Source organism: Corvus moneduloides, chromosome 1 (assembly GCF_009650955.1).
Source record: "Corvus moneduloides isolate bCorMon1 chromosome 1, bCorMon1.pri, whole genome shotgun sequence".
NCBI lineage: Eukaryota > Metazoa > Chordata > Aves > Passeriformes > Corvidae > Corvus > Corvus moneduloides.
In genome coordinates, this window is record NC_045476.1 from 20,878,431 (window position 1) to 21,387,265 (window position 508,835).

General features: G+C 40.1%; 5 protein-coding genes and 1 non-coding gene across 18 annotated transcripts; 3 read left to right on the forward strand and 3 right to left on the reverse strand.

Moving 5' to 3' along the window:
• Positions 1 to 282: 282 nt before the first annotated feature.
• On the reverse strand, positions 283 to 52,940 carry SPAG6 (sperm associated antigen 6). 5 transcript variants are annotated; one of them, XM_032101381.1, is made up of 11 exons: positions 52,831 to 52,940; positions 52,635 to 52,730; positions 41,712 to 41,878; positions 38,142 to 38,325; positions 31,260 to 31,465; positions 30,231 to 30,404; positions 27,745 to 27,897; positions 25,235 to 25,426; positions 23,897 to 24,013; positions 21,003 to 21,148; positions 285 to 6,224 (listed from the first exon to the last, which is right to left on the reverse strand). In XM_032101381.1, the coding sequence occupies exons 1-11, from the start codon at positions 52,853 to 52,855 to the stop codon at positions 6,143 to 6,145; spliced, it is 1,542 nt and encodes a 513-aa protein (XP_031957272.1). In that variant the 5' UTR covers positions 52,856 to 52,940; the 3' UTR covers positions 285 to 6,142. The 5 variants fall into 5 exon arrangements, with proteins under 5 accessions (XP_031957297.1, XP_031957289.1, XP_031957272.1 ...); XM_032101389.1 differs by lacking the exon at positions 285 to 6,224 and adding an exon at positions 13,904 to 18,795; XM_032101406.1 differs by lacking the exon at positions 21,003 to 21,148 and having other exon boundaries at positions 283 to 6,224.
• Positions 52,941 to 62,811: 9,871 nt separating this feature from the next.
• BMI1 (BMI1 proto-oncogene, polycomb ring finger) lies at positions 62,812 to 78,737 on the reverse strand. Of its 3 annotated transcripts, XM_032101439.1 has the most exons (15): positions 78,559 to 78,737; positions 77,571 to 77,682; positions 77,403 to 77,466; positions 77,280 to 77,314; positions 76,601 to 76,666; positions 75,700 to 75,706; positions 68,058 to 68,175; positions 67,554 to 67,650; positions 66,797 to 66,852; positions 66,624 to 66,674; positions 66,253 to 66,361; positions 66,115 to 66,160; positions 65,458 to 65,556; positions 65,049 to 65,129; positions 62,812 to 64,963 (listed from the first exon to the last, which is right to left on the reverse strand). In XM_032101439.1, the coding sequence occupies exons 1-15, from the start codon at positions 78,689 to 78,691 to the stop codon at positions 64,634 to 64,636; spliced, it is 1,404 nt and encodes a 467-aa protein (XP_031957330.1). In that variant the 5' UTR covers positions 78,692 to 78,737; the 3' UTR covers positions 62,812 to 64,633. The 3 variants fall into 3 exon arrangements, with proteins under 3 accessions (XP_031957330.1, XP_031957321.1, XP_031957328.1); XM_032101430.1 differs by lacking the exons at positions 75,700 to 75,706; positions 76,601 to 76,666; positions 77,280 to 77,314; ... (1 more) ...; positions 77,571 to 77,682; positions 78,559 to 78,737 and adding an exon at positions 73,207 to 73,837 and having other exon boundaries at positions 68,058 to 68,191; XM_032101437.1 differs by lacking the exons at positions 62,812 to 64,963; positions 65,049 to 65,129; positions 65,458 to 65,556; ... (5 more) ...; positions 68,058 to 68,175; positions 75,700 to 75,706 and adding exons at positions 75,179 to 75,549; positions 76,765 to 76,821; positions 76,907 to 76,967 and having other exon boundaries at positions 76,607 to 76,666; positions 78,559 to 78,733.
• Positions 78,738 to 107,670: 28,933 nt separating this feature from the next.
• Positions 107,671 to 107,744, forward strand: TRNAN-GUU. The gene has a single exon. It is a non-coding gene; the product is annotated as a tRNA-Asn (tRNA).
• Positions 107,745 to 168,985: 61,241 nt separating this feature from the next.
• Positions 168,986 to 277,937, forward strand: DNAJC1 (DnaJ heat shock protein family (Hsp40) member C1). Its single transcript, XM_032101513.1, has 12 exons — positions 168,986 to 169,293; positions 206,413 to 206,514; positions 207,269 to 207,315; positions 213,477 to 213,642; positions 214,521 to 214,618; positions 215,687 to 215,780; positions 225,194 to 225,284; positions 234,988 to 235,154; positions 262,732 to 262,851; positions 275,612 to 275,660; positions 276,107 to 276,585; positions 277,716 to 277,937. Exons 1-12 carry the CDS (start codon positions 169,129 to 169,131, stop codon positions 277,782 to 277,784), a joined length of 1,647 nt encoding a protein of 548 aa, XP_031957404.1. The 5' UTR covers positions 168,986 to 169,128; the 3' UTR covers positions 277,785 to 277,937.
• A 5,721-nt stretch (positions 277,938 to 283,658) lies between these two features.
• Positions 283,659 to 412,453, reverse strand: MLLT10 (MLLT10 histone lysine methyltransferase DOT1L cofactor). 7 transcript variants are annotated; one of them, XR_004238693.1, is made up of 22 exons: positions 412,437 to 412,453; positions 411,748 to 411,916; positions 407,996 to 408,075; positions 389,775 to 389,829; positions 376,077 to 376,186; positions 369,849 to 369,952; positions 367,306 to 367,399; positions 365,252 to 365,347; positions 353,069 to 353,164; positions 347,256 to 347,511; positions 344,696 to 345,265; positions 320,373 to 320,551; positions 302,486 to 302,603; positions 301,080 to 301,152; positions 296,450 to 296,604; positions 294,413 to 294,601; positions 293,915 to 294,003; positions 293,431 to 293,789; positions 290,393 to 290,469; positions 288,393 to 288,495; positions 287,426 to 287,638; positions 283,659 to 285,284 (listed from the first exon to the last, which is right to left on the reverse strand). XR_004238693.1 is itself a non-coding variant. In XM_032101464.1 (21 exons), the coding sequence occupies exons 2-21, from the start codon at positions 411,914 to 411,916 to the stop codon at positions 285,240 to 285,242; spliced, it is 3,153 nt and encodes a 1,050-aa protein (XP_031957355.1). In that variant the 5' UTR covers positions 412,437 to 412,453; the 3' UTR covers positions 283,659 to 285,239. The 7 variants fall into 7 exon arrangements, 6 of the variants coding, with proteins under 6 accessions (XP_031957355.1, XP_031957347.1, XP_031957364.1 ...); XM_032101464.1 differs by lacking the exon at positions 290,393 to 290,469; XM_032101456.1 differs by lacking the exon at positions 290,393 to 290,469 and having other exon boundaries at positions 283,659 to 285,301.
• Positions 412,454 to 426,654: 14,201 nt separating this feature from the next.
• Positions 426,655 to 431,837, forward strand: SKIDA1 (SKI/DACH domain containing 1). The gene has a single exon (XM_032101519.1). It carries the CDS (start codon positions 429,137 to 429,139, stop codon positions 431,600 to 431,602), a length of 2,466 nt encoding a protein of 821 aa, XP_031957410.1. The 5' UTR covers positions 426,655 to 429,136; the 3' UTR covers positions 431,603 to 431,837.
• Positions 431,838 to 508,835: the final 76,998 nt, after the last annotated feature.

Sequence of the window (508,835 nt, forward strand, 5' to 3'; positions counted from 1 at the left end):
GATTCTAGAAGTAATTAAACAAAATGATAAAGGTATGAAATGATAGACAATATGATTCTAAATAAGATTAAGTGGATTCATTTCCAACTTGCAAGAAGGTAACACCATTTCATATTTTTCACAAAATATGTGATACAGTGATTCCTGAGTAACATTTTTAAAAACTCCAAAATCAGGGCAGCAGTATGCAACAAGGAGGAAAGACTGTAACCCAAAGAGTCAACTTGATCATTTGCAGGGGCACACTGGAACCATAAGCTTTCCAGTGCAGCCAAAAGCAAGCTCAGACACATAGAATGATGAAAGACTCACAGCAGAAGAGAGCCCATGCTGAGGAGCAGAGGTGAGGGAAAGGACTTGAATATAGGCCAATTATGCTGCAGTAAATTATGTCACCTCTGACACTGACCTTCATGGGCTGTTCTGCTGGCCACCTCCTGAGTGGGACACAAACGAACAGGAGTGAGTCCTAGAGGGTACAAAACATCTTACAGTACGAGTTGGAAACATTTCAGGATGGTATCTTCCCAAAGGTGAACACAGTGGAGATTGCTGCACTGGTCTGAAGAGACAATCCCACATTTCTCAACAACACGGGGGCAAAACTGAGTTTTGCTTCTTCTTAGTTGGAAAGAAAAGAGCTTTTATGGGCACTTTGATGTGTTTTCCTCCATCTCCTACACGAAGGCAGAGCTCTACAAGCCCATGTCCAGCCCACCAAGCCTGCGCCAAGCCCTCCAAGCCCTTGCTCCTGCCTCTGCCCCAGCACTGGGTAGGAAACTCAGTGGACTGTGGGCAAGGGCCGCAGGGATATGGTTTTACCCCTGCAGAACTCCTTTCCCGCTTCCAGGAATTTGCTTTCCTGAGCCATCTGTCTGTTCTACCCTCACCCAACACAGTTTGGTCTCTACATATTTAGACAAGGAACACAGACTCAGCATCTCTTAAAGCTTCCCAAAAGCTGGAAGTCGAAGCTAGACCAGCTGAAACAGGAGACAAGCCACAGTTATGTCCACAACATTTATATGAAATAAATAACTGTAATTAACTATTGAAATAAATTAATGGTGATTGGTGAGCAAATGCTATTAAATTGAGTGTATGTTTGTCCCAAAACCTGGTGGTTTCTGCAGCTATTAGGCTTGAAACATGACTTATCTCTGGGTAGGCTAGGCGGGAGGTCATCTAGATGAGGACTCTGGGTCTTTCCAGCCTTAAATTCTGTGGCTCTGTGGAAATGATGTGTCGGAGGGTTTTCCTCATCGTAGCCAGACTGAGAGCTTGAAATCCACATGGTTACTGACAACTCCCAACTGTCAGTAAAGCTGTTTTACAGAAAGTGTTACATGACTGATGTCTCTACAACTGCACTTTTCCAAACAGATGGGGGGAAAAAAAAGGCACCGGTCTCGAATCAAATTAGTCTTGATGGATTATGCAAAAGAAACTTAACACATGCTCCACATTTTGAGAAACTTCTAAATATAGCATCTCCATTGAAAACACAGTATATGACAGTGCTAAAAATACATAAATACACATTTATAAAACTATTTTCACATTACAGAATGAGGATTACTTCAAGGGGCTGGAAAAATTATATTTTCTTGAGGCAGGAGCCCCATGTCAGGGTTGCCACACCTTGTTTAACCTCACAGATAAGCTCATTTTTGAAAGCTTACTGTTTGACTTCTCAAGGTTTTTCTCTATGGGACACAGGGCAAAGATAAAAATGTTCCCATTGTAACTGATGGTGTAATTGCATTTAGAAATAAAAAATCCATGACGTTATGGAAAAAAATTAAAATAACACACACGAGAAAATATGATATTTAAATTCTGTTGCAGCTGGAAATGTACTGTAATAAAGAACTAACAAGTGAGTCTTGGTCAACACTCTGGGTTTTTTTCATTATAATTAGACAGGGTATAATTTTATTTTACTAAAGTAGTTATACTGGTAAAACATTTACTGTACATGCAGTTTTACTCACATTAAGGTATGATGCATCACCATTTCAGGAAAGAGATACAGCAATGTAAGAGTAACACACTAGCAGACCTATGTACCTCCAAGTAATTGTAGTGGTTTAAACTGAGCCATGCAGTTGGGAACACGCTGTGTACGTTCAAATAGGTTCTTGGAAAGTTAGAGTGATATTCTGAAGATAATAAGTCTTTTGCAATTACTTGTAGACATTAATAAAAAAGCAGTCTCAGAGACAGGATTCGCAGAATAAAAAATCCAGAATCGTTATTTGCATGAACAAAAAAGGCAGGGATTTTTTCTGAAAAATTTCAAATTACACCAGTAAAACAGGCCCTGAAATATATAGCAAAAAGGGCCTGTATAACAGAGGAATTATTTTCCCAAGAAAATTACATTTGGATTCATTTATAGCCATTTTGGTACTCCAAGTGATTAAAAAAAAATCACATCTCTAGGTTCTTTACTCCATGTAGAACCTGCTTTGAAAAAAAGACCAATGACAACTTCCTAATTACAAATTTGAGAGCAATTTTTAAAATAAGAGAAAGAGTGTCCCATGTAATCATCAAAAAGAATTCTCATCGTTTCAGGAACAACAGCAAAAAAATTCAACTGTAGCCTCCTAGCTGGTACACGGCCAGGGAGTTTTCTTTGGTGAGACTGTGGCAGCCAGAAGAGGCATAAAAATCATTGCAGCAGTAGATGTTAAGAACACTAGCACGAGGGACAATTTTGTTCCTCTTGTCAGTGAAGAGGCCAGGCCATCTTACGTGGCTCAGTGAAGACTAGTGTGGCTCTGTGAGAGTGGGAGAAGAACGTCCATTTCTCCACAGGGAACAGCCAGAGTACCACTGTGGCAAAAGGCACCTGCCGTTCTTGCAACAACAGAATTGTAACTGGGGGCACTGAAATAATATTAACTAGTGCTTAAGCAGTGCTTTTTTTTGGTCTTCAGTATGTTTTACAAACATTAATTTGATTCAGCACTGGCTTATGGCAGCTTGCAGCAGCAGCCAGATGGGGCTCGCTGCCCCACCAGGCACCCACGCGACTTGCAGGGACGTCTGTACGGTGGGAGGTGCTGCCTGGGAGAGGACCTTGTTCAGGCATGTGCTGAGTCAAGGTATTTCTCTGGCAGCCTGTACCGGCAGAACAATTATAGTGGCCAAAGAGTTATTTATAACTGTCCTCCCACAACAGGATTCTTGAGGGAGGATGTTGGTATGAGCACTTCTATTCCATGTGCACACACAGCTACACACACTGCAGCTCTGTCACTATTCAATGCATGCAGACTACTCCTCTGACATAAGTCCCAGGGTTTATTTTCCAAGGAGGTCACTTTTACAGGGGGAAAAAAGAATGCAGCTTCAACCACAGTCAGTCCACACCTCATGTGAAAGCCTGGAGGCCTCCCCACAAATTGCCATAACTTCTTCATGAACTCATCAGGACTGACAGCATGGTTAAGCCTCTGACCATACAAACAAACCCTAATGCTAATGTGGCTTCACACACTTTGGCTTGCTTTAGACTCACCTCCTCTCAGGAAACAGCCACCATGCAGCTTCAGAAGCCCATATAGGAGTGGGGAGAAGGAAACTTTTTCTTGAAAAACTCAGGGCTCAAACTTCTCACCCTGCAGGAAAGCTACCCCCACCGGATGCAGCCAAGCCTCGCTCCCTGCTGACTGCAACCCCTTCAGTTGCTCATGTGGAACTTACAAAATCAGATCAGTGCTTAACCAGTTTAACTAGTAATCTACCACAGGTGAAGATTTACTTCCATAGTATTCTTACTTTCTTGTACTCTACAATATCGATGAACCAGTTAGAAAAAAGAAAGAATCTGAAACTGCGATGACAAATGCCTCATCTGCAAAATGCAGTGGCATGTATGGGGCCTCCAGCAGCAGCATGTCTTCTTTATTGTCCTGGCTGGGAGCAGGCTGATAGGAACAGAAATAGTCCTTAGGCACTCCAGAATGTCTGCCTGTGAGTTTATTTTCTTTGTTTTGCAGTTTCCAATGCAAGCGTGCAGCCTGCCTGTCTGCTGCGAGAAGGCTCTGCAGCATAGGAGACACTGCTTCTAGCACTGAGGTTTTGTACATTTTCTTTTTGCAGCATATCCCTGTGCAAGGGGAAAATGTGCATTTTGCTCTTTGTGCACAGAAAATGTAAAGAAACTGGGAAAACATTATAGGGTTTTTTACTAACTCTCTCAACAAGCCGACATAATGGTAACAGAAGACCAAAAGCAAAATCTCCATGAGAGAGAAAACAAAGCCTGTCTCTCTTCTGACTTGAATCTCAGGGTCCTGCCAGGCAGGCATGATGCTTCACACATTTAAAGATGCAAAGCACATAATAGGAGCTGTATCATAGGGGAAATAAATATGTCTGCATGCATTTCAAAGAAGCCAGGCCAAGCACAAGCCTTTCTCCACCGTTTTCCTTCGATACGCAAATCTCTTTCTTTATGTACTACCACAGTGGTAGAAGGAGGAGCTGCAAAAGGGAGACAGGTGACTGATTCAAAAATTAGGATTCAAAACCTCTTGCACACAGACTAGAGATGTAATCTTTTGTATTGATGGCACTGAATTAAGAAGGTTTCATTCATGGTGATTCTCAATTTATTTCAGCTACGCAAACACTGGTTTGCTTTGGGGGTTCAGAGAAGCGGGTAAGATTTCATAACTCCACTGTGTCAGAGTTTGACAGCTGGTTTTCATTCCAGACAACATAACGGATGTACTGCAGCTATCAAGGTGCCAGTATCAAAGAACCAGAAGATATGTTGCCCTTCAAAATTATTTTTATTCTAAGATTCATGTGCTTTATTGTACTTTCTTTTAAAAAAAAGGAAAAAAGAGGGGGAAAAAAATCCCTCTTCTTGGTGGCACTAAAATTAGCAATGCCTAGAATAGATACCAAAATTGTCTTCTTCCCCATTTATTTTGCTCAGATGTGAATGACGCTGCATGGAAAAGGAGCATATTAGTCTCATTCTGCCGGAAAAACAAGCACATTACATTGCTGAAATGTCAAATTTCCACCATGCATTTGATAATAGACTGTGTGCTCAGTTTCTTGCATCCGTTGTGGCAGCTCACTGACGATACGCTTTGCCCCTGCCATCAGCCAGCTGCCCTTTGGATTGAATTGCTTCAGCCAACTGGGGCTTTACCAGTCGTCCTTTCAGGTGTGGCCTGGCCTGTCAGATGACTGGGTATTTCAAAAATAGTTAATACTTCTTTTAACAACAGAATTCTACACCTGACTGATCTTTTTAAATTTTATTATCCCATAATTTTCCATCTTGCGCTCTTCCCACAAAGATTTTGGCTACCGTGACAGGTGAAAGGTCACACCTGGACATCATCCATCACCGCGGCATTTTCCCTGCACTGCGATTGCACGCGGGGCTGTTTGTTTTGCAGGCTGTGGTAAGCAGGTAGGAACAGCTCCAGTGAGAAGGGCTGTGTGCTGCCGATGCAGGTCCCCAGATGACTTCCATCATAATTTTGTCATGAAATGCCCTGACATTAAGTTTCAGTCTGTTTCAAATTATACCAAATGCACATAAATCTCATTTGAAGTGGTCCTCCTCAGACACAGGCTGTGACAAGCTCAGGGTGAGGAGAGCTACATAATTAGGAAGGATTGTTATATCCTAGTTATCATTTGGGAAAAAAAAGAAGAAAAGTACTTAGAGTACCTTTCTTCAACTCAGTTACCAAAAACCAAGACTGGAAAATATCAGTGATCATACACATCTTCTCTGGAAACTCTGGAGAGGAACTGGCTTCTAGAAATACTTTCCCTCAAGCTGTAGCCTTGTGAAACCTGCTTGTCTCCAGAATCTTACAGCAGTAGTTGAACTCTCAAGCTATGCTGTCATCTGCCTGGGTTTAGACACACTGCTGCTGCAGGCTAGAAAATAAACGTGGGGTCAGTACCCAAGGGATGAGTGTGTAAGAGGAGAGGAAGGAGCCTGTATCAGTGAGAAGTGACCCACTTAAAGAGCCCCAGCCACTGCCTGTTTCTCTTCCCCCACCTTGCCCCCTCCTCAAGCAGCATGGGATGCCACGTTGTGCAGAAAAAGCAGTGAAGGAGGAAGACTAACACACCTCCAGGCACCAGAAAGTAGTCAGCATCTCCAGGAACAGGAAGGGCTTAAAGAAGCAGTGAGCACAGAGAAGATGTTACCAGCTTGATGGAGGAAAGAAGCACTGTAAGAAAACAAGAAAGAAAAGTGGACAAATTAGCTGAATAAATTTTCTGGTGAAAACAGCTGGATGAGCATCTCTGGAGACTAAGAAAAACTAGAAACAGAATGGAGAGATCATCATCTGTCCATGTTTATAATGATGACAGATATGACAACCCATCCAATGCAAGCATTCCCATTGTGCTGTGGCACTTTCTCTTCCCAGAACAAAGCTCCTTGGCAGTTGCATCGAGGACAACAAAAAATTGACGTTTTACTGCTGCCTCCTGTGTTTTTATTTACTGTTTGCTGTTTCTTTTTTGCTTTTGTATTTTCATTTTTTCCTGTTTTGGTGATGATCAGTAAAGAGCATTACCGGCAACACTGCATTGCCTGTGAGCAGGCACAAGAAAATTTTTTGCTGCCTTACAGTTTCTTTCACAAGCTGGATCCTCTCAGAGGCTTCATAGCAGCATTTGTCCCTCATCAGGTGTCACGTAAGACACCTCCATTAATAGCCAAGCCAAAAACGTTTCATTGCAGTGTTTCTGTAGCCCAAAGGGTCTGTACTAACTATGTTATTCAGTTTTGTGTTCATGCCTTTGGTTAAATCCTGATCTGTATGATTTGAGAGTATAGTCTCTCTCTTCCCCCTTCACTCCAATACATTGCCAATGCAGATATTTCCATCACACTGTAGGGAATATCCCACCAAGTACCAATTATATATCAATAGCAGGTATGAGACCCATGACAGAAGTTGTATTACCACCTAATCTCTACTCATCTTTGTATTTTGCTGACCACTGTATGAGTAGCCATGTAAAATACCTTGTCCCTCTGGAGGGAAGAGCAGGAAAAATAACTGGCACCTAAGTACTCCCTTCAGAAGTTGAGCAACTGTGTTTTGAACTTAAAATAAATGAGTTATTGACACTTCCCTGGATAGTGGTTTCCACTCCTGAGAAAAGCTCCACTTTGTCCCTGACTACCATTCATCCACACCCCTCGGTCTCAGGCTGCACAGGATGGGGAGGGTAGCCCAGGCTGTCAGTGGGCTGGCAGCCTGCCATTGCAACTCACAGCCACAAAAAGGACTTCAGAAGGGGCTCTGGGAATTGCAGACCAGGAAGTTTGCCATCCATCCTTACTAATGGCAGGAGGGTCTAAAAAATTAAAGTAGACAAGGATAAACATGATCTGTTGGGAACAAAGCAGTGTGGCTTCTGCAGAGAGAAACCCTGCCCCACCAACCCACCACAGCCCTCACAGTGCACCAGAAAAGACAGAGAGTGGGTGCAGCAGACACAGAACTGTCCAGTTTTGAAAAAACTTTTGATCAGGTCCTATACCAAAGCTTATCAGAGAAACTAACTCACCACATGATGGGAAGACTCTACAGATAAAAAATTGGAGGCAGGACATGAAGCAAAAGATAAGGCCTAACAGCCACTTTTCAGGGTGGAAAACAGGCATCAGCAAGATCTCCACATTTTGGGATTTATGGCAGGACTGGCTTTACTCAACATTTTCAGTGAATACCCGAACAGGGGAGTGTACAACAACAGCTTGTATGTCACAAAGGTCTTTCAGGCAAGTAGCTCTAGAAGGACTTCATAAAATTGAGTGTGTTGGCAACGGCTCTATAAGCAGACACTAGAAGAGTTAGGCAGTGATGAGTTCTAACATCCAAACCCAACCTGGTTGGGGATGCTGGGGGAATGCAGAGAGGACAGGCTCACCTGCTCTCTGTAGGCAGCACTGTCAGACTCAGGGCTGGATGGACCACTGATCTGATGCAGCGGTTGATGCCTTACATTCTTGATTGTGCTCCAGCACACCATCCCAAGACACTTCCCAGTTTCAGTGCACACTGTGATGGAGCAAATTCCCAGCCTGGCACTAAGCCTGAGATGTAAAAACCCATGGAGACCAATTGCTTCAGTCCCCAAAGTACTGCCTATTCCATCCACGTCCTCCTAGTAGCTGCCCAGCTGGCAGGCTGACCTGCCAGGCACACTAAATATAAACCCCTTCACGGACCACAAAACAGTTAAAAAGAGAAGGAATCAGATCCTGCAGATGTGCTTTTGCACACGTGCATTCTCTCACTTCCTCCTTCCCCAATATCAGACATTGCGGAGTAAAGGTCCGTTCAAAACCGACAAACACTTGACTGGAGATGCCGTCCTTCAGCTCTTCATCGTTCTGTGGATTTCTCTGGGGTTTGATGAGCATCCTTTTAAGGTCCAGGATCACTCACCATCCCATTTTTCCTCTTCAGCCTCCCGGTGCAGGAATGCCAGTCCCTGGGCCAGGGAAGGGGGGTGCTTTTCGTGGGTAGAGGCTGCCGGGGCTCTGCCTGTTCCTCCACAGCCCGGCCGCGGAGTTGGTAGGAGTGGCTCAACCAGTTCCGTAGCCACACTTTTGGCAGCCAAACTCGGCCTGATTCAGTTCCAAAGCCCAGTCTGCCTTCTACCACGCCAGGGATCTCTGACCCCACGCAGCAGGTCCCTGTCCGAAACACCTCTAAGGAAAGGAGCCGAGCCCCCGCAGCGGCGGGGCAGCCGCACTCCGGCTGCGCGCTGAGCCCCGCGCCCGGCGCGGAACCGGGGCTGGGAAAGCGAGATCAGGGCAGCAAGATGTAGCAGCATGTGAACCCTGTCAGCCCTCCGTGCTGTGTGCCTCCTGCACGGACAGGTAACGGATGAATTCTCTGTGCCTCCCAGCTCCTCCCGCTTCCCCCGTTGTTTGGGCTGTACTCTGAAGCCTTTCCTGCACTGCGTCCCATTTTTCCAATGCCCAGTTCCATGATCTCAGAGATCCTTGAGCTCACTTTACCGAGGGAGGACTGATGAGCCCAGACCGAAGAGAGACCTCTGCTACCACTTAGAGGAGCTGCATCCCAGCTCCCCTCCCCCAGCCCCTTCAACACCACCCACACAGCAATCCATCAGCATCACCCTTGGAGCATCTGGGGGCAACATGTAATTAGGAATGATGCTGTCTGCCATTTATAGACACACTACTGCAGGGAAAGGCTGGTGAAAGTAATACCCACCGACAGACATACCTCAGAGCGTGCATCGAACATTAATGGGGAAAAGTAATGGAAAGGTGGAAGAAAGATACAGAGAGGAGAGGGAAAGATGAAAGCAGCAGTGTAATCCACACAGCTTTAACCAAAGCAGTCATTAAAATATCCTCTCAGTGTGATTGTGACGTAGTTGTATGATAAAAGTTTATTTGAATAAATAAATCAATTCCGTAAAATAGGAGCATCCTCTCTTGCTGGGTAAGTAGAGCAGCATTTACTCCACGATTCCTTTACTCAGATACAACCCAGCAGAAACTGCAGGCATCCACACACTGCATTGCCTATGCACAGGACATCATGGGGCCCATGGTGTTTTTCTCTCAAAGTCTTTTACTGCAAGAGATCTTATTTGAGATTTGCCTGACAGCTGATACTGTGTGTCTCAAGCATGCCTGCTCCTCAGTTTGGGAATGTTTCTTTTCAATTATTTCCTATTTTGAATCACCATCTTAATTTTTTTTTAAGTATTTGAAAACTTGGTTGTGCTTATCATGACACTGTAAGTATTTAATATGCAGGTTGTGTGTTCGCTCTGGAGCATACATCAGCCTATTGTCACAGCAAAAAACAGCTGTTTGTGAGATGCTGTAACAATTCTGCCAACACTCAGTAACTAGCCTTGGATAAAGCAAAGTCAAACAAAAGGAGTGTGAAATATGACAAGCAGTGTGTGGAGTGGTAATTCAGAAGGGCTGAAGGAGATGTGAAGAGTAATTAGCCTAATAAAAACAGGGGACAAATTATTTAAGTGCATCATGACTTGGAATCAAGGAACAGAGGGAGTATGTGAGGACTGGAAAAACATTGGAAGGGGCTAAAGTAGAGATTCCTGCATTTGTTCCACAGAAAAAAATCATGTAGGAGATATGTGCATCAGTGAATTTCAGTTAAAGAAATGAAAGGGGGGGGGAAGAGACAGAGAAGAGGTAAGGTAATCCAGAAGACAGTGACTGAACCACTATTTTGCTCAGTAGGAGAAAGGGAAGGAAGCAAATGGACCAGCTGCCCACTTAGGGCACAGCAATATGGCAACACACGACAGCAAAGACCTGAGTTCTGTGTTTTTGGGGCTATGGCAGATGCTCTTCTAATGGAAAGTTTTTCAACTGCCGTATGAAGCCAGATCAATTCTCTCCATTGCTTTGTTCTTCCACTTGGTTTGCTCATCTGCAGCAGTAGAACTGGTGGCAGTTAAACAGGATGGAATTTATATCAGGCTTAGAAATTGTACTTGCTGCCTACGGTTTCCCTGCAGAACAGCTTCGAATTACACCGCACTTGTGTGAAGTTGCAGAGTTTTGTCATCTAACCAGCCCACCAGTCCAGAGTACATAATGGGAGTTGCACCATTGTCATCTGACTCCCATATGCCCCAGCCTGGAACCTTCTGCCAGTGCACAGCCACCCTCAGATCAACAAAAGCTTTTGCCTGGCTCAGGGTTTTCAGGACCAGCTCCCCAGACAAGTAGGATGGCCTGTCTGCACCATTAGCTGACTAACAACCATCTTTTATCTATTCTTCATGTGTCTATCACCACAGGATTCCAACACCACTAGCACCACATTTCATTCATCTGCTACAGATTGGAATGAACATTCAGCTGAAGTTTTATTAATTTACTTGTGGATTTTCATGAATTACCTTTTAGTTTTGTGGATTTTTGCAGTTCCTTCAATAGTTATTGCTTAGGGGTTTTCACACTATGATCCTGAGAGGTGACTTAACTCTGTATGAAAGATGTCTAGCTCTGTTCATTTGGACTGCTCACATTGAGGGGAAGGGAGATGTATATCCTTCTTTCAAGATTCAAATAATATTCATTGAGATTACAGAAAATTACTTGTGGCCTCAAAGAAGAAGGAAAAAATCCAGATTTTAGATTGCTTTTGTAGTTTTGTGCCCTTCCTTTAGGTGTGCAATGATGTAGCTCTGTCTGTTTTCACACAGAAGGAATCCAGCTGAGAGCATGTTTTATTATAACTCCAGATGATGTTCAAGAGGATGAAAACCTCATTTTTCTCAGGTGGTCAGAGAACAATTCCCAGTAAACTGACATTCTTTCCTCTCTGATCTGAATTCTGCAGAGGAATTCAAATTGTTTATAAGCCATGTGAAAGATGTTTAAAAAAAAAAAAAGGATGGTCCTAGACTTTACATTTTCAATTACTTTTCAATCTCTTAAGAACAGTCATTTAGGTCAGAGTAGTTAAACTGCTATAAAACAGCTGCTAAAGCACTCTTCTATTGTAAATTAAATGGCAATTTTACCAAACATTTGCATTGCACGACTACATTAGAATAAACACAAATCCAGATTTTAAAAAACACTTAGGAGAGGAAGGGCTAGGCCTAAAGTAGTGATTCATGAGCTCATGATAATTTGAGTCCTTGGCAAAAATTTTAACAGATTTTTTTACTAGTAGGTCAGGCATGATATTAAAAAAAATACAAAAATAAGGGGAGATGGTCCAAACTGGAGCTCTGGAGCTCCACACCTCAGAGGGAAAGCCAAGATTCTGCTCTTGCTGTCAGTCAGGATGATATATCACAGGCATAGCTGTAGCTTCTGAAATGGCAGCTTCTTAAAACATAGTCATCAAAGCAGCTCATTTTCTTCAGTTTAACCAAGGGAATTATCAGAGGAAAATGAGTTATGGTCACCTATACATTGATGGCACTGGTGAACAGTAACAACACTTAGCGCTCATAGCAGCTTTCAACTTCAAAGCATTATGAATGTCACCCCTGGGACATCCTGAGGAGGTGGAAGTCCTCACTGTGCCAGAGCCAGCCAGGTAATGTTGGCGCACTGATGCCAAGTGGACATGGGATGGAGGCAGGGAGAAGAACTTGTAATCTCTCTGCCCTGTAGACAAATGCTCTGGGTATGGATATACTCTGTCTTTTCTAAGGCAGGGTGGGGTCTTAATCCATGCAAATTAAGGACAGATTTCAGTTACCCTGCTCTGGCTGTGACAGCATACAAGCAGCACAGGCACAAGGCCCACTACCCTTGAACCCTCTTCAGCCTTCCACTGCCAAATTTCCCTGTTTCTTGTGTGCTCGAAGACCTTGTAGCCTTCATAGATAAGCTGGTCTAGGATTTGCTCTGGAGTGACTGAAAGCAAGGAAGTTTCATATTGTTAAACTGCTTAAAAATCGCTTAAATTATCCTCCTTTCCATTTTCATAAAATAAAAATGTCTTTAGGAATCATGATCCAATACTTGGCTGGCATGAGCACTGCCACAGTGCCACTGATGCAGTCGCCTGTCCCCAGAGCAGGAGGCAGAGCCCCATGACCGAACTCAGGGACAGCTACAGCAAGGAGGTGTTTACCCATGAAAAAAGATGGGAAACTTGAAGCTTCCTTAATAGCTACTTCCCAAAGCAGGTAAGAGCTGCAACACCAGCACATTACTGATTCTTCAAACCTCCCTTTCTATCTCATGCTCTGCATGGCTGCAGATTATGTTTCCAACACAGAGCATGAGCCACTCCCCAAGCCTAGAAAGATTTTCTTACCATTCCCTCATTTGAAGCACTCTTGGAGAAGAAAGGAGGGAAGTATTTTCTTGCTTCTGCTTTGTTTCCAGCAAAAAGCAGAGCTCTTCAGAGCACAGGTGATGCAGATCTAGTGCCCGATTCTCACTGCAATGGAAATCAGATGTGTGCTGCTGGCCTTGATGGAAATTAGTACCAAAAATCTGGCATTAGTGAGCACAGGAGCTGCCCGTGACCTGCTCTCCACCAGCCTCTACAGATACTTTACAGAGGCAAGTCTTGTGAAAGCAGACAGAAATAATTTTGATTACATTTTGGTTGACTATGCTTGTGAGTGTGTACATATGTGTATACAGGGAGGGGTTATATAAAGACCAGGGCAGACTACAAATGGGAGCTGTTCTTTCCAAATTTTATACGTTACTTGAGTCACAAAATATTAACTGCACCCAACCCAGTGAACTCCCTTCCCTCTTTGTTCATATTCACTCTAGTGTATCCATCATTTTTGATTCTCTGCTGATTTCCATTGTTGGGGCTTATTTTCTGTGACTTGAGAACCTGAAATTACACTATACATCTTTGTAGTTCATTGAACTAACCAGCATTTATTTTAATTTAGTAAGGAAACATTTGGCTGGGTGTGACCAAATAAATACTGTGTGTAAACCAACAGAAATATACTTTGCACAAGGCTATAAACCTGTCTCAGAGCTCTAATGATATTGCAAGTCAATGAAGCTTCAGTGTTCTCATTAACATGATTCCATCAGACCTCTATGTTGCATATTATTAATTTTAAACAATAGATTGTAATATAATTTATAGCACTGTGGGGCAACAAAGGCTGGATCCTGGTAGTAATCCAACCTTTTAGGTTGATAATGGCTTTAGCACTGACCTAATATTGAAAGGTGAACATGTACAGAGGGCATCAGACCTAATTATAAATAGGAAAACAGTCTGCATCACTCAAGACAAAACTTTCCTTGAGAGCAAAGGGCACAGTTCTTGTCACAAGATTATGAAGAGTTTTGCTGCTAATTTTGACACAAAAAAGCAATCAAAAGCTTTGTTTTAAAGAAATACGCTAACACACCTTTGTCACCTCTTGAAATTTAATTTTTGTTATGAAAGGAATAAAATACAGAACACCTAATGTTAATCTGGGTACCTACACTTTAACTCAATTTGGAAGCAGGAACAAGCATAGAATTATGAAGAAAAAGCAAGCCTTCAAAATCTCCGTGGAAATATGCTAAACTGATGACATTAGTACCCTTGCATTGTTCCTCTCCATGGCTTGCTGATGCATGAGAGTGAACACAACCAGTTTCTGCTACGGACAGCAGCTCCCAGTCCCTCAGCACCTCGCCGAGCACTCAGAGCCTCGTGATCCACTCTCCAGGTGGGGGGGACACAGAAGAAATGTGTTTAACCCAAGCAGGAGTCACTTCTCCTGAAAGGCAGCACAAAATCATTTCCTGATTTAAAGGCATTCTCATCCTCAAAGTGTGCCTTAGTATTGCTTATACATATTGTCTAACTCAGTCTTTTGTGCTGTATCTAGAAATACAGTACAGCAGTTACAGCAGTAGTAACGTAATTAGTATTTTCACTGGCTAAATTACAGCGCTGGCTGCAGAATAAAGCATAGTAGCATCAATATTATCAGTTAAGTATTATACAAAAATAACATCAATAGTTTTAGTATAGTCACAAGATATAATAGTTTTCTCTTTCTCCATAATCCCTTTAAATTGTGTCAGATGAGGAAACTCACAAAATCCACTGACTTTTAGTTCAACTCTAATTCTAAAATCAGCATCTCCAAGATTTCCTAGGTAAATTTTTATAGGTTCTTGAACAATATTTCTTTCTGAATATGGTATTAGCTATAAAGAACTTAAGTTCTGCTGCATCCGTCTCATATGAATTTAATTTTCCCAGCACTTCTGTAAGTTAACAAAGGAGTAGAACAGATACTTCACAGATGAAGATGATGAATCATAGGGATCTGTAATAATTATCGAAGACCATAAAAGCAATCCTATGTTAGTGCAAGAAGTGGAACCGCTGGCTTTGCAATCCAGTCCTACTCCATATTTCCTTTCTCCCCTGGTCACAAAGGGAGAGCTAAAATTCCAACAACCAAGATACTGGAAACCAAGCAGCCATTAAGGAAGAGATTGAGGCAAGCACGCTTTCACAGATTCCTCACACAGTGAGACAATTGTCTGCCACCCCTACATACCCAGAAATCAGAGGACTCCAATTTATAACAAAGTTGCATGCATCCCATGGCATTTTCCATGCCTAAAACTCCCCTTCGGCCAAGCTAATTTACAACCCCCTAGACCAAATCAAGAACACTTGAAGATCTACTCACACTCCATCCACTTCCTAATTGCAGTAACTTTATGCTTTACTTCACAAAATGAGATTCATTTCCTCTACCAGTTCCATTCAACTCCTTCAACATTTTGTTCATTTGTTTGTTAAGATGCAGATCTCCAGCAGATTGATCACTTCAGATGAGACAAAGCAATGCCTTGGTAAATCCCTCTGGACATGCAGAACATATTATATGCACAAGAGTTGAACTCCTTGAATTTCCCCTTTTCAGATCCTCTAGGTTTCCAGTCATTCAGATAAAGAATGGAGCTTTTGTAGGCCAGTTAATCCATCCACTGAATGAAATATGGTAAAAGTTCTACACATCCACATGTTCTTTCAAGGCTCTGGTTTACATCTGTAGATGTAATAATAACTGTAGTAATGCAGACAAAAATCATGGCTCGGGCCCTTAGAGAAGATCTTTAGAGACTTGAGTTGAAAAGTCCCAATGCTGCAGTCAAAGGAACAGGCAAAATTATTTAAGGGCTTACATTTATTTCTGCCAAAGCACTGGCTTAATTTTCTTTGTGTGTCTTAATAAGCCACCTCTGTGAGAGGGACTCTTACTTGAAATGCCTGTACGTCCTAAGCTTCAAAGTAGGCACCATTGAGTGGGAAACCGAGACAAACATTCAAAGGCAGTGTAAGGCCCAAGCTGCAAAATGAGCCTGTTGTTCATCTTCTCTAGCACCACAGTCACACACTAGCATGAAAACAGAATTTGAATGAATTAAAATGCAAATCTACATTTTATTATATGAAATTGAGACAAATGATACACACTTGAAGCCTGCCAGAGTAGCTATTACAAACATTAATATAGTTTTAGAAGATGACTTAAACCAAACGAGATGATGGAATAGAAACACTGCAGAAACACCTTGTGAAACACTACAGGAAAAAAGCAACTCTTGCCATAGTTACATTAGTAAAACACAAATTAGCAATAATTCTGCTGTAAAGGGCCAGATCTGTCTTGTGCAGACATGTACCTCCAGGGAAGCCTTCTGCCACAAGGTGTTTGTGCAAGGCAGGGACGCAGCCCGCCAGCAAAGAACAACTGCGGGGGTCTCAAACTACGTGGGAGAGGACTTTGCACTGACGCAGCTTAATGGGATGTGGCATCGTCCAAGAGTCCTGCAACAAGAGGCCAAACAGCCACTGGCCTAGGCCAGAGCTGCCCAGTGGATGTAAAGATGTATTTATGCTAGGTCTGATTTAGATTGTACTCTACACAATCAGATCGCTTTGAAGGTTTGCCTTGTGCAATCATTTCCTTTGTCAGGAATCAGAAAAAGACTGTGAAAAGACTGTGAACAAATTGTTTAGGCATTGAAATTTAACCCTGTGGAATCCTTACAGTGTAGCACAGTGTGACACAGCAGGAGCACATTTGTCAGGGGACTGAAGCCTCTTTGCTCTCCCTGCACAAAACATATACATTAGCATTGTGTGGGGTGGGTGTGCTCCCGAGCACACGAGGCAGCTATGGGGACGCACAGCTCCATGTCTCTGCTGCCTCCCATCTGCACGCAGCCCTCTGCACCACTTCTGCTCTGTCAGGGAAAACAGAGGCTTCAGATCCTTCGAGACTGTCTCAAAGCCCTTCCATTGCATTTTGTTTCAGAGATTGTACAAGATTTGATTTTTAAATATCCGTAATGCACATGAGAAAATTACTCTTAACAACAATCTTGTTAAGAGTCCCCAAGTTTTTCCACTAGTGTCCTAGCATTCAGAATATAAACACTAAAACCAAAAAGGCATTTGGTAGAAGCTAGTCAGTTCCAAGGCTTTTCACTTAGCTGTGAGCTAAGGAAAGAACTCAGCTGGTGTGGATTCTATACCAACATTCATGACACCAACAGTTTCTGTCTCAGTCTCCATACAGTAAGGTACTGTGCATCCCCTGCTCCTCCTGAAAAGCAGAGTCTGAGAGCACCAAGTACTTCACAGCAGGAGCACAGCCCTCTGTAGAAATAAATTTTAACACAGGATAGCCCACCAATGTTTCTGTGAACTGTTGAAAACTATGCTGAAAAGAATTTTTAAAAAATAGTAATTCGGAATTTAGCAAAGAAAAGCCACTCTAAATAATTTCCAACTGCAATCAGTCTTTGTTCCTGCTTTATAAGTAATAGATGAGACTATCCTTCTTTTATAAACCCATTCAGTTATGTTTAAAAAAGTAGACAAGTTTCTCTCCTGGGGAGGTTTTCAAATATTGTCTTTCCTTGTGGCTTCCAGTATTTTGATATCCCATTCCAGAAATATTGTTTAATAGTCTTTGGGGAAAAAAAAAAAAGAAATTAAAAAAACCACACACCCCAAACTGCTGCATACGAGAAAATGAAAAATGGTTAGAACAAAAAATGGTAAATGACAGTTACATATTAGGGAAGACTAGAGGGTTGTTTGCTGTGTGATACACCAGAGGAGTAAGCAGAATGTAAAAGTCTTTTCACTCTCCACAAGAAGGTAAAAATAGTTTCAGGATGTTCTACAGATGGGAAAGAGCTCATATCTCTATGTCAATGTAATCTGCAGCTTCAAGACTTAAGTTCCAAATGTGTTTCAACTCAACTCTTCAGCTATTTCAGTTCTTGAAGGACAAGTCCCAAAGCCACCTTAGTCCCATCACTCCAATCAGTGCGACCTAAGTGTGCTCAGATTTCCTCTGAATGTGCTCAGAACTTTGCTAACAGTGTTCCTGCAGCCACACAAATGTGCTGCTGACCCCCATGGAGCCAAAACTCCTGCAGTCCTTCCCTCTGTGTTCCACAAAAGTTCTGACTTCACTCTGTCCTTCTCAAGTGGAACAACAACGCACAGGCCAAACAGCATATTGCTCCTTTCCTCCACAGCGAATCCTGCCTCAATTAGGAGGACTTCTGCAGAAGATTTACTATCTACCAGGCCAGGATCACCACACTATCATATCATGCAGAATTCAGCCCTTGTATCATCTTCAGATCTGATTGTTTCTTTCTTTAGCTGCTACTAACATGTTTGGAGATGTAAAATCACAACATTTTACCTCCTCAAAGGTAGCAGTAGGAGATACCTCAGTGCAGAAAAAACACCATAATTAGAAAAAGCACAGGGGCCAGCTTTTTCCACCCTCATCAAGCTTGGGAAGCTTTAAACAATATGCAAAGGCAAAAGGGGAAAATGGCAATAGTACTGAGAAGGCTAAAATTTGAATGAGATAACAAATCTTTCTTGTGGAAGGAAAAGGAACTGATTCTAAAAAAGCTTCTGTGATAAATCATCCCTCTTGCATGAAATTCCATTCATAAATGTGGGAATATCTGGTAGTAATGCTAAAGAAAAACAAAAGGGAACAAAAACTTAGCAACAAACAAGTTTATAAAGAACAAAATAAAGCTTGCTGGAATTTCTGAGCTTTTTCAGTAGTTCAAACAGTAGAAGGAGATTTGAGAATCAAGCAAGGCTTTCAACAGCTGTATTTGTATTACAGTCATAAAGGCATAAATGTGAAATGCAGCTCTAATAAAAGACTGAAGTTTATAAAACTGGTTGGTATTTTTCCACCCTTTCCAGAAGTATCTCAGAATATCCAGGGGAATAATACCTGAAAGAGAAACATTTTGTTTGTGCGTTAGACTACAAGGCATGTTCTGTGCAAAGTAATGAAACACTATGCATATTTCTACTGATCGGGAAAAAAATCCTAGCATTAAACACCGGTCAAGGAATTCTACAGTTACTCCCCTACAATGTTTTAACAACCTGCATTTCAACTTACATTATCATTTATACTTGGAAGTCAGGTTTTTAAAAATATATTTAGCTTATTTTAGGGCATGGAGGTAAGTGGCTACATTTTAGACAGGTTCAGCTTCAGCTGCCATAAGCACTGTCTTTACTAAGAAATGTAGATGTTGAGTTCTTTTGAAATTATGGCCTTTAATAAAAAAGCATGAGTTTACACAGAACTGTGGGCTGCCAAATGACAACAGTTCACTGCTGTTTGTCAGACATAAGCACACACCCCAAAACTCACGTGCAGTCTAAATCCGTGTGAGGGACACTGATTCTGGAACAAAAAAAATTGTCATGGTGACCTTCTCTCTCTAATGCCACTCAAGGATGGACATTATCCAGAAGTTCTCATTAGAGTAGGACTCTATGGTGCAATTATTGTCCTGCTGTTATTCAACTGGTTTTCCACAATAGACCAACTACATGCATCCAATATGCAAGCATCAAAGCTGAATTTAGTTCTTGTTTTACAGGTTAAAGGATATCTGAAATTTAATACCGTATTATTCTAAAAACATACATCTCAGTATATTTCTTGTTTTGCAGGCACGTAGATTGCCACTTCTGAGCCCTGAAAGCTTCAACTATAAAGAGAGAGGAACACACCTCCATGTAATGTAGGCCTAAAATATACTAAAAAAAAATCCCCAATGCTTTCCCTTAAAGGAAGATCCATTTATCTTGTTGATTTTCATTTTCACGATAATTTCTGCATAATTCAACTCTTTTTAAACCTCACATTACTTCTCTGATTGTAAAGCTAACTTTCCAATGCATTACTGTATTCAGCCCACAAACAGACTAAAATAACAGGTCTCCAGGAAAAACCCAGAGCTGGATTCTATCACAGCTGCTGTGCCTCAGGCAGCACAACCAACATCAGGCAGTAGCACAGACAGGCAAGCAGGAGATGCTCAAAGGGGCCTTTTTCTTTATTACATCCTAGGCTAGATGAGTAACCTTTTTTCATTTACAGGGGTGAAAAAATAGCTATAACAAAGAAACAGTATTAATATCCAGAAAGGCATAAGCAAACATCCTCTTTCCCTCTGAAGTACTAGCTGCAGAATAAATTTTCTTTGACTTTGCTTCTACCCATTTGACAGCCACTGGCTTTTCTTTGTGGAGACAAACAGGGCTACATTTTGTGTGACTTAGTTTGTAGCTACTATTGGCTGAAGAACTCTGCTGCTATAATTAAAATTGATGATGCAGATTTTCAGAGCCTGTAGAGGGAGTACATGAGTACAATATCCTTCTGATGTGTTGATGGAGTGAAGGACTGGTAAATGGATATCTAGAATCTAGGAGGGCATTTCTCTCATTATTACAATTTAGGATGGTGACATTTTGACTGTAAGCTATTTAATAGTGTTTCTGTATTCATTAAGGGCAAAGTTCAACTTGGTGCAGACAGCTGGTGTATGGTCCTTTTATATAACACTTAAGCCTCATGATGAGGCTCAGGGAGGAAGGGCAGCTGTGGGCAGACCAACTGTGCAGGAGAGCCTCTGGACCCTCTGTACATCAGAGGAAGTTTCAAAGGAGCCTCTGAATACACTAGTTCAGACACGTTATTAGGAAAGTCAAGGATGCAACCAAAGATTCACCAATACCTGTATTTTGGAGCCTAAGTAATCCACAAATAAGTTACCAAAATAAACGAAATTTCCCACAGACATTCATAAATATGAGTGGTTGTACTGAAGACTCAGAGTCCATCTGGGCAGTGCAGGACTGACTTTTCTTCACACTTTCCTGCAAGAGCCTGATTATTTGGGCTTTGTCTACAGACAAAGAAATTTGATTCCAAATACAAAAAGAGAAAGTGTTCTAATGTGTCCAAAGGTTGTGTAACCACTGGGGCAATTAACCAAATGTTATGCTTTGGTTTTATTAAAACCAAAATTCACAGAGGAGTTAAATTACTATTTTAAATCCTTCCTTTGTGTTGTTCCTGTGAAAAACATCTAACAATGTTATAAATAGGAATTCTTTAGATTTCATTTTCCCTACCTTACTATTTCCTCTGGATAGCAATTGTTAATAGTGTTGATATATTCCTGAAGAAGTGACCCAGGTTCTGCTTTTATTTCCTGAACCTTTTTAAGTCCACCAGTTGTTACAAAGAGACGACGTGCTTTACTGTCATGTGGTAACACCTACACACAGAATAGTACATTAAAAAAAATTCGTTTGAAGGAATCTGTATGCCACTAGATTCAAATACTGCTTATTTGTTTTTAATTCAGAGGACAGATAAAATGGAAAATCAGAGAAACAAAATCTGTAATGACAACTGTATTGTAACACCCCATTGTATAGGGAAAAAAACCATAAACCAGCCCTTTATGATAACAACATAATTTAACATGTACTTTAAAACATAACATACATAAAATAATGAATTTAATATTTATCCTTACATAAATAATATTTCTTGTATTATTCCTACAGTGACAATAAGATTGTGGAGAATAAATAGATAATAAAAACAGAACACTAACATGGAATAACAACAGCATCTGTTCCACTTAAACCAAGTTATTCAGGTCTTTTATGTCAGTTCCCATAGTTTAATTGTAGAGCTGAATTTTATATCATTATAATGATCTAGTATAGATTAGTGCATGAAAACAATACTGAGAATTGTTGCAAGTGAACAATACAGCCTTGAAGCATTACATGCTACTATTAAATTTCTAGATATTAAAATCCTTTAACACACTGTAGCCATGGAAGCCTTTTACAAACACACACACAAAGCAAAAATGTGAAGTTTCTGCAGCCAAAGGGGATGAGAAGCAGAAATGATCAGACAATAACATTCTGTGCTCCCTGAGTGATGCCAATACGCAGCTCTGTCCAGAGGATTGGAGGGAGGGAGAGAGGGAGGGATGAAGGGAGGGAGGCGGGGGCTGGGCCAGGCAAGCGAGAATGACAGCATGTAGTCCATAGGCCCATAGGGCTGCAATATTATTCAAAAAAAAAAGAGAGAGAGAGAGATAAAGACGGAAAGATAATGCAAGATGTCAGCTGCATCTACAGCAAAACCAGACGCATTTAAAACCAACTCTGAGATTTACAGATTATGAAGGCAAAAGCATTTTGTAAGCTTCCACACTGGTCAGACTTTAAGCCATAAGTGTGACAGTATTTCAGTGTAAAACAAGAGCCTCAAATGAGGAAGGGAGTGCCTAAAAGGATGAAGAAAAAGAACAAGATTTCTTCCATGCATACAGGCAAACAACCTTCATTTCTGTGGTCCCTCTAGGCTGTACAAAATCAACAGACAGGTAAAGAAAAAGCAGGAGAGCACAGAGACTTCTCTCTATTATATACTCCACAGAAGTGTCAGGAGCAACTGTGATCTTTTCGTTGTGGGAACTGAACAGACGTCTGTTTTCACATATCTCCCACAACAAGAACTGCCAAGAAGAAACTAGCAAGGAGACAGGATATGGCCCTTTCCCTGCCTTCCTCCTCCACACTGTGACTTCCAGGCTGGATAAGACAGCAGAAAACTCTATTGGAAGGGGCCCTAAAGAGAGAGAGCACCTCTGAGACACAGTCCCTTCCCCTAGTCCAACCTGAGACAGCACAGAATTGCATAAATCCTGAAAATGCTAATGCTAAAATGCACAGTCCAGCATGAAAAACAAATAGCACCCCATTTCGAAGCACAGCTTGGAAATAAGGCTTTTACTGTGCTATAAATAAGCCCTCAGAAGTAATAGACCACAGCTCTAAGAATAGGAAATTCCTAAGCTATGGTACAGGAAAGAAAAATGCTTTTACTACAGAGAACTTCATTTTAAAAGTATACTTCAGAAGAGCAAATGCCAGACAAGTATAGTTCAATAACATATAGGCAAAGGAGAAAAACAAAACAAAACAAAATATCAGCTAATATGAAGGGCATAAAGCCATTTCAATAGCAAGCAATGTTCAAATATACCCTGGGTAACCAATTGCTATGCACTTGGCTCATTAATAGCTCCAGTCAGCATGGAGAAGCAAAACAGATTGGATTCTGTGCAAATCTCCACTCTTTGTACAGAATTAGCAATAAGACAGAACAAATTCAACTGTGGCAACATAATCAGGAATCTGCACTACCAACAGCAGGACTTCCAGATCTGTCATAATCAGAACTGAGTATCAAGAGTGTTTTATTTGGCCATTTCCACAAAGAACATCTCACCAATGGAACTTGGTATACCCTGCTAACAGGTTACACTGCAGAGTATTGCACAAAACAGTCCATAGTTGAACAGGATTCCCAACACATGCTGAACATGACAGACGCTGCAGATGTCCCAATTAGTTAGCAATTACTTACAAATTTTAAATATTTTTATTAAATTGTATCACTTTTACATGCTGTGTTCAAATCAACAATGTAATTAACAACTAACTTTCAAAACTTTGAGAGGGATGAGAAAAGATTTGGAATTTTTACACTTGCTTGAGACTGAAAATTAATCGGGATAAAAAGAATGAAGCCTTTATATTATTGTAAAATACCTGACTTAAGTCACTCCTGTACAGACAGCTTGTACTTTATCTAAAACAGATGTGACTGGGATTTATGTGATACATTGGCTCAGCGAAAATATTTGCACATGAGTTAATATTCCACTTAATCTCAAGAGGCAAGGAAGACAAAAACACCTTGCTTTTAAGAAACTGTTTTTCCAGTCTTAGGATGAATTATAACAGATTCCAAATGAAACAGTATCCAGCTGTATCAGACAAAAGAACAGGATCCAAACTGCTTTTGAAGAGGATGCTTGAGCACCCTGAGAAAACAATAACACCTTTAGAGCGACTTCTTCTTTGGAAAGATAGCTTCCTTGCTAAATGGGAAACAACTAACAAATTACACACCAAGCAGTGCCTTTTCTTACCTTACTAAACTGCCCAATAATATGCTTCATAATATTGGGAGGAGCCTCATGAAGCAATGGTTCAAGTGCTGGAAGATACGTGCATTTCTGAAGAATGTTCTTTAAGGCTTTCTTAGTCTATTGAAATGCAAAATAAAATTTCTCTAGTAAGACATCAATGAAAACAACAAGAATTCATATATATATATATATATATATATATATATCACTGAAGTCTGATCAAAAAAGCAAATTGATCAGAATTTTCAATGAGCAATTTCTGAATAGAAACTATGGTATCTATCAGGTCACTTAATGAAGAATCAATTTTCTACTTAGATTTATTAAACCTCAAAACCTACAGTGCATTATATTCTTATTGTGTTATCTACAGTCAAAGTAATGGCAATTTTCCTTTGACTATAATGAGCTGGAGTAGACCCTTTAGGTAAATTGAAGTACTCTAATATAATAAGAAAGTTAAATCAAAACACATTTTAAAAGATTGTATTTTAGAAGTGGCTTACTAGGAGAGGCTGCTGGTCTGGGATAGCAAAGTGCAGTACTGTCCAGGCAGGGGGGAAAAGAGAGAGTGAAACAATTGTGCATTGCTGCATATTTCTGAAAACAAACTCAATGTTGATCGATACAAGCAGTAGTGACCTTCTTGAACAAGATTACAGGTACAGCTAATTTGGTTTCAGTATTTTTGGGACCACTAGAAATTACTATATGAAAGTTACTTTACAGATCTGGAATGTGATATTTCAGTGGAATGTGCAGAAGCATAATGCAACATGGGAGATCATATCCTGTCCTATTACACTCTTCAGCTGGTTCACTTACTGTTGCTCAAAAGCACACTTTACTAAACTGCAACTCCACTAGCTCCCACACAAGGAAAGGCCCTAAACATGGGCAATTGCGTGTTTTAAAGAGCAGAGCCTTGATTAGCTGTTACAGTTTTATTACAATAATAAAAATGTAAGCAAAATTTCTAAAAGGACTACAATATTTTCTACAAGAGCTTATACTTGCAAAAAAAGAAGTAGATAATTAGAAACGAGTCACAAGAAATTACAGCATTTATGGGTCTATGCAACTCTGATCTAAACTGGGAAAAAAATAAGGAATTAGACTGCGGTGGCTATAGCATATGATTGGGTATACACCATATGCACATGCATTAGGACCAGCCAGTCCCCTAATAAATGACACAGCCTTCAGACACCCTGCACCCAGGAAAGCTGTGACTTGGTGAGCATCAATAAAAACACATATAATTTAGTCGTTTTTAAGCACTTAAACCTCTTGATTACAATTAATATACCATACTGCAAATACTACAAATATACTTGCTTTCATTTTAAGATCTTCTGAGCTGCGTGTGTCCACATAGATATCGAGCAGTGTGGGCAGCACGTTTGCTACTGCAACATGACGTGCATGCTCAGCAGTATGTCTTCCAATCTGTCCCAAGGCCCAAGCAGCTGCTGCCTTAATATGATCTTCATGTTCTTCTATCAAGCAGACACATAGTGGTGGTATTCCCTGTAGCATTAACCAAAAGCACAACCTTTACAAATGTAGACCAGGGAATGACAATGCGAAGCAGATACAGATAGTTAGAAAATGTTTCTTTATTTACACCCTTCTTCTTAAAAAAGCTGTAAGAGAATGCATGCTAGCGGTGTCATATTTTTACATCATCATGATTAGCAAGAATTTTTAATAAATCTTAATAGATACAGTTAAAGAGAAACAGATTCAATGTTGTAAGTCAGAAGGCAGTTTGAAAAAAATGCAAATTTAAGGTATAAAAAGAATACACAACATAGTTCAGACTGTACTGAGTAAAGGTTGCAGATTTCTCAGACTGAAAATAAAAGAATTTGTGCTTATAATTCTATGATATCAGTTTAAGACCAGAAGGGCTCAATCACTGAGTCTTTCTTATTACCCAAAGCACTAAATTTCAACTTATCAACCTCTTCTTGAGTCCAGTAGTTTATGTTTGACTAATCCAATCACTTCCAGAAAGGTTTCAACTCATGATTTGCAGGCATCAAGAGATGGAGATCTCACATCCAGCTCTTACTAAAGTTGTTCTGGTTCAGGGTCTTTATACTTTCTCAACAACTACTTAGCAGCTGGTATTTTATGCCAAAACACTCCAATAGGAAACATTTCATGCTACTTTATGTAAGGCAAGGCTACTAAACCTTTATCCCAAAAACCTTTTTCTCCATCCCATGAATCCTTCTTTAGTCTTTTCTGCACAGTTCTCTGCTTTGTTGTTCTGGTTTTTTTTCCCAAGAGCCTTTTCAAATACAGACAGTAGAACTATATATATTACTACCACTGATAGATTAACTTCTCTTTTCCAATAATGCTTCATCTTCTATTCTTTCATACCACAAAGGACTAAATTGTTGCAGGTTTTTTTGCCACTGCATTACAGCAGAAGACCACAATGAAGTGTTTGTCCAGTATGATTCCAAAAATCATTGTTCAAAATTCATCCTTTCTAGGTTAGAGTACCATGGAATGGAGCTATCACTTTACATCGTAACATCATCAGCGTCTAACTGCATGTGGTTATGGTTCCAGATTACCAAGCCCTGTCCTCAGCACTATGAACTGCTCCACAAGCTTAGCTTCCTCTGAAGCAGTTTTTTTTAATGGGTTTTGGGTTTATTCAGGTTTATTATTATTTCTTTTGTGGATCATTCATTAACATATTTAATTTCATCAAAGTTTGCCCAGATCCCTATAGCAGCTCTCATGGCAGTTCCACTCAGTTATTACAGGAATCACTATTACTCTTCAAAAATTTAACACTTAGGGGCTTCTTCTAGAACTTAATCCTGGTTTCATCCCACTTAAAACACTCAACAGCAGGAGCGTATTTGCTCTAGGCATCCCTGAAAGTGGAAAGACAGACACATCCAGAGAAGAAGGGCCTCCAGAGAGGGAAAGAAAAAAGCATCTATTTCTTTAGTTTTAAAATACAGAGGAGCATTTTTTTGATCACTCCTACTTTCCTTGCATACTATATTACGTTATGTGGTAGCACCTGTCATTTTTCAACTTGCATTTCTACTAGAAGACACTTCTGTTCCTCTGTTTATATTGTTTTGTTGTTTCCACTTATACAGTATATTTTAAATGACTGACATAGTGTGAAAATGGGTCAAAAATGTTTGTGAAATAATTTCCTTCCTTCTGTCATTAGTTAGCATTACTCACATCAGACTACTATGCCAGGCACTAACTTCACCTATTACAAACATTGCAAATTCTCCCTCTCCAATATCATTGCCCAGCAGAATTTATTTAAACCTGAAAATGTTTAAATGTTTAATTTTACTCATTTGAAATGTCACTTGCACAACTGAATCAAACCACACTACATTAGAAACTGAGGTCTTTTCAAGTCTGAAGACTGCTGTTGCAAGATACTCTAGCAGTACTAGCAGAGTCATGCTAGTACAATGAAGAACATGCCATTAAACATAGTTGTTTCAAAGAAGGTTTTGACGTAGCCACAAATACACATTTTAAGGGGAAGCAGACTACAGAAATTCAGTGTCTTATTTTCTGTACCCATGCAATTGCAACACAGAAAAATAATGCACTGTAGTACCAACTAGGGTATTTTGTAAAAGGTTCAACACCATAAAGACACCCTGTTATCAGGTTACCACATAATTTCACTCATAGCAAGCAGCAATACGAGGAGAAAGTGCATTCATCAAGAGCAAGTATATAATCCTGTCACAAAATACATTCTCTGCCTATGTTAATTTGTATCTGTACCACAGAATACTGCTGAAGAACCATACGAAGACAACGAAGTAATAGCTAACCTTGGAGACAATCACTGCCATTGACAGGTTCTCCGAATGAGCCGCCACATAACCAAGTGTCATGATGCCAGGCAGTCTGACAGTCCCTCTGCAGCTGCCAATACAATCAATCACAGCAGCAACTCCGCCTGAATTTACTATAAGCTGTGAAAGCTGAAAAGATAAACAGAAGAGATTAGATACTGTGAAGTATCAACAGGCATAAAGTACTACATCAGAGTAGTCTTTTAATGTATCGCTGCTGATTTACAAAATAAAGATAGAATAAGAGCAATGTATCATAGAGACTGTTGGGAACTAAGCGCAGCATGAAGTTTTCAGAATGAAGCTAATTTGCCACTGTGTTTTTGAATGACTTTACTTCAAGGAAATCAGGGTTCTGAACTCTTGATTCTGTATAGCATTGAATGACATATTCTCAACTCCATCATCACACGCCAGAGAATGTGCAAATGACAGCCTATCAAAAATGATCTTGAAGATGCACCTACTGAGCCAGATACTGTTTCATCCTAGTGCTCCCGCATTCCCAAGCTAACATCCTATGTTCTGTGCAGGAACAGAGGGAAAGGCCCATTCCTCCTCTTACCTGCATTCTAAATTACCTCTGTGACATAAAATCCTTTGTGGATCCTCACACAGAGGCATGAAGCCAAGGACAACTATTCTGGATGTGCAAAACCGACTTAGGCTGCACCACTCCGCCACGTTAGCATGCTCTGAGGGAAGTGTCTAGGAAACACACTTGATGGGCAATGGAGTCTGCCCCAGAATGCCAAATTACACAGCCATGCTTGTAAGCTATGCAACATGGGTTTTTTCCAAAAGGAAACTTCTCACGTCAGTTGAGGGACAGCAGTAGAATATGTATGATATCAATAATGCATAGAAATTAAAATTATTTCTTAGTATTATTACTATTTTCTTCCACATTTTTAGGTATATCCCATTCTCCCTACAGATTCCAAAGCAAAAGGTACATGTTCTTAAAAGTCAAAATTAAATTAACAAAACTGAGGCACGTGAATTCCCAATCCAGTTGATTTCTATAAATATGAAATCCACCTTTGTCTTAGAGCCTTTAAAAGGGGATTGTTTTCTTCATGAAACAGCCAGATTAAATTTTCAGTTATTACTTAGGAAAATCTGTTCACATGATTGTGAATTACAGCCCGTGGCAACCAAGTCCTACGTCCGGACACAGCCATGTGCACCTGCATGTGCAGAGCTCCTGCCGCGTCCCTCAGCGCTCGCTCTAAGTCCCTCTGATGCTGACCTTCACGGGAATTTTACTGCATTTGCAGATAGAGAGCCAAGATTGAGAAGCCATGAGTCTCAACTGACAGCCAAGTCCTCTAGAAATATCATTTGCCAGCCTGTCTCCGCTGCAACACGTGTTGCTTGAATAGAGCTGCCCAGAGATGGACAGTCATCTCTGTCACTCTGAAGTCAGACACGGACTGTGACCTTCCATTGGGAGTCACCAAGATCCTTCCTACTGCTCCTTCGGAGAGCTGCTAGCACGGCCAGTTCCTCTTGCATGGAGGATCTGGTGCTAGCAGCTCTTCTGACTTTACCTCTCTGGCTTCTGACTCTAGGGCGCCCTTTGATAATGATAATTTCTTCACTTCTTTGAGGAAGTGAAGTTGCATTGCCCATGAGGTACAGAGAGAAAGCAGGAAATGTGCCAAGACTGTAAACTTTTATCACCAGTTTAAAGAGTGGCAGGCTGAAAAAACTGCACAACATTCATGTTTAAACACTACTCAGTTGTTAAGTTAGTACCATGATTTTGAAATGACTATGCTCAGCATTAGTGTGTTCCACAAATACACGGCTTATATTTCATTCCAAAGTCATATTAAGAGCCTTTTAATTATCTCTGTGGTCTGGCAGATTAACATAGTTATAATCATACGGTTTTCCTATTTATTTTGTATTGGCTTTGCCAAACATCCCCACCTTCCTATAGGCAAAAACACTCTAAATGCTCAAATTACAAACTCAAGTTACCATCAAGTTAATAATAAATAAAGAGAATTTTTGACCTGCGCTGTCATTGGAAAAATAATTAAAACGTGATCCCAGTACCCCTGAAGATTTTTAAAAAGACACACACCATCTATTATTGTTAAAGCATGATCTTGCAATTTATTTAGCTGGTATCATGACTTCTGTGAGGCTTTTCTCATAAGATTTTTAATATCTAGGACTGACAGTACTGTCAGCCTAGAACTCCCCCTCTGTGCTGATATCTCATAGAATGAAGTAGCTAGGTATACATTTTATGACTCCCAGTTTCCTAACCCAATTCATATTCAATACACATCTCATAATATCAGCAAGCATTTCCATATTTTCCAATGAACATGCCAAACAGCTATTTGCCCTCCCTTTCGAAAAGCAAATGACAGAATAATCTTGTATTTTATTTAAAGTGTAAAATCTAATGATATGACCTTGTATTTGCATTTTCAAGGTTTTACCTCAGGCGTATGCTTTGCTATCTCTCTAATTAAAGTCGCACCATTTTTCTTGACATATTCATCTGAATCCTTCAGGCATGTGAGCACAACTGGGAAAATTTCTGCTTCAACCACCAACTCTGCAAGATCCACTGAATGCTTTGCTATCTGGCTTAGAGCTGACAGCACCTGACGCTAGTAAATAAAAATTGTTATAAAATCAATAGTATACAAACATCCCACAACACACACTCCCCCTGCACACAAAAATCTATTGCATCAAGGAAAACAAAGAAGGATAGGGAAAACAATTACAGCTATTTCACAATTCACTGAGTCAATTCATGGACAAATATAATGGCATAGAACATTCGCTGGTTCCTGAATAAAAGTTTCTCTTTTGTTTTACCCCATTCAAGCTTGTATGTATTAAAAAATACAAACCAATAAAAACACACCATTTAAAACTGTAATTTAAAATTTAGTAAAATCTATAGAAAGTATTTTTATTTGCATAAATTGGATCTGTCAGATCTTATATTAAGAAATTTTTGTGGCATTTTTATGTTGTCTTCTGTTTGTTAGAGCAAGACAGAAAACTTACAAGAAACAATTTTTTTGTCAATTAAACGCTAGTGATTAAACCTTTGACAACAGCTATTCACATCAGATAGTACATTCTAAAACAATAATAAGTTCACTATTAACAGGCTTATTGTATAATCTTTAGTATGCAAAACCTTTTTTGTAACTGAAATGTGCCAATTTTATCTACTGAAAGTATCTGTTGCATTCTTCATGTACTACATATTTCTTAAAAAAACCCATACTATTCACTTTAAAGATTAGTTTAGCTGTTCCTCATAGAGCTGCAGTTTATAACGAGTAGCTAAATTTGTAAATATGTTCAGAACTCTTTGTCACTAACTACATAGTTACATTTTGTTAACACCCAAACCCAGAGCTTCTAAATAAATATGCACATCTGTGTCTTTGATTCAATCTCAAGTAATGACTGGTATAATGGAGATAAAAAAAAATTAAATGTACCTTCAGTTTAGCATCAGGGTTCGGGATCATCTGAGCTAAGTGAGCGATAGCTCCTGCATCCACTACTGTCTGTGCTAACTCTGGAGAATGCTTTGAAATATCACTGAGAGTTGAAGCAGCAATCCTTTTCAAAGCAATTTCTGGCTCCTGGATACAGAGCACTAAAAGAGGAACAGCGCCTGCATCCACCACAGCTTGTGACAGTTCTGTAGGTCCAAGGAAAGTAATTAAGTGAGTATGGGTGACTGACCCTTGTGCAAGCCATTTTTCACCCTGACAGATACAGCAAAGGAAAAAGGGGAGGGTGTAGTTCACTGTCTCGACATCTGCATTTCAAATCAGCCCTCCTGGTTTCATAAACCATGTGGACCAATCCACAACTGAAAAGAATGCAGGTCAATAGATGGACCCCCATTTACATGCACACATTTGAGGTAGATTAGGCTGAAATGGTTTGTTATTCTGTTTTCTTTTTCTTTTTTTAAAGTAAGCAGATGTCAGCTGTTTAAACCCTGGCTATTCTACACTGATCAATAGGAAAGCATTTTATGCATGGCTAACAACAACACAGAAAGCCAAAGTACCAAAATTTTACCAACCAGCTAATTAGAGAGCATTTTACCCTCTTCAAATGATAAGCAGATATTAGCATAGATCAAATGCCAAAAACAAAAATACAAAAAACATACATAAAATATTTATCTTACATAAAATACTGGAAAAATGGAACTTGCTGATCAAAACTAGTCTTTGCTACCATACACAGGATGAGACAGAATTTATATCTTAATGACAAGAAAATGTTATCATACACAATTAGACAAATGAGAAATATCATCAGTGATATTGTGTGTCTGAGATTAGCACAACATCTTTAACTAACTGCACCTTAAACAAAAAAAAAAAAAAATCTGAGCATGTGATTAGCTGACATGGACAAAAATTACACTATTAGAAATTAATTAGCTCTCTCTGTGTATGCAGCATTAATCACAGTCCTAAAATGAGAATTACTGGATATCAGAAGCAAAATTTATATTATAACCAAGCTGTGCTATTTTAAAATAGTGTTGAAAAAGTGGTAAAAACCATAGGGGATTCAATAATCTATTAGGTTCTTCGTTCAGTTTTGCTACACCTTATTATGCATATCCATTATCATCTTTAACATTTATCTTGACTTACAGTACCATGGCAACATATGGCTGTTGTATTTCAAGACTCTAACTTAGCTTTTGATTTATAGTCCATCCATAAAGAGATTTTCATACTAAGAAAAATACAGCATACTTCATTAAATATACATAGACTAATATAGTTTTTCATGAAATCTGTAAGTCATGTCATCATTATGTTTTTAATATCCAAATAATGTTCCAGACCAGATTTGTTTTCAATTAGTGAGTTATAGCCACACACTGCAATACATGTGATAAGTCAAATATTTACACTGTATGTTATTTTATGATACAATATTTTAAAGAAAAAGTAAATATTACATCAAAAATATTAAATATAGCAGCAATTTTTAAACTAATACAATACCCTGAAATTAGCTTAGTTAGCTAGAGTGTGGTGCCAATAACAGCAAAGATGTGGGTTCAACCCCTGTAAAGGCCATTTACTTAAGAGTAGGACTTGATGATCCTTGTGGGTCACTTCCAATTCAGAACATTCTGTGAATCTGTAAAATTAACTCTACAAAGTTCATTCTTCAAATAACTATTTGACTGAAAATGTATCGCATGCATCCTCAAAATACACTCAGATCATAAGATTTCAACAAAACTCAAATGCTGTACCTTCAGTTTTACAAACTCGAAGCGAAATGTACCTGAAATGTATGTAAAAACAAATCTGGAAACGAGCTAATCAATATAAGTGCTATGAGCTACAGTCAGCTTTTTGTGGAAAAAGCCATGCTCAGTTTCTTCAGATTATGCTTTGTTGCTGTACACTGACCAAGTGGAATACTTGGTGATCTACTGACCAACAGTCTAGACCAACCCATCCGATTGTGCCTCAGAACTTCAGACCAACCAGCTCCATTGGCCACAGTCTGCTGGGAAATGCTAGTATCAGGAATCTGATGTCAAGAGGGACACAGTGCTAGACGAATGGGCTTCTTTGATGTCTTATGAGCTAAAATCATGAAGTTCAAGCAGAGAGAGAAAGAGCAATACTTCCAGGTCACAGCTACACTCAGGCATGCAAAAGCAACCATGAAAGTTATTTCAAAAGAGCAAACTAAATCTGATTCCATTTAGATCAGCTCTTGATATTAGAAGTCTGATATCATTTAAATACTGATGGCTACTGTTGGTCATGGGTAATTAAACGGTTTTTTCTCCCAGTGGTGTTTATAAAGTTCACGGCTAATAACTTACCACATGGAGCGCTGGACCATGTGTCAAGACAGACAAGTCGTAAATGGACTGTCAGAAAAACAGAAAAGCTTAGGCAGGGAAGAAAGGAAATACAGTACTTCCCATCATGTTTCCCTGCAAATTCAGTGCAAAATTACAATTCTAAGTATTAATGATTCTATTATAAATTGTAATTCTTTTTCTTTTCCCCCGCAAGGAAAGGGTCAATTAATCTTCCTAGATATTGGTAGAATATCTTTAATGCCGACTATACACCAAAGGATTCATGAAACTTTGCCATTCAACTAGAAACACAGAGGTGGGAAAAAATTAAGACTGAGAAGGAGTTAGAGGAGAAAATAAACTTGTCAAGAAGAAATTTTTAAAACCAAATATTCAGTCAGAAAAAATTAAAATAACTGGAACAAATCACAAAGACTCTTCCAAATACTACGCCAAGGCTGTATTGTAAGGGCAAAGACAAGACCCACAGCTGCAGAGGATAACGACAGCAGAGAAAAGCTAATGTATGAACCTCATTTAATTCCACAGAAGGTTATGAAAACTACAGGCTTGGAACTCACATTGGGGTACAACTCAAGGAACTTGTCTGAGTACATGATGGTAAAGCTGAACTTCTCCCTATGTGAGTGGAAGTAGGAAACCTAACTCTATATGTTCAGAGACAAGAAAACTATGGCTCAAAACTGACCATAAATTAATCACTTTCACCCAGATCTACATGAGGAAGATTTTAGCAAGTGGAGAGACTGCAGACAAGACTCAAATGAATGTAGAAGAAAGACTAATAAAGACAGATTTTGGACTCTGAGATGCCACCAGTTCAACTAGAAGCTGTACTAGAGTTGCGCTGGTTTGTGTTAATATAAAAGTACTCATCAGGGACGAAGACATTAATTCTAAGTTGAAGCCTCGTCTGAAGCCTCGTCATGAGTTTACATGATCAGGAAGAGTGGAAAGCAAACAAAGTGGAGTCAACATCCTACCTACATACCCACTGAAAATAATGGGAAGTCTTACAGGATTATCTAAATTAGTTTAAGGTGTTAAAAAAAACCCCACTAACATTAACATGTTGGCAATAATAGTACAGAAAAAAAAACCAGATGAGGGAAAAAAGATGAAGGTGAGAAAGCGAACATGCAGGTTGTCACCAGAGAAAGAAAATCAGCTCAATATTGTATTGACAATATACAATATTATATCCACATAGTAGAGCAGCAGCAGTTGGAAGGAAATGCAAGTTTCAGTTCAGACCAGAGTTCTCAAACAGACCTTGCTGTGGTAGCAGGTGCATCCACAGGAAACAACAGGTTTTGACCAAAACAACCACCAATACTGTATTTTTCTGAGGACTGTGTGGTCATTTTATGGCCACATAGAAAAACTCTAATTCCCACAAGTAGCCCAAAGGCTGCACTTCAAAATCAGAGGTTTATGCAGGCCACTACAACCACAGTGCTAAAGATTCCACTGGAATCAGTGGGAAAACCTTTCATAATGAGAATGGAGGTTAGACTCAAATGACTGAAGAGCTGAAAAACCCGTTCTAGTAGCTGATGCTGCTTTGAGGAGGAAGCTGGACTAGAGATCTCCCAAGATCCCTTCCAAGCTGAGCTATGATCCACTGTATGACAGAAAATGAGCAAAACTCTGCTCTTAGCAATATGCTTCAGTATGAATGGTGTTGTTTATTTTTGTTTTCCCATCAATTTACAGTATACTGAAGCAGGTATGAGACAATCAGTAAGTTACACCTTTAATGTAGACTAATAAAATGGAAAGCCAAATTATTTGCATACTTCAAAGAAAAGAACTTTGCACTTTAAAAGTAACTGAATATGGTATAAGTAAAATGTTACAAAATACTTTTCATGGACCTGATGGTATTTATGGTATTTGAAACACCCTACATTTCTGTTTAAACACAAATAGTACAAATAATGAATAGCAAAATCACAGCACATTGGTTTGTACACTTTGGAGTGAGATCAGTATCTGAAATTCAGCTCAAAGGGAAAGAAAGAGCAGAACTGCCTAAATTTTGGAATCTGACCGGGCAAGATTTCTAGTGCCTTAAAACCTCATGAGACATTTGTCTTGACCTAAAATCTCACAGGCCTTCTGGAGATATCTGTTCACATAAGAACTGCATTTTAAGAGATTTTTATATGAAGTCAGTACAGAACTTGCTAACCAGAGAATGTTTTCATCAGAGGGGGAGAAAAAAAAAAAAGCCTAGATTTCTCAAAATTGAAGCCTTTTCAGGGGAACATACACTGCAGTTCTTAGACAGTAGTTTTAGTAGGTCATGGATGCATTTCTGATAAAAAGCAGAGAGAGAGACCCTCACCATTGAAGTTATTGGTGAATGCCGAGAGCCTTTGATTGCACTCATAAAGACAGAAGTTCACATCCTGCCTAAAACAGATCAGGACTTTAACCCCAGAGATATGCCCTAATTATTGAACTTTTCTTGCTGAGGCAAACAAATCTCCCTACTCCTCAACCTTTTCAGGAGAGAGAAAAATTCTTGTCTTAATATTGTCCCAGTTCGGAACTGTAACAATTTTTGAAACTGAAAAACCTTTTGTGGCTGGGGGAAACCATTTCGCACCCAGCTCTATTTTTAAAGCTGCATTATGTGTCCACAGACAGTCAATGACAGAAAATCATAACTGCCAAATTTGGTCATCAGGAGCATGTCAGTCTAATCCAGAGTTTCACGAACAGTAAACACCAGCTATTGATAAGAAAAAGTCTCTGTATCCCATTTCTCTATCTCTGTATCCCATCTCCAACAATATCCTGTTGCAAAGGCATGCTTGTAGCAGTGTAAGAAACATATCATGCACAGTATAACTCCTCTACTTTCAATAATCATTTTAGAGACATACTGTGACTGTGTTATAGAGGCAGGTAAATCCCCTAAATTGGCTGTAGCCAGGCAATTTTTTCAGAGATCTTTTGGTGGGTTTTTGTTGGCATTCGGGGTTTTTTACTGATTACATCTACTGATCTATGTCCTGATGCTTGCAGCTTGGTAGCACTCACAATTTCAACTTAATTTCTGAGGACGCTGTTTTTATTGTCGTTGTAAATTGACATAACGTATGCACCCATTCACCATCAGTGAATAAATTATTCATAACCATGGAATAAAAATTTGTACAAGGAATTTGTTGTCTTCAATACCCCCACATCACCTCCATCTTTGCAGACAAGGCTGTCACAGAGTGAACTGGATCACCCTAAAGCTCAGTCAGCATTCATGCAGTGAATAGCATGAAGGGCAATTGAAGTGAGTCAATATTGATTTACTGACATAACAAAACTGCAGAAATGTTCATGTTAAGAGTAACACACACACACACACACTACACAGATTTATACAAATGAATGCTTTTGATATTTAGATAAATATCTTTCAGATGGAACAAACAATTATTTTCCACAAGGGTGGAATTCAATCCTGATGACCAAAAGATAAAAGATCTTTACCAGAGAGGTCTCCCAATAATTAATTTGTTCCCCAGAAAATGCAGTCTGTTAGAAAGGTGCTAACAACTTTGGAGACTGTCCCAGAAAGCTAACCCTCTAAGTGGGAAGAGGGGAATCTCCCATGCCTTCTCCAGTCCAACACACTGTATTGATTAAAAAACAAAGAAAATCACTTCCAAAATCAGTCTATGTACATTTTAGAGCCAAAACCAAATATAAAACCATGAGTTAATGTTATGATCCTAAAATTAGTTTAAACAATATGAACACTAACCATTTCTCCCACCCCTTCCAGCTAGCAGTTTCTTCCCTCAGTACTTTCATTCACAGTCTAAACTTTTACTTGAACTATATAAATAGCTGGTAAAAGAACTATCAACCACGTGGATCAGCTTTTAAATAGGAACATGACACCACCAGTGAGTTATACAACTGCCTGTGAGACAGCAGTGAACTGCTCAGTATTGGATTCTTAGGATCTATTCCTGACTCAGAGAGCAGTGTGGTCCACTGGCTAATGATAACAGTCAGTGCAATAAATTTGGCCTATTTATCCTGTAGACACTGCTGTAAGCTGAATGAAACTTGCTTCTCCCTAACCTTCTCCATTCAACTATGTATATAAAACAAGAACTAATGTCAAGCAAAAGAAATTTGGTTCTGCAGTAACACTTAAACAATATATAAAGATTCAGAAATCTCTTCATGAAGAGGAACAAAGCAGAGTGTCCTTTCCAGGCCACAGGCCCTACTCCCAATCTCCTCTTAAAGCACCTCTCATAACTGGGCACTGCTGGTGTCAGGTATGCCAGTTTCCCACAAAAAGGTACAGCATTGTTGGAATGGTACAGTTACACTAGGGTTTTATCCCAAATTTAAAACTTTGCAACAGTAGAGAAGAAAAAGCATCTTGTTCTATTTACCAAAATAATGCAATTTATTTTAATTATCACATAACATTAAGCTCAAAGATAACACACGTGAAACTTGTTACCTGGATTGTGTCGGGCAATATACCCAAATGCCCAAGATGCACCTTCTTTGACTCCAGGGTCAAAATCTTCCAAGCAAATCACCAGCATTTCCAGTGCTCCACATTGAACTATTGCCTGAGCTAGCTGAGGAGAATGTTTAGCAATTGCTCTTAGCACAAATGCAGCTGTTCTCTTGTAGTAACGCTAGACAAATCAGAAACAAACATTCACTAACATTGAGAAGTTCAAAGCATAATATAGTACAGACATGCCTAAATTAGACTTTTTTAGTAGAAGCAGTATCTTATACAGATCCAAATCAGGACCACTAGACATCACACAAACAATGAAGCTACAGTTCTTTGGGACAGCTCATGATATAAAATCTGCAGTAAGTGCATAAATGAACAGAAAAAAAATGAGAGAGCTAAGAGGGGAAAAGACAGTAGTCTAGGTAAGTCTGTTTAAGTGAGTAGTGAACACCAAGAGCTGCAAAAACAATAACTCTTAACATATTTCACCAGATTACACAGGTTATGCAGGGCAAGCTCCTAAAATAATTCTACCCATCTGTAACACTTGCAAGGTTTTACACTTTCTAATACAGATACCCTCACGACATCTCTATGAGAAAACACTACTTACATTTGCAAACAGGAAACTGACACAGAGAGAATTAGATACAATAAAAGAGTTCAGGATCTGAATCCTGAAATGCCTAAATACAGCTAGGATACTGAAAACCCATCCCACCAACATCCAATATTGAATAACCCTCCATTTTGACCTGCAATTTTACTCCTGCATGCGTCCAGACAAAATCTCACTTTGAACAAGACTAAGCATCTTGGCCCTTCTGTCATAAGAGCAAGCAAAGTCTAAGCTCTTGTCTCAATTCTACCCATCTCCCTCAGTGCTGGACCAAATACATGTTTTCAGCATGTACATATAACACATGACCCTGCACACATCTTGGGGCTTCCACATAAACTGCAGCAGTGATTTCTTCTAAAAGCACAGTTAAGTCCTCCTGCAAAAAAGTCACATTTCAGTCTCCTCCTGCAGTTTTATAACTGCCATTAGGATATGGAAGCTGAAGATTAAGTTTCCTCTACTGCCTTACATTTTCAAAATCCAGAGCCCAGTTAAAGTACTCTGGCCAGAGAAAACCATGTTGTGACAGTTTCCCTCCCTCATGAAGGACAAGATTCATGGGGACACAAGTAACCTGCTGCTGTGTCTATGTGTCTGGAGCATACCCTCCAGCCTGGGTACTGACAGATCATCCCTATGGACAAGCTCTAGAGGACTCTCTCTCCATATGCCAGCTGGCTTTGATCTCATCCCAAGATGCTTGATTCTCCCCTGCTCTGCACAGGGAGCCTTGGCAGTTCACTTTCTACTGTCAAGGTACCCAAAATGTAAACAATGCAAAGGCCACATTCCCTCTGGATCAAGTCCAGAAAAACAAAGAACCATGTGAGTGCTTTTGTGTATCCTGTAAGGTACCCAAACACCTTCAAAAGTCTGACTGAAGCACGAAAATATGGCAACAGAGCAGTACCTGCAATGGCCCCCCAGGCAGTAAAATGTACCCTGGCCCTAAAGGAAGGTGACACAGCATAACACATCCATCCACCTAAACTCCTGTTTCCTCAAAGCACAATGGCCTCATCTATTCTACTGGAAACTGTCCCTGCCTTGTGCCTTAAACCACGTCCAAGCATTGTTGAGTAGTTTCATGGCTGGCATTGGCTAAAACCACATCAGAGAGCATGCTACTGATTAACAAGCACAGTCATCTTCCAACACATGCCCTTACCTTCCTTAGTTTACCAGTACTGATATAATTCCTTAATGGCAAAAGTCCAGTCTTCTAAGTTAAGGCCTACAAGCAGGTACATTAAACATAATTTACAAGCAAAGCATTAAACCTCATTTAGGGGGAACAGAAGTTAAGGGAAACACTACAGACAAATGGTCAAATCCCTAGATAATGTAAGTTACTGTAAGTTTTGCTGAACTCGATGGGGCCATAGTTGTTTGCATAAGTCTATGTCTGTACAAATATGGGTATGTTGTTTCTGTTCAGTAATTATGCTCCTGGCAAAGAAAAACACTTCTTTGTTTTCATTATTCAAAACATATTATTTACAAACAAACCGTATTCACACGCACAGTCAGAACACACTGTAAAACCAAGGTTTGCCCCGTTTAATTGATAAAACATTGATCTGGGATGTTACCCTGTGACTGTTCCCCATAAATCAGCAGAAATAGTATTCACTGTGTGCTCAGAGAATCTCATCCTTAAATATAGATGATGATACACCAAGAGTGAGTGGAATGGAAAAGGTTTTTTTTGCCAGTGGGAAGTGACAAACTGCTTGCTAAACTCTGCATGAACTGGATGAGTTTCCTTCACTTGCCCTCAGTCACAAGGCATAGTAGGCTTTCCATGACCTTACACAAGTCTTGCTGCTGTTTCCCCTAATTATAGCTATCTCAGGGTACTCAAGCTAATTTAGTGAGGGTTGCAAGTTGTAGCAGGGGGTAGTTTCCAAACCAATGGAGGATAGATTTTTGTTCCACGTCTTCCCTTAAAAATAGAAATAAAATAACCAAAATGCTTATAACCTTGTCTAATTAAAATCTTTACTTTCTTTTCATACTATACCACCATCTTGCCATCAAAGTTTTTCTTTAGCTTTTTCTTTTTCAATTTTAATTGTATAGGCAATGATTCTATATATACAAAAAGTATGCAATGAGTACATTTACATCTTCATTTTTCTCAAAAGATTGAAAATGAAAATATATAGTTTTCCAAATTATATTTCCATTGAAAACCTACTTTTCCTAAATCAAAGCTGCAACATAAGTATGGTTGTGATATCAGTACACTTAAGCCTTCAGCTGTCACTTTCCAGCTGTTAGGAACCCTAGTTGAAAGTACTTCTGTTAATCTAGGTTAGCATCATTGGAAAAATCAAAGCTGAAAGAGACACAGAGCTGGAAGAAAAATGTGAGGAAGGGGGTGAAAGAGACCAACAGATTTATTTGCATTGCAATTGTGACTGTACTTGCTTGGTTTTGACAAATATGAAGACGAAAACCTTTCAGTATATTTTCCTGTGTCAGAGGTTTGTTATTTCTCATGCTACAGATTTCCAACAGCCTATGTTTGGGGATATTAGGTATTTCATTACAGAAGCTCAGGTTTTTTATATGTATTTTACAAGTGTCTGGTATTATTGACAAAACCTAGTCAATTATCACCACAGCTTCCAAACTGTCTCCTTTTTGAAAAGGGACCTTTTACAAAGCATCACTCAACATTTTAAAAACGTTACAGTGCAATTAATGTATTTCCTATAGTGCATTAAACAGTAATATGATATTTTAAAGTCAAGCTTATTGAAGTCAGACTTAGACATACAGTACACAGTGGTCTCTCATAGGTTCAAACATACATGCTGCTCTGGCTTCAGTACATTTAATGTCCTATTAGAATAACAGCAGACGCTGATTTTCCTTTCCCTGTTTAACAGTTTAAAAAAATACTACTTAAAAGAACAATCATGCCTTACATTCTCCTCAGGCAATGCACATATGAGCTGTGGAAGAATGCCTGCCTTCACAACTGCCTCTGCCAGGTCCACGTCATAATCAGCAAGTCTCCCAAGAGCCAAGGCAGTAGTCTGTCGAATACTTGGGACGACATCCAGCAAAAGAGGTCTCAGCAAACACACTACACCTGAGTTGCAGCAGAAGAGAAAAGCTGATTTGGTAAGCGGAAGTTTTTGTAAACATTTGCCTTTATTCATATAAACCTATTAAATTACTCTTCCAGCTAATAAGAACATGTAGGAAATCCAGGTGCTCCTCTGAAATGAAGTCGGCACTTGGATAGCACTGCTGACATATAGCAATGTTTCTGCCCATTTCTCATAGGTACAAAACAATTCTGAAACATAAAAAAACTCACATGTAGAAATAAGGTGTAAACAAATATCTATAAAATATATCTTAAAGTACATGAGAAAATAAGGTACATTCAAACATACATAAAATGCATGTGTTACTGGGTGCACAGGAAACTCCATCTGGACATCCTGGTGAGAAGACATTGGCATGTCCCTCGTTCATCATGCCAGAAGAACCTCTACATTGAATTATACCAAATTACATTTCATCTGTTATAAGCAATGACTGATTTGAAGACCAATCTCCATAATATATTACACTCCAGATAGCAGACTTGTAGATTTTCTTATTATGTTATTATTTATGATATGTTTTCACTGATGAGTTCACAGTGTTATCAGCTAAGCATAAAGAATGTGAAAGTAGCAGCAAGGGAAACTATAAGCATCTACAGACTGAATGACTGGATGACAAAATGGAAAGTGAAATGGAGCTCATGCAGGGAACCCAACTCCAACCTCATATATGCAGTAATGGACCCCAAAGAGATTACTACGAACCAGGAGAAAGATCTCCCTGTTAGAATGGAGAGTTTCCAGCTCTTGCTCAGTAGTAGAGAAGAAACTTTACCCACAGAAGTATACAGAGTGCTCATGATTATTTCTAAAGGGGTAGAGGCTAAAGCAGGGGTCATCACTATCCTACATTTAATACCTTCCACTAGAGTAGAACTGAAAAAGGTTCAGTGAAAGGAAACAAGGATGATCAAAGATGATCAATATGTATGTGGAAGCTCCTCCTGTTAAACTAAGACTCCTCAGTAGGGATAGAAATGAGATCCAAATGGTTACATTAAAAATGTGATTTGTAAGGTCTGGGAAGGGAAAATTACTTGTATTGTGATCCCGCAAATGTGCTGTCCCTGTAGCAGCCAGCTGCATGAATTAATACTTTGGAGCTTTATACCTCAGCCAGAAACCAGTGGTCTCTGAAAACGGAGCTGTGCTACAACAGAACAGCGAACACTCAGAGCTACAGGTATCCTCGTATCAGCTTCCTCAGCCCTTTCCACTAAATTTTTTTACTAATATAAAAATCTAGTTGAGTACAGCGAAAGAAAGCAAGATTTCCCTTCTCAAGGGCTCCTATGGTTATTAGCACTGAACAAGGCCTTTTGGTGCGACAGTCCCACAACAGGGGGATCACTGCCTAATGGCAAGTAACAAACACCCAGGTGTTCAACAGACACTCCATGACAAGGAAAAGCTGAGGACCTCAGAGCAAGGAATAGTCCAAAGGGATGGAGGCTATAACAAGTTACAGCTGTAGCATACTTCTTTCCCTAAAAAGAAAAAAAGTAAGTTGAGCAGCAGTAAAATTCTCACCTTTATTTTACATCAAAACCAAATTGCTCCCAGCAAGAAGAAAATAGCCAAATCATCTATACGTGGCTCTGAAGGGGCTGGGAAGGAGGACACACAAAACTAACCATGGAGGCCACGCTATCTATTAACAAATTTGTAGGAAGGACAATACTCCAGACAAAAGCTGCACTGTCATGAGAGGTACAGCCTCCCAGCATGTTCGCAAGACAAAATAACATAGGTTTCAGGGGGACATATAACAAAAGCAGAAAAGTAAAATGAACCTATGGAAACAGGTCTGTAATATAGCTGGGGCCTCCTCATCCTTCTGTTAAAGCCACTGGGAGCTGAAAGAGGCCTCCTGTGTACCAAATGACAGAAGATAGATCCTCCACTATTGTAAGATCAATGTGAAATTCATTTAGCACTTTGGCAGAAATCACTACTTCAGAATGTGGTCATTATACTGACATCTTCTCACAAACTCTCCATAGCAGGTATGGTGTCGTTAGCATGTTATGCTTCATGTCGAAAACCCCTAAATACTTTATATGACAAATTAAAAGTAAAAACAAACATATGAGCTGGGGCCAACACCATGTATCATCTGTTATTTTCTAGCCAGTCATCTGCATCCTCTGTGGGAGGGTATTTTCTTGTCCTTCCCTCTAACATCAGTTGCATGGTCAAATAGCTGCTGAAATTCCTAAGGGGACCCCACACTGTTCTTACTGTCTAGATTGAAGGTATTTCAGTGAAGCAGGAACACCTAGAAATAGTTCACTTATATTTAATGTACAGATATTACATTTGAGCCCTTGTCTTGAGATAATATGAAAACAAGATTATTTAATAAATAGAAAAGAAAAAAAATAGAGGGGGAAAAATAGTTTTACTGATATAAAAGAGGCTGTTGCAAGTAGTTGAAGGAGAGGAAACGGAGCACTTCAGCATGCAGTGCCCTGACCCTAAAAAAGAGAAGAGCCTGATGGCTGGGACATTAAACTAGGATGTGTCAGACAGTTCAATTCTGATGATCTTGAATCCAGTGAAATTTAAACAGACTAGAATCACTTTACCTGGGAGCTAGGTCCAGACCACGTGACACATTTCTGACATTTATGACACACTTAGGCACTGCAAAATGTAAAACCACATTTAACAAGGTTTACATACATATATGCTTTAAGTTGTTCCAAATGTGAGAGTTAATTAATTTGTATTTTCAAGATTAGCTGATACAGCTTTCACTTTTGGAACAGCCTAAAAAGCCTTCAATCTGAAAATGCTCCCAAGCAGCACGCCTCCCCATGACCAATGCCTTTCGTTTCATGACAGTATAAAACATGTAAAGTTTGGTGATGACATTTAAGCATCAGCACAAAATGTTCTACTGAGAATTACTTTAGCTGGTACAACTTATACTGAGGAAAGAGATGAAAAATGACATGGGAGTTACTGTTTGAAGAAAGACACAAGATGCTACAAGAGGGTTAGAAAAAAAAAGAACAGGTTTAGAAATAATAGCAACTGTGCTGGTCCTCAAGGAGACTATATTTTCTTAAAGTCATGTTTGAATGTAAGAAGAGACAGTGTACAAATAATTATAATGGAAAGAGTTTTGGATAAACAAGACATCGAAAAATCAATTCCTGTTGCTGTACAAGCCTTATATTGACATCAAATTAACTGAGAATTGAGGGAAGTGTATAGGCCTAAACTATGCCTGTGCATTGAACATAATTAAAAGCTTTTACCTCTACTTTCCACCTTCTCTTAAAACCACTTTCTTTCTCTGTGTCAAGATGCTTTCCATCAGCTCCAATTACTCTGCAAGACCAACTGCTTGAGGAGTTTTCACCATTGCCATCATTTTTGCATCTTCAGCAAACCTAGTATTTCTTTCTTTACAGCACTCAGGAAAAAAAGAATTCATTCTCAGAGTGTGAAAACAGCTACATAAAGATTCTACAGTCTATAGGACTATAGACTATAGGAAAGCCAAGATATCCAACCTTTTCGTCTATGACTTTGGAACATAATGCTGTAAAGGACAGATGTGCCTGACACAGGATAAGGCTTTCCTGCACTGGGCCCAACCCAGCTCTTTGTTCCAGACACAGCTGTATTTGGTCACCTCCTCTATTTGATCTCTTCCTTTCATCTATCCTGTTTACAGCAAAGTCTACTCCTCCAAAGAGGTCCAAGCCAGGATCCCTATCAGCATTTTTAATTAACTTCAAATGTATTTAACATTACTTAGCCCAGGAAAATAGGCAAGAACCTTCCAACAACTTCCTTTTATCTGGACCATTCACTCAAGTGAACAGGGCCATACAGATCAGGGAGTAGCAGTGTCTTGTTGCGGAAAACTTTAGAACTCTTTGGTCTTCTTCTAAATAAGTCTGTTGTGACAGAAGTAGGAAATTCATTAACTCCAGTTCAAAAGCAACCACACAGAAAGTAAACTACAAAATAAGGCATTTAGACTATTGGACTAGATTTGTTTTGGAAGAGTTCCCACTAGCACTCAGAAACTGAGTAACAGAGAATTACTGCCAAATATTCTCTCTTGCATCACAGAACCTTGACTGACATTGGGCAAGGAACGATTCCCCTTTCTATCCTCAGTTTCCCACTCAAATTTGTTTCAAAGAATGACACACTTTAGAAGCTGAATCACTCTTAACACACACTTCTCAAGTGGAGCTGTTACATACAGGCCTGATGCACTTTCTTTTAGCAAGCGAGTGCTGGCTGCTGCCTATCTGGAAAACAAACAAACAAAAAAAATCACTCAGGGCAGCAGCAGGTTCCAATTTTTTTCCTTCTAAGTTTCTGTAGTAAAAAACCAGTCACTATTCTGGAGATAGCAATCTTTGCTTGGCCATTTTGATTTCTTGGGGAAAACAACCTGGAATTCATGCAGAATACTTCTACCCTCCCCCCATCCCCATCAAGTCCTTGTCAAACTTGACCAGTCACAAATCAGAGAAACATCACTACATTGGAAATTCTTTTCATTTCCGCATCTAAAGATGACTACTCCTACCTTATCCTCTTTCCTTAAAGTAAAAATAATTTCTGTTTTAAAATGTGGAAATAAAGTCATTCTACACTACTGTTGTCTCTGGACACACTCGTCTTGAAGATGCTGCCCTTCTAATTTATGCTTTGGTCCAAGACAACATCTTCTCATTTTTGTGCACTACCTGTTACATTTAGAACATTCACAGAGCTAACACTAGTACTCAAACATTCATAATATCAGCTTGATTTTTCAGAGCTCCTCATGTCAAATTCAGCTGACTTAACAAGGAAATAAAATGGAAAATGGAAAAAAACTCTATCTTCAACTACCCTTTTCTAAGAGCTGCATAGCAGTGAGTTTTAAGTCCCCTACTTAAAGCAAACTTTCCAGAAGAGCAGTGAGAGAGAACTTTCACACTCACTCATCTTGACACAGCCTCTTCCAGAGACAGCAGAGTATGCACGCCTCGAGTACATACTCCTCAAGTATGACTCATCATGAGAAAGAACTCCTCAGAGCAACAGTTCCACGCACAGCACAACTACAATCCTTCAAAGATCAAAGGGAACATGAATTCAGTTTGGTAACAGTCTCTGGCTAATCAAGTAATTCATACAGCAACTACCAGAGGGTGTGGGACATAATGAAGATTCAGTTTGACAGTATCATTGAAGATTCCTGAAGGATCAAGGAACAGTAAGTTTCTCCTCCTTAGATGCCAGACCCCGTTTCTGCATTAATGAAGCAGAACTAATCCTGTTACAAGAGGACAAATTTCTGAAAATACCCCTTACAGGGCTATTAGTGGCCACCATGCAGTCATGAACAGACACACCAAAACGAAGGTGGTCACAAGGAGCTGCTTTTTTTTAACATCCACTCAATTAAGATGAGACTGAAGTTTCAAAAAAATTCTGGTTTTGACATTTTACTTGCAAATCTCCAGACAGGCCGGGAGACTGAGAAGAGGAGGTATCCTGGAACAGCTGAGCTTTCAGCTGATTGAGTTACAGAAAAAGTCAATCCTCCAGCTTCAGCTGCATTTATTTTCTCCTTCTTTGTCATCTCTTGTGCTTTCCTTAAAACAGCCTCCTTATTCCCTTCATCAGGCACCATGATGTCAAGCCTTTGGGAAAGCCACTCTCCACACCTGATCTACTATAACTGCAAAGGCAACCTTTTGCCTTTCATGCCACATTGCATAATCCTCTCCCACTTCTCCTGCTGCTAAAGCTCAGTAAAGCTTTTAACTCGAAATAAAACCAATTTTTTTAAAAACACAAACCCAAAACAAACAACAGCAACAAAACAACCAACAAAAAAAAAAAACAAAAAAAAACCCAACAAAAAAAAAACCCCAAAGCTGTGTGCATCCTTTACAAAAGAGGGTACATAAACCCCAGTGTTGAAACGGCTACATGGGGGCACTGCTGTCTGTCCATGCATATCCACTTGCAAGGTCCAAATGCTCCCAGTAGGCTTTCTATTAAGCACTGTGCTATCAAAGCACAGTCTTTAACATGATATGAGATATGAAACTATATCCTAAAATCCGTTTCCAGAGTCTGATTCTAATTACACAGGGCCAAGTGTCCAACTGTCACATTCAAAAAAGGTACATTTAAAGAAAAAAAAAGTATAGTTAAAGAAAGAAAATTTGAGAAAAGCATGAGCAAAAAGACTCAATGTAACTCAATGTAATGAAGGAGGGAAATCAATTTGAACAGTATTTTCTTAAAAATAAAGGCTCCTAAAAGCAATCTAGAGATTTGGAAATATAGCTTCTAAAATCTGTCGCCAGTGGAATAGGTCTGGAGTCAGGAGAGAACTAACACTGATAACAGCACTCTTTACCTACAGAAAGACAGACCACGAAACAGGGGGAAAGTCTGCCACGTCGCAAGGGCTGGTGATGGAGCCCTAGTCTGATTCAGATAAGCCCTGCCTCTAGCCCTTAGCCTCTTGCCAACGTGGACTGTGAGGAACAGGTACAGGAGAAAATGCCCAGAGGTAAAAGGGGAGGAGAGAGCTCAGTCCTGGAGTATAAGGCCTGAGAAGCAGCTTGATACCAGACACAATGGAAGGGAGACCTGGGCTCAGGGCTGTGGGCTGAGGGAGTGGGAAGTTGGAAGAGATTCACTGGGAAAGGGTCTTTATTTACAGTGATATTTTGGAACTTTCCTGGAACTCTGCAGACTGGCCAGCAAGCCAGAGGAACAGCAGTTGAAGTTATCTGCCCGAGATGATAAAAATATCTAGCAGCAATGTGAAGGGAACCCAGGTGCGCAGGGCCCCAGCACACAGGCTGCTGCACCACACAGCTTTGGATTTGTTTTTCCATGTTCCATACTCAGCTTTCCCAATGACTTCCACAGCCATTATGCTTAAGAATGTGATTAGCCCCAAGAAAGGGGTTAAAGAGCTGATCTTGTAATATCTTTAAAGTCAAAGTAGCAAGACTAAACTGTTTCTTAATCACAGTGATAGCCTTAAATAACTCACATACTAAAAGAAACATTCTCATCACTACATGTTCTAATGCAAGATAAATAAATAAAAAATAATCAATCAGAAACGAATACCCAGAAGTAATTATTCTGATACATGTATTAATCCTCAATTGTAAATGCCTCAAAAAAAATCAAAACAAAATCCAATTTCAAAGGGTTTGTTTATTTACAGAGCACTGCACTTCACAAGGAAAAAAATGAAGAACTAGACCCTCAGTGACTACCACTCTTACAAACATACTAGAAGCACTTCAGATTTTCACCTAGCTCTTCCAAAACACAGAGAGCTGCCTAAATCTCAGTGCAAGAATGAGAGCTCAAGTTCATCTGCCATTATAACCGAAAATAGCCTGTTTCTGGGATTTTAAATTTTGGGAGGATGAGGGGGTGTGAGCTGAAAAATGCATTTCAGTACCAAACTTCATGGGCAGTAGCTGCCAAATGAATAGACTTATTTTTAAAAAGTATATTTAAAGTAGTTACTACCAAAGTAGCTTCTCCCATTAGTCAGCAGCCCCCAAGAAACAAGATTCGATAAAATGTCTGTCATTGTTTCACATGTATATTTACTAAATGGAAAAGGTCTAGGAGTTTTGGAGCAGACCTTTTTCTCCAAGTATCAACTAATTAAACATTCAACGGACAAATCCTGCAATTATTCATGGTAGTATTTAATCATAAGGAACAACTTTATCAAAGCAGAGACTTGGAAAACACACAGGAATGAGTTCCAACAAAAGAATCTCTCTGATCATTCCTTGCACTTTCTTGCCACCAGAAAGCTGTTAAGCTCCCAGGCACTAACCCCCGAGGACATTCCTGACCAAGAAAGAGTGCCATGCAAATGTGTCAAAGTCCAGGGCTAGATTCCAGTTCCCTGGTTATAACATCTTCAAGATTTCTGTTCAGTGGGAAAAGCAGCTCCGGAACTTGATGAGACACAGAGGCTTCAGAAGACAGATGCCCTAAGAAAAGGTGGGTTTCCTGTTGGCCCTCTCTGACCTTCTTTGCAGCTTCTCATCAGTTTTCCTTACAGGTTATACATAGGAGTCTCCACAGTAATGGTACGTTAAGGTTTCTCAACAGTCAAGCCAGCATACGGGACTCATGCCTCTGATCCTGGCTGCTTGCTCCCCTCCAGGCTGCAGTCTCTGAATTTGCAACAATACCACTGCTTGTACCTGGTTTAATACCACAGAAGCAGGGCTTACAGGGTAGTAAAGAATTACTTTTTCAATGCTTCCATCTTTCATGCTGTTAGCATGGTATCCAGAGACATCTCCACAAAGAATAAGGTCTCAAACTAGTATTTATTTTCCTTATAAGACATTAAGTATTTATCAAAAGGGCTTCTAAAATGGGATCAGATACTTTATTCCTTGAGCACTCATCTTTCACTCTTATTCCAGGAATATAAACTGAGGCCATTAATACAAGAGTACATCACAGTACATTTTAAGGATATAATTTTGTTCAGATTCAAGTCACTGTAATCTTGCCTTCTGATTCTGCCAGAAAAATACTAAACCCTGGCAACTTTTGAGATCCAACAAAAGAACCCTGCAAGGTGCCCCTGACTCCTACAGCTAACATAAAATGACAGCGGGCAAAGATTTTCCTCATCTTCTTAAAACAGTGATCTCCATAAGGTATGCCTAGAATTCTTATTCACCAGAATAAGAAACAAGCCCCAAATCCTTTTAAATATGGATTTATACAAAGAAACACATATAGACAGACATCGTTCTTAAATCACAGCTCCAGCACTCACTAGATTAAGACCATAAAAGGCACAGCAGTTATCTGCTAGACAACTATGTCCCAAAGCATTTGTGTAAGTGTTTTAATAAAAGGACCAAATCACATTTTATTTGATGTGAGGTTTTAAAGAAAAACACTCAATCATATATAATTTAGGAGGAGGTTTTAAAACTTGTATCTAGCACATCCAGAAAAGGCCAAAACAAACAGCTCTCATTGCAATTATATAACTACAAAGTATTTTGAAAGACACAGGTGGGAAAGATGGTAAAATATTTTTGGCCATACAAATAAATTGTAACAGCCATCTTTGCAGACATTCCCCTCTTGTCCAGCATCTGAAAAACTAAAGCCTATGGAAAAGCAGCTCAGTACCAGAAACAGCCAAGCAGGAAAACCTACACAAACGCACATTTCCACATTACCACCCAGAGCCTGATCCTTGCAAAATTAACCTTCAGACGAACACCAGCTATGTGCAGAAGGAAGTTTCAGGCCTCTGAACCAATTATTTGTTCTGCACAAGCAACAAATCAGTTCTGAGGTAAAGTTACCAACCAGATTACATCAAAATAGTTATTTTTAAAAGAAATACAATGCAATTAAAGTTAGCTTAGCACTTTGATTGCATTCTTAAAATAGAAACTTTCTGCATTTTTAAAATGCTGAGCTGCAAGAAGCCTGCCTATATGGGATCTCTCTCTGGGAGCTGCTAAAACCAGGACTGTAAAAGGACACAGAGGGACCTCTTCATACAAATAGGGCATAAATTATTCCTTTAGCCTAGACGTCCCTTTGGCAAACAGAGATCACTTGTATAAACTACAGCAGTGGCATTAACTCACCAAAAGATGGAAAACAAAACAAAAAAATCAAGATCCACAGCAAGGTAATACAAAAGGCCTGGTGTCAACATGCCACTCCCATAATGAAAGGAAATGTTTCCTTAGCAAGAATTTAAGTGCTAGATTTTTTAATAAAACAATTTTAATAAACAGTTGTAAATACAATAACAGAAAGCTGTGAATATTTACACCATTGGTTTTCTTTTTCGTTTGCTTGTTAGATGCCATTGTATTTGAGAAAAGACTTACAGCTTTACTAGATCTGGGAAACAAGTATTAAAAACAAAATTTAAACACACCGAAACATAATCAATTCATGAATACCACATGGCAAACCAACCACTGATCTATAGCATATTTTCAAACTGTCATTCAGGTGATCAATTATCAAGCACTTCTTTTTCCTCCTTTAAGCTCAGGAACTTTGGCCAAGCGGAGTGGGTCTGCCAGATGCCAGCAGCACAACAGCTGGTAGAACTGCTCCCACAGCTCCTCTTTCTAAAAACGTTCAATTTGGCCCACGACATCCCATGACAGCAATATAACAAAAGCAAATCCCTCCTAAACTGAGCCAATCTGCCGGCAGAAAGCATCGAAGAATTTAGGAACAACTTGTGAAGCCAGTATAAAAATAGTTTATTCTAAAAGTAGGATTTCCTTGGCAACTCAGTGCTGGCTTCACCACGAATTCCAATTTCTGTACTTTATATAAAGCTATATCGGAAGCACGAGGAAATAAATTTTAAAAAAGGTTATACTGAGAAATTTTCCTTGAAATAAACTTGAGGTCACAGCCAGAGACATCCACCCCCGCACAGGCAGGCGGGGCACCCGCCCGCAACTGACCAGCGCAATTTACTTTCCCACTGCATCCAGGGGGACTCGACAAGTAGGGCGGGGGCCAAATCCTACTGGAAGAAAAAAAACTCCGGAAACTGAGCGGCCAACGGGGGAGGAGGGAGATAAAAAAAAAGCAGACCAAGGAAAGGCCGCGGCGGCTCCGCGTTGTCCCCGTCCCCGCGGCGCGCAAAACCCCGCGGCCGCGCACGGCCCGGCCCCGCCGGCTCCCGCGTACCTGCACTTTGGAGAGTGTCGATGCTCTGCGGGCGGGCGGCGAGGTCGGCCACCGCCTGCGCGAACTGCGCCCGGGCGCGCTGGTACTGCTCGAACACTGCGGGTGGGAGCGCCGGGGCGCCGAGTCAGCGAGCGGGTCGGCGGGCGAGCGCCGCGCCACCCCCGCTCCCCCAGCCCCGGCCCCCGGCCCAGCCTACCTTGCAGGACCTGCCGCTGGCTCATGGCGGCGCCGGGCGGGCTCCGCGCCCGCGGGGATTTCCGCGCTGTGGACGCGTCTCCCAGGCAACCGGGCGGAAGCCGAGAGGCGGAGGGCGGAGCCTCACTCGTGACGTCAGCGCGCCCGCCCGCCGCGCCCAGTCCCGCTCCGCCCCGCGGGGCTCCGCGCGCCGCTCTCGGGCCTTTCCCGTGGGGACGGGACGGGACGGGACGAGCTCAGCTGGGATGGGATGAGATGGGATGAGCGGCAGCCCGGCGGGCTGTGCCCGGCTGGCGGCAGGTCGCACACGTGTGTCACATGTTCCCTGCTGGTACAGGTGTGGGTATCGGCACTACAGAGGTTGGCGGGGGCGTGCGGACCAGCAGCTCCGCGGAGAGGGGATCGCCGCTGTGTCACGTCTGTAACACACACTCGGCACCTTAGGGGGTGTATCAACATTACGTAACATGAAAACGCGTACAGCGGGTGTACGCACTCACCTCTCACCGGCAGGCAGCTGCTACTCTCGGGAGCGCTGGGGAATGGATGGGGACGGGCAGGGAACGCGCAGCGCCCGCGGAGCTGTGCCGGGCTCATTGCAGGGACGTGGCCGGGCCACAGCCGCGGCGCGTCGCCGAGTCCCGCGCAGCGGAGGCTGGCGGCGGATTATCAGACGGCCGGGCCGGGGCCTGCCCGCCCCCGCTGACATTTGGGAGCGGCGCCGGGCCCGCCCCGCCGGTGCGCATCGGTGGGACGCGCTGCTCCGCCGGGGGCGCGTCCCTTGTCCCGCTCCGCTGCTGCGCAACTTGCCAAGAGCCCAGCGGGCAGACAGGGAGAGCGTCGCCGCTCTGGTGAAATCCAGCGCATCTCCTGGCAGGTCCTCTGGGGTCCACCTGCCTGGCTCCCGCTTCCCTCCGCTCCTTGGGTGCGGAGGGAAAATAAAAATTAAAAAAGAAAAATAAAAGCAGCTAGGAGCTGATCTCCCCCCGCCGCGCCTTTATTCTTCGGGAAGTGGGGTCCTTTGATTTCAGTTTTTTCTTTCCTTTCTCACCACCGACGCAATTCCTCCTCGGGGATCTCCGCTCTTGCCTTACGCCGCCGCGACGACCCACGCAGGGGGTTTTTGCGCCGCATGGGGAATAAACTTGTCCCGCGCAGGGCCGCGGAGCCCTCCTCCACCCACGGCCGCGGAACGCGGCGGGGCAGTGTGGGCAGCGTCGACGTGCAGGGTCGAGCCCGTGGGCTACAGCCACCGCCTCCGCCGGGAGCCATGGGAGAAGTGCGGCAGAAGAAGCGCCGTGTCCCGCTGGAAGGAAAGGCTTTTCTCAGACGATACACAGCGCAGTTAATGATCTGCCCGAGCGCACCCATCCGCGCAGAAGACCCGCGCAGCGGCAGCTTCCCGCCCCGCTCGGCCGCAGGTGGCCGGGAGCAGCATCCGCCCTCTCCGTGCAGGGGGAGCGGCGCGGGAAGGGGCATGGCGGGGAAGGATGGTCCGGCAGCAGTCCTCTGGTTCTGCCTGGCACAGACACAAGTTATTCCTGTGCACAATAGTGGGGGGAACGGGTGGTATAATTTTTTTTTTTTTTCCAACAGCGTATCATTCTGGTAGATAAGATGTGCACTGCCTTCCGCTTTTTCCCATCTTGATGTCCGGCCATAAGGACTAATTGCGAATAATTCTCTTTGTAACCGGTCGGCAAAGACATGGTTGCATCTACGAGTAAACACAACCTTGGAGGGCTGTATAGCAACTAATGCAAACGGTGGGACTGGAAAATTGCATCAGTGTTATCGGGGTTTGAAGAGAAACAGACTCTACATCTACCCCAGTGTCTTTTGAGGGCGATTCCCAAGACGCGGGATACTTGTGAACGAAGGTAATAGTTAGCTCTGCTATCGATCAGGCTGCTCCAAGTGAAATTGTGATCCACAACAGAAAATCAGAGTTAATATTAATAAAGAATGTCGCTTTCTGTAGTCACACAGTATTGCATAGTGGCTTTAGGATTTCATAGGCTGGTAATTTGCCCTGCAAAGCTCTAAATGTACAAAATCAGACGACTGACACTATATAAACATGTCATCTGATAGGTAATATAAAGTTTTGTCTCATACCTTAAAGTTGGAACGCTGAAGTTGCTTCAGCTGCCTTTTAAAAGTTTAGAAAAGTGTAAGAGATTTTTTAAAAAACCATCTGAGTTTGCTCAGCTGAAAAGAGAGGTGCTAATATACACAATATCATGGTCTAAAATGAGCTATGTGTTTCCGGGAGTATTTAGTGTAAAAAAAAAAAAAATCTCTTTAAGCAAACAAATTAAACAGGCGATGTGCTATTCTTTACAAATAAAGGAGACAAATAAAATCAGATTGGTGAGAAGGTCGTTTGCCACAGAAAATATTTTGGGAAATTATCACCATGTGTACTTGAGAAGGGAACAGCTGTTAAACACATTTCTTTATACTTATTTCTGTTCCTAAGTTAAATAAAAAATAAACAAATGGTGATTAATTACCTCCAGAGGTTTTTTTGTTATGTTAAAAAAAAAAAAAAGCAGATGTGTCGATTACAGATAAATTGATTTATCTGTCTAATTAAGTCTAATGTTTGCATAAGGAACAACCAAACGCACCCTGAGTACCACCAAGACTTGCTGTTACACTTCGTTGCTTGATACTAAGTCTGTTCACATGGTTAATAATAATAAAGAGGAATAAACACCATGCAAATGCGGTCTACGGAAATGTCACCGGTTCTCGCAAAAGTACTGAAGACGGAAAATCATTTATGGAAATGACGTAGTTGTGAGACTTCATTGCCTGCTGCTGGGGTGCTCATTAGTAGGAAACCTGTATCCTTAAATGGGTAGTGTTAGTAATGACTGCGTTACCGCACACGTCAGCTTAAAAAATAAACCGGAGACCAGGGGAATAGGCAACAGTTATCCAAATGAATAATGTGCCTTCGCTTTCTGGTGGGTGTTCTTTAATCTCAGACTTTGATTCACTCGGAAATACTCCCGGAACGGGGCGGGGAAGCATCATTTTCCCCAAGATGGGGAAGGGCGAAGTTGCCCCTGGAGTTTTTTGCAGGGTGAGGGTCGCCGAGGGTGTGGGTTTTCGGTCTCGTCCCCGCGGGCGCGAGGCAACAGGTGACTCAGCTCCGGGAGCTGCCGGGTCACCCCCGCAGGACCCCGCGGCTGGAAGGGCACTGGATGCCCCGTCCAGGGCCGGGCTCTCTGCCCCTCGACGGCTCATGCCCCGCTGTGCCTCGGCTGGTCAAGCCGTGGATGTTCCACTACGGCTTAAAACTGCACGACGCCCATTAAAAGGTGAGATCTTCCCGCGCCTCGGTGCGGCGGCTTCCCCACCGGCTTCGGGAGACACCACCCCCCCGCGCCCCGGGACAGCCCGCTGGGGCTGCGGGTCAGCCGGGACCCGTCGGCGGGGCGCTGGGTCTCCCCATCTGCCTCTGGAGGGTCTGCTTCTCCTGCCACACGCCTGGCAAATTGTTCAAGGCGTTGAGGAGATATTCATAGGGTTACGGAAATTAGGACTTTTAATCCTGTATTTGCACGACTCAGCTCATTTGGTGGGAAGAGCAACGCGCAAACTCTCCCACGGATCGGAGTTGGAAGTCCTGGGCTTTTGAAAGCCAGGAGTTTGAACGTGGAAAGGTTAGTGGGAGTGAATGGGATGTAGGTAACTGAAGTGTTCTCTCGAAGAGTACACTGAGTGAAGAATCTCCAGCTTCACGTATAGCCTCTACTAAAATTAATTTGAATCCTTGAATAGTTTATTTCTCAAATTTAAGTTGGGCTGTGCCATTACCTGATTTTAGCAAAAACTCTGTCAGAGAGACGGTGGGAATGGAGAGTTCTCTCTTTTTTCTCCCTAAGCTTTGGCTCGGAGCTGCAGGGACTCATGCCATTCTGGGGTCCCCTCTCCAGATTTTTGGTGGCGAGTTTAGTTTGTAAGACCTTCCCATAGAGTAAATTATTTCTGTGGGGCGCAGACAGAATCGTTGAGGCACTTCAGACGCACTAGAAAGAGGACTTCTCCTTTTTCTTCACCCAGGAGGACGACGCTGGCATTTGAACAGATATTTGTAACTGTAAATGTGTAAACGGTACAGATTTGGCTAATGGAGATTGGTGCATCACCATTATACTAGGAAAGGCTGAATAAAAATTTTAAGGGAAAAGTAAGTCGGAAAAGGGCAAAACATGTCAGGTTGACTTGCAGGATGGGACCGGGAAATATTAGCTGGTAGGGCTGAGCCCTTTTTACCACGTGCATATGGTTACACCTCTGGTTTCCTGCGGAACTGTCAGGGCTTGTGCAGTACCATTAAAAAAAAAAATATTTTTGGGACGTTCCAAAACTGAAAGCCAGAGCTTAATTTATTCTGGGGACTTGAAAGGAACGAGGTCTTCCTTTGTGTCTGATGCTCCGGGGGAGGGTGTGTGTTGGCTTGGCGCTGAACGCTGCCCGCATCTACATATGTAAACCCACCAGCGCTTCTTCCCCCACCCCCCCACCCCCCCCGCCCCGCGCCGGTCGGATTGCAGCTCTCAACAATGCTACCGCACAATGCGAAATGCGCGGAGCCTGCGCGGCTGCGGCTGAAAGCCAGTATTTAGCTCTTGGTGTGGAAGGACCAAATCTGCGCGGTGCCCAGCGGAGCCCGCAGCTCGCCCCGCGGCCGTCCCGTCCTCTGACACCATTATTGTCCCTGGCTGCTGCGGTTAGAGGGGTGGGAACAGGCAGCAGCCAGACGACAGTATCCCGGTTTGCAGAAGAAGGTGTAACGAGAGGCGCTGGCAGCAGCAAAGGCTGCAAATCGCTGTCGTGTGGTTGCTATTAGCAACAAATCAGCTGAACAGCTTGCAAACCCCGAGCACCTAGGGCGGAGGTGGCAGGGAGAGCGCCGGGGCTGGGAAGGCTAGGGTTGATGGGCGCTTTCCCGAGGGGACCTCCCGTGCCGCCCCGAGCTGCCTCCCTGCAGGACGGCCGAGGAGGGGCAGGGCAAGGGGAGATGCTGCCACCGCCGCGCACTCCGCTCCAGGAGAGGGGAAAGCCAACCCTCTTAAAAGAGACAAAATGGCAGCTCATGGCTTGTAGGCATCCTTCCCGGCGCCGAGCTCTTGTCTCGCCTCCGCCGGTCCTCCCCTGCTGCCAGCTCCTCCGTGCCCGGGGGCTCTCCCTGCTTGCCCGGCAGCACAGCCCCAGCCCTGGGAGCAGCAGCGCGGTGTCCCCCGAGGCTCCAGCCGCAGCTCTTCGCCCTTCGTAGCCAGCCTACCCAACCTAGAAATCGAAGTGCCATCCTTTCGGATGGGATACATCCCGACCGGCTGCATCGGAGCACCCGTTGGCCGGGCGGAGCTGCGGCTCCGCGCACCGCGCACCCCAGCTCGGCTCGCGCGCTGCCGGCGTCGGGAACCTACGGAGGGTGTGCGCAGGCTCCGCGCCCCGCGCAGTGAGAGCTGCCTCGCAGGGGCATCACTCACTCAGCATCCCTGCACCTTGGCCATGCCAACACCTTCCTTTCAGCACCCTATTAACACAGCTTTCTGGGTATCTTGATTTTAGTTGTTTGGGCTTTCTTCTGGTTTTCACTTTGTTGTTTGTTTTGTTGGACCTTTTTTTTCCTCATTTCCCCTTCAAAGTTTTGGGATTGTGTATGCAGAGTTTTTTGGTGGTTCTTTGGTGGAGTGTGGGGTTCTGATTTTTGTGTTTGGGTTTGGGGGGAATTTTTTTGGTTTGGTTTGTTTGGTTTGGTTTGGTTTTGGGGTTTTTTTTTGTAGATGCAGTCCACCTCGGAGGCCTCCATCAGCTGCACGATGTTGTCTCAGAGATCAAAAAGTGCCTCGTTGAGAAGGCAACTCTGGAGCATCCCCAGCACATGGAGAAGGAGGAGTAAGAAATGTCGCCTCTGGCAGCAGTGCCTGGAAGCTCTGCGCTCAGCGGAGGCCCCAGGATGCGGGACGGCTCCTCCCGGCCTCGGCCTCCTCCACCGGGGATGCGGCGGCCGAGAGACAGCGGGGGCGCGGAGCCCGGCGGCGGGCGCGCCGAGGGGGAAGGGTTGCTGGCTGCCTCTGCTATTGGAAAGTGCCTCCCTGCCACTGCGGAGCTCTCACCCGGCCGCTTCCCGGAAAATGTACCCCCCTCCACACCGTTGAGAGCATCTGCGTGGGGAACGGGGAAGGCATCTGCCTGTGCCCAGCGACAGGAACATACATCCCTTTGTCTCTCTAGGCGACGTGCGATATTCAGCTGCGGGCCATGAAAATAGATACGCCAAATGGCTACCGCGACCCCCTCCTATCCCTCGGGGAGGTGGGCGCGCCCCGGGGCCCCACCGTACCCCCGGGAAGGCCTCAGCGGGAGGCCGTGTGTCTGCGGCAGGAGGGACGAGGATACGGGACCGCGGCGCCCCGCAGCTGCAAAACCCGGAATGATCCCGTCCCGGGGCGCATATCCCCAAATGTCCGGGCTGGCTGGAGCACCCTAAAAGCCAGGAGGCGTGGGAAGGCAGAGGGGACGCAGGACGGTGCGGAGCCTGCGGCGGCACCACCACGCCTCGGCGGAGGGCGGCTGCTGCAGCCGGGGGTGCTGCCTGCCCGGCGTGCCCGCCGCCCCCCGGCCGGACCCGGCACGGCCCGAGAGGTGCCAAAGACGAGACGGCGCACCCGCCGCGGCCGCCGGCGGAGGCGGAGGAGGCGGCGCTGGCGGGCCCCGTGCGCGGCGGGCGCGGCGCGGAGCGGCCGGCGGGTCCCCCCGCGGGTCCCGCTCCGCGCAGCCCGGTTCGAATCTGGCGGCGCGGGGGAAGTTCCGCGGGCGCGAGAGGTGCGCAGGCGCAAGATGGCCTCTGCCCGGGCGCGGGGGGCGCGGAGCGGGGCGGCCCGCCCGTGGAGGGGCAGCCGGCGGGGGCCCGGCCGCGCCCGCGGCACCGGCGGCACCGGGCGCCACGTTTCCACGCCGGCCCGAGCAGCCGCGTTCCCGCCGGCGGAGGCAACGCGGAGAGAAACGCAGCAGAACCGCACCTCCCGGCTGGGCTCCCGGGGCGGGCGGCGGGGAGGCCCGCGGGCTCCTCGCACCCCTGGGGCAGCGCCCGCCGCCAGCACCGCTGCTCACGGCCTTTCCGTGACTGCCGCTGTCTTGCCCGTCGCGGCCGCGGCTTCGCAGCAGCGAGCGGGGATGGAAGTCCCTCTCCCTGCCCAACCCCGGCAGGAAAACCTTTTTTGCTGTGGTGTTACGTGTCCTTCGTGCTCTACCCGTTACTGACATTGATGATTTTTTTTTCTTTAACCCACATCATCACTGTTAAACAAATACAAATATCACGTCCCCAAAGACGGCGAGACCGAGAATTGCCTGGTCCACACCGGGCTTTACAAGTTTTTCTGTTGTCTGGCGGGAATCCTCTGTTGGTCGCAGGGAAAGGGAGTGAGGGAGCCGGAGTTGGAAAAAAATCCTCGCTGCCAGAATCCTTGCCATCCTTGAGTTAATAAAACACAAATCAACCGTGGGTCGGAGTTCTCGGAACGGGGCAACGACATTGAGCTGCGGAAAGCGGAGGTCCGCAGCCCTTGGGACGTGAGGGCAGGTTCTTCTCCAGGCGTCCTCCAGGCAGGAGACGGGCAGAAAAGATGAAAAAGAAACTGTTTATAGTAAAATAAAGGAAATCCGTTTCAAGTACCCAGAGTAGGAGCAAGAACGTTAAAAATTAACAACGGAAACAGGAAACACTTATCTGAGTAAACATTGTCTCAGAATTTCACCGTTTTAAAATTGGGAGGGCGCGAGGTGCTCGGCGGGGCCGCCGTAACTCTCCTCCCGCTGCGGTACCTGCGGCGGGGGCCGCCGCCGACCGCCCCGCGCCGGGGCCAGAAATCGGAGCCCGGCACGCCGAGACAACCCGATCCTCGTCAGCCGGTTTGGTGGCAAAGATCGGAACTGCAGGAGTTCCTGCGTGGTGAGAGATGAGCAGTCCAGAAGTGATGTTTGGAAGGCAGGAGCATTCTGCCGCCGGGGCAAAGGAACCGGCGGTTCGGGGCCGCGGCGAAGAAGAAAAGCGCAGGGTTGGCGGAGGCGGAAGGAAAAAGAATTCGCCCGGGTACCGGCCATGGGAAGACTTGCTTTGGCTGCCCTTTGAAAATCCCCAGCGAAACGAGCGACTCCTGGGGCAGCGGTGCGGCAGCGGAGGTGACGGCGGCGTCCCGGCGGCCGTGGCGAGAGAACCAAAGGCATCGCCTCCTCCCTCCGGCCGGGCGCCCGCCGCTGCCGCTGCCTCCGTCGTCGGGTTTCTGTGCCCCCATCATTCAAAAATCGGGGAGCGTCGTCTTCGCGCGGCATTTCGTAGAGCTCCCCCGGTGCTGCACGGGTCCCCGGCACCTCGGCGATGCCGCCCGCCGCTCCCCTCTCCTCCCCACGGGACGCTGCCTGTGTCGGAAATATGCCGGCAGTACCCGTCCGCCGGCATCTGTTTTCTGGAAGTCATGGGCGCAGGTTGTTGAGAGAAATGGTCAGTGCTGGGGAACAACCATCTCGACTCACCAAGCTCGTCATGCTCCCCTTTCTCTCCCGACATGTTTCTGCATTCCTTCTCCCTGTTTCTGCCCGTCTTCTCCAGATGCGTATGGAGCTTTTCATGCTCCCTCTGTTGCTTTCCCCGGGGCTGGATCCCAAGTCGTGCCGGACACAAAAGCGCTGCTTGAAGCTGCAGGCAGCTGAACCAGGGCGGAAAATTTGGTCGGACGAAGGTAGAAAAACATCCTTTTCCAGCGGGCACAGACTACCCTTGCCTCTACCCTTGACCAGATTGCTCGTTGAACAAGCTCAGGAAAATGCAGCAGACTTCGCCTTTATCCCTCCATCTGTATAAACGCAACGTTGGATAATGAAAAGATTCCCCTTACATGTACCGAGCGGAGATTTCTTTCCTATCAGGGAGAGAATTTAGGTACTTGCGAAAGGAAAACCTGTCAGTATGTATATGCAAAGGAAAATATTGTGAAACCGGGAAGGCTGACATAGCAGCTTCACAAGTAGAGCACCAAGATGCTATCTTTGATCGTCCTCCCAGTTGTGCTTAGCAGTATATACGCATCGCAGTGCCATCTGCGCAGGACCAGCAGCAAAACAAAAGTTTCACATGGCAGCACAAACATCCTCGGCGGCTTCTGCAGCTCGGCAAGAGAGCTATGAGAGCGTTTGTTCTTGTTCAGACAGGAGATATCAAATTGGGAGATGTCGAAAATACTGTAAGAGCTTAGTAAATCTCGGAGGGAAATATCCAACTCCTGTTCCACTGCCGAGTGCTTCACGGGCACTCCACAAAGACCGAGAATAGTTCCGTATTGATGCTAAAAGTCGTGATTAACGGCTACTTCCAGTAAAATTAAGCACATTTTCATCAGTGTGCTAACGTACAAGACTCTGCTGCAGGTTCAGGGCTGGTTTTTAGGCAAAATAATTCAACCAGTACAGTGTGATTCACTCATGTAGCTGAGGGAATCGTGCCAAGATAGACATTCGGTCGCATTGAAAGATATCTTTGTATTAAAATGTATTTAGTTCCACTGGGGCTTTAAAAAGTAACCCAGGGCAGCACAGGCAGAACATGGCCCTTGCCATGACAAAAATCTAGTTCTTCCCTGCCCAGGCAGTGCAGTTTTAACAGGGGCTAAGTTTGAACACATAGGAGGTCAAACCTGTGGCTGACTGGGATATGAGGATGCACCACTTGCTTATTTTCAAGAATAAGCGGGGTCAAATAAAGAACAGCAAATGTTTTCAAGACAGGCAACCAAAACAAATCACTACAATTTCTAGGGTTTTTTTTTCTTTGTTATTTTAGAATGCTATAGTGTTCTGTTCACTAAAATCTTTGTTACACCCAGAAATACTTCCCCTAAGAACAAGATGTTTGTCCTTTAACACCACATTATCAACAGAGGTAATTTGCTACTTTTCAATGGATTATCCCTTTTATTTGTTTATTTCTTTGATCAGCTATAAATGAAAGTTATTCGTGTATATAAAACTGAAGTTTTTACTGTTGAAATTGAACTGTACATGTTTACTACAGGAAAAAATATCAACTCTTGTTTAACAAGACATATACATCAATAAGCAATAATCTCGTGGAGGATTTGCAATCACCTGGTCTATAAAAACAAGCAGGACAAGTAACAGCAATTTATATGCAAAAGTAATGATTTAATGACTATAAGCAAGACAAAGCAATAAGAATTGTGCTTCTTTTGCAGACTGGAGACAATGAAATGTTTAACTACAATTTTTCCGTACAAACATGAAACAATATCCATATAGAATAAACACCCTCACAAATGTATAACTGATGGGTGATGAACACACACAAAGTTCGACCAAAGCAAAGCACAAACTGAAAAGTGTTCTGGGCTGTTCATACTTCATGGTGGAAAAGGTTCCTCCTATTGAAAAAACCCCACCCTTAGAAGCCTCTAATAAAATGCACCTACTTGCAGGCCATTAAAGAGAAGGCATTCTCCACAATTTATTGGAAATATTAAAGTACCAGTTAAATTTTAATGAAGTTAGTACTGTACCATATACATACATATTAAAACAAATTTAGATAAAATGCCTTCATCCAGCCCTTGCTGGTTCCTTAAAATTTATATCAAATAGTTTATGGCTTCTATAATGATTCCATGTGCTTTTAAAAACACAGTCCCACCACACCAAATAATAAAAAGGTAATCAAACAGGTCTAAAACTTCCATGTCCCTTGATTTTTTTTTTTTTTTTCACTGTATCGCTTCAACATTTGGTAAAGTAAAAATATTCCATTTGGAAAAAAAAAAAGACAAAGCGAGTAAAATCCTTTTAAGATTGCCAATTGCCTCCAGGTTATCAGAGACTTGACTGTGCTTTCCCAATACTGTAGCTCTCACACACAACGTGTTTCTTGCAGTATGAGCAAAGCTCAAACAGGCGGCATCTGCAAGGGTCGAACCAGTTTAGAAATTTAACAACCATATCATGAGTGCATGAAACACAATATTTTCTTTATAGTATTTATAAATATATCATACAATACTGTTTCCTGTTATGTCATATACCAATATGGCATTGTACAATAAGCATAATGCCATCTGATTCTTACAAAAGCGAATCATTTAAACAAGTCAGTAAATAAAACGGTAATACCCGCTTTTAGGCATACAGATTGTAAAACTGAAGTTTTCTTTTGATCGGTTCTGCGCAGCAACAGAGAAGTAAAAGATGCAACATAAGAATCAAAATGGCTAATACGCAAAAATTGTTATTCACAGTGACATGGCTACATATATGCATTTTTCTATGCATATTCTTTCAATTTTGTTGGATTTCAAGATGAAAAAGCACTTGCTTTCTACAGGTTCACAAAACAGTATAAGAACAATAACAATCGAAGAGAACGCAACGGAGGAGTTAGTCTGGATTAACAAACTACTTCCCAGGATTTGTATTGACTTCTGGAGTCTCCTGGCTCCAGATGATGGGGACAGAAACAACTCCACATCATTCAGAACAGGTGAAGGTGTAACTTTTGTTTGCTTCCCAGTCCTCTGAAAACAATTTACATTTCAATCTTGCGTTTCCATTAACGTCCATCCTGAATGTCACCTAGTCCGCCTTTTATAGCCAAGTTCAGTGTTACTACAAAAGAAAGCAATTTGGATGATAGTCACATGGATTAGCATCTATAAAGCTGTAATGGCATGGAGAAATCTATATAAAGGAGGGGTGAGGGTGGTAGCCTGGTTGGCGCATCAACCAGATGAAGTGGCTGAGGAGCCGTTTATTGATGTTTTCCGAGCTCTGTTGGTAAAGGAGGACTGGTGGTTACTGTTGGGGCTGCTGCTGGTGCCATTCATGGTGCTGGAGATGTGGGGGAACTGGGGGTGAGGAGACTGGACTGGCGTGCTGGGGCTGGGCAAACAGGAGGAGGTGGAGGGGATGCCTCCTGCTGGGCTGCTCGCCTTGTCGCTCCCAGAGTCACTTTCCAGCTCCCCACTGTTATTCAAGCCTTCCCTCTGGTGACTGATCTTCATCCTCTTGCAAGTAGGTCGGACTCGGTATTTCAAGGGCAGAGGCCCATTCTGCAAAGCAAAAGGAAGACCCTGGTAAGTGCCCTGCCCAGGCCATGACCGGCACCCTCCTGGGAGGCACACTGGAAATACTCACCCGCCTCCAGGTATAGATGTAGGCAATATCCATTAGGGTGTAGTAGTCCTTCAAAGGCTCCTCTTCATACATCACATCGATCTGTTCAAGATACGAACCCGTGCATTAAAGAGCATCCAGGCATTTACCCCTAGCACATGACTACTCTGAGGTAAAAGTAGCCCCACTGTCACAGATACCACAAATACATCAAGGAGCAATTTCTTAATACTTTGGTATTTACAGGACTAAAAAAATTACAATGTCACCAAACTCTACAGACAGATATTTTAAACAAAAACCAAATAACGTATGGCACACACCAGAAATATTTGGCTGTTACCACTTGCTGGGACTAGCTGTAATGAGAAAATGAGTCCTACCAAAAAAAAACCCAAAAAAACCAAACACATTTTTTCCCCACGGGTACCTGGAAAGTGTTAGGTATATCCATCTTACTCCGCAGGAACTTTCTTAGATGCATCACTGTCATTGCTGCTGGGCAGCGCAAGTATCTTTTGTCATTCACCTAATGGCACAGTAAAGAAAATCAGTCTACTGAGAACGAGCAATTACTCCCACCAGTGTTGTATTCTAACGTTTCATGTTGAAAAAAGTGCACCTTACTAAATTATGAACTACTTTACAACAATGCCTGCTGTCTTAGAGGGCACATCAGAAATAAGCGGCAAATTACAGTTCTAGAGAAAGTAATTTAAAATTGTAACTGAATTTATATGTAAATATTTGTATTATATTTAATATCTTTTTAGGTTACGTATGCAATAAATATTATTTTCTAATCAATAATTTTAAAAAAATTGTTAAATATTCTTCTCTAACTTTGACAAAAAATCAGATTCTGCTTTAAAAATAATACTACAGGTATTTTTAATTTTAAGAAGTTGCCTGCATATACAGCTGTATGAAGATGTTTTACCTCATCTGTATCTAGTGCCATAACAGCAGGTATGCTTCCTTTGCTCTAGATACACATACCTACATATTTTTCTCAGCTACAGACCTGCCCCAAAGTTGTGTGTGTGTGTGTGATATGTTTCCTCTGGAGTAAAAGAAAGTTATTTACCTCTTCCTTTGATTTTTCTTTGTCCTTATTTCCTTTTCGCTCCAGTCTGTGAGAAGAAATTACACAATTACAACAACAAAAAAAAATACAGGTACTGCCAAACAGGTAAACATAAAATTTTGCCATTCTGGAACTTGCCTATTCTGGTCAAAGAATTCAATGGATAAGCTTATTATCTCGTCGTCTGTTATAATTCTTTTGTCTTCATCAGCCACTTCTCCTCTGTCTTCATTAGAGCCATTGGCAGCTGCACAGAAATTTCCACAATAATTTACATTTTGAAATTCAAATCAGGAAGAACGGCTATTCTCAGTAACAAGAAAAAAAGATCTTCACAGTAAGATAATGAATGAAAGCTACCTGACTGTTAAAACAATAAACTTTTATTATGCTGACTTAACTTCTTAAAATTCTGTGACAGTAATACATCACTTGTAAGTTAAAAAGGAAACAGTAAAACATCTAGATCAATGCGACATATATTAAAGTTGCGAATGAGAAGCTTTTACCATCAGCCGACGGATGAGCAGCATAAAAATCCCTTCTTCTTTTCATTTCATCTAGATGGAAAAGCATATATTTTTCTTTTAGTAGTTACAGAGTAACTCACGGTATTGACATAGGATAGCGGTTCTGGTTTTGTTTTTCTGCTCTTAAGAAAATACCTGATTTAACTACTTACTTTTGAAAAGGCCTGGCACTAGCTTGTATACAATATCTTGGAGAGTTTTATCTGACCTGAAAAAAGAACAACCCCAAAACAAAATTAAGCAGATGAAGCAATATTTTAATCCGAATGGCAGCTCCTCACTTATAAACTTTCACAACAACGAGGCATCTTCTACAAAGTGGGAGGCCAGTCATAAAAAGTTAACTTACAGGACCTTGTAATCAAACTAACCCTGCTCTAGATACCAGTCTGAACCAAAACTCATCTGTGTTACCACAACTGAAAAAGAACTCTCTCAGACTGAAGGCAGGCCTTAAAAACTACATGTCCTCCCTAGAGAGCAAAATGCAGTGCTGACAAGAAAAATGTTTCTGAAAGGCAAGTGATACTTTAAAGGATTTTGCCTCTTAGTTTGGAAAGTTGCAGCAGTTTTCATGACTAGGAGCTGTTGGAGTGATGCATGTCTCGGAGATACAGAAAGTAGAGGCAAGAACTGTCGGGGTGGTATATGTGAGAATGGGGGAGAGGGAAGAGGCATCAGTGACTGGCTATGCTAAAAAAGACCAACAATAACTTTCTGTCTCACATCTAGAGGCATCTTCAGTTTCAATCAGTGAAGAAACTCCAAAGAGAGCACATACACGAGTTAGCTTGTAAATTGACAAGCCCTTTCAGATTTAAATTGCAGACGAAGAGATAACATTGACACCGGTCTCCCCATATAAAGCAAAACGAGAGATGCAGTGTGCACTTCGCAACTTTCTCCTACCTTATATTCAAAAGCGGTCGAGTTTTGTGAACTTGGACATCACAAATAGGACAATACTTGCTGGTCTCCAAGTAACGCACGATACAGGTCTTACAGACTGTAAGTCAAACACCACAGGCTTTTAGTGATGCTCCTAGGTGCCACTCAGATATGCATAGATAAAGGTGCGATTTTCTAAACTATGCAAGCTAGAGCAAATCGTCCATTGTCAGCAACACACAGCTTAAGCTAAACAACTACCCAAATAAGCTGCAATTACCATTAAAAGGAGACGCCTATAGTACATATATTATTACTTTAACAAAGACCGTAGGGCCGTCCTCAGAAAATCTGCACCGCGGCGGGAACACCTACTTCCCCTCCCGTCGGGGAGGAGGAGGACGGCGGTCCCGAGCCCCTCGGGGGCTTTGGGCTTGGGAGGATTTTTTTTCGTGTGTGTTCCCGGGATGCCGGGAAAGGAGGGAAGCGGCGAGGGAAAAACGCGGAGCGCCCGGTCGTACTTACAGGAGTGGAGGCACTCTATGATGGTTGTTGCATCAATGAAGTACCCGCCGCAGAGCACGCACATGAGATGGGGGTTTAGCTCGGTTATTTTGATTCTGGTTGTTCGGTGCATTTTGGCGTGGCGAGGAGCGGCTCTGAAAGACACACACACACAGAGGACCGGTCAGCGGGGACGAGCGCGGCGGCGTCCCAGGTGCCGCGGTCCGGCGCGTCCCCTTCCCCCGTGCATCGCATCGCATCCCCCGGCGCAGGGGAAGACCAAGCACTGAAGACGAAGGGGGCGGCGGCGCGGGGCCGGGCGGCGGGCGAGGGCCGGTCCCGAGGCCGGCGGGGCGTCCCCGCACCGCACCGCCCCGGGCCGGCCTGGGCGCAGCCCCGCGGAGGGGCGGTCGCTCCGCGGCACCCACCGCGCCGTTCCCCGGCGGGCACGGGCCGTTCCCCAGGCGCGGCGGCACCAGCCGGCTCGGGCTGCGCTGGCGGCTCGGCGGCGATGCGGCGGGGAGCTCCGGGGGCGACACGACGGGCACCGGGCTGCCGGCGAGCAGCACAAAGGGGAACCAGCGCCTCCCGGTGCGGCTGCCCTGGCATTTCCGGAGAGCGGGGAGGGGCGGCGGGGGGAGGGACGGCGGGGGGGGGGGGGACACACACGCACCTCGGAGCGGGGCCGGGCACCGGGGTGGCGGGGCCGGCCCGCCGGGGGGGGTCCGGGCGGCTGCCGCTGCGGCTCGGTGCCGATCCGGATCTGCTCCGCTCTCCGAGGGGGTTGCTATAGCAACTTACACTTACACTTGGCATCCTGCCACCGCTGGGAACACACGAGAGCCGGGCGGGGGGCGGCCGGGGGGGCGGGCCGGGCCGGGCCGGGCCAGGGGGTGGGACGCGGGGCCCGGGGGCTGGCGGAGGGGGTAGAGGAGCCAAGGAGCCCGCGGGGGTCTGGGAGCCCGGCTGCGAAGGGAGGGGAGGGGGAGGGCGGGAGCGGCCCGGGCGGGGTCGGCTGCCACAGCCCGGAGGGTGCCCGGGCGCGGTGCGGGGCAGCCCGGGTGGCGGGGGCGGCCCCGGGCTTTGGGGTCTCAGCCTGGCGGAGGCGAGTGCCAGAGGCTCCTCCCGAGCCTCGGCCATTTCGGATCCTCTCAGGGGCCTCTCTCCACGTCGACTCGGTGCGAGGAGCTGGTCTGAGATAGCTCCTCTCCCCCTCTGCTCCCTCCCTCTCTCCGGCGAGCAGAACCGTGCCGCGCTCCCGGAGACCGAGCCCCCTGCACCGCCAATGGGGTGCCGAGCCCCAGCTCCCGCTCCACCGCGCCGGCATCCCCGCTCCCTCCTTCTCTGCTTTCCTCACTTTTCTCCTTCCTACCCTTCTCTCCCCCCAGCTCTTTTTCTTTCTCCTTCTTTCCTTCTCCCACCTTTTGACGCTTGTTTGAAAACCATCCCGCAGACGAGGCGAGCGCAGTGCAAAGTTTTGCAAAAGGTGTAAAGAGATTTGCAGCACCAGAGTAAGATGCTTGGACGGGAGAAAACAAGTCTCCGGATCCTTAAGCAACCCCCCTTTTCAGCAATAAACCACACCGAGAGGGGGGAAAAAAGCCCAAACCGACTTTAAACGGTACATTAGTGACAACATGCGAAGGACCATGTGACCAGATCATTCCTAAAGCTAAATCAACACCTTGTCAACACAATGCAGCGACAAGAGTGAAAAACAAATGTCATTTTCACAGTCTGAAACCCATAAAACCCCATCGCATGTACTGGCACCAACACTAGATGCACACATACTGTTTAAAATGAGAGGGAATAAGAGATAAAGGGAAAAGTACACACGAGGAAAAAGCCCTGTCAGACACGTCAATAGCAGAGTAAATTATTTTCTGTCAACCAGATCCTAAAAAATATAATGTAACAGCGTTGCTCCAGTCCAAGCTATTAATTTCCCCAGGTCGGTGCTCCCAGCATATCAGCTCCCGTTTTTGGTCCCCTCTCCTCCCGAGGCAGAGCTAGCGAGCCACCTCTCACCTCAGCATCGTATGCTCGAGATGCGAGGTTTCCTGCAGCCACTCGCGAACTTCAGTGTTAGGCAGCGAAAAAAGAAAAAAAAAGAAAAAAAAAAGAGGCAACACACTAAGCTTTCTAAAAGCTTTGAACGTCGGCCAAACTGCCCAGGACAGGGGTACAATATTCGTCAGAAGTGTGCACAGCGCCAACGAGCGACCCCGACCAGGAAACTTCTCTGGCTGCTGCAGGAGAACCCTCGAGTGAGCAGCAGATAAAACTCCCCAGCATCAAGCCACAGCCGGCCAGCACACAGAAAAGCGAAGTTGCCAGAAGTACCAAGACAGATCAGGTCCCCAAAAGCTGTTCCCAGCACCGTGCGGGAAAGCAAGACCCCCGCTGCATTGTACTGCGGTTTAAATGTCGCTTTCCAGGGTCCCTGACCCTCCGCTTCTTCCTTTTTAAACTGATACCGAGGTTTTTGCTTTTCCCAGAAAAGGCAGAGACGGCGTCTCTGCACGCCTCTCTGAAGAACCCAGTGCCCTGAAGCCGGCGGCTCTGGAGTCCCTTTAGGTACTTACCCATGGGACAGGCTTGCTTTCACGGTTCTGTGTCTTATTTGTTCAAGTCACTACCTTATAATTCATAAATATCTAAACCAAAAAAAAAACCCCAGCAGTGACCGAGGTCACACAAGCCGGCTGACCGAGAATTCCTTCCCAACCCTGACAGACTGGGACAAACCTTTCAAGACATTAACGCGTTTATTTCACGCAGGCATAGCCCCTTCCTAAATGGAGGGGGATTAAATTCAACCGTGAAACCTGTTTTGTCGAAGCAACCCCTAAATGCGGGTTATTTATTGCCCAAAGTTAGCACATTTTCAGCGCACTATGAGCTATCTTGAAAATCAGTGATTTTCCCCAGCAAGCTGAACTAGACACCAAATTTCTCCCCAAAAGCGACCCGCACAGGCACACGCGTGTCTGTGCCTGCGGGGATGTAACATGAACGCAGCACATTTTACTACAGCAGCCTGAGTTTAATATCTTGGTACGAGGGAAACCCTTTCAGATGTTTTTTCTGCTCCTGCTGATCACACGGTGAATGCCAACACAGAAATACAAACAGCCTCTTAGCCAGGACAATATATATTTACACATTGACACATGGAACAACTAAACGTAAAATATACATAGATAATACTTGCTAGAAGTAAACGCTGCCAGCCAACCGATTATACAAAGGCCTTAAACAAGTTATGTCAAAATAAAGAAAAACAGAAGTGCATTCTCCTGCTAAGAATCACCTACATTATTAAAAATCCATAAAGGCAATAAGCTATCAAACCTTGCTCGACAGGTCTCTAACAGAAAATACATACATAAAAATAGGAGCATCGCTCGGGTAGGTTTTGTGTACTTTGCACCCATCTCCTCTCGGAAAACTCTCATCAGGAATAAAGCAGCCGTCATTCTACATCTTCACCCATTATCAGCCAGAGCCACTTGTACTATCGAGCCTGTTATTACTCTTTCGCTTAAGAATGGCCGCATACGTTTTAAAGGAGAGGACAGTAGTTCTTTCAGAGAAGGCACACGAAGCTCAAGTATCTCTGCCCAACTCGCTGCAGCGAGAAAAGACCTGAATATTGGCAACAGAGTGCAAAAGGACTCCAGTCTCTTAAATCACCTCCCTGGGACTAGGCATAAGACACAATCTGTCTACTTTAAAAAAATACACTAAAATGTTAATTTTGTAATAGCGATCAGGTAGGTCAAGACTTCGTGTCTCTGGCAAAGTGCAACCCAAGTTTCAGTTTCCAGGACGGACTGCACAGAGTCACTCAAAGTAGTTTTACTGGACTGTACTGAACGTCCCTGGTCTTAAGGACAGTCCCATAAGAGAAGCTGCTCTCATCACTACAGACTACGCAAAAAAAAATTCTTTTAGTACCAAGCTTGCAAATGGGCACATATGCCCAGGTTTTCTTCAACTTTTCTGGAGAGTGGAGGAGTGAATCAAAGTTTTTAGAGGCTGAAAAGTTACTACCTCACTTTTATGGAAATGCGATTTTTTTTCCTGCTTATTTTCACCTGATATTTGCACATGTTTACAGCAATCACACAGAAACATCCCGCTTTATATATTGCCAAGGCCATTCAATTATAAAAACGTAACACCAGCAGCTTTCAAGTACTGCCCATAAGCAGCACGAGGAGCCCACTCGTGACATCTTTAAGATCTGACAAAGTATTTAATGTAAATCTACCCTTCCCGGGCTCAGGGGGGAAAAAAAATACCAACCAGAGAAAAGAAATTCACACACGCCACCCCCCCCTCCGCGTCCCGCAGACACATCACCTTTGCTCCAAAGGCTCCAGCAAACCGCACGCCCCAGCTCCCCAAGACCGCATTAAAAGTGCTGTCCTTACCCCCCAAAAAAGTTATTTCTCGGTGTTGACCACCCCTTGCCTCTCCCAGTAGGCACAAACCCCTAAAGTTTACCATTTAGAGCAGAAATGTAAGAGGAGACATTGGAAACAACTGGGAACCGCCATCTTACAAAACCCATCCCAATTTCACAGAAGTACTTGTCCAACTTAAGTTAATAACATTTTCTGCTGGGTGCCCCGGCGCCTAACAACCCCCCCAGGAGGATCGCTACCCCCGCTGGCTCCGTCTCTATAAAATGGGTGCGTTATCTGACATTTTAACCTCCCCCAGACACATTTCTTTCGGGGAGGACTGAAATCACTTGACCCAGGCAGCTCCAGATTTCACGAACGTCCCTGTTTAATCAAAATCTGCCTTTAAACAAAGGGCGCTCGGGCCGGGCTGGCAGCAGGGTCGGGAAATATAAATATTCTCCTCGGGGGCCATGTGCACAGAAAGGTTTTAGGGGGCGTCTGGAGAAAGAAAGGAACTAAAATTTGCAAATGTGGGTGCGTAACGCGAGCGAGTGCACAGGCTGCTGCTGCTGCTGCTGCTGCGTGTCTGTATGTGTGTGTGTAGCTAGAGCAGCCTGTCAGCGCTTTTCCCATACGGAGAGCTCGGGGGACACCTAGGCGCCCCTTTGCAGCCCCCAAACCGGCCGAAAACCGCCGCCGAGCCCCCTTCGCCCCCCGCCCTTGGTAAGGCGGACACCTCGCTTCATACGTACCCGGAAAACGGAGCCGGTGGGTGATGATCGGAGCGGCCAAAAAAGACAATGAAAGTTAAAAGTCGTTCAGCAGAAAATGAATGTGAGCCAAGCGGCCATCTTGAAATGAACTGCAGACGCTGTCAATTGCAATAAGCTTATTGCCGCCGCCGCCGCTGCGCTCCGCTCATTTTAGTTACAGAACGCCCGGGTCTCCTCCGCTCTTCGCGGGCCCTTCTCGCTCGCTCCCTCGCTCTCTCGCTCCCTCCGAGTTGGCCGCCCGGGCGGCTCAGGCGCTGGGAGCGCAGAGTCTCCCTGGTCCGGATGGGTCCTCTCTCCACCAGCCCATTGTCTCTCCCTCTGCCCCCCGCTCCGCCTCGCGGCCTCGCTCGCGTTCCTTCTTTTATTATTATTGTTATTATTACGAGTATTATTGTTGTTGTTATTTCATAGTTGGTGGCGGGGACCCGGGGAGGGAAGGAGGGCGGGCGGGCAGGCGGGCGGGAGGAGGGCGGAGGAGGGAAGAATGCAACGCTGAAGGCACACAGTGGAAACTGACACCGTCCCCAAAATGGCTCGGAGTTCGCCCGCCCCGCCAGCGTCACGTGGGGCGCCTCATTCCTTAAGGGCGGCCTGGGAATTAGCGGCGCTGCCGCCGGGGCCCGGCAGCCTCCCCGTGACCCAATCCCGCAACCCGGCCGCCTCCTCCCCCTCCGCCTCCCCCCTCCCTCCCCTCCCCCGCCCCGCCACCCCCTCCCTTCTTTTCCCTCCCTCCCTCCCCTCCCCCCCGGCCCTGCACGCGCTCGCCCGGCGCGCTGCCGATGCCTCCTTTTCCTCCTTTTCCTCACCGCCCGCCCCGACCCTCGGCCCGCTCCGCGGCTGCCGCCCGCCTCCCCCCGCCCCCGCGCAGCCCCAGTGTCTACCGCCCTCCTTCCCCGCGCTCCCTCCGCCCGCGTCGCGGCTCCCCTTCAGCGCCTGTGCTCCCCGCTCTCGCTCCGCGCTCCCCGCCCTGCCCGGCGCTTGCCCTCTCCATCCTTGCCTCGCCGCGCCCGCAGCCCCACAGCCCAACACGCCCGCCGGCCCCACACGCCGCCCGTCACCCTGCCCCCGCAGCCCTCGCCTCCCTCCGCGCACTTGTTGCGCGCTCCCACCCCCGGCCGCCCCGCACGCCCCGTCCCGCCGCGGAGGGACCTCCGGGGATCCGCACCGCGGCCTCGCGCCTCCGCCACCGCGTGCGCGCTGCCGCGCGCCCCTCGCCCCCGCCGCGCCCGCCCGGGGGCCGCGCGGAGCCGCCGGCGTCGAGGTGACGCGTCCCCTCGAGGGCCCGCGCGGACGCTTTTCCGCCCCGAGCGGCGGTGGGAGCGGGTGTCGCGGGGTCCCCGCACCCCGCGGGCGGGACGGGCAGCCGCCGGAGCGGGAGGGAGCGAACCGGGGAAAACCCTCCCGGTGCTCGCCTCCGGCGAGGACAAGACGCCGCCCGCCGCTCGGGCGCGGAGGAACGGAGAGGAAAAGCTCGGCTCCGCCGGCGACCGACCGGCCGCCGCCGCGCATCCTCCGCGGGGCAGCTCTCTGTCGCCGGCAGGTACGGACGGACCGCGCCTCGGAGCCCCTCCGCACCTGCCCGCGGGAGCGAGCGGCCCCGCGGAGACCACCGGTTCCGCGCGCGGCCCAAGGCGATCGGGAGATGCTGGGAGCCAGCCCGCCGTCGAGCCGGAGTCGCCACCCGGCTCCGCTCCGTTCCGCGGACTCTTGCCGGCCTCCCGTGAGGCGCCCCGGGTCCACAAGATTAAACCGAATCCTTTCTTGTCCCCCGCACCGGGGTCCAACTTTTACTCGTAGGAGACACGCAAGATCGGCTGGAAATGACAAAGCGCGGCGCGCGATTTAGCAAACGCGCCGTAGCCGCGGCACGGGAAGAAGGCACTTTCGCCTCACTGAGCTGATCTAACGTGTAGCAGCTTACTTTTAGGTACAGCAAATTCGTCAATAGAAATTGCACAACAGGAGCAAATAAACTTTTATTAGATTATGGAGAAAAATAAGCAGTGACAGTTGTAAAAACATACAAAATAAGACAGAAGGAATACCTTGATGACAAAACAGTTCAGCAAATATTTAACAGAAGTTGTTAAAAAAAATTACATGAGCAAGTAATACCCAGTGCAGACGTAAAAAAGTTGTTTCACTTAATTCACATGCAAGGGCTTTAAAAAAACCCAGTTTGCATCAAGAGATGAAAGACATTTGTCATTTAGGAGACACTTAGGAAGGAGAGTGCTTCAGCAGGCTCACACCTTCCTTTAATCACATCTGAGTCGCTCGTTCTAGACTTTTTGCAGCATCTTTTAGTTTTCCCACTAAGTCCTAAGAGATGAAATAAAGTCTTAGAATAAGCATATTTTTAAAAGGTCAGCTAGAAGAACAGAATACTTTTTTTATACACAGACGCAAGTGAAGCCAGCACCTCATAGCATGAAGAAGTGTTGCAACTGATGAACAATGCAAGCAAATAATTAAATAGCTCTGTATTTTACAATGTAGTCAGAAAAGTGGGAACTGAATGAAAACACTTTTAAAAATGTATTTGCTCCTAAAATACATCATTGCTATTAACACATCGATTTTATTGGTATTGCCACACTGGCTAATGCTGACATTTGCTTCAGGCTTTGAAGTACTACATGGATTTCTAAAACACTGAAAATATTTTGAGTGCAGTTTTGTACCAGGACCATTCTCCAGCCAAAGCACATCAGATTTTGCTATGTGTCAGCAACAGAAACACTCGTTACTGACAAAAGGGCAACTTTTGAGACACATTTAAGAAGATGAGGTGTAAACCTTAAGTTTTAATATCTTGCTTTTCCTCTCCCACCAACCCCTCTTCCCGATCCTCCACAGTTTGGTCACTTCCAAGCATTACAATACCTCTATTGTTCAGTTACACATTTAAATCACTAAACAAAGATCAACGTTTGTTTCAGGACATTTCTTACATGTCATTAACACCACTGAAGAGCCTTCAGTTCCTTCTCTATTTTTAATCATGACACATTTAAGTCACTGAACTAGCTTCTTTAATAATTTCTCTAAAGCATGGGAAATCAGAGTTTCAGAAAATGATGAATTTCCTCCCACACATACATATGGATTACAGTTATGAAAACAGGCAAAATATTTATGCACGTATGTAAAACACTACCCACGCAACTAAATTCAGTTACTTTGCAACTTTATTTGAAATAGACAGTAAAAATACACTTGGATAACTTTTATGGAAAATTCTCTTACCCTCCCAGTACTGGATTTTTTTTTTTTTTTTAAGTAATAGTATATATGATTTCATTTTGATTGGCAAGCTGTTAAAAACATGTACATCCACAACTGGGGCTAAGTATAGGATGATGAAGGAAACAAGTACCTGTAATTGCTCCATTGTACAACTAAAACTAACATCTGGGTGTGATCCTGAATCACTGCTCTGAAGGGGAAAAAAAAAGCAAAGAAACAGCAATGTCTATTTTATTTTAAAAAAGAATGAATTGCATTTTTCCTTTGAGGGTGCTGGGAGTACAGTACCTCTACGTTTAAGGTCACCAAATAGGAAGGCTGGTGAGTTTTATGAAGTTGATTGTTCTACATTAAAAACAAAGAACACGTAAAAAAGCCAGGTCTCAGCATTAAAACAGACTAAAGAAACACCTTGATTTGTTAAAATTACCTTGATCTGATATTCCAAGCGCCAAGACACATCAGTTACATGGAGAGGAGATCTGCCTATGCTGAAAGACAAAACAATTACAAGTTCCTTACGCTAAAAGAAAAGGTCATTTTTCTAAAGCCGTCATCAATAAAGAACTTGTTCATGATCCTGGTAATGCTTCTTGGGAAGCTCAAAAAGGTTTTTTTAGAGTAGAATTCCAAATGAAGGAAAGTTTCAACAGCTGTTTTCTAGAGTTTGTTAAAAATGCACTTTATTTTTTAATGGAACAATATTACTCATTTTAAACACCTAAAGTATGAAGAAGTGTCTTCCAGGACAGTTTCAAACTAACTGTAAGTGAAACCATGTTTCTGCTGAGTGATTGACCTACCTTCCCAACATGATTTCCAATGCATCCTTGTTTTTCTGAAGTGAGAGAAAAAAAAATATTTGCTAGGTTCAATAAATTCCTATTAAAGGAGAAAAATTAGTATGTTAAAATTGGTTTAAAAACCTGATATTCGGTGCAAAATTGTTCTATTCTTTCTTTATCCAGTTTACAGTCTTCTAGGCATGTGCTACGGGGAAAAAGAATTTATTAGTTTTCTGTTAACATTAACTCAGCAGTACACTTTTAAGTAACAACCACTAGAAAAATGGTGTAGCTTTCAAGTACAAGTACCTTATAGCAGATATGTCAGCTTTCTGCTTCCCTGCCTCCAAAATACACGTTGCAGCCGCAGCATGGCAATGTTTTAATACTGTAGGGTCAATATCTTTCAGGTCTGGATCGTCTAAAATAAATGAATTACTGATGACACACTTATTGGCCAAACCCCAGAACACTGTACCAAAGGTTGCTGCTTGCCCTTTGAACGCTATCTTTCCCACAAAACTTCAAAATGAAACACATTTGGTGTTTCAGAGTGAAAGGACGGAGCAAGTAGGCAAGGTGTGAGGAGGCGGAGGACAAGGTGAGGGGCTGAAGCACTGGCTGGGGCAAGCCGTACCAGGCGGGGCTGTGCGGCGCTGCGCGCCCCACCGCCTCTACATCTCCTTTCCATTAGGAAAAAAAAAATAAATAAAAGGACGGGGAAAAAAAAAAAAAAAAGGAGGAAAACCTCAATTTCCTCTGCGAGCCCCGTCCGCGATCCTCAGCAGCCTCTTAAAGGCGAGGAGCGGGACTGGTGCCACCGGCCGGGAGGGACACCGGGACCGCCCGGCACCGGCGGTTCCCTCCGTCCGCGGAGGCGGAGTCATTAACACCGCAAAATTAATTGCACGGCCGTGCACCCTCGCTCCGGGGCTGCCGTAGGACGTGTCCACGCGCGAAACCCCCCAGAGGGTCGCAGTGGAGCGGCGGGGGAACACTGCCTCCTTAGCCCACCCCACCCCGCGGACACGAACGCGCGGGGGGACCCTTCCCGACCCGCCCCTCTACTTGGGACAGGTCGGAGCTCTAGTGAAGAAGGCGCGCATTAGCGATGACACCCCGCGCAGCGGCACCCTGGAGCCGTCCACGCGCAGGAGCCGCCCCGTGTGTGTGCGTGGGCACCGTCCGGTCCAGCGCGGACACGCGCGTACATTCGCGGAGGCGGATGGAGCCCCGCGCCCGCCTGCGCGCTCCGCGGAGCGGCGCGGCCCGCACCCCCCTCCGCGCCACGCCTTACCCAACCCGGCCTGCGGGTGATCCAGAAGGCTGCGGAAGGCGGCGCGGAGGAGGGCGGCGAACGGGCGGCGGGGGACGCGGCGGGGGTCTCCCAGCAGCCGCCAGCCGCCCTGCGCGTACGGCGACAGCTCCATTGTGGGCGCCGTGACCTTCGACACGCGCCCACGTGACGCGCGCGCAGCTGATCGCGGGCGCGAGGCGGGGCCGCGGCGCGGGGCGGGCGGAGGCGGGCGGAGGCGGTGCCGGTGCGCGGCCGCGGAGCCCCGGGCGGTCCGCGCCTCCTCCCGCTCCCCTGCCCCACCCACCCCCGCCGCTGTCCTCTGCACGCGTACGTAGCGTGACCCTCGTCGCTCCTTGGGGTTTGAAGTGGGAGGCGATGCTGTTTCGTGGGAGATGCGCCGCAAGGGCGTGTTTTGGGGTGTAATTAGCTCTTAATGAATCTTAAAATGCTCATATCTCGTGAAATCCCCAAAGCGCTTGTATCTCAATAGATGTCTAAAGTGCATGTGTCGGTGTGAAGTTTTACAGCCCACAAACGTGCTGCCGGCTGTCTCAAATCCTCAGCAACAGAGCCTTATCCCTTCGTTACATGGAATCATAGAACCATTGAGGTTGGAAAAAACCAAGATCATCAAGTCCAACCCTCTACTAGATACCGCCATGCCCACTCAACCATACCACAAAATGCCACAATCTACTCGGGTTTTTTTGACATTTCCAGGGATGGTGACTCCATCACCTCCCTGGGGAGCCTGTGCCAATGCTTAACCACTCTTTCAGTAAAGAATGCTATTTTGCTTCTGTAATGTCTGTGTGTATCACCAGATATTCCATCTCCCCATGGTTATAGATTTGCATATCAAACCACGTTTTTTACCTGTGGTCATGGCCAGTTGAAATGTCAACTTACTACTAAACTAATTTCTTCTTTCCTAAACTAATTTTTTAACCAGGATTGCTGTTGTATTTTGGCAAAAGGCTTTGCTCATTTTGACATACAACTAATAGTTACAGATAGACAAAACAGCCTTTTGTGGTGATTTAGGAAAGACATACAACTGCTATCTGAAAACATCTCTAGGAAAATCTAATAAATTCTTCACGAGGTATTAACCTCTTATGGTACCATTTTATTCTTAAGTATTGAAACATTGTCATTGTCCTCAAAAATACTAAAGTTAATAACTTAAAAGTAAACAATGAAATAGTGTGTGGTTATATCTCAGCTGAGGACCAATTAAGGACAGATGTAATAAGAAAAGATAAAGGCCTTAGTGTGTTACATGAATCATGATGTATATGACCTTTGGAGTTCATGTACAGAAACTATTTTCGATTTAACTTTTTTCTTTGTGTGGATGGTCAAGAACATGACTGCGTTACTTGGCATTCTTTCTTGAGCAAACATTTCTGCAGAATATTTCTTAAAGGGAAATCCAATGTTGAAGCTGCTCAGCCTAAAAAAAATGTTAGTAAAAGCTAAAGGCCTTGACCAGATTTATTATTTTAAAAATAATGTCTATATAATGTCAAAAAGAACAAAATATTTTATTTCATCTGAACTATTAATGGTAATTGACTGGTAGCTGATTTAATCACAAAGCTGTTAGGAATTTTGTATCCATCACTCTCACGAATTACAATCTGCCATCTAAAAGCTTGGTCCAGCTTTGGAGGCCAGTTCCAGCTTTGTCCAGTACAGATGGTAAGATTAGACTTTATCACACCTCACCACAACACATTTTATGTTTATTTGAATCATGCTACATTTCAGATCATCCCTCAACTTCTTTTCTTTTTTATTTTTTGTGATTTTAATATTTTTGTGATATTAATTAATTAATCTTTTCCACAAACCCAGCCAGTGCATGCATCTCCTTCAGTATGGACACAGAGCATGGGCTACCAAAAGATTCTGCCTCCAGTTTCCTGCCTCCTGTGCGTTGTCTGGCCACTGTGTTATGAAGACTTGTGTTCAAATTAAGGTAAAAAGAAAAATCATACTGGCTGCAGGATCAGGCTCTCAGTTCTAACTCTTGTGTACAATGTTAGGCCTCACAATATTGTGAAGAACAAACACAGAATGTTTTGCAATATGATCTGACATACTACCTCTGGCCTGATACATAAAAATTAATACCACCGAATTGACAAACTCCAAGCTTCAGAGTCTGGCAGACAGAAGTCCCAGTTTTTGGTGGGTTTTTTTGTTTGTTTGTTTTTTTTTGTTTGTTTGTTTTTTTTTGCCAGAAACAAGAAAGGGGTGATGACAGTCTGGTGGGCTGACAAAATAAGACTTTCTCTCTTTTTTGGTATGGTTGTCAAATATAGACATGATACCTAAGAAAAGCCAGCATAAAATGGAGGAGAAGAAAAACCGTAACATGGAGGAGAGGACAGAGTTCTGAGCTGTAGAATTAAAAAGGTAAAGAGAACAGGGCTATAAAAAAGGGTTTTCACCTAAAATATGTAAAAATGTACAAATAGGCTATGATTGCACATTACAGAAATTTCTTCTTCAACATCCCCTTATCATTTATAGCATATTGAAATCTCTAAATTAAGATCTAGCTTTAAAAGCAAGACAACTGCTAAAGATTCATTGCAAGATTATGTAGCACATGTAAGCCTCATCACAATTTCATCACAAAATTTATATTATCAAGTCCTCTACCAGTCTCTCAGCTTGCCTTTTTTTTGTTTCTTTTTCCTTCCAAGAAGGACATGAGAGGGATTCAGATGGAAAGATTGCTATGAGATTTTACAACTCGTGTAGAGTATATATACGTTTTAAGACCTGTCCATTAAAATTTCCAAGAGAAATCTAACCTGTATATTGAATAAAGAAATTATGAAGGAAATGGATAAATATTTGAATAATAAGTAATCAGGGAAACAAACTACCTCAGTCCATGCCAGATAGTAATTTTTACAGCTTGTGCTTTGTTAGTCAAAACAAAATAATGCAACTGTTCAAAATGAAGGGAAATCGTTATCATCTCCAGAGGATTAATTCATAAAATTTAAGCATTGGCATAAGTATTTCTGAAAAGTCTCAGATTAGCATTTTTTCTTCTCTGTATTGCTCTTCAAAGAGTTAAGAGACAGTAATATAAGATGATATTCTAATATCAGTTTTCTGCCAAATTATTTCTGAATTCTGAGAGTTTCTTCCACACTCTAATGGAATGCCCCTAGAACTTTTAAGTCAGTATCAGGTCTTCTTTATTATAAATTATATTTTTCTGAATAAAATCTTTTAACCAGATCAAAACAGTAAAAAGTCAGTATTTTCTACAAAATTTGTTTCTTGCTGGATTAATATCTTAAGAGAAAACATGATATTCATATCCCAGTCACTGACATGATCAAAGAAATAAAGAAAAGGAGTCTGCATAGCCCAGAAAGTCCAGGAAAATTTCTCTCATAATCACAGGCATGAATGTGCAATATGATAGATAAAATACTGCCTTGAACCAGGCAATTATGTGGATTATTTAATTGGTATGATTATTGCGGGCAGTCCTCATATCTGCTGAAAGTGCTGTGCTCATCACATATTAAAAAGAAAATATTTGCTTTCAGAATTTTTTGGTATGTATTAATTTCAATAAATGCATTGTTTGTCTAGAGACGAGGACTATTCAATAAAACATGCTTTGTTTGCTTACAAATAATTCTGATTAACAGTTAAGGAACTTAGGTTTTTATTCAAATATGTGAAAGCACTGAATTTATTTCAGTAAGGTAAAACCTATAGTAGCTGAATACATTTTTTACCAGGTATTTAATTTTTTTTGTTCTATTTAATTTGAAAACCATTTTTTCTACTAGGTAGTATTTCTGGAGTTAAGTGAGATTAATTTATTAAAAAAAAGATGGTCTTACCTATTTACCTTTTGATTAGCTTTATTCAACTTGCTTTTATCTTCTCTTTGTCAAAACTTTAAGTCTTCTGATTTTCCCTTCATACATGAAAAAAGCCATATATTCCTAGGCTGTAAAAAAAAGAAAAAAATCTAGAGCTTTCAAATTTTAATTATACACTTTTAAGCTACTAATATTTCAGTCCTTATTTAAATACTCAGGAATAGAGGCAACCAGAGAAGTACCAATGCAGAAGTACCACATTACAGTTCCTCCGATTTCTAACAATTCAGGAAAATCTTAGATATTATAAAAGTTCCATTACCCCCCTATTTTATGAAAACCCAGATCAAAACACTCAAAATTTATTTGAATTTGTATTTTATAATTTCTTGCCAGATAAAAAAAATCACAGGGATAATTTGCATACTTTATGTCTAAGACCATGCAAAAAACTCGGCAATAAAAGAATGTAAAGAGCTGTGGATATGAGCCAGAGTCACTGTGATGTACATCCTCCAGGATAGCAGCTTTGTCGTTTTATGTGTTTTGACTTATTTCGAAGTCCTTCTAATTAAATGAAGTCCTGTATTTCACTGATTTTTTCAGTCGTTCTCTGTTCTCTTTCCTTCTTACCCTTTCACAGAGAAATAAGGCTATGTAGTTCATAATGTGTTTGCTCTTTCTTAGGATAAAACTCTCATGTGTTTGATTAAATTCGTGTGAGGTTTACAAATGAGGCCTACATAAGCACGCCGCTTTTAATGTCAGATGGAGAAATACAAACATTCCTGCTGCTTTACTGAATTACTGTTGTTAATTCTGTGTCTAGTCCTGTGCCACAGATGAACAGTTTGTCATATTCACAAAAATACTAGGAACTGCTTTTTAGTTATTACATTGGTATTCTGTCTTTGTAAGCAACACTTATTAGAAGCAGGTCTTAAATGGAAATTTTTGCTACTTTTCAAATGTTCCTGACATAATTTACAGATGCTTCAAAGTTGAGGCAGCTCTCAGATACAGATGTCACATACTGTACTCAAAGTTCTTTACATCTAGCTTTATTTTTTAGATTTATTGAGAAAAGTCTAATCTGTATGTGATTTTTAACAGTAAGCCAAATACATTTGAAATTTGTTAATGTTTTAAGTAAGGCTTTTTGCATGTTTATACATGTGATAGTAAGATTGTAGCCTTGCTGGCGGAAACCTGTAAAGAGGATATTATGTTCTATTGTCAAGAAGCATTCACAGTCTGTCACATTAGTGCTAGAGATGTGTGTAGAAGAGTAATTATTATAAGCTGACATCCAGGAAATGTAAGTAAAAATAGATAAACCTCAAAGGAAAATTAAGCTGTGTGGTTTAGGTACTATTTGTCTCCAGATGTTTAATGTCATGGCACTAAAATGTTGTTCAGCATAGCACCTAATTTTGCTACGTAAAATAATTTTGTATTTATATAACCAACAGAAATGTGATTTTCTTAGCTCTGCACTTAGTCTCCTACCAAATTAGATAAAAGCAGAAATACAGAGTTACCAGTAATCCAGTGTTTAGAGGTACGTGACATAACATTTTTAATTATCTTTATACAGTTCCACAGTATCAAGCAGCAAAATTATCTAATTTTGCTAATTTAATAAACAGGATTTTATAAAAAAAATTGTTGAAACAGATGTTGTAATGTTGCAGCAAGAACAATGCCACTACATGGCATTTTTTGCTAGAATTATACCTGCTGTTTCATGAAAATGTTTGATTCTGGTCATAAAGCGAGGCTTGCATGCCAAAACGATTTATGTGTTAAAATTTGATAAATAAAGTCCTGCAGACTTTGGCATTCACAGTTCCCTTTTGGCAGCAGTGAGGAATGGCTGAGTAATAGTTAGGAAACAGACTTACTTAAGATGGTTTATTGCATCTAAAGATATTAGGGCTAGATCTGCAGCTAGTGTGAATCAGCATATCTGCCTTCAAATTACTTATATTGCATTGTGTCAGCAGAGAATCTGGCCCATATCCATTATCTAGAGGGAGTATCAACTACTACAAAGCATACTTATCTAACCAAAAGCAAACGTAGTGTACGTAGCTCATTGATGTTTCTTGTAACACTTATGTTAACCTTTATAGTGTGATAAAAATCTGGCACAGTTATGTATGGTTGCAAAGGATCTTGCTTTGATAATATCAACAATTATAAATTAGCACTTATTACTTTTAATGCTGCTTCAAATTACATTGATAAAAGCTTAACTTGATATTGATGAGAGGACTAGTAATTTAGGATCTTGCTGTTGCTCTAATTAACTTTACTGGGAGCAGAATTAGGCCTCTCCTAATCTTGATCTTCCTATCAAAGTAGTATGAAGTGGTTTGGTTTTTTTCCCTTTAAAATTTTTTTTTATATCTATAGTGTATTTTTTGCATTCTCCTGCTGCACGTATTTTGTATCTCGTAACAACCACATTTTTACAGAACCACTGAGTTTAGAGTCCTGGCTTTTACATATTAACAAATGTCTTATTCAACTCAGTAAAATCACCAAGAGTGACTTCAGATGCAGAGGCATCTGCAGAGTTCCAAGTAAAAGTTTTAGTTTAAATGACTACCCTGTGATACCCAGAGTAACATAATAAACCCTGGTTCATTATTTGTTTGTTTGGCTCAATTAATGAAAGAGGACATTTACTAGTTATCAGAATTTTGGGCAGTAAACACTGGGACTAAGTAGTATCTCAATTAGTGGAAATAATGCTGCAACCATTAAACCTGTTCAGCAGCTGCTCCAGCAATAACTTATAGGCAAATCAAAGCACTGAAGTACATGGAATTTTACACATGCTGAATGGTCTGCATCATTTATATTATCAAGTTTACTTCAGGCTGTAGAAATAGTTTTGCTATTAAAAATACAGTCGTGGTTTCTGCTCATTTTAAATAGCAATGACACTATGATCACTCTGAGAAAACAAAGAGGAATGCTTTGGTGACCCTAAATTTATTATACTGGCAACACCACTGAAAACTGCGAGTGTCCATGTACTCTCTGTTTCATGCAAGATTTATTTGTTGTGAGAGAAAACCCTGATGGTTGGTTAGTGAATTAGGTCAATAAGCAGTAGGATAGTGATAGGGGAGATTCTATTGCTCTTGGGGATTAGGCTTCCTAGCACGACATTTAAATCAATAAGAATCATCAGCTACCCTAATCTGCCTGTACCAAATAGCACTGGGCCTAAGGTGGTGGAGAAAATTGGAAGAGACCCTGGGAAATTGCTTTCTTTTCCTTGAAAAAATTAATGAAATATGTTATGTAGGTGCTTATAAAGATTTTTATCATCTTTTCTGTATCTGCAATTTTATGAAAATACAATGTAATTTCTAAGGTAACACTAATTATAATCATAATCACTTCTTATGTATGCAGTCATAGAATTCAACTATTTTTGCAAACGCATCGGTAAGCTGTCAAAATGTAGAGAAGAAAGCGGCACAAGGCGAGAAATTCCAATTACAGTATAAACAAAATGTTAAGATCCTGTCTTGCAGCTGCTGGTATTAGTTAATACAATGCTGATACAGTTTAAAATTACAACAGAAAGACAGAGTTAAAATTACAAAGCTATGTACAACCAATACGAATAAATTTAAGAAGTCTCTATTTTGTAGGTAAAGTGAACACTTAATTAGTAATAATTCAAATTGCTGATGATACAAACCAGAACTATGCAAGCCTGTCAATGAGATTAATGATAAATCTGTGCTGTTTTCACATCCTATGAGTACACAGGAATTTAAGGTGAATGTGCAACTACCATAGCAGGCTCTTAGAAATCTGGGAAACAATGTTTTTCTAAAGGCAAATTTATTTTCTTTGTTTCTTAGTAGCAGTCAAATGTAATTTAATTTTGGTCAATTTTCCATGTAAAATCCTGAATTACATATGTTATACAGGTGATAACAATTTTAGATAATGTATTATAATCAGTGCCTCACTGAAAAAAAACCTCTTCCCTCCTCTTGCCTTATGCTTATTATAAAACATAAGTAAACCCTTTGTTTATATGGTTATATTTATTAAAAGAATCTTTGCAGACAAAAGAGTGTATCTCAGACCACCTTTCAAAATAAGCATCAGAAGCTCCCTTCAACTCCACTGTATGCTCATCCAGGAACACGTTAACCTTAGAGAGCTACGTCAGCTTGTAGCAGATATTTGCTGATGGCATCATTCTGATTCTGTCAGCCAGGAAGTCTGCTTGCAGTACCTGCATGGGATGTGTGTTTGTTCAGTCAAATGCTATTGCCATTATACCATTTTACAGCAATAAAGTTCCATTGAGGCCAATTAGGAACTACTAGAGTGGAGACTGAGCAACAAATTTCAAAATTTGATCCATCATTTCTTGGCTGTCAAACCCCATGCCCATCTGCTCACATGGCAAGCAGCCCATTTGCAAGTGAGCTGGACCTTTCCCCTAAGAAATGAGTGACAGGGAAGAACACTTTAGTTGGTCTGTGTAACAATGTGAACAATTTTTTTTCCTGCAGGAAGTGTGGTCTGGTATCTAGGAGAGCTGGACAGCATTTGCCTTCTTCCACTTAATTATATTTTTTGACGTGTACATTGTTAGAAATGGTTAAGCGAAAGAGGAAAGAAAATCAGGGGTTTACTGGTAATGTTTGCTGCCAAGAAGACAGGTTGTATTGGAACAGGTGCTTTGAAAATCTGTGAAAGCCAGCTGAAAGGTGTCAAAATGTGCATAACATGAACCAACAGTTCACAGACATTTTGTGTGAATTCGGTGTTGTATCAGGAAAGTTTAGAAGGAACCCTCAGCAGAGATTGTCTGCCTTAGGAATAGCCAGCCATCTTAACAGGCAGACCCTTGTCTGCTCGATCACAGTGTGTGTGATGCTCTCATGCAGGAGGGAAGACAAAGGAAAGAAAAAAGATTTCCTTCTGTTACATTTATATTCTTCATTATCTTGGAATCATCAAATCAGGAAAAAAAGATGTAATAATCTCTTCCTAAAAAATCTGTTAAGATGATCATCTAGCCAAAAATAAAAGTAGATCAACTGAAACTCCATAAGCTGTATTTGGGTGAGTGATTCACTGCAGAGTGTGTGCAGGTAAAAGAAAGTAGAATGTGTGATCCTTTTTTTATCGTACCGGTCAAACTAATGCCTGTGAGCCACACTTGTCCCTTGACCTTGTTAAATGTGGCCCACGTGTCGGAGGGAGTACAAGAAACTTTTCTGACACATTCCCTTCCCACATGTTTTTCCTGCAGTGTGCTACTGTAGATAGTTCTAAAACACATGGGACTACAAGTGGGTTCCCCATGTGCATTTCAAACCTAACAGAGCTGCAACAGTCAAAACCACATGGGGATAGAAAAGGAACATCAGGAAAAAAAAAAGCTTTTCAACTATTTGTGCTCATGTTCTTCATGTGCTCCGAGAACACATGGGAGAGCAAGAGCAAGACAAAAAATACAAGGGAGAGCAAGAGAAGAAAGGAAGAGGAAGAAAGAAGCAGACAGAGGCAAAGAAAAAGGAACAAAGCAAGATGGCATTGAAAAGGAAAAGGAGAAAAGACAAGTGAGAAAAGAGAAGACATCGCAAGGAAATGACAGGAACTGACAGGGAAAAAAATCATAGAGAAAATCATTTCACTGCTTGAAAGGATTATACCAAATAAGCTTGCCCGTGCTTTTCATTTCAGCTTTATAGACCGTGTGGGTGTTTAGTTTTAACAAATGTAAGAAGAGGCATCTTGTGCACATTCCCCCATGTCATCCCTCCTTTCGTCTCCCAGTGCTGCATCTTTGTTTCTGCTTCTGCTTTCTGTCTCGTTCCGTCTCCTGCTTACCTCTCCCCTTTTTCTCTTCTCTGCCTCTCACAGGCAATGAATGAGATGTAGCATATAATTGTATTAGCAGGGCCAGGTTTTTCCCAAACTTGCCTTAAAAATGGAATGCCCATGAGTATGTTGTTATTCTTTCAATCTTTTTTTTCCCCCCAAGACTCAGTGGTGACATCCTGAAATCCTCAACAGAAACCTAAGTGAGCATTTGAGTGAAATGTGACTTTTGCTCCAGTCCGGTCATGGGATATGGTTATAGTCTTGATTTCGAGGAGCTTTACAAGAAGTCAGTGCTGAGAAATTTTTCACTTTTTGGTTGGTGAAGTCAAAGAGGAATAAATAAACTATCTCCCATCTTCCTCTCTCATGCTTGTGGACCCACATCCACATCTGCAGCCTCTCCTCTGGACTTCCTGGGGTGCACTGCTCTCTGTGTGCTCCACTTACCCTGTAAGCTTTCATTGGGAAAGACAGTTTTGTGTGTTGCACAGCAAATCTAAGTATTCTCACAGAAATATACAAATATTATGTTATCTAATATGATACATTTGGTTTAATTTGAATTGGAATAAAAATTAAATAGCTTTGAATCAATTTTTACTAGATTATGATCAGATAGCCTTTGTCTCATCTCAGAATTTTTTCTTTGATTTGGGGATGAAGATGATGCTGAGATTTGGCATTGCATTTAGATTTACAATTTTTATCTTTAAAAACAAAGGAAGAATCTTTAAATATGTCTGTACTCTGGTTTTGTCCCTACTTTCTTTGGGTCTTGCACTCTATTTTTCTAATTCTTGTTGCTGACCCTTTTTAGTTATATGCCAGGATCTCAAGGTTTCCAAACTAAAGCCAGGAACTCAGGAGGATGAACAGCTTTCAGGAAACGGTCAACAGCTCTCAGGGTGCAATTCTAAAGGTCATTTGTTATCACATCTGTTCCTGTCAAGGCGTCCTCTCTGAGGCAAAGCCCATCTGAGAGGCTGGAAACCCTGGGAGGTTCTGTGGTAGGATTTTCTCTCTCATGCTGTATGATGAGACTGAAAAGAGTGCATTCAGCTGTGGAGTTCTCCCAGTGTCAGGGAAAACTGTCAGAAACCTTCTCTCCCAGCTCTGTTTCACTGTGACCTTCATTTCCCAGCCACTGGCCTGACTCTAAGTGCAACCCCCCTCCCCCAGTTAATATTAGGATTTGTCTGATTTCCCCGGTTCTCTTAAGGCAGAGTAAAACTGGAGACCACCATTTGGCAGAAAGTCCAAGATTTTTTGAATGTGCTGTGATGAATGAGAGCCAGAGGAGAGGGAAGAATGCTGGGGTTGAATGACTAGCCCAGAATGAATGCTGGGGTTAGCTTTGCTAGTGTTGGAACTTCTCAGTGCTGAAAGTTGCTCACTCCATGAAGTGAAGTTACGGAGCTGATTAGGTTGGGCAACTCATGCTGCTCATGCCTGGAGGTAGAGTCCTGCTTTGTTCTTCCCACCATCCACTCACATCGCTAGGATCACTGTGCCACATTGTACTAGAAAAATGCCATAAGTATTTAGCATATAGAGGTGGAAACAAGCACGCGTTTTATGGCAGTAATCTAATTATTTAAGATGAGATATTATTGTGATATTGTAGTTCCAACAAAAAAAATAGAGGCAGAATTTAGAATATTGTGTACTGGACTGTTATCTAGTCCAGTTTTTAAATAATATGTGAATATAGAAAAATACCTGATTAACTTAAGAAGTGTTCTTATATTAGGTAGATAATATGTGTTTTAAAATATAAGCACATTCCAGAGTACTTATTCACTTATTCTGTTATGTACAGGACTGCATTAGACTAATATTATCAGCCAAACCATCTCCTAGCACAATCTGATAACACCCTGTTGGGATCTATGTAGGTGTACCATTTATTGGCTAGACTGCTTTAAATAACTAAACTATTATGTGTCTCTGTTCATATTTTGGAAAAAAAATTGTTTCTGTAATTTAAAGAAAGTGAGGATATAGTAGCTTAGAGAATAACCCATTTTTATGCATAAATAAATTCAGACAGATTCTTCAAGCATTTTAAAATTTCTGTTAATTTTTAATGTCTCTGTTGCTCTATGAAGGTAAAAAAGTTAGGTAAAAGTGGTACTTTGTGGAAGAGGCTTTCGTTCTTGTCTACAATGAAGAGATATTCCAGAACTGTTCCACATTGTATTTTACATGGGCGACAGAGGATAAAAAATGGTGCATTCTGCATCTGTCACTATTCTGCATCTGTCACTCAAAGAAAATTCCCCTTTCCCTTTTAGGGAAAGTTGCCTAAGGATGATGGGATATGGCTGATAGCAATAATCCATATTTAGGCAACTAGAAGATTGTGACATTAGCTAGAGTAAGGGAATGCAGACTTAAAGTCAAAACATCTGTTATGGTAACTTGCCCTATTATTTCTAGTTGTTGCCGTGTCATAACTTACATTCCTACATCATCTTGCCATAAAAATATACATCTATCTTTGAAATTCAGCTCTAACTTCAAATTATTTGCTTTAAACGTCATATAATAAAATAAAGACTCTGAAACATAGCAGTTGATCTTTGTGTTGGGTTTGCCTGGACAGGTTTTTGTAGTGAGAGGGCTACAGGGGTGTTTATTTGAGATGATACCAGAAGCTTTCTCCATGTCCAACAGAACCAATGCCAGCAAGCTCCAAGGCAGACTTGCCACTGGCCAGGGCCAAGTCCATCAGTGATGGTGGTAGAACCTCTGGGATAACATACTTAAGAAGGGGGAAAGAAAGCCTGGGCAACTTCAGCTGGAGAGAGGAGTGAGAATATGTCAGAGAAACACAGACACCAAGATCAGTGAAGAAACAAGGTGGAGGAGGAGCTCCAGGTGCGGGAGCTGAGATTCCCTTGGAGTCTGTGGTGAAGACTATGGTGATCCAAGGTGGAGCAGCGATCCACCTGCAGCCCATTGGGAATCCCACGCCGGAGCAGGTGAGTGCCAAAAGGAGGCTGTGACCATATTGGATGTCCACCCTGGAGCAGGCTCCTGGCAGGACCTGTGGCCTATGAGAGAGATGTCCACACTGGAGCAAGTTTTCTGGCAGGACTTGTGAGCCCACAGGGATCCACACTGAAGCAGCCTGTGCCTGAAGGATTGTGCCTTGTGGAAGGGACCCATGCTCCAGATGCTTGTGACAAACTGCAGCCCGTGGGAAGTGAAGGACTGTCTCCCATGGGAGGGACCCCATGCTGGTGCAGGGGAAGAGGGTAAGGAGTTCTCCTGAGGAGGAAGGAGCAGCAAAGAAAATGTGATGAACTGACCACAGCCTCCATTCCCTATGCCCCTGTGCTGCGGGGAGGAAGCAGAGAAAATGGGGAGTGAAATTGAGCCTGGGAAGAAGGGAAGGGTGGGGGCAAGGTGTTTTAAGATTTAGGTTTTATTTTCTCATTACCCTACTCTGATTTGCTTGGTAATAAATTAAACTAATTTCCCCAAGTCAAGTCTGTTTTGCCCATTACGGTAACTGGTGAGTGATCTCTCCGTGTCCTTAATCTCAATCCATGAACCTTTTGTTATATTTTCCCTCCCCTGTCCAACTGAGGAGGAGAGTGATAGAGTGGGTGGACACCTGGCATCCAGCCAGGGTAAACCCACTGTCATCTTTAGACACTAATCGTACAAGTAAGAGATCTTCTACTTGATAGATTGCAAAATGTGTTGCATTTTATCCCTGATTATGATTTGCCTCAACACAGCCATTAAATGGTTACAGAGAGATTGATTGTAGTATTATGAAGGATTTCACAATTAATGGTTTTATGAGAGAGATTCAGAATATAAACAGGTTTTATGACTATTCTTAACTGGAATATCTGAATGTCTACCCTTCCGTCTCTACAACACTCAGCTTGCCTTGGAAATTTTTGGCAGAATAGAGATTTCTTTGATTTTCCAGCCCTTCTTATCACAACACATTGCTGTATTGCCAGGACTATAAAAATTAGGACATGGTTGCATAAACCACAGGAGACAAATGCCCAGAATAAAGTACTACAATAAATGAAAAAAAGGTGTACTTTGTTATGAGCCTGATCCTGTTACATGATAGGTCTCAGGCAGAAGATTTCATTCTGTAAACTTCAGAGAGGATCGGTCCCATGACGTCTGCTAGGAAATGTGGATATTAATTCTGATTCTGCCCTCTTTCTACCAGTCACTCTACTAATTAGCAGCAAGACATGGTGCTGGTAACTTATAGCTGCCGTGTGGCTTGAATATCGGCGCGTCTGCAGCGTCTGTGCCTGGGCTGCCAAGGCACATTGCATGTCCTCTGTTCATGCACTGTGCCTGCTAGAATAACATGTTATGATACTGGACTTCCAAAGAATATATTAACTTCCTGACTCTCTATAGTAATACCGTACAGCTGGTTCAAATAAACATTCCAAGCCAGTGCATTTTTCATCTTGAAAAAAATAACAATCCCAAAGAAGTTTTGTATTTATTCAATGCTTACTGTCATTGCCTTTGACACCGAGCACAAAATTAATAGTTAAAAAAATTGGAGTTACTCTCTAGGTCTTTGCATTGATTCTTTCTTGTTGTTCTTCATTTATTTTGTTGACCATTGCCGTCAAAAAGAGAGGAAAAACTGCTCATGGCATTAATTTTCTTGAGTTATTGCACTGTTGTCTCTCACTAAAACTTTATTGTGGTTTTTTTATACTTTGAATAAAATGTAACTGTTTTTATCTGAACCAGAACCCATTTAAAGAATTTAGATCGCTCTTGACTTTACCTACCTGTTCTGAAATTTCACTGACATTGATACAAAAACCAGGTAATTAATATATCCCCATTAAACTTTTGCATACTATTAAAAATATGTTTGTCTCTTTCTTTAATGATTCCATTTTCAGTTCACCTAGTAATGCTTTTATCAAAAAAGCTGCTGAAACATTATGACTAGGAACCATGGGCAAAGACATCGTGTAAATAATGGATATTTTGGCTTGATAAGGACTGTAGGTTTGGTCATATCTGATGACACAGTTTTTGTAGTTATATTGTTGTAGATACAATGACTTTTGGCTTTAGAAAGAGTACACATGATTAAATAAAGAAAGATTATGCTCCAAATGTTGTTCATCCACAACATACTAATTCCCACCAGAGAAAATGAAATTGTCACATCCTACAGATCTTCTATTTCTATTTCATACTGCCATTTATTATGTAATTTCCTTAAGAAAATGCTTAGATGAGCCAGGTTTCTGAGTTAGTTTCTTGTAATCTAAGCTGTAATTAGGGGAAAATGTGTGGATAGAGTTATGGAAAATATTGTGTGTGTCTATCCTTTTCTGAATTTTGTTTTAATTCTTTGGGCTAATTATGAAGAAAAAATATATATTTCCAGTAAGTTGTGGAACAATCAGAGTTATTCAAATATATGTGATGCCCAGTCTTAAGGAGTTTTCAAAAGCTGGACATTAGTTTTGATCTCTCATCCAACTGGCAGTGATGTAAATGGGAATGTGTCCCTGATTTCAGTGGGAGCAGGGATAGGTGTTAGTTTTTCATTTTATATAATACATGAAGAAGGCAATTGTGTATGCAAGACTTACAGTGATGTCAGATCTACATTTTTATATGTTTTGTTACAGTCTGTGAGTAACTGGACTGTATGGATATAAATCTGTCTTTGATTAAGATAGATTATTCTGGTGTCCTGTTAGAAGATTATTTTACATTAAGGGAGTTATCATTGACAAGTACAGAACCATTCTGATTTATAGTACTTTCTGAAAAATTTACACATCTGTGAAAAATGCTAGCTTACGTCTGGAATTAAGAGTTAGATGCATGTTATTTTTATTCTGCCTTTGCATTAAGAAAAACTATTCTGCCTGTTACTGGTTCACATAGTCAACATAAATTTGCTTTTCTCAGACATCTTTACAAAATTTACAGATAAGATTTTACGACTGGAAGCAAGGGAGTATTGTAAAACTGCAGTATTAGGCAAAGTACGTAAGAACATTCTGAACCCCCAAATGCTGTATTAAGGTCACACACGTTTTAAATTAGGGCCCTCTGTTCTCACTCATAAATGTCTCAAACTTTCAACTTCTGATCTGAAACTTTTGGTGTTTGAATATTGTAGCAGTAGCCACTGGAATTAGTAGATACTGACCCTTGTGCCATATGACAGGGTGTATGTAACTGTTCATGACCCTGGTCAGGTTCATGTGACTTAAGCGAAGAAATTAAGGTTAGCCCATCACTAGAGCTCCTGCAGGCTGGATCTTTATAATGCAAGTAAAGATGACTGGGTTCTGAATTAGTCTATCAGTATAAAGTACGCTTACATAAATAATATTATTAGATTTAAATAATCTTCTTTCCATTCACATGACATCAATCATATTCATAAGCATAAGGAAAGCAAAACATAGCTCAGTCTCACTGGCTTCAAATGTGTGGTTGTTACCAGTGAATGCCTGAGCATTTCTCTTTTATGTTTTCAGCTCAGGTTTTTTAAAATTATTTTTGGTATTGTTTCTTTGTTGTTTTTCTTTTGTTCTAACTATCTGCAAGACATGTTACATGACAAGCACGGAGCATCTGTTTATGTGGAGCATTCTAGGAAATGGAGAGTTATAAATATGTATGTCTGATGATAATATGGAACTCTGACAAAGATTCTCCTGCCTGTGCTTTTTGGAGTTGACAATACAAAACTATGGTTTATAGAAATAATGGTAAAAATAACATTCTAAAAATGTACTAGTTGCCAAAATAATCAAAAATATAAAAATGTTTTTAGTCCTGGGTAGAAAAGCACTTCTTTGAAATATTTGCAGAAAAATATCCCTGCATCTCCCTGTCCCTCAAGATCCATTTTCTGCAAAGCTCTTTAAATGTGAGAGAGTATAGAGTTTTGCAACAGTTTACTGCTAAATTTACAATGCTGGCGACAAAGTCATTCTTAAAAAATGGGATAGACTTCTCCCAGGAGTTGATCTCTGGTCAGGTTAATGGATTATATGGGCCAGACTATGCCTGTGACTACTCCTTACCCAGTAACGCTGCTGAGAAAGCACGTGAGATCCAGTCTGGTAAGAGAGAGATTCTGGGAGCCCAGCACCCCGACCCTCTGGATAACCTTTCCAACAGAGCAAGAATACATCAGGGTCATGCTCATGCCTTTACAGTGACAGGAAAGCAGTGAGAACAACCTTCCTAAAGGTGCTATAAGACAACAGCATCTCTACATCTGTCTGATTATAGAAAGATTGACTCTTTTGAAATTACTTCTAATTTGTGTAGTTTGAAACAACCACCGTCAAGACTGCTGGTCAGCTCATGTCTGGCTGATTGTTCAGCTGCATGTTTTGATTTTAAAGATTTGATTTTATGAGGTTGTCCATTGTCCCTTACATGGCACATTAGCTGAGATTGGCAGGATGTAAAATTGACATTTTGGAACTCATACTTACATGCTATTATAAATAATTTTCAGAAGACCTCTGCCACAGCAAAATGCAGAAATAGCCTGAAATGGTTTGGTGCATTAAATTGGGTGGAGGTTTTTGTCCCTATTGACTACAATAAGATCATTGTGTCCCAGAGTCTTTATCACACCATGTAACTGGGTTTTGGAACCTTGCTGCTGTGGGCAGCTTGATCTCACTGCCAGTGATACTGGTAGCAAAATCCAAATTTTTGTTGTCTTTGTCAGAATCAGGATTGGGCTGCCCAGTGCCTGCAGCACAGAAGTTGGGTGGCTCCTCAGAGTCGCTGTGGGTGTACAGTGATTGCTCACTCTTCTCTATCTCAAAGAGCTGCATCAAAGGCTGCTCCACAGCAGTGAAACTAACACAGCTCGGAGTATGAGAAAAGCACACCAAAACTGAACAAATTCACTTCTGAAATTTAAATCCCTTGTAAAAGGTGGAAAGATTACAGGTATCAATTCTGGCATGTCTCTTGGGTTGGTCATTGCCTTTGAAGAGACCCTGGCCTCAGATCAGGGGAACTTGCTTTGCATTACTTGGTGGTGGCCAAGTGGGATGGGCGGCGCCGGATGGAGCCTCCAGAGATGAGTGGGAAGGAGCACTGGTGCTGTGGCATCCGTGGGGCTGGCTGAGGGCCATGGTGTTCTCCCAGGATGGCCATCGTGGCCCAGTGGGGTGGGCCTGGTGGGCACTGCAGGCTGTCCAGGATGTGGCTCCCCCAGGAGAGTCCCGTGGTGGTGACCATCAGGGTGTGTTCCCAGCAGGGACCAGCAGTTCCTTGTGCTGGTCCCTAATATTTGTGTTAGCAAAGCACAAAAATGTGTGAAATACAAACCCTTTGCCATCCCTCCAGCTTAGTGGTTCTGTTTGAAAAACAATTACATAAGATGCCACCTAAGGCAAATTGTATAAAATTAAAATAAAGGGTACAGGGGTATATCCTCAAATTTCATGTCGGTAGGAAGTTTTAAAATCCTCAGCCTTCCAGAATTCCTGTGGTCCAGTGCTTGGTCACAAGGGGAGGAAGTACAGTAATCCTGCATAGAAATAAATGTGACTGAATCCTGTTTGCTTTCAAATAATCACATTTATTTACATCAGTTTAACCTCCATTTAAAATGTCATGTATATCTCAGCTAGATTAATGCATGTGAAAAAAATAGCCTCTGTGGGAAGTGTTTTGAGTAAGCAATTTGTTTTGCTGGTAATTAATGGATTCTTACCTAAAGTACAAGTTATAAATAAAAATAAACTAACAGTGAGTGGTAGTTTGCCGCTGTCATTCAAATAGTGGACAGTTGGGTAATTACAAACCATCAAAGAACTGCTGCACTGCTGATTATTATCTTTTAAGAATTTGCCAGCCTTTCATCGTTCAAAAGAAACTTGCATTGAAGTCTTTAAATATATGCTATTAATAAAATAAACCTATTAAGTGGTGTGATGGTTGGTATTTACAGCTCACACAGGGGAACAAGTCACCTTTCCTTTGTTGCTTTGTCTGATACAGAATACCACATTGTGAAATTGGCAGCCAAATCTCATTTAGCCACGTGTATCCGTGTCAATACCGGGGGCTTCATTCTGCAAAAGTCTAAGCAGCTTGGCTAAGAAGAGGAGCTTTGGAGCAGAGTTGGACTATACCTCTGGAGAAAGTTACTCAAGTGTCTGTAAGGCCAGATCCTGATAATGTCAGAAAATCCATGTGCATGAAGCTCATGTGCAAACCTTTGAACTGAAACCAAAAATCATCAGTGAGGAAGATGTAGCCATAGTTGCATCTGCTCTGAACTAGAAATGCATATAACTTCTATCACATTTTTATACATACACTTATGTCATGTGTTGCTAAGATTTCTTATTTAAAAATCCTCATGAGTAATACCTTAATATGTATTTACAGAATTTAATTTTCAAAACTAAGCTAGATGCTAGGCACAGAATTATTTTTCACAGTTGTGACTCTCCATTTATCTAATATCAGAATAATCAAACCATACATTTCCATGGTAATCTTAGTTAAAAGCTGGATTTAGGATGGAAATGATATTATAGATATCCCTTTTCCTCATAGAGGTAAACCCACATTTAATACATCCCAGACTGTGATTCTTGTACTGACTAGAAGTAACATTTGAATCATAATATTGAAAAATGTGTTGATGCACACAGTGGTGCTGGAGACAGTGAACTTTCTGTGCTGGGGAGGAGGGGACACGCAGCGCAGAGCTGACTGTGATAGGTCTCCATCAGAACTGAGCAGAGCTCTCAGAGCATGTCAGGATCCAGCGCTGCTGTGCTCATCTGCCTGCAAGCCCTGCACAGGCAGCAGACTCGTTGTCTCCAGCAAGGAGGCATCCCCCACCTCAGCTGATCTATATGGTGTGTCTGCCTGTTTATCTCATGTTTATATCAGAATAAAAGAGTCACTCCTGCATCTTTCATTCAGAATACTTGAGTATTCATCTTCCATTCAGTAATAGAATCAAGAGATTGGATTACTCATCTCAGTAACATTGCCAGGATGGGGATTGTAAACATCTGTAAACAGAACACAGAAATTATAAATAATATAAAACAAATGCTAAATATTGCACTCTTTGGTTGCTTTCATTGAGCCAAAGTCTAATAATCATTAAGGCATATAAAAAATATAGAGACATATGGGTTAAAGGAAAGGTCAGTTGCAGTCCACAGCTATTTTTAATTCATTGAATTGTTTTTAGCAGGCATATCTCTATGTAGCATAATCTCTTGCCCATTTTCAGCAAAACATCCCTAAATTCATCATACATGAAAACAGAGCTGGAGGAAGAGGAAATGAACAATTTTCTAATTTATGCAATTTAAGAGAAAAAGGGGGGGTCTTTAATGACCATTAGCTGATGAAATACAAATTATCTGTACCTACCAAGCTGCAAAAGCCTGTTGAAGATGGCAGAAATGCTGCTTTTAAAGGCTTCTGGACTCTTGTGAGATTAGTTTTGTTATAAATCTGCTTGTGTGTCATTGAACTGGATATTGTGATTTGTAAAAGAGCATAAATACAATTTTAATCATTAATATCATCATATTTTTTGATGTGTTTTAGCTTGATGGTTTTGGCATAATATTTTAACATGTTCTAAAAAATCCTCAGTTAAAAAATGAAAGCATTTCAGAAAATAATCTATCTTGAGGTTGCTTGAGAATTTAATTGAGATTGATTTTAACATTACAATTGCGTTATCTTAATCTAAAAAAAAATGAAAATTTCTAGGTACACTGACAGACTCATGCACACCTGTGGGAGTTTTTTTGAGGGGTGGGGGTTGGGGGTTTTTTGTTTGTTTGCTTGTTTTTTTAAATAAACTGCAAGGAAGAAAAAGATTACACCTCTGAGAATTTGGAAATGCCAATCACATGAATACCTAAGGAAAGCAATTGTTAAAGTGCTCCAAGTGTTAACAGAATTTTCCCAAGATAGTTAATGTGGTAATGACAAGTGTAGGAAGGGCTATAAAACTTAGAAATATGCTGTACACAATCATGTGTTCTTTATATTTTGTATCTACTCTTAGGTAGTCAGTTGTGGAAGCTGAAGTGATGTACAGTGTATTAGCAGAGAGTGTGGAAATACAGGAAAAGCTAATGGTACTACGGTTACAGGATGGCTGAATGGAAAACTGAAAATGTTGGATCATGTTCTTTTGAAAAACTGTAAGAAGCTGTAATGCTGGATCATTAGGAGTCTCTTCAGTAGCAACTGGGATGTGTTACAGTGGAGGTTTATTATTATACCATTTTTTTATGAAGAAGAATTTAAAATATTTACAATGATGGTTTGGAGACAGTAAATAATTGCAATACAAACTTGAGGAAATCTAGAAAGGCTTTTATGTAAGGAAAGAAAAGTGAGAAAGGAGAAGAGAAAAGGAATAGTTTTAGACCTTTCAGGCCTAGAGGGTTTCTGGGCAGGTGAAATGATGAGATTTTACATGTTGTCTGACTATTCTTGGGCTTATTATTAGGGCCTTACATCACAGCCTCAAGGAGAAGGAGGAGGACTTCGGTATTGTCGGAATGTGCTGCAGTGCACAGCCTGTGTTTCCCTTTCCTCGGAGGGTTATGTTGCGTGTGAAGGGCAGTGTTCTGCATAGAAGTAGAGATATCTGAATCGAAGACCCCTTCCCCTAGGGGTGGCACATCTCACTAAATGTTCTGGTTGCTTGAGCCAGGGGCATTTTGACCAAAATATATTAAACTTTGGAGATGTGACCTCTTCTGTTCTTTTTTTATTAAGTAGCGCATGTGATTCTGTATTTAGGGGCAATTTTTCATCTTATTCACACTTAGTGAATTGCATGCATGTGGAAAAGGAGAGAGAATTAGCTTGTGTGTGCTTCTGAAATAATTGTTAGTATAGTCTAATATTAGTTATTATAAAGTCCTTCTGAAGTTGGTCATGGCAAGGACAATGGCAAAAAAGGATTGTAGTTCCTCATAACACTCTAGCTCTGTCTTACCTTCTATGGACCACCTTAGCTATGTTAAATGTCCAAACAAAAATCTTTGTACACTGTATTCATACTTTTAGACATCTATCATGCTTTTATTTTACCTTTCATTTCCTTGGCAGATGATACTATAGGGAATTAAGGTAAAGTGCAATCATCTGTCCAGTTTCTTTCCTATAGCCATATTGTGTATTATACTCTCAGACCCCACAGTGTTCTGCAAGAGATTATACAAGAAATGATAAATCCTCAGTAGGAGCCATCAAAGCATCATTGCCAGTTTGTAGCCACCAAGAAGACCCTCACATCTCTTTCACTGTCACTGCATTATTGATTAGCTTGTGAATACTGAAGCTGTATTGATTGCAAATATTTAGGGATGAAAAGAGAAACATTGTCCTCAAAGGTATTTGCAGTCTTCTCTCCTCTGTTAGAGATCTTTCTTCCCTTGTATTTCTCTGTCTGTCTTCTACCTATTATGTACAGGAGGCTGACGTGTTCATCTGAGGGCACTGGAAAGGTGGGCAAACAGCTGCCTCACCCTGCTGGGGCCAGCAGCCACCAAAAACCTGAAAGAGGCAAACGAAGGACAATGCTTACGTAAAGATTGCTTGATTCCTTTTGCACACACATGCATTTTGACAGAAATTATAGGAAGCAAAACCCATTTCCTGTTTGTCTATCTTTTCATTAATTTGTATTTTAAAATTATCTTAATGATTCATGTCATGAGGCCCGAAGCAGTCCTGCCTAAGATAGCACATAACTGGCTGATATTCTGGTCCCATCAGACACCAGAGCTGCTGAAATCACAGCGCGTTCTGTCAGGAGACTCATGGGTTCTCCTAATCCAGTTACAGGAACACTGTGCAGACAAGCTAAAATACAAGACCTGAGAAAAAGCTTAGGTTGTCGATCCATTCGGGTGAGAGCTGAAAAAAGACTTTGCAAATGCAGAGCTGTAAAATACACAACAAAACAATTCCCTGCAAATTCAACAAGTTAACTCTTGCTGTCCCTTCTCCAGGAAGTGCCTGCTTAGCAGGGATGCTGGCACATGCAGGTGGTTTCTGCCTGGTTATTGTACAGTTAGTTCTCTGCCTGGTACTTAAGCTGAAATCATTAACATGTGTCTTGTGTGTTACCTGAATGAAAGGCGAGTTCACGGGTTATTACTGCCCATTTTTTCTCTTTGCTCCTGCACTTCCCTGTTTCGATTACAAATCGCCCTCCAGGCACAAAGCAAGCTGGACACCTACAGTGCAGCTAAAGAGTTATTTGCTCCCTAGGTGGACACTAATGAATGACTGCAGTGCTGCCCTGAGTGAGGGGGTCCCCACTATTAAAGTTTAATAGAAAGATCTGAGAAACTGGGGGCCAAGAGTAGGAGGAGGGGACAGGAGGCTGTGAGTAACTCTCCAAGTGCCTTCTCTGTTCCTTTGCTGTAGTGGAGATTATTCCATCCTTTAGGACAGGAGCAACAGGAGACAGGTCAGTTCTCTCTGTGTTCTTCTTTTGCCTTTTGTCTCACTGCAAGATATTGAAACTGCAAAAATATGGTGGCTCCTTTCCACCATAAAATTTCTGAAAGCAGCAGGAATGTGGCCTGACTCAAAAATTAGCTAATTCAGATTTACTTCCATGTTTTCTTTTCTGATTTTTTTATCCTTTCGTTTCCCTCACACTCCCTAATGTCCTCTTTTGTTTCTCCCTAATCTGTCTCTTTAATCTTTACTGTCCCTTCTTTAATATTCCTCTATGTCATACTTTCCAGGATTTGGGATAAGGATAGGTATATTTAATTTGAGGGCTTAAAGGTGACTGATTTGGGTTTTTAAAAAATTTTTCTTTAAATATTCCAGCACCCTGTGAATTCCTGTTCATGCTAAGTGATGCTAAACTATCATAGAACAGTAGAAGTACATCGTCCATTATTTCAACCAATGTAGATATAAACCTCCCCAGTTTTTCTCTCTCCCACTGAATTGGAGGAGACTAATCTCTAGTTTTAGTTTTGCTTTTAGTTTTTGCGGCCCCATCATTATGAAACTTGTCCGTGTCTGAGACCATATAAAGAAAAGGCATTTTTTATAACGTATATAGAGAGATGTGTCCTTTAGTTTCTCTCTGCTGTGCATTACTAAGAATATTCTGAATATCTCTCACACAGCATTTATAAGGAACAAGACGAATCTCTTGTATACCATTCCTATTATAACATCAAGAAGGAGGTTTTTATTGCAGGTTCAGACCACCAATAGGTTTGGTATCCTGAGGTCCTACAGGATGTTGCTCACATTGCAAGGGACAGCTAGGGGACAGCAATGGAAGAAACTTCTCTGCACCAGAGGAGTTTGAGAGGGTTAGAATTCTGCTGGAGATTAACAATAACCATAAGAATTCAAGTTTGGTTTCAGAATGGAGTATCATAACCTCCCTCCCTTTAGGCATTAGAGTTATAGGATTAAAGATCTTTGCTGATATTTTGCTAGCTGAAAATAAAAGTAGCTGGAGAAACTAAAATGTATTGGCTTCTCCATGGTTCTTTGAACCCTCTGTGCCATCTGTCACACAGAGCTCTTGTAGAAGTCAATGCAAGAACACTTTGAGCCTGTAAATGCATCCTGAGAAGAGCACTGATACTGGAATTTGATTTATTATTTACTCTTTGAAAAGTGGTGTTGCCAATACAACCTGTCAGCACAGGTTTCTTAAGCCTGCAGCCTGGCCAGACATGTTGGATTCCTGTTTGCAAGTATCTGGACTGGATCCACAAAGCTTACCTGGGTTTTCCTTTCTCACTGTCTTTCCGTCAGACATTCTGGCTGAATTATAGCACTTAGGCAGATGTAAACCTGACTAGTGTGATGACCTGCAAAATAACTTAGAACTGGTATTTTCTGGTGAGACTTTCAAGGAGATGTGTTTTCCTCGGCATTGCAACGATACGAAATTTGCGCTCTTCTCATCTCTTAACAAACTATGGGTTTGGGTCTAGTCTAGAATTTGCCCTTTATTTTTTCCCCTGAAATTTAACCGGATTAAGAAAACACTTTTATGCCATGCTAGTAATCTGATTGTACTTGAAGGTAACACATGCTTTCATATTACTCTGAATACAGCTGCTTTCCTGAACTGAGGCCTATGCTGAGAACTTAAATGTGAATTCTGGCCCTCAGAAAATGGTAAAATAGGTTGCTGCTCCTGAAAACACTGGCTGAAAATTCCTGTGCTTTTATGTGTCTTATGTAGAGACAACATTAAAGTTCAGTTGCATAAGGCTCATTCTTATTTTCATAATATTCACTATTATTTTAAGAACTCTTAAGCATTCCTAGTAGGTGCAGTTCAAAAACCCTGCAAGGACAGGAGAGTCCTCCCTTTCTTACCATGGATAGTAAGACGTGCTTGAGAAAAATAAGTGCTATGTGAAAGCATCATTATTGCTGTTCCCATTTCTTATGCCAGTAAAGTTTTCTTCTTTTCACTTTAGATTGTGTATGGGGTTCTTTGTTTGCTTTTTTTTAGTTTTAGTTAGGGTTTTGTGTGTGTGCGTGTGTGTGTGTGTGTGTGTGTGTGTGTGAACTACTGAACTGACTGCCACAGTGATTGCATGCTTTTCAGTAGTCACTCAGAACAGATAGATTGCAGGGAATGGCAAAATAAAATTCCCTTACAGTATGTCAGTTGAGATCTGAAGATCAATTCTGAATGCAGCCCTCTTTATTTGGTTTGGGGTTTGATTTTGTTTGGTTTGTTTTTGTTGTTGTTGTGGGATTTTGGGTTTTGGTGGCTTTTTTCCACTACTGCAGACTGTATTTCAAATTATTGATAATAGCAAAGGCTGTTCTAATTTTGTCACAAGTCACACTGAAACAACTTTTTGTCTCTCCTGAACGTAGTGCAACTATATGTGTTGTGATCCAGAACCAGGAAGCCTATGCCATTTCCTTTTGGTAAACATGGAGGTTGGGAGTATGGCTGACTTTTAGTTTACCCAACAGTCTGCAGCTGACATGATTTCTGGATTTTCTCGCCTAGTCATCTTTTGTGTGACTTGTATCAGATGGGAAGCCAGAGCTAAGTGTACTAGATAGCTCAGTAAAATACTATTGTTTGGTCTTGTTCTTTGCTTTTAGGGCAAATTGATCAGATTTGGAGGGATGTCATCTGAGTTTTAACACTTTTCTGATTTTATTAACAGACCCAAGAATAGAAGTGTTTCATTGATAAAGTCTTTAAAGAAATATAAGCCATCTTTGTATCTGGAAAGCAGCAAATTTGTATACAAACAACTGAAAAAACCCCCCTACAAATGCATTTCATTGGAAGAATAAAAGGACAGAAGTCTTGCAATTGGTCAAGAAAAAACTGTCAATACCTGTTTTTTCCAACCGTTTGAATCCTTCTGCAGGAACAATGTTTTCCATGGTTTGAGGCTCGCAGCTCCATTAAAAAAAAATCTTTTGTCATGGAAATCTTATTCTCTGCCTGTAATAATTCTAATAGCAGTGTTGAATTGCATTGTCTGTCCATTTATCTTAATGTCCCAGTTCTTGTAAGGATTAGAATCGTATATTTCCAAGGAAAGCACAGGAAATCTTTGGATGGTAAGCTAGAGACTTCTGTTACAAAGTAAGGAATCAGAAATACATTTGGGCAGAGACTGAGTAGCTGTTGCAAAATTTTTTTGGGACTATGAATTTTTGCAGTTTGGGCTGAGTTGTAACTTGAGAGCTGACAAACAGCTGACCAAAAATGACACAAGATAATAAATAAAGTAGATGCATGTGCTTGTTGGGGGAAAATTGTCCTTTCCCATGTGAAATTGTAGAAATAGAGTCGTTAATGAGTAATTCTGTGACGTAAGTGGGAAGATTCTTTTGTTTCTACTATATCCTGTTGAATTGATTTTAGGAATTGGTCCTGGTGGAAAATTAGATTTATTTTTTCTGAGCAGCAGGTGAATATATGGTATGTTTATAAATCTCGTAAACAATACTGGTTTCACCCTCTGTCCTGCAGTAACTTTCTCTGACATTTAAGAACCAAAGATTATATCTGAAGAAGGTCACAGATGTTATAACAATGAACATTTAAGCTCACGGATTTAAGAATAAAAAAGAAAATTATTATATAAATTATAAATTAGTTCACATTATATAAAATTATATTTTAATATATTAACATGTAATATATTGTTATAGATATAAGTTTTTATAGAAATATAAACCCCAATATGATTCATAATTAGTGAATGCAATAATGGTATTCAAATTACATACACTAGATACTGCAAAGAACTAAGTAACTCCAGATACCATCCACAAGAAACAACATATCAAGGAACAGAGCTGTCCAGAAATAAAGAACAAAACCCTGATGGGAGGGGTGATTAGTCTGAAGTAGCAGCCCTTTCTGGCTTCTGAATGTCTTAAACAGTACTTGGTCTCTTCCTTTCTACTAAAGATACAGTCAGACACCTTCTTCCAAGGGTAGATAGTGGATCTTTTCCATTTGCAGAGCAGTGATAGATAATGTTGCCCTCTGCTACAGTGTCTCACTGGTTTGTGCTTTGACAGTCAGCCAAGTCATCCGTGTGTGGATCTTTTGCTGACCTGTGGGTTTCAAGCTTGAAGGGGTAATATTCACAGTTGTGTATGTTCTTTTCATTTTCTTTTTTACCTTGTAAGACTTTAAATGACAGACTCTGAGATTCAGTGAGGAAGACTGCTGAGAAGAAAGGTGCCAAGTGACTGCATAGCCTCACCGACAGCACTCTTCTCACTGTCCCGTGCATTGAGCAGGCAGCCTTGAATGTCTAACAGCAGGTGAGACAGCTCAGAGTTAGAGATTGTGTTCAGTATCAGCATAGCAAATATCTTTTTTAGATCTGGCCTCTAGACACAGCATTTGAAAATAGCCTATATTCATTACAATTCATGTGAATATTCATGTGTATAAAGTAAAACATTTCAGGGCCCAAAATCCACACCCAGCCTACAGGTCTGTAGATCTATGGGTTAGGCCTTTAGTCAGACCAAAATCTTGTTTGTTCCACTTAATACCCATTGGCTAGTGCCTAAAATCACAGGACTGTTTGCTTGTCCTCCTACACAGAGCAGAAGTGGTCCAGCCTGTGGCCTGATTCTTCTGACCCTGAGAATAGCAGATATCTGGATAGGAAAATATGCAGCAGGAGGCATGGTGCCCCCAAAAGCAATCTTTAAAATAATTATTTTCATTACTCTTCAAGGCTTGCATATCTTGTCTTTCTCTTCCAGGTTTTAAATTGTGTCAGTCAAAAATACACAACAAAAGAAAATCAAGCCATCCTGAGACAATGCTGACATTTATGTAGGTCTTTTCAAAGCATTGGAAAAACTGGAAGGGCTGAGCTATGATCAGTAAATGATCGGTCCAAAATTATTCACTGGGATGAGGAATGAAGGCAAACAGTGTTGATGAGCAAGGTATTGTGCAAAATATGAGACTCCAAGGTTTCAGGAGTGAGCTGGGACTTCTTGGTCATGGATGGATGGACACCAGGAGATAAGCAGCCCTGCTTGGAAAGCAGTCAGTGCCTGTCCTGGTGTTGTGGTTGCCATGTGCCTGCGCGACCCCAACAGCTTTTAACGGGCAAAAGAGCCATCAGGCAGAGCTTCAGGGAGGCATAGGGACAATATGAAGCAAACAATATTGTGAGACTTCAAAGAGATTCAAACACTATCAGTCTGTGAAATCAAAGGGGAAACATTTGCTCAGGTTCGGATGTGAAACTTTGTACTCGCAGAGCTATAGATATAGATTTACTGTAAGGTACTCTGGGAAGAAGATTTTAGTAAAATAATAAATAGGAACGTCAACTCTTCTTCACAGCTCCAGCACTTAGAACAGTAAATACCCTTAACCTGCACACATAAAGGACTGCAGAGGACTGCTGCCTGTTTTGGACAGTCTAACTGTTCCCTGCAGTCACTTAAAATTTCCGTCTAAATATATTAATAGGGCAATTTTGCCATGCTATTTGGAAATTATGTGTAACTCATCAGTTAGCAGCATCCAAGAAGAAGCAGTTTTAAGTCAGATTCGTGAATTTATTCCCAAAAATAAAGAGCATTGCTGCGAACAATGATTTTGGGAAGTAGTCTTTCCTATTGGGTAGGAGAAGAAAAGCCGCCGTTTTCACTGTTTCCTCCGTGGATTTTTTGCGTGTCGCGAGGCTCGCAGTTTAGGGTACCGGGCTCGGTGTGTCCGTGGTGGCCGCCTGTAGTCACGGCAGGGGCAAGGAGGCGGCGGGGGCGCGGCTGGCGCGGCTCTGTAGCACTTGAGTAGTAGGGCGGAGGGCGGTGCAGCGAAGTCTCTGTGGCGCAATCGGTTAGCGCGTTCGGCTGTTAACCGAAAGGTTGGTGGTTCGAGCCCACCCAGGGACGTGTTCTCGTTTTGGGCTCGGCGCCGCCCCCGCCGCCGGCCGTCGTTTTATGCGTGTGCGCCGGGGAGGATGTGAGATTAGCGCTGGCGGCCCTGCAGGCGCCGCGTGTTGCCGGGCAGGGGGGCCCCCGGCGGGGAGCGCAGCGCGGCGGCCCCAGCTGCGGCGGGGCCCGCCCGAGCACCGAGCGCTGAGCCCCGCCGCAGAGCCCCGCCGCAGAGCGGGTGCCCTGCCCACGGCGCCCCAGCTCCTGCGGGGCCACGCGGCCGTGCCCCGCCGCTCCGGGGCGAGGGATGCGGGGCACCCGAGACCTGCTCCTGCCGCTCCGTGGCGATGCGGTGGCTGTGAGCGGCCCCGAGCGCCGCTGGCTGTGGCCGCCGGCTGTGTCCTGAGGCCGGCGGGGACCCGAGTGCCCAGAGTTTCTGCACCCCCTTCTCCCGCGGCGGGAGGTGCGAAGGAAAATACAGTCTTCGAGCTGCTCCGGGGTAACGAGCGGTGCTGCCGGGCGACTGGGGTTTGCTCCGGGAGGCGCTCACGGCGCTCCAGCCAGCACTCGAACGATCGCCAGCGGACAGCCCGGGTGGGAGACGAGACTCGGGAACAAACGCCGTTTGCGAGGAGGATTATTGTAATCTCTGACGAGTGTGATTGTGGCCGGCGCTCCGCAGCGCGGTGTTAACACGCAGACCGGCGGCCCCGTTTCTCCGCTGCGGACGAAGCCCGCGCAGCCGGGTGAAGAGAGGCGGGGGGCACGGGAGCCTGGCGGCAGAGGCGGCTGCGGGGCTTCCGCCGCGCCCCGGGCCCGGCGGGCAGGACCGGGACACCGCGGTGCCCTGCGGGTCCCTCTCCGCCCGAGGCGGGACGTGTTCCAGGCCCGTTCCCTGCTGGCAGGCGGCGCGGCCGCTCCGGGCTCGCCCTGTCCGCGCGAAGCCGCTTTGCATAAATGAATGTTAAAAGCAATTACGCTGGGAGCTTCGCCTGAACGTGTCAATTAGAAGTTGGCACCTTCGCCGTATCCGAGCCCGGGAGCCGATTCCAACGAGCGCTCTGGTCGCGTGAAATCCGGCTGCCTTCCAGCCCGACCTCTGCCAGCTCTGAGAGGATCTATTTACAGTTTAGAGAAAACAGGATCCGTATTAAAAATGCCCCTTCCCCAGCGAAGCTGTATTTCACAGATCTTTCTGTTCAACCCGCCTGGTTTGAATAAGGGATACAACCTTCTCAAAGGTCAGGCTGTGCCATTGATTTACCATCGATGACAACATACGGCCCTCGCTAGCCAAGATAGCAGAGAAAAGACATGTATTTAGAAACACCGAAAAATCTTTTGAAAGTAGTAGACCTTAAATCGTTGATGTGACGGTATATTTTTTCCCCTATCATCCACATGTTTTTCACTTCTGTAAAACATTTTGAAAAACTGGCACTCGTGTGCTGAGCATCAGGGGAGGTGTAGCTCTCTGCAGGACCCACCTATCACCGTTAGCCACACTTAACCCGTAAATATTTCCTGCTGATAGGGAGAATTTTATTTTAACTAAAGTGGTTCAGGTAAATTCCCTCCTCGATATTTCCACGCTGTTTGCAGTGCAGGATGGATTCAGCCCGGTAGCACTGCATCCCCTGCAGCCAGCAAAGCCTCGCAGGGGATGAAATCTAAAAATCTGCATTTGCCAGTGCTTGGACCGTCGCGCTAGCAGGCAGGCATCAAGAGCTTACAGGAACCACCACCAACACCAAAAAATTAATCATGTCAGGGTGAAGCAGCAGTGGCTGGAAAAGCAGTAACAATTTAGAAACTAAAATTATCTGATAGTTCATAAGGAAGGACAGGCGTTTCTGCTCCCATAAAGCAAGTCTTGCTCTCCTCAGCAAGTCACAGATGCGTTTTATAGGGGTGGTTATTGCTGACCATGGGGTTTGTTAGCGCTCATTCCAGTTGCTACACGTCGCTGTGCAAATGTGTACTGTCAAACCTGTTAAAATAGATGCGGGATGTGAGCATCTACACCGCGATTCTGCGACACGTGTGCAGGAGAAGGCTCCTCCAAAGGCACATCATGGGCTCGGTAATACAATGCGACGTTTAGGCAGTGCTTGATAAACTCATTTTGTAGAAGTGGAAAGCTCGTGCATGGGAAGTGCCTCATCCCATCTGCTCACTAACTAATTACAATTAAGGCTGTGGAGAACGGGAAACCTGATACATTTTTGGGACTAGACAGGGAATCGAAGATTTCTTTGTATGAAGAAAAATTTTTTCAGAGGTCAGTGAAGCTTTCCGTTCTCAGCCATGAAAAAAGCTTCTCATAGCTGTGTAATGTACCCAGACAAACCAGCCGGTTCTTGCCTTAATCCATTTATCTATATACAGTCTAGGATAAACGCTGCTCTAAATGTAATGGGGACTGCATCGTCTGATGCTTTTAGGAAAAAGACTTGACATGTTCAAAGTGACCTCTAAACCAACACCGAGATAAATTCCAGCGTAAATATTTCCACCCGATATTCCAAACAATTTCTAAGGCAGCTGGGGAAGACTCGCCGTCGAGATGTTTGGGAGAACGCAGAACCAGCGGACCGCCAGTTGTGTCAACCTGGCATCACCAGCGCCTGGATAAACCCCAGCAACCCGCCACGCGCCGCGGCTCTTTGTTCGCGCGGCGATGGGACGGGGACGCGGGGCTAGGGGCGGCCGGTGGCTCGGTCTGGGGACAGAGGGGACAGCTCTGCCGCGGTCCCCCGCCTCGGGCAGCGCCCGGAGGCTCCGCTCTCGGCGAAGGGAGAGCCGCCGCCGGCCGCCCGTGGCCCGGCCCTGCGGGATGCGGGACTCGCGGGAGCCCGGCGCTCCCCGCGGGTGCGGGTCCCAGTCCCCTCCCCGCCGTGTCCAGCGGAGCCCTGGGGGATGGGGAGGACACGGCTGCCCGCACTGCTGGAGCCCCCGGCGCGAGCCGACCCCCGCAGCTGCTCGGGACACTCACAAACCCAGGGACACGCGGGGACAAAAGAACACTCCTCCCCCGCCACGGGAAGCCCCAGGGGAGAGGTGGGCTGTGCGTGGGATCCGGGGGGGATCCGCGCCGCCCCCGCCCTTCGCCGGGGCTTCCCGCTGCCTCCTGCCAGCGGGCGGGGCCGCGCGGAGCCGGGACCCCCCCGCAGCCGCCGGCGGCAGCGGGACCGCGGCCCCGCCGCCTCCCCGGCCCCCGCGGCCGCCCCGCCCCGCAGCTGCTCAGTCGCCGCCCGGGAGGGGACGCGGGGCCCGCGCGGAAGTCCAGGTGCGGGGCGCGGGCCCCGCCGCCCCCGCGGAGCCGCCGCGCTCCGGGCGCTGCCCCGGCCCTGCCTGCCGGCGGCGGGGGGCGAGCGAGGCCGGCCGGGCGGGGGCTCGGGCGGGGGTGTCCCGGTGCAGGGGCGCATCCTCGGCGGCGAGCGGCGGTGCGGGAGCGGCGTCCAGCCGGAGCGGCGGCCGGAGGGCTGCGCGGTGTCCGGGCTAGGAGCGAGGCCGTGGTGAAGCAACTCCCTTTGAACTTTGGCCAATATTTAATGACTTGGGAGGCAGATAAGATGGGGAATAAAATATTCATGGTCTCAATAAAGACGGGGACCCGGAGTATTGGGAAGATGAAAAACTGTACAGCTCGCAGAAAGGGTGCAGAAAACAGCCATCTTGAATATTTTAATCTCTGGCAAGTGTTTCTTTGGAACAAAATGGATGTTGGAGGGAAACAGCATAGTTAACATTACTGTAGCCTTCCATTTCTAACACCATCCCTCTCGCAGAATTCAGCTGGCACGAAGCGGGGAGACTGGAAGGAACGCCACAGCCTTTCATCTACCTACAATGGCAATAAATAATCATAATCTGAATACTGTGGTCTGGAAATTTAGTACCTCTCTAAGTGATGGTGCTTTTTTTACCCACGATTTATAGCGATTTGTTTTCATCGACATAAGTCACATGTAATGCTGCAAAAACACTCTTAGAGCTCATGCAACATAAAGAAACAATTGGTCTGCGTTCAGCCAGAACACAGTGGTAAAGATTTTTTTTATTATTATTATATTATACGTTGTTACCATCACCAAAGTCAAAGGAGGTAGTCCTACCGATTACCCTGGAAATTGAATCAGGCCCTGGGTTCAGAGTTTGTTGTGCATTCATGATATGAACCTATTATTCTAAGGATTCATTGTTTGGCCATAAAAATCATTCTAGGCTGAAATTAGGCTTAAAAAGTCCCCAGCATTTTTCCACCTCTACTAAAATGGGCTAACAGCTGTCTTTATTTTTTCTTTCCTTTTCCCCCCACCTCAAACTGATGGTGAAAACAAATAAAACATGCTGATTTCAGATGCTTTTTGTTTTCATATAACTGCAAAATACCTTTTTCATCTTTTTTTTCCCCTCAAAGAATTACAAGACCATAATATAATTAGGCCTTCACAAATTTTAAATTTTTTTGTTGTTGGTTTTCTGTTTGGTTTTTTTTATTATTTATTTAAGAGAGGAACAACCGACTGAAGTGGGGGGTGTGGTGAGAGCAGAGACAATAAGTCAGTGGCTCAGCTACACAGGCTCAGAAAGGCTCCTTCCCCAGGATTATTTATTTACTTATTTATTTTCTCGTTGATGTTTGCTTACTTTGGACCTACTCCTTCACAAATAAGCACAGCAGAAACAACGCACTTAAAAAAAAAAAAAAAAAAAAAGCAACACACCAAAAAAACCAAAGACAGCTAAAAAATATAATGCAGGAATGGCTGGAGAGCATTGTCTGAAGATTAAAGAATAGGATTTCGAGACAGAACTGCTTGATTTTATTCACTTACTGATTTCTTTAATGTCAATTTGGGCAGCAGTTCTAATCCTAATTGTTAAGGATAATATTCCCGTTGAGAACTGTCTTGTTCTTACTAAAGTTTCTAATTTTTCAAGGAAATTCTGAGATACTGCATATGCAGCTCCTGATTATTTCAGCATCTTGGTACAGCATTACTTTTTGTATCTGAACATTTTTGCTTTAATTTCTCAGTTCCATACTTTCCCCCATGGATTGATACATAAAAATATATTTAGCATCTCTTTCATAGACATTCTGATGTTTGTACAGCACTTCTTGAGGCTGTTTGAATCAAAAGGCACTATGAAACCCAGCAGCTTCCTAGTTATTTTTTTACAATTGTAGCACACAGGAATCTCCAAAGAATAGTATTTGTGAAAAGCAGAGTAAGCAAAATTACTAAAATGTAAATGACAAGCTCCATCAAAGGCTAAAATTACAAACTTGTGCTTGTGAAAAAAAAATGCATAGCCTAGAAACAATAACCTAGAAAAGCAGGCACTGACTTCTTAATGGACAGGTCTTGTTCTGAAAATGAAAGTGACACTCAGTTCAAGTTTTTAATATTATCTAAGAAAGAGGAAGATTTCAACTAGATTGAGTAATACTGGGGACTGCTATAGGGCCCAGAGAGGAAAGCTGTGTCACATTTGCTGAAAGCTTAAGGAACTGCATTTAAATGTCATGGAAATCCGATTTATGTGGGAAAGGTATGCAGGGTTCCAGGGAGGAAACAGGGTGTGAAGAAGGATCAAGGAGATATAACACTGTATTTTGTCCCGCAGATGTGAAGGACAAAGGAATTTTGTAAAAATAAATAGAAGAAATATATTATTTATAATTTATAAATCAATAAAATAGAAATTAATTTCAAATTATTTTATGATTACTCAAAATATATATTTTCCCCCAAAGAATTGTATTCACAAGAAAAGAAATACCAGTATAATAATTCTCCTGTAAAGAATATGACTTTGACTCATGAATTTCATTTGCCCTAATGTACTTAAAACATTGTTACATGAGATAGGCTCAGATGTTTTTTTCTGTTAAGTATTATATTCCTTTGTCATCATAGCTTTGTTGGCAAAACCTGAGAGCTAAATTTCACCGTCATAGTTAAAGAAACAGGGAAAGGTGTGGGAATAGTTCTATCTACACTTTCCAGAAGAGCAAGGAGTATCTGGGAATTTCCAAATAACTGAGGCCAAGGGACTGGTGATCTTACATTTTTTTTCCAAATGAACAAGATATTCTGGTTACTTTATTTTCTCATTGTGTCATTGGCATATCAGGCTGTGCAAGCAGCTGTTAAGTGCTTGCTAGAGTAGTGCATATATTGATAAGGAATAAATGGTTTAACAAACTGAGAGTTGTTTGTAAATATATCTGCTTAAAAGTTGGTGCTGCTAAATCCCTTGTACTGTTTAAAAGATGATTGTAAAGCAGTGAAGTCAAATGGCAGGATTAGCATGATAACTTTTGGTGTCCTTTTCACTTTACAGATTCCCTGAAAACATTTCTGGTTTTGTAAGACAGATGTGTTCTTCAGATCATGTCTCTAAATATTTCCTCTTCTATGGTTTGATTGAAAACAGGCAGTGACAAGAGGTTGCTACTCAAAATTAAGATCCTCAGTTTAATGTGAGGACATACTTTATCTGATTTTTTTTTCTTGGGTGACATAAATATTCTAAAACTCAAAAATTTGAGTTTTACAGATGATATCTGGAATTTGCTTAGCCTCAGCAGAGTGAAAGTGATACAGAAAAGGTCTGTGCCATGACACACAATGTGCTTGTTACTCTTGGGCCTTACGGGGTTGCCAGCCCTGAAGTACTTCCAGTATAAATGAGAGATAAAACTTGTAATTAATGATGTGCAAAGTTTTGAGTTTAGACAAATATTTGCAAAAATGTTTTATTCATTTTCCTTTAATATTTAGCAATGGATTCTGGGTTTCTCTGGGTCTAACTTAAAATGAAGGGGAAAAAAAGAGGACATTTCCTCTTTTGTTTTCCTTTGGGCAGCACAGGTCTGGTCAAACTGAAGGCAGAGTTTTCCCAGAGGTGGTGGAGCTGTGGCTGTCCTCGACTTCCCTCATATGAATAGTTCACTCCCTGCTTGTAACTTGTTCTATCATATTGTCCAGATCTTGAAAAACAAGGATCTTCTGTATGCCTAACCTAACCATTCCCTTTTTTTTCAGTCCTAAAATCCAGCACTTGCTTTTACTGCTGTCACATACTTTTAAAATCTCAGATATGCTGGCTGGAAAGGTAATAATTAGGAGTTTATTGTGGAAGGAAGATAAGATTATCTGCAGTAAAGATTTATTATTAGAAAATGAATAGCCTCATTTTCAAGATTTAAGAGACTTGTACAAATTACCTGCTGGACGGTTTTTTAGTTTCCAGTTCACATTAGTACTGAAAGAACTGTTTGGGGCCTATTACCCAGCTTTTGGAAAGTATTCTTGTGGTGGAAAAATTTGTAAGTGATCTGGAAATGAGGACTCATCTGGCTAGTAGATGTTCATAAAAATCTTAATGACTTCAGCAGCCTGAGGCTGTTGAGGCTGGGCTGGGCTTGGATGGAAACTATGGGACTGGCTTACTGGAGGATCCCCTCCCTACATGTGTGGTGGTGATAAGGGAAGGGCTGAAAAAAGGCTTTGAAATCTTTGAGTATATCTGTGGCTGGACTGGCACCATCTCTTTTAAAAAATGATTCTGTATTATAAATAACATTAAAAATATACTAGCTCTAATGCATAGGGCAGTTTGGAAACTTGTGCATAAAGCTATTCAGATTTTCCTACAAAGGCACTTTGCAGTTTTATACATGCCATTTTCTTGCTTTAGTTTGCAGCTTTATGTAAAGAGTATATTCCTCTGAATAGAAACTGTTTTCAATTTAGTTTGTGTTGCTTTGGAGGGCTTTTTAAGCTAAAATCACAATGTATTTGACTTAAATGGTGACATTGTTATATATGAAAAAGCTGCTTTCCAGCATTTCCAGAGGCTTTTACATACTTCAGTAATTTTACTGTTATTCAGACATCTGTGTGCTTTTAACTCAAAGGCAATGCTGTTGATCTTAGGGGTAACTTGACGTTAGTGTTAATATGCAAGGGAGAAATATACTTTATGGTCAGTTTGGCAGCTGGCTTGAAAAGTGGAATGACACAAACCCAGTATTGGTTCATTAAAAAGAAAAACAACCCACCTTCACATTCAGTTCTAGGCTGGTCTGTGTGTACTGAGCACATGATGCAGCTGGGCCAGTTGGGGCTACTGGCACTTGCGGATTGTCTCTGAAATCCACGCTCAATTTTCACTGAACATACTTAAATCTATTTCTCTGTAAGAAAATGTAGGGGATGTTGTCTTTTTCTCACAGGGCTGAATGGGACGGCCCTCAAGGTGAGGAATACTGTGTGCTCCTGCTAAGGAAAAAAGGTGTACTTTAGAAAAACCAGCAGATGGTCATTCTCCCCAGGAAAGATTCTCCTGCCGCTCAGCCACGAGGCTGCAGTTCGGTGCAGCAGTCTGGTGCTCTGCCAACCTCTGGGGCATTCCTCTGGCAGCAAACTGAAATCCCAGCCGAGTACCAGCACGAAGGCTGCGAAGCTGTGTGTGTCCTGGGAACTGCAAGGTGAGCTGCTGTGGCACAATGGCATCGATGAGGCCACCAAAGCAAGACATTCTTTGTTACCCCTACCTTCTGGGAGGGGCAGGGCTGAGGAACACACCACTAAATAAGACTTTTTCTTGAACTGTTACTGGTTATGTATTAAATCTCTCTCTCTGTCTCTGACTTTGCTAAGATTCGTCTTGGTGGACAAGCAGATTTGCCTGTGACGTTACTAACCTGTAGAGGAACAGCAGATTTTTGCAACACAGTCCACTTATTACAGTGATCACAGTCATCCCTAAGAGATTATTTCCCAAGTCTGGTGTTTGGGACCCTCTGCTGATTTAGTTAGTGATTCAAACTGTTCTTTTCAGCCTTTCTGGAGTAGGGATTTAGGTGTAGTCTGCAGGAGGCAGCTGAGAATATGGAGGCTGCTGTGGTTCTTGTGGCGACCCCAGCGCATTTGCTGAAGCTCCAGCCCCACCAGCCCAGGCAGTCACAGCTTTCAGAGGCAAAAGCTGTCCTGCCCTGAGCCCTCAGTGCCATTCACTGAGGAGCACAAAGAAGAAAGAAACAAACTTGTTTGCTCTTGTGGTGCTGGTGCAGTTGGCAATAGATTCAGGATGTTCACATGTGGGCATATGGAAACAAACCTTCCTCTCCTCTCTGTGATTCAGCCTCCCTCCTCTGCTCTGTGTTAGGAGCAGTTTTTCTGGTGTGGGTCAGGTGCTGCTAGCATCCATCCATCCATCCATCCATCCATCCATCCATCCCTGCTGCTCCTGCAGCTAGCCATGGAACTGGCTTAGCTCCTCTGGAGCAGCAGTTCCTATCAGGCAGCAACACGAGTACTATCTGCACAAGATGAATTTTCTCATGTTTTCTCTCCTTCTCTCTTCATTTTCCCTTGGTCTTTCTACTTGATTTTTTTCTTCCAGGAACCTTCACTCCCTTTGGTTGCTTTCCCATCTCCCCTGCCCTCCTTTCCTTTCTTTCTTTCATTTTTCTCATTTCTTGTATTCTCCCTTCACTTATTTTTCTCTCTATTATCTTTCCTGTCCTCCTCTGCATTCTTTCAATCCCAGCAGGGCTCGCGCATACAAATTGACCCCCTCCCAGCCAGTAATGTGATTGAAGCTCTTTGTGGCTCCTACTATCTCTATGGTAACTATCAGGGGGGTCTCGAGAGTGGTGGTAGAGCCAAGGCATCGGCCCACATACTGTTGTTCTTGCCAGTGTTATGTGCTGACCACATGGGCTGGACTGCTCATTTACAACTACTTCTTATTTTAAAAATAATATTGATACCACAAAGTGCTTAAATAGGGAAAACAGACCACATGCTTGAGCACAAATTGTGGTTGGGTTCTCAAGGTTTTGGAAAATGGTTTCTGGTTTCAGAGTTGCTTTACTTGGTGGATCTGTTGTTTTCTAATCATTGTGGAGTGGCACATTGGCTGTTTCGTGGACTCTGGAAACTACGGTTATGCTCAAAAATGAGTATCTGCATTACATGGGTCCCCAGTGGTGCTGCAGTGGTGGTGGTTGTAGCTGCCAGCACAGACTGAGAAAATATTTACGGGGGGTTTGCATGTTGTGAATGTTGTGAGGTCTTGCTTTTCCCCATACTAACCAGCTTACCACATAACCCCAGCTTCTGGGATTTGTACAAGCATGGAGCAACCATAGGATTTGACTGAAGGAATGACTGAAAAACCTGTGGTGTGACAGAAGAAATGGACATGGTCCCTTGGTGCTAAGATTTTCCTCTAGTAGATGGGGATGCCAGTGGAGAACCAGAAACACAATGAAACCGAAGGCTTTGTTAATTATTATTTTTGCAGTACATACAATATTAAAAATACAATTCCTGTCATGACTGTACTCCAAATATTGTTCTGTTAAATTCTTCAAAACCACTGTGATTTTTGTGCCCCTTCAAATGGGTATATATTTGTGTCAAAAAATTGATTCTATTTGTCATACTTGTTAATTCCATTAATTGCATCAACTTTATGGGCAGGAATATATAAAATCCATTATTTTTTTGTCAAGATTTACCTGGCTTTTAAAAATAAATATTTTCATATCTAATATAACTCTATAAATATTTCTGAAATTAAAGAAAAGTCAACTAGCCTTATTGCTGCTCACTTAAGATGTGCAAAGTCAATCACTTAACTACACCTCACCAGCCCTTGAAAATTCACTACATGAAAATTCACTGCAAACACAACATCATCCTATTTGAAATTCTTCAACCCTCAAACAATTGCACAGTAGTGTTGGCACTGAATGCAGCACCTTGCTCAAATCTTTGAAAGGAATAAACTTCAGAAGATGATTATTAGATTTTTCAACTGGCTTCATAATACATATTCATAACTTTATTAATCGTTTAGTTCATTTAACAGTGCATTGATGGAGAGTTTTACATCTACTTGCTTGTTGATAAATCGACATCTATAAACTGCCTTTTTGGGTGAAATGCAGCCAGCGGTGACAGGGTTAACACTGTGGGCATTTAAGTGGTCATAATTAACAGTCCATTAAGATGAATGGAGTAAATTCGCACTTAGCGATGCTGTTGTTTAATTCTGCCTGTTTACAGACTCAAGAGGACAACAGCAAGGGGCTTGAGAGTGCCTAGGATTTGCAGTAGGGAAGCTAGGAATCACATTTTAAAATAAATTATAACTAGATTTAAAAAAGAAAAAGTAGGCTAAAATCACTTGAGAAACACATTTCCTGGTTTGGGGGATTTCTGTTGTCCCAGTTCACTTTCTTGAGTAAGTGGGCTGATACTAACTACGGCTTTGCTTCCCACCGAACAAGCCCACCGAAACAAAGCCCTTACTATGCTTAATCCCTTTCTCATTTCACAACTATTTATATAAGCAATGGATTTTGTAGCTGGATATTAATAGGGATGCAGGAGGAACTCTGCTCTTCTAACCTGTAAATGTCCTTCTGGTTCTGATGGGTGGCTGCTCTTCTGCAGCGTCTAACATTTGATATAAAACCCCACTATTAATGTCGTCAATCATGAGCATTACAAATATTAAATAGGACAGAAATCCAACACGCCAGCCTGGAAAATCTCTACTGTAGACAAACCCCTTGGCTTTATTTGCCTTCTGCATCCCCAAGTTTTTACAAAAATATTTTTCAACTTATTCTCCAGTGAAGTTGAAAATAGTTAAAAGGAAGGTAAATTTTTCATGCAATCTGTTAATTCCAAGATGTGAAGCTTAAAAAAAAATAGCAAAACACGAGGCCATGCTATACCAAGACTTAAGACTTGCAAGAGAATCCTGAGGGTTGCTAACTTCGCTGCCGAAGAACGCAGCTTTTGCTGCCAGTCTGGAGTCAGAGCTCTTGTGAGAGATGGGACCGGCCCAGGCAGGGAATTCTCTATTCGAACAAGAACCATTTTAGCCAAAAAGCAGCAGAGAAACTGCTAGAGAAGCCTGTCATTTCGAAGTAATACACAGTTCTTTTTATAAGGTCTCCACTTTATTGGTACAATTTTTTCCTTGTAAAGGATTGTGAGTGTAATTAATTATAGGCAATAAATTGTAAGTGCATTTCATAGCTCCTGTATGTCTGGCTATATGACAGCGCTCAGAAATGTGGTTGTTAAACATACTGAATAGCAATAGAGTAAGCGGTCATTTTCTCTAGGGGTTTTTTTTTGGGGGGGGGGGGGCGGGTATCAGTGAGTCTGAAAACAGTATGACAAAAATTAAAAATTAGCATTCCCATGAAATGTTTTAATTACTAATGTCAACATAAATTACTGATAAATTTTTCCAGACACAGTTTTGGTCTTAAGGACAGGGATGCTGTTTAAAGATAACCTCAAAATACAATTATACAATTATGTTACCCATTCTTGTTAGAAATAACGTATTCATGAGTTTTTTTCTTTTTTGTACAGTTTTGCCTTTGTCTACAGTTTGGATTTGTCATGCTTTTAAATGTAACTTTGAAATTTAAAAATACAATGCTTTCTAAAAAATTAATTTTGAACCTTCGATGACAGCTCTTGATGTACATTTTAGGAAGCATGTGTTTGGTTAAATTAAAATTAGGCCATAGTACCAAAAACTTATTAACAAGAAAAATGCACCTGAATGAGCCAGAATGATCCCAGGAAATCTTTTGAAGAAAGTATCCTTTTATCAGGTTTTCCCAGAAAATCACGTTTATAGAAATACAAATTGATTTGTTTTAAAATTAGTTCAGCAACTTGAATTCTGTACATTTCTGATCGATAGAAATTGTTAATATTTCAAAAACAGCGAAACTGAAAAAAATAGTCTGAATTAACAAGAAACAGTACTTCATGCAGCATGCCCCATAAAACTGTTAGTTATTTTTTAAAATTTAATAGTTTTTCATCGATTAAAATAGAATCCAAAATAGATGAGAAGGACACACTTGAAGAATAGTAGAATTCTTATTCATTAGGCAGGAATTAAAACGGGTTACAGTAATACATAATCCATTGTACAGAGGAATCTTGGTCAGCAGCTTGAAGGCAATATGAATACTTCTCTCTTCAAAAAAAAGGTGCATTTTCCCTCTTCTTTTACCTGATACTCCATGCTTTGGTGATTCCTGACCTGTGTCCCTCCTTTAATTCACCTTTAATTGCAATCACTGACAATTTCAGTAACAAGCTCTGTATGATTTGTCCTTCTTGATTCATACAGTAACCAGCCACAAATCCTTTGACTTCCCCAGAACATAAACCATTGGTTTTCACTGATTAGGAGTAGACTGGTTGCAGGATGTTCAGTAAATGTTCTTCCCAAGAAATAAAACCATACTGGTTCTTTGTTCCAGCTGTAAAGAACCTGCCATCATAACAACAGCCTTTAAATGATGATGTCAAAATGTCAAAGAGGAAAGTGGCCCTGTGTGAGGTCAGAGGTTTCACTGATGCAGAAAGCAACTGAAGAAAAAACTAGCATGAGTTTTGGTGAATTTTGGAATGAGTTCAAAAAGTGAATATTTGTGAGAGTGGCATAATATATTTATTCTGGATACAGAATCTGCAGGTTTCCTTTTTTTTTTTTTTTGGTTAACTAAGGTTAAACATCCCTCTCTATGACTCTCTTACCTCTAGCCCTGCACACTTCCTCAAATCAGAGGAAGAAGGAGAATTTGTGACCTTAATCCTTATCTAGAACTCCAATTTATTTAAACCAGAATCTTGGATTTTGAGTTGTGGATCTTGATTTACATCAAGATTGTGATGATATTTTTGATTGATGTGGATTTTGGATTTCCTGCACATTTTACATAAGCTGCTGTATATGCGGTCAGACTTCACACACACGCTCACAAAATATTTTGAATTGGGATGGACCCACAAGGATCATCAAGTCCAACTATTAAGGGAGTGGCCTGTACTTACACAGATTGATGGGGTTTTATCTGACTCTTACTTCTGGTCTATTAGACTGTGGTGCAGGTTTGCCTAAAACACACAGGGTGTTCTTTGCAAAACACAGACAAGGTATATGAAGGTGTATTATTTAAGAATGAAAACTGCTAGAATGTGGCAGTGCTTTCAGAGAGCAGACATTGTCTCCAATGTGTGTGATGACTGACAAGTGATCTCTGATCCCCAGTGCTTGGATGTGATCTGGGAAATCTCACCCTGATTGTTGTTACAGGCAGGATTGCAGGGGTGGGGCTTTGGCCTTGAGTCAGACCCTCACTGGCATCTGTGCTCCCTCGTTGTGATCTCCTACCAGCAGCAGCAGATGATGGTAAGTGACACCAATACCATTGTTTTAAGGAATTGCACAGTGATTTAAAAAAGAATTACAGTAATATCTAATATCAATTTGAAGGTACTAGACACCAGAGGGTTTTTTTATGTCAGAAATGAAATTTCCAACAGTTTACTTTACTGGCTGCTACATAGCAAAGCTTTTCTGAAAGTTTGTTTAAGGCATTGAGATAATTCTAAGGCACAAATGGGCTTTGCTTGTAGGAATAAATAAATCATTGTTTGCTTTCAAAACCAAGCAGGCAATTAATCTGGGTTCACATGATGTTTTTTGATTTTACTGGACATCAGTTCACACCTTCCAGGTTGATATAGGAAGGAATTAAGCTCTAATTTTAACTAAATCAGTCATTATTTTCTGCCAAGGACAGCCTATAGCTCCCATAGCACCTGTTGTCTGTCTCTGGGATGTACCAGCACATTATGCACTTGGTTAACTCAGACTTTGTAGGATGAATTCCTTTGTCCAGGGCTAGGACTAAGTATAGGTGCCCACAGCTGCCTAGGATGTCTGTGATTCCAGTTGCTCTTCATGGCACAGGGGAGTTTCTGTGGCCTTATTCAGTGAATGTGGATCACTCATTTCTCAAAAAAAAATTATAGCACTCACCAGAAACGGATGCAAGAAGTGGTTGGTTTTTGTTAATATCTACAATGCACTGTAGATGTTTTTAAATAGGAAATTTTTTTTCCAAAGGTTTTAAAAATCTTGTCTATTCTATTCATTGAGTAAAGAGAGGAAGAAAATCAATAAATGGTCCCTGGTGAGCAGGAGCTTAATTTTAACTGGTATTTCCTCATGTGCATACCCAAGGTAAGAATCATAAGAGATTCTGCTTTGGAGCTAGAGAAAGACACATTGCTGGGGAAACTGTTCACCAGTTAGGACAAGCCTGCCTTTACACTCAAGCCAGACAGTCTTTCTTACAATAACTTACTTATCTTTCTAGGTAGAAATATTGATTTTAAAAGAAAAGCATGAATAATGGTTTCTTGTCGTGTTGAGAAAAAGTAAGTGATGATTTCATGTCATATAATTTTCCTACATTTGTTCTGAGAAGAGAGAGGGGAGCTTCAAACTTTGCGGCATATCTAGTTTGTGTAAGCATTGGATCTGTAGACTGCAACCACATGTGAGAGAAAGACCTCTTGAAGTACATGGCAACTGCAAAGGTTTCACCTACCCTGCAAGATTTACTGATGGGGGATTTGGATCTTTTCCTAAAACTCTTGCTATGGAAATTTTTGAGGAATTGATGCCATACTATTTACTAGCTGTATGATTTGGCATGGGATTCTCTGCTGGCAGCACCATGGGACTGGTCCCACCTTGAAATGTTGTGATCCATGTTAGGCCTGGATGTTTAAAAGAGTTTGTCTTTACTGGCAGATGCTGGAGGAAGATCAGAGCTGCAATTAACCTATTTACAGCAAAAGCTTGCACATGACTTAGAAAAAAACCCTAGACTTTAAACCAAAAAAGATTTTAAAGTTATAGAACAAATGACTGAATAGAGCAAATCTGGGTTTAATTAACTGTAAAATTGGTTGCAAATGTTTTCAAAAGCTTCTAACGTTATTGGTTGGGAAGCTGCTTTTTGGAAGCTCTCAGCAAGTGGCACAGCTCTCCAGGGAGTATGTGGGTGGTGGAAATGCCATGCTGGTGTGGGTGATGGAGCCAGGTCCCCCCAAGGAGTGATGAAGCCTCTCCCAGGAAGCAACTGAGCCTGGGGCTATGCGTGGTGCTTGCTTGCACAGAGGAGTCCAGCCTGATAGATGTGACCATGTTTTAGGTTCTATTGCTGTTTCTGCTGCTGAGAAAACTCAAATCATTTGGAATTTCCTTGCTTAGAAACACTTTCTTGCACAGTTGCCTTGGGGCCCAAAATAGCATTACTGACCTTGGTGTGGACAATCACTGAACAAAGTGCAGTTGATCACCAGCCTACTGGGATTGTCCCAAATGGTGAATCAGCTGCCTGCCTCGGAATGCCCAGTGCACATGGAGGCCATCAGAAAGCAGGGAAGGGTGAAGGGTTTAAGGAAAGCTTGTGCTGTCAAATGTTGCAACTGCAAATATTTGGCAAAACATTTTCCAAGGGGTTGGAACCTGGGGCTAATTATAAGAATTGATCTTTTTATTATTGTGACTGAAAGCGATGACATAGCACAGGAAAAGTATTCCCAGAGCAGTCAGTATTTCAAATTGTATTTGTTGCAGAGAAGCATCCAAAACTCTCAGCCAAACCTCAGTGCTTAAATAGCAGAGATTGGCATAGAATGAGTCAAAATACAGTGTATATTTGCCAATTTAGGTTGCAAATCTAACTTCTGATCCTTTCCTAGGTATCAATGGCCATTATAAATACTGGTTTTGTGGCAGAAGCCCTTGCAAACTGAAGTGTTTCTTGGGGAGTGATGGTACTAGAATGTTAAAAAATAATTGTGTTTACTATCTAAGGAGAACTATTAAGAAGTCCTTAATTTTCCTAAAGAATTCAGCCTTTATCTAGAAAAGAGTAAACCCTGAAAAAAACCCCAAAAATCCCCCCAAAAAATCAAAAAAATCAAACTTTGAAAAATGTTTTAATAATGAAGCTGAGCAAATAATTTAAAATGTAATTCATTCATAGTATGTAAATAATGTAACAGATCACAAAAGTAATAATTTTTTTCAAATTCTTTCACTAATATATCTCTATTTTAATTATTACCTGATGGATTAAAGTATTTGATACTTGTCTGGAGTAGATCTTGGTCAGAGTTGTAGTAGCAATAATAGTCTCTGTTCCAGTTGTGTGGTCAAATCAGCATACAGCCTTATCATGGGAAATTTTTACATGTGTGTATTTAAAATCTCCCTCACATATGGATGTTTGTACACTACGTGGTTGTGAAAGCAACTGTCACAAGTTGTTTGCTGTTTCAGTCAGCAAGCTTTCCTCATCAGCTCTGATCAATCCTTTTCCCCCTTCATTTCCACTGGTACAGGTGACATCTCACCGAGTCCCTGCCACCTTGACCCCAGCAGTGCTGAGACTGCCAGAGCTCTTTTACCTGTCCTTAGGGCATGTTGGGAACTCACCTCTTGTAGCCATGATGGTCTTCAAGCAGATCCCATTTTTGATTAAAAAGATGACCCTGTATCCTCTTAAAATTACCAGTTTATGCTGAACACTCCAGGTCAGTGTGCAAACTTGGAGGGACAGTGCTGCTCTCCAGGCTCTGCTGCTGCTCAGGGCTCTGCTGTCTGTCCGTGGGGCAGGGATGAAACCCCAACAGACACAGCATACGAGAATCTCAAAGGTGTCATCATTTTTCACAGCCTTCTGGTGAGGTAGCAAAGTCTTTTTTGTTTTACAAGTGGCAGCACAGGTAGGGAGCCACTGCAGTCCAAATCCTCAAAGGTATTTAAACCACTACTTTCTGCATAGGTGCTGCACCCAAGTAGACGTCACCCGTCTGATGCAGGTTCTGTAGATTCTTCCTGCCAGCATGAGCTTCATTTTCTTTTATTTGTGAGAGGAGGAAAATACTTGTTTCAGGGTGTAAGGCTTCAATCTTAGAGGCTACATGGGTGTTGTTAGGACCTGGTAATTTTACTGTTATGGAATAAAGGGGAATTTTCCTGGTAAGGCCGGGAGTTGTGGTTCAGAAAACTTTCACTGGCTTAACAAAGTAGAAACATTTACAGGCCTCATCAGGAGTAAGTAATAACTTTAATGGAGCAGTTAATTAGTTCTGCTCTTTTCAGAAGGGATCATTAGAATTTAATGAGAATTAATAATTTCATAAAGCATGGAAATATATTGCCCCAAGCAAAATACGGTAACACACATTTCACAGATAGCTATTTTAAATGAATAGGGTGACATTTTCTCATATTGTTGGATGATCTATAATATTTTTATGTAGTAAGTCAAGATAAAGTATTTGGCTCACATTATAAAGTGTATTACTGTTTGAAGATAGAAAGTCCCCATTGTTTGTGAATAGGAATATAAACCTAAATACGGTGACGTAAATGCAATCCTTTATCACTGTTGGCTTTTTTCTTGAACCTTTTAAAGACAAAGATCACCTAGAAGCATTATTGAAGAGCAGCAGAATTCCTTTGCCATGTGCTGTAATCTCTTGTGTTAGCTCTGCCACACTAGCTATTGATTTAAATAAGCACATTAATAGTTTGAGAGTAAGATGTCATAAAAGCAGGACGGAAAACATTCATAAAACATATATTTGGGGCTATTTTAGCTGGACATCATCTAGCAATACAATAAGTAATGTAACAAACAACAAACAAGTATTCCATATAAGGGGATTTTTTTTAGTCTAGGATTTTAAATAAATTATTATCTATAGGTTTTGTGCCTCAACTATTGTTCATGGCATAAAAAGAAGCCATTTCTCATTTCCAGATTCTAGGCTAGTTTAAATTGGCCTGACTTCCACTGATGCTCATGAGATTGTACCGATGTCCATGAGTCAAAGATGGGGTCCAAACGCTTTAATGAAGACTTTGGAAGTCCTAGAAAAAAGGGAAGGAAATTCCTTCTGTATATGGTATAACTGCTGATTTGTTGTTTTCACAGAATTTTTCCTCTGCTGCTTGAACATATGGATGACATTCTTTATTGTATTCATTGCAAACTGAAATAGTTGATCAATACACCCAAATTTGATGGATGTTATGAACCGTTCCTCTCAACATGGCTTGAACTTGCACGCTAAACAAACATAGCATAAAACGGAGTCAGCCAAAAAAATGTTGATCCTGTCCAGCCCCCACCCCTATGGCATGATGTGACATATGTACATGTAACACGGTTAAATCATCATAAACCTGGTGCCAAGGGGCAGAGATGCAGACTCGCGCAGTTTCCAATCTTACTGCTGAAAGAATTAAAACTTGGACTAAATATGTCAGAGTGAGTAAGGGCCAAAGCAGAGCTCCCCTGCTGCTGAGGCTAGGCTGTGGTACCCTGTCATTAAAGCACTGTTTGTGGGGAGATCTGAATTCCTCATGCTGTAGCAAAACCTAGCCAAAGCACAGAGAGATCAAACTATTCAGCTTTTCATGATGGTCCAGCCCATTTCATTTTTCAAAACTGCAGAGCAGTAAAATGAGGCATTCTTTCTTGCTGGCTTTTCTGAGGAAAAAAAAAAAAAAAAAAAAAAAGCAAGAGAAAATGCTGGCTCAAACTTCAAATGCATAATACATCTCCCATCACAGATGTGGAAGAAAACTACCTACCAGTTCTTTTTTCAGTAGAAGTCTGTATTTAAAGTGAAACATGTGATCATTACAGTATTTCAACAGTTAGATGAAAAACTGCTGCAATATATACATATATATATATATAAAATTCTGCAAGAGATGAGTACTTGAAGTGAGCATTCCAAGCATTGGCCATCCAAGTATGCAACAAACTACATTCTGCTTCTCTCAATTTTTCTTATTAACTATTTTAGATTTAAGACTATGATACATTTTTTCTCAGCCTCTTTTTCATCTTCCAAGCATGATGTTTTCTGTTACAGTAATGATTGCTATGTACTGCAGCAGCACTGAGGCACTAGTGGCTGGAAATTGAGAGCTACTCTTTCCGTATAACAAAAAAGAGAATCTTTTCCAGAAAGCTGCCAGATACAAGAATATAGAGAGGGGACATGTGGGCACAACAGAGCAGGGAAAACCTTGCAGCAGCATCTCTTGTTGTACATGCAGATGTGAAGGGTGAGATTTGACCACTGCTCAGTAATCGCTGGGTGCGGAGTTGAACAAGCACAGGACATGGCAGCATTTAAGATCTCTGGGGCCTGATGCCAGCTGGTACCTGTGAGCAGCACTTGGAGCACCCTGCCCAGTCCTCCCACTGCTTCTCCTCCTATGCTGGATCATGTGCTGGAGGTGGCCCGGGTTTGGCAGCAATGGTCTCTTTCCATTCCCGTTCTGCAAGAATTTTCCCTTGCTCTCCCTAAGCAAGTGGGAAGGTGAGGGAAGGAGGAGACGTCATGTCTGGTGCCTCAGTTACTGCTGAGTTACATTTCTACCTGCTTTGGAGGCTTTGGTGCCATGAAATGACCATGTGGGAGGGCAAGCAGTGGAAAACTCCCTGTGCTTGCTTGCAGGTAGCCAGCAGCCTTACACTGCTCCTCCTGACTGACCCTGCTAGAGATGTTGCTGGACTTTTCCTTTTGAAGTCTGCCTTACACTTGTCTCCATCTTCACAGGGGTCAGGGCCATGAGAACAATTGCTTTTCACTCACATAATGGGTCTTTCCTCAAAATAATGTGTAAAGAAAGCGAATGGTGATAACAGCTTTCCTAACCCAGATCTTCTATGTTTTTTGAATGTCAATTTAGGCATTAATTAGAGAACAATGAGCATCATCAGTTCTACACTTGATCATATATCATATGATCTAAAAACTAGCTACTTCATCCTGTCAGATGATTAGTATCTTATTGCTGTATTTTATTAAATATTGATGCCAAAGCTTTGATTTCAACATTTGCATATCCTTTTAGTCAATTAAAAGTAAAATGAAAAGGTTTCAGTTTGGTGAGAGCTATTGTAATTATATTTACTTTGCAGTTTATTACCACATGCTGGATATGTTTTCACTTTTTTATTGCACCTACAAACTCCATTAAAAGAACATTAAAGCTGCAAAGTGTAGTATTCTGATATTATGAAATGATGGTGTTTTCCTGTGCAACTTTAAAACTCTTCAGGGAAATCAGACCTGTGGGTTAGCTGTCTGGGCACTGTATACAGCGCATGAGGAGAGGCAGCCACCTCCAAGCGGGATTTAAAAACTTCATGGTCTGTAAGCCACCTGCACTCACAAATTGGGAGTGCAAGAGATAGGGCTCCATCTGAAATTTGACCTCTATCCAGAAGTGAAGCACCTGGCTGTGGTCAGGAAGGAGCTTCCTTGGTATGTGCAGGACCTGCAGCCTGCAACAAGCAGCTCTGCTGGTCTGCGCTCCTTTCCCAGGGGAGAGAAGCATCGGGAAAGTCTCTGAGGGAAAGGCATGTTGCTGGGGAAAACTCCCGTACTGAAGTGAAGTTTCTATTACTTCAGGGAGAGTGTAACATCCTGCCTGCCACAGGGCTGCTTGTGCATTTTAAGTATGATTGTAACTGGATAAATGTAGAAATGTTGCCAGAGTAGCTGGTGGACTTGAAGGCTCCCTGTCGTAGGCACCACCTCCACTGCTAGGTGTGGAGATGTGCTCTTGGCCACTTTCTGTGGCTCAGTGGATCTTCACTTCTTTGCTGAACTTCAGCACAACTTCAAAATGAAGTGGTTAAATGCACTCCCCACAGATTTGCCCTGTAGATGGGATCTAGGCATGTTTGAACTCCCTTCGGTCTGTGGAGAAGTAGTCTAAGTCTGCTGTTCCTGTGCAAGTCCTCATTCAGGAAACAATTTTATGGAAGGGATTACTGCTGCTAACTGCAGGGGCATCATAAAACCAGTGATCCCTGCTCCACCTCTGGAATGAGAGTCTGGAGGTAGAGAGAGAATGTCAGAGCGTGCATCCCAAAAAGATAGAGGTACTACAGCCCCAAGGGAAGAGAGGAGCTGCCACAAGAACTGAGACAGAAAGAACTGCCCACATCCTCAGTGCACTTCTCTAGCAGAGGGCTAAGGACTATTTGCTCTTTAATGCAACTTGAAAATGTTTAATACATCTCAAGAAAGGCTCAGAAGGCAGGCAGAAAGCACACAAACACAGCTCTGATTTGACCTTGTCTGCTGTCCCATTGTTCAAGAGGATCTTCAAGTGTGCATATCGTGGAGATTTGCACAGTCTCATTCTGGATCTGAGTTTGAATTCTGGGGCTACTGTTCATGTGAGCAAAGAAAAACTTCACAGTGAGCAAAATTCCTGCTGCTTCAACCCATGGAGCTACAGTGACAGCTTTTCCCTTGCAATGGGTTGACTGGAAGGCCTTTGCCTGGTGCTCTGACTAGGAGCTATTGAACCTGACTAAGGTTTGTGGGATTGGGAGCCAAGTAAATAATAGAGGATTCAGGCAGCACTTTAAAATGCTGTTTTCACAGCACATAAATCCCATTTAGCAGCATTTTTGTCAAACTGCTCCTTTACGTGAAGTTCCCTATGTGATGGTATTGGAGCCAAGCATAAAATTTATTCTTCAATGTGTTTCAACCTCAACTTCTGAGTTCTTTAGCTGGTATGAATTCGTGTAGCTTCTTTGGCTTTAGAGATGTGATGATTTACACCAGCTGAAGAGAGGTTCCCTCTTTCTAATGTCATTTCCTTGGGTCTTTTTCATGTGTTTTCCTGTCATTTCATTTTTCATTCTTTTCCAAGAATCTTTAATGTTTCACAGTAAACATTAAAAATCCACTTGTGTCTTTGGCATCAAATATAACAATAGAACTTGTTTTTACATCTCTCGGTGGTACAACATAGAGGCATTGCCAAAAGCTATCCACTATCATTACAAACATGGGAATGGAAGACATATATAAACATAGAAGTGTAACCCCTTTCTGGAATAAGAGTTTATAATAGCAACACTGAACTTGACCTAGTGCATTTCCTGTAGGGATAAGGTGACCTGCAGGGGTTAATGGCCCGTGGCTTTGCCTTGGGCTATCATCTCACCCAGCCAGTGATTAATCCTGGAGAAATGCCCTTTGCTCCCATCATTATCCCTTAAATGGAACTTTTAGAATTCAAAATGATTTTGGAATGGAATTTACCACTGCCTGCACTCCATTCATTGCAAGGAACTTTACTGTAACTGTATGTCACACTTGCATAAATAACCTTCAGAAGGGGGAAAAAAAAAGATGAAAGGACTGGCCCAGAAAAAGGAATAAAACTCCAGTGCAGGCTACCACTGCTGGTAATATTCCAGCAGCAGGGTGATGCTGTAACAGGAGGCTACAACTGCTGCAGCAAGTGGAGGTAAAAGAGTCCTAAAGTATTTGATGTTTATAAGAATTTTCCTGTGCAAGCATTAACTGTAGCATATTTTCAGGCAACAATGTGTTATATTTTTGTTTTGTTTACTTAGCTGCTTCCCAGATGTATTCTTGATGGACTAGGTTTTCTTAATAAACTTAGGATGGCAAGGTCCCTGCATTGGCAACGAATGGTCTGAAGAGCTGTTGAAGGAACTGGTTATTCCTTTGGACAAGCAAAGCGCAAAAGAGATGTGAGTGTTAAGATGTTGTTCTGCATCAAAGACATAAAGCTTCAGTTCATCTGCTGATCTTTCTTGCACATCTTTTGCTTGCAAATTGGATCTGCTAGCTAAGCAGCTCAGGTACTCGTACAGCATATTGCTTAAATTTTATTCCTGAGAAGAGAGTAAAATCTGTGGTAGTATAGCAATCTGTGTTCTCAGTCAACTCTATACTCCCCTCTTCATCCATCTGATGTAGGCTTCATGCCTGGCTGTATTGAGATAAACATGCCTAGTACACAAGGCTGTAGAAACAACTAAATCTACTTGGCATTTTTTGTCTTTTTATAGACACAAGTTTCCTCATACACTGTTTTAATCAAGGAATGTTTCAGACAGGAAGATATTCAGCATCAGTGCTGGACAAATAATTTAGCATAATTCTACCATTAATACACCGGTGACGAAGGTCTGCAATATCATTCTTGCAGGCTCCCATGTCATATGCACTTATCAGATTCACACACCAGCGGGAAGCATATTCCTACTGTATCTGGAGCCATTTTGCATGTGGAGCCATGTCACCTGTTGCATGAAGTGACTCTGGCGGTAGTGGTCACCCAGTATGGCTGTATTTTGATCCTAGTCAGGGCCATTTTTTATTCAGTAGCATCTTGCACACTTTTTTTTTCCTTTATTATGGATCAACCTCAAGCAAGACAACCTATAGTTACTGCAAAGCTGAAATGTTCTCCAGCTGGTTCAGGGTTAACAGAGTTCAGGATGCTCTCCAATAAGCTTCTCACTCTTCCGGTGATGTGTGGCCAGCATGCAGCAGAGTGAAGCAGGGCTGTCCCACTCCCGGGCCTGGCTCCTGGACACTGTCCTTGTGTGGTGCTTATCTGCCAGAAGCTGCTGACTTCAACACAGAGCAACTCATAAGCAGAGATGGCCATGGTCTTCTCTGTTGCTCTTTCAGTGAGTGAATCCAAATCAAGACTTTGATGGAAACCGGCCTTCCACACTGCACCAGCATTCCCTGCAGGTGGTACCAGGAGTGGTTTTGATAAATACACGTGATGGTGGGGCCCTTCTCTGAACACTTACCTTGCTTGCTGAGCAATGAGCCTGCAATGGACTTTGCCTGGTCTCTGGACCGTGTGGAGCTCTGGTCTCAAACCCATGAACGAGAACTTTGTGGATCAGTGGCTGAAGGTACAGTCATAGGTACAAGGTCAGCATTGGAGGAATGGGTACACTGAAGAGCTCTAGCACTTGAAGCCTAGACTTTTATATTCTTAGGGCTTAGTTTTCAAAACATACTCCAGCTCCTCAACTCCTGCAGTAGCCAGAAAAGGCCATGCTTGTGTGCCATGGCTTTCTGTGGCTGCCGGGCCACCTGGCAGTGCCCAGAGAGAAGCGCAGTTCCCAGGTTTGGGACCAGGACTTCCAGAGTTCCTGGTCTGCACTGTGCCAGTCAGATCTAACATAAAGGCAGACAGTAGAAGTGTGATTCTTTGGCTTGCTGGCCTTCTTTCTTGATAACAATCTCATCAGCCTCTTGTATCTCACTCCCCATTCATGGTATCTCAACTAAATTCTAAAGTGACTGGAGGATGTGCCACATTATGGAAAGATGTCAGACCTCTCAGGATACTGTTGGAGGAATATCTTCCTGAATATGAATCAGAGGGTGCAAACACAGACCCTGGAGCTACCTGTAGCTGACCCACTCCTTCATGTTTTGAAATATTTTCCCCATGCTTTCCTCAAATTTTCTTCATATTCCAAAATCAAGCTAAACCCCTGACTATATTTTTGTAAGCTGCCTATTAAGTGGGCACTAATTGTACATAAAGATTTAGCATTAATCATTTAAAAGAACATAGGAATGGAAGGGAAAGTGCGGACTGGGTTTGGTTGTTTGTTTTGGTGGTTTTTTTTCCCCATGATACTGGAAAAAGACATTAAATTTTGGGGGGACATTTGATTTTTAAGAATGAGATTTATCTTCCTTCTTATTTTTAATCAAGATTGTAAACATTATGAAGTAATATTTTAAAATTATCAAGACTTATATCAATGCTTATAAGGTTTTTTTGAGAAGTCTTTGCTTCTTTGTTAAGAGAAAGCTGCTGCTCAGCATCAGAGATTCCTAATACCTTCTTTAGCAACTCCAGATATCCGAGAAGATGCTAATATATTCACAAGTGAATTGAAAGAGGGGTGCATGTCTTTACTTTTGGGAGCAGCTTTAGTTCTGGAAATGAGAAGGAAAAAAAAGCTTACAGCTAAATTTTTTAAGTGTTGCAGATGTTAGGAAAAAAGGAATTTTTTTCTGAAAATGAGTGTTCTGATTCTAGTTTACTGGGAAGGAGAAACAGTAATAAATTGTATCATGTTTACAAGCACCTGTACAAAGTGTTGCCATATGTGTAAAACCTCAGGGCATGTGGGGCCATACCACAGCTGGGACACCTATCCTTCCTTCTGTTATGTTGGAGGAAGGAGGTATCTTGTCCCTATCTTGGGACTGGGAGATGCAGTCTGGGATGGGACCAGTGTTGCCACCATCATGGTAACATGGGTTTATCTAAATCAGATTTATGTTGTGTTTTTCACTTAAAGACAATGAAATTCCTTGTTGGTTTTATGCCTGGGTTTTTTTCCCTGCAATACTACCAGTTATGAGAAAACATTTAAAACAACCATATGCCCGAAAATAATTCATTATGAATTCTGTTAAATTCTCCCAACTGTTTTCATTTTACCAGTCTTAGAGCTATGTTTCATTGTGTGTTTGGAGGCAATCAGGCACCACAGAACCTGAAGCCTGAAACAGACCTCTACATTTTATTAGGGTATAAATAATGGTAATAATTTGATGGGGCTCCTTGAATAACACAGCAGCAGAATGGGTTTTGGTTTACAGCATCATACCTTGCCTTGTCTGTAGAGCTTGTGCTGCAGATTGCTTTCCTACAGATTGACTCCTGCCAGTGAGAAGGTCATAAATACCCACCTTAAACACTGGCTATATCTAAACCCCCCAATTTAATCCCTATATAGGGTGCCATGTACTTTTTAAGATGCAACTTGAAGAACTTAAAACAGTGGAAAATACGTTCCTATTAAGGAGCAGTTGAAGCTGTCATGTGATAATACAGGGGCTGGGACAGAGAGCTGGTCCCAAGCGTGTTAATCTGTAAGGGAGCAAACAACAACCCTGTAAAGAGTTCTATAACATCACTCTGCTAAGGCACTGGACAATCCAGGACTCGTCTACAATTCCTTTCCTTTCATAAAATAATTTTCATCTATTTAAAACAAGGGCAGAGGAGGGGGAGAAATGGCAAAATTTCTTAAAACTAGAAAACAGAAATTTTTGTGAACTACATTTATTTTTAAAGAAAACATTGTTTCTCATCAGCTCCATAGGTTGGATTATATGGCACATGGATGGCTGTGGACTTCAAGCACACTTACTCTGTCTCCTCCTGCCTCTGCTCACAAAGAATCCAAATATAAAATATCGCTTGGGGAAAATAAAACTGAAAACTTCATTGGTTGACTAATATTTTCCCCTTTCACTTCCAACACTGTATCTGATCATCATGACCTTTACCTAAGGGGATGTATTAGGAGACGGGTTTGCTGGCACAACCAAATAGGCTGCTTTCTAAATCACCTGGTAGACAGACTTTCCACTGGCAATGTACTGTCCCTGTGCTCATTCCCTGGTACAGAGGCCCCTAATCCCAACAGAAGGGGACAGGGACATGCAGTGAAGCTGTGCCCCAGAGATCACTTCGGTGTATCCTCATAGCTAGTGACCATGTGTATTCCCCAGACAACTTTTTCAACAAGAGAAGGGCAAATGACCTTCTAGAGTAATCCTCGTTTGCAGAGATTTGAGTGCAGCTGTCAAGGAAGGGCAGCAGAGCTAGTATTGTTCCACAGAGACTTGTGGCATCATGGCCGTGTTGCAGCCATTTATCATCAGCCTCTGTCATTCTCAAACTGGGGCCTCTCACACGATAACACAGAGTGCCACTGCTCCTTTACTGACTTGGTCCCTGGTTAATCAGTTTGTTCAGGTTTTGAAAGCTGTATTCAAGCATATTTTTAACAATGAAAAGCTCTCTGTGCTAAAAGAAAGGTCCTACGTATTTGAGTCACATTCTTTTCTCTCCAATCGTTTCAGGTTTTGTGTCACTTGATTTGTACTAGCTGTGGCTCATTATGAGAAGTATTTGTCAGTGTGGGCACTAAGGCACGCACAGCCCTACATGTGAAATTTAATTATGGGCATGGGAATTTCCTGTCCATTCCCTTGAAATATTGTTGCTTAAAACTCGATAGAGTGAAGGTTTTGCAAATTGAAAGAGAGAACCATGAAGGAAGATAGACAGAGGAATAGACAGAGGGGTCCAGAGATGTCTGATGTCTGGGGATTGAAGGAAAAATCCAGGTTCCCTTAGGAGCGGTGAATGACCTTGGAGCCATCGGAACAGAGAAAAAAGAAGACACCCTGAAGGCACTGAGGGGTACAGGATGGAGCCTGATAACAAACACTGTGGGACAGATCCTTGTATTGGCTCAAGAGAGAAAAAAGGGCTTGGAGGGGAGAAAGAAAGAAGGTTAGGGCTGGAGGGAGTCTTCTGTCCAGAGGACCTTTAAATCAGAGGTAGAGAGCACAGGATGCACATATTGATATTACAGTGCAAGGTACTCAGAAAAGCTATGGAATAAAATTGGCATAATCTGTATTTCATAGATTTGCTCTGCCTCTCCTATCTCGCTAGGAAGGTTTGAGCAAGTGCTGAGCCCTGGTCACAGGTGCACAGCTGAGCAGGACAGAAGGACTTTGCCTCCTGCAAATGAAGCCATTTGCTGGGAACCCTCTTGCTCCTGCAAGGATGCTGTTTGTATCTTTGTTTGAGAGGAGTTTTATACAAGATGGAGAAATCTTTCTTTACAGGTGGGCAAGTGACATCTTCATTGTTACTCATATCTTTCTTGAGGCAGGGACTGTATTAAGCATTTCCTAAGTGTTCAGGGCCTCTGACTGCAGAATCCAATCATGCTGCAGAACTTTGCTTCATCTTTTGAAATCTCTTTGGAGTAAAAAAACCCTGTAGTTTGTAGTCCCCTTTGCTCAGTTTGGGTGATACCACAACCACTGTTTCTGTCCTAACACCCTCTCCTCCCAGGGAGCACAGGTCTGACCCTCAGCTCCAGTGGCAGAGCACCAACCACATACAGGGCACATGAGCATTATTGCATACAAGGACATGGGGCAGAGATGATTTTTTTGGAGAGAAAGAGATGGTAGCAGGTAGCTTGTTCCTGTTACAGCATGACAAGCAGCTCCAGCTTTATAACAGAGGCTCACAAAGGCATTGAGGCTCCCTTAATTATTACTCTCTTTCTGCTCTAAATCCATCCCTAGTAGAACTTCTAGAAGGAGTTGAGGAGCTCTGCTAGCTGCAACCTGACAGATAACAGTGGTATCTTAACCATCAGAGCCTGAAGTATGCCCACAAACCTCCCAGGTGTTTTTCTCTGTCCACCAGTGTGATGCCTGTCACAGTTGCTCACTGGCTGCTTTTCACTGATGAACATTCAACAGATTTCAACCAGGCTTCATGACAGTGCTGTTGCCACTTGTGGTGCAGCTACAGAGAGCTGGATGTTGTTTCCATGCTCTTGGGAGGAAAACAGTCAAAACACCAGCAGACAGCAGAGTTGCTGTGTTGTCTCCCTGAGTCTGCAGATGGTGTGAAAATAGGGAGCTTTCATTTCAGCAGAATGCTAAAATCTGAAACTTAATTGTGACAGCTGCATTTGCATTAACTATTTTAGCAACATGTTAAAAACATTTTAGCAACATGTTAAAAACATGAGCCTATCCGTTCTCTCTGTCATGATAATGACCTCCAGTTCAGAAATTAACTTTCAGCTTCCACCCTATTAACTTCTGATGCTGTTTTCAGTTGCCAGTATAGACCAGCATGCTGGAAACTGAAAATGTAGATCCATACATTTAATTTAATATTGAGAAAATACAAGTCTTTCCTGTCTTGGTTATATTGCTTATTTTCCTGGTTAGGATGATAGAAGTTCTTGCTCCCTTGACTTAGGCTATGGAGAAGATCTGCTAGGTCAGTGCCAGTTCTTTCTGAGGGCATTCCCTGAAGCATATCTGTTTTGCACACAATTGCATGTCCAGAGCTACAGGCTGAGGAGCTTTTCAATACCACTACCCTAGTCATGATAATTGGATTACTGTATGAACCATGAATTACTCCATAAAGAATAAAAATAACTGATTTTCATTTGGATGGGGGGTCAATTTTGCACCTTTAGAACTTGAGATGCAGCTGAATTTCAGCTAAAACACAGAAACTGAAGACATGCTACTTAAAATCAGAGATAACTTCCTTCAAAGTTGTTTGTTTTCCATTTGAACAATTGCCATGCTGTAAAATTTTATCTACAATCAAATTTAACAACTTTCCATAAATCTAAGCATTATTTTTGGAGAAAGTAGAATGTGAAGTATTTGCAATAGGAGGTGTTAGTATATAGCTGAAGAATGGAAACAAATTAATACAAAAATATAAAGCTAGACATACACTTGAAAGCTAACAGTCTTATTTGCAACTTATTTTAACTTAACACTATCACCATAGTCTCCATTATTTGGTGCTGGAGTCGTATAGTCTATTGATGTGCAGATAATGTCACAGTCCCAGAGTAATAGCTTTCTGTTTGGAGGGTATTGAAAGAACAATTGTTAGGAAATGAAAACTTCAGAGAAGCTTGAGCCCTGAGATAAAAGAATGCAGATACCTTATTTACCCATATCTCGTTAGAATCCAAAAAGCAAAGGTATATTTCATATTGATAGCAAGTTATGAAACCATCATTATCAACTTACAGTCTAACAACTCTCACACTTTTAAGAAGAGTGGGAAGGGCACCCCACAAGAGAGAAACTGAGAAAGAAGACTCTATAGAACAGGACATCAGTACTAAGTAGAGAAAAGGAGGAAAAAGCAGTTCACTGTAGACAACAGCAGCTAGTAGAGTAGGGATGGGATCAGAGGAGAGAAAGGATACTGGGAAGAATAAAATACTTAACCATTATTTGCCCAAGGATAATGCTGGGTTAAAATATATAACTATTAGTGTGATTCTGACAGATTTACAAGCATCAGATCAAGCTGACTCACTTGCTCTCAGCTGTAACTATGTAAAATATGTTGCTCCAACTAAATTGGCAAAAGGAAATAAAAAAAGAATGGATTGCAGATAAAGAGATAAAATTTATGTTGTTTCACCATATGTCCTTTGCCACCTCAGAGAAATAAAGATCTGAAGAGCATAAATATGCAAAGAATGTTGGTCAGGTTTTGCATTTTTAGTATTTCCTTGTTTTTGCGTAAGTACAACACTCTTGCATCAGGTCTGACTTCTGTCAGCTACATCGGTTGTAGAATTCTACCACTGACAGATAGCAAAATACAGATCATTTATGGGTCCCTTTTTCTTCTTGTTGGAGCGTGGAATTTACAGAGAAACACAAGTCAGCTTGTTCATATTCATCTGGTTGGAAGACTGTTTCCAGGGAACATGTTTAACACATGAACTTTGGAGTAGGGACTGTCTTTTGTTCTGTGTTTGTGCCAGGTGGTCTGGGTCTCTAAACAGGGGTTCTGGTTGCACTAATAATAGATAATCTTTAAAGATTATAGTAATTCTTGATTTGGAGGTGACAAAGAGGTGTAGAAAGCAAGCTGGTCATTTATAAAAATCCAGCCTAGGCTGGCTTAGCCTTTTCAGTGCTGTGAGCCAAATGTCAGCTTTGGGGCACCTCTGTAAGCCGATCTCTGGAGCTCCATCAGAACAGGGTTCTCCTCCAACACAGGTGGGCTGACAGTTTACAGAGTAAGTGTTTGGGCATGTGGAGGTGCTTGGGGAGGTAATATGCCAGCTGACATAGTCCTGGCAGGCAGCTCTGGCTCATGGGCTGCTGCTTTGATCTGGCCTTTTCATCGCACTCATGAGAACTGCTCAATTTTTTTTTCAAATATGTTGATAAATTTATCATTTTCTCCTGTATTTGCATAACTCATGGAATTGCTATGAAGTGACTTGAGAGTTCTCTGTATGTATTCCATAATTCGTGCTTGGGAGTTGTGTCATCTTGATTAGGTGTGATCGTGCAGGGTCTTGCAATGAAGGTTTTGTTCCTGGTCCTTGGCTGAAGGAGAACAGAGACGCTCAGGGCAGAAGGGTGGATGCCAGCAGCACTGCCTCTTTGTCCACTCTATCATGGCAAACACCACATTTTCAGGTGGACTCTTCTAAAATTAATCACCAGCAGACAAGTGTTCAGTATAAACAGGCAGGGGGATATTAATTACGAGTCAGTATGAAAGAAATAGGTATTAGTAATATCCTGTAGCTAATCACTTATTAGAGAAACACACAAGTACGTAGCACTCAACTGTTCGTTTGCTCTCGTGCGAGAATAAGACCTTGACTGAGGTATGGTCTGCACATTAGCACACAAAAGACATTCAGTGGGGTCAAGTAATACATGTATGCATATAAATTATATTATGTTGCAAAAATTATGTTTCTGTTTCTCTTTGAATCAACTATTTTTAAAAAAGGGCCAGGAATTTGCAAGGAAATTCAATTGTATACTGTACAAGTCATGTACAGTTTGGAAATACAGTAGCAAACTGTAATACAGACCCTATTATATTTACAAGGTGATTGAGAGATCAAATCAGAGTGAGAATAAGAGACCGAGAATAAGAGACCCTTATAAAGAGGTGCACATAATTTGTAATACAATCTAAGGTGTGTGTGGAAAGCTGAGGATTAGCCTGATTGACCAGCAGAAACTGAACTGCATGCAAGGTTTATAGACAGAAGACTGAGCTACCTTATCTCAGAATCTATGGAAAAAAACCCATTAGCAATACTTTTACCTACTCGTGGAAACATCATGCTAATTTGTGCTGTTCTGCTCCATGTCTTAAATCGTAAGTTTAGGTTAAAAGTTGCTGCATTCACCCTCAAAAGCCTGTATGTTGCTGGTTGTCTTTTTCTTTAGAGTTCCAACCAGCATGAGACTTCAGGGAAGCACCTGGCCAAGGTCACAGTATCCGTGTCTCAGGAAGAATGCAAGGCTGTGAACTTTGCAGCCATCAGAGGTAAAAGCATGACTTGCCTCCCCAGGCAACTGCTTCCAGCCTTACTCTCATCTCATGAGAATGTGAAGAAATGTAGCCACTCCTGACCTGAGATCAGCTCAGCTGGTCAGAGCCTGGTGTTAATAATGCCAAGGTTGTGGGTTTGATCCATGTATGGGCCATTCATTTAAGAGTTGGACTTGATGATCCTTGTGGGTCACTTCCAACTTAGAATATTCGGTGATTCTGTTTATCACTAAAGGAACTGAAAAGCCCTTACCTGCGGTCAAAGGGAGCAATCAAGAAGACATTTTGGCATCTAGCAAGACAAGACTTAGAAAAAAAAAGCTACTCATGTACTTGACCTGAGTGGTTAACGAAAAATCAGCCTCATAAGAGTATTTTGTTGTAATAAAAAACTGCTGATGGAATAATGTATTTCTTTGATGCTATTATGATTATTTTCAAAGACCGTGCACAGAAAGTCCTGGTCCCTGAACACAGCAGAAATGTGGCAGCAAGGAGTGGTATTTTTTTTCTGTAGTTCCAAGTCCTTTACCAGTTCTTTCTATTTACTGTAAAAGGGAACTTTAACAAGAAAGTTACTTTTACACAGTCACTAAGTCTGCCATACTGCTCATTTTCCTACTGCACATGTTTGACATCTGTAAAAAATATTGTTGTACATGGTTTGAATATACAGCCCACCACTCAAGCCATGCAGAAAATCTGGAGAAGATGGCAGAAGCTCAAGACATCTGAACAGAACTTTTACTGTTAGAGAGGTATGTGGGTTTTCAACCAGAATGATCTTGATTAGATAAAAAGGAAAAAAGATAAAGTAATTCTGTCTTAAACATTTAATGGTGGATCATTCACTGCGTTTCAGAGCAGAAGCAGTGGGGCTGAACAGCAAATTTTTCAGCAATGCAATTGCAGTCCCTCAAATGTTGATGTCTGGGGAGAATTGTGGTTTCTTCCTGTGCTCTGATACCTCAACAACAGGAAATCATCAATTCTAATTTTTAATTTGTCAGTAGCTCTTCTGTCTTTTCCTTTAAAGCAAATTAATTACCCTCTTTATTTTTCTAATATGCGTCAGAAATGTAATCTATTAATTTGTATTGGTCTCTTAGGCAAATTATGTATATGTACCTTTTATTCTTTATTTGAAAAAAGGTGGGTTTTGTTTAAATAATAAGGGAAAGGCAATATAAAACAATTTAAAAAAACATAGAGACAATATAAGACCAGACAGGACTACCACACAGCTCGGCAGACAACAAATTCCTGAGCAGGATTCTCTCCTGGCCTCAGAGGAGATTACAGCTGTGGTATAAAAGGCCAGTTCCCAAGGGCCTTTCCTCTCACATAAATTAACTGGACAGCAGTGGCAGAGGGGTGAGGCCAGAGGTAGGCATTGACACTGTTGGGAGTTTTCATCTCCTTCTATCTGAATGGATTAGTTAAAGAACTGCCACAGGATTGAAATTTAAGGAGATAGTCGGAGTAAAGTACAGGATCCTCTCAAGACTTCTTTATTTTAATATTTTGTGAAGGAACTGAGGATCTGGAAAAACAATACCTGAAATACAGAGAGTTGCACTGGCAGTTCACTTGTCGCTGGCACGGTGCCTGGGTCCTGGCTGGCAGTCCAGCACCAGGGCAGAGAGATCTCGAGGCGTCTTTGGTTAAGAAACTCAAGCAGAGGCTGAATAGGACCCCAGAGCAGAGTTCAGTTTTCACAGCCCGGCTCCATCTCTCCAGGGCCTGGATCAGCCCAGCCACCCTGTGCTGGTCCTCAGGTACATCTGCACTCATTCTCAATAAATTCCTGCCCTCAGCATCTCACTGCTACATCCATCAGCTGGAGCGTTACATCTCTTCTGTGGTTTTCCCTTTCTCTTTTCTCCAGAGCTCGTCTCTGGGAGCTGTGTTGGCTGCCCAGAAAGCAGGAATCTGGAGAGCAGAGGAGATATAAGTCTCTGTCACTGTCTGGATGTTTTTTGTGGGATAAATGTTTTGTGTGAACAAACCCATGATATCTCATTGTCATGACAGATACGGTCCTTAAGGGTTGTCTGGTCAGTGGAAATATTAAATAAAAACTATAAATTGGTCTCCTAAGTTGCTCAGGACCCAAAATTGCCCTCTTGTAGTGCAAGGTGTGCATTCCCTGTTGTAATGATTTTGTGAAGATCAGATATTAAGCCATATCCCACCTTCTGCTGGTTTCCTGTTTAAGGAGACACCTGGCAGAGTTCTGCCTTCTCCAGCCAACCCAGAGAAGCTTTGACAATGCTTTCAAAATGTTATGAGTACCAGAGGCCATACAAAAGTGTATTGATTCATAAGCCTAGGTTTGTTCCTGCCAAAATATAGCATGGTGTCATGGTTTAGGAATGGTATTCCCCAATTTAGTACTCCCACTAAAAAAAAAACCCACGAGCAACTCCCTCCCCACTCTGGTGAGAGAGACAAAGTGCACAGACAATGAGTTTAGAACGATTTATTGGAAACAGCAATGAGATAAGAAAAACACAGTTAACAGCAACAGTATTACTATCAAAAGGGTACAAAAAGAGAGGGTGATTTACATGCAAAATGCTCATCCCACAGCAACAATGAACAACGGCAGACAGATTTCCCACTCGAACCACGAACCACGATTTTCTTGGCCCAAAGCCATGCCCCTCTTCTTGGAAGTAAGAGTCCCTTACACGCCTGGCAAGATGTCAGTGGTAGAGAATCACAACCTAGACACGACCACACAGTTCCAGGCTCTGCCCCCTCACAGCTACTGCAAAAATTTACTCTGTCCTGGCTGAAACCAGGACACATGAATACAACCAGACAAAGCAAAAACAGCTTGAGGTGGCAGTTTGCAGGTACCTGATCTTTGCCGTTTGACTCAGCACACCTAAGCCTGAGCACAGCTGCAGTAACTAAACACCATGGATGTAGCCAGGATGACTGTATTAATAAGAAAATGGGTGGGATCACCATTATAAGCCCTGCCAAAGGCTTTTTTCCACTTTTCTGCTCTAACCCTGCCCATCCCAATTGTCTCCTGTGGCATGGGGAAGAGGTGGCACAGACACTGTAGAACAGCAGAACAGCATAGATGTTACATGTTTTTTAGCTTCCATGCTGGAGCTCTTATTTTTCTACAGGGTGCCTGTTTTCACAGGCAAAATAGATTGATTCCTCTGCCTTGGGAAAGGTCTTCTAGATAGCTAACAAAGGAGGCTCTTAATTACAAGGAGGTGATTCTGGAGGGGGTACTTTGCAGGCTGTAGGTGAGAACTGTCTTTTCTTAAGCAATTTCTAGTTCCCTTAATTACAAAACTGTAATCTAACAGCATCCTGTGGAGTGTCAGTCACAGATGGAGGCAGAGAAGCACTCCGCAGATCATGAGGGGGTGGCTCTGTTTAGTGCATGACCCCATGGCAGGGCCTGTGGAGTTTGACCTGGGAGAGGAGCAAGACAGGAGGATGAGTTTGAATAGCAAGTCATCAACCTCCTTACTTTAGCACACAGAAGAAAAAAGTAAAGAGGGAGAGGAAAGAGGAGGGAAAAAGGGTAAAGGTGGCAAGGATCAGGTCAACATCTGCACTCCTGCAGTGAACTGGGCTCTCTGGCACCGGTTTACCAGCGTCCATTACATCTTTTGCTTAATTTTAAAAGTAGTTTCTAATAATTTATCATGTATTTGATAGAGCAGAAAGTAGCTATGGTGCTCGAAAAACTCTGGAAAGAGTAAGCAAATTAAAATGACACAGCTGTTCCAGGCTTTCCCAGCCTCCCAGGAAGACAGCTCAGACTGCAGCGCGACACACACCACATTTCATTGGCATAGGTCCACTGTTTGTGTCACAGCCAGACAGCTTGCATTAGAGTTTGGCCCGAATGTGAAAGGCCTTCTTATTTGAATTTGAGAAATATGGAGTCATATTCAGATTTAAAGCTTTTTAATTAATAAAAGTTTAGGACAGAAAATTCAGTACAGCTGTTACTGCTGAATCCAGACGGGGCTTGGAAGGTGGACATTCAGCAGGGGGGCGCTTCCAGCAACCCTCACCCTTCAAGGGTGGTGAGCACCCTCCAGCCCCGCTGGCTTCCCTGAGAGCAAGTGTGCAGCCTCTCCTAGCACTACCCTCATGTGACATGTTGAAATTACAACTCCAGAGGGTAGATGCCTGCCTGTGACCCAGGATTCTGTTATAGCTGTTGACAGAGCATTGTTCAGAGAGGTCTGATGCCAGGTGAAAGCTGGAGCAACTCTATTTCCCACCAGTAGAGTTACATCAGCGTAAAGCCACCGTAGGAAAAATCAGAATAAAGCCCAATGTGGAGAAACTTACTAGAAAGTCTAAATAGGTCATAAATCTTACTCCAGTTGCACTTCGGATGTGGAAGTTTTATTCTGGACCTGGCATATAGCTGCTTTGGGTGCTGAAGCCATCTTAAAAATTACCTAAGTGTTCCCTCACATGGGTATCCCTCACCAGCCCTCTACTTTCTGTGCAATGCTATTTAATACTCGAAACAGAGAGCTCAGCCTTTTGCTGCAGCATAGTATAGAGCAGTTTAGGAAGTGGTATCTTGGTGTTATACTAGAGTTGCACTACAAGCTGTTTTGGCCTTTACCTAGACCAGGACTGAAGGGGAGGTTGGGGGAATAAATATACATTTAGAACTAAGATTGGGATTTAGGATTTTCAATTATTTATTCGGCCACCAAAAGAAATTTGAGGACAACCAAAGTTGTTTGCAAATGTGAGCTGAAATTGGCAAATACCTTTGGATTTAAAAAAAAGAAGAACATAGAAAGGAAATAACAAAAAAATTGAATTAGATTAGTTTGGCATTTCCTGAACTTATTCCTGAATCCTTTTCAGACTAGATTCATGGGCACACCTGAGCACAGCCCACAAAACTGAGGAAGACGAGTCTGTTGCAGGGTGACAAACTACTTGCAGACTGAAGATCATGTCTAGTATAGTCCTCTGAAATGGGAGTTCAAGAGAAATTCCTCATCTGGTCAAGTGAGAAGGACTGGAGGGCAGATTTCCTTACTGTTGGAGATAAAAGAAAGGACACGGGAAAACAATAATTTTGTTAGATTTGTTTTTAATTGATTAAAAAATGGATTTAGGTTAACTCAGGACCGGGGTTTTTTTCCAAAGTCAGACAAAAATTATTTCCGTATCTCTGCTTAGAGCTGCATTTCTGCACAGCTCTCCTGGGCTGAGCCAAGCGCAAGCACAGTCTGTGTAAGTAACAGTGTGTTCCTAGGTATGACGGACCGTGAGTGTGGATGAAGGAATTACTGTATAGTCTTGTTCTTGATTTGGAATTATGGTAAACATTTATCTACTAATGCAAATCAGATTCAGTCTACAAAGATTGATTTTCATATAATTTGACCTTGTCTAATAAGTCTTCCTGACCAGATGAATTGCAGGGACTTTGCACCGATTTATTTTTGCTTATGCATAAAGTACTGTGTGCTTGTTCATTTATTATGCTTAGCACATCAGACTCGGGAAGATTGTATTATTTGAAAATTAAATTTCGTACCTTTGTATTTTAACATAGTCCTCTCTTCAGCTGTTTGACTTCCTATAGCTCTGTCCTCCAACATGAAGAAAATGCATAGAAAAAAAAGGCTTATTTTTCTGAAATTTGCATGTTAAGTAATAATCCCAGAACTGTCACTGTGTGTACTCATGTTATGATGGAAGAAGAAAACTATACAGTCTAAGGTTACCTTAAGCATTTTACCCTAACCTGTGTCCACAAATACTGACATGACTTAATTATCATTATGCTATTATTGGGCCACTACAGGGATATTTTGCCATTATTTGATCACCTTATCTTTAACTGTGTTCCTTAACATATTTTGGTTTCTATTACTCTTTACATTAACTCCATCCTAAATCCAGATGTTTTTGTAAGCCTGGATCCAAAGTCACTGACATTAAGGAAAAGGCTCCCTTTCATTTTAACAACCTATGTATCAGGTTCCTGAAGCCAGCAGTGCCTTAAGTTCTTGAATCTATTTTAAACAACTATATAGGAAGATAATTGTGTGAAGGGAAGATAATTATGATTGCAATTAATCTTTCTCATATTATTATCTTACATTTCAGCCAAAGTAACCTCATGCTGCTACGTTCTTTTGATTACTATGGTTCTTTCCCCCCGTCTTCGCTTACATTGAAACTTAAAGATATATCATTTACTCATTTAATCAACTGCCCCTTTTAGAACATTTATGCTTATAGTAAATTTGTTTCAACACTGACGTCTTCAGTATCTCCCCAGATACCTCTTTGCATCTATTTCAACAGATTGCAGCCTATTTATCATTATTAATTGTTTACAGTCCTTCAAGCAGTCCATGATTTATCTCAAATTATTTAATATAGACTCCTTATTTTTTAAAATATGAAGCTGAATTATGTCATTTAGCCAATTACCCAAGTAAATAGGGAGTGTGGTTATCCTGATCATTAAAAAATAGTTGTGTTTTGGCCACTGTATAGTTTGACAATAGAGCCTCTATAAAACTCAGCTAGTCATGTGTGCATGTATATATCCTTCCAAACAAGTAACAATAAAAACTGATTTGTCATATGACCTTTATAGATTATCTATACACATGCACACACATACATATATCTGGAATCACAGTCACTTTTTTTTAAAATAAAATTTTAACTACATTAGATTTGAGATGTTTTGGGATTCTTCACCTATAGGGCCATGTTTGTAGGGCCATGATTCTATAGGGCCATGTTACAGCGTGGAATTACACTGGTGTGAACAGAATGAATGTGCCTGAAGAAATGTATTTAAGTCCTGTGAGTGAATTTAAATAGCAAGAGACAAACCAGTTCTAAAAATCTAAAGACAAACCAGTTCTAAAATAACTTTGTATGGTTCTTCTGTTAATGAAAGTGTAAACATTTAAATGGTGAATACCTGTTACTGTCTTGCCAATGACAGAAGCAAGCACTGAGTTCCACAAGAAAATTATATCTACTTCTGTCTGTCATGATAGGGATCTAACTTTTAGCCCTTAAGCTCGTCATGTTTTGAGATTGAACAGTGTACTTCAGAAGTTTATAATTTTAGCAGAAAGATATCCACATGTAAGAGGGAAAAATATTTCTCTAAAAGACTGATAAAAATTAAGTATCTGGTGTTTGAAACTGCTCAGGTGTTTAGAAAGCTAGAAATTGCTGAAGGGAAAGGAATTTGTACCCAAAGATCAGGCAACACATTAAAAATGCATGGGAAAATATGAAAAAACCCCCATAGGATGCATTGTGGAACCATGTGATAAAATCAATTTCACAGTGAATCATGCAACTCTGCAGTTCAGTGTTGATAACTCATGATTCAGCTGAGAGTCAGAAAATATTTAGTAATTTTTTTTACAGCCCCAACTCTTAAATTCATATGATTACAGCGGGAATTCCAACTTTAATTAAATTTGAAGTAAGTCTCTGCCTGCAGAACAATGCCAGAAGCCATATTCATGTATGCTCTAAAGACTTGGAAATCAAAAGACAAATAAAAGCAACCTGTAATTTTTTTTGTTTGCGTAGACTTTTATTGCTAATAGATTGTAAATAAGCTTTATTTGTTTCATCTGGAGACTGCTTTATTCAAAATGAGTAACAAACTACAATACTGAGCTAAGGAGAGGAATACAGTGAAATGAGACAACCTACAAAGCATCCTATTTAATCTAACACAGGATTGCAGAGTAACAAACTTTATCCTGGTAAACTAAAGCACAAGCAATAAAGGTTAATGAGGTTAGAGCAGAAATGTAACCTACCTTAATGCTGGTGAAAAGATCCACCCAACTGCTGTGTGTTTCCAACCAATAAAATACAATAGACATGTGTTACCAGCTGTGTGTAAGGGACCCAATAAATGATGGATCAACAGACAAATCATCTTTCCCCCTTTTATTTTTTCATAATATACTGAGTGACTTTATCAAAGAACAAGAAGGGTCTTTTTCAAGAACTATCCCAAATGTACTCCTTTGCAACACTGGGGCATCCTCTAAGCATTCGCACTGATCTGTTCTGGGGTTTGTACAGGAATTACAGGTATATAACACACATATAAATAATGATAACATTACTGAGGTTTAAAAATCAAGCTCCTCAAAATTAGGAAGTGCCGCAAATGTGGGTTTGTGTAACTCCAGTCTTTTATGAGCTTGTATCTAAGTTTTGACTATCATGGCCAGTAAATCTTAGCACTTGCACCTAATGTTGAAGATTGCTCTATTTAAGACCAGAAGAAGTGTCTGTCTGTCCAACCCCTTTTTCTCTGAACCATCATAACTTGATTTAAGGAAAGGCACTAGTTGTGACTCCAAATCTCACTTCATGAATATTTCTGATAGTCTTTAATTAGTGATACCACTGAAAAACCGTGTAGCACTTAGTCACTCCTCTTCATGTAGGTCTTCAGCAAATACCAGTACGTTCCCTACAGGCTAAAGCAAATTGGTCTCTAAATACAGTTTCTCCTGCCTCCCATTCTCCATTTTGTCATGACTTTCTGCCCTCAGGTTTCTTCTTCAGGTGGTTCCAGGTCTGCCAGCCACTGACTGCTTCTCTGTGCCCTGAGTCAAGTGGCTCCTTCTTCTTGTACCAGTCACTGTTGACACAGAAAGGATGTGCTGCTTTTTCTTGCTACCTCTTCAGAACAATTAATGTTGAGAAAGCACAACTTCCCCTGCATATATTTGTAGGAAAACACATGCTTAGGTGCTCCAGCGACAGCCACATAGGATTCTGGAAGCACAGGAGAATTCTTTGTGACATGGAGGGAAGGCACATCTATTTTGTAGCCACACTGGAGCTACGAGCAGATGGAGCGCATTCAATTTGCAAGGCGAATGTTTGGGTTTTGTAGACCTGTTTAACTCCTAGATCTATAGTTTCATGAAAAGAAAAAGTAAACACAAAGGCATAGGCAAAGTTGCATCAAAAAGGTCCTCCTGATGTTCAGGGGAACATGCTTCTTGATCCCCAGACATCCATTCCTGCCAAGGTGCGAACTCACTGCTCCCCACTCTGGGCTGATACAAGTCCTTAAAGGGTCATCCTGTCAGCTGGCTCACAGCAGTGATCCGGTTCAGGATCACCAAGGAACAGTGGCTGCAGTGTAAAATTTCACCTGGGGCCCTGTGTCTACACCAGTACTAAGAACTATTTGTGGCAAAAATATTTATTGGGATACAGCCCATAATGCTCAACCCTGTAGCACAGTAATTTACTCTAAAAAAATTTCCCAAGGAATTGTCCCTTTTAGATGGACAAGGAGGATGGTGAAGAGGCACAGAAGAATGTGCAGTAGAGTGGCTTTGCTGTGACTTCATAAATTACAGGACAGTTATATTAGCAGTTGATGTGTTTTTAAGTTTACCTCTTGCTGCTCTTGGGTCAGCCAATATAAACTACAAATAATTTTATGTTTGGTTTTTTTGTTTTGTACCTCTTTGTCCTTAGGATTCAGGTTAGTGTTCTAAAAATGTCTGTTTTAAAATCATCATGATTTTTGAACATCATCCATCCTTTCTGATTTAGTCTTCCTGGCCCTTTTTAACTGGTTTCCCTGACTGCTTGACTCTGTCAGAGAGGTGGCAAGAGCAGGCACAGAAGACACAAGGAGAAGCAGAAGGGTAAATGCTGATCTCTTCTCTCTGGTGACCAATGACAAGACCTGAGGGAACAGCATGAAGCTGAGTCAGGGGAGGTTTAGGTTGGATATTAGGAAATGGTTCTTCACCCAGACAGTGTCTGGGCACTGGAACAGGCTCCCCATGGCAGTGGTCACAGCACCAAGCCTGACAGAGTTCCAGAAGTGTTTGGACAATGCTCTCAGGCATATGGTGGGATTCTTGGGGCGTCCTGTGCAGTGCCAGGAGGTGAACTTCAGTGATCCTTGGGGGTCCCTTCCAACTCAGGATATTCTATGATCTTGTGAAACTGTGGAAGAGAGCATGGGTACCTTTTGATACTTTCTGATCTCTTCCAGAATCATCTCCTGACTCAAACTGTCCTTGTTCTAGTTCTGAACTGAGGGAATCTCAAAAGTTATCACTGTATGGTTATCTATGTGATGAAGACAGAAAACACTGAAAATTAGGTCTAAACTTGTTTATGGCAAGGAGAGATAAAGGGTCACAGGGCTTAGTGGAGTTATTCCTACTCACACGAGAAATGAATTTAGAAAAAAAAGAAGTTTAGTTTTGAAGTTTGTGCTTTCTTTAGTATTTACAGTTTGTTGGCATCACAGGACCTTCCTCTGGATTTCAAGTGCAGCTCATGAGACTGTATCCCTGCAATCCCATTGGGCTCTTGTCAATAGGATTGTTGTGCTTTCTCCAATAAGATTATAAATGCTCATTTGCTTTCAGCAGAAGTTTTACCAAGCATCTATTCATATCTTAATGGATTATTGACATAACACAGCAGACTGTTATGAAGTATTCCACTATGTGTAATTAGAGAGTATTTAATCTGCATAATAAAAATCCATATGAACAGTTGTTGTCATTCATGCCCAAAAGCTGCTCATCTAAATGAAGTATCTAGTTTGCCCTATAAATTTAGGGATGGAAAACAGCATTTTGAAAAAATCTTAATTCAAGAATGCCAAAAAGGTGCTTTAACTCAGCAATTCAGATGTGGGCAATTTGATTTCTCTCCACCCTCCCCCTGCCAGAAAAAAAAAGAAAAGAAAAGAAAAAAAAATGCCATATAGCTTTGAATGTTACATTCCCAGTTTCATCTTGGATCAGGTTTTTACAGCCATTTGTTAAGTAGTTACTCTCCCTTTCCTTGTGCCTTTGGTAGGATGCCAAGACAGCATACAAGGAGCTTGCTCAGGCTCCTCCTGCCTGGGCTGGGGAGGAAGGGTGGGTCAGGTTCTCTGCACTGTAGGGCCTTGTGATTTTTTTTACAATCCATCCACCCAGTGCTCCCACATGTACAGAATGGGCAAAAGGTCAAGCTAGCATCTGTATATCACCTAAGACCTGCTAAAGCATGTGAAGTAGAGCTTAACTGGGAATATGAGTGTTTCATAGAGCATCACTGGGTATTCTGTAATGCGAAAATTTTAGGGTTAAGAAACAGTGGGGGAAGAGAAGCTGTAACTGATAATACAGTTTCATAGTGCTGAGAGGGTAACCAGTAGTTAGGGGAAATATTTTATCCCTTCAGCATGCTAGAGTTTCCTTTATGAAAGGCTTTTACTAGATCAAAATTTGTAAAGAAAGTAGGAAAAAAGGAGCTCAAAATATTTAATAAAATGTTTATTTTTTTAAAATTTGTTTTAATAAAAAATCATTGTGATTTTTATTTTGCTAAAGAACCTTCTTGAGTTCAAAATTAGCCAAAACTGAAGGATATAAACTTTCATTGCAAAGAAATGCTCTGTTCCACTGCTGTCACTGCTTGTTATGTCATGGTGAAAATCCATCTCAGACTAGCCTGAAAACAGACAAATGAAAAGTTTTACCAACCAAGGTAAAACCTCATCTGTAATTTTCACATCAGCTTTTTACAGCCAGAGCACAATACAGTCATTTTGTGGTATCATAAAGAGTTGTTAGTTGTTTTTCTGGTGATTTAAAGCCCTTAAATTGTCCATATAGTCTAGAATATTATTGCATACAAAAGGAGACTCCACAGCATAAATTACAGAGTATCTGTTCATTTTTGCATCAAAATAATAAACTCAATTACTTGAGAAAGGCATACAGTGGACTTGTCATGGCATTCATGGGGGGGTTGTGTTGAATTAAGCAGAAGTGTTCACAAAGAATTGAAACATCTGTGCTGATACATGAAGGTACTGTAATATTCAGGTGAGCAAGTCCTGTAAAGCAACTTTTAAGTGACTAGTGCAGAACTCCTACTTTTGTATCTAGACATTAATGTCAAGTCAATAGGCAGTAAGTTATTCTGGAACTGGTTCTAATTCTGGTATTTAACTTTCGAATATTTGCCTTCACAACATTAACAGTATTCCTTACATACAGCTTCTAGTGAATGTGAATTAAGATTCATAAATTGCAGGCCCCTCCAGATTATCTGCACAAATGCACTTGTGGTTCTCAGCTGAGGAAGTAGGATTTGGGGTTGTATTGTAATTTAAACCAAAGAATGTTAATTGTAGTGTGTGCGTAAAACACTTGGAACTATCCTAGAGGAGTCTCAAGATGCTTTATCAACCCAGATATTATACAGAGCTTTCAAGAACCAGTTCCTGAATGTCTAAGGAAAAAAAAGCCAATGTGATAAGAAATATACTGAAAGACCTTCTAAATCCCTTTATCAGAGAGAGAGAGAGAAAAATAATAACACCCAGTAGCTAAATAATACAATTTGTGGAAATTTTAATGAGGCCTAATGAATCATGTGAGCTGTATGGTTAAATTTACTATCCCTATTTTACTGCTAAGAAAAAAGAAATATGAAAGTGAACACTGACATTTTCATCTTTTGGATGTATTAAATTTTGCAACTTAATCCATATTCTTACATGCTAGTGAAAGAGAGAAGAATTTAGTTCTTGTTGAAAGTTAAACTATCACAGAGCAGAGGGAGAAATTTGCAAGGGAGAGAGAAACACCCCCATTCTGTCAGGGATCTAATGACTAGTGACCCTAACTTACGGTTTGAAAGCAGAATGCTGAAAGCTTTAAAGTGGTAGCCATCCAAATACCTTTTCCCTTTAAAAGAAGGAAGAGTATTTCAATAGTTCCCAGTTAATGCCAGTTTGGTCTCCATCTTACGGAGTCTGCACTTGAATGCTTGTAGAGTGAACACCCACAGGGTTTCACTTCGTGCGTCGTTCTGTGCATAGTCTTCTCCTCATAACAGCTGATCATCCTTTGGTCTCTTGACAGTCTCTTCTGCTTTGGAATTTGTAAATTTAGGATCTTACTAATTTTTCTCCTTCTTTTCCATCAGAAACTGTGGATGTCTCTCACCCTTCTGCAGTCTGTGTGTGACAAGCACTGTCTCTGTGAGAGACTGCTGCCTTTTGAGCCTCTTGTTTGCTGTTTTTTTATATATATAACATGCTATCTCGTGGTTGCTTAAATAAACATATTGATATTTTTAAAGAACTAACAATTTTGATACAATTTTCTAATCAGTGAGGATTACAATGTGAAAAGGCTGTGTTCAGCATTTTGGTCTCCAGCATTAGGTTCTGGTCTTTCTTTTTCTTGAGCATACTTTACCAGTGTTTTATGAGCTTATTGTGTCTATGTTTTTTGTCAATTTGCTGTGAACTTGGCTTTCTCTTTTGACTCCCTATCTACGTATGTCTCCACTTTGTCATGTACTGATGAGGAAGCAAAATGATCAAGGTGGGAGACGCACAAATGCAAGCAGCCCTGTCCTCATGGAGGCATTCAGTGTTGAAGGATTTTGTTGCCCCATCTTAGTAGTCCATCTGATTTGGATCAAGACCCCAGATCCTGGTTTAAAGTTCTGTACAAATATAATTATTTATAAAAACAGCTTCTCTACAGAATGTTTACATACACATATAGATGTATATATATGTAGGCAGAATCCACATGTAAATAATATGAAGTATGGATTTTTAAAATTCCATATCAATATAAATACATGTAGATATAAACTTTGGGCAATTTTTCTTTTTGGCCAAAACTTCACCAGCTGTTATCTGCTTCCCTTACTTGGCATAGACTGCTGGACTTTTCAATGAGGAACCTGTTCTTCCACTTCTGATGGATGCTGTTGTCTTAAATGCCATAGGGAAGTGCACATCCCTGGCAAGATGTTCAAAGTTGGATTCAGACCACTGGTGTTATCTCTGAGAACACTTAATGAGCAAATTCAAAGGTTCTACAAAGTCAGAGAACGAACTGTCTGACTGACAGCTCTTGGATTGGTTCATGTTTCTACAACCAGAAAGAAGAAACAAGCTTTTGACAAAGAGACTGCTGGCTCTTAAGATGTGGTGTGGCCAGACATAGGTCTACAAAGGTTGGCTCTTCACCTTCAGCTCAGGCCATGTCTTCCAAGACCCCGTGGTTTGGAACAGTAACTCATGAGACTCTCCGGAACAGTTGTTCCTCTCACATTTTTGAGATCCACAATGGTACTCACTTTGCTCCTTCCAGAGTCATTCATAGATAGGTCCTGGATACTGACTCTCTCTTCAAACAGCTTCTATTTGTGTCCTGAGGTTTTCCTTTATATTATTATGAGACTTGATCATTGATTCAGCAGCATTTACTTTTACCTTATAACTTCCTTTACAGTGCAGAAGAGAAATCAGAGGACTCAATCAGACTTGTAATCTGTTCATATTCTTTCCTGGAAGGCAAGAAGGCTTTCCACTGTTTTAGTAGATATTCCTGGAGAAACTAGTAACTCCATAATCAAAAGCACAAAGCAAAGATCACAGGCTTCTTAAACATCGACCTGTTCTTTTGAAACTGTTCTGCTTCCTCAGTGTTCTTCAAGACACAAGAGCATTACCCCTCCACCCTAACATGGCCAGAGGGATTTTGTATGGACTTAAATTGACTTGTTCCTTGTGTAGACCATGTCCCTTTAGCCTGTCATTAATTTATAAGTCTTTCTTTGATACATAATGATAAATCATATCTTTTAAAGATGCCCACTGAATCAACTTGGTGAATATCTTCTACAACCTGCTAGAGGTTGTCTCCTATGCCTTCGATGTCCACTGGAAGAATCAGTCTTTCTGTCAAGGAGCTCATTTATCTCTATAGTTCTTGTTAGCCAGTTTCTTGATTTGTCATTAGAGGAGTATTTGTTCACAGAAGTTTCTTTCATGACCATAGTCATCCAGTAGATAAGATAATATACGACTGTAGTGATTCTTCCATGACCTAAGGCAGTTTTTTCTCTACTACGCCTAAGCTTTTGTTACAGTTCCCTAAAATGCTGATTTCACCGATTGCCATGGCCTCCTAGGGCTGAGTTCGCCTTTAGGCAGCAGTAGGCAATGTCTCTCTGGATTACAATTTACCTGTCTATTCTGGTTGGTGATACCCTGATAAACAACAGTGGAGATTTCAGCAGGCACATGCAGCAAGTGTGCTGATGTATGATGATGATGTATAGGACAGTATGTTTTTATCAGCTTGTTTGAAATGGCCCTTGTAGTCATAGCCACGTTTTATCAACAAGAGAAGGGTTTTCCACTTGAATTTGCTGAACGCTCTTGAAACTCCACAAAGTTTCTTCCCATCAGGGTCTTGGTCCACCTTGCCATGTGAGACGGTCTTCATATCTTTGGTAGTACACTTTCCAAATCTTTCTCCATTCTTTGTTTCTCGATGAAATCAACCTCACAGTTATTTAGGTCGGGTGGGTAAAAAGAGATGGTAGCCTTTATTAACAGACAGCCGTGTACTACATCTTTTCGAGTTTACGCTTTATACTCATCCTAAATACCTTCCTAAGCAGTGTCAGCATTCTCTCTTGGATGGGAAAGTGACTTCTGTCAGCTGTTCCCAAGCATCCAGGACTGAACTGTCTGGCATACCTTTGATACTGTGTTTCTTGAACTAAGACATAAATTACCTGTCTAACTGTGTTTGGGTATAGTAACACTGACAGTATGAGTGACGTTCAACCACACCTCAAAGAAAAGGATACACATAAGCTACCTCTCCTATGTTACTTCTCTATTCCATTTCATCATGTTCTGCTTTCACTTTATGTTTTTGCTTTCTGGACTCGTGTTTTTCTTCATAATTTGCATTATCATCTAGTCGCTGATATTTCCAGTCCTAAAAAAGATACAGTGTTTCATTTTTGAAACTACTGCAAATGTTAGCTTTTCTGAATTTCATCTTGCTTAGGCTTACAGTTCACACTCCCCACAGCACAACTCCTATGAGATGAGCTTTGCTTGTTTGTACTCAATACAATTAGAATTTAATTTCAAAAGTATTTCTGTGACTTCAAATACAGTATAACTTATGTATTGTGCCCAAGTGTAAATCATATGTAGTCTTTTCATATTCAAAGGGGTAATCCAGTCTTCAGTCTTGCAGAATTTCTGCTACAATTGATTTTTTCTAGCTCTTCTTTGCCTCTCTTCAGCTGTTGTTCACAGACTTTTGCAAAATTGTTTTACTTCTTACAAATATTATGGATTTGCCCAAAGGCTGCTTTGGTCTATATTTTATTTCAATCCTTTGTGCAATCTTCTATGTGACTTCTTGCAAATCTAGTCTGATTGTATTTCGTGGACTTCCCTATAGAGCCTTCAGTTTTGTTTTGCAATTGCATCTCTTTATGGATTTACAGTTCAATACATATAAAGCATCACACATCTCCTTTTTGATTTCTTAGAGGAAACTGATTCCTCTGCAGCTTTACCTTTCTGTAACTGAAGAATAGTCTTCATTTATTTGTGCTGTGTAACAGCTGTCTTGCTCTTTCTCATCTGCACATAGGCTATTTGTCTAATCTGGTGCATCTGAGCAGCAGCAATTTTTAGGCCACTTTTTAATCCTCTCAGGAATAGAAAAAAAATGTTGTTCTGCTTTGCTCAGTTCTCTAGGCTTTTTCTGAAAAGCTAGATGCATAATGCAGTTTTTACTGGTTTCTCTAAGATATCCTTTACTCACTATCTTTTCTTCTGCTTGTGTGTCTATTCCATTGCTGGTACTGCATTGTCTTCTGAGGGGACAGTGAAACAGAGCTCCAAATCAGGACTCAGAAGTACAATAAATCATTACCGTAGCTAAAGAGAAACTAATGCTGGGGAAAGATACACGTGTTTTACTCCATCAGGTGCTCAGCACTGAGTGCAGCAAAAGCTAATTCAGACCAAAATTCTTCTTAAAGTGCCTTTTACTGTGAGTGTTGTTTAATGTTCGGAGTTGTTATGTACTTAAGACTGTCTCTGAAGTTAAATGAGGAAGGAATGAAATGGTATATTTATGCACCAAATTTAAAAGACCAAGGTTAAAAATTGGCTTGTAATGCCTTACTATTTAGAAGTTCTTACATCCAGTTAAGTTATTCAATATTGTTTTTTATGGAGATATTCCAGAAAACTGCTTTCAGTTCTGGAATGACTGATCTCTTTCTAATTGAGTGAAACTTGGCAAGCCTCAGATCTACAAGAAACACAAAGAGTGCAGGTACAATACTTTTCTATAAAAAGATTTAATTAAATACTGTATTTCTAAAATCGTAATAGCTGAGAAACCACCATTTTGTTTCACTTACTGTGAAAAGGCAAAATGTAACCAGAAAACAGTAAGACCCAATTTGTTTATTCCTCAGCTACAAAATCTTCTTTCCAAAATAAATCTTTATGCTGCTTCTTTCTCCTTCTAACAAATGTTTTGGTGTCTTACTGGCAAAAATGAAAACAGAAAGAAAGACAATAGTTTGTGAAGAGCTTTTTTCACTTGGGAAATACTACTTTATAGTAACTGTAGTATAATCTGTCATAACTCCAAATATAACAGACCAGTTATACTTAGTTATATTTAGTTATGTAACAAAAAGAGAGCAACAATGGTAAGTGCCTCCCTGGGTGTTTCATGGTAGTTACAGCTCTCTGGCTGAGAGAGCTAATGGCTAAAGGCAATTTAAATATTTAAACTGACCAGTCTGATTCCTTTCCTTTTAGGTTAAGATCACTCTATTAACAGGCATGTAGATTGATGGCATATCCAAGATTTTCAGGAGTGGGGTGCAGTTTCAGGAGACAGCCTTCAAAAATATGGGTAAAAGAGTCAAAGAATCAATGACACAATAACTGAGGCATATTTAAATGATAGCTAGGAGAGTATCATAGCCACCATTTTACAGCTTACTTTGACTGCCATTGTTATTTTGTATAGTCCTTAATATGGAGGAGATGGTGTGTCTGTACATGGTGTTGTCCTGTACATACTATTGCTAAATATTCACTGAATACTGTTTTCCATAAGGCAAATATGTTTTTTAATGTAAATTAACAGGTTATTTTCTTCAATAGTGAACCATGGAGCTACAACAGCAGTAGCTTTCTGATTGCAACAGTATTTAACATTTTCTTTAAAGACACAGAAATTCCAGCTCAGGAGGGACCCATTGCTGCACTTGTGCCTCTTTCCAGATCACTTTTGTTTTCAATATTCCTGTACTTTAAAATTACTGCAGAGATGATGGGATTTTGGCACAACAGGAAGTACTGTAGTTATGGAGGCACTTCATTTTGGTGAATTTTAGTCCTGTGCCCCGTGGGAACAGGAAAACCAGTGTGGAGAGTGGGGGCAGAGTTTGCTACTGGGCCTGAACACGGCACACGGCTGTGGCAAGTTCACTTGCTTGTAATTGCAGAAAAGCCTAGGTTACATTTTTTAGTACTCCTGGGAAACCAGAAAACAATCAGATACATACCCAAGGGGTAAGTAAAAATTATTCAAAATCAAAACAGAGATAAAAATCCCCACAGTTAATCTTTTTAAACAGAAAACCTAATTATTTTTTACCTTTTGTGTTTCAATGTACTGCATTCTTCAATGTCAAGTTTCAGAAAAACACAAGGACAGATTTCTTCCTTTTCCTGCTGGGAGCTACAGCATCCAGACGGCTCTTCATCGCCTCTGTCAGCTCTTCAGAGGGCAGATGGTCACAGATGCATCTCCTGCTCCACTGACATGTTCTGGCTTGTTTTCCAAGTTCAGAGTACTTGATCCATTCTCAGCTGGATCTGCTGACAGAATAGGCTGAGTTTGCCCCAAAGTCCTTTAAAGGAAAAGGTAACTTGTTAAAGGAAAGTTGGGTGGGAATGTATGAATTTTGGCTAGAACTTGTCCATTACGACTAGCCTTTGGAAAGTTACCTAATACTTGTTTCCAAGTTGCATGGTCTAAACCAGTTTTTTTCTCCTGCAAAAGTCAGCAGGAGTGGGTGTTGGCACATAACAGGAGGGAGCAAGAGGGGCCCCAGCTCTGGGTGTCGCTCTGCAGGTGTATGTGCCAACAGAGGACAGATATGCTCAGGTCCTTTCTCCATAGCTGAGGCTGAAGCTGGCATGGATGCTGGAGCAGAGGCTGGGGCAGCAGCTGGGGAACTCAGAGAGTCTGGGGTGGATGGGAGTGGGATGGAGAGGAGGCTGTACAAAGCAGTGGGAAGGGGCTGCATGGCTGCAGGGAGCTGCTGGTGGTCGCTAAGGTTGAAGGACAGGCAGAATGGCAATTCCTGTGCTCTCAGGAGCTCCCTGCAGACAAACCACACACTCCAGGGAAGGGCAAGTGCCATGCCTTTCCTTAGCCAGGACTGACAGACATCCCTTGGAACACAGAGCATCCAGCAGAAAAGTTCTGCATCTTCTATGATGGTCATGGACAATCAGCCCCAGCCCAGCAGCTCAGTTTACTCTTCACCTGCCATGTGTTTGATTCGCTGTGCCTGCGCCAGAGTGTGCACATGCACTGCCGTCAGCTGGGACCCTCCTGGCTTTACACCGACCATCTCCAGCCCTGGGTTTGAGAGGACTGCAGTCACCGATGGCTGGTGGCACATAAATGATCTGTCACTGACATGAGAGTGGTGGGAGGGCAGCCTGCAACCAGCAGGAGGTACTGAGGGGAGAATACCCTCTGCCCTTTCCTCTAACGTGCTGCAAGAATAAATCACCTACTCAGTTTAAACGGTGCTTAAGTGATGTAATGGAGCCCTTGGCTGGCCTGTAGACAGAGGTAACAGCACTTTGATCTAGCACTGATTAAAATTCTGCTAGCCGGGTGTTTGTTTACTGTTTTAAAAAAATATTTAGCAACAAAAGCAAAGATGAAAAATATAATTTGGCTATAAAAGCAAATCTGGGATAAATGGAATAAGGACAAGTGGGCTGTTCTTTGACATTAATATTTGTATTCAAGGATATCCTAAAGGCACACAAGGGACATAAAATTCCTTTATATCTGCAGGATGTAAGAGAGTTTTGAAGCTTGCATTATGGGTCAAAAAAGAAGAGAGTATTTGTTTGGCCTCTGCAACACAAGGGAAACAAATTCTTGGATCTGTAATTTGACTAACCACTTCCATTAGCACAGCTATTAAGGATGGGTTTTTTCCCAGTTTTCATAGACAGTTTTGATGTTGGGAGGGTTGCCATACTATTGACAAGCTACTAAATAGGGTTTTTTTTTGTCTTGTAACTTTTTGATACTTTGTGTTGAAGGTATGACTCATTAGTACTACTTACATAAAAGCAGATCCAGATAATCCCAATGTGTATGTTCCTACTCTGTGCTCTGCAAGCCACATCCTCAGCCTGCCAGTGACCAAGAATATGTACCAGGAGCATCCACTAAGTGATTTCTTCCTGTATGTGCCACATGGAGAAGTCAATATTTATACCTCTCACTTGATAGAATTCATTAAATATATTTTGTTAAATAACACTCTATATTACATATCCCTTGTCTAATATTTGCACACAGAAGAAGTATTTGTTATGTGAGTTGAATGCCTAGTTAAGAACTAAATGAGTACAACATATTTAATATTTATTTGGTAGCACAATACAGTAGATACAGGGGAGATGAGAGAGAATACAAATAGAGGAGGAAGAAAAAGTGATTAAAGGGCACAGACAGAACATGAAATATTTCTATGTGACTGCAGTGATTCTGAAAAAAAGTAAGCAGCAAGAGAAGTTATGTAGGTTTTAGAATTGAAAAGCCAAAAGTTTTAAAAAAAATGTTTAAGGAGATTGTAAATGACTATTAACAGCATTCATGCTTTGTCTAAAAATGCATTACTTCAAGCGAACTGCAGAAATGAGCCACTTCTCATAATATCTGGACCATTTGGGTTCTCCGTGCTTAGGGCACCTTTTATCTTCAATGACAGGTTCTTAGTATGAGAAATCTTTATTTTTAGTTTTCTATTGTTTTAGTCTATGATGTAGTGAGTAAAACCCATACCACAACAAAACCTAGTCACAACAACAACAAAATCCCCATGCTGTTGAGAGCTGTTAAAGCTCTGTTAAAGACTATTTACTAGAGAGATTGTATTGACTAATGGGATTTTGTGAGAAATTACATTGCAGAATTTTGGCAAAGAAAGTGCTTTAGACAGTAATTTGTTTTTCTGATAATAATGTTTTGCAATAAAAGTAGCATGTCCTGCTTTATTTTCTGAAATATATTCCTTGAGAGCAAATGGAAGTCACAACTGTGCAGGCAGAGGAAGGATTTTGGCCATTTATGTGATTTGAAGAGATCTCAAATATAATCCACCAGCAGCAAAATGCTGTGACATGTTTAACACTGAACTTTTAATTTAATAAAAGCAAGTAAATCAAGAAGTAAATATATCTCTACTTGACATGATAGAAATGTAAGAAAAGCTATATCAGACATTATAATGCTTATTTTAGCAGATATGTGTTTGCATTTGTAGATGTGGGTAAGATTTCAAAGGTGCCTATTGGTAAATATAACCTTGGAATAATCAAACCTCATTTCTCTATATTGGTTTCTACCTATGTAATTTTTCTGCTGTGTAGTTGTGATTATCCAGTCCAGACTGGTCTTCCTAGGAATTTCTTTTTCATATCTGTATAGACAGGAAATTTGTGGATGAGAATTCAATGGTTTTTTTTTTTTCCAGTCACAGTTAAGTGCACTGTTAAATTTAAAATGGAATTTGTAGAATTTTTATAGGCTTTTCTTAGAAAGACACTTCCACACATACATCATATTAATGGTCTTCCTATATTTCTATATTTAATTAGTTCTGCCTGGTTTTGCACTGTATAATCAGAGTATGACTACTTTGTTAATGCAATCCTGAAATGTGAAAACTATTTAACTTGAAATTTAACTGTATTTTATAAAGAAAATATTTTGAACATCCTGAGCAAATTTCAAAGTATTATCCTCAATTTTGAACAGGACAGCAATTTACCACCTAAAAAAAATCTGTGATATGGAAACAGCAGTGTTGAGTAAATAGTGTATTCTGTGTTCATCCATCATAGCTTTCAGTTTCCTCTCTGAATGGACTCAATCATTTTATTGAAAATATATCCCACAAACAAAATGCTGTTCATGATTAATTCCTACATATGTTTGCTGTAACAGGCTCTTCTGTTATACTGTTGGCATGTTGTGCTGCTGGTTGCACAGTCTCTCTATGAATGGTCATACTTATATACACTAGTTTATATTATGGTGATGTATTTTTGGTTTTGGATTTGTCTGATTCTTTTTCTTTTCTCCAATATTTTATGGTGCTAATTCCTTTCTCAGGAGGGTGCCTTAGCAAATGTCACTAACGTACATACCTACCACATTAACAAATGGGAAATGAGTATTATGTCCTGACAAATGGAATTGTATGATCTTCATAGAAAATTCCCGGGTGATATTTAAAGGTTCTTTCCGTTTGCAAAATAAAATTCTATTTTTAGTTATTCCTAACATCAGCTCCTCTCTGGCAAAGCAACAAACAGAAGGAGGAACCAAGCAGAAACAAAACAGCACAGACAGCATTGAGCAAGGAATCAAAATCAGCTGAAAACGAATGATTCTATGATTTGGTGATAAGTGTTATGATACTGGTTACAATACTGAGTTACTATTGTTATCCGGTTTAATGCCTAGATGGTTCTCATTTTTTTCTGCACAAGACACAGACACAGCATGTTCCTGACAGAGGCACAGAACAACCACGTGCACAGAGGACCAAAGCAGAGTTCATGTCACAGCCATCTTGTACCACCTCTTCTGGTCCTCCAGTTTGCTCTCTCTCCCAACAATTGTGTTAACTTTAGAGCAGTCAAAGTTGGCAAAAAAGGTAAAGATGTCTCTCTGATGTATTTTTAGGTCTACACACCTTTTGTTTTTAATCACATCTGCAATTACTGTGAAGTAGAAAAGGACCTTGGAAGGGTCATGCATCTATGCAACTGATATAAAATGTTCCCTCCGGAGAAATAGTTCTTTGCCCCCTGGTGGTGAATTAATTTTGAAAAATATAACAAAACACTTTTAGGAAAATTTACTTGAAATGAAAAAGAAATGCTAATTGCTTCATTGAATACAAGTAATAATAAACTGCTAAGCAACACTTAATGTGTCAAACATAATTAGGAAAAATCCTATTATGAGCAAGCTCCATCAATCTTCGATAGTCACTGCAGAATAGATTAAAAATAGTTTGAAAACTGCATGAAACCTTCAATATTTCAAAATCATATTTCTTACTTTGGTTTTTTGGGAGGTTAACAGAAATGTCTTGAGAATGTAGTGTAGTCTTGAGAATCCCTGATTTCCAGCATTCTTACTGGAAATGAACTATGGAAATTATCATCTGAACAGCATCTTTAGATCTGCCCTTCCCTGTATGTTGTCCATACATTGAGAGCTCTCATTCTGGGCCACTAGAATAACATTCCCTGGATGGAAATTTTTAAATAGCTGTACATATTTCTAAAAGTTTTCGAGAGGTTTTCAGCTTGCATATGCTGAGCATCTCCATATGTGAGAAGAAGAACAAAATTGACACTGGAAGTCACCCACTTGAAATTTTAGCCACAGATCATTTTGAAAGGTGTCAAGAATACATTGCTTAAAAATACGGCATTAGGTTTCTAATCTAATTTGTTTTGTCTTTTAATTATTGTGCCTCCAAAACTTCTTCCTGAGAGTGCTTCCCCATGTTGATGTTCTTCTTCAGAAAAATAAATATTAAAATTTAATGACAAACTATTGTCATATCATGCAGCAAAACATTACACATTTATGCTGGAAAAAGGCCATTTATAATGATCAGGGCTTTCAGATGTTGCCTTTATACTATCAGGATATGGCTGATATTCTGAAGACGATCTCCCTTTTCCTATTGCACGCTCTGAGCATATTACCATATCTTGTATGATGGTAATGTGGCTTCAGGTAGTTTTTGAGTTTGGAAAACAGCATCAAAGGTATGGCATGCTCAGCAGGCACTACTGGGTTTTGGCACTAATGATGTTACATGAAGAAAAAGGAAAAAAAAGAGCAATGTAGCTAAAAGAGACGACTGAGCTGCCCAGACCAGGCACAAATGAGCTATTTCCTAAATAATATTCTTTCATGTCTGATGGACTGCAGTAGCTTTCTGGTTTTAGCTCTGTTGCTTTTTCTTCTCTTTCCATTCCCACATTTCTTTCTCATTACTTTGACTTATGTCTGGCCTAAGGTAACAGCTGGTGTACACAAATGGCATATTCCTTACAAATCTTCCAGTGGGCAGGGTTGCTATAAAGTGGTCCTGTCCGCCCTTCTTTTCCCACTGCAACACTGGATGTCACCTTCTCTCGGTCTCCACTCCACTCGCCCGTTCGCGTGGCTAAACGCTAAACTGCATTTGCAAAATGATCTGACTTCAGAAAAAAATCCCTTAAAAAGGCAATACCCGGGCCACTAGCCCATCGGGATGGAGCACTGCAGCACTCCTCGGAGCAGGGCTCCTGCTGCCTCGCCGCTTCGGCAGGAGACCCTTCTCTTCCGGTGCGAGTCCTGCAGCGTTCCTGCCAGCTGTGAGACAATTCCTGCCTCCGCTCTGCTCGGCCCCGCTGCTCGGGCAACAGCTGCCTCCAGCTCTCCGCCTCTAGTCATACAGCGGAGCTTTTTCCGGTGGGAAAGCCAGTTTAAGTCGGGCTGTTTCCTGCCTGCTCTGCCGTCTTGTTCTTGCTTCCTCATCGGGGCTCCTTGTCGCCGGGATTGTGCGAGTGCAGCTGTTTGCTTGTTGAGTTGTAGATTGGATCACTAAAACGTCTGAGTTTTTCTGTGCGTGTGTGCGTATGTGTGCGCGAGTAGCTGGTTTGGTTTTGGTTTTAGGTTTTGTTTTGTTTTGTTTTGTTTTTGAAGCTGGATCATCTTAGTCATTTGATTTATAATGTGGCCCACAAAGAGTTGAATTAGCACAGCTGAGGAGGCAGCAAACAGTGGCGCAGAGGTGGGAACAAGCGCCTGGGCTGGAGGGAGGGCGCAGGAAACTCTTAAACCAGCTTTGTTGGCAGTGAGAAGTACACTGTGACTGTACAAAACCATGCCAAGCACCTACACTAACCAGCCAGAAGAGAGAACTGCAATAGACTGCAGAGCAGTCGGGCTCTTCAATTGCTGGAGATAAGGCTTTATCTTTAGGAAGAAAAGGGGTGGTTCCTTAATAAGCTCTTTCCCCTAGACGTCTGCTATTCGAGGCACCGAAATCGCAGGCTGTTTAGCTATTCAAAATATGATCGTGTGAATCCTACTGGGCTTATGAAGCATGTTGGTCTTTCAGTGCTGTTAAAAACGCTAATAATAACTGGTTCATGCCTCGGGTCGTGGGTGCTACTGTCAATTAGTGTCAGAACAGAGATTTATTTAAACAAATTATTTCTGTATATAGTTCTTTCCCTTACACTTTGTAAAGTAGAGCTTCATGACCAAGTGGACCTGTTTCAGTGATGCCTGTCTGCGTATGCAGGCAAACTTGGGCACAGACAAATGCCATCCTTGCCTTCAGAGCTCTCTATATTCTTAAGTTAAAGGAGCTGCCCAGCTGCCGAGACTACATACAGGATTAAAATCCGTTCTCTGATCCTCTAGCAATTTAAATGTCACGGCTGAGTCACAGGAAAAAATACTAATACCTCCCAGCAGGAGTAATTTTAGACAATAATGAAAAAGCCATGTGTAATCCTCTACCTTCCCCTCTACCTTTGTGTCAGAGTTTGCAGTAGTGAGATTTAAGTTGTCATCACCAGTCTCCCAACTCACCAGCCCGTGATGTCTCACGTATAGTTGCAGGCTCATAGCAAGGCCAAGCATTGCTGAATTTGATTATATTTGTTTTATATTTTAAGTATTTCTCTGAAACCAAGAGAGAGAACTGACTTGTAATTTAACTGATTTATTTTATATTGGGGAAGCCTAACGTGACTTGGATTAATTGAAGTGCTGGAGAAGGGGGAAGTACTCTTCATGACTCAACCTCATGACTTTAAAGAAGAAAGCAGAAGAATGAGGAGCCATCATTATTGTAGAGGTGCTTATAGCATTTTAATAGCATTTTCAGCATTTTCTTCCCAAAATGTCAGTATTTATGCTTGGAGTACAGAACAATTTTAATGGAAACATTTAAACTAATCTCATAGTCTAGAATTTTTTAAAAATCCCTTTTGGAAATGTTCCATGCAGTATTAGGCCTTCTGTTCCAGTGGTTTAAGGAGCAGAGTAAAAATGGTTTCGAATTTCTCACATTGTTAAAACCAATTGGAATAATTTAACTATGTAGACTTAAATGTAAGAGATCTCTTAAATATGTATTTTAGATAATCACAATCCCATTAACATTAGTGCATTTTTTTCTCCTATTATTCTTTCCAAATTCACATTCCTCTTGACTAAAGGAAGCCATAATTTATCTGAAGAATTCTGAGGCATTTCTTTCAAAATAGCTGTGTTCTCAGAAGGATTGGTGCCACAAGCCACCTGCAATTTGTGATCAGTGTTAGGACAGGTTTCCCTGGTCTCAGTAGACTGGAGTAAATGACCTGTTTTTATCAGGTTTTTTTGAAGCCTTTTTTAACAGATTCAGCAAGAGCAGCCAGAGGTGGGTTTTGAAAGGAGTAATTTTTCATAACAGATTCCAAATGGTGAAAAATAAGATCAAAATAACAAATGCTTCTCTTCAAGGTTGATAATTACACTAGATCAGCTTGACTAAGGAGGCTTAGAAGCTGATGAGGCAAGAGGAAGTAGATACAGAAAATGCAGAATGAGTCAGAAGGAGAGGAGAATTTGGAAGTATTTATTAAGGGGAATGAAAGATCACTAATCTCACATTTTAAAAAATCTTCCACCTGGTTTAAAAATAATGCTACCCTATTGAGCTCTTTATTTGAGCCTGGTTTCTGAGTATACTTTGCATCTTTAAACTTTGTTCTACAACCTTATGAGTAGGTAACATTTTGAATCCAAAGCTGGTATTTTTGTGCAAAAAAGCTTGAGACTTGAAAGGAAGGACAATGTAAATATACCAGGCAATAAATTTATACTATGGGTACTGGCACGCAAAACAGAACAGATCAACAAAGTAAGGATGCGGGAAGAAACTGATCCATACCAGGTTCAGTTACTCCAGCCAAACAAAGCAGCTGATACATTAACTAGCCCATGACTTTCTCTTTACTTTGTCATTCTCTAGAAAAGGATTTTTTTTTTTTGGCTTTGTGATCAAGTGGGAGAAAGCTTTTTTAAGATGATCAGAATGAACAGTTAAGTGTACCTTTTTGTGAAGGGTAAATTAAAAGGGTCTACATAAGACACTGTTGGCTAAATTATAATTGCCTGGCAAATGGGTTTAGGAGTCTTTTCAGAAAGCAGAGCCGGAGGCAGAATTGTGATCCTAAAAGCCCAGTGGGCATGCATATGGGATATGGAAACATGAGTTTAAATATCAATCTAATTAATATTTAAATAGTTTATACAAAAGGGAACAGTTTCAATAGTAGAGAATACCTAAGACTACTCTATACTTTATGAGTTGGAAAATTGATAATGGTTATGTTGGTTCAAGCCCTTACTCTGAATTAAGCAGAGTGTATTTTAAAGCCACATCTTGCTATTCCCGTGGAGTATCCAAGGAAGCGCACTACTGTACAGTGATTCTGTAAATGGTGCCTAGCTCCTCTTAGGTGAATTCAGGTGCAGATAAGATTGGCATTTGGGATTTTTTTTTCTTAAATTGCAAACCCTATTATTAAAAATTTAGTTCATGGATATATTTTGGATGAGTGAATCTGTCTTTTCTCAAAAAGATTCTCATAGTGAGTTATTAACCAGGCCTAGTTTCGAGAGACACGAAACAGATGGGGTGTGCAGAGGAGTCTGCCCGTGCCAGAGAAAAGTGATTTAATACTGATAATTTGTATTGTTCAGCCATTAAGTTTCCATCTAATTTCTCATCTAGCGTCCCACGTGAAACATTTCACATTTATTTAAGCAAGGAAAGAACGAAAGGTCCGGGGAAAACACCTTAAAAATCGGGTTGATACTGACAACAGGGAGGAATGATTTTAGGGGAAAACGGGTTACAGGAATCAAACCCACCCTTAAGGTTAATAAAGACAGAAAATCGAAAGACGATTTAGCGGGCGGCGGCCCCGAGGGCACCGCTGGCCCCGCAGCGACCGGGACTCCACAGCCCCCGGGGAAGCCGCGAGGGAGCGGGAGCCCTGTGACCCTGTGTCCCTGTGTGTCCCAGCGCCACGGCGGCGGCGCTCCCGGCGTTCCCGTCGGGAAGGGCGCGGGACGGGGGGAAGGGCGGGGCGGGGCGTCCGCGCGCACAGAGCTCGCGCCAAGAGCCGCTCGCGCCCTTCCCCCCCCGGCCTCTGCACTGCGCGAGCGCCGGCGGTTGCCGGGGCGTGTGACGTCACGACCCGCGGAGGCGGCCATTGGCCGGGCGGGGAGCGCCCCCCCTCACCCCTCCCCCGCCGTGGGACCGCTGCTGCCGGGGCCGGGCCGGGCCTCGCGCGTCTCTCAGTGTGGAGCGGCCGCCGCGGCGAGCGCGGCCTCCGCGGAGCCTCCCCGGCGCCTCCCCGGCGCGTTCCTTCTCCGCCACCGCTCCGGTGCCGCCAGCGCAGGCGGGGGTCATGGCCCGCCCGCGGCCCGCGCCGCGCCCTCGGCTGCTGCCGCTCCTGGCGCTGCTGGCGCTGCTTGCGCCCCGCACCCGCGCCTGGGACAGCGGAGACCTGGAGCTCTTCGACCTGGTGGAGGAGGTGCCGCGGAACTTCTACGACTTCCTGGGGGTGCAGCAGGTGAGCGAGGGACCGAGCCTGCCCTCCACCGTCCCCTGCCCCGGCCCGTTCCCGCGGGCCCCGCCGGTCACCGCCGCCCCTGACCCCCAGCACACCTGCCCGGCTCCCCCCGCCGGCCCCTCGCCCGCTCGCCTGGCGCTGTCACCCTCCTCCTGCCCTGGCCCCCCCGGGCCCCGGTTCCCGAGGCTCGGGGCAGCGCGTCTGTCCCTTTCCAGCCTCTCGCCTCCCGCCGCGAGGCCTCTGCTCTGCTCCGGGTACTGCTCTGTTGCTTCTCCTTCCTGCCTCACCATAAATCCTTCTCCCACTGTACCTTTGTGTGTTCCTACTGCCTGTTGCTCTTCTGAATATATCTCATTTTCTCCAAATGCATCTACAGCCAGACAAAAGTAGCTTATGGGATTTTCACACTTCCTATTCGTATCGTCGGTATGGCAGTTTCTCACCTTTCCCTCATTCTGCATAGCTGCTGGTTCCTTATCTTCTTAAGGCTGTGCATCGCCATGTGTTGCCGCTCCTATTTTTTCTCACTCATGCCACGTGGTAGACTGTGACCCTTTGCTATGTAAATGGCTCGTAGATTGTTATATTTGTTTGCTTTCCATGCGTCTTGGTTACTGTGCGTGGTTTTCACCTATCCTTGATAAGTAACACCTAAGATTATCTTAAAGAGTTTATTATGCACCTTCAGTTAGTTTTTCATGCCAGCGTAGTCAAGACGGGAACTCCTGTTAGGAACACTTTTATCCCGTGGTTCTTGTGTACATCTTAGAGGTGTCTGCTGGTTTTGCTGCCACTTGGCATCTTCAACTTGTATCACTTGTCCAGGCTCCTGTGTGATGCCCTTCCTTATCTCTAGATGCTCTGCTCTATGTGTGACCTTGCTCAATGTCTCTTCATGCATCTTAACAGTCTTTCTGACTTTCTTCCAGTCGGTGTTCTTCTTCTCAATAATGAAATACACAATTCCTTACAATCTGTTACTTCACCCAGAGCCCCCAAAAGACATTTTGCTCTTTTTCTGTCCCCTAGTACATTCCGTATCCCTAGTACCTTGTCTCCAGTGGTATATTTTGGTGAGTGATCCTATTTAAATGGCTTCCCTGCCAACCTTGAAGTATATTCTGATGTAGTTCTTGTCGATTTTGAGAATAATGACTGTATTTTCAGGTGTATTTCATTAAGGCCGTGTCTAAAAAGAGAGGGAAGATGTCTGCAATATCTGAGGGTCCAGTTTTGGAAACTGCTGGCTGTGATTGTTCTGACTCTGTTTCACCTCTTTCTTTCCTTCAGTCCTTCTTAAGCATCAAGTGTTAAATGTTATGGAATACCATCATCTACACAACACAGCAAGCACTGCTATTCATGTTTCATTTTCAAGACCCTAAAAATCTAGGTGTTAATTTTCAAAGACAATTTTAGTGTTAGATTATTTAGGAAGGTAAAACTTTGTTTCTGTTAGTGATGTTCAGGTCTGGTATGCAACTCTTGGTTAACATCTTCCACAATCCTTTTTTTCTAGGGCCGAATCTGTACCTTGCCCTATATGTTTAGCAAAATGTTAATTTTAGCAAGCAAATATTCTGCTAGTTCACATTTCTACTCCTAATCATAGCAAAAACTTTCATCCTTGCAGTGTGGGAGCAGGGAAAAAGTTGGTGGAAGGGCAACACAAATGCAACCAAGTTTTTTTTTGTTTAAAGTGTACTTTTGTTTAAAGCGGTTACTCATCATGTCATTATAGCCAAGATTGGAAGAGTCCACAGTGTTAGATACTTTACGCATGCAGCAGAATAGACCTGTGAGTGCACTAATAGAGTATGCAGTGTTGGAAATTGAGCTTCAGTAGGAATTTGTAAGATTGGAAAATGCTGTATGGATTTACAGGGTCTTTCACTAGGGTTTCCTTCCCTGTGTTCAGATGATTTTCTTGTCAACAAGAGTTGACAGTGTGTGTGACAATAGCTTTTTATGGCCACACCTTTGAACTGTTTAGTTATCTTTCATTCATCAAAGCTTGCCTTTCCCCCCACCCATTCCTATTTAATTGCCTTGTATCACGTCCTGATAATCCCTTCTTCCTTCATGTACTTCAGGGAGAGGGAGTACTTCTCCATTATGCAGGTTGTAACTTCTACATCTGAGACACGGAAGCTCAACTGTGTTTGTTAACAGTAGTGTATCAGGGCTGCCAGATTTCTTCTAAACATGTCATCTTGTGTTTTGAAAAAATGTAGGGAATGACTCCAATGCTTCCTTAAGGCATTAAAGCAGCTTAGGTTTTGATGGGAGAATTGTGGCACTGATGGTTGAACTCATACACCATGTCAGAAACTGATGTTGACCTCAACTGACAAGGTGCAGAAGGCATTGTGGGAAGTGCTGTAGCTCTCAAACATGCTTTGGTGAAGCCTCTGGCATGTGGATTTTTTCATTCAAGTTGGGTAGAAATGATTGGGTTTTTGTTTTGTTGCTTCTCTATGCTTGCAGGAGTATGGATTTTATGTTTTGTCATTTTGAGGGCCTTGTGGAAGCCTCCTGGCATTGTCACATAACTCATCCAGCTCTGGTAAGGTGATAGGTTTGAGCTGCTGTGGTGTTTTCTAATATCAATGGCAGAGATTGAGGATGATCTAAGGGAAGTGATTTTTGTTGTGGTTTTGAATGTGGAATGACAGAGTAAGATTGTGACTGTCTTGGCTGTTAAATAACTGACCTTTTTTCCTGACTTCAAAGGGGGATTGGCTGAGCAATCTACAAATGCTCATGGAATGGTTGAGGTTGGAAGGTCCCTTCTTGTCCAACCCCCAAGTGTAAGGGTTGAGCGCCTAGATTAAGAAGTATCTGACTTTTATACAAGGACACAATCTATCTAATTGGTTTTTTTATCAGATCTAATAGTAGCATCACATAAGAGGAAGTCTTGCATTGTTATGTTGTTACTGTTGCTGTTCTGACCAATGTGGGAATTGCTGTACTTTCCCTTTCTTTGGGGGTTCTTAAACTGATGATGTGATGAACTTAAATGGCTCATTTAAAGCATAGCTGTTCTCAAGAAGTTTGACCTAGCAGAATAGGGGCATAACCTTTAGCTTGAGAAGAGGTTGCATTTCCCTGTCCCTCAAGTGGTTACTGAAGAAAATAGAATCATAAACTCTTGACAGATCTGATATAATAATCATTTCACTAATCACTTCAATATAGCCAGTTTCAAAGTGACGAGGGAATCAGGACCAAATAGTATTCATCTAAAAGCTCAAATGAAGCAGCAGAATTAAACCAGAAGCTATGGAGACTCAGTAATATGACCTGTTATCTGAGAATGAGAACAGGGAAATGTGATGTTAACTTTCTGGAAAAATTCCAGGAAGATCTGAGGACCTACAAGCTTGTATGATGGACAAATGAATGGGTCAAGTTAATGTTACCATCTCTTACAGTTTTTAATAGTTGATACCTGCCTGAATTTGATACACTTTTAAAGAATCAACCAGGCATCAGTTGAACCTGTGGATCTCCTTCCCAAAATATGCTTTTGATTGTAACTTGTTAATATGGCCTCAAGGGAATTATCTGTTCCTCCACTTTTTTTGGCTTGCATCCAGGAAGGCACTACGAGCCTCTGAGTGTCTTTTGAAACTTTGTGATATGGTTCTTGGATACAAAGGATCTGATCAGCAAATTTTTAGGTAATGTTGTTTGTGAAGATGTGTTAGAATGCATGAGCTGTATTGCTGGAATTGAGCTGTGTGGAGCCATGTGTCATGTGTCACTTAGGACCATGGAAGGTCTGCATGAGGCTTTGGCTTCCACTGGTAATCAGATAAGGGAAAGGGTTGGTGTTGAAAGGTCTGCTAGGCCTGTGCAGTATAGGGAAACAAACACAGTTCTCTGAGCACTCTGTGAGAAGAGGAAGAGGCCCTGGGAGCTCAGGTTCCCTGAGGGAAAGTTAACACAAGTAGGACTTGCTGGCCAACATGGGGGATAAATATATAACCTGAAAAATGTTGAGAGGGATATTTTCTTCAGTATTGGCTTATGCCTTTCTTATGGCACATGAGATTTATATTATTAGAACTAGGCTCTAATCTGTTGTGTGGCTTTGCTGTAGAGAACTAAGAGCATTATATCCGTTGCAAGATGATGGGTTTGCTAGATGATGCTGCAGCACGAAGTCAGAACTGCATGTACAGAACCTGATTTTGGTCTGACAGCCTGTGAGACATTGGTATGTTAACAACTCCAAGAAAGTGCAAGACACAAAAACCAAGAAGGTGGCTTTCTATAGCTGTGAGAAACCACAACCTGTCCAGATGAGCTGGATATGTTGGGTTAATAGGCTTCTTTCAGAATGCTGGAACAGGTGAGCTGTTGTGTCAAGTAGCAGGATCTGACAGGGTTATGTCTGTAGAATGCAATGTTTGGTGCTGTGGAATTATGTCCATACTGTTTGCATTTCAGGTTTGTTTTTTTTTTTCTTGTTGAACTAATTCCAGGCTGGCTGCATGGACTCAATGCTTGTTTGTGTTGAAACATGCTGTTTGCCCTCTTGGTTTCACATCTTAGGGTTCAATTCTCTCTAAAAGGAATCCTGTTCATCCACTCCAGGACTGCTTCATGGTATGCAGTCAGTAGGTACAGTAAAGAAGCTTGCTTTACACATGCACTCCTGGTCTGCACTAAAAATATGAGGTAGCTGCACCTTTAAGACTATGGTTTCTAGTAAATGACTGATACTGAATTTTACCTCTTGGCATTGCTCTGTAAGAACAGGAATGAACACCAGAACAAACTGTGTGGCTTTTATGGTATTATCAAGTGTTACTAGAGACGGAAGAAAATTCTCAGTAAGATGTTTCTACATGGTCTGTTTTATTCAAGTGCATTGACTTGATGGCATGCAATGCATACATCTCCACAGTTCAAAAATTGTGAATTTGTATGTTATATAAGTAAAGTTCTTGGACGTAGATTTAGTAACCTGTTTTTCAGAAATAATGGCAATCTTGGAAGTTGTCAGTGTTGTTTTGTCCAGCACTGCCGTAGTTCTGGCTTTGAATGGGTTATTGTCCAGAAAAAAATCTAGATGAAACTGGTTTTTGTATAGGACTTCTGGGGAACTTTGAGTACATAGATTGGTCCCCTCAAGTTGGAATAAACAGCTCTCCTTCATGTGTATCTGTCCAAGGAATTCTCTTAAGTCCTCATCAAGGACAGCCTACCCATACCCATGCAGTTCTGTCTTTCCTGGCAGGCAAGGTGCACATAACTAAAGCAAGGAAGGTGGGAAATAAGAAGGGGTAGCTCAGAAACTCAGCAGTTAGTTTGTTCTTCCCAACGACAAGCTGGATTGCACTCTGTAGGCATATTTTGGTTGCTCTTCTGACACTTCAGACTGTTCTCCCTGCTGCTTTTTAAGGTTAATATATGTGGGTGCAGTGTTGCTAAAATCATGGAGTGTGCATCATCTGCAAAAGTTTTAGAGTGAAAATCTAGGATGGTGATAGTGCTTCAGTCTTCCAAGCTTTGGAAGTGTTTGATCAAGTGAGACAAAACTTCACTCACATGCAATTATAACATCACTTTTTCAGATGATTGTGTCAAAACTGCGAGCTGTAAGCTATTCTTGCTTTGTTTTGTAAGATTATTTTGTCTTGCGTGAAAAATAAGATATTTGCTATGACCTTCAAAAGTGTTGTGCTGTGAAATGACATGGAGCCATGTAGCACCTTGGTGTCCACTCATTTCTGACAAAGCAAAGTTGTTCAGCTAGTGATTAAACTTCATGTCTAATGGTCTCAGCCTGTTTTGAGATTGCTTTCTACTTCTTGTTCAAAGTATATGTTACGGAGATTTAAATTGAAGGCATTAGATTTCAATGCACTGTCAATTGCAACATCAGAGTTCTCAGTCAGAAAGATGAAATTTTTCAATTTTCTTGCTCCAAGCTTTCAAAAATAATTAACTTTCGTTATACAGAACTGGGTGATAGTAGTAGCAGACCTTTTTTGGACACTGAGGGATTTTAGTAACTCCTGAAACAGTATTTTTTTTTGAGCCCACGAATATGCTGTCAGCATTGAGGCAGTAATAGTCCATTACACAGGTTCAAACAAAAATAGCATTAGAAAATCTAGTTTTGTTTCTGGTGGCTTTAGCTGTAATGTCAGTTCATTCCATAAAAGTAATGGTGTGTTTTTTCTCAGTATGTTACTGTGACACAATTGTGCATCCCTTCATGATTTAAAACTTCCTCTCTGAATCTGTTTCTTGTAAGTTATACATGGAACTGAGATTTTCAGCAGTTCTGGAAACTGTGCTTTTCCCAAAAGATGTAAATTATTAAGGTTGTGTGAAGTCATCGTTGACATTATCCACTTGGATCCTACAGAACAAAGTTGTTCAATTTTGAGTAGTTTGATTGCTTGTATGAGTCACCACAGGGAAGTGCTAATGATAACTGCAGCATTTTTAACTGGGGATGGTGCAGGGTATAGGTTTCTGTGTGTTTTGGGATTTTTAAAAAATTGCTGAACTTACAGGTGAACTGCTGATAGATAACATATTCTATTCTGTAAGTGCCTTGTCCATAACTTTTTGTTCACTATTGTTGCATATAAAAATGGTTGAGACATCTAGACATATAAAGCTTGTATTTTCCATAAAAATGGGTTTTCTGTATTGTTGCCTATTAAATTTCTGCTTGGATGTAGTCCAAGATTTTTTTTTTCTTTCATTTTTGTCTCCTTTTTTCAAGACACAAAAGTGCTTTGGAATCTACCAATTTAAGTAGTTTTAAAGACACTTACTCTTAACTTTCCCTGACAATTCATTCATATAGTAGTTTCCTGATTTCTTTCAGGTTATCTTTTTCTTCTTTCTTGCTGTGTAGGACATACAGCAATAAGAAACTACTATGTTTGGGAACCCAAGGGAACTAACAGTATGCAAAGTGCAGTAAAAAGGATGAAACAAGCAGTCTTGAATTGGTTTGGTTTTGGTTTTTTTTCTGTCTGCAGCAGCAATAATGTTTCAGCTCTTTCTCTCTATACTTCTTGCTTCACTAATCCTTTAAGGATTTATCCATAATAGCTTGATCTTCAAATTGCAGGAATAAAAAATGGGCTATTTTTTTCCCCAAGTAGTTCTGTGTTTGACCTGCAATTCATTGAAGGGATTCACCAATTTCTTAGTGAAGAAGGGTAGGTAACCTGTGCTGGTGGGCTTTGGTGCTCACAAAAGGCTCTATGTTTTATGCTTGTTGAAAATTCATCTCCTTTGCTGAAGTTCTAAGTATGTACCTGTGTTGGTATCTGAAGCAACTATGTAATTGATCTAACATGGAATTTTGTAAACAACTTCCCAACTTCCCATTTACTACTTGACTGCTGTGGATTGTAGTCATCATTTTTGTCTGTAAAGCTGTGTAGAAAAAAAGTAATCTTAGAGGCAGCCTTTATTTCATTCTGTGGAATGATAAAGCTTTTATGCTCCATCTAGAGTCATTTTACGATTAAGATTAATGTGGTTTTCAAAACAGATCTAGAGAAAACTGTAGCTTTAAGGGAGGTATTTGGAAGTATCTATGGTGCTATTTTAATTTTAAGTATGTGGTAAAATTTAAAAAATAAAATGAAAATTCAGCATATAAGATGTTCCTTAATTGGTTTGGTGCTTCTTGTGCTCTCAGCAGAGCTGGTAACAAAGAGTCTGTGGTGCTGTTGTGCAGCTGAGCTGGTAAGAATGAGAGTGTAAGTGATAACAAAGGGGGGTTTTTGTCTCTAAGAATGGGTCTGATATCCATTAATTTCCTCCTTTTATTCATTTTAATATCTGAAATGTTTTGGTTTTCCACAGAATCCTAGTGGGCTAACAAAATCCATGCAGCATATGAAATCCTTCAGTTTTGCTTTTGATTTGCTTCTTAGTCTTTGTGCTTTTGCTTAGCTAGATGCTGTGCAGGTTAAAAGTTTGCTTCTCTTCCCCCCCCCCCCCCCCCCCCCCCCCTTACAGTGTAAGATTGTTGGGTTTCCCTAAATTACTAAATTATGAGGAGATTTGGGGTTTCTGGATTTCTTTTGCTTATTGTTTGTATGTCAGTCTTGTTTGGTTGTTACTAGCTCTGTATAAAAGTTATTTGTAAACAGGTTCACGTATGTGGCAATGTGTTGTACACATGGTGTATGTTACAGTTATGCAAACAGTAACAGTTTAAAGCAGGATTGTGTATTCCTGGGCTCTCATCTGAGGGTTTGCTTAAGTACAGATTTCTTAAATGACCTGGTTTCAGGCCTTGCAAACTGTTCTTACTGGTGTCAAATGACAAGTGGGATGAGAAGTGAAGAAGGTTTGTATGCCATCTCTGATAGATCTGAAATTCATCCTTATCAGTGCTAATCTGGAAAATTTGTGGAGGAAACCAGATGATGCATAGGAGCTGTTGAAATAAAATCACACTGCAATCCTTTTATGACTGAAGAGAGAAAGAAGAACTAGAGGGGTCTTGCCACATGGGCTGTAATTATGAAATGCTGCTGTCTCCAACACTGTGAAGTACTTTCACTTGTTGAAGGAAGCATTCAGTGCTGATGAGGACATGAGACAGCTGTGAAATAGCCTTATTGTACTGATTTGGGGTGAATAGCTTCTCCTTTAAGGGGCAGTGATTTTTTTTACCTACCCCTAAAAATATTGCAAATGATTTTTTTAGTGTGATCAATGCTTTATTAAATTTTATTTATTTATTTAGCCTAAATTGGTTTTATCAAATTGATCAGTTTTAATTCAGTTTTATCAAACTGATTTAGGCTAGCTTTCATATTTAGTAATCACCATTTCATACTCAGTGATTTCTCTAGTGTTCTTCTATGGGATATAAATGCTGGGATGGGAGACTAAAAGAGTTTGTATGCCCTTTAACTTTGTGACAGTCTAAGTCATATTTTGAATTGCTTTACTGGATGTTGTGTCTAACTGTGGCTGCTAAAATGTTACAGTACAAAAAAGTCTGTAAAATTTAGCCCTATAGGGAAGCTTCTTCCCATTTCCTATTAAAATTTATTAAACATCTTACTCAATTCATGAATGTCTTTCAGTTGATTAAAAACTTGAAATAAATGTGTTTTCTAGCCTGAGTCTACCTATTTATTGAATAGAAAGTATTTCTTCTGTATTGTTGTAACCTGTGTGGCTTATAGCTTCTGTTCTACTTCAGAATTTTCTATTTCTACTTTGGTACCTTTTCCACACTCCAAGCTAAGCCAGCAACATTCAAAACAAAACAATTAATTCGAACGTTGGATTGTGTCTGGTGAGAACAGAGTTTCCATAGTTGAAATACAGATTGAGGGTATCAGCCAGTCAGTTGTTTTTTGCAGCTTACAATGATGAAAGAATAAACCTCTTCTGCACATAAGTTGTGTGCTGTATTTGAAAATTAATTGTAGCTGACTTACATTCATTCTCACTTACACAGTACAGAGTTACCATGCTGGAGTGCACCAGTACTCCATTTAGTAAATATTTTTGGTCTTTGTTTTCTGGTTGAGTAATACTAAGTGCTTAATTAGAAAGCAGTTGTGTGGGTTTTTTGTTTTGTTTTAAAGGAAATAAAAATGAAACTAATTGTCTGCTGGAGAGATAGGTTAAGTCTCTGTCAATGAGTTACTGACTTAAGAATTTCATCAATCATGATGAGTTTGGCCTTCCATACACTTATACTTACTTTTCTTACCTAAAACCAGATATGATTTGTAGACACCTTAATTTTCTGAAGGCGGTGCAGACCTCTGTTTAGTGAACTCAGATTTAAGGACAATAGCTGTTGTATCAGTTAAAAAATAATGTGATTTTTAATGGTATTTGCATATGAGAGTACTAAACATGCTTGCCTTGTCTGGGTTGCAGATGTTTAATAATAGACTGGTATTGTCTTGAGCAATGCATCCTGATGTCTGTGAGGGCCTGTTTCCATTCTGTAGTCTTCCTGGTCTCCAGTTAGGGCACCCCTCCATGTCATCCATAAGCTCCTTGGATATCTTCAAGGAATGCTGAATGCTGTCAATGTGCTCTGTCTGGTTTCTACTTGTTTCTTATTATTTATGCACTTCTGTATTATCCTTGCACTTCTTTCTTTAATAAAAGCAATAAAGCCAGTGGCAATAGATGGTGTCACTGGGGAACACATGTGAACCTAACCATCTTTTGCAGTCCATTTGCCCCCTGTACCTTTCAGCTGCCACAGTTTTTGATTAACAACGTTCAAAGGTACATTCCTGATGGTACCTTTCAGTCTGGTGCTGTACAGTGGATTTGTAGAACTGTCAGTGGTGTGTCTTGGATCACTTAGTGATTTATAATTGCCAGCTGCAAGCTCTGCTCTGTGTAGGAAAGGCATAGTTTAAAGCAACAGTCTTATCTACACTGAATCCTATTTCTCACTTTTTTGCTAGGTCACTTGATTTAGTATTCCCTTGCTTGTGTCTGGTAGCTACCCAGAACATTTAGTGTCACTGCATGCTTGGCTCTTCAGATTGTCTTTAAAAATGCTGAATGAATCCAGTCCCAGCACCAATCCCTCAGCAGGAGACCTTTCAGCTGCTTCTTCTCTGCCCTGAAAACTGGCCATTAGACTTTGCTTTTTGTATCCTGTCCATTAATTTTCTATTCATAAGACTTTTTCCTGCCATCCTGTGTTGTTAGTCTCTTTAATAGCCTTTGGTATGGAGCCTTGTAAGAGCTTTTTCAAAATTGCCAGGTCCCTGGTGGCATTTTCTTTGCAGTGCTGGCTTACCTTCCTCACCTGCAGGTGTGCAGCTTTGTATATAAATCTTGTTCAGCAGTTTGGGGTGAAAGCCATGGTCCTGACTTCTTAGCATCTAGTTTGTCTGTTTGGGATAATATGTCCAATATATATTTCGAGTTGAATTAGCTTCTCTTGACCTGCAAAGAACATGTTGGTGTGGGAATCTCTTGAACATCTCCAACAGGGAAGATTCATTAAGTGAATTGTTAAATTATGTGGCCGTAGCTTTGTTCCTGAATGAAACTTTTCATAGTTTTGTCATCAAGCAGTCTCTAGCATTCTGATTTTGATTACATCTGAAGAAATAAAAGGTTTTTGAAAGTCAAATAAGTTGCCACTCTAGTTTTCTTGGACAAATACAAAAGTCCTTGGTAACATGCTGGAAAGAAGTAGGCAACACATTTTTTTAGCTATGCATTCCATGAATTCTAATGGAACTGGCACAAAAATCCACCATGTTGCTATTGTGGTTATTTATCATTAGGAGGAAGAATAGCTGTTGTTACATGGTTTTTCCTGTTTGATTAATTGCTACACATGAATGATTAAGCACATTTTCATAGGAACCCAAGCTTTTAACTGAGCTATCCCTAGGGAGTTCAGGAATATATCACCTGCTTCTGGTCACTTTGCTTTAGTTACTGGCCTCAACTCTGTAACATCTCAGTCATGGACAGTAGTTCTCTTTTCAGGCTGTAAGATGGAGGGCTTGGGCTTGTTACTACTCGAGTTGGGACTTAAGCAGAGTTGGTTTGTGTCCTGTCATCCCTCTCCCTCCTTCCTTTTTGACTTACGGTTCCTTTATACCATAGTAAATCTGTGGATTTATTAATTCTGCAGCAGAGTTCTTACTGTGATGTACTTAAATGTATAGTTTTGGAGACAATAAGATTATTTTAATCCAGTTATTGTAATTTTGACAGTAGCACTTACTTGCTATGTCTTGGCTTATTCCTACTGGTTTAGGCAAGATTTTGGTATTGTGTTGTTTGTTGTATAAATCACAGTGAAAACTTCAATTTTTATTTTTTTATTGGATGTTGACATTGTGAGGAGAAGCATGGAGGGTTTTATGAAATACCCTCACTTCTAGAAGTTTTTAAAAGGTAGAGACTTGCTGAGATAAATTTTGCAGCGGGGAACTTATTTGGAATGGAGGAGCTTTAATTGGACATACTAAAGCTGAAAGATGTATCAGATAAAAGGTATTGAATTCCAAGGTTTTAGTACAGTTCTTTATTGTATAATCAATTTTCTTCTTCTTTTAAATAAAGTTGATCTGTTTATTGTTCAGGGGCATAATAAAGTCATAGTTCTAGGTCCTATTTAAGGTAATTAAACCCTGTCTCTAATCCTATGCATTGCTTCCATGCTGTGCATGCACCTTGACTATCATTAAGAGATGAGAATTTAGGGTAGACTGTGCTCTTTGCTAGCATCCACGTATCTGATGTGATACATTGAGAAGTCAAGTTTGAGAACACAAAGAAACATTATCTAGAAAAAAGTGCGGGGTAATGAAAGATGAAATCAGACTTTTCTGGGAACAGTAGTCTTGTAGGTACAGTGTACTGGCTGCAGAGTTCAGATGGAGAGTTTTGTAGCAGAGGTGTTGATAGTAAATACTTCTTGGTTTGAATTTCATTAACAGTTGGACCTGTGATCGTTCCTTAAAGGCTGCAGTTTGTCTCAGTGTGACAGCAAATTGCAATAGATAGTTAGCTTTATCTTGATTTTTAGGTAAAACTGTAATATTTAATTCTCTCAATCTCTGAAGATGTATGTTTGAGTGGACTGTATTTAAATCCAAAAATTTTAGGTAATACTACATTTGCCAATAAAAAGGGATTGAGCTGGAGAAAAATGTATGTAAATTAAAAATCATACCCTAATGATAGCAATAAAGAATTCTGATCATGATATTATACTTCCTATTTTAAATCATGCTGTTTTAAAATTTTCAGTACAAAACGTTTGTTGGCATTCGTTTTGTAATATCTGAAGGCTAAAAAGTAAATTTGGACACCTTCTGTTTAAAAAGCGTTCTTGCACAGGTTGCCATTTTGCATTGCAGAATGTTCACTTCCCTTGTAAATGTATTTGTGAAAATAAACACTGCTTAACACTGAATATGGATATCCATGTTTTCTTTATAAGAAACATTCTTTCATTTGTCTTCTGTGTGTTTGACTTCCTCAAAGTTCAGATTTTTAACAGAAAAAATACTTTTTTTGTAAAAGAAAATATGACTGGTATTTGGACAACTGTTAACAGGGACATATCTTTTTAAATTTCTGACCTAAAGAAAACAGAAGGCTGTAAAATGTGAGTTTCTTCACTTCTGGAATATGTAAGATGCATTCCTGTAGCTTCTGGGGTCCTTTCTAACAGATTAACTCAAAGACACTGTCATTGAATTAATGGTGTCCCATTATTATCAGGGTATCCTGTCTGCTGTCATGAGATATGAGAGCCTTACATGGCAGCTAGTTAGATGTGATTGGATTTATACTATGGCCAGGAAAGACAGTACAGGACTAGGTTGCTTTCTAAAATTGATTTCTCAGTCAAGATAGAATTGTGTCTTGATCAAGTATTCAATATTTTGCAATTCAGCTAAGACAAATATACAAACTATTTCCCATTCCAACTGCAAGTGTAGAACTTGCTGTTATCGTACAACCAAACACTTGCCCGGCCCTCAGCTTACACCAGGTTTGCTTGTGGAGTCTGAGCGTTTGGCTGCAAGCCTGAAAGGAGTACATATATTGTAGTCATTGCCATGCTTCACCTGAGTATGAGATTCATAGGATAATTTAGTAAGATGATTATCTTGACTGTTCTTAAGGGGTAGCTTGCTCAACTAGAGGTTCCTCTTGGACTCTCCACTGGCAAGGGGTGGATGGATGAAAAGATTCACACACAAAAAAACTATCAGTGTTCCCTCCTCCCCCCCTCCCAATCTATTAATGGCTTTAGGCATGAAGATAAGAATGCTTAGAAAGATGGAATCTTGTATAAGTTCGCAAAGGTGGAAAATAACAAACTGTCATGATAAAAATTTGGTCTTTGGTCCAGTTATATAGTGAAACCAGTATTGCCAGTTAAAGATGAGATGGTATGAATCCTGAAGTAGTCGTAAAAAGAAAAATTAAGTCTCCGTGAAGGACACTGATCTCTCAGATACTCTAAAACATGAAAAAATCCAGTGTGTGTTGAGAAATATGAGAATTAACAGATCTTTCCCCTGCCCTCCCTGCTTAACTATCGGGTTTGGTTTTTTTTTTTTTTTTTTGTTTGGTTTTTTTGGGTTTTTTTTTTTTTGGTGTGACTGAATTGGTACACAAGGTATTAATTCCTGTGCTAGGCTATGGGAAGTGTATTTGAGATAATTTTTCAGTCTAGAAAATGCTGTTCTGACTCAGCCCAATGCTTGTGCTCTGTGATCTATTGAATTTTGGTAGTAACAGATTCATACACTGGCAGTATGCGCCTTGAAAACAGGATTCGTTTACACAAGGGTCTGTCTTGCAATGACTTGGTTAAGGAAAAACATCATTGCAATATACTCTAGATGGGCTATACTAGTGTAAAATCTATCAGTTAAGCTGATGCACAGTGTAGGATAGCGCTTTGCTGAGGCCCAACACACTGACAGGAGGAAGGAGAGCAGAAGAAGAGAGTGAGCCAGCGTGTGCTTGGAATAGCAAGTTACTCCAGGGAAGTTTCTTATGGTCACTCTTGCTGCTTGATTGCCTAACAGGATTGAGGTCTTCTGGTACAAATTTTTAAGATAATGACTTGGTGATTTTAGCAAGAATTATTGCATGTGCTCTGGTATATTTGTTCTAAAATTGTGTTTCTTTTCAAGCGTCAGGAAAAGTGCTGCAGTTTCTAATATAGCCCAAGGAAAAGAGCTAATCTTCAAGAGATTCATTGCTGATCTTTTGATGACATTTCAAAGTTGCATCTTGCGTATTATGCTGTCCTTTGGTTTCTCTTTAAGTTGGACCTTGGTGGTTTTATCTGGATTTTCTGACAGAGCCTGGTTCAGACAGTGTTTTGGGTGAGTTGATCTTCAATTTGTAGGCCACAGCCTTTCTTCTAGAGGCCCAGTGGTAGTCCCATCTTGAAAGAGAAGAGCAAAGACAGGTTTCCTTCTAGTTACCACTAGGATAACACCTGTGGCCCCAAAAAGGAAGATGTTGCTTCCTTGTAGACTTCCTCCATGTTTTTAAGTTGAGCTTTGTTATGTTCTTTACCCAGAAAAGATGCAAACAAAACCTCAAAATGACCTATACTGATAATTTTTTTTTCTTCAGTGCTGTTTGGACCTGCCTATCAGGACTTCATTTTCTAGATTAATATTTGGCAACAGGCCTACATTTTTTGCTGCCATTAGCTGGACTTCCTGGTGGTTTGGTTTTTCTTTTTTTTCTTTTTTTTTTCCCCCTTTTTTTTTTTTTTTTTTCTTTTTGCATCCTTTTGCCCCCAAATGAAATCCCTTTCTTCAAACTGTCAATCCTGGAATAATGATGGAGTACGAGACAGTTAAGTAAATGGTTTCTTGTTCTTTGCTATGCCTAAAGCTTTGTTTTTCACCCAGCCAGTACGGAGTGTTTCTTTAATGAGGGCGGTGTCCGAGGTCCCTTGTGGCCACTGCTGAGAACTGCTGTGCTGGTTGTGATGCTCGAGTAGTGTTACAGCTTTCTAAGTACATCCTAGGAACCTTCTGCAATGCAGTTCTGGAGCTAATAATTATTCTCTCTTCTTGGATGACATTTTCCATGGCTTCTGTGCTAGTTCTTCTTTGGGATTTTTCCTGCTCTAATTTTTAGAGGCTGAAAGAATGAACAGTCTGAGAGTCCTCTCTGTTCTGCTTGAGTTATACTGTAACTTGCCTCCTGAGTCCCTTTCCCTTTTTTTTTATTTGTCCTCTCATTAAGAACTAGAGTTATCAATCAGGGATATTTTACAGGGATATCTGTAACTTTTACAGCACCTTTTCTCTGATTACTTTTTCTTATCAATGTATTCGATTCTTCTGAGAGATCTGCAATCAGCTCAAACTAAATGTAATCATGTTTGGGAGGAAAAACTAAGAAGTTTTTTATTTCTTTTTAATCTCCAGTATCTTCTGTTTGTCACTCCTAATCTTTGAGGTCATCTTTTCTCTTTATTGTGTGGTTGGTTGGTTTGTTTTTAAATGTATTCCTGCTGCCATCAAATTTTACTGTGGCTTTCACTGCTCATCATAAATTCAGTCCACCCTTTCAGCTCGGGAGCTAAAGTGGTTGCATGCACCCTGGTCAACATAGATTTCAATTACTTCAGGAACACCCTCTTTGTCTAATCCCTGTGTTTTCTGTAACTAGAATGACTGTCTAAAATTGGTTTTGGCTTTCCAGTTGGACCTGGAGATGAATTGCCAAGCAACAGGCACTTAGTGTTGCTTTGATATTGAAGCTGCATGTGGCTTTAGGCTGCATGTTACAGTTGCCCCATTTTTTTAATCCTGCCATTTTTTTTAAAATCCTCACGTACTTTGACGTTGTTGGTGGTGCTTTTTTACTAATTTGGTTTTCGTCTTTGCTAGTTCACTGATTTCTGTTCAGTTTTTAGTCTCTTCTTATTCATGTAATTTCTGAAGATCCATTTTTATTCCTGCCTGCCAGTATCAGTTCTATCCCTCCTTTCCCAACATTGTGGAAGAAATAGTTGTCCTAAGTTTCCCAATATATACTTTTATTATTTGTGGCTTTTTAAAGTCATTCTCAAATAAATACTTGATGTGGTCTAAATTTCAATATGTAGGTGTTGTATCAATTATTATTTTAAAGGAGGATTTTTTACAACTGTGTTTGAGAATTGCTGGTCTAGAAACAAAGTGTCTTTGGATGAGCAGGCTGGGTTCCAGGGACAAGCAAACACAAAAGTCAGATCTTTCAGACTGACCTCTTCCAGCTGGTAAGTTTGGCTGTCTGGAGGTTGCTTTTTTCAATGGCGAAGTTTTAGCAGACTGCTTTGTGTGAGCCTTCTTTCCAGCAGAGCTCACTCTGCTCGGTTAGAAGTAGGTAAGTAGCCACCCAGTACTTACACAGATTGGATTCAGTCTGTGGACTGGTGGATGGAGGATTTGATAGAAATAGATCAATAGTTCTTTCTTTACCAATGAAGAAATTATAAGGTATAGAACATCTTTGCTATCAAAACTGGTTTTTTTTTTTCCTTTTCATTTTAATTTGATAACTGTTCCTTTTTCTGTTTTTAATTTTCTGTAACAGAAGTTGAATTCCTAAGCTCCACTGCATGTGCTGGTCACTATCCTGTCTTAACAGGACAACACCAAGAAGTCTTTGTACTTTATCTTCTGCTATGGGCAAAATGGAATAACAGCTGAGAAGAAAGTATGGTGAAACAAGACTGCATGCAGGAGCACATAGAAGCTCTTAGTGCAGTGACGCTGGATGTGTGCTAGGAGGTTTAGTTTAGTGGTATTCCTGGTCATGGTGGAGACCTTGTGGGGTTTCTGTAACTCAAAGGGCTCTATGTGTGAGTGGTGGGCAACCGTGGGAGTAGTTGTACCGTAAGTCACTGAGGGGTTGAAATTGAAATAATCAAGGTCTTGCAGCCTGGCTCCATTCTGCTGTTACTTTGTTAGTTCTTTTTCCTATTTATTTGATGTAGACAAACCCTCCCGATTTTTTAGTGTGTTGTGTGCTTGTTTCCCAGTAGGTCACTTGTGATTGTAGAGCATTAAGGCTTCTCCTGACATAACAAATGTCGACAGTTGATTACAGCTGTGGAGCACAAAGAGACTGACATAGCTGCATACTTGCTGCATTAGACACTGCTGGAGAGATGAGCTGCTGTTTTGCCCTTTCTTTTGAGATACTGCCAATAGGCAACACAAAGTCTGAGGAGATGTTTGTGCTATTCCTTCTAATTATGTTAGGAAATTCCTCCTAATAGCCAAATGAAATATTTTTAAAGTGTTAAGCATTACGTATATTATTCCTTAAAATCCTTTATTGGGATACCTTTCTTTTTCTAAATCTAGCATTGGGGAATATAGATGAAGATTTTTATTCTGTGCAATTAGAAGTAAAAATAAAGCCTACAAAAAGAGATTTGAAACCAATGTTGAATTTGTTGTGTGAGGCACTGTAGTGCTCTGGAGTAGATACATCAGAATTTCAATGAAAAGAACCATAAAGATTTTCAGTATTGAGTAATTATAGTTATCTCTCTACCATACTGATCGTTTAATCTGATGATTGAGATTTTACATTTTTAAGTTCAGTTTGGGTTTCTTACCACTTGATGGCAGTGAAGGAGCTAGTGTTGCTGGGCAAAGGTTCAGGGCAAGAACCCATTATGCATAACAAAAGAGGAGGTACAAAGGAAGCCTCTGACATTTAATATTGTTCACATTTCTAGGTGATATTACATATACCACAAATGACAGTAGATGGAGAAAAGCCTCTAGATGGAGCTTCAGTACTTTCAATAGGGGAGAGATTTTTATACTCAAGTGGTTTCTTCCTATTTATAATAATTATTTCTAACAATAACTTTCCCATTTAGACCTGGAATGATACCAGACATTATCAATAAATAATATCAGTGCTTCTACTATTATAATCATAATACTTGAAGTACATGCAATTCTGACATTTTTCTCACACCTTCTGTTCAAATCCTACAACCTCTCAACATTCTTAGGAATTCTCAGGTATTGTTAGAAATGTGTGATGTAGATTAAGGATCTACATAATTATTCAAGCTTTTGTGAAAAAAAGATAGTTGGATTTCACTGGTGGCCAAAAAGAGAAACTTGAAAAATACCGTTCAGACTGGAAACTGCCCTGCAATATTTACTGTTGTGCGTGGTCTAGTCCCATTGAAGAAGTGTTTGTTATAACGTTAAATATTACAGTGCACGGATGTGTTTGAAGTGCTTTTTGTAGTGAAGGTTCTTTTGCACTTCCTACACCCATGTACACCTCTTGCCAAGCTGGTATGGGGAAATGAACCATATAATGGCCTTGCCGTAGTAATTGGCTCCACATGGGTGGACTCTAGTGCACAGACAAAACCTTATTTGAAGTAATTGGTGCTTTGTGTAGGTACAAGGGTCTGTACATGCAGATTTATTTTGGATCCAGGGTCAAACCTTGGCATTAGTAAAGGTTTCAATTTCATGCAGTGTCTTTGACTTGTGATTTTGAATGAGTATCAAAAACATCCATGCAGATGCAACGTGACTGAACTTTTTTGTTAAAATACACATAGCTAATATTTTGCAGTTATATTTTTGGTTGCACACTAAATAAAGAACTTGGTTTGTTAAGTTTTCTGTGTGTGCAGCCTGTTACTAATTTAGGAGAATGTCAAAAAGCAAACTCTAAATTTGCGTAATTATTGAATATTTTAATCATTATTAGCATTATTCTAGTTCTATAATAGTACTATATGAACTCACAGTTGAAATTAAGTGAAAATTGCCACAGCTATCAAACATTTATTTTGGTTTCAGATGCCATTCTTATTTTTAAAAAGCATTTAAGCATATTATTTCTTGTAATTAGCATTATTCCTCATATTAGTGTTAGCAACTCGAATTGATGGATGGCTTTGCTGGTTTAATGTAATGGCAGCCAGAGCATACTTCCTGGGTGAAATTCAGGTTTATCTTATCAAATAAATATCAAATACAAATTCTGTCAAGTGGTAGAAAGAAAAGGTTAGAAGATAGAGTCAAAGATAGTGCAGTATTTAGAATGATGATTTTAGTCAGTGGAGACTCATTTGCTGGAAATGCCCTTGTGAGACCATAGCATTTCATCTATGGCATAGTTCATTGTGTGGCATTTCATGGTATTGAAATGGGTTTCTTGTCAATGCTGTTTTCAGTAAGATTTGTTAGAAAACAATGTAATTTTACTTTATTACATGGTATGGCTGCATTTATTTAATGTCATTGGAAGATCTTAGCTACTGTAGCGCAATACAATTTTATGATAAGGTGGTGCAAGCTTTTCCAGCTGCTACTGTTCAATTTAGGGGAATCTGAAATTTGAAAGATACAAGAAAATTATGACAGCATTTGGAACGTGAAATCTGTTTTAAGAAGTTAGCGTTAATCTTTCTGTGTTTTGCTTGCCAGGATGAACAGCATAAGTGCCAAAAATCAGATATGGGAAGAATACATGTATTTGTGCAAAATAAATACTATTTTTCTAGGTGATTGTTAAGAATTTTAGCAAATGTAACTTTAAAAAAAATCTGGTTTGTTTGTTCGGGTTTTTTTCATCCTAGAGATAAACTTATCTAGCTGATGGGCAACATATTCATTCAGGGGTGCATGTTATATGACTGCATACAATCGTTAAATATCGTGTGCAAGAAATCACATTTTATAAAAGGGGGGAAAAAAGGCTGTGAGTATAATGCAACACTCATGCTTCCTGGAGGATAACTAGTTTGTGCTAAATAGTTTCTATATTAATCAGTGCAGTAGTAGCAATTCCCCAGAAGCAATGTGTTACTTTTATTTCTCCTTATCTGGTAAAGAGTTGCAGATAACAGTAAAGGTCTCAATTTCTAGGTTTTATCTCTGTGGAACTCAGCAAATTCATATTGATCTTCTAAAAATCCTCTGGCCTTTTTCTTTTACTGTGCTAACACTTGGGATAATTTTTGCCCTGAAACTGTCTTAGTTATATCTTAACTTTATCATTAAAACTTTGAGGTTTGTTGATGGCATTTTTATTTATGCTTGACTGCTGAGCAAATCCCAAACGGTTACTTCCTGTGTGGGCAGAGGGAACAAGTCAGTTCTTGGAAAAGGCATAAAATTGAACAAATTACCAACCAATATATGGAGTTAATTTCCTTGAATATTCCTGTGTTTACTCTGATGTGTGTTTTGAACAAAGAATTAATTCCCTTTATGTAGGCAATACTTTACTTCGTAATTTATAAATAAAAATGGCTTGCCAGAACTGAAGACTATTGTGGAGACCTTTTTCACATTTGCTTGCTTATAAATAGTGATAGAGGAGATTCACTGTTTAAAACTACTGAATTACTGAAAACAATCAAAAGTTTCCCTTCAATGAAGAGACCTTCTAAACAATTCTATTTTACTTTGTTACATTGTAGAATAATAGAAAAAAACTGATAAAACTGATCATAGAAAACTGTGTCATAATTAGCATTTCTTGTTGGAGTGTTTAGTAAGAACAGAATAAATATGAATAATTTAAAATTGGTCATAGAATTAACTCTTCATGTTTTTGTTTTATTTTGCCATAAGAGAGCCTTTCAGAATTTGAACTTCTGTTGCAACTTATTCATGCAGTGAACAGCAAGTTTTTTTGTGTGCCCTTATTCGATAGTCACTTATATTTCAGAGCCAGCTAAAGATTTCTGCAGACTCATTTGGTAAAGAAAGCAAAATTGTTCATTTTATAGATATGAGTCTGACTGGAGATCTGTAAATATTGTCACTGAATAAAAGTTTAGCATGCCTGTCAGTTTGAGAGCATAATTCCATCAGTATTTAGGCAGCAGTCATATTTGACTCCCACGTAAGTACTTGCATGAGTTCTAGGATTCCTGGAAACTTGTGTAGTTGGAATCTCAGACTTTAAAACAATGTTGGTTTAGTTGCTTGCAAACTGTGATTGTCCCATGTGGGAATAGTATGGTTCTATATTTTAAGTTATTCTTTTATGTAGTGCAAGAAAACGACATCAAATGTAAAATACATGAAATATTGTTTCAAAAATATTACTACAATATTTAGGGTCTTGGGGTTTTTTTTTAAGAAAGGCTTGGATTAGTCTTGTTTATTCAGCTTGATGGAATTTTTCTTCCAGGGTATATAAAGCTTTTGAACTCTTAGTCAAATGTTTCACATTTAATGTGATAAATTAAGATAGAAGCGATATAAAGTATTGCAAGTATGTCTTGTATTGATAAATGCTAACAATGCCATTCGCATTAGTAAAACAGTTCTGGATTATTTATAACTTCTGTAAATGTGCCTTACAAATTATATTTCAATAAGATTCCAAGTAATTTGGTTAAAAAATTGTTGCAGTTATTTGTGTTGTAAAAGTAGACATCTCCATTTGTTTTTCTGGAGTACCCTCTCATGTAGGGAGCTTCTGTTGAATTATTAAGGAAGAACTTTGTTGTACCATAAGAGAATTAGTAATTAAAACACTTTACCAGTATCTCATGTGGCTGCCATTATTTTTAGAATCTCATTACTTTCATTATACTTGAGAGATTTTGCAAGGTTCTGGCTCTTGGGCTGCTTTGTCATAGGTGATAAAAATACATAGTCCTTGCAGAAAGTGCTTGGTAAATACTTCTGGGTCTTTTGAGACAAAAAGTACACTTTCCTGTTAGAGAATCATCAGTTGCCTGGACACTGTGTTTCAGACCTGTCCGTCTACACCCAGGCGCATCTGCTTCAAATACATGCAGTCTCCTTTCCTTTCCTAATTGATGCACTTGCTTTACTGATTTCTCCAAGCCCTTCTACAATGATATAGCATATTCTGGTTTTTAGTTCTGTGCAGACACCAGTACTACTGCACATCTCACAGAAACGTTACACTTTTAAGGAAATATCCATTTTATGTTCTATTAGTGTTAAGCTCTGTAATTTGAGAAAAGCAAGTTATTAACTAGCCGGATCATTCTGCAATTTAGTGGAGCCTGTTAGAATCAAAATGATGCTTCAGAGAGCTGGGGTTTACTTAAAGGGAGGGGTAAAAACACTGCTTGTGAGTTAGTATTATAAAGCAGGTCTGCATTGGTTATGCAAATTTTTTTTTCCTTTCTGAATCTGCTTGTTTCTGTTTTTTGTATAGCGGCCGTGTACCTTAAAAGACTAGTAACAAATTTCTGGTACTGCATACTCTAAAATTAGGGAATGTCAGTTTTCACAATGTCTCAAATCTTAATTTGGTTTCTTTGTGCTTGTTCATTGTGATGATTTTTAATTCACTACATTATATTCTACAGGGTCTTTACTTATTCAGGCTCAGGGAGAGATCTGGCCCCAGTGCAGCTTCAGGCTTATGTATTGAAAGAGACTGTTGTCTGTAAAAACTGTTTAACCTGTAGATGTTGAGGGTATGTAGAGAGTGGGGGAGAAGATTGCGGGGGGGAAATGGTTTCATGGGTAAGCTAGTCAGACGAAAAGTGCCCTTGAGGATTGAATTCTGTTCCTCTCTCTGCCACAGAATTCCTGTGTGATGCTCGGCAAGTCGTTTAAACGAAACTTTTCCCAAGTGGTGACTAATTGATTTGAGTGCTCTGCAATTCTGGTTGCATAATTTGAGATACTAGGGGCTTATATGCAGAAATGCTGAGGGTTTGCAGCTGCAGCTGAAGTCGATTAAAGTCTGTGCCCTGAATGTATGAAATGTCGTTTGGTACTGAGCACTTGGAAAAATCGTATCTGAGATAAAATTAGCACCTGAGATTACTGAGGATTTTAATCTTAATCTGTGCCTCATTTTATGATATATTAAAAAAGGCAAGTAACGTCTGCTTGTCTCTTAAGATACTACAATGGTGAACAATATTGATGAACTCTGATGCCATCGAGATGGGCTTCAAAACAAATAACCACAGCTTCCAAACACGTTTGAACAGCATGCAGCTACGAGCAGATGAGGCCACACATGAATAAATGCGTGGAGAAAAATCCTGAATAGCTGCTCACTGGGTAAGCAGTCATCTTCTGTGTGTTGCATAAAGACAGAGTGTCAGGAGTAATGACAGACTGTAGTTCCTTTTCAGGGAATCACTGAGTTCTTCCTAAATCCCCTTTACCTGTTCAGAAATTCATTATTATTTGTAGCATGTATTATCTTTATCATCTTTCTGTCATCTCCTAAGTTTTAAACTGTACGTTTACGTTTTAGATGGAATTAAATTCAAATTGAACTCTCTTCTTTTGGCAATCTCATTTTTTAACCATACCTTCTCTTGCTACTTAAAAAGTTGCACCCTTTCTCTTAATTCAAAGAAGAAAAATAGAACTCGGGCAAATATTTTTATCCTTTAGGTCTGTTTGTTCTTTGTTGACATTGCCACAGGGTATACAGCTTCCACTGCTGGCATCTGCTTAAAGCTGGCTCAGGGTTTGTGTGGTACTAATTGAAAGAGGGGAGCTAGACAAGGAAACATTAATTTTAGTCCTTTCTTCCTGCTTCCTAGTTTCTTCACCCTGAAGTAAATATTTCCGTTATGTTGTCCAGTGGTACTTACTGTGACTGATTTTTTCAGAACTAGTTTTGCAGTATTTCTGTGTTCCACCACTGTTTTGTGTTTAGGTTTTCTTCCTTCCAAAAAAGTCCCGTTATGAGAAGATGATACTGCATCTAATAGCAAAAAACTCTCCGTGGATTAGATTCCATGGCTGGGATTATGACACAGAGGGAAATGCAATTTTGGTGTATTATTGCTACTTGCAGGGTTGTCAGTAACGGAATGCTTATTTCCATGTAGTAGTTTGTGGACTTGCAGTCTCAGTCCTTTCCTCTCCACCTCTGTGAAAAGCTACCTTCTAATTATGTTTTTGCTTGTGTGTTGATTTTTTTTTAGTCTTGACTTCATGACTTGAAAACTTGGATGAGAACCCAAATTAGGATTTATCCTTGCTTCATTTAAATCTTATACATTTGAAATATTCTACATTTGCCAGTGTTTCTACTTGAGGCAGCAGGACCACAGTTTTATCTCCCAATTTGCACTGTTATCTTTGATACTGATAATCCTGTAATCCCATGTTGAGAGGCAAGTAATGAATTGGTAGTAGCCACTATCTTCTGCAGTCAGTTGGCTGAAACAGATTTCTGGTAGCACAGTTAATGGAATATAACCTGTGCCAAGTTTTTATTGCCACTCACTCAACTGCTGATTCTTCTTTTCCACAGGCATAGAAAGAATCACAATTCTCTTTATTTTGGGCTTTTTTTTTGCCTTTTGCAGTGCTTGTCTTGCTCCTGTCTCTGCTCACCCAACTTTGTAGTTCCTGCAGTTGGCTATTGCTCTCTTTTCTGCTCTGTAATCCGTCCAGACTGAGGGGGCATCCTTAAAATACAGGTGTCAGAAGAAAATTCCTCTTATCTGTTACTTCTGCTTGTGATGGTGGAGAAATGGAGATGGAGGAAGCAAGAGATTTTGTTAGTAGTTCAGTTTCAACTCTGCTTTTATGACTTGAGGATAGGTCTCTCTGGGTGGGCGACGCATGATGGGAGGCAAATACAATCCACACAACTGCTGCCTTTTAATTCCAGTGGGTGAAAAACTGACCTTACATTTGCCTCTTTACTTGTTTTTCTCTCAGGAGCAGGGAGCATTTCCCAATCTGTTTCAGTCATGACATCAGGGGGAGTATTGGGTAAGGGCTATGACTGTGCCTTTCTCGGTGCTCTGAGGGTGGTGATGGGCTATCTAGCTTATCAGCACAGAAGGCTTGTTTTTGCTGAATTATTTCTGCGTATAAGGAGAGAAGCAGGCACATACATGTGGTTGATACCCACTGCCTTTTGTAGTGGTGACGCTGTTGGGTGTTGCACTCAGCTAACTGAAGACCGCCTGAAGTAGATCAGAAGTGTTTCCTTCACTCTCCTCTGCTTCTCTTCCTTGTGCAGATCTGTGCTCTGTCTCCTCTAGACTTGTCTGTGTTTCAGAGTGTCTGGCTCAGCTCCAGCCTTCCTGTGGATACTGCTGGGAGAGTAGAAGCTCACCACATCCCGTGCCTATCAGCTGCTCCCTATGCTGCTTCTGTAGCAGAATGCCCTGTTGGGAGGGTCTCCCAGTTTGGGTAGGGTCTGTCTTCTGCTCTTTTAGCTCTTGCAGGCCAACAGAGGAGGCAGTTTATGGATCAGCATGAATTACCCCCTCCTTCCCTAATGCAAAAGATGCCTCCAAGGTACTGGAAGAGAAGAGCAGTAACTGCTTGCAGGGAGTGGCTTTATGAAAAGCAGGGGAGTGATCTTTCTGCCCCTTGCTTGGGCCTGTGTGGTTCAGTTAAAACATTTTGATTTGAAAAACACAGAGGACAATTCAGGGAACAGCATGCCACTGTGTGTAACAGTATCTGCCCACAGCTCCCATAAATCTTGAGAGGTAATTATCTTCCTTAAGGATTATTTGGCTCATTCTCACTAGAAATAATGTCAGATAAGCATTTTTAGAGACCATAATACCAGTTTTCCATACAAAATTGCTACTGAATGGGAAAGGCTGTCTTCAAGTCCATTCTATCGTAAGTTGTTGCATATATGTGGCTTTTAAAATATGTCCACAATTTTTCAATTTTAACATTATTTAGGCTTTAGTTGCTTATAAATTAATTTTCTGTGTAATTTTAATTGATGGTTTCTAATGCTAAACTTGATTTCTTTATCCATGTACCTTTGGACATCAGCTGCCTAATTTATGATTCATACAGATTCTGGCAGATTTTGCCAATAGCCTTTTGGGATGATAGTGTCCCCTGCCTCCTGCCCTGGCCCTTGATCAGATTTGCAATATTTTATGCCATCAAACTGTGAGCCGAAGTGATCAGACAATGCTCATGCTTTCAGCTCATTTTGCTAAGAGTATGCTAACATTTAGCAGTGTGGTGGGCTATAGTAATAGTATTCTGTTAATCTTACTGGAATTTAACTGAGATGCTTTTTAAGTTTTAGGATAGGATGTGTCTTACATGCAGAAATTTTGCTGATGCTGGCATCTGAACTAAAGAGAATGATGGAGGGCATTCCTATATTCTTTCAAGGAGGCTATGTACTAACTCAGCAGTGAATTACTATATAGGTAGTGGCATGTTACAACCTCCCTGAGGTCTTCTGAGTCCCGAGGTAGTAATAGCTCATTAAAATGGTAGTTAATGAGTATAAAGGGATCATTATACGACTCTCCTACATGACGGGTAGGGCTAAATCCTAACTAGTTCAGTAGAAAGTATTCTAAATAAAGAGGGAAAGAATTTGACAAATGCTGCTGGTAGTTCTTTATAAACCTAGCTATTTAAAGCAATGCTTTTGAGAAAAATACTCATAGCAGTACATTTTGAATAAATAAATACTGGATTTTAAATGTATTTTAGGGTAGAAGTATTAGTATCCTGTATAATCTTCAAAATACGCAGCGTTTTGCCACTTCGGATCAGTTGGGTTTGAAGTTAAAAAAAAAAGAGAAAAATTATTTTACCTCATAACTGCTTACACTGGATGGTTTTTTAAGATCACAGAATATTCTGAACTGGAAGGGACCCTCAAGGATTGTCAAGTCCTACTCTTAAATGAATAGCCCATAGCTCAGGATTTGTAGACATTTTCTGTTTTATATGCCAAAAATAAGCAGTGGAACAATTTTGCCTTGTGGTAGGAGGAGCGTGGCATTCCCCTAATACGGTTTTGTTAATGGAAAATATAACCACCTCACACATGAGGTGGTATTTTTTATTTTTTCATTTAACTATGGTTATTTTCTGGAAAAAGGTGTTAAGAATTTATCCAAACTGAACAATGTGGGTTTTGTAGCAGTGAGATGAAAAACTTCTTGATCTCAGTAAATGCTTCATATCTTCTTTCAGGCTCTAGAAGGATAAACAAGCAAATGAAAGACTAGACTCAGGTGCACCTGGATCTCACAGCTCAAGTTCAGTGGGCAGAGCTATTTCTTAGGTCCTTAACCTAAGAAAAATAACATTGCTTCTACAAAATGAGCCCTTCAGTAATGTTACAGGAAAAGAAGGGCAGATGCAAATATGAAATATATTAAATGAAAAAAATATAAATATATTGTAAACATATTATGTATGTTTAAGATTTGGAAGGAGGTGCTCCTGCTTTCTGTCTTAAATAAAGAAATTATGCCTACTGTGCATGGATGTGGTTTGCTACAACAGCTCTACCCTATCGTAATTTATGTGGTTTTGTTGCAGGATTTAAGGATATATTTATAATAAACCAAATACAGAATATTTTTAAAGAAACAGTTTGATTGTTTTTAAAAAAAGTTTTACTTGTATTTGTAGAAATTTCTGCTTGTTTTTATTGTTCAGTTTAGTCCTTATTCTCATCTGACATTGTCAAGGAACCTTGCTTATCATATCTGTTCTGTATTACCATCTTTCAAGGTTAAAACTGGTAATGGATGGAGAGGTATTCTAAACTCAGATTATATGGATGCCTTACTCGTGATCATCTACTGCAGGATGACTTTCTTAGTTCGGAGCAGCTGCTGTGTAATAGGAAAAATAAGCCTAGTGGTGCAAGTCATGGAGTGGGATCCCATGGGTTTTCATAGCAAAGAAGTGTTTCCTGCTTTCCACCCCTTTTTATTTGCCACTCCTTTCGAAGCCCTTTTAGGTTTTGTGAAAATCTCATGGACTCTTCCGGCATGAACATCTGTCATCTTCAGTGTGACAAGAATACTGTCTTTCAGCTAGGACTGTTTAAACTACATAAACAGATGCAGTAAATCCAGTTAGAATATTTTCAGAGTAATTATTAAATTGATCATCAAAAGGATATTTAAATTCTAAAATATAAGGCTGTTAGTGACCTACTGTACCCTGCTGTGACAGAGCTGGTTAAATCTAAGTCCCGCCTGGTAAATGTATGCAAGACTTGCTTGTAAAGGAGACTTCAGCAGTCTGTTCCAGTGATATGTTAGTGATGCTTATGGGATGTTTTCCTGGTACCTAACTTGAATCTTCCTATGCTGCCAGCTGACTGATAGTGCTCAGCTGCAGGTAGATCAGACACAGCAATAATTAAACTTTTCCTTTAAAGCTACCTTTTGCATATTTAAAAATGTTATTTCCTTGTGTCAGCTGCCTTTTCTGTAGGCTTAAGTTACTCTTGTTCTTTTGGTTTCTCTGAACAAGTCACTGTTCTATTCTTCTAGACCTCTTAGTAGTAAGATTTTTTTGTTTATCATCTGAACGTGTTCCTGGCTGTCTTTAATTATATTCTTTGAACTGGATGCAGCAATCTGCTGAGGTCTTACAATTGATGCGTGACATGGCATGGCTGCTTGTTGCCATACTGCTCATGTCACAGTGCTATGCTGCACAGAAAGGCAGCATCATGCCTCTGACTCATGCTCAGCTTGTGATTTACTGATCATTTCTGCCTAACTGCTTTTTTCTATCCTATGTTTTTGTAGTTGATGAATTCTGCCCAGATGTAGACCATTAGTCTTTCACTTAGGAAATGTCATCTTTTTTTACAGCAATTCTCCATTTTGTCCAGATCTTTTAATATTCTGGTTCTCTTTGACTGCGTCATGTAGGTTTTTCAGGTTAGTGTTAACTACCTGATTAATCATGATTCTGTAATTCTAGTTAGTTAAAGTACTGAGTGTGGACTTGGGACAGAGTTCATAAAATCCTGTTTGATACATCTTTTCATTTTTGACTTCTAGAGCCTTTAACTATTCAAGGTATGATTTATTTTCTTTCCATTTTGTTTTGCACTTGCAAGAGAAACTTTATGATATCCATGCTTTTGTCATTTGTTTTAAAAAAAGGTTGTACTTTAAAAGCATTACTAAAGTCAGTATACAAAAATGGTCACAGTATTCTTTCTGAGCTTGTGTAACTGTGTTCTCAAAACATTTCATTAAGTTGAGCAACAATTACAAATACAAATTAAAGGATTGTATAAACATTAAGGACTGCTGGGGAGGTAAGGTTGTTCACACCTGTTTTGAAACTAGTGTGTATATATATGAAAATATATGTGATGGATGTGTCTCGGTGTATGGGCATATAAGTCAGTGTCCTTCACTGCTGATAGGGCTGAGGAAGTTGCTAATAAATAATTAATGTTTATTCTGGAAATTAATGCCTGTGGGGATTATTCACCTTGTAAATATTGTTGATGCATAGGATAATGGGTAGGTTTTTGAAAACTTCTGTGTTGAAGGTAGTTGTGCTCTGTTGGCTTCTTGTATGGCTTTATAATGTTTTCAGTCATACCTCCTATATCCTGTCTCTCAAATGCCCTTTCTTCATTTTTCGGCCACCAGAAGGAAGGTAATAAACACCTTTCAAAAATATGAAAAGTCTTAGCAATTAAAGTTGTAGTCACAGAAGTGACAGTAACTGTTTAGATGCCACAGAAATACAGTAATTAGAAGCTCAAGCAAATTTAGGGGGATTATTAATTTATATTTTACTTTTTAGCATAGGTATTTAGTTTTCGTTAAGACCTAAGTCTGTAGTTGTTAGAAATATCCCTCAAAAAAATTACACTTGAACTGGGATCAGGGAAGCAGTTTTTTAGAAAGATGTCTAGGTCTGTCAGAGTGTATGGGTCATTAAAGTCAGTTCTGGTGGAAGGGTGTAATGAGAACAGGAAGAGCAAAAGGAGGGAGATGTAAAGGTCTGGTATGGATGTAGCCTTGCTGATTTTCTAATTTTCTTTTAATTCCTTACCCTAAGAAAAGAAGTTGGAAACATACTGAAGCAGAAATGTAGCAAGAAAACTATATAAACAATCAAATAGCAGCATATTTTTGGCATTATGTCATGAGAAGGGCTGGAGCTTGTCAGATGCAACACCCCAAAACCTCTGCTGCCTTATACTCGTGCTCCACAGTGGTGAATGTGGACTGCATGCAGCTGTCCTTGAGTATGGTGTCACCTCTTGTCAATCAAGGGGCTGTGCTGTCTTGAGACCAAAGGTATTGAGCAAGAAACGCACTGCAGGAGACACCACATTTTACTTTCCCTGCCAACCTGGGCTGCAAAAGCAGTAGTCTTTCTTTGTAGCAAATTAGTTCCTCTGAAAATGTTGCATGATTAGGAATTAGGCTGGAAATCTCAGATGTAATAGACAGGTTTTTAAGAGACATCACGAGAAACAACTTTCTTTGGCCTATAAGGTATATGCACACACATATATAAATATATACAACTATCTATATTATAAAAATCTGTAACACATGTAATTATGTAAACAATAAATGTAATATATCAAATAGAATAAAAATAAATATGCAATAGTGTTCCTGGAGAAGCATGTGAAGTAAGTAAAGAATATCTACTAATTCCTTCCTTATAGAAAACTAAATGGAAATAAAATACAGCACTAGGCAAAACTTCTAATTAGTCATTATTGTTCTTGAGTAATATCCTCAGTTGTTATTTGGTAGCTTCTATCCATTGTGAATTTGAAGAGTAATTCTAAAAACGTTGAGAGTTGCTGAGTGTTCTCTGCATCTCAGAGACAAAGTTAATGTTAAGATATAAACTTATGGTTCTACATGGCACAGTTCTCTTGGACAATCTAATTTTTCACAAGTAATCAGTTTTTGAAAAAATGCAGAAGGTAAAATAGTTGAAAGGAAGAAAAAAAATTACATATAAATGCTGTTGTTCAAATTGGTCAAGAAAACCTAAGCCTATATAATTGTGCACATATGCTGAGGAGAATACTTTTTTTGGTTTCTCAAGCATGAGGCAGCAGAATTGTCGTTCATTTGGCATGCTAGGCTGAAAACAGAGTCTTCTTTCATTTGACACACTCCCCTGGAAACAAACATGCCAGTGAAGGGATTGTGCCAGTTATCAGAAGCTTACAGGAATACATTGTGCTGGTTTGTATTCATTTTCATTTCATGAATTGCTTTAAAACTTAGCAGCATAAAAAAGCATTAAAACACCTTTTTAGCATTATTTTTAGTTCCTATGTATTTCCCTGCTGTGCTGTCATTCAGTTTAAATCAATGGAATGTTGTGAGACACATGGCTGGGTTTGCAGCAGAGCAGATCTCTCCTCTTGCCTGCGTGTGCTTGGAGCATTCATCTGTAGACAACCAACAAATTTGAGTTTAACTCATTTTACATCCTTGGAAAAGATGAGTGTCTTAGAAAGAAGTTCAGTAAAAATAAAGGGTAATTGAACAAAGGTTATGCAACGAGAAATTTAAGCCAAAACTCAGCTGGTATCTATTAACGATGAAAGTTCACAGATAATGCTTGGTCTTCTGGGAGACACTTGTTTCCTTTCCTAGAGTTATATTCTTCAGGATTGCCAGCAGGTCCTCCCCACCTCTGGAATTTTCTACAAGATTCTATTTCCCTCATAAATGTTTTTCCACACGCAGACTTGGCAAATTCAGGTGTACTTCTTGGAACTAATCTGGTCACAGGAGCTTAAATTATGACCAGGTTGCAGTATGTGTGAAGTACATTTGGGAGTGGTATTGAGGGAGTCTATGTCAGCCTGTGCTAAACCAAAGAGGGGGTAAAGAACTGGAAGAAGGGTCACAGCTATATGGTTTCCATCCTAAGAGTTACCTAGAGAGGGGTTGTGGAGTCACAGCCGTCACTGTTCGGTCTCCATATGATGAGACACTAAGGAGGCGATCACCCTGAGTTCTTTGATGCTGCTTAGGGAATGAGGACAGTGGATATTTAATGGTTGACCTACAGTCACGCTTGTTTGTTCTCTGACACTTAGATATTAGTTTTCTGTGGACTTCACATGAAGACAAACAAGTAGAAAGTATCAGTGTTGATGCAACATTTAATAGATGATTGTAGCTTCTGTCCAGTTATCTGCACCTGCTTGTTTATGAATTTTGTAGAACAGGCTGTACATCCTGCAGTTTCAAATCGCAGTAAAAAACCAAGTGATTGTGAATTTACAAAGCTTACTTTGTTTCTTTTTCTGTACCATTCTGCTTCAGCTTGTATGCCTGATGCTCACCAGAAGGAAAGTAGTGACTTATACCCCCTCTTCTACAGAGAAGTGCTAACTGAAATATTTTTATCAAAGAAACCCTATATATTTGAATTGCTCTAGAATTTAAAAAAAAAAAAATCCAAACGCAGGAGTTTCATAAGTTTGATTTATAGTTTGGGAAGGCTAAAAAAGGCCTCATGAAGTCTTGCCTGCACTGAGGTTACTTACAAGTTCAGACTTGAAATACAGTCATCTGGTGCTTTATACAATTGTCACTTTTTGCCATATAGCTTCAGTAACATGGCAGTGGAAAATTCTACACAGTCATTCAGCAGCACTGCAGTGAAATAGATATATTGATGTCATTTGCCTTTCACCCATTAACTAGTGATTGGACAAACTGCAAGTGAATAGAAATGTGATTTCTATCTGCATAGTTGGTTCCTGGACCATGTGCCTTCCCATTGCTAATAAAGATACTGCCACCTATTTGAAGATATTGGCAGGCATATTTAAAACCCAAGATGAATTGAGCACATTTACTGTGTTAGAAGCAGTTGCTAAATTGTAAGTAACTAAGTCTTGTTGTATAACTGCATTGCACTCAAGGGAACAATTTAGGTTTTGAATTGTGTATGTTGGTAAGTGAAAACTATGTAGACATTGATTATTTTTTTCCCCTTGACCTAATCACTGTTTGCCTATGGCAATATCTGATATGTTATGTGTTCACCAAGAATTGTCTTGGGACCACAATGAGGGGTTTTTTTTTAGCTTCATTAGTAATCATAGTTACATTAGGAATAGAAGGCAATGGAGTAATATACTTGTACTGTGTTCTACACCAGTTGTTCAATTTATTGTAAAGGTGGACGTGAACTCTGTGGTAGTCTGAATTTCTAGAGGCAGAGGAGGCGACCAGATTTAAAACTTTGTGCATCTCGAGCAGGAATTTAATTTTAAAAGAATGGAAGGCAAAAGTGCTTTTTTTTTTTTTTGTTGTTGTTGTTGTGAAAAATTTCTTTCTGTGTTCCTACTTACATATTTGTAGTATGAGAGAACTTTCCTTGGTAATACTGGAGAATACAGAAATGATGCTGAGTAAAATAAAATTTAGTAATGTGTTTTTCATTGTCAGAATTCAACAAGCTGCCGAAAGTACGTCATAAATAGGGAGAAGAATGTTTCCTCTTCTATCCCACTCTTTAACTCTGACATGTATTGCTCTTTAGATAAAAATATGAGAGTCCTACAGAGAACCTTAAAAAATGTGCTTAACTTTTGGCATTCTGTTGATTCCTTCAAATGGTAATTTTGTTTCTATGCTAAAATACTTACTTGAAATATAAGAGATTATAAAAAAAATGTACAAGATTGAACTTCTAGCTTCTGCCTAGAGGTCATGTAACTAGACACATGGACTCTGATTGTTTGATGAAGTGTTAGGAACTAAAAAATGAATATTTGCATATTTCCATGCATAAGAAGCCAGACTGTGGCCTACCTAAGTGTAGACATGCGGTTTTGTATTTCTGAGGACTAATTCTTGCACAATACAAAGAGATGTTCAACCTTGGAAGTATGATGGGACAGTATTGCTTTGGAAGGATAGTTATCGGGAAATAGGGTGATACTCATGATGTTTGTATCCACATGAGGGTGACAGTGTGACAAGCTTATTTGCCATAATTGGTGGCAAAACCTGCCAACCTGAAACAGTACTGGAGAAATCAGTGAATGGACTTGCTGTCTAACAGTACCAGCTCCTTCTGCTGTTAACTGAGATGCCTATACAGGTTTTATTTTTCCCTCCTTAGATGTAATTGAGATGAAGATTTCTAAACTGTAAACAAAGCAATCCAACATGTTGTTTCTTTAAAACAAACAAAGCCTTAGTGTGTTCATGGCTTACTCTAGGCCCTGCTGTAGTATGTAAAGTAATGTCTTAGTCTACAGAAAACACTGACTCTTAACTCTGTGTTTAAAAGCCTTAACTTTTATGGAAATGTTAAGAAGGTGGCCAGAAGTCAGGTCTCTTAGAACAGCTGACATCGGTGTGGGAGGTATTTCTTTATTGGCTGGAAAATAATCATTCTTTATAGTTTATTTAGAGTCATATACTGGTAGAAAGTTCTCTAGAGATGAGAGTCTTTTCTCAAAAACCAACAGCTTTTGTTCAGGGCAGTCCTAGAGGATCTGGAACGTTGCCTGAAGATGCCTAACACTACCCCTAGGTAGCATTAATTGGCAAAATGTTTGGAATATACAATGTTCCCTGTGTTTTGTTTGGTGGTATTGTGGAGAATGGGTTAGCAGGCAGACTTACTGCTTTAGAAATTGATATGTGCCAATTGTAATGAAATAATTGACATTAATATCCCATTAATTAATTATTTGTTGATATTATAATACCCTCTTCAACCTTTTAGAGGCTATAGTAGTATTTAAATAATTATATTTTGTTTGAAGACAAGCCTGTGTTGTTTATGAAGTGGCTGACTGGGTTGGTAGATGAGGGGAAACAAAACAATCTCTGCAATTATTTCTGGTAACTAAGATGAACAATCTGGTTTTATAAATGTATACATTTTTATTTCAACTCCTCAAGGTGAAACAACATAAATATTTAAGCAACTTTATTATTTCAGAGTGATCTAGGGATTTTTTGCTGTGCTTAAGCATTGAACAGATAAACTGCCTTTCATCCTAATCTCTTACACAAATAATCCTGCTGCTCCCCAATAAAACTAAAGTTTCAATTCTTCAGATACAACTGAAAACACAAACTTTTTTTTGCTTGTTTGTTGTTTGAAGTAGTTGGAAGAACACTCTAGAACAGCTCTTTAATACGCTTTTATCATGTTTTTAACTATTAACCATGAGTGCTCCAAAAATAATACCAAGCAAATCTAAATGTATGGTGGAGAAGGAATAAGTGGTAGTTTAGCCAAAATATAAATCTGGAGTTACTCATTTGTCAAGGTTGTCATGATCTCAATCCCTAATTTTAAAGAGATATTTTTACGTCTCATTTTCACATGTATTTCATATAATTCTATTAAGTTTACGTCTCAATGATTTAATGTTTCTTTGAGCTTAGAATAGATATTTAGTCATTGTCTTTTCCTTCCCCTTAGCTGAGAGTTAAAAATAACCTATAAAACAATGGCAATATGAAACAACTCATTGGCAGTAATCAAGCTGGAAGCAAGCTGCTGTTTAAGCAGAGGAATTCTGCTTCGGCATGCACATGCCTTAGAAGTAGCTGTTGAAAATGGAAAAATTTAAAAATTTGTATGTGGTCTTTTCAGGAGAAATCTTTCAGTAATAGAAACATCTTCCTTTGGCAGATAAGAGACTATGGAAATTTTGGTCTTGTATTAGGGGAAAATAACCAACTTCCTTAAAATAAAGTTTCAATGCTGAATTTTCTCAAATTCTGCATTTTCGCCTGCTTTTCTCCTTCCCCTCATTCAGTCTTTCTCTATTATTCACTCTGGGCTCAAACTTGTATGCAGCATTTTAATAGCCTTATGTTATAAAACGGAAAATTTTAAAATTAAAATAATTATTTGTAATAAAAGGCCTGACAGACTAATTACAGTATTGCATTAATTATTATCTTGTTTCACTCTGTTCCAGGCTAATTCAGGTCTGGGTTTTTAATCCCTATTTTCACTGTAATTTTGAGAGAGAGAGTATACTTAGGAACAATATATATAAAATCAAGAAATAAAAATGGTGAGATAAACAGTTGATTTCTAAAATGTTGCCTTGGACATCTTAGCAATAAAATACAAGTAGTTCTGTTTAAATGTTATACTTTGTGGATCTTCTGGTGAGGATAACACCTATATGACATAGAATACAACTCTTGATATCTTCATTTCTGGATATCTTTACAGCATGTACTAAATATAGCAGTCATTAATTCAGAAATTTGCATTTGTGCAGCTTAGTTGGTACATCGTTTTGTGTTTTGAGTTTTATTTTTTCTCCCAAAATGTGTGCAGTTCTTATAATGGTTAAGGTATAGATTGATGTCAGTGCTACACTATATAGCTCCAAGACTGCAATTTGAAGCTACTTTAGAAAATACAATTCTTCAGGCATGGTGAAGCTGAAGTTGAATGGAAGTCCTATTAGGAGTGAATTGCGTGTAAATATTAATAAGGGAAGAGTTCCTATCAAGTCCTGAGTTTGGGAAATTGAGCATGATAATTTGCTGAAATTGTGTCTGTCTTAAAGATATGCAGATGCAATAATTTTCAGTTTTCAGTTGAACTTTGAAATGGTGCAGAAGGTGCCCACGTTAGGTTTTAAGCAAGAAAGTGTTTGGAAGTATTGGCAAATGTCGTTGTAATGGATGTATGGTAATGAAAGGAATTAAGATGAAAGATGATTTGGACTGAATGGCTGCTCAGTCATTTAGGCTGGGCTGGTTTCAGATTTGGTTGTTTGATGTCTCAGATTATGTTGCCTTAGTTCCTACACTTGGTTGGCTGTCTTCAAATCTTAAAGAAGTTCAGGGAATGGGTTTCTCACAGCTTGCTTTGCTTTCCTTTTTTTCAGGATGCTTCATCTGCAGACATTCGGAAAGCATATCGAAAGCTTTCTCTAATTTTACACCCAGACAAGAATAAAGACGAAAATGCAGAAACACAGTTTAGGCAAGTAAGTGCAATATGTGGCAATAAAAGTTTTAGGGGAAACTGGAATTTTTATGTGGATGTTTTTTTAGTAAGAACAGTGGTACACCTTTGAAATTAGTAAGTTAAACATTGAATTACATTTTTGCTGATGTAGCTATACTAAAACCAAGTCCACTTTTTTGGAATTAATTTGTTGAATAACTTGTATTTAGTATTTACCTGTATATTAGAAATAATTTGAACATAATACTTATACTCTTAGGAGGAAAAATTGTTTTGTACTTTCAAAAGCAGTGGGGAAAATTGCTGATCAGTTCTCAACACAAGTCCTAGGTAGGCATAATTTAATGAAAAGAATTAATTTTAGTTATTTTTGTATATTATAGAGTGAAATAACATGACTTTGTAATTAACTCTAGCTTTAAAAATGTACTTTGGGCTAAATACAGCCTACTTAATTTTAGTAAGATCTTCAGGATGAAACAAGGGATACCTACTCTTAAGGTGTGAGACAAGACTCAGTTTGATGGATCTGAGGATGGGAAGAAAGTCTTGTGTAAGAGTTGCTTGTTTGTGTCTGATGACACTTTGTAAGTGAATATATTACTGTTTCATTTGCACTCTGAGTTTGCTACTTGGTGGTGTAGGGAAAGTGAAAACTAGCGAAGGTTATTTGTTGGCAAATGTAAACATTATACTACTGTTCAAAATTTATAAATTCAATCATAAAGTAAAATCTTTCTATGTTTTCTTTTTTGGTTTTTTGTTTGTTTTAGTTGGTGGCCATCTATGAGGTTTTAAAGGATGAAGAAAGGAGGCAGAGGTGAGTTAAATTGCACAGGTTTTTAAATAAAGCATTCGTACCTGTGCTATATTCAAGCCCTATTTGACATAGTTGTAACACTTTAGGTTTTTGCATAATCTAAGTTAGTATATCCTATGTAATTCTTTAATTAAAGATTGTATGTGGCTTAAAGGGCAAGGTGGTATTTTTGCATGACATACTGTTTTTTCTCCTTTAAAACTAGTACTGAAAGAACTTTGAAAGCTAGCTGTTATTTCGAGCAATTTTTAAAAATACTTAACAATTATATAAGCTTTTTTGCTCAGTTGTCAATTTTAAAAACTGCTAAAAAAACATTGGCCACTTATTCAAATGTCAGTCATACCTCCCTGTATCAGTAAAAGGCTTGTTACATGATATTTAGGGATTATTTCCACTGTATGTTGTCTTCAACATCGTTTTCTGTTGCTTAGTTCGTAGGGGTTCTTTTTCTTTAAAATGTATTATCTCTAATAGTGCAAACTTTGATATACAGAGTATATATTTTTAATATATATTTTTAATAAGTGCTAGTTGTCCTTGCTGCTTCAGGAGCAGTTCCAGCAGTACCTGAAGGGGTAGCATAAAGAACTGGAAACCTGGGGCTAACCTGCTTTCTGGAAGATTATTTTGAACTTTTTTTCTTTTTTTAAACAAAGGAATTTCAACCAATGATTATCAGAAAAACTGAGACACTGAAAGGCTTTTGCTTTTGAGTTGGTGTTTTAGTAGATCATCTTTCAGCTTACAAGTCTTTAAACGGGGTTTTATGAGACATTTCTTGAAGGGATTTTGGTTTTGTAGATGTCTTGGCAGGAGTTCAGCGTTTATAGTACAGATTATCTACTTTTTTGATAATCCCCTCTTCAAGTGTCATGAAAATGTGCTTCATAGAAGCACTTTTGGAAACTTGTGGGGTTTTTTATTTCATCCGACTAAGGAGAATTTCATTGTGAAGTTACACTTAACAAAAGTTTAAAAAAATGTTAGCTAAATGATTTCAGGCCACTTAAAGTGAGTTATCCCCCAGATCTTCCCAACTTTTGTTTACAGCATTGTTTGCATACACTTCAGGGTGTTGCCTTTCTGGAACTTAGTTCTATCATGGAACTTGTAGGGATTTCCTTGCAGCTGAAATAGAAGCTTTTTGCATGAACCTGTGATGCAGTAGCTTGCAAAAATTATGGTTTAAGCTTTGCATACATTTCAAATGTGACTAACTTAATCAAAGACTGTTAATTAGCGCATCAGTGATTACAGATGAGAAGTTAAAGCAGCAGTAGATTGTTCTATCTTAGATTGACTTAATTGTCACTAACTTACTTTGTACATAGACAATGTCACATTTTTCTTGCACAATGTACATGTATGGTTGATACTGATTTTATAGTTGAATAAATAGAACTGTAGTGGATTAAACAGTGTTTACTCTCAGAGAATTTTCTGGAAATAATATGCACAGTTTAGAAATAACCTGTAGAGCAGAGCTATATGGTCTCATTGCTTTGAGAAGCCCTGTATTGATCAGGTTTATTACACAGTCTAATGATAATATCTCAGTAAACAGAGGGTGGCCTGTTGTGTCTCCTGTAAGGTGTTGTTGTAGCATGTCTCTAATACAAGTCCTTAGTAAGTGTGATAGGAGCTGCTCCCCCTGTTCTTCTGTTGTAAGGTAAGTCGAGGCTTACTTGCAACTGTACAGCAAAGGAAAAGGTGGGAGTTACTACTTTGTGGAATCTTTCTACTTTAAATGTTGGTATTTGGCTTTGAATTGTGTGAGGTGATGGATATAGTGGAATAGGCTCAAAGCCTACTGTCATGCCCCTGCAGTGGGCAGAAACCCTGCTGAAGCCTTATACTGGCAGTTGAGCTGGGAATCCCTTCACAATTGGACACCTAAATGGTTTGGGGCAAGGGTTTACACTGCTAAGAGAAGAGCGAGCTGCAGGCGTCTGCTTCAGTGCAGTCAGTGAAGTCAGCTGCCTCTAACTGTTTGTCTCAAAAGTGATGTAATCCTGCATCATTCCAGGTGTACAGAGAGTGGAGCCAGCAAAGGCAGGAATAAGGCCCTGCACTGTACAAGAGAGTGATGAACTCATTTTGAAATAATAAAACCCCTTCTCCGTGAATGTCATTCTTGGTGAATGTCAGAGGTGGTGTTTGTTTGTGTGAGTACAGAAACAGTGTTTTAAAAAGGCAGATCTGTTGGCCAGCTATATGTAATTAATTTTGTAAAACCTTTGTGTTTTCTTATTTATCAGTGAATTTTTACTTCATCTGATGGCAAAAACCTTTCTTAAAATATTATGGTTCCTCTACTGACAATGATAGTACTGGGCTTTAAAATGTGGTTTGCTTTTTTAGAGTTATATAGTTGCTTGTGAAGTATATGGGTATCATTAGTAGTATTACATAATATAGTAATATTACCATGTTAGTACTTCTCTCTTACACACTTTTGAGTGATACATGATCAAAACATTCAAATATTCTGACAATAAACATACATGCAGCATCATTTAATGTAGCACTGTTTAACATTAAATTAAACAATTAAAATATTGCAGCAGAACGCAATATTATATGTTTTGTGTACACACTCCAGTGTGAAATTCTACAGAAAATGTTATCTTTAGGGTATGTCAAGATAGGTACGTTTCTTGAAATACACTTCACCTTTAGGGCATTTATTGGTAAATCAATTTGATGGTGATAAATTTTATTAGCCTTTGATTATCTTAGTTTATGAAAAAATAGTTTTATGCACTTCTGTTAATTGTAATTAGACAAAAAAAAATCTTAGATCTTAATTTCATTGTTTGTTACCTTTTTAAGGAGCTTTTTTTACCTACCAGGCCTATCCTCTGTAACAACGTTGGCTTGATTACAGGAAACATTTGCAAAGGCATCAAAATACACTTGTGTAGAGTAAGAAAGATGTCTATCTTAGTTCTCATTAATAATTAAATGTCTGTATTCTGAGGCATAAATTGTTCTGGCTGATGTTGTGCTGGATGTCTTTGACAGCTTGAGGAAAATAGGCTCCCCAGAATAAAAACCACCAGTGCAATCTTTCCATAGTTCAGAATAGTCTTTATTAATTCCAGGTTATAGTATATAAACTATATCAGATCTCTGAAATTATTTGAAATATGAAATGCAGTGGCTCTCTTAAAGGGAAAAGTAAATTATAATTATATTAAGATTGATGATACTGTAATTAGTTACTACAGTTAATGGATTTTTTACTTGCAATGTAATTGATTCACAGAGAACTCTAAAAACTATTTTATGAAACTTTACAGAAAAAAAGAAATGTTAATAATCTTGCAATTTGTTACTTCTGGTACAGGACTACCAAGTCCTTTATAGACTGCTGAGTTTTAAAATAAATATTCAACATAGTTTTAAATGGGGAATGTTTTTGGCTTTCTGTTTCTGTACTGTACAAGAGAGGGGTTTTGCAGCTTGTTGACTGCTACATTTCAGAGATGACTGGTAGGCATACTCATATGTGAAAAATTTGCTGTATTCTGTGTGCATATGTTCATGGAAAAAACCCTGCAGGTGTATCTTTTCTTTTCAGCTTGGTTTTTTTTCTTACATAGAGTTACAATTAATATAGGTTGCTGAAAGAATGCTTTGTAATTAAATTTCAAATGTAGTGCTAGATGCGCACGGATTAACTGTCTTTCATAGTTAATATAAGTGTCTATACAGGAATTCTTTAATGAGAAACTTGCTTTTAATTAAATCACATTCTAAATTTGAAAATCAAGATTTAAAAATTATGGAAGCTGCTGAGTTTCCTGTAGGATCATTTTCCAGTTGAAAACGTAAAAATCATTGATATCTTTATTTTTTAAATACAGAGCTTAATTACTATTGAAAGCAGTGATTTATCTTTTAACAGTATATATTCTAAAAAGTGGGTTATAATAGAAGCTATCTTCCCATAAAATGGCCAGTCGTGTGAGCCATAATGCTCATTGATAGTAAAATCAATAGAGCATTGATTCTGAGACTTAATCCTTGGAGACTGTTGTTCAGAACAGCGGACACAGCCTAGTAAATACCGAGTGCTGTTTAAAGCACTTAATGCAAGAGGCTCTGCTGTCTTAACTTATTTTTTCTTAACGGATTATTTATAATAGAACACGGTTGCCAAATGTGAGTTTGAAATCTTGGTTTACATATTTCTATATTGTTACCATCAGCATATATGGAGTTTGTTTAATCAGTAGCCACTTTTTCAGGACATCAATTAACAACCCTTAGTATATAAGAAGGCAACTACTTAATAAATGTATATTAGTATTAATTTAGATTCTACATGTATTTCTCTGAAGATTTCAAAGGAAGAACATCCATCTCACATAAAAGTAAAACCTTGTTATCAACCTAATTTATTTTAAAACTCACTCTGTTTCTAAAATACTCTCTTCTATTATCACTAAAATCTTGTAAATACCTTCTTATTTTTAAAGTCTAAAACTCTACTTATTTCTTAAACAAAAGTTAAGTAGAAGTTTTAATTTTAAAATAACATCTTAAGTGATTTTTTCTGAACAGAGTTTGTAGTAAAGTACCAGTAATTAATTTGTTCTGACTTACTGGGAAAGGAAAAAAGTTACTAGTTCAAATTTTACAATAATAGATGTTAACCTTAGTATTCTCATAGCTGTAATAGAAGATAGAATTTTGCAATATGAATTTTACTTCTGGTATCATTCAGAATACAGCAGAATCCTGGCATGTTAAATCTTTTATGCAGAAATAATGGTGTCAACTTTAACAAATGTTTTATCAGAAGTCAGCTTTTCAGATATGCACTATATTAAGGTATATTTTTTAATTGAAAACCACTGCTCCTTTTTCTGCTTAAAATGAATTTGCTTGTGGAATTTTTTTTTTTTAGTACATCTCCAAGGTATCAATTTAATAACTATCAAAGTAGCTAGTGCAGTTGTTGCATTTAAATTGATTTACATGTCAAGACTGGCAGTTTAGCAGCTGCGCTATTATTCCTGGATTGGTCAATTTACTTGAGAAAAACCTACTACTGAGTTCTACTGACCTGCATGACAATATAGGCCCTATTTCTATTCCTGTAATTAGGCCTGCGACTAACTCAGAATATTTTTAATTAAAATATTTTGGTCAATGTGTTGCACCAAATTAGGCCTTTCAGTGCCGATTTAATTCTGGAAATGGTGTGATTAGAATATGTAATGAGTTGTGTTCAATTTAAGATTAACAGGTTGTGCATCTTGAACGTACAGGTTTTTGAGTTTACTGTAGAGATTTTTGTTTGAAACTTTACTCTGAAAAGTTAATTTTAAAATATCTGGTTTGCATGTCTGTGGTTTATTTTTAAATTGATCAAATACTTAAATAGAATGCCTCAGACATACTAAGGTATTTCAAGATATTTGTGTGAAGGAAAAGGGATTGTCTTAAAGTAGTTTCTGTACAATTAGTACTGTTAGTAATGAAACAGTTTTAAAATAGATTGATTTTGAAGACAGTGTTTCAAATAGAAAATCAAAAACTGGTGAACTTTGTTTTCAGACATCAATTTCAAGCCTCTAACTTAAACTCTTATCTTAAAAAGAAGAGATGATAAGTCTGGCATGTTTTTACCTAATGGATTTTGTGGTACTAAAGGACAAAAACAAAAAGCAGAGATACCTCTCCCCTTCCCCCAGGACTTACTTGTTCTTTAAATTTGTAAAAGAGAAAAGGGTTTCTAGTGTTGGAGATGTTCTTGCTACCTCTTTAGTTGTTAGTGGGTTATTTACTTTGATCATGGAGACCTGCCCACTGATTACTGAGCACTTAGAACACATCGACATTTCTGGAAGTCTCTTACTTTAAAAGTGAATGAACTTGGAGGGGGAGGGGGGTGAGTGTTGCAGGAACAATTTAATTTTTTTTTCCCCCCCAATGCCCCAGCGTTTGGTTCTGGAGTCTATTTCCACAAGCAAGCCTATCTGCTGACAAAACAAGGCATTTCTCTCTAAAAAAAAAAAATTACTAAGTGGTCTTTCATGTGTGTATTATTCAAGCACTCTGTGGATTATCTTTTGTTTTATAATTGTGTGGTTTGGCTTATTTCATTTTTAGCTCTCCATGAAAGCCTGTTATATTTGCTACTGTAGGTATGATGATATTCTGATCAATGGACTACCAGATTGGCGACAGCCTGTGTTCTACTACAGGCGGGTGAGAAAAATGAGCAATGCTGAGCTGGCATTACTCTTGTTCATTATACTCACAGTGGGTCATTATGCTGTGGTTTGGTCAATCTACCTGGAAAAACAGCTGGTAAGTATTGGTAATAAATCAAACTTGCTTCAATTATTAGTACTGAATTTCCTGCAGAAGTTTGCATATTACAGAGAACTCTACCACTTCCCCTGGTTTGAATTTGGATTTTTCATATTTTAAAATGATTATATTTAAAATGATGATAATTACAGAATGAGATATTCAGCATCTCAGAAATAGTAATCAAAAACTATTTAATTTTTCTAGAATTGGTAATAAATTCCAAAGCTGGTCCTAGGTTTTTAGCTGGAAGGAAGAAAAGAAATAAAAAATCTTCTATCATTTGTTGTTGAAGAATCATATGCTACTGTAGTCATATCTATGGTTTAAAAATAATCAGGTTTTATTTGTTTGAAAGTCATACTTGCTTCACCTTTTTTCTAAGCTAAATGCTTTTTTGTATTGGGCTTCCCTTAACAGGGTGGGAATTGGTAAGCAGTATAAATCACATTATTTTTTGATAATTTTATTTTTTGTCATATAAGTGTATTGCAGTTAGTAGACTAAGAAAAAAACTAAGCATAACTTGAAAAATATTCATGCATTAGCATCTATTTACTTTTTTTTTATTTTCCACTGCATTATTGAAGTTGATGAATGAGAAAGGAGGCACGTTGAATGCTTTCTCCTCTTAGAAAACTTTGATTGCTATGGAGATACACATGAGTGACAGAACTGGACTTCATGTGTGTTTAAAGACTGGATACCATGGCAACAGTTATTGTTAAGATAGATCATTTTACTTAATCATGTAGGACCCCAGATACATTTGCATAAATGCTACTCTACTGTTTACCCTTCACAGAAGAGTCCCAGTAACATTTGTGGTTTACATGCTAATGATAACCTGTAACCGTAGTTCTTTCTACATCAAGGATGAACTGCTTAGCAGAAAAAAGAGGGAGAAGAAGAAAAAAACAGGCGGCAGGAGTACAGATGAAGCCAAACTTGCTGCTCTAGACAAAAATGAAAGGTGGGAAAGAACTTTCTTGTTTTCCACATTTTAAAACATTCTGTCAGCTACTGATTTAGTTCTCTCATTTTCTTTTTCATCTTTGAAATACTCTATGAGAAAAATAACTGTATTTGTAATAACAGCCATTGCTGATACAAAGTGTGCCAGTGTAGATGTGTTTTCAGGTTTGGATTTGTAAATAAACACGTGGTGTTTATTCAGTAGATCAGTGATCATTGAAAGATTAGGACTGAATTAAAGGCATCTGTCTTATAAAAGCATATTATTTCTACAAGTTGATTTAGAAGATTTTAGAACTTTTTCAGTCTTTAAGGGTTTTTGCCGTTGATTAGAGTTAACAAATTTCAATTTATTTGAGCTTTAATTTATTACTATACCAAGCAAGGAGTTTTTATAGGGTTTTAATGCTTGTATGATTAAATGCTTTTTATCTGATTAACTTAAAAATGAGCGTGTTGGTAAAGGCTTCTAACACATTGTTTGTCAAGGAACACATAGGGAAATAGTGACTTTCAGGACACTCCGAAAGATACCACTATTTCTTCTATTGATTCATAGAAAGAAATAAAGGGTTTAAATAGTTCACACAACAGGGGCATGAACTGGATCAATGAGGGATGGAGATCAGAGACCATTCTGCCTGTCGTCTTTCCTGATGACATCAGTGAGTAATGCCCTAGTGAACTGCAAATGACATTAATTTTTATGTATTGTTTTGTTTATGCTACAGTCTTCATATCTGGTTGTCAGCACTTGTGAACACTTGGTTGAGGCTTGAGTGGTTTTTTGTTTTGGTTTTTTTTTTTATTTAAACTGAAGTGATTATGTGGCTTATGAATTTATTTTCTTGAGGGAAAGTCCTTTTAGGAGATCAAAATACAGCAGTGATTAGAAGTTAGCTGTTACATATTTTGAATTAAATGTTTAAAATGTATTTTATTATTATGTAGTTAGACATTTTTATGGGAGTTGACAAGTGCTAATCATCTTAAAGGATAATGGGAAAGTTCTGGCTTTGAAATTGTGTGGCAATAATGAAAAACCTACAATTTTATTTAACTGCAGAGTACTGGACAAACCACAGTGGCATGACTTACTTCCATGCAAGCTGGGAATATGGTTCTGTCTCACAGTGAAAGCTTTACCTCAGTTATTCCAGGTAACAGTAGTGATGTTAAAATGTGTTACTTAATTTTTCTTGATGGTGTTATTATGCATAATCAGATGTGTAGCACTTGTTCTTAATTAATTTTTTGGCTCAAACACATAGCATGTATATATATATATAAATAAAAATTACTCTTCGGAAGCAAATTTGATATGATAAGTTCATGGAAATATGAATGTATTTTAAGTGCATATTAATCTTATTGTGCTAGGGAAGCAGTTTCTGTTAGGCAAAACTACAAGAATAAATGATGGGAGGGGGATGATATATATTCATGTGATTAGGACTAGCAATGTTTTCTAAGTGACGTTAACAAAAGTACTTTGGTCTCAAATCAGCAAATCCTGAACTTCCATAGCAAATTTTAATATGCCATTTAAATTTGGGGTAACAGTGAAATTACCTTTTATGATGGAGTTTCTTTCTTTAATTCACTGGCTAATGATTAATTTGATTGATACCTGAAATTGCTACGGTAAAATAACGAAGGTATGGTTGTAGTTTATAAATCAATGCCACATCAATGTGGCAGACTTGCTCATAGTTACATTTTAATCTAATACTATAAACTGTAAAAATTTAGTTGGTATTCAACCAATGGAAGTATTGTCAGATCAGTTCCAGAATTTTTTTGATATCACCTGCTCTTTCTTTTCATTTTTCTTGAACACACTGTATTGTTTTTAATACCTTTGTCACTGGTAATAAGGATCAGGGAATGGAAAATGAATTTTACTTTGGTTTACGGAAATATTGAGCATTAATTTTAAAGTATAAGTAGTAAAAATGGCATCAATGTTTGGGTTTTGCCTGTGTTCAGGCTAGAAGAAAACTATAGTTATAATTCCTACTCTCTTAGCAAAACCCTTGTAAAAGTTATAAATGCAATAATGTCTTGTTTTTCAGCATCCATTTTTATAGCCTTTAACTTTTCCTATAAACAGATGCAAAAGTTAATATCTCTTTCTCTTTTAAAAATTTCATCAGAACTTTGGGGCTGTTTTATTAAAAAAACCTTTCTTTTTGCAAATTTGTAAAGCAAGTTGATTGTGATTAATCAACTGCTGTGTCCAAATTAAGCTTTAGACAGAAAATAATTAAGGTCAGCAAACTCTGTTGCTGCATTTTTGAAACTTTATTCTTAATAATAGTACTTTCCTTTTTGCTTTAAGTGTAAAATTTAAAAAATCACACAATATAGTAAGATTACTGAATAATTTAAAATTAGAACTTCTTATGGGCTTCTTACAATTTTTATGATATTAAGGTAGTGTTATGTCAGTATAACAGGTTTCAGGTTTGCTGTTCAAAAAGCAGCTCCTATGCCCGTCAGAATTGGCAGAAAAAACGTACAACAAAAGTGATGTTTCGTGCTCTGTAGAACTTAGCCCTGGTTTGGATTCCTATTCCTTTAAGTTAATAGTACTGGAAAAAAAGCTGTCCAGTAACTCCTGGAGAACTGGAGACCATCAAGCAGGGCTTTGGTGGCAGGGGAAGCATGTTGTAGAGGAATTCAGAGCAGGAAAGCTTTGAAGCAAAGAGGAAGGAAAGAGATAGGGTTTCTAGAGTAAATTGGCCCATATGTAAATGACACTACTGCTTAACTGCAGGGTTTGTTTTGTTGTTGTTTGACACGACCCGCTAGTTATGTGAGTTAAAATGCAATAAAGCATAAATAATCTTCAATGTTAAAACTATTCAGGATTCCAGGCAACTAAAATAAATTATTGTAGCTTATTATTATTTATTAGTTAACAATACTTAAAGAAGTATCACCTCTTCTGAAGAGCATAAGAGCAGCAGTGACCTCATGTTGGAGCTGTGTTCTGAAATGACAGTTGAGAAGATACCTGGTATGTTGTAGCTACTTGGACAGAGAGACCTCTGGGCTCTTTTTGATTTTGATGTATATTTAACACTTTGGCAAGATCTGCCTTAATGAACAACACAGAGCAAAAAGTTATCTGTACTTGTAATACAGATTATACCCTGGTACAGAGATCCTGTTTTAAATCTAAGTGCTTTTCTCTTCAGTAATACATGGGCTTAAGACTTCAGGGTACTTAAAGCTTTTAATATAAGTAAAATCACTAAGGCATAAGAAAAAGGATCCTACAGATACTGAGTGGTGTTACTTGTGGTATTGCAAGTAGTTAACATCAGGATGCATGCTACAGATTTTAGCTGTTTATTGTTTTAATCTAAATGATTTCTCCAGTCATTTAAGAGCCAACAAATTGTTTTCAAAATCTGTCATTCAGCTGCAACTTATCCAATTGTAGATGAACTTCTAAAAATGCATCCTTATTTAAATGAACAGTGTTTGGGACAGGAAAGGGGAAGAGTTAGCAATACTTTTAACTGAATGTTGCTCTGCCATTGAGTTTTTCAAAGCCCTGCCAGTAGAACAGCTGAACTGTTTCCTCAAACTAATGAAACAGAAGCACCCGCCTGCAACAGATGCAAGTTCTTCCTCAGAGGAGACTTCATTAAAAAGCCCCAAAACATATCAAACATAACAGCAAAACAACAGCTACAAATGAAACTTCTTATCCATTCTTGTACTGAGTTCTTTTTAACTAGCATCCATCTCTATCCCTGTTAGTTAGTGTGAGTATTCTACTTGCAACAGCTGTGTCTGAGGATTCAGGTTGCTGAGCTTCTGCTCATGCCTGGCTCTCATTTATCCAATTGAGTGTCTTTCTCCTACTTCCCTTCCTCCTTCAAAATGTCAGATTTCAGAAGGAGGCACTTAAAATAATTAAGGTGGGCCTTCACTGAAGAAAAATGCTTTGTTTGCATGCCCTTGTGATGGCCTATGCCATTTTATTGTAGCCTGCATTTTATGTCAAGAAACTGGAAGAAAAATGTGTGAGAGGAGGATGAGAGAAACTAAGAAAATGAGCAGGTTTTTTAAACTGTTTACAGTTGTATTTTGAGAGAAACTACATACGTTTTTATATCCACACATTGAGTTTAGTTAAATTTAGGGGTGAAAACAGCATTTTTAAGTTTGTTTGAAGAAGCAAAGGGAGAAAAATACATAAAATGTGTATCATAAATCAAATATCAGTGCTGTGAAAGAAATGTTAAGTGGAGTGTAAATTACATTGGCTATTACCAAGTTTAATTCTTGTAATGTAGGCTAAGAAAAAAATAGAAAAAGAATGAAAAGTGTTTCTAAGATCATTTTAGTTAATGCTTTCATGAGAATGACCTGGAAAAAGGCAACATATTAAAAAAAGGGGGGGGGGGAGAAAAAGAACCCCCGAAAACTCAATTAAAATTAAAATCCAAATTATTAGATCTGAAATTTCTTCTTAGAATGAAATAAACTAACTATGTGTAGTGTGCAAGAATTTCAGTTCAAACTGTAAATTCAGTACAGAACAGACAGTTGTGTTAAGTGTACTTATGTTTTGTGGGAGAACTGCCATAAGTAAATTGCAGTTTATTCCAAAACCAGCTGACTAGAGGGTTGTTGGGTTTTTTTGATGTCCGGACATATAACTTAAGAAAAGTGGTCTTTTAAAAAAATGGTTTTAATTATTCTTTGCAAAATACTTCCTTCAGAAAACAGAAGATAGGTGTGTTTCTTAGTGGTCCTGTCAACTTTCCCTCCACACTGATGTGGTGAAGTTTAGCAGTGAATGTCTTTATTTTTACACTGACTGAATTATGAGCCTGCTGTTGTCCTGAGGGTAGTAGAGCAGAAAGCAGTTCTGTTTGTTTTGGACAGAAATGGTTTCTTGTTAATAAAATAAAGTTTCCTTCTTGTATCTGTAGTCTTGTAGGTGTAGTGCACACACCCTCGCCGTGAGCTGTTGGGAGACTGGTGGCTCACCAGTAATGAGAAGGCAGTTCGAGCTCAATACGTAGTTGCGCTGGGTGTAACTTAGTGAGATTACCAACAAAGCTTTCAATTACAATTGAAACTTGTGTTTGTAAAGACCTTTGTGCAGCACAAAGTGAATTAAAACAAAAAAGCCAGTAATTTATTTTTATGTAGACTACCAGATGGTAATTACTGTAGCTGATTTAGTAGTCTGGAATAGATTCAAACTAGTGACCCAGAGGTGTTTAATTTCTTGGCAGTTTTTCCTCAGGTTTTCTTTTAATCCATGATCACAATTCAACACCTGTTTAGAGATGGTTCAGCTTTGGCCTTAAACGGATTGGCAGTGTGTCATTAAACTCAAGAGGCTTTGCCAGCAGGGCATCTCCTTTGGCAAGTTAGCTTCTAAGCAAGATTTGATTAGGTCAGCGAATGTATTTGTGAGTTGTTTCTGTCTTCACATGTGACTTTATATAAAATTGTGTGAGATTAAAACAAAATTGATTGCATTTAATCACATATGCCTTAAAAAAGATTTTTTTTTTAAAGGGATTTATTCATGTCAGTAAGGTTAAATATCTCTGTATTTCTCAGCTTTACAGGGTTTTGACATGTTCCAATTTACTGTACAGCACCAATGTTGGTATAATTTGTGGGGAGCAAGCAATTGTAGGATGTGTGGCACGAGTGATTGCCCATTTGCTCTGTTTCTTGCTATTTCGCAGCTGTTGGGAGAACCAAAGTAAGGATGAAGCTCTTGACCCTGAGGTCAATTAGAAGCTTAGAAGCAGGTCAGAGGAGAGCGGATGGTAAAACAAGTACTCTGAGTGTATGCAAGTGAGCAAAAATAACTTGTGTCTAACAGGCTCTGAAGGAAAAATGTGCTGAAAAAATACTAAAAGTTTTAAGTAAATGTAAGACAGTAAAGAAATTTGCTTCTAATTGCCTGCTGTGCTGTGGCAGTTTCTTTCTATCACTTCCTGTAAGTCTACATGTCCTACCACACAAGTGCGAGTAGCTTGTTTGTACGAGGCAATACTGGCTCTCAACTAATGCTACTGGTCTGCTGTGGTACGGGGTGTGAAATAGGTCCCAGAGAGGCCTTGCAGCACTGACCTCTGTTTCCCCTTCTGGCTGCCTTTGTCTCACCACTGGGCACATGGAATTCCCAGCAGAGACTGCAATGGCACAGCCAGCTGCTGGTCACATGGTGCAAGGAGGCTTGGGAACCACACCACAACTGCCCACAGGCTGTACACAGCTGAAGAACCTTCCCACACCTGGGATTATTCTACAGGCAAAGCATGATTTTCTGATTATAAAGGAGGAAGTAATGTAATTCCTATTTATTTACTAGATTGCCTTCAGGCAATGAGGTAAAAATGCCAAAGAGAAGTATAAATCATAATGTTCAGCTCTTTTTAAACATTATTTCTTACTATAATATATTGATATCACTAGGTCAGAAACACATCCAAAGAGTATTTTTGCTGTGGTGTAATGGCTGGAATTTTTATTGCATAGAAATTGCAAATTGAAGGTTGGTTGGTGGAGTAAATTTAATTTAACTCTTTTTTTCTCTCTTTTTAATATAAATTATATATAATAATACTGTGCTCAAAAAGATAAAAAATTGGTTCAATAGCTCCATACAAGTATTTATTTTTTGATGTAATAAAAATTAGTCCAAAGAAAATTATTTAAATTTACTGATTTTAAGTATGCCTTTGAGAAAGTTTTCAGTTAACTGTGAATCTTGTTTGTACCAGTCCTGTGCCCAAAGAACTAAAATGTGAAGCTGTTTCTATCACAAAATCTGAAAGGAAGATTCTCATACAACAAGTTGTTTCAAGTCGTTTGCTTTCTTTCTCCTAATCTCCTTTTTTTTTGAGGTAGACCAGAAAGCCCGGAGGATTTAATACTTACTGAAGGGGAAAATACCCAAACAATGAAAACCCCAAAACCACAAAGCAAACAAACCAACACAGCCTCGTCACCATCCCCAAAAGTCAAGGAGAAGCCAAAATGACTGAGTCTTACTCAGAATGGAAGTTTTTTCTTCTAGAATTAGTACAGTTTGAATAAATGCTGTATCTCTTGATTTAAAAGCAACAGACAAAAAACCACCTAAAACCCCAACCAAGATCCCAAACCCCAAAACAAACAAAGGAAAAAAAACCTTGAAAGTTCAGTAACAGGATTTTCTGTATTTCTGCATAACTCAGGCTCAGCTTTGTCTTGGCAATCTCGATTTATTGAGACGATACTGATATAAAGAAAGAAACTATATTTTCAAGAAGTGTTCAGTATTCGTCATTCTTATTTGTGATTAAATATGAGGGTAATCACAGGATCTTCCCATATATGGCTGTTTAAATATAATTTAGAAATACTAATTGCAGAATTTTGCATTTCCAATACATTCTTCTTTCATTCTGTTCCTTTTTGGAAAGTATATATTTGAATTTATAGCATACTAAACCAGCATATATCAGCCCTCCTCTTTATGCTTAACTAATTACATGTTATACTGCTTTGATGGTGAGAAGAAATAATGTATTTGTGCTCATGTTCTTTTTGAAAACGTCTTAAACTCCTGCAAATGAGAACATAATATTTCTGATTCGGTAAGGTGGAGTTTTAGTTAGAACCATTCCAAACTTTGTATTTTTGTCTCTTTTCTCTGTATCTTCCCACCCCAGACGTACAAAGATATTGCTTTTTCTTATGTTTATTATCTCTTGAAGGTGAAGTGTACATTAAGTATAAAATGTTGATGTTTTGAGCTATAAAATCACTGCTGAATCTTGGAGAAGGAGCATCAGATTGAAAGAGACTGTATCTGTATTGTCAGTGTCTTTAGGGCACTAAAATACTTGTATTAAGACAAAATGGCTGCTTAAATTTATCACTTCGGAAAAGTAAAAAATCTGAACATAAATCTATTTTGAAATACTTAAACTACCAAAACTGAATATTCTTGAAAACAGATACTCCTGTTTAGACTGATTGAAAGCTAATGAAGAATAAATTTAAAGAGGCTTATTTATATTAAGGCAGAAGTTTTCTTCAAAGAGCTTCCTATGTTAAATGGTTTTCCAGTGTTTTTTCATTTTGACCTGTAAGGTCTAATACCCATAAAATTTGTGTCTCTGATTTAAGTCTTTACTGAGGTATACCTTTTTATTTTTCTTTACAACCTGTAGAGCCATTCTTACGCTTTTGTGGGAAGGATTTGATTTTCAAATCTTCAAAATCCATTTTGAATGGAGCTTTTTGTTGGTTTTTTCCTTTGCTTTTCTTTATACGTATACATTTGTGTGTGCTTCAAAATGTGCAGTCTCCCCTTTTTTTGTTATTATGGTACTAGCCATAATAATCTTACTGATAAGATAAAAGACTGATGTTGCTTTTGTTACCTGCATATTACTCCATTTGTAGTGATAATCCATTCTATATCTATAAAGCAACAATACTACCAAATTTCATTGACGTGCTTCTGACTAGTTTTCTTTGTTGTTCAGCTATTGTGTCTCATTTTCATCTGAGCCACATTTCCAATTGTTCTGTGATTGACGTGCTGGAGAGATTGACAGTTACCCCCTAGTGCCTGCTGTCTGGAGATCCCACAAGCAATAATGGATTTTACACCAGAATTTAGCATCATATATTGGCTTTCAGTGTCAAATGGGTTAAATTTAAATGCCAGTTAATTGTAGGCATTTTGGAATCATAGCCTTAAACAAAAGCGTTTTTTGGATATCCCTAAGTCTGAGTCCTGTGTATGCCACACAACCCAAATGTCTCAAACTCACAGCAGAAATGTACTATTGCATTTATGGTGGTGTCTGTTTCTTAATTTTGCAAGTAGGCCAAACCTCAAGAGTATAAGGAAAGTTTCCAGTGTGGTAGGGAATTCTTATTTCAGGTAAACCAAAAAGTGAACCAGTGCTAATCCTAATTTTGTCATTCAAATATGTCTCCTCAAGGCCTACATATCTGCTGTTAATGCTAGTCCTCCTCTAACTACACTTTTTTTTTAGCCACAACTCTACTAAAAAAATCCCCTTTTCCCCAATCCTAATGCTGTTAGCATGTAAGATGCTCTCTTCTGTTATGTTCCAGAAGCAAAAAGTTATGTAAACCCTTTAAAATTACTTTTGTGTGCAGAGATTTCCTACATAAAACTGGCAAAAATTATAACTTTCCATTTCCTGTACCCAGTGTAAAAAAAAAAACATAAATAGAGAGTAAAAAGAGGTGTTTTGGAAGGAGGTAGAACTTTACTGATCTTTTTTGGGTTTTTGTCAGAGTTGTTCTTCAAGTGTGGTGACTTGTATCTATGAGATGGCTCCAACCCATTACAAAGCTCTGCTCAGAGCTTGGTCACAATTCCTGTCATGTGTTTTCCTACCTCCCTCAAGTATCTTTGAAAGGGTAGATGCAGGTGTAACATGAAGAACAACTGTTGTATCTTTGCAGGAAGAATGGGATGATTTCTACCATTAGAGGCAGTGATAATGACTTGTTAGTGCAGATTTTTCTTTTCAAGATTTCTTAAGGTGTCTTATTTCATGTTGATGATACCAGGTTTTGTTCAAATATAGTTAAAATTATAAAAAATATTTACTAGCATTTTACAATACATTCTACATTCAAATTTAAATCAACCTTTATCTGTAAAAAGTGGAACTGTTAGTGTAATCACACCAAAAAGTATTTTTGGGTAAAAAGAACTGAGATTAGGTCTATCTAATACTGTAACTAATTTTTATATAGTACAGTAGACACTCTGCATGCTTGATAAAGATAAATAACAGTTTCTCTATTTCAGCATTTCTATTATAGAGTCCTTGTTTTTGAATGAGTATAGAAATCTCTTAAACTGGTGAGAGTAAGAAAATTCTCCATAGTTCTTACTTTCAGCAGTCTGGTTGTTCGTATTGGAAAGCTTTCAACAGAAATCTGTAATTACTCATTCATCAGATTTTGGAAAGGTGTGGCATATGTGTGACAGGACTTCTAGTTTTAGGTGTACATTTGCTTTATAGACTTCAAATTAAAATCTAATCCTTGAAAAAAAAAAAGAACTATATTATTTTCAACACTTTAATAGCAGTGTAGAAGTTGGTTAAAAAAAAAGGGGGGAACACTTTGGAAAATACAGTTAGTGTTACGTTAATGGGTTCACATTAAGGTGATTGCTGCCTAGCAATTGCCTTTGTTTGTCCCTGCACACACTACAGTAATTGAAAACTTTTCTCTCCTGAACTTCCAGGTTGCTGATTTCAGCAAAGTGGTACATGGTCTCTGCAAAGCTGTAGGTGGTTTCTCTAACATTTTGCTTTTCAGGCTGTCAATGAGCATCACAGTCTATAATATCAACGGTATGACATTTGAACCTTTATTACACAAATTCTGTATTTTAGACTGAAAATTGCTGTAACTCCAGGAAACGAATACATCTTAATTTTTTTTTTTGGTGAGGTTAAGTGAGAACTTAAATCAGAGCCATTGCAATTACTTGTTTGTATAAGGATGCTAATGCCATTGCAACATTTTCTTAAAGGATGCCAGACAATTATATGTAGAATATAAAGAAACAAAAATGAAGGCGAAAGAAGATGCCCTGGCTAAGGCTGAACTTGAAACACTTCAGAGTGAGTTTTTACCACTGTCTTAATAAACAAAGATGTAATATGATATACCTTCTACATTGGATGTATATGAGCAAACATTTTTATAATCTTCTAAAATACATGCTTTATATATTTCTCTACTGCTGTTAAATTTAAATAAGATTTTAATTTTGTGGCTAATTTTTCAGTAGGCTGCTGGTTTGTTCCTATAGAAACATAGAACTCAGGTGGTCAGTTACGTTGTAGCAAGAAGAACATACCTTGCTAGAAATGTTGCCTTACGGGAGGGGAAGATCTCAAATGTACTATACATTTTCAGAAGTGTCCTCTTGGGTTTTTGAGCATTTTTGTGTTCTTGGTGTTTGTAAATATTTTTTTTAATAGTGTGTTTAATAATTCTTTTGTGCATATTGAGTTGATTTTTGTGATAGCAAGTGACAATAATTTGAATTTCCAAAAGCATGGATGCAGACTTCAGAGATGGATTCATGCTATTGTTGAAATAAATGCTTTAAAGTCTTTATACTCTTAAAAAAGACCAGAGAAGGCAATTAATATTTCCTCTAATAAAGTATTCAGAATAATTATAGGTGACTTTTCCTTTTCTTCTTTCAGTTATTTGCTTTTGACAATGATTAAACCTACCCTCTTCTGAAGACAGTTTTAACAGTTTTTTGTCCATGTTTGTATGTGCATGCTTGCTTTATTTACTGTACTTAAGTGCATGCTTTTAAGTTCCTTTATTCTGACAAGTGCATTGAGTGCTTTGTGATAATTTACTAGCTTGGAATATGCATAAGCCTTTAGGTATTTAAAATACAGCTGCATTATTTATATTTACAAAATAGCTTAATTTTGTAAAATCTGTGAAGAGATACAGTTCCAGCAATAATTCCCAACTTATCTGTAACTGAATCTATTTTAGGAAAATAGATAGCATTCAGCACCTCAGTGAGCATCATGGACCCAGGCCAAATCTAGCAAAATGGTGCATTTAATGCTTGTTAGGAAGGCCTGCCATTATGTTTGAGATACCTACCACAAAATGGGCCCTTGAAAAGGGTCTTGACTTGGGTTATTAAAAACTTGTTAAATTGTCAGATAGTAATGTATTGCTATTTTTCAAAATAGCTGGCATGCATTCCTCATTGAAATCTGTGAACTACTGTTTTAGAAGGACTAGTTTTTGAAAACTGAAGTGCAAATGAAAGTATAAAGTCATTAAAATCATAGTGTGCACATTCCTGTGTGTCATTGAAAGGCCACGTGTAAACTTTTCAGTATTTCCCTGCTGCCAGGTGTGTTGTGAGAGTCACTTTTTTTTTTTTGTTACCTCCATTAGTAGTGCCCACCCCTGAGAGGCACAAGTTTGGCGAGTTTGGCCTTCCAGGTCACCCCTGACCTCCCATAGAAGCACCACCATATCCCCTGTCACGCTGCTGGGTGCACCACGGCATGACTCCCATGTCTGCCAGGTGACCCAGTGTCACTTGTGTGAGCAGGGGCCAGTCCTCACCAGTCGCCTGCCCTCCCCTTGTAGGCTTGCTGGCAGGGAGCAAGGAGGATTGAGAATCAACACCTGTAATTAGCAGAGTGATATTTGGCATGGAATTATTTGGTCAGCCATAGCAGTGCTGTAGCTGGGCAGCAGAATGAGCTGTCAGTTACCTTTTTTTTAATAAATAAGACTCCCAAGAGAGGAACAAGAGATGCATCCATGTTACTGTAGGCAAAAAAAATTGTATCATTTTTTCCTGAAGCTTGCATGCAAAGCATCTGCTAAATTTGCTTATTTCATTTTATGTTGCTCTGCGTTGTCACTTCACAATTAGTGTAGAAAGGTTGTAAATCACCAAATGTGCATTTTGTTTGCCCCCATTCTTCTTAATTTTAGACACCATCCCTGGGATGCAAGGCCTTAATAAAGGTTCCATCTATTTAATTGAGTAAACATATCTCATGCTGATTAGCAATAGCTGTTTTACAGTGCTTGTTTTTTCATGCCCTAATTGCTAGTTTGCCCCCTTGTCTGTGTGCTCTCCTGCTGAAACTGTGCAGTATTTTGTAGGCAGCTTGAACTAAAACAGGAGTAGGGTACTGGAGGAGGAAAATATAATTTGCTAAATAGGAAAGAGAGGACAGTATTGAGATGTCATTAAAGTTCTATTTTTGGGAAGGAGTGTGAAGAAATAATTTCTTGGTAAGTCAATATTATACAGTTTTGATTTATTTTTCTGGCACTTTTGCAGTGTTTCTTATCACTTCTTAATTCATTCAAAACTGTGATTACTACCTTAATAAAATATAGCGACTTTACCTACAAAAATAGAACAACTTACAATACAGTCTTACGTTTCTAGGAAATACGGTTTTGTATGGAATTACAGACAGCTGTGTATTTTAGGGACAAAAGTAGAAATGGTTTTGCATTACATCTTCTGATGCATTTTCCACATGTAGATATCAGAACACAAAATTTTATTTTTAAATGGAAGTGCTTTAATTAATAAACTTTATTCCAACTTCACCTTCTGTTGTGTCACATGTGTGTGATCCCTGCATCAGGGAATGGTTCTTTCACAATGGATAGCCCTGTTCTTTGTAGTCACGAGATGGAAAGTACAGTAGGTATTAGCTGCACTGAATAGGCATTATTAAACTAAGATGACATAGGCATACAATCAGGACAGATGACTCAGTTTTTAAATTTAAATATCAAGGTTTGAGTAGTTATCAGGACAAATTCCAGCACTTCTCAAGCTCTTTTTGGCATAGAGTACTTCTTTCAGTGATGTCCATTTTGGGGGGAAACACATCTGTTTTTCTTTCTTTATACTTAGCCTTGGCAGTTCTTACTTTCCATTCTTCTTAGCTTGTTTTCCCTGACATTCAGTATGAAGACTTAAATTCATTTTTAAAATATGCCTTTTTTAGAAAATGGTGCCTGCTGAGTATTGCAGGTGAGCTCTTCACTGGCATCCCAGTTACAAAATATATTTGCATTGTAAATTCAGAATTCTCGCCATGATGTACAAGGCATGTGGAACAATCTGTGGCAAGAAACTGTTTTGTTTCTAGTTATAAACCATGTTGAATAGTATGTGGGTTTTTCTGCTTTTTCTTTACCCCCATCATTCAGGCTTTAACTGAAGTATGAAGTTATGAGCCCTATGGCTGCTTGAGGAGCTGCCTTTCTGTGTTGGACTTTATGATGTGGTATATATGTCTCTCTATAGGATCTTTTAGCACTCTTACCCAAGTATCTGCCACCAAATATCCAGAGCTGTAGTGAAACCTTTAATACGTTTGATCAGGTTTGGTTAGGCTTGGTTGGTCACCCTTTCCTGACAGCTTGGAACACAGCATGCTGCTTGGGTAGCTTTTTATATTGTTTCGTGAAACCTAGGGATAGGAGACATCATTAGGTCATTTAGTGTAATGGGTTTATTTCAGACTCTTACAGGTGAAAATCGGTGAAAAATACTGATTCTCCTGACTTGTCTTGTTTGACTTGTACCAGTGGTACACTTTAGCTTTGCGCTTCCTTGTTACTCAAGATACATTACTGACATTGATCAGTAAACCTTGAGATGCCTTCTGTTCTTCATGGCTTGTTCTGGTAATTAATTTTACTCTTATATAGTTACATCCTAATTTCAGTATGGATTTCCCCAGGTGTAGCTTTCAGTTGTTCATTATTAGCATGTCTGTGCCTAAAAAAAATTTTATTTATCTTCAGGTTTTCTTAATATAAAGCCTTTCTTGAGCCCTTAGTTTCTGTGGATCTTCTGTATTCGATTTAGTTTTGCAATGTAGCTAGAAGTATTGTGCCCTGGGTTTGTGTATAGAGTTCTAAAGTTTGTCATCTTTTGATTATAAAATCATGTTTCTTCTGTAGTTATTACAGAATCACATTAGTTCCCATTGCTCTGATAGCTCATTTCAGATTGCTTGTCCACCATAACTGCAAGCCCTGATATCAAAGGTTCCTTGCCCAAAGTCCCTCCTAAGTGCAGATATGGCATAAAGCCTTTAACTGTGTAATTTTCAAAAAAGCTTTTGATTTGATTTGATACCAGCCACTCCATGTTCCTACTTCTTCCTGTGCTTTCCTCTTCACTGTGAGCCATTTGGGCCAAATTGATGGAATCTAGCACTATACTGAAGGTGACTTTCCTTTTACTTCCAAATAATTGATAAATATATTGGGTAATTTTGTTTAGTATTAATCCCTGCCAAAATGCAGTGTTGACATGGCTGCTCAGTAATGATTTGCTGACAGGCAGGTTCAGAGAAAATTAATTTATGCAATGCATGCTTTTTTGGTTGGTGTGGGTGTGAATGTTCTGATCACTTAATTGTTACCTCTGAAGCCTAATTATGGCAAACTATGTATCATCCATTTCACTGATTGTTTTGGCAGGCCTGCTGAAAGGATTTTGAACTTTCAAGCTTGTGTATTTTTCCCAGTTGTTTCAACTAGGCTTGTATGATACCTCTTCCCACAAAACTTGCTTCAGACTTTATGGAAAATATTCCGCAAACATACAGTGCATGAGGCTCATTTGAGAGAGGCGTGCATGCTTCATTATATGTTTGTTGAAAGGCAAATTAGCTCTCAAATATTGGAGCCTTGTTTCTAACCCTTTTGTATTTTGGGGGAATTGGAAGTTTTGGGAAGGGTAGATACTCAGAAAAAAAGATGAAAGTCATAAAAAGCTACAGCTTGTGAGAAATTTTTTGTAGCTGAGGATGCATTCATCCCTGGGCGTGTCTTTAGTCAGTTTGCTCAAAAATAAACTAGCTTGTACGTCCCAGTATAGCAGATGTATATATCTGTCTCTAATTCTTGATGTAGTCATATAATCCCATTGACTTTGAGTATAGAAATGTGCACTTTTTTAAAGCGTGTGTGTGTTTGCCCCATATTTGCATTAATATTGAGCATAATTTGCTCCATTTTTTCAATAGACTGTCAAAACCTTAGTACAGTTTTTTTTTCTGGAATTCTGGGTTCTTTGTGCTCTGTCTGACTGTGTTACTGTATGTGTAAGTGAATTTTTCTTTTGTCATGTTTTCAACAAATTTGAATGCTGTAAATGCTTTGGTTGTCTTTCATAGTTACATAGGTAAGTGAAATGTGTTGAAAAAAGAGACCTCAGTGCAGTATCTTACTAATTTGCCAAAAAGATGTTTGCTGTCTACCTTTTTGTGTGGTTGTATTTCTTGCTTACTAATGCATGAGATGTGAGGCAGTTTGTCCCTTTGATTTTTCAAGATATCACTGTCTTTTTATGACTGTATTTTCTGTTAATTCTTGTTCATGCGTAAAGCTTAGAAGCCTTTGCAGAGAGAGGTAGCTACGACTTGATGTGTTGTAATTTCTTTGCAGAAGTTCAGTGCTTAGTTTTGGTTTTATTTCTTCCTCTATGAAGCAGTTGCTTTTTTCTGTGTAAAAATTCTCTGAGTTCTTTATGTTTACATCAGCTAACATGTAAAATCAATATAATTTTTTCTGAAAACTTTAAAATACAGGACCTCTGATACTTTTTACGGAAAAAGCATCGCTGTTTTATTACATGGCACTTGATCCAAAAAGTCTAGCTGATTCCTTATCTGACAGCTGATGTATCTTAAAGGAAATAACCACTAGCCAGATACTATTAATTCTGCTGATGATAAAATTAATGTGGTAGCAAGGTGGAAGAACTAACGAGGAAGATCAAAGTATCTGATTATGTGCAAGTAATTAATCAGACTTCAAAACCCAGATCATGGCACCATAAACTAGTAAAATGTATAGCCAGTAGAAGAATAGGATTGGAGGCCTTTAGAAACATAAAATTCTGTACTTTAGGAGAGTTAGCTAATTGTTACCTGTTAAAGTCTGGGCATTCCAGTGATAGGTGTGTTTATATGCTGTTCATACATAGGGAACATAGCTGCATATCTCTGTTTTTAACTGTTGTTAAATACACAGTTGATTTTATTCTTTTGGTGAAGAACTTGTTAGTTCTAAAGGTGGAAAATACTCATAGAAAATTAGTATTTTTGCAGTATGAATTGAGCAAATGATAAAACAAAATTCCTTCTGCTAAAAAGGACTAGAACTCTCTAAAAGTTACGAATCTTGTAAAACACTGATCAGTTTACATTGGAATGGCAGATACCAAACAATTTCCATTGTGCTTATGATCTTGGATTCCATTTACTTGCTGCTGTTGCCTATTTTTAAAATTCTAGTTAATAAACTAAAAACGTTACTGCACTATAATTTGGCAATTAAAGTACATAATGTTCCCAGAAAATAGTAATGAGAGTAAGCTTTTCATTTACCCTGTTGAAGTCAGGCTCTGTTTTTACCAAGATTGTTTTCTCTCCCTTGTGTTTAGTTGTACAAGTGCCAGTAACTCTGATTATAGTGAATATATAGATATTGGTGCCCACACAGGGCACAGTGGTCTGGCTGGGTCTCCGGCAGACACTGAGCATGCTATCACAGAACGGAGAGGAACCTAGGAAATCTTTTCTATCTAAAATTTTTTATGTTTTTCCTGCATTTTAGTTAGGTTTGTGTGTAACAATACTAAAACAATATTTGAGACTGGAGGAGAAAAATGTCTTTTAAAAGCCTGTTCTGTTACAGTGGATGGCCTAAAACCAGCACCTTTAGAAAATGACACTGAATATTTTGGGAACACTTGTATTTCAAAACTCTGAATCACGGCTGCAGTTGTCACTACTGTCAGCACGATCAAACACATCCTTACTTTAGGTCGTGGTGGTGGGCAGTTGCACCAACTTCCTGGCTGTCTGTCAAGCCTTAGCAGATACAAGATTCAGGTGTCTAGGCATCATCTACTATTTGGAAAACCTGATCCATATTCTCTTCAGGGCAAAGTGCCCAGTGAGGTCGGAAGTGTCTTTTAGGCTGCCAATTGAATTGCTGATAGTGAAAAGATAACACAGCAGAGGGAGGTTTTCTTCCTGAGTATGTCCTGTGGACTTCTGTTGTTTGGGCGAAATAGTTCCAGTAATCTGTTTTGCTTTTTCCATATTCACCTGAAAGAGCACCAGTGCTTGGCTGCCTTAAGTTGAGGCTTCATACCGCTAAACATAACTTCTTAACTTCCTCTGTCTAAAATCCTTAAAGATGTTACCATTAAACTGCTTTTATGTGCTTTCTTGTTCTAAAAAGTGGCTTTGAAAATTCTGAGATAAAACTGTTCTTGATGGGTTATTGGGAGCCCTATGTCAAAGGTGCTGTGACTTCAATTCTATTTATTTTTTTTAAATTCAATATGACAGCCATTGTATTAAGTAAGGTATTAAGAGATATGTTGAACTCCTTCATCTTTTTGTATATGCACGAGAGACAGTAGAAATAAGGTTTTTTTAATTCTGGTTGAGTGCTTGTTTGAGGTTGTACAGCCATCTTCTCTAGGTGGGATTTCTTGTTCCTTTGATAGTCAGCAAACAGCAGGGTGTCTTAGCTATGTTAGGTCTTCCTCTGTCACTTAACTGCCTGAAGAGAGCCTAGATACTGTCTTTGATACCTCATTTTAAAGTGGAGCACAGTGTCCTCTGGAAATAGTTACAGAATTACTTCCAAAACTTCAGTGAGAGCCTGGATGACCTATATCAGGCTATGCTCTTCGTTTTTAAATGTTGGTTAGAAGTATTCAGGCTTTAACTATTTGCATATTTTGAGAGGGAAAATTAGTAAGCAGTAGCTGATAGGGTGCAAGATACAGGAAAAGCCACCTGTCTTGGGGTGTCTCCACTGTGAGTAATTCCATGTGAACAAGTGTGCTTGATTATTTTGGGGGATTGAAATGCAGTGGTGAAAATTGTCATTGAAGTTAACTTCCTAGAATATTTTTGCCAGTACACGTTTGTGGTAAAGAGCTGGTAACGCCATTGTTACTTATCCGTACAAATCTTAAATGATTCCAGAAGCTGTTATATATGGCAGTTTTGGAGTAAAATGAGATAATACTTGATATATGTGATTTGATTATAAAATTTACCTTTTGAAATAGGCAAAAAAAAATTGTACCTGTGTTGTCTTTACTAACATCTGCACAGTGAGACAAATGCTGGTATTAACACTTTTGGATTTTCATTTAATTTTGAGGAGTATCTGTCATTTCATTGTATTTTCTACACATCCCTATAGAAGAATGCTAAAAAATTCCAAATAAAGATTTAACTTAATATTTCATTTATTAAAATTTGACAGGTAAAGTTAAAGATTCTTTACAAAAGCAGGTCTCTGAACAATGTACAGTGAAACTCTGAACAGTGGAAAGTTTAGAAGATCATTAGTCTTTCTGTTAACTTTCAAGATTTGTATGAATTTTCTGTTCATTTGGGCTTGAAACAGTTCTCTCTCCCTTTATTGTTTTCTTAAAATATTCAGTTCCTAGGAGTTTGTCAAATCTGCAGAGCTTTTTCACTGTGCTGTTTCTCCACATATACTTTTAGGGAAAGAAATCCTGTGTGAGAGTCTGTAGGGAACAGTCCTCTGTCCTCTTTAGTAATTTTTTTAAAGGTTTCCATGAAAAACAGATTTTTCTCCTCTGAAGTATTAGGGCATGGTTGCAAAGGCAGACAAGCTGATCAGACAAGCATGGTTCTTCTTTTCCTTGCCCACTACCTTTAAATGACTTGGATTGTTTCCTATTTGTTTGGGTATTAAGAGTAATTTTCTACTAACTTAGTAAATTGAAGTAATTTGCTGAGTGATTGGATGATTGTAGAAACACAATAGAAGAGAGAGGAGCCCAAAGACATGCAGTGGAGAGTGGAAAGGTGGAGTCAAGAGTAGAACTTCCCTCTTGGTTGCAGTGGATGTTAGATCACCTCTTTCACTTTAGGAACTTTTATTTACTGTGAATACAGCATATTTTGAAAACAAGAGGAAAAAACAGAAGAGTACTACTGGGCACACATGAGGTTTCTGGATGCTTTCTGAGTGTTCAAGCTTCTTTCTGTTGCTCATCTTCTTGTCTTTCCTAAAGTTCTGTCAATTGTCCATTTTAAATCTTACTTTAGAGATTATCTTATATAGTGGATGCATTTTTACATGCTGGGGTTTAGTTTTTTGTGGTCATTCCTTCCTCTCCCATGAGTTTGCTGCTCCCATTTAATATCATTTTGAGGGCAGAGAGAGTAGAAAACAGTGATCAGTGTGAGAAATGAGATCCAACATCTAAATCTTCCTAAATGTGTAAGTGCTAGAAAAGAGCTTTTTGTGGTTGGAGAAATGTGGGAATAGAGAAGCCATCTGTTGACTCAGGAGCTTCTACTTAGCATAGCTGACCATACAGTAATACAGAATTGTCTAAAATTCACCTTTCTACCTTTGCCAATTTCTCTGAAGCTGGCCAGACTTTCAAAATCTTTTAACAGCTCCTGTGCTTTCACCTGCACTAATCTTCTTTGCCAAGTGGTGTAGCAGTAACTAGACCTAACTCCTCTGGCCCTTTCAGGCGTAGTTCAGGTGGAAGATGTGCTAAGTGGGTGCATTACTATTTACTTTTAATAAAAATAAAATTATTATGCAAAGCTCTGGTTCTCTTTTTAACAAAGAAATTGAAGCTACTTCCTCAGTGGAAATTTTAAGATAGGGATGAGAGCTGAGGAGCTAAACCAGCTTCTGAATTACACATCCCTACAGTACTAGTAACATTACTTTTTCTTCTTTTTTACTTTTGTATAGAAGAGAAGAAGCCTAAAGTCAAGAAACCAAAATCAGAATTCCCTGTATACACAGCTCTGGAGTCAAGGGTGTATGTACCGTCTTATGATCATGGAGCTTCAATTGAAGAGATTGAGGAGCAGATGGATGATTGGTTGGGAGGCAGGAACAGAACCCAGAAAAAGAAGGTAGGTTCAAAATCTTTCATGTTGTTGTTTATTTTAAATGTTGATTCATTTGCTTACCTCTCAGGAAAACAGAATATTGTGTGTATACCACCACAATATTCATATACCATTAAAGTGTAGAGAAGTATTAATTGTCTGGCAGAGACATAAGAGAAAAAGTATCAGTTGTATCAGTGTTCAGTGTAATTTGTGTAATGATACTAGAAATGTTGTTATAATAGGATGTCGTTGATTAAGCTATATGAAAGCTCTCTAGGGTTTCTAATATAGATACTATTCCTGTTCACTAGAAATTAGTAGAACGTAATGCTGTCAAGTTGTATGAGGCTTGGTTCTTTCTCTTAATTGCAGTTAATAACATTTTGCTTGCAAGAATAGATTCTTCTCTATTAAAAGAAAAGCAAAGGAAAAAGAAGAAACCTTCGCTTCCTAATATGCAGATGTATTATCTTTTGATTATAGAACTGGTTACATACTTCGTGCATTTTATCTGATGCATGGGAAGGTTCTAACAATTCAGTTTAGGCCTGTTGTTAAGGTTCTTTCTACTCAGAGATGAGGGTTCTTAGTGGCGGTTAGCATAATTGTTTTCTGGTAAATTTTATTAATTCATACTAGCTTGAAAATGTTTATTTTTCATGTTGGAACTGAGAATAAAAGTTGTAAATTAATCAGCTGTCTTGAAAATCTGCCTTCCTTGGAAGACAGATGAGAAGGGTGTGTTTGAAGTGAAGTTGGGTTGGCTGCATGCTTAATCATCTGGATCCACAAACTCATCTTCCCCTCTGACAGAAATTGAGTCTGTCTTTGAATTTCCATGAAAACGCAGAACTTGAATAAGACTGGGCCTATTCCATATATAAATTTACACCTCCTCACAGAATATATAGAAGTTGTGTCTTGAGAGACACTGCTAGGAGAACTAGTTGTAGGTCCATCCTTTCAGATGTCCTCAAAAAAACTAGCTTGGTTTTCTACACTTCTGTCTGGATGTTCAGTATTGCAACTCATTGCTTTGATAAATTAGTGTATTTTTTAAATTATATTCTGTTACAAAAGGGGTTAACCTTTTAGGGACAATCAGGCAGTTTGTAGGTATACTGTCCGGGTAAAGTGTTTGACCTGAACAAACTGTGATGAGTTGTGCTTCCTTTGCTTGACAGCTAATATGTTATCATGGTGCAACATCGACATTTAATACAATAGTGGAGGGAAACAGATTCATAAACTGCACAAAGAAATAGAGAGTGTATGTCACCGGCTCTAGTAGCCTGTAGGAACCATTTGTATGTAATAGGAGAAAGTCTGTGTCATATGATTTGTAATAAGCTCACTGGGAAAATGGTTGTACCACAAATGAATTGTTCCTCACTGTCATTTGACACATTTTCCATTTTAAAAATACATATATTTTTCTTCACTTCGCATCATAGATGTCAACTGGGTCAGCATCCCTCTTCTGCCTCTTGCACAGACATGAAACCAAGTGGTGTGTAACGTTCACCTCTCAGTTCTGCTTGCTTTAGGAAAAAGTTAGTCTTTCATAAGTCATTTTGCCATCAGACCTTTTCTTGGGATTGTCATTCTTCACTCATAAAGAAATCTGTTAGCTTTTCTTTTTCCTTGTCTTCTGTGGCAGGGATGCGGACTGTGCCAGCCAACCAGTTACCTGTGTGGTAGAATCAAAGTAGCTTAATAAAATAATAGTTACTTTGTCGTCCTTCCAGGAGTAAGAACTGGAGTTGCTTCCTCTGCTATTGGTATCCCAAATGTAGATGATTACAATAATTTAATATTGTTCATCAACTGCTCTGCACTGTTGATATTTGTACTTTAGAGGTGCCTGTAATCCATGAACTAATGTTTTTGAAGTGCTGCACTGTGCAAAGTGCCTAATTTGATAGAAAGTTTAGATTATGTTCAGTTTTTAGGTTGATTTATTCTTAATACTTTGAGTTCTTTTTTTCTTTGTGATTTATTCTTTTTGATTACTGCTTCCATGGGATTTATGTATTGAAGTAGATAAAGAACAGGCTGTAGAGAACAAAACAGATTCCTTCTTAGACATTGTAAAATCATCTATGAAGGGAAGGAGAAAGAGGAATGTTTCTTCTTTCTTTTCATAAGGTTACATGGATGAAAACATGCTTATAGCATAGTAAAGTTTTTTTTCTGCCCAAGTTTGAGAATGCACTGAGCTTATGTCCATAAGGAGCTAGTCTTGCCATATTTTTACTCTTTACTTAGAACTGAATATTAAATGAAGTAATAAAAGAAAGCGAGCTATGGGGAGATAGATAATATCAGTATTGCAGAACTGAGAGGTAATTTTTCTGTATTTCTGTGTAGCAGTGATCCATCCACCTTTAGAACCTTTTTAGTATAGTTTTGATCATTGTGCTTTTCAAAAAAACCCCAAAAAACTTAAGAGAAAGACTAGGTCAACAGTAAAAATAAATTTAGAAAATCATATTTATGCAGGAAGGTTAAATAGTTGGAGTTTTAGACCACAAAAAAAAAGGGAGGCTATGGGGAAATAACAGGATACAGTGTTTTTCCAGTGCATTCCAGTTTTGTTTTAGGTAAAATTACAATATTTTATTATGACTTACTACCTTTCATAAATTCAGAGAGAAAGAAATACTCAATTTGTTTTGCAGCCAGGGTGCTTAAATTCATATTTGGGAACACATGTGGGGAGAAGCACATGCCGAGAGCATGTTACCTGGATCACTTATGAAACCTTTCCATCTATCCTGTTCTTGAACTCAGTCTGTTGGAAATAGTGTGAGCTGACTCAGATGTATTTGAGAGCATGGAAATGAAGTAATGGGACTCTAGAGAGGTTTTTATATATATAGAAAATCATATACTTACCTAGGACTAAATTGTATATTCATATAGTGCTGGTTATACAATTCATGCAAACTGCATATGACTATGAACTTGGGAGGAATGGCTAAAAGCTCCTTCTCATGCTGATCAATAAAACTCTTCAAAGCAAGCAAAGAAAAAGTTTATTTCAAAGATTGTTTTTGTTTTGTCACTGAATATTTGTTCTCTGTTTCTGAAAAGGGAGATGATCCGCAAGATCTTCTTTCAGGTTATTGAGATCTTAATTTACTTAGCTTGAATTTCTGTGGTTTTTTTTTTTTTTTCTTTATCTGTCACTAAAAGGTGACTGAAAAACTTGTTCTGTGTAGGCTTGTTAGTAATTAAGGGAAATTTAGAGGGAATGAACTTCCTTTGAGATATATTATTTTGTGACTTGAATATGTTGTTAAGCCACAATTGCATTAGTTAGTAGCCATTTAACCCTTTACTTCCCTGTTGCACAGCCTATTATGTGGAACTGGAAGAAAGGAAAGGAACCTATGTTTTGTTACATCTGATCTTGTTCAGTCATTTCTGCAAATATTCGTGCAGGAGTATATGTATTCACTGGTTTTGGAATCATGCTATTGATGAATCATTTCTCTCAGTGGGATTTCTCTCATACTCTTTGTTCTGATTTGATTTTATGTGATTTGTAACACATGTTGTTTTCATGAGAGTTTATTGCTTATATGAAAAATATTGTTGTTGCATGAAAGTCTTGGCCCTTAAGTAATCATTGGGAGATTTATCATTGTCTTCAGTGGGACCAGGATTTTAATTCCTTTTGGTTTACAGGTTCTTCATCGTCTCCACTGGAATCTCCTTTTCATATCATTATTTGACTCATTCATCTCTGAAGATAGAGTTCCAAGTTGTGTCTCAGTGACTGGTGAATACTTTTGACCTTTTGATATTTGCTTGCTCTGTAAAGAGGAGATAAAGGTGGAGAAAGACAGTGCCTGATCCCTTCCAGCTGGACCAGATGTATGGACAGAAAATGATGTTTCTCATTATTTTTGTTTTTCATGTTATCCTACGGCACTTCTTGGCATTTGGGTGTTTTTGATATTGCAGGAGCACCTGGCTTGATTTTACTAAAGCAGGAGTAGTAAAAACTATTTTTGTGCACAGAGCATGGGAAACTTAGCATACATCTCTTGCATTTGCTATACTTTTTACCTTTAAATTAGGATTAATAAAAATACTGTGAAATAAAAGTATACATAAGTATTGTTTTCACACAGTTTATTGTAGATGCTGAAAGTAGTTACCATTTTTTCTTAGTTGTTGGACTGTAGACTGATCATTCTGGTGCTGAACTCTTCTCTGGTTAAAATGCAGCTTGTGGTTTTATTTTTCTCAGCCTGGGCCATCAAAGCACTGTGTTTTAGATATAGGATATTGATAACTGAGTGAGCTTTTTAATCATAAAGGTTTCTTTTGAAAGTTGGCTGTGGAACAGCAATATAAAATAACTTTAAATGTACAGAAGAGATATCTCTGCTTTCTAACATTAAAAGGCAAAATGCCATACAAATGCTGAATTACTATTTTGTTAGCTTAAAATGTATAGATTTGACAATTAAGTCTCAGTAATTTTATAACCTTGTACGTTTTGTAATTGCCAGCTAGCCTGCCACCTGCTCTCTTCTGCCTTGGATCTTCCCACATCTGTGCTGCTTTGAAATCTGAGTATGCTTTTTCTTCAGTAGCAAATAATGTGGTGCTTGTTCTAATCCTCAGGGTTCCAACAAGATGTCATATGACAGATTACCTGAATACAGTTTCCAGGCTTTTAAAAAATGTTAATTTCTTAAGCAAGCAGTTTGTATCTTAGCAGGATTAAGGTGCTGTGTAAACCAGATGTTTTAATAAATTGGTCTTTGAAGGGAAGGGTTATTCTCTTTTGGTGTGCAGCCTGAGGTCATTTAGTTTTGAAATAATTTATTTTCTCTTTCTAAGCAATGAAGCAAATATGCCATTTGAAAAGTGTGTCTGGATTCTAATGCTCTTCTATTCTTGGGACAGGTACAAGTAAGCAGCTAGCAGTCTGAGTTTCCTCATAGTGTCTAGCTAGTGGGCCTTAATCCTGACTCAGAAGGATTACTGTAGGTCTAGAAAGTAAATCTCTCTGTGTTCCCAGTGAATTTAAGGCTCTGTATTGAGACTGCCAGCAACCATACATGTTAGTGTCAGTTACGAAGCTATTCATTGGAGCTAGTCTAAGTTCATAATACATTTTAACCTGAGCTCCAAATTCTCATCAAATGGTGATGACTTTGAGTTGCTATTGATCTGGGCTATATTGAATTTAGTAACCCCGAGGTGAAAATCTCAGTATTCTATTACCAAACTCTTAAAAATGTAGTGTTACTGAAAAGATGCTTCATTAAAAAAAAAAAAAAATCAAATCTTCATTAGAGTGTTACTGAAAGTGTTAAGAGTTCAGACTTTCCTGTGGATTTTTATGCTTAGTCTCACTGCAAATATCGCAGACTCAGCCTAAGCAGAATATTGGGGTTTGCATATTGAAAAAACTCTACAGTTTATGTCACATAGGCTACTCCTACAGTTGGCATATTTACATTACAGTTATTACTATGAATGAAAAATTATACACGTGCTTTTAAAAATAAGTGTTTAAATCTACCTATTTTCTTTGGCTCCTGTCCGAGGTCAGTGGACAGGTATGGAACAACTTGTGTATTTTTCTTCTGTGCAACAGAATTCTAGTGATAAAATATTGATAACAGTTAAAATGATGGAATCATTTAGGTTTGAAAAGACCCCTCTAGATCATCAAGTCCAACTGTTAACTAAGCACCACCATGTTCACCGCTAAGCCACGTCTAAGTGCCATGTCTGTGTGCCTTTTGAACAGTTTCAAGAACAGTGATTCCACTGCTTCCCGGTACAGCCTGTTCCAAACTTGACCACTCTTTTAGTGAAGAAATTTTTCCTAGTATCCAATCTAAAACTCCTCTGGTGCAACATGAGGCCATTTTCTCTTGTCCTGTTGCTTGTTACCTGGGAAAAGAGGCCAATCCCCACCTCACCACAGCCTCCTTTTGGGTAATTGTAGAGGGTGATAAGATCTACCCTGAGCCTCCTTTTCTCTAAGCTAAACACCCCCAGCTCCCTCAGCTGTTCCTCATCAGACTTCTGCTCCAGACCTTTCACCAGCTCCATTGCCCTTCTCTGGACTCTTTCCAGCACCTCAGTGTTCTTCCCGAATTGAGGGGCCCAGAACTGGACCCAGGATTTGAGGTGTGGCCTCACCAGTGCCAAGTACAGGGGACCGATCACTGCCCTGGTCCTGCTGGCCACACTGTTGCTGATCCAGGCCAGGATGCCATTGGCCTCTCGGCCACCTGGGCACTCGCTGGCTCATGTTCAGCTGCTGTTGACCAGCACCCCCAGGTCCTTTTCCAGCTTGCATCTTTCCATCCACTCTGTCCCCAGCCTGTAGCACTGCAGGGGTTGTTGTGACCCAAGGGCAGGCACAGGCACTTGGCCTTGTTGAACCTCAGAGCTCTGGCCTCTCCCCATCAATCCAGCCTGTCCAGATCCCCGTGCAGAGCCTTCCTGCCCTCCAGCAGATGAACACTCCCACCCAGCTCAGTGTGTCTGCAAACTGACTGAGGGTGCCCTTGATCCCCCCATCTGGATCACTGATGAAGATATTAAACAGAACTGGTCCCAGCACCAAGCCCTGGGGAACAGCACTGGTGACCGGGCACCAGCTGGATGTAACTCCTTCGCTCTCTGGGCTTGGCCTTCCATTCAGGTGTTTGTCTAGCAAAGTGCACAACCAGCCAAGCCATGAACAGCCAGTTTCTGCATGAGATGCTGTGGCAAATGGTGTTAAGGACTTCACTGAAGTCCCGGTGGACACATCCAGAGACTTTCTTTCATCCACTAAGCAGGTTATCTCATCATAGAAAAGGAGATCAGGTCAGTCAAGCAGGACCTGCCTTTCATAAACCTCTGCTGGCTGGGCCTGATTCCCTGGTTATCCCACACTGTGATGGCTCCCAGGATTATCTGCTCCATGACCTTCCATGGCACCCTAGGAGAGTGATGAGAAGGCATTCTTTTGTTACACGTTATGTTGGTGATGTAGGGAACAGGCCTTGATATACCAACAAAATAGCTGGGCACCTTGGTTATTCTAAAATGTTGATGTAATTACATACTAGTGATTCTATTCATCTTTCTTTTCCTTTTTGCTGGCCACTGAGTCAGCCTATTGAACAAAAGAAAACCAGAAAGACCTTTTCAATTTTTCAAGCGTTGTAACTGACAGCCAATGTTTTTGTTGGTTTTATGGCTAATTTGTTTGTTTCTTTATGTGACTGTTGAACCAGAGCAGTCTATTTATAGGAAATTAGTGTATTTAGCATATTTCTGTCCATTTGGTATACTTTTTATTTTGTTTAGAAACAATAAATTTGTTTACTTTTATGTACTCTTTGAGTCATCTTTCCTTAAACACACACAATAACCTTCTTTTCAAGCTTCTGTCTTGAGTATTTAAGCCTCTAAGTACTTTACTTTGGACTTGAATAGCTTTAAGGAGAGAATAAATGTGATTCTAAAAAAACATTATTTTTAATTATTATGTTTTCCTTGGAGAGGATGACCCACATATTTAAATCTAGAATAAGGCTTGTCTGCTTTTGAGCTGTGAATATCGAATCATTAGGGTCAGGAATCTAATTTAATCTGCAGTATTAAACATGCAAGACTTTTTAGTCCTCAGGTTTTCTTAAGGAAGAATAAAATTATAGGATGATGGTGATATATTCTTTAACTAGCATCTCAAGTTGGTGATTTCAATGTTATGGCAAATATGCATCAAAGAACAAATTGTATTTGTAAATACATAATGAAAAAATTAATTTCTCCTAGCATCGGATTCAGAGAAAATGGTTTTTTATGACTGAGACAAATGCCTCAAGTAGTAAGCATTAAACCAAGAGTTACAGAGTTTTGCCTGAAATAGGTCATGAATATGTAAAGACTGTGAATAAACACTAACTGAATAACTGCTATGTAAGTATGTGTAATTTATGTATTTCCTTTTTTGCCTCTCTCTCTTTGACCTTTAGTTAGGTTAGATTGATTAACAAAGCATACGAAACTTTATTTCTTTATTTATTCTTGTATTTCTAGAAAGTAATGGTGTGTTTTTAGAATATATTGTTCAATAATATCCTGCTTTCAAATATACTATGCTCAGGCCAGCTAGAACTGCAAGCAGGAAAGTCATGCTATAAACATTTAAAGGTAATATTAAAACTTACCTAATGATACAGAGAAATTATTTGATATGACAGCCAGAAAAAAAAGGGGATTGGAAACGGTATGTTTCACAGCACAACCAAAATTCAGTCTAGATTGCAAAGGAAACAAAGAACCAAAATATATATTTCCCTAAGGACATTTCCTAAAGATAGTAACAATACGTTATATAAACACTTATGCACTACTTAAAAACATAAATCAGCCATGCATATGTGTTGAATTAAGGCAATACAGTTGACATATGCCTGATATTTCCTGATTTTGATTGAGTTTTTAAACTTTCCTTCTAATTAAATATAGTAGCATGGGTTCTTGTCTTGTACAGACAAGAAGAGTAAGACACTGATTTCAACACCATGCTATAGATGTTGTGGTGTCAAATTTTAGCTTTCAGTAGTTTTCCAACTGAATCTGTGTTCCAGAAGAAGTGATTGATGTGACTTGCTGCCATAATTCAATCTTACTAGTTTCACACATGTACTTTCAGTATGTAGTCCTCAGGTTTTTGGGTCTGTCAGTTGAAAACTACCAAAGAGCTCCGGTTAATTGTGCAAAGTATTAACCTGTGGGGACAAACACACAGGGTTTTTAAAATGCAGCTCTGCTTCTGTACTGGGCAGTACTATAATCTCAGTTGAGGCACCTGCCTGGGTCCAAATTAGGGCTGTATAGCTTTTTACATTAACTTTTATAACTCTGGTTGGACGTGTTAATTTATTTCAGATCTCAAGTCCTGCTGCATTTCTGAGATAGACATGGTAGTTGTCTATCACAGAAAAACTTGGTAGTTGACATAAACAAGAGAAACCTCATTCCTATGAGGAGAAACTGGAAGTTGATCTTTCCCAGTCAATCCTTGAAGATCTAACTTTTGTCGTTAGCGGTGTCTCTTCTGTCCTGGAGGTCATATCCATTTTACATACATTTGCAAGAAATTGTGCAGTGCTTTTGTAATTAATAGTTTTTGTTGCACTGGTTTTGTTTTCCTCTCAGCCTGGGAGAGATGTAGCAAAACATCTGATGGGATTGCTCTGATTTAGCCCAGTTGGAGTCAGGGGGTGGTGGAAATCCTAGTTTTCCTAGATGGAGTTCCCTCACTCACTTCCCAAAACAAAGTCACTCCTATCTCAACTACAGAAGGAAGAGTAAAGAAGCAGAAGGGAGTAGTTGCACAAACCAGGGGTAGGAGCTGGAAGAAGATGTGAAAGGTGGTTAATCGCTGTGACCTTGCTCCACTTGCCTGCCCATCCAAGAGAAGGGAGAGAGAGCAATTCATCAATCCCTGTATCCTCACAATTCCGGCAACAAATGAGAGGCAAGGATGTTAAATATCCCTGAAATGGGATTTTCACAGTATCCACAACTTAGGGATCAGAAAGAATTTGCAGTTTATAGCACTGACTTCTGTAGTTCAATTCACTGCTGCTCTTTTTGGCTTTTTAACATGAATTTGAAAAGTGCAAACTGTTGCAAAATAGTTACTTACTTTTCTTGGTATGATTTTAGCTATCTTTAAGTTGGAGAATGAAGTTAGCTTCAAATAAATCCAGTTTTAATTTATAAGTGTAAATACATAGTGATGTTTCTGTATCATATTTTGCAGACCAACCAATTAAAATCTGGTTAGATTCAGCATCTTACCTTCTTTCACAGTGCATGGTACTGCTGCTTTCCTTTCTTTTTCTTCCTGGGCCCATGGACTATAGTGATGTTTGGTCAAGTTTATTTATAGAAATTACCTAGGAACTGTAATCTATGGTAAACTCCAATTACTAAAAATAAACTGAATCATGTGAGACATGTTTGGCTTTTGTTTATAGTAAGTATGTAGTCTTGCCTTGCCTAGGAACCATTTAATACTACTGACATAAGCATTTTGTCACTTCAGAATTTTCAGAGAATCTCAATCTAGTTAATCAGCTATTTTCTATATTGGTTTTGTCAGGCAGAATGCAGTTTTGAAAAGATCACCTTTAGTCTTCAGACTCTCAGTTCAGCGCACTTGAGCATGCAGTTGTATTCCATTTAAAGGAATAGGAGTTGTGTCCATAACCATTCTTATAAAATGCTACGGGATAATACATTACTTACCCAAACCTGCAAAAGAGGAGAGCACTCTTAAAGTAGGCACAATATGAGAAATGGTACATTGTAGTGAAGTTTATCATATTGGTGATGGCACTTTCTATAATCTCCAAAACGCAGAATTTTTTTAATACAGTGGCTATCCTTGAGATGCAAACTGTGAAGGAGTGGATGTTCTTGCATCATTTGCAATTGAGTACTATGGAAAGCTTGTGTTTTGTTGCAGCCCCCAGACTTTCACAAAGTAAGCATGCATTTACAGCATGCATTTACTTGATGTGTTGTATAGCATCAGATATTTACACAGACCTCTTTAGGGAACATCAGCCTTCTGACCATCCAAAATCCTCCTAGTGGTGTTACTTTTAATCATAAAGTAAACTGTGTGCCTGGGTTTGTTTTTTTAAAAAAACATGCAATCATGAACATGGAAAACATAATACTTCAATTTTTACTATTTACTAGGTGGTATTTGTAATTCACATTGGAAATCTGGATTGGAATAGGTCTAGAAAGAAAATATATCAATAGAGGTTCTAGGTTCGTAACTAGGGGATCTAAGTTTGTAACTTCTAGTGTTATGTGTGTGTTTTGGGGGTTTTTTAACTATACTGGTCTTGATGACTGAAAATTTACCAGTAACTGCAATCTGTCACTGCTTTGGGCATTTTCTTTATTGTCCTTGTTTGGAGAACTTGCCTGGTAATGAGAAATTGAGCACAGGAAGAATGAGACTGGCGTTAATGGTGCATTTTCAAATGGCAACAAATTATGGGAAGGAAAATCTGTGTGAATGAAAAAAGGCTACCTTTGATTTTTGCTTAGCCCAAACATTGTGGTTATACTTGGGAATTTGACAGGCAGGTTCAATGTTTATATGTTTACCTAGTTTTACTACTGTTGTCCTTATTTTCAATTACATGCATACTATTTCTTGATAATTAACAATTTTGAAATATGGGAGTTTTTTGGCAGTGCTCTGCTTGAGGTTGTCATCACAGATCTGTGTTTTATGAATACATGCTAACTTCTCAGATTCTCTCTTCCCCCCCCCCATTACTACTTGACAACTTAGACTGTTGGAAAACAGAACTGAAGTTGAGTTTAGTATGGGCCATGTTCACGACATTTTCCAGGTAGCCCGTTTAGGGTCCTAAATGCATATATTGTTTCTGATTCTTTCAGGCATATTCTGCTGGGACAGTAGATTTTTTTTTCCTTTCCTTTTTTTTTTTTTTTTTTCTCTTTCATAGCCAAAATTCACACTTGCCTTGAGCCATGTCAGAGCATCTGTTAGGTTGTCGGCTAGATACCAATCTCTATTTTTGTTCTCTACCGAAGTGAACTTATATGTTGAAAGCAAATCTCTACATTTTGGTATTCTTCATAGCAGAATGTTATCATCTTTGGAAATCTTGTCCTTTTGGAGAAGGGTGCTGAATTTTTCCTTTGGATTTTAGTATACTGGTAGTCCTGAGTCATACTTACATAGTACTGCATTCCACAGAATGTCTATACACTTTGGGGATGCAAAGTACCTCCTGCATTTCAGTTAAAAATTAAGAGATCAAAATATCCAGGCTGGTTTAGGTCATTAGAGCAAGATAGTATTGCTAGTAAAAGAATTTAGTTGCATTTGATGTGAAAGAAAGAACATTATTTTAGATGTTATCTGCGGTGGTGAAATGCTTCAGAGACAATTAAAACTATATTTGAAGGAAATCAAGGGGCACAAAAAGCCCCCTGATTTTGGATAAGCTGTTTAAGATGAATGAAGGTAGGAGAAACATGTTGCCTCCAACAGACCAATGTAAAAAAACCAGAAAACCAAACAAACCCAAAAGTTATTGAGGTAAGATCTCTATTTTATGATAAATTGTGCCAGGAAGCCTGACACAAAAGCTGGAAAAGGACGGAAGACGAAGGAGAGGACAGCACTGCAGAGCAGTCAGCAGGATTAGCTGCGTAATAGTATCTTGTTCATTATGACACCATCAAAGGATGGTTTAGTCTATTGAATGGTACTTAAATACCATATGTCAATGTTTTCAGAATACCCATAATATGGCATATTGTACTGAAGTTGATAAAAGAGAGTATACAGCCTGATGTTGTTAAATATTTGACATTTTCATGAGTCAAATAACCTTGCAAGGAAAAACACTCTTTTTTAGTAAGGACTAATCATATGCTTTAATGTATCTGCATGCCCTTGGGCTCGTCTTCTCCAGTAAATTTAGCATGGCTAAAGATTTTTAATGTGTCAACTAATTATGAAATAAGTTGCCACATGCAATCTGTTGAGACTTAGTACCCTATGCACTTATTTTTTGAAGTTTATGAAATTTACAGAATTCTTCTCTTGAAGAATTCATTGACCTATGTACTGTAGAAGATTTTTAATTTTGTGTTCTCTATCAAATGGAAATACTTTTTAGATTGCATTTCAGAATCCAAATAGAGTGGTGTTTGAGAGAGAATGAAATGAAAAACATACATTCCCTTTCTTTGGGAATTTGTCTCCATGTTAATGTATCACAGGCCAAACCTAATTACCTATTCAACCTATATTTTATTTGATCTACATGCCTGAGTGTCCTATAATCAAATTTACTGAAGAGCTTCTCACTTTTTTCTGCATTAAAACAATTGCCTTGAAGCAGCTAACAATTAAAAAATAAATGAGTTAACACTTTCTGCTAAGTGCTACCATTTAAGTTGTAATATGCAATTAAAAACTACATTTTAATTTCTGTTCAATTACATTGACTTAAATAGTAATTTTAATGTTATACTTATGAACCATTTAATTGTGACATTTTTCCTCTGGCATGCGTGATGCAAAAGTAGATTTGATTTTGAGAATGTGGCAAAAAGTAACCTTTTCCCCCTGATGGTTTGCTGTAATGACAAAAAGACAGAATTACCTGGGCATTGTGTAAATATGATCAAACAATTTAATTTCAAAAGCCATAAAAATATGTTGGCATTCAAGTTATTTTTCATGTTTTTAAAAACTAGCTACTTCATAGGAGGAATACTCAGATTGCTTTATGGTAATATAGATGGATATTTGAAACATCCAAGCACGTACTTGGTCATGTTAACGACAATAGGTTAAAGAAAGCTTTGTGTTAAGTATAGACCCAAAGCCTGGTAGAACCTGAAGTGTGAAAATACGTATTGTAGAGCAGTGGCCTTTTTCAGGTGTGTATTGTTAAAGACAGATGCTTTAACACTTCGGCTTTAGCGCCTTCTTTTAAAAAGAAAATGGTGTATGAGTTGATGCATTGTGAACAGCTAGTTAACATATTTTTATGTTAAAACATAATAATATGTTAAGAGAGAACTTGCTATGGAACAAGGTCCTTATTAGAATGGATTAAGATTTTCTTTTCCCCCTTGAACCCTCCAGGTCCTTTTAGCATGCTGAAAATCACATTGAAGCATTTTCTAATGTCCAGAATACACTTGGAGTAAATAATAATAACCCGAGTGCTCATGTCCCTCTTCTGTGATGCGTTTCTCTGTTCTGTTCAGGTTACTGGCTGTAGGGGTGTGAACAGAATCAGAAAACTGTGATTAAGCAAAACAAAACTTGGCCTAAAAGGTTTTTTTTAATGTTTTCTCAAGTGAGATTCTGTGTCTCTGGAAGGACCTTATTTCATCCATTTGGTAGTACCTTTTGTGGTTTTGATCTCTGAATAATACTGGAAGTTTAGTCACCCTTCTACCAGTAAACCTGGTTCTGTACCACTTCCAGTGATACAGATTGATGAGTTTCCAGCTTATGTATAAATTGAAAGTATCACGCACTTTTTTTAATGCCATCCCAATTATATTACCAGATTCATAAAGTTCTTAAGGTATGCAGATCTTTGCAAAGAACCAGAATTTTAAAGTATCTGTTTTTCTGATGTTCAATCCTGTTTCATGAAAAATTGTATCTTAGGGCTGGAATGAGCTTTAAAACATCTAGTTGTGTTTCCTTCTGTTACACAAGTTCAGGTATTGCTGTGAACTCAGATGCTGTGGTGAAGACACAGCATCTTTACTACCAAGAAGGGTTCTTAGTATCATTTAATGAGACTGTTGCTGGAGAGGACATTACCGAACAGTGTTGTGGTTTTGGAGTGCTATTTCCCAATTTAGGGTTTTCACTGAAACACTCCAAACCATGCACTGCTCGACCACTACCCCTCACCCTGTGATGGGCTGCAGAGGAGAATTGGAGGCACAAAAGTTAAAGATCATGGGCTGAGATAGGAACAGTTTACTGGAAATAGCAACGAGATAAGAAAATGAACAGCAACAGCAGCAATAGTAATGACAGAGTTTACAGGAAAAGGCGAACGAATCACATGTGATTGATTGCTCAGCTCCCACAGAAACCCCCTGACCATACCCAACCTCTGCTCTCTAAGGGAGCCCATCCCCAGAAGGTTACATGAGGTGGTATAGAATAACCTCTGGGTCCTAAGCATGCTTCCTTCTGGCTACTGCAAAAATTAACCCTGTTCTGGCCAGAACCAGAACAGTCTTTCAGTTCCAGTCCCAACCTCATAACTCAGTGTCTTCATACAGCAGTGTCAGCATGATTGGTGGATCTGCTTAAGAAAGGAGGAAGAGTACAATGTAAGAAAAAAATACTTGTTCTGGGATTGTCAAAGTTTGATGTGGGTGCACTTGCAGGAGAAGGAAGGCAATAAATGGTGTGGTGAGTATGTACTGAGAGATGAATGAGAACTGTAGCTCCTGAAATGTTATCCCTCATACCATAGGAATGATGACCTTTGCAAAAACCCCTCAGATTTATGAGAAGTGCAACAGTGGATTATAGGAGGCTGTGTCTCTGTGTGTATTTTGTTACTTCATTAAGGAGTTTTAGGATTTTGGATGCATTTCTACACCGAGCTTGATAGATACCATTTTTCCCATCAAACTGCGTAGAATTTTAGGAAGTATAACTTTAAAAAACATTTTATCTTTCTTAACAATTTGCTAATCAATAAATGACTTGCACCTTCACCCAAATTTAACTGTTCTAACAGGGTTTGTGGCTCAGGATACAAGAATGATTGCAAATGTGAGTGTCTCTCTGAACATCAGGACATGCTCTCTTTATTGTGAGAGTGACAGACCAGTGGCACAGGTAGCGTAGAGAGGTTGTGGAGTCTCCTTCATTGGAGACAGATATTCAAAAACTATCTGGTCATGATCCTTTGCAGCTGGCTCTAGTGGACCTGCTTGAGCCAAGTGTTGGACCAGATGACCTCCGGAGGTGCCTTCCAATCCCAGCCGCTCTGCAGTTCTGTACTGCATTTATTCATTGACTTTAATCCTAGTCTCAAACAATTCCAGGGTGATGTCATTTTTAATTGACTATAAGAACGTATTCTGAGAGAAACATCTTAATCATCAGATATAAGCTATGTCTTGTATCTTCTTGATCAAGTAAAACTGAAATAGAAGTGGTTCTTCCAAACACCTCTAGTTAAAGAAAACTGGGGTTAGAAAGTTCATTAGTTAATTTAGGCTTCTGATACTATTTGAGGACTGTGTAGGGAGTAATTGTTCTCTAACTTTAAATGAGGACATCTATGGTCTAACAACCTGATTGTGTATCTTTTTAATACGTGCTCATTTTATCTGTGTTTTATAGAATTGTAATTTTTGTCTGTAATCTCTTTGAACCTTTGTGATCATGAAAGGGCTTCAGCATTTAAGTGAAGTCAACCAGTATGTTCTGCCATTTAAAAGAGGTGATAATAACATTTTTAGGAAGTAGACATCTGTGGAAGATTTTCCTTTTTTATAAGGTAGTAAAAAAAAAAAAAGTGAATAATTTTTTTTTCAGAAGCACCCAAATCACTTAGGGAATAATTTTTTATTAAAATTATCATTAGTTGGTGTAGGAAATTCAACCAGTTTGTTAGGTCATACCAATAAGGGATACATTTTTAGTATTTATTTGTTGTGGAGGTAGATCTGCAGGCTACTTTATTGCTAGAAGAGTTTTACTTAAAATCTGGTATTTGCACTGTTGCAACCAGCAGCAGCAATTGTAGATGCTGGGTAATCTCCTGTAGTTTTAAGGGGATATCACCAGAAATTGTTCCCCAGAACTTCTCCTAGATACAAACCATTTTTTTTGGTATTTCATAATTGTTCAGTGGGTGTACTGAGCCTGGCTGCCAGGTCTCTACCCAGCCACTCTTTCACTCTTTATTCTCAACATAACTGAGAATATTATAAAAATAAGATGAAAAAGCTCATGGGTTGAGGTAAAGATATGGAGATAAGTAGTCCATTGCTGGCACAGACAAAATAGACTTGACTTGGGAAAAATTTAATTTATTGCCAGGTAAAATAAAGTTGGATTGTGAGAAATAAAGACAAAACCTAGAACACCTTCCTCCCACTCCCCTTGAAGTTGAAGGCTCAACTTCACTCCTCTCCCAATTCTTCTCCCCCTTCCCTGCTCCCAGTGGCACTGAGGGTTGGGGTAGCAGGCATTTGGTCAGTCTGTAACAGTTCCTCACTGCCACTCCTTCCTTCTCACACTTTCCTGCTCCAGTGTGGGTCCTCCACCAGCTGCAGTGTGGATCTATGCTCCAGCATGGTCTGTTCCACAGGCTGCCAGGGAGTCTCTGCTGTGGTGCCAGGAGCACCTCTTTCCTCTCCTTCTCTGACCTTGGTGCCTGCAGGGCTGTTTCTCACATTTCCCCTCAGACTGCTGCACAGCACTCTGCCCATTCCTAAATACAGTGCCACCAGAGGTTCCCAGAGGTGCCACCAGCTTGGCTGACAGCTCAGCTGTGTCCTGTAGTGGGTCTGCTGGAGCCAGCTGTGTCCAGCACAGGGCAGCCCCTCACCTCCTTTTAGAGAGGCTATCTTGGCTACCAAAATTCTGCCTGCAGTCAGCTGATAAAAAATTCTCACTTTCCCAGTCATATTTCTAAAGATTTTTGCAATGAAATACTGAAGTGTTTTCATTCTTTTTACATCCCCTGTTTTTCCAAGGTGATGTAGCTTTAACCAGATTACTTCATATCAATGACTAGGCATTAACGAGTCACTATTTTTGAGCACTTTTAGCTCTATTGACAAGAAAATACTTTTATTAAAGTAATATAAAGTTGTTTTTCAAGATGTTCTTGTTCTGCAAAACCTAAGAATTACTGCTTTGCTGTGCCTTCTACAGATTATTGGTGAAGAACTGGAGCATTTTTAAAGTCAGTATTAAAAACTCCTCTTGGTTCTGAACTCTTGAAATAGGAATAAATAATGAATAGGAAAGGAGAAGGAAAATCAGCTCTGCGTGGCTGTTTGTCATTTAGAGATTTACATGAAAAAAAGGTTAAAAAAAAAGGTAAAATAGTTACAAAGAAAATCTGTAGAAATTACTGAAGGGTTTGAAATGGTGTCTACTGATACTTGGAGAGTGACCTTTATGGGAGAAAATACTTGTTATTAAAGGTTTGCTTGGTCTGGGAGGAAGACAGAAAGGCCAGTGGCTAGAAGTGAAAGGCAGAGATGTTGGAATGAATGTAGAGTAATAGCACTCATCTTGTGAGTATATAGCACATCTTGTGCTTCATTTTCAAGTATCTCTGTTTGCCACCTTTTCTGTAAGATGACTGATTAATACTGTTTTTCGAGTATCTGCAACTTTCTGAATATAGTCATAAATTTTAAAAATTGTCTTACTGCTTCATGTAGCTGGTTCTTAACCTGATTTATATTTAATTCTTCTCCTCCTCCCCTGATTTTTGTCCGTCTTTTTGAACACGGATTTTTCAGTCTTAAGTTACGGCTTATTCTAAGTCTAGAGATACCCTGGCAGCACCAAATAATACTGCTGAAGATGGTGGTGAGAGAATCTCTTATTCATTAAGGCTTCCTGGTGAGGTTAAGTAAGATACCTATACATGCATACATACATACATTTATTTATATTTATATTTAGGCACATCTTAGGAATGAGAGAGCTGAATAATAATTAGGTTTTGACCTGCATTAGCTGTGAAGTGTACTTGTAAATAAATATTTTAGTTATTGTTTCTGAATAGATGGAAACTGGTTTTGTTTTCCCAAAAACATATGGGATCTGTTGTATTGGCATTATATGTTTATGGACATATTTGCATTTTGGTTTGTAATATGTTTAAACTCTCAGAGTTGAATTTTGGTTTTGGTTTTTTGGGCGGGGGGATTGGTTTTCTGGTTTTGTTTGTTTCAATGTTTACAGATTATCTGTTGACATGCAGTTAGGATGGGTTAACATATAGCTTGAAGGTAAAACAAAATTGTCAAAATTATGAATAATCAATATGGTAGCCAGCAGAGGAACCACAAATATAACCATTTTACTCGAATTAAGTTATTCTTGTCTCAGACTAAAAAGTGAAGATAACTGCTTTGGGGGGTGAGTGTGTTGAGGAGCTTCAGAAAGGGAAAGGCTTATGCAAATCCAAAATAAAGTAAGCCCAAGAAAAAAAATTACTACTCTTTTTTTTCCCCCAAGAAGTAGAGAAAGGAACACTATCAAGGATTTTGATGAAATACTGGATGATCAAAATATAAAGCAGTTTCAAGGAGATGCTAGGGCCAGAAGTCTTTTTCACCCATGTTTACTACAAGGAAGTTTAGAGAGTTTTGACATCATGTATTGAAGACAAGTGAGAAGGGAACGTTTTAGGTTGAAGTGTTCATCTGAGGATGATAAATAACAAATTGCTTGGAACAGTGGTCTTCACCATTCATTGACCTGAAAAGAACTCTAACATCCAATCCATTTAATACTGCTGTTAATATTTTAGCAATTACTTAAATGAGCCTTGAAATGAAAGATAGAAATAGGATACCAATTTTTGAGCTTGCTTGAGGATTCTGGGAAGTACAGACTGATTAGCATGAATTCCATACTGGGTAATTTTTCGAAGTTATGAAATGAATGGTACTACTAGGAGTGCCAATTTAAAAATAATAGTAAGAAGTCAGTGTGAATTTAAAGAAAAGTTATGCCTTACTATCTATTAGAGCTTTACAATGCACTTGGATTTTATAAAGGTTTTGACAGGTTCTGTCAGCAAGACTTCTTAGAGAGACAAAGTAATGTTAAGATGGAAAGGAAAATCTTTAGAGTAATGCTTATCAAGAGCAGGAAACATACATTTTTGTTATTGCAAAATGTCACTAGAGGGGTTTCATATCTGCAAGGATATGTTCAGTACTGGAAATTGTCTATAGTGCAGTGAATTGCAAGGGGTAACAGTGTTATTCAGGGCAGCACTAATTGAAATGTCTGTGAAATCCTCATTCTCAAACAGGCAAGGTTTAGAAAAATCTCTCCAAGGAGTACTATCTTTTCCTATGGACTCTCCTCAGCTATGTGTTTAGAAGGTAAAGAAATCACGTGGCTTCCAGGTAGTGGGGTTTTTGGTGGGTTTTGTTTTTTAATTTTTTTTTTTCCTTCTCCCTCCTATATTATATCTGAAGCTGTAGAGCACATCAGAAATATATGGGACAGAGAAATGAAAAGGCAGCAGCGTATGGTAAGAAGTGAGAAACTGAATGTGTAGAAAGCCAGCTTATGATGTTGATTTAGAGCAAAAATGGTATGAGGAGAGTGGACAGCTTTGTAACCAAAATGGATTCAACTTCATGCTTAGGAAGTCCCTAAACCATGTTGAGGGTAGCTGTGAGGAAGGAAAGAATATCTGTCCTAAAGCATGCTGCTGCATGTCGTAGAAGACCTGATAATGAGGAAGATGAAACTTCGTGTTTCTGTTCTTAGGTTCTCACTATTCTCTAAGAGCTGTTGTCTACTTACGTATATTGTTTAATATTTTAATGCTTTTAATGCCAAAGGCATTCCTGTCTGAGGAATAGTATAAACAAAAAATGGTTATGGTTAGGTTATTATTTTGACAACTTTTTAAGAGAAGACAATTACTTACATCTTCATGTTTACATGTAGTTGCTTTGAAAAATTCTAAAATTAATGTTATTTTAAACCTCTGTAATATATTGTTGAAGATGAAATTATTTAAGTTACTGGGACCAGAGGATATGCAACACAGAGTTCAAAGAAAATTTAAGGATTAAATAATTCAAGTAACTGTTTATATTCATGGGTGCCTGGGGACTGAAATGGCAAATGTGTCTTTCTGTATATTTATTAAGTCATCAGTGGAATTCAGGGACCTTTGCAGGCCTGTACTTTCAACAACACTTTAAAGAAAACTAACAAAAAACTGATACAAAGAGACGAATTCATGAGCATCAGGTAAATATGACCTGCAGGGAGTCCTGAACATTGCTTCTATAATAGAAGGTCCTGCCTTAAACCCTTTGGACTTCATAGAAAGATTAACAAATATGCAGGGAGAAGGTGATCTGATTGATAAAGTCAGCTTGATTTTCCAGAAGGGTTTAACAAGGCTTGTAGGTTTTTAAGGAAAGAAAACAGTCATGGGATAAGAGGAAGGCTATTTCCCAGACAAATGGAAATGGAGGGTAGAAATAAATCTTTCAATAGACCAAGGTTAGTAGTGCAGTTTGGCTGAATTTCTGCTAGGAATCATGCTGTTCAATGTATTCATATAGTGAAGATGATAATATGGTAAAAAGATAATTCTTGAGGTGAAAATGTTTATCAATCATAGTATTGTGTGGAACAGTGAACATGAGAGCAGACACTGAAGAACTGCAGAGTGATCTTAGGAGTTTGACTGCTTGGGCAATAAAATAGCAGAAATATTTCCCAGTATGTAAATACAAAGTGATGCCAAGGTTGATACAGCGGATGACTGTCCGAACTTCTGAACAAGATAATGAGCTCTGAGCTGACCTTGATCCTTGACGTATGGGAGAACTCCTTGAGGAGTTATCAGTGAAAACATCAGCTTCATTGAAAACATCAGCTCAGGATCATTCTAAAAACCAATGCAAATGTTAGAAATTGTTAAGGAAAGAATAGAGAGAAAAAGAGGAGAATCCCTATTCCACATGATTAATCCTGCTCTGTGCAGTTTGGTACCTCATTTCAAAGATGTTGGTTACAATGGAATTGCAGGTGGTTCAGAAAAAGGCATCATGGGAAGTACTATGTGTAACATGGCTTTACAGCTGAGTAGAGCAGAACTCTTTAGCCAGGAAGAGACAACTTACAGAGGAATACCTTTGAGGGGTATTTTGAACAAATTTGTAAGTGATGTGGAATTCAGTAGATGGAGACTATTTGGAGGTGACTCTCTGAAAGCCAAGAGCCAGGTGTCATCAAAGCTAGTGGGAGCCAGGTTCAAAACACAAAATAAGCTGAATTCTTGTATAATGAGTAGTAGGTATGTGCAGCTCCTCATGAATGTGATGTTGCAAATCCAAAAAGTTTACATAGTTTCACAGAAAACTGGAAAAAACTGAAAAACAGATTCATTGAGGTAAATAAATCTAAATAGATAAAATATATCAGGCTAGAGAAATTGCTTGAGATGAAAATAATTGGAGTCGGGAGAATATATGGGGAAGCAGAGGTAACCTATATGCTTGCGTTCATCTAACTCTTGTATGTGCATTTGGTCCCTGTTTTTTCAGAGCAGGGTGGGACTGAAAAGAATGAATGATAAACATAATTTCTTGTTATCACAAAGTTTTCTGCCGCTGCACTCCCTGAGCACAAATGATGAGCTTACTGACCTGCTTTCACTGTTGCTCTGAAACAGCATAGCTGTCTTTGTTTTTGTCAGCTCACTTAATAAAAACAATACTAGAGAAAGTTGGATTTGAGTAAGAGCTTTGAATGACCAAAGGGTTCTATATAAACACATGGCTTTGAATATGTGTTCAGATCATTAATACCCTTTAGCTGATCTTGAGAGCTTCACAACAGATCTTTAGAACTGGAGCAATATCCGTCATGTTCAGCAACAGCTGGATCACAATGACAAATGTGTATTAGACTAGATAAAACAAGACTGACTTCAGACTTCTTGTAGGTAAAGCAAGAAATTGTAACAATATGGAATAATATTGTAATAAAAATAAGACATTATGAGCAAAAAATTAAATCAGGAAAACTTTCACATTCTGTTCCTTAGTTACTGGACCGAAACACCAGCATCTTGTAGGTTAAATGTTTCCTGATTTGCAAAATTGTCTATGATTTTACTAGGACCCTTGGTCTAAAAATATTTGCACAGGTATTTTTAAATAGATGCTGCCTCATGCTTTATTTGCAAGATATTGGTGACAGGAAGAAATGATCTAAAGCTAAAATTTAATTAAAAAAAATCAAATTATTTCAATGTCAAGGCACTGTACATGACTAAAAGTTTCCTTAAAAACTCTCAAGTACCAGCCACTTTCCCATTTTATCAATAAAAGCATATATAGTGTTATACTTATTAACAGGATTAAAATGAGTCATACTTATCTTGACAAGAAATGCTTTGTTGTCTGAAAACTTGCTTTTTCTGTAATTGAAAATAGTGTTGCTCATATTTAAAAAAATCCTAATAGTGTAAAACTGTCATGCTGAAAGAGGTGGGATGGAATTGCCAAGGGCAGGTGCACATATAAGAGTGATGCTGAACAATAAACCACATTCATATTTCTTTTCTATAGAAGGTGCATGGCGGTTTGGGTGAACTAATCCTTCAATATTGCCAGCCATGTACGATAAATCATGCTAAAGGATTATTATGGATGAGAATGCTGGTTTTTTTTTTATATATCTACACTTGTAGCTTATTTTCATTTTAAAGACTTTGTACCATAACTCTGCACTTTTAATTTTGTATTCAGTATGGGGAGTCAATCCCAGAATGGGGCTTTTTGGATGCAAAATCTGAATGCTTGTGTAGTAACAACAGCTGTCCCCTCACCATGTGGTGTCTTCCATTGCTTTACTGTAGAGATGAATTTTGGCCCAGTGTTTCAGTAATATTGGACACACATGGTTTTAGGTGACAAAGCAGTATGTTTATGCATTCATTTGACTCTCGCAGTTACAGTTGGCTACAGATTAGAACAGGGAGAATACATTCACACCATGACCACCCTCGTAGCTGCTTGTAGCACTTGGATCACAGTAGGCGCTGTTGCATCTAAAGACACAATTAACTGTTGCTGAGGAATTGCAAATTCACAAAAGCTCTTTTACAGCTTTTGCTGCTGCGAGTGGATTTTCTAAAAGCTTTTCCAGAGATTTTCCAAATGTATAAGTGTTTTAGATCGTCACATTCTAAAATTATTGTCAGCTTGAAATAAGATTAAGAAGTTGATATTTTAATGTAGCTAAGGAATTCTTGTGCCCTGAATTAGCTGTGTAATTAAGTACAGATCTACAGAATGATTGTAGTTTTGTCCATTATTTAGGAAGATAGCTTTAAGAGTTCTGTAATATTTACAAATGGTTTGTAAAACTGTGAGCACAAAGTTTACCAAAAAAGTCTGAAAATAAAACTTAGCAGAAAGCTTCCGACATCTGTATATCACTGGAAAGATCATCTTGATTTCCGTGTGTAATTGCTTAGATATGCTTTGGATATGGTAAGAGAGAAAAGCTGTGAATGTAGCTGTTGATTGTATTTTAAAAAACCCCACAAACAAATAAACTCCCTCCACCCCCAAGTTTTAGTATGAATTAAATAGAAAATTACAGTAAACTACATATTAAGGCTAATTTTGAAGTGCAAAATTTGATTGATTTTTAAACAAAAGGCTTTTAACTAGAACTCTTTAGAAGAATTCATTATTTAAATTACAGTGATAAAAATTTTTATATGTAGAACATTAAGCACTGGAAATCTTTCTTTATGAAAATCCCAGAGAAATATCTTCATATAAAATAGCTATATGGTGTATAATATAATAAAGGTATGGAGTATATTAACTTGTTTAAACCAGTAAAAGTAATAAGGTTATTGTGCAATGTGGAGATTTTTCTATGTATTTGTCATTTCTTCTGTAGGCCAGGGTGTAATTCTATAATGCATGCAATGTATGTGTGAGATCTCTCACATACGCACATTACTTAAGTGTCTTGTGTTTGAATCATCAGAGATAATTCATTTTATTCTTGTATTAAAAACAATGAATGTTTGAGGCTTTCAGCATTGAATAAAGGACTACATGGATCCAGACCAGGACGATTGATAAAATCCTTGCTACTATTGGCTATTATTTACTGTCTTTTAAGTGGCAGGTTGTATTTATGCCAATTTATCTGCTTCAGGGAACACTCTTGATAGCAGAACAAAGTGAATAAAAGTAGTTTGCTTTGCAAATGAATGCAAATGGTGAAGCCCTTTGGGAAGCCCTTTAACAGGAGCAATGCACTTTGATTATGAGTGAAGCTGCCATTTGGACATGGTGAAAAGAGCACGCTTGAACCATTGATTGGGGGAGACAGTAAAAAGTCAGGAAGGGCCCCGTTAAGCTTGCAGTGCAGCGGGCGGATGTCAGTGTGGTTAGAGCACAGTGGGAGAATGACAGGCAGGATTAGTGTCAGGGAGAAGCTTTGCTGTAGTTGTGGAGATCGTCCCTGGGGTCACTCACCTCTGACTGTTGTTCTGTGCTGATGGCTCTGTAATGCAAACCGCTTGATATGTGCCTGTTCATTATCAGAAATGGTGATTAGAAGAGGTATGTCATAAAGAATTCCTTAAAAATAAATAAAATGGCAAACTACTGATGGTAACAAAGATTTGGCTCTGCGGTCGTTGCCAAAGGTGCTGCAAATGTCAAAGACGGTCGCTGCATTTTGCCTTCTGAGGCGACTGTGATTCCATGCCTTAAACTGCTCTAATTGTGTGTTCCTTGCTTTGTTCACTTTTATTCAGCCATTATGAAGACAGTCATTGTTAACAGCTTGGCATGTAGTTAGAGTAAAACATTTTTATATCTTTTGGTTATTGGGTAGTAGAAGCATCCGGACTGGTTTTGTGGTATAACTGCATTTTAGGGAGGGGGGAGGGGTGTTGTTTAACTGTCTTGATGGAATATTAGAGTCAACAGATTTCATTCCTGGATCATGCCAGAGTGCTAAAACACAGGATGGTAACAGTGACAAAAAGCTAAGATGACTGGTCTGTTTCATTAAGAAGCTTTTTTAATATGTCAAAATGGAGATATTTTCTCTGTATTTGCTGGGAAAATATTACAGAGGCAATTAAGTAAATGTTTGAAACTTTGTGTCTTAAGCTGTGATTTAATCATGGAATCATTTAGGTTGGAAAAGGATTTTAAGATCATTGACTCTTACCATTAATCCAGCACAACGAAGCCCACCACTAAGTGTCACATCCACATCTTTTAAATACCTCCAGGGATGGTGATTCCACCACTTCCCTGGGCAGCCTGTTAACAACTTGAGGCCCTTTCCTCTTGTCCTAGATCTTACTACTACTTAATTACTATCTTTTTACCTGGGAAAAGAGGCCAATCCCCACCTCACCACAACCTCCTACCATAGGTAGTTGTAGAGAGCAATAAGGTCTCCTGTGAGCCTCCTTTTCTCCAGGCTAAACACATCCAGCTTCTTCAGCCACTCATCAGACTTGTGCTCCAGACCTTTCACCAGCTCCATTGCCCTTCTTTGGGCTCTTTCCAGCACCTCAGTGTTCTTCCCGAATTGAGGGGCCCAGAACTGGACCCAGGATTTGAGGTGTGGCCTTACCAGTGCCAAGTACAGGGGACCGATCACTGCCCTGGTCCTGCTGGCCACACTGTTGCTGATCCAGGCCAGGATGCCATTGGCCTCTCGGCCACCTGGGCACTCGCTGGCTCATGTTCAGCTGCTGTTGACCAGCACCCCCAGGTCCTTTTCCAGCTTGCATCTTTCCATCCACTCTGTCCCCAGCCTGTAGCACTGCAGGGGTTGTTGTGACCCAAGGGCAGGCACAGGCACTTGGCCTTGTTGAACCTCAGAGCTCTGGCCTCTCCCCATCAATCCAGCCTGTCCAGATCCCTGTGCAGAGCCTTCCTGCCCTCCAGCAGATGAACACTCCCACCCAGCTCAGTGTGTCTGCAAACTGACTGAGGGTGCCTTTGATCCCCCCATCTGGATCACTGATGAAGATACTAAACAGAACTGGTCCCAGCACCAAGCCCTGGGGAACAGCACTGGTGACCAGGCACCAGCTGGATGTAACTCCATTCACCAACACCCTCTGGGCCTGGCTTCCTGACAGTTTTATACCCATCCAGCCAAGCCTTGAGCTGGAGATGCTGTGGGAATTGATGTCAGAGGGTTTCCTGAAGTCCAGGTAGGCACATCCACAGCCTTTCACTCATCCACTAAGAAGGTCACCCTGTCTCAGAAGATCAGGTCAGTCAAGCAGGACCTTTCACAAACCTCTGCTGACTGGGCCTCATCCCCTGGTTGTCCTGCATGTGCCATGTGATGCCACTCGAGGATCTGCTCCATGACCTTCCCTGGCACCGAGATCAGACTTGATAGGCCTGTAGTTCCCTGAATAGTCCTTCTAGCCCTTCTTGCAGATGGGTATTGCATCTGGAAACCTCCTGTGAACTGGGACCTCCCCAGTCAGCTGGGTGTGCTGGTAAATGTTTGAAAGGAGCTGAGTGAGCACTTCTGCCAGCTCCCTCACTTTCCTTGGGTGGATCCCGTCTGGCCCCATGGACTTGTGTGTATCAGGTCACTGACCATTTTTCCTTGGATAATGGGGGCTTCATTGTGCTCTGTCTTCCAGGTCAGGGACTGGGTACATGGAGACCAACGGATCTTCCCATTAAAGACTGAGGCAAAGGGGAGGTATGAAGTACCTCAGCCTTTTCCTCATCCTGTGTCATTGTGTTTCTGCCTGCATCTAGTAAAGGAGGGAGATTCTCCTTAGCCCTCCTTTTGTTGCTCATGGATTTGCAGAAACATTTTTTTGTTGTCTTTTACAGCAGTAGTCAGATGAAGTTCTTGTTGGACTTTGGCCCATCTAATTTTTGCATAACCCCATAATCTAATAAAAGAATTGTTGATTATTATCTTTACTGCGTTTTATAATGTTGTGCTATGTATGTTGTATTAAAGTTAATAGAAATTAAATGTGTTAGTCTATGTAATACACAAAATGCAATTTTTGAGTGTCCAGGATTTTTAGTATCTTACTGTTGGTCTGTTGTTTTTATCCATTTTCAGCAGCAACACAGAGAGAAGATACCAAGGTTTTTTTGTTTGTTTGTTTTACATTATTAGATTAATTTGTTTAAAAAATTTTTTTCAGTATATTACGTTGCAAATAAATGTCCAATACTGCAGTGTAATGAATGTTTTACAAATGTTTTATAGGCACCTGAATGGACAGAGGAGGACCTGAGCCAGCTGACAAGAAGTATGGTTAAGTTCCCAGGGGGGACCCCCGGTCGATGGGAAAAGATTGCTCACGAATTGGGTCGATCAGTGGCAGATGTGAGTTCACTCAGATTTGCATTGTGTAGAGGATGACAAACCAGAACAAGACAGGCAGTGTAGAAGGCAGACGTATATGGGGGCCGACATTGTCTTTTGAGAGAAGCTACAATCCTTTTAGGACCTGGAAGTGAACCATTAACTAACTATGCAAGAAGCAGATGTCAGCCAGTCTCTCCCTCCACAATTAACAGCTGTAACTGATCAGCTGGATGGGGCATTCTGGTTCTTACAGACTTCAGCTACTGTAACCCAGTAACAGAAAAACAATACACTGCAGGTTTTGTAGCAACCTCCTTTCACTGCAAGTGAATGTTTGTGTGACTTGGTTAAAGATTACATTTCTGTTTCAAGCCTTAAAAATGCATATGCGCTAATGGTGTTTAGACAGGTGGTTTCCATTAATTAAGCAGAAATACCTTTACGAATTTTAAAACAACTAATGTGTATGATACTATTCCAGTGCCTTTTCCAGGATTATAGCATGCTTAAAAATTATATTACGTAAAATAATTAATGTCCTTGTTAATTCATATTTTATAGTATTGTACCAGATATCAAAGCAAGCTTGTACTTACGGTTTTTAAGTGTTATGATCTTAAAACCCTTAGGGGCTAGGCTGTAAAAGACTTTTCCTTTTCAAGCAATAGATCACCAGAACATGATGTAGTGTCTGCTGAGGACCATTTGAAAGCCCTTTCAGCTGACCCTATTTTATAGGCTCAGTAGGGGTTAATGAGAATAATGTTTAAATCTGTTCATGTACATTTTGTGATTAGATGTTCTTTATTTATTATATTTCAGGAATTATCTTAAATAATGGGAAACAAAGCCACTGACTAGAGTAAAATATTACAGCCTTCTGGGAAATTTGTGTACTTCTTAAGTTTTTTTTCATTGTTGCTATAATCACAAAAAAATATTTTTAGAACGAACTTTTAACGTTTTAATGCCCCTGTACCATTCTGATACATATACTTAAAAATAAGTCTTTTGCACTATGCTAATTTTAGAACAATACATTATTTGCAAAATAGTGTATGTAAGCAAAAAGTTACTAACCTGCTAATCAAAAGAAATTAAGGTTTTTAAGGTTTACTGTGTTCAGTATTGTTTATTATATTTCTTGAAGTATTCATATGACTGGAGTGATTTTATTAGAAAAGATGCTACGTTTTACTGATACTAACAGCAAAAATATTGCACATGTGTTGGTAGTATACAGTGTTCATGGGAAAGGGCTTTTGAGATTGCTTTGGAAAACCTGATTATCTTGATACAGATAATACAGACATGTGGAATGATTCTACATACATCCATCACAAAACTTAACACTATCTTCAGAGTGCTTTTTCCACCCACTGACTGCTTTATTCCTTGACTTGGGTGTAAAAAACATTCTTTATTAAGAATCCTTTGCATAATATATTTGGCTATCTTACTTGCACACATCCAGTACTGGAAAGAAAAAAACAAAGCTCACTTGTTTCTTCCATTAGATGAGAGGTCCTCAGCAACTTGCTGTTTTGTTTTAGGGAGTAGGAAAGAGAAATGAGAGAAATGTGATTGTTCTAAGAGCTGCCATTTTCTTGTATGAAAAAAGGAATTTCCAAGATTTTTATGTGTGGAGAAAGGTCTGAGTATAATCCTTTTTACTTCCAGTAACCTCCAACTATATGATTAAAGTAAGCGTTCTCCACACAAGTTTTTACTTCTCTAAAAATTTCCAACTGCTGCTAACACTAGGTCAGCTTTCCTGACAGAAACTAATTATTAGAGTTTCTGCTGCTTTTATCATTGCATTACAAAGAATTGCAGCAAGTAGATATTATGAGGAAACAAAAATGAATGTTATACAAAATGAATGTTTAAAACTTTAAAATAAAATGGGAACTTCTTTGGGTCTCAGGCTGTTACTGCATCAGTACTAGAAATGGCGAAACTGGAAACTACTTCAGATATATCCATTCAGTAAGATTTCAGTATTCAATAAGATGTACAACTTATCCTGTATATTTTCTGAAGATAACATAGAATCTCAATTTACAGCAAGGATTCTTATTTTGTTTGGCCATCACCATAACTGGGTAAGAAATGTTACAGTAAAGGAGCAGGAGAAACTTCTGGGTTGTTAACCTTTGTGCACAGTAAAAATGGTGTTTGCGTGTGCAGGCAGCATTTGCTGCCTAAACAGCTGTTCCATGTTTCTACTGGGAGCAGTGCAAGGAGGTAAGTTTTGGTGTACAAGGTGCTGCTTTGAAACAGCTTGCATAGCAGAGTTTGGGAATGCCTTGCTTACAGCTGATTTAACAGGAGTCAAGCCAGAGAGGGTTTGAAGTATGTATTATCTAGCAAATGCACTAGATCTTGAAAAAGAAAAAAATTCAAAGGCAAATTTGAATTTTTTTTTCTAACATTTTCTAGTATGGGTGGTGCTTCTTAAAACTTGAGATCGGTGTCTGCTTCTTTCTTCTCCTGCAAAGCATCAAGAGCAGTAAGGCTTGGTTTTCCTTTCACAGCTAGAGAATTATGATAGAAAGGATTGATAAGGTATGGTGTGCTTGTTTCCAAGTGATTTTATGCATTCAAACCTTATTTAATAGTAGATTAGCTAAATAGGTATTAATAAAAATAGCTCAGAGTTATCCAGTCCAAAATAATATCTCCGTTGTTGCTTCTGTCTCAAAGCTTTCTTCCTCAGGAAAAAAAAAAAAAAAGTTAGAAAAAAGTCTCAAAACTTTTTAGAGAATAAACTGAAACCATTCATATATGTCAGAAGAGCACCAGTGAAATTCATTCCTTCTAACCACCCCAAAGAAATTCTGTTTTGTCTTAAATTTCTTCTATTTTTAAAGAAATAAATTCCTACTATGTCCAACTATGTTTCCACCTGCAGTTTTTAAGCAGTGTGAAGCAGCAACTTGAGGAGAGTGTTCTTGACTTTTTTGAACTTTTCGTCTTCATGGTGTTGTTTTAACTTACTACATCCTTACTTTGTGTCAAGTTTTCAGTATTGCACTTAAATATGTGGTTTGATAGAAAGAGTCCAGATGAGAATAGTAGGTTCCTAAAATGTTATCTACAAGGGAAGATTGTGAAGGAATTTATGTTGTTGAATTAAAAAAAAATGAACTGAGGAGCTAAGTATTCCACTGTTTTAAAAGAAAACCATAATGAGGAAGGGTCTTGTGCACTTTGTTAGTTTTACAGGGCAAGAAGTTATTACCTCAAATTTAATCAGAGGCTGTGGAGTTAGACACTCAAGGACAAATAATTACAGTGGAGATGATAAAGCAGTGGAGTCTCCGTATTTGCGGGCCTTTAAGAACAGGTTACACAAACATCTGCAAGAGACAACATCAGTGTAGTGGTTCTGCCTGAGGTTAGGTTCTTTTCTTCATATGGTCTGTGATTACACTAGCAAGTGCAAGCTATCTGGGAGGAAAAGGGGAGGAAACAAAACCTTCCTTACAATTGGAAGCATGTGTGAATTCACTTTTAAAAATGTGGAATTAAAGCCAGATAGTCACCATAGTTGGTCAGTAATCACGGCATATACCTCAGCTTGACTTCTTAAATTCAGTAATTCCTAATAAAGTGTTCCTTCAGCTTTTTTCTTGTCTACTACTATTCAAGCTGGTATTTTGTAGACATTTAAGTTTGTTATTTCCCAAAATACAGCCCAAATAATGGTTCCTGTAAGGCCCTTTATATGGATATGTCTACCAGATTCCCTGTCCAAAGAAGTACATCCACCCAGTGTGATGCAGGCTGCTGGAAAAGTGCCAGCCAAAATCCAGCAGCAAACAGCTACATCCATGCTGTAGTGCCCCTGAGCTCCTTCAGCTCTACTGTTTCTATTTATGCTGCCTCATGTGATACCAGCATAAATATCTTTGCAGCATACTCCTGTGCTTTTCAGCTCAGAGCAGCTGTGGTACAGTCATACTGTGAGAAGGGTTACTACTTTAACTTCTCTCATGGTAAATGTAGGACACGTTTATCTTGTCTCTCTTTGGGAAGACATCTTTTAACAGCCAATGAATAATCAACCCAAAATAGATGAGGTTAAGTTGTGCTTACTTTATCAGTATGTTTAATTATTTAAATTGCCAATTGTCACTTTAATATGTGCGTATAGGGAATTTAGCAATCTTTTCCTATAAAGGTGGTTTTCAGCTGGCTTAGTATAATGAAATCTTACTGCTTTCACAACTGAAAGCTTCTGCAGCTTTTTAAGTCATTTTTATTACAATTGGCTGGTGTTGTAAATTAGGTTTTCAAGTATTTTGATTATGAAAGGGAAATGGAGTTAACTCTAATCAGGATTCCTGCCTGCTGACCTGGTTACCTGTACCACTGATCTCTGTCATCCTCCAAACATCTGTTCTTTGACCCATTTTCCTTGCTGAATTTGTTGCTCCAGGGTTAGTTCTCATTCCTGTCTGCCAATACTTAAGGAAATAATTGACCTTTTAAAACAAAATAAAAAAGTTATGTTGGAATTTCCTAAGTACTGTGAACACTCTGCAACATAGTATAAATAATCTATGGAGTGGAGTTGCAATACTACTATTTCTGCAAAAATTAGATTGATTTGACAAATGCTAACCTTTATGAAGATTTATAATAATGATTGTCAGCTTTTGCTGAATTCAGAAATTGAGAAAAAGCACTTAGATGTGAAATTATAGAAGTATATTGTAATTGACAATACCAGCCTTCATAGATAAAAAGTTTAAAAAAAAATATTTGCTGAAAGGCATAAATTAATTTCAGTAACTACAAAGGACGTTCAAATTGTAAAAATAACAGAGGAAGTAAAAGCTGTCTGGCATGCCAAACAGACTTTAATGTGATTATTAGGTACAGGTTTTTTAAATTAAAGGCAAAGAGATCTCAGATTTCATACTTGTGAAGTAATATCATTCACTTGTCTTACAGGATTTAAACTGATTCTGTTTGCTCCTGCAGTCACTAATCTCATGCATTTGTGTTGCAAAAACAGACTGATTGGGATTTGCTGCTTGTATAGAAGAACACTAAGGTAGACAGCAAAACAATAGCCAGGTGGCAGACATTCTGAATTACCATGAAACCTGAAAGCATAAGGGTTGGGGGGGTGGGGGTGGGGTGGGTGCTTATTTTTGATGTCTTTTGTATGTCCCAAGCAACAGTTTCAGCCTGTAAGTCTGACTGTGTGAGTTCATACTCATTATAAAATAGATTTTTTACTCATTGTAAAATAGATCTCTTATTTTTGACAATGCAAGCTTATTACTTTGCCAACAAGAAAACATCTATATGAGAAATGGTCCATATGTAAAAGCTCATGAATTTATTAGGTCTTTTGCTTCTGGAGATTAACTGTTTTCCTAAGACTGTTTTACATTTCGTGTACTGTGTCTGTATTAACTCAGTTACAGTCTAATTGAGTTATGGCTAGTCTGAAACATTCACCCATAGCAGTTTGCATATGTTTATGTAATCAATAGTTCTCCCAGTTGCTTATTGAAGTATAAAGACCTAGATCGAAGTCCAAGAGAGGTTATGAATATCTAGGATGGGGTTTAGATCGTATGTAGGTCATGTAGATCCCTCAGCCTGAGAGTGAAGTCTTCAAATCACCTGTTTAATGCCACAGACTCACCAGAATGACTTCGTTGATACTTGGAGGGAGGAAAAGGTGGTTGCTGTTCACAATACTCTCACTGTACAGTTTTATTCTGTGCACTCCTACAGTTGCCCCTGCCATTTTTACAGGATTGGGCAGTACAATGCCCCTTATAAACAAAATGGATTTTCATCTCATAAAGCATGACCAGAGCATTCTTCTCACTTAAAGGAAAAGTTTTTTTACCGAAGGCAGTGGGACAGCAATTTTTCATCCAAATAGATGCCTTGTGAAGGGGTTAAGCCAGTGATGCTGCAACTTTTTATCAAGTGCCTTAAATTAGTGTAATGTCTCACAAAGCTCCCAGTGAGCTGGGTTTGAATTTCACTGCAGAGTTCAAATTTCTGACTGTCAAGAAAGGCAATGCATTTTGCATCATCAGTAACAAACTAAGATGTCCAAATAGTTGTTGCAGTGGGCATTTGAGCCAAACTCCTCTCCTGCATGAGTGCCCATTGGATAGAGCTAAAGACTCTCTCACGGATTTTGACTGAAAAAAAAAAACAAGCACAGTGTGAAGTCTCCAGCATTATCACAAGTCAAATAGTAAAGTTCTTCCACTTGTGTCCTGAAAAATGGAGCAATTCTTTTGCTGCTTTAAATTAACTGCTTGGGGACTTAAACTGGAGAAAGTTCTACATGTGGTGATTTAGGCCAAATTTGCCTTTTTTGCAGGCATCTTAAACTGCCTCATAATTAAACTCATGGTTGTTTGGGGGATTTCTGTTGCTGTGGCAAGTTCAGAATCACACATGGGTTCGAAGTCCATAAGCATGAGAAAACTGTGTTGTTGCTGGCTGCAACTGGTGGTTCTAAGCCTATTCACTTAAATTCATAGCATGTTTTGTAGTTCTTTCAAGAATGTTGTCCTTAAAATACTCATTTGCTGTGTTAATATCAAGTTCAACCTACACAATGGCTAAAGATTAGTTGCATTACTAACTTTTGGGAAAGTTTGTAACACTCTACTAAACAAACTGTTACAAGTAGTGCCAAAACAAAGATACATCTGATTTAAAATACTAATTTCAAGCGGTCTTGAAAGTTGCAAATTAGGATGCGTGGAAAAATGATTTGCGTGGAGAATGATTTGGCTCAATGCCTCAGTATTTGAAGTTTGCCCAATCTGGTAAAACTGAAAGACAATTTTAGAAGCTCTTTTAGTGTCTAAAAGGGAAGACAGTGTATAAAGCAACAAATTTTGAGTCACGTGGAAATAAAAGAATAGGTCATTATTGTTGTCTGACTTGCGTCAAACAGTGCTTGATACAGTTGTGGCTGACATGAAAAAAGCTGTTTAGATCTAGATTGGAAGAAAATTCAGTGCAGCAGGTAGTATTTTGGTTATAAGGGGAGAACTTTAAATTTGGCAAGTTATTCTCTGTGGTTCTGGAAGGTTAGATCTGTAAAAACCTGACAAAGCCAGGAAGGCATTAAAATCCTTCTGTATCTGGCTTGCCCCTGTGAGAAAAAAATGTGATTACAACTCAAATTAGCCTCAAAGATTCAAGAAATTCCTCATAGCTTCATAGTAACTTCAGGTACTCACAGGCTGTCCCCACGTTATTTTTTGCCATAATTCCACAGTTCTTGGCGCTTTTTTTTTCATGACATAACTAGATGGGGAGCATGCAGGAAGATAACAACTGGGTGAGCAGAAGATTGCTACTGGAACAGCAAATTTCTGATAGTTAATGCTGAGAAACCATGACATCTTTAGTAAATACTTAGAGAACTTCTGCTCAGGAAGATGCTGAGAGTAATAAAAAATAAAAAATGTTACCAGACCCTCCAGTGTTCAGTAGCATCATAACATGTCATCCTTCTTTGCAAGAAGTTTATATACATTTGGAAAGCCAAGTGATGTAGGTTTTCTTCCTCTACAAATCCCACATTATTTTCTCAAAATATCATTAGAACCCAAGAAGTTTGTACTTCTGTGATTATCTGCTGCAATCCTAATCAAAATATTATCGTAGAGAAGGAAGGTAGGTTGTTGCCCACAGGAGATTCCCAGGAGACAGTGAAGGGTGAAGGCTTCAATGGCATGCTGGCCCTGTGGAGCTGGGCTGGGAATGGTGCTGGAGGGCTCAGCTGAACTACTGAGCCAGTGGCTGCTGCTGTGAGAATGGGGAATTGCTCTTCATCTTCTGCAAAAGGGCTCTGTTGCTCTGTTTAGCATCAGTAGGATCACTGTACCTGACTTTAGAGGGTTTTCCCTTTAGGTCTGTCACAATTCTGTGCTTTTTTTATGTCTGCCTTCCCTGCAGGGTGAAAAGTACCCTCTCATTCATGTGATAGCAAAATTTGCTTTTGCCTGTGCATCTGAGAGTTTTTTAAGCTGATTCTGAATTTTTTTTTTCTGTATATCGCTGAAGTATCAATTGTCCCATCTGGAAGAGGTGGCAGGTGTCCAGGATAGTAAGAGTTTTAACATCTGGATGGTCACGATGAGGAATGTTTTTACTGCTAGGTGTGTTGTTAAGTAATAACTAGTCTTTGTGATCTGGACTAATTGTTAGCAGTACGGGAGGAAACCAGCTCTGTCTGGCTTTCATCACATAAAATCATCCCACTAATCCCACTTGCTTTCGATAGAATCTTTTTATAGCTGAAGAGCTATTGAAACTGAGTTCAGAAGGGAGTTCTCAGAAGCAAATTGTTCCTGTGGTTTCTTTCTGTAGGTCCCATAGTAAGATAGTTTGATTTCTACTCCAGCAATTTGATTGCTTGCATCCAGGGTTTTTTTGTCATCTTTATCTGTCTAAGGAAATCTGTTTCACTGTGCATGATATTACCTGACTTTATTTGTGACTTCTGTTATCCCTGGTGGACTACAACATTTAAAGTTGATTCCTATAAAATAATGCAGTATGTCTGTTCAGCAGTACAAATACTTGCAGGAATATGAGATCTTCTGTCTTCTGTTTTAAATCAATTTCACAGTCTTGATCCTTATTATTTAAGGTGTCCCCAGACCCAGGATTTCTTAAGGGGGTTGGCTAATACCCTGGTGAAAGCTGTTGTCAATAACAGCAGGCTTTTAGCACAACTTCTTACAGTCAGGATAAAACTCATAATTTAATATACATGAAAACTGTAATTTTAAAGAATTACGCAGGAACAAATAGCAATAATAACTACAAGAGAGTATTCTACAACTGCTTCATACTTTGAATAAGTTTTTCCAAGTATGTTATCTGTTAACTAATGAAAAAGTAATAATATCATATAAGCAAGCTATGATAAGTAATTGAGTAGAGAAAGCAATGGAGCAACTTATGTTGCATAACTTACTGAATTTTTTATGAATCAGTTAGGAACTAGCTAGTAAATAACACTATTCACCCCTGGAGTGGAAATTTAAATTGATATTAAGAATGTCAAAAAGCATGGAGCAACAGATAGAAGAAGAGTCTGCAGATTTGAGTGGCAAGAACACTGATTAAACTCAAACAGATCAAATTGAAATACAGTCCTAATAATCCTCAGCAGTTTAATACTGACATGTTAACAATTCTTGCCCTGTGTCAGCATCTGGAATGACAATGACAGTTGAGGCTGATGGACACATAAATCTGAAGCCTAAATAAGTGATACCTGAACTCTCAGTGAAAAGAGCTGGGGTAAACATGAACTGTACATAGCACCTGGAAAAGGACTTGCAAACATCTGTATGAAGAAGAAAGCTGACAAAAATAATAATAGACAAATAATCTTCCCCTGTAACCTATGAATGATGATTGTAAACCTGTGGGAAGCTTGATGAGTTGTCAAACTTATGTCAACTGAAGGTGCTGGTTCAATGTTTGAAACAGTAAATTTTCAGTATCTAAACCATACACAGAGTTGTTATTTCCAGCTTACCTGGTGAATGTTCAAATTGGAAGTCCATCAAAATATGAACAGATACCATAAAGCCTTCAAAAGATAGTCTTGGAAATACTAGATGTGATGAACGGAGTAACTTACTGCAAATGTTACATCTGGGTTCACCAAGCTATAATGACTGAAGTTGGCCAACATAAGATAACTTATGGAAAGACTGCTACTCCTGAATTTTTTGTAAGGGGAAATACAAAATGCAATCAGGATCTGGGAATAAGCCAAAATCGTTCACTGTTCAAATGGAGAGGGATGGTTTAGATTCTAGTCCAATTAGATGTAATATGCAGCAAAATTTATATCTGTTATGGAGTACCTACACTAACCTGGTTTGGAAACACCTGTCTTGTAAAGAAAGCTGAAATCCAGGTGATTTGCACCACTTCCAAAGCAAAGCTTGTGTTGCACGTGTAGTCTCAGCTTGAAAGATAAAATGATAATTACTGATCTCTGAAAACATCAGAGGTTCAACTGAGAGAAAACTGAACTCAGTTGGCACTGAGGAAGCAGCTCGTGGTACCTGTCTTTGCTGGCAATTTATTCTGCTCTATTTTATTCAGGGAATCTTTTCTGCTCTCTTTTTCTTGCCTTCGTGTCCTTATGTGCAGGCTGTAAATCTCTGGAAGACTTACTTAAAAGATAGCAAAATGGTTTAGAGACAGTTTTCTGGAATACACGAAGATATATAGGGCCTTGTCATATTTATAATTAATCCACTGTGTCATTGCAGAAAGCTCTAAAAGCTACTTGTTTGCATGGCAAATTCTTCTTCCTCTTTTGAAAATAATCTATTGTAATCCATTTTATATAACATAATTTCAATTTAAGAGATGCATAGCAGGACACCACTGAGGATCCATTCTGTTCAGCAGTCAAGAATGGTTTCCATTCCTCTCAGCCGTTTAAATCATTGGTACATAGAGACACTGCTGAAGATGGAACACAAGCATTTTAATTTTGATTATTTTAGAATATAAATTTTTTAAGGAAGGCAATTTCTGTTAATGGATCGTGTGTTTCAAGGAGGATCCATTCTGTTGTTTCAGAATTGGGATCATGCAGATCCCAGAACTGTTGATGCCACTTAAAATTATCTGTTCATGGTACAGTATTCTGAGATTTTTCTTCAAACAATTAAAACTTTATCATATTGCAACAGTAGAAACTGGAGTTTTCTGTGCCAGATGTCTACCTCTGGATAAAGGTTTTGGTTGATTAGGATTGGGATTTCATTGTTCACAGAGTTTTCATTTGAACTTAATCATCCCAGAAAATGAGGCTTAATTTGTAGGGAAAATAGACCACTTTGCCTTGTTAAGTCTTGCTGTCATTTCCTTAAGGAGATCCAGCACCAGCCTATTTTTACAGCAAACTGCTGCAATTTCATGGGCAGAAAGGTGGGTGGGAGGAACCAAACAGACCAGACTAGAAGCAGGTGGTACCAAGGTATTTTAACTGTTGAGGTACTCACTTATGAATCTTGTCATAGAACAAAAATCCTGAATCTTAATATTTAATTCTTCTCACAGCAAGTGGCTTTACAACCCTCTGGCAGGTTTGCTCTCTAGTGCTGCTCTGAGTAGGGAATAATTGTTATTGTTAACATTAAGCAGCTAAAACAGCAGAAGTCTGTGCTGTGCCTCAGGGGGCCTAAATGGCTCCTGTTGTGGGTAAATCTCACACAGAGGAATTCCTGACTTAGTAAGGGATGTATTTTTTATTTTTGCTCTGGGCAGCATACTACCACACACCTTTCACTAAATGAATATTAACATCTGAGGTCCCAGGTTCAGAGAGCAGGGAACACAGGGAATCCATCCAACAAACAGGGAATCCATTCCAACAAACTGAATCAAGTTTGATTCAGTGTGTTGCCTGTTCACATTTTAAGTTTGATTTGGGTGGTTCAGACTACTTGATTTCAATTTCTAGCTTTTTTACAAAGTTCTCACATTCAAAAAGAAAAAAAGAAATTTATATTTAGTATTCATGAAACATTTTCAGTAATTAAAAAGATTGTATAATTCTTTGAATACTACATTTTAAGATGCCTTTTTTGTGGTACCTGCATTTGGGACTGTAGGCCACTACCTAAAAGGAACTAGAAGAGAGCTGGAGGGGGACTTTCTACAAGTGCCTGTAGTGATAGGATAAGAGGCAATGGCTTTAAACTGACAGTAAGTAGGTTTAGATGAGATATTAGGAAGAAATTTTTTACTGTGAGGGTGGAAGGGCACTGAGAAGGTTGCCCAGAGAAATCATGGATGCCTGATCTCTGGAAGTGTTCCACTGGTTGGTCCAGTGGAAGGTGTGTCCATGCCAGGAGGGTTGGAACCAGATGATCCTTAAAGTCCCTTTCAAGCCAAGCCATTCTATAATTCTGTGGTCATTTTATATAACAAAGATGCTAAGTAATTAAAGAATCTTAATTTTAAGTGAAGCCTGTCTTGTTATCTGTAGTGAGGTCTAGAAATTTGGGATGAGGAAGCCCCTTTTTCTGGGTGGGGAGAAAGCCTGCTTGTTTGCTTACAAACAGAACAAATTTTGAAACAATCACTTTGTACTTTAAAAAAACCCAAAAATGCTAAATATAGTGTTACTTTTCTCCCAGGACAGAGATTTCAGTATACATGGAGCAGTTGAATCAAGCAGCTCTCTATCCTTTGGACTATCAGTAATAACTTTTTTTGCTGCAGTACCAGGACTTAGGAGGTGTCTTTGCTGATGTTTGGCAGTCAAACTGTTACATTTCATTTGGGGACCGAATGCCTGTCCACTCATGTGCTTCATCATCTGGACCTATGTGGGTCATTTTGTTCTTTTGTTCAGTATTGAGAAACTAACATATAGAAGACAACTCATTTGCTTCTATTTTTAGGTCGGAAAATTAGGGTTTAACAAGGAAAGAAAATAAAATTTGAGTATCAACTGTGGTGTATTATGGTGATAGTAATAGAAATATGTAGCATCACTTAAATTATTTTAATAAGCCAGGAATCGTTTAGAAAGAACAAAATCTAGAAGGTTACTTTAAGCTAGTTTGGGCTCCATATGTGAGCAAAGGCAGCCAAAGAACAACAGCCTCACCATATTTAATGTGTCTTCAATGTAGGTGTTTCGTGGTAAGCTAATCATGAATTCTTCAATAGCCCCAATGATATCATTTTTTAATAGTCCTTTATATTTGTTGTTTTCATGCAGGTTACTCTGAAAGCCAAACAGGTGAAGGATTCTGTTACATATACACCAGGTGTGTGCTTATGAAAATCACTGGGTTTGGGTGATAGCTGTGCCTTTCAGAGTCTGCTCTGCAGAGAGATTTTTGCAACCTTGACTTACTTTGAGAAAAGAGAAGAACTGCGGGGTGTTCTGAGGGAACATTTCCCTTGAGCTATATCTTCCCGGGATTTCTTACTCCATTTATTGTGGGGTTTGTTCATGTGTTCAGGCTACTCTCCTCGTTTATATGAGTGTGGGAATTTAGCAGCACTTCCCATAGATCAGATAAGCTCCTAATTGGCAAAGTTCAACACCGTGAATAGCTTGATTTCTCAATTTTTTATTTCTTAAGCAGTCAGTCCAGAAGAGCTTTTTGTCCACTCAGCTGTTCCCAGAACCTTTAATTTGTGGGCAGTTCCCTGCTTGCTTGTGGGGTGTTTTACTTTTTCAGAAGTGTAACAGCAGTGCTTCTAACAGGTATCATTAGGCTCTCTGAGCTTAAAACGCTGGCCCACAATTCTAAAAATTTCAAAGTCAACATGAATCTGCCGGATCACATAATCACCCAGAGAGAAAGGGAGGAGGAAGTGGAGGAGGAGGGGAACTACAATCTTACACCAGAGCAGATGGATGTCCAAACAGATCCAAAGGAGACCAGTGCAAGTGAAACTAGACACCGCAGACGAAAAATTGTCAAAGCACCTGAAATGGCTCTGCTAGCAACAAAAGAGGCACCAGAAGAGAAGGGCAGAGGGAGACGTCAGAAAGATTTTGATAACACTGAGCAAGAGGAAGAGAGTGATGATGAGAGCAGAAGAAGGGAGAAAAGCCGTGCACCAGAAGAACTGTGGACTCAAAATCAACAGAAACTTCTTGAAATGGCCTTGCAGCAGCATCCAAAGGGAACATCGGATCGCTGGGATAAAATAGCAAAATGTGTTCCTGGAAAAAGCAAGGTATGACTTGTTTTGACTGAACTATAGTATAAATTGAGGGGAAACATACTTGCTACTGATCTGTGATTACCTTAAGAATGAGGGTCCAGGCAGAAAGGTGAGGCCTTTACTTGGCCTCTCAGTCTAGACTCAGGTGACCTAAAGAGCATTACTGTCATGTTTGTTGTTTTATTTAAAACACCTTTTCATTCATTTCAGTTTGTTTGATCTAATACAGCAAATGTTGAAATAACTCCTGTTTCATTTAAAATACCTACCTCTCCTCTGCCTTTCAGATCTTCAATTGCAGGACAAATTAGATTTTAAAACAAATTTTGATTCAAAGTTAGTAACCAAATGTTGGTGAGCTGCTTTACTTACACTTTCACAATACCTTTCTCAACCCATCTCAATGAACAGACAAAATAAGTAATCCATCTGCAAGTGTTAAATGCTCAATAATCTATCTAATGTTCTTTTTGTAAGTATAATCTTTTTAAAACGGCATTCATTGTCATTGATATAGATGGTCTGTGCTAGATCTCTTAAAAGTTGTGATAGCTTAGTTTGCTTGCTTCAGCCACTGTAGCTGCAGAAAAGCCCTGTAGTATTTGTGCCACACACAGTGTGAGGGGGCAGGAAGTGCAATAGGGAAGGATTTGGGTGTTTCTCTAGCTCTGAAGCTGTTCTGCAGTCTCTGGTGTCAGCAGGTGCTGCATCAGTGACCTTGAAGGCTTGGCTTAACCTGCCTGCAGTGGGGCTCACACCAGAGTAACTGTTTTAAATAGATACTGCAATAATTGCTCTTGCAGTCATTGTCAAGAAGTACTGGGCAACTGTTTCTTGGGTTTGTGTACTCTTCGAAGAGATAAATAAGCCACTAAGAAATGTAAATTGCAAGTTCATTTTTCTAATCCCCTCTTCCCTAGATGTAGATTCCCCTTCTCAAATTTAGTGTGCAACTTTAAAGCGAGAAGAACCAACCAACCAACCAAGAAAAAACCCAAACAAACAAAAAAAAGCCCACTCAAAAAAAAAACCCTACACAACCCCCAGAACCCAACTCTTCTTCTAGAATAAGATAGCATGTATAGAGTTAAAGCAATACTAAAATTTCAACCTTTGAATAACACTTTTGTGTTTCCTTTCAGGAGGAGTGTATAGCAAGATACAAGTTGCTTGTTGAACTGGTACAAAAGAAAAAAATGGCTAAAAGCTGAATGTTGTGAGCAAGAAGAGATGTAGCTCATCTTTGTCAAAATGGGGTTTTAAATCTCACGGGCAGGAAACTGCATTTTTGTACCTCAGTATTTCTATACATCATGTGCCTTAGTAAAAGAAAATATTAATAAATCTTATACTATCTCACCTGGTTTGCGTGTTGAAGAATGAAAGTGTGTTTGTATTGAAGAGCTGCTTATGCAGATGTGTGATAATAATGTCTAAAAGTGAGCAGACCTTCAGGAAAACCCCCTCTGATAATCACATACTGAATCTGGTAGGTTTGCAGCCAATGGATATACAGTGTACAAGTAACTTAGATTTGTTTTGAAAGAGAGAATTGACCTGAAATTGTTAAGCAAGCACGAGAGTAATGAAACTCTGCACTCAAAATATATTTTTCTTTCTTGCACCTCTAAATCCAAGACCATATGCTTATAAACACCTTATTCTTATAAATACCTAGTCATATTTTGAAATAAGTAGTATTTCTAGTATTAATTTCCACATATATTTATATGCACCTGCAATATAATACCTTCTTCTGCCAACCCTGCAGTTATACACAGTGATATTTGATAGCATTGTTAATTCAGTGGAGTTGAAATGGGTAAAAACACTAAAGGCCTTAATTTTTAAATTTGAAATTAAGAGATACAAGATACTTCAGGACCATTTTTAAGTACAGAATGGCTAACTTTCTTGGGCTAAGAGCTCTCATATTTGAGGGGTGGTTGTATACCCTGGATTCGATTTGAAGAATAGGTAATAAGGGTTATATTATTCCCTCCTTGTAATTTTGTTTTGTATAACTTTTCCAGAATTAGGAAAAACTTAAAATGCTGGAATAAAGGGTACTTAATGGGCTGTAAGTTACAGCAATAAATCAGAGCAGTGATCACAGTCTTTTACAAGAAATATTAAGGACTTTTTAAAAGCATTTTTTAGCATTCAAATTGTGATTTATACCAGGATTCTAAAAATCTTTTGAGCTTTAATTCAAAATCAAAATGAAAACTCAGAGGATCACGTATCTGAACTCAAAATTGAAACTTGGTGGCTGAAAATCTCCTTTAACTTCCTGCCATTTCCACTGCTGATTTTCCCAGTAACTACCAATTGTGCTCCTTCTGTCAGGTCAGCATTTCACAACATTTCATCCCATTCCCATAAAACTTTAAGGGCCAAGTATTTAGGGAATATAACGGTCTTCCATATGTGTTCCTCTACCAATTGGAGCTTTGTTGGGGTTTTTTTATCTTATATAAAAAAAAAATCGTGGTAGAAATAATGATATTATGGAAACATATCCAGATACAAAATAATGCATCTAAATTTTTTTCACAGAGAACTTCACAGCTTAACTGCATTGGAAATGAAACATATTTAGAAGCTGTACTGTGGTGTGGGTGCTAATCGATGGAACAGGAATTCTGTGCTACTATGAAGGGAGAATCTTGGTGAGATCAAGTGAGGTATTTTCAAGAGGTATCAGGAAATCTTAACTTTCAAAAGCTTTTAGTCATCCAGAACACTCAAATGAGAGATGATTAGCTATAAAGCAAGGTAATTGAAATGGCTGCAAAGAAAAGCTGCTAAAATGGTGAAGGGAATAGGTGAAAATTAATGGGTGGAGCTGGGGTAGAAGAACATCAGCAAATGGAGATGTACTGTTCATGAACAAAATAGACTGGTAATGGGAATATTTCTGCAGTTTCAAAACAAGGAAGCAGGTACTGGGAGAGTTTAGCCTGTGAGGAGAAGAGAGCCATCTTTCCTTTCCAGTCTGGACTTACAAGACTTTACCTGGGATGGTGTGCCTGGTTCAGTGTATCACACTTTGAGATGTAGAGCATCCAGAAGAGGCAGAGAGAATGATCCTGTGTTTGCAATGCCTGATTTGCAAGGAAGGAATTGTTGGTATTTGCTCTAGACTAGAGAGAGGGAAAAGTCTTCAAGGTCTGTATAAGGGAGCTTTGCAGTTGCGTGATCTCCGTTTCCCTGATGTGATCCATATGGAAATGCTACAAGTCTGCTGTGGCTGTGAAGAGTAACAATGGGCTCAGTTTGGCATGAGAAATAGCTTAGTTAGGTGTCAGGGCAAAAAAATCCAGTATATATATGTATATATATATATATATAACAAGGACTTGGGAGGACTCTTGACACCTTTATTGCTGGAGATCTAAACTTAACGTGAGCACCTGCTCAAGACTGGCCACAGCCCCACCAGTGTGTGGCAATCAGTAGTCACACAGTGCCTCCCAACACCTCCCACTCCCCTCCACCACAGCCCTTCTGCATGGGGGTCAAAGGAAGAAGGACAAGAACTGCTGACTGGTAAGAGTTTTTGTTTGTGTGTAACACCATTCACACTGAGAAACTTGAAACAATGCTCCTGACAAATCCAGTTTACCTGAAGGAAGATGTTTAAGGATGGGCAAAAGTTGTATGTGCCCTTCTGTCACACTTGTCAGGTTGAACACCTGAGTGCTGGATGTGCTGCTTATGCATGGATGGAAGAGAATTCATGGATTGCATCCTTCCTGCTTAAAGACTGAACCTTCCCAAAAGCAGAGGCAAGCTGGCTGTGCAAGAGAAATGCACTGGCCTCTTGCACAGTGGCACTGCACTGGGAATTGGTGACAGGCCCAACTGTCTCAGCATCAAGAACTGGGAAGGTTTTCCAGTGCACTGGTGGGTCATTTGGAACTTGGATGGGGAATGTGAGTCAGTGCCCTGCACGAGTGCATCTGATCTCTGCACCCAGATGCTCAGATCCCCATCCAGGAGCCATCCCTCACGGAGCAAGGTAGTGAAGGCTTCGTCCAGAGCACATCCGGTCATACTTCAGATCATCAAGGGCCAAAGGAATTGGCACAGCCTTAGCTTTAGCTTTAGTGCTTGGCAGTGGGGAGGAAGGAGGCCTGGTAAGAGTGAGACTTTCAGAGCCTCTCAGGGCCCTTTCCTGGGGTTGCCAGGTGTGTTGTGGAGATGACACAGCCCTATTAGCAGTGCCTTTAGTCTGTGGTGACTGAGGTCACACATGATGCTCACTGGAGAAGTGGAAGACTGTACCCAGGCTTTGTTTTCTCATGGGTCTGTTACCCAACACCAGAGCTTGTTTTTCTAAAACTCTGTCCATGAAAATCAAGGTCACTCAAGGCTTGGGATTTAAGCAACTTCTTCCAACTTTTGTTGTAGCACGGAACGAACATTTCCTTTAAGTAAGATTAATAATTTGCCTGCTAGCAAAATATATTTTCTTTCCTGGGCAGTTTTGAGCTGTAGCTCAACAGTGCTTTTGCACCATAACTTTGTGTTAGTCCTAGAGGGTCTGTGCTGTAGGTTCTATACTCTGACTTGCACTTAACTATGTCAGATCTGAGCCTACTTTGAGGGTCTTTGCTCGTCTCTGCTGATGGGATGGGCAGAACACTGTGGAAAGGAGCGTTTGGAGCAGATGAGACAGGGAGGGCAATCTTCCGTTACTGCTGAGGATCCAGTCCCAGTGCCAAGCTGAAGGATCCTGGCAACCATACACAAGTGAGGCAGTAGAATATGGCTGAGATGCTGTGAAGGTTAATAGTGCTCACATTTAGGCTGTGTAGTTCTAGAGGAAAGACCAGATGCTGGTCTGCAGTGTCCTTTTGTAAATGTAGATGTTTGGACTGCATTACTCTCAACCTTATAGTTCTCAGTGCTTGAATTAATTAAAAAAAAAAAAAAAAAAGATGTTTCAGGAACAATTTTGCAATGTGACCTCTTTATGAGATGACAGGGCCTGAAAACAACAGGAACACTGAAGAGTTCTCCTTTAGGTGGACCCAACAGTAAGATTTTAGTGCAGCTTATGAAAAACAGGCATCAGAAAACTGGTCATTAAATGTCACACAGTGCTACTGCTGAATGAGTTGCTCCTGCTAACACAGCTTGAATGGATAAAGTTGATAAAAGCAGGATTTCAGATGATGTAGGCTGTCCAGAATTAGTTGGCTTCTCTAAGCCATAAGGTTTGTTGTCATTCAGTGAAGTGGAGTTTTGATGAAAAATCTGAATGCTGCACCTTTAGTCTGTGCTGCTTTTGTGACACTGAGCCCAGAGCAGTTCCCAACACAGAAGGAGAGCTCAGCAACTTGGCTGCCAGGGACCTGCAGAGGGGCTTGGGCTGCTTTGGCATCCAAGGCATTCCACAGGGACAGCCCTGTGGGCTTTACTGGACTGGCGCCAAATCAGCCACAGACCATCATCTTTGATGTCAGGACCTGCAAAGTCATTGAAACAAGATTGGTTTTGACTGCATCTGGCCCTCATGTGAACTTGGCTTTGATGTGGTCTCTTTCTTTAAAGGGCTGGTGAACTGAATTTTTGTTTGGATGTCAGAACTGTCCTTTTCATTATTTCCTTGCTGCTTCTTGTTGGTCCACCAGGACTGTGGTACTGTAAACCACCCCTTGCAGTCTTGGGCTTCTGGCACCAATCTCTTGACAATTCTGAGTATTTCTAACTTTGTCCCTTTCACACTTCTCTTAGCAGGAGACAGGTACCAGAGTATAGGCAGTCCCTTCCTAATAAAAGAAATACACAAGGAAAGGCGGGACTTAGCACTTTCACTTATTGACTTATATTGCCTGAGTGGTTTTAGCTTTGGCTTAGGTCCACAAATAAAGCAGCAGTCCATGGCTCCAGGAGCAGTGGCACTCAGGATTCCCTGGAGACCTTGTGCCAGGGGCAGGTGTAGATTGGGCTTTTCTTCCCCTACCTCCAGCTCTGGCAGTACCAAGTGTAACTTTGGGGCCCGGCCTTCCGTGATTTGTAGTCTCCCTTCTCAGCACTGATCAACAGCCAGTGCTCAAGCACTGACAGCTCCTGAGCTCTGGACCTTGTACACATTTAATCAGTAGAAATGCTGAAGTCTCCTGGATCTCTTCCTCAAAGAATAAAACACTCATCAACCACCCTCAAAATGTCAGGAGGTTTTTCTAGTCCTGGGGAGGGTGGGAGCAACTGATGCCCCTTTTTGCTGTGCCAGGTGATGTTTCACATTTCCCTACAGCTTGTTCATTTACCAGTCTTCTTTCAGGATTCCAGTTTTCCCCACTGGAAAATAAAACAAAAACATTAAGTACTTGGGCCTTGAGCAGATGGAACAACATTCAAATGGCACAGCCCACAGCAACACCATCTTCCTGCTCCTTGTCCCAGAAGCTGCTCTGAGCCTCAGACTGCCCCTGACTAGAGAGGAGCTAAAAATTGTGAGGAAGCCATAAATGCATCTCTTGTCTGTCAACCCCTGACTAGCACAAGCCTCACATTTTATCTTCAAGTGACTGTACAGGAAGGGTCAAGTTCTCTTTGCTTCCTGGGAAATAAAAAACCAGTATTTAGCTATTTATCAATCTTCCCATGGACAATAAGCAAAATTCATGGAAAAAACCACTGTGCTGGTTTTACAGAAAGTACAGTGCAAAGGTTACAGCAACAACCTCACTCCCCTCACCCAGGCAGGTGCAGATAAGAAACCATCCCCTCCCCACCAAGCTCCTGCCAAGTTCCATCGGAACAAACTGGAGCCGTTGGACAACAGCCACTGCTCCTGTGATTCCAGTCATTCCTCTCTGAAGGGTGAAAGCAAAAAACTGGCACCAGACCCAGGGCTGCAATGGGCATTTCTGTCCAGTAAGTGGAAATATTCCTGGACAGTTTTTCAGCTACATCAGTGTCTCCTGAAAGGAAAAATTTACATGAAAAGTATTTTTTGAAACTTCTTGTAATCAAATTTAGTAGCCATGTGCAAATCAAATCCTTCCTGTCGTGTGATGCTAATAAAAATATTCCATTCCTCTACAAGACTCACATTCACACAAGCCATATACAATGATAAACATTATTAAAGTTTATTAACAAAAGCTTTGTACATATCTTTTCATACACTTGGAATTTTACATCTAGTCAAAATAACAGCACATTTCCATCTTACCTTTTGTACAAATTGTTACAGAATATCCACCAGTGGGGCGAGTAAGTAAAATAAACCACTGGTTTACTTTTGTAAAGTATCTACAAAAGTGATTTGTGACATTTTTAAAAAAATTCCCCAGAACATATAAAAATAAATTATTTTTACTTTTTCAATTAAATCTACTAATTAGAAATATTACAAATCAAAATATCAATGTTTTCTTATGAATTCTTCACAATACAAAACAGATTCACAAAACTTTATTTACAGAAATGAGGTAAGAACTGTGCAATGTTTAACTAAGAAACATATTGCAGAATTAACATGTTCTTCCAAATAAGTACACAGTGGAGGTCTAATTACAGCTGGGTCTTTTCCGCTAATAATTCCCACCTCACTCTTGATTAGTGGTCATTACCCCCATTTAAACTGTCCTTCACCACCCTGCATAGACTCGCCACGAGATCAGCAACTGCCGGAAGTGTTGTAACACAAGTTCACCCGTTTCAACCACTGGGAAATTTTAGTGGGAAATGGTAACTCACTTTTTTGGTAATTTATTAGTGAAAAGTGACCCAGGTAACAATCTGCCTGAGCTCTCTACAGTGGTATAAACACCTCTAGGAAAGGCAGAACAAGGCTGCTGGTGCAAGACAGAATATTCCCGCTGCTAACAAGGACACATCTAGTGCATGATCAGCTGTTTGCAGCCATTTCAACGAAATGGAGGTAGCAACAGGCACTTGGTTTAGGCCAAACACTACACAAACTTCTTCCAGTGTGGCCTTCTCATCTGGTAAGAAAACTTTGTCACTGGAACCAAACAGGTTCCTTTAAAAACCTCAGAACTCTAAAACCTACACCAAAATTAATAAACTTTGGATTCCATACCATAATTCTTACTCAAGAAAAACTCCCAACTATACAACAATAGAAATTTAAAGGAATAAAAAGTTCAGAAGTAAATTCCCTTATGAGTCAGGTTTCAAAACAGGTGTGTAAAAAAAGAAACGATGAACAGCAAGTCCCAGCCGCCATTAGAATGTCAGTCTAAAAGGATCTATTAAAACTGCAGCAGCAGATCAGACGGGCTGGGGTTGGGCTGGTAAAACTACTGCTCTGAAACCAAAGCAATGCATCACTGCAGACAGTTTACAGCCTTTAAATCCATGAGATTAGGACTGAAGAGTCAAGTGTGTGTTCTTCCGTGGTTGAATTTGTACCTAGTACCATCATATTGACAAAATAATTATGATTTGCAGAGTTTCATCTACTTCACAGTCTGAGACATTAAAAAGTACATCCATTTTAGTGCAACAAGAAAGCAAATGAAAGCCTACCAAAAATATCCTTATGAAAATTATTAACCTCTTGCTGTGCAGTAAGAGTTCCTTGTTGCTCTTTTTCAATCTGCAGAAAGGGAACCCGCGGTTTGCAGCCACATGAAGTGCTATAACAGCAGGACGTGCAGGGCTCAAGTGTCATTCAAATGTCAACTCTTCTCTGACGCAACTGGTCCAGTTTTATCATTGAGCCTCTGTGTAAGAGAAAATACTTCTAAAAATCAGATTATAACATACAGAGCTAAGTAAAATTCAATTCATAAATATGACAAAGCAGTTGAGGTACATTCACCACAGCCATATAAATAGTAACTTCTGCACTGTAAAAAATAACCATGTACTGTAGAATAAAAAGTGGGAAAGGAAAGAATAATTAAAGGAGTAGTCCTGTATTGAAGCAACTAATGCTAAGGTCATGACAGCCAGCATTAGAAAACACCAACTCTGCTTCTACTGTCGTTCCAACAAGAGTGGCTGTTCCTGGCTGTGGGTCTCTCTAGAACTGCAAGATGGTCAAGAGAAACACCAGGTAACCTCTGCTACATCTGCCTACTGGAGAGGGCTGAAATCTACAGTTCCCCATCACAACAAATACCATTTCCAACTTGCCCCATCACAATTCTTTCTTTCATATATTGCTACAAAGACATTTCCTGCAAGTATTGAACAGGACTGAGCAAAAATCTCATCTCATTCACTGAGCATTCAGAAATGCCTGAAAACCTGTTTCAACTGCAAATGAGATTAAAACAGTTGAACTCTGGCAAATAGAGAATTTGTTAAAAACAGTTCAACAATCTATGCAACCTGTCTCAATTCTAGTCTTTAAAAAAAAATAAATTTCAAAAGAAATTTTTGTAAGGGCTTTGTTTGAAAGATGTTCTTTCTTGAAATTATCTACAGCTAACTGTTAACATAAAAACTGTAATGGCATACTTGTAAAAATACACTGCACTGTACAGACCTAGTAATGGCCATTTAAAAAAATCAAAGTAAGATCACGTAGAATATTTTGCTTGGATGTACACCAAATATAGGGTCTCAATTCCATTCAATACTAGTGTTTGGAAAATGAGGGGAGATAAGTTTTAAACATATGAGAACAAACTGTGAACATTTCTGAATGAAGGCAAGTCCTGGAGCCAACTCCTGTGCCAACACGTTTGCTGTGACAGTGACCCAGAGAACAGGATCCGACTGCAGAGACCGTTCGCAGCCGCAACGTCACAACTGCCCAAACCCCAAGGTGACAGTGACCCTGCACAAAGATGAACAAAACTAAGTGCTCATAATTTTGAATGGAAGGGAGCTGTTTCCAGGAAAAACTGTCTTGAAAATTCATCATTTATGTGGTTTTTATCTCACCTACTTCCTGGAAGTACCACTGAAGCCCAGCCCGAGTCCTCCACCACAGTGCTCCTCAAGTAGCACAAGGATTTGGGATTGGGGAACAGAGAGGGGACTCATAACTAGCCCAAACTCTCCCCACCTGCTCTTGCAGACAAGCTTCCCTTTCTTCTCTACCACTACCACTTGCTGTCTTCTCCAAGGAATGATGAAACTTTATGTCTTCCTGCTCTATTCATCCTCTGTTTTTCCAGGTTTCATATGCTCCTTCCTTTATCCTCTCATCTTAATTGTATGACCCTTAGAGAATGAAGCCTATTCTTTGACTTGTTGAAGAAAATTCCTCTGTCTTGGGGACGGAAATTATGGGCAAATACTAAATATAATGGAACATCTTTGCCAGAAAAATGTGTCTTGTTTCTTTATCTGTCTAGGAAAGATTTTATTACTCTACAAAGCAGAAGAGCCGCTCAGCCTCCCAATGTGCAGCCTCCTTTTCCCAGGCCAGAACCAAGAGGCACAAAGTCCATTCTCCTAACACAGGTTCCACCTTCCCAGCAATGGGATCCTCACCTCTCAAGTCATCAACTGATCCCCACAGCACCACAGGGCCTGAGGCCTGACCAAGGCAAACTCGCCAGTAAGGTGGTAAAAGGAATGACCCACAAAGAGTGGACACAGTGCTGGGGAAGAAGCAGGGTGAGGAGGACTAGGGCTGCAGTTGTAATTACAAGAGGAATGCAAGGGTCACACTGGACTGGTGTCCTGATCCAGGGAAGCAGGAGTGTGCAGCAGACATTTTGGTGTGACTACCAATTCGCAGAGTTCTAAGCCTCATTTAAGTGCAGCCCAAGGCTCAAGAAAAATAAAAAAAAGAAAGACAAAAAATCCACCATCTTTGATTTGTGAATACAGGTACATTACCTGCTTATCTTTTAGTTACCTCCTGGAGGTAGTGCATTGAAAGTGAGGTGAGAAGTATACTTACTGTCACCTTCTGAGCTGCATTATCTCCATGAATTGTAAGGAATGGGTTGGTAGCAGCTGCATTAAGTGGTGAGGCCTGTGTGCCTGAAAGTAAGTTGTTTATGGGTATCTGTGCTCCTCCAGTAATCTGCAATTGCTGTACTTCAGATTGATGGTGTTGGTGATGGTGATGTTGTTGCTGTACTAATTGATACAAAAGGGCCTGATGTTGTTCCTTGAGTAATATGAGGAGAGGGAGGAGGAAGAAAAAAAAGATCAATAATTAGTTGCTGAAAAATAGCTCCTCCCTGGGTTCCTGTTTATCCAGCTCTTCAGTCAGTGCAACCCTTACACTAATCCCAGCTAATTTAGGTTACACTAATGAAGTTCCATGAGACTGTGGGAAAGGAAAGAAAGTTCCTGTCAGACTTCCTGAAATCAGTAGCTCAGCAGAAATTCAGCTAAGCCTGATGGCTTAAACAGGCCTCTGCCAAAACAAACATACCTGAGACAACCATGTATTAAACCAACACAATTAACAATACAAATAGTTAAACCAGTTACCTAATGGCCTATATGAATACTGCAAGCAGAGCAAAGACAGCTCATGAGATGATATCCAAAAATCTTTTGCTAGTGTTCTAGTGGAATCAGAGATAGCTCAAAATACTGTTAGAATCCACACATGGTCCCAAACTCTGCTGCCCACAGCTGATGCTGAGAGAGACAAGCCTCCACATCCACACAGGACAAAATGGAACTGAAAGCACTAGGGAATGATTCTTGTAGCCATACACGCACCCCAGTAATATCCTACCATTTTACATGACTATCATCCAAAAAAGACTGAAGCAACTGAAAGACTAAAATATTATCAAAGCCTTTAATGTCAAGTTAAATGCATTACTATTATTTATATTAAGCTGAGGAGTTTATCCATGCCTTAGAATACAATAGAGGAATAAATCATAATTAACTGAAAAACTTACTGATGTGAGTTGCTGGGTACTTAGTAATTGCTGGAATTGCTGGTGCTGTTGATGAAGCAACAGTTGTCTCTGTTGGTCAGAAAGCAATCCTAGTCCCGAGGCACTGTAGGGTTTGACAGGGTAATACTGTGGTTTATATGGAAGTATGGAAACTTTTTACTCCAACTTTCCATTAAAGAAAAGATTTACACAGACAGACACTATTTAGCATTTGATTTCATACTGCAAATACTGTCTGACTGTCCAGTTGGGATTCCTGACACCACCCCCAAATGTCATTTATGCTGAGAAACAGCAACATCTTGCCTGTAACACGTCTACTCCCTCCATGTTATTTGAAACTCAGATAATAATTACCAATTATAAAGCTTTTTTCAAATGCTTTATACAGAAAGGCCAGATTTTATATTACAAGACAGCTCTTCCCAACCTTTAACACTTAGTTACCAAGCATTTACTTTGCCTTGGTTTCCTTCTAATTCCCATCTTCCGTGTCATTCAAACCACTCATATTGCCCACACCTTGTCTGTAATTTCGCAAACACCTTCAGCCTTGCAGGGAGCCAAGGGATGCTGCCATGGAATGAAGCTGCCTCTGCTTTTGCCAACTATTTGCTCCCAGTCCCTGTTTTCATGCCTACATAAAATTGTCTGCAAATATTTAGGAAATTGGGCAAGGAATAGATCCAGCTGACATCTAGGCTGTAAATAAAGGGTTTCTTCAGCTATACCAGTTTACTGCAAGACCAACGGCATGAACAAGGGCGTGTTGGGAATAGAAGACCAGGAAGACAGCTGGATTTACTCTTTCAGTAGAGTGTTGGCTTTTACTAGTTTAAAACACCCATTAAAATATTAAAGTGTAGTTTCATGATAGGTTTATCCTGCTGTTGAAAAATTAGGTACTTCCCTTTCAGCTGTACACTTCTGTCCCCTCCCCTCGTATCGGGTCTTGCAGCACAGTGGGCTGCAACCTGTGGGAACTGAGCTGAAACTTAAACCAATACAAAACACACTGACAGATTCTCTATTAATGTAGATGAGGTCACGGTGTGATGCAGAAGTTCTAGTAAGAAGGTGTGCATAGGATGACAGGATTGCTTGTTGGGATTGGTAGTAAGGAATTATTCACTTAAATAAGTCACAAATCCACACCATTAGGCTACAATCAGGTGGTTCCTCAGGACATAACATTTATCTTGCATTTTTACAGCAGCCAGCAAACTGTAGCCCAACTCTGCTGTAATTTGACTTGTAACCAGCCAATATGAAAATACCTAAAGCCCCATGATTCTCTCCTACTGGGACAGGGCAAGCCACATACAAACTTTGTCTCATACTTCGTTGCATGGTCTCAGCACTATGGGACACACCTGACAGGCTGCACTTATTATTTCCTAAGGGGAAAGGGAAGCCTGTGTCAATGGAAAGTTTATGGAATCCACCCAAGGCTACTGAGGGACCTGATGGAAATGCTCACAGAGACACTTTCAACCATTTTCCAGCAGCCCTGGCTGACCGGGATCTCAAGATTCCAGCTGATGACCAGACAGCAAATGTGATGCCTGTCTAGAAGAAGGGCTGGAAGGAGGATCTGGGCATGAGGCCTTGTCAGTCTGACCTTGGTGCCAGGGAAGGTCATGGAGCAGATCCTCTTGAGTGCCACGACACGGCACATGCAGGATAACCAGGGCATGGGGCCCAGCCAGCCGGGTTTGTGAAAGGCAGGTCCTACTTGATTGACCTGATCTCCTGTGACAAGGTGATCTGTTTGGTGGGTGAGGGAAAGGCTGAGAATGCATCTACCTGGACTTAGGTAAAGCCTTTCACACTATTTCCTACAGTATTCTGACTAATATGACCATTATTTCCTTCTTCTCCTTTGACCTCACTTTTTCTGTAGTCTTCTATACTGGCATGAATCTTCTCCACTGTTTTTGTTGGGGTTTTTTTTTCATTCTTTTATCCCATTCTTTCTTTTTTCCCAGATCATGTTTTACCTTTGCACTTCTTTTTTCTGCTGTTGTTCTCCCTTCTCTTTAATCGCTCTGCCTGCCTCTCTTGCTCTGCATTGGCACTTGAAAGAAAATACCCTCAGTCAGCAGCTGAGATCTCAGTGTCTAGAAACAAAACCGAACTGCAGAGGACAAAATGCTGCAGCTCCCAAGCTTCCCAGAAGAGACAGTTCACTGGATTCCACCACAGGGCTTTCTCTAAACCAGATCAGCTTGGAATGTAAATTTAATCCTTTTTAGCTTCTCATTAAAAGGTACATGATCAGTCTGAAACTCTCCATCCTATAGTCTTCTCTGGTTGCGAGAATGTAAAGAAACAATCCTATCTCTTTCCTCAAATCACTTAATCTCCCAGTTGCTGGCAATCTGTATTAAGCCATCTTTTTTCCCAGAAAAGGATCAAGTATTTTTCTCTGCCGAATGAATGTGGGTTCTTTTACCTACGACTTGAAACTCTCTCCAACAACAGTGTGCAAATCAGTCTTTTCTCACCTCCCTGTGTCCCACAGTTAAAGGGTTCATATGAATATGGACAATATGCATAAAGAAGTCTTCCTGCATTGGTGAACACTGCCTATTTTTCACATTAAGCTGTTGGAACAGATTCTGAAGCTTGGGAAGTTACTGTAACAAGCAACTTACAGGAACACCTGGCAAGCCTTTTAAAATTACAGAACAATACCCTGAAGTTAGAAAGCAGGGCTGAGTTCTCAGGTGGCTTTCCAACATGTTGCCAGTACTGATTTAAACCACCTCCAAACTTGACCCTCACCACACAATCTAACCAGGGTCACCACAGCACCAAACCTTCAGGCCCGCCTGTGCTTGGTACCATTCAACCTTCCCACTAGAGCAGTTCAAAGAGCAGGGATACTCTGGGAAATTTAACATTAAAGAAACAGACAACTAGTTGCCACCGAAGCAGCATCAAACTCAAGCCTGGCAGGTGACCCATAGAGTTCCAGAACCAATAATTTCAACCAGTGGAAATGTTTTTTTATCTATTTTTTCCTCCCTTCAAAATCATCCCAGATCCTCTTTGCAACTTAGTTCCCATAACAAAAAGTTTTTTTCTATTTTTCTCTAAAGCATTTGTAATGGGACCAACAGGAATGAGGAATGCACATGTCATTACCAGAATCATATTAGCACTAACTAACATTACTGAACTTTTCCCTTCTAAACATACAACCACAAATACTAAAAACTCCAGAGAAAATGAGGGTCATTGTGAAACACCTCAAAAGGAAGAGGGCCTGGGAAATATGGATGAGCTCAAATAAAGCAGAGAATTGTGTGAGAAGTGCACTTTTAAATTTAATATAAACATTAATTTTAAATTAGTATTATTGAGGGAGCAGTGCAGAAAGAGATCATGCCATAATAGAAACAGAGAAGTAGAAGTGCTGACAGACTTGAACAGCATAAGCTTGTTGCTGTAGCAGAAAATAGGGAGTCACTGGGAGTATTCCAGACTCTACTAAAGGTTAGAATGAGAGTTTAAGAACAGGATACTAGCCCCAGTATTTTGCATGAATCGGAGCATTCTACTACTAGGTTACCCAGTGAAGTAGTTAAGATGGATATTAAAAAAGAAACAAAAGAACTTCTGCAATACAAAGAGTCAGAAGCAAATAATCTGTGTATAAACAAAATCATTTGAGAAAACAGTGGCATGACTGGTATTCAGCATAACTGATATAGTCTGGCAGTACCTGAAAGTGGAAAGCATTATGCAACTGGTTAATATGATTGATCTTGTCTAGTATTTCTCACTCTCTCTCACACTTTTGGGGAGAGTAACGCAAAAGCTTTGTGCTTTTTGCCAACCGCTGATACTCAAGAAAGAAGAAAACTTTTCATTAACACAATGTCTTTTGTTTAACATATGTAACCTCATGTTCACATATGATATAAACTATGAAAAATACAGGCTCCTCAGCAAAAACATAATGACTCATGCCAACAACAGGATACACTTGAAAGTATCAGATTTTATGAGCCTACTGAAGCAATACCACACAATGATACAGTACATGAATATTCAGGAGCTGCCAAACCAACAGCAAGCAAAGAAACTGGAAAAGGAAGCTAGGAAATTAGGGATCCCTTGCATCATACCAATCACGTATGACTTTTTTTGATGGATAATCCACCATAATCTCCAAAAATAAACTCTACTTACAGACAAGTAATCCACTCCCTATTTACAGGCACTTCTTTCTACACAGAACTGTATTTCTCCTTCCTAAGTGAAGGACAGGACAAGGGGTGTGGGGAAGGGGAGCGGCGAGAAAAGAGTTGGCCCTGGATCTGCTCTATCCCAAAATACTTCCAAACCAAGAAGTCCATTCCTTCTCCTGGAAACCAGATGTCTCCTTTTGTTACCCATTCTCCTTGCAACTCAAGCAGCAACAGTTAAGGCCACTGAGGGTACCCTGCTTTGGTGAAGGGCTGTTAGGAATACTCACAAATGAATCTTTTTAAGCATTTAGAAACCACTTGAAAAACTAATTTTGTTGGGTTTGGAGTCAGTGCAGGCAACTGAAAACACCATGCAACTGTATTACAACTCTGGTTAGTTATGCCTGTTACATCTTGAATTACACGACCATATACCCTTCTTCCCCTCCCCCCTTCTTACTGCAACAAATGGTAGCTTTTCCAGCACTCCTTTAATCCCGGAAGAACAATTGGCAGGACAAAGAATATTGTTTTCTGAACTGAAAAACGGAGCTGAAGCATATTTACATAATTACATTTGTTTGGGAATGTGACTTGATTAAAAAACAGGAATCCACTAGGATTCCCAAAAGCTTTAGAGAAAACATCTTTTCTTTAACTTGACTACCTGTGCTTCCATTAAATGCCTCCTCACTTTCATTCACAGACCAGGAACAGAACTTACTTGGATAATTATACGCTAAGGAAGAAACAGTATATTTGGAGTAAGACAAAAAAACCCAGCTAACCTGAAGAACAGCAGGCACTATGAGGAAAAACATAAATCAGGGAACTCTTACCTGTTATTTAGTGTGGTTGGCAGAGGATGCGTTGCATTGGGTGGCACGGTTGCATGAGTGAGAGAAGCGTTCTGTGATATTGTTGCTGGCGTCTGAATTACCCCATTTAAAGCCCCTACAATTCCATTGATTGCCAGCTGGCTGGCTGGCAGTGCTCCAATTATTCCACCCACACCCTGCACTGCAGGAATGGTGGAGGTTACAGTCTGCATACCACTAGCCAGTGCCCCCACTGTCACACCATTGACCTGCTGAACTCCAGGGACTCCCGAGCCTTGCTGGGCCGGACTCTGCCCAGCAGGTGGTGGAGTGGAAAGCGCTGATGAACTGCTGGTGCTTTGTCCACTGGAGGTTATCTCCTGGTGTCAAAACAAACAACAAAGCCCCCTCAGCTGCATAAAATTTCACCTAACGCCACAATGCAAGGACTGGGATGAGTTAACTTGTAACAAGTTTAGGTTTAGAAGAAAGAAATAAAAATTACCTGATTTAATACAGGAAGAGAATTGTCCGGTAAAAAACTGTTTCCCAGATGAGGGCTTTTACTGCTGTTCAAAGAATCAGTGCTAGGTGCTAAAGTAATTGTTTCAAAAAACACACAGTGGTTAAATTTCTGTAACATGCAAAAAGATTCAGAATAATTATTTCAAAATTATGACAAAGGTAAACATAGAAAATGTAAAGTCAACTTTAAAATCATTGCTGAATAGTAAAATATTAACTAAGTAATTGGTGAATCAATAGATTCAAATGGATGTGCTCCAAACTGAAGTAAAAGAGAAACTGCACTGAAAAAAGTAGTAATGGTTCAGAAAAATAAACCAATTGATGTTTAAACATTTAACACATCAGCAAATACTTGGTCTATATTCATCCTACATTTATATTCATCTCCCATCAATGGCATGTGTGGATGAAATAGATATTTCATATAAACACATGTTCAAATTACTTTGACACTTTAATAATCCCCTCTACTTACGTGCTTGTACTGGAAAGGCATGTGCTTGATGAGAAGGGCTGGGATTTGAAGTTATTGTTGGAAAGGGCACCGAAAGCTGTGCATTGAGAAGCTGAAGTCGCTCCTTCTTTGCGGTCAGATTCTTTATCTGTTCTTCCAACCGCCTATTCTCAACTTGAAGTTGGTGTAATGATTTAAGCATTCCTAAAACTAAGACAAAAAGGCACACATTACATTTCACAGCCACATTCAATGAACGAATAACACCTTCATTCAGTTTTAATTTCTGCATTACATTAAGACTAGCATATATGTGAAAATATAAAATTATTACAGATGTCTGAATTTTAGCAGAAAGATCTGAGATCAATTTTGTGTTATTTAAAGCATAGAAAGAAGTTTACAGTGTGCTGTGATAGTAATTTTGGAATACCTCTACACCCTGGCTTAAATACTGATAAAGTAGCCTCATTAGGGCCAGGATACATTTTAAGCAAACAGCAGTACCTGACAACTTAGCCCCAAATCAGAATATAAAAGTATTTCAGTAGCACAGGATAGTTGGGATAAATCCAGTTCAGCTGCAGTATTAGGAACTATAAACCTTATAAAACAGAGAAGTTTGACAAAAATATGCTCAGCTAACAGCACAAGCAACCAACAACATTTATATAAAAACAACCAAGTTTATGAAAAGGGAGTTTTTCTGATTTAATTACTTGTACAGTGAATCATAAACCAATAGAAACAATGAAAAAAAAAAAGAGAAGTCCTCCAACGTGAAGTTGTCCCAGTGCACCTTGGCGGGAGCTGCGAGCAGCGATCTCGGAATCCCCCAGCAGGGAGCACTCTGTGAGCACCGCACTTACCCCCCGCGTTTGCATAACGAGGGCATCACCTTCTCTATTGACCTGATTTTTACCAAGCACAGTTTTCTCAAACTCCCATTTGGTTTCAGAACTTGGATTTCCCAACCAGTACTAGAGTGTGACTGTAAAGCCACAGGGATAGCCTCCTTTTTTTTCTTGCCTTTTTTTTTTTTTTTTTTTTTTTTAAATTCTAAATTGTATTTGTTTAACATGACCTCTGGGCCTACTACAGACATAAGTCTACTGGTATAGGCACATCTGGTCATTTCCCAAGGATTTAGCTTTTATCCCTCCTCTTCAAGAACATACAAAGGAACCCTCAGTGAGCTCAAATGAGATGCAATAAGACTTAGCTAAACCTGTCCTCCAGCTATCATGTTTAAAGGATTATCCCTGCATGAATTTCCTCACAATTAGCATTTTTGTCAGGATACCATTCATAAAAATACTAACTAGATACCTCTTTACACTACCAAGGAGAAGAATAATGCGTTCAATAAAATATAACACAAACCATAACCTGGAATAAAATAATTTTTTTAACATATTCAGTGATTGTCTTTGATACTGATACACTGTTGAATATGGAGATCCACGTGATCTACTGATCACTTATGCTTTTAACATATTCATTCTTGGACTATTCCACTCTATTAAACATAACTTGAGAAAATAATAGTTTGCCTGCTTTAGGAACTCACAAGAAAGGCAGAACACAATAAAGACACGAAAGCCCAGTAGGACACCTGACTAACATTTGTAAATATTTTCTTTTCAAACAGCAACAGAAGTAGGCAATTCAGATTTAAAAATAAAAAACAGAACAATAAAAATTATTACACCAATCTATATCATACAATATAAAGAAAAATGGGGAACTGTACTACATATTTACAGTAGTGGATCTAAGACTTCAGAGTTTCCAAACTCTGCAACTGGACCTGCAAGTTAGTTCCTCTTGCATGATAGAATTTCCCCATCTATAAAAATGTAGATAATCATAGAGAAGTCTTTTGTAATCTACTGATGCCATGTGCTGCACTAAGAACTATGCTAGAACTGTACATTACAGTTGTATTTCAATTCACGGCAGAAAATAAATTTTATTAAAATTCTTGGACAAGCACAGAACAGCAGTTCTGAGTAACAGTTGGCAAAAGTCATAATAAAACAGACTGTGAGTACTTACTGTCACTGGGGGTGCCTTGCTCTAATAAAAATTGTTGTCCTTCACTCCATTGCCTCTCCAGAAGCTGTTCTATGCTGGCTGCTACTGGGGGCAAATTTTCCCCACAACCATTTCCTGACTGATCATAGCGAATCTGCAAGTTGCTCACAGGGGATCTGTTGAAAATATTGCAATTTATTGTTTAAAGAAAAGGATGAAAGGAAATGTATTAGAAAAAGGCTGTTGAAATTTCTTATATCAGCTCTTAGCACCTACATATCTTATGCTTCCAAGACTAAGCTAATTCATCAAAATCACTAAGAACTCCTGGTTCTCACTGCCAGGGCTTTAATAAAAGAAAGACATATTATTACAGTGTGAGAATTTATACTGAGAAAGCACATAACCTCTTCTTGCATACAGACTAACAAGACAGTAACTGACAAATAGCATTGAATTAAATTATACAACACACACTTCTACAGCAGGAAACCATTATATGTGGATACACAGGGCATCAACTTTGAGGGCAAAAAAACCAACCCACACCAAACTTCAAACCTTTCCCTGATAAAACTGGGAAAAATAAAACCAATTTCTTAAAAGCATCACATAGAAAGGCCATATGTAATTCCACTGACTAACTTGTTCTTAAAACAGTCATGTAAACCCGGACTTTTGAGGGACTACATGAAAATATTATTTCACAAGGGATGCAATGAAAGTTCGAAGTTATCCTCTGCCTGTTCTGTGAACACTTAATATACCTCTTTTTTTACTCATGATCACACACAGTTCAAAGAATAATCCCCTTGCCACATGTCTTTTCTCATTCAGGAGAAAATTAATTATTCAGCACACGGCCACTGAGAAAGCTGGCTACCTCTCTCAGGCCCTAGGAGAAGGCTTCTTTTGCATTGGATGGGGCACAATTTAACTTGTGAGCAAAGCCAGATATTCGGTGTATTTCTGACTCGGATTTCTGGTCTCATGTATGCATGGTCCCATTTCTCTACAGGACCACCACCAGAGCCCACTAAAAGCTGGTTCTTGATTTTGATGTTGGTTGTTTGGGGGGATAATCAATTCCAGTGAGCTCAGATTCTCAGATATTAGTTATTACTGTAAGCAATTGGTGCCATCATGGGATCACAGCTGTACTGTTGCACCCACAGTGCAGACTTACCAAGACGACCACCACAGTCCCAGTACAGGACAACACAGAGAGCTCAGGAAATCAGTGTGTTAATTATGATTACCGTAATAAGCAGTGGTCACAGCACATTAGCTACCTAATGAGTGTCGAGCATTTTGCAGGCACCAGAGCAAAGCGATTTTTTACGAGAAAAGGTTTTAAGTAGGTGACTTAAGAGCTCTGTTAAGTATTTATAAATAGGTCCTTTTTTGCATACAGGAAGAAAGGAAAGCACTTGTTAAAACAAAAAGCCCTGATGAATGGATAACCAAGGTAGTGTTTTTTGACAAGAGATGACAACACAACAGCACGTAACAGTTCAGCACAGAGACAGCAAAAGTAGTCTTAGAACGGACTGTTAACACGATGTGCTGAAGCAGTAAGAAGGAAAGTTTATGCAGAAACTACACTTACACTTCACACAAACAACCCACTTCAAAACCAATACAAAACCAGAAAACAAATACATAAAACCACTGAATAACTCCCCCAGAAACTTCTGTCTGTCTACGTGTTCCTGAGCGGCACATAATGCTACCTTAACAGATTGTGCCATTTGAATTATAGATCACCAACAAAATTCTTGTTGGGCTTTGGACTGCTTCCCATCAATTTCGAAAAGGTAGAAACAATGCAGTACATGATGGTACAACCTCTGCAATCCTTCACTGGAAGCCTGTTACAACAGAAGGGTAAAAAAAAGTAAAATCCAGACTTCTGTGTATTGCAACATTACTCAGTCTCTCCTCTCTACCAACTGAACCCCTAGCTCATCCTTTAGACAGGATATGGTTCCTGCATGCTAGGGTTGAATCCTTATTCCAAATAGTATTTGATCAGAGTTTCCAACAGGATTATAAAGGTGCTGTCTGCACTGGTCCAATCCTGCCACGGAGATGGGAATCCTGTTGCACACCTTGCCTGCTTTCACAATTGTTTTTTGTTTAAGTTTGGGGTACAGTTACTCATACTATAGAGCATTAATTAGAAGCAATACTGCATTTAGATATAAGCATACATACAGATTTTACTGCAGGTACTACGTAACATATTTTTAAATCTAAGGTTAAGTATGGGGTAAAAAATAGTTTAAGTGCTACCTTGGGAAAAGCAGCGATTCCTTTGCAAAATGGAAACAGCTCACATATACCAGGTATATTTATATTTCTCATATATATATTAAAAGTTAAAATACAGCATCTTAAACATCAAACGCTGTGGTTATACTGGGGTGGAAAGATATAACAATATGAATTGGAAATGACCATACAAGCTCATGAGTCACATATGTCTTCTCCGAAGAGCTGCAGTCAGCTGCGTCATCAACAGCAAACAAATGTTCTGCAAGTGTTTTTATTTTAAGCAACTCACTGAAAATCACATGGTTCTTTCGGAGAACTGTGTTATTTATGTATCTCATAAGTTTCAAAGGGAACAGAGTCAGAACTTGCAGCTAAATAATTTTAAATAGATAAAGCAGGTAACATTCGGAGTTGCAAAGTTTCCAGATAGCAGATTTTTTAAAGTTAGCTTTTTATTCACTATAAACCATATTTTAAGTAACCATAGTTACTTATTTATTGAAGTGGGGAAGGTGGGGAGTTATCTACACATTTTACAAACCTTGACATATGTGTAATCTTTTTTGTCGCGCAAAGCAGGGGTGAAATTTGCTGACTACTGAACTTAACTGAATGAGTAGGTTTTCTAAATTTTTTCCATGCTAGGTGTTTCAGACCAAGTTTTCCCACCTATCAGTTCTGTTACTACAGCAGCAATTTCTCCCCCTTGCTTTCTCTCACACCGCCCCCGCCTCTCCTCCATTTTGGCTTGTTTTTGAACAACACTACTGCCAAGCAAAATCTCTCTCCTCTTTGCAAAGTGCTACAGCTTCTATACACTGCAGGAAGCTTTTCAATTGTGGATTGAGGTGGCCTTTGTATCATCCAGTTTTCCTTAAGCATCCCCATCAGAACCAGTTGGTATTTTACCATGCTGCAAGTGCTGGACTGTATATACCCTGAACATACACACTTTGTACAAACATCATATTTAAGTTTACCTTCCCAAGTATTTGACCAAAAGACAGACTGAACACAACTATGATTTATGCAAATATTAACTAAGAAGGCATTAAAACTCATAATTACCACAACATGTATGCATAAGAGGACTATTAAATATATAATCAAAAGTTCTGGAATTTCCTAATTGTTGAGCATTTTCCTTTGCAAAATTCTCTGAACTTCCTTATCTGTACAGATCAATTTATATGCTAATATAAGTATACAAATTTATACTAAGAATACCATCTAAACTGATTTGTAAATTCTCTAAAATTATTTTAGAAGCAACACATACTGGAAAACTTAAAAACAAGTTCATGACTAGATAATAACACCTAAGTATTTATAATGGATAATCTCATTACATCCAGAAAGATGTCTTTTGATTAATTAAGGAATATAATACAAGATCAACAACACCAGACATGTACATTAAATTATCTAATTTGGAGATATTTGTTATAAATTACCATAATAAACACATGCTACAGCAATAAAATTCATTATTATAATGCTAATTCTGTGTAACTAGCATTTTTTAGCATTTTATCCTAAAATATTTTTTCAGGATAAATCTCTTTTTCAGATAAATCTTTTTCATGGTTAGTACCTAAATAAAAAACACAGTAATCACACTGTAAAATATAATTTATATTGGATTCAGTATAGAAAATAAAGCCCTTTAAAATGAAGACTTGCTTAAAATATACAGAAAATATTACTGAAATATTTAAAACACAATATTGAAATTTTAACAGCAACTATTTTAAAACAAAATAATATTATACAGTTTCAGCAGAATTCTTATCTCAAACTTTTCTAGCAGATGTGAATTGCAGCAGAACAAAAAAATACTTATTTTTTTCTACAGAGAATTATTAAAAATTTTGAAGTTGTGAGGGAAAAGGAAGAAAATATTTGCTTGGAATTTTTACTGATATTTAATGTTTCACACCATCTTATTCTTGAGATCATTGTTAAGTATATGGGATTTTGGAATTTTTTCAAATATTACTAAACTAAAATTGTGGTAACAAATCTGAGGAGGTAAGTGGTACATATGGATTAAATGACAGATAAATCCCTCTAAAGCAAGATTCCATTTCTTAAATAAGGGAGTAAACTAACTTACCTATAAACCTTAATTTGTAAACCTAATTTCAGTTGATACAAAAGTACATTTCAGCACAATTTTAGCTCTCTGGATGAATTAGGGGTTTTTTTAGAAGGATATATCAATATAAAAATACATGTATTTATACATGTGTGTTTATATTTTTATATATATGGGCTTTTAAAACACTTTGGTATTACTGGTAAAAAGACAGTGAAGTTTGCAAATCTTAAAACATTTCCTCTGCCTGCACTCTCCAATGTAAATAACACTTACCGTGGTGAGAGACTTCCTCTGGGTGATCCTCCTCTGCCAACAAGGCTTCGGCTGTTATCTCCGAGATCTTGATCTGCAGTGTAAATATTTCACAGCTGATAAATCGCCTTTTCTTAGATAAGAGTTTTAATATCTGATGTAGATATTTTAAAAATACCTTCAATCTCAACTTCTATCTGTAGTTACTGCTGAAGAGTGAATAAGTAACTAGTTTAAGATTGTTGAACTGTAGCATGTAAGGTGTTGTCCTTACACATTTCTGAGGCTGTACCAGGCCATGGATTATGTTCACTTCTTTCATTCCTTTCAGTTTTACAGCACAGAAGCGTGGTTTGCATTTGCAGTACCCTCCCCTCAGCCACTTTTAATTTGTACGGTGAAAGTAATGAATCACAGCTGTGGACAGCTAATCTGTATGCTTATCACAGCAAATCCTGATGCTCTGTATTTTTTTAACACTTTGTATCCCAAAACAACTCATAAAATATATAACGTATTAAACTTACTGCTGCCATCTAACAAGCACACGTTATTCTGCAAATTTACTGAAAACTTTATGAAAGCGTATAATTCACTAATTCCTATTTATAAGCAAAGCATAGGAAAGCCCCTTGCTAAAAAGGTAGTAAAACAAACAAAAAAGGCCTCATTAAATATACGAAAACGTTTTGCTTGGAAGGACTCAAAAGGGTTATTTTCCCTATGGCCTCTCAATAAAATAACCCTATCTGCCCCCTTCAAGGTTGCCCTCCCCCTATTCTGAGTCAAGCGACCTCCGACCCCTTGGAGGGCAAAGACATGACTGATCCATTCTTGGTAAACTGCTAAACTCATTCCCTTCCCCCAAACAGGCATGACTACTACGACATGTCAACAAATCCTTACGGAGGGATTGAAACAAAGCAAAGCCAGCGGCTCATTAAAACCGCGGCAGAGAGCCTGCGGTACCAAATGCCAATCGGTAAATATTCACAAGATTATTAAATGCTGCACAAGTTCTCTAACGGGATCTCTTTCACACGAACTTGTATGTAATGCAATTTCATGAATTATGCAAATAAAGGTTTCAACTATTCACGACAAAACCCAGAGCTGTGTCACTCCGGTTGCAAAGAGCTGGGAACTGAGCGCATCAATCACAGGAGTCACAAGAGACACTGGTGCATTCCTGCCTGCTGATGGCTCTGCTTAAACATTTACATTTCACACACCGAGAGGAAAAAAAGGGGGAAGAAAACCTGCGCTGTTCCACAGAACAACTGAGAATTTACTTCCAACACAGAGCAACTTTGTACAGACATTTAATAACCGAAAGCTGAGCAGAAATCAAAAATACAATTTAACAACCTTTTTAAAAACAAGGAGTTCTGTGAAGCTGCACATGTGCACCAGCAGAGGAAGCTTACCTGCTTGGCTGTTTTCAGACTGAGCTATAAGTGCTGCCATGGCTGAATTTGGATTCAGCCTATTGCCGTACATGTTGGATGGAGGCAGACTGAGAGAAGATCCAGGTAGGGTGTTTGCCTGCAAGAAACCAATTACAACTTGAATCCTTTTTTTAAAACAGGGAGAAATGCTAAATGTATTTTAAAGAAGCCTTCTTAATGTACATTTATTATATTTGTAAGTTGAATGCTTTTTAAAACAATGTATTTGAAAGAAAAAAATGTTTTCCATTTTTAAGTATAGAAATAGAATTGCAGTACTTTGAAAAACAGATCAGGTTTTAAAGTGTGTTGTACTTGTGGCTGGCAAGATCTTTTAATTCAAGAAAACCCTTCTAATAAAAAACTACTGTAGCAAATATTAATACCTAAAGTGCATTTTAAAACAACCACAGTTTGCAGAACAGTCAGACTTCCTTGTGGTCCTGAAGTATGCACTCAATGCTAGGACTTAGTAGCATGGCGACCATGTGGTTATCCTACTAATTATTTAATCTTATTAAACCATTTACAAAATAAGGGCAGGTAGACAACAGATGTCTCACAAATGCTTGGGTTCCTTACATCACAAGCCGGCTGCGGAGGTCAAAAGGTCCAACTTTCAGCTCTACAGTTTAACTACACAGAGCCATATTTCCTTTGCTCGACTCCGTCATTAGTAAAACGTGCACAGTATTTTGTTACTTCCTATTTTGATAGGCTTGGAAGCCTGGTGGTTTTTTGTTTTGTTTTGTTTTTATTTTAAAGAACGCAAACAGCCATTACAAGTATGTTTTCTATACAATAGGGGGCTCCGGGAACCACAGCTTTGCCCTGACCCCATATAAGGAACTGTATTTTTGGCAGTTGGCCAGCTCTACTTATTGAAGAGCTCCCAAAGTTTGTGTTCATTCATGTTGCTAACCACAATTCTGAAGGTCTCTGCTGGGACTTGTGCCAAACAAGCGAAAATGAACCCTTAAACAGATGAAGCTAAGGAGGCTGGCCAAAATCTTGCATAATCCAATGCAATAAAAATACCTTCTTCCTTGGCTGCTTATGCTTTTTCCCTTTCGAAGAAAAAAAGATTTGTGTCAAATGCTAAGTTGCAGAGACAGGCAATCAAAGAAATAAAGGTACAGCTGCTTACTTTAAAGGCATTTTCCTACCTGATAAAAAAATTATTTCAGAACAAAGAAAATATTTCAAGGGGGGTGGGTGTGGAATCAAAGATCCACAAACCTGCATGATCACTGGTTTTAAAATCAATCTTCTAAGAAAATGTAAACAATTTTTACAAATGAAACTTTTTTTGAAAACAAAAAATAGAAGGTAAACCGTAAGGAACTCAATTTGTGGGACATTTTGACATGCATAACTGCACACAAGAGACAGGGGAAACATACTGGTTATTACAGCAAAATATTACAGAGTATAAACTATGTCTCTGGAAAGAATCACACAGTACCATTAATTTCTGGCTTTCTGCCAACATATTAAACTTGATGAATGGACTTTTATGAATTCACACAACTGTTTTCAATGATGCTTTATTTACTATATACTGGTGAGAAATTGTGCCTGATATTTACCTTCTTCTACTGTCACAAAGTTAGAAAAAGCCACAAGTAATTGCTTACAATGATCAGGGGTTTATTCATTTTTCAGTTTATAGGTATGTGCAAGATTGCTAAACATTGAAACACAGTGTCGCTTCAAATCTGGCTGTTACTTCTGGGGGGGTTGTTGGGGATTTTTTTAAGAATTGCGTATCTTTAGTAGAATTAATCTGAATTATTTCTAAGTCTTAAAAATAATGCAGGCATTTCCACCTCCCCAGGTACAACACCTTCCAGAAATACAATACATATCAGTACTGTGACACTGACAGACAAAGGCAGCAATACTGCACAGCTCCTGCTCTTTTCCTTAACAAATGCCTGAAGGGCAGCTCCAACTCAACCATTATTGTTCCTAGCAACCTTCAGCTCTTTTCCCCTCAAAACCAAACAAACTTCAGTCAAATCCTTTCACTGATAAAACCTGACAGAATGGAGTATTAAGAGATTCAATCAGTATTATCCTTCACCATACCTGAAAGACCAGACTAGCAAAATAAAAGTTTATATGATGTTATGAGTTCTACTAATACAGCTGGGGGGGGGGGAAGGAAGGGGAGAGGGGAGGGAGTGGTGGTATTTAAACTCCAAACACCAGTCCTTATTTCTGTTTAGTTATACAGTATTTCCCCTAAAAGATTTCTTTTAATTCTAGTAAGTGTGTGTACTGCTCACATTTTACACAGAAGCTTCTATACTTAGCTCTCAGTCCATGTAATTCACTGCAAGGCTGCTTAAAACTGTGCAATAGCAACTATATAGTAATTTATGATGGCAGGGTAGCTATAATCAGCAAGGGGAACACGTTTATTTGACTGAAACACGCACAAATATCTTTAAGAACTTTCTGAATGTACCTAAGTATCTTGATGGGAGTTGCTGAAGTTGAGTAACTATCACATCACAAAACAGAAGACATCAAAGGAATTAAACGTTTGTTATGTGGGTTGATATAACAGATCAAAAGACTTAGAAGGATTTAAACAATATCTAAGAACTTGAGTTTTTCACAAGTGGTGATTTCACCCTAAACTTTACCCCTGTTTATACTTCAAAATAATAGTAAAGGTGTCCTACAAGTTGGAACTACAGAAGTTCCAATGCTATCCTGCATCCTATGCAACTCTTAAAGCAAAAAAGACACAGTAAAATTGTTCAAGTAAGTTGAAGGCAAATAAAAAACCTTTGAAAATACCTTTTTAACATGGCAATGTAAAATGACAAGAATAATGATTTGTGAAGCTTTCTTATGTATGTGACGACTTCATCTGACAAGGAAGTAGAGAAGGTGGAGGAGTGCTACATTATTTAAAGGTGAAATAGGAGCTTCATGTTTCACTCACAGTCGAAACAAGCTGTAGCAAGCATTTATTAAAAATGCGCAATCATCCTGTCAATACATATTAAGGTCACAGGACTGACACATGTTCTAAAATGCAGAACTTTTAAGGCTGTATTATTCTTTATTTCAACTGTTTCTATTTGAACACTCAACACAATACATGATCAAAATGTATGAACTAATAAAAGCCCAACACTACTAAGTATTTATTTTGAAAAGGCAGCAAAATTTCCTGAAAATATTTTAGCAGAAGGATTTAAGCCCATCTAGAGGTATAAAACACACTGCTTTCCTTTATGGCATGTTCAATAAATCAGTAAAGCCATAAGCAGCAGAGCAGCACGGAGGGACGATGCACTGTAATTCAGAGAATGCCCACGTGCAGCAAGAAATGATTGATATTTGACTGATGCTTAAAAACACTTCCTCTACAGCAAGAGAGAAAGTACAAGCATATTCTTCTAATTAAAGAACAAGACTTGCAAGTTAACTACTTTTAACTCCTATATATAAATATCCACCAAAATATTTAGAATAGTTTTATATTTGTTTGCATGACTCCAGTATTATTTAACAGTATGACTATAAAGTTTCCAAAGGATTCATATCTGAACATTTACTCGTATCTGAAATTTTCCAGGGGAAGGAGCCTCTTCAATCAAAAGTTGTATGTTAAGAAAAAAAAAAACAAAGGGGAGAAAAATGAGACAATACTTAACTACATTCAATCAGATTGGATATCAAAACTTTGAGACTCTTTGAACATGCCTTTTCCCCCCAATTCTTTTAAGTTTTATGCTATGAAATATTTTCTGATAACAGGCCTCATTTCTGTCTCAGCTCCACACCAGTAAGGTTTTAATACTCAGCGTGTGATGAGAGATGAAACCAAGTGTGAACAACTTTTGGGTCCCATGAGTAGGCTGACTGTTGAAGCTGTCAGGTTCAATTGCATCATTCCACATTATTCAATGCCCCAAACTGCTCCCTAATTGTTAGAGGCTTAACATATTCAAAACCATTGTTTAGGCTAATGCTGAAATGCCTACAGTTGAGTTTCCATAAAGAAAGGGGAGGGATTTAATTGTAGTTAAACCATTACTGAACTCTCCTCCTTTCATGATAGGGCAACAGGGATGGCCAGAACAACCAATTCCAAGACAGCTTCTTCATCAGTTTATATCCAATCAACACCCCTTTTCCCCTCTGCTTTAAAAATTGTCAGTGCTATATTGTAGCTTTGTATTATATCATCATAATGCTTTACAATTAGTGGCACACCACCTAATTACCTATTTCTACCAATATTTATTTGTCAAAAATAATTTCAAAGGTTAATTTTATTTCTTGTATAAAATAAAAACATATAATTGTTCCTGTGGTTGGGGTCACACCATTTACCAATCATACCAGGTTCTCCATCACAGCACAATGCTGTGAGATGAAGTGCAGAACTCCCCCTTGCTCCTACCAATACAAAGTGAAGAAATAAAGAGCATTAGATATGCCACTAACAACTACTTATGGCCAACTACTACTGAAATCATACAAAAAATTTCGATGCAGATGAAATTTAAAGCTAAATTTTCAGCAAGCTGTTCTGCTACCCTCCTGAGATGTTACGAACACTTTCCATGCATGTCTAGCTTCATGAAATATGGAAGGAGATTCAAGCACAGGACCAAGTGTTAGCATCAGTTTACTTCATCTACAAGACATCTTAAGCTGATACATTTTGGTATATGCCAAGCAATATTTATCTGAACAATGTATTAATTAATTAAAACCTGCATTGAATTTAAATGAGATTAGATATGAACACATATTCATTCTAGACATAATAAAAAAAATTGTAACGTGCATATATAAAAATTTTTTTCTTTTCTTGAGAGGTGAAAAGAGCTGCCTGTCAAGTGACAGCAGTAGAAGCAACCTTGCCTTGTGTTGCCTAGATTAATTTGGGCAAGTGAAGAAATACTATTTTAATCTCTAAAATTTTTATGGCCTTTGCTTGGGTATTGAAGGCAATGGGAAGAATATGCTATTGCTTCCTTTTTTTCTTTCAGTACTTATGGTACAACCTTTAACTGCATTTAGAAGAGGTGAGGGAACCACAAATATCCATCATCACTTGCCTCCTGTGAACCATCAACTGTTCAATACAAAGATGAGTCCTGCCACATCAACACCTTCTCATGCATTACTTCCTGCAACACAACCCTTGAATATTTTCACCACAAATACAGAATTTGCTTAGAAATCTTAGAATACTTATCAAGATCTTGTTTCCAATGGAAGAACAAAAATCTAAATACCTGTTTATTTTCCTATATGCCAAGAAACACAGATGGAAGATAACACAGAAAATCCTTAATAAACTGTTTCCAAATTTCTTCTGAAAATTACCACCTGACTTTTCAAAACAACTAGCACAACACAGAACAATATTAATCTGTAGCATTATAATTACTATTCATATATTTTAACTAAACTGATACTTTGATTTACATCTTTTTAATATGTGTTTTGGCTGTCATAAATTATAAGTTGAACATAACTAAATTTCAAGCAAATGATATTGACCACTTGACTACAACAGCTTACACTACTGATGACTGGAATCAGAGTGAATTTTTACAGCAAACCTCACCTCACCTGCTATCACACATCACCAATGTGAATCAAATGCAAACATCCACTGTGGTTTTTTTACACATTCATTCTATGAATGCAACACTGAGATTGAAAAGATAGCCCTCCCATACTGCCGTCATTACCATCCAAGCACTCTGAACCTCTTAAAGTTTGGGGATTTTTTAAAACAGATAATCAAGGTCCAATTACACAATAAGTGTTTTCGCTACCTGGCTGAAATAAAAGAACTAACTGAAAAGTATAATTAGGAGGTCGGAAAAGTTAAAATGAAATCAGAAAAAGGGTTTACAATGTCTTAGAAGAAAAGAGCAACTTTTCATTCAAAAATAAGAAGAACATTAATTACAAGTGTACAAACTGTCAGAATTTAAATCTGTCAGGAAAACTGTATTTGTGACATCATTCCATAGATACAATATTCACTAGTACTTTTCCTGTTTGCAGCAAAAATAAATCCTGTGAACTTCTAGCTGCAATGAAGACTCTAGCTTATGAACAAGCTAATAATCAAATACTGTCTTTGAGAATCAATTGTTTCGATTAAATGTACAAATAAATCCTTCCATTAAATGAAGCCATCTAATCTTCAAACAGCAGCACTCAAGTGTTTTCCAAAAAAGGCATGAATGAATACAACTGGGAAACACAGTGGGATTTGAAAGTCAAAATGAAAAATTAATGGCACACCTACAGAAACTAATTTATACCTCTGCCCAGTGTACAAGGGCACATAAAGTCATTAAAAACCACATGGATAGAAGGCCTATCTTCCAATAACGTGAAAACACTATAACCTCAACTGTACTACCACTTTGCTCCTCTCTTTCATGTTAACTAACTAGGTATTATATAAAATTTTAACCAATTAAAATCTATTTATTTATATGGGAGACATAAAAAAGAGACCTGTACAAAAACTTACAAGAATGCTACCTCATTAAGAGGTCTTTTTTGTTTGGTTGGTTTTGTTGTTTGGGCTTTTGGTTTGTTTTTTAAAGGAGGCATTGCAGAGATAAGACCCTGGGATTCATCCACAGACCTAACTGAAAACAGAGCTATCATTTCAACACAAAGCCCTTTTACCTTTAATGTGGTTGCTCTATCGTTTCCATCTACCTCTGTCTTCATAGCACCTAAACCGTATGTGCTCTACAAAGACATGGAAGCACTATCATGTTGGGGCCCTCCCCCTGCCATGTGGTCCTGGGAGAGGGGCCCTGGGGGGGAGACACGGGGTTTCCCTGCCCCTGGTCAGCCTCGTTCCCCATTGGTTGTTTTGTGTTCCCCTGCGCGGGCAGGGACCCTCGGGTCCCATGATTGAGCAGTTCCTCGGCAGAGCCCCGGCCATGTGGCTGGAGAAATAAACATCTCTGAAATATCTAGCAAGAATCGGTCCATATATATATATTCTTTCCATGGGCCTCGTTGTCTGATATGCGTGTTACAGTATCCCCGCTATAACAAATGGTGGGTAATGCGAGCAGAACAATCCCCAATCCCTACAGCAGCTGATTTGTGAGTAAACTCTGGATTCCTCTTCTTGTTTTTGTTTTGCTGTTCCATCTCTAAACTATGGAGGAACCATAGGAAGACTCTTGGCTCTCAGAGCCGCATATGGACGGACATTTATCTTAAACTTGAAAAGATTCTTGAACAACGATTTGTAAATTCTAGCTTAATTCAAGCTCAAAAGGAACTGAACCATTTCCTTGCATGGTTGTTTAAGAACTTTTTCTACGTTTCTTGGGATTTAATTCTTACCAAAGACTTTTGGAAGACCGTTTGCACACAGTTAATTTCTGAGTCAAAATATATGCCGATGGAAGAATATTTTCATGAATATTATTTAATTACCGAGACTGTTGAGCAATGTCAGCTGTGTCCTGGCGAAGGGAAGCGTGCCTCAGGGACCATGCAACCCAGGCCACGCACACCGAGCACTCTGCGAGCAGCAGTGAAGCAGTTCCCGCGCGCGGGTGGAGGGGCACGAGCTGCAGTGTCGGCAGCAGAGCGAGGCACGGCGGGAGTGGCGGGAGCGGCGAGACCCGGCAGTGCCCGCCCGGCCCCGCGCAGCGCGTGGTGGAGCGAGCCCCGTGAACACCCGACCGAGAGGGGCGGTGCGCGGGCGGCATCCAGCAGCAATGGCAGCAGAGCGGAGCCACGCCAAACCGAAACGCGCGCTGGAGCAGGGCGCGGGGGGGTCGTCGCTCAGGGGCCCGGACGAGATGTGGGCACGGCCCCAGGCAGCGGCAGCACAGCTGAGAGCAGAGGCGGCGGTGGCACGCAGGGAGCTGGGCGGTGCAGCCCGGCCCAGCCTGCACGGCCCCGAATGCGACCCTGGGAAGAGCGCACAGGCACGAGCAGCCCCAGTGGCCCCGGCAGCACTGACAACCCCAGCAGCTCCAATGCGGGAGCGACTGAAAGCAAAAGAGAAAGCAAAAACGCAGCCAGACAGAAAACAGCAGCCACTCGGAAAAAGGAAAAAATCACCGTAGCTAAGGTTTTCGGAATAGTAAAATGGTATGATGTTAAACAAAATTATGGTTTTATAACAAGATGTGACAACCAGCAAGACATATTCATTCATAGAACTGCTATTAAAAAGAATAACCCTGAAAAATGCATCCCAAGCTTGGGAGATGGAGAGGTGGTAGAATTCAAAATTGTGCAAGGTAGAAAAGGGTTACAAGCAGCAGAGGTCACTGGGCCTGATGGTGTTTCTGTGAAAGGCAGTATATATGCTAAAAATCATAGTCATGTTAGACAATATCTCCATTATAAGCCCCCCCTACAGTCTCCCTTTCCTACTCCCACCTTTCCCTTTTACCCTATGTCCTATTACCCCCAGTGTATTCCCAATCCGTTTTTTCACCCATGGCTTCCCTCACAAAACCATGCCTTTGCCAATTGTTTCCCCAAAAATCCCTTTCCAATGCCGAGTGGGGGATGATGAGGGGGAGGGAAGAAATTAACTATTGTTGTTTAGAGTTCCAAAAGGTACAAATAGAAGAAACCCTCTCCTGCCTCAGTTTCCCCACAAAGCATGCCCGGGGAGTCCTGTCTCCCTTCTGTCAGCCTTAACACGTTCCAGAGAATCTGTTTGGACATTTAAAGACTCAGGAGGGTGGCTTGTTTTGTTTTGAAACTGTCCTTGTTATCTCATGTTTATCCAGTTGTTTTCAATGTTAAGTTTTAAATCTCTTTTTGTTAAAAATAAACAGGTGAAATGTTGGGGCCCTTCCGCTGCCATGTAGCCCTGGGAGAGGGGCCCTGGAAGGAGACACGGGGTTTCCCTGGCCCTGGTCAGCCTCGTTCCCCATTGGTTGTTTTGTGTTCCCCTGCACGGGCAAGGACCCTCGGGTCCCATGATCACGGGAGTTCCTCGGCAGAGCCCCGGCCATGGGGCTGGAGAAATAAACATCTCTGAAACATCTACCAAGAATCGGTCCATATATATTTCTTTCCACGGGCCTCGTTGTCTGATACACCGTGTTGAAGTATCAGCACTGTAGCAATTGTGCCCAAGAGTCTGTTTTACTTAAGAGCTTTAATCTATATATGAGGAATCTCAATTGACTAGCAGAAAAAATTACTTTATTAGGCAACAAACTCAATATACCCATAGAGGAATCTATTTTCTTCATACAACTATTCCAGAGAAAGCCGGACACTTGCAATATGGGAAATAATGGATCTGAGAGAAACGTAACCACTTTCAACGACCATCTGTAATTTCAAAAAAAGTAATAATAAAGAATCACCTACTTATTCACAAGCACAGACATTTTAACTATCTAAATAAACATCAACAGTCTTTGCTATTTAAGTGATGAAACAAACACCTTCAGTAGCAGAATTGCTGCTGTGCAAAAATGCTTGCAAGATTCTCAACATTTATACAAGGCCTATAAGGACACTGCCTCAGCAACCAACTCTGCAGCTTGCAACAAACATACACCACGTATACTTAAAATCTTTTTCAAGTAAGACCTAAACATTCAGTTTCATCTAAATAGTTTTATTATTTCCATTGCATACAAACTAGAAAATTTCACACTTTTTAGATTCAACACCATTATTATTGTCTCAGGCAGCTAAATTGAACTAGTGCTACACTCAGTTCAATGAAGAGGTCAATGTGCCTCAGTTGCCTGGAGACTGATGGTTGCTACAGCAGCACCAGATAAGCCAAGCTAAATAAGCTTCAGCTTGAAGGCAGAAAACATTTATTGCTGGACCGAAACATTGATGCAGTTGTCTCAGCATGTGGCACTGTGCAAAACCAGGCAACTGCCTTTCAGACTACCTCTGTATTGCACAAGTCTACATGAAGACAAGCTTTCTGAAGCCAGAGGAAAACAAGATTTTCATTGGGCTAAATACAAGATTACTTGCAACTATGATTCCTTTGTTCTTCTAGTTGAGTCACATGTTAGAAGGAATTTTCCCTCTGGCTGTAAATTCCTCCTCCTTGCTACTCTCCTCCTCCCCCACCCCAAAAATCCTCAGTTAGATTGCATGAAAAGAAAATTAGATTTTTACCCATTTTGCCCAGAAGTAACTAGAAATTAAAACAGCTTTTAAGTGAGAAGCAAGAAAATTTTGATGGAAAAACTTTTGCTAGTACAGTTCTTTCACATTTTTTATTTTTCAAGACTCAAATTTAAGTGGCCGTGACACAAATATGATTTAGTAGGTTTGGAAAGAAAGTCTCTGTTTTGCACTGACATCCTACACCACAATATCAAACCTCTCTGTCTACAACATACTGAAGGATGCATTTAGCACTTTCCAAATCTAGAAGCGCTGGCAACTTCCCGTGCAGTGAGTCCCAAAGATGAGCAGCATACTCTGTTAAGAACGTTTCTTTTTGTTCTGGATATGCTGACATTTCCTTTTGTATCTTTTTGTTAAGTTATAAGCTAAGGAGAACCAAATAATTTCAGCACCTGAACAGCCTGTGGTCCATGTTGATATTTTACCTTTGACCCAGTGCATAGGAACCTCTTTCAAGAGACTTTATCATCAAGAGGTATTTTGATAGTAACATAAAATATGTTAATTGGTTTTCATGTATCCAGCATTTCAATCGATTAGAGAATTCTAGTACCACAGTAAGGATCTAATTTCCTTTTTCTGGAAGCATGCTGCTTAAACCATGCAACATCATTACTTCCAGATGTTTTATTAGTCTCTTTTTAATTATCACTCATTAAAGGTAATACAAACCAAAAAAAACCCAAAACACAAAAAAAACACCCAACAAACAAACAACACCCCACCCCCAGCCTCCCAAACAAACAACATACACTGTATGAAAATGTATAAACTGAACTTAAAAAATGAACCAACTTAGATGTTTTGGAGAAATTTAGCAATGTATTAACATATTGTCATAATTGCTGTCTATGCTTTACTTTAATGACTAATTACTAAGAAGTGAGAGGTTTCACCACAAGGCACCCACCAAATATGCAGTAGAAGTCTATACTATCTGCACCCTGGACTTCGTAATAGCTGACTTCCTAAGAGCTCTTATAGGATTCAGTATCTCAATGATTTCTATGTTAAGGAACATAGAAAGTGGCCTGAAAAAAATGTAAAAAGAGAGTTCTTCTTAAGTTCTGGAAATCATCTCTGATTACACGTCTAATGCAGTTTAATATAATTATGCTAGGTTCCTTTGCACTGCAAAAAAAAAGGATTAAATCCTTAAATTAGTTTGCTGAGATCATGTCAACGTCTCTAGTTTTAAGAAGTTCTGATCCAAAGGTGTCTGCAGAAGTATTACACTAACTCTTAACTTACATACGGTTGTGATGTGCATCTTTGGGAGCAGAGCAGGGACTCACTTAAGCAGCCAACCATCTAATGCAGGTCACATCTGTCACACCCCAAAGTCCTAGAACTTAAGGCAGCTTGGGTTTTTCCTCTGTGTATTTATTCTACTCACCAAAGAAAAGCTGATTAAACACTGATAGCTGATAGACCTGCATCTATCTATCCACAGGGAGGATGGCCCAGAAACGTCCTTTAAAAGACTGCAGTCTGCCCAGCTCTAGCAAACTTCAGATGCTTAACTTGAAACCAACCTTCCTTCCTTCCTTCCGAATTCCTTCCTTCCTTCCTTCCTCCCTTACATTTACTTTGCGCTGAATATTACATTTAAAAAAACCAAATCCAAACCAGCGGGAAACAGGTTATGGTTCTCTGAACAAGACTGGAAAACAAAAGTGGACAAAGGAGTATCTTCCTTGGCCATACTGACTTTAAGAATGCAATATCCATAATTTGAGGTTACAACTGTAAAGTTGGAAGCAGTATCAATCAGGTAGGTGCATTTTACTGTCCCATGCAAATACCCAGACCCCCTCCTGCAGACTTGAAAAAACCCCTCTCAACTTGAATTTTCAGCAAAGGAACATCTACTTGTTTAAGATGTACTATTAAGTTCCTTCATAATTCCATCCCTGTTGTAGAAGGTATTAATAAGATTGTTCCCAAAACTGCTCCTAACTTCTCTGTTGGAAGGAACGAAAACTAAGAATAGATGGAGTTCCTATTTCCTGTCTTTTCATTTATTTTCCCATGAGTGCCAGAATATAAAATAAAAAGGACAAGAAAGTTCCCTTGATAGCATGCAAAATGAGGAGCAGACTTAAACTATGACAAGGAAAAAAACCACTAAAACAGGAAGCCAAAAATAGTGTAGACTAGTAATTTGGAGAAAGAGCAGGGGACCACAGAGATCCAAAATTAGGGACTATATTAATTCAGAAAATGAGAAAATAAAAACCACAGGACAGATGCATCTGAAACATCATGTGCCCTACATTCAGAACCTGAAGAGATCTCAGAATTCCTTAGCTTTCACATTCCTCTGTTGTTAACAAGTAACTCCAAGTCTACTGGAAAAAAATAAGCCTTATCTTCCCCTACAAGCTGGATCAGACAAAGGAGGATAACCACCTCTACATGAATGCTAAAGAAAACCCTGCTGCTTTTGTACTGCTCCTAAGGGAAGTAAAGCCAAAGGAACTTTAGGACAATGGAAGTGATAAAAAGCAAACTTCTTTCACTCAGAATTGCAACTGAGCAGCAGCACCTACCTTCCCAATTATCACATCTGGACCCTGAGGCAGTAGTTGATTACACTGTGTTGAAGTGGACCTATCATGCCATCACAAAAAGAATAACAAACAGCAACTATTCAGTTTCCCTATCTTTGTGCAAGCCACAAGGACTGCTGTTACAGATACTTCTTGTCCTTCTCCCTCTTCATTATCTGCCTCTGTGGCAAAGGAAGCACAGTGCATAAAGTAAGAGCTGGGAATTTAGGAAGAAAATAGAAGTTGCAGAGGAAAAAAAAATGCTTAGAAAAGAAAGAAGAATCTAGCAGCAGCAAAAAAATCATATTGTAAGAAAATCTTCTGGATTGTATCTGTAGGAGAGGCTTGTAACAAGTATGTGCCATATTGCTTGAAATTGCCTCACAGATGTGCTTATTACAGTCACCAAGAGCAGAGATACCATCGCACAGTAGAATGAAAAAAAAATCAACTACAAAGTGAAAATTTGATATTGAATTTTCAATAGGAATAAATCCTGAAAATTTATCAATAAACTAAGATTACTACAATGTAAAGATCATACATTACTGGATCATACAATAACAACCCAACATTTGATGACCTACAAATTTTTAAAGTAGAAGACTGTGTATTTAAGCAAACTACTACATGCCATTTCTACTCCCACTAAAAGCACTATTGAAATGAGATTACAAGATACTTAAGTGCATTTTTGTCTTGAAAGCAATACAGTCTGAACCATTAAATGGTTTTAACAATCAACGACTGAAGAAAGCCCTGTCAAAAACCTTTACTTCCAATTCTGCAGTTTGATTCTGCATTCAGAACCTGGAGACCCCAGAAACAATTGGCCACAGAGCTGTAGTAGAGTAATTTCACTAATCTAAGTCATCAAAAAGAACACACAGCTCGAGCAATTTCAATCTCAATCCCAACCAGAGTAGCAAACACTCAATTATACAGTACTAAATGAATAAAAAGAAATCCTGCTGTACAACGCCAGAAGACACTGAGGCACCGAGGTCACCACTTTTTTTATGAATTTATGTTAATCACAAAGAATAACTTATCAGAAACAGCAGTACGGCAAATTGTTACAGAACAGCATAACAGACTGACAAACATTTTTGCTATAATTATGAAGCACTATGAAATATTTGAGATAAAAACTGAGCATAGGACATTCAAGTGGTGCAACTTGTCACCTGGCTTAAAAGGGAAAAGTGAAGATGATATTCAAAATCCAAATGGAAGAAAGCAATTTTTCTCAATAACAAAGCACATATCAGTAACCATATGAAAGTTAAAAACACACTTCTGAGAGGAAAGACACAAGTTTAGAATACAGCAATTTGCTGCTACATACAAAATAAGCAGTACCCACAACCATGTCAAGAGTAGCAATTCATGGAAAAGCAGGATAAAGTATTTGTGTGGACTGCACCCCTTCTCTCCTGTATCCCTTTTTTACTACACTTTTGCAATTGTTAAATGCATTGTTAGCTAATAAAGGCTTATTGAATTAAGCAGTGTAACCTATCTGAGGCTATGCCCAAGATATATAAAAAAAAGAACAGCATGCAAAATAATCTGCATTTCCAGCAAGTGGCATTTTTACTAGTCCACTGGTTCCTACCTGGTGAGGAACACCAGCACTTCAATTCAGTTTTGACACAGCATGGAACACAAGTTCATAATTTATTCTTCTGGATTTGTTAGTTTGAAATAAAAATTATGAGTGGCATGAGAGAAAAGAAAATGAGGCAGAAAAGGGGATTGTAACAAGGTCCATACTGTGTTTTTGTCTTAACAAACAAACAAACACCACAGCATAGAAATGACCATACTAGTCAATATAATGAAAAAATCAAAACCCAGGACTTTCCATTTGTGGGTTTTTTAAAGCTTTAAACTCAGTGTTGTTTAGTTGTTGAAGGAAAAAACAGCACTTTGGGGTTTTAATCACCAAAGTTTTATACAGGCCTGTAAGTTATTAAAAATAACAGAAGTTACTTTGTCATTTTGAGTAGTATTAATTTAATAGCAGTATTTAATAATAGTATTACCTAATTTGGGGCAGTTGCTTTCAACTGTTTTCAAGTTTTTTTTAATGCTATGAACAAAATTTTCTGCATTAGATGCCTATCACACCATTCTAATCAGAATGTATCAGGTAATTCTGAGACTAATTCTATGGGAACACGTTTTTTCCTAAGACCTTTTCTTTAGAATTTCTTAACGCCCTTTCTTTAAAAAAAGAGACATAAAAAAAAAATCCTTCAAAAATTGACAAATTTATGATGCCCCCTAAATCAAAATTACAAAAGCCCAACAGAGATCTAAGAAAACAGCTGAAATCTTACAGGATGGACCTTAGCAGCAGATCTTTGAGGCTATTCCAACTTTTACCACTATTCCGATTGCACATCCGCTAACATGACCGAATAAGTGAGCAGACAAGATTTGGTCATACTTGCTCTGTTAACTAATAGTTTAAGCAAAACCTTATCTTTGAACTATTACTTTTTACCTGCTATAGAGGTACAAGCTTACCTTCGCTTATAACCTAGGATGATGGTGTTCTTTTAATCAGAGCACTGCACAAGAAACATACTAGCACACTCTTATTTGAGACTCCCATGGTCAAGAGGTGGGTAAGCACTGAGAATACATCCACAAGAGCCCAGTAAGCAGACACAGCACTCTGATGAAACTTTGCAGAAGTAAGTAGGTAAACGCCAACCCTTGACATAAAATCAGTCATTTATGCTAAATAGGAAGGGGGTGGGGGGTAGGAGAAGAGATTAAAAAAAAAAAAAAAAAATCACACAAACAGGTTGCTTTCAGTGGAGAACAACTGCATGGTAAACTAGGCTCTCCTGACTGAATCTCTTCAAACTAGTACGGACCTTATGAACTAAAAGAAGACTCGCTGAAGCAGTGGAGGACTTTGTTAATTCAAATAAAGGAGCTCACCTTTATGGCTGTCAACCAAAACTCACAATTTCAATCTCCCTGTATATCTCAAAACCAAATGACTCTTTAAATGGTAGTACCTGTGAGTAAGATCCCGACAAGTAAATCTATGACCACTTGAAAACAAGTTTAGTAGTGAGGCAAGATACACAACTCCTTTGCTTCTCTGGGAAAAAAAAAAAAAAAAAAAAAGCCCCCAAGGCAACTCCTAAGAAACAAAGCCAAAGGAAGGACAGGAATTTTAAGCAGTTAACCTATGGAGGGCTCTCTAGTTCAGCTAAATACTGAGAGAAGGTCCATCTCCTAGGGTATACTTCCTTTTTTTGTGACAACCTGAAGGAAAAAAATACTATGGTATTTCTCTTCCTGACTCATAAATACGGGTTTTTCCCATTGCTTTTTCAATCTATCTTCTGACAGAGGTTAATAAATAGAAGTGATGGAGCACAATTCTTGCTTATTTAACTTTTCCACGTCAATTGTTTTACAGACCTTTGTCTTATCCCTTCTCAGTGTCTCTTTTTGAGGCCACGAGTCCCTCATTATTTACTCACTCCTTATAAAGATGTTCTCTGCCATTGTTCACTGCCATGGCTCTTCTTGTACCTCTTCTGGCATGTACCGTATCTGTTTTGAATAGTAACTGTCCTTTCCCTTTAACATGGATTTTATTTGCCCTCTTAACCACCTTGTCAACACAGGCTGGCGAGGTCTTTCAGCAGTTTGTGACAGCTGATGGTCATAAGGGCTCATTGCATAACCCAGCATAACCAGCAAACTTGGTGTGTGTTCCTCCTCCTCCTTTCCCCAGATCAGTTATGAATACATTGAGCTGTACAAAAGGCCGAGTCTTTCCAAGACTCTCATGGCAAACCTCTACTCCGTGAAAACTGAGCATTGACTTACTTGGGGTTTTTTAAAAGTTTTAATCTGCTACTAAACTATGACACAATCCCTCCCCTTAACTCCAAACTGTTCAATTTAAGTGCTGTCATTGAGTTAGTGTGTAGTGATCTTTGGAAATGAAAAATAAAGGAGAACTTACTAAAATACCAAATTTTTAATTAATTTCTTTAAAGTAGTTTTGATCAATTTGTGCCAAAGAGATACCACTAGGTTTTGGGTGAAACCACTTTATTTCTTTAGAAAACCAGTCCAGAAGAATGATGTAAAAATACGAACTGCCACCTATATGAACAAATTGCTATTTGATATTGAAATGTAATCTGTGTTGGTCTTCACATAGTATTTATGCTATCCATACACACACACACACACACACACACACACATTAACCTTGATTTTAATTCTTCATGTTTCTATCCACTATCTTAGATCACTGTAGATAAGTTACAAGTTCATTGCTTATAAGCACACAAAAATATATATATTTGATATATTCATTGTAAGAGAGATTCCCATCACAAAATGAAAATGCAAGAAACAAGGAGTATAAAATCATCATGTATAGTGTAGTATTCCTTCATACTTAAACACTAATCACGGTGACTTTCTGCAACTATAACTTCATACTCTCTTATCTTGATAAATGTAGTCTTGTCCAACTTAAATTCATACAAAATACTATCATAAAGGTATTTTTTCTGGTTCATTACTTCAACTATGCCACCCTTCTGCATTTCTCTCATGCCTCCCTTTTTCCTTCACCATCAAACATGAACTATGGATCTTCATTTGCATGACTTTTCAAACACAAAACATATATGTCAACGTTCATTTGTTACCAAGATGTCAGCCTTGGCCATCCCTTTGCCAGGGCTAGCTTAGCTGTCCATTTGTTAAACCTCCCAAACAAACCACTCTTTAACTGATACCATCATTTTTGCATAAAACCCAGAAAACTTTACATACTTTCCTTTTTTAAAATCCTTTCTTATGTTCTGATAAAAGACTGGTTAGAACACTGATGAACTGCAACCAGCATTTATGCCACTAGTCATAATATGGTTATTAATAAGCACTTCCTCAGACTACATTTAAAAATATCTATGTGCTCTACAAAATAAGACTATGTAATATTATGGGGAACTTCCAGCCACTACAACGTTTCACAACAAATATAATGTTTATTAACCTATTTTCCAAACAAATTACGGTTTCTTTTAACATTGAAAATAAGCAGGTCAGTAACATGGTTTTCTATCTTAACTCTTGTGATAGTTTACCTGAGTTGCAGCAACAACAGTAGTTATAGAAGGCGCAGTTGAAGGTGATAGAGCTCCCACTTGCTGCAAGTGGCCTGAAGCCTGCTGAGGTAAATGAGAACTGGAAACGGGAGTGCTAGATCCTGAGCCAGATACTGCATTTGGAAATGATACTGCTACATCATTGCTGCTAAAAATACCTGAAAAAAATTACAAAAACGATTACATGCATCTCTCTCTCTCCCCCTCCCTCTGTTTACTAGTAACCATGTAAATATGCAGTAGAAAATTAATCAAGACAAGCAAGATCACTCAATACGTAATGCAGAAAGCTCCTGTGTAGAAATTCTAACCATGCTGATTGATAAAAGTGCTCTCGTCATTTAACATTCTACAGTTCAGGGAATACAGATTGATTCAGTTTTAAGTTTTTGTAAAACATGTGTGATAAATCAAATATTTATGCACATTACAAACTGCTCAAACATTAACAGTGGCAGAATTTTTGGCTAAAATGCCTGCCTTCAACTGAATCTGCTATCAGAGTTTGCTCTTTCAATGTATTACTGTTAAGTAAAGCGTGAAGTATTGGGCTATGTAACTGAACACACACCATACAAATGGAAAAAATACTTTTTAATTTTAAAATAAAGGTTATTGAACAACATACATTTGTCCAAAACTGTAATTTTGGCAACTAAGGATTGCTCGTGCTTTTTCAGGAAAATATTGACAGCAAGTCTGAGGACAAAGTACTCAGATTTGCCGATAGAGCTGGTCGTATTTCATTTATTCACAAACTAAAATTCCATCCATGATCTATACGAATGCGTGACTAACATTTCTGCTAGAACGGCCAACAAATAAACAACTAAACACGTTAACATTAGTCAGACTTGTAAGTTAGCAATTTAAATAGGAAGAGTTCATACCCCTCTGTGAAGCCATTACTTCTGTTCATCTACATGCAGGGTAAAGTTTGTTATAGAGGTTGGGAAAAAAAACCCTACTGACCAGAAGCCCAGGACAAGAAGTAGTACCTGTCTATGAAACCGTTAGGCTCCACGTGCATTAGATAAGTGAGCTGTCAGCTGGCCAAGGAATATCAAGCATGGTAGCACTGAACTGCAGTTAGAGGAAGAGTGCCACAGGGAGTAAACAGAAGTAGAATGAACATGGTTAGATCAAAAAAAGCAACAGAACTGAAATGCCAGTTAGAAGGCAAAGGGTGGAGCTAGTTTGTCACTCATACAAATAATGATTTGAAGAAGGCAGTGACAATAAGAAGATACGCAATGTTAAAACACCACTCGCCACCCAGATAACCCTCTGAGCACAGGCAGTCAAGGGAGACTAACATCATCCAAACCCACACATAATATGCAAACACTGATGCATCTTAAATTCCCTGACTCTATTAACTGTCAAGAAAAATGGAAGAGAAAATCAGCCAGACCCACTAGAGAAAGAAGATACAAAAAAGCAGCTGAAGACACATCGCGACAACTCTTTTCTCCTGCCTAACCAAGGTTAGTGACTTATCTTCTCCCCAGTCTCTTCATCATAGAGAAATTCCATACCTGTTCTGCTTTTCTACTGACCTTCATATCTTTTTCCATTTAGTACACCTTCCCCTCCTTGTTCTTTTTTTGTCACCATCCCCAAAACCTACAGTTACCGCCTCATTAGCAGTTAAGATCCTTTAAGTGTTCGCTTTGCTATGACCTTTTTCCAGTTCTAGCTGGATCATCTAACTAGACAGCACATTTTTATGGATCCTGCTCTAATTTGTCCTTATACACCAGCAAAAAGAGCATGATTAACAAACAACCTTGCTACTGAGTCTATTCTTAAATGTGACATAATTACAACCACAAAAACTGAAATATAACCCAGGTCCTCAAAAGATTTTTTCAACTTGCTTTTAATCAACAATTTCAAATTAATAAAAAGGATGAGATTTGACCCTTTGTTTTTTGAATGCAGTAAAACAATTAAATATACAAACCTTCTTGAAAATATGAGATTCTCATGAATTATCAGGCTTCAGGAACCATAAGATTTAAGAGTAAAAATAATGAAATATCACAACACCTATGAGTAAACCATAAGAGCTCATCACCACAAACACTATCACTCTCATAAAACATCAATAGCAATGAGAGGAGAAAACAAAATTTTTGGTGAGAGACAAGTACCAAAACTTAAGGATATTTTGCCAGAACGGGAAAACAACTTCAAAATTTTAAAGCCATTGTAGATTTTTTTTTCTTAATTTTTAAAAATCTTACATACTTAATAACCGCAGAGCTTCTGCTGCTTCTATTTTAATGATAAGGTTTATTCTTCCTCTTAAAAATAAAATTCTGGAATCAAGCAAATAGTTATGAAATCACAGGCAAAAAAATATTTCAAAAGAAAGACAAGCAGCAAACTAGTTTGCCAGTGGAATGAGGTAAGCTAATATTTGTTGCCAGTTGTTGCAGCAGTATTAAAACCACTGTTTGTTGCTGTTGCAAAATACAGGACACATATGACCTATCAGTAGACCCTGTTTGGGATAAGTATTTCCATTCAGCAATCCCTTACCTAACGCATAAAGTACATGCACCTTCTGACACTACTCATGCAACCAAGATACTACTCCATGCAGCATTCAAATAAGAACTGTATGCTGAACATTCAAATAAAGTCTTGATTTTCACACAGTTTCAAAAATACCTGTATAAAAACTATGTGTATATCATATTAGAAAGCCAAGACAATACACATTTGAAATGTCTCTAACATACTAAGTTGTCCTTTGGGGTTTGGGGAGAGATAAATCACTTTCTGGATCAGGAAGGAATGATAACAAAAACCTGAACAAATCTCTGTAAACTACATTAATGTTTGAAACTAACAAACCACCTTGAAGTCCTTCCCATATTACTGAACAGCTGTACCTTGTGATGAATGGCACTGTGTAATTTGCCAGAGGCATAAATAGCATGGTCAAACACAATCTTCAGCATTTTAACCAGAACACAGTTCTTCAGCTCCAGGTGGAAATGGACATGTAACATGTTCATCTAAAGTCTGACTGTGTGTGTGACACCACTAACACAGCTGCAGAACACTGACTTCAGGTTCTAACAGATAAAATGCACATGTAGCCTGCACTGCTGGAGTGAAAGGCTTAACAAAAAGGCAGCTGCAAAACAAAATAGCCTCAAATCAAAATATACACCAGGTGGCACACAGAACACTTTTAGCGGTTTTATTGAAAACCTCAAAAGTAAGTAGTTCCATGAGCGGAAGAATTAACAAAACTGATTAAATTCTGGATTTCCAGTGTTGCATCTCACAGATTACATCAACATACTAAGCTTTACCACCACAATTTCTGTACCTAGCTATGAAATCCTCAGTTCTTATTTTCTAGTACTACAGCTCCCTCCATTACCCAGCTCTCTTACATTCCCTTCTTAATGCCAGTGACTGCCTAGCTCACCAAGAGACAAAAAACAAGCAGTGGCTACTTTTGTAGCCATACACCATCCATTCCTATTACAGGAACATACATGTTTTAGAGGTTTTTTTTCTGTAAACTGGATAACAGATTTAAAGCTTACTGTGGGCCAAAATCAAGAGAGAGACCATCTATACTGCTTCCTTAGGAAGCTTGTAAAATTGTCTCCCTAAAGCTGTATTTTCTTTTGTAGGTCAGTAAGCTGAAACTATTACAACAATTTTGAAAAGAGGAAGTTATCTGAGATATCTGTCGTAGGTTTCTCATCTTAGCATTTTGTCAAAACTTCAGGAATAAGAATAACATGGCCAAAAAGGCTGTTTTTCAAATGTAAACTTGCAGGCCCACAAAAGTTGCACAGAACTACAAAACGTTCCTACTTGGGTCATGGGGTTGGGACGACAACCTCAAGGGAACTCAGAATTCGAAGAAATAAAAGGAAATTTTGAGTTATAAGAACAAGAACTTCTTTACACAAACTGAAGCTATAAACATGTTTTCAGTACCTTCACTCTGTGTGGTAGTCCCAAAAAGTCTCCCCTAAACCCATGGCAACTTCCAATACAGTGCAAAATGAAAAGGTGTCTTTGCATGAAGCAGTCCATCATTATTAGAAACTAAACATGTACAAAAAACTGATGAAGTTCCATTACACAAGAAGGAGCATGTTCTATTCCAGTACAATGTTAACAGTGGAAGAAGCATCCCACTATGTTATTTTGTAATAGGAACATAAACTAAAGTGAATCTAATGCAAAATAGATGCAAACAAAAACAGGTTATTTTTGACAGTTGTTTAGAAGGAGAAGAAAGTTGCACTTGAAACTGCCAAGCTAGCAACAGTATTTCACTTCAATTTATGAGATAATGAGCTTGGATGCTAGGGCCAATCTGTTTCCTTCATGAAGAAATCCGAAATCTAAGAATCAAATAATAATGCTCTTTTCCTGCTGGTGATAAGGAAAGTGGTAGAGTTCACTTTCACATAGGTTTCTACAAGATTCTGCAATAACAGTTCTAGAAGTGCACAGAAATGAAAGTTACTGATCTGCAGCTGGATAGCAAGCTACCATTTCCCTCCCTTTCAGTGACTGGGCATCCTTTTTTGATGGACAGGCAGCAGCCTGTCACAGATCAACAGTCAATGTCTTCCTTTCACAAAGGGCTTTCTGAGTACTCTCCATAACTGAGGTGGAAGTTAAAAAACCCCACAGACTCAAAATATCCAAAGAATACACAGTGCTGAGGGGGGTGGGGAGGAGGGAAGATACAAAGTACACGTGTACATGTTTTCAAAAACTGGTTTTCTAACTGTTTTGAAACAGTTGTTCCAGTTTGGTATCTATTGACGGAATGCAGACTGCCACAATTATTCCCTTTGAGAATACTCTGTAGAGCAGATTTATAGTCAAAGACCAAAATACTTGACAAGAACTTTGACACAACCAAGGAACACAATCCAGCATGGCAATATGACATATATATGGTGAATCCATGACTGTATCACCATCATATACAGCGAAGACGTGACTTTGCTATCAAACTCCATTAAAATTAACCCCAAATTCTTGGCAGCTAAGCCAGCAAAAGACGTTCAGTTAATCTCTTCTGTCTACTCCCATCCCTATGTTCAAATCCCTGACTGTACAGTTATCTATAATCAATCAGAAATGTATTCAACAACAGGGTAAGGGTGAAGGATCAGAACTGATGTGCTACCAAAATGGTCTACTGTGTTCAGCTAGTCCCACCTGCTATAGTGAACAATGGTATTTTACACTTGATTCTGTGTTCATTGATGACTACTCATGTCAGCAGTCATGTTCCCACTTGGAATTAATCCAAGCTGATACAGGTCTCACACTGCAACCCTCCACTGCAGAAGGGCTCAAACCCACTTTTTCGTAGCCCACCCAAGATGAATTTTCTCTCTGAGAGAAAAGGTCTGAATGTGCCACTAGGAGACAGATGAATGACGCGCTGGACTAGGAACACAGGGAGAACTGTACTGTTTTTCTAGCTCACTATATCCATCTCTAACAGCGAACAATTACAGCTACACAAGCAAAAGTACAAAAAAAAGGGCAAGCATATAGTAATACATTCCTCAAATGTTCTCCCAGCCTCTAGAAATCTATAATGTATGAATTTTGAGTGTGAGGAACAGTCTTTCTAATTATTAGCCTTAAATCTGCTTCCAGACTTGCCCCAGTGAATACCTTCCAATCCTTTCTGAACAGCTGTAACTTTTCACACCATATCTCATGGCAAAGTTAAATCTTAGTTAAAGTGTGCAGTCTTTTTTTGGGGTGGAAGATGGCCGACACAGGGGCAAAACTCCTTTCACTTGTTTCCTCCAGATACTCAGATTTCTCACAATAATCTTTGAAATGCTTTATAACTGCCTGTTGACGTTTCACAATTAATTCAGCTTTACGAAATAGGACATGTTAAGAATTTCATACTTGTTCTACCATGAGTCAAAAAGTTTTCAAGTACTCTTCTAGAATAGAATACTAAGATAAAGAGCTCTGTGATCATATCTGAGACACATATGCTCATAACCACAAAAAAGACCTGTAGTTCAAGTGTGTCACAGCACAGAAAGATCTTTGTAAAAGAAGAAGTTAAACAGATATGAAAGAACAATTGATAAAGACCTTAACTTTTTAAGGTTTAAAGTTTACATGTTCACTTTTGTAACAGTGAGCCAATACATACAAGCCTAAGTGACTTAAATACAACAAAGTAAAACCAAAGCAGTTTTAGGCTCACTTAATGAGTATTCATAAATATGAGCATGACTTGTGATCTACGTTTCTTAATGATTTCAGAGAAAATTTACTTTGTTTGCTTAAGATCTCTGAAAACATACCATAGCTGCAAACCATTCTGACAGCAATCTACCTCGGTGCTGAAATGGTGAGTCACTGGAAGCACTAGACTCATCTTCACTACTAACATAATACAGTCTTTTATGGGAGTTTCTACTTCAGAAGTTCTCTCTTTTCGGTTCCAGTGATCTGAGGCTGGTGTCTTTGAAGGGAGGGGGGAAGATGGGACAGCTGTTGCCCAGTTTCTGAAGGCCTACAAATAGTTGTCACTAGCAACAGTTACAGCTTTAAAGTGGTATTCTAGAACCTCATGGTCAGATAGCTGTCCTTAAGACTGCAATATCTGGCAACCAAACAGTAACTACTCAGTATTTTGAAATGTGCGTAACAGGACTAGTTCAGGCTAACTTTTTAATTTACCCTTCTCTTGTTCTTCGTTTTTATCAATTTAGATGGTTTAGCTGAGCACTACTGTCTCCACACTTCAACGCAGGCAGATGCCTTTTTATCAAAACTGAAAAACTCTGCCCAAGTTGGGCTAGTTTAAAACAAAAGAAAATTAATTCATGCTCAGATTCTGTTTAGTTTAGGTTATCTTGTTAAAAAAATCATACCATATATACTGAATTTCACCTGCATTGATGCAGAGGCCAAGGCTACAGAACTGAAGTTTCTTTGGAAACACGTCTTCTAAAAACAATCACAGAACTGAGACTGGCACAATGGATGTCTGTTCTGTATTACGACTCTCCTCACTGCAACTCAAAAATCAGCGTAAGACAGAACAATCAATAACAAAGACCTAAAAAGTATGAAATAAAATAGACAGAAGACAGAACAAGCAAGAACTGAAGTAACCACAGAAAGGCAACAAGTGAACATTACCATTTACAGCTATCTCTAACAGAAAATAATCAGGTCATTGCTTCCCATAGTCCTTTTTTTAAAGTATGCACTAAAACTGTCAAGAGATATGTGCGCTCTGTATGTATATGTGTGCATATACAGATATGTGTATCCCTCTTGCTCCTTTTCAGTGGCAGACCCACAGAAGAAGAGACAAGACTGCAAGATCAAGTCAAAAAGTTTGACTGTAAGATCCAGAGTACGACTTGGAAGGACAAAGCACATTCTTATCACACAGTGAATAGCAGTGACAACTTTACATCTCTCAGCTGCAAATTTTGTTGTTTTTTAGAAAAAGGTTCTGAAAAAAGCATGAAAAATATAAGAAGTTGATTATACAACTGGAAAACACAGCACTGAGTATACCCAGTCTCTTACTGGCAAAACTGCAGTGTGCCACTGTCTGCTTTGAAGTGTCTTGACTCCTTTCTATTAAGGCAGGCATCTTAATGGAACAGCTTTCATGATTCCATTTTCTAATCATCTTTTTTAGGACTAGATCCTTTCAAACCAATTCAATATTTTAGCTATTATCTTTCCTCCTTCACAGTTTGTCAGCACCAAATTTCAACTGACAGGCTTCGCCCACCACCTTTATAGCAAAATTATCAATAATAAACCTCTCTGCTCCAAACTTGTATTTGTTTCCACTCAAACTAAAAGTCACAGGTTTTCTTTTCGGTACTTTATTGCTGATGTGCAGCCAGCTTAAACTCAGTGCAACGAAAAAACAAGCTCCTGACACAGACTCCATCAAAACTCTTACTGACAGTAACATTTACAACCCTCAGCATTACCTGACTCATAATCTGAACATGAGTAAATTTTGGAGTAAATGATCTTCCTTTATTTAAATATTTATCTCGAGTTTTAATACTTTCTTTTCATCCTATATAAACACATGACAAGATCTTTTCTTGCTGTTCATATTATCAAAATTTCTACCAACCCTCATTGATTCCACCCAGATATATGCTTCTGACAAAACAAGAGCCCTGCAATACTGGGGTGGGGGGAGGGAGGGGAGGAGGGAAAGGCAATAATGGGGCAAAAAAGTAACCAACTTCACCTCAGAAGGTACCATGAAACATCACCACCACCACCCCACCATCCCCCAAAAAAGTAGTTAGATTATAAATCCTGTTCAAACACCATTCTTAAACAAACATGTAGCTACCATTATGCTGTTCCACAACAGTAACTTATATAAAGCATTACTATTGTTTGGCAATATATGTCCTTCCAACTATCTATGCCATTTAAAAAACAGGAAGTGCAATGTGGGAATAAGTCACAAATGGTGTTCCATCGATTTCTATTCTACACCTTCTTGTGAATCTATACCTCTTCAACATTAAACAGCAAAAAGGCTCTGCTTATAAAACAGCAGAAACTCACCAAGTCCAAATTCAGCACCCTTTGTCAGATACCCTTCAGATGTTTACTTTTGTTCAGAAAAATGGTGAGCTTGCTTTCCTTCATCTCAAAGCTGGTTCAGAGTACTGTATACCTGGGAGAGTGAGAGGGAAACCCTATATCAAAAGGAAAAAAGCTAAACCTACTTTACTAAAGCAAAGCAAATCTAGAGAAATTTCATTATTTCTCACCACACGTAGACTATGAAACATAAAGGTAATGTAACATTAAAATTTTTATTATTTAAGAGACCCACCAATCTAGACATGTGCCTAACAGGTGTAATTCATGGCTCTGACAGTATGAAAAGCAAAAGTTCTATAAAACTGTAATGACTGCTAGCTCTATATGCAAAAAACTTGACCATGCAAAGTTTCAAACACTTAAATTCTTTTGCATATTCTGAATTTCAAGTCAATACAATTAGCAATGCATACAGCACTGCTCTTCTAACATACATGCACAGCAGTAAGAAAAATTCTATTTGGCTGGCACAAATGGGTAAAAAAATTACATTTTTTTATTAACAGATCACCTGACACCAATTAAATATCACACTGAGAAACAAACTTGATAATCTTCAAAACTGGCCTCATGAGAGGGTTTTCAGTCTTTCAATAACTTGTGAATATAGCTATGATTGTTTCCTACAAACTAACAATAGCCTTGAAAAAGTAAACCAAGTTCTAATTTAAGAAGATATTTCATTTCCACTGGCTATGAGTGAATAGAGAAAAAGGGGTACAAAGCCAATGCTGAATACTAAAGGGAAACAGCCATTAGATACATTAAAGATTCAATATTGCTCCCTCTGAAACTGATAGTTCTGTTATCAGTGACACAAATGAGCAGCATCAGGCTGTCAGAACAAAGAATGGACAAAACAAGGCTACCTTCACATGCATTACTTGTAGTAATTTAAGTAGTCAGGAAGGCAAGTGGGAGAATGCCTGAGGTAGACACCACTATAACACACCTATGAATGGAGCACACAAGAAGGACTAGAAAACACTATTCACAAAATTAAAGAAAAGGATCTCAGAACTGGAATAAAACTGTTATCGTTTTACTTCACACATACAAAAAGATCATAAAAAGAGAACTGAGGAACTATTGACCTATCAGGCTCCTGCAGACAATCTACAAAAGTTTTCACTCAAGTACCGAACAATTGACGCACTGCAGACCTGTATTTCACCCAATCCATAGAATATGCAGACCTTCAATCAGGCTTTTCCACAAAAGGCTACCCTTTGTGATAAATGAACCTCTGAAAAAGATTCTAATATAACTTACCATTATGTATGGCATTCATCAACTTCGAGAAAGCTTTTGAGTTAGGAGAAAAAGGGCTTCATGTTAAGATCATGTTTAACAGACGCACAAAAGAATATATGTATAGACAGGAATTTCAGTGAACAATAATATACCTGAATACATCTTTCTTGTATTAGAGCTCTGATCATTTACAGTAGCACAAATTGTAAAATGGATTTATTTCTATCCACTGTAATTTTTTACTTATATTTCTTTTATCAATGTTGGTTAGATTTTAAATGTCGAGTATAAGAACATTCCAGCACATGCCAATTAGCTGTATTCTAAAGCTAATATTACAAATAAAAATTCAAATTCTTTCCAGTGGCAATCAGTACCCCCAAGAAAAGACTGATTTTAATTTCATTGTCTGCAACAAATTTAGAAACTCAAACGGAAGTTGCCTTGCTAATTTTAATCACGAGGCATCTGTTTTGCTTCACTGATACATTGAGATGAATTCAAGCAATCAAGTCTAACAGAAAACGGTTGTGTCTCCTGGACTTTAGAGAGCTCAGTTCAGGAACAACTCAGATACATAGAAAGAATGTCCAACTAGTGGTACACGAACGGAGATGCTCACATGAACTTCCTTTCCGTCACGGGTTGGGGTTTTTACAGAGTATTGATCTCTAATCCTGAAGTGCCAGAACACACTCACATCCTCTGCCGTGCAGCTGAAGTCTCTAACACAGCCTCCACAGCACCACAACATCATAATGCCCAGTTGCAGAGTGGTGGCAGTCATGCAGATGCCAGCCCTCTTCCACTTATCCCACCAGCTTATTCCTGCTTAAGATAATGACCTCATGACTATAGAATTATTTTAGTTTCAGTTTGCTTGTTCGCTCTTTCACACTACTAAGGAACAAAGCCCTCAGTTCACACATCTGGTTTGACAAGATGATCGAATTAATGACTTTACAGGCCAGATCAGGGGCAAACACCTCTGTCATGCTTCCATGGGGGAATTTTCTACCTGCATCAGCCTCTGAGATCTGACTGCAGTAACTATTTGGGTTCCAACAGGGCAACTGCCTTTAATGATTTATTTTTCTCTTCTTTACTCTTGCCACAACTGGAAGCTACTAAACATTGCTGTCATAAGCTAATTTTTAACTGCCAGGCTCTTCTGAACATCAGAATTTCAAAAAAAATGAATGAAGAACAAAGACATCTTAAACTTCTGTCATTCATATTCAAACATTACAAAACTAATTCAGAAGCAGTTTTAAAAAATTTAAAAGGCTTGACTTTTACCTACTGACTAAAACTGAGTAATTAGCCAAAGATACTTCAATGGAAATACTTCTAAAATTTGGAATATTTTAATTAAAGCACTATATGCTAAGTGTGTTCTCTAAAAAATATAAGTATTAATGTTGAGGGGTTTAAATTTTGTGGTACAGAAAAAATGCACAATATACAAAATTCTGTATGATTCTTAACATAAGTGCATTAATCTGAAATAAATGAAACTGATAATTTTAATTAACCTTCTCAGCAGTTTTCAGAGAACTAACAAAATACAAAAATACACTTATAATTTACAAGGAAAAAAATGCACAGAGCTAATATGACTGGAATCGCATTATACTATGCAGACAAATTCTTTCTCAGGTGCAGAGGACACAATGCAACTGCAGTCTGCCACTCTTAAGTGCAGAACCATTTCACCCACACCTACTCTCCACAGCCTTTGATTATAATTATATCAGTTCATTCCATTTATGCTCAGATTTTTGTGCACAAGAAATAGCAGCCATTTTAATCCATCATTGCTTTCAACACTAAAGAAAGTCCCTTTCAAATTTAAGGAACCATTGGGTAGGTTTGGAAGGAGGCTTGGGGTGATGGGGTTTTTTTTTTCTTTTCTCTTCATTTTTTATTTTTTTCAAACAAGCTCAGTCCTAGACTGCTGAAGCTGTACCTTTTGCTTTTGTTTCTTTAAAACTGTACCACACAGGAGCTACCACTAATCCAAGCAATCACATACAACATATTCTCAAACATCACTCAAGAGGTATGAGAAAGTTTCAAAGCAGAATACACTAGGTATGTCCCAATGCAAAATTTACTATCAGATAACACTTCATAGACAAATGAGGAAGACATGCAGCTAAAGAGCTAACAAAACACTAGCTGTTCTAACACAGACCTCATCCAATTACACAAGGAAGGGCCAACACTAGATCAGTCCTGCTTGTGACTGATGGAGCTAATTCTAGACTCCCCTCAAGCCTCTCCACAGAACAGAAGGAGAACTGTTCCCCTACCTCCACTCCCTTCCACACTCCATAAATTAGTAGAAGGCAGATGAAAAAAGGTGTTTTATTCTGGAAGGAAAAAAGAGCTACTGTCTTGGTTCCTGTGTAACTGCCTTTATTGGCAGCTACCTCTTTCCTGACTCCTGCACTGAAGTACCCCCTCCCAGCCACCCAGTTTTCTGCTACAATGTACAGACAAGCTATTGAAATACAACATGCTAAGGTATCAAGAAAGATTAGGGATGGTGAATGGTAACTATAAACACAGATATAGAGATATAGAGATATAGAGATATAGAGATAGATATGCATGCCAAAAAACTGTATGCTGTAATAGCTGGACTTCTCACTGTTTTCGTTTGCCATCTCTGCTGCCTCTCGCACTTTCAGTCTTGGTTAAATTTTTCCTCTCTTCATCCAATCCTTACAGCAGCTGCTATTGTTTGCTTTATTTAGAACCTTGCAGTTATTCCTCCTTAAAATCAATTCTTCTCAGAAAAAACTTTGATGCTTCCAGCTCATTCATTTCAATTTCTGAAATGACTCGGTATTAATACATCCAAGCCACCACCCTCTGGTGTTCATTACTTGTTTTTAAGGGAATTGGTTATGCATACAGAAACTAAAGTTCCATCCTAAGCTTACCACTACTCCACAACAGAAAAAAAGCCTAGTGACTTCATCCCTAGGAAGGATGTTATTTGCCGTAACGAAGCCCTAAATCCATCAGATTAGGCATTTGTCCATGACAGTTATCACACTTCAAGAAAAAAAAAAAAGTTAAAAAAACCAAACAAAACAAATTCCAGCAATTTGCATTTGACATTCTTATGTGAAAGCTAACTATATTGATAGCTTACGAGCCACTTTTTCATTTGTTTGGGGGAGTGGGGGCTGTGTTTGGTGTTTGGGTTTTTTATTTGTTTGTTGGAGGGGGTTCTGTTGGTATTTTTTTAATTTACTTGGAATCTCTAGTCATTCTTATCTCACAGATGTTCAAAAACAATAAACAATGGGAAACAGAAATAAAACCAAGTCAAGTACGTAGGATCTAACACAATTACTCATGCACAAGTCCCAGTTGCATGTTCATATTCTTTAGTTCTGTTAGCAGTTCCACAAATCCCTTTCTCAACTCAGATTTCTAGAGCTATACAGGTCCAAAGAACACAGATGCTCACTCACTTTTTTATGACAAAATTTTTCCATTTTTCCCTGTTACTTAGTTTAGTGAGAACCCTTTTCTGAACCTTTTACCACTGCATGTAATTCCCTCTCACAAAAACATATGTAGCAAACTAGATCACGGTCAAAATGAACAGTTTACTTCCTGCTATCCTTATGGCCTTCTCACATATCTACCAAATCTGACACTGAAAGATGAAGACTTCTATTTAAAAGCTGAATAAAAAGTATAGAAAGAGCAATATGAAGTAAGGAGTTTGCATCTAAACTAGGTGTTAAATCCAAGTTTGGTCCAAATGGACAAAAAATGGCTTTACATTCAGGATCACATAAGAAGTAGCTTTTCTAACAATACAAAATAGTTTATTTCACTTACTGTTTCCTGCATTACCACCACAAAAGCCCTTGCAAGAACTGTCCTGCTAAGTATTCTGACAGCACACTTCGTGTATATGGCATACCTGTATATCAAGTTCCTACAACACCTTTTCAGGTATGCTTAATACTCTTGAAAGAGAGTTTTATTTGAGTAACCTTCTGGAAATACATTGTTGGCTTACCTCTGCCAATTTTCTGCATTTTAATCGTGTTGGGGAGATTTATCAAAAATGAGCTCACATTCAGATGAATCTACATGCAGATCTTCCAGGTACAGGTAATGTTTGTACAATATCAGGAACTACCATACAGTGAAAAGGCACTGGGACACAGCGTCACTTACTGCACCTAAGACACATCTTTATGCACATGGAGCTACCAGGGGACCACCTAACTGCAAATCCTCCACTACACAGCCAGAATTGCTGGGGTGCATTTGCTGCAGCATTGAGCTAAGTAACATGCTACAGTACCACAACACAGATGGCCTGGAGGTTCAGAAAGCTGCTGTTCTTAGTCCTATCACACCCATACAACCTGCTTAAGGAAGAAAAATTAATTACTTACATAAGAAGGAAGCATAGGTACTTGATAATCAGGCACTTGGCCCTATAATATTTGTTTTAAAAAGCAGTATAGCTCCTATACATCAACACATGAATCTCTCCATTCTAAGTCTTAATGGATTTGTCCCTCAGCAAAATCTTTCACTGAAAAGCTTAATTATTTTAAAGTAACTAGTCTTTTTTATGCCATTGTATTATGTTAGCATTTCTATTTAACTTTTTTGTTTTCTTTTTGAAACTTTACAAGGGAATTGCAGGAATTACTATGATGATCAACAACAGCTCTAGACATCACAGCCTCTCCCCAAATATAATCTTGAGACAAACTTCAGTCAGTTTAACTTCTGGTACTGCAGCTCTTCACATCAAATAAATGGAAAGTTTAAAAGCCAAGTACACTTCCTTCTGATTTTAAAAACCTGACTGTAGTGCTGTCACCTCTGACTGACAACAACAACAAAAAAAGAATTTTACCATATGAATTGGACAGTCTTCAGATGGACAAAAATTCAAGAACTATCAACACATACACATCACTTATTTTTCAGCTATATTTGATTTCTGAAAGAGTTGAAAGTCTGTAAGATCTGAAAAGTACAATTTTCAAGGAAGGGTAAAAAAACCCTACTGCTCCTTTTATAGTCAAGCCTCTTCTCTACCCTCCCCCGCACACACTTTTGTATGTTCCCATGTCACCTTTAACAGATTTTATGGAGTTAAAAGACTGATTGCTATCTCACATTTGACTTACAAAGAATGCCATACTCTAGTAATTGACTCCAGATGCTGAAAAATGTTCACACTCAAGAAGATGAATATTTTAATTTTAAAATATATATACAAAAACCTCTTAATTTGATACCATTTTGAAAGTCCATTTTTTTAAGTTAAGCCATTTTAAAGGAGTTTCTGGGAACTAAACAGTTACAAGTAAGAAAACACTTGTATCTCACTTTATTTTCCATGCAGCAATAGAATCAAGGAATATATCCTTGATCTTCAGAAAAGGGATACATCTCTAAAGCAAATATCAAATTCTGTAACAAAGACATCTGATAGATAGAAATCATAATTGCCTCACAGTGTCTCCTTGTTCCCCTGCTCTATTTAAAAGTCTAATTCTTAGTTTTATAATAAGAGTTAGAGAACTAATATAATCTAAGCACAAAACTGGAAGTTTCAGTACATCTTTCTGCCCTTATTTTTTTTAATGTAATAATGATAATACCACATACTTTACTCCATATCTGCAAAGACAATCAGCCACTGGAAAAGCAGGCAATTTATTTTCTTCACTATGCAGACAACAATAGTAGCAAAGCTGTCAGCCAAATCTCATTCATACAGCGTAGTTTACGCAGATTATGCAGGCCTAAAGTAAGTTAGTTTTTGTTAGGAGTTCAAACCTAACACCAAATATATACAAGGCTCTTTGTAGGCTTATGGGTCAAATATAAAATAAAAGAAAGCAGTTTACAAAAAGCTCATGGACTTCCCTGAAAACCTTCCCTTACCAAATAAAAAAGATTTATAGCTGAATTTGGAAAGTAGTAATACAGAAACTTAAGTAGACTTTAAGCCCTCCCCAGTCCATTTTCTTCTCTGCCAGTATAGATACAACTAACTAATAGTCTAATCTGTATTCATACATATATTTATTATGTTTCAACAAGTTTGTATTTTGATGCCCAATCTGCAAATAATTCTGTATGGGCAAAAATGTAGACCTGCAGAGTTTCTTGTAATTGTTACTAAATTAATATTTGGGTAGAAGACTCACAAAGCTTGAATAAAAATAGTATTTCAAATAGTTTAGAAATATGTACATCTTTTTGCTAAGCTGTTTAAAATTATGCCTTTCTCCCAAAATTAATAACTACCAAAACTTTCTTTATTTTGTTATTAAATGAAAGACCGAAAAGGGAAGTCAAGAAAATACACATTCCCTTTCCTGTATTAATTTTTTGCTTTGTTGTGGGTTCTTTTAGCATCTGAAATGTATCACAAGTCCATAATTTAAACATACTATTTGCTGTTGACTATCAGAGAATAACAAATAAATAAATTATGACATCTTTTGAAATTTAAATAGAAGCTACTGCCCAGAGTCACCATAATTTGGGAATCTAGTTTAAAGATATAATCTTCAAAATTTCTATTTTAACCTGACAGACACGTTCTCATACAACAATTAACTAGTCATGTAACTTCCACAGCTGCCAAGATCTCCTCTGATATTAGCAGGCCTTAGCAGCTTGACATGGAAGCTCTATACATGTCCTTCCCTGGGACATTTTTTTTCACTTCAGAAAGCCCTCCCATCTGTTTTCACTGAAAAATAAAAACTTCACAATTTTCTTGAGAAAGGAAAACTTTGCCTTGTTTTAAATCAAGTTGTGTTTCAAAGGGATGCTCCAAGAGTTTCTAGTCTTGTAACATTCACAGGGCGGCTGATTTGCATCTCATGCTCAAAACACTGCTTCCATGGAAAGTCAGGCAGCTTGGAGTCTTCAAGAGCGGAACAGGCTGAGTATTTCTTCTTTTCAGCAGCCCATCCAATTAAACACTATATGTCTTTTTTTTTTTTTTTTTTTTAACAGAAAATGGGGCAATTACCTGTATGCAGTATGCAATTACCAAAAAAAAAAAATCTTGACCAGGAATAGTAATTCTTTTTGTATCACAATTATGATCATGCTTCTAAACATTTTTGTAAACTGAAATATTCTCAAATGAAAGGTATTCCAGTCTAGCAAAGAGCTTCAGACTCTTTGAAAAGGATATTTTAAAAATACCCATCATTGTATGCCTCTTCTCAACTTTCACATTCATAGTCATATTTTAGGAGGAAATTGGTATCATAAATAAAGATAGTACTTTGCTACCTGCACCATGTATGGAGTAATTTCTATTAATTATGATGTAACTTTTCTACCCCTTCTTGAAATGAGTGTCACAGTGAGGACAAGAGCCTTTTTTCCCCCTGAAGTATAATGTTCAGTTCTCCATCATTATTCAGAAGTTTTTCATAACTGTTTTCAAAACACATCTCATTGTTCAGTATTTTTTTGTCCACAGCCTTCTTAATCAAGGAATTCTTATTCATTACATCCAAGTTTATTTTTTACAACATACATTTTTAGAAACCACCCTGAATCCTCAGAGTAAGCAGCAAAAACTACTTAACTTCTCGATCTCTGATAAAAGCATAGAACATATACTACACTGGGAACCAATTCTTGCAGACCCATGCTGCCTGAAAATTAGCATACTACTAACTACTATATTTTAAAATGCATTATTTACCCAGTACAAACTATTTCATATGCTAAACTGATGCATCATGCTAAATTTTCTTTTAAAAATCAAAGAGATAATATAGCACCGAATTAGGTTCATAGGTAAGGATCAAACAAACATCTCTGCAAGCATATTGATTTCTTAGCTCTAGAACTTCCTGCACCTGCAAATCAAATAAATATGTTCAACTAAACTGAATCTTCTAGGAAGTAAATTTTCAGAACTGAGATTTGTTCAACTGTTACCTTCTTTCACTTGATCCTATTTTACTCTTGTTAAGTTAAGGATCATGGTAGTACCAGTTTTCAGTTCCTCACCATGATACCCATAGTCTGATAAACTCACTCCTTAGCTATTCTCCAATCATGTGCTTTTCCTAGTCGTTGAATCCTTCTCGTGGCTCTTTTCCTTACACAGAGCAAATCACAGAACCACACGTAGCATTCAAAGACCAGACAGACACACTCTGAACACAGAGCTGCCTTTCTCATTAGATTGCTGTTTATGCATTAAAACCTTTTTAAACACATCTCAGCACTGGAAACTCAGACACAACTGATTAATCACCTTTATCCTTTTTCTCTACAGCCCCTCTTTCCCCAGAAGGCCATCATTATCCTGCAAGTACACATCATCTTTCTAAGGCATAATCTTCTATTTTAGCTCCACCAACAGAACTCTTAGTTTGTATTGATGAGCGGGAAAGACTCCACTACTGGAATAAGTAGTAAAGTAGGTAGGTTTATTCCAGCACTAGGACACATGGGGGATGCCATGCGTGCCCACAGCTGCATTCAGCCTGGTATTTATCGGGTTACAAGTTCCATATTCACTGAGTTTCCCCATACGCCTATACATATTCATCACCTGGCCCCGCCCAACCTCGCTTCGTATTGCAGTGAGCCCAAAAGTCATTGACATCCGCGTTGCGCTTGCGCAGTGCTGTCTGCTGGTCGTGGGCAGGGGTCTCCGAGATGAAATAAGAGTCTTCCTCAGATGAAGTAAAGGATCTTCCTCATCCTGAACTTTTCACCTTTCCTCCCTGCGCATGCTCTTTATGCCCCTGGGCTAAGTCCAAACTTCAAGACTGGTTTGAGTTAGCTTTAGGTTAAAAACAGGATCTTTGGTCAAGATTCCTTCCCTTTATCAATAGTCTCATATCTTCTCATCCTGCTTTGGTGGGTACAATAAGTGTTGGGCAAGCGGTATGCATTGCTTCTAACAAACCAATTCCTAGTAAATCATTTGATCTCTGCTTCCCCATCCCCCTGATTCAGTATTGCTGACCAAGGGAATCATTTTACCCTGTCCTCATAACCGGACTTTTTCAAAAATTGCAGAATTTTCCTATAGATTTCACAGATTATTCTGAATTGGAAGGGACCCACAAAGATCACAGAGTCCAACTCTTAAGTGAACTGAGGATCGATGCCGTGACCTTGGTGTTATGAGCACCATGCTCTGACCAACTGAGCATAAGGGGAAATAATAAAACAAAGTAAACATTAGTTTAATAATTCTCTGATCAAAATAAATTTGAAACTTACCTATCAACTATAGTTAATGCAAGGATTTGCTGACTTCCTATCATTACAAGCTTTTATTTAAAATGTCATGCTGTATCAATTGAAATGTAGACATCTACTATGCCACTTTTAAATAAAAAATAGGAAATAAAATTAGTCCAATAAGTTATTTTCCGTAACTCTCAATATCCACCACTAATGATTACACCTTTGTATGCCTTAACATCTTTCCTTCTTCTGTCAAACACGTCCTAATTGCATAACATTAACTACTTGCCAGTCTCTTAAAACTTCATGAGTTTTAAAGACTTACTAAAATGTAATACTGACAAAGCATGGAAATATGAGGTATTCATCATCAGGAAATGTCAATACTTCTGGCTGCAGCTGCTGATAACAACCATTTTACTTAAGAACTTTGATCCATTTCATGATAATCGCCATCTTCATAAGCTACTACCTCATGTGATTTCTTCCCTGTTATCTGATGAATGTCTCCATGTTTTCTACACCAACAATCGTCAATTTTAACATTTTAATCTTGTACACCATTCACCAATCTCAACAACACTTCTGTTGAGCCTCAAACATGAAGAATGAAGTTCTCTGCGCATTGATTTTGCCTTGTGTGCTTTCTACACCACTTGCTTAGTCCTAAAAGGCCATTAATATCTATTAGTATCAATTTGTTCTTTATATTCTATCTCCTCTGAATACAAACTGGCTTTTTAACACAGCAAGACTTCTGCTTTGGTGCACTTTGCAGATAGCACAAACTGTTTCAGAACGGTTTTTTATAAACTCTTTCTCCCCGTAGATTCAGCTACTAAGTCAAACTTTAAACACAGCATCATGAAGATTTAACATAAGTACTTGAGGGACTTAGTATCTCAATGAGAATAATTTCAAGTTACTCTTCTACTTTGAAACTTCAGAGTTCTCTTGCGTCCTAAGTGCAGCAATGAGCTTAACAGTACAATGATCTTGCACAGCAGAACGTGTGCAACATTGACAAAGGTTTCAGCACCGCTTGAATCAGATGGAAAAGGAGAACAAAATACATGGAACTAATCTGAAGCATTTAGCCAACTTGTATATAAAGCTGAAACTTGACTGCACAAGACATAAGATCAACTCAAAGGCACCTGTGCCAACAACATTATTGATTTCTCAGAATTTGAAATACTGCTTTATTAAAGTACAATACTGGGTTTGGATGAGTCCTTTATTCCAAGAAGTGTCCAGTGTTACCAACCACAGCACACTGAAGACTGGCTAAGGGAAGAATATATATGATGATATACAGAGGCAGAGACAAAAATGTAGGAAGGCAAATTCTAATTTTGCCCCAGTCAGGACAAAGGAATTCCAGAAGATGGACACAACAAGGGTGCTGAAACAATGGGCTAACCATTTCAAGGCCCAACTGGTAATTTAATCTTTTCCAGTCATCTTAAAGAAAAAAAAAATCATAAGCTTTTTTTAGGGCTTACAGTACACATCGGGCACAAAATCAATTTTACAAAAATTAAAATATTGAAGTAAATAACCCCCTGAAGTCCTTAGCTATTGAAGCTGATACTACACAATTTGTTGTATGCTTGAAATCAAGAGCAGAAAACTGGGAAGGCAGATAAGTGCCTGAAGCACTGTAATAATTCCAGCAGCAAGTATCCATGCTGAACTTAGAAGACAACTGCACAAGAACCTCATCTACCATGAAACAGAAATTTCAGTCAACTTCTGATACTTGATTGCTTTCCATTTTACATTGCTACATTATTCCAGAAAAGTCAGAAGGTACCGTATGTCACATAAAATATTCTTTTCCCTATTGCCATGGGACACAAGCTCTCAATGCTCTACAATACTAGATTAGAAATCTTTAAATATTATTCCCTAGAAAGATGCTGAGAATGAACTTAATCTGGAGAATACAGCACGTGTGACCTGGAAAGTTAGACTGCTCTATAAAATTGTTTAGTTCAGATGAAATGCACACACACCCCCTACTAAAAGATTTGGATACTGAAATCACTCAAAGACCAGCTCTATTTGGGGTGAACCATTATCAGCTTTATATAAAAACTCCTGCAATAACTGACTGACACCATTTTAGACAATAAACTTACACTGCTTGTGAGTTCTCAACAAAAAGGGAAGTATGGTTTGTAAATGAGCTGGTATCTAAAGAATCTGGGGGGGAGGGCTTTTAAAGAGGGACAGATGTACTAGCAAAATGTTAGTTTACTACAAAAAATCCATATCACCCTGCCAATATAAATTTTACTTAATTTTTTTAGAATTTATCTTATTCCTTTGAATACAATGTTAAAGTAATGTATACAATGTTTCCTATCATGTTATAAATACATTTCAGAAAGAATAATTAAGGGCATAAAGATTGAACACTTAAGTGATAAAACCTTGAACACATCAGATCAGTTGCATGGCAACTGAAATACAACCTGAGCGTATGTGCTGTAACAGCTTCTAATTACTTATCCTTAGACTATACCTATATTCATGGTGCATCTCTGTTCTTATTACGCAGGAAAAGAGAAGGCCTGTGGACAGGATAAGTTTGGCAATGACAAATATTTTTCCAAAATGAGCTGAATATAATTATTCCGAATAAAACTTTTTGGGAAGACTTAATTGTATATAAATAGCACGTGATGAATCTGCATTACCTTTTAAAATAAGCTTCCCTTCACATTTCATCTCATTTGAACATTAACTATGAACACAATTATCATACATCTGTGAAGTCATGTTTTTCATAATTTTTATGGATCTCAACAAGTGCTCTTAAGAAAACTGAAAGAGAGTGGTAGCTTCAGATAGCTGCTGTTAGGAAGGCTAGTAAAAAAAAAAAATGAGATTCTTGCAAAAGTGCTTCAAAAGCTTTGTTTAGTATGGTCTGGCTCATTCCCGATTCTGCTTCTTTGAAGCATCAAGGCAATTCCAAGAGGCAATAAAAACTTTTTGGCTTGAGTACCCTGTGTTTTCACTCACTACAATTACATGCACAAAATCTTATCGGGGGGCTCGGGTCAAATAATTTAGATTCATTTGTTGGATCTTGTTACTGGACAATGTGGGCATATTGCAAAGAGAAACATTAACATACTACACCAGAGAGAATACAAGTTTCTGGTAACAGTGATAATACTCTTATGTCCTTCCTCACTCCAACACAGCTGTAAATTTGGATTATTGGGTTGCTAAACCCAAAGAATACTTACGATGAAGTGGGAAAAGCAGCACTAAAACCATAAGAAACAGGGGAGATGAGGGAGAAGAGTACATTACACCAATATGCTCTGATTCAAGCAGAAGTTTCTGGATAAATTTAGAGCTCATGCTCAAAGACGAAGACATCACATTTGGTTTTGAATCTCTGGGTTTTCTTGGTTTTGCTGGGGTGATTCTGTTTACAAATTTTGTTTCCTTGTTTATTTATATTCATGTTCTTTGGCATCCTCAGAAAATATCACTGTTTTAGAGGACAGGTCTAATGCTGCCTCCCAAGAATCTAGGTATACTTAATAGATGTGAAATTACAGGCTGAATATCATGACAAAAGTAATCAAAACCTACATGGTAGTTCCATCCATGTATTTATTTACAAAGAGTTTAATATTATCACTGGCATTCTCTAGATGGAAGAGTGAGATGTAATAGAGGACAAAGAAAGCAAGAATGGACCTGTACAGGGAAAGGCCTGTTCAAGGAGCTGACAAGAGCAGAATATTCTAAGACAAATATAAGAGGGGGGGAAACGTAGGTCATTCACTTCGAACCAAGACCTTGTACTTCTATCTCTTACCCCAACTACAATACATAATCCACTTCAAAGGGATTATAAAGGAATAAGAAAGTTCATACTATAATAATCAGAACACTGATGTAAATCTCTTAGATGGTCTCTGTTCATAACAGGTAAGAGGTGAACACGTTCTTAAAACTGCATTTTAAACAAGATAAATAGTGAACCATGAAGTTTTGTCATATACCATTTCTCTTCATTGATTTTAATACAGGAGAAGTTTTTTAACATAGTTGCTACTGCTTTTGCCATTATTACCCATAGTAAAAATGATCATTTGCCCGTTATCTAACTGCTTTAAAACAATGTGGCTTTGACATCAAGTTTTTAAGAACCAGTCTTGTTCTGAAAGAAATACAGGGGTTTTTTTCCTTGAACTAGGTATTTTTTAAAGTATCTCTTGCTTATAGAGTGAAAGTATACAATACAAAAAACATAAAACCCTCCCCACAAGCAAGTATTCAAGCTCCATTTCTCTTTTCCCCCAAAACAGAAAAATTAAGGAAAAAAAAAAAAACACACAAAAAAACCCACTATAACAACAAAAAGGACAACACTTCAAAGTTTCAGAAGTGAGGTAATTCATTATTTTTTTTTATCACAAAAGCTTTGAAAGAAACTTCAGGGCAACAAAGACTTTGGCAGATAAGAGTATTCTGCCAGGCCATTCCACACACAGGTTTCTAGTAAACAGAAAGCCTCTCACAGCCCCAGATGTGCATAACATTTAGAACAGAGGAAGAACAAACCAGCCAATTTCAATTGCTAAACAGCACACAAGAATATGAAAATGTCATCCAGCTACACAGGAGTCCAGATTCAGAATATAATTTTACATGTTTAAACTGGTCATTCTCCATATAGACATTTTGATTTTTAGTTAAGCTAAATTGGGAAAGTGTAACTGAGAGACACATTCAGCAAAGCTGACATACCTGAGTACCAATTTTGTTTTCTCTGTGTAACAGCACAGACAGACAATGAAGTCCATATAACTATCAATTTTTTTTTTTTTTGCTAAACCTGTCACACATAATTTTCAAAGAACCTATTTTTATGCAACTTTTCCCCCTACAACTTCAAAACCTTCATTTATATAGCCTAGAGCCAATCTACTACAGCCACCTACACCACAGTGGCACCTATACATGGAACAAAACTTACTTTTCCAACAGTCCTTTTTCCCCCAGTGTAATTTTCATGATATTTTAAATGATACTATGTTCTTGAAAAGCATACTGAGAATTACAGGTAAAATAATAAAAACCTATTTTGAGGTAAGAAAACAAATCCAGTAAATGCCTACCTGAACCCACTGGAGATGAACCAACACTAAGACTTTGTAAACTTCCATTCCTGAGCAAAGTTGGAGATTTTTGAAGACCAGAGCTTGTCACACTCCCTGCAGCAGATGCCACAGATGAAGTTGGGGAAGCAGAAGAAACTGAAAGATGGGAAATACTTTCTTGACTCTTATTTCCTTTAGGTCTACCAGGCCCATGTTTACTTTGCTTATTTCCTTTCCGTTTCTTCTCTGTTACAGTTTCTTCTTCTATTCCAGAAGTCTGAGCTCGTTTGTACGCTGTAGAACTAAGGCTTGAATTACTTATGTCTCCAGGTGAGCTGTCAAAGTTTTTAGATTGGGAAACAGCTGCTGATGATGAAGGGAGACCAATTAAGGAAGTGAAACAATTGACTCCCCCCTCTTGGCTCCCAGCCTCTCCTTTATGTACATCTTTGGTTGAGGAAGCCTGTTGAGAATGCGTGAAACTGTCACTTCGCAGATCTGTGTCTGTGAAACTCAAAAACTCTTGGGGAGACTGAACTGAACTTCCAGAAGATGACTTTATGCTCCCAGGAGTGCCCAAAAAGCTTCCTACAATAAAGAAAGAAGAAGTATAATTATGTTTTTCTGTGTAGTTGATGAAAACTGACGGGAAGTATTAATATCTTAGAATAAAAAACTTTAATGTGGAAGTACTTTAAGAAAAGCCTTACCAAGAACTAAAGAATTTATTTTTTAAATAACTCATTGGTTCTCCTGCTGATCTTCACTTTGCTGAATATGATTCTCAGATTCCTGTCTGAGATTTAGATTTGAATCTGGGGCACAAGGTGAAAATGAGTAATAGAAGAGTAACGACTTTGCTGCTTAGGCAACTTCGACATCCATCCTGTTTTGAAGCCGTAACAAACACTTGGTGCAAGTTGGAGCAGGTTTTTTTGAACATACACATATATTAAAAGAAGGCTGATAGAAATATGCTACGATCACATCTATACTATGCCTACAATCTTCCTTACCATTCTACCTAAAATCAGGGGTCTGACAAAGGTCAAGGGAACAACAATTGGGCTTAATTTTCCCTGGCTGAGGGGGAGCTCCAGAGAAGACATGCTTTTTCAAAAGTACGAGAGAGAAAGTGAAAAACGATGTATAAAATTGGCATTTTAGGACTTCTTTAGCACTGTCACAGAACCATAAAGATCTTCCGTGTAACAGAATTACATTCCTTCTTCAGTATTTGGAATGCAGTCATTTCATCACTGTATTCGTGCTTTCAAGGCAGAAAATGAAGCACTCTCGGGAAATACAAACATTTACTTGCACTGAAATTCACTAAGTTTATACAGGTGGGTGTATGTGGGTACTGTTTCACAGAATTCAGACTGATGACAACATCAAGAAAATACTCCTAAATATGACATTAGGTATAAAAAACCCATGTCCTTTAAAAAATAGTGTTTTATCATTAGTACTCCACTAAACAATGTTAAGAATTCCATTCAAAATACAATTTACATAAATACAGCTATTTAAAAAAAAAATTAAAATATCATTGTTTTGTATTTTAAGTAAGTTATATCAACTTCACTTAATGCAGCCTAAAAGAAAATACATGCACATAGAAAAGATCTATTTTGCCATCTGCAATAAGATTTTTCCTTAAAAGAAGAATTCCAGAAGGCAATTTTCAAAGTTTTGAGAATTTAAACAAAAAAAAAATACTTCCTCTTTTTTCAAGTAAAAGGACCTGAAATATTGGAAGAGTTCTAGATAAATTTACAAGTGTTCATTGCATAAATAAACTCAAAGGAAAATCAACATAACAAAGTATAAAGGACAGTCAGCTACTAGACACCACAGTGAAAATTACTAGAAGGCCTAGTTTGTTGTGTTTCAAAATAACATGTTTTATTAATTAAGGAATTTTTAAAAAACTTTTAGTATTTTTAATCTTTTTTTTTTCAATTCTGACAAAGATGCCATAGTAAAATTTGCCTTTTAGAAGTGCCCGAAGTCCACGTAGTGGGTTTTAGCAAGTTCAAAAAGTAAAACATTTTGTATTACCTAAGATAAATAAACCTTGCATACTCACCTTCTCCTTATATATTTTGGTGACAAAAAAACTAAGTAAAAAGGTCTTTTACTCTGAAGGAAATGGTATACTTTTAAATATCTGCATCTTGAAAAATTGTTGAGGGGCCATGGCATCCTATCCTTTAGTGCACTGACTAAAAAACATAGTATTACTCCCTTAAAGAGATAAGACCTCTAGACTCAAATTCATATTAAAGTTTACTCCAAAATAATTTCTGGCACATAAAGACACTTCTGTTAGCAGCTGAAGAGAATACTTCAACAGTCTGAAAAAAGCATCAGTTTTGCCCTTTAAAAATGCACAACCTTCCTTTTTATGTTATAGCAACAAACATTTTTACCCTGAAAAAAGTTAGGTTTTTCCCTAAAGTGAAACAACATTCTCAGTATTGAGGATAACAGATTAACTACTTTTCAAGTTCTGCATACATAAAATTTCTAATTCATGTCAAAGCAAGTTATGTTACAGCATAACAATCAGTACCTTGCTGAAAAGGGCTAGCTGCAGTCACAGTTGTTCCTGGATTTCTTCCAGCACCAGGCTTTCTTCCCCTCTGACCTGAGCTGTGACCTGCAGATTTCTTCCCTTTGCTCTCTGACCCTCTAGCCTCTGAAGAATCTTTTCCACTTGAAACATGTGTAGGAACTTCCTGGAAATTTGCATTTGTAAATCGAGCTGAGGTATCTTCCAACCGCTTCAAGGAGCCTGACATGGAGTTGTTGCTAGTACTTGTGTACGTCTGGCATTTTGAAAGACAGAAGAAATTAAACAAACAAGTCACACAAAAAACTGTAACAACTGTTTAAAAGATCTCATTCTTTCAAACAAACACAGAAGTGTTCAAATACTAATGTTAACTAGAAACAGCAGGAATTACAGAAGCTGAACTGTGAAGATTCTCAGCAAACAACTGAAAAAAACATCATTTTGTGGAAAAAAAATGCATAGTGGCTTTGGTTGAAATTTTTACTTCACTGAGCTAAATGGAAAAATCTAATGGCTACAGCCTTTATAGTCTATTTAAATATGATATTGTTACTTTATGCTTAAAATTAAAAATTAGAAACTAAGCTTTTAATGCTTTTCTGAACATACAATTTTTATGCCTTTTTTGTTAAACTGGAAGTGCTGTTCCATCAGCAGTGGAACTGCTGAAGACTTCAAAACCTAAGAACTTGGATTTTTAAGACTTTGTAGTCTCAAAACCAAACCAACTCCCTGGCATGTGAACCATCCCACATTCATCAAATTCCTTAAGAACCACCAAGTAAAGAAGACACATGAGAGAGCTGACCGAGACACACTTAATTCAAACCCTCTCTCTGACAGGTAGAAAAACACTCTTGAGCTCCCAATGCAAATTTCTTCCTCAACCCCTACCCACCCCCAAGAATTCTGGCCCTTCTCCTACGCTCTCCACATGGCTTTCAAAAATTTCATCTTTAGGTCCATTATTCGTCTGTTAAATTTTGCCAGAATTGTCCCTATTGGTGAACAATAGTCAAAAGAGGTTTCACAGAAAGTAATTAAGTGGGCAGGGAAACTGCATGCAGAACATTAGGAAACCATACAAGGGAATATTATTGTTCTCATGACTGAAAAAAATGTGGAGTTGTGATAACAGAATTTTAATAACATAAGAAAGAAAATGAAAACAAAATCAGGAAAAAGAAAAAAACATTCTACTGATATTTATACTCTATTTATTTAGTAAAACAGCTCTTTAAAGCTCCTTAAAAAAATACGGATCAAACCTAGAAGCTATTCATCTATTCGTAACGAGCTTGTCTGTTTTTCAGCTCTTTACAGACTAGAATTTAAAATAGTATCTAGTTGTCTCCATTAAAGACCACACAAACAAATGCCTCTTAAAATTGAGCATATACACAAGTTTTCCCTGCCCCAAGTGGGATGCTTGCTGAATTTAGGCCTACAACAGAATGTTTTCTTCATCTTTACATAAAGCTTTGTATACCAGCTATACAAAGTTTTCCATCTTTTACTAAAATAGCTAAGGCATTTACATAAACCTTACTTTTCAGTTGCAAATGACAGAAGACAACTAAATATACAAGCTTTGAGGAAAGCAAGTATTTCAATCTACTTGCATACCAGGGCCAGGCAATGACAAGTAGGCATTAATTTGCAAACACTGTGCTGTGATGTGGCTTGACTGCAAGCCTGAATCCCACTCCTGGCAGATTTTGAAGAATATGCACGCACAACACAGTTCTGCTTTGGAAAATTTTGCTCAAACAGGTATTTGCATTTCAGAAGGTGCTATAAGGTGTACTGAAATCTACATTCTTAGTCAGAGAATCATGAACACCAACATGATGAAATATACCCTAAGCACAGAGAGCTACTGTCATTTTTATGGTCTCCATCTATCACTCTGTGCACCCTGAAGAGCTACACCATCCATCTGCAGCTACTCTTAAACCTTGTGAGGATTTATGGTAAATGTGCAATAATCACTCTTAACATACGTAGTACATTCCAAGGTTTGAGTGGCCTTTAGCCCTATGTAGATGTATAAGGAAGTGGCCTTGCACAGAGAAGGGAAGGACCATGGCAAGTAATTCTCCCCAAAAACGCCAGATGGTAATAGCAGAGTCCCAGCAAAAACCAACCAACCCAAAAGACCCCCAAAACAAACACTGGGTTTGCACAGCCAGGTTTTGGTAGTGGAGGGGCTAGAAAGGGGGGGTTTCTTTGAGAAGCTGCCAGAGGCTTCCTCCATGTCCGGCAGAGCCAATTCCAGCCAGCTCCAGGACTGACCCAATGCTGGCCAGGGCTGAGCCCATCAGTAATGGTGGTACACCTCCATGACAACATATTGAAGAAGGAAAAACAAAAAAAGGTTATTGGGCAGATGTAATTGCAGCCAGAGAAGAGCAGAGTGAGAATATGTGAGAGAATCAACTCTGCAGACAACAAGGTCAGTGAAGAAAGAGAGGGAGGAGGTGCTCCAGGCACCAGAGCTGAGATTCTCCTGGAGCCCATGGAGATCCATGGGGATGCAGAGATCCACGTGCAGCCCATGGAGGAAACCCACACCAGAGCAGGTGGATGCCTAAGAGGAGGCTGTGACCCCATGGAGGTCTATGATGGAGCAGGCTCCTGGCAGGACCTGGAGACCTGTGGAGAGAGGAGCCCATGCTGGAGCAGGTTTCCTGGTAGGACTTGTAACCCTGTGGGGGATCCACACTAGAGGCGGGCTGTGCCTGAAGGACTGCACCCTGTGGAAAAGTGATCCACGTTGCAGCAGTTTGTGGAGTATGGGATGGACTCACGCTGGAAAAGTTCATGGAGGATTGTCTCCCATGGGAGGAATGCTGGAGCGGGGGAAGGACTTTTCTCCTTAAGCAGCTGCAAGAGCAACCAGTGATGAACTGCTCATAACCCTCACTCCTCAGCTCCCTGCACTGCTTGTGGGAGCCAAAACTCAAAACCTGAGACAGAACTTTTTTATGAGGAGTAAATACGGGGCTGATGGCCCTTTCCAACTAAGAAAGCGGGCAGAAGAAGAGGCAGCAAGAGAATTCAAATTCCTAAGTTACTGTAGTTCTTCCCAAAACATTTTCTATCTATGTTCCAAAAGTGAAAAAATGTAGTGCTACCACATTAATCAAAGAGTAGTCAGGCATCTCTTATTTCCAACTTTTTCAAACTTAACTGATTCAGACTGAACAGCATTTGCTGAGACATTACATGGATGTGCAAAAGCGCCTCTCAAAATAGCAGGGACCAAAACATCAGTAAAATTTCTTGGAATTAAATTCTGCAGAACAAACAGGCAATTCAAGTACACTAACAGAAGATAAATCCATAGTTTATCATGCAGCCTTTCATGATTCCATCTTAAGAAACAATTCATCCAGAAAAAAACATGCTTTAAGACATCACCTGCATAAATGGTCATTACCACCGGATTTACAAAGGATTTAACATCTTTAAAAAGGAAAACCAAATTTCATTTCAAATTTCTGTTCCCCCCACAAGAACATCATGGTGGCAGAAGTGATTATATATCATGATAAAGTCATGTGCTCAGTACGAAAGACTGCTGTGAAACAGACATCAGGTCCAAATCAATTCTAGCAACTCTATGTAAAAGGACACATAAAAGTAATACATTAATACAGTATTCTGAACCAAATACTCATCTTAGAAAAAAATAAAGCTTGTTTCATTACTAAAATTTCAAAGTTTTGAGGAACACATTATGAGTTGATAACCTAGAAAAGCAAATGCATGTAAATGGGGTTAAAAGGACTTAGGGAAAATTAATGGAAGGAACTAACCACAAAAAGAAAAATCACTTCCATATATCCAGTCAATGCTGTTCTAAAAAAATATAATCACACTTAGTAATCTCATTTAAAAAACTGAACACAAATTTTTCTGATGATTTGAAGCACTATAAAAAAAAGGCAATAAATGAAGCAAACAGGTTAGGTAAAGAAAATCCACATGCAAAAGATTAAATAAAAAACTAAAAGGGCATGATGATATTCAAATTCAATAATTAATATTCTGTTTCAGTCTAATTCAGTTATAATTTAAATTCTAGAATTAGAGATTTTCTGTTCACTTTAGTGTTTGCTCTAGCTCATCCCTGTGACTATCCATAGGAGTAAACTTTGTAATTAGGAGAAGGATAGGGAGGACAAAGCAATTAGAAATAAGCTTAGCACAAAAACAGAATCCAGCTGTGTCTTTGGCATTAAAAGCATGTTCTAATAGGCAGGACGCAAAAGATAATCAATATTTCCATATATTTTCTTTAACTTTTACAAAAATATACAGTAATATCCCTTTTTGCAAAAACTTATGATGATTAGATAATCAAAGTACAAGATGGATGTAATTTAAGAAAGATAAGATCATACATAGTGTAAAACCTTAACAAAGGTTGTAAAGTTTAAAGATGTTCCCACACAAGAAGCCTCTCCTACAGGCAATGAATTTTAGAAGTTGTCTCCAACTCAAGAGGAGTAGGTTGAGGGCAAATTAATAAAATTAAATAAATCATGTGGACCAGTCAATACTACTCAAAGTGTTCTACAACCTAATTTCAATAGAAACTGTCACACTCACTGATTGCAATCTCTAATTGCTCTTAAATCAAAACAGCAAAGTGGTAAATTGACTCTACCTTTTCTTCCATTTTTTTTAATAGTTCTTGAGAGTTTCAGAAAACCACTGACTACTAACTCTCACTTGACACAACCGCATTAAACAGAATACAGTAGAACCAGAAATGAGACTCTTAACAGAAGTGTGAGTTCCAAATAATGGGATGTTAGCAGGTATGCAGTCTCAAGTTACTAATCTTACTACTAAGAATAAAGAAATATGCAAAGTATACTAAAAATCTAACTTTCTTGGAGATTATTCTTGAAATTGATACCACAAGTTGAGAGAATACTTCCAGAGACCAGAGAAAGTCGGTATTTCAATCGCTTCACCCCGTCCTGACAAGGTCTTAGTGTACCATATGCAAACACACATTTGTTGAATATAACACCTCAGCAACCAAACCACACACAGTTAACACAAGCCTCAACACCTTTGCTAAAACACGGTGATCTATGTACTGAGCACAAATGAATTCAAACCTTGATTCTCCAACTCTGATGCCAAACATCTCCACATGAATGGGACATACCTTTTCCAACTTTGAAATCGTAAAACCCATTTCTCAATAGTATTGCCCGTTATTCTGTAATGCCAACATTGGTGTCATTTTATTGGTGGATAGCAAAAGTGATTCTTGCTGAGTACAATGAGAACTGTCATTATTGAACCCTGCATGTTGCCCCTGGAATTAGTTATTTTCTAGCACATCAACAGGAAAGAAAAATCACAGAACCCAACAGAACAATCTGCTAATAAGGCATATTGTAAGTATATGAAGCATAAGCTGTAATTTCATAACTACCAGTTTTAACTTACAGGTTCAGTGTCAGCTCAGCATACACAGGTGAATTTTTAAGGATAGACTTTCTAAAACTTCTCCAATTATTGAATATACCTCAATTAAATAAAATTCACTTGAGTATCAGTGGCACCTGACTCACAATTTAAATACAAAACTCTAAGCCTTTCTCCATATGTTAAACCTCAAAGTATTTTAGGATTTTACACTATAGGAAAAAGTACCAAGAGTGCTTGATAATTATAAAATTTATGCCATTATAAAGCTCCTGTATATATAGTGGAGTGACTACATCATGAAATTTCAACGTAAGTAACTGAAGCGGAAGAGGAGAAAAAACACATTGACTTACTTTTTCTGTAGTTACAGTAAGAGATGGAACCAAAGATGGTGAGGACTCTGACTGCTTCTTATATTTTTGCTTGTGTTTATCTTTCTCTTTATATTTCTAGAAGTTGTAAAAGACAATAAAAACTGAGTTCAGCTTCACCTTTAACACAACCAATTCTATATTGCATCAAGTGTTATCAAAATTTAAGAGATGGCAATAATGTCCTGTGCTATTTGAAAAACACATTAATGTTTTGAATGTTTTATAATATAATTATATAAAGGCAAATCAAGTATTTCTATTTGTTTTCAAAGTGAAAAACTGAACACAAAAACCAAAGAAGAACAAAGCACAAACTGAAATTCTTCAATTATAACCAGCATTTATGAATGCACTGTTGTTAGTATAATCCATCTTTACAATAATCACTTAATCAACAAAAGAAACTGGATTAAAAACAGAGACATGGCTTCTGTTTCAGAGATCTTCATTCATTTTTCAGCAACGATTTCTATCTTCCTGCATCTCTGCACCGGCACAGTATTTTTTGTTGGGATACTAATGTAAATTAATGCAAGGTTTTAGCTTTAGCTCCCCTACTGACATCTCCATGCATAACAATGTGAAATCTGATTTAGATTTCATTTCCAAAAAACGGGCATACATTTTAGAGAATAAGTATTTTCCATGGTAAACTGAATAAAATATCAAAAGCTATACAAATCAAATGTGTTTCCTAAAAGAGCTGAGAATTTAGTCACTTCTTTTTAATTTTTTAAACATGAAGCATTGGCAGTGTGAACAAAATTGTGCAAACAGAGAGGAAACAACTTCTTGTCCCAGAGCCTTTATAGTATAACAGAAGTCTTTCATACTGGTAGAAATCAATTTTTGGAGGTATACAGAATCAGTATTTGTTTGAATAGTTTAGACAAATACTTTACAAAAACAGCCACTCTGACAAAACTAACAAACTGAGAATACAGGAGTTCAGTATTTTTTCCAGTCTAATCATAAACAAGTCATTTTTTCATTAGCAATATAATATGGTTTACTTAGTGTCAGAAGATGCAAAGAAACTGCAGCTGTGAGAGAAAGTTACTTACAAGCTACTGGCACTCAAATATTTTATTTATGTATTTGTGGAATTTTTGTGAACTAACACAAAATTCTGCAGAACAGCACAATGTACGGCTATTTGTTCAGACTGAGTGTGTCTACAGAGGGCTAGTAAAAAACGTGCATACATATGGGTTGACACAAGGGGTATAAAAAACCCATTGAGCAGCTTGAAAAGATGTGTAAGTCTGAATATCCATATGAAAACTCGGTAACTGTTTTGAATCTCAAAATCCACCCATGCTGAGATCTTTCTCTATTAAAATGATTGTCCAGACTTTCAAGAACATCATTTGTTCAGCAGTGATTGCACAACTGCTCTCACCAAGCACCAGGATGAGATGCAACACATGCATACTCTATTCAGGTATGACAAAGTATCACCTTTCTATTTCTGTCCCAACAGAAGAAATATCAGAAACTCGTTTCATGGAATCAGCCTGAGAGAGTAAGAGAATGGGTTCTAAAATTCTCTAATAAAGTAGAATCTGTTAACTGACATCCTAGATGCAAAGCTGAAAGCAAAACACATTTATCGCTGCCTTTATGAACTGTAAATACCAGGTGATTGACTTAGAGATCACCTTGTCTCTAACCAGCCCAAATCCATGTAACTAAACTTATAAACCAATTTTGCCAGGAAGGAAATACAGTTTAACTAAAAAAGTTCACAAATCAAGTAAAAAAAGGTATCATCACCAAAATGTCCTGTAAAACTATACTTGCTAGAATACAATGTATAACGTTCTTTTAATTCTTGTACACTTCTCAAAACTCAAAGACAGGCACAACAGAACACTTTAAAAAGATGATGGGGATTTTTAGGTTTGGGGTTTTTACACACTCAAGTGAACTTGGAGTTTTTTTTCCACTCTGCCACATGGATAGAAATACGGAGTTTTTCCCTTCATAATAAAGTGTACAGGTGTCATAATTACGATGACGTACACCATAAGGTAGGTTTTAAATTTTTAAAATCTAATACAGGTTAAAGGCACTTTAGATTAGGGATGTTGTTTTTGGTTTCTTTTGTGTTTTTCTGGGGGGGAGATTGTTTATTTATCTCTTTTTAGACCTGCAAAACACATTGGAAAGAAAAAAATAATATGGAGAGGAAGTATTCAAATGCACTGCACAGTCTTTTCAATAACATCTTAAATGTAACAGTCCCCAAAGTGCTACCCACACTAACAGAAAAGCAAGCAGGGATCAAGAACAGACAGAAGCGTCTACACCAAGGCTGCCATGTTATCCCTCAAATCTGTTGATACAAAAGACTTTCACCAGTGCTAAGCTACCAAAGTTACTACATCAGTGCATGTGTTTAGAAAAACTTGAGTAACAATTTTAGTGAACCCCAGACAAGCTTCAAGAAGGAAGCTATGAAATGGCAAACCACTGCCTGAGTTTCTTTAGCTTTCATCACTCTACTGGGAAATTCAAATAATCCTAAATAATTTTTTTATTCATCATTTTGGAGCCAAGGGGCAATGACTTCAATACACTTTAAGATGAAACTTCACAACAGTATCAGTAAACAATAATGAAACTTTTAAATGAACATGTTTTAAGGTATTTTCTGTTGACTTTTTAGTGTTCTGTTACTTCTAGTGTTAATTTCATCTAAAAGGCAAAGAAGCATAAAATTCTGATCAGAGGAAGACCTAGGAGGACTTCAAATTACGTTTTGTAACATACTGAAATAAACGGTAGTCCCAACACATAAGGAGGTGTCAGGAAGGACAATGGACACAAGGACAGCAGGAAGGAAGGGGGCATCAACGAGTACACATTTGGAAAGAATAAGCTTGATTTCTGTAAAGTGAAGCATCAGCAACCACATCAAAGTCCTCTCCCAGACCCAAACCATCAAGACAAAGTTTGCCAGGACAGCTCATCAAGGTTACAGCTTTCCACTCAAAGCCACTGCAGTAGTAACCCATCCAAAGGCCTTCTGCATACAAATATCTCATTAACAAGACATCTGCTGTCCTTAACTGTACATTCCCTCCTCCTTTAGGTTATACCTCCTCTCACCTTTTTTCCTTCTTTTTTTTTTCTTTTTTTTAGTTTTCTTTTTTCTTCCCAAGTAAAGTTAAGAAGCGCTACTTCTGAATGTGAATTCAAATGTATACAACATCAAAGAACTGGAGAACACTGCAGGAAAACCTCTGAAAGAAATACTCAGCTTTTACACTGATAAGAATAAAAATTTTAACAACAACCTACTGAGCCAAAGAGACATAGCTCCCAGAAAATGACTTCTTGCAGTTGCACCCTCTTCTACCACAAGGATGCATAAAAAGTGTAAGAAGAGTTCTAAAATATCCACTTTGTAATCCAGAAAAGGATTAACAGAGGGATTAACAGAATTTCCACAATATTTAACAAATACAACAGTTTTCAATCAAGTTTGTCTCAAAGGCCACACAAACTAGCCATCTTCCCTACTGCCAGAAAAACAAGGAATGGTTAGCTCCTCACGGACAACTCTGCATGTTTCACTTTCGTAAAATCTCTATTCAGCCACAGTTCTAAAAAAACTCCAAAAAACTTAGCAACAGTTCACCAAGATAAACATTCATCCATAAAACGACATGGGAACCCCCCCCATTCTAGGGAAGGTAATGATATCAAATGTCTGACCTTTTACAAGCTTTACTGTAAGGAAAATAAAGGACAGAAATGATTCTTAACAAGGACTGAAAATAATACTGCCAGTAAGTGAAAGCTAAGCGAGCATTAAGGGCAGGCAGAACACACATATCCCATTTATACACTTAGGAATGAGTTCAGATGTTCCAAACTCCTGTGCAGAGCAGATAAATGCAATCTGTACATTCTGTAAAACCAAGATTTAGCAGAAGACACAATTCCAAGGAAGAATACATTAAAAAAATACAAGGCCAACTACAAAATTGACAAAGGGAACTTTAATCTTGGTTCACAAGTAAGATAGTTGAGCAGAGAAGATTCAGGCAGCTCCTGAACCTTTCTTACTGTAAGAAAAATAAGGTATGATTGCCATGCAGCCATTGGGTAAGCACCTGTAACAATATTCATCCTGAACAACTTGAAGAGCCCTGATTTATGGTGCAGCTAAATACCAATACAAAATGCCTCGGGTTTATACATCATGATTAATCAGAAAGCTTTATTTCTCACCAAGAATCTCATTTTTTGTTTTTGTTTCTAAAAAGTTATGTAATCCCATCTTAACTCCAACAGCTACATGCTGCTAGATTGCTGGAATTCTATAGCACCTCCGGCACTCTGCTTTCTTGTAGAGCAGGGGGATGAAGAAGGGGAAGGAAGTACATTCTGATTGCTTCTATTTCTCCCACAAAGATTCAATCTACAAAATTATAACATAATATGACTTGACAAATACACTTTGGTTCCAATTCTTCATTTTTTTAGCTCATTTACTTGTTTCATCACTCTAAAGATCAACACTTGCTCACTCATTTTCTTTAACGTACTTTCAGAAAAACAACTGAAAAAGACCAACATCTCATCCAAATATCAAATTAAGGATACACGTGTAACTACATTTTAGCTCTGATCTGTTACCAACAGAAGAGATGTTACAAAATATATCTTTTCAAACTTGGGACTTCAATGTTTGGAAAAAATGAATACAAGTGAACAATAGTTCACTTCTAGTGAACTATAATTTCTCCTAGTACAGAAGAAATTAATGAGTCCGGCTTTTCTTTTAAATGGCATTAATAATTCATAACATTTCCATATGGAAGTATCATTTAACTTGTTTAAGGTATTTACACCTATTTGCAATTCATTTTTGTCTCAGGTATGCACAGCCTTCTTGAAAGGGGTTTCTACAGGACTTCATTTCATTAAAATACGTTCTGAAGTTCAGCATTTCAGTTCACTGTTACAAAGGAAGAAAAGGGTTTTCTGACCCCACTCTCACCTTTCTTAGAGTGCTTAGCTTGTCAGACCTTCTGTCTGCCCACTCAAACTGCTGAACAGCAGCAACAAAAATACAAGTAGAGAGTTTTCAGCTGTTTTAGTGAGCTACATTAGTTCTGTGAAGGAACATGGAAGACGGACAGTAACAGGCACAAGAGAAAGATGCAGAACAGAGAAGTAAGAGCTCATGGGCTCAGGGAACAGAAGACTAACCTCTGTTTTGGAAGAATTAAAACACATGCACATTATCAGCAACTACCTGTGCTTAGTCCTTCAAGACAAAACTGCTCAGGCTGACCTAGAATTATTGCATTTTTATGCCTTCGCTATTACAAAAATCCTTATCCTCCACTACCTTTGGTTGTCCCAAGTTTTTAAACCTCAACAACATATTTAAATCTATTTTCCTTACTGACTACTGTAAACAAAATCATCTGAATGCCTAAATCCCTAATTTTTCAGCTGCTGTTTGACTCCCTCAAATAATTCCAATGTATCAAAATGTTCTATTAGCACAGAGTACTCATATTGGTTCTTTTGTCATTCATAGATTTTCTGCAATATCTTTGTATCAGCAAAGACTGTAAATCCTGAGCTGTCGCATCTCAACTAACATCCTGAATGGAAAGCTGTGCCCAGCTCTTGCTAATCCCCAATACCAGATCTGCTTGGCCTCTTATTGGGGACTAGTAGCTATTAGCAATATAACCATAATAACTGCAGAATGAAAGATGACCACAGTTCACAAGTTTCAAACTCAAATCCTAATTTATCTTATTTTCATAAGAACAGCCCTTGCTCAGGCATTCATCTAGCTAGCATTTTAAATGGTACAACCCACAACAGAAAAATTCAATGCAGCAGCACTGTTGCTGCAGTCACAGGGAATGAAACGATACAGACCAGAGATAGTTTATAGGCAGAGGTAGGACACTACTGCCAGCATTACTCAAACACATACAGCTCTAAGCATAAAACTCGTTCTTAAGAACCAGTCCAGTCCTTGATTCAATTATTTAAATACCCCAAAGCCTCACTTAAATACAGAAATAATGGTCATAATTTTAACTGTCAAAGGTAAAAAGACTCAAGAATCAATTATAAAAATGCCATCCAAAGCTTCTGTGAGGTGCAAGACTACCAACTCTTATCCAGAATGAGCTACTCCTTTGATATTTAACACTAAAATACGATGCTTCTCTTATTTGCAGAGTTTAGTATTAATTGTTAGTAATGGATATCCAGTGCTGAACACTTGAGTAGCACTTTATAACATCAAAAATGGTGCAATATTAACTAAATCAGTGCAACTATGTATTGTCAGTGCTCACTTTCATTCACTCCTAGAAAAACTACACGTTCAAAATACATATTATATTACAAACTGCAAAATGCTCCACTGTCTGCAAGATAACATAAAGATACCTGTCACACAGATATCACAAAACAGGCAAGCAGATTGGCAAACAAAAGGAATTCATTCCATTTTCCTGGCTCAGTCAGTTAACATCGCAGCTCATCTTTAACTGCATACTACCAGCACACAAAACATGCTAGGCATGAACAGCACATATATACAACTTTGTAAAAAAGTATCCAGATTACCCTCTAGAAACTGTTACAAAGTCCTAGTAATCTTGTATTAATCCAGGATCCAAAACCAACAAAGAGAGTAACTTAAAGTGTCCTTTGCATCTCTCACAGTAACAGCTATAGAACTGCAATTGTGCTGGTTTTGAATGGGATAGAGTTAATTTACTTCACCTAGTTGGTGTGGGGCTGTGTTTTGGATTTGAGCTGAAAACAGTGTTGATAACACAGGAATGTTTTCATTTTTGCTGAGCAGCTCTTATACAGGGCCAAGGCCTTTTCTGCTTCTCACCCCACCAGCACCTGTGGGGAGGTGCACCAGAACCTGGGAAAGGACACAGCCAGAACAGCTGACCCTAAGTGACCAAAGATATCCCATGCCATATGGCATCATGCTCAGTATGTAAAAGTCAGGGAAGAAGAAGAAAGGGGGGATGTTCAGCGTGATAACGTTTGTCTTCCCAAGTAAAGTTACATGTGATGGAGCCCCGCGTTCCTGGGGATGTCTGAACACCTGTCCGCCCATGGGAAGCAGTGAATGAATTCCTTGTTTTGCTTTGCTTGCATGCACAATTTCTGCTTTACCTATTAAACTGTCTTTATGTCAACTCACAAGTTTTTTTCACTTTTACTCTTCTGATTCTCTCCCCCATCCCATAAGAGAGGAGAACGAGTGCGGGATGTGGCTGTGTGGGGATGAGCTGCTGGCTCGGGTTTTGAGTTATTTTCTTTCACAGTGAAAACTCAAAGACTAAAATGTGTACTTTGAGATGGAAAAAGACAGTTGTAACTTAGGCAGCCTTACAAAATTCTACATCTTGCAGAACAGTTTTTAAGTATACCTGAGGTGGTGTGTTTGTCCTTTTGATTTTATAATAATTAACTAACCCCAGCTGACAAGCTTAATACTACTGAGGTGTTTGCTGTGCTAATGTACACTAAAAGCATTACTCTTTTTTCAATAATATATATGATGTGTCCCTGTAAGGTTAAAAAAAATGAGGTAATCAAATCAGTAATTCCATGATAATCTTGAGAACTGAGACAAAAAGTTCCTACTTTTTCTCTTACTAAAGGAAAAGAAAATACAAATCAAAATGAGCTTATGTTCTTATGTATTTTTTCTTGACCTCCACAAGAGATCATTTTGCTGTGCCATCTATATATACCAACTGGTGCCAGCTCCAGCAGATTTCATGCAGGTCATTATCAGGATGACAGTTGTATACACAGAAAATAGCACAAATTAACAGACAATTTTAGTGAGCAACAAGTCAAACGAGATTGTCACCTTTCCTCTTAATCCTGCAGATAAAAGTATCTATTTGTAAATATACTCAGATAGAGCAGCTTTCTAAAGAAATTTTGTTTACACAGTCACACGTTGTCAGTATTCCCAAACAGACTTTCAACAGAATTTGACTTGAAGAGAGGTATTAAAAAAAGAAAACTCTACATTCCTACGGAAGTCAGTACAGAACAGGTGCCCAGAAAGAGAAATGCTATTCGTTGGCAACAACAGTAAAGACTGAAGGATGAAGACATCCCCCTTTTTGAACCCCTGGAACCCACACAAAAATTCAGTCTTAGGAAACAGGAACTGGGTTCTGCATCTTAGGTATTAGTGTACCTATACACTGAGATACATGTGGTTTATATTTATATTTATTTATAGCCTTTAGAGGTATTTTGGAGGCATGCTTCTTTCCCTCTGACCGAACAGAATTTGGAGTAAGTTAACATGGATAAGCATCACCACTAGCATCTACACCACACAGCTCTTACTTGAATAATACTTATCTAGTATTACTTCAATTATTAAAATTGAAATAATTTCAAAGTGGTTGCAAACCACTTTTCTTCTAGTTATCTTTAGCATTCTTACAATTTTGCTTCATCCATCGAGAGCAGTTGAAAGGATTAAACAGTCAAATATATTAAACTGATAAACAAAACGTACAAATTTAATAAAAATGCAATGGGATACTACTGCATTACGGAGATGAGTCTGGAGCTTTTTTCCCTAAAAAGTTACAGAAAACTCCCAGCGTTCAAGTGACATCACTTATTTTGAAATGGGGCAATTCATAGAGGAACGACACAATCAGAATAATCTTTAAAACACTCTGTGCAGCACCATAAAGTGACTCTTTGTGACTAAATCAGATTTTTGTTTTGCTTTGATTTTTAAGAGAAAAAAGAAACCATTACTTATACAGCTGAATGGTAACCCAAAAACCTGCATTCTGATCCTATTTTTACTACAGAATCTTACGTGACGCATGGCAGGTCCATTTTACCTTTTCACAGTTGGTTGTTCAGACAGTGAGGAAATGCCTCAGGAACACTTGATCTGAGTGTTTACATCTTGCCTTTTAACAGCTTACAACAGCATTAAAATACATTAAATAGCACCAAGCATCTTTCTCACAAATGAAATTCATTGCCCTGACACATAAGCATAGGCTCCTTCACAACATATCGGGAAAGTCCGGGCAGTTCCGAATGCACAAACCAACACGCAGCCTATGGAAACTTTCAATGTTTTAAATTTTCCTTTCCCATGGGCCTAACAACCAAACTCCTACAGTGGAACACACGGAATGTGATGCCCTTCCACAGCCTCCTCTTAGGTGTCCAAGTTTCTATCCACAAAATCAGAAAAGCTGTAAGGTTTCTTTAAGAACAAGACAAGCACCAAAAAGATGCCCATAATGCATTAGCAGCTCAGTATTTAGAACACTTACCCTGGCTCCTGCATTTTAGGTTCTCCTTGGACACTCTCCAACTCCTGTGATAGTGACATGAGGCTCCTTGACACTATTTTGCTCTTTTTACGTCTTCAATAGACATCTGCAGTCTTCAGTCACAAGACCATTTTTTTGGTTTAATTTACATTATATGAGCCATTGTAGCAGAGTTTTAAATTTCCCCTTCCTGCTCAGCTCAGACCAAAGCACGTCTAGTAGAAAAGGCAACTGTGTAATTCAGCTGCTATACAGTAGTTACTTACTACATAATATATTCACATTTTTCAGAAGTCATAAACATATAAAGCTAGTAACACTGCCTAATTTTCATGTTAGTGGCAAAAAAAACCTTGTATTACACAAAGGCCAGTTCCAGATGTGTTTAGTTCCCTCTTTAGTCCTTTCAAATTTGAGACTGCCAGTAACACTAAAGCAAGGCATTCTTCCACAGGATCATGGCAGCCTAAGTTTTCCCAAGAAAGCCTGAGGTAAACACCTGGGCCGTGAAGAAAAGGGATATTATAATGGAATGTCAAGCAACGTACTACCAATCCTATTTATGAGGAACACAGTCTCATCACTAATCATTTCTATATAGCATCTCTGCCACAGAAACTAACAATGCTTAGGCAGCAGTAATCAGAATATAATGAAGCTATTTATTCTGTAGTTTCAACATCACCATGAAAATTAAATCATACGAAAGGTTTGGTTAGATTTGTTCAGGATTTTTTAAATTATTATATCCTTACATATTTGTTACCAATTTTGTTGGCAGAGTGCCCCGAAGATATTAAACACATACTCTGAAGGGAAACAGGCTTTCAGCTGAGTCTGTTTGTAAAAATGACAGCTACCTATACTAACATTTTCAGACCAACCTCTTCTTACTGCAGTGTAGTATTTCACACACACAAATGGATAGCTTTTGAGGTCTGAGCAACAAAAGTGGTTCCAAACCACAACTCATACAGCTTGGCAAAACAAAAAGCTTTAAGGATGCCTACAGATCAGATTATCCAGATTTCCAAAGAACAAAGATGAAAGATAAAGCAGAAACTACAGTGGCCTTGAGGGGGTTGTGGGTGCCACACACACACAAACTCTACTGTATCTCTGAAGAAAGATATAAATATTTACTGTAACATGACAAAAAATCTAGATTCTCAAGGGATTTACAGAAGAGGAAATAAGAAAAGTCACCCTAAAAAATTGCCTACGCTTCCAAGATACTTAAAACAGTATATCAAATATACAGCATAAGCTGAAAAAATAGCTGACACCATTGACTGAACACACTCAGTTTGAAAGTCCCTCCAAGTGTACCCTGAAGATTTCACAGGTATCATGAACTAGGAAGCACAGTATCTTCAGTCAAAGTCATTTAAGAAAAAAACAAAAAATAAAACCCAAAGCAAAACAAAAAAACACAAACCCACCAACTTACAAGTTTTGTCAATGTAAGTAAAAATCCATGCACATACTTTGATAAAACATGACCTGAAATATGACAGTAGTGAAAAACTAAGAAAAAAATATGGCAAATATTAGTAAGGGTTTACCTTGCAGCTAATTCTGTAGTCTGTAATTCAAATTTTTTTTTTTCTACCAGCGTGTTACTGAGAAAAAAAAAAAAAGCCTGCCAAAACCCCATACTTTTATTATTTTAGCCCTACATTTAGATTTAGAGCTATGACTGCATCACAGTCTGCATTACCAGATAAAGACAAACAACTCACCTACACCATTAAACAAGTCTAAAGATACTTTTTAGAAGATTATCCAAGAGCGACTGGTGATCAACATCTATACAATATGGAAGGGATCTTAAAATCCAAATCAAATATTAAGGAGACTAAGAGTCTAAAGACTGACATTTGCAATTCAATTTCCTGTTTCTATAAATATAGCTCCTTTGTATAATACACATTTGGTCAAAAGATTCTTTGGTTCCAATTTTATGTAATGATTTTAAACAATGTAAAACTAAGTTTACCCACATCCACACAAAATCCTATTAAGCTATTTGTATAGGATGTGTGCAAGTGAGCAGTTTTGCATGTATTCTTAGAGGCCTAAAAGAAGTGCCAAAGCATATTTGCATTATTGTGTCTGTTATCACCCTCTGTTGAATTTAGATGACAAATTTCCTACAGACAACAGTTAATCCAGCAGTAATAAAAACCTAAAATAGTAATCATCATAGATTTAAAATTATTTTTAATAATATGTGAAGTCAAATTATTTGAAAGAATATACCAACATTAGAAATCAGCAGTTATGTTCTTTGCACCCTCACAGTAAGATTTCCCAGGTGAGTAACAAGGTATTTTACCAGCACAGTGGGCTTGACTACCAGTACCAATAAAATGTGTCAAGAAGAGATGTCAGTTCTTTGACATGAGAAGAAGATACAACAGGTTGAAACCTAAGGAATCAGATGCACACGTTTAGCCACACAGTTGCTAAAATGTCTACTGTCTTACCAGTGTAGTCACGAAGGGTATACAAGAAAAGCTCTAACAGAAAACTAAGGCAAAGGAAGTTACATGGAACAGCCTTCCCAATGGATATGTTTCAATGTGTATCTCAAAACTGAATAAAAACAGAAACAGGAAAGTGCATATACAAATGCACCTGAAGAGGTTTCTTCATTGGATGCCAGTACCTATGGTTTATCATGTGTTATTTATTATTCAGTGCTTCAGAACAAGATTTTCTTCACACTTTTAAGCAAAACTTAAATTTATCAGAAAGTGCTACTTTTAAGCAGATGTGCCACATAATTAGCAACGACAAATCCACTTACTTTTTTCTCCTTCTCATGATGTTTATCCTGAGAGTGAGAGGAAGAATCACTTAAACTTTGATCATATGACCTATTAGATCCCCGTTTGCTCTTTTTCTAAAAAGAGAAAATATATTTATGGACAGAGAAAAGGAACCATTTGAATAAATAAAAAGTATAAAGCATTGCAACTGACAAGATGCCCTACTGTTTGAGGAAAAAACTTCAATGCTTCAGTTAAGGGAAAACTGACTAATTACTGACACTAAAATTCACAAGACTACTTGAATGTACACCAGGAAAAAAGCCTGGCCCTGTATCAACTTTTACACCTCCCGCAAATTTGCAAGATATGCTTTCCACAGAGAAATGAAATATGCCACTTTTTAAAGGTTAAAAGATGCTAGACACATTTTCAAGTTTTCATAACATATAACAAAAAGATGCTGCTCAAGTGAGTATCACATGAAGCCACAGTGATGCCCTGACACATGCTTGAAATGCATTGCAAGGTGACTTCATGACTTATTTATTATTCAAGCTACCCATCGGGTATATTTTCATTAAAATGGATTAAAAACCAGGATACAGAATGCTACAGTCGTGTCCGTGATTAGAAGTGGCAGATGTAATTGCCTGTATTTCTGTAATGTCTGAGAGCCTGGTTCAGGACTGCAAATACTTCATGCTAGGCCAGTGTTCTAAATACTGGTTCTTTTCTTGTAACTGAGGTAGCATTTAAAGACATTTCAGGTCAGTGTTTTGTCAACCAGTTTTCAGTGGAAGAGTGGAATACAACACCCACCATCTTCAGCAGTAAATACTAAGCATCTGGATTTACCAGGCTTTAACAGTCACAATAATCCTAAAGAAAAACTGAAACACTTAAAACAATCTTGCCAGTCTTTACTGTTCTTACCAATATAGCTTCATAACAGAAAGCTAACTAATTATATGTCAAATATAGAGTTACGTCTTTATCATTAAACTTGTTTTTTAAATAAATATACCTGTTCTCAATCATAGCAGCACTGCAACAGTCTAATCAAAGGCATAACAGTGTAAGGGTTTGCCTTCACCACTAAGTAACAGACCATTTTCGCTCTTTTTGTATATACTTAGCTCAAGATAGTAAAAAAAAAAAAATCGTAGCTTAGTACAGGCCTAGAAAGCCCTGACATCTTCATTATCAAGCAAATTCATCAGTATTTACAAGAGCACAGAACTAACCTCACCAAACTTATCTTCTAGAAAGCTGAAGTGGTTGACTAGTCCTGTTTTTACCTCACTGCAACCTAAAAGTCACACACCAAGTATTCAACTTTTTTTGTAGTGAAAACAAGTAATCTGCAAGTTTAACTATACTTACAGCAGTATCTGAACATAAGTCCATATATTTTAGTATTAATAAATAACGTTTTTTAAACATCAGTAAGTCCCTCAAGTCCACACACTCACACATGTACACAGAAACAGGTATCTGGAACTGACAAGTAAGAAGTGATAAGAAAGACTCCAGAGGTTTGATCCAAAACCTACTTCATTAACTGAGAAATTTCAGTGTTTTTCATTTCCTTGCTTGTTTTTAAAAATCAAACCTCAAGTCATTTCCTTGAAGGGTGTGTTTCAGAGAATTTACAGACAGGGAATACTCATTGGCTACACAGTGAGAGACAGAACAAAAGAGGTGGGGCAGAAGAGTAACAGAAGCAGAAAGAAACTGAGTGCTTCTTTATTCTCTAGGAGTAGTATTTTTTAGTTTATTCCAAAATGGACTGAATTCCTTGAAGGCACCTAAACAAATAGAAAAAGAAAACATTCCAGGAACTCAATGAAAAAAAAACACTACATGTGCATGCTATTTCTGGCAGAGGGGGAGAACCCACACACCTATTAAGTACCACTTATAAAAACATTTCCAGCCAGTACTTCTGTAACTGTGATTAAAACATTGTTTTAATGAAATACAATCTACTTTTTGAACTACATGGAAATATTATTCCTAGCACTAATGGCAATTCAGAATAAAAAAATAAGTCAGTAACATTTATTTATAGAATTTAATAAATACATACCAGTTTATTAAAATGGTATTTACAGTAGCCACAGTATTGGACGTTATCTGCACCATTGCCTTCCTCTTCACAAAGAAGTCCTGCAAACTGTGCACTAAAAATAAACCAAACAACATTCAAGGAAAGCCATTTTATACCAGTTCGTACCACAATATCACAGCTGAAAATGTACGGATGCTTATATCTGCAATTAATAAGAGATTTCTACACAAATGACTTCCAGTGGCACATGAGCACATAACCAACCTTTGTAGCCCAGGGAAAAACATGTATCACTCATACTTCGGCCTGTTGCCTTTTTTCAGAGTCTTTAAGCCATTCAAACGAGCTTATAGCTTGCAAATCTACAATTACTATGTAGCTATTTGCAGAAATAAGTAAACGTAGCAATCTAAAATTACTCTTAGCTCAAATTCAAGCCAAAATTTATCCAAGGAAAGAACAGTTTTTAACAAAGCCATACTATAGGTCCAAAGAAGAGTTTTTTTTGAAAACTTGGATACATCCTTCTCTGATTTGCCATGAAAATGACTGGGTTTTTTTAACCTAACTTGAATTACATAGTAAATCAAACTGTATTTATTAGTTTACAATACTGTGGCAGACTAATTTCTTTTAAAAAGAACACTTACAAGTTGCATTGAATGGGCTAATTACTACCTTATTCTACTGCATTTTTTTCAAAACAATTTTGCTTTTCACCATTTGTAATGTTGATACATTTTCTTTATCAAAACCAACTTAGATATTGACAAACCAAATATTGTTACATTTTCCATATAATTTTCATTCCCAAAATAATGCAATGTTACAGTCAAAGTGATACACAGGAGTATTTAAATGAAAGACTATATAATGTGGTTAATTTTCACCGCTTTTTAAAAACATATTCTTGGGAAATCCAGAAATACATCTGCAATTGATACCAACTAGAAAAAAATAAGTAATTAAGAGGATGTCTTTAAGCAAAGATTTATTGTACTAAGCTTGTCTTACAAAAACCAGATGCACTCAAGCTCATTCTTAATTAGACATTAGTTTTGATAATCCCAAATTGATACACCTTGCCCTGGATTTCTGCCTTCTGTAGTCTTCACATTTTTCTCCATTTTTTTAAAATATTACAGAAGCGTCTAACTATCTCCAGTTACACTACTCTCCAGCTAGATATAATTTTGTAGTATAGACCACGTTTCTGAACCAAAACATTCTAAAAATTGGCAAGATAAATGTTTAAATTTTGAATGTAAGTCTCATGTTCTTCACAGCATCCACTGAAAACAGGGCTTTGGAATAAAATAAAAAGATGGAAAGGACTCTTGCATGTATCCAAGTGTTTGAAAGGAAAGAGACCTTTTCATACAAGCACTTGGAGGTATACATTTTTTCACATCTGTAAGTAATCCCTTTACATGGTGTGCACGCTTTGAGGAACACAGTCCATTTTCACCATAAAAAGAAACTTGACATTGATCACATCCAATGAAAAATTAGATGTCTATGAAAGAATATAACCAGCAACTAGTAAAGCAATAAAAAGAAAAAAATAAATTAAGAGTTGCCAAGTTATCAGCACCAAAACAACAGGATTAAATCCTTTTAAGATCTGCACAAGACATATAAATTATCACTTGGGTACACTGAAGAAAATACATTTAAGTGATTTGAGTTGCTGTGCGAGTACCATTTCCCTGACTAAACTGGTCATGAAGCAGCATACTGGGGAACTCATAAAACACAGGTAAATCCACAGATTATGTAGCTAGACAGCCTATATAAATCTGCTATCTACTGTAAAATAACTTCAGCTGAAATTGAAAAAACAAATAATGCCTGTAAATTTTGGAGTAGAATTCTTTTTGCTTCCTTTCACCTGTTGACATGTGTTTAATGTAATTATCCAGCCTCTTTTAGAAGTCCATAAAGTGAAACAAGCATCTCCTGAATGCAAGTAAAACTAAGTATCTTAAAGTGGAATGAATCAGATAGTGAAGGACACAGCTGTTTTTCTCCAGCAGTAATACATGAAATCTGAATAGTTCAGGATGATCTGCACCATTTAGATAAAACCAGTGAAGCGAGTTACACCCAAATGTTTGGAAATCTGTACTGGAATGGGTGAGTCTAGTGCATTTTTACGCACAGCTCAGTAATTTTCCCAGTGATTTACCAAAAGTAAACATCAAAATCAGTTAGTAGGCAAATAAACAATGTCTTCACACTCCCATATCCTATTAAATACCCTCTAAGAAAAATAACCTAAGACCAAGAAAAAAACACAAACCCCCCACCCCCATACTTATTCACAGGAGCACACACCATTTAATACCACCCAAGGGAGTATTATCAGACAGTTTTTGCAGCTCAAAGCAGAATCCATGCTGCTGCTGCAATACAGTTAGTAAACACAATTATTACAAAAACAAACTACTTTACAGTATTTCTTTACTCAAAGATGTACTAAATAAGGAGTTTATTCATTACACTGTGTGCATTGATTCTTTCTGGAACATCAGAGATATTAAATAATAAAATATACTTACCATGTTACGTGAAAAGCTTGTCGACATCCATGTTTATTACATGTCATACAAGCACCAGTGGCTGCTTTACTTTCTCTGCCTTGTTCATCACAAATATAGCATGTCTATCAAAGAGAAAATACTTTACTTGATAAGAAGCATAAAAATAAGTTCTGTTACAGGAGATTCTAGGCTGAGAACTACTGCATTTTGCAGCTAAGCCTGTATAAGAACTTCTTTATGAAAGCCTAATCATGCTTGTTAGCAAAAGGAGATCACCTGGTAAACACTCAGGATTTGAGTAACACTTCACCAATGTTAAGGCAGTACAAATAATAATTTGCTTATATTTCATACCACTGTCAACTAGCCAAAGGGTTAAACAGCCAAGGGTTAATAGTGCTAGGCTTGCCACCTGTCCTTGCTTTCAAGTTTGTGTTTACATCCTTTTAAGTCCCAATCATTTTCATATTCATCTACCATAACCTGTATTGGTGGCATTCAGAAACATCAAATTAGACTTGAGTGCCAAATGGTACAAGGTACCATATGGTATACACATATATCTACACAATTACATACAGAAAAAACTGCAAACGTGAAATTTTATTTGTACATTTGGTGCAAAGAATTTTCAGAAGTGTCATAGCATGCTTCAATATTCATATGATGCTCATCTACTTTTAATCAAATTGGTGTTTAACAGAACTCTGCTTTACTTGGATGGCTTTACTTCATCATGACTTGGACAGCCCCATATCTTGGAAAATAATCAAGCAAGAACCTTCTGTAAAAGAGCTTACATCAGTATACCAAACCCATTTTAACCTCCAAAACAAGCTATCTAGTACCTGGAAATCTTTTCATAGCATTTCTGTCAATTTATTTCTTTTACTGGGATGCTGTGGCAATTTTTAATCTTTTCAAAGACATTCTTAGTAACACCAAAGACAAAAATTAAGACAAAAAATCCAAATTCTTCCTCATTATCCAATACCTTTTCTTTTTTTTAAACACATGGCCAATAAATATGGATACATACTGTAAGGAAGCTCACTACTATACTAGGCATCACTACAATCTCTCACCAGCATTCCAGGGAGAAACATCAGGCAAAACTAGATCTGTTTTCACTTCTTCCTTTCCTAATTACTGACACTGAGAGAGATTCTACATCATATCACATTCATGTGTAAAATTCAACAATTTAAGAAGAGATTCTTAATGAGAGTATCATTCAGCACTTAGGTGGTTTAAGTGCTTGTTTTGAAATGAGAGAACCTTACTGAGTAATAAACATTAAGGACACTCCTACCTCTGTAGAAACCCCATTATAAGATCTTAAATGAGAAAAGAGAAACTTTTTAATGCCAAAAAATAAAACTTCTGTATTTTAACTGACTTACAATTTTATCACAACCCCCTTTCAGTGAGGCAGAGAATGAGTAGAGTAATAAAAAAAAAATAACATCAGCCATGGGTAGTAGAAAACAGTGGGAAAAAATGGACCAAGAGACCACTGAAATTTTAAAAAAAATTATACAATGCAAACCAGTATTACTTAGACAGGAAAATGAGTGAAATTCTGAGATCAGAACAGCCTTTTACAGAGGTTTTTAGAACAACATGTAAAAGGAGATGTCAGCTAACTAAAGCATTTTTGTTAATATCGATGGCTTGAAGGTAGCCAAGTTATTGTTGTACAGTTTCCACAAGACTTAAAAAAGCTAATATATCCTAAAATCATACCCTACAACCTCACATCTGAAAGATCAGAAAGGGGATAATCCTACTTAATTCTTTGCCTTGCTTCTTTTGTACATCAAGGTGGTGCACACTGATAATTCAGTTGTTTGACAGGGTCTGAGACTGGCTGCTTTTTAGCTTTCCATACCACGACCTGACACATTCACATTTTAGGAACAAACAAGGTCATGATCTATCAACCTCATCTGAGTCACTATATTAAGTGTAAGTAACTTCAAAGTAAGATACCTCTATAAACAGAGAGTTCAACAAACCCCATAAAACTCAATCTCCAGTTACTTTCTGGTTTTTTTCAGAGTTTGGCTTCAAGTTCTTTAAGTTTTTTCCTCACTGAAGCTCAGAAAGAAAAGCAATACAAGCATTCCACTTAGTAGAGATGTAGACTCCATTTTTCAATGTTTACACTATACGTAGGGTCTGTGTTTCAGGACCTCTTAAAGCAATTTACAGTAAAATGACTTTAAAATGACAACAAACAACCAGCTACATTATGAACAAGTTTAAACACAACATGGTGGACTGACTACTCATTTTAACAAGCTCAAAGAACTTTCCTACAGTAGTCATGAGAAACATTAAACCTGTTTCCTAGTCTTCCATATGAAACAGATAGAAAAGAAGGTTCACCCTCCTGTTCCAACACAGACAGTAAGTTCTCTAAAACTGAGCTTCTCATATTTGTACCATCTCTTAGACACACAAACAATTCCAGAAGCCTGAGAACCTCTGTCTTTCTTTCACAAAGGAAGACCTGCATGCATTTGCAAATCCATGCAAATGTTACACCTCTGAAGCCTCTGGAATGTGGAAGTTTAAAACTGTGTCCCACCACCTACAGCTGCGCTTTTCATCAAAGCTCTTAAGGGAAGAGAGTACTCTCCCAAATTCATTGGAAAACAAGCAAAGCTTTTGACTCCGCAAGGACGTGTTACTCAAAAACACACAATAAATACCTTACTTCCTTTAAAGGCAAAATATATATTTTGCACAGCTGCCCTTATGCTCCTGTCAGTATTTTCCCTTCAAAGATTCAAAGTGTAAACCTTTGCAAAAGCAAAAACAGAAGGGAAGATGAGGCAAAAAAAAAATTTGTAAGGCAAAAATCAATTTGAGCAATAGTTTACTCATAACAGCTACCCAGTGGCATTCCCTGATCACAAAATCAAACCTAGGAATTGTACAGAAATTTCTCATTGTTGCAGCAAGTACTGAAAGAGAAGTTTACCAGCTGCATTCACTACCAGGCAAATCAAGAAACTCCGAATGCACTTATCTTTTAATCAGTTCCTAAAAGAGATTCCTAAAAGTAGTAATTATATACACTTATCACATAGTTTCGAATGAGCCTGAAAGAAACAAATAAAGCTGACATAAAATAAAAATACATTATCCATGCATCCAAGGAATAACAAAAACCTATTTCTAAAAAGAAGAGCAACTGATAGTCCATTTCATTTTTTGAAGCAATTGTGTAAGAAGAGCTTTCCTGATAGGAAACCCATTAATCAAATCATTCAGTGGATTCATTCTGTAATGTGATGGTTTTTATCCCAGAAGCAGGCAAACTTTAGGGAAATAGCAGCCAAGTGTCTCTATATGGACAAGCCCCATGCTTTGGCATCTGCTGCATTTCTTCTTGCATTTAAAATTACTGTACTGAGTAATATTGCATATTTTGCAGTGTTTAGTAAAGAAACAAGTGCATAGGGAAATAAACCCCCAAACATTAAATTAAGTACTATCTCCTGGCAAAACTTCAACTATATTTACTTTAAAGACTACAGTATAATTTCTCCCTCATGGTAATTTTCTTTGGCCTTTATTTCCCAATTCCATATGCTAGTGTTCTGTATGTATCCGGTCATGCACAGAGAATTATTTAGAACTTCACAGGAAATAACATCTTACTTAAAATCTTCTATTCCAACCCGAGCTGACAAACAGAATGAAATTATCACTAAGCCTCTCTAAAAAAAGAAACAACTCCAGTCATTTTTTCCTAATTACATGTTTACATTCATTCTCAATGTGCAACAAATGTTTCAAGAACTGTTTGTCATATCTACTTCTCAAAAACCCAGCTTTTCTTTCCCATTTTTCCTCAAATTAATAGTCAAAGTGAAATGCTTTACAAAATTTCTGATCTAAAAAAACATATCATTTAAATAAACACAATTTATCTTGAATAGCCATGGGAGTAGAAGGTGAAATTATTGCAGGCTACATGAAAAAGGAACTATAGTTTTATTGGTTTGGGGGAGTATTGCTCAAGAACAGCCTGCTTGGGAACCCATGGCAGCTTAGCCATAGCAGTACCAAACTCAGCACCAGCTACAGACTTAGCAAAAAAGTTGAGACTCCCCTGTCAGGCATTACCTCTTAAATTCTGTACTGTTACAACTACACTGCTGTTGGCACTGAAGTTACATCGGTTTCAAGAGGTTTCCAACTGCAGCACAGGCATTTCTTGGATTCCCCTGAAATCCACAGCCACTATCTCCCTGACCTAAACAGACTAAACAATGTCAGCAAAATCTGAGTTCTGTAAAAAGACAGAACAAAAATAATAATCATTTGAAGGCTTGGAGTGTGACCCCAAACCTTGACACTTCTGACACAGGTCTCATTGTACTTCACAATAAACTGTAGTGGCCAGATGAAAGTAGTTTTAGGCTGACTGCTAACATGGCAAATAGGCCTCAATCAGAACACCTGCCAAGAGCACAGAAAGCTAAGAGCTGGACAACATCAGGAACTCTCTCTACATGAACTGCATGGCGCTAGTAACTATCTAGTGAGAAAAACATCATAGTAACTACAGACTAACAAAAAACAGAAACTGGAATTTTAACAGCAAAACACAACTACATGTCATATATTTAGAACAAAAACTGTTTGAGAAAGAAGCAACTTTACTTATGATGAAAAGGAATTAAAGACTAAAGACAGAGACCAACAATGGATTTTTTTTTAACAAGTAAAAGACACAGAGTACATTTTTGAAGTACATTTTTTGAAGGTTTCACTCATCCAATATCCAATTACCATCAGTGGAAATGCTGCAAGATAAAACAAAAACTAAAGCGCTCCACTAAATTTTTGAAGTACATTAAGGGAGAACCACTACCAATTAAAAAAATAATTATGACTGACTACTACTCAAGGAAAAAGAAGAAAACAGATGTTCTGTTTCCTCAGAGTTGAGGAGAGAGAAAAAATAAACTCATCTGTTATAGCAAATCATTACTGCTTCATGTCCAAGCACAAACATTTTATTAGTCCTGCACTGCATCTCACTGTTGCATGTTCTTGCTAACACAGTAGGAAGCCAATAGTGAGAAGCCAATAGAGATGCTGAGGCAGAACGTAATGAGAAAGCTTACTCCTGGTCGTTCAGCTACACTTGTAAATAAGACAGACAAAACTGGAGAAACTGACACAGACAAGGAAAAGACCGGAGAAAGAAAAAAGAAAGAAGTTTGGAAAAATGGAGGGACAGCCCATAAATCAAAGATGGAAACTCAAAAGGGGGTGGGAGGGGCGTGTGAGAAGTCACAGAGACAACGTGAACAGGACTGGTCTGCAGGAAGAACACAAAAGGTGATGCATGCCTTTTTCTTCTCTTTTTTATAACATAGTCTATTCCTACTTCACTCCAGTGTCCACAAACTACTCCAAAATAAAGTAAAAAAAATTAACTAGAGGTTAAAAGAACAACACAAGAAAAATATGTACCACAACTAATCAGAAATTCAGTTTGCATCTGCAAAAGGGAACATACAAAGATCGATGTAGTTAAGTGAGGAGAAAGTAGCACAAGTGAAATAAGAAAAATGTAACTATCAATAAAGAACACTAACAAGTTACTGGTTTATTGCTTTGCCTTTTGGGGTTTTTTTTTTTTATTTAAAGTCTCACCACAATTTATAAAACATTCCATCTCAAGGACACTTATTTAGGAGCAGTTCTTCTATAAGCAAACAATCCCACTAAAGTGAATGTTGTTTACAAAGGCAAAAGCCTGCAAGCATTTGCCTTAATATATTAGCATACCTTTTTGTCCTAAAAGAAATGTTTATGAATATGTTTATGTTCATATCAACACTTAAAACACTAAGATCTTGTGGTCATTAATAATAACATCTCATATAAGCTGCAACAGTATTTTAATCTATGGGAAATATTTCAGATTCCTTTAAAAATAAACTGTTATTCAAAGATCATGATATTTTTAATTAACAAAACAGTCCCTAATCTGTAAAAGACTAAAAAGACATGGCAGATAACCTTACAGCTTAATTTAATAATATAGCCTTCTTATTTCTTCAATTTACCATAAAGACATTGCAGAAAACTTACAGCATTACTGCACACATTTAGGAATTTTATATAAAGTGCATTCTAAGAAGTGTGGGTTTATATTATTAAAGCTCACAAGTTTTAAAATAAATACATTAGATATAAAAAGACATATAATTATACCTTATTATAACGATCATGGGGAACAGACTGCAACACGATAGGCTCCATTGTAGAAACATTTGCAAACTGCACCTCGGGAATGTACAGAGCACAAACCACATGAGCCCAACCTACAAAAAGTTATAATTGTATTTAACGTTTTCTAGAAGCTCAAAGGACATTTCAATGTAGTACAATTATAGTACAAAGAACCTTTTACAACACTTTTTTTCCATTGACTGTTTAGAATATTAAGGACAGAAGTTACACTTAAGTCATGTTTACATTTCATTTTTGTCATCCAAAGTTTAGATGATCAGTAATACATTTTTTAATGTAGTCAGGGAAAAATTATACAAGTAATACTCTATGAAATTCAACTACTAATGATTTAAACAAACAGTGACACACAAACAGAAAAAACTATTATTTTTTAATTTCTTGGATTAACACAGTAATTGCATAAAAGCTACACAAAATCCTGCAAAACTGGTATTCTTACAAGCATTACCATCATAGAAGACTTCTGTGTATAATTTTCATTTTAAAAATGCTGTTCTGATTGGAATGGACTCCTGTTTCTTTCTGTAGAAAGAAATCCCAACACATACACACATCCTCACATCCCCTCTACAAAATCTCTTGCTTTTCCATCTATAAACATGTGGCCAACTCATTTTTTCATAGGAATACTAATACCTATATCCGGTCCTATTCTAACTCATTAACTTGGGGTCATCAATAAATGGTTAGTTACTTACCATACTGTGCTTTAACAACATTTTGAGAAAGACAACATTCTTAATTGTCTGGTATTTGGTTGGATGGGGGTGGGGGAAAACACCAACTCAGAAACAAATCTACTAATTTGAAGCCTTTTTTCAACACAAAGATCCTGAGAGCTGTTGGTTTGTTTCAGTGGAGGACCATCAGCCATAACTGTAAATTTAGCAGAAGCTGCTGTATAGCTAACCCAACACATTGCTATACTGACACTAATAACAGAATTATTAGAAGTAATATCACCTCATCTGAAAGTGAATTTGGTGTGTCTAATAATTTGGTGTGAATTCTGTTCTTCCCCAAGAGGAAAACCAAAGCCTCTTGTCACAAGACCCTCAGTATACTTCAAAAATAATTCTGCTTTCCTCCTACCCAGGCTTACTTGTATGCAAACATTAAGGACATAAAATGACAGACTTACATAATTAGATAATCTAGCAGATTATTAGATTAGGGAAGCAAAGTAAATTATCATTGTGCAAATGCATGCTATAACAAACAAACAAACAAAAACCAACCAACCTACCAAAACAAACCCAGAAAAAACCCCCAACACAAAACCCACCATATACTGTCTCACTGTAGACCTTTCTGAGCTTTCATCTTGGATTTTTCTCTTTTCAACTACTCTACAGAATCTAAAGGTTCTTAATTTCTTCACCGAACTGTACTTTGACTCAAACTCAGCTAAACACAAAGCTGTGCTTGCTCACAGTAGTATTGTTGAGACTCTGGCATGGTATTTAGAATAAAAAGTACATATGCAATTCCACATACTTTTCTTAAAGCACAAATCTTCTCCAGTTTCTTCCAACAGATCTGGTGTCCCTCTCCCTTCCCATTTACTAAATTGGTAGTTATAATTAATTTCTATGGAAAACCAAAGTGCACACACACAACAGTTATACATTCAAAGTCAACATCACACATATCATTCTAGTATTTCAACTGCAACTAAATACAGTATCTGTGCTGCTCCATAATTTTACTCACAAATAGTCTGAATCATTCCGTTCAGAAAAGGCATGAGACTAATAAAAGGGTAGGGGGAAAAAAAAATATAAACTGCCAACTGGAGCTGCTTTTAAAAAACTGTTCCAACAGACCATTTTAAAATTATCATTAACAGACAGACTGGAAAAAAAACCCGATAAAAACCACAATCTTTTTTTGTTCTTTCGTTTACTTGAAATATCTTCAGGGAAGGAGTATTTATAAGGGCTTTTCTAAGACTTGCAAACTGCCTTAAACCAGAATCATCTCACTAAAGACAAATAAATGTTAACATGGTGTTAATGGTGAATACTTATCTTCAATTCTTCTCTCAAAAAATTAACTCAAACAGAAACACCATTCATCTAATAAAGCCATTAAACCAATTAAAAACTGACACTGAAATTTTGAAAAAAATAAACTTTCTTCAGTTGGCTACACATAATCAGATGGCAAAAGCTTTTACTTCAGATGTAATTAAGCCTGTACTCCGGTTACACTTACATGTAATGAGAAATTATTATGTAAATATACAAAATATACCAGTGACATTAGGGGGAAAAAAAAATCACTAAGCAAACTGAAATTTAGGTAGGTAAAGAATTTTTACTATAAGGAACCAGTTTCAGGAGTAACTTTAACTGAATAGTGCTGCACCACTATCCAAAAAAAAAAAAAAGGAAGAAAGAAAGAAAGAGAGAAGAAAAAAATCAAAACAGTACAATATATCCCTATTTACAAATACAAAGCACAAAAGCACACATCCAAGACAGCTGTGGGCCATAGCAGGCTTTCAACTTTCATGAGACCAAAACCAAGATCTATACAACGAAACAAACGAAGCACCACAGCACTAATACACTTTTTGAACATGGGTTAATAAGTGCCCATGAAATCGAGGACAAGGGACATTTTCCATTGGTTTCCATCTGGCACCTTCAGATCCCAGATAATCTGACCTTGCTGAAAAGTCACAATCTGTCCAACAATATCTAACCATAGGGATTGTTGCAGCACCCTTATGTTACCAACCTCAAATGACTACACCAAAAAAGAAATCTTAGTCCAGCACCAGCTCCCACTTGGACTCAGGACACCCTGTACACAAGTTCTTAAATATTTTTTTTTCCAAAGTTTAACTGGTGAAGAAATATAGAATTTTCAGAGAGCAACACCCAGCTGACCTGGAAGTGTCAGAAGAGGCACAGCTGTCCCTGAAGGAAGAGTAAGGAAGATACTTTTCCATAACAAGTGTGGTTAAGAACTGGTTGTCTAAAGTTGCTGTGCAATCTCCACCTTTTGAGAACTCAAGGTTTGTAGACTCCTCCACAAAACATTTAAAGTTAAAGGAGGTCAAGAAGATTCCGTTTTGCCATACGAGGACCAGGCAAACAAGAACCATTTTCCTAAGCATCAAGAGACTAGTCACTATTGCTGCAAAGCATAAGCATGGAAGTAAGGACACCTACAGCCAAAGTGGGATAGGTCTCTTCTGTCTCTCTGATGAGAGAACGAGCTACTAACCTATACACAGATTCTACTTGTAATGTTTTGTACAACTGAGAGTGTCCTGACTATATAACGCAGTACAGAAACACCTTCTCGATCCTCTGCTGACATTTCCCTCTCTTTTAGACAACTACTCAGGCTGAGCACAGAGCTCAGAATCCCAGCAGAATAAAGGACCTATTGCCATGTTCAAAGTTGAGTGCATTTATCTACTGTTTCCTACTGGATGATAACTGCCTTCTTTGTCTGCAGGGATAATGAAACATTCTACAGACACCCATCCAAACTGTACATAGAAGCCCATATGAGAAGCAAGCATTTAAAAGGATGTGTGGTATTTAAGACTATGTTAAAATACGTATTTTCCATTTACTCCATCTAAGCCATAAAGTTTGCCACTATAAACCTCCTATTCAAATCACTTACTACATTACTCTAGACAACCAAAACTTCATCAGCAACTATACACATTCTCCCTCCTTCTCAACCAGGAATGAAAAAAATCACTAAATCCAGTCCTTTTGAGCTTTACCAATGTTTAAGTGTGAAAAATACTGTTGTATATTCATGTTCTTGATTATAAAATAAAAACCTCCAATAGTACTGTTCTACACATTCAAAAACATTTAAAACATTCTCCCTAGTTTCTGTTGCAACTGAAATTATGTTATTACCTTTCCTCTTTGCCCAAACACTGCACTGAAATAACAGCAAGATATTCCTATTTTTTTCTTAATTGTTCTCCAAAATTAGCCAAGAACTCATGCCATTTTTGAGATCACTTTTGTTCCAAATGAGTTCACTAAACCCATCTCTATAAACCATATCATTTACTCTTTAAATCCATGATAAGCTTCCATTCACTTTAGTTGTGCATGGTTTGAATCCAGACAAACAGCCACAGATACATTACACATGTTTTAAATTTTGCTTATGAAACTTGCAGTAATTGCTAACAAACTCTTACTATTCCCGTTGAATTGCTTATATACAATTTACTTTTGGTTTCATCTGCCTTTCAGTACAACTTTAACTGGAAGAGAGGACAGGACACATGTTTTTGCAAATAGAGGTACTGGCAGCTTGCAAAATGTTCTTAAAATTTTCCCTTATACTCAGATTTTTTTTATTTATTTTTCAGTCTTTGAGATGGTGGCCTTTTGACAAATGTGTCTTCTCAATAATAGTATTTTTACCAGATGATATTGCTTGCCTTGCTTACCCTTAAAATAAACTTAATTTCTTGTTTTTAAATTAAAGCCTAAGGCCTAAATCATAAGGATTCAAATCAGCCATCAAATCTGCTTGTTTCTGTGCACTCTTACCTGAATTGTTTTCTCTGAAACTGCTGGGAAAAAACCCTCAGGCTACCACGGGCTGACAGATTCACTGCTTCTTTTGCTTAAAAAACCCCCAATATTCTACAACAATGTCTCCATCCAGAAATTGTAAAATATCATCATTTTTAATTTTTACTTATTGGTGATAGACAAAGTTAAAAACATTTACTTCAACTGTACTTTCAAGTTCAGTAACTTTGGGAAATGCTGCTTACCTTTTAAAAAAAAATCCAGTGTGCTTTCTAAGAAAACATTGCACAAATATAACTAAGACATTTTCCTTTGGAAAGATCTTAGAAAACAACTTCTACCAACTTTAAACCAACATGAAAAACCACATATAAACCAACTCCAAGACTTCCTTTGATAACAGTAATGAAAATCATTTTTTCCAATATCAAAAACTGGAAATTCATGCTGAAAAGTCTTCAAAAGTTTAAATACACCATAAGAGACTTGTAGCATTTCACTTAAATGAATTCTCTTTTATTTTGATTTATCTCTTAGAAAGACAAACTATTGAGTTTTGCCAATTTTTATGTTTCTTTCTAGTTCACAAAATGTTTAATTACCACCACAGAATCTATCCAAATGTTACCAGTCTTTCACTGGCATTTTTATTTTTGGTGCCTTACTGATTTTCAACTCAGTGCAAACCTAGCAGTACACACTTAGCAGGTACAATTTTAATGTACATTGTTCACTAATGTTCAGAGTTTAAAAAGCTCAGACTTCAGACCCCTAGCCAAAAATAAATAGTTGATCTGTTATCCCAGTGTGACAGAGAACAAGTAAGTCCTAGCAATTTCACCATCAGCAAACACAAGACTGTTGCCAACAAAGAACTCTATAACTAGAAGTAAACACTACCAAAGTAAATTAACGAAGAAAACCCAGGAAGATAAATAAATAATACACAGTATGTTACCCACCTAACTAAATTTTTTCCTTTACAACTACTGCTTAATTGCCCAAAGCCTGATTCAAAAGCACTTTCCCTGTAAAGAAACTCACAGTACTTTTATTTATTAAATTGCCTTCCAGTACAAATTTTCAAGCCTTGCTTTGACTTCATAAAATAACAGCAACAAACTTAGAATCCATCCTACCATCCACCACAAGGGAAGCCCATGGCTTGCTTACGAACTAAGAGGCACAGAGTAGGGACTCCACTACAACCCACGGCCAGTGCTGAAGCTGTGCAGCAAAGCACTAATGCACTGTAGACGCCAGAATTGTGAAGCCAGCCTCATAGCACAAGAGTTCTGGGATAGTATCACCATCACCTAACCAAGCATCAATGTCAGAGCAAAATTTGTTTATGCATTCTAAGTTCCTAAAGAGTCCATTATGTTTCATTAAAGAAGTCTTACTTTATTTCTAACTACAGCTCACTCCCAAAACAAGAGAATTGTATTTATTATTCTAGCACAGAAAAATCTTTCTTTATTGATATGTTAGTTTCTTATGAGGGTTGCTCTAAGTTGTCACTTAAGGATACACCTCAATCCATTTCAGCTGTGAACTGTCACTGAAAAGCAGGATCTCACCTTACTCTTTACTTTCAACTGTACATTCTTGCCCCCTCCTTGCACTATGGGTTTGCTATGCAGCAGGGCAAATAATTTTTTTCATCTCATTACTAAATTTGTGGGAAATTTAGAAGTTTACGTTTGAGCAAGATCAGTCAATGGGTTGACGCAATCCACACTGAGGTCATATGATTACCATACACAAAACCACCAGTGCAGTAACAGCCAGTCAGGGGAAAACCACAGTCCTCTTACTTCAGCAGAGGTCAACAGCTGTCCTAGATTACATGAAATTGCACCCTCTGTTTCCACAACTATCAGATCTGCTGACTGACCCAAAGGCTATCCAACTCTGCTGAATTCACCTTTCAAAGATGTACTTAAGACCATTACTGTTACTCTTTTTGGCAAAGGGAAAGATTAAGTACTATTTTAAACCTTTAATTGTCTCTTCATTAAGACATTCTATATAGTTTTGTTTTAACCCTGATCTTCCTTTCCTGTAAAAACAAGAAAACTTGCAGATAAGAAATCTGTCAGCTGAAGTTATTGTCTTTGCCTGTTGCTGCCTGTTCCGACCTTCCCTTCCCCCTCCCCAAGACAAGCCAGGATTTGCCTCTGCCGTGTGCTCTGAACTCCTCTGTTCCAAGCGCGGGCAAAACCAACGTAACTCAAACTCTTTAGCAGTGTCTGATTGGCCGGTCACCCCGGGTCCGCCCCCAGTCCTCCCCTTTCCCCTTCTCCGAGGCCCGACCTCTTTGGCTTTGCACTCCTTCTGCGAAGATCTGTGTGTTTCTGTTCCTGTTTGAAAGCTTCCAATAGCAGGAATTGGGCAACTGAAGACTATATTTCTCCCTCTTTGCTTCTACTGGTGGTATCAGCTTTGCAGCTACCATTTGCCACTTTTAGAGCTACTGAAATGCTGGATTGCCCGTGCTACCTCTCTAGGCTGCCCGAGGCTTTCTAAGGCATTGAACTACGAGCTTAGCCGGTAAAAAGCTGTGAGTATCTCCACATTTTCCTTACTCTATTAAAAACAGATATAGAGTTTGCTATAGTTAATATAGCCTTATTCATATTATATTGTTTGATCCACTCTTTGAAGAGGGGTAAAAAGAAGGTGCCACACTAACCACTAGAGCTCTCACTACTGTGGTTGTTAGTCAACCTCGTCATTGGTATAGAGTGGACAATTTGTTAAAAAGATAAAATAAATACTCTTTGTCTATGAAGAAAAGGCTTCATCCTATGAAGTCCTACCACTGAATTTCACAAAATTCTCCATTTAGAAAAATCTGCTCCCCAACTGAAGAATTGATTCATTTCAAATCATCACTCCACAGCACAACAAATAGTTTGTTTTTGAAACAGCTACAGATAAAATTCCATTGGTCCACTGAGGAAGCTAACAGCTTTAATAATTTTAGCTGGAATGCTATGGAATTAATGAGTTTCCTTCACCTCCCTCCAGAAATCCTATCATACAACAAAAGGAAGAAATGTATACATAACCACCTAAAACTCTAAAAAAAAATTTCTACATATACATTATGATTATCAGTAATGTAAATCATAAATATACAATACCTTATATGGTAATACATGCATTTGTATTACTGCAGTATTTTAAATTTTTATCAATTTTTTCTCTTTCCCAGTAAAAAAATACACACACTGCTGTAACTCTACTCAAAAAGGCCACAACATTTGTAGGTAAGCACCTGCAAAATGCATATGTCTCAGTGTGTACATGTAACATTATACTGTCCACATTCTTAGACATTAACACCAAGAAAACTCATCGGAACAGTAAACCAGACAGTGAGACTCTAATAATAACAACAGCAACAGGAAAACTAGCATACAGTGTTTTTACAGACTTGGGAGATCCTGCCGCTATCCCAGGGGGTGGGAAGAGGGCCTGGACCATGACAAAACCACCACATTGTTAGCTGGCCTTTCCCCAAGCAGCTGCATGAAAGAAGTCTTGGTGAAAAGTCACACAAAGAATGTTGTTACACAGCATTCCTGATCATCATCCACTGGAATCAGATTTCAAAGTAACAATTTGTACAGCAAAATCAAACCTTTTAAGCTTACAGAAAATCCTGGAAAAAGATTACTGCAAGAAAACTATTTAAATGGGAGATGCACTATATTAGATACAAGTGAACAATTTGCTTAAAAAACAGAATGCATACTCAGTATTATGAGAAGATAAAAGAACTGGGATTCAAAAAGCTATAATCAGTTCAAATGGTCATGATTTTATTTCCTCCTCACTGAGTGTCAAAAATCCAAAGGAAATTACGGCAACAGTTAAGGCAATAATACTGAACTGAAAGGCCCAAAATTGTCAAATACCAACAGTTCGCAAGTATCTTCAAGCAAATGCTCACTTCTTACTTCTCTGTTTTTCAGAAAACATGTTTACACTTTATCCAACTACTAATCCACTTACCAATCCACCAAGCTGAAGTAAAATTAATCTTTCGATAGCCTTCTTACACATAAGACAGCAAATCAATAAGCAACTCATATACATATGATTTTTATAGAATTTAAAAATTATAATTTTAAAAAACTTTTATATTCAGTCATGTTTAAAACCACAAAGGTTCCCCTAAATGAACATGAATACCAAATTTATCAAGGAAATCTGTCAACAAATATATTCAGAGAGAAAAGTTCCTTTTCCAATTCAATCTTACTTTTCTATTTTTAGTATTAATAAGAATATATAAAAATTTTTGAAAAACAGTAAATAGTCTAACTGAATTTATATAATTCCAGTTTCTGAACACTGAAAAAGTCCTAATGTTTATGTAAAAATAAAGTCCACATGCAGGAAGGATTATTTTTTGTTCACAAAACTTAACCATAGCCCTAAGACAGTCACAGATACTAGGCAGACAAAATATTAAAACTTATTCAAAGCTAATTCTTAAAATTTCTTACCAACACCCTGCTCATAACTGTGCTATGTCCTATTACTCTTAAAAATTAATTAAATCAAATGTGTAGCTAAATACAGTCAACTCTTAACAATCCTTAGGACAGATAAACCTGTCGACAGACAAGCCACACCACCGATACAAGTCCAGACTCCATTCAGCTAAATCCAAGAGTATTGTTTCTGAGATCTGTGCAACTGCAGGAGCAGAATGACCATTTTCAAACAGTGCAGAGACTGAATGAGCATGTGCAAATGAACTTTGGCTGCTCCTGCTCAAGGTCAGTTTAGGTCTCTGACAAGAGAAAGCACAGGAGGGACACTGAAGCAGACTAGGACATATTCCATACAAATTCAGACAGAATTATCTCTTTGGGCTCACTACAAGTTCTGATTACAGCACCAGTAGCCACCATCACCAAGCCAAGAACAGGCAGGCATCTGTGTACTCTCCCATGTACCCAAAAAGGTTATGGGAAGAGGTACTGGAAAGGTGAACACAGAATAACTGACCTTTGCCACCCCAATCTGCAAATACCAAATGGCATCAAATAAAACCATGAGGTAAGAGGGTCAAAAGAAACCCCATGGACACATGGTATTGATCAACTGCAAAACGCCTTGCCACACAACATTATGGACATGAAACTTTATACAGAAGGGAACACTGTGATGCACTCGTCTTCCATTAAACACAAAAATACTGTGTCTGGATCAAAAAGTCCCAAAGCATAAACGCTTGTAGGCTGGGAAACTTCTGAGAAGGCACACAAGACCTTTCTCAAGAATCTAGATCATAGTGACAAAGAGAGCAGGACAAATGTTTGGCCTCCATGATACGCTCCCCTCCTCTTACTATCTCAGGCTGTCACTCTCAAGTTCTCTGTAAGATCCATGACAGTACTGCTCCAATAATGCCCTATTTAAGGAATCATTGAAAACTGTATGTCCTGGGGTGACTGTATGATACTGTATTCCCTATTGTCTGCCCTATGCAGACATGAATCCTGCGCCTTCCTGCGTCTTTAAGCTGTTTCTCAGGAGAGGGCAGGTGAAGAAGGGGCAGGGAGAAGAAGAGAAGGCAGGGAGAGAAGCCAGGTGAATTCTTCAGAGTGGTTTGTGCTCAAGGACACACGCACTCCCCTGTGTTCCTGCTGCTACAGAGCCGAGGAAAGCACCTTCCTGCTTTTTCCCACCTCTCAGCTCCTTTTCTCAGGAGAGCGATGGAGAGTTAACACTCTGCTTTTTAGCTAGCCTGCTAGCTGAGGCAAGAACTTTTCTTGGGACTGTTCTGCTCTGGTCTGGAACAACATCACTGGGAGGCCCCACAATGTGGAGGGGCCCACACCAAACCCCAGCTCTGGAGAGGGCAGAGTCACACCCACAGAAGGGACTCTGAAATCTACCCAGGCTTCTTCTCCACAGCGAGAGGTTTTATTATTTAACATTACTCATTCTTTTGTCCATGCCTGCATGCACTTTGCTTGTTAAATAAATAGGGTTTTTTTCACTTTCCACCGAGGAATTTCTTTCTGAACCTGGTGGGGGAGGGGCTGCTGAAATCTGCCTTCTAACAAAGGGATGTTCATCTTGGACATTTTCCTCCAAATTTTTCTCAAACCAAGACACTGCAATTCTGTATTTGCCATAGATGACACTAGAGAACTGCCATTAACCTGATAAGCACAGCAGAAGCAGAGTCAAACAGACTCCAAACAGAAATATAAAACCTAAAAGGCAAATCTAAAAAAACAGTGATCTCCAAAAGGTCAGACAAGCAGCAACAGGCCAGTAAAAGGACAGGGAGCAGGAGGAAGAATGCACACAGAGGAACCTTGCACTATTAGGGGGGGTAGGAGGGAAGGACAAAACACGAAATACCAACACAACCACACCATATGCTACCATACTATACAGTCAATTAATTATAATAAGTTAATAATACTTATAAACAACAGAAGTTTGATTCCCAGACTACTTTGCAATATATATAGTGCCCCAGAGCTCTTAAAGGCAAGATAACACCATTACAGAAGAGCTCTAAGATTAGGCTGCCTTCAGTTACAGTTGTGCAACTGACTTACGACAGCTAATGTACAGGCTGCTGCTAAAAGAATACTCCTGGCCATTCCTTGTATCAGCATTAGCACAGGCAGCTGGGTCACAGGAATTTTCAGGTAGCTGAAAAGGAATGCAGGGGCAGAAAAAAAGAAAAGTTTTAAATGCTAGTACCACCACAAAGGAGGAAGAAGCAATGTATAGCAAAGACCCTCACTGCAGTAACAGCAGGTTAAGAAAATCATGGAACCCTACAGTAAAAGCTCAGTAGACCATTAAGCTTCCTAACAGAAAAGAAAATACAGTACCTTCAATGCCCGAAACACAGTTCTTCACCTTATTGTAAAGCAAATATCCAGAAGACAGTTAAAAGAAAACCTACAGGAGCAGCAGACCATGTATGGGCTAAGCTATCTGCATATTCAAAACAAAAAGCACACTGTTTTTTTCTGGCTACAAAATGAAGTTTTTTGTTGTCAGAAGGCAGAAGGAAGAAAAACCCTCTGACTTAAAATCAGCAATTTCTGCCCTTGTTCTGAAAAGCTAAGACCATTTAATTATTTCTATACTTAGAGAAAGACTGCATAATTACAAGTTTATAAAGCTGGATCCTTAAAAGGTTTTATCAGAAATGTTTGTTTGCAAGTTTCTTGTCAAATACCTGTATCTTTTTATGATTCACTTGGCAACGAAAGGTGTAACAACCTTAAAAAAAAATTAAGTATTAACCTACTGTAAATGCCATTTTCAACTGGCAAGCCACCTGATCTTCAACAGTACTTCCTTAAGTCTAAAAATCTTCCTGGCACAATCTCTTGTCAGGCAACTCTTTGAAAGGAAAGCTTCAGGTAAGATTGAAAATTTCCCAAATGGAACACCAGTCAGAGTATTTTCCAAGGTGCACATCCTTCTGTAAAGGTGTTATTTAAAGGATATTTGGTCCACAAAGTAGAATTTCCTGTTTTCAACACCATGGACAAGATCTGTTACAGAGGCTGGGTGTTTACAGAAGAAAATATAAATTCTTAAGCCTCTCAGCTATGAAATTTTCAGTATGAAGCTTTCACTGATGAAAACAATTGGGTATTAAAATTATAGTACAGTGCAGTATCTTTGCTATTTAAACTTAAAACATTTCAATCTTACAGAGTAATTCACTTTCAGACAAGAATTCATAATTACAATTAATACAGCCATGAGAGAGGGAACTAATAGGACGCTCAGATGTTTGATGCACACTATCAAAGTAAGTTCTCAAGACTTTATTCAAAGAAAAAGTTTCAACACCACCACAGACAATAGCAAAGCATTCCCAAATACTACTTTAAGTATAAAACCAGAAAACACTTCAGCTACTTCATACTTCACAAATTTTACTCTGTATTTCAAGAAGTTTGAGGCTTTCTTATTACTATTTCCTAAAAAAGGAAGTGTCCAGCTGCCATTTCTAAAGAAATTAATTCAACACTGCATATGTCAACATGAGAGGAATAATAAAAAAGAGGAGTAAGACTTAAGTACTGGCTACTAAGTTCAGTAATGGGTTTGAGTCAGTTGACACTAGAATGGTAAACCTAGAGCATATACATATGTATGAACAGAGCAGTCAAAGGTATGCAAGGGAAGGGTAGATCAGCACAAACATGAGCAGGTCCTGTGTTCCTGCAACTCAACTGCAACAGAAATAGCAAAGCTGCATCAACACTAAGCTAAGATATAAATTAGCTAGAATATTTAGTACACAGCATAGAATCTGCAGAATACAATTTACACAAACTGTCCAACTGAAATCCAGAATCTGATCATACTTTCTCCTCTCACAAGAGAAAGGGCTCAGTATCAAAATGACCAGGCTATACAGATAGATGATGAATGGGAATTTAGAAGTATCTACTAGAGAGAGAAGGTGGCATTCCAAAAGTGATTGAAAAGTTAATTGAAATTTTTCACTCATATCAACCAACTATTAGTATAAACATAATCAAGACCGGATATTCACTGGAGACTTTCTCCAGCAGTTCTAGTCAGCAGGAGCAGTACTGATGATAACCTGAACAGTGAAATTAGAAAGATGCAAGGAAGAGGTAATCACTACTGCAACTTTCCAGCTCTAACTTCTTTGTTACAGAACCTATTAAATCAGGCATGAAAGAGCCAACCTTTGAAAATGCACTGGTGCATTCAGTCTGGACTATAGACATAAAAATTCCACTTTCCTCCATGAATGGTGCACTTTCAACAGCTTTCTATAGATGCTCAGGCTCCAAACTAAATACATATAAAATTCATCCATTTTACCCATTAAAATCTTATGTTAAAATGCAGTTCTTCTATTGTAACTTTTTTCCTAAAAATGAAACTAAGAATAATGATAGATGTCCTCAAACTAAATTGAACCTAAAGTGGACAAAAAAGTGTTACTGTAAATCAGTTATCTCTTTCCAAAGCAGTCAGTGTTTTGGTTTATGTTTAGGATCCCTGTATTTTTTTTTTCCACAGATTTGCCTCATACAAAATAAGAGAGTTCACAGAAAGCAAGAATAAAACTTACCCCCATTATCTGTTCTCTTTAAAGCACCATCCTTATGAGGGCATAATTCACATCTCTAGGAAAAAAAAGCAAAAATAAAATAAAAAAATGGAATGATCATAGAAGCATTGAAAAAGAAACCATACACATTAAAACTGTTATCTGATATTAAGGAAGCAACCATTCTTCAAAAGCGAATGGGTGTGTCTTCCCTTAACCTTTACTTGAGTATTAATGTTAGTTTGTGAAAAATAAAGCTTTCTCCTCCAGATCTTGAAACTGTGACACCCATTAAAGCTACTTGCAGTTCTACCTCCAATTCCACACCTGTGGATTCCACACCCTGGAATTCTGGAGACAAGCCTCCAAAAACTATAGCATAGGGTAGACTTACATGACAAGAAGCTTGGACACAGTCCAAAAACTCCCTACTGTACTTCCTTCTTCTAGCATCTCTGTATTTTCCAAGGTGGTCAATCACAAATACATGCCATGGATATGACGAGCACAGGTGCACATAACTATGGCTGACCACACAGTCTCTGCTGACTCCCACTTATCCAGAGAGACGAAAATCAACCTCACTTTCTGTCTCAGAAAAAGGTCGGAAGTTGACTTATCCCTACAACTGTAGCAAGACTGCACGTCTGGAAATCGTAAGTTTGATCACAGAATAAGCAGAGTTGCAAGTGACCCACAAGGATCACTGAGTCCAACTCTCAGCCCTGCACAGCACCATCCCAAGAGTCACACCATGTGCCCAAGAGTATAGTCCAAACACTTCTTGAACTCTGTCAGCACTCTTGGTGCTGTGACCACTTCCCTGGGGAGCCTGTTAAGTGCCCAACAACCCTCTGGGTGAAGAACATTTTTCTAATATCCAACCTAAACCTCTCTTGACAGAGATTGACAGATTCCCTTGGATCCTGTCACCAGTTACCACAGAGAAGAGATCACTGTCTGCCCCTCCTCTTCCCCTCATGAGGAAGTTGTAGACGCCGATGATGTCTTCCCTCAGTCTCCTCCAGGCTGAACAGACCATGCGACCTCAGCTGCTCCTCATACAGCTTCCCCTCAAGACCCTTCATCATCCTTGTGGCCCTCCTTTGGACACTCTCCAATAGTTTAATATCTTTTCTATATTCTGGCACCCAGAATTGCCCCCAGCACTCGAGGTGAGGCCACCCCAGTGCAAAGCAGAGTGGGACAATCCCTCCCTTGCCCGGCTGGTGATGCTGTGCCCGATGCCCCCCAGGACACGCTTGACCCTCCTGGCTGCCAGGGCACTGCTGGCTCATGTTCAACCTGCCATGGACCAGGACCCCCAGGTCCCTTTCCACAGGGCTGCTCTCCAGCCTCTCATTCCCTAGTCTGTCCGTACATCCAGGGTTGTCCCATCCCAGGTGCAGTGTCTGGCACTGGGCCTTCTTAAACTTCATACTGTTGGTGATTGCCCAGCTCTCTAATTTATGAAGGTCTCTCTACAGGGCCTCCCTCCTTCGAGGGACTCAACAGCTCCTGACAGTTTTGTATCATCTGCAAACTTGCTTAGTGTCCCTTCCAGTCCTGGGTCCAAGCCATCTATGATGTAATATTCTTCCAACATACAACAGGCTCACAACAGAATAGTTTTTCTGCTATCACTGCCTCCTATCAAGTTTCTAATATCATGTTTATCTCTTAAGTGTCCTAAAGCATGTGAACCAATTCCAAACCAGAGATGACAGAAATTAACAGATTTGACACACATTCCACTTCAAGTGCTCCAAATTACAAGCACAGGAACACCATTATACAGGATTCTATACCTAGGAATCACCTTATTACAACCTTTATATATTTCCAGATTAGGGACAACTCAAAGCATACAAACCTAATAATCTTCTTAAGCAAATCAACATCATCAGACATGAACTTAACACCATATCCTACAAACAGAGTGGGACACCTGTTCTTCTCCCTTTTCCCTATTCTCCATTACCAGCTGACTGACAAGACCACAGATAAAGGAGCCTATGAGGCTAGAAGTGCCTCAGAAACAGATTGTGTAAACTTATTTGAGGAACTAGAAATTCCATTCCTGAAATTCATATGGCTAAAGTATATCTTGAGGACTATCTTAACCTGTAAGAAATTTGTAAGACTATCTTTCTTAACCTGTAAAAAAAATTATATTAGCAGCAGAGGCTTTCACAGAGGGTAGAATAGAAAAATTCTTACATTATTTTTTCTCAGTGCACTGGTATAAAGAGCTGCACACAGAAAGAAGAATCTTTAGGACTGTAGCCTTTTGTCTTTTGCTTCACTCATCTCTCACACTGAAATGATCAGCAATTTACTGAAAGTCAGCATTAAGTCTATGGTGAAATTTAGATAGAAAAGTGGCTGAAAACATTCTGCAAGTTGCCTGCAGACTGGGATCATTACACCTTTTTGGGTTTTTTTTGGTCAACACACAAATGAACTGCTCAGTTCATTTTAAACAAAATCCTACATATGCAGTATATTTGTGAGCTGTATCTTAACACTTCAGCTCTCCAAACATTAAATACTAAGTGCCGAGAGACACACGGTAGCTTCATTTCACTGAATTTCTCATACACTGAACCAGATTCCTAAAGCAAGAAGCCTGGTATACATTGGTGGTCACAGTGCAATAAAGTTTGCTCCCACCCCAAAGCTGCAAGCTAGCAGCTTAAAACCAATGAGAAGAGATGATCTATCTGAGAGAAGCTGTTAACAGCTTCTACCTTGCTCCACTTCTGCAAGCCTATGGAAGTCTGACATACATTTTCACTAGCGGCAAAACCAGTTTAGGAGGTTCTCTTCTTCCCTTCACCTCCCCCTCATTAATTTCTCCCTCTACCACTCCCTCAGCTACTGACACAACTATCTGTAGGGCTGCCCCTTAGAACAGATCAATGAAATGGTATGAAATAAACTTTTTAACATTTTTAATTCAGGCCGTATCACTGATGCAATTTAAGTATAATCCCACAAACAGCTGCATCAGCAAAACTGAAGGCAGGGAGCCACAGCACTGCAGTGTTAGTAATTAAAAAATTAGCAAGCTTCTTGTGCAAACTTTACCACAAAATATATCAAAATGATCACAGGACACTAAGCTGCAACGACCTGAACCTAGCCTTTATGCAGAATAGTTAAGCATGTGCCATTCAGTCTCATCAGCTCCACCTGATTTATTTTTGTCTCCTATGTCTACAAGGAATCAGGTCCCTCATTAATCCTCTGCAGTCCTGGCTGCAACCAGAGAAGATGCAAGACAGAAAACTGAAGTAGAGGGGGAAGCTTTGACAGTGGAAGAAAACTTGACTGCAGAACTGCACTCAGCTCTCATGGTGCTGACAATTGGTAACTCTGCAGAGGTATTTGCCCTTTGATGACACAGAGCACCTCTGGTGCCACGAAATCTGGCTACAATCTGCAATAAAGTAGCACCCTAGTAAGCTAACAGACCAGACAGTGACCCCGACCCCTTCTACTTCCTTTCTCTGCATTAGGAACCTAACTCCTTCCCAGCCTCCATACTCTCAGATTCTGTCACCCACTTCTGCTCTGCCAAGTTTCAATAGATCCCACATAGTAAAACCAGGAGCTTTGCCAGGTGGGAACAGTGAATCTCATGCCTTGAGACAAGTAGCTAGCAGAGAATTTTTTTTCTTTAAACTAACACTTTATTACTAGTTCTAAAATGGATGGAGCAATATTTTGATTTTTTATCATGCAGGTTGATGATGCAACACAGTACACGGAATAATGTGATGATCCATACAGATGGTCTCTAATATTTGAGCACACTGACCATTACAGGGCCCTCTTCTCCAATTGTATGTTATACATCCTGTCTCTGGCAAAGGATTTCTGACACAGATTTATTGTCTGAGCATTCAAAAACACTGTGGGGAACTTCTAAACCAGCTGTGGGGGCAGAGGGAGTGGGTAGCAGGGACAGACACGACACCTACAAGATACCAAAGCACAAACAGGGCAAGCTGCTATGACTGATCAACAATTCAGATAAACATCATCAGGTTAAACACTGCAAATGTGAACAATACAGAGGCTGATTGTGACCCTAGAGAATTACCACATCCTTTGGTGTGCTGAAAGGCATTAGTCCCACAGAGGGAGGTGCAGCAGCACATGAGGTGCTGTAGGTACAGGCAGCCAAATTAGATCTGAAGAGTGAAGAGACAAATACTGGCTGAAGGAACACAATGAAGTTGTAGAAAATGACATCATCCTTTTCCTTCCTGTCCTTACAGAGTGTAAGGACATCTCGTTTTTGCAGCTCTTTGGTGGAAGAGACTAAGTTCATGGATATAGCTTCTGTCCAAGCAGAACAGGGGTGAACTCTCAGCAGGAATTGCTTTGGACTATGAGGTCTCCTGTAGAGGACTAAAGTGAGACCAATCTCAAAGCTGTGAAGCTGGAAGAGTCTGACAGCGTGACTGACACAACTCACTTATGAGCTACATAAGCAGCAACTTAATTAAGTAAACAAAGACTGATCCTATAACCTTAGCATTCAGGCGAATTGCGATTGCCTGCGTCTGATGAAAAACCCACTGCCTCCTGAGGAGTCTTTAAAACATCACCCAGCAGAGAACTAAAGTCAGAAGCATAAGAGATCCATGCAGAAGAAGAAAGAAACTTTTTATTCCCCCAACATTATTAAAAAAGTAAAAATAACCAAAAAGTAATAAATAACTTAAATAATAACCAAAAAAAAAAAAAAATAACAGAGGTGTCCACTAAAGATACTCATCAGAAAAAAGTTGCAAGAATGGAAGACCAAAGGAAAACAAGGAGCTAACTAATTCCAGCTTCCCATACTGAATCAGTTACGATCCAACTTGGCTCCACTGCTTTGTGACATGAAGTGTTCTTCCTCTGTTCTAGATAAAATATGCCTTTTCCATTTTAATCAGGACTAAGAGCTACCTTAACCAGCATTAGGTAACATTATACAAATATAATTATTCAAGTCTTTTTGGATAACCAATTTTTCAAGTGGAAAGGCATAGAGAAGCTGATTTAATCCAAGAGACTACTTATTCATGTTGAAATGAAGGGAAAGAGCAAAGGCACATGGTAAATAGGGAAGATAAAGAGAGACAAGGACAAGACTATACAAGCAAGAGAGAAGGAAAAAAATAGTAATAGGACTATAACATTGTTCTTCCCTCAGGGTTCTAAAAATTTGGAGCACATTCATAAAGCGTCATCTGCAGACATCCATTATATGCTGTCTCTCGTTATAAGAAAACAAAGGTCAAAGAATTCTTGTGCAAGTAATTTACTGAATTGTGGCCCAAGCTAGGCCATTGGAACCATCCACCCGAATAATGACTGTCAACCAAGTAAAATCCTGCAGGACTGAATTCCCAGCATTGCAACGAGGCAATAAAACGTTTTTTTCAATGTGACCCATTAACCTAAATAACACAAGAAGATCTACAGCAGATTAAACAGACCACAGTTCCTTAAAGTTAGACAAGAAATCAGGCTGCAGTTCCAGCTGACTTTACTACCAGCTCACTTTAAGGTAGCATAATTGCACTGTGATGCCAGAAGATGATCACTGGCCATCCCTGATGTGTACTTTCTACTGCCTTCCTTCCTCTGGGAAAAGCACTCAATTGACTATATGGAAATCCTAACCAGCAACCTAAAAATAAATACTGTTTTTTTCAGTCAGATTACTTCTTTGAGCCACCTTTCCATAAGGCTTCACAAACAAAAATGTCAGATAATAAACATAACAGGAACACAGACAGGCAGTTGGGAAAGGATATAAAGGATGTAACTACCTTCTTTGGGAGGTGGCATTATCTACACTGGCTACAAATCAGAATGGAAGTCCAACCAAAGGCCTTACTTTAAATAATAGAGAAATAAATAAATAAAGAAATACACCATACACTTGAAACAGTCTAATGTTATGTTGGTAGTAATACAGACAGATTTCTTAGGCTCAACTTTGTTTTGATCTTTCCCTGACATTCATGTATTTCAAGATTTTAACACGAATCAGCCATATACGCAAAATGCTCAGTTTGGAAGCTTATGTTCCCTGTCAAGGTGCATATACCCAGCATAACACACTTCCAGAACAGTTTTATTCTCCCAAAGTACATTTTCATCACAGAATTACTGTTTCACACTGCTTGACAACAGGAAAAGAAAACCAAAACCCCAAGCCCCAACAGTATTTAACTGAAAGAAACAACTCTACAAGACTGCAATACGTGATCCATGAAGTTACAAATAACAAAACAGCGAGTTACAATCAGCGTTAACAGTTCTTGAAACCCAACACTCAACCTCAAGTTTTTTCATCAACAGGAGTTAAAACTTGCCAGACAAAACATTTTATTCTGCTGCTCCTGTTAATCATTAATCAAACAGAATGGTTAAATCCACTTGTTGTTGTTGCAAATTTTAGTTCACATTTTAGTGAAAACAAGAGCTGGAAGACAGAAGAGGGGAGCAGAATGGAGTCCCCATAATCCAGGAAGAAAATTGGCAGTGACCTGCTGTGCCACTTAGCCACAAGTCTATGGGGCTGGATGGGACCCACCCAAGGGTACTGAGGGAGCTGGCAGAACAGCTTGCCAACTCACTTTCAACCATTTACCAGCAGCCCTGGCTAACCAGGGAAGTCCCAGTTGACTGAAGATTAGCAACTGAGACACCTATCTACAAGACAGGCTGAAAGGAAGATCCAGGGAACTGCAGGACTATCATCCTGACCTCAGTGCTGGGGAGGTCATGAAGCAGATCACCTTGAGTGCCATCATGGGGCATATGCAGAACAACCAGGGAAATCAGACTGAGCCACATGAGCAGGTCCTGATTCATCAACCTGATCGATCTTCTTCTGTGACAAGGTGACCCACTTTGTGGATAAGAGAAAGGCTGTGTATGTGTCTACCCAGACTTTAGAAAGCCTTTGACACCATTTCCCACAGCATCTCTTGCAGAAACTGGCTGCTCATGGCTTGGCCAGGTGTTCTGTTGGATGGGCAGAAAACTGTCAGGAAGCCAGGCCCAGAGGGTGTTGGTGAATGGAGTTACATCCAGCTGGTGCCCGGTCACCAGTGCTGTTCCCTAGGGCTTGGTGCTGGGACCAGTTCTGTTTAGTATCTTCATCAATGATCCAGATGGGGGGATCAAGGGCACCCTCAGTCAGTTTGCAGACACACTGAGCTGGGTGGGAGTGTTCATCTGCTGGAGGGCAGGAAGGCTCTGCACGGGGATCTGGACAGGCTGGATTGATGGGGAGAGGCCAGAGCTCTGAGGTTCAACAAGGCCAAGTGCCTGTGCCTGCCCTTGGGTCACAACAACCCCTGCAGTGCTACAGGCTGGGGACAGAGTGGATGGAAAGATGCAAGCTGGAAAAGGACCTGGGGGTGCTGGTCAACAGCAGCTGAACATGAGCCAGCGAGTGCCCAGGTGGCCGAGAGGCCAATGGCATCCTGGCCTGGATCAGCAACAGTGTGGCCAGCAGGACCAGGGCAGTGATCATTCCCCTGTACTTGGCACTGGTGAGGCCACACCTCAAATCCTGGGTCCAGTTCTGGGCCCCTCAATTCAGGAAGGACATCGAGGTCCTGGAGAAGGGCAAACAGAGCTGGTGAAAGGTCTGGGGCACAAGTCTGATGAGGAGCAGCTGAGGGAGATGGGGTTGTTTAGCCTGGAGGAAAGGAGGCTCAGGGAATAGCTTATCTACAACTCCACATCTCTGGCTCTCTGAAAGAGGCATGTAGAGAAAGGTGAGTGTTGTTCTCTTCTCCCAGGTAACAAGTGATAGGACAAGAGGAAATTACCTCAAGTTGCACCAGAGGAGGTTTACATTGGATATTAGGAAAGATTTCTTCACTGAAAGGGTGGTCAGGCATTGGAACAGGCTGCCCAGGGAAGTGGCAAAATCATCATCCATGAAAGTGTTCAAAACACATGTGGATGTAGCACTTAAGAGACATGGCTTAGTGGTGAACACAGTGGTGGCTAGGTTAACAGTTGGATTCAATAATTTTAAGAGTTTTTCTATGAAGGATTCTATGAATCCTTCAAATTCTTATGACTATTTTTAAATTAACCTAGGAGGAAAGAGTCAATTGCTAAGCAGAAATCCTTCTATTGCTTTACTTCTGAATTTGCTTTCAAATACATCTATTTTACAGCACGCCATGCTACTGGGTATTTCTGAGTATATCAAAATGCACTAACTCAACACACTTTCCCCAAAGTACATGGACAGATTTACAAAGGCATGCAAAGCAGCTGATCAGAGGATTAGTTTCTCATCGATGGCTTTCCAGCTGGCAGACCATGATGCTCGTAGCAGTCCTGACTCCCATTTATCAGTAGCTGCAGAAGCCTGCAGCACAACTGACTGCGTCCAGGTACTCACGTCCCGAGTTCTATGGTACAGCTTCACCTGCCTTCACTAGTATTCCACACCATTTTGTCTCACCCTTGGGTGTTACCAGAAAAAAAGACACCTCTAGAAGTGACCTCTAATATAATTTATTGTATCTAAGATGATCTTTCCCAATCCTACAGACTTCAAATATGCTAGGTAGTCTTACATACTTCTAATAATACCTTATCAATATAATAATAATACCCTAATATCTTAATATGGATTTAAAAACTAGCTTATGAGGGTAAAGATCTTGACATGAGTAGTTATTTTAGTTAATGCACAACAATTTAATGCTGGCAGGCACATACCTATTGCTGTCAAAAACAAATATTCTGAGAAACAAAGACCATCTAGAAAACAGCTCTGAACACAAAGTTTATTAAAAATCACGTCTAGAGTTTCAGTTATGCCAATGCTGTACATACATCATCCAACCTATACATAACTGAAGTTATATTCACTTCTTTTGATGAAAATTATTTTCTAAGCTCAAAACGTTCTTGTTATTTATTTTCCTTCTCCCCTAAAGGACTTGAAATTAGTATTTCATTTTCTCCACGGGAAAGAATCCTATATTTTCTAATTTCCTTTTATACTTTCCACATTCCTCTTACCCTAGTGTGTTTTCTTCGATAGGAAAAGAAATAAAAGTAAAAAAAGTAACACATGTACATTGAAATGAAAGCACTGATAATAGGAAAAAATTCTTTTTTCCCCCCTAATAACCTGGGAAAAATTGGGGTAATTTTAATGATTAATCTGTGTTAGATTCAGAAAAATATGGTACTGAACAACCAATGTAAACATAGCTCCATCTGTAAGAGATACCATATTCTAAAGACACTTCAATAAAAGTGTGCTAATTGAAATTAAGAACCACAGACAACTAGATTACACATAACAGAAAACCTAACTCAAATTTAGCTAATCAGAGGCTATCTACAGAAAAACAAGTATCTCGGAGCCTACAAAGGAACAGTTTTTGCAGGACTAGACAACAAAAAGAAAAACCCACAGACAATTTGCACAGTGGGGCAAACCAGTACACTGCTGCCAAGACATTTTTATCTGGAAATTTAGATCTTCGCATAAATTCTATCAATAGATGTGAATTTACAGGCAGTTAGCACAAGAACAGGATGTGCACCAGACTGACCACATCTACATCTGCTGGCAACAGCTTACCTCAGCCCTCAGAATGCAGTGATATCTTTCCATTCACTACTTCAAGCCATCTTCTATGAAGCAACATCACTACTGCCAACATACAAAGATTAACCAGGGAAGATCAACATCTCAGCCCTTAAAGTCTCCAGAAAGTCCAATAAAACTCACAAGCATTTCCAGCAGCTGCTGAAAATTACTGAACCTCTACTCACACCAAACTTAGGCTATCTATTCATATCGAATGTTTTTACTCTGCTATTTTACTGATGATTTGTGTTTTTTCTTTAAAATCAGTTAGGTACTATGAAAATTCCCATTAGTGTTTATTTCTGTTTTAACATCCATGCTTTGTAATACTTGCAAAAGTCAAAAGTTCATTTTCCCCCTGCTCAATACAGTAAAAAGGATGAGCTGCTTTAGGAATACATGGCCCAGCCAAAGAAGAGGCTGCTATCCACAAAACCAAAGCCACACTTTCTTATTTATCAGTTTCTAAACTACAGTAGGATAGCAATATACTTTATCAATATTCTCAACCTATGGTATCTTAAGACATTATAAACTTATAAACTCATACCCACCTTCACTATTTTGATCTAAATGGCTCTATAAATGATAGCTTGCAACCATGCCAGGATCTGAAGCAGAAGTCAGCAAGGAGCTAACTACACAATTTTTCAATCAAATATCCAAAAAGAAGCAAATCAAAGTTGCCATGTTTCCAGCCTATGATTCACACCAGACTCCAGTGCTCATAAACCACAACGAAGAACCAAGAGGAATCAAAGTATCTTCTGCCACATCCACGAATCCCCAACTGGCTGACATCACTAATAGAGCAAACGAATGCATGCTGTCAGTGCTTCTCTTCCAAAGTGCTATGTTCTGCAACTTGACAACTTAAGAAATTAAGTCATCTTCATCTTCAAATAACCATTTCTTGATGCTGACAAATTTGCCAAGTCTCTGCCCCATCTCTATTGAGTCATCTGTCCCAGGAGAAGGAAAGAACTTTTTTTTAAAGCAGACGGTTGACAGGTAGAAGAAAAACAGACTGACTACCTGAAGCATTTTGGGGTTTATACCTGGATAAATTAAAGAGACTCAACCCAGTTCTTTTTATCAATGCATCAGATAAAAATATATGCAGATTCAGTTAGCTCTGTCAAAAACATCTACTATAGATAATAAATTTGTAGACTATGACAAGAAGATTAGAGGCACTCAACATGCAAATCAACATTCTTCCAAGACCATCCACTCAGTAAGTACTACAGGTGACATTTAGTCATACTTTCACTCAGTGTATGTAAGGTAACTAGAAGTGAGATAACGTAGAGTACAATGTAACATAGTGATAACGCAAAACGTGTATTAGGATCTGACTACTCCAGCTTCAGAAGTCCAAAACCACGTATCTCCCAATACATATTCAAGACTAGTAAGCCCTGTTAGATGTTGCAAGAATCCAAATTATAAACATATATAAAGTTTAAGATTCACACATTGATCTTTAATGGAAACCATTAGAAGGCTACAAGAAACGCCTGTCACATTTGGCTGCATTTCCAACTAAACATCCAAGTTTTTGTTATCAGCCTGAAAGTATGCTACTGACTCAATTCAATCTACATGGAGAAAATACAGTATGCAGTGGTTCACTTCAATGCTCTTCTGCAACACACCACAGCTTTATCCTAAAAATTCCTACCTATAAAATGTTAGCATCAGTTCTAAGTAAGGCTTCTCACAAGTTGAGGAACTCCTTGCTTACTTTAGAGACTTCTGCCAGTGAATACAATGAAAGAAATAGTCATAAAACATTTCCACATAAGGATTATGCAATTCCTGTAAGGGAAAATGTTTTGTTCTAGTCTCGCTTTGGTTAGTAATTTTGCACAGAACCTTTAGAGTCTTTACTGAAGTACCTGTTACATCAAAACTTAAAAGAAAAGTAGTAGACCTTTTCTCTGCTGTAGGGAAGTGCTTCAGGTAAGTTCAGGGACTCATATTTAGAAACCAAGTAACAAGTATGTATACAAGCAGGGAAAAACACAAAAAGGAAAAACAGCACACAAAAAGGAAAAATAAAAGCACGAAGGAAGCACAGTCAGAAATGGTGTTAATACTCCCACTTTGATACATGGGGGAAGCACACAGAAACTATACTGCACTTCTGCAGCACCTTCTGCACTTCCTGTACTCCAAACCTTGATGACCAGACACTGCAGTGCTAAGCAATTCTCTCATCTTTTGAGTTGCAGTACAATAACGTTATGGGTCTGTATTCACTACATACACCAACAAAATGTGCACAGGAAAAAATATTTTCTCATACTCATGAAATGCAAAGCAAACAACGCTCACACATCTATGTAATGGAAACATGCATCTATGTAATGGAACACACACCACTCAATCAACAGAAGCAAAATAAAAATTTTCACCTTCACCACAATCAGAACAACACAAAGTCTCCACAATCATTCCACTCTTCTCTCTAATTTTCTTCATTCCAACGTTTGCCTGCTACCTCTTCCAATTACTTTCCTTATCTTGACGTCCTTATGCCCCATCTGTGGCACCAAGACACACCATGGTGAGTTGATCCTGGCTGGATACTAGGTGCCCACCAAAGCTCTCTGTCACTCCCCTCCCCAGTTGAACAGGGGAGAGAAATTGAAGAAAAGGCTCTTAAGGTCAACACAAAGACAGGGAGAGATCACTCACCAGTTATCATCACAGGTAAAGCAGATTCAGTTTGGAGAAAAATTAATTTATTACCAAACAAGCCGGAGAAGGATAATGAGAAAATAAACACTGAATCTTAAAATACCTTCTCCTCGCCTCTCAGTTCTTCCGAGGCTCAACGTCACTCCCCATTTCCACAACCTCCTCCCACCCAACAGCACAAGGGAATAGGGTCTGTGGTAAGTTAATCACATGCTGTTTTCTCTTCCTCCTCAGGGGTAGAAATCCTCATGCTCTTCCCCTGCTCCAGCATGGGGTTCCTCCCAGAGGGGACAGTCCTCCAACAACTCCTCCAACCTAAGTCTTTCTCACGGGTTCCAGCTCTTCACAAACTGCTCCAGCATGCCCCCCCTTCCATGGGGAGCAGTCCCATAGGAAGACTGCTCCAGTATGGAATCCCCATAGGTCGCAAGTCCTGCCAGCAAACCTGCTCCAACATGGGCTTCTCTCTACACAGGTCCACAAGTCCTGCCAGGAGCCTGCTCTAGCATGGACTTCCCATGGGGTCACAGCCTTCTTCGGGCACATCTACCTGCTCCAGCATGGGATCCTCCACAGGTTGCAGATGGATTTCTGCTCCCCGGTTAGCTTCCATGGACTGCAGGAGGACAGCCTGCCTTCCCAGAGTCTTCACCACCAGCTGCAGAGGAATCTCTGCTCCAGCACCTGGAGCACCGCCTCTCCCTCCTTCTTCACTGACCTTGGTATCTGCATAGTTGTTTTCTCTCACACATTCTCTCTCCAGATGCAGTTTTTATTGAGCAGGGTTTTTTTATCTGTTCTTAAATATGTTATCTCAGGGGCACTGCCGCAGTTGCTGATTGGCTTGGCCTTGGCCAGCAGCAGGTCTGTCCTGGAGGTGGCTGGCACTGGCTCTGTCAGACACAGGGGATGTTTCTGGAAGCTTCTCAGAGAAATCACTCCTGTAGCCCCCTTATTAACAAAACCCTGTCACACGAACCCAATACAATATGTTCTACCTAAGTAATCTTTAGGCAGACATTTTATTCAAGATATCCAGCTACAAACTAATGCCTAATGCCTTCTAGACTGCACAGTCATTCATAAAAGCCAGATGAATAACAGAAGCACACAGATCAACTTTTCTGTAGTGCGCTCAAAACTAAAGCAATTATTCTAGTAATATTAGTTACAATATTCTTAAAGTAGCTGTACTAATATTCTTACATAAAGTGTCCTTTAAGGAAAAGTATGGATACACATTAAAGAAACATTCATTTCAACATTTCTTTAAGAACTATTTCAAGAGATATCTTCAAAGAGACTGTGGAGTTTATTAGTCTTTATTGGTGGACAGTATTTCAAATTGAAGAAAAAAAAACCCAGCAAGTTTTCCTCTTCTAAAATAAAGTTTAGTTTACTTGTATTGTGACCATATTTATCAACATTCATTCTAGTTTACAGATGTAGCTGTAATAAGTACAGAGCTCCCACTCCCCTGAAGGCAGCCTGTTGAGCCAGAGGTGTCAGAGCTCTGATCACAAGCCTGCCTGCATATTGAAAGGCTGCATTCCTAGTTCCTCCTTCTTTGCCTCTTTCTGTTTAGGCAAAAGGCACGTAATACTGCACTTATGCTTATTTTATACTACATAAATGCTGGGGGTGACATGTAAAGATACGGATCAAACAATTCTTATGAGCAACTCTACAAAAAAAAAATTGTGAAGAAAAGATACTTAAAAAACAGAATTTGGCGAGTGCTCCAATTCTTGTTATATTAACGATTTAAAAAAAAATTAAAATTCAAGTGTTCAGACTTTGGATCATCTGTGCAACAGATGCAGGTGCAGCTCAGGTCTGGCAGAATAACCAGCAGGAACCTATCGCTATGAGCACACAACATACCTTAAATGGGTAAACAGTATAGCTGCATTTCTACTGCTCTGAACATCTAGGTACTGAGTACTGTACAATCTAAACTTATTCTGCAATGAGTGTTTTTGTCTTCACATGAAGTTCCAAGAAACACATGTGCAAACACAGAGACTCCAGTTATGCCACATTGAGCTGAGATCCAGATGGATGCTATCTCAAGTCTTATGTGGCTAGCTCCACAGGGAGTCACAGCCCCCACTGCACTAAGGACTAAAGGACTAAAATCCAGGTGGATTATTAGACAAGCTGTAGTGTCACACAAATGCGCTGACTCAGTTCTGGACCATGACTGCATTTAACTTCATAAGCCACCCCACTAAAGAAAATTAACACAGAAATGCCAAGTGAAAAAAACACCACTGTTATGACATTAGAGTAAGTTGTACCAAGTCCAAAGTGATTTTTCCAGATGCAAGGACAGGCTTACAATATTCATACTCCAGTGAAACAGATCAACAGCACAGTGATACACCTGCAATGCAAGCAGCCAACCTCACATTTAGCATCTGAGCTCCTCACATTTACCATGTGAGGTGCGCTTTGAGGTAGTAAAATTTCCTATAATTCTTAACACTGACAATCAGTATTGAGGTCTCCTGGTCTCTCTGAATAATCAAGTTGGATTCACAAGGAATAAGACCTACACAAAGCCTGACCAAGCTACCCATACAAATGGTGAACTCCTCCCTGCTGCCTGGTATCTCTATCACACAGATTACTGCATCTCCTTCATGAGGAGTATGAAGAGTAATAGCTTGTAGTAAATCACAAACACATTGTCTATTTTTACCCCACTATATACAATGTTTAAATTATTCTTAAGATCATCAAGGAAGATGTTTGACACATAACAGGATTATGGGGGGAAAAGTCTTGTTGAACAACAGTTGTGCTACAAATCCTAAGCTTAGTTCTCCAGTCTCTCTTTGGGTACCAGAACTATCAGTCTTTGGACAACATACACACACCATGCAATTTCTCAAGCCAGGACCCAAAGTCCCTCATGTAGTAGTCCATATGTATACAACCTCACACAGACCTCAAAATTAATTTTTTCTACATCAATATGTATTTGCCCTGCTTTTTGACTCAGAAGTTCAGGTACATCTGAAGACGCCAAAAGAGCCCACTACGCAGGATAGCAACAGCTGGTGCTGACACAGGCAAAGCTGGGAGCAGTCACCACCCATCCTGAAGAGACTTGCATTCCCAGCTCACCACAGGTCAGCTAAGATAAATGAGCTGATTTACAGAAAACTAAGATTTTTCAATCAATAGCTAAAAACTTACACAGTGATTTTAAAACGTGCGTACATAAGCATGATTATAAAGTAAGTCAAATAATTACCAGTCACCTCAATATACCCATTATGCAAACAGTTCAGGTTTATGAAGTCAGTTTCTTTCACACACACAGGAAAATGTGACCCTGCTGGAACCAAAATTCAGTATAAAGCAGTGCTTTCCAACTAGTAACTGACCATTCAACAGCCAAGACAGTGGCTCTCAGCTCACCAACAAACACGCAGAAGTCAACCAGCCACCACTTTCGCTCCCACCCAGTATGTACCAGCCTAGAAGCAGCACACAAAAGAAAGGGAACACAGTATACACCAATGTATAACACTTGACAGTATATGGGAAGCCAACTGTCCTGGTCTGCTGTTAAGTGACCTTCTCTGGTGACCCATCAACTTGCATTATGTGCTTCTGAGTTAGTCCATTTTTTTTCATTGTTAAAGCAAGACTAACTTTAGTGTGGGCAATTAACTGCAGTTGGTTATCAGAATGAATTTATTTGCCCAGCAACTGAAGCTTAAAAAAAAAAAAAAAACAACCAAGAAACACACACCCCAAAAACACACAACACAGCATCAGCATGGAAAAATATGCCTTGAGTGCAATACTGAGGTCTTTTTAAAGATTAAAAGTAAGCAGAAGCATAGTCAATGTAACCTGGTTAATTTAATTCTGGTTTTGTTTATAGGCAAAAACGCCAAAAGAAAAACTAAGCTTCAGTCTCATACAGTGATGACACTTCTGTAAGCAAGTATGTCAAAACTTCTGGGTCTGGTAAACTGCTTACTGTAAAGTTCTCGTTTCCATACTGAGGGCAGGGCTGGAGTTTAGTTTCTGAATGTCAAGAGCTGCTCCAAGACACCTCAGATACAGCCATTATGTTTCTCACTCACTAACATACAAGTAGTTGTTAAAAATTCAGCTGTTATATCTCACATGCAATTGGTTTCACCTGAGAACCACTCAAATCTACACTACATTACAAATGGGATTTTTTTTTTCCAAAACAAAATCAATAATCAACCTGTTGACCTGAACAGGCACTGTGGAAACAAGAACAGAATACGCCAGGAAGAGAATTCAGTTAAGTTTATCACTATTCCTTCTTCACTTCAAACAGCAAAGTAAAGTAGTCTATCAAAGCTATTCTCTTGGTAAATTCAAGAAATTATCATAATGCAGTCAGACATTTTTTACTATAGAACTCTGGACAGTTCTCTTTCATTCCTTGTGTCACGAGAAGCCAGGATTAACTATGTTCTAAACCACGATGAGGATTCCCTATCATACTCTTGGAAAATCCTTTTATAGCCACCAGCCATCTTTCCCTCTCCTCCGTACTTTTAACTTTGCTCTCGACCTGCACACATCAAACTCAGCAACATTAAAAAATGTTACTCTTAAAACTTTACACATCTGATGGTCTCCCCAAGAAAAGAAACAGCTTTTCTTTAGAAAGGGTTTTGATTTTCTATTGACGAATACTTGAAGAGCATACAATAATCAATCCCTTCTTGCTCCCACCAACAGGTCTGCTGTGGAAGAACTAAGTCTCAATTACCCTGGGCATTATGAAAACATTAGTGGCAAAAAGTGGGAAAAAGTACAGGCATGAGATTCCTTAGACCTGTGCCAAAAATTCATTCAACAGTTAGTTTAGCTATCATTTCTACACCACTTTCTATCAGAAAAGGAAACAGGTACAGCAAACAGGTTATGTAAACACACTGATAGCCACTGACAGTAACTGAAAATTTGGTCTCTGACTCCTCATTTGTTTTCAGATATGAAGGTTAGAAACAGTTTACACACTGCTATAAGATGCTGCACCACCTTCTCTTCCAATGAAATTTTTTTTCAGAGGCAAAGGAACAGCTTAGTCTTTCTAAATACTCTCACTTCTCTCAGTTCCTCTTCTGCTGGAAGACAGAAGTGCCAAGTAGGGAGAAATGTGATTGTCTTTTTCTAAAAATACCTGACATCACCCAGTCTCATTCTAACAACATATGAGTATGACCAAAACAAAACCTCATGTAAACATGGTAAAAAAAAGAAAAGCATTATCTGAATCCCAAATATCTACCACAAAATAAATTTAAAAAAACAGAAAGAAAATACTTCTTCAATTCTAAGTATCACATTCCAAGTAAGCACTCGTTTTCGAAATTAACAACACTACTTATTGGGAGTGTTCCTAGACTGAAGCTTTTAAGGGGCAACCTAAAGCTGCTGTAAAAGAAAATTGGACACAGATTTTATTTACTTCCTGTACCTAACTATATAAGTGTTAAACTGACAAAATTAACCAAAACCTACACCATGGACAAAAAAATGGGAAAAAAGAAAAAAACCACAAAAACAAAACACCAAAACACCAAAACAAACAAACAAAAACCAACCAAATAAAAAAAAAAATAACCCACCCCCACCAAACTAAAACAAAACCCCACCACCTAAAAAATAAAAATCCCGTACCCTGAAACTGTCAGAATACTTCAGAGACAATTACATACTTCCACTTTAAAAAAATAGTAAGACAAATCATCTTTCTGAACAGCATTTAGATTAATTACAACAGAAAGCAAAGCTCTTTTCTACTGTTACTGCAACACTTGGGTAAGTATTATCCACACAAGGATTATAACTAGCGTTACTTAATAAACAAAACACATACCACTCTGGCTGCTCTTTCCTGAGATTCACACTTTCTGCAAAACCATGGTCCAGTGGGTACTTGAACAATTCCATAGCAAGCTGTTTTGAACAAGACAAAATATTTCAGCAAACATAAATAGCACTGCAATACTAATAATATGTTACTTAAAAAGCTTACTATTAGTTGATCTCACATAATTTTAATTACCAAGAAAGTCAAATTGACATCCATACATTGCACACGAAATCTTATCACAAAAGTACAATTAAGTACAACAAGCTTGCATTTTAAAAATTATGCAGAACTTGTTAAATGAAAAAACCCCACATTAGCTTGAAAAGTAACATAACCATTCAAAGCAGCAATGTTTCACATGTGACCTGTTTTGCTATTTATTTACCTGCAAAACAGGTGAGACACTTCACTATAAATGACGGATGCTCGTTATAATGAGGTCTTTCTTAAGAGAAAACTAAAAGTAAATGACAAATCTGAGTTCTTCATAAGACATGTATTCATACACTTACTATCTAGTTTTCTTACTTTTATATGTAAAATAACTGGTCTTAAGCAGAAAACCCATAGTGAACTGAACAAAATTTGCTTTTTTACCCCAGAAAATTCACAGAGCTGTAAATACAAACTGAACTGAGCATCAGGGCTTAGATTAGTTGCAACCTGAGCCAGGCTACAATATAAACCCTTAGGAAAGAGATTTTCTGACATGCAGATTTATCTGCAAGACAGTCATCTATATTCTTATAGTATATAAAAGCAACCCCAGGAGTTTGGTACAAAATTCCACAGAAAATAAAAGAGTTTAGCAATTTGGCAATACTGCTCATGTTTGAAATGCACACACCAAGCAACCTGAAGAACTATTGAGGGAATGAAAATACAAGAACACAAGTGCTATGAGTATATTCTAATATTTGTATGGACGTAGGAAGTAACAAAGAACCAAAAAGCCAAACATTTTGCTTAAAGATAATCCCAAAGTATTAAAGATATGATGTCAGACTCAATTCTCAACAATCATATGTTACTTAAATACAAAAATCAGGTTTAAGTGTGTAAGTAGAAAAAAAAATATGATTAATTTAAAGTTATGAAGAAAGCGGAGATTAAATTTGTAAGTTGTAGTTATACTATACAAATATATTGATTTTGTGATAGCTTGGAGATGAAAAATAGTAATGCAATAGTAGTAGAAAAACATCTGGTTAATGCAGCTTTATTTCCATGAAGGAAAGTCAATGAAATAATTTCCTATTATATACATACACATAGACACATTAAGATCTGTTGTCAGATTTTCAAATACTTTATTCACGTACCTGCAGGCCAAACTATTCTGATAAGCCCTTTCTACTGTACAATACAATTCTTTAACATGAGAAAAAAAACATCTTGTTTTTGTTGCATCTATATTAGCCACAGACTGGGGGGACTCTGAATTTCTCTTTAGCTATTAAGAGGGAAGATTTTAAATGTGCAGTCATACATTTAGGTTAGCAAGTGACAATGCAGAGTAAGAAACAAGTATAAAACGCAATTCAGAGACAGGGCTGGCAAGGAGATCCAAAGGCAACACGAGGTGGGCAAAGACCAAAGTTGAAGTACTTCTGTATCTGCCAGGGTAACTGAGTACACCTAGAGCCTGGAAGAGTCCATCACAGGTTTGTGCTCTGATATATCGTGATAGTGTTTACAGAGCTTCAGGGCTTCCTTTCATTTATACTTCCACTATTATGCAAAAGCTTCTTTAAACGCATGAAGAGATCTTGTCCTTCACAACTTGCCAATGGCTTAACAATTGAAATGAAGTTACCTCTGAACTAAAATTAATTATAATAACAAAACCAAAGCAGTTAATAAAGCTTTATGGGTAATACTAATGTTTGCAAATACAGACCATCAGCTTTGACCATGAGGACTACTACATTTACTACAGAAAGGCCACAAAAAGAGTGGACATGCCTCCTCTACCACTTCTGTTCACATGACGTATCAAATCCAAAATGCAAAGCATCAATGGTACAGTAAATCAAAACATGCAGTTCTTCTCTGCTTAAGATCTCTACAACAGCTTCTTGATTTAGACCAAGCAGTACTTTGCATACTTCCTGACAGATTCCAATTCAGGTTCGGATATGACTTAAAAAAAAAAAGTTCATTTTCTTGTACCTACTGAAGTGCGTCTCTCTATACCAAGAACTTTCTATAACTGACTTTTGTTCCTGCTATTTCAGCTCCAACTGCTGCTATCATCCAATTCTTTCACTGAAAATATCAGCAAGGCTCTAGATACAATGGAAGATGTCCAAGATAATGCAAAATGAATAGCTGTTTCAGGTATGACTTCTAGAAGTGTTCATGTTTTACTGTTCTTCATGATCCTAAGACCACAAGAGCAGTCAGCCTACTGGTTAACATTACTCAGCTCTTAAGACAACAGATAACCAATTTAAAACCAGATTAATTTCAGAGATCCTGTCAGCTCCCCTCTGTGTTCAATCCAATGTTAAAAGAAATCACTAAATTCTTTTGCGTATCTCCTTAAATTACTATTATTCCTTACTACTTGTCAACTTACAAGGGAGTATATACTTGGAACAACCAGTTACTATATTATATCATCTTCTGCACAATTTAAGACCAAGCATGAGACACACACAAGTAGCATTTTCACATGCAGTAGGCATTAAGAATAATGAACTGGATTTAGGATTTTCTGTCTCCTCCAATTTGTCCACCACCTGTAAGCAGACAAAAAGCCAGTCACAGAGTTCATATGACTGCTTCGGAATCGGTACAGAAAAACTACCACCTTATTCCTTATTTCTGCTACCATAAAGCAAAAGTTATGACTTCCCTTCTTACAATGTAAGCAGCAGAATCATCTCTTCCTCTGCCTCACACGAAGGGTCAACCCACTGACAGAAACAAAACAATCACACAGAGGGAACATGCCAGCTCCTGAACTGAGCTGGAAACCAACCAACCAGCCTCAACTAAGCCAAACAAATCCAGCATCAGCCATTCCAAACAGCACCCTCCCCCTGCAGAACCACAACAGGAAGTCTCTTCATCTACCAGGAAACATCAGCCAAATGACATTCAAGGAAAGGCAAACAGAGATAGAAATCACATGACAGCTAAGTCTTTCCTACGTCCCTCTGTCTTCCAAGCCTAAACCCTTCTTGTCTCCTGGCAGCCCCTCAAATAACTTTCAAACTTGGGAAAGGAAGGGACAACAGGGATCAAGTACAGGAAGGAAGAAATACAGCAATAACTACCAGAACAGAGTATAGTAACAAGTTCTGCAAATACCGAAAGCAATTTTAGATAGTCTTCGGTACGTTGCACCTGAGGTTGTTAACAGGGTGCAAAAGCAGACTGGGAAGCACAGACACAGAAAACATACAGGAGAAGAGGAAAGGGGAAACAATTGGAAAGGTGAGTTCTTCCTTTCTCACAGCCATGACGTAGGAGAACATAATATAGTAAGTCTCATGTGAGGGAAAAGACAGACAGACTGGTAGGGCAGAAGATGACAGAGCAAGTCAAACCAGAAAGCACGTGGCCTCAGAAACAGGGAAACAGGCTTCATGGGTAAAAACAAGGAGCTGGGAGGGGGAGGGAAAGAAGGCGAGAAAAACGGGGGGGGGGAAGGAAGCAGGCCCTAGGGAAGAAGACAGGGAGCACCAAGAAGGAAGTGGCGAGACTGGAGGCCGGAGCGGGTGCGCTGCCCTCGCCTGCCCGCTCACCTTGATGCACTGCGACATTGCAGCCGTGCCCGTCGCAGTAGACGAGCGGGTTCTCGGCCCAGCCCCGCTCGTCGGAGCACACGCAGCAGCCGCCGATCATCTCCTTCATGCTACTGGAGAACTCGCCCTCCAGTGACACCGGCAGCAGCAGCGGCTCGCTGGAGACCATCTAAGGGTTAAAAACACCGTCGTCAACACCGCGCACGCCACACGCGCCTCGCCCTCCGCCTGCCCCCTCCCCCGGCGGGGTCTCCCCTCAGTCACACAGCCGCAGACGCCGCCACCGCCGCCGCGGCAGCGCTTCGGGGCCCATGACCGCCGGCTGAGCGCCTCGTCTCGCCCCCGCCCGACCAACCGGCCAGGCTGTGTCGGTCGGGCCGCGGCGGCGGCTCCTGAGGCGGACGCGGCTCCGCGGGCGGGCACGGCGGCGGCGCCGGCGCGCAGGCGCACTGCGCGCGCGCCCGCGGGGCGGGCAGGCCTCGGCCCGGGGCCTCCTCGCGAGGGTTCGCGCGCCGCCCGCGGAACGTGAGCGCCGCCGCGGCGGCCCGAGCGCGCGCCCCCTCCTCCCCCCCACCGCCGCCCCCTCCGAGAGAGCGTGCGCGGGAGCGCGCGCGGCGCCCCTCCGGCGGCGCGTGCCCGCCCCTCGCCGCGCCCGCGCGCACCTGGCGGCCCCCCGCGCGCGCACCCACCTCGGCGCGCGGCCACGGCCCGTCCCCCGCGCGGGACATGGCGGGGCCCCCCCGCGCGCCGGGGCCGCGGGACAGCCCGCGCGGCGCCGCGTCCCGCCCGGCCCTCCCCGCCCCCGCGAGCGCCGCACGCGCTGCGCGCTGCCCCCCGCCCGCCCCTCAGCCGCGGGGGCGGGGAGGCGGCGGACATGCGCCCCGCTCCCACCCGCGCTGCCACTCCGCGCGGGCCCCCTTCAGGAAGGCCGGAGGACGCGCCCCATGCCCGCCCCCTCCCCACCCCCCCCCCCCAATCATTTTTACTATCTTGTTTATTTTCCCCCTGATGTGACTGCAGGACTAATGCATTCCCGCTCCCAACTTTTATTATCCTGTTTATATCCCCTCGGTGTGCCTGCAGGACTAATGCGTTCTCGCTATTACGCCACTTGCCTGCCCTCACCGCAACTTTTACTATTTTGTTTATTTTTCCTACGATGGGGCTGCAAAGCTAATGCATTATTAATCCCGCTCTTTCCTCTTCCCTCAAAACTCATGGCTGCATGGTGGATGCAGCGCTGCCTGGCTATTCCTGCCACGGCAGCGAAAGTGATGCTGAACGGGAGATCTGGCAAATAGAGAAACCAGGGAGGCCGCAGACACACAAAAACAAACATCTTCAATACAACTGTGCTCTACTTTTACTCAGAGGTGGACATGTCTTTCTAGAAGTTGAGCACTTGGGGTTTCTTTTTTAGTAAAACAATTCTGTAATTCTGTTGTCTCTTTTAATTAAAAGGGGGGGCGGCAAAAGAAAAAAAAAACTGAGGGGAGCGAGCTGAGGTGGTCAGCAGAGAGGAAAATCTCAGCCTATTCAATTCTCCATTGTAAGCAGGTACGCCTGTAGCAGAAGGAACTAATTGTGATGATTGTTAGGAGCATAGAGAAATTAAAAGCAGCCTTGCAAAATTCTGGTCACTCACTTGCCCCAGGCCTAGCATTTATTTATTTGTTTGTTTATTTATTTTATTTTGTGTTGGGCAAGGAAGATATCACTGATTGATCTTCATTATCATGCTAAAAGGCAGAGAAGCAGGATTTGTGTGTGGGCTGTATTTTTTGCAATGATTTTGCAAGGGCAGGTTAGCTGGTATCTGTACAAATCACTACTGAATTATGTACATTCCTGGACACAGCACTATCTAGACCTACACATATGCAGATTATATTTTATACATTGTTATAGTCCTGTATGCAAGTACAGATGTTTTATTAGGTAACAAACTGCTACATGGAAGGGAGAGGTGGGATGGGCACAACTCTACCCCCTGCAGACACCCGAGCCTGCAGTTTGTATGCAGGATATCTTAGGTCAAGCTCTTTTCTCTCGTTGAAAGTTTTAAGTGAAATTATTTCGGTAGAGGAAGAATGGTAGGCAGGCAAAAAGGAATGGAGGTAGCTTCCTACATGCAAGGCCCAACCAAACATGAGATTATTGCAGCCATTTGGGGCACATTCTAAGCATTTCTCTGTAAATATATGCTCCAAATAGCCATAAGAGTTTAGAAATTTTTAAGATATGTGAAAAAAATGGAGGGGGAGAGAACTGGAATGTAGTATGTTTCAGTCGTGTAAAATCAAAGACTGCTCTCAAAAAAAACCCCACCCTGCACCAAATGTCCTATCAACAGTGAAGAACACAAATTTGAACATACAACTATTTGTTTTAAACATACTTAAAACACTATTTTTATTACTTTAAAAGCTCATAAAAATAGCCTGAAAATTGCAGGTGCAAGCAATTACTTTGTAAGAAAATAAAGCAATTAATATATCTTGGTGTTTAAAAAAAATGCAAATTATTTGAAGCTGATAGATAGTGTCACAGCCCTTCTTCATTCTTGTCAAGAAAATTACATCTAATTTAAAAAGCATTCTCAATGATTCTGCTAACCCTAACAAAAAAAAAAAAAAAGAAAAAGAAAAAAAAAAGAAAAAAAAAAGAAAAAAAAAAGTCACGGTACAGCAGCAAATCTATCTTTTATTTCCCTGACAGGTAAATTAAAATAAATATCCTTTTAAAATGAAAATATATTAAATATATTTTGTTGGATGAATTTGTACATTTAGTAAAACTTGTAAGAAACAATTGTAAATTTTTCTCAGCACTTTTTTTTTTAATTCATTGAGGTCTTCCTGCAATTTCTTCTTTGAAAAGCAACTAGTACAATCAATTCCCAAGCCGTTTTTTTTTTTAATGTTAGCTATTTTAAAGCTCAATCTTTAGTTTCATAAAGAAGCATCACCAAAGAAAAAACTAATTACTTTGCAACAACTTGATTAAAGCTGCACCATAGCAACAAGAGTATATTCGTGAAAAACCTACTTGTGGCTGTTGTCGAGGCCACATCACCTACTGTATAGTTTTCAAATAAAAATATTCTAATCTCACACCATGTAACACACCAGCTCAGTATTGAACAGCCTGAAATTTTGCTTTGGTTAAAATCCAGTCAAGCCTAATACATTCAATTATTTAATGAAACATTTGTTGTCTTCTTATAGATTTCTATTTAATTCTTTCTATAGAAAGAATGTACATGGACTGGAAGAAACTCCATGACTACCACTTTATGGTACTGTATAATATTTGACAGAAAAATTTAGATAACCTCTTGATAGTTCTGTAAAACAATCATTTAGAGAAAACCTTTGAAATGCAAAATAGGAAAAGAAATGCATTACCACTAAATAAATACTGCAAACACTAAGCCTATAACAGCTATGGAATCAGAACATAAAATCTTGTAGCATATATGTTCTTATGATTGTACTATTTAATAAGCATTGACATGACACAGAAGGCAAATTTTCTTTTTTTAAGAAAGGAAGGCTGTCCTTTTTATAGTGATATATAAGAGATTAAAATAATTAGAAAGGAATATGATCCAGAGAGTAAGAATGAATAATTTTATTGTTAATCTAAATGCAAGGAGAAAATCCAATTTGCTTAAAGGAACCTACAAAATCTAGGAGCTAAACAAGTTAGACTAGAACTTAGAAGAAGATCCTGTGTTTCAATTTTTCTTAGATACTTTCACAAGTGGAGTGAATGTGTAAGTTAAAGAAAATTACACTCTCCAATTGCAAATTGTTTTTAAAAGTTTAAGGCATTCCTCAAGAAAACATAAGCATATATGAGTGAATAGCACTTCAGTTTCATAAACAAAAATAAAGATGGAGCCACAAATTTTTACTACAAAAATAATCAGTTGCAACAGTAAAACTAAGATTTTTGAACTCTTGGTTTAAATGTCATCTTTTTTCCTTAAAATGTGAAAAATCATATTGTAATTTTAGCGAATAAAACAAAGCATTGAACAAGAAAAAGTCTTTAATTTACAAAGCCACATGACCAGTTGTATATAATCATCAGAAGAATCTTCCAAAAATAACAGAAAAAGCATAGACTTCATATGAAAAGCATACTATATTAGAAAACATAAACTGATACTGGGACCTGGAGCTGTAGAGCAGGAAAACTCACTTCCTTCCAGAAAGCAAACTTCTCACAGTATTTTTTACTCCATTTTCAGATTGGGTCTTTGTTGAGAAAGCTGTGATCTTTACCTATGTGCAAAAGGATACATGCTGCAGCTAAACAGATGCAACTGAAAACAGAAAAATTGCAGTAGCTTAGTGATATTCAATAGGTAGAATGATCTATCTCTCCATTATCCATTTAAAATACATTGATGCTTGTCTGCCTTTTGTTTATGTGGTTTTAAATCATTAACAGCATTCACTGAAATACCTTCTAACCGTGGGTATTGGCTTCATTTCTGGGAAGACAGCAGTGAAATGGTCACTTTACACAAAATAAAATGCGACTCTTACATGTTGACCCTTGCACGCAGTGCATTTTAAATAGCAGTCTGCCTTAGATCCAACAAATTCTTTCTATCCATGTTCTGTTATGAAGGATATAACATGTCTACAGAACCCACATTAATAAAGTGAATGTATCTTTACATGCTTACTCTTAAATTATATCGAGAAAGAGTAAAGTTTTCTTTTTGCTCTTCCTCTTCTTTAATATACTGCTAAAATCTGTATTTAACACCTATCCAAATGCAATGTACTGAATAATTTAGACATTTCAACATTTTACATGTAGTCACTTGGTGATCAGGAATTTGCATTGCTCTGTATATTTACATGTCATGCAAGTACAGGTAGCAGCATTGGAGGTCATGTCAGTGCATCTCCTGGACACCATGCCTCTTCATATGTTGTGCTATTTTCTTTTATGTGAACAGATTTACAAATTTTGTAGTTCTTTAGACTGCAAAAGAGGGGGAAATAATTCCGCCAACTATTGCATTCATTTTCTTGCTTTTAATTGTATTATCACTTTTGGAGACTTTGGTAAATTCCACTTAGCTAGCAGCAATGGATAAAATTGGTGGTTTTCAAGTACTTCTTCTGTTGCTAGTGCTGGCATTTAAATGTTAATTTCAGACTGAGGTTTACAGTAAACATGAAACAAGGGATTTTCTTTGAATGAACAATCTCAAACCAAAATTCTAAATAAAGGAAACCTAGCACAGGATGTTTTTAAGTGCAGTGATTATTTCCTTTTAAAGATTTAACATTCTGTAAGTGATAGAAGTTAAAGAAGTTAAATGTGACAGTTAATTTATAATACTCTACATTAAAAAAGCATTTAAATGCTAACCACATTTTTATATGAGTCAAGTCAAAGTAATGATAATTACAGTATGATACAAAAGAACCTGAAATAAACTTCTAGCAAACCATATTGAATATTAATACCGTATTAAGCCCTGAAAAGCTGGGTTAGTAAACTCTGGAATGTAGATTATATGCAACTTAAATGTAGCACAGGGCTTTTCTTCTAAGAAGAATGCTTCATTTCAAAGTTTGGATTTTTATGAGGTATGTATTAATTCAGTGGATTTATATTAAATACATGTACATAGCATCACTCCAAGACCAAGTCTCAGGTTACTTCTATGGGTATGTTTCTAGGTAGGATTTGCTAAATTAACATTCCATATAAATTAATAGCCTTCTTTTCATGTTTGTTGTGTTACGATCAGCATTGTGATACTGTGTTGTGTCATAGGTCACATTTATTTTATTTCAATTCAGGAATGGTATCTATACTACATATTAAATACAAGAAAAAACATGCTGAATTTCCCATCAAATCTCTTAAGTGCAGAGCTATTTTAGATGGGTTTGTATAAACAAAACACATATATCTAATATAAGCGTGGGAAAGGAAAAGCTGGTTTGTTATATGCTAAAGCAAATTGGAGTAAATCAACCGCATCCGTGGGCTGGATAAGCAATACTACTCTGCTTTTCCCACTACCATTTGGACAAGACAATGTTACTTTTTTATTTAAAGTGTTTTCTTCTCAACAAGGGGCCACCACTTCCCAATCTCAAAAACACGCCCCAGAATATGTTAATTAATTGTATTGTGTCTGTGAAAGAAAGAGGTTGCCAAATGCAATAAAAAAAAAGGTCTTTCGATCAGTGAGCTGCATTCCCACTGCTAGTTACCATCTCATTTCAATTCCATATAGATATACATAGATACATTTCCTCCAGGTACAACTTTGACCATTAAAAGCTGTCTAAGAGCGAAAGTCTAACTTGACCACGTAGAGTGTATATGGGAAGCTTAACATTCCTGGTGAATTAAGCACACAAGCCTCGGATCATTTTTTGTCAATCTTACTATGGTACTTGAGAGTCGGGAATGTGGGTAATTTTTATAACATGGTACTTCCCAATTAAAAGTAACAACAATGCTCTTCTGTGAAAAAAAAATTAATATATAAAATATGTCAACACATTCCACACAAATACAAAATAAAGAGTCATGAAGAATGGCAACAAAAGGTCTCTTCCGATTTTTTTAAATCTTCCATTTCAATGAGATAGTTTTCAAATAGAGATATACTGTTTTAGTAAATACAAGAGTATTAAATGTCGTTTTGAATGACGCCTTCTAAATTTGTAGTAACCCTCTGAAAATTCCCAAGCAGCAATCAAGAGCAAATGCATCTCCGGAATACTCGAGTAGGACAAGTAAAAAAAGCAAAAATGATTCTTCCCTCATTTTCACAGCTAATGCCTTTAAATATTACCAGGGTGGTGTTTTCTATATGTTACTTGCATCTTCAGCTTTTGAATAATATGGATGCTTTTTACCATCCAAACTGAGTTTTTATTTGGAGGAGTCCAACAAAAGCCTGCAAGTTTTGCAAGAGTGAAAGAAAAGTCTCAAACGGTATTATCTTAAACAATGACTGCAAGCATGCGACTTCCCAAGTGTCCATGGGGGAAGAAAAGTCACTTCAGAATTATTTTCAGCTAGGTGATATCCATAAACATCAACCTTTAATTTCTTTTATTTACTGATCACAATCTATGCAAAATGTTAATTTCTTGGCATATATTTAATTCTTTTTAAAAGTCTACACATCACTTCTAATATTTTAAAATAAATTCACAAGCACTCGGAGATAACTTGCTAAAAATAATCACAATTCTCCTAGAAAGGATTTTCTTAAAATAACCAGTTCTCTAGAAACTCTTTCCTTATCACAAATACGAGTCCCTGGCCGTTTTAATTTTATCTTCCAGAAATAATGTGCAAATGCATATTTTTTCCCTTAGATGATTAAGGGCACTTGTTGGAAATTTTCTTGAACATCAAGTTAGTTAATTCTACCCCTATGTAAATACATGAGAAACTTCCGTCTGAAATGGTGTACTGAAAAAAATTTAATTCTAATTATTTTCAGGGGGGAAAATGCAACAAACACTTTTCCTATAAAACAAATCTTTTAAAATCTCAAGCCAACATAAAACAATCACTTGGGGGGTAAAAAAATCCATCATGGTGCTTATATGAAAAACCGGATAAGATTAATCTTCGGTTTTATAGACAGACTTAGGAATAGTTCCTTCCAAAATTCTCTTTGGCTACATTTATTAATCAAAATCCAGTGGGTCGGAGCAGTTTTTCCCAATTTCTTTAACAAGTCCTGCTCTAAAATCCACCCAGAAACAGATGTTACTTTATGTACAATTCCGCTGCGGTAGTTGGGGGGTTTTTTACCTTCCAAGTAACACGTGAGCTACAGCCTCACGGAGCTCCCTCAGTGGATGGCACTTCTAAAGGCTCCTCTCTACTCATGAACCCGATTTCCCGGCGGGTCCCCCGCGCCGCTGCCTGCGAGCACACAGCGTGCGGGGCTCGGGGCTCTCCCTCCTCCCCGCCGGCGGAAAGCGGCGCGAAAAGAGGCGGCCGGGGAACAATGGGGAGCGCCGGGAGCAGGGGGAGCCCCGGCCGTGCTTCCTCCAGCCCCGCCGCCGCTTCCTGCGGGCTCGCGCGCCGCTCCGTTCCCTAGGGCAGCCTGCCCGGAGCCCGCCCCGCTGACGGGAGACCCCCGCTCACCCTTGGAATCCCCCGTGCCCGCGCCGCGCTGCCGAGGGCACCCACGAGTTTACTCTCTCAGCCACTCGCTCGCCCCCGAGCTCTCCCGCCCCCGCATGGCGAGCGGGGCTGCCCGGCTGGCGCGGCGCCAGCCCCGCTCCTGAGCCTATCCCGGGGTCGGGCGGGCGGCCTATGGGAGCCCTGATCCCGCTGCCCCGGGCTCCTGCCCCGCATGCCGCGAGCACTGCCCGCAGGAGAGCAGCAGCACTACAGAGGCGCCGCGGCCCCGCTGCACTGCGCGCTCCCTCCCTTCAGGGGACGGTGCTGCGCACAAAGGGCGGCTCAGCATTGTTCTCCTCCCTGACCCCCAAATCCCCTCTTCCCCGCCGGGAGAGGCGAACGGGAAGGGCCGGGACGAAGGGCGAAGACGGGGAGAGGCCAACTGCCCGCAGCGCCGGCCGCTTCCCACCGTATCCCGCCTGCCATCTTCGCCTTTCCCCACGCTCGCCTTCGTGCTGTGCCTGCCGTCGAAGTCCGCCTGTCCCCTATCCCTCGTTCCCGACTCGCAATGTAATGGGTCTTCCACATATCACCTCGCCTAAAAATCCCACTGAGGGTGCAAAGGAACCTCTGCCCACATTCCAGCCACCCAAGCATCCTTCTCGAGATTGTACACGGGATCACTCGCTTCACATACCCACAGGGAGAACTGTACCAATGCAAGGTATTTGAGGATTTTGTCCTCAAATTCACAAAAGCATTCTTCTTTTTAACCTTGATGGGCCTGGTTAGGTGACCAGGAGATATTTGCGCTACAGTCCTTTGCCACCTGCAGCCCAGTGCATTCCTGTCCCCACGCTCAGAACACCATGGAGCAGACACCAAGACACCGGGATCCAGCAGAAAACTCAAAGCATGTGAGGAAGAGAGTGGGAGCTACAACATGACATTTAGGAAAAACCACGGCTCGATTTAAATAATTGCATAATATTAGGATTTAACTTATAAATGTTTACATTTGTGTGATTTGATTAATGTCACGTTTGATTTCCTTAAAGCCACTGACAAGGTACTTTAAAACACGAGATTAACGTCTACCAGCGATGAAATTCAACAGGCAAATCCTCTTCCCAGCGCCCCGGCTCCCCCAACACGCGGGCAGGCAGGGACCTCAGACCCCCCTTTCTGCCCCACCGCCCCCTGCAGCCCTCGGCCAAGGGGGCTCCCCCCACATCCCGTGGTCACTGATCCCCCTCCCCCGCAGGTGACAGGATTCTGGCCGATCCCTCCCCCGGCACCCGCCGCTCTGCGCGGGGCTCCGCCGGCGCTCTCGTTCAAACGCGGCCGAGCCCGCCTCTGCCCCGCCCCCGCCCGGCCGTTACCGCCGCCGCCACAGGGACACCCCAATCCCGCCCCGGCGCTTCCCGAGGGAGGCGCCGCCGCTCCCGGGTTTTCCCGGAATGCCGGGGGGAATGGAGCGGGGGGAGGGGAAGCAGCAGCAGGAGGCTCGAGCGAGGCACGAGCGCGGCCGGCGCGGGGGATTGTGGGTAGGAAGGTGGTCGGGGCAGCAAAGGAAGCGGCGGGCGGGGATGGGGGGGTGAAAGGTCAGCGGCCGAGAGCCCCCGCGCCAATGGCGGGCGGGCCTGGCCGGGCCCGCACGGCGAGTCGAGGTCGTGCCGCTCTCCGCGGCTGTAAACACTGAGTGTATCTGCCCGCGTGTGTCCGTGTGTCTGTCCGTGCGTGTCTGTGTGTCTCGGGCCGCCGCCGCCGCCCCCGCCCCTTGTAACGGTCCGCGCGAGGCCCCGCGCGCGCGGTGTTTGTTCGCCCCCCAGCCCCTCCCCCACCGCTCTTCCACGCGATTTATGGGATTTGCAAATAATTCCAGGGGTTTTTTTCTCCCTCCGCACCCCCTCCTACCCCGGCTCCTAACCTCCGCTTCCTCTCCCGCCGTCTCGGCGGTCACCGGGGAGCTCCGTCCTCACCGGCAGCCCGGGGCCGGGCAGATTCCGCACACAAAGGTCCCGGCCCCGATCGCTCTCCCGCCGGCCGCGGCTCGCGGGGACTCTCCGGTGAGTCCAGAGCCATGAAATCTGCCGCTCCTGCTCGTGGCGGGCTCCGGCGATGAACGGGGGGTGACTTGAACCGCCCCGCAACTTTCTCCCCGTGCCACGCACCCCCGACCCGCCGCCAAAGGTAAAGCTGGAGTGAGCCCCCTCGCCAGCCCCTCGCAGTGAGGCTCAAACGGAGGAGGAAAATGTGAAATATTCACACGGAGAAGTGGTCCCCTTTGTTCTTTCATTGTTTCTACCCGAACTGGCGGATACAAGGGATAAACACTTACCTTCTCTCCTTTTTGCTCCAAAACACACACGTTCCCATCGGCTTTAAAATGCACGGTCCACTTTGGAAGCGACTACAAATGTCGGGAGAGTTTGTATTCCATTCTTTTACACTCTGCTCTTTTTAGCGTAAGATTAGGTTGCCGAGCACGTTGTTACAAGCCCCCCGCCTTAGTGAATGGTCACGTTTAGGACCCTCCAAGTCCATCCTAATTCTGCCAGTAGAATTGAGGGTATTGGAGGTCTAAACTTTCAAAAGGAAAAGGGCCTGCGTCTATCGAGCAGACCTGAAAATGCGCTCGGTTCCTCACTCACTTCCACAAAATGGATATAAACATCTCACCCCAGACAACTCAATGAAATATACATTTTAAAGCTTGAATGTAGAAAAGCTGTTCCGTCTGCTGAGATAAGCTAAAAGCAAATTGGCCTGAAGAAAATCTACCTCAGTGTATTCCACAGCAGGAATAGTCTCTGTAGTTTAAAACAAGTAAATAAGAGCATCATATAGAAATGCTAAGCATAAAGTTATAAAGAAAACAACCTCTGACAGGAATGTGCTACCCCGGTGGAATGGGGAGAATCACAGTTTTTTAAAGCGTCCTTTTTTTCGCAAAAATTACTGCTTTTCATTTTTCTCCCCTTGCAACCAAGGCAGGGGGAGAAGAACCCATTTTCTGCTTTCTTTGTAGTCCAGTCGGCATTTCGCACCCAGAAACACAGGCAGTTCCCCCCCAAACCTTGCTTTAATCTGATTATGATGAGATTTGCTGATACAATGAATATTTGAAATGATCCTTGTGTCTTAGTGAGTGTGAAGCATTTCCAGGCTCCCGTTTCCAAGGCTCCCCGCTGCAGAGGGAAGAGGAGCAGTGGGGAGACCCCGCTCCCCGAGGCCCTCGCGGGGTAGCAGCCGGGGGTGGGGGGGACAGCCCCCTCCTCCTGTGCCCAAGGGCGCTGGATTAATTTAGCTCAACTCCCTCGGCCGGTGGTTTGAGCAGGATCTTTAAGTGCCTTTTCCCCCTGCATCATCACGCCTTTGCCAATTGAAAAATAAACAAATAATAGCAAAATAAATTAAAAAAAAAAAGAAAGAGAGGGAGGATGCAGGCGACCCAAAGTAATTGTGGGACCGGGAGTGCATGTTGTCTCACACCCCCTCTCCTCCTCCTCCTCCCCCTCCTCCCGATGTGGCCTTAATGGCAAACTGGAAGGCCGGTTTATTTCATAGGGCCATATTACAACCAACAAGGTAAATAGGGAGTCGTGGGGGAGAGGGAGGGAGGGGGGAGGAAGCAAGAGGGGCTTTTCTTTGATAGCATTTAATTGGAATTGAAACATTCTGGGGCTGTAAACATTCTTTATTTATTCAGCACACATAAGCGGGCATTGTTTTATCACCATCATAATTACGGTGTCCTTTAAACTGACTGATAGCAAAGGAGATAAGGGAATGCGCCTGTAGCTCCAGATCAAATCGCTAGCTCTCCCCTCTCCCCGGGTCACCAGGATCCACACGGTCCTTGGAGATGAGGAGCACCAGAAGATTGTGGCCTGGCTATCCCTTACGTCATGAAAGTGATTTGTACCACATTGCTAATTTGGTGCAATTCATAACCTCCTGATCTCCTTCGTTTGCAACTGCTTTTCAGTTTGCAGGGTATGTTTTTTAAGATCTAGTTTCCCACCATAGAAATTAAGAGTGATCACCTATGTGCAGGAGAGGATCTTATTTCCCAGTGTTTGTTGCTTTACCTTTGTCTAATTAAAAATGCAAACTTTTAGGATCCTTTCAGAACAAAGCCTCACCAAATCCCCTTTACGTCCAAGGATTTGCAAATTTATAAAGGCTGCATTGAATTCAGCATGGGTCAAGGGGCAAAAAAAGGGTAGAAGGTCACTGCATTTTGATTATGGGTCAGTAAACAACATGGCATGTAGTATGTGTCCAGAAACTCCTGCTAAAAAGTATTTTAAAACTACCATGAGTATTAAACTCAAGAAATAGTCTTAGCCCGTAGTGATTATAAATTGCACAAAATTCTAGTCTGCAAGAAACACTTCAGCCCCCATGGAAAAAAACCAAAAAACCAAAAAACCACAAACTTAAAAAGCAGCATTGCATCTCTGTTTATAAAAAGAAAAAAAAGAAAGAAAGAAAAAAATAGAAGAAGAAAGGAGAAAAAAAAAAAAAGGGGGGGGGGAAGAAAAAAAATGGAAAAAAGAAAAAATCAACCCCAAAACTTCTAGGCATAAGAGTGTTAGCCAGATTACGATTTTTTTTTCCCCAGGCTGATGGCTGGTATTTCTTTGTCCCACACATTTAGGAGATTTAGTTATACATTCTGATATATTGTCTGACTAGAATTTATGGCAAATTTTAGTTACTACAGTCACATTTGGCTGACTTTAAAATAGCAGAAGGATCCTATTATACTGTTCTTTGACCCTATTTTATTTACGTTACTGGACTCTTTGTGATAGCCTCTAGCTGCTTTCTATCTGTGTCCTCCTTGAGCAAAATATGCCCAGCAGTAACTAGAAGCAGGGTGTAGTGTTAGAAATCAAGTTCTTACATGAAATATGTATTTCTGCCCAGCGTCATGAAAGCAAAATGTTTATTTAATACTTGTCAATACCTGAAGACATAGTCCAGCATTAACAAATAATAATAAATAATAATAATATTCTAATAATGTGGCAATCCTAGTGTGAAAATGCACATGACCCTTAGGTTTTCCTGAAGATTTTCAGAATTCTCCCCATTAGTACAACCGGTGGTGGACATTGCTATTGCATTTCCCAATGAAACGTTTAAAAGACTGTAAATGGTGTGTGCATTACTACATTGCAGAAGGAAGAGGTCAGGCTAAATTGCACTGGTATTTAAACATAATCATACCATGAAAATAAATCAAAACATCACGTAAAAGGTGTATTTTAAATGTTACACACGTTTTCTATCTGGAATGACATGGCTAAGCACTTCCCTGTGAGCATATATATTTTAACACAAGTTTACAAAAGTAAAAGTATGTGATTTTCAACAAATGGGAATAGGTCTACAGCAAAGTATTATGAGTATTATTTTGCTCTTTCTTTTCTAATGAGCTTTATCCTTCGGCCAGACAGTTTTAAGACTGAAATACTACTGGCTATAGAGTGTAGATTGCAGATTGCACGCTACTCAACGTGAAAAGGAGCACATTTGATTGATCGCCTCTGTGTGTGTGTGCCCATACACACAACTCTCTGTAGTTGCATGTGTATGTATTTGGCAAAACCGGTCATCTCTGGGTGTCCTTATCTTAAGAAATGTGAGACAAACATCCATTCCTTTAATCATGTTCATCTTTGATCACCAACAAGGGTGACACAGTCCACAAAATTAACAAAGAAACTCCCTTGCTTTTGAGAGATACCTACATGTACATCTGGGTCTGCACACACATGCACATGGACACACGAACACATAGGCATACATCCCAGTAAGTAAATTATGGCATAACTTTTCATGTAATTGACACCAGACACCTTTAATTTTTCATTTTCATTCTTTTGACCAGCTTTCACATTAACAATCTAAGCCATAAATGTTGGTGGCTATTGATCGCAATCCCCTGTGTGCGTGCAAATCCATTTTCAAGTCCCCTGCCTTTAATGTGCATGTGCGTGTGCAAGGGGCCTCTGACGGCTGTTTATCAGGATCTCCCCCAGCCTGCTTGAAGACGACCCCGGATACACAACGTGTGCCGATGGCCAAGGGAAAGCGCACACACGCACACACACACACGCACACAAAAAGAACCAAACCAAACCAAATGATGGAGAAGTAAAGAAACAAAGCTCTCTGTGTGAGATGCGGAGAAAGATATGCAACCGAAAGTGTGTGTAAGTATACGGTGGGGATGTGTAGGTTGGGCGCCTGACATTTCCCAAGACTTCTCGTGGTTTTCTCCCAGCCGACATCTGGCGCTGCCTCGACCCCGGTGCTCATGGCCGCACCTTTCAGGAGCCCGAGGTTTGCCGAAGAGCCGTCACTACTCTTAAAGGTTTGGTAGCGCTGGAATTAAAAAAAAAAAAAAAAAAAAAAGGGGGGGGGGGAAAAAAAGAAAGGACATTTTAAAAATAGTTGCCGAATCCCACTGCCAGGCTAGCAGCGGCAGGGCGCGGGTCTGGGTGCCCGTGGCTCCCTGCGTGCAAACGCACGCGTGGATTTACACGGGAATCCGACCCGGCTGAACTACCTGACAAATAAAGGACTTTTCAGCCCATCGGGCTTTTGGGTAACGTCTTCTGAGCAGCTTTCTCGGAGTTTACTGTTCCTTTACTGTTGACTCCATAGCCTTAACCTTAAAGCAGGGGGAGGAGAGCAGTAGGGAGGGGGTGGGGGTGTTCGCAGCATATAAGTACATCAGGAGGAATTTTTAAACGACCTTATTGTCTCTAGCTCTAGAAAGACCACGATGATTTCTTTCTAGCGCCAGCAGCTGTTTTCTCTCGAAACTTTGCTTTTTTTGCCTCTCACACGAGCGAGCAGGAGAAAGGCAAGGCTGGGGGATCCAGATGCGAGGAGAGGGAAGGAGAACTCGGCGGATGGTCTGAGCTGTGCCGAGGCATTGTTCACTGCTGCCTCTCGGTTACGTTTAAAGGCTGAAATATCACGAGATCCACTCAATGATCCTTTTCTAATTCGAGGGACAAAATGTAATTTGCTGTAGCTCTGCTTTCTCGGATGGGAATACTATCCCCAGGTTTCAGAGGGAAGAACTAGGCATCGCGGTTCGCACACACACGGATCACATGGATTAAGTTGAACAGCGGCGATTACATCTGCGCTGAGAGCAACAGTAGTCCAGGGCTGACTTTTCAAATCTCAGCCCTCCGAGTTAGAGGCTCCCTTGAATAGACTTCCTCCATTCCCGGATGCACTTCTCCAAATTCCCACTTCTCTCTCGAATTCCTGTGAAATTGGGGGCTTGCCTGCATTTCGCCTTGGCATGCAAAACGGCGTTTTCACAGAGTGATTATGCGCTTTCTTTTAGCTATACCTGACGGGGTAACACGAACTCTACGCACCATATTGCCAACACGCGGAGTGGATATTGACGTTTGGGATTTAAGATTTTTATTTTTTTTTTCCTCCGTCGATTTTTTTGCCAAGTCACAGCAGTATGAGATGTCTCATTAATCTCGCGGATGTGTCTAATTCTGGATGTGCAGTGATACATAAAAGTGCTGGTGTTTATATCCAGCGGAACACTGGATGCACGGCAGAGATTGGTGATTTTTTTTTCGCAGCGCCTAACGTGCAAACCGCAAGCATCACTTTAACGTGACAAGGGAGAGGCATGCAGCTATCGCAACATTTGCGAAATCCTCGTTCTTGACACTCGAATAATTTAACGTTCCTAAGAAGAGGTTAAACCTTCATGCTGCTTCTTCAAATTGATTTTAAGGGGCTGCTATAAATGGAGCATCAAAAAGCTTCGTCAGGGCTACTCCGAGCGGAACATGCAAACTGCGAGCAAGAAGCATCCTAGCCCGATGCAATATCGTACATTGTGTGTTCCAGCACTTTTTTGTTATTACGTAAAGGCTCTTGGAAGCACCTTGGATATTTTACATTCTCCTTTCTCTGCTGGAAGCAATCAGCACGCAGGAATCCTGACGTGGGCTCTGGGACTATAGGACATTCCAGCTCGTGATCCAGCACGGTTAATCGTGAAAAGTGTATACATTTCTGGCTTATCTATGCTTTGTTATGGGTCTGACGTGAGCTCACGTCCTCCTCCCCCCTCCTGCAATATTACAGGCAGAATTTCAGTTAAAAGTGTTATAGTATCACGGTGCAGGAGCCCGTGATATTCCGGCAGCAAAAAAACCTTAGTCCCCGGCTATAAAAAGCTAATTAAGCAGAAGAGGAAAATCAAGAGAAACTCGAAAATGTAAGTACTCCCTCTCGTTAACAACCGAACATTTAACTTTGGAGCCTCAGAAGGGGAAATACCAGGCTGTTCTGCACGTTTTCGCTAAGCTTCATTTTCCACACAATGCAGAATAAAACGCTAGTTTAAAGCGGCTACGTTACCGAAGGATTTTCCATCGCTACGATCAGACTTATGTCCTTTAAATTCATGGCATGCACAAAAGAGCAACGTTTGTCCAAAACAGGCTGAAAATACACGGAACGATAGGGGAGAAAAGCATACAAATCCTTCCTCCGAAGCTAGCGACGAGGAAGTCTGAGAGGGCTGAGTGTGTTTGAGCTCGGATTGTTTAATAGAAAGATTTATATACTAACTGTATTATTTACTTTGGGAGGGGAGGTGGCAGTATAAGGGTATGCTAATTAGTGGGAGATTTTTTGGGGGAAGGGGTGGAATATCAATTTTTATTGCATCACCTGTCAGGAGTGTCCAATCAGCGTTGGCTTTAGGGGAATTAATTGATGAAGGTGTCTCCGGACGAGCTCACTTCACTCTGTCATTTTATTTGTAGCTAAAGCAGCGGCGGGAATAGCAGCTGCATTTCTTTTCTCTTCCTCCCTTCACATTCCATTATCATAGTTTCCAATGGAAAAGCAGGGAATGAAAGGGAACAGGTACTGATCTTCAGCAGCAACTTAGACAAACACTTTGGCAAACCTGATTTTTAAGATTATATATTGATTGTAGCCTCGCGGTATTTTTTAATTTATTTTTTAACATTTTGTCTAAAGTTTGGCACTTCATTCACCAGGAATAACAGCCTTTGTTATATTTTATTAGCAGGATGCCTTGAGACAAATACAGCATCTGGCTGAGGATTGTGTGTGTGTGGCTTTTTCTTTTTTTTTTTTTTTCTTTTTTTTTTTTTTTTCATCTCTCTCTCTCTCTGCAAATGCTGGGAATAATTTAATTCACGAAATGGGAGACCTGAAGTCGGGTTTTGAAGAGGTGGATGGCGTGAGGCTCGGCTACCTCATCATTAAAGGAAAGCAAATGTTTGCACTCTCCCAGGTTTTTACAGACCTGCTCAAAAACATCCCGCGAACTACCGTGCACAAGCGAATGGATCATTTAAAAGTAAAAAAACATCACTGCGACTTGGAGGAGTTGAGGAAGCTCAAAGCCATCAACTCCATCGCTTTCCACGCCGCCAAATGCACCCTGATCTCCAGAGAGGACGTGGAAGCCCTATACACATCCTGCAAAACCGAACGGGTTCTTAAAACGAAACGGAGGAAACTAAGCCGGGCGCTGTCCGCCACCGATCTCCGGCCGGAGCTCGCTCCCGCCGACCCCTTCTCCGGCTTCTGGAAGGAGAACAAACTTTGGTTGGGTCTGAGCGACTCTCCTCGGCCGCTGCTGCCCGTCCGGAGGAAAGCTCTGCGCCCGGGGGACACAGCCTTGCTACCGGCTGCTCATCTACCTCACATTTTTAGTAAATACACTGGCCACAGCTACCCAGAAATCGCTCGGGCGCCTTGCAAATCCCCCGTAAACTATGAAACGGCGCCGGCGGTGGGCGGCTGCGTGCCCCTGCGCTCCCGCCGCCCTCTCGCCGCCGCGGCGCGGCCCCGGCTCCCGGCCGCCGGTCCCCCGCCCCTGCCCGCCCGCTGCCGCCGCCGCCGCCACGGGGCGGCCGCCGCCGCCGGCACGCTGGGCCCCCCCGGCGGCGCCCGCCGGCCCCTGGCCCTGCCCCGGCCCTGCCGGCCCCGCGGCGTCCCGCGGCTGCCGCTGCCTCTGCCCCGCGGCTTCGGGCCGCCCGCCTTTCCCGAGAGCGGCAGCAGCGACTCGGAGTCCAGCTGCTGCTCGGGCCGCGCCGCCCACGACTCGGACTGCGGCTCCAGCCTCTCCAGCTCCAGCGAGGGCAGCTCGGAGGAGGAGGACGAGGAGGAGGAGGACGAGGAGGGCAGCGGCGCCTCGGACTCCAGCGAGGGCAGCTCGGAGGAGGAGGAGGAAGAGGAGGAGGAGGAGGAGGAAGAGGAGGAGGAGGAGGACAGCACCTCGGACTCCGACTCCAGCTCGGTCTCCAGCCAGGTTTCGGTGCAGAGCATCCGCTTCAGGCGCACCAGCTTCTGCAGCCCGCCCGGCGTGGTCCACGCCAACTTCTTGTACCATCTGGCGGCCGCCGCCGCCTCCCGGCCCCCGGCCCCGGCGGAGCCCGGTGGGCTGCCCGCCCTCCGCGGCGCTCCCGGCGGAGTCAAGCCGGAGCTGCCGGAGGAGTGGGGCCGCCCCGGCTGGGCTCCCACCGCCCCGGCGCTGCGCTGCTCCGGCGGCCTGGGGAGCTGCTTCGCAGAGATAAGAGATGATAGGGTATCCGAACTCACATTCCCACACTCTGAATTTTCCAATAATGCCAAGAGTACTGACCTAACAATTAACTGTGTTGCAAAGGGGGCCTCTTCACCTAGCCCAAAGACAAACAATGCATTTCCACAACAAAGAATACTCAGAGAGGCAAGGAAATGCCTTCAAGCAACTACTACACACCGTGCAGATAACAATACAATAGCTGCTAGGTTCTTAAATAATGATTCTTCATCAGCGGCAGCAAATTCAGAGAAAGATTCCAAAATCCCTCATTGTATTGAATTTGCCACGGATTTGCCCTCTTTACAAACTGATCCTGCGGAGGATGCTGCTTCTCCAGGGGCAGCAGCAGCAGCTGAGCTCCAGTGCACTGATACAGGCAATAAGGCATTGCCATTCCTGCACAGCATTAAAATCAAAATAGAGGACAGCAGTGCGAGCGACGAGTATGAGCCTGATCTTACAACACATAAGCTAAAGTGTGAGTGCAATGATACTAAGGATGAGTTTTACGGTGCGACTGAGAGTAATAACCAGGACGCTTTATTAACAGCCAAGGAAGATTCTGCATGCACTGAGAAAGAAACCACTTCCTTAAACCCACTGACTCAGAGTCAGGTCCTCTCATGCACTTTAGGTACTCCAAAACCTGAGGATGGGGAGTATAAATTTGGAGCAAGGGTGAGAAAAAATTACAGGACACTGGTTTTGGGAAAGCGACCTGTACTGCAGACTCCTCCAGTCAAACCAAATTTGAAATCAGCTCGAAGCCCACGTCCTACAGGTAAAATCGAGACACATGAAGGAACACTGGATGATTTTACAGTTAACAATAGACGCAAAAGGGTAGCCAGCAATGTAGCATCAGCAGTGAAAAGGCCATTTAATTTCATTGCAAATTTTCCCTGTCCACCATCACTAACTATTGGCAATGATGGGGATTTGTTGCCAGCTTATTCCTTAAACACCACTAAGGATTCCCAACCACCTCACAAGGCCCATCCTGTATGGAAATGGCAGCTGGGCGGTTCTGCAATACCTCTTCCACCTAGCCACAAATTCAGGAAATTTAATTAATAAAGTAGTTTGGAAAATATTTTCTTGAACCACCTTTAACTTTCTTACCGTTTTTGGTTTTTTTAAAACTCTGCAGCATGGTTTGTACAAACCCATTAATGCTATACACACTTTTGGAATCCTGTTTTATCACATTGTGAAGACAGAAACCGGATTACTATTTTATTTATCATTACAACAGTGGGGTTTTCTTATTTTGGGGTTTTGGTGGGTTTTTGTTTTTTTTTTTTGGTTGTTGTTGGTTTGGGTTTTTTTTTTTTTTTTCCTCTGTTGCATTGGTTTTGTTTTTATTTTTGTTTTTTTATTATGTTACATTCCACAGAGTACTTCAGGCTAAAGACTCAAGTTAAACTCAGTTATTATGGTAGAGCTGGAACACTTTACTGTTTAAATGCTAATAATGCACCAGTACCTCAATTCAACTGCTGCAAATAAATGTCAAAAGGTTGAATAATAAATATTAGAATGAGCCATTAAATTTATGCACTAGATTTTGAAAATGGAAGTCTAACTGTTAATTCAGTTAAAGTTTGTTAAGTTACATGGTTGCACAGTAAGGGTTCACTATAATTCAATGTGGCAGCAGTCTACTTTTTGGGAGCTTTGTTTTCGGGTGCAGGGGTGTCTTTTTCAAAGAGCAGTTGCACTTACTCCTTTTTCTCCGGTTTGGAAAAGACTGGGGTCCGCCTGTGACCCCAGCGCTGGGAAAAGCTGCCTCATTTGAAACCAGTAAATAAATGTGGAATTCTATTTTTGGTAAAAGGGTGTCTTTTTACTTGTACAGCCACTCTTTGCAATTGGGAAGCCTTTTTGTTTCACCCAGAGGTCTTAAATAAGGTTACTGTTATCCACTAATGTCATACTTAAGTTGTGGTCTGAACATGGCCCTTACAAACTTGCAAAGCAACTGAAATATTTGCCTGGCCAGCAGTACAATTTATGGTCCAGCCCCTCACGCTGGCTGGAGGAAATAGCAAAGCAGTAAATACAACACAGAAAGTGAAATGAGAGGCCGTAAGTGGAAAGATTACACAAAATGAGAAGACCATGTTATTCATAGCTTTTTGGCAACAAAACTCAGGCGTTTCAACCATGTTACACTTCCCAGTTCTACCCTCATCTCTTGAAATTTGCTGTTGTGGGTTTTTTTGCCATGCCATCCTCTCTATGTAGCAGAAACATTTCTACTGCACGTGACAATCAGAGGCAATTATCTATATTTGCACTTAATATCAAAATAGTCGAACAGGCAGACTTCTAGAGTCTAGCCCTTGGTACGACATGCTGGTATAATATATTGTGATGATGGAAGCAGTAAATCAAAATTATGAAAATTTGCACTGTTGAAAAGCATGCTTTAGCTTTATTTTCAATTAAAAACACTGTTTAAAAACATCCTGATTCCAAACACTTTGAATTATTGCAGTTATCCGTGGTTTCCTCTCCGTTTGTAAGTTCACTGTTTTTACTTGGAGGAAATACGCTTCAAGAGGTTAACTGTTTCACTCCCTCCCTCCCTCCCCCCCCCCAGCCTCTGCAAAAGAAAGGGAAGGAGAAAAAAAAAAAAAAAAAGAGAAAGGCTGGAGGCCGAGGTGGAGGCAGAGCTGAGAACGGGGGAAGGTATCTCTTGCGGGGGGAGGACGGATACAGCAACTCTGAAAACAGCCTGAAAAGTTTGCATCTTGAGAAAGGCAATAATAATTGAGTTGCTGAATCAGCAGAGTTTAGGATGAATAATTGCTGGTTTCTTTCTTTGGATTAGCGTTTTATTTATACTAGATCATTCACAAATTAAATTTTAAGGATTCCACTCATCGATCAATCCCGGGAGAATAATTTATCGTAAATCAAAAAAGGAAAACAAAGCAACAATGCAATGTTTACTGTGTGACTCAAAGTCAACATTTCTGCTGGCAATCCACTGCCTGGGTTTCAGTTTTTTAATTCCTGCCTTTTGTGATGCCCTGTCCCAACCCCTCGTGTCTCCAAATATCCCAAGCAGTCACTAACTGGTTTCAGCTCTGTTTACTATATCCACACCGGAGTTTTCCTCTCATTGTAAAAGGCCTAGTCTGAGAATACCTGCAGCCAAATATATTTAGAAAGAGTAAACAATTGCCTTTCAGTGGAGTTACCCTTCCCCCCTGCATGCACACGCACACACACATGCACACACATCACTTTAAGCTGCCAATTGCAAAAGGTGCATTGCATACTTAACCGCTCTGCTGAAATTACGATGGTCATGAAAAATCTGCTTACTGAAGTTGTTCTGAGATGAATGTTTACATTCGTGTGTTTAGAGCTGCACAGATTACAGCCTTATTTCCAGAGAACTGCAAGTACGTACAAAATGTACTGCTCAGGAAAGCCCCCTGCTCTGTTAGAAACCGTGTCTGCCTGACAAAGGTCTTCCCTTGACCAAAAAAGAAAAAGAAAAAAAAAAAAAAAAAAAAAAAGGAAAAAAAACCACAAAGAAAGAGCCAAAAGCTGTGCAAAAGTGCAATATGCAAACTTGAAACCCAAAATTTCGCCTTGTCAGTTAAACAACGTATCACTTTCAAAGTAACTCTGTCCCCTGACCCTGTTTACTTCCAATTAGAGATATGCTGATTTGGCCAGGAATTGTAAATTACAGAGGTGCCTTTTCAGGTTCCAAAATAATCCGGGGTGGGGGGGTGGGAGGGGGAGGTATAAGCATAAATTTATACCAAATAGGCTCTGCAGAATTGAGGACTTGAAATATGGCGCCCAGCCCTGCCAGCGGCCCGGGAGCCCCAGGCACCCCCGGGCATCCCCGGCAGGCTGCTCCGCTGGGCTGCCCTCCATCCAGGCAGCAGCAAACGGCAAGGAGTTAAACAGCCAAATAATTTTCACACGTGCACACCTCAGTTTAGTGCAAGTCACTAGCAGGGACATTCGCGTTTTTACTACCGTTGGAGAAATTAGCCAGGTACAATGACTCACCAGGGAAAAAAAAAAAAAGAGGGGGGGCAATGGTATTCTGTCCAATTCTGGTAGTTTGGTAACTGTTTCTGATGACATTGTAATTGTTATTGTGATCAGAGTTCATTACCATTTCAGCCTTAAACATGTGAAGTCTTATAATTGAATTACATAAAAATAACCAAATTTCTCCCATAAAGGTAAGTTCTAATAATGAGGAAAACCCAAGGTTTTCCAAGGGAGACAGGCTACCATTTTGTTATGATGTTTACATGAGATAAAACTTAAAACGTGTTAGTAATTACCACCATTTTCCAATACCTGGTGTACACAAAAATCAACAGAATTTTCTAGAGGAAAAAGCAATTGAGGAAGTGTGTGTACTGTAAGGACTATACTCTGTAAGTATTTGCCACAAATAGAGTTCACCGGTAAATTTACTGGGAATATTTCTGCTGCCAGATGGAAGACAAAAGAAAGTTTTGGACTCTGTTTAATTCTCTAGAACATTAAAAGGGGAACACGTGTAATGCCTTCAGCAACGAGGTATATTGCCTTAAAAGATGTAACTTGCCCTTTACAGCAATTTACTTTAAGAAGTGATGGTTCTGTAAGCTACACTTACTTGACTACAGTGGGATAATCTCTTTACTGGTTGTTTATTTAAAACGCCACTACTAGCAATAATGCAAAATAGTGGTAGCTGTTGTATTAAGTTTGCTGTTTAATCAATTCACATGGTGATTTTTTTACATGGTCTCTGATCCCTTTAACAGATTTAGTTGCCAATAAATTAAAGTTTCTGCAGAAATGAGAGCAATGTTATGTTTGTGTTTGTCACTGTTCACACGTGCGAGTGGTTGAGACAGAAAAGGGTAAAAAAAGTGGCATTTTTGACACACGGCAGTAATCTGCAGGAAAATATTCTACATATGCAGTATGTTAGAGAACATGAAACACGGATAACCTTGTTAATTGTGGTTTTTATGGTTAAGAGGATTGCTGGGAAGAATATGTAATGGTTCATCCTGGGATCTATTTGGTCAGCTTGGAAGCACAAAAGAAGGACGAGCGCCTGAAAATGAAAAGCCCTGGCTAGGAAAATCAGGAGGGAGGCTTTGGGATCTACCTTCCCGAAGTCACGCTTGCAGACATTACCCATTCCCTTGGTACTTGGCCCTGCAAGCCGCGGTCTAACAGCTCCGGCCTGACCAAAAACCTTCGGGGAAGGGACAGCGAGCCGGGTTTAGGGCTTACACGTTGCATTTTTTCACTGCGCTGATATAATTATTTCCCGTGCCCTAGGCCCCTCTCTCTCCCCCTCTCCCTTTCTCTCCGAGGCGGCCTCACAAGCCCCCGCTTTAAAAGGCCCGAGATGTTTTGCATGAGGCACTCACAATAGGGGTTGAGGGAATTGACAGTTTCAAAAACAAGGCGCCCTGTCCTTTCCAGATGCCGAGGACCCCTCTCCCGCACCATCTCTCGTTTGCTCCTCGCTGCTGGTGGCTTTACCCCTAGCATTGCAAATACACGGCAACAGCTGTGTTTGTAAACAGGGGGGAGGACGGCGAGAGCGCCGCCGGCCCAGCTCCCGCTCGGCGCTCCCGCCGCCTGGAAATCGCAAAAAAAAAAAAAAAAAAAAAAAAAAAAAAAAAAAAAAAAAAAAAAAAAGGAGAAAAAAAATGTAAAAAAAAAAAAAAAAGTGAAGAGGGAGATCAAAAAAATGCCGGAGCGCAGCCGGGGCCCCCGAGCGGCGGGGCTGCCCAAGCGCGGCGGGCCCGGGGCATAGCTCGCCTCGAGCCGCCATCTTGCCCGGCTCGGCGGATCCTCCTCGGCTCCCTGGCCCAGCTCCACGGGCCGTCTCCCTCGCTCCCGGCCAGGCTCCCTGGCCCGGCTTCCCCGCTCCCGGAGCGGCTCCCGCAGGCGGCGGGGGCGCCGTGGCGGTCCCCGGGAGATCCCGCTCTTCAAAGCGGCGCCGTGGCTCCCACCCCGCTCCCCCTCCGGCTCATCCACCGGGGCGACCATCTTCCCGGGCTCTCCCGTGGCGCGGCCCCGCCGCCTCCCGCCCTGCCCGCTCCGCGCTGGGGGCGAGCCAGGGGGCAAGCCCGTGGTGGTTTCGCGGGGCCCTCGGGGCAGATGCTGGGCTCCGGGCCAGGAAGCGGCCGGGGGAGGCTCGGGGCTCCAGGCTCGGCCGTTCGCCGTCCGCCCCCGCGGAGCCGGCCCGGGAGAGGACGGGGAGCGGGGTCAGCGCAGAAGGTCCAACAGGGCTGTTTGCTCTTGCGTCTAAAATGTAGCCGGGGCTGTAAAGCGTGTGAAATTACGCACCGGTCTCTTAAAGAGTGGCTAATTTATAGTAAATAGCGAGGGCTTTGTAAATGGATTTATTATGTTGTTTCTTGTTAATTGTTGAGAAAATCCTCATTGTTGAGTGTGAATGGCTTTATGGGCTAACCCGGGCCGCGCTGCAATCCCGGGGCAGTAAATGGCCGCTCCGCTAATGTGGCCCGTAGCGAGAAGCCGGACCAGCCGCGGTGACCTTTGGGCGGTGGGGCCGGACATGGACGTCCCGCAGGCAGACCCTGCTGAAGCCTCGTCCCTCGGCGGGGGACGCGCCGGGACCCCGGCCCGGGGCGAACCGCTCTCCCTGCCCGACAGCCCGGGGAGCAGCGGCGCGGCCGGACCCTCCCTGCCCACGGCCGAGCCCGCCGGCCCCGCCGCGGCAGCGCACACGTGCAGGAGCTGCTGCCGGCCTTTGTTCGCGGCCGCGCTGCCCCGGGTGCCCCTGCCCGCCTGCTCCGCACCGCCCCGGCCCACAGGCCGGGTGCCCCTGGCCGCCGAACGGCACGTCCGCATGGAGAGGGGGGCTCCAAGGCGGCCCTCGGCCTCCCACACCGCCGTTCCCCTTAGACAAATAAACAGGAGCCAGCACCTCCAGTTCCCTCTCCCTCGTTCCGGAGGGACGGGGGAGGGGATGGCAATAGGGGTATCGCAATGAACTTCCCCAAACTCCAGACCGTGGCCCCGCTTCCCGGCCGCGGAGAGAGGCTCGCCGATGCTCTCGGCGGTCAGAAGGACCGGGACGCGGGGACTCCCTCGCCGTTGGCACCCAAATCCCTCCCGCGTGCACGCGTCTGCATATTGTAACATACAAATCAGGATGAAATGTAAATTCTACTCTAGAAACTTATATTGGGCTATTCTCTTTCCTGAAATCTCTCCCCCTCTGATTTCGCTATTAGGAGAAATCCTCCTGGGTTTAGAGCACTTGTTCCACGGATTTCTGCACAGCCCACATCTGTTGCCTTCCCCTCTGCGGCTCGGGGCTCTGCCCCTGCTCCAGGCAGAGGAAGGCGCGGGTCTCCAGGCGGGCCGAGCCGCGGAGGGGCCGCCGCAGACCGGCTCTGCCCCTCAGAGCTCAGCGATTTTCCAAACTCCTTTTCAGGATCGGGATTGAATTGCAGTCGTGTCAGATGCACGGCTCCCTCTTCCCCGGGATTTGTGCTCGCAGTGCTTTTCCAGGCTGATTAGTAGTGTCGGAGCTGCTAGATAGGGCTGTACAGTCCATTTCCCTCAAAACAGGATGTTTCCATCAACCTGCATTTGGTTTTCCCCAAAGAGCAGCGGAGAGTTTAGCTGGGAAACACGTCCCGGCTAAGACCTCGTCTTCAGCTGCCACTCGGGTCACTTCACATCTCTGTATTATATTTCATCTTGTCATTCCCCTTTCTCTACCTTCCCGGGGAAAAAAATAAATAAACTAACAAACAAACAGCCTTGGAAAAGCAGCTGCTGATGGTGAAACGCGGGGACGCCGCACCGTCAGCGCCTGGCGGAGCGGCAGGGCCGATCACCATCCCCTCGCCGGCCGAGGCACGGCTCGGTCCCGGACACACCCTCCCCGACCTCCCGGTTGTTTGTTGTAGGTTGGTGTTGCTCCCGGAGCAAAACCCCCCGCTCTCCTGGACCACCTCTCGCCTGGCTGCCCCGGGAACAGAGCTTTTGCTGGGATTTCTGGTGTCTTTGTGCGTTTGTGGAGATGCGTGTGAATGGGGCTGCGAGTGTTAAAGCTGCCACATAACCTGTGCGAACATATGTTTTATATTTACCCGCGATGCTTTTGTGTTCCTGAGATTCAAGGGTAAACTGCCCAGGACAATAACAAATGCAGAATTATTATCTAGTAAAGTGCATGGGGAAAAAATTATTATTAAAAAAGAAAAAAAAGAAAGAAAGAAAATAAAGAAATGGGTTTGTTCTCTTTCGGAAAGGCTCTTTTCTATTTTCGTGGACATGACATTTGGGTAAGGGTAAATAGCAATAGCGTGCTATTCCGTGTGCAGTTTTTCCAGAGCGTTTGAAAAACTACTGCGTCTGTTGGGGATGTTTGAAGTAGCACATTTTAACCAGAAGAAGGATTTTCAGTTTTTTTCCCGCTATGACATAATCGTCCCCGTCAAAATCTGGCTAAGTTCACCAGAGGGAAAAAGATGTTCATACTAGACGATGTAGCAGAAGAAAAGAGGGAACGGCGTTTAATACACCATATAAAATAATGTCAGATCTCCCCGGCTGGGATCTCGCAATCTCTCTTACATTTTACAGTAAGTTTATAAATGGTTACCTCGGATTTACAAATTTTTGCTAATAAAATCTCATTAATTCCATTATGATTTCTGTACCCTTCTCCCGTAAAGGGGCCTGTAAAATATAGCCATTCTACACAAGCCCTGCCATTCATCAAGTCCGTGAACATTTGTATTTCCCAGCTAGCCGCGTAGAGGCCGATAAATAGAAAGGCTCTCCAGATAATCGCTGATATCTCTTGCCCTCCGCGCAGAGTACTTGGCGGTGTTTGTTCCGTCCCGGAAACCCGGGCTTCTGAAACAGGCTTGAAAGTGGGTGAACTTTTTAAAACACACATGAAAGTTGGGAATCTTTATATACGTGTTTGCATTGCTCGTGGGGCAAAGAGGAGTATACCCAGCAGCAATTCCTCATCAGCGGACTTAAACGTCTCCTGCCTTTCCCGAGGCCCTTCTGCCTCCCTCTGGACTCCCTCCCCTCTGTAAACACCCGCGCACAGATGCGGCGAGGCTTCCCGGGAATGCTCCAGCCCGGAGCCCGGCTCCTCTGCCAGCTCCTGCCGTGCTGCTGCATTTGTTCCTCCCGTTTTCCGCAGGAGACGGATGACACCGGGTTTAGGAAAAAGCTCCAGAGGGTAACTTAGAGTTCAGCGGCTCTCAGCCCCAACGCCGGCACAAAAGTACAGGATGATTTTGCTGCAGCTTCGTGCGAGCTCCTCCGTCTTCACAAAACCTGCGAGCCGGAGTTGCCCTCCACGCAGAATTTACTGCTTGTGTTTGGTTTATCAACGCCGATGGCGTCTGATCATTTAGAAAGACGAACTGCATAAACATCTGATAGTTTGTATTAGAATCAAGCACAGTGACAATTGCACAGAACTGGTTTTAATTTTATTCCAAAGTGTTTACACATCGACGTATGGTGAATTTGTCTTCGCTGAGAAAGTTAAGAATCAATAGTGTTAATAGCTTCGCATAGGCATGATAGCGATTAACGTTTTTGCTTCCACCAGCCCAAGGTTTCTGAAGAGGAACACTTGCGTGCTGAAAGAAAAAGGGTTTTCCAAGGAGACTAAGTGGCTCTGCTCGCTAAGGTGCTCAGGGTTTCCTCGCAGGCATCACCGGGTTCAGCAGGACTCGCTCTCTCTCCACTGACGGACATGGAGAAGCAGCAGCGCCTTTGCTCCGTGTTTATCTCTGTTTTGCAATGACTTCGCTTGCCAGTACCTGCAAAGCTCAGCCTGAAAAGACAGCTCGCTGATTCCCGGCGAGGAGAGCTGGTCCATGATAAAGGGCTGAAGCCTAGTTCCCCCGAACTCCGGCTGTGATGACAGCGTTTTCTAGGAGCCTCTCTCACTCCCAGGGAAGCGGGAAAAGCAAAGTTCCCGAGCCCGCTCCCCATCCCATACTTTCTATCAAGGTGCTGCAGATCCTTTGGCAAACTCCCTGGTTTTCCCAAGGGCTGTCCAACGACACCCGGTCATAGCAAACTGAGGTGGCAAAAGCTTGGTTGTGCCAGGACATATGCTATAAATGAGGATGCGGTCTCAAAGAGATCATAAAACTATGTATTTACGTGTACTGAAAAAAAGAAAATCAACTCATACTCAAGAGTCATTGACATTTACAAATGCTACTAATGGAACAATTTTCTCCAAAGTCGAAGGAGTATTATTTTTAATTTTCAGGTGTTGCTTTACAAAGATCATGAAATCACGTAGAAACTTCAAGCCTAACCCAATCCACAGATGTCTATGCACGTCTCTAAGTCAAACAGGTCAAATATTTTTTAAAGACGCATTTACCAAGAGAAAAAAAAAAAAAGGCATCTAAGCTGGAAACCTGTGGGGGCATAACAAAAGGAAAGAGGCCACAAAGAAATATCCCACAGTGGATTACAAGGTTATGGGACAGGTCACTACAGGAAAGTTAAACAAAAAATGAAGGGTACATTATATAAACCTCACATAATTAAGAAATAGTTAGTTCAAATGTTGTAGTTATACCTTCAGATATTTGTGGAGTTTGTTGTTCATGTGCCTGTGAATTTATTGGGAGATTATTCTGTTAATATGCCTTTATTTACCCGGCGTTTGATTTCCCACATAATTAGAAAACTGACCGCAGCCTTTAATGACTGTGTATTTAATGAAGACTACGATTATTTTACACCACAGACAGATGTACAGGATGTGCTATTATAGGAGGGGACGTAGTCAGAGAAGAAATAAACCCAGCCTTACAGAGAGAAAGGACTCTAAGAGAGTAATATATTAAATATTGCAGCGATCGATTTCAATACCCTGAGTGGACACGGGAATAAAAATTCACCCCCAAGATGAAATGATTAAGAATTCTTTGTTGTGCGGAAAAAAAAAAAAAAAAAAAAAAAAAAGCAGCGTTTTTTTTCCAGATCCTTTTTGTTCAGGTTAGAAGAGGGCCGGGCAAGCATCTTTCAAGCTCTTGGGTCGAGGTTTGGGGTATAACCCTAGAGGTTAGCCGCATCTCAGTGGCGTTTCTCCGTGGTAAAAAAAATGGGTCTTTGTCCGAAGAGAGACGGATTAAATATCAAGCCCGGCTCCGGTGCGCGGGACAGGAGCAGCCCCCCGGCAGCGGCTGCCACCCGCGGCAGGGCTGCGCACCGGGGCGCCTGGAGGGGGGCGGCGAGGGCGTCCTGCAGCCGGGAGCCCGGGACGGGCAGGGATGGGGCGGGCGGCGGCAGGGGAGCGGGTCCGGGCGGCCCCGCCGCAGCCCCTCTGTGGCCAGGCCAATTAAGGCGGCACATAAAGCTGCGCTCCAGCCACCCTCCGCTCCCACCGCTGCCCCCAGCCCGCTCTTCCCTTTCTTGCCTGCACACCTTCCCCCTCTCTTCCCCAGCCACAGCCCTTCTCGTCTTTAATTAATAATTAAAAGGCGGAATGAAAATTAAAGAGGGTGCAGAGGAGGAGCGAGAGCCCGCGGGAGCCCGCCTGGGCGCGGAACTTGGGAGAGAAGGTGGCCGGGCGTCATGCGGGGCTGCCAGGCGGGGGTCCTCCCGCACCCTCCGGGCCACCTCCCTCCCCCTATTCCCCCGGGATGCCGGCCGGGGTGGCCGCCCGGCACAAGGCTGTTTGCGGCAGCTGGGTCGGAGGCTTGGCAGGACAGCGGCCGCGGGCTCGGGTTTGCTCCGCTGCCTTTCGGCTGCAGGGAACAGGAATTACATCCCAGAAAATGCGAACCTGTTGACTGCCACGTCCAGAGTGAAAGGGCCGGTAGTCTTTTACATTTCCAAACCTATGAAGTTGGGACGCCATCGCTGGGCCCCTGGATTCACCTGTCACTGCAATCACTGCCCCCGAGCACTGACAAATATTCACAATAAAAGAGTGAAAGGGTCTCTTAAGGTTCACTGATTTGTGTGTAGAACTTTGGAAAACTGCAAACAAGCGAGAAAAATTGTCCATTCTTGTGAAGGGAAATACAAGTTTGCACTTAACCGTTCAGCGACAAAACCCAAGGACTGGCCAAAGAGCCGGTGACATACACTATAATCTCCATAACAATTTCATTTCCTCTCTTCCCTCTCTCTCTTTACTGGTTAGCAAAGGGGAAAATCTAAGGGTTTAATCCCGAGGAAGGCTTTCCATTTATTCCCACTACAGGGAGAAGGGGATATTGAGAAAAACCAACAGATCCTGAACAAAATGGAGAGGGAAGTCCTCAGGCTCCGCGCTGGGAGAGGAGGATGGGGAGCATCCAGCCAGAGGACACATGCGAGTCAGAGTGAAATAGAAACTGGCGCTATTAAATTTCCTTTTAAGTGTGCCTTTGGATTAGTTGTACACGGAATCTAGTAATTAAGGCCCTTCTCTTTAGAGAAAACCTTTTCGGTTTCGTATTCCAGTGTCGGGCGTGATTGCTGCGTGCTCGAGAGAAAAAACATAAAGGACCAGTTTTTCCTTTGAGCGCAAAAAGTTGCTGCCACATTAAGTGGTTTTTACTAAAGACGACATTAAATTGTAGGGTATTAGCAGTAATCACCGAGGGATCTGTTTTGTACCGTTTCAGGCCTCAGAATCTGCTGTTCCCATCTTGCTGGGACGGGGGAAAAGCGCTTCCCGATTAAATTCTGCATTAATAGAACTTGGCAACCCGCAACAAAAACCTTGCTTAAGTGAAATGAAGAGACAAAAGGCACTTTAAATGCTGAGGTTGGGGGCTGGGGAGCTTATGCCACTAATTTTAAATGAAGACGACGTTCACGCCTTGCGGCCAGCGGCGAGCCCGTGCTCGGGCTGGATGAGGGATAGCACTAATTCTCCTCCGTGGGCTCGCTGCGAGGCTCCGGGCAGGGCTCGCCGCTCTCCGCATCCTCCCTCGCCTCCCGAGGACACAACGCTGGGATCGAGAACTAGGAGATCCGCAAAAGCAACGCCGTCGGCTCCCTTCTTAGGAGGGACCTCAGCTCTGCCGGCCGGGGGGAGCGCCGGGGACTGGCGGGAGGTGGCTGGGGGATGTCCCCACGCACTGCGGAAGCGTCCGAAGTGGGGCATTTCCACGCCCTGCTCTGGGGAAGGTTGTTTCACCCTCATTTGAGAGCGGATGGCGTTTCCCACGGGGACACGCGACCTCAGAAGTCCCTTCCTGATGTTCATGAGCTCTGTGCTGCGGTGCGGTGGGTTGGAGGCTGCTCCCACGCGTGTCCGGCGCGGCGGGACGCCCGGCCCCTCGGTGGGGAGACGGAGCCCGCTCCGGCGGGGACTGCGCGGAGAGCGGAGCGGGGCCGTAGCCCTTGCCGGGGCCGGCTCTGGGCGCGGAAATAGAAATGTAACATCTCCTCAGACAAATTAATTTTTGACGGATTTATGGCACGGTTTGCTTTCAGGATATTCATTGGCTCCTCCGAGCTGTAATAAAGTCCAGGGTGCAGAAGTATAAACACGCACCGTCTGCTCGGCGGAAACCCTCCAGCAGTATCTGCCAGCCAAAGATCAAGACACTTTGTGCATTTTCCACAGATAATGCCCATATTCCGAATGAGTGATCAGAGAACTCCGGTATTGTTAAGTAAAATGAGAGGAAGGCGAGTGACGTAGGAGTCGAACAATGGCATTTCTGAATCAGTTTGGTTGATTGGCATTTGGGGGCTTCATGACCCGAGGGAATAGGACTCATTACCGTGAATACACCAAAACATCAACCGAGATTAGAACTCTGGATCTTTTAAAAATCCCATTTAATTCTAAATTATAGTGGGGAAATACCAATTTCAAGAAAAAAAAAGCAAGAGAGGGGGAAGAAATTGCCCCTTTATGCCCCTTTAATTGCTCAAAGCCCCCAAATAGAGTAAGAAATAGCGTTAAGATTTTAGGTAGCATTTAAGAAGAGAAAATTAACTTTACAGACCAAAAATCTGGCTGCTGACAGAACACCGAATACGAGAAGATACGTATTTTTTGGGACCTGCGGATCTCACGCCAAACCGGGGTGGGAATGGATGCACAGTGCAGGAATAACTTAATAAGATGGATATTTGACAGATTGATATGAATAAATAATTAGGTATGATTCCATTCTCCTTTGCTACGCGTTTTATATCTCAGATTCTCAGGAAAAGTGCAGTAAGGATGAGGGGGAAAGAAAAGGGGACAAGTAAAAGGGTAAGGAAAAATGTGTTCAAATCAGCCTGGAGAATCAGGAGAGGGGTGGTATGGGAGTCTGTTCGGAAGACCGACTCTTTCTGAACAAAGTCCATTTCTCACAAAATTGGGAATAAAAGGAAAAAGTAGGCAGGGTGTGTGCCAGAGTAGGGCAAAGTCTCTGAAAGCCGGTGACCGACCTTTCCCGGTGGAGCAGCCTTAGCCAGTGGTCATCACAATTTGACCATCTTCAGACCAATCTCCTCTTCCTGGCACCGAAAACACAGTCCTTGGGTCCAGCACAGGGCCAGCGTGCCTTAGAGCTGTGTTGGCTCCTTCCTATCTTTGAGAAAATAAATGCTCACGGGGTTGCGATACAGGATGAGACGGTTAACCAATGCCATTCTCAACGTGGCTGCAAGGAGAGGTTGCCCTGTTACCAAATTTTCGATCAGTTATCAAAGTTGAAGATTGCTGAGTAGTTATTGCTTTGCACAATATGACGGATTTATTCGTTCTCTGACCAGAAATACAAATAATTAGGACCCTGGCAATCCCACCAAAAGAATGTAGTGCTTTCAGCTTAAAACACAGACACACAGGCAAACCCAATGATTATCTAAATGTTCTATTATACATTTGCTAATGCGGCCAGTGACTCGCAGCCGCCGCACATCCAGATATAATCTTTATACAGAGACATCTTGGCTTTAATTAACGACTGCTTTATTCTCACCATTCTTGGGAAAAAAATAGGTGTCACGTCATATTAAAATTAGGATTATTTTAATTTATTTGGGCTCTTAAGCAAAAATCATTCTAATTGTATTTCGAATTACGAGGGAGAGGCGATTGAACTGATCGGGGAGTCCGAACAAAGGCAGGGCGCCGGTAACGTGCAACGCCGAGCCGGGGCTGGGGGAGCCTCCCCGCTTCTCCCGTGTCCTCCTCCGGTGCCCCCTGGAGGGAGGAGCGGGACGGAGCGCGCAGGAGGCCCCGCGGAGCTGCAAACCCGGGCCCGGCCGAGCCCCGCGTGTTGCGGCACATCGGCCGGGAGAAGGGAAACCGGGGGCGCTCCCGTCCGCCAGCGCATCCCCGGGCACGGCGGCGACAGACCGGGGCTGCGGGGCAGCGGGGCCGCGGCGGGCACATTGCGCTCGGCGGGGAGGCGGCGGCGGTCCCGGCCCCGCACCTGCGCGGGGGCCCAGCGGGAGCTCCCAGTGGAGCGCAGCGTCCCCGGCCGCCGGGGGAACAAAGGCGGCGGTGGGGGCGGCCCGGGGTGCCGGGCGGGCCGGGCCGCGGGGCCGCGGGGCCGGGAGGGGCCGCCCCCGCCGAGCCCGGGCCGCGGCCCCGCCAAACGCGGGACGGCAGCGCCCCCTGCAGGGCCACGGCGGCGCGGCGGCGCCTCAGCGGCGGCACCGCCCCTTAAAGGGGCAGGAGCTCTTAAGGTGGAACGGATGGGGCGGCGGCGGCGGCCGCCCCTCCGTCCCGCCCGACGGGACTACCCCGGCCGCGTCCGGAAACACCGTCGGTGCTGCCGCCGTCTCAGTCCATGACTCCCGCTCCCGTGAAGGCATCTCACTGTTTACGATGCATGTCAGTGAAGCGCGCAGTGCTCCCGCGGGCGTGATTTTCCGCGCGAGACACGCGGCCCGTACCGCGCTGAGTGGGTTTGCCGGGGACAGCGGTGTCGGGGCAGACACCGCTGCCGACTGCGGCGGGGGCATCCTCGAGGGAGGTACCGGTGCATCCACCCGGACCACACCGGCCTCCCTGACGGCCGAGGCTCTGCTAACGGGCCGATCCTCCGTCCCCACGGCCTCCGCCCCTTCGTGCTTTGTTTCCTGTCGGGGAGCACCCCGCTCCTCCCGGGGTACTGACAGGCTTCGGTGCCCACGCATCATCCAGCGGAACCGGCGGCTGCACTGGGTTCCCTGTTCGCCTGGGAGCACTGGCCCCGAGTGGGGGTCGGAGGAAAAAAAAAAAAGGGAAAGAGGGAAAAGAGAAGTAGCGCCCATTCAAGTGGTCCTGCCCTACGGGTGAGACGCTCAGAGTTCCTGCCAATCCCGAGCAGTTTTAGCGAAAGATCACTCGACTCTTAGGGCAGAGGCTCTCCCAAGGCTCCCTACTCCCCCCGTGCACAGGGCCACGGCGGCAGCTCCATTTCGTGGGAGGCGGAGTGGAGCCGAGCAGGGCGCCGGGGCTGCGGGACGAGCCTTCGTGGGTGTCGGACGGGACGTTCCCGGCAGGCTGTTGCCGCGGAGCGTCCTCTCCATGCCCTGAGACACTCCTCCTTAGAGCGAACCAAATAAACTTAATTTAGAAGAGATGAATTAAAAACAAAAACAAACAAACAAACAAAAAAACAAAAAAAACCAAAGCCGGGGGGGGCAATTCTCCCTTATTCTCCCTTTACACGGTGTTTTGCAGCTCCCCACAAAGGCCCGGCGGCTCCGTCTCGCCATCCCCGGGGCAACGGGGGATAGAGGCGCCGGCGTGCGTGCTTCTCTGTGGACCCTTTCCCATCCACGAGACTCATCGAGCAATGATTTTACTCTGGCTCTTGGGGTTACCGAGAAGGCGCAGCGCCAGCGCCGAGGATCCTCCCAGAGAAGCGCCGGCGCTGAGCCCCCGAGGGGCCTCATCGCGCAGGGCGCGGTGCCGCGGCGGGGCCGGCCGGGCCTCGCAGCTCCGCTCCGGCTTCTCGGACGCCTCGGCGGGGCGAGGGACACCGGCGAACCTCTCCGGGGACACCCCCATCCGCACCTCTTTTACCGTCCGAAATGAAGCCTAAAAGGCAGGAGCGGTGCCGGGGGATGCCTCTCGGTTGCGCGAGAGCGCGATCGTTGCGCTGAAAATTCAGGGCAGAATTACGGAATTACGTTTCCAGACGGGGGATGGGTTTTTTGGGGGGCTGGTGGTGACGGAAACTAATGAAGACAAATCTGCACTAGAGCTACTCCACACAGGCTATTAAGCACGACGAGGTTTCCCGCTCGTGTTTTTAAGCGGTGATTTGTGAGCTCCGCGCACGGCGGTAGCGGCGGGGTGGCTCCACCGCCCAGCGTCCGCGCCCTCACGGTGGTTGGAGACCCCGAGCCTACACCGAGCCGGCCGGAATAGCAGTGAAGTGTTTCCAAAATCAAATCAGTTTCCTGCGCCCCCCTTCCGTCCCCCCTCCCCGTGAAGAGGAGCTGAGGGATGGCGGCTGGCGCTGCCCGGCGCGGCCACGACCTGCCCCGCCGGCTGCTCGGAGCGCAATAACCCAGCCGAGCTCTGAAACAAGGCGAGGAAGGGACTGTCATGTCCTCCACGCTTCACCGCCTGGTTTTTTGGTTTTGAAGTTTCCGCGGATTAGCCAAGAAGTTAGCGCTGGGGCTCACTCGGTCAGAGAAGATCCCCAAAATTTAGCGTTTACGTGTTTAGCTTGCTGGTAGGCTTTCATGAAGGGTAAAGCTGCAAGCTTGGAAATATAGGCAAAAATCTGCACCCCGCGAAATTACCCAAGAGACCCAAATGCTGGAGGGGGGAAGAGGTATTTCATCCCAGGGTTCACACACAACTGAATCAAAAATAGCACACGGCGGTTTAGTGTTGGAGCGGGTGACTGTAAAATCCTGAAGGGGTAAGATGTGCCATGAGAAAGCAACAATCCCATAGACTTCAGCGGACCGTGTCACAATAAGCCATAATAACTGCGATTAAAGCGGCAGCAGCAAATCAGGTACCTTATCTCCCCTTTTTATCTGAAGCATCAGCATATTCTGTCTTCCCTTGACAAAGAAGCCCTCATCCAAAGCATTTTGTTCCCCTTGACAGAATGAAACACATTTTCCTCCCCAAAGTAAACATAATACATGTGACTAACACACTGGCAGGGCCAACAGCAGGAAATTTAACTTTTAAAGAAACCGATCTCTGCCCGTGATTGATGCTGTGTCGCTCTGACAACAGAGAGTGTGTAGCTAATTGCCTCTATAAACGAAAAAGATATTGCCCTCATTTTATCAAACACATTCTTTGTCCGGGGCTAAAACAAGTGTCACAGTAAATGGACATGACTGTAGAGATTAATAGTTTCCCAGCAGTGAAATCTGAATAAGAACCACACGCTGGCAACCAGTCTGGTTTAAACTGGGAAGGAAGTTTACATTAATTTTTCAGGTGCGATTTCCCTTCCAATGATCCATCTATGGACCCACGATCACTGGGGTGCTGCTGGACAGGTTAACCCACAGCTTCTGTCACCAGGATCTCAAGGAACCCCTGGAGGCCCCTCCAGTCCTGAGGACCTCCCTGTCCCTTGAAACTTCTCAGGGTACAGCTTTGGCCACAGCTGCCCAGGCAGGCTAGTCTACAGCCACCCACCATCCACAAGGCATCACAGAGAGGGATCTGCAATAGGTTTCTTTTGTGTCTTACTAAGGACTCCTGACTTTCTTGCAAACGGACTTCAGAAATTTTCCTTGCTCTTTAAGAATATTTTTTCTTTACATCTTGAAAGCCAGTATTAGGAAGAAAATGAGAAAGTTTACAGCAATATTTATTCAAAGACATAACAACAAATTCTCTGTGAGCATCCGACAAAATAAAACTTCATCTTCAGCCAAAAGGCTTCTGGGATCTTTCTCTGACTGATGCTCAGTTTATCCTTTTTCTCCTATTTTTCCCATACAAGCCAGTCCTTCAACTTTACAGCCAGGCAGAATAACAATGTCCTGTTGCACTCTCATTTTTTAAGGGGTATTGAAATTTTGAAGAACATGGATAAGAAACCGTCCCCTCCCAGCCTTACGGTTTGAAACTCAAAAACATTGTACAAGATGCATATATTGGAGCATATAATTTCTTAAGGGACTGGATTACAGCAGGAAATACCATAAAGAGGTGGAAATATGAGGTGTAGAAGCTCTCTTTAACCTACTGGGGAAAGGAATAGTCTAAGCAAATGGCTAGAAACTCGAGCAAGACAAATTCATGTGTGAGGAAAGGACACATTTGTAGGATGCTGCTCAGGGAAATGGCTAATTCACTGTTATTGCCAGTTTTAAACCTTCCTGGAAATTATGCTTTTGTCAGACACAAGTTATTGGGTGAAATCTAATGGCCAATCTTGAACAAAATGTATTTTTGTAGATTCATAGAATTGAACACTTGAGGGTCACAGTTTCTTCTGTTTAGTCCAAACTCAGTGACAGGTCAAGAAGCATGTGAAACAAGAAGCACGGGTACCCTCCCCTGAGGCTGCTGTTCAGTTTTTTATTTTCCTTCAGTGTATCTGGAGCTGTTACTGACAAAGGACCTCCGGAGCAAAGCATCTTTGCATTACTATTTATGTTCAGGTGTAAAGTCTCAAATCCATGCTCTTGTCTTTTTTTTTTTTTTTCCCTTGAGGAGTTCACCCCTTATCCATGGAATAACAAGCACATTCTCGGTGCTGATATTTTCCCTGCTGAACCTGCCTTACAGATAGCATGAACAGTGCAGTTATGCCTATTAGTCACAGTGCTCGGCCTTGGTGTTAGACTAATTTGGAAAGACTTCCTGCATAGCAAGAAACAGCAGGATTTGATCATAGTCAGAGATCCATTACAACATGCAGCAAGGCTCTTTAAGGAGCCCTTATCACCTGGGACATTTAAAAATTGCGCTCATGAGACATCAGTAAAAAACTCAGAAAGAAACAGTACATTCAAAGGAAGTACGATTGCTCTATCTGCTGGATCTTTTCCATCACTGAATTCTAGGACAGGGATTTGATTAAATAGCAATAATAAAAAAAAATCAGGCAAAACAAGGGGAGAATGGACAGTTAATATTGGCTCTTTAACTGCACTATTTTGTTGAATATTAAATTAATGTTCCCACATGATGTCCAGGCATCAATCCTGATCTCCCTGGAGTCAATGGTGACATTTCTATTGCATTCCGTGGAAGAGGACTATTTATCTGAGGGCATCTTGATCAAAACAAACACAATGAAATAGATTGTACTCGAAAATATTTTGAGCTTCCTTTTGCTTGATTTGAACAATTGCTTTGGTCCTGGGTTATTAAATCTTGACTTTACCCCAAGAGAGGTTGCTGTTGTATTACTATCCTCTTTCCTTTGCTGCAGGGATAATCAAACATTTCAATAGCTTTCTGTTGACTGTGAGACTATAGTTACTTTTAACCCTTTTTCAGCCTAGTCAAACAAAAATGTTAATGAAAATATCTCCAGACAGCTCTTGGTCAACCTAAATATCAATTAGACTTTAAAAATCCCTGGTGCTCTAAGTACCCCAGGTATTTTACAGAGAGGGAAATATATTGATGCACTTTGTACTGAAAAGAAAACCACCTTGTGAAATTTGAGTGCCAGTACTTGGCAAATACACAGATTTTGATTACATCTTCTGTTTTAAAATGCCACCCTGGAGCTCACAGATCACACCTTGGGCTCACAGCAACTGACATCTTCTCCTTTTTTAACAAAATGAAACATACTGATTTTCAAATGAGCACTAGAGGGGGAAAAAAGTGCATTTTCTCTGGTTTATGTGGGACAGGTTTTTTTCCTGCCTTCTTGTAACCCCCTTTTTTTTGCCCCATGGAAACATCCCCACAGTACGATTCATAGCTGTTTACATGAATGTCTGACTCTATTAGCTGCCAAGAGGGACAGCTCTACATTTACCCAGTTATTCTTTGGTTTTAACTAATGTAGCTGTCACTGAATTTTTCCTTTAGTTCCCAGAACAAAAGTAAGTAGTACTGGGAAAATGTGGTTGGTTTTCCAAATGCCTTTTTTGTAGGATCCTGTAAGTATTAGAAATCAGAAGCATGCAAGGTGTGAGTCCTGTTATAAGACCTCTTAGGTATTAATGATGTGCATTTATATACTGTTATTTAGGCAGTCAAGTTACCAATAAATACAGATCAACACAACGAACTCAGAGCAGGAATTTTTCATCTGCGTCTTAGTAAAAAACCCTTCCCCAATGAGTGGATCATTTACTTTCCTCATTCACGGGTGTAACTAAGCCAGGCGATCAGAGGCCCTGGTATTTTATGAAAGTTTCCAGGGATGGAGAAGGCAGGGAAGGGTTAAGCCGCCCGCCTCCCAGCCTCTTCCGAGGGGGTGGGTGCAGGGGAAGGAGCGTGGCCTTTTTCTAAGCAGAGAGGGGTGCAAAGGGAAAGCCCAATGGCTGTGTCGACTGTTTGGTCTGAGGAAAAAGCTTTGTTCGGTGTTACTTTGTGTATTAATGAACCATGCCTTAAGGGAAGGGCCTACAAGAGATTTGGGAGTTTCTCGGGCAGGCAGGAGTCTCCCTGGGCTGCGAGGGAGCCCGGCACCCCGGACGGATGATCCGGAAGGATGCTGAGACCCCCGCGGTACGCGGGCACAAAGCAGGCAGGACACGGTTCTGTAGCCGTCCTTCGGGAACACAAGTTATCCCATAAGGACCCCCTCATACGTGTTCCTTCTCCAGACCAGGCTCCTTACGAGCCCGCCTGCTGTGCCAGCTCCATCCCCGGCTCTCCCGGCCCCTGCTCAGCCCCTCGCGAGTTGACGGGGCGGCGGCACCGCCTACCCCTGCCCCGGGGTAGCGTAGCCCCGGCTTTCGCCCATCCCTTACAGGAACATCGCGTCTTTACGGCTGCGGGTATCGTTTTCCGAGGATGGAGCCGCCCACGCGTGGGAGCTCCGGGCAGCGGCGGGCGGCGCGGGGGCGCTTGGCTCCTTTCCTGCGGAAAACCGGGCTCGAACCGCAACAACCGGGTTCAAAAGCAGGAGAGGCTGCGGTGGCTCGGGGACGTCTCCTGCAGGGACCGCGCCGTCAGTTTGATCCTTAAAAATACACATGGGGGAAGTTTCCTCCCCGCCCCCGCCTGTCCCCGGCAGCCCAGGCTCCCGAAGAGGCTGCTTGCGGGCAGTTTGGCTCTGCGGCAGGAGCTGGTGCAGGTCAGCTGCCCCCCACTCGCTTTCCCTCTCCCGCTTTTCTGCGGACCCTCCCCAAACCCACGCTCTGCTCCTTCCATACATCCAGTGTCGTGAATGCAGCGAATGAACCAGGAATATCGGTTGTGGTATTCACCAGGAGTTCAGAAAACTCCTTTTGGGAAACTAAGGATGACAGCAAATATGAGTTACCTATCCACAGCTAAATTTAACCCAGAGTCTCAACGAGATAAATATTTCCTTAAAAATAACCTAATTCATTGCACAAATCTGCTTAATGCTTTAGCTGTTTAATGACTACTGAATCAAGCCTTGCGTGAAAAGAAAAAGAACAACCCGACAAATCCTATTCGTAATTGTGCAGTTAAAGACTGTCTTACAGGGTGCGCACGAAAACAACTAAATGAAAACCACACAAGCAGTCGTATGCCAGCATCCTAACTCTTCCGTACCTTTTATTGTAGGCTGGGTTTTCTAAAGGTGAAAACAATCGCGCTCTCTCTCTCTCTCTCTCTCCACCCCCCTCAAGTGGAATTCCCAGCGACGGCAGCAGCAGCATTCCTCGTTAGCAGGATCTGAAATCTGACCCTTTTAGCCGGGCACCACAGCTTGAGTTACAGGACTAACCGCGCGAGTCCCATCCAGGACCACAGCGTTCTTTCGGGTGTGGAGAAGGGCTTCCCAGTGTCAGGCTAGGCTGTGCACCCCGTGTTACCCCTGTCATCCTCACGGCTTGCAGCTGCTCCCATAGGAGCCTCTTGGCCTGGCCTTTGGTTGAAATGTGCAGTTATATTTGGTGTGTCACCACCATTTTTGTTGAGAATGTGACTGATGGGAATGTTCATAGTTTATATATCTTGGCCAAATCATAACATAAAGTCATGAGACTGAGAAAAGTTTTTCTTTTTCTGGTTCTGAGTCTTTCCTTTCGCTAGAATTCTGAAATCTTTTGCAAGCAAGTTAAAGGTCTTAAAAATTCCCTATTATTCCTAAAGTATCCTATAGAGCAAAGCATTTGGCAGCACAAATACTAAGATAACCACTTAATTAGTTTACCAGTATTTTAATTCAATTTTATAAATTCCAAGGCACAACTGACAAGGTGTTTGCTGCTTGTGGGCTCCATTCTCATTTTTAGTTGTCACAACTTCTGGCATGATAAAGGACTGATTTTATTATTACTGGCTGTGTTTATACGTGAAAATCAACTACTAGACCGACTTTTTTTTTAGAGAAGCAAATAGGGAAGACTGCTTCTATGTGCTCTTTGCAAGAGGTCTACTTTTTCCTGTCAGATTTCTGCAGGCTACTGCTGATTTTAATAAAACTGAAAAGCTTACTTTGACTTTGCATTGTGCATTATTTTAATGGCAGAAGATGGCATATAAACACCTTTTATCTACTTTCCCTCCTACTGGGCTTGCAACATCAAAGATAGTCCCATTCATCTTTGTTTCAAGGCGGGCTGTAAGTTTTCATCTGGCAGGGTTGTTGAAAATCAAACTGACTGTACTTGATCACAGTGGGATCTGCATGAAAATCCATCTACAAGTTGAGCTGTAATACTTACCTGTCTAGGTCAATTTGGGAACAACAAGGATGATAAGCACATAAAACTGAAATACGGTTGTTTCACAGTAGGACTGTTCCACCACCAGTGTAGCAGATAAGGCTCATTTAAGTAACTGTGGAGCTGCGTGCAAAGCCACGTGATTTTATCCCAGAGGTTCTTAGATGCAATTCCTTGTGACAATTTGTCTTTCCACTTGTCCTGACTTTGTATTCCATATTGCCTGGGAATTACCCCAGATGAGGAAGGAGGATTAAGGTTTGTGAAGGAATATTTTGGAAGTGTCAATAGAGGTTTCTTTTGAACAAGGGAAGAGCAAAAAAAAAAATCCATGCATGTGTCTTGGTGTCATGTGAGGAAAAACTGCAGGTTTCCAGTGGAGCTCAAGCTGTCACTGCAAGGCTGATGGGTGCAGGGCACAGCCATCACAGGCACAAGCTGGAGGTTCAGCTTCAGTCTGTGGCCGGGGAGTCCTGTGTGAATCCATGTCTTGGTGGTGGTGGTAGCAGCAGACTCAGCAGCAGATCATACATTTATTTACACCTTGTTATTCTATCAATTATACAAGTTATATATGCAGAACACTGAAAAAATTAGAGAAATGCTCTCCCCTTTCAAAATGAAATGACAGTGTGCTATGAAAATGAAATGTTTTGCCACGTTTCCGCACCCTAATTTATCAAATAACCTAAATATATTAAACAAATAGGCACAGCAATTCTTTTTTTTTCCCCGAGAGTTAGCCTTGCTTTAAAAAATAAGTTTCTTTTGACTTAGATATGCTGACACTGCATAGATGTGAGTAATGCTAAAGAAGCTACTCCCATGAGTAAGTTTCGGACATCATGTACTTATTTGGAAATTCAGCCATTAGCTATGCATCTTCCATAATTTGAGAAAGTTTGCCAGATATATGAGTGTTTATATGTGTTTTAGTGGCTGAGCTAGTCTTACTGCCTATAACTTAAGCTATCTGAATCTTTCCATTATGTGGCCATGCTTATACCTCAGCCAAACTTTAACTACTGGGACTGAAACTTTCCAAAGAAATATTAAGCCTGAGGCAGAATTTGCAATGGAAAACTTCAGCTAAAAGACTTCAGATTTCTCTAAAAAGAAGAGAAAGAAATTTGTTTGTTTGGCTCATGTTAAGAAGCAAATAAAGAAAAAAATTTCCAAATCTTACAGAAAAGCTGATGTTTTTTCTGTAGCAGAGTCACAATCCAGTCTTTGGGAGAACAACAGTATCTGGAAAGACAGTTCTAGCTGCTCCTGAGAAAATGTGTGGGAGTTTAGCTGAGCCATGATCCTCAGGGCAGTTACAGCTTGTGTGTGTTTGGGCTTTTGAGCTCCAGTCTCCCGAGATTTTGACCTGATTGGAGTCCTTGTTCTTCCCAGCCTTAGAGGATGTCACGGAGCTGAGGTCTCTGGATGGGCTGGGACAGCACCCCAGAGCATCCCATGTTTTTGGGCCAGGTGGGTTTGGAGGAGAGGGGTTATGGGATACTGCCTATCCTTTCCATCAAGGAAATTTCCATTTGGAAGTTATATACAAAAATAAGTGGGGGTTGTAAAGTCAAGTGCTCAGGAATTAGGAAATGCCAGAGCGATGTTTCCTGTGCTGTCTTCCTTCTTTGTCCCCTTTCTGTGTAGCCGTTATGGTGCAACCTTTGGGCACTCTAACTGCTTTTACAGGTTTCTCATTAAAGTTCTGCTTAAATTCTTTTCTTCTGATAATTAATTATAATTGAAAAAACTGTTTAGCAGTGATAGACTGATGGCTGTGCATATTACAGAGTAAAAATTGATTTTCTTTCTTGAGCAAAATGTGGCTTTTTAAAATGAAGTTTTAATGCTGTTGAAACTGAGCATCCTGTGGCCCTAATGGAGATAGATGCCAGTAAATGAACTGGGTCTGTCAGAGCTATTGTCTCTTTTCCTTGTCTTTTGTTTGTTGCTGTCTTGTCATTTTTGATTGGTTTTGGTCCTTATTTTAACATTGTAGCAAGGAGATCAGTATTCAGCAGAACAAAAAAAAAGCTAGCTAAAATGGAGCAGTTTATGTTGCCCTAAAGAGGAAGGAAGGATGCCTCTTCCTGCCTAACTGATGGCGTGCTCTGCAAGGCGTTACTTATTGCTCTGCTTTCCCCTGCCTGTTTCCTGGAGGAGGTAGAAACCAAATGATAAACATCCTTGGCTGAAACTCGCACAAATTAGGTTACAGAGACAAATTACTCCCCAGATCTTCTTATCATGCATCCTTGTCAGACTTTTCCTAAAATTAAAAAATAGGCATTCTGTGTATTTCTGCTCCATTATTGCCTGCAAATATAAAAATTAAACATATTAAAGCAGAATAGATTTTAATTGTGTCAGAAACATGTTATACTTTTTTCCAAAGACGAAGAAGTCTGAGTGAGGAAGATATAACAACAGTGATGAAGTCCCTACTTTCATACTGTACCACCACAGATGCGGCACCATGGGCTGAATCACAGCAACACGGATTTCATCAATGTGTCTGTAACAATCTCCTCTTCATGCTTCAGCAGCTCTGCTGTTGCCTATTTTCAGACAAGTCATACACAAGAAAGGGGTGATTTCCAGATTTTTAAGTCCTTGAAATTAATCTGTATGAACTCCAGGTGGTTACTCTCTTGAACTATATTTGTACTGGGGTCTCCTTTGATAGACATTGCTGTACATAACAAGTAAATAGGATCTTCAGGTCAGTGTTGTCCAGTGCAGGGAAACCAGAGGGAGCCTGTGCACACTCGTGCCCTGCAAACAGCAGTCACGTTTTCCTTTTGTTTTCTCTTGAGCTGAGAATGTTTGTCCAGCTAGTTTGTGAATCCAACTCCATGGATTGTCTTGCTAGTCTGTGCTTGATAAGGAGTTGCTACAGGCTGTTTTGAGCCTGTGTACACTGAATTCCTGGTTGAGTAAATGTAAATGAGAGGATTTGAGGACTTCCACAACAATTGAACTCTTCAGTTCTGTAGCAATCCTCATTTAATCTGTGTGAAACTCATCAAAGAACACCTACCAGCCTCAACAGTTTGGATGTCACCAGGAGATTTTGGGGCATTGCAAACTCCTGCACATTGAGGGGTGGTATAGAAAACCTGAACAAAACATGTCTCAGAAACTGTTCATTTGTTTTACTCATCAGCTTTTCTTCTTCCTTTGTTTAAAAATTTTTTTTTCTTAAATAACAAGGTAGTGCTCTTGGTTTTGATAATGTGCTCAAAGGTTTTGTAGATGTGGTATCTTTTGTGTAGAAGCCTGTGGTTTTGACAGTTTCTTTTTTTGTTTTGTACTCTTTCTGGTGGTGCTCTGAAACCCTTAGCCAGTTGTCGCTGATGTTATGCTCAGGATACAGCTCCTTACAGGCTACTAATTGTTTCTTGAGGTTTAAGTCTTTAAAAGCTTAAAGATCTTTGTCATTCTTAATGTATCTTATGATATATGTGAAGGCTTTTTTAGTACTCATGAAACAATACCTTGAACTGAACCTGCTTAGTTCTTTAATTTAAAAAACTCTGTAGATCCTCCAGTATTTCTAAATTGTGTCTGATTTGTTCCAGGTTAAGAAGACACTCTGAAGGACTGAAGTGATCCAAAGATGAAGTTTATTTTCTTGGCCCTTTGATTCCATCCTTACCCAAGATTGTACAAATTAAAACTGTTGAAATGTCTTGCTCCTAATATTTTATCCATATGTTTGACTTGCCTGTGCGTTACACCTCATGCAGCCAGTGCATGTTTTTATGTCTCTTTTGGGCTTTTGAGGGTGTGCAGGTAGGGATGTCCAGGACTAGGCATGTTGTCCAGTTAGACTAACCTCGAGAATATTACTTAGCTTCACTCTTACCTGGTATTCAGGGAATTAAAACTGGAAACTGCCTGCCAGGAACACTCCTCAGTCTAACAGCAATCCGATGTTGCACTTGATCATACCTTGACAAGCTCCCCTTTATTCCCAGAGGATGGACTGGTGTGGCATTGGCATTACCACAGCTGCGCTGATTTCTTCCTTTCATTGCCTTGCACCAAGGCTTCTGTTAAGTCAATCTCCAGCTGGTACTGGCCAGGCTGCCTCAACACCTTCCTCCTCTGTTGCTGTCAGAGGTTTTGGGATGCTGTCTCCACTGTCTGATTATTCGCTAGCTGCATCTCCTGCGCAGCCTTAGTGATGGTCCTGCGCACAGCTCATTCCTTGCTTCAGCCTGTGATGTTCTAGTGCTGAACAGCAATCTTGTTCTTGTACAAGAACCCAGGTATCACCATGTTCAGAAAGAGCTGGATTTCCACTGTTGCCTGCAGTGGGTGCTCATTAATAGCCATTATTTTCATTTGTATAATTTACTCTTTCTTTCCCTCCAGCACATTAGTCTATCCAAGAACTGAAGTAATTTCAGATGTCTGAGCCATCACTGTGGTGTGCTGGCTACTGATCTCCTCAAACCCAAAGGAACTTGCACAGCCCTTTGCATGGATCATACCAGCAGTTCCTGGCAGTGGCTCTTGTCTACCAGCAGCTTTGCCTCTGCACATCCTGTGCTTAGTCCCTGCCAAGCATGGCCTGTGGGCACAACCTGGCCTGGGACGCAGTGGGAAAAAAGTTTCTTTTACCCACTGTAGGTCAGAGCTTCAGGCCCATTGCCCTCTGTAATGGGGTAATTGCTCCACTAGCCACTATTTCTCCAAGTGCATTAAAGTTTGACAAAGGAGCCCTCCTCTGGCAGAGAATTAACAGCAAATCTCTCTAAAGTTGCATTTCTCTTTTTACACTTCTAATTCTTCATCAGTAGCGTGGACCAGGATCTGTGGCTGTAGTAAGTAGACAATTGCCAGGGCACTAAACTACTGAAGACTTGCAAAATGGTCAGGGATTTGCAGCCTGCTTTGCTGTGGTGATTTAACACCAGCAGGAAATTAAATCCCAAATAATCCACTCTCCTTTCCTACCACCCCTTTTGGTAAGGGAGAGACAAAAGCAGAGACTGGGTATGCAAGGGCTGATCGTGAGACCCTCCTGCTGCAGAGAGGGAGGAAAGTGGTGCACTTCTAGTGGCGTGAAACCACGTCCCCAGGGATGGTGTGGAAGGTACAGACTAACATCAGGGCCACGCCCACACAGCGCTGAGCCCCGGCCCCACTCTGTGACCCGGACATTTGCTTACGCCAAGACATGGGACGCCAGGCTGGTTTCTCTTCCTGAGGGAAAGCACAGGAGCTCAGTTTGGTGCAGGATGGCAGTCCCTGGCAGCACACACGCTGCTCCTTTCTCGTCTCTGCTGAGTGCCAGCAATCCAGGATCCAGGCTGTTCTCCTGGCTGCTCCAGCCAGCTCTGCCCTTTTCCAGTAGCCTCTTGTTGCAGCAGCATCCCTGCTGGGCTGAGTTGGGCCGCTCGTTCCCAGACGCGGAGGTTGTCACCTCCCTCGTGCCAAGCACCAAGCTGGCTGTGACCTGCTCCAGACACTGCCCTGACCCCCTGCCCTCCTGTGCCAGGGGTGATGCAGACCCCCTCAGCGTGCTGGGCTCTCCTCTGTGAGGATCTTCTGCCACCCTGGGGAGAACGGGGCCAAGCGCCCTCCTCCCGCCCCTCTGTGCCCCCAGGAGAGCCCGGGGCGCTGCCTGCTGCTGCCTATGGGCCGTTCTTCGTCACCTGGCAGGGCCAACCCGGTTTGCCGCTGGCTGTCTTGGAGGGAAGGGCACCAGTGTGAGCTAAATTGTGTGAAGGTGATAAAACGCAGCTGGGTGGACATTTTAGCAGAACATTTGTTGCATCTGTAAATCTGTAAAAACAAATGCCAAGACAAACCTTCAGCGAGTTGATAGCCCTGTTTTGTGTTTCCAGCACTTCAGCTCCAGCTCTTCCTGCTCTGCAGAGGGGGATGCTAGTGGCACAGGCACTTGGGCCCTCAGATACAGTCTTCAGCCAATGGTTCAAATCCATATGACATACCTTTAGAATTGAATTTGTTTTTTTAGTTTGGGTGACTCCTCTTCCTCCTTGTGATTCAGAGAATACATTTATTGTCTTTTCTGTGCAAGAAGAAACGCAACCTGTGCATTAGTGCATGTGTTCGTGGTCCACTGCACCCACTGCTGACCTCCTGGATGTACTGGGACCATGGCTCTTTTGAGAGCCTGCATTACATCTAGATCACGTCATCATGCTGAAATGCATGTATTCAATCTGCTGATCAATAGCAGGGAAGTGGAAGGTGTGTCCAGGTCACAAAAGCTTTCCAATATATTCCTCACAGCTCATGGCTCCCAAAATATCTTTGTTTTTCCCTTTATCCATTTTAATTCAGCTTTCCAAAGCTCTTTGCCTTAGCTATCACTTAAAATGTATTCAACAAGATTTATTTACTGTCAAATTCTGTTAATTCCTAGAGAGGGATTGTTTCTTTGTTTCATGCGTAATGAACATGTTACAGTGTGTTTTTGTCCAGTGAAGAAATGTGAACTGTGGTCAGAACCTTGGTGAATAGCTTGTTGTAGGCAGGACAGGGCAGAAAAAGGGTTTTCCCTCCTTTTTATATTGGCTTTTTCTCCCACTGGCTGGGCCAGGAGATGGTAGAACCTGGCTTTCCCTCTGCCATGGACATGGTTAACATCTGTGAGGGGTTTGGAGACAAATGCCAGAGGAAGAAGAGCTATTTAAGGTAACAAACAGTGTTGGGTCAAGTGGGGTATAGACTGCCAGTGAATAAATTTTATGCAGAAATTAAAAGTTTTCCAGCCATTAGATGAACACGGTTTTGGAGGTTGGATAGTGTTCCCTGAGGTTATGTGACATGATTGTGCTGCAATTGGGAACTCTGATTAGTTTAAACTGTATCTTCATTCTTGACCTCCAGTTATAACCTAGGAACCATGTTTTCAGGAGTTTGCAGATTTAATAGGCTGCCTCTTTTGATGTCAGAATAACATATTTTCTTATTAGGTTAAAACTGAGGACAGAGAGGTATTTTTTTGTCTTATTTGTCTGTTTTTGCACTCATATGTCAATATATCAATAACTATGGCATAGGGATAGGGTATAAATATTAAGTACATTTTATAACTTTGTTATATTTAGTGTAATAATTACTTGGAAAGTTGGAGCTGCTATCTAGCATGGATAGAAGTTTGCAGTATGAGCTTCCAGAAGTGAAGAGATGGGGTTCTGCTGGTAGATTGCTGAAAAAGGAGACTCAGTGCCCCTGCAAGTTGATTCCCCGCTCCATGCTATCTTTCTCTTTAAGGTGAGAAGATGTCAGAGGTCTGAAACTGGTTTCTCTAGGTAGGCTGAGGACAGTCAACCATGAATTATAATTTGTATGGTGGGAGTTCCTTAACTCCTACACTGAATCCACTTAAATGCTTGGAAATGTTAAGCTAATAAAGTTGCAGGCTGCCAGTGAAATCCATCCCAGAGTCTGTCTTCAATAGCCTCCTTGTAGTGATTAATGACAGCAAGCCCATTGCTGCTTGCAATGAAGGATTTGCTTGTATCTGTCTGCATTTGCAGATAGTGAAGTTTCAGATAACGGATTATAGTTCCTGTGGTTCTTTGTTGCCTAGAACACAGCACAGAAATTTTACACCCCTGTAAATTGTCAAATGCTGCTATTCTGGTCTAGTTATCCACGTGTTCACTTTGCACAGCTGTAACCAAGGAGTTACGGTATAATGCTGGGAGGAGAATTGGGACCTTTGATTCCAGTGGTGTATCAGTAGTTCAGGCAGCTTTTCTCCTTCCATTTCTGGGTACATGTATACTAGAATAAAGATAGATTATATATATAATAGATTTATAGATGCTGGAAGCTCAGGGAAGAAGAATTAGCATGATGATGACTAGCAATTTGCCATCAATGGCTTGTTTTATTTACAAAACATCTGTTCTCACCAAGCTCTCTTCTTTTCCTTTTTTATCATGCTTATACTCATGACATTAAAATTTCCAATTTTTTTCCTTTAAAAAATAATGACGTGAAAGATTCTCAAGCATAAGTAAAACAAACTCTAAGCATCAAGTTATCAAATGTTTTCTATGTAAGTACTAGTAAGTACTAATAATCTTTCTCTAATTGTATTTAACATTTTAAATAATCTTCAGTTCTTTGTATGAAGAAGAAATGGAAAAGCAAAAAAAAAAAATCAAAAGCAAAGCAAAGAAAAAAAAAGATCAAAAGACTCGACTCCTCAAGACCATGTCTTGACTATTGCCAATGCTCTTGATGCTTTGAGGATGTCTTGTTTCTCATGGTTGAACCTCAAAGAAATGGACTTGCTGAAGTTCCTTCCTCCTGCCTTCCTGCTAAAGGTCACACTAGTTTTTAGGTTTCTTCAGTGTTTTGTGCAATAGCCTCAGGCATTAGCTAGATCTCTCAATTAGAAGCATAATGTTGAATATTTTGACTGTCAAAAGCATACCTATAATTTACAATATGGCTGTGAGGTCCAACTTACACATATATGTGCTTGCAAATTGAAAGTTTCTTTATGTTTGGTTTGGTACCAGCCACAGTGCATACAAGCACACAGATTTAGTTTGTTCAGCCGTAGGGCTTTTTTGTTTGCTTTGTTAAAGAAAATACCTCCCATTAGATTTGGGTGAGTGAATTAAAAAAAAAATCAGATTTCTGCAAACAGATTTCATGTGTTTCATCTGACTGATTTCACTTGACTTTGAGTGATCAAACTGCACTTATATTATTCAGATTTTCTTCACTTTCTTTCTAATTTAATGCTACATTTATAGATATTTTTTTCATTGTATCCTTCCCTTTGGATGTTTCCAGCATCCTTCCCATCAAAAACAGTATTGCCTTACTGGGGGAAGGCAGAGAGAGGCAGGAGAGCAACGGTGAAATTCCCATTCATTGGTTCAGCAGTATTGAGTGAGCTGAATGGATCCTTTCCACTCATCCAGCTTCTATGGCCTAATATTCACCACCTTGTGACTCCTTGGCTTGTGCTCATGGCACACTGAATTCCCAGATGGTCTCTGCATGAAATGCTAGCCAGGCCTGGGACTGTTCAGCTTCCAAGACAAGGCAAAACTGGGTGCATTGAGTCTAGCATGGCGAAAAGCCAACCTGCACCTAACCACGTAATAATTTACAGATACATATGAGTCCTTCATATTCTGGAAGATATTTTTCATTTGGTGTACATATATATGTCCCATTAAACTGAGTAGCAGTTATTTGTGTTCTCAGAGAGGAGAATAACTTCTGTGTTTTCCTTCTTACAAGGCATATGCTGTTACGATATATATTTTTAATTGATTAAGAGGTGGGAACAGTAACAGTGTATCTGATCCAAGTTTTTAGCAAAAAGACTCTTTATTGGCCTCCATACTGTGAAACATTATTCTAGGCATGATCCCAAAGGCATTTTTAATCATCAGGATAGATGAAAAGAATATACATTTTTAAGTATCCTGGAAGTATTAGTAATTTAAATTACAAGTTTATCTTGTTAACATTTTGTTTGGTGGGCAATAAGCCATGATTCAGAAAAGTTAAACAAAATCCTATCTTTTTTAGAAAAATACATTTCAGGGCTTTGGAAGCTTCTCCCTTCTCAGTCCTTTGCCATTTGCATGGCAGGATCTCAAACACTAGTCATAAATAATCTTCTTGTCACTGGCAGAGGGGTTGACCTTGCTGCTGAGATTGGGGTGGCTGCAGCACCTCAGGTTATTGTCCAGCATGGACCCATGAACAACCATACCATGAGTATCCTGAGACCTATCAACCTGTCCTAGGCACTATGTGATCAAAAATGATGTCTCATATCAAAAGCACACAGAAGGTGACCTTCCTGGTATTTGCAAGGCAAGTGAGTGGCCGTGGCTGGAACCACAGCTCTAGCTCATACTTGCAGGTAGTTGTGGAGTTTGCCTTGTGCATGTGTAATTTCTCTGCTTGGGACTCTAGCCCTCACTTCTCCTGTCTTCTGCAGCCACAGCATACCCTTGGCAGTGCTTCCCTGAAAAGTGGTCTCTGGATTTCCCCCTATCATTGTATTTTTATGTTTTAAGAAATGCTAAAACATTTTAATACTAAGCCAATGTAAATATTTATCTATACTTAAATAACCTAAATGAATATGCATGTCTATAGACTCTTTTCTTAGGAAACCTCCCACAATAATATTCCTTCCCTTTGCAAATGATTTATAGTATGAGATTCTATCACTATTTTCATAAGGTCATACCATATGAAAGTGTAGCATGGACTATCTCAGAGCTATTAAAATAGGCGATGAAAACCATAAAGTTATGAAAGTACACAATTTTGTGATAACTATTCATATGTCCACTTTGAAATAAGAATATGCCACGTAAAAGTTAAGTTTTATGAGCAGACATGTTAGCACGACCTCTTATTGAGGTCTTCTGTTAGTTCCTACTAAAAGACTCGGTTCTCAGTTGTTTATAACTCTACCATCTGTTATCTGCTTAGACTGAAATTTCCCTCAGTGTGAACCTGGGTTGTGCTGTTATTAGTTTGGAAAACTTCAGCCAGAATTGTCCATCCAGTAAGGGGAAATGGCTTTAGCCATGGTAAAACTTCTTTTTGAATAGTAAATGAGCTTTTTGCTTTGAGACAGGCTTCTTGAAACAGGGATAGGTTAGGGTTAGATCTAGGGTTAGGGGAAGAATGGTCTCAGAGTAAGATTTTTGTCTTATTCTGAAACTGAAAACCTGGTCGAATGGAGTTTATAAAACAAAGCCATAATGTAATAATCTACAGATGCCCCATAGAAATACTGTAGACTCATCTCTATACTTCCAGCTAGAATTCTCATGCATGGAGAGCATCTCACACCCCCAGAAGCTCAAGTGTGTGACTAGAAATCATGTTTCTGACAGCAGAGGATGGTGATGGTGCATCCCAGCTTCAGAGGGTGTAGGCCTATGGGCAGCCTTGCATGGTGTTGCCATTCCCAAGCAGGATGGAGTTTGATGAGAAAAGCATAGCCCTGTCTGAGCAATCATTTTGTCAGGAAGAGATGGCAGGCAATGCCAATATTTTGGAGAGTTCATCTTACCACATTCTGTAGCAGCATTATGACCCCATAGGCTGCCACAGTGCCTTAACCCAGAGACGAGACAAAGGCGTTTACCATCACGTCCTTCAGTGGTCTTACTCCTGGATATCTTCCCAGAGCAGTAAAATAAAACAAGTGAAACCAGCTTTTTGGTAACAAAATCTCACTGCAAAACTCAATTTACTTGGGCCAGGGGGCACTGCAGGCTGAACCTGTTATTCTCTGCCTCGCTTTGGTTTTTGGTGTATCTATTCTGGCTGGAGACTTGAACGAGATGATGACTCCAGCTTTTGAGGGACATATCTTTATGAAGCAATTTCCATTTTTTACTGAAGGTTTTCTACCCCATACCTCAAGTTTTGTTCATGACCTGAAAAAAAAAGTTATGTTGAGCTTTTTAATGCACAATGAAATTATTGAAGTAAGAGTTTGACTGAAATTAAGAGTTTCAGTCAGAGTTCAATTAAGTTAACCCAAATACTCCTTGCTACAGAACAGTAATTAGGGAGACCCCCAAACAAAAGTCTAAAATATCCCAGTGAATGGATGTGACATTGGTCAAAACCCTTCTCCTTGCTGAGGAACAAGGATACAAAAGGGAGGCTTTTCTTAATGGTTGGGTAGGGAAACAAGTACAAGTTACCTGAGGTTCTCAAGTCAGGGATGGTGAGAGCCTGGCCTGGATACCCGTGCACCAACCCCAGATGTGTGATGTTTGCTAAAAGCACAGTCCAATCCTGAGAACTGATATGAGGTACCAGAAGTGAAGATCTGGCCCAAAAATTCTTACTTTTTTTACAAAAGAAGCTATAGGCACTCATGAAAGCAGGGACTTCTGGAGGGTGGCTCAGACTGTGACTCGATCTGGGCTGAAGACCAGAGAGCTGTGGAGAAGCTCATAACCATTCGTCTGATGTGAACTTTGAATTATGAAGACACTTAGAAATAAAGCTGTGGAACGATGCAGACTCAGAAAGACAGAAGGTAGTTTCTAGCTGAAAACGTCCGTAAGGTATTTACTGAAAGTACAGCTATAAAATACAGCTTGTAGAGTCCTGTTAATATGTACAGCCTGGTAAGGAAGGGTATTTCACACAGTCTAGCAACTGGGCAGCAAGTCTTTAGACAGAAGTGGTGAAGAAGGCTTTGGTTAATGTGATTAAAATGGAAAGCATCAACTTTCAGATGGATGCATTCTTGCATATTAGTAAATAAAACCAGTTTCATATTTAAAGATAATTACTGTAAATAGGGAATTTGCTGAATTTAAAAAATGATGTTACATGGGAATTATTCTTTTATGAAGATGATTAAGATGCAGTTGTTTCATTTATGCATCATGTTACCTTAGGTTAATTGGCATTTATTTCAAAAGAAGAATTTACTGAGATAATATGATAATCATGTAGTCAGTTAACTGGTTTTGCTAGGAATGATTGTATTGAATATCAATATGAGCATCGTGACAGGAATGACTATCAAATTGAAAGAAAAATAGAGATGTATAAGAAATTAATTACTGGCATGAAAATGTAGAATTATCTTTCTTCAAACTCATCTGTAAATTCAGAACTTTCAGTCCAGCACTGGAATTCATAAAGGAAAAGTGTTGTTTTCACCTATATTATTTAAAATCTCATATAAAGCAGCAGTTCTTAATGACTTTTTCTTTTTTAATTTTCATTTACTTTATTCTTTTAAGAGACTTCTAAATTTCTAGTGTTTATGTTGTTTATATATGTGATATGCATTGAAAAAACATTGAATCTCATTATAAGATTTTCTTCAGCTATTAGCCTTCTAACCAGTCTCAATTTCTGGGTTTTTTTGCCAATTTTGCAGTAGGGCAGTATTTAGATGACGTGTTTTTTTAGTGGTAGAGTAGACAAACATCTAAGAACAAAGCTCCTCTTTTATCTGCCTTTTGCTTCTTATCCACAACGTTTGATTCATGTCATGGTGAATTGAATCTGCTCTTAGCCAAGAGGTACTATCAGTTAGCAGGACTGGAAGGGGGAGATATTCCTGGAATGTCCCTTTACTCTCGCCCTAAAAGCTAAGCCCACATGCTCTCAATTGTGTTTCTAAATAAGTTGGAACCTGGCACTTGTTTCCTTGTAACCTGGCTATTAGACCCTTTTTCCATTGGCACAAGACAGGCATCTTGGTGTGTTTGCTCAGCTCAGGGCCCCATTTATACTGACAAATTTACTGTGCCAGAAGTTACATTAAAGCGTCATACTGCCCTAGTTGTTTTAGAACAGGATTCTGTAACATGGTAAACTTTCCTACATAAACATTTACCTATGCAGAATTTATGCATGTACAGTTTTACCTTTTTAAAAAAGTAGAAATCACATTTTTCATTCTTGAAGTGGTGAAGACAACTTTCACATATATAATACTACATTGCCTTTTCCTGTTTCCAGAGAAAAAAAATTGCCTACTCTGAAGGCTAGACCTTTCCTTTAGATTTACAGCATTATCTGCGCACCTACTCAGCTGAAAAGGATGAAGAGGTAGGAATGAGATAAATGGACACTGCTGGGCTTACCAGTCCAGAAAAAAAATAATGAAGGAAAGCATCCTCAACATATTTTATTTCCCACTAAATGATGATAAACATAACATAAATTGGCTCTCCTAATGACCCTGACTGTCATATGTGAGTATCTGCTACTCCAGCATGATTGTGATGCAGCCTGTTACCAACCCTTGCAACTTTGCAATGTTTTGGATATAGAGTTGTTTACATGTTGACTTAAAATATCCTGGTAAGTGAGAAGCAAGTCTTTAAGACAGGGTTTTAGAAGGGTCTTTGTTGGAGTGATATGTCTATGAGTAACTGGGTATGTGTGCTGAGGAAGTGGAGAAATTTGAGCTTTACTATGAGGTATAGCTATGAAAATTTGCTGAAATAAACAATTGAATATCTATAACAACTGCATTCTGAATTGTAGATATGTTTGATTGTGTGAGAACTTGGAAGTTACTACATGAAAAAAGTTGTTGAAACACTGTTGTTGAGATGTTTGTAATGAAAATGGGTATGTGGCATACGGATCAAAATGGGATTGGTGCTGGACACACTAACTCATTGGGAGCCCTTTCTTCCTTTCTCTGACTTTGACCTGGAAGTCATCACCCAAGCTGTGAAAACCACAACCTTATGTTTATTTGGTATTAATACACGCTAGCATTCTTCAATTGATATAATAGCATAGTCACAGTGCTGTTTCTCCTCTATGGTGTTTTGGCTATATCTAGTGTTGGGAAATCCCCTGGGGAATGCATCTAGTGGCTGGGTGGTCCTCAGGCTGCCGCTGGTCCGGCGCTCTGGTCCGGTGCAGGCCGTGTGGGTTTGGACAGGAGTCCTGGCTGCAGCAGGAGGGTGTTAGTGTGATAAGGGCTGCCTCTTCCCAGGCAATGCCTGTCCTGGATAACTGCTTGGGAGATGCAGCTCTGCAGCTCCTGCAGCTAGCTGCATTGCAGCAAGCTTAAATCTCTCTGCACCAGGCTCCACTGCGAGACACAGAGTGGCCTTTGAGAGCCTTGGGATAAATAAGTTTTATTTTAGAAGTCTTGCCCCACTGAACTCCATGGCAAAACTGCAGTTGACTTCACAGGGATAAAACCTGTCTCTTATTCTTGCTAGATTTGGACTAGAAATTTCAGCTTCCACTACAGCTAATGGAAGTCACATGCACGTTCCAGGAGGAGGGCAGATCTCTTTCATCTCTTGAGTACCATGCTCCTCTGTGGCACTTCCAAGGCTGCATCAGTTATCACAGGTCCGTTTATTTTAATGATGCAGCAGGAGTGTCCTAACTTCCTATGAAGGTACTTTGTTGTAATTATCTTGTATGTCTAGGGGCACCACAAGGGGTTACATTTATTTTACTGCCAAAGAACTGTTGTTTCAGCTGCAGTTCTATGAAGAAACAATCACATCTCCAGCAGTTTGTTAGATTAATCACAGGTGTGTAATCCCAGCACATACCCTAGAGGGTATATCCTTTGACCCGTTTCCTTTTTTAAAGGGGAAACTCTGAATTAATATCACTTGCATTGCTTATCACCATTCACACTGGGTTTCTGCAGGATGCTGCAAAAAACAAACTAAAATCTTCTGTGACCTTTATTTTACTTGTGTACAAGTGAGCATTGTAATTTAACAAACCTGAATTGCTCATTGGCAGAATTCCCTGGAATACTGGAAGTTAATGATAAAAGCTTGAATATAGAACTGGTTCAGGAACTAAGTGAAGCAAAGAATTCACTTCACTTTTGAAGCAAAGGATTTGTTCACCCTTAGTACATAGCTGTGCTTCAGTGTTTTATTCCAATGGCATTAGAATAATTAGTTCATCAACTCATTTATTACTTCGCAGTAAGCAATAGGAAAATATCTCTGATCCTCACCAACTTATGTAGTCATTGCACAGGTTTAAAATATGATCACCTTTGATGTTAACTTAGTAATTATTCTTTCGGGTTAACAGTAGCGTAAGGATGCTCTATTTCCCAGCTACATTCCATGCCTTGTGCTGCAAACCAACATCAAGTAAAGGTTAAGAGAATTCAGAGACAAAGCAGAAGGTTTTCTGGACTTTTACATTTCAATTATGTAACCATGTAATGTGGAAACAAGTAAATATCTAAGAACTTGAACTTTTTTTGACTATAGTATGTTTAAAAGCCGCATCTGGGGAAAATTAAATGAATATGTGAGAAGGGATATGCATTTACTTTTGTTATAAGTTGAATTCTTACAATAAAACAGCCCTAGGAATAGAATCTCTGTAGGGGAACGAATTTCTGTACATTAAAAAGAAATACAGCCAATGATTCATAGAAACATATGAACTGTTTCACCCGGGAGTATATTTTTAAGTAATTTTGGCTGCTTAGTCCTCTGTTTTTTTTGGAAATGAGATTTTTGTTTCACCTGAAGCAGTGGGTTGGTATCGGTGTCTACTACAGCACTCCTGAGACATGTGTGCACTGTGAGAAAATGGGATGAAATATTAGGGCTTCAGAATAACTGTATCTGTATTTCTGAACTTCCATGTTGAGCCCTATCCTGAAACAAATTCAGACTCAAGAACAAAACACTGCTGAAGGATTGTTCCAGGATCCAGATTCACAGCAAAATATAGCACTATGTGAAGCAGTGAACATGCACCCAAACAGGTATTTAATTAAGGTGATGAATGCAAATGATGAATGACTATTGGCATGGATTTTGCAAGGGCTCTTGCAGGAATGAAGCTCTTCCCAAGCACAGTACCCTGTGAACTGCAAGTCTGTGGCAGTGCAGGTATGCAGAATTTGTAAAGCAGTGCAAACATTTGTGGAAAAACACCATTCTGGAAAGGGTTAAACCTGAATTTTCCTGCTGTCTGTATTCTTTACTCATACTGTCCTGAAAATCTAGAGTGACTCTTGAATATTTAAGACTTGGATTGAACATAAGTCTTTTGTATGCCTTAAGGATCTGTTCAATATGCACAGTACATTCTTACTTCCCAGATTTATCACTAAGCACAGAAAAGCAAGCTTGCTATTGTTTTAGAAGTCTCTCTAGGAAAGGAGTGGTCTGGTGGGTCTTGCAGAATAAGACATACTGCAGTTCTTCAAGATATTTATATGAAATGCATCCAATGGGGATTCATATTCCTTCTGGGATTTCTTTCTGGGATAGAGTATTGCAAGTAATAACCTTTAACTGCTATTAATAATCTATTAACTCCTTTGATGGCTCTAGTGAACACAGCTGTGTGACAGGAAATCTTATTTTGGGAGAATGGATGTACAGAGTCCACCCTGAAAAAGATATTTGTGGGAAGAAGAAAAGGGATAAAAAAACAAGTGCCTTTTCTCAGCTGAGTGTTTGCTTCTCATACTATTGTGCTTTATAATAGAACCAATTTCAAAGCCCAATTAACACTTACATGGACACAGACTGGCAAAATAGTTCACATGCTTTTTGCTAAAACCAAAGTTGTTTTTTGCTAGGGTGAATTCATATGAAGGCTGTCTCAAAACAGATTTGACTTGAAACTTTAATGAAAATAACACATAATTCTGCAGAAAATGCAAAAATGAGCATTAATTTCTTTTTTCTGTAAGGTTTTTTAGCCACTGTGATTGGGCTACTGACAAACATCTGCTCTGCTTCCTACACAAGGCTGGTCTGTGGCAGTAGTAGAAGATCAATCAGAGAAAATAACTAGTACTGGAAATATAATCCTTCATTTTTCAGGCACTGCTAATTTGTTAAATTTGGCCTGCAATGATCCAAACTATTAACAACCAGTGTGTTGCAAGAGGAGCAAGAAACCCTGTTTGTTCCTACTGAATAATTTCATGTACTATCTCTGCTTTGACAGTTGTCTAAAGGGTATGAACAGTGAGAAGGAACCATATTAACTTTATAAAAAAAGAATAAGCCTCCTACTTCCATTGCTTCCATTGAATGTTTAGTGATGTAATTTTGCCAAAGGACCACATAAGAACTGAATAAAGTCTTCAGGGTTTCTCTACACAGTGATAACCTGGACTTGTACCAAATGTTTCTTTGCCAAATCCTGGGAGTACTTTCACTCTGTGTAAGTATTGGCAGGAGAAAACTGTAGCAATTGCCACCAACAGGCTGTGGAATAAGTTTATTAGTATTTACAGAAAGAGGAAATGTAACGATCATACAACCTAGTCCAATGGGGCACTTTATGTTGTTGTTATTTGAATTTTAAATTGGGAAACTATAACACATGAAAATCTTATTTTACTGAAATCAAAGGGGATTTTAATTAAGCAGAATTTTATTCAAGATCCATATTCAAAATACTTAAAAAAAATTAGAACAGTAAACATTGAATACTTTGTAGGAGCATTGTACAGAGAAACCTTTTCCTCCACTTTCATACGGGGTTTAATTAAGATTCACAGCTCCTCTGAATGGGGAGGTAGAGTCACTCCAATTGGAATGAATTAGATTACTTAAAACAGGATAGAATGATGGGAAATGCATGCAAAGACTGGGCATACATATGCCTGATTTATATATATATATATACTTACCTATAAATAACATAAAGCTGTATATTGCTACCTGACAATCTCACTTGACCCCAACTGATGACTTACTGCTGCAAAGAAGTCATTTTACTGCTGGTCAACACTCCCAGGACTGATTTACCATGGCCCTCTATAGCAAAGTGAGTATTAAAAGCTGGATCTCAGGGGTTAAACCCAGTGCATTATCCATAGGCAACCCTTTCTCTGATTTTCAAGGACAGCCCAATACTAGAACATATTAAGGCAATAAATCTTTTTTTCCGTTTCCTTTCTTTTATTTATTTATTTTTTTTTCTGATTTAAAACCCACCAGGTGTAAGGAATACTGCTAAGATTTAAAGTTTGGAAATTCCATGAAACCACGTTCCCCACGCCCCCGCGTATTGCAGCCGCCAGCCCCTCGCTCCGCACGCAGCGTTCCCAGCGCCGGGAGCGGCCGGAACAGGGACAGGGGAGGCGGCTGGGCTGGGGCACGGAGGCTGAGAAGCTCCGCACGCCTGGCCCCGGGGGCTGCCTGCCGAGCAGGTCCCGCTCTGTGTGCTGCGTGGAGCAGGGGGATCAGGGAGGATGGGGCTGGAGACCCCTTGGCTGATTGATGCGGGCTGGAGGCCGGTCTGGCCAGGCGCCAACGCCTTCGCTACTTTGAAAGACTTCTTTGAACCACATCTGTTTTTTCCAGCAACTGAGGACGAGTCAATGCTAATCCAAGGGCTGGTCCTGCTAACAGTGAAGAAGTCAAAATTTGTTGTTTGCTGACAGGATTCTGATTTTTTTTTTTTTTTTTAGATTTTAGAGGATTTTTTCATCATATGCTCCAGTGTGTAATGCATATCCATTCGAGAATACAGACTGTGATTCTTGTGTATTTAAGTGAGCTCCGCTGTGCTTTGTAGGTGCTTCTCTAAGCAGTGAAGTGTGGAAATGGAAACGATTCATTTAACTCCTGCAATTTAGTGTAGATATCTAACGGGAAGGGAAGGGAAGGCAAGGCAAGGCAAGGGAAGGCAAGGCAAGGCAAGAAAGGAACGGAAAGGTCTACCAATACAAAATTTTACAATTTTATTTTCACACTATCTGTAGTATCCAGGGTTATGTCTATTTTTGGTTTCTAGTATTTGACATGCATGTGTTTATTCAATGCAACTAATGGTAATCTCTCTGAAATGAAGTGTATACTAATAATAAGTGTTTGCCAGCTTTACATGCAATTGTTCTGGAATTTAATGCTTCCTGGAAAAACAGAACTCTGCCTCCTGCTTCAGCAAAGATTTAAAGTGAGAAAGAGATGTAGCAGAATTACAGCGGACATTGATTCAGTGTCCCTGTTCTGTGTCATCATTTTTTAAAATCTAAAAACCTAATCTGTTTTCCAGCAGAAAGAAGAGCTTTTACTCAGAGAATGAAGACTTAAGCTGTACTTTAATTTCTCATCACTCACTCTTTGCCATATATAACTTAGTGCATTCAAAGACATCTGAATAAAAAAATAGTGTCCAAGTCTTTGCTAAGACACTCTATCACAGGATCAGAGTTGTATAAAAATGATTTTTCTTTACACCACACAAATGTCTGATTTTATTATTAATATTAATGCCTCATTGTTGGGGAGCTACAGCTCAGGAACATTATTATAGAAACTAAGGGAACCTTTATGAGATTCCAGGACCTGATCTTTCAGAGAATCCATAGAATAGATACAGTTTTGTGTTCAGACGCCAACTTTGAGTTACTTTGGCTGAAGGTGGGAGAGTTCAGGACCCCCGCAAGTTCCCCAGCCCAGGGCGTGGGTTCGGCTTGCCAGAAAAGAGGAACTTACGGTTGGTGACAGTGTGTGAACCCTGTGCTTCAGGCGAGCGCTTGAAGGAGCCTGTGGCAGAAGCGGGCCTGAAATTGAAAGGCAACGCTCAACTGTCTTAACCACAGCCCCAGTTCTCTCCTCTTGCACCTCACCAGCAGGGTTGAAACCTGTCCATTTACCGCCCATATCGCTGCTGCTGCATGCAACGGAATAACTGGCTGCTGCAGGAGGTTCTGGTCCTCCTTGCCCTGGGGCTGTTGTGCTGTGGCAGCGGCTTCCAGAGTGGGAATGTGAGCCTGGGGTGCCCTGCAGCTCCCTGGAGCCTTTTTCTTGGGCTTTGCTTTCTTCAGCCTATTGCCTCACACCTATTTCACACTTACTTCACTTCAGTACCAAGCTCCCTGCCCCACCGTCCTCTCCAGGACTCTTTATCCCAGGCATCTTGCCGAGCTGGTCGGAGCCGCCACTGCCTGTGGGCCACAGCCCAGCCTGGGACTGCTGCCCCTGCCCAGCTCCTGCTCCAGTGTACGGCCCCCTCATCCTGCTCCCCGTGCGAGTCCCTGCACTCTGCTGCTGCTGGGCTCCATTGTCCCTTAGCTCCCTCCCAAAGCAGTGCCCATTCTCAAAACCAGACAATCTTTACTGCAAATACAGAATTTAGTTATTATTTCTAACAAATTATGAACTTCAGGTTTTTATTTTGTGGTACACAATTCCAGTGTTTTCCTTGCTTCTGCCCCTTCCCAGAACAACAAGAGACAAAGCCTGAACATTTAAATAACTGCCTGCTTTTTTCTAGTTTCTAGTTCTCTGCTCAGAACTACAAAGACCCTTCTGAAGCAGATCCAGATTTTTGGAGCCGTTTTCTTCCTCACTTTTGTCTTTGAATATGGGTGAGCTGTTTTCCCTGAAGTTTTCAAGTAAGTCAAGTGAAGGCGAACACTCTGAATGAAAATTTTAGCCTGGAAGCTCAAGTGAAAACAGAATCTCGTAATAGAAAGTGCCAAGACCACCTTCACTCAGGCAGAACGATCAGCTTATCCTGTAATTCTCCTTTATTCTTTCCATACCTTCCTACTGTTGGTCCCCATTAAGAACTGCTAATCAAAAAAGTTTGCGGAATGAGTTCCAGGAGAAAAACCCCAAAGTATTCCAAAGGACTGATTTTGAGAGAACTTTACCAGGAGAATTAACAATAGAGTACAGCAAATAAGGCAAATTAGTTTTAAATGAATATCACATGGAAGACATATATAATTAGTATAATCCTACAGCAAAAAGAGAATAATCTTAATACAGAAGTTCTTAAAGTTTATGAGAACCCTTGCAGAAGTAAAGTGGTCAGACACACCAACAGGAAACATGCCAAGAGTCAGTGAGGGCTAAACTTGGCCCAGGCATGGTGGTCCAGCTGGCAGGGGGGGAACAGGTCTCACTGCACCTGTGGGCAGAGGGCAGTGCTGCAGCAGAGCTCAGAGCTGGAGGAACCAGCTGCAGGGCAGAGCCCTCCTTTTACATCTAATTGCCAATATAAAGCTGCATTATTGTAAATAAGTACACCTTGCACCAAGAATAGTGTGGTCAGCAGGACCAGGGCAGTGATCGCCCCCTGGTACTTGGCACTGGGGAGGTCACACCTCAGATCCTGGATCCAGTTCTGACCCCTCACTACAAGAAGGACATTGAGGTGCTGGAGAGAGTCCAGAGAAGGGCAGTGGAGCTGGTGAAAGGTCTGGAGCACAAGTCTGATGAGGAACAGCTGAGGGAGCTGGGGGTGTTTAGCTTGGAGAAAAGGAGGCTGAGGGGTGACCTTATTGCTCTCTACAGCTATCCCAAATGAGATTGTAGCCAGGTAGGGGTCAGCCTCTTTTTCCAAGTAACAAATGATGGGACAAGATGAAATGGCCTCAAGTTTTTCCAGGCGATGTTTAGATTGGATATTTGGAAAAATTTGTTCGCTGAAAGGACTATCCATTCCTGGAATGGGCTGCCCAGAGAGTGGTTAGGTCACTATCCCTGGAGGGATTTAAAAGATGTATTTAGAAGTGTAGATGAGGCACTTAAAGACATGGTTTAGTGCTCAATATGGCAATGTTAGGTTAATGGTTGGACTTGATCTCAGAAGTGGTGTATGTACTCAGTGTACCACTTTGGTTTTGGAGAACCTAGATTTAATCCTTATCCTGTTTTTTAATGGTCTGTCTTTACTCAGGTAAACTAATCTGGTTCTGCTAATTCCTGTGACTATTTTTCTTATTGCTGCTTCTTCTTTTGCCTTCTCTTTTGAGCTTAGGCTAAAAGCTTAAGTGATGGAAAGATAGTAAAGATGTCAAATTTCAATTCTCTTGTGTCCCTACTGCCATCTTCATCAATATTTCCTGCTTGTCCTTCACCCTAGAAGAGGGTTGTGGATGCTGCTTGTACTGTGCCGCATCTGGCAGAGCTGTGGAGTAGAGCTGGTGTCCCAGGGGCTGCACGTGATACTGGGGACAGTGCAAGGGTATCTGTTTTGTCCCAGATATGCTGAAATGTTAGAGCATGCAGTAGTAACAAGCTGGGTAAGTACAAATATAAAACTTTATCATGTGTGAAAAAGATGCTGTATCATCCTCTGGACTGGGTTTTTATGAGGGGAAGTGCTGCCTGCTCTTTGTTGTGTTGAAGATGTTTTACTAAGCCTTTCCTTCTTCCTTATTTGCCAGGGAGAGGAATAGTGTAAATGAAAGGAGTGGAGAGAATTCAGGTTTTGGCAGTATTAAAGTTAGAGGAGGTAAAGGAGCCAGTGCTCAGTTAAAAGATGCAAGGCTTCAGGAAAAGCAATTTCTCTTTTCAGCTGGCTGGAAAACTGCTGCAGTCCTGTTAAAACTCAAGATTGAGCTGGGATCCAACTGCAATTGTTAATTCCCAAGTAAATTTCATAGGAATTTGGACAGTGTTTATCTGTGTCTGATGTAGAGTTTGTGCTTTAGGCAATCTCATTCTTCTTGAAAATGGTGTTGAATAATACCTAAGTCAAAAATCACTTCTGGTGACACCATATAAAAAAGACTGAGATATATTCTGACATAATAGCTACTAATCACTGCTAAAATACGGTACACAATTTTCAATGTTTTTGTGAAATCAAACAATGAGTAATATTTACATTTGCTTCAAAAGTAGATCCAGTACCTATGTCTGCAATCAGAATCTCTTCTGAGAAAGTGTTTCAGTCAGAGAGCAGCCTTATGAATGTTGATTTTGAGTCCCAAACTTGCAGGATTTCTCCCAATACTTAGCTGTTATATACTAGTTGAATAAAACTTGATGTTTGTACTAGTAGTGCCTTCTAGCCATTTATAGTAATATTGCTCCTTTCAGTTAATATTTGATGTCTTGTATGGCATATTGTGATTGACTTGTGGATGAGCAGTGAAATAAATGGAAATAGAAGATTTCCTTGGGGTGATGGCTTATCAGAAGAGAGATAGAAAAATGTCAGCACCTCTTAAGATACTAAGTAATTATTTGGGAATAGAACAGTTAAAACTGTGATCAAATACATTTTGATAGGTTGCTTCATTAGTGGTTCAGCTTCAATAAATATTTGGTTGGCATCCTTGGTTTGCTCTCACTGGAAAAGTTACTAATCTGAATAGTTTCATTAAGTACTTGCCTATCACTTCAAGTCACTCACAGTCTGATTTTCAGCAATTAAATGTAGTCAAAGCCTGTCAGCAGGTAGTTGCCTTATCCCTTTTAGTCACTGCCAAAGCAAATAACAACAGGTCAAAACTTATCCTTTTCTGGGCTTTGATTTTTTTTTTAAGAAAATAAAATGAGGACACAAGACTCACTCAGAGTTTTATCTCCAGGGCTGGCTGAATTCCAGGCTTTACTCAGATCACACCCCTGGTCCCCCTATAATAGTCATAAACATAAGGGTTGTAACAAACATGGAGAGCCACCACTCCCATCTTTAGTGTGGCTGGAAAAGTGTGCTACCCGCCTTGTCCCTTCTGAAAACTTCCTCCAAGCAAAGGCAGCAGTCCAGCTGAGATGAGACATGTGGGACCATGCTTGTGGAGGACCTCAGCTGGAAGTGGCCTCTGGTCCTGCGTTTGGGGATGGATGGTGGCTGATGTGCTCAAACAACTGCTTTGGGCTTGGTGGGTGAAACCTGCAGTACTGTGCAACCTTCCCAGCAGGCACCACTGGGGCTGTGGGGCTGAGGAGAAGTGTCTTCAACATTCTTCCTCTCTAGGTAATGTTTTAGTGGTGAGATCAGCTTGTACCTCTTAACTGGGTACACAGAAATGGTTTCCAGTGAATCCAACTGTTGGGAAAGGTTTTTTCATACAAATAAAAATGTTTATGTACCTGGTTAATGAGAAGAAATCTTTGCCCTTGATGGAGTGTTAAGATGTTTGAGTTTTGCTTGATTGTCATGGTTAACTTTTGGTGATGTTCACAGAGGTTGATGCTCTCTACTTCAGACCCTCAGAGCTCTCACTTCGCCTCAGGATTACTCACAAACACAAAATCAAACACAGACTACAGTATCTGTATGACTGAAGCAGGTGAAACACCTGGAAATGTTTGCAGGGTTTTAGCCCAATACCACTTCAAAATGATAAACTGAAATCATAAAATAAATTTGTCTAACTGTAGTCACTTTACTTGTAAAATTTCAGTGTTGCAAATTAAGGTCAGGAAGACCTTGCTAATAGGAGATTGCGTCTACAACTTCTTGCTATAATAAGAGAGAGAGAAAGAAAGGAAAAAAAGAAGGAAAGAAGAAAGGAAAACAGGAAAACAAGGAAGGAAGGAAGGGGAAGGAAAAAAGAAAGAAAGAAATGAAGGAAGAAAAAAGAAATAAAGAAAAAGATAATTTTTGCCATGTAACCATCTTCTGTTAATTTTTGAGTTTTCTTTGATGCAGAAACCTATGTCTCAGTCAGAGCTTTGTATCAGGATATAATCACCCATCTTTGCTTCCAATTCCAATGCAAATTTAAGAAGATAAGAGGAGAAATTAGACAAGTGTTTTCCTTCCCCCTGGAGGCTGAAGGTGACACGTCTGAGCTGTAGCTGGTCTCTTCTAAATCCTGGCCCTTGCAGCTCAAGGCTTTCAAAGAGTGAGGGTGTGTCACTGCAGCTGCTGCATCAAACAAAATCAAAGAGATTTGATTAATATAAACTTCAAAATCAGTGCCATCTTTCCTTCACAAAATACTTCAAACAAAGCAAGAAATGTCATTTCCCAGATGATGGAGGTTAATCTACCTAATCTCCTCTTTTCCTTGCATCTGAATGCAAACTACTGGAATATACCGAATTACCTCTCACCAGTCAGAAGATATTCCTCATTCCAGCAATGTCAATCAGATTTTAAGAGGAGATTTACAGTCCTTTTGCAATATAAACATGGCTTCTGAACCTGCAAAGCAAAGCAGGATGGACGAAATAGCAAGCAGAAACTCCCACTTGGCACTCTGACTATCAGAGTGTCTGTTCAGAAGATCCTGGGTAAAATTTGCACTTTGATTTGAAACCCCTGTTCAGTGGATGTGGCAGGGTCTGGAATCAGCAGGATTTGGCCAGCTATCTGTAATGACAGTGTGACTATATTATATATTTCAGACAGGAAATCTTCGTAACACCATCAAGTTTAAATCTAGAAACTCAAATTTACAGATGAAAGGCTTGTTTCTGGTGTTGCTACTCATTGCTTACAGGAGCTTTGTGCAGTCCATGAATTTTAATACTGAAGCATATCCATATGTGTACACCAAGCCCAAACTTCTTTCTTCACAGAATTACACTATTGACTGTTTAAAATACCATATAAAGCTAAACTTTTTGCCATTGTAAGAAATTTCCAACAGCACATTGCTGAGTGGGTTATACCTCTGTGGACTAGCCATGTTTTTTGTTTCATGTTTTCTAGTGTTATTTTACTCTTAACCTGTTCGCTTTCTGCTCATTGTTTTGAATCAGACATTCAAAATATCTGAGTATTCAGTCAAACTGCACATTTTTCTCAGTAGTCTGAAAGTGAAGAAGTGCTAATTCTGTCCCCCAGTCCCTGCGAAACATTAAACAACCAAACACATGAGCAGGATTCTACATGTGGTCTGCTTCATATACATTAAATGTTTGGCTTTAAGCTTGGAAAAAAGAACAATTCTAAATCCCTCTGTGAGGTTATGTAGCAATTAGAATGAAATTGAAATGAAACAAACCTTTTCCCCTTCTGCTCATACTTGCATCATACCTGGAGATGAGTGCAGTAGTACACAAAAAATTCATGTCACAGAGAATATAGTCATATTTTCAAATTCAGTTGACACCATTTAAAAACTCATTATGAGTTGATAGTCAGACTAAGATAATGACTGAAAGTATTACCCCTTGTAGAATTAATTAACTTGATGTATATATTGAAATGAGAGACAAATATAATCATTCAATGTTTCAGTTAGCATTATTTTAACTTGATGATTCATACTTTTTTAAAAATTATGTTGACTGTAGAAAATTTTTTATGGGTCTGACTTAAGTGGTTACTTTAGAAAAGTAAAATCTAGGCTCTAATATTCCTTAGTACTTTCCTGTATTTAAATAGCCCCTTGGAACCAGTCACGGTGAGATTGCTGCCAAATTTCCAATTGCTAGTGAATTAAACTTAAATAAAGCAACTAGTTGCCAGACAGAGAAATATCTGATGCTTTCAGCATTAAGAAATATGCATATGAAGTTTTGGTATTGGCTTAGTCAACTGTGGTGATTGAATGGAAATGGAATTGAAGACCTCAATGGAATTGTTTCAACCTCAGCAGTAAGCTCCCTGCTGTCCCTGCAGGCACCTCCTGGTGAGCCATGGTGGGACACAATAACCTGGAGAACAAAAGGACAACTACTAAAAAAACTGCTAAAAGAAACTTTTTACTCCTGTCTGTAATCCGAGGGTTTGAGGAAAGTCGGGTGCAGGGGCTGCGTTTTGGCTGAAGGGTATAGGAGGGCAGGGCAGAAATAAATTTGGTGAGGTTATACTGTCCTTTTTCAAGAAGGAAAGCAGCTGAGGGTGAAGATTGGGCTGGGACCAATGCTGGAGCCTTGTCCATCATGGTCTGAGCAGCTGCACTGAGGGACAAGGCATGGAGCATTGGCAGCAGTGCTGGGGTGCCTAGGGAACGTGCAGCTCCTGCTTCTCTGGCCCTAGGAGAGCAAGGAGAGAGCTGGATGCAGATAAAGCCAGTTCTGCTCCCTACCTAATTTTCTGAATCTTTTCTGTGAGATTGGGTGGTGCCAAGAATGGCTCATTAAGTCCAGTGGTGCTTGAAATGGAAATACATATGTTCAGAATCTATACTGTGGCATTATTAGGGTGAAGTTTTTTACATCAGGATTTCCTGTATTTCATAATGCATCCAACAGTTATATTGGCCAGTTGACAACAACCAATGAGAGCAATGAAGAATCAACTCCCATCATGGTAAAATTAACAGCAGAATGCTTTAAGATGCCATGCAAACCTGTCTGCTCTTTCATGTATTTCTTTGTAATCTGAAAAGAAGAGAAACAAAGGGAGAGAGAGGACTTTGAAGACAAAGTTACTTATGTAGATTAACTGTTATAAAAAAAACCCTGTAAGGGAAGTTGACTAAGATTTAAACTAACTAGAGAAACAAGCGAGAAGATGGTAAATTAACTCCAGTGTTGGTAAATACAAAGAACTATACCCCGGGTGGAAAAAACCAGAATGTTTCTATTCCTTTGAAGGACCCTTGACTGTAAGAGCTGTATGGTGTTAGATTGCATAAGCACAGAAGAGTGATTAATATTGTAATACCTTTACAATATCAAGGGTGAACTCCCCCTTGGGAGAACATCCAAAAGGGTGTTCCTGAATTAGAACACTCAGAGGTGAGCAGGACTGAATTACCCACATCTAATCACATATGTGACCTATACTGAGGACAAATTCGGTTACTTAAACATAGGTGCTGATTTAATTTTAGATGCAGTGAAATTCTTCCCTAGTGTACTGTTGCATCCCAGAAGTACATGAATCTCATACAAGGCCTTTGATACATACTACAGCTTCACATGGTAGTCTTGGAAATGCAAAACAATTAAAATGGCACTGTGTTTAGGCAGATTGATTTACTTTTAAAAGTTCTCTTCCTAATTTTTTTTTGTGTGTGCTCTGTGTACCTTCCAAAAATCTCACTCATGCCTAGAGAAATTGTTACCCTCTTTGGTGCACAGTTGAAGAAAATACTTATGGTGCTATTTCCTGTTCTTAATGGGGAGCTGTGAAAACCAGCTTTTGGTTAATCACTATGTAGTAACTCCTTGCCCAGTGTTTGTATGGTCTGTTTGCTAGAGGACTATTAAGAGAGTTCATGGTCTTGTCCTTATGGCATGTTAGACCTGTCTGTTTCATTTGACATCCCTGGCAAATAGAACATCCTCTCAGTATAATGTCATGGGTCTGCCCAGCTGGCAACAGTGTAATGACAATCAGCATGGAAATTTATATAGGAAAATTATAGAAACAAGCAAGAGGATAAATTTTTTTTTGTTTCTCTGTATTTTTGTTAGGTGACAGTAGAATTGAGCAAATCTTTGATATAATGACAGTAGTTCACATTTAGGGAGCCATTCTCACAACTGTGAGGGCTGAGTTTTTCCTTTTATCCTTAAAAGAGAGCTTAAGTTCTGATTAAATTGCTTGGGGTCACCTGCAGTGCACACGATGTCGCATTAGTAAGTAAGCATTAGTAAGTTAAATATAAGCACTGTTAGCTTTGTCTGGCCCTGCATTCAATCACTTGTCAAGGAACTGCACTGACCAACTTCTTTCTAATCCTTTGTATAGTTATAGGGAATTAATCTAATACACCTGACATCCTCTGCCTTTTATGCAGTTAGTGGTATTTTCCATATTTACCACTGGGTTTTCATACTATTTATAGCACAGAAATACCCAACATACATTGGGCAGTCTGACATATAGCTGACCACGCTCAATTAGCTGAACAGACATCTTAACTATAGGCATGACCTGACCGAATGCAGGGGGATGAATTAGTGAGACAGAGAAACCTAATGATTATTAAGATGTTATACAGATTTCTCAACATTTCCAAATTCCTTTCTAAAGTAAAGTGCCTCCTTAAATTATGACCATCTTCACCTGTACAGCCTCACATACACATGGTGTCTGCCTTCTCTTTTTCTCTGGTCTCCTTCACTAGCCACCAGCTTAACCATGCTCTGTGCTGGTCCTGCCTCACTGCCCATCCACCTTGCCCTGATGTGGCTGGACATAGCCCATCTGACAGCAGCGGCCTCCTCTCTCGGCATGACTCCTCTCCTTTTTTACAGCTCTCTGTTAGATGTTTCCAGGCCTGCTTTTCCCATTCCTGCTGGCTTTCCCAGCCCAAATTGCACGAACAGACCTCACTCCAGGGAGTGTTCCCATGCGCTCTGGCTGGGGTACTCACTCCCTGTGCACCTAAGGAAGGACTGCTGGGAACTGAGGACCCCATGGGTTATGGGCTGACTCCTGTTCCCAGTGTAACATACTCTATTTGAAGGTCACGAGCTGGGAAGAGTCAGCAGCTCTGTCTGGATTCATCTTCTCTTTATCTGGCTGGCACAAACCCTACCACTACCCAGTGCAGTTCCTACCTTCGAGACCTTGAAAAAACAACATTTTTCTCTTATCATCGAGTGTTTATGTTTTGTAGACTTGCAGGGTATGAAATTTTTCTTTGATGAAGCAGATGGCTCACTCTGTCCTCCCATTTGTTTATGGTATCTTGACACCTGGTTCTTTCATTCGTATTTATGGTGAGATGCTTTTCTTCCCTGTGAGTGATCAGAATCCAGATTCCTTTTTTAAAATCTCCATTTATCTACTTAAAAACATGACTGGGAAGCTTTTTCTTTAATTTTCTTGCTTAATGGCGAGATTTCCCTTACAGAAAAGCTACAATATTTTCTTACATTGTAGTGAATCACTACGAGGGACTAGCTGGGCCATGGCAAAATGTGGAAGTGTTTTTGTGTACATATACATTATCTACAAGTGGTTTTTACTGTGCTTCAATATGTCCTAGTAGTTTCCAAAATTGACCATTAATCCTTTATTTCTGTGAAGAAGCAAATCACAATATAAAAATTTGAGCCTGCCACATGTACCCTCATGTCTCTCATTTTAGTAGTCCAGTGACACATTTGCCAGTGTAACACTGAAGATAATTGGTTGTCAGTTTTATTATTTGTTTTTCATGTTCTTTCAGTTATTGCTGTTCTTGTATTCTGTCTACTTTCACTTTCTTTCCTCTTCTCTGATTCCATTTCCTTTTCCCAAGGTAAATATTTTCCTAATATTTAGTTCCTGCTTTTGGCAGCTACATTAAAACCTCGTCTGGCCCAATTTAATGTCATACATCAAGGCCAGCTTCAGAGAAAGAACTAGAAAGAACTAGGCTGCACAGTCACCTTTCAGTCTCCTGTAGAACCTCATCAATCTAATTCCCTGAAGAGCAAGGGCTTATAGCTTCATTCTTTTAAATAAAGTTTTTTCCTTCTAGTTTGTGAATGATTCCTACTGCATACATGCAGTACTTCTAAGCAATTTTTTTCAGTTCTCCTCAGCACTTTGCCTGCTCTTGTGAACGAATTCCACAAACTGGTAATACACGATATTTTTCTGAGTAAAAAAGTGTTTTCTTTCATCACATCCGTGTTTGTTGCTGTCACTGGCTCTCTCCTTGCTCTTGTACTAGAAGAATTATGCTTGTTTCTTCAGTGCATTTTTCATTTCTCTCACATTCTCTCTCTCAGGTAAACAGTCCCAATCTCTGAGAGCTTTTCCTGTGCTTCTGTTGCTTCACCATCTGTCTCTAAAGCCATTCTGCAGCTCCTTTGTCTTCTGAGATAAGCTGGCCATAGGACATCAGTTCCAGTGCAAGTGTTGGTTCATACAACACTATTTCCAGTTCCTTCTACCACTTCTGTAGGTGCTCAAACTGTGTTTGCTTGTTTGTCTACCACTGTAAGTTAATCAGAGCCACAAAAACACATCAGAGGTCCACAGGGCCAGTAAAAAGGGATATTATGTTGTAAGTCCCTTTTCTCATGCAAGAAATCTGAATCTGAACAGAAAGTGCTTAAGTGCTCCTGCCAGAATTTCATAATGCTCTTCCTTCATTAACCTCCTGTGGCAGCAAGTTATGAAGCTTAATTATACCCATTGTTTATTAGGAATGTATTTTTTGCTTTGCAGTACCTCATCATCCCATCAAATGTTCCTTTATTGTTGTATTTGATGGATAGACCAGAAATCCCATCTCTGTGCTACTCTTCGGAATCTACATCTTTTCATGTTCTCTCTTTTTTTATTCTCTTTGTAGGGTATTTCCAGAGAAGAATTCTTAGGAAATTTTTGCCATTTTCATGTAAGAGTTTCTTATCCTCTTGATCATTCCTGTTTTAGATAAAAAAACCAAATGAGATCAAAAGCTGCATTGCTGGGAAGTGAGTACTGCTGTATTTAAATCAATGAAAGGATAATTATCTTAAGTAAATAGATATATGGTATAGTTTATCCTTCTTCTGAATCAGAGAAATAGTAATTATAGTATGGAAGCTACAGTATTTTGCAAAGCAGTGTTTCACAAACTGTGAAGGGTTGACAGAAGTAGACAGCTCTGCATGAGCTACTCATGGTCAGCTGTGGCCAGGATATAGAACGAGTGTGTGTGGCCTGGGAGACATCCAGATACAGCCCCCATGGTAACCTGGCTTAGGCATCAACTGAGTGTGCAATGCTAATGACTGGAATGTGATTATGCACTTAGTGTCTGGATAAAGTAATTAAGCAATTGAGAAATGTACGATGGGCATACAATAAAAGATAATAACTAACACGTGATTCAGCATAATGGACATAATCAAATACTTGTAAGGGGAAACCAGGGTCACTATCAAGGCCAGTTCATCATTCAGAGTGATCCAAACCTTTGGATGGATGGGATCAAGCAAAATACAGCTGGGGCACCCGTCAGTGCTGTCTTCTCAGCTCCAGAAAAAAGCCTGAGGTCAAGTGCTCAGCTGAGTCTTGTGGCTGTCCAGTAGGTGGCTGAGCTTAGTGCTTGCAATAGATAGTAAGAAATGAACTGGGGGGCAGCCTGAGCTGCGGAGAGCTGACAGTCCCTGCAGGGACAGGTGGCCATTGTGGGACAGGGTGGCCCAAGGGAGGAGAGAGACTGTAAAAGAGCAGGCAAGTTACATATTTGATTTTACATAAAAACATGCAAGATCTGGAAGGTTTGGAAAATGTGTGCAGCTGTCTCAGTATATGGTTCTGAAACTTTGGGAAGGCAGGTAGTGACTCTTACCTCTCTTCATTTCTGCAGGACAGTGAAGTGCTGGTTTCATTCGTTTATTCTACAGTGACATTTGGAAATCTTTGCTCCTTTACTTTGTCCTTAGGTTCTTTTGTCAGACTGATCTGGAATTTAGTTTCAGTACTGAATTGTGCTTCACTGGAGTAAGTGCTGTCCTTAACTTTTGGGGGTTGTTGAAGAATTGATTGAGAACAACATGGCAAATGCATTTAAGCAACAGTTCTAAGGTTTACTGAAAAATGTTCTGAGGTAGAAGAAACATGTACATAGGATAGGCTTAGCACACAGGTTGAAAGACTGTAAGAACTTTCCTAAGTCCGAGTCCTAAAACTCTCCTAAAATTCCCTCTAGCCAGTACAATGTAAGGTATCCTGCATAAGCTATGTTTTTAATAACTTTAATGAAAAAAACCATAGAACCATCAAGGAAGCATATACTTTTCATTTATCCTTGGGATTGATTTCAACATCAGTATGAGAATAGAGCTAAGTGAAAGGCATGTGATTGCACGAGTGAAATGGCAACAGCACTGATAAGTTGGGGCGTAAGGTTGTTCATTTAAAATCTTCAAACAGTTGGCTCAAAGCCCAAAGAGAAGGTACAAGTTTAGGTACAGATGAGTTGTCTTGAAATCTTTGTTGCCTCTAGCACAGATTGTGTAGATATGGGGAAAAGAAAGAAAAAAAAAGAAAGAAAAAAAGGGGTCCAGTAATATTGGTCTTTTTGATGGAGAGAATTTGTTATTTCACTCCTTTGGACTGAATGCATAGAGCCAGATATTCTCCACAGCTCTCTAGGCTTTTCCCCTTGACTTTAACAGTTTTCTATTTTACTAGAGGCATTGTCAGGAACTTTCAGGATTGATATTTTTTGGAAACGCAAAATTCTTAAAATCAAGTGACTTGTGACAATCTCAGCTTTTTGTCTCTGAAGATTTCTGAAATAAAGATTGAGAAGAAAAGCTTGTGACTAGAAGAAGAAAAAGAAGGAGTCATAAAACCTGAATGTTAACAAAGAAGAACTCCAAAGAGTAAAATTCTACTTCAGACTTCCCCCCTCATTGTTAGCTTGTTTTAGTAATGTGTATTATAAAATTTCTAATAATAATCTACCTTCAATTTAGTATCCTGTAATTCTGCAGCTCTGCAGAGAGAGTCAATGGGGGACACACATGGAAACATCACCCTCTAATTAAATAGGTTAAGAGCATCAAACTGTGTTTTTGACAAACTTAGACCTATATCCTGATACTATAAATGTATATAAAACATACGGAGGAGGGACACCAAGTTGGTTAGAGGGGTGGAGTATCTCTCCTGTGAGGAAAGACTAAGTCAACTGGGATTGTTCGGTCTGGAGAAGAAAACGCTGGGGGGAGTTGATGAGCATTTTCTAGTACCTAAAGGGAGCCTGAAAGACAAGCTGGAGAGGGACTTTTTACGAGGGCATGTAGTGATAGGGCAAGGGAAATGTCTGAAACAGAATAGGTTTAGATGAGATATTAGGAAGAAATTCCTTACTGTGAGGGTGGTAAGGCACTGGAACAGGTTGCCCAGAGAAGCTGTGAATGCCCCATCCCTGGAAGTGTTCAAGGCCGAGTTGAATGGGCCTTTGAGCAACCTGGTCTAGTGGAAGGTGTCCCTGCCCATGGCAGGGGGTTTGAATCTAGATGATCTTTAAGGTCTCTTCCAATCCAAATTATTCCACGATTCTATTGTTCTGTGATACACTGTAACATCTGTATGAACCCGACAACAAAGCAGAAAGGTGCCAGAGGACTGCTCTAACAAGATCTGTCCTTGTTCCCGTAACACCACGCTCACAGGTTCGGCAGCAGAAGGTCGTGCCCGCGGTGACAGCGGGTGACTCCCGCCCGCGGCGGCGGCGGCGGCTCCGCGGGGCCGGCAATACCCGCTGCCTCCAGCAGATGGCGCCGCCGTGCAGCGGAACCCGCCGCTCTGCCCGCCGCGTCCCGGCCCTGCGCTCCAGGGAAAGGAAAGCTCCCCTTTCCCGGCCCTGCGCTCCAGGGAAAGGAAAGCTCCCCTTTCCCGGCCCTGCGCTCCAGGGAAAGGAAAGCTCCCCTCTTTCCCGGCCCTGCGCTCCAGGGAAAGGAAAGCTCCCCTCGTTCCCGGCCCTGCGCTCCAGGGAAAGGAAAGCTCCCCTCGTTCCCGGCCCTGCGCTCCAGGGAAAGGAAAGCTCCCCTCTTTCCCGGCCCTGCGCTCCAGGGAAAGGAAAGCTCCCCTCTTTCCCGGCCCTGCGCTCCAGGGAAAGGAAAGCTCCCCTCTTTCCCGGCCCTGCGCTCCAGGGAAAGGAAAGCTCCCCTTTCCCGGCCCTGCGCTCCAGGGAAAGGAAAGCTCCCCTCTTTCCCAGCCCTGCTCTCCAGGGAAAGGAAAGCTCCCCTCTTTCCCGGCCCTGCTCTCCAGGGAAAGGAAAGCTCCCCTCTTTCCCGGCCCTGCTCTCCAGGGAAAGGAAAGCTCCCCTCTTTCCCGGCCCTGCGCTCCAGGGAAAGGAAAGCTCCCCTCTTTCTCGGCCCTGCGCTCCAGGGAAAGGAAAGCTCCGCTCTTTCCCGGCCCTGCGCTCCAGGGAAAGGAAAGCTCCCCTCGTTCCCGGCCCTGCGCTCCAGGGAAAGGAAAGCTCCCCTCTTTCTCGGCCCTGCGCTCCAGGGAAAGGAAAGCTCCCCTCTTTCCCGGCCCTGCGCTCCAGGGAAAGGAAAGCTCCCCTCGTTCCCGGCCCTGCGCTCCAGGGAAAGGAAAGCTCCCCTCTTTCCCGGCCCTGCGCTCCAGGGAAAGGAAAGCTCCCCTCTTTCCCGGCCCTGCGCTCCAGGGAAAGGAAAGCTCCCCTCTTTCCCGGCCCTGCGCTCCAGGGAAAGGAAAGCTCCCCTCTTTCCCGGCCCTGCTCTCCAGGGAAAGGAAAGCTCCCCTCTTTCCCGGCCCTGCGCTCCAGGGAAAGGAAAGCTCCCCTCTTTCCCGGCCCTGCGCTCCAGGGAAAGGAAAGCTCCCCTCTTTCCCGGCCCTGCGCTCCAGGGAAAGGAAAGCTCCCCTCTTTCCCGGCCCTGCTCTCCAAGGAAAGGAAAGCTCCCCTTTCCCGGCCCTGCGCTCCAGGGAAAGGAAAGCTCCCCTCTTTCCCAGCCCTGCTCTCCAAGGAAAGGAAAGCTCCCCTCTTTCCCGGCCCTGCGCTCCAGGGAAAGGAAAGCTCCCCTCTTTCCCGGCCCTGCGCTCCAGGGAAAGGAAAGCTCCCCTCTTTCCCGGCCCTGCTCTCCAAGGAGAGGAAAGCTCCCCTCTTTCCCGGCCCCGCGCTCCAGGGAAAGGAAAGCTCCCCTCTTTCTCGGCCCTGCGCTCCAGGGAAAGGAAAGCTCCCCTCTTTCCCAGCCCTGCTCTCCAAGGAGAGGAAAGCTCCCCTCTTTCCCGGCCCCGCGCTCCAGGGAAAGGAAAGCTCCCCTCTTTCCCGGCCCTGCTCTCCAGGGAAAGGAAAGCTCCCCTCGTTCTCGGCCCTGCGCTCCAGGGAAAGGAAAGCTCCCCTCTTTCCCGGCCCTGCGCTCCAGGGAAAGGAAAGCTCCCCTCGTTCCCGGCCCTGCGCTCCAGGGAAAGGAAAGCTCCCCTCTTTCCCGGCCCTGCGCTCCAGGGAAAGGAAAGCTCCCCTCTTTCCCAGCCCTGCTCTCCAAGGAAAAGAAAGCTCCCCTCTTTCCCGGCCCTGCGCTCCAGGGAAAGGAAAGCTCCCCTCTTTCCCGGCCCTGCGCTCCAGGGAAAGGAAAGCTCCCCTCTTTCCCGGCCCTGCTCTCCAGGGAAAGGAAAGCTCCCCTCTTTCCCGGCCCTGCGCTCCAGGGAAAGGAAAGCTCCCCTCTTTCCCGGCCCTGCTCTCCAGGGAAAGGAAAGCTCCCCTCTTTCCCGGCCCTGCTCTCCAAGGAGAGGAAAGCTCCCCTCTTTCCCGGCCCTGCTCTCCAGGGAAAGGAAAGCTCCCCTCTTTCCCGGCCCTGCGCTCCAGGGAAAGGAAAGCTCCCCTCTTTCCCGGCCCTGCTCTCCAGGGAAAGGAAAGCTCCCCTCTTTCCCGGCCCTGCGCTCCAGGGAAAGGAAAGCTCCCCTCTTTCCCGGCCCTGCGCTCCAGGGAAAGGAAAGCTCCCCTCTTTCCCGGCCCTGCGCTCCAGGGAAAGGAAAGCTCCCCTCTTTCCCAGCCCTGCTCTCCAAGGAAAGGGAAGCTCCCCTCTTTCCCAGCCCTGCGCTCCAAGGAGAGGAAAGCTCCCCTCTTTCCCGGCCCTGCGCTCCAGGGAAAGGAAAGTTCCCCTCTTTCCCAGCCCTGTGCTCCAGGGAAAGGAAAGCTCCCCTCTTTCCCGGCCCTGCGCTCCAGGGAAAGGAAAGCTCCCCTCTTTCCCGGCCCTGCGCTCCAGGGAAAGGAAAGTTCCCCTCTTTCCCAGCCCTGTGCTCCAAGGAAAGGAAAGCTCCCCTCTTTCCCAGCTCTCCTCTCCAAGGAAAGGAAAATTTCCCTCTTTCCCAGCTCTGCTCTCCAAGGAAAGGAAAGTTTCCCTCTTTTCCCAACAACAGAGTTCAGGTTCTCAGATGTGCCTTGCAGTCTGTGATGTGCAGTCTGTGATTTGTGTGACAATCTACAATAGCCTGTTTTGTTTTACACCTTTTTTTTTTCTCTCCCTGAGTTAACTGAAATAATTTTTCTGCTGTATGGAAGCTGAAGGGAGCAAGAGCCCTAAAAAAATCGCAGAGAAGCTCTGTTACACAAGCTGCCTTCTTAAGTGCTGTCTCCATCAAGCAGTTGATACTTTATTCTACTTTCCACCTACATTTACCATCGATATAATTTTTCACTTTAAAAATAATATGCACACTGCTGGATATGCAAATGCATTCCATGCTTTTATACAGAGCAGAAAACTCTTCTCTTCAGTTATATTCAACACCAAGAAATCAGAGCTCGGGGAGGGTGGGCCTTCATAACAAACTGATACTTCCGTTATCTGTGTTAGCAAAAAAACCAAAGGAGCTGATAAAATCCTGAGGAACTGAACATTGTTGATTTTCCTCGCTATTGAAACACAATCTTTTAAAATTATCCAACCTGGCACTAGAAATTTGTTCAGTTTTCCTGTACAATGTGGCTACTTTTTATGGCACTGATAGCACAACTCACTGTTGTGAGCCAAAAGAAGACATTTAATTGTGAGGATGATCTTGTAGGGAGGCCATGTGTCCCTTGCATTTTGTGTGAGTCAGCTTTTGTCTACTCCCTCCTCACAATGTTCATTCAAGGCATGGGAGAAATGTCTGGGTTACAGGAAAAACTGTGTCTGGAGCAGCCGCATAGCTCTCCATCCTTCAGTGCACAGCAGTGCCTGGGACTTGGACAACCCCATCCCTTCCCTTCCACCTCCAGCACTTCCTGCAACAGCTTCAGAGAAAACTGCTGATAGATTACATCAACTGTGAGGAATGGTTGAGAGAATTGGGATTGTTCAGCCTGGAAAAGAGATGGCTTTGGGGTGGTCTAATTGCTGCCTTTTTGTACAGATGGAGAAAGACTATAGAAAGACTAAGGGGTAATGGAGATTTATTTTCTTTTATGTCCAGGGGGACATATCTTCATATCTTCAACACAGAAGAGGTACCTGAAGCTGTGCTGAAAAGAGAGTAGGTTTAGGCTAGAAATTGGGAAGAAATTCTTTACTGTGAGGTGGTGAGGCACTGGAACACGTTGCTGTGGGAACTTATGGATGACCCATCCCTGGAAGTGTTCAAGCACAGGCTGGATGGGGCTCTGAGCATCCTGGTCTAGTGGAAGGTGTCCATGTCCAAGGCAAGGCAGTTGGAACTAGATGATTTTTAAGGTTGTTTCCAACCCAAGCCTTTCTATGGTTCCATGATTCTATGACTATCAGCAGGATTAGAGCATTTTAAAGGAAAGCTTTATTCCTGACCTCTACTTCTACTTGATACTGGGTGGAACAAAGTGAAACAGAAATATTTATTTCACTTAAAAGGGATTAAATATCATAGCTAAATATATGTGTGGATGAACACCAGATCTCTTAACTTTAATGCTGTTGCAGTTTCTCTCTCCCAATAGCTGGAGTCCTGAATTAGTCATACTTGCTTCAAGCAGTCATCAAGAGATTTGCTTTTGACAGTAAAGACAGCAGCATAAAAAGTCTTGCACAGGCTGTCTAAGCCATGCACCGTATTTACCAAAAGACTGGGACAGCCACAGCTACAAAAGAATGATCTGCAGTATCCCTGACCAATGTCCAATGAACAGCCTTCTTTTATTCAAAAAAAATGCCTGCAAATTAGTCTATCATTTTAATCACCTCGCTGATTAAATATCTTTTTAAAATTCACATATAATTCCCTCCACATCATTCTGCTGGAAACCAAACAGTTTATAAACCCCTTGAAGCTGCAGTCTGTGAATTTCCCTGAGCTGGCTCAGTATTGACAGAAAAACATCACCAATGATTATTTCTGCATGTTGTGATCTGTCCCAGTGATTCCAAGAGCCAAATATTCAGTTACATTTCTCCTATGGGTGAGTTACAGCCAAACCCATCTTAAGTAAGTAGTAAATGTGGATAGTTTGGAACACATTTGTAATACCATTTGTTATTGAAAAGACAAAATAGAGAAGTAGGTATTGCTAGTGTTCAACAAAATCACATTTAATCTGATTTTTTAGTCTTAATCAGCTAATGTTGACTTTGATCAGACTCAGCCACTGACTGTCCTTTTGTTCTCTTCCAAAACTTGCTGGATGTTCTGCTTTAAAGACCACTGCTGTGATCTGAGGAGTAGTAGGTCATAGCTGCCTGAAGGTGCTGCTTGATCAAAGTCAGGAGACTACATGTTTACCTTTCTGCTTTACCCCTGAACCTGGATGAGCACATTCACGGGCTTCCACACAAACTCCAGGTTTGGTTTCTTTCCTTCAAAAGGCTCACTGTTTATAATGCACTGCAATGTTGTAAAAAAGTACAATATAGCAAGGGATGTATTTGAATATAAAGGCATATGCCCTGGGCTAATAGGAGATATGAATGTTTCTATTTGCTTTGGAACTACTACAATTTTTCTTATGCATTATTTTAGAAATCACTACATGTAAGGTGTGCATACACAGTTCCTTATGTTAACTGCAGAAAAGATGTTATGTGGTATTTGCTTTAGAGAAGTAGCTGAGATATTCTGCAAAAGTAAAGTATTGTAACTTTTGTACTTTTTTGAAATAAAACATATTTTTTGCTTCAGAGTAAAAAGCTTTGCATGTTCAAAACATTTAATTCTGATTTGAATTTGAGTTGCCGCTTTCCCCAGCTATTTATCCTGATCCTCATGAGCTGTCAGGGATGAATCACTCTGCCAAGAAGCCATCCTCCTGGAGGATATAAGCAAGGTTTTCCTCTGAGCCAAGAGCTCCAGGGTGCACAGGAATGAAGCGGGCTCTGTTTCCCCTTTGCAGACACAGAGTGTTCCTGGATGCCACTGACCCGGTGAGAAAAAGTTGTGAACTTGATCTGAGTCCTGACACACCTGGCCAGCTCCTTCAGCCTTTTCAGTGGGGCCCTTTAAGCCAAAGAATTTGTTTATAGCAATATTTATCCCTTGCAGACATTTTCCTGGGGCGGTCTCTCTCATACTTCTGCTCATTTGATTAGTTTCCATAGTGACACTTATTTGTAGAGTTTAGAGTTGCTCATAGCAGGTTTCTGCAAATGCCAACCGCATGCGTGCCATGTTAATAAGACAAAGTCAGTCTTATTTCTTTCCCTTCGTGGTCTGATTTTGCTTTACAGTTAGGAGCATCCTTGGGGAAAAAAAAACAAGAACGTGGTTGGGGGTTGCTTTGGATACAGGATCCAGGGGCTGTTAGTTTATTATTCTGGGTGGTATTTTTGACTGGAATTGCTCTGTCTGAATTGCAGTAGCAGGGTCTGGAGGACTGTCTGTCTGCATGAGCTATTATATAAGCTGGGGAAACCTTCCATTACAGCAAGGCCCCTTGACTGCTCCTTTATTTAAAATGCAGAATTACATGAAAAAGCAATTCACTTGAGTGGTGCCTTGTAGGTTGCCTTTTATCCCAGGCTAAAGTAAGACTTTGCACTTCTTGTAGGGGAGTTGCTGCTATTCTAAGAATAGGAGAAGGCTAAAATCAGATATAAATTCTTGTACACACACATATAGACACACATCTTGCCAGTGTGCCTGTCTGTGAAAGGGATAAACAAACATTTGCTATAAGTGAATGAAAGGAGATTTACACACTGACAATTGACAAGCAATTTCAGGAGCATGGTTACATAAAAACATGCTGATTCTCTGTAGCAATCACAACAAATGCATAGCAGAACAGAAGAGAGTTAAGAAGAAAATAAGTTACTGTTTATGAGCCATGGATAGGTATCCCCACCAGACAGGCATCCTCAAAGGACAAATTCCAGAATTTAGATATTAGATCATTGCACATATTTTTTTCCCTAGTTCTGGGGAAGAATAAGAAGTAGAGGGAAGACCGGATTTGACAAGCATTTTGTCACACTGAGTATTAGTTCCCTTAGGTTTCTTGTGGAAACTGTGAGGCCTCTCAGGTTAGTTTGACACATTTCTTTCTGCAAGATAATGGAAGGTTGTTTGGGCCATGGATATTTATGCACAAAATAAAGCAACAAACAATTGTAGGAGCTCCTAATAGCGTATGGCTAGAGGAAAGACAAGGAAAAACACTCCTGGGAGACCAGAGGAAAGATTCTGCTCTTGTATAATGGAGAAAACAAAGAACAGACTCTCTGAAGGCACAGAAATTAAACTAGGGTAAATGTGATGTAAGTCCTGTTGGACCCTGGCCCTGGAGTTCACAGCAGTCTTGAATGTACTGCTGAGGTGGAGCCAGAGAAAACCAGGCATGTGGTGAAAGGACTCTCCTGCCCTACACAAGGGGAAGTGCCAACCTCCACAGCACATTCCACAGCAGCCTTTAACTCTCAGTAATGTAAAAGAGGAGTTAACAATTTTATTAAGATGAATCAATAAAATAATAATACAAAATAAATGTTAAAACTGGTTGATTATTTAATGAAAAATGAAAATAAGAGACAAAACCCATTTTCCTCAGGAGAATTTTAAGGTAAAAATTTATAACTGTAGAATGAGGGCTAAAATTTTAAAGACTGAATTTTCTCCCTCTGTAGTCTTTACAAAAGTATTCAGTGGAGGAAAAGAAGAAATCAGGTTTTTAACAGTAAACCTCCTTAATATCACATTAGTTTGTGATAATTTTTAACAGCGAGGCAGCCATGCCCTGTAGCAGTTCCAGCATCGGAAAGGAGCCATCAGATTATGAATTCTGTGTGATGCAGTAAGCCTTCAGGAGCACTGCAAAGAGGAGGAGAAAAGGTCCTCAAAATCATCCCATGCTACTCAATTGGATTAATAGGATTTACTGGGGAAACTCTTCAACTCTGTCTCAGTTAGCCAGATGGTGGCTGCAGGTGAAATCTTTCCAAGAAATCAAATTAAATCTCCTTTGAATTCTCTGGTTTAAGAGCAGCTCTCCCTCTATTTAGGTTGCCTAATTCTCCATTTAAAAATATTTATAAACTGTTTTGGTTTGTAGAAGCCCCTAGAAGTTTGAGAGGGAGAAAGTCCTGTGACTAGAGAAGTGCATTGTCTTTGCCCTACGAATTTCCATTTAGATTTGATTGAGAGATTAAGCCTGACAGGAAGGAAATGAGGATTTTTTTTTAGCTGCATAGTGAACAAAATAATGGCAGTGTGTCAAAAACAATAGGTTAAAATGAAAAATCTTGTCTAGGACTAAATCTGTGGAAGCATGAAGAAAAGAGGCCCTGAGAACAGATGGTCTCTCTGGAAGCAGGGAGGGAGAGCATGGCCAAGCTCCTTGGACTCATCCACCCTCCAGATAAGGTGCATCCAGACCGAGTCGCAGTGGCTGTGCTGGGGTAGTGGTTGCTGTGTGGTAGCTTTGGCAGACAGTCAGCGTGCTGTAGAGCAAAACACTGGTTTGCAATTCAGGAGGTATTCACTTGAAATCCTGTCTCTAAATCAGGTTGTATCTACAGACATTCAGCTCATTTTACCCATTTGTGCTATCAAACTGGCATTGTTCTTCTGCTGTGATGGAGATTAAACATTCGTGAGGCACAAAGAAATGTGAGTAGTGTAAGAAGGGCCTTGAGGAAACAGGTAACTCGGTTTTAATTGCTGGCACTGGGTGGATCACTGGAAAGAAATATGCTCTACTAATTAAAAGATAAAGGATAAAAATATCAAATCCCTTCCTCATTATATGAGCATCAGTCACAGAGATGAGTGGAGGCAGGGAACAGTAATGATACACACATGTAGGTTTTGAATCTGTTCCTATTTACCTTGGTTTCCCAAGGAAGTGAGACTTATGGAAGTGCACTGTCAGTCTGTCCATCCATCAATCTTTTTTTAGTTTCCCTCCATTAACTTCTGAACTTGGCAAAATTCCATCAATTTTGACAGGAAATCATGAAGCTATGAAAATCAGCATCTGGGCAAATCCCAGAGTCTTTATGACTGTCCTGCTTTGTCGAGGTGTGCAGTGGGAACTCCGGAGCTACTTCTTTTAGTTGCCATGCAGCTCATCAACACAGGCACTATCTGGCCGGTCAGCATGGAATACGTCTCAGACATGGCACGTGCTGCCTCTTGGTAAGCAGGGATTTTACAGACACAAGAAAAACACAAAAGTAATGGGCATGGGGCTTTACTGAATTTGAAGGAGAACTGGAAGCACTACAGAGAGGTCATAGCTATTTTGGTGGGATCTACTGAGGCAGGACACACATCTCTGGGAGACCAGACGTCACTAGGTCTTGGACTGTCCACTGATTTCTAGTCAGGAGGTGCATCTATATACAGGAAACAGATTTAGGAGAAGATTTTATTATCATCCAAAACTGAAGAGACAACATTATTATTTTTCAAAGTATTTTGGCATTTGTATCTATTGACTCATGGCTATTGACTGATTCATGGTTGTTGACAGACTCAATGGGCTAAGGCTGCATTTGCTCTACAGCAGTGAAGAAATGATTTAAACTGCTCAAGCCTATCATGGTCAAAAGCTTGATCTTTTATGAAACATTTACAAATTTAAAATCTGATTTTTTATGTGGATATTTGAAAATATTCCTTTCTGAGTCTGATCTCATACAGATTGAAGACACTTTAAGGGTTCCTACTGACTTCAGGGACAGGTGTATATGTTGCTTTAGAGTAAAATAAACTAAATATAATAAAATATCTGACAGTAACTGAAAAAGATTTGTAAAGACAAATTGGTGTAGAATTCCCATGGTTGCAGAAGATATCACAGCTTTAGTATTCTTGGCAGTAAATCTCCAGGAGTGGCAGACAGGCCACAGCTAATGGTGGTACAGGTTAAGACTTGGTTAGGACTGCTGGTGACGACGGTGTTTTATCCCTTTTCTATTTTTTAAGAAAAGTGATAATGGACAAACAGAAACTCACACAATAGTTTTGATAGCATTCACATGTTGTGTGGCACTGATCTTACAAACATCCCTCAAAACCAGTCTGCTACCTGATTTTTTAAATGCATAAATTGAATTCTGCACCGGCACTTGCAAACAAGTCAGAACTCTTATCTTCACAGGTCACCTATTGCAAGAAATGGTCTAGAAACCCATCTCAGGAACCGCTGTCTATTTGGTATCCTGTAAATACTCCATATTTGTAAGGCAGTTACTGACTTATGATTTTTTTGTAACATAATTTTTTCAGGTAACACATTTGTGTTTGAATCATCACTCTGTTTTCCTCGTAAGCAACTAGCCACTGTGAAAATGGACAATTACTTATCTTTCATGTGTTCAGGACACAGACACGCTTGCTTATCACAAGATGAATCAGTATCCAAAAAACCTAGATTTGATTCTCACAATATTTAATTTCACCTTTCATAGCAGGTCCAGAAATATCCAGGAGCTTATAGAAAGGTTTGTCTTTGAGGTCTGTCTTTTCTCTTCCCATCTACACAATACCAGATGACTCATTTCTTGTAAGTCCTGGTTGTTTCTTACCTGCTCTTTGTGTTACAAGAATTTATAATATCCTATAATAAAGTTCATAATCTTCCTTAATAATTAAGTAGGAATTTATTGATCACTGCAACCTGGATAAAAAAATGCATTCTAATGCATTTGGGCACTCAAAATGCCATTTTGAAAGAACAGTAAGCTGAACAATATATTAAAACCAAGCTCAGTGTTTGGCAGCATGCCACTTATCCGTGCTGCTAGGGAGGGATATTGAAGGCACGCTACAGATCTGAGATAGGTCCCAAAAAAGTATCCATTGAGACCTCCAAGCCTCCTATCTCCATTACCCCCAGCTGCTTTATGACCCTCTAGAGCAGAAAACAAACCACACTTCTTTTCTGAGCCTGAACTCATCAGCTGATGCCGTGCCTAATGATTTTTGTGCAGTGTACATGCCAATACCATGCAGAGATGTAAGAGCTGCCTTTGAACCAAGCCTGCTGGAGTAGCAAAACGAACTATACTAAATCAGCCCCCTCAGAGTTCTTTGCAGCTTTGCCTTTCCTCTCTGAATGAGCTCACCCAGGTAAAGCTGCTCTGTGCTGTGATGGGTACACAGGTTACTCCTGCACTCCTACCCTGGTCAGTCCTGCAGCCCCCGTCCAGTACCGAGTCTGTGAAGTTTCTTCTCTGCAGTCTAAAAATTGAGCACCTATTCCAAAAATGGTTTCTGCATATACCTTTAGCATCTTTAGTTCTCATGCCATGATTGACAGTACTGGACCTTTTTTTTTAAAAAATGTGCATTAAAGTTTCAGTGTAACACTGTGTAACATTTAAGAATTTTAGTTTAGCTTAATAATATTCTTCTGTATGGGACTCACAGTAATTTTCCAGGCTGTTTTTACCCTCCAAAGAAAAAGAAACATCAACATTTAAAGTATTTATTTAGCTCCTCACAAAACTTAAATTACACTTTCAGTTGTAGAATCTCCAAAACCAGATTAAGTTTTGTCCTTGGCCATTTAAATAGTGCAAATATTTTATTCAAGGGTAAAAGCTGCTAGCTACTTTTGGCTTATCTAGCAATTAACAAATCTGTAGTAAGCTGGCCAGTTACAAAATCAAGCTCTGAGGCTTAGAAGAGTGTTGAAACAACACCAGAAAGAGCACCAAAAGGAAACCCATTTAAAAATGCATGTAAGCAGAAAACCTTCTTATAAAGCATAGTAAGTTTGGAATATTTTTTCTCCTGATTCTTCTTGAATGAAATGATTTCTTCTCATAAACTGTTTCAGAAAAAAGATTTATACTGATGCATGCACTGCACTCATGTAATATTCATGGTAATATTCACCTGGGCTTTATCACACTTTGCAGTGTTGATGCCTACAAATGCAGGCATAGATGATAAAACCTGGTATCTGACTAAAAAGCTGGTCAGGATTGACTGAAGTTGTTGATGACTCTAGATTTCATAACAATTAGGGAAAGGATTAAGGGATTAATATGTGCTAATCTTGTTATCTATGAGGTCCTGAAGCTGAAAATTTTATATTGAAGCTGAACTGGGATAATGTGTGAGGTTGAAGTCACACTTTGTAATAAACTCTGGGTAATGGCAGCATAACACTTAGTTTTGTCACCTTCATTTTGATGATTAATTACGAATCCTTCAAAGAAAAGAATACACGATGCAGTGTATAACCCAAGGCATGGACTTCTAGATCCCTGTGCTGTACTGTATGTCCTCTGCAGTTACAGTGTGCCTGCAAGGAGAGCCTTGCTAGAATCCAGAAACATAAATGGTGGGAAAGAAGCAGATTCTGTGGAAATATGAAAACTTAGAAGGAAGTTAATTTGAAATAAGTTCAGAATAATAAAGACTTCTCTATACTTGATTTCAACGTTTTTCTATTTATACAATTCATATAGATACTATCCCTAAGAATTATTGCAGAAATCCAAAGTCATGAATCAGAGCATGAGATGAATACACAGGAAATACAAAAAATTTCTTATTTTTACTTTCTATTTTTGATATCTGTGTAACACAAATATTCTGCCTAGAGGACTAGAAATTCAATAAAAAATTAAAATGAAATCAAATTGAAATTATTCCTGTCTTGCCATCTCTGGATTTCAGTGTCTGGAGTTTTAAGAAGGAAGACTCTAGCATGTTACTTCAAAACAGGTTTTCTTGTTAACGATAAAAGCATTACCTTTAATATACTATTTTATAGGTATTTCCCAGCTGTGGATTATCTATAAACAGTATTTTGTGTTGCAGAAGTGCTGTCCTTTCTTACAAATTTGAACTCTATTATCCTGTGAGTGAAAAATAAACTGTTGTGACCAGATCAAATGCCCAGTGAAAGGAGGTGGCATATGCAGTATTGCCAGTCCCCTTGTGACAGCCTCCTGCTGGCTCCCTACATCAGACAGGAAGGCGACTTTACTGAGACGAGGACAGGGACAGGAGCCATTTTAGGAGTCCTGTGACAAATACAGTCCTCTGGATGCAGTGGTGGCCAATACTGGCTTCCCCTTGTGTCCCAGTTTTGGGTAGGATGTGTGGGAGGAATATGGAAGCAGGGCTGCTGATTTGGAATTGGATCACCACTTTCTGCTATATTGTGCTTTTCTGTACAAACACCTGCTTTAAATTCTAAAGGGACATTTAGTTCTTAGCATTTTTAAAGTGTGCCACACAGTGATTTGCTTGCTTCAGTGAGACTTCAATCACAGCTATTTTGCACAGTCAGAGCAATTTAAAGTAACACTGCCGAAAAAAAGAAATCTCTTGGGGGATGGATGTGTGTCCTTTTTACCTCATTAAATGCATTATTTATTATGGCAGAGACAATTCAATTTTGGAATAAATCTTTAAAAATTCTTAATCTCATTTTCTATTGATTCATTTTAAAACTGGTTCCTTTTACAAGTAAATTTCAAATAAACGTCTTCCTGTTCCTTTCTGGACTTTAATATCATTATGATTTTCTTCTTCTGTCGGTGATGGTAATGTTACCAACATGTGCAAGTGAAAAATGGATCCTGTATATCAGCACGTTTGTGTAGTGGTTGGCCTGGGCTGGATGCCAGGTGCCCACCAAGCTCCTCTATTACTGCCCTTCCCAGTGGGACACAGGAGAGGAAAATAAGATGGAAAACAACTAGTGGGTTGAGATAAGGCAGTTTACTAAAGCAAGAGAAAAGCAAAAGTTTGTGTGTACATAAACAAAGGGAAAAAACTTAACCTCTACTTCCCACTGGTGGCTCAGCCACTGCTACAGTGGGGATTACTGTAACACGCAAATCAAACAACGAGGCCCGTGGAAAAGGAATATATATAGGCTGATTCTTGCTAGATGTTCCAGAGATGTTTATTTCTCCAGCCACGTGGCCGGGGCTCTGCCGAGGAACTGCTCAATCCCGGGACCCGAGGGTCCCTGCCCGTGCAGGGAACACAAACCAACCAATGGGAACGAGGCTGAGCAGGGGCAGGGAAACCCCGTGCCTCCCTCCAGGGCCCCTCTGCCAGGGCCACATGGCAGGCATCTACCCCTGTTGAGAGATAGGTTCCCTAACTACTTTCTTTCTTTCTTTGGTCTAGCTTTCCAGACCAAACATCTAGAATCATAGAAGATCCTGAGCTGGAAGGAATCCACAAGCATCATCAAAGTCCAGCTCCTGGCCCTGCACAAGAGAGCCCCAAGAGTCACACCATGTGCCTGACAGCATTGTCCAAATGCTTCTTGAACTCTGTCAGGCTTGGTGCTGTGACCACTTCCCTGGGGAGCTGTTCCAGTGCCCAACCACCCTCTGGGTGAAGAACCTTTTCCTAATACCCAACCTAAACCTCCCCTGACACAACTTGACCATTCCCTTGAGTCCTGTCATTGGTCACCACAGAGATCAGTGCCTGAGCTCTCATTCCTCCTCACAAGGAAGTTGTAAATGCAATGTGGTCTCTCCTCAGTCTCCTCCTCTCCAGGCTGAACAGACAAAGTGACCTCAGCCACCCCTTCTATGGCTCCCCTGTGCCTTCAGAGGCTCTACCTCTGTGTTCCATGGTTTTCATATTGGTATTCATGCGTGTCTTCAAGTCATCTGGATTCTGGAATTCCTCAGCCAAACTGAGAGGCCCATGCAGAGCACTCTCTGTGGCCCTGCCATCTCTGGGGCAGAACTGGGATCTCTCCAGAGTCTCCATTTGAAGCAGGTGGTCCAGCCTGCCTGAGAAGCTGAGTGCAACCATGAGCCCTGAACATCTGCGATCAGCAAAGGGCAAACCTTGCTGGCTATTGAGCTGAAGAACAGACTTTTCTTGTGCTGTTTGTATTTATGGTTTCTCTGCACAATTTATAAGACCAGAGTAAGATATAGTTTTAACTTTCGGTCTGGGGATAAATTTTTTTTTTTTTTCCAAAAAAAGCCTTCTTTAAAATATGGTTTATAAGTTGCTGTGATAGTGTTTATGTCCAGTACAGTATCTTATCAGGCCTTGATGAATACCCCTGCCTCTCCCCACCTTGACTAATGAGAAAGCTTTACCCAACTTTTGAGAGCACACGTTGCTGATTTGTTAGGACTGGGCAGGATTTAGGCATTGTACCACCGGCTGGGTGTCTGTAATTACATGGTTTTTAGCAGTGACTTTCTGAAAGCCTGCAGCTGCTACCAAAAAGGAAGCATTTGCATTACTTTCAGTCCAGTACTCTAAAACTAGCACTAACCCTCTCAATCCCACTCCTTGCTGAGCACATATGCAACTCCTAGTGAAAGGATGTGTCTTGGAACCCTGAGTTCTGAGAATTTCAGCCTTTCAGTGCTGACAGACAGTGATCCTCAGAAGCACACTGCATTTGACCTGAAGCCTTGGAAAGGCTTCCAAATTGTGTGAACACTGAGGTTGTTGCTGTGTAATTAAAGTTATATCACTGGGTGGAATACGTAGAGATGTAGAAAATTAGGTTTATGGATGTATGTAACAAAATGGAGGATTTGGGGTGTGGATTTGTTCTTCTTCTTTTCTCCTTCCTTCTTTACAAATCTGGGTGTTCTGGTACTGGGTCAAAAAACCTGCAGTGCACATCATGAATAGTTAGTTATTGGATTATAAGTAAAACCAAATTAATTGGCATTCCATAATTGGGTGATTTGGACCTTAAAAGGCCTTGGAAGTTAGAACTCATGGCCATTTTCCATCTTGTTAACTTAGAGGCACTCTCTGTGCAGCTGTATTATAGATAAGATATAATAAACATCTAAGTCTGAAGATAAATGCCTGATCTCCTGCATTTTAATTCGAACTCTGAGTAAAAGAACTCACAAAACAAAGGCAAAGAAGAAAAGAAATGATAAAAGGAGAAAATTAATAGATGTGCTCTTGTGTTCAGGGGCAAAAGCAGCCTGAAATGGGTGATCTCAGCCCTTTTGTTGAGGCACTGCATCTGTATTGGCTCACACAGGTCCTAACAATCAGGAGAGGAAAGAAAACACAAACATGCACTTTCACCTGGTTGCAGCACAACAGTGTAGCTTTCCTTTGGCCATGTAAGTGTTAGAGAGAAGCTGCAGCACTATGGGAACCACCAGTGTTGCAGTGGGGGAGGTGAAAAAGAGTCCATACCAGGGGCTAAGGTCTTTCCAGCCTCCCCTTGGAAATTTGTGCTTATATTTCACTCTTCAGAAAATGTACAATAGCACAAGTTATTTACATAGAGATTCAGCATGGGCACTATTATGCAAGCATGTGCTGTCTTCCCTCTAACCTAAATTTCACTTGCAGAGAAAATACAGAAGGGTTGCAGATACACATGAACAAAAACATCCAAGTGTCTTCAGCCATCTAAGCACCATCAGGTTTTTGTCAGCCTTCTCAGACCCTTGATTTCATCTTCTTTTCCATTCTTTGGCTATCCTTTGGCTGCTCTTCTTCTGTCCTGTTTGCTGAGGCAGAGCTGCTCAGAGCAAATCTTACTCTGTTACAACTTCCTAGTCCTTTTTCATCATCCTTAAAGCTTCCCCTAAGGATTACTGAGATTTAATGAATTTTTCAAATTTACCATCAGCTTGACATACAGACTAAAAATATGATTCTTGCAGCTTAGCCACCCCTTGTAGCCAGCTTCAACTGACTGTGAAGAAAGACAGTCCCCTTCACAGTTGTAAGAGTTGATAATTCTGCAACACGGCTTCTGTGCAGTATGTGACAGTTCCTCTAAGCAAATGGCTGATTCAGACTATGTGGAAGCATTCAGTGATACAGAGCTTTTATAAAAACTATAATATTTTTTGTCTTAGATAGATAGATAAATAGATAAATAGATAGATAGATAGATTTCCTGCCGTCAAAAAATACTAAGAAAAGGACAGTCATTTTCTTACAGATTTATTCAGGAGAAAATGATTTTTAACAATTATTTAAAGACAGGTTCTATGAGGCAGATATTTAAAGCTCATTATTTTTTCAAAGACTTCCAATAAGTATGAGAGACCATGACAGTGGAAGTCGATATATCACTCTGAGTCAGTCTTTGAGCAGTCAATCCAGCATTCCATTCGGAGCATCTTCCATGGCCATTTTGTATCTCTCAAAAAATATACATGCTAGGTTGCAAATAATAGGCTGATCAATTCAAATTGTTGGAATAAAAAGTTGGTTCTGCATCCACCACAATTTTGGTTTTTTTTGTGAAAAAGACCTTTCCCAAATTTTTTATCATTACTTTCTTAGAACAAACCTAGTTCAATAAAAGGATAGGGTCAGCAATGATTTTTTACTCTTTCCATAATTTGTCTACACTGGTCTGTAGTGTTTACTGCATTTTAGATGGAGGCATTTCCGTATTATACAAATTGCCCCAGTCTCTGCAGACTGATGAGGTGAGTGCTTTTTTCCAGGAGACAATAGAAAAGAAAAAAAAATGTCCTCCCTCACTTTCCCTTGATTTTCACCAATGTTTTAATTTATTAAGGAGAAGAGCTTTATATATCACGGTAAAATCAAACAGTAAGTGAATTCTAATGGCCACACATTTTCTACTAAGCAAATATTCAGTGTACTTAAATTTATGTGTCTTTCCCAGATTATTCAGGACACCTTATGCAGAAAGCACTCATTGTTTTGGGGGGAGGTAAATAAATTCATTCAAGCTCCATTATAGACCTTCAATGCAGAGTAATACCATTGCTACTATTTCTCCTTATATAGAGAGGATACTCAATTAATGTTCTCTTCTACCAGCATTTCCTTTGGGTAAATGTTTTCTGTTAAAAAGCAATCAAAAATATTATCCATCCTTGAGATGTTAAGTAGTAGTGTTCCAATGTGTTGCTAAAGTGGCAATGTTGGGCAGTAGGAAACCTGCAATTTTCAAAGCTGGATGGTGCATAGAACAAAGTCATGTGAAATCCTAAATTACAAGTAGTCATTCATTATCTTCAGTGAACCTTGGAAGCTGCTGGAGTACTGTAAACATGAATCATTATGGTTATAATGGAAAAAACAACATTTAAAATATTTTTCCCCTCTGAATAAAGTGTTTTCATCTTTTCCAGGAAGACATGCATTTTAAAAGTCTCTTTACACTTACTAAAGCTTCCAGAAATGTAAATATACCTTTAAGATCACCTAAGTAACTTTGCCACTGCCTCTTTACAACTAAAAAAACCCCAACAAAATATGGGAATAATAAAAAATAAAAGCCAGCAGCCAGTTAGTCTCTCTTCAAACAACCGATATCTTCACTGCTTCAGTGACTTGGAAAATTGTAAAGCTATCTAGCTGAACCTCTACTTGACTTGTTTACAGGACCAGTTGGGTTTTTAGGCTCTTCTAATATTAGATTGAATGTCACTTGCCCTTTTTATATAGTAGAGCCAAATACTGATGCAATCTTATGTAATTAGATGAAGTCTTTTAAAGAGAAGACAATATTTTAGCAATTGCATTAAATAAGGGATATTCACAATCTTCACTCCAACATAGACCATTTTTTCCTGAAAAATCCCTTTTCCCAATGTCAGAATTGCTCATCATTAAGGGTAACTGTAGGTTTTGCAAGGCAGGATCCTGCTTCAGCCCAGTTTTCCTTTCCTGTGCCCTCAGACACTTGTCCTGCTGGTGGGGCTCTTTTCTCTCCTCTGGGATGGCCCAGGCCCACCCTGGCTCACTGCCAGCAGAGCGGCACATGAAATGCAAAGGAAAATCCCTCCCATGGAAAGCTGACATAGTTAACATGAGGAGCCATCTAGTCAAAGCATTGGGCTGAAACATAATTCAAAAGATTGACCAGCCCCAGGTTCTTGTCTCAAGGCAGGATCAGCAGTACATGTAATTTTCTTGACACAGTTTCAAACCAATGTAAGTTGGAAGGCACCCCGTTCAGACTCTCACCTGAGGTGTGTTGACTTCAGCACTGGCTAAAAATCTGTAATGCCTGGCAAAGACGGCGACTCCGTCACGACAGTTTAGGCCAGTGTTTTACTGTGCCCACTCGTACACATTTTCTTAGCAACTAACCTGGGTTTAATTAATTAATAAAAACATTAAAAGTTTATGACCTTTTCTGTCTTGATCCAGGAAATCACTGTTGACAGGAGAGGAAAAAAAAAATTTGTTTTCAGTGCTAAAAGAACAGCCAGTTCCACACAACGTAGCCCAAAGCTTCCCAGGCTTAGACATTTCTCAATCTGCTGTAGTAATGAAGGGTGAATATCAGTGGAGATTGCATTATAATTAGTTCTCATTATTTTGTAACAAATATGTTTTAGTTTCATACATATTTCTATGCTGGTATTTTCTGTTATTCTTTATTAACATTATAGATGTATATTTTAGCTCTGTAAATTATATTTGATTGTTATCATTTTTGGGATTAAGTTGCCCAAAGTAAATGTGTGGTTTGTGTTTCAGGCTGTTTGGTAGGCTAGCAGAAGGTTTTGACTTACATTTGGAACAGTTTGCAGGTTAGTTTGAAAGAATGGCAAAAAGAATAAAAGAAATTTCACGTGACAGTTATTACATGTAATTATGAGGATATACTTGACAAATTTTGGTATAATTCTAAAATCTGACAGCTTGTGGGTTTTCTGATCTATCATTAGTTGAGTGGATTAATAGTTACAACTGCAACTCACATGCACCTGAGTTCTTTCCTTAATGATTTTGCATAGTATTTTCCTTTCCAGGATGGTAAAGAACTTTGCAGAGTGCTGTGTTAGAAAAATTGTGCCTAGTAAGAGGAGCATATTTGAACTGAAAACCAACTAAATATAACAGATTTCCAAATACAGATTTCCTGATTTTTTTCTTTCAATTATGCTTGCAGTTGAATTGTGTTTTCATATTTTCTTCTAAAAAGAAGGTTGTGATCTCTTACTGAGTAGGACTTTAGAATAATAAGTAATATGCTGGATCCATCATACCGGTCACCCTCCCACTGCAGAGGCACTCAGAAGTTACAAGGGGGAGCACAAAGACATGAGTTAAAAATATCTTTTGGACTGAGTCACTGATTTGGTGATTTGGTGCCAAGATGATTGTGATAGAGTTGGCCCTGCAGCCTCACCAGTTTAGACACACAGGTGCAATTTCAGTTTTACTTATGAGGAAAGGTTTCTGATAGGATATAACTTCTGATCTGCAAGAACAATCCTGCCTTATTTACCTGGATTTATGGAGAGCAGATGTACTGTAGCTGCAGCAGTTATCCATCATGATATTTATATATTGACCTCAATGTTTACCCCAGTTGGAATACATGCCGAGCAAAGGAAATCTGCCAAGTGCCAATCCTGAAAAGTCTACAAAATGGGGCTTTTGCTTAACTTATGGAGAGCCAGACACAGCAGGTGTTGCAGCCCTAAATATGTGGACTGAGATAAACTTTCTGAGTGATAATTGGTGGGGCATGCTTTTTTTACACCAAAGAAGTGTAAATGTAGTGTTGTCATTTTCCTCTTTAAGTAATTTGATAACATCAAATTGGAGAAGTTTACTATTATCTGTGTTTTGTTTGAAAGTGTTCCGATGGTACAGTTTTCCACGGTGTTGCTCTATTATTTCTGCAATCAGGAATAATTTTTTTTTACTGAGAACCTCTTTAAAAGCTGGCTTGGAGTGTCTGACATCTATTTATCAGGATCTTACGGATAAAAGTTTTTCT

What these genes read in the sequence shown, in the direction of transcription:
- SKIDA1 (XM_032101519.1), top strand. Translation starts at nt 429,137, where the DNA reads ATGGGAGACCTGAAGTCGGGTTTTGAAGAGGTGGATGGCGTGAGGCTC.
- DNAJC1 (XM_032101513.1), top strand. Translation starts at nt 169,129, where the DNA reads ATGGCCCGCCCGCGGCCCGCGCCGCGCCCTCGGCTGCTGCCGCTCCTG. An exon ending in CAGAAACACAGTTTAGGCAA is followed by an intron (nt 206,515 to 207,268) that starts GTAAGTGCAATA and finishes TGTTTGTTTTAG; the next exon opens with TTGGTGGCCATCTATGAGGT. An exon ending in TGAACTTGAAACACTTCAGA is followed by an intron (nt 225,285 to 234,987) that starts GTGAGTTTTTAC and finishes ACTTTTGTATAG; the next exon opens with AAGAGAAGAAGCCTAAAGTC.
- MLLT10 (XM_032101456.1), bottom strand. Translation starts at nt 411,916, where the DNA reads ATGGTCTCCAGCGAGCCGCTGCTGCTGCCGGTGTCACTGGAGGGCGAG. An exon ending in CTCTTCCTGTATTAAATCAG is followed by an intron (nt 293,790 to 293,914) that starts GTAATTTTTATT and finishes TTTTGACACCAG; the next exon opens with GAGATAACCTCCAGTGGACA. An exon ending in CCAACCACACTAAATAACAG is followed by an intron (nt 288,496 to 293,430) that starts GTAAGAGTTCCC and finishes CAAACCCTACAG; the next exon opens with TGCCTCGGGACTAGGATTGC.
- SPAG6 (XM_032101381.1), bottom strand. Translation starts at nt 52,855, where the DNA reads ATGAGCCAGCGGCAGGTCCTGCAAG. An exon ending in TAGCAAAGCATACGCCTGAG is followed by an intron (nt 27,898 to 30,230) that starts GTAAAACCTTGA and finishes TTATCTTTTCAG; the next exon opens with CTTTCACAGCTTATAGTAAA. An exon ending in CAGAAGATCTTAAAATGAAA is followed by an intron (nt 24,014 to 25,234) that starts GCAAGTATATTT and finishes GCATTTCAATAG; the next exon opens with ACTAAGAAAGCCTTAAAGAA.
- BMI1 (XM_032101439.1), bottom strand. Translation starts at nt 78,691, where the DNA reads ATGGAGCTGTCGCCGTACGCGCAGGGCGGCTGGCGGCTGCTGGGAGAC. An exon ending in CATAGAGTGCCTCCACTCCT is followed by an intron (nt 67,651 to 68,057) that starts GTAAGTACGACC and finishes TTTGACTTACAG; the next exon opens with TCTGTAAGACCTGTATCGTG. An exon ending in CGACCGCTTTTGAATATAAG is followed by an intron (nt 66,853 to 67,553) that starts GTAGGAGAAAGT and finishes TTCTTTTTTCAG; the next exon opens with GTCAGATAAAACTCTCCAAG.